The sequence below is a fragment of the Guyanagaster necrorhizus genome (genome assembly GCF_019112545.1).
Source record: "Guyanagaster necrorhizus MCA 3950 unplaced genomic scaffold BT62scaffold_8, whole genome shotgun sequence".
Classification (NCBI taxonomy): domain Eukaryota; kingdom Fungi; phylum Basidiomycota; class Agaricomycetes; order Agaricales; family Physalacriaceae; genus Guyanagaster; species Guyanagaster necrorhizus.
In genome coordinates this window covers 137,448-625,256 of record NW_025064887.1, presented here as the reverse complement: position 1 = coordinate 625,256, position 487,809 = coordinate 137,448, and the positions used below count along the sequence as shown (strand labels likewise).

Genomic DNA, 487,809 nt, shown 5'->3' with positions numbered 1-487,809 from the left:
CAACAGAACAGTATTTAAGTAGCCTAGTTCTCACTGTAACACCCCAGTCTCGAACTAAAGTTTTACTTCACCATCTTATCTCGAGCAAACTGCAATGCCTTGACAATACAACATTAGTCACACACAAGTGGACTCTGACAGTATAATCTGAAGTGCGAGGTTCTGTCAGTTTATCACATGTCTCTAGTCATGTGGAATTTGGGCTTAACAAATACATTGAAACACTCTCATAAAACTCTCTAAAAAGTCCTAAGCACAGCTCAGATCAACTCAAAACCCTTAACACACACAATATACAACTCAAAGCTTCATGCTCTAAGCAAAAACTAATCACAAACATGTCCACAAGTGCCAAAGAGCATAGACCTCTGTTCACAAGTTTCTAAACTGATTGTAGACCCACAGGATTCAAATCTATGCAATTCAGAGATGCAAAACACAATAAAACACTGTCTGACAGACCAAAGGGTTTGAATCTCTGCTAATCTGCAGAAATAACACAAAAGTGCACACTAATCAAGCTAAAGGATTTGAACCTCTGCTATCTGTAGTGCTGTGCATCACAAATACCTCAAAAACTCAAGATGGTGCTCTTCAGACACCACTCTCTTATTCTCAGATTAGAATATAATCCAAAACCTCCTATTGAACCAGGCTCAAGTCCTTTGTGAGCTTTGATGCCTTGCTTAGTTCTCACAGCTCTCTCTAAGATGTTCAATAATACATTTATTCTCTCATCTGAAGTTACAAACACAAACACAGAGCCAGAGTGCAAGGCTTTCTGTGCCCAATACACCACAACTGTGAGGGTTGGAAACTCTTTCTTCTACTTATACAATGCAGTATTTAAATACTCTACTATGGTACTTACTAATACAATCCTACTATGATATCTTCAAAGTGCAGGACTCTATGCCAGATCTCACAGGTATTATTCATGTGCATATCATAGTTGCTGTGCTTATTCTCTTCTGGGCCAGGACTGCACAATGTTTCCTCACTAGCTGACCTCAGCTAATTAGCCTAACCAGGTCTGCTCACTTTCTTCTTGCCTCAGTGACACATCTCTGACAGTGGTAAACTGTTCTGGACCCCTGGAGTTATCTCCCATGTCTGGAGTCAGCCACAATAGTTATGTTCTCTTTTTCCAGTGTCTCAACATTCTTTTCAGCTTATAAATTACACTGCTTCTGGTCTGACATGCATTAATTAACTTATCTAATATAGTATGTATCATACAGTGGTACAATGTGAAGTCTCTCACTGTGTTAAGCATGCTAAGACACTGTAAGTATGTGTGCAAGTCTCTGAGCAGTACATATGCTATTCATCTCTGAGGGTAGTATTCCTCTATCTATTCCTTTGTTGCTATCATATTATTTCTCTGTTCAGCATCCTGTTATTCAGATATCTTTCTTTGAGTCTCAGTTCTCTGTTCTAAAGCATGTTCTATCAGTGCATCATTGATCAATGTGATTAAGATTGCTGATCATATTTTGATCATATTCTTTTTATTTTTAGCATGCCTTCTTGTAATAGTATTGGTGCATTTAAGGCTAAGTGCTGGAACCTCACATGCAGTCTAACTCCTCTGATATTAGTCTGCTACTAGGCCATACACTCTACTTCTTATTACTTTAGTTTAGCCTTATGATGGCTAGGTTTCTGTATGCTCTTATTTTATTCTCAGTTATATGCTTACTAAACTGAAATGCAGTCCATGTATTCTTAATTTTTGCAATTTTACATGCCTGAACATGGAGAGGGCATGTCAGCAGACTGAAGCAAAGGTGCAATCAGAGCCATACTATCTTAAGAACAGAATAGAAAGTGGCAGCCCATAGTCTTTCTATTCAAGGCCTTGATGGTAATAGAACAGAACTATGAAATATATGACAAAGAGTTGCTTACTATAATGTTAGCTCTTGAGAAGTGGCAGCATTATCTCATTGAAGTAGTTCAGACATTTGAGATCTGAACTGACCACCAGAATCTCTGATACTTCTGACAGCCACAGAAACTCAATTGACGATAAGCCCAGTGGGTGACAGAGCTAAGCCAGTACTTATACATGCTATATGCTACATCACAAGACTAGAACCACAAATAAAAAGGCTGACCTCCTTAGCAGAAGAGCTGATCATGACCAAGAGAGACATGACAACAAGAGAGTAACCTTATTGTGGCCAAAACACTTCTGAGTCATAATAATGCCAACAGAGGAGGAGATTCATGAATGAATCAAGAGCATGACTAGAGACACCAGCAAATGGGATCAACAAGTGGCCCTGTCCCTGAATCATGAGTGAGAGATGATGAAGGAAGGAGAAATGATCTGCTACAATAGACAAATCTACATACTATAAGATCAAGTACTGCATAGTGAAATCATCACCATATGTTATGATCATGCAATATGGGAATACTCAGGGATTATAAAAACCAAAGAATTGATCTTATATGAATACTAGTGGCTAAAGATGAGATTGAATATTAAACAATATATCAAGGAGTGCAAAGCATATCAATGAGAAAAAGCTATGATATAAGCTAAGGTGGCACCTCTACATCCCAATGAAGTTCTGACCATGCCTTGGACTCACATCTCTGTTGACATGATCACAGGACTCTCTGATTGTAATGGCTATGATGCTATCATCATCATAGTCAATCAATTTTCTAAAGTGATCATTCCAATCATCTGCTCTACTGAACTAACCTCAGAAGGATGGACTAAGATTTTACAAGATAAAGTCTACATCAAATATAGAATACCACAAATGATTATTTCAGACTGGAGACCTCAATTTATCTCCAAATTTCTAGATGACCTATATAAACTTCTAAACATCTGATGAAACACTTCAATGGTGTACTATCCTTAGACTGATGGGCAAATAGAGAGAATTAATCAAGAGATGGAAAAATACCTCTGCCTCTTTATTAACTATTGACAGGATGATTGGATAGAATGGCTAGCACTTGCAGCCTTTCAATATAATAATCAAGTCCATTCAGCAATGGGCAAGACACCATTCTTTGTAAACTATGGTTGATATCCACACATGGCTGAGATAACACACACCCATGCCACCATGCCTGCCACCTCTGATTTTGCTAAAAATATGGCAAAAATTTATAATAAAACCTATACTGCACTACAGAAGACCACTGCCACAATGAAGAAATATTACAATACACATCAGTGCATGACCCATTTCTATACCATCAATGACAAAGTCTGGCTTAATATCAGCAATCTTTATCTTTCACACCTAAAATGGAAGCTGAATAACAAATGCATAGATCTCTTCCCCATCTTAGCAAAAGTTGGGGCCTCAGCATACTGTCTCTGTCTTTCCAATCACTGGTGGATCTATGATGTCTTCAATGAATTGCTATTAACACCCTACATTGCATCTGTATTTCTGAATCAAGAACACCCACTGCTATCATCATTTGATCTGATCAATGACAAAGAACATTATGAAATCAATCAAGTATTAAATCACAAACTATGAAAAGTCAAGGCACAAGGCAGCAGAACAATAACTATAGTCAACTATTTGGTCAGCTGGAAGGGCTACAGCCCTAAATCCAACCAGTGGGTCAATGAAAGATGAATGAATGCAGTAGAGACTATATGAGACTATGAATTATCCTTTAATTAAAGCTATCAAGATAATGGTCTTAAGAAGGGGATAATATTATAATTTTTTACCTTTTCACTCTTTTCTTCATGGATTGACTCCTATTTATGCTTAATCAGAGTGCTTAGCACAGGTGCTTAAGACTATGAGAAAGGCTTAGTCAGCACAACAAGCCTATTTGGTTATTGTCTTTTGATGTGATGATGTTGCCCAATAATGTACAATAAACCTTTTGTATACAGTAGCAATGCTCAAGGATAATGAGCACAAAGAACTTGACAACATACAATAAAAAGTAATATAATTAACCACCATCTGTATAGTATATAAGATGGCTTACTCTCACTGGAATATCCCAGCTTCAAGCTAAAGTTTATCTTCACACCATTTCACTCTCAAGCCAATCTTCAGGTCTTGAAGCATATTGATTAATATTTACAATAGTAAACTCTGATGTTCCACTTGAAGTGTGAAGTGATGTCAGTTTATCATGTGTTTATAGTCATATACAACTTGGGTCTAACATGCTGTAAACTCATCTGATAACTGAGTTTATACTGAACTCTATGACTTTAGCTGTACATGCTATATTTCCTCTTACTATAAAGATTTCAACTTAGTCCAGTCTGTCTCATCCAAGACATTCTATGCTGTAAACACTTAAAAATTTTCTGCAGCTGAAAAGAGCAAGATGAGTATTGATGTGCTAAATAGTGCAAATGCAAACAACCTGCAACTCATCAAAGTCATGTACTCTCCCAAAGTTGGTTATACACTCATCTCAGTTGGTCAACTTGATGATCTTGATTTCAAATTGACCTTTGGTGGTAGAAAATGCCTCATCCATGCATCAGATAAGAAGATAGTTGAAGTTGTCTCCAAAGATGATGATAGCCTATATCAGGTTCATCATAAGAGATTCTGCTAGAGCAGCTAAGAAGATGCTTATCTTAGACTAATTGCACTATTATATGAGTCACATTTCATCTGAAGTTGCTTATCATCTGGTCAAAAAAGGCTTTATGATAGGAGTAAAGCTTGATAAGTCATCTGGAGAACTACAGTTCTGCAAATCATGTGTCTATACTAAGACTATATACAAGCCAATATCTAAGGCTTGAGAGGGAGAATATGCAACCAATATCAGAGATGAAATTCACTGATTTATAGAGATCTGCATCTATGAAATCTCTATATAAACACTGTCAGTTTATCTCATTCATTGAAGACAGCACTTATTGGGCTTATCTTGAGTTCTTATACCAGAAGAGTGAAGCTTTTATGGTATATAAAGCCTATGAAGCTCATATCTGCATCCAGCATGAATGCTCTATAAAAATTCTTTATTTGGATCATAGAGGTGAATATATTAATAAGGCATTTGTCTTGCATCTGAAAAATGCTAGCACAGCAAAAAAGATGACTGTGCATAATACACTACAGCACAATAGGGTGGCTGAAAGGTACAATTGCATGGTTATTGAAAAGGTCAGAGCTATACTACATTTAAGCAGCTTACCTTGCTTTCTATAAGCTGAAGCTGTTCATCATGCTGTTTGGGTTTTTAACAGAATATCAACATAGACTCTGGATAATAAGACACTCTATAAAGTAGTCATAAGAAAGAAGCCCAATCTAAAAGAGTTATAGAGATAGAGAGAGAAGTGCTGGATACATCTTGAGATCAAAGTTATGAAGTTAGATGATCATGTACATAAGAGCCAGTGGATCAGATTTGATGAAACAAGTAATAGATCTCATATCTACTGGCCAGAGAGCAAGATAGTATCTATTGAGAAAAATATCTATTTTGACACAACTCACATCAATCTTGAGAGAGAGGAAGATATTAAGTTACATGAGATTATGTTGACATCAAATGCTCAGTCTGAACCATCTACTGTGATGCTATCATAGGTGACACCTATCCTCAAAGCTCAGCCTATAGTCCAACTCACAGTTGAAGAAATCCATTTCTGCCATGCTCAAAAGCCTAGCCAGTGGGTGTTGGACCTCATATCTAACAAAGGTAGCATATCAGCATGCCCAAATGACTCTGTTATATCTGTTAATGTTCAGTTACCAACCATCAGTAAAAATAATATACCTCAAGAGTTTGAGAAGAAGAAAGAAGCAGATTGGTTGATGCTGCTTGAAGATGAGAATTTTTTCAAGAAATATGCAATGATCATAGCAACAGCAGAGGATAAGGCCTTAAAGCTATATAGTTTTGTTGCAGACAGGTTATTTTCATACAGTGAATAATGATCAGACTGAGTACAATAGTCAATTGCTTAAAGGCAATTGACTATCAACTCAGGACAAAACTGTCTATATTTATATAAGATTGACATCAGATACTTGTGTCATCCCACAACACTTCCTCTTAACACAATACTTTTCAGAGTTCAAGACCCAACAGTCTGATCATGTGAGTCATCTTCTCCTTCTCTAAGGCTTTTGTAAAGATGTTAGCAGGTATGTCTTTTATATAAAGATATTCAATATATATGTATCCTTGCTTGTTAAGCTCAAATGACACATGACCTAAACATGTGATAAACTGACACTGTCTCACACTTCAGGCAATGATGTCAGAGTTTATGAAGAATAAAACTTTAGCTCAAAGCTGGGAATACTACAGTAAGAGCTATACTACTTATATACTAGTTGTTGTCTGTTCTATAGATATAACTATCTAATTGTGCATCCTGATATTATATAGTGTTTTATCCAGTATTGTTAAGCTATCTACAAAAGGATATTGTCTATCATCAAGCAGTTACCATCATGTCAAAGGACAATGACTAACTGGGCATTGTTGTGATGATTAAGTCTATTGCATCATCCTAAGTGCTGGTCTAAGCACTCTGACTAAGCAAAGATAGGGGTCAATCTGTCAAATAAGAGATAAAAATAAGAAAAAATCATAACATTACTCTCTTCTTAAGACCATCATCCCAATAGCTAATTTAAGGATAAGTCCTAGTGTCTTGAGAGCAGATAACCTGCTCTTCTTCTTGAAAGATTCATAAAGACATTGACTGTTGAGTTAGCCAATGCTTCATTTATGATCATGAATAGTTGTAAGATTTATAAAGATATTGACTGTCGAGTTGGTCAATGCTTCTGTTTATAGATGTGTTCATAGTCTCAGATTGCATTGGCAGCATTCATATGTCATTCATTGATCCATTGGTTTGATTTGGGTCTATAGCCTTTCTAGCTGACTAGTGTTACGATTTCTTACTATTTTCTTTCTTTTAGCCCCTATTTATGCTTAGTCACAGCACTAAGACAAGCGCTTAGGACCGTGGGGGTAAAGCTTGGTCAGCACAACTGGCCAAATCCTCCATTGTCCTTCGACGTGGAGACAGCGCTCGACAACGCACAACGAACCTTTTATGTACAATAGCGATGCCCTAGGACAATGGGCACAAAGGACACGGCAACACACAATAAGTAATCATATATATTTAGATACAACCCAGTAGTACTTAAGGAGAATGGCTCTCGCTGGTAACCCCCAGCTTCGAGCTAAAGTTTATATTCATACCATTCTACTCTCGAGCCACTTCATGGCCTTGTGACACATCGAGTCGATAACATCATAAAGTGGATTCAGGTGATCCCTCGAAGTGCGAAGGGACATCTGTCTATCACGTGTTGTCTTGTCACGTGTCGCTTGGGCTTAACAACTAGATAGTCAACTATAGTTTGGCTGCCACCACTACAAGCTTGTACTTTGTAGAGTCAGTGATTTAGGACTTGGTCAACTTTATAGTGTTCTTCATTATCAACTAGTTCAGGTGGTGGCAGAGGAGGCCATTCTTGATTTGAAAATGCTGAGGTAACAAATAGTATCAACAATGTCTTGTTGAAGACATTGTATTGTGTATCTTTCAGATACTTAAAAGGTGCAATTTGTAGACAAAGTTGCTGACTTTCACAAGGACTGGAAATAGTCCTGTGTATTTATCAGCAAGTTTTTGTTTCAGTCAGAGGAGATGGAGATTTGTCATATCCAGCCAAACTTTATTATTGACTAAATACTCATGTGCAGCATGGCAGTACTTATCATACTACTTCTTTATTGTTGTTGCAGTCTTTTTAAGGGCTATCTTGGTTTTAGCATGGATCTTTGCCATGGTAGTGGCAAAGTCAGTAGAGGTGGATGTTGAGATGTGTCTGCATTTGGTTTGAGTAACATGAGAATATCATTCATAATTGATGAAAAAGAGCATTTTACCCATGGTGAAGTGGATTCTGTTGTTGTGTTGGAAGATGGCAAGGGCCAGCCATTCTACCCAATCATCTTGTCTATAGTTGATAAAGAGATAGAGATACTTCTCCACCTCTTGGTTTGCTCATTTTATTTGTCTGTCTGTTTATGGGTGATAGGCAGTTGAGGTGTTTCATTTGATGTTGAGGAGTCAGTATAGATCATCCAGAAATTTGGAGACAAATTGTAGTCTCCTATCCAAGATGATGACCTGAGGCATACTGTATTTGGCATATACCTTGTTGCATAAGATCTTTGCCCATCCTTTTAATATTAATTCAGTAAAACATGTGACTGGGATAATTGCTTTTGAGAAGCAATCAACTATAATGAGGATTGCATCATAGCTATTACAGCCCAGTAATCTGATGATCATATCCACCAAAATGTGAGTTCATAATGAAGATAGGACCTCATTCAGGTAGAGTGGTGTGGCCCATGGTTGTGTGGAGGACTTATCTCATTGGCAAGTTTCATATGCTTTGACATATCATTCTATGTCTTAGCCTATTTTAGGCCACCAATATTTCCATAAGATCAGTTTCTTTGTCTTAGTGATCTCTGGATGTTCAGTGGTCATGTGATCATGACAGGTGGCAATGATCTCACCACAAAGTGCTTAGTCTCTCAGAATGTAGATCTGTCTATTATAATAGATTATTCCTTCTTCCTTCTTCATGCTCTGCTCATGATTGAGTGATGGAGCCACTCATTGGTCTCACTTGTGAGTGTCTTGCATGATGCTCTTGATATGCTTATGAATCTCCTCCTCTATTGGCATAATCATTGTATGGAAATGTTCTGACTTTAAGATCATGACTTCCTTATTATCATCTTCTTCTTGGTCATGGTCTACTCTCCTGCTTAGCAGATCTGCCTTCTTGTTGGCTGCACCAGCTTTGTGGTGCAGTGTATAGTTGTACTCTGATAGTTTCATAACCCACTGAGCTTGTTGGCAGTTTAGCTTCTGTGGTACTTAGAAGTACCAGAGATTCTGGTGATTAGTCTAGATCTCAAAGGTCTAGACTAATCTGATTAGATAATACTGTCATTTGGCCAGGGTGAACATTATAGCGAGTAGTTTCTTGTTGTAAATCTTATAATTGCACTCTATGATAGTCAGTGCCTTGGACAGGAACACAACTGGATGCCATTTGCCTTTTTGTTCTTGAGAGAGTATGGCTCCAATAGTACTTTTATTGGAATTGGCTTTGACACAGAATTTCCCATCTTGTGTCAGGATAGCAAAGACTATGTCCTTTACTAGTTGGCATTTAAAGTTATTGAATGCTGATTGTTAGGCTAAGCCTCAGGCCTATGAGATATTGCCAGTCAGCTAGGTCATAAGTCAGACCACCTTGCTGTAGTCCTAAATGAATTGTCAATAGAAGTTTGTGAAGCTGAGAAAAGATTGTAACTCCTTCTTCTTGGTCAGCTCTAGCCACTTGGTTACTTCTGCTACTTTGACAGAGTCCATCTTAATGCTGCCTTTACTGATAATGACTCTGAGGTACTCAGTTTTGAGTATCTCAAATTCACATTTCTTCATCTTAAGGAAGAGTCAGTGCTTTTTCATTAGGGTTAATACTTGTCAGACTAGCCTCTGATGTTTCTCTTGAGTCTTGGATATGATAAGAATATCATCCAAATAGATTGTCACCTTGCCAGTGGTGATGAGGTCCTTGAAAATATCATTCATCATCTACTGAAAAGTAGCTGGCAAGTTGGTGAGGTCAAAGAACATAACTATGGACTTAAACAGCCTTCAGTTAGTGTGGAAGGTAGCCTTCCACTTGTCACCTTCTTTGATGCACATATTGTTATAACTCTAGCAGATGCCCAGTTTAGTGTAGTACCAAGTGCCATGGAGTTTGTCCATTAATTTAGAGATTAAGAGAAGTGGATAATGATTCTTGATCATCATCTTATTAAGCTTCCAATAATCCTGTACCAGCCAAAGTTTACTATCTTTCTTTTTGATGAAGAAAAAAGGTGAGGCCATCAGAGACTTTGATAGTCTGATTTGTCCACTAGAGAGGTTCTCTTCTAGGAACTGATTGAGCTCTTGTTGCTTATTGTTGCTAAGCAGATAGACCTTGCAATCCAAATTAGCATTGGCATTCAGGATTAATTCAATTGCATAGTCTCAGAGTTTTAGATCCAGTAGCTCATTGAAGCTGTCCTTGTTGAACAGGTCCCAATAGTTCTATGCCCACTCTGGCACCATCTTCTCAAACATCTTGCTCTCCTTTCCTGCATTGGCCTTTGCTGCCAGGTCATTAGCATGATGCACAGCTTGAATGTATATGGCCTTCTGTAGGTCAATAGTGAAAATAGTTTCACCATCCTCCATTTTCTCATCTCATCAATCTTCTGGATCTTTATTGAGAAGTTCAAACAGAACTTTCTGATATCAACATTGAGCAAATGTGATCTAACTGGTCTTTCAATTGATCAATGAGTTATAATATATCAGCCAGTCATGACTAAAGAAGATTTTATTGGTCTCTAGATCAGTGATGGCTAAGTTGATCCTTTCAGAATGATCACTAATCATAAGTCTGAGCTTGACAAACTCAGTGATTGAACCAGCTTAGTTTTTAGTGCCATCTGCATTATAGACTGATATTGAGGCTGCAGTAGTCCAGGTGGGAAGGTTGTGCTTGATGATAAAAGCACAATTGATTGAGCTGCCTGTGCAGCTACTGTTGATCAGAGTGGTTACTGCATGGATGCTTTGAGACATGAGCATCTTGATTTGGACTTTGGCTAAAAGGTCTCAGCCTAGGGTTTTGGATTATCAGATAAACTTTCATGGTCCCTGAAGTTCATTGAGCCACTTTAAGACTCAACATTATTCAGCCTTCTTTATCTCTTCTATCATCTTATCAATCACTTCTTTGGCTCAGATCTTATGGATCCAATTCTCGAGTACAGCTTTTGCTACTGTCTCATCCTTCATATCCTTGATGGCTTACCAAGTCCATTCAGTATTGAATGGCTTGAGCCAATTAGTGGGGCTCACTATCTCTGTTCAGCCTGTAGGCAGTTGAGTTCATTCTTTTGGTGATCCTTATGTTAGAGTAGTGAAGTCAGATATATTTAAATACATGTATAATTTAGACATAGATGGTATTACAGAGGTAGAATCAGTCCATTCAGCATCTGCTTATGATACACCACTCTTTATTCTGGCTGAGTCAGCAGAATTGCTCACTGCTTGGCCTGGCCTTTTATCTCCTTGACCTTTGTCTCTAGTTCAAGGTCTTCTTCTTTCTGTAACTTGGTGATCAGTGCCTATAAGTCCTCTTAGGTGCATTTGTTCTTCTTCTGCAGACAGTCTTATGTCATATGACACTTCTGATCACAATTGAAGCACTTACCCTTCTTCTTGAGCTGGTCCATATCTATTGGCTTATCTGTTCTAGTAAATGTCATACCTATACTGGTTTTCTTCTCACCATAGGAGAAAGTTGGAGTTGAGCTGCCAGACTTAGCAGATGTGATCATGCTGAAAGTGGACTTTGTGCTCTGTCCTTGTTGCTTCTACCTTTTGTTACTGTCTCTCTCTGTATATTGTGATGATACAGATCTTCCACTTATTATATCCCTTAGAGATACTATGTCTGATATCTGAGATTATCTTGAGTATCTTCAGATAGGAGGGTAGCACTCTCATCTTCATATACTTGACTATGCATCCTATGTCAGTGATGTCATCCTAGACTCTGGCAAGCTTGCTGAGTCATTTCAACTCATTGAAGTATTCAGTGACTGGCTTGTTGGCCATTTTATACTCCTTCATCTTCTGCTTGTGAACTTCTTAGACTGTGGGATCAGTGAACTTGTTAATCACCATCTGTTTGAATACTGGCTACAAGGGGTATCAGTGGTGTTGCCTCATGGTTGACCAGAATGTGGAAGCCAGAAGTATCTACCATGTTTTTGCCTTGTCTTTCAGATACATTGTGGCAAATCTGACCTTGTACATGTCATGTATGAAAAAGGGTGCATATACTTGAAAGTATTGATCACAGTTGATGAAAAAGCAATTGATATCATCAAAGGCCCCCTTGAATGAATGAGGCTTTCATAGAAGGTCTGGTCTGCAGTTAATAACTGCCATGTTCACCACCAAGATGGTCATAGAGTTCAGAATCCTGCCAAAGAGTGGAATGTTCCAGATTGTTAGAGGTCCTGAGAATGAATGAAGAGAGCCATCATCAGCAACAGAACTTCCCAGTGGCTGTGCCTTCTTATATATAATGCACCTGTTCTCAATGGTGAATTCAAGTTCTACTGTCTTAGAGTCATCCTCTCTCACACCTTCAAGAGCCTTTCTGCTTCTTTTAGCTTTATCAGATAGAGGCTGTCTAGCAAAGAGTCAGTGCATCAGCTGCACCCATAGATTCTGGTATGGGTTCCTTAGCCTAGATCAGCTTTGGGTGAGCTGAGATGTCATACTGCAGACAGCCAAAGTGGTGAATGTGTATCATGAGGAGGCACTTTGGATTGAAGGTGCTGTATAAACAGCATGACTGGATGTGACACTCAGTGTCCACAGCATTGGTCCAATGTCATAGCTGGACTTGTATGCTGGCAACAGCACTAGCTGGTGTCCTAAATATTTTTTATTATAAATAAAAATAGCCTGTTTGGTAGCCATATATTGAAGAATTTCCACATGCTTGACTCTGTCAGTGGTGGAGTATCTTTGTCTCATAGATGACACCAACCAAATGTTGTCTGTCTATAATATAGCTGTACCATCCTGATACAGCCATAAGAAATCCTCCTGGCACTTCTTGCTAATTCTTCCTCTGTTGGGTGTTATAAAAACATACTCTCCCACTCAACAAGGGAATCCTCTTCTCTCAGCTCACCATCCTCTTCCTTGTCATTCATCTTGCCCTCATCCCCCTCAAAGAGAAAACTGTCATATGGATCATAGATGTCTGAGTCAGCTTGACTGCTACTGCTGCTGAGTGCTGGGTCCAGCATTGCTAGATCTAGGGTGAGAAGGAGACTGTCCTTCTTGCTGCTGCTCCTTGACACTGTTTCTTGCTGCTTTCACTGCCACTGCTCTGCAATATTAGTGGAAGTTTTGATAGAAGCAGGGTTAGAGAAAGAGGGATGCAATGTATCCATCCAAGACCCACTTGAGGTCTCTAGTGGAGTCAATGTGCTCTATTCTGACTTCATAGGTCTCTGTCTCAGCTCAGAATATCATCAGTATCAGCAATTGAGTCAGTCCCATAGGATAATAGGCAGTTATCATCAAGATAGAGCAACACTCATTGATGGACATCATCCATGTGAATAATGCCTTCAGGGGGTACTGTCTATAGGTCATACTTGGAATCAGCAGAAGTGCTAGGTTCTCAGAACAGAGTGTCAGAAATGCTGTTAGTAGTAGTGGCAATAAGAGTGTTGGTTCCAGGACTTCCAAAGCCTCTTCTCTAATCTGCTGTATCTCATGCTCAGAGGTAGCACTCAAAGAGGATGTTCTCTTAAGCAGCCTTATACTCATTATGTGTCTGCTCTTGAAGATGCTCAGTAAGAGAGTTGGTGTGTCCAATTTTATCCTCTGCAAGGAGGACTGGATCAATGGGGTCAGCTAGTTGTGGTATATCTGATGGCATTTGTATGCAGCCAGCTCTGCAAGCTGCACAGCACTCTAGTCAGTCTGCTTCTCTAGCAGCTTCTTGCCAGTATTGCTCTTCTGCTTTGTTATCATAGGCAAAGTAGAGATCATCAGTCCTGATAACCCTTGTCCTGTTCCTCTTGCTATCTGTGCTCTGGTTTCTGATATAAAGCTCTGCAGGGAAACTCTTCCTGCTTCCTGTTAGTGTTGCATATAGAGATCTGTAGCCATTATTGGGAGAGATGCTTCTGCCTCTTGGAGCCATCTGAATGGCATTAAGAGAGTCTCTAGCATGGCATCCAATGCTGGGCTCAGAGATGGTGGTCATGGTTGTCCTTGGCATAGAGAGGTGGCTGGAGATGGTTGTGTGCTTGATGCATGGAATTGGCATATCAGACTTTGATCTTTGAAACCCTGTTGCCCAAGAGTTGCTATCATCTCTGATAATTGCTATCAAAGATCAGAGTGGATATTGATGCTCTTCTTCTTCCTGAGAACACTGCAGAGGTGCATCTCCAGAGTCAGTTTCAGGTATGGTTTCTTCTGTGGGCTGGAAGGACTGTTAGACAGAGAGAGGAATGTTAGGGGTGACATTTCATAGAATATGTTGAATGTGCTGAAATTCTTGATAATGATGGATAGCTCAGGTGATGATTGATTGGCATTCACAGCATAGCTATATGATCACCAATAATTCTAACAAAGTTTTAATAATAGAAGCAAAAAGTTCAAAGAACTCATAAGTGAAGTTCAGATCAGCAGAGTTGATGGCAGGGGGCATTTGGTTTCTCAATACAATTGAGCTTGAGAAAGGGAAGCTAGAAGCTTCAAGCCAATTGTTAAGCCCAAATGACATATGATCTAAACACATAATAAACTGACACTGCCTCACACTTTGAGCAATGATGTCAGAGTTTACTGATTGTATTATATGGCTCTATATTGCAAGGCCTTTAGATTGGCTTGAGATAAGATGGTGAAGAATAAAACTTTAGCTCAAAGCTGAGAATACTACACTAATTGTGCATTCTGGTATTATAAAGCATTTTGTCCAATATTGTTAAGCTATCTACAAAAGGATATTGTCTGTCATTAAGCAGTTACCATCACATCAAAGGACAATGACCAACTGGGCATTGTTGTGATGGCTAAGCCCATCCCACAGTCCTAAGCACTGGTCTAAGCACTCTGACTAAGCAAAGATAGAGGTTAATCTCTTGAATAAGAGATAAAAATAAGGAGAAATCATAATACTGCTCAACCTCATCTCATAACTAGTAGAAGCAGAGGTCAAGGTGTTTGATATAATTGTGATAATCAGGATTGCAAGCAACAGAGAGAGCAGACTGGTTGTCAATCAGCAGTGAAGATGGTGACAGATGATGAAAACCAAATTCTGTGAACAGATTTCACAACCATAGAATTTCATGTCTGGCAGAGACAGCAGCCACATATTCAGCCTCTGTGGTTGATAAGATTACTATAGATTATAGCCAGCTTATCCAGCTGACTGTATCTGTGTCCATCTTGACAACATATTCTGAGGTCAATATGATCTGCATCTATGTATGTTTTGAACAGCTCTGAGTTTGTAGCATCAGGTGAATATATCAATTTTAAATCAATTGTACCCCTTATGTATCTGAGGAAGCATTTCAAGGCCTCTCAATACCTCAATCTAGAGTTTTTGCTGAACTATAATAGAATGCTGACTGCAAAAGCTATATTAGGATAAGTAGCAATGGCCAAGTATGCTACAGAGCCAAGAATCTAAAGATATGAGATGTGTTGCATAGTTTCTCATTTCTCTGAAGTAGCAGAGGATATCAAGCTGAATAGCTTAGTGTGTGAATCAAAAGGAGTACTGATACTGTTACAGTCAGATATTTTAGTATGTTCTAAGATTTTCTGGATGTACTGTGATTGAGAGAGTGTGAGTGTTCAGTTTAGACAGTCTCTGTGTATTTTGACATCAAAAAAGAATGAAGTTGGACCTAGATCATAACGTTTGAAGTGCTTCTTGAGATTATCAACAACACATTATATAGACTCTATGGACTTTGCAGCAATTGTTATATTATTAACAAATACAGGAATGATAATCTAAGCATCATCTCTCTTGTACACTTATATGCTGTATTTATAGCACACTCTATTAAAGCTCATCTTGGTCATAGCATTATAGAGCTTTTTGTGCCACTTATATCCAGTCTGCTTCAGTTCATAGATGGACTTAAAGAGACAAAGCATTCAGCTCTTATTCTTTGTCTTGAATCCCTCTGGTTATTGAAGATATATCTTCTCTTTCAGATCACCATTCAGAGATGCTGATGAGATGTCCACACTCTAGAGCTTCAGATCCTCAAGTGCAGTAAGAGTGAGGACTGTTTGGATGACTGCTCATTTTAAAGTAGGAAAGAAGGTTTTAATGTAGTCAAAACCTGGCTGCTGTGAGTATTCTTTTACAACATAGCATATCTTATAGTGCTCAATAGATCCATCAGGGTTATGCTTCACTTTAAAGACCTATTTTCTATCTATAGCCTTTTCTCTTGGAGAAAGCTTCACATGCTCAAAGGTGCCACTTTCTTGCAGTACATTTAATTCCTGCTGAGCTGTCTCATACCATCTTTCATTTTCCTCCTCTAGCCAAGTTGTCATCTCTACATGTGTCTTTGGTTCATCATTAGATGCAGATACTTGGTTTGCTGTCTCTACTACTGTCTGAAATGCAAGTTCAAGAGCTTCTGTATATGTGATATAATCACTATTATGCAATACAAAAGTCATTCCTGTGACAACATCTGTCTCAGTAAGCTCTGGCTTAACAGTGGTTTTATCAATGAGATTAGAAATGGGTTCATCTGAGTCTAATGAGTTCATCATATTGGTGCCAGAATGTTCACAGCAAAAATCATATTCAGTGTTTGAAGATGGAATTATAAGACTTTTAGAGTTATATTGTGGCTTGAAGCATATCTGAGAATATGAGAGTGGTAAAGAGAGTGTAGGAGATGTCAGAAGGCTTGATAGTAGAGTAAAAAGTGATCCTAGAGGTGTTTGCATATCTGATAGAGTGGATAGAGCTAGTCTAGATGGTAAGGACGGTGATGATGAGAGTTGCACAGATAGCAGAGATAGCTTATCAGTAAGTATATTCTCTCTCCCTTGATGAGACATCATTGCATCAGGTATAGCAGTGTCTGTGCTGTTATATCTGTTTTGTTAGGCTTCCACTAATACTCACAAATCTCTAGCACCACTTTTGTCAGAGTCCAATTCTAGATGCTGAGTCTGAGTCTAGTTTCAATATAAAAGTATGATGAGAATAATGAGATAAGCTATAAGGATTTCATAGAGAGAGATGAAGAGCTGTGGCTGATAGATATAGTCTGCTGTTGTGACAAAAGTATTCATATCAAATAGTCAGAGAATGTAATAAGTGTATTAAATCTTAGCTCAAGACTGAGATACATCAGTATGTACTACTACTTTATATACTGTCTAAAGAACCCTATGCTTTACAGATGACTATTGTCTGCTTTTCATGCTCTCTGCTTATTATCTGAGATAACAATGACTATGCCCTTGCTTTTGTTCATTATTGTCACTCTACTATATTATCACTATAGTGAATTTCTCATATGCCACAGTTCCTATTATATTCAAGATATGGGATAGCAATGGTTATCATATTGTTCTTTGTCATCTTATTATGCATTGATGAATAAGATATAGCTATAGTGTCATCATGTTAAGCATTGGCAGATCATGATTTAGGAGCAAAAATTGTGACATGTTTGTGGAAGGTGTATCATCACTGAGGGGGATTTATTGTTGAAGTAGCACACCCTCCATGTCACTCTTATCTTATATAATCATAGCTACTAATACTGGAGATCGAAAGTCAATGCTTACCAGCTTTTGATCTTTGACTTCAGACTGGGCTTTTTCCACTGCACTACACAATCTGCTCTCAACAGGTTATAGGCCTCACACCTTACTAAGTCAAGCAAAATTTTCATTCTCTCTTGCAAACCATTCACTAGACATCAAAGTCTTCCTCATTTTTCTAAGAGATATCACTATCTATTTGGAAGTTGCATCTACTCATCACAGGCTTTCACATACTCTTTAATCTCAATGGTCTCTTTTTTTCTCACACTATGATGAATGACTCAGACATTATCAACACCATCAAACATGGCTTTTTCAACCTCCATACTGGCAACTAGAACCACTTTACACCTTTATTCAAAGCCTACATGTGTATCAAGGGGCTATTTGGCCACTTTGATGGCACTGAGGAGCCACCAGAGCAAGTTGATCCTAGTGAACTCACAAAGCTCAAAAAGAAGAAGATAAAAGCTTATCTTCAAGCTCATTCATCTGCAGCAGGATACCTCTGACTTTGTATTGATAAATCACAGTGCACTCACATCAGTCTTCTCATAGGTAAGCCCACAGCTATATGGTCAAAACTGAAAAATATTCACTAACAGCAAAAACTGAGCATCCATTTCAATACCTATGATATCTTATTTAGCATTTAGAAGGATGACAAAGAGTCTCTCTCTGCTCTTGTTGGATGTGTCTCACAAGCTATACAATATATTAAAGCACTTTGCTCTGAAAAGTTCACCACCAATCAACTTAATAAAAAGCTTCAATCTGTGACTCTCATTCATGCTCTCCCATCTGATTATGATAATTTTGTGTCATCAGTCCTTCTCCTCTATTCTCTCAGTTTTGACAAACTTATTGCTGTCTTCCACACTAAAGAGATGCAGCACCACTCTTGTGACACCACTTCAGCAACATTATTCAAAATGAGCACTGTCAGAGTTTAAGTCACTTATATGACATCATTTGATACTATCTGCAGCTGGTGCACCAACTCTGAACATACCAAGGAGGAGTGTTTCAGCAAAAAGAAAGCCAAAGAGCAAGCTATACAGTGTGTTCAGGAATGTTAGAATATAAAATTGGGTAAGAAGATAAAAGAGACAAAGACAGAGAAGTCAAATATTATAGAAGAGACTGCCAGCCAAGCAAGTATTGATCTCTTGTCTCCAGCATCATCTAACTGGAATATGGGTATAGGTACTTTATCTCACATGAGCCATCATCGAGACTGGTTTCATGTCTGGACATCATATGTGGTTCTAATTCAGTTAGTGAACAATTCAATCATCTATTCAGTGAGCATGGAGACAATTGTGTTTGAGCCTAAAGAGAAGAATAGAGAGGTCTGTGAGGCTGTCAAGTTCTAGAATGTACTGCATATATCTGATCTTTGCAATAACTTGCTTTTACCCTTCTATCTTACATATTATAAAGGATATGAGATCAACATAGCTGAGTCATCTGTCCAGTTCTTTCAAGACAAAGCACTTTGTTTCTCAGCCACTGTCAATAATAACAACATTGGATATCTTAATGGCACCACTCACACTACAAGACTGGTAACCTCAAATACTGTAAGCACCTGTCCACTCAACCTGACTCTATGGCATTGATGAATCTGTTACAGAAGTATAAACATTATCTTGAATATGTATAAAAATCAGCTTATTTTAAATATGAAGATAAATAATATGCAATGCAATTCCAATCCAATTTGTGAACTCTGTCTTATAGGCAAGCACAGGCAGTATAATATTCCTTGAGACCTCTCACTCCTTTCAACATACCCTCTCACAATTGTATTCTCTGATCTTAAGAGACTTATGCCAGTTGCTATATTAGAAGATTATCACTACTGGATCACTTTTATATATAGTGCTCTGCATTTTTAGGCTGTTGCCTTGCTAAAGCACAAGAGTGATGCTCTGGCTGAATTTAAATGCTACAAAGTCTATGCTGAAAATTTTTATAGTCTAAAAATCTTAGAGGAGCAAGATGATAGTGGAGGAGAGTATATGGATCATGAATTCAATCAGTTATGTATAGAAAAAGAGATATCAAGACACCATACTGAGCCTGATGAGTCTCATCAAAATAGAATTGCAGAATATGCAAATTGTGATATTGCTAAAGAGGCTATTACTATATTCTATGAAGCTCATCTTTCTCTCTCCTTCTAGAGACTAGCAGTGCTTCTATTTATATATATGTGCAACCATTATCCTACAGCACCACTTTCTAAAATAACATCATATACTGGCTAGCACAAGAAGAAACCTGACATCTCTAACTTGCATGTCTTTGGCTGTATGGCTTATATCCATATCAAAAAGAATAAGTGATAAGACCTTCAGCCATACACCACCAAATGCATATTTGTTAGATATCCATCAGATACAAAGGCATGGAAGTGCTGGAACTCTGTAACTAAGAAGTTTATTATATCAAGCCATGTTATTTTTGATGAGCAGATGTTTCCAGAAAATACAAAAACTCTTATCAACCTCTTTAGTGACCTATTTTCTTCACTCTCAAATCTGTCAGATTCTCCTATGCTGCCTGATCAAGGGGGAGACCTTAACAATAATGATCTTCCACCTCCAGAAAATTCTCCAGCACCAAATCCCTTACCTTCTCCAAGCCCATCACCTCCAGTATCACCTCTTCCTCATGATGTTATGACTCCTCCTGGCTCACCATTTGATAGATCTCTCTCAGACCTAACTCCATCACTATCACTACCACCTCCACTAGACTTAGACAAACATGAATACAGAATATGTGACAATAGCTTATATAATCCTGACTCTGGTTATGATCATGGAATGCACTGAAATGTCAACAATGATAATCATGCAAGAGATGCAGAGGATTAAGCACACACAGCCTTTATAGAAGATAAAACTATTCTTGAAGGCATAGCTTTCTCCAGCCAGACAATAGAGCATTTGACAATGGAGAAAGGACTGGAAGTTGCATTTGAGAGCATGACAGAAGCAGCTTATAAGGCATCCACATATGATGGTGAATCTAGATCCTTCCATGAAGCTATGAAATGTCCTCCAGAGGAAGCTGCAAGTTGATATGAAACCACTATGCAAGAGATACAGACACTCATTGAAAATAGTGTCTTTGAATTGGTGAAATGCTCTCCAAATTGAAAGACAGTTAGGAGTTGCTAGGTATTCAAAGTGAAACACAATGCTGATAGATCAATTGAGTGCTATAAAGTAAGACTTGTTGCAAAGAAATATTTGCAATAATCTGGCTTTGATTATACTGAAACCTTCTCTCTAACACCAAAATGGGCTGCTCTACAAGCTGTCCTAGCACTTGGTGCCCTTGAAGATTTAGAGCTATAGAGTGTTGATATCTCATCAGCATTTCTCAATAGTGAGCTGACAAAAGAGATGTATATAGAGCAGCCAGAAGGTTTTGAGGAGAAAGAAAAGGAATGGGTCTGGCACCTCTTCAAGTCTCTATATGGACTAAAGCAAGCTGGAAGAGAATAGCACAAAAAGTTACATGCAACATTGACCAATGCTATGGGTTTTGAACAGGTAAAATATGAGCATAGTGTCTGGATTTATAAGAGAGACAGTGAACATATCATCATTTCAGTCTTTATTGATGACATGACCATTGCCACAAAGATACCAGATGGTGTTGCAAAGATCATCAATGATCTCAAGAAGCACTTCAAGCTTTGAGACTTGAGTCTAATACTTATCTCTTTGGTGTTGAGATCAAGCATGACTAAGCCAACTGAACATACACACTCTCCCAGTGCCAATATATCTTAGATATTCTGCAATGTGCAGGAATGGCTGACTGCAATCCTGTTCTGACACCTTTGGATCCAAACATAAAACTTACAGCAGATCAGTCTCCCAAAACACTAGAGAAATACAAGACAATGTGGACAATCTCATATCTGAATGTGCTCAGCTCTATGGCCTATCTCACTATTGCTACCAGGCCTGATGTTGCCTATCCTATGAGTGTACTCTCATGATTCAGCAAAAACCCTGGCACAGCCCACTGGGAAGCTCTCAAATAGCTTTTATCCTAACTCTGAGTCAGATTCACCAGTCTTTGACTTCAAGACTTATTGCAATGCAGATCATAGAGGTGACAAAGATAGTGGATGTTCTACAAATGGCTTTATTGTCAAAATAGGTACTGGAGCTATTAGCTGGATGAGTTGTCTTCAGACATTTGTAACACTCTCAACAACAGAGACAGAATACATTTCAGCTGTATCTGCTGGTCAGAAAATCCTTTGGCTTCACAACTTGTTCACAGAGTTTAGCTATTCATTCACTAATGCCTCAGTTTTCTATATCGACAATGAGTCTGCTCTGTTGGTTGCTCAAAGCCCTGAATATTATAGCTGGGTTAAACACCTTGACCTTCAATTCTATTGACTGCATGATAAAGTTGAGAAGGGATGCATCTATATGGTCCACTTATGAATTGACAATATGCCAGCCAATGCCTTGACAAGGAGATTGGAAAGAGAGAAGCTCAGACACATGATTATCTTACTCAGACTTGTCTCAATACCTCTGTAGACATATTTGGTCAAGAGAGAGCATTGAAGTAGCACACTCTCCATGTCACTCTTATCTTATATAATTGTAGCTACTAATACTGAAGATCAAAAGTTAATGCTTACCAGCTTTTTGTTACGATTTATTCCCTTTTCTTTTCCTTTTTACCCCTATTCATGCTGAGTCAGAAGGCACAAGACCGTGGAAGACTTAGTCAGCACAACTAAAGCCTTCCATCAAGACATCGTAACGGTTGCGCTCGCGACACACAATCGACCTTTTATGTATGATAATGACGCTCCAGGACAATGAGCACAATGGACACAGACACACATAATAAGCAGTAGTATAATTAGCAGACAACTGTACAGTATTTAAGGACAGCAGCTCTCACTGGTATACCCCAGCTTCGAGCTAAAGTTTATACATGCCATTCTACCTCGAGTCTATATCTGACCTTGTGTCACACCAAACGGATATATACTAAGTGAACTCAGGTGATTCCTCGAAGTGCGAAGGAACACCTGTTTATCACGTGTATCTGTTCACGTGACGCTTGAGCCTAACAATTAGCTCGAAGCTTTCACCTTCCCTTTCTCAAGCCCAATTGTGCTGAGAAACCGAATGCCGCCAGTAACAACCGCAGACTTAAATCACGACTTCTTCGAGTTAATAGCTTCCATCATCAGAACATTACTCAGTCTCTTAGCCATCATCACCCTTTGCCACGGACGACAATCAGTAGCAGCTTGGATAGTCAGGCACTACCAAGCATTCCAGCATATTCAGCAAATCCTACGCAACGTAACCCCCGATCTCCCTTTCCATGACATCCCCTCCTCCGCCAGAACGTCCTTCTTCCCGCAAGGGGGACCCGTACCAGAAACCGGGAATAGCGACCCGGATCAGAGGAGCCTTCACAAGGAGGAAGGACCCGAACGCCCCCGACGACACAGCAGAGACCGCAACCCTGCTCTCACAGGGTTCCGGAACCCGTGGATGATGAACGTCGCTCAGGAGCCTGCCGAGGTCTCCAACTACGTCACTCCGGCCAACTCCCCCGAGCATTCCGCCTCCCCAATTCCCTCAGGGATTGGAAACCGTGCTCAGGACTCCCTTGATGCCGCTCGGATGGCTGCGGGACCCCGCGAAGGTCCCTACACCCCCCAGAACCCCCCCGAGACCCCCACCGAGCCCAACTCCGACCTCAGCCCATCCATCAGCAGGTTGGGGGTCGACGACCCGCAAGGAAGGACAATCCACCCCGACTACGACAATGCGGACATTGCCATCTCGGCAGCAGGGGACCCCTACCGGCACCTCCACGTGGGAAGCGAGCCCGAGGTCGGGACCGCTAGCGAAAGGGGAAGAGCCGCAACGAGAAGAATTATACACAGAATATTCCCAGAGTGGGATCTTGCCATTCCCTTCGATTATGACGAAGCAGTATGACAGCAGCAGCAGAATCAGAACCGAGAAGCAGAGATCAGGCGAACCCAGGAGGAGCTCGCCGACTACGTCCGAGAAGAGGCCCGAGAGCAGTACGAGGCCGCAGAGTATGACAGGCAGGGGAGGGAACGAAGAAGGAGGGAGGAGGTCGAGAGGATGGGGTCAGCCTCCCCTAGGGAGTATGAGCTCCATACCGATACCGGATCTCCCTTCAGAGAGCCCGACACCGACGATGACCCATGGACGGGACCCGCCAGCATCGTCAGCTGGGATGAGGCAATCAGGCAAGGAAATGCCGACAGGCCCCGACCCGTCACCCTCGAATATCCCACCCGCACCGACACCATCTCTTCAGACGCCGATTCCATCCTCGGAGCCTACGGGCTCCGAGTACCCGACAATGCCCACGTCTCTGACAGGGCTCTCCAGCGATTCCTGGGCAGCAGGGTCGCTCGACAGTTCCTTAATCCCGAGTTCCAGCGACTCTTCGGCGTCTATAGCCGAGAACTGGAGGAGACAAGAGCGTGTGGCAGAACGTGCTATAGCCGACTCAGGAGTCCTCCCATCGCCCGAACAAGTAGCCGAGGGGATGACGGACCAAGCACCCAAGTCAACGGGAGGGTCCCCGACGACCCTTCGACCAGCTGTGCCGTCCATCTACGACCAGCCCATCCGTTCCCTCCTCGAGGAAGGGGACAGCAGGGACGAGGGCAACGAGGAGGGCAGCGAGGACAGTGATGATCCATACCGACAATGACTGGAACGAGCAGGGGAGGACACAGATGAAGAAGCACTGTGAGAAGAGATCGAAAGAGCCAGAAGCAGAGAATACCAGGAGTTATACGAGCAGGGGAGGAATTACTTATGGCAGGACGCGCGCTGGCAAGCAACGTCCCTAGGACTTGAGTATAGGTACGCAGAAGGAACTGAAAAAGAAAAGGTTTTACAGTATGCCGCAACAGAATACGCATGGAAAGAATACGGGCGGCGGCATCCAGAAGATCCGCTTGTGCTGATACCCCCATATCGGCCCGTCAACAAACCAAAAGCACCAGCACCAATGCCACGTACTCCCCCCATTCAACCGAAACGAGCAATCTACATCGCCCCCTCTATTCGGAGTCAGGCTGAAGATAGCCCGTCAATCTGAAGCACGGCATCATGGCTTATCCGAACCAGAAACCGACCGGCATGGCAGGCCATCCAAACCCAGAATCCCTGGACCGGCAGGGGAAGCCGGCTCCTCGGCGGACAGCCTCCCCCGGATCAAGCAGAATCAAGTGGGAAGGATCCCATTCGGGATGACCCTGAAGCGGTCCGCCTCGGATTTACGGTACGAGACGGAGTAATCGTCCGAATCGTCGATCCAAAGGGGAGTCCGGTCGCTGACGACAACTCATTACACTCCTTCCCCGGACCACCAGCGGAGTGGAGGCAGCCACCGTTTGATGGATGGCCTAACCCAATGGGCCCACTCCCGGCCAACGCCAACGTCCTACAATGCCACCCTGATCTCCTTCGAAAGCCCCGCCCCTTTAAGAGGGCCTCGGATGACATCGACCGATTCCTAGTGGACTGCGAGCAATACTTCGAAGTTTATATCGGATACATCGGCACCGATATGAACAAGGTTGCATTTGCTACCTCGTACCTAGAAGACAAGGCCAAAACGTGGTGGATCTTGATCTCCCCGAATTTCCACTCCGCCACTAGGGAGCATTATCGATATCCCTCATGGCCGGTATTCAAACGAATGCTGAATGACAAATTCATTGATCCCGCAGTACAAGAAGTACACAAGCAGAAGATCAAGGAGTACAAGATGGGAGATAAGGCGGCCACAGACTACTTCGATGAGCTAGAATGACTTGCAAAGCTCGCCGGAATTAGGAAAGACACTGCAAACGATGGACGGATGGTGGAGGCGCTCAAGTGAGGGGTCCCCTCCTCATACCTCACAATGATCTCGGCCATGGGCGTCAAAATGTTGATGCCTGTGGGATACAACGAATGGAAGGAACGGATCGTCGAGATGTATAAGGAGCGACAAAGGCAGAAAGCGGAGGCAACAACGCTGCAGGAATATTCCAAAAAGCCGGCCCCGCCAACCCCGAACAAGTCTGGGCAAACTGCCGGGAAATCATCAGAATCCTCTCAAATGCCTAGTTACGGCACGCAGAAGACCGGGACCGGCACGACTTATACCGGAACCGGAAAGCCGATGGACATTGACCGCATGAAGAAAGAAGGAAAGTGCTTTAACTGTGGACAGAAGGGGCACATGGCGAAGGACTGCCCAAAGAAGAAACGAACCCGCGAGGACATACGAGCACAGATTGCCGAGTTACAGAAGGAAGACGAAGAACTGGGCAAGAAAACGAAGATTGAGGAAGTAAAAGACAAGGCCGATCAGTGAGCAACTCCGCTGAATCGGCCAAAGGACTTCATGGTGTGCGAGCGTCTACCATTACACAAGCTTATGATACCTCTGTAGTTACATTGCATTTGAATATACCCCGTGTTACTATCGCACACCCTAGAGAGTCGCAAAACAAAACTCAAGTGCCTGTGGGCCGAACAAGGGCAGAGAGCCCGAAACAATGGCTCAAACCATTTGAAACAGAATGGACGTGGAGAGCCATCAAAGAAGCAGTCGACGAAAGCACAGCAACTGCCGCCTTGCGTGGGTGAATACACCAGACAAGGACAGGAGAGGTTACCACCGAAACTGTCAAAGGATTGCAAGCCGCAGAACGGAGCCAAGCATTAGAATGGCTGGACAAGTTGAAGGGTCCATGAAAGTTCATCCGAAGGACCAAAACCCCAGGAAGAGACCTGACCACCAAGGCCCAGGTCGAAACCCTAACCAGCCGAACAAAACACTCAGTAACCACTCTCATTGATAGCGGATGCACTGGCAGCTCAATTAATCGAGCTTTCGTCCTCGAACACAACCTTCCCACCCGATCTACTGCCACCCCTATACCAGTATACAATGCTGACAGAACAAAAAATCAGGCCGGATCGATCACGGAATTCGTGGAACTCCGATTAACTATTGGAGATCATTCAGAACGGATCGATCTAGCCGTAACCGACCTCGGGTCTAAAGAATTGTTCCTGGGACATGACTGGCTCATTCAGCACAACCCGCTCATTAATTGGAAAACCGGGCGGATTACATTCGCGTGATGCCGATGCCGGAAGATCCCATTTGAACTACCTGACGAGGACCCGGAAGACAGGTGGGACGAAGAAATGGAGGATGGGGAAACCATTCTAGCAATCGACATGCAGAAGGAGCTTCATATCCGGGCGGTACATCACGCCAACAACTTAGCCGCCAAAGCAAACGAGGGGAAGGTGGAAAGGACGTTCGAAGAGATGGTGCCTGAATGGGCACGCGACTACCAAGACCTCTTTGAGAAAGAGAGTTTTGATGAGCTCTCACACTCAAAGCCTTGGGATCACGCGATCGAACTGACTCCCAATGCCAACGCCAACCTGGACTGTAAAACCTATCCTCTCGGTTACCAGGAGCAACAAGAACTCGACAAGTTCCTAGAGGAGAACCTATCCTCCGGACGGATTCGACTGTCAAAATCCCCCATGGCCTCCCCTTTTTTCTTTGTAAAGAAAAAAGACGGGAAACTTCGACCAGTACAGGACTATCGGAAGTTGAACGAAATGACCATTAAAAATCGGTACCCTCTACCCCTGATATCAGAACTAATGGACAAACTCCGAGGGGCCAAGTACTATACCAAGCTTGACGTTCGATGGGGGTATAATAACGTCCGAATCAGGGAAGGAGACGAGTGGAAGGCGGCATTCAGAACCAACAGGGGGCTATTTGAACCAACGGTCATGTTCTTCGGTTTGACGAATTCCCCTGCCACCTTCCAGTGGATGATGAACGACATTTTCAAAGATCTCATCGCCACGGGGAAAGTCACGATATACCTGGATGACATCCTTATCATGTCGAAAACCAAGGAGGAACATCGTAACCTGGTACGACGAGTGCTTGCTCTCATGAGGAAGCACAAACTGTTCCTAAAAGCGGAGAAATGTGAATTCGAGGTGTTGGAGACCGAATACCTTGGGGTGATTATCAGGGAAGGAAGTATTTGAATGGACCCAGTCAAAGTCGCGGGAGTAACGGAATGGCCGACGCCAACCAAGAAGAAGGAGTTACAATCTTTCCTTGGATTCACCAACTTCTACAGGAGGTTCATACAGGACTACAGCAAGGTCGTTCGTCCCATGATGCAGTTAACCGGGAACGCCACGTGGAAGTGGAGAGAACCCCAACAACTCGCCTTCGAAGACTTAAAACAACGACTGGCAGAGGACATAGTCCTCGCCATACCATCCCAAGAAGGGAAATTCCGTGTAGAAGCCGACTCAAGCGAAGGAGCCATAGGTGCAGTGCTATCACAAGAGCAGGATGGAAGGTGGCGACCGGTCGCATTCCTCTCCAAAGCCCTGACCGTTACGGAACGAAATTATGAGATCTATGACAAGGAGTTACTCGCGATAATGCTCTCCTTAGAAGAATGGCGGCATTACCTAATCGGGGCCATCACTACCTTCGAGATTTGGACGGACCACCAAAATCTCCGATACTTCCGTCAACCACAAAAGCTGAACCGTCGGCAAGCTCGGTGGGTAACCGAACTTGCTCAATATCAGTACACACTCCATCACAAAGCCAGGGTCGCCAACAAAAAGGCAGACCTCCTTTCTCGACGGGCCGATCACGATCAAGGGGCAAATGATAACATGGGAGTCGTACTTCTGCAACCGGAACATTTCCACGCCTTGGTAATGCCGATGGAAGAGGACATCCATGAGCGCATCAGAAGTGCGACCCGGGACGCGTGGCATTGGGATCAGAAAATCACGCCTTCACTTAATCATGAGAGGGGATTAACAAAGGAAGGGGGAATGATTCGGTACGATGGACGAATTTACGTCCCACGAGTCCAAACTTTACGTGGGGAAATCATTGTGACATGTCATGACCATGCAACGGCAGGACACCCGGGCATTGCCAAAACCAAAGAGCTCGTCCTACGAAACTACTGGTGGCCCAAACTCGGCAACGATATCACTGCCTACGTTAAGGCCTGCAAAACGTGCCAGAGGGGGAAGGCATCTACGCAATCGAAAGCAGCCCCCCTACACCCGAACGAAGTCCCCTCTCAACCATGGACTCACATTTCCGTGGACATGATTACCAGACTACCAGATTGCAACGGGTATGATGCAATCCTCGTCATAATAGATCGGTTCTCCAAGGCCATCATCCCTGTCGCCTGTTCCACCGAGTTAACATCGGAAGGATGGGCAAAAATCTTATGAGATGAGGTTTATGCTAAGTATGGGATGCCACAAAAAATTATCTCAGACCGCAGACTGCAATTCGTCTCCAAATTCCTCGACGACCTATACAAACTCCTGCATATCACACGCAATGCATCCACGGCATACCATCTGCAGACGGATGGCCAGGCAGAACGAGCAAACCAGGAAGTTGAAAAATACCTATGCCTATTTATCAACTACCGACAGGATGATTGGACTGAATGGCTGGCACTCGCGGCCTTCCAACACAATAACAGGATACACTCTGCAACGGGCAAGACCCCCTTTTTTGTCAATTATGGTAGACATCCTCTCATCGCACAGACAACACATTACAAAACATCGACACCCGCATCGACAAACTTCACCGCTACCATGGATAAAATCCATACAGAGACGAAATGAGCGCTTGAAAAAACGGCGCTTACTATGAAGAAACAATACGACAAACACCGCCGCCCAGCACACAATTATGCCGTTCACGACAAGGTATGGCTTGACACATCAAACCTACACCTTCCACGTCCAAAACGCAAACTCGCGGACAAACGCACCGGACCTTTCCCTATTCTTGCAAAGATCGGAGAAGCCGCCTACAAGCTCCGATTACCCATCGCCTGGAAAATTCATGACATCTTTAACGAGTCGCTATTAAGCCCATATATCGCCCCCGCCTTTCCAAACCAGGAACGGCCACCACCGCCTCCCCCTGAACTGATCGATGACGAGGAACACTATGAAATCGATCAAATATTAAATCATAAACTATGAAAAGTGAAAGCACGGGGGGGTGGCCTAACAACGACCGTAGACTATCTCGTCAGTTGGAAGGGCTACGGACCGGAATCCAACCAATGGATCAACGAAAAATATATGAATGCCGACACTGCGATTCATGATTACGAACTATCCCTTAACTAAGCCATCGGGACAATGGTCTTAAGCGGGAGGTAATGTTACGATTTATTCCCTTTTCTTTTCCTTTTTACCCCTATTCACACTGAGTCAGAAGGCACAAGACCATGGAAGACTTAGTCAGCACAACTAAAGCCTTCCATCAAGACATCGTAACGGTCGCACTCGCGACACACAATCGACCTTTTATGTACGATAACGACGCTCCAGGACAATGAGCACAATGGACACAGACACACATAATAAGCAGTAGTATAATTAGCAGACAACTGTACAGTATTTAAGGACAGCAGCTCTCACTGGTATACCCCAGCTTCGAGCTAAAGTTTATACATGCCATTCTACCTCGAGTCTATATCTGACCTTGTGTCACACCAAACGGATATATACTAAGTGAACTCAGGTGATTCCTCGAAGTGCGAAGGAACACCTGTTTATCACGTGTATCTGTTCACGTGATGCTTGAGCCTAACACTTTTGATCTTTGACTTCAGACCTGGCTTTTCCTGCTGCACTATGCAATCTGCTCTCAACATTTATAATATTTCTGTGGTTTCCAGAAAATACATGCTCATTGAATACAGCATGGCCAAAGGTAATAAACTGCTGTGTAGAAGGTTTTCAGAATAGTCAGCCTTTTATTCCCTCTAGATACTCAACAAAGATATATTTTTGGATGTGTGACTCTAATGCTTGATGTCTTTTTCTTTATACTAGCACATATGCAAGGCATCCAAATACACAAAAGTGAGATAGATCTAATTTTTGATAATTTGGATCTCATTCTGTGAAGAGTGTTGTGTTTGGAAGAAAATCTGTAGAAATGTGATTTCAGACATGAATGAATACTTGGAGAGTGAGGTTCCAAAATAATAGTGGGAGATGTGACTCATTTAGCATGGCAACAATGGCCTCTGCAATTATGCAGTTGGCTTATTCTGCTATGCCATTCTAGTATGATTTATCAGATTCTGTTAAGCCCAAATTCCATATGACCAATAACACATGATAAACTGACACAACATCACACTTCAGGTTAGAATGTCAGAGTCCACTTGATGTGTTGATGGTGCTGTGTTGTCAAGACATTGCAAGTCACTCAAGATAAGATAGTGAAAGAATAAACTTTAGCTTAAAGCTGGAGTTACTATAGCAAGAGCTATGCTACTTATATACTAATCATTGTCCATTCTAAAGATATAACTACCTAATTGTTCATCCTGGTGCTGTATAGCACTTTGTCCAGTGTTGCCAAGCTATCTACAAAAGAGTATTGTCTGCTGTTGAGCTGTTACTGCTGTTACTGCTGCACAAAGACAAAAGGAGGGTTCTGCCATTGTAACAGCTTCACAGCAGCACAGTAGAACCTGAATTGGGATGCTGATTAAGCTCTCTCATAGTCTTAAGCACTGACTAGATGCTCTGACTAAGCAAAAATAGAGATCAATCTTGAATAAGTCAAGTAAAAAGAAAAGAAAATAGGAAAAATCATAACAGATTCAGTGTATTGTCTTTTGATCTCATGCTAAGCACAGAAGTCAGTAAAATCCTTTCTCATATATTTATCACCTTTGTCTTTCTGAAACTCAATGACTTTGAGTCCTGGATGGGTATTCTCTGCATATGCTTTGAACTGCTTAAAGGCATTAAAATTATCACTTTTATACTTTAGAGGTGCAACAGCCTAAGTGTCAGATACACTGCAGATGAATGTTATCCAGTAGCAGTAGCCCTCTGAAGTTGTGACAGATATTAGACCTTTGATATCACTGCATACTCACTCAAGAAGGTGTTTCTTCTGCTCTAAGAAGCCATAAGAAACATTGTGATGATGCTGTTTGCCAGTGAGGCATAGTGTGTAGATAAGATCAGTTGAGAGATCTGACTCTTGCTTTATTCCAGTTACCAGCTGCTTTATGTGCATATGCTATATAGTGTCTATATTTCAATAATAGCAATATCTATGCAAAAGTGTATTGTCTATCTGGCAGATACTTATGGAGTCTGAGTTTGCAATGATAGTGGCTGATTTTGAGAATAAATGTATAGTAGCATTGATATAGCCAATATTTCTCTTGTTTATAGTTGCAGTAAATCAAACCTTTTCACTCTGGCTGAAAGTGACATCTGATTTAGCAATTGAAATCTTAAATCTCTTTTCCCATATGAGATAATTGGATGATAAGAGATTACTTTTCAAAGCTAGTATATGCAGTGTGTTAAGAAGTTCCACCACTGAGCCTTTCTCTCTCTGAATCTCTGGCTCCAGTACTACTGACCCAATCTCTGCTGAATAGATGACTGAATTGTCTACAAGATGAATGAGAATAACATATGGAGCATAGAGTTAAAACTATTATCAGTGAGAGATCATATGATGAGAAGCACCTATATTGATATTCCAATAAGATATAGCAGGCAATGATAAACCAGTACTTGCTTAGCTAGCAGTTTTCTCCTTTATCTTGACAGAGTTAGCTGCTTTCAAATTCTTCTTTCCAGCCCCTTTGCATTAGACTCAAGCCACATGTGATTATAGGCACATGATAAACTAGTGTGACTTTATGTTCAAGCCTTCCACTAGAGTTCATTTGTTGTGCTTTTATTGATCAGATGCTTCAAGGCTTTAATAGAGTAGCTCAAGAGTAGAATAAGAATGAATAAACTTTAGCTCAAAGCTGAGGTATACTAGTAAAAGCTATTCTACTTATATACTACAGAGCATTCTGCTATAATTACAACTACTTATTATGTCTGTGCTCATTGCTGTGCCTATTGTTCTTGGATATCATTACTATCTACAAAAGATTCTTTATGTATTGTCAAGCATTGGCATTATGTCAAAAGACAATGATCAACTAGGCTTGTTGTGATGACTAAGCCTATCTCATAGTCCTAAGCACTGGACTAGCCACTCTGACTAAGCATAAATAGAGGTTAAAGTCAAAAGAAACCAGAAAAATCATAACATTACCTTCTTCTTAAGACTATTATTTTAATAGCTTAATTTAAGGATAATTCATATTCATATATCATTTTGTCAGTGTCCATACATTTTTCATTGACCCACTGATTGGATTCAGGGCTATAACCCTTCTAACTAACTAAGTAGTCCACTATTATTGTTATCCCACCATCTTTTATCTTAACCTTTTATAATTTATAATTTAATATTTGATTGATCTTGTAGTGTTCTTTATCATTGATCAGATCAGATAGTGGAGGTGGTGGTCACTCTTGATTTAGAAATGTCAGCATAATAAAAGAGGTAAGAAGTGTCTTGTTAAAGATGTTGTAAACCTTTCAATTGATTAAAAGTCAGAGTTTGTAGACTGATGCATCTACTTTAGCAAGTATCAGAAAGGGTTCAGTTTATTAATCAGTGAATTTCTATTTTGGGCAGAGCAGATGAAGATTTGTAATATCTAGCCAAATCTTGTCATTAACATTATAGTGACATGGTGGTCTGCAGTGTTTATCATATTGTTTTTTCATGGAAGATGCTACTTTTTTAAGAGTGATGCACATTTCTTCATGTATTTTGGATATAGTGGAGGCAAAATCTGAAGAGGCCAGTGTTGATGTATGAGTGTGAGTGGTGGAGGAGATGTTGGAGTGTCAGCTGTGATTGACAAAGAATGGTGTTTTGCCTATAGTGGAATAGATTCTGTTATTATATTAGAAGGCAACTAGTGCCAACTATTTGACTCAGTCATCTTATCAATAGTTAATGAATAGCTGAAGATATTTTTTGATTTCTTGATTAATGCACTCAGTTTGTCCATTGGTTTGTGGATAATAAGCCATTGAAGCATTTCATTGGATATTGAGGAGCTTATATAGATTATTTAAAAATTTAGAGATGAACTGTAAGCCCCTGTCTGAGATGACAACTTGTGGCATTTCATATTTAGCATATACCTCATCATAGAAGATCTTGGCCCATTCTTCAGATGTTAGTTCTGTTGAGCATGCAACTAAGATGATCAGTTTAGAGAAGTGATCAATGATCATTATAATCATGTTATAACCATTGCTCTCTGATAGTCCAGTCATCATATCTATGGAGATATAAGTCTATGGCACTTGTGAGACTTTGTTTGGATGGAGAGGTGCTGGTCATGGTCAGATGGAAGATTTTCCTCTCTGACATACTGTTTGGCTCAAGCATCATGTGAACTTATACACATGATAAACAGATGTCCCTTCACACTTCAAGGAATCAGCTGAGTCCACTGAATGTGTACTGGGTTCAGTGTGTCATAAGGTCAAGAACTGACTTGAGATAGAGTGGTGGTTATAAACTTTAGCTCAAAGCTGGGGTTTCCAGCAAGAGCGAGCCTCCTTAAATACAGTATATGGTCTGCTAATAATATTGAGTACTAATTGTGTGTTTCTCTGTCTTAGATGCTTATTGTCCTTGAGGGTCACTACTATATATAAAAGGTCAATTGTGCATTTGTTGTTGAGCATTGGTTGTATCAAAGAACCATGATGAAGTCTGTTGTTGTGATGACTTAAGCCTTCTCATGGTCCTGGGCACTTGTCTTTTGATGCTTTGACTAAGTATAAATAGGGGTTTATAATAAAAGAAAAAGGAAAAATCGTAATATTACTCCCTTCTTAAGACCATTGTCCTGATAGCTTAATTTAAGGATAATTCATAGTCATGGATTGTATCAGAAGCATTCATTAGCTTCTCATTGATCTATTGATTGGATTCTGAGCCATATCCTTTCCAACTGACAAGATAGTCCACCATTGTTGTCATTCTCCCACCCTTTGCTTTGATTTTTTGTAGTTTATGATTCAGAACCTGGTCAATTTCATAGTGTTCTTCATCGTCAATCAGGTCTGGTAGTGGCAGTAGAGGCTTTTGTTGATTTGGGAAGGCCAGTGTGATATAAGATGTTAGGAGGGTTTTATTGAAGATGTCATAGATCTTCCAGGATGATAGTAAGCATAGTTTATATGTGCTTGCTCTAACCTGTGCGATGATTTGGAAGGGACCAGTGCATTTGTCAGCAAGTTTTTGCTTAGGTCAGGGTAAATGAAGATTCATCATATCTAGCCATACTTTATCATTGACTAGATAGGTGTGTGTAGGGTGACAGTGTTTATCATACTGTGTTTTCATGGAGATTGCTATTTTTTCCAATGCTGCTTTGGTGTTCTTGTGAATTTTTTTCATTATTGTGGCAAAGTCCATAGAGGCAGAGGTAGTTGTTCGATGTCATTCTGTCTGGGCAATATTTGGATGTTATCCATGATTAATGAAAAAGGGCATTTTTCCTGTTGATGAGTAGATTCAGTTGTTATGTTAGAAGGCCACTAGGGTCAGCCATTCAACCCAATCATCTTGTCAATAATTGATGAAAAGTCGCAAATATTTTTCGACTTTCTGATTGGCATGCTCTATTTGTCTATCAGTTTGCAGATGATATGCAGTCAAAGCATTTTATTTGATATATAGGAGGTGATATAAGTCATCTAGGAATTTAGAGACTTATTATGGCCTTTAATCTGAAATGACAACTTGTAGCATGCCATACTTTGCATAGACTTCATCACACAAGATTTTTGCTCATCCTTCTGAAGTTAGTTTGGTCGAACATATGATAGAGATGATTGCCTTTGAGAACTGATTAATGATCATGATGATAGTGTCATATCCATTGCAGTCTGATAATCCCATGATCATGTCTACTGTTATATGGGTCCATGGTGAGGATGGGACTTTGTTCAGATGTAGAGAAGTGGCCTGAGGCTGCATCGACGACTTCCCTCACTGGCAGACTTTATATGCTTTGACATATTTAGTAATGTCATTATCCATCTTGGGCCATTAGTATTCCTGTAGCACTAGCTCTTTGGTTTTAGCAATGCTGGGGTGGCCAGCGGTGGCATGGTCATGATAGATTGCAATGATCTCACCTCAGAGTTTCTGATCTCGTGAAATATAAATTCACCTATCATAGTGGATCATCTCTCCCTCCTTTGTTATTCCTCTTTTGTGGTTAAGAGATAGAGCGATTTGCTGATCTCATTTATGGCTATCACGAGTGGTGCTTTTTATGTGTTTGTAAATCTCTTCCTCTATTGGCATTATCATGGCTCTGAAATGTTTAGAGCACAGCAGTGTTACTCCTTTATTGTTGGTGCCTCCCTGGTCATAGTCAGCTCTCCAACTGAGCAGATCAGCCTTTTTGTTAGTGGCCCCTACCTTGTGATGGAGCATGTATTAGTACTGGCTCAACTCAGTAACCCATCTTGCTTGCTGGCAGTTGAGTTTCTGTGATTGTTAAAAATAGCAGAGATTTTGGTGGTTGGTCCAGATTTCAAAGACTTTGATCACCTCAATCAAATAGTGTCACCACTCTTCAAGGGTGAGCATAATAGCAAGGAGTTTCTTATCATATATCTCATAGTTCTGCTCTGTGATGGTGAGCACTTTCAAAAGGAATACAACCAGTTGCCATTTATTATCTTGTTTCTGAGAGAGAACCGCCCCAATAGCTTCCTCACTTGAGTCAGCTTCGATATAGAATTTTCCCTTCTGGATTGGGATTGCAAGTACAACATCTTCAGCTAGCTGCCTTTTGAGGTCATCGAAGGTGGTCTGTTGGGAAAGGCTCTAGGTCCAAGGGGCATTGCCAGTTAATTGTGTCATTAGATGGACTACCTTACTGTAGTCTCAAATGAAACACTGGTAAAAATTTGTGAACTCAAGGAATGATTGCAATTCCTTTTTCTTGGTTGGGGTTGGCCACTCTATTACTCTAGCGACCTTAACTGGATCCATCCAGATGTTTCCTTCTGCAATGATGACTCTCAGGTATTCTGTTTCTGATACTTCAAACTTGCATTTCTTGGCCTTGAGGAATAGTTTGTGTTTCCTCATGAGAGCTAGTACTTGTCATACCAATCTTCTATGTTTCTCTTTTGTTCTAGACATAATTAAAATATTGTTGAGATAGATAGTGACCTTTTCCATGGTGATGAGATCCTTGAATATGTCATTCATCATCCATTGGAACATAGCAGGAGAATTGGTGAGTCTGAAGAACATGACTGTTGGTTTGAATAACCCTTGGTTTGTTCAGAATGCAGTCTTCCACTCATCCCCCTCTTTGATGTGGACATTGTTATATCCCTATCGGACATCAAGCTTCATATAGTATTTCGCTCCTTGAAGTTTATCCATCAATTCCAAGATAAATAATAGAGGATATCAGTTTTTAATCATCATCTTATTTAATTTCCGATAGTCTTAGACTGATCGGAGTTTGCTGTCCTTCTTTTTGACAAAAAAGAATGGTGATGCTATGGGGGATTTGGAGGGTCAGATCCTCCCACTGGATAAGTTTTTATTGAGAAACTTGTCAAGTTCCTGTTGTTTGTTGATTTCTAGTGGGTAGATTTTGCAGTCAAGGTTTGCATTGGCATTTGGGATAAGCTCAATAGCATGGTCTAAGAGCTTAGATGCTGGGAGTTCATCAAAGCTCTCTTTCTTGGATAGGTCCTGATAATCTTGGGCCTACTTGAGTACCATCTCCTTGAATATCCTTGCTTCCTTCTGTTTATTAGTCTTGGCAGCTAGGTCATTTGCATGATGAACTGCCCAGATACACATTTTCTGTTGGAGATCGACTGTCAAGATGGTCTCCCCATCCTCCATTCCCTCATCTCACTGATTATCAGGATCTTGGTCTGGCAGCTTAAAGGGGATTTTTCAGCACTGGCACTGAGCAAATGTGATCCATCTGGTTTTTCAATTAATTAATGGGTTATGACATATGAGCCAGTCATGGCCAAGGAAGATCTCCTTAGTTCTGAGGTCAGTGACTGCAAGATCGATCTGCTCCGAATGATCTCTAATGGTGAGCCTGAGCTCTACAAATTCAGTTATTGAGCCAGCCTGATTCTTAGTTCTATCAGCATTGTAGACTGGAATTGGAGTGGCTATGGCTCAAGTTGGAAGGTAGTGCTTGTCGACAAAAGTGCAGTTGATAGAACTCCCAGTACATCTGCTGTCAATGAGAGCAGTCATGGCATACATTGCTTGGTTCATGAGTGTCTTGATTTGGGCTTTGGTGATCAAATCTCATCTGAGCATCTTAGACCACCAGATGAACTTTCATGCTCCTCTAAGCTTGTTTAGCCATTCCAAGGCCCAACACCATTCTGCCCCTTTTATTTCTTTGATTGTTTGTTCATCAACTTCTTCAATTCTAGTTCGATGAACCCAATTCCTGAGTATGGCTTTTACTGTTGCTTCATTCACAGCATTTTTGATGGCCCTCCATGTCCATTTGGTTTTGAACAGTTTGAGCCATGTTTTAAGGCTCTCTGCTCTTGTTTGGCCTAGAGGCACTTGAGTTTCCTTATGCAATTCTCTGATGTGCATAGTAGAGCTGGATATATTTGAATGCATGATAGGGACAGTCATAGAAGTTTCTACAGAAGTACTATCAGTCTGATTAGTGGCTGCAGTTTGCACATCATGAGTCCTTTTAGCCAGCCCAGTGGAATTGCTCACTGGCTGGCCTCACCTTTTACTTCCTCAACCTTTGTTTCTGCACCAAGTTCCTCTTCCTCCTTCTGTAAGTCAGCAATTTGCACATGGATGTCTTCTCAGGTTTGTTTTTTCTTTGGACAGTCTTTCACCATGTGCTCCTTCTGTCCACAATTGAAGCACTTCTCTTTCTTTTTCATGTGATCAATGTCCATTGGTTTTCCTGCTCTGGTATATGTTATACCTGTCCTGGTTTTTTAGGAGCCATAAGCAGAGGCTGTAGAGGGTTCCGATGATTTCCTGACAGTTGTCCCTAATGCTTTGTTTGGGGTTGGCAGAGTTGACTTCTTGGTATAGTCTTGCAATGTCGTTGATTCCGCTTTCTGTCTTTGTTGTTCCTTGTACATTTCGATGATTCGCTCTTTCTACTCATCATATCTGTTGGGCATCAATATTTTGATGCCAATAGTGGAAATCATTATTATATACAAAGGAGAGACTCCTCACTTGAGGGCCTCGATCATGTGTCTATTGTTGGTGGTGTCCTCTCAGATTCCAGTGAGCTTGGTGAGGCATTCTAGCTTGTCAAAATAGTCTGTTGCCACTTTATCTCCCATCTTATACTCTTTGATCTTTTGCTTGTGAATTTCCTGAACTGCCAGATCAATCAATTTGTCATTTAACATTTATTTGAACACCAGCCATGAGGGGTATCAGTAATGTCCCCTGATTGTTGATCGGAAGTTAGAGGAGATAAGGATCCACTATGTTTTGGCCTTTTCCTCAGGATAGGAGGCAGTAAAGATGACTTTGTTCATGTCTGTACCAAGGTATCTGATGTAGATCTTGAAGTACTATTCACAGTTAATAAAAAAGCAATCAATGTTATCAGAGGCCCTTTTGAAGGGGTGGGGCTTTCATAAAAGGTCAGATCAGCATTGGAGAATAGCTGTATCATGAGGTAATGCACTTATGAGATTGGGCCATTCAGAGAATGGAGGTCAGTTCCACTCATTTGGTGGTTGTAGGAATGAATGGAGGGAATTGTCATCGGTGACAGGGCTTCTGCAGAGTAGCTCATCTTTTCAGACAATTACTCTGTCCTGAATCATGAATCCTAATTGTACTGCTTTTGGGTCATTCCAGATCAGTTCCTTTCCAGTATTGCTTCCCATGGCTTTGTCAGATAGGGGTTGAATCCTAAAAAGTCTACTCTCCTTGTCAGTCCAGGGATTTCGATAGCTGGTAAGCCTTTCTTTTGGCAATGGCTGAGTTCAGGATTGCTGGATTGCTGTTGATTGGGACAAGGGGGCTGTGTATGAAAAGATACTTCAGACTGACAGGGCTGTGTATACAGTCTGTTTCAGAGTTATGGCTGAGGATCATGGCATGGGTTATATCAGCATTTGGTATGCCAGTGGCTTCTGGACCTGATCTTTGAAGTGTTGGAGATTATACTGAGTTGCAGCATAGTCAGTTGCCACATACCTTAGGATTTCCATCTTTTCGTCAGTTGCAGATTTCAAATATAACTGTTCTAATCATGATGCTACCCAAGTAGCATCATGCTATAAAAAGTTTACCCTGTGCAGGTAATACTCCTGGTATTTCTGCATCCTCATCTTCTTTATTTCCAGCTCTAGTTCTTTTTCGTCTGTCGACTTGAGTAGTCTGTAGCTGAAGACTCCTCCTGGTTGCAGTTGTTCACTGCTTTTAGTTTCCTCTTCCTCTGTTGCCTTGTCATCCTCTTCCTCCTCAAGGAGGGAATCAGTGGGTGAGTCATAAAGACTCTCTCCTGGCTGTATTGTCATTGTGCTGTCTTGACTCAGTGCTTGGCTCAGCAGTTGCAGAACCTGATGTATTGTCATAGGCAGCAGAGGGTTGACTGCTGATCTTGGGATCGTACCGGTTGCCACCAGTTGCTCATGCTGCCTCCACTCGCTCATGATAGAGGCAGATGTTTTGTCAATAGTCATTATTGATAAGTTGTCCAATGACCTGACTTCCAAGAAATCCTCAGAGTGTGCAGGCAGAGATATGGGCATTTCCAGGGGTTTAAAGTCTGTAATGGCTGAGAATGGACTCATCACTTCCAAAAGCAGAGTCTGCACTAGGGGTTCATCAGGAAGGAGGATACTGAAGGGTCAGAGAATAGTGAGTTCCTCTAGTTCAGATGCCATCAGTCCAATACTCAGAGGTTCCACTTCATAATATACTGGGTTCTTTGAAGATGGGAGATAAGTGGGAGGGGTTTGCTTGTATAGGTGCAAGTACACTGGTGACCTCTGGGCAGAGTCTGTACCAGTTGGAGACATTAGCTCTGGCCAGTTGGTCTCTCTCCACTCCTCGCTGGCAGTCTCAGTTCTGCTCATCATATTCAGCAGCTGCTCTCCTCTGTGACTCCTCTTCTGCATGTTAGCTCTCAGATTTGCCACATGTTGGCTGCAGCTCATCACACTGTCTATGCTCTTTCTGTCTGACAGCTTCGTCATAGTTAAAGGGGATGGTAAAGTCCCAGATGAAGAAGTAATAGTAGATGGTTTCTTTCCATACCTGTCATTGTCATTCTTTGTCATTCTGAGGGATCCCCCCCATCCTTAAGCTGGTTCTGATTGAGGGCTGAATGCTGTGAGGCTGGCTGTGAGGAGTTAGAGAGCGAGATCTTCAAGCTATCTGAGGAGCAGTGAGAGAGTCCCTGGCATAGTCAGCAATCCCATGGGTATAGGAGATGGAAGAGAAGAAGGAGGACTGGTGGAAGAAATCCTCCAAGAGGTCCTCATCTTTGTGGTTAGAGATGGCATTGGGTACAAAGATTCCATGTCTTCTTGAGATGCTAGGGTCTTGGTTTCCAGGTTGAGAGATATGCTGTCCTCTCTCTTCTTCTTGACCATCTCTCTGATGCATGCTGCTAGGCCCTGCTTCTGGAGGCTGGTAGGTTATTCTTCAGGATTCGGGAATATCATGAAGGGGAAGATCAGGGGTTACATTTCATAGTATATGCTGAATGTTCTGAAATTCTTGATAATGTCTGAGAACCCAGGCAGTGATGGAATAGCATTCCCAGCACAGCTGAATGATCACCAATAAGCCAATCAATGTTTCAATGATGAAAGCGAGAAGTTTGAAGAACTCATAGTTGAAGTTGGGGTTGTTGTTGCTAGAGGGGGGCATTCGGTTTCTCAGCACAATTGGGCTTGAAAAAGAGAAGAAGGAAGCTTTGAGCTAATTGTTTGGCCTAAGCATCATGTGAACTTATACATGTGATAAACAGATGTCCCTTCACACTTTGAGAGATCAGCTGAGTCCACTGAATGTGTACTGGGTTTAGTGTGTCACAAAGTCAAGAACTAACTTGAGATAGAGTGGTGGTTATAAACTTTAGCTCAAAGCTGGGGTTTCCAGCAAGAGTGAGCCTCCTTAAATACAGTATATGGTCTGCTAATAATATCAAGTATTAATTGTGTGTTTCTCTGTCTTGGGTGCTCATTGTCCTTGAGCATCACTACCATATATAAAAGATTGATTGTGCATTTGTTATTGAGTGTCAGTTGTATCAAAGAACCATGATGAAGTCTGTTGTTGTGATGACTTAAGCTTTCCCACAGTTCTGGATGCTTGTCTTTTGATGCTTTGACTAAGCATAAATAGGGGTTTATAATGAAAGAAAAAGAAAAAATTATAACACATACCTTATATCTCTTGATGTATTGTTTAATGTCATGATCTATTTTTGGTCACTAGTATTCTCTCAGGACCAATTTTTTGGTCTTGGCAATGCCTGAGTGGCCTGCAGTTGCATGGTCATGACAGGTGGTAGTGATTTCATCATGAAGTCCCTCATCTTGAGGAATGTAGATCTAGCTATTATATCAGATTAGTCTACCCTTCTTCATTATCCCTTACTCATGATTAAGAGATGGAGTCACTCATTAGTCTCACTTCTTGTTGTCTCTAGTGGTGCTCTTGATTCACTTGTGAATCTCTTCTTCTGTTGGCATAATCATAGTGCAAAAGTGTTCAGATTTTAATAATATTACTCCCTCATTGTCACTTCCTCTCTGGTCATGATCTGCTTATTGGCTGAGGAGATCAGCTTTTTTTGTTTGCTGTCCTGGCCTTATGGTGTAGAGTGTATAAATGTTGACTGAGTTCTGTTACCCAGCAGGCTTGTCATTGATTGAGTTTTTAAGGCTGTCAGAAATATCAGAGACTCTGGTAGTTCATTCAGATCTCAAAGGTTTGGGTTGCACTGATCAGACAGTGCCACCACTCCTCTAGTGTGAGTATTATCACCAACAACTTCTTGTTGTGTATTTTATAATTCCTTTTTATAACTGTTAATGCTTTTGAGAGGAATGCCACTGATCTTCACTTCCTGTTTTATTTCTGAGAAAGAACAGCTCTGATGGCACTCTTGCTGGAGTCAGCTTCAACTCAGAACCTTTTATTTTGAGTCAGTATTGCAAGGATGACATTCTCAGCCAACCTGTGTTTTAGGTCATTGAATGCTGTCTGTTAGGATAATCCTCAGGTCCAGAGGGGCATTTCCCATTAACTGTATTATAGACCACACTATTTTACTATAGTTATAGATAAATCTTTGATAGAAGTTTGTGAATCCCAAGAAGGATTGTAATTTCTTTTTCTTGGTTGGTTCTGGCTATTCCACCACCCCAGCAACCTTGATGAGATCTATTTTGATACTCCCTTCACTAATGATGACCCCTAGGTATTCTGTTTTCAGCATCTTGAATTTACACTTTTCTGCTTTCAGAAAGAGTTTGTGCTTTTGCATGAGCTCCAGAATCTGGCAGACCAGTCATCAATGTTCTCCTTTAGTTTTGGACATAATTAAGATGTCATCCAGATAAATTATGACTTTTTCTATAGCAATAAGGTTCTTAAAGATGTTAGTCATCATTCATTGAAAGATGGTGGGAGAGTTAGTAAGTCCAAAGAACATAATTGTGAGCTCAAAAAGTCTATGGTTAGTTCAGAATGCTGCCTTCTACTCATTACTCTCTTTGATCTGTATATTATTATATCCTCACTGAACATCCAGTTTGGTATAATATCAGGCACTTCAGAGTTTGTCCATGAGTTCTAAAATTAAAGGAAGTGGATAATGGTTCTTGATTATCATCTTGTTTAATTTTTGATAGTCTTAAACTGGTTAGAATTTGCTGTCTTTCTTCTTGACAAAGAAGAATGGTAAGGCCATTGAGGATTTTGATGGTCAGATGCATCTGCTGGAGATTCTTATCCAGGAATTTATTGAGCTCTTGCTGCTTATGATTGCCAAGTGAGTAAATTTTGCAGTCCAAATTAGCATTAGTGTTTAGGATCAGTTCAGTGGCATGATTCTATAGTTTTAATTGTGGTAATTTGTCAAAACTTTTCTTCTCAAATAAGTTCTGATAATCTCAGGCCCATTCAGGAATCATTTCCTCAAATGACTTTTTCTTCTTCTCAGCATAAGCCTTGGCTGCCAAATCATTGATGTGATGTACAGCTCTGATGTGGAGGGCCTGTTGGATGTCTACAGTGAGGATAGTGTCTCTGTCTTTTATTTCCTTATCTCAGCAATCTTCTGGATTCTTGTCTGGTAACTCAACAGGAATCTTTTAACACTTGCAGCATACAAAGATAATCTGACCAGTCTTCCAATTAATAAGTGGATTGTGTCAGATCAGCCAGTTATGACCTAGAAAGACTTTTTTGGTTTCTAGATCAGTGATGATTAGATCAATCTGTTCCAAATAATCTCCAATTGTTAGTCATAATTCAATAAATTCTGTAATTGAGCTGGCTTGGTTCTTTATTTCATCTGCATTATATACTGAAATAGGCACTGCTATGACTCAAGTTGGAAGATTGTACTTGCTGATGAAAGCATAATTGATTGAGCTGCTAGTATAGCTGCTATTGATTAATATGGTGATAGCATGAATGGATCAGTTGGTCAGAATCTTGATTTATGCTTTGATAGTCAGGTTCTATCCTGGGGTCTTTGCTTATTGAATAAATCTCCTTGGCCCCTGAAGCTCATTGAGCCATTCTAGGGCTTGGCATCTCTCTGCTTTTTTCATCCCTTCAATCATTTCATCTATGACTTCCTCAGCCCTAATTTTGTGTACCTAATTTTTGAGTACTGTCTTTGCTGCTTCTTCAGTCATTGCATCTCTGATAGCTCTCTACATTCATTTGGTGTTGAATAGCTTAAGCTATTTAGTGGGAGTCTCTCTCTCTGTTCAGCCTATAGGCATTTGAGTTTTTTCTGGTGATCCCTCTAGATCACAAGTAGTAGATGAGTCAGGTATATTCAAATGCACTGATAATTTAGACATATTAGCATCTACAAGGATACTATTAGTCCAACCTGTGACTGCTGCTTGTATACTGTTCTGTTCTTTAGCTGACCTAGTAGAACCTTTTACTGGTCAGCCCTCTCTTTTACTTCTTCGATCTTTGTCTTTATGTTGAGTTTCTCAGCCTCTTTCTGCAACTCTGCTATTTGTGCATAAATGTTCTCACAGATATGCTTTCTTTTTAGACAATCCTTTGCCATGTGTCCTTTCTGTCTATAGTTGAAACATTTGCCTTTCTTCTTCATTCAATCAATATCCATAGGCTTTCCTGTCTCTGTCTTCTGCATGCTATATATTGTCATACTAGTAGTTGATGATCCTCTTGTTTTAGAGCTTCCAGATTGAGTCTCTCCTTTCAAAGTAGAGGGCTGATTCTTCTGATAGTCCTGGAGGTTAGACTGCTCCACCTTCTGCCATTGCTATTCTTTATACATCTCAATGATCTGTTCCTTCCATTCATCATACCTCTTTGGTATGAATTTTCCAATAGCTGAGATCATTGTGATGTAAGATACTAGTGCCCTTCATTTGAGAGCCTTGACTATACATCTATCATCAGCTGTATTTTCCTGAATTCTGGCAAGCTTAGCAAGCTGCTCCAGCTCATTGAAATAGTCCATAGCCATCTTATCACCTATCTTGAATTCCTTGATCTTTGATTTGTGGACTTCTTGGATGACTAAATCAATAAACTTGTCATTAAACATCTGCTTAAAGATAGGCCAAAAGGGGAAACAATGATGCTGTCAGATGGTAGAATAGAAGTTTGAGAAGATTAGAATTCACCATGTTTTTGCTTTTTCTTTGAGATAGAAAGTTGCAAAGGTGACTTTATTTATATCATTTTCCAAGTAGGCAATATAGACTTTAAAGTATTGCTTGCAGTCTATAAGAAACTGGTCAATATTATCTGAGGTATCTTTAAAGAGTTGGGGCATTCAGAGAAGAGCAGATTTGTACTGCAATATAGCAGCATTCTTGAGGAGTGTGTCTATTGGGTTGGGCCACTCATTAAAGAGTGAATGCTGCCAGTCAGTTAGTGGACTGAGGAATGAATGTAAGAAATTGTCATCTGCCATGGAGCTCTCTTGTAGGAGAGCTTCTTTGTAAATAATAACCCCATTTCAGATAGTGAATTTGAGTTTACTGCTTCTAGGTTATCTCATATGGGTTCTTTGCTGCCACTGCTTCCTTTGGCTTCTTCTGATGGCAGTTGTCTGCCAAAAAGGCAACTCCCTTTACTAGTCCAGAGATTGCAGAGTCTATCAGGCTGAGTCATTGGCTGGGGTTGGGAGTGAGAGAGCTAGATTGCTGAGGACTGAATGGACAGTGTGGTATATGAGTATTGGCTTCAGTAGATTCAGGTGGATGGAGCTGTGTAAATAGCTCACTTTAGTGTTATAGATGACATCCATGACATTAATTAAATGTTGAATTTTGACCTATAAGCCAGTAGATCAGCTAGTTGGTCCTCAAGGTGTCTCTGGTTATAGATGTCAGCTGTAGAGTTTATGGCTGCATACTGTAAAATTTTTCACCATTTCAGTAGTTCTGCATTAATATATAATTGTCTCAAAGATGATGCAAGCTATTTAGCATTGCACTACAAAAAGATTATCCCCTCCTCATAGAGGTCCTGATACTCTCTTTCTCTATTCTTTTGTATCTCCTCTCTCAGTGCCTCTTCATTGACATCTTTCTTTATATACTTCATAAAATCTTTGAGGCAGTAGAGGCCTTCACTGCTACTCTTATTCTTATCATTCTCAAGCATGCTGCTCTTCTCATTATCCTTAAGGAGAAAATCAATAGGTCAGTTGAAGATGCTCTCCTCTAGCAGTCTGACTATGGCTGGAGAGCTGGACTGAGTGCTGGATCCAGCTTCAGCACTTCTGTCAGTTGGAATTGTGCATACTCAGAGACAGATTTCAATCTCAATATCATACTAAGTGCCACCATGTGCTTGCACTGCCATCAGCTCCTCACAATAGATTCTAAAGTTTCTATAGAACTTCAGATTGAGGAACTGTCCAGCAATTTGGTTTCTAAGGAATTGCCTGAGGGCATAGTTGGAGACATGGGCATTGAAAGATACTCATAACCCATAGAGGTTGAGAATAGACTCTGCATCCAAGTGGGTGGTGTTAGAGCTAGGAGTTTGAGCAGAGGAGACATTGTCCCTTCAGAGAGAAGGAGTATAGTCCCTCCTTATAGCTTTGCTGAGAGTGATAGGGCTGTATGGCTCTGCCCATAGATCAGTGGAAGTACTGGGCTCTTAGAAGGGAGAGCAGGTGGACTCTGTTTGGAGTCCATATCTACTGGGAGAGGCAGATCTGAGACAGGTGGCTTCCTGCTTATGCTCCTGTTGTCACTGGATCTGATTTTCTCATTCTTCTTCAAATGTGTGCTGGGCTTCTGCTCTGGTATACTCTATGAGCTCCTCTTGAGCCTGCTCAGGGTCAGCCTGAGCTCATTCTTCTTGTTGCTGCTGCTGCTGTCAAACTGCTGCATCATAATTAAATGAGACCCAGAGATCTCAGTCTAAGAATATCCTCTGGATGATTCAATTCTGGGCTGCATTCTTATTGTTAGACAGCCTCTCTGTCTGACAGAGTGCCAATCATCTTATGGCTTCTGCTACTAAACAGGATTCAGGATGGTGGACTTCCTATCAGTATTGCATAGAGAGAGACTTCTGGGTGCAGTGAAACACTTCAGGATCTTAGAGCCACTTAAAGAGCATCAATAGAGTCCCTAGTATGGTCTCTAATACTGGGTGCTCTTGTGATAGTGGAATGGTCAGGGAATGGTGAGTCATTAAAGAAGTTCTGCGAGAGATTCTTGTTCTCATGGTTAGAGACAGAAGACAGGACCCATAGGTTCCAGAAACCCATGAGGTCATAGTTGCTATTTCTGCTGTCTGGTCATCAGAGTCAAGAGAGGTATCAATGCTCCTCTTCTTCTTTAATATTCTCTGAATGTAAGCTGCTAGGCCCAGCTTTGGGTATGGTTCCTGCCTTAGACTGAAAGGAGGGTCAGAGAGTATGAGGGATGTCATAGAGTGGTAAGTCAGAGGTTACATTTCATAATATACATCTAATGTTCTGAAATTTCTAGTAGTGTCTAACCACTTAGACAGTGATTAATTAGTATTCTCAGCATAGCTGAATAATCACCAATAATCCTAACAGCATTCCAATGATAGAAGCTAAGAGATCAAAGAATTCATGATCAAAGTTAGAGGAGTTTGAGTTGATAGATGGCATTTGATTTCCTTTGCACTTATTGTGTATAAAAAAAGGGAAGTGTAAGCTTTGAGCTAATTGTTAGGCTTAAGCCACATGTGATTATAGACACATGATAAACTAATGTGACTTCATGTTCAAGCTTTTCACTAGAGTTCACTTATTGTGCTTTTGTTGATTGAATGCTTCAAGGCTTTGATAGAATAGCTTGAGAGTAGAATGAGAATAAATAAACTTTAGCTTGAAGCTGAGGTATACCAGTGAGAGCTGTCCTACTTATATACTATAGAGCATCCTGCTATAATTACAACTACTTATTATGTCTGTGCTTATTGCTGCATCTATTGTCCTTAGATGTCATTACTATCTACAAAAGATTCTTTGTGCATTGTCAAGTATTAGTGTTGCATTGAAAGACAATGACTGACTAAGCTTGTTGTAATGACTAAGTCTGTCTCACAGTCCTAAGTGCTAGACTAGCTGCTCTGACTAAGTATAAATAAGAGTTAAAGTCAAAAGAAACCAGGAAAATCATAATATCTTGTAACAATGCTTCTCAGCAGTATGGTCAGCAGCACATTCATAGTCTTGTTTTAGTGAAAACTTATTGGTTATACACTCTTTCTCTGCATGATTCTCATAAAGGCACCATCTACATTTTACAGTGGCATTAGTAGCTGAATTCATAGCTGAACAGAAAGGTGTGGCTTTAAGAGCAACAGAGACTGCTGGATCATTAGCATGCAGCTTCTGATTGTTTTTTTCATTGTGAAATGTAGTGCAGAGTCCTTTGAGAGTGAGCTTACCAAAGAGAAGGAATAGTGATGTAACAAAGTTTTCAAATTCAGGCTGAGAGAGTGCATGAATCAGAGCCATAATGAGAAGCTCTTCTTCTAACTGCTGGAGGCTAAAATGAGCAGGACACAGAGCACAGATATGACTTATGATTTGAGTGTTCTGACTGGCAAAGCCTGAAAGTGACTCATCTGTCTCCTTCTTAAGATTGAAGAAGCTGGTGTAAGCTACAAATTGAGTTACCAGTTTTCTTTGCTGATGATGTGCCTTTAATGTGTCTTACATCCTCTCTGGATCATTAAGACAGCTCTTGACATGAGCCTTCTGAGATTCATCAAAATAGAGGTAGATTGTGCTAGCAGCTGATATCTGAATCTCCTTCCAGTTCTTTCAGTCTTTCTTCTCCTGGTATATTGGCTTCTCAAGGTCTGCAAACTCTGGTTCAAGATTATGGCTGATGGTGATAAGGTACTCACAGTGAGTTTTGAGTAGGGCTGACATATTTTCTTCCCATTCACTATAATTAAAGGCATTTAGATTGTTGAAGCCTTTTTTGATTATGTCAAAGGATGGCATGATATATGTGGTGATATTGTTGCAGTAGTGAAATGACTGATGGAGAGATAGCAGAGCATAAGCAAGACATGAAGATGAAAAAACTCAAAATAGGCCTTAAAATGCAGAATCTATAACCTGTTGCAGGCAGATTATTTTTGTGCAGTGAATAATGGCCAGGCTGAGTATGACAGTCAATTGCTTAAATGCTGAGGTATGTATGACTACTACTCACCTGAGTATGATGGTCAATTGCTTAAAGGCAATTAACCATCAACTCAGGACAAAACTGTCTATGCTTATATAAGGTTGATATCAGAGACTTGTATTGTTCTGCAACAAGTCTAGCTGAAGCAAAGCATCAACCTAACTGGTCTTTGTGGGAAGATGCAATCTGAAAAGAGATCATAACATTGAAGGCTGCAGAAACTTGGGAAATTGTGGACAAACCAGTTGAAGCAAATATTGTGAGCTCAAAGTGGATCTTTTGAATTAAGAAGGATGCTAAAGGAGAAACAGTCAAGTTCAAGGCTCATCTGATAGTACAAAGGTTCTCACAAGTTCTCAGTGTCAACTACTTTAACTCTTATGCTTCTGTCACAAGACTTGCATCCATTCATTCTATACTTATCATAGCCACTGCACTTAATTTAGAGCTCCATCAGATCAATATCAAAGGCACATACTTAAACAAAAAGGCTCATTGATGAAGAAATCATCTATATGCACTAACTTTTTGGCTATCCTAAGTCTGGCTCTCATCCTGAGCAAGTCTGCTGCCTCATAAAGACTCTGTATAGTTTGAAGCAGAGTGGCCATCACTGGTATCAATGTCTCATTGAGATTTTAGTTGAGAAGTTGAAACTCAAGCAGTGTAATATTGATCAGGCTGTATTTTACAAGTAGAAAAATCAAAATTTGACTGTTATTGCAGTGCATGCTGATGACTGCACAATTGCTGCATCATTGCTGCAGCTGGTATAAGATGTAAAGAAATGAATGGCAAAATACATGAAGGTCACAGACTTGGGTGAGTTACACTGGATCCTTGGCATCAAGATCACACATGACTATGAGTTATGCTCCATTTCTCTCTCACAATGCTCATATATCAATGCCATCATTTATTTCCATAGCTTCAAGAATCTCAAGCCAGTATTCATGCTAATGGGCACTAATCTCCACTTGTCTTCTTTTTCTGCATCAGCCTCTATCCAGGAGATTGCAGATATGAGAGACATCTCTTACAGAGAGTCTGTGGGTTTCTTGATCTGGATTATGCTTGGGACTCACTCTGATATCATATCTGCAATAGTAACCATCTTAAAATTTTCATTAGTGCCTGTAGAAGCTCATTGGAGAGCTGTAAAGCTCATCTTCAAGTATCTGAAGAGCATGAGGGACTACTGGTTGACATTTGAAGGAAATGAGATAGTTTTGCAAGAATATATGGATGCAGATGGAAGGATGGCTGAGAATAGACATGCTATTACTGGATATTCTTTCATGTTAAATGATGAAGCTGTCTCATGGTCATCTAAGAAGCAGGCAATTGTCTTGCTCTCAACCACAGAATCAGAGTATGTGGCTGCTATGCATACTTTAAAGGAAGGACTCTAGCTTCACAGCCTGCTTGTTATGATTTTTCCTTATTTCTTTTCCTTTTCTTTAGATAACCCCTATTTCTGCTTAGTCAGAGCACTTAGGCCAGTGCTTAGGACCATGGGAGGGTTTAGTCAGCAACCCAGTTGGTCATTGTCTTATTGCACTGCTGTGTGCTGTGAAGAGAGAGACAATACTCCTTTTGTCATTTAATTGCAGTGCAGCAGTAACAGCACAACAGCAAGACAACAGCTTTTGTGGAGAGCCTGGCAACAGCAGGAGTAACAGCTCTATGACAGACAATATCTTTTGTGAACTTCTATTAATAGCCTAATAACAGAACAGTATTTAAGTAGCATAGTTTTTGCTGTAGTAACTCCAGCATTAAGCTAAAGTTTATTCTTCACCATCTACTCTCAAGTGACTTGCAACATCTTGACTATACAACTCTATTGACACATCAGTGAACTCTGTCAGTCTAACCTGAAGTGTGAGATTCTGAACAGTTTATCACATATTGATAGTCATATGGAATTTGGGCTTAACAATTAGCTTAATGCTTATCATTCCCTTCCTCAGGCCCAATTGTGCTGAGGAACTGAATGCCTCCTGCACTTAACCCTTCTGATCCAAACTTCACCTATGAGTTCTTCAAACTCCTTGCTTCCTTGATTGGAACATTGATAGGCTTATTGGTGATCATACAGCTGTGCTGTGGATGCCAATCAATTATTATCTGGGCAATTCATCACTATCAAGAGTTTCAATGCATTTGCACAGTCCTATGTAATGTCATGCCAGATCTCTCCCTTCATGACATCTCTGCCTCTGTTCAACAATCCTTCCACCCTACAGAAGAAAACAGCCCCAAAATTGTCCCTAGAAGCCTGACTGAAGGGCATATTTGTTAAGCCCAAACTTCACATGACTGATAACATATGATAAACTAACAAAACCTCACACTTCAGATTATACTGTTAGAGTTCACTGATGTGCTATTAGCAGTGTGTGATCAAGGTATTTGCAAGTGGCTTGAGATAGAATGGTAGAGAATAAACTTTAGCTCAAAGCTGAAGCTACTACAGCAAAAACTGCACTACTTAAATACTGTTCTGTTATCTGGCTATAAATAAGTGTTTCACAAAAGATATTGTCTCTCATAGAGCTGTTACCCCTGCTGTTGCTAGGCTCTCCACAAAAGCTGTTGTCTTGCTGTTGTGCTGTTGTCTGCTGTGCTATAGTCTGTGACAAAAGGAGTATTGTCTTTCCTTTCACAGTGCACAGCAGTGTGATTAGACCATGATCAATTGGGCTGCTGACTAAGCCTTCCCATGATCCTAAGCACTGGCCTAAGTGCCCTGACTAAGCAAAGATAGAGGTCATTTCTAAGGAAAAAAAAAAAGAAAATAAGAAAAATCATAATATTACCCCCTCTTTAAGACTATCATCCTGATGGTTAATTTAGAGATAAGTCTCCTGGTCCATTTGTGATGTAGGACTGTCACCCCGCAGATGGCAGATGCTCTAGTCCTGTCTGCTGCACTATTTCTGGCTTGTCTATCACAGCATCAGCATCTTCACTCTCCCTGTCATGGACCTTGCCCTTCGCTACATGTCTTCTGCTGGTGACAGATCGATATATTTCTTCAGAGATAATGTTGAACATGACCCTCTCTGCATCCACTCTGTTGATTCATTGTTCATAGTCATGTATTATCTTCTCCATATTCATGTATTTTTCATTGACCCATTGGTTTGATTCTAGCCCATAGCCTTTCCAGCTGACCAAGTAGTCAATGGTTGTTTTTATGCCTCCACCTCATGCTTTAACCTTTTGTGTTTTGTGGTTTAGCATCTTGTTGATTTCATAGTGTTCTTCATTGTCGATTAATTCTAGTAGTGGTGGGTGTGGTCATTCCTGGTTTGGAAAGATGGGCATGATGTATAGTGTTAATAGTGTCTTGTTGAAAACATTATGAATTTTCCATATCACTAGTAATTTCAATTTGTATGCAGAGCTGCCAATCTTGGTGATGACTTTGAATGGTCCTGTTCACTTGTCTGCCAGTTTTTGTTTGAGGCACAGAAGATATAGGTTTATTGTATCAAGCCAAACCTTGTCATTGATTGTATATTTATGGGCATCCCTTCAGTGTTTATCATACTGTTTTTTCATAGCTGTTGCTGCCTTTTCAAGTGCTACCTTTGTTTCTTCATGGATTTTTGCCATTGTGCTTGCAAAATCTGATGATGCTGGGGTCATTGTGTGTATCCATTCATTTTGTGCAACTGATGGGTTTTGTCCATAGTTGACAAAGAAAGGTGTTTTGCCAGTTGCTGAGTGAATCCTGTTGTTATGTTGGAAAGCAGCTAGTGCAAGCTATTCCATCCAATCATCTTGCTGGTAGTTAATGAAAAGTCAAAGATACTTTTCAATTTTCTGGTTGGCCCATTCTGTCTGACCATCCATCTGTGAGTGATATGCTGTTGATGCATTTTGTTTAATATTGAGAAGTTGGTATAGGTCATCCAAGAATTTGGATATGAATTGTGGGCCTCTGTCTGAAATCACTACTTGAGGCATGCCATATTTTGCATATACCTCATCTTGTAGGACTTTAGCTCATCCCTCCAATGTTAATTCTGTTGAACAGGTGATCAGGATGATCACTTTTGAGAAGTGATCAACTATAACAATGATTGTATCATAGCTATCACTCTTGGAAAGTCTGGTTATCATATCTACCAAGATGTGAGTCCATGGCAATGAAGAGATCTCATTCAGGTGGAGTGGAGCTGCTCTGGGCTATGTTGAAGTTTTGCCTCATTGGCAAACCTCACATGCTTTGACATATTGGATGATATCATAGTCTATCTTAGGCCACTAATACTCTCTCAAGACTAATTCTTTTGTCTTGGTGATTCCAGAATGTCCTGCCAGTGCATGATCATGATAGGTGGCAATGATATCACCACAGAGACTCAGGTCCCTTAGGATATAGATTCACTTGTCATATCTGATCAATCCTCCTTCTTTCTTTAGCCTCTATTTATGATTGAATGATGGAGCAATTCATTGATCCCACTTGTGGGGGTCCCTAGTGGCACTTTTGATATGTTTATGCATCTCCTCTTCCATTGGCATGATCATTGCATGAAAGTGTTCTGGCTGTAGGAGTACAACTTCTTTATTGTCGTCCCCTCCCTAGTCATGGTCAGCTCTTTGGCTAAGGAAATTGGCCTTCTTATTAGTTGCACCCAGCTTGTGGTGTAATGTATATTCATACTGTGACAGTTCCATGACCCATCAGGCTTGTCAGTGATTAAGTTTTTGGGGGTGTCAGAAATATCACAGGTTCTGATGATCTGTCTAAATTTCAAAAGTCTGAACTGCTCTAATAAGATAATGCTGCCATTCAGTAAGTGCCAACATTATGGCAAGAAGTTCCTTGTCATAGATTTCATAGTTGTGCTCAGTCATGGTGAGTGCCTTTGACATAAAGGTGACTGGTTGCCATTTGCCATCCTGTTCTTATGAGAGCACTGCTCCAATTGTATCTTCACTGGAGTCAGCTTTCACTTTAAATTTCTCATCCTGACTCAGTATGGCTAGGATGACATCTTTGGCTAGGCAGTGTTTGAGGTTGTTAAACACTGCTTGTTGTGAAATTTCCCAAGTTCATGGGGAGTTTCTGGTTAATTGTGTCATAGGTTGAACTATTTTGCTGTAGTCTCGAATGAACCATTAGTAGAAGTTGATGAACCCTAAAAATGATTGTAGTTCCTTCTTCTTGGTTGGTTCTGGCCACTCAGTTACTTCAGTAATCTTGATGGGATCTATTCTGATGCTTTCTTTGCTAATAATGACTCTGAGGTATTCAGTTTCTAATACCTCAAATTCGCATTTCTCGGTTTTGAGGAAAAGTTGATGTTTTCTTATTAAAGCTAGTATTTATCATACTAGCCTTCAGTGCTCCTTCTTGGTCTTAGACATAATCAGAATATTGTCCAAGTAAATTGTGACCTTCCCAGTGGCAATGAGATCTTTAAAGATATCATTCATCATCCACTGGAATGTGGTGGGCAAGTTTGTAAGTCCAAAGAACATAACTGTCAGTTTAAACAAACCTCAGTTTGTTCAAAAGGCAGTCTTCCACTCATCATCTTCTTTGATGCATACATTATTATATCTCCACTGAACATCTAGTTTGGTGTAATATCTGGTGCTCCAGAGTTTGTCCATTAACTCTGAAATTAAAGGGAGTAGGTAATGATTTTTGATTGTCATCTCATTGAGCTTCCAATAATCCTGCACTGGTCAGAGCTTTCCATCCTTCTTTTTGACAAAGAAGAAGGGCAATGCTATTGGTGATTTTGATAATCAAATCCTTCCACTGGATAAGCTTTCCTTAAGAAACTTATCTAACTCCTGTTGTTCATTGTTGCTAAGTGAATAACACTTGCAATCTAGGTTGGCATTTGCATTGAGGATCAGTTCAATGGTGTGGTCCCAAGATTTTAGTTTGGGTAATTCATCAAAACTTTTCTTTCTGAATAAGTCTCGATAGTCCCATGCCCACTCAGATATCAGTTCTTTAAACATCTTCTTCTCCTTCTCAGCATTGGCCTTTGCTGCTAGGTCATTAGCATGGTGTATTGTCTGAATGTTAATGGCCTTTTGGAAATTGATAGCAAGAATTGTTTTACTGTCTTTCATTTCTTTATCCCACTAGTCTTCAGAGTCTTCATCTGGTAGTTCAAATGGAACCTTCTGACAATGGCATCAAGCAAAAATGATGCACCCAGTTTTCCAATTAATTAGCAGATTGTGTCGAATCAGCCAATCAAAGCCAAAGAATATTTCTTTGGTCTCTAAGTCAGTTACTGCCAAGTCGATTTGTTCTGAATGATTGCCAATAGTGAGCCTAAGCTCAACATATTCGGTGATTGATCCAGCTTGGTTCTTTGTCCCATCTGCATTATAGACTGGAATCAGTACTGCCATAGCTTGAGTGGGAAGTTCATACTTCTCGATGAAAGCTTGATTAATTGAACTCTCCATGCAGCCACTGTCAATCAGGGCCATGACTGCATAGATAGATCAAGATGTTAATGTTTCAATCTGGGCTTTGGCTAGTAAGTCTTGTCCTGGAGATTTGGATCATCAGATAAATTTTTGTGATCCATGTAGCTCATTGAGCCATTCTAAGGCTCAACATCTTTTGGCAGCTTATATTCCAGTGATCATATTGTTGATCACTTCCTCAGCTTGGATCTTGTGTACTCAATTCTTAAGTACAGCCTTCATTGCTTCTTTGTTCCTGGCATCTTTGATAGCCCACCAAGTCCATTTGGTATCAAATAGTTTTAGCCAACCAATAGGATCCTCTACTCCTGTTCAGCCCATTAGTGATTGAGTATCTTTTAAAGTATTAGTTTAGTGAACTTTTAGTAAGGACTTACCAGTTTTAGGACTCTCTATCCTTGTTCAGCCATACATCAGCAGTTGAATATCCTGTTTCGATTCTTTAGATGATTCTGTTGCAGAAGTGGTATTGTTGGATATATTTGAATGCATGCATAATTTAGACATAGGTGATATAGCTACAGAAGTAATGTCAGTCTGGTCTACAGCTGTAGATGACAGTTCACTTGTTAATAATTTAGCTGAGTCAGTAGAATTGCTTACTGCTCGGTCTCATCTTTTACCTCCTTGGGCTTGGCTTCAGACCCAAGATCTTGGTCCTCCTTCATTAACTCTGCGATTTGCATCTTAATTTCTTCCCACATGTGTTTATTCTTCTTCTGGAGACAGTTTCATGCTATGTAGCCTTTCTGGCCACAATTGAAACATTTTCCCTCTTTCTTGAGACAATCCACATCTATTGGCTGATCTGTTCCAGTAAATGTCATGCTCATACTGGTTTGCTTCTCACTGAAAGAAGTTGGGGTTGAGCCCCCAGGCTTGGTGGATGAGGTCATAGTAGAAACAGAAGGCTTCAGGCCTTGTTCCTGGTTTCTATATGCCCTCCATGATAGGGTTGCTGATTTCATCTTCTGTCATTGTCATTCTTTGTACATAGTGATAATTCGGACCTTTCATTCATCATATTTGATGGGAATTCCTTGTCCGATGTCAGAAATGATGATAAGATAGGAGGCTGGGACTCTCATCTTCATGTACTCAACTATTCATCCAGAATCAGCAACATCGTCCCAGACTCCAGTGAGTTTGCTGAGTTGCTCCAATTCATCAAAGTAATTAGTAGCGAGTTTGCTGACTATTTAGAAGTCCTTCATCTTTTGTTTGTGGACTTCTTGGATGGCAGAGTCTGTAAATTTGTCAACAATCATTTGCTTGAACACTGATCATGAGGGATATCAGTGATGGGTCCTTGTGGTAGACCAAAACATTGAAGAAATCAGGATCCACCAGGTCTTTGCTTTATCAGCCATGTGGGTTGCCACAAACATCATCTTGTACATGTCAGCAAGAAAGTATGATGTGAATACTTGAAAGTATTGGTCACAATTGACTAAGAATTGATTGATATATCAGAGGCCCTCCAAAAGAGTCAGGGCTCAGATATGAGGATGGGTTTGATGTTAAGGATTTGAGCTTCCATGTCAAGGGCAGGCATCAGGTTTGGCCACCTGCCAGCAGGTGGTCCTGACCATCTGCTTAGAGGCCCTGGAAAGGAATGGAGAGAATCATCATCAGCAATGGGACTTTCCAGTGGGAGAACTGTCTTCTGTACAATCTGACCATTCTTGATGGTCCAGCCTTGGGTGAGTGTGACAGGGTTGTCTTCTGTTGGCATGGGCTCCTTGGGTCTATTACTGCCTTCAGCTTTATCTGGTGGTGGTTGTCCAGCAAATGGTTGCTAGATCAGCAATCTCCATAGGTTTGAATAATGAGGGCTCAGTGGAGGGTGGCTCTGAGTGAGCTGAGATGCCATGCTGCAGATAGCAGAGGTGACAAATGAATATCTTGATGACATAGTTTGGATTGTCAGTGCCATGTTAGCTGGCTTGGATGGCATGACATTCAGCATCCAAGGCCTTGGGGTAGTGTTGTATTTTGGCCTGTATGACAGTAATGCCTGCATTTGATGTCCTAGATATCTTTTATTATAAATAAAAATGGCCTGCTTAGTGGCTGCATATTGTAAAATTTCCTCCTGCTTGATATAATCAGCAGCAGTATATCTTTGTCCTATAGGTGATACCAACCAGATATTGTCTATCCATAAGGTAGTTGCACTATTCTGATACAATTTCATGAAATCCTTCTGGTGCACCTCCCATGCCAATTCTTTCTGCTTCTCTTCATGCATGTGTATGTTCTAAGAGCTGATCCAGTTAGGTGGAGGACCCTTGACTACCTCGTCATGATCCTCTTCTTCCTCTTTGTCCATGTTCCTGCTGGTGGTCTTGCTGCTTATGTCCCCCTCGAGGAGAGAACTGTCATGCAGGTTGTAGACCTCCGAGATGGCCATACTGGGGCTGCATGCTGGGTCTAGCATCATCAGGTTCAGGTCAAGGAGTAGGCTGCTGCTTGGGCTGTTCTGGTGGCTCTTCAACACTTGTTGCTGCTCCTAGTGCCATTGCTCTGTGATATCAGCAGAAGTTCCTATAAAATCTTAGGTTGAGGAAAAAGGTCATGAAGTTCCTGTTGAGAAACTTCTTGAGGTCTCTGGTGGGGTTGATACTTTCATTGTCTCCCCTGATTGTTCCTCTGCTGTCTGATATCTCATTTCCTCTGACCAGGATGTTATCTGTCTCTGTAATAGTATTGGTCCCATAAGATAATAGGCAGTTGTTGTTGAGATCAGGCTGCATCTGATCCTTGTCAGAGTCTGCTCAGAGATTGGGCTCAGTGGTGGGAATGGCAGGTTCTCAGAAGGGTGAGTTGGGGGTGGTGGTTTCAATGAGAGTGTTGATGTGACTACTCCCCTCATTTCTCCTTCTCTCTTCTGCTGCTCATGCTTGGAGATAGCATTCAAAGAGGGCATTCTCCCTTGTGATCTCATTGTCAATGTTTGTCTGCTCCTCTCTGTGCTCAGAAATATTATAGGTACATCAAATTTGGTCCTCTCTGGGGAGGACTATAGTAGTGGGGTCAGTTGGCTGTGTTCCTGCTGATACTGTTTATACACTCTCTGCTCAGCTAGAATTACTGCTAACTGTGTGATGCTCCAATCGGTCAGCCTTGTTGGCAGTGGCTTGCCACCAGTGGTGCTCATTACTGTCATCATTCCAGTATGGGTTATTATCGACCCCTGCTCTGTGGTCAGTACTTCTGCTTCATGCTGACATGGTTTGTCAGGATCTATGGCCCCTGGAATTTCCAGTCCCTCAAGCCATCCATGGGGCATCCAAGGAGTCTCTAGCATGGTGTCCAATGCCAGTGCTAGGGATAGGGGTTGTTGTCCTTATTGCTGGGATACTGTGCTGAGAGAACAGAATGGGGGTGTCAGGTCTAAGTCATTGAAACCCTGTAGCCTAAGGGTTTTCAGCATCTCAGACGACTGCTGTCAGAGGTCATGAGGAGTATGTGTGCTGCTCCTCTTTTTTTTTAGGATGTTTCTCAGTCGAGCTCTCAGGGATATTTTCAGAGCTGGGTCCTTCTGCAGGTTGGAAGGACTGTTGGACAGAGGCAGAAATGTCATGGAGGGGGAGATCTGATGTGACATTTTAGAGGATAGTTCGAATGCATTAGAATTCATGATAGTGTCTGATTGTCCAAGCTATGATTGATTAGCATCTATAGCACAGCTGTATAATCACCAATAGACCGATCAAGATTCCAATGATAGAAGCTAAGAGTTTGAAGAACTCATGAGTAAAGTTTGAATTGGAAGGGTTAAGGACAGAGGGCATTTGGTTTCTCAGCACAATTGGGCTTGAGAAAGAGAAGCTAGAAGCTTCGAGCTAATTGTTAAGCTCAAACTCCATATGACTAATAACACATGATAAACTAACAGAATCTTGCACTTCAGGTTATACTGTTAGAGTTCACTGATGCACTATCAGCAGTGTGTGATCAAGGCATTTGCAAGTGGCTCGAGATAGAATGATAGAAAATAAACTTTAGCTTGAAGCTAGAGCTATTACAGCAAAAACTGCACTACTTAAATACTGTTCTGTTATCTGGCTATAAATAAGTGTTTCACAAAGATATTGTCTCTTGTAGAGCTGTTACCCCTGCTGTTGTTAGGCTCTCCACAAAAGCTGTTGTCTTGCTGTTGTGCTGTTATCTACTGTACTGTAGTCTGTGATAAAAGGAGCATTGTCTTTCCCTTCACAGCACACAGCAGTGCGATTAGACCATGACCAATTGGGCTGCTGACTAAGCTTTTCTGTGATCCTAAGTGCTAGCCTAAGCACCCTGATTAAGCAAAGATAGGGGTTATTTCTGAGAAAAAAAGAAAAGAAAATAGGAAAAATCACAACAATATTAGAGAAGAGGAGCAGCAGCAGCAACATACCTATCCTCCACAACCTCTATCAGCAGTTGTCTGAGACACTGCAAACCCTTGGGCTACAGGGTTTCGATGACCTTGACTCAACACTCTCATCCCATCCTCTGAGCATGACATCTTTGCAACAAGGACAGTGACTACTATCTCTGAGCCTGACATTGGATGCTATGCTAGAGACTCTCTTGATGCCATTCAGATGGCTTCAAGCACCAGAAATACTGCAGGCCCAGAATCCCAATGTGCTATATTGGCATGAAGCAGAAGTTTGGGCCGAGAAGGAACTAGAGTCAGTAGTCCTAACCCATTCTTTGATGACAACAACAGAAATGAGCTCTAGTACTGGCAAGCCACAGCCAGAGAAGCTAGCTGACTAGAACAGAGTGAAGGAGGCTGAATGGCAAGCCCACCAGAATGCTATCCAGAGATATCACAACCAGTACAACTAATCCCAGATATCACCTCAGTCATTTCAGAGGATGATATTTAATCTCTCCAATCTCTTGCTGAGTATGTCGAGGAGCAGGCACATATCAGGCACCAGGCCACTCAGAAGAATGCCCTCTTCAGATGGTACCTCCAAGCATGAGACAGGAGGAGGAGCTCTAGAAGTTTCCAACTTGCTGATATGCTTGTTGGTATAACCACTAACAGCATTCCTAACTCTCCATTCTGGGAACCTGCCACTCCCACCACTGAGCCCAACTCCTGGACAAGACCAGTCACAGAAGTCATCTATACAAATGACTTCCACTCTAAGGAGACAACAGATCTCAATGATAACTGCCTGTTATCATACAGGACTGACATTATTGCAGAGACTGATGATATCCTCATCTGGAGAGATGGAATATCATCAGACTGAGAGACAGTCAGAGGGGATGAAGAGCACATCGACTCCATGGGTGACATATAGCAGTTCCTCAATGAAAACTTTGCTGCTCTCTTTCTTCAGCCAAGATTCTATCAAAACTTCCACCAGTATTGCAGAGCAATGGTGGCAGTAACAGCAGGAGAAGGAGTCAAGGAGGAGCAGCCCAAGTGAGAGCCTACTCCTCAACCCAGACCCAATGATGCTGGAACCAGTATGCAGCCCCAGCATAGCTGCTCTGGAGGTCTTCAACCTGCACAACAATTTCCTTCCTTGAGGAAGAGAAAGTGACCAATATGAATGATGAGGCCGAGAAGGAGGTCTCTGACAGGGAGGTCAGGAGCACCCTTCTTAAATGTAGGAAGATGTTTGAACATTCAACAGAGGAGGAACTATGACAGAAGGTGTGTAAGGCATATGAAGAAGATTTCATTTAGCTGTATCAGAAGCAGATAGCCAAATTATGGAAGGATGATCTCTGGTTAAGATCATCCTTAGGACAAAGATATATCTCTGCTGATTCACTTGAGCAGGAGGAGATTTTGCAATATGCAGCCATTGAGCAGGCTATTTTTAACTTTAATCAAAGATATTTATATTATCAGATGGGACTGCTACCACCATACAAGTCAAAGTATGACAGAAGAATGGCACCCAAGCCATGGATGCCAAGTGTGATGCCATTCAAATCAGCATACATAATGCTGTCAATCTGAACAGCATTATCAAGATACTCATTTGCCATGTTAGCTGTCTGCAGTATGGCATCTCAGCTGAGCTATTATCGACCACAGCTGAATAGCCACTATCTGAACCCATAGAGGATGCCAATGCCACAACCATTTGCCAGACAACCACCATTTGACAAAGCCAAAGACAGTGGAGCAATCTCTGTGGCACCAGAGGCTCCTGAAGAGAATGATCTTATAGCTATAGTCTAAGGTTGGATCATTCAGAACAGATGTATTGTGCAAAAGGAATCTTCCTCATCAGGAAGTCCTATTGCTGATGATAGATCTCTTCATTCATTTTTCAGCCTGCCATCAGGGTGGTCAGACTCATCAGAGGGCAGACTCCTAAATCTGACACCCTCTCTCAATCCCAAAGTACAAATTTTGAACATCAAACTGATTCTTGTATATGACCCTCTCCCCTTCAAGAGGGTATCTGACAATATTGATCAATTCTTTATAGACTGTGATCAATACTTCTAGGTATTTATCTCATACTTTTTACTCAACATATACAAGGTGACATATGCCTCAACCTACTTGGAAGACAAGGCAAAAACATGGTGAATCCTTCTGGCCTCCATGTTCTGGTCAACCACATGGCAATACCATCAATACCCCTCATAGCCAGTATTCAAACAAATGATCTATGATAAATTCACAGATCCAGCCATCCAGGAAGTCTATAAACAGAAGATGAAGGACTATAAGATAGGTGACAAAGTGGCCTCCAACTACTTCGACAAGCTGGAATGACTCAGTAAACTTATCAGAGTACAAGAAGACATGACCAACATGGAATGAATAGTCAAATATATAAAGAGGAGATTACCGCCCTCTTATCTCAGGACCATCTCGGACCTCAGACATAGCATTCTGGTCAGCTATGATGAGTGGAAGACTAGAATCATTATTATGTGGTGAGAACAATAGCAGCAGAAGGCAGAGTCATCTATCCTGTTATAGGATAGACACAGGAACCAGGGACAGGGCTCAAAGTCCTCCACCTCCTATCTGACCATATTCTCTAGGTCTAGTGGCTCAACCCCAACTTCTCAATATGGCAAAAAGCAAACTAATACAGGCATAATATGTACTGGAATGGATAAGCCAATGAATGTGGATCACCTCAAGAAGGAGAGGAAATGCTTCAATTGTAGCCAAAAGAGCCATATAGCATGAAACTGTCTACAGAAGAGGAACAAGTGCACCCAGAAAGACATCTGGGCACAAATTGCTGAATTAATAAAGGAGAAGCAAGATCTTGGCCAGAATGATAAGGCTGAGGAGGTAAAAGATAAGGCCAAGCAGTGAGCGATTCTACTAACTCAGCCAAGAACACAAGTAATAGATTACAGACTGCTAGACTGTTACAATTTTTCTATTTTCTTTCCTGATTAACTCCTATTTATGCTTAATCAGAGTGCTAAACACAGGTGCTTAAGACTGTGAGATAAGACTTGGTCATCACAATGGCCAAGTCAGTCATTATCTTTTGACACAGCAGCATTGCCTGATGATGCACAATCATTCTTTTATGTATGGTAACAATGCTCAAGGACAATGAGCACAAAGGACTCGACAACATACAATTAGTAACAATATATTTAGCACAGAACTTGTATAGTATTTAAGAGGCTCACTCTTGCTGGAAAACTCCAGCTTTGAGCTAAAGTTTATTCTATCTCATTCTACTCTCAAGCTAGTCACACAAAGCCTTGAAGCATAGGGAATCAACACTGGTACACACAAGTGAACTCTAATGAAAGGCTTAAACACAAAGCCATGCTAGTTTATCATATGCTAGTTAATCACATATGGCTTGAGCCTAACAATTAGCTCAAAGCTTCACCTTTCCTTTCTCAAGCCTAATTGTGCTGAGAAACTGAATGCCACCAACCACTACTGCCAACCTTAATCACAACTTCTTTGAACTGATAGCTTCTATCATTGAAACACTACTAGGGCTTTTAGCCATCATCACCCTTTGCTGTGGATGACAATCAGTAACCACTTGGATAATCAGACACTATCAGGCATTCCAACAGATCTGCACCATCCTTCAAAATGTAACCTCAGACCTACCATTCCATAACATCTCTGCCTCTGTCAGAACATCCTTCCAGCTGCAAGGGCAATCTATATCAGAAACTAGATATAGCAACCCATATTCAAGGAGCCTTCAGGAAGAGAAAGGACCTCAACACTCCCCTCAATGACCCAGCAGAGATTGCAATCCTGTCCTCACAGGATTCTAGAATCCTTGGACAATAAACATCATCCAGGAGTCTGAAGAGGTCACCAGTGACATCCCCTCAGATGTCTCTGCCCCCAGCTATTCCATCTCTCCTAATATTCTGGTGATTGGAAACCATGCTTGAGACTCTTTTGATGCCACTTGGGTGGCTTCAAGATCTCAGACAACCCCCAACTCCCTCTACCATTCCCTCCCTGTTATCTCTGAGTCAAGCCCATCCATCAGTAGGCTGAGGCTCAACAACTCCTACAGAAGGAGCATCCACCAGGATTTCATAAATGTGGGACTTGCTATCACTGCAGCAGAGGACTCCCATAACCATCTTAATATCAGAAGTCAGCCAGAGGCAGGAACAGCCAGTGCAACAGAAAGGATTTCCTAGGATAGAATTATATAATAAGTCTTTCTGGACTGAGATCTCCAGGTCCCCTTTAATTACAACAAAGCAGTACAGCAGTAGCAGCAGAACCAGAACTGACAAATGGAGGTCTAGCGAGCTCAGAAAGAGCTCACCAAGTATGTCCAAGCAGAAGCCCAGTGAGAGTTTGAAGAAGCAGAATACAACAGATAAGAATGACAATGATGATGATAGGAGGAGGCCACCAGACTGGGATCAGTCTCTTCTGGCTGGTATGGTCTTCATACCAACTTCTCAGGATCTCTCTTCAGGGAGTTCAACTCAGAAACTGACCTATGGGCAGGATCGGCCAGCATCATTGATTGAGATGAAACAATCCAAAGAGACTGGGCTACTAGGATGGATAATCATCCTCCTTCCCCTCAGTATCCCACCAGAACTGATACCATTTCCTCCAATGCCAACTCTGTCCTTAGAGCCTATAGGCTCTGGGTACCTAACAATGCCCATGTCTCTGACTGAGCCCTCCACTGATTTCTGGGAAGTAGAGTCATCTATCAGTTCCTTGATTCTGGGTTCCAATGAAACTTCAGTCTCTATAGCTGAGAACTGGAGGAGGAAAGAGTGCACAGTGGTACATGATACAGCTGGCTCCAGAATCCCCCCATCCAGCATACAGCCTCTGGGTCTGACCCAAATACTGCCAGGCTCAGCACCAGGATCAATGATGAGCTCTCCAGCAACCCTCAGACTAACCATGCCATCTATCTATGACCCACCTGTTGGTTTCCTCCTCAAGAAAGAGGACAGTAGAGATGAGGGTGATGAGGAGGATAGTGAGGGCCCTTTCAGACTCAAACAATTCATGGAATATGCTGCCAAGAAAACTGATGAAAAAGCATTGAGAGAAGAGATAGAACAGGCAAGAGGAGAGGAATACCAAGGACTATATGAGCAAGGAATACTCTTTTTATAGAGAGATGCTTGCTGGTGGGCCACACCCTTAGGACTAAAGTATAAATATGCAAACAGTACTGAAAAATGAGATATTTTACAGTATACTGCAACAAAGTATGCTTGAGAAGAGTATGGCTGATAGCATTTAAAGGATCCCTTCAAGCCAATACCTTCTTATCAACTGAAAGACCAGCCACAACTAATGCTAAACTCTCTATCTATCCCACCAAAATAAGCTATCTACATGGCATCATCTATTCACAGCAAGGCTGAGACATCAAATTCATCAATATGAAGTACAGCAACTTGGCTCATCAGGACCTGATATCAGCTGAATCCTTTAGCACCATGGTGCAAAAAATTCCAAAACTCTTGGACTGGAAGTGAAAGTTGACTCCTCAGTGGGCAATGAAGTGGAGGCAAATGGAATGAGAAAGAAACTAATATGAGATAACTCCAAGACCATCTGTCTTGAATTTACCATATGAGATGGGGTAATTGTTTGAAGAGATACTGCCTCAAAAGGGAGCCCAGTTGCTAATGACCATTCTCTTTACTCCTTCTCAGGGCCACCCACCATATGGAATTGGCCATCATTTGATGAATAGCCCAACCCAATGGGGCTATTACCAAAAAATGCTGCTATAATGAACTGTCAATCTGATCTATTGTGGAAACCCTACCTCTTTAAGAGCATCTCTGATGATATTGACTGGTTTCTTATCAACTGTGAACAGTATTTCAAGGTTTACATTGTATACCTTGGAACCAATATGAATAAAGTAGTCTTTGCCTTCTCTTATCTAGAGGACAAGGCTAAAACATAATGGACACTCATTTTTCCAATCTTCTTTTCCACCTTGTGACAACACTATTGATATCCTTCCTGACCAGTGTTCAAACAGATATTGAACAACAAATTCATTGATCCAGCTGTACAGGAGATACATAAACAGAGGATTAAAGAGTATAAGATGAGAGACAAGGCCATAACTGACTACTTCAACAAGCTGAAACAACTTGCTAAGCTCGCCAGGATTCAGGATGATATAGCAAACGATGGATGAATAGTCGAAGCCCTTAAAAGAGGTGTTCCCTCCTCATACATCACCATGATCTCTATGATCGGTATCAGAGCATTGATGCTGGTAGGATATGACAAATGGAAGGAGAGGATCATTGAGATGTACAAGAAGCAATAAAGGCAGAAAGCAGAGTCATCAACACTTCAAGAATATATGAAGAAGCCAACCTCACCAACCTCAAACAAGATAGGGCCAACTGCCAGAAAATCATTGGGACTCTCAACAGCCTCTGCCTATGAGAGTCAGAAGACTAGAACAGGAACAACATACACTAGATTAAAAAAGCCGATAGACATAGACCATATGAAAAAAGAAGAAAAGTGTTTCAACTGCAGGCAGAAAGGCCATATAGCAAAAGACTGTCCAAAAAAGAAAAGAACCTGAGAAGATATCAGGGTGCAGATTGCTGACTTACAGAAGGAAGAAGAAAAACTCAGCACAGAAACTAAAGTGAAGGAGGTAAAAGACACAGCTAGTTAATGAGCAATTCCACTGAACCGGCCAAAGGACTTTATAGTGTGCAAACTCCAGCCATTGAACAGACTAAAAGTATTTCTGTAGCTACACCTATGCCTACCATACCCACACATTCAAATATACTCAGACCTTCTATACACACCAAGGAATTGCATAAGGAAAGAACTCAAGCACCTACAGGCCAAACAGGAGCAGAGAGCCTCACTTTCTGGCTCAGACCATTTGATACTGAGTGGACCTGAAGGGCCATCAGGGAAGCCAAGGATGAAAACACAGTGAAGGTGGTACTTAACAATTGAGTACATAAAACTCAGGCCAAAGAAGTTATAAGTGAAGTGATTAAAGAAATAAAAGAAGCCATGTGATGCTGAGCCCTGGAGTGGCTCAATGAACTCTATGGACCATGCAAATTCATCTGGTGGTTCAAGACACCTAGGTGAGACCTACTCATCAAAGCCCAGATTGAAACTCTTACATCCCGAACAACTTACACTATGATGGCTCTGATTGACAGTGGCTGCATAGGAAGTTCAATCAATCATGTCTTTGTTGACAAGCACAAACTCTCAATCCAAGCCACAGCAGCACCGATTCTGGTCTATAATGCAGATAGGACAAAAAATCAGGCCAGTTCAATTACTGACTTTGTTAAGCTTAGGCTCACAATCAGAGATCATTCTGAATGGATTGACTTAGCTGTAACAGACCTCAGGACCAAGGAAGTTTTTCTTGGTCATGACTGGCTAATACATCATAATCTGCTGATCAACTAGAAGACTGAAAGAATCACATTTGCAAGGTGCTGTTGCTGAAAGATTCCATTTGAGTTACTGGATGAAGACTCAGAAGACCAGTGGGATGAGAAAATAGAGGATAGAGAAACCATACTCGCCATTGACCTATAATGAGAAGCACACATCCAAGCTGTTCATCATGCCAACAACCTAGCAGCTAAAGTGAACGAAGGAAAGGGGGAAAGAACCATTGAGGAAATGGTATCTGAATGGGTCTGAGACTTTAGAGATCTATTCAAGAAGGAAAGTTTCAATGAATTACCAGAGCTGAAACTATAGGATCATGAGATCAAACTGATCCTAAATGCAAATGCCAACTTGGATTGCAAAACCTACCCTCTTGACAATAATGAGCAACAGGAACTTAACAAGTTTCTGAAAGAAAACTTGTCCAGCAAGCAAATTCAGCCATCAAAATCTCTGATGGCCTCTCCATTCTTCTTCATCAAAAAAAAGAATGGTAAGCTTTGACCAGTCTAAGACTATTGAAAGCTTAACAAAATGATGATCAAAAATCATTATCCTCTCCCTTTCATCTCAGAGCTCATGGACAAGCTCTGAGGGGCCAAGTATTACACCAAGCTTGATGTCCGATAGAGATACAACAACATCTGAATCAAAGAAGAGGATGAATGGAAGGCTGCATTCAGGATGAATCAGAGGTTATTCAAGCTGATGGTTATGTTCTTTGGCTTAACTAATTCCCCAACAACTTTCTAATAGATGATGAATGATATTTTTAAGGACCTCATCACCACTGGAAAAGTTACTTTCTACCTCAATGATATCCTAATCATGTCCAAAACCAAGAAGGAGCACAGGAGGCTAATACAACAGGTTCTAGCTCTTATGAGGAAACACAAATTATTCCTCAAGGCAGAAAAGTGTGAGTTCGAGGTACTTGAGATCAAATACCTCAGAGTTATTATCAGTGAAGGAAGTATCTGGATGGACCCCATCAAGGTAGTAGGGGTGACAGAGTGGCCAGAATCAGCTAAGAAGAAGGAATCACAGTTGTTCCTCAGATTCACAAACTTCTACTGATGCTTCATCCGAGACTACAGCAAGATAGTTCAACCAATGATACAGCAGACTAGCAATGCTCCCTGGACCTGGAGACCCTGCCAACAAGACATCTTCAATGACTTAAAGTGACAGCTAGCTGAGGACATCATTCTTGCCATCTTGATTCAAGAAGGGAGATTCCAAGTCAAAGCTGACTCTAGTGAAGATGCAATCAGGGCCATACTTTCTCAAGAACAGGACAGAAAGTGGCACTCAGTTGCATTCCTATCTAAAGCACTTACTGTCATAGAGCAGAACTACAAAATCTACAACAAGAAATTACTTACCATCATGCTCACCCTGGAAGAGTGGCAGCACTATCTGATCAGGGCCACAGAAGTTTTTGAGATCTGAACAGATCATCAGAACCTTTGCTATTTTCAACAGCCTCAGAAGCTTAACTGTCACTAAGCCAGATGGGTCACCAAACTCGGTCAATACCAATACACTCTCTATCACAAAGCAGAAACTGCAAACAAAAAGGCAGACCTACTTAGTTAGAGGACAGATCATGATCAAGGAGGAACTGACAATGATGGCATCATATTATTGTGATCTGAACATTTCTGGGCCATGATAATGCTGACAGAGGAAGAAATCCATGAGTGCATCAAGAGTATAACCCAAGACAGTCACAAATGGGACTAATAGATAGCTCTATCTCTCAACCATGAATGAGGAATAACAAAGGAAGAGAGACTCATCCATTATGATGGGTGGATCTATATTCCCTGAGATCAGAGATTACATGGCAAAATCATCATCACCTGCCATGACCATGTGACTGCTGGTCACCCCAGCATTGCCAAAACCAAAGAACTAGTACTGCAGGAATACTGGTGGCCAAGAATGAACAATGACATCACTGCATATGTCAAAGCATGTGAAGTCTGTCAAAGAGGCAAATCCTCAACTCAGGCCCAAGCCATGCTGCTCCATCCAAATGAAGTCCTATCATCTCCATGGACCCATATCTCCATCAACATGATCACTGGTTTATCAGACTGTAATAGCTATGATGCAATCATTGTCATAGTTGACCGATTTTTGAAGGTGATCATCCTTATTGCCTGCTCAACAGAATTGACCTCTGAAGGGTGGGCAAAGATCTTATGCAATGAGGTATATGCCAAATACAGTATGCTACAAGTGGTCATCTCTGACAGAGGACTGCAATTTGTCTCCAAGTTCCTGAATGATCTATATTGTCTCTTAAACATCAAAAGGAATGCATCAACTGCATACCACCCACAAACCGATGGCCAAACAGAACGAGCAAACCAAGAAGTGGAAAAATACCTCAGACTCTTTATAAACTACTGACAAGACAATTGGGTCAAATGGCTAGCTCTTGCCACATTCCAACACAACAACTGAGTACACTCCACAATAGGGAAGACCCCATTCTTTGTAAACTATGGCCAACACCCAAATATCACCCAAACCAAATGACATCACACTATGACTCTCTCATCAACTGATTTTGCTACTACTATGACAAAAATTCATGCAGAAACCAAAATGGCACTTGAACAGGCTGCAGCTATAATGACATAGCAATATGACAAGCATTGCTATGCTGCATACACATACTCTGTCAATGACAAGATCTGGTTGAATACCACCAATTTGCACCTTCTATGTTCCAAATGTAAGCTCAGTGACAAGCACACTGGTCTATTCCCCATTCTGAAAAAGATTGGGGACTCTGCATACAGACTCAAACTATCTGCCACATGGAAAATCCATGATATATTCAACGAAGCACTCTTCACCCTATACATCACACCAGCATTCCCAAACCAAAAACACCAGCCATCTCCACCTCCAGATCTCATTGACAATAACAAACACTATAAAGTCAACCAGATATTGCACTATAGACTGCATAAAGTCCATACAAAAGGGAGAGGGCTCAATGACAATGATTGACTATCTTGTCAGCTGGAAAGGGTATAGACCAGAGTCCAATCAATAGGTCAATAAAAAACAGATGAATGCCAATAATATCATATACAAGTATGAACTATTCTTAAATTAAGCCATTGGGATGATGGTCTTAAGGAGGGGGTAATGTTATGATTTTTCCATTTTCTTTCCTGATTAACCTCTATTTATGCTTAGTCAGAATGCTAAACACAGGCACTTAAGACCATAAGATAAAGCTTGGTCATCACAATAGCTAAATCAGTCATTGTCTTTTAATATAGCAGCATTGTCCAATGATGCACAATTGTTCTTTTATGTATAGTAATGATGCTCAAAGACAATGAGCACAAAGGACTCAACAATATACAATTAGTAACAATATATTTAGCACAGAACTTGTATAGTATTTAAGAGGCTCACTCTTGCTGGAAAACTCCAGCTTCAAGCTAAAGTTTATTCTATCTCATTTTACTCTTGAGCTAGTCACACAAAGCCTTGAAGCACAGAGAATCAACACTAGTATATACAAGTAAACTCTAATGGAAGGCTCAAACATGAAGCCACACTAGTTGATCATGTGCTAGTTGATCATGTGCAGCTTGAGCCTAATATAGACAGACTGACAATTCTTTCTCTGTAGTACCTTCTATGCTTAAATTATGCATGCATTCAAATATACTCAACCTTATCACTTATGAATATGAATTGCCTAAGGAACCAACCTCAACAACTCAAATGCTGATAAAGGGCTGAAGAGGGGCAGAGAGCCTCAAGGTGTGTCATCATCAACAGTTTGCCAAGCTAAACATCCAAAACAGACTCAATCATCTATGAGCCGAACAGGAGTAGAGAACCCCATTAGCTGACTAAAGTCATTTGAGACCAAATAGACTTGGTGAGCCATCAAGAATGTGAAGGATGAAGAAGTGACAAAGGTCATACTCAAGAATTGGATACACAAGACTTGAGCTGAGGAAGTGATCGATGATATGATCACTAGAATATGAGAAGCTGAACAGTGTCAAGCTTTAGAATGGCTTGATGAACTGCATAGACCATGGAAGTTCATCTGACAGGCCAAGACTTTGGGCCAAGACCTGATAACCAAGGTCTGAATTGAGATGCTTATGTCTTAAAGCACTCACACTGTTATGGCACTAATTAACAGTGGATGCATGGGGAGTTCTATTAATCACACTTTTGTCACCAAGCATGGTCTTCCTATCTGAGCAACCATGGCTCCAATCTCTGTCTATAATGCAGATAGGATAAAGAACCAAGCTGGTTCGATCACTAAATATGTCAAGCTTAGACTTACTATCAAAGATCATTCTGAACAAATTGATTTGACAGTAACTGACCTAGAAACCAAGGAAATTTTTCTTGACCATGATTGGCTAATTTGACATAACCTGCTAATCAATTGAAAGATCAGATGCATCATGTTTGCATAATGCTGATGCCAGAAGATTCCATTTGAACTGCCAGATAGGGATCTCAAAGATCAGTGGGACAAAGAAATAGAAGATAGCAAGACAATTCTTGTCATTGACCTACAAAAGGCCATTCGCATCCAAGCTGTTTACTATGCCAATAACCTAACAGCAAAAGCTAATGCTGACAAGGGGGAAAAAACATTCAAAGAGATGGTATCTGAATAGACATGAGACTATTGAGACTTATTTAAAAAAGAAAGTTTCAATGAATTACCCAATCTGAAACTCTGAGACTATGCTATAGAATTGATTTCTAATGTGAACACTAACTTAGATTGCAAGTGCTATCCACTTAGCAATAATAAACAACAAGAACTAGACAAGTTCTTCGATGAGAACTTGTCCAATAGACAAATCTGGCCATCAAAGTTATTAATGGCTTTTCCCTTTTTCTTTGTCAAGAAGAAGGATGGAAAACTCCAACCAGTACAGAATTATCAGAAGCTCAATAAAATGACAATCAAAAACCATTATCTGCTTCTTTTAATTTTGAAGCTAATAAACAAACTCTGAGATGCTAAATACTACACCAAACTAGACATTTAGTAGGGGTATAATAATGTGTGCATTAAAGAAGGCAACAAATGGAAGACTGCTTTTTGAACAAACCACAGTTTGTTTGCACTGATGGTAATGTTCTTTAGACTCATAAATTCACCTGCTATATTCCAGTAGATGATGAATGACATCTTTAGGGATCTCATTGCCACTGGAAAAGTCACAATCTACTTGGATGACATCCTAATCATGTCTAAGACCAAAGAAGAACATTGATGCTTAGTATGATAGGTACTAGTATTGATGAGGAAGCATCAGCTTTTTCTCAAAGCCAAGAAGTGTGAATTCAAGGTACTCAAGACTGAGTACCTTAGAGTCATTATCAGTGAAGAAAGCATCAGGATGGATCCTATCAAAGTGGCAGGAGTAACTGAGTGGCTGGAGCTGACAAAGAAGAAGGAACTGCAATCATTTCTTGGATTCACCAACTTCTACTGATGGTTCATCTAGGACTACAGCAAAATAGTCTGATCTATGACACAATTGACCAGAAATTCTCCATGGACTTGGGGAATTTCCTAACAGACAGCATTTGATGATCTTAAACACCAATTGGCTGAAGACATCATCCTGGCTATACCAAATTAAGATGGAAAATTCAGGGTAAAAGCTGACTCCAGTGAGGGTGCTATCAGAGCAGTTCTTTCATAAGAACAGGATGGCAAATGGCAACCAGTCACCTTTATATCAAAAGCACTCACTATTATGGAGCACAACTATGAGATTTATGACAAGAAACTCCTCACCATAATGCTCACTCTTGCTGAATGGCAGCATTATCTCATTGGAGCAGTCCAAACCTTTGAGATCTGGACAGATCATCAGAATCTCCAATACTTCCATCTCTCACAAAAACTTAATTGCTGATAAGCTCAGTGGGTCACAGAATTATCACAATATGAATACACACTACACTATAAGGCTGGTGCAGCAAACAAGAAGACCGACTTCCTCAGCCAGAGAGCTGACCATGACTAGAGAGGAGATGACAATAAAGAAGTCATGCTTCTACAACCAGAACACTTCCATGCTATGATTATGCTTATGGAAGAAGAGATGCATAAACACATCAAGAGTGCTACCAGAGATCCTCATAAGTGGGATCAAAGAATTGCCCCATCACTCAACCATGAGTGAGGATTAAAGAAAGAAGAGAGAATGATCCACTATTATGAGCAAATCTACATCCTAAGAGATCAGAGGCTTCATCATGATATCATCTCTACATGTCATGATCATGAGACTGCTGGACACTCTGAGATCACCAAAACAAAAGAATTAGTCTTGAGGAAATACTGGTGGCCCAAAATAGACTATAATATCACCTGATATATTAAGACTTGCAAGGTTTGTCAATATGGCAAATCCTACAAGATGAGGTCTATGCAAAGTATGGCATGCCTCAGATAGTAATCTCAGACAGAGAACCACAATTTGTCTCTAAATTCTTAGATGATTTGTATCGACTCCTCAACATCAAGTGAAATGCCTCAATGGCATATCACCCTCAGACAGACAGCCAAACAGAACAGATCAACTAAGAAATTGAAAAGTACCTCTGACTTTTCATCAACTACCGACAAGACAATTGGACTGAATGGTTAGCACTAGCTGCCTTCCAACATAACAACAGGGTCCACTTAGCAACTGGCAAGACACCTTTCTTTGTCAACTATGGATGAAACCCACTAGTTGTGCAAAGTGAATGAGTACACACAATGATATCAGCATCAATGGATTTTGCCACTACAATGGTAAAAATCCATGAAGAAATAAAGACAGCCCTCAAAAAGACTGCCTCGACAATAAAAAAATAGTATGACAAGCACTAACGATCTACTCATAATTATTCAATCAATGACAAGATTTGGCTGGACACAACCAACCTGCATCTCCCTCATTCAAAACAGAAGTTGGCAGGCAAACAAATAGGACTATTCAAAGTTGTTGTCAAGATTGGCAACTCTGCTTACAAGTTGCAATTACCAACAACTTAAAAAGTCCATAATGTTTTCAATGAAACATTATTGACACCATACATCACACTGGCCTTCCCAAATCAAGAATGACCACCACCTCCACCACCAGAATTCATCAATGATAAAGAACACTATAAAATCAACAAAGTGCTAAACCACAAATTATGTAAGGTTAGAGCACACAGTGGTGGAATGACAACAACCATTGACTATCTAGTCAGCTGGAAAGACTATAGACCAGAATCAAACCAATGGGTCAATGAAAAATACATGAATGCAGAGGAGATGATCTACAACTATAAATAATGAATCAACAAATTGGATACAAAGGGGTTCATGTCCAATATTATGGGTCCAGCAGATAGGCCATCTGTGAGTGGCCAGGATGACTTACCCCTAAATTAGCTATCAGAACAATGATCTTAAAGAGAAGATAATGTTATGATTTTTCTTTATTTCTTTTTCTTTTCTTTGGATAACCTCTATTTCTGCTTAGTCAGAGCACTTAGGCCAGTGCTTAGGACCATGGGAGGGTTTAGTCAGCAACCCAGTTGGTCATTGTCTTATTGCACTGCTGTGTGCTGTGAAGAGAGAGACAATACTCCTTTTGTCATTTAACTGCAGTGCAGCAGTAACAGCACAACAGCAAGACAACAGCTTTTGTGGAGAGCCTGGCAACAGCAGGAGTAACAGCTCTATGACAGACAATATCTTTTGTGAACTTCTATTAATAGCCTAATAACAGAACAGTATTTAAGTAGCATAGTTTTTGCTGTAGTAACTCCAGCATTAAGCTAAAGTTTATTCTTCACCATCTACTCTCAAGTGACTTGCAATGCCTTGACTACACAACCCTATTGACACATCAGTGAACTCTGTCAGTCTAACCTAAAGTGCAAGGTTCTGAACAGTTTATCACATGTTGATAGTCACATGGAATTTAGGCTTAACACTGCTATCCCAAGTTTTCTCCCTGATTACTGAGGCTATGACATTGTTCTCAGACAACCAGTCAGCCATTGCACTCTCAAAGGACCACCAGTATTATGCTCAAACAAAACATATCAACATTCATTTTCATTTTATTCACTGGGTCAATGTTAGTGAAGAATCTCTTCATCTTGTTTATTATCCCACTGAGAATATGGTTGTCAACACTCTCACTAAGTCTTTGTCTTCAGCCAAGATGAAACACTTTGTTGCTGAACTTGGACTTCATTCCACTTAAGGAGGAGTATTGGATTAACAAGCAGGAGCTCCATCATATCCCACTGACCAAGCTCAATATCCTTTTATGTTGGGATGGACATTATATACTGAATACAGACTGTCAAGCATCCTCACTGCATTTTCACTTATTGACATGCTGTGTGAGAGTGAGTATTTACCTATGCTACTATGTTTACATTACTGATTAATACCTATAGTCTACAAGACAGCTAACATTGTATACTATTAGATACTGTGATTTATACACTGTATTTCCACTTATTGCTATGCTGTGTGAGGTCTACAAGATAATCTAACAGTGTATACTATTAGGTCCTACAAATGCATATCACTCTTAGACAAATGGTTCCAGCAGTGCTATTTCAGTGAGAGGTGACATTGTATTTGATAAACTTGTCATATCATCACTAAAAAGAACTTGAGCACCATAGCAGTAAATAAGACTGAAAATACCTTACAGATGTATTATTACGATAGTTCATCACCCTGAAAGATGGCTGAGAAGGTAGATATCAAGTATTATTTGTGGAAAAGACTGATTGCTGGGAGAACAAGTCAGAGATCATTTGGGTTGGATTGGAAAAGGAATTCGTGTTCTGAGTGACATTTTCTAGTCTAAATACATTTTGGTACCCTTTATGAGGTTCCATGGTGAGATACGGAACACTCGACAGATGGACAAGAGATATAGATGCGATGCGACGTGAAAGAAATGTAAGTGATCGTAGCTACACCAGAACCCAAATCCGGAAACGCCTCCCCAATTCGGACACCGGCAACGCCCGTAAATGTTTCTGCCAAGATCGGGGCGAGTTTTACAGGTCCCTCTAGCAAGGCTTGGGACCGGTTCAGATCTAACACGCACTGGACACACTGCTGAAACCTGAGTCAAACCACCTGATAGAAGAGTCAGGGAAGGAAACTTTTCGATCCAACGGTGCTCTTGTAGCAAGCCCGGTGTCGGATTCAGTCGTAGACATGTCGTAGACCAATCGCAGACCGCTCTAAATCTGAGAATAGAAATTGCCGACGCCCGATTGTCACGTGGATGTTTGGACAACTCTGTTTGTGCTTATTATTCGTTGCCACCGACTCGTTGTTGCGGACGACATTCACCACACTTTTTCGCCCCTTACTCCTCTGTTCTAGTCACTGGAGCGCCGACCAGTTCAAGTCGTCGGTTCTTGCTATGGCCCAACGCCGCCCTTCGCCTCAGACAGTGAACTCGTCGTCGGTCAGTTCACCCCCTCTGGCGCGCAGAAAATACCCTCTGCGACCTTCTCCCAGTTCTCGGAGGCGGAACAATAATTTGCTTTTGGAACCATCCATCGGTCATAAACCGTTGCGCGGCTCGACATCATCCACAGAGTCACGTCCTGTTTTGGTTCCTTTGCAGTCCAATCTTCGGCGCCTCCCTTCTCGTGTATTCACGAACCAGAATGGCGCTCCAGAAATGCATATCGGCAGTCAAACGGACCCTTGCGTTGGTTCGAAACGGAAACGCGTCGCGAGCAGTAATGAAAATGCGCAAAACAACGGTCGTCGGACGCGTGGCTCGGGGGTGCTGAAGAGACTCAGGAGCAGCTCCGGATGTCGAAGGGAGTTCACCAGCGATGAAAGTGACGCTAGCTCTATGGACATTGACAGCGCCGTTCCATGGTACTTATCACGTAATTCAGATTCCGAAAGCGGCGAAGAAGAGCAGAGTGTTGAAGACGACGAGAACGAGGAGTCCAGTATGTGTCTCGTATGTTTGTCAAGAAGACTCTGGACTCATTGAATTATTTAGCTGATGGTCACCTTATTAATTCTGCACAACCTAACCAATTACTTCGCCTTCGCAAAGACGAACTCGTACGGCTATATTCTCTCGCTGGCCTATCTGAAGATGCAGAACAACTTACCAAATCGGATATTGTTGACGCCATCATTGCGGCTCGAGATGACATTGCATCCTTACCTCCATCATCTCCTCCTGGGCATGGCAATTCGAGCGACTATTCGTCTGACGACGGCAACGTCGCTGAGCATGAAAGGGACGATGCTCGGAGTCTACCTTATCTCCCCAGTCTTCGTCGTCGCGCTACGACAAATGACTTAGGAAAGAGTCGAGGCAGACCCGTCAAAGGCAGAAGTTTGTCCATGGGCACTTTTCATGGGGACGTTGCAGTTAACACTACGGCATCGCATACGTGCAGAGGAAACTCTAGAAAACGTAGCGGTGGATCTTCCGGAAGTAATCTGACTCGGTGAGGAGGCCATAACTCGTTTTAACGTTTCTCTGACCGTCTATTAGTAGGCGTACCACCTCTAACCGTTCATCGCCGCTTGCGTCTACGTCCTCGTCTGTACAGACACCTCCCGTGACTCGTCTCCGCTCACGCAAGGTTTCTACTGAAGCTGCCGCACAAGCTTCAGCTCCAATGCCACCGGCCGTCCGGAGTCAAAGATCAAGCAAAGAGAAGAGCAAGCAGGTCGAATTTGATGCCCATCCAGTACAACCGCCACCCCAGCCCCATATGTCATTGGAGGAAGAGAGCGATCTGACCGAGCTAGAGGACCTAGAAACCCGTTTAGGCCCGCGCCCCGAACCTAGTCCACGTCGGTTGAGGAGCAAAGACAAGGAGAGGGAACATGAGAAAGATACAGGGACCGTGGATGCACGGAGAGTGACTCCTATGCGCAAGGCGAAGGGACGAATCACGAGTCTAAGAGAATTGGAAGATGAGGCGGAGGACAAGGAAGATGAAGATGAAGAGGAGAAAGCAGTCCTAGATATTAGTGTGAGCGATGATGACGTAGAGATCGAGGAAGTGGATGAACTTAGTTCCACCGGCTCTCCTTCACCTGAACCACCTCGCGGACGAAGTACGCCTCTCCGGCGCCGACTTCGCTCTAGACACACGCGAGAGGACACCGCTAGTGATGGGGACGATGAGGGTGATGCTGATGAAGAAGAGGATATCGATGAGGCGGAAGAATCGAGTGCTGAGGAGGAAGAGGAGGATGCCAGAGATGAAGATGACGAAGTCACCATCGCCGTTGAGCCCCGAAGATTACGCAATGGGAAGATTGTAGGCGAGGAAGAAGAGGATATGGATGTCGATTCTTTGGTAGAAGGTAATGAGGATCAGGACGATATAGATGCTGAAGGCGACACCGAAGAAGAGGGGGAGGAGGACGACGGTAATCTTCCTGTTATCATGCTGTCAACGACAAGTTCTAACCCACTTCTTAGTTGACCTTACCGTTGCTACAACAAAAACCCTTATTCGTCTGCGGCGAAACGACCTCGTTCGCCTATGCGAAGTCCGAGACTTAGAGCCTGTAGGCACTAAACCTCAGCTTGCAGAAGCACTCCTGCAATGGCGAGATAGGCAAGCTATCTCATCGAGGTCTTCTTCGGGTACTATACGTCCGCCGTCAACCATCAAACGACGGCGACGTAGGCTCAACAGTTCTGACACCGTCTCTTCGCCTATTCTCCTTCGCTCTGAGCGTATCCATGCGGACGAGCCGCGTACTCCACAGATATCCCAAGAGCCCGAGCTGGAGTTGGACCTTGGCACACTTGGCTTGGAGGACCGGGAGATACCTCCCGACAAGCTTCAGAAATTGGAGAAGATAGGCAGCGGTGGATTCAAGGATGTTTTTATAGGCAAATTTAAGGGTAGGAGAATCGCCATTTCAGAATTTCGAGGACAGCTCACTGCCAGTGAGTCATTAGCACTCTTTTCTACAGCATACTGACATTGTGGTAGTGGATATCAAAGAATTGAAATTACTTGGAGGCTTTGACCATCCGAACATCGTTCGTTTCGTAGGTTATCTATTACACCGCCATGTGTCATGCTGATAAGGATCAACAGCTAGGTGTCAGCGTTCCCGAGAATACCAAGGACGTTCCGGTCATGATGATCAGCGAGCTTTGTTCGAACGGTGATCTGTTTGATTACATTCGTAACGTCCAACCCCCCTCTTTGCATAAAGTTGTAAGTGTTGTGTTTTGCTCATATTAGCAAAGGCGTTGAATGTCTCCGTTAGTTGGTTATGATGTTAGATATCGCTCGCGGTCTAGAATATCTCCATCTTCGAAAGCCTTCTGTCATTCATCGGGATTGCAAATCCTCGAACATCCTCATTACATCGAAGGGAACTGCTAAAATTGCCGACTTTGGTCTAGCCAAGGTCAAGCAATCTACGCGATCCATGGTTCGGAGCCTAGTAGGTACAGTCAATTGGCAAGCTCCTGAACTGTGGCATGCCCATCCCAAGTACAATCATAAAGTCGACGTCTTTTCTTGTGCTATGGTGTACTGGGAGATGCTCCAATGGCGTCAGCCGGCCAAGAGGTTCCCTTGGGAGGTACTCATCGCCGTCATCAACACATTGTCCACATGTACTGAATGTATCACTTAGGGTATGAACGAGCATGCAATCTACGAGATTGTAGGAACAAAACGACAACGGTATGTTTCACGATGTTGCCTTATCAGGTTTTTACCTAACGACGCACACAACGTAGTCCTTCGATATCTGGCCTTCGAAAACTGTGGTGCCCTGATATCGTCGGTCTCATCGAACGTATGTGGGCCCACGAACACGAGAAACGCCCGACCATGTCTGAAGTGGTTTCGGAACTTGAAGATATGATTAAGCAATGGTAGCATGTAGACATTTGACATCTTTTCACGTTTCAGTAATTCGTTATTCCCCTAAGCCATGGACAACAGTTCGAGTTTCTCGTTGTGCCTGGTTTCTCTTTATGATTCACTATACAATTCTCACATCTATTGCTCCAATGTTCAATATCACCACACTTGCATCTGTATCTTACTCTACAACAGAATGTCGAATCCCCAGGTCATATACCTTCCTGTTCTGATGGCGGTGGTGGTGGTGGTGGTACCGGCACAAGGTCCTAATAAGGAACGGCCGGGTCCACAGCCTGACATGTGCTGTCAGACCCTGTGCTATGGTTGTTTCCTTTTGTTACCAATGTAAAGTCTGAAGCACCAAGCGTGCACTTAAGTACTCATAAGCCGGGATGGTCAAACTCAAGGTTGTTTAGTTGTTGTGTAAATTGCGACGAATGATACAGACAGTGATTAAATAAATGTTAAAAGAACAGCTACGATCTCTCTGTCAGAAATCTCGATACTTTCTTGGGTGGTTTGCGTTCTCCAACCGATTGACCGCCCGATGGATTAGTTTCTTTCACCATAGAAGACACAGATTTTACGGTAGGTGGCCTTTGAGGACGAGCCGGTTCTCGCCTTTGAGGCTGAGATGACTCCCTTACTGCAGACGACATCACTATTGGACGAGACGGCAGCGCAGCTTGAGGCTTCGGGAAAGAAGGTGACTCGACGATCATGGACACCATGTCTCCTGTAGCAAGAGACGAAGAGCCCGTAGGTGGGAGCTTGGGCGAAGACCTAGGTACTATGGATATAGGTGTAGATGAGTCGCTCTGAGACGAAGGCGTAGCCGGTCTCCCAGCTTGTGATCGCGCAGCCTTGAACCTTGACGGTTTCGCTCTTGGTAAAAGTGGGGGAAGGTTTTCGGGGAGAATGGAGTCCTTCGCACTGTTAGCCTTGGTCTTGCTCGGTCCGGCGTTGTACGCTTCGCCCTTCTTGAGGTGCTGGAGGATTTCTTGGACTGCCTCGTTGTCTCCTTCACTATCGCTCTCCGCTCCCCCCATGAGCCGGTCGTCTGAGTCGAGTCTGCCCATACGGACGGCATTGCGTAGGGTCTCTGAGTCTAACGCAGGGAGTACTGAAGCGTCAAGACACTGAGATGTAGGAGGTAAGGACGATGGAAGGTTTGAAGCTCCGTACGAGGACGCTAGTCGTTCAGATTTGAAATGGGATAATGACGTTTTCTTCTTGAATGCAGAAGTACTTAGCTGTTCCTGACAATGTTATGACTTTAATGAGCATAGGTAACAGGACAAGCTCAGCCTAACCTCCTCGGATTCTTCATGTGTGTGTGACTGCATGGCAAGAGAGACGTCGCGGCTAATGGTCTCTCGTTTCTTGTGGTACTCCAGGGCAATCTCGCGCTGGTGCTGGGCATAGTCCATGTCAAAACCTTCTTCAACTTCCTCATCTGCTTCAGACGGAGAATCCGTTGACGACCCAAATTCAGATAGTGGAGGGTCGGATTCGTCATCAGAGTCAGCCATAATTTGTGGCGGCTCTGGAGGCGAATTTGACTGACCAGGCGATCGCTCGACAACGGACATCCTCATAGGAAGGGTGTTATCATTCAATCTTGAAAGCAGTGTGGGTCGTTTTGTCGAAGTCAATCTTCCTTGTGCCACGTCGCCCCATTCATGCATCGCTCCCTCTTTCTCTTTCTCCTCATCTTCCTTCTCGGGTTCAGCGAACGTAACCGTCTTTTGAGGTCCTTTCTTCCGTCTTGCCTTTTCCTTTTCCAGATCTTCTGCCTCTTTTTCAGCCTTCTCTTTCTCATCCTTCTTCCTGGCAGCAGCCATATTACGCAACAGCGCTTTCCCCATCTTCTTCTGCATTTCTCGCGTTTGCGCAAAATTCTTGACTCCTTCACGGCTGGCTTCCTTCATGTTCTTAAGAGCCTCGCGTCTCCGTTCTGTTTCAGCCTCGTTTACCTTTCGTTCCAACGTCTCCTCCTCCATCTCGAGCATGTCCAATATTCGATTCTGTTCGCGTTTGCGGACTTCGAGTTCTGCCGGAGACATCGAGGATAGTGGGATAATATCTGACTCGACTAATGGTAAGTTCGAAGACGATCCGGTCGATCCAGTCTCGAGGTCAGGTTCGCTGATGTCGATAATGGGGAGGCCCTCTTCATTTACCTGCTGCACGACTGTGATTAGCAGCTGTATCCCTCCGTCCGCCATGAACATACCTCACCCCCACGGTTCCCATTTATCATGCCCTTTGCAGCATCTTCCCCTCCTGTGAACTCCGTCAATTTCTCAGAGAGCCGCTGAAGCGCCTCCGGGGAAATGCTTTTGTCCGCGCCCGGTTCGATTGCATTGAAGAGGGCACGAAGAGCTAGATACTAGTCAGCAGATTATAAAGTGCAGACTGAAAAGGTTGTTGAACCTTCAGGACCACCCTCAGCTAGCTGTTTGGCAGATGTCATGACAATAGGGTAGTAGGCGCGAATTGTCCCAAACGTCGGAGTCCGGCCCGAATATCCCGCAATCCAAGCACGTCCAAATACTTGGTTCCCACTCTACTCAAAAAATCTCGCCGTCGTCGTCGACATCAAGACCCAAAACTATCTATCCGTCATGTCGGTGAGTGAGACATTCTTTCATGCTCACAGGCCGGAATATGTCACCTTGAGTGCAAAAGCGAAGTAAAATGGGATGGATTGGAGAATTCAAACATGGATGACGTTTGGCAGGAGAATGCTGCAAGGACATTTGCTGATATTCTATATGCAGGAATCCAACTTCAAGCGCTTTGTCGAGGTGGGCCGTGGTGCGTCTACTAGCTTTGTTTTATTATTGTCTATTAAATAATCCGCTAGTGGTCCTACTGAAATCTGGCCCCAGCGCCGGCCAGATTGCTGTCATTGCTGAAATAATCGACCACAACCGGGTGCGTCGACCTCCCTCTTCGAACAGTCATAATGCTCATCTGACATGCACATAGGCAATAATCGATGGCCCTACCACCTCCGTTCCTCGCCAGGCCTTCCCCTACAAGCACCTCACCCTAACTCCCCACAAACTCACCAAACTTCCCCGGGGTGCAGGATCAGGTGTTATCAAAAAACAACTTGAGAAGGAAGCCACTGTAGCCAAGTGGGAGGGTAGCAAATGGGCGATGAAGCGGGCGGCGCTCGAGCAGAGGCGGAAGCTCAATGACTTCGGACGGTTTGAGGTGCAGCTGTTGAAGAAACAGAGACGGGATCTCGTCAGGAAGGCTTTGGCGAAGAAGGTATAGACGTTGGATTGTATGACTTATCCATGCATGCTTTATCCATGCTCATGCTCAGTCCAATGATATTTCTGAATTGGGCATGATTTCGGCTGCTCTAAGAGAGGATTTGATTGAAATCACACCACAGGTTCTGCGACAGCGAGTACTCAGTCCATGCAAGTTATCTCAGCGATTCCCGATGTTGTATCCAACGTGCACATGCAGGTGAGCATGAGATCTCCAAGTGGCTTGGACTTGAGGTGAGTTCTAGTACCGATGTCAACACGCTACAGTGAGCTATAGTCATCTTAGTCCATGCAATCTACATCGGCATAATCATCATGCGACAGTTTGTAAGTGAGATGCGAATCGTATCAAGCTGCTTTCTAATATCCTATATTACATTAAGACGAAGATGGGTGGCCATACAGCCCTAGGCGGATAAAATCATAGTGCTCGCTGCCGCATGCGACTACTAACCGTCCTCAAGCCAGCATACACCTTTCCGGGTGGTGATCCCAGAATAAGCGAAACGATAGCGTCTCGGGCAACTTTGATATTTTGAAAGGACCCCATGATGTGGATTTTTCTACCGTATACGAATGATAAGCTTGACCAAAAGTATGCAGAGACATACATACGTATCCGCTAGAACTATGCGTGTTCTACTAGCATTTTCGATTGTGAATTTTGTTTTGCCATCTTGACCCGCGATTCGGCCTGGGAGGTGGAAATATGAGGGAGGCAGACTAGTAATTGAGCAAAATTCCCACCAATGGCTCGTGACAGATGGTCTCCATGCAGGGTTTTCACGTCTTTAATCTCAAACGAGTCAAGGTAGAGGTCATCCAGGCGAAGAAGAGCGATGGCATCCTAAAATATGTTTCAGCGTGACGAACGCTGAGGAGTAGCAGGCACCCGTACATTAACATCAAATCCTAGGGCGTAGGCTTTGATGAAGTCAGCACCCTTCTGTATCGCGCCGATATCCTTGGTATGTTTTGACGTCTACAGTCGAGGTGAAGGAGTGTTAGATAGAATACTGGACCCGACTTACCCGTGCCTCGACACATCTACGTTGGACGTTCATCCGTACTTGCAGTCCCAGTATCTCTGTAAGAGGCCCGAATATTAATACCCAGTCCCTTTTTAGAGGCGTCATCCGGTGCGGTGGTATAGGTATCCGCCGCGTTTCTGACTTGAGTATCGTTCTACCTGCATTAGCAGGTAATGGCTCAAACGTTGGTGCTGCTGTGGGTTGGGCCATGGTGGTAGGGTCAACGTCAAGCATCAGCTCGTCGTCATCCGCCGCGCCTGCCAGTGGGACAGGCTGAGCATCGGGCATATCTTGGTCGGCATCCGCAGTCTTGCGCTTTTTCCTGCCTGTTTTTCGTCGGTTCTTTTTAGGTGTGGCAGAGGTAGATGGAGAGGGTTGTTGAGCGTGAGTTGCGACCATTTCAACTGAGCTGTCCGGTTAAATGTGCTCTGTCCTTTCGAGATGGAAAAAAATGGGACGGCTTGGCTTCGGCATTAGATTCAAACAAGTGACGCATTCCGTTGTTGAGGATCACAAGGCTTCTGCCGCGGACTTTGGCGACTCCAATGGTTCTCGATGGTACAATTACTCCTATTCGTATTTTACTTTTCCACTCACAGGAACTATCAAGGTGCGTGCGTTCAATCCTTGCGCCTATATATTTTTTGACGCCTAGAATGCAGTCGCACTAATGGATCTTGGATATGTGCCACATTCGGTCCACTCAAATTCTCGGCTAGTACATCTGCCGTTATGGAGGGCGTAGAGCTTTGTGTAACCGGTCCTGGATGGATTTACGTGCTTGTCGATGATGTTCCAGGTAAGGGTCTAAAGACCATGGTGGGCGATGACAAAGGTCCGGACATCGACAAAGAAGCGCTGGAACAGTGAGTTGCTTTATTCCTTATTCCCAGCAATTTTCTTACGGTGTATTTACAGTGTCCTAAAACACACGGAGACCGTTTAAGCACAATGGAGTGTCCTTCCTTTCCCCTTGTTTTCATTCGCATTCTAGTCTTCGTTACAGTTGGGCCTTTTACGATACTATTTCGCATTGCTATACCCTAACGTTACCTTTTACCAGTACAGTATACCCTCCAATCTAACTACTCATGTGTACTTAGTTTTCTAGTCGACTGAGAACCAATCAAAAATGGTGTATTCCCAAATCGGTAGAGAAGCCGGCAAATTCGGCAAGGATATGCAAAAAAATCGTACTCCTAGTTTTTGTCTCCGTCCTTCGCGTTCTCGTCGTGCCTTGCGTTTTGCATGTTTTGTCGCCGGCAGGGCCTCTCTCTATTCCGGTACTACACTGCCAGCATACGGGTGAAAGTACAAACTGAGCCTTCAACTTTCAAGCCAACATTTGGCAGAGCACCTACGGAAGCGGGGAAATTGGGGTCTATAGCTCATCACAAATTCGAAACCCTGCGAGGGATGGCATCTAATGTTATTGAACAGACCGTAGTGGTGAAGGAGCTAGAGACATTCGAGATTCAGGCCGATTCCTCGAAGGAGATGGAGATTCAGACTGAACCTTTGCACGATATTCCGATGGATCTAGGAAAGACTCCGGTGGCATCAACGGATATCGAGAGTCCTGTAGGGCATATTAGGACTGTCGAGGAGCTGGGAGATGAGCCGGCTGTTGGCCCTCCTCCAACCAAAAAAGCACGGGTCGACAAGAAGAGCAGCAAGAAGGTTGACAAGAAGATGCGAAGGTTACGCAAAACCATGCCCGACCATTGCTCGCCTGAAGATGTCCAGTGGCAAGACATTGTGGCGCTTTTGGGAAGGGACGTTGTGGATCATGCTATAGAGTCGGAGACGGAGTTCTCATCGCCATTCGAGAAATTTGAGGAGGTCGAGGTGAAGGTTGTTCATATGTGCTCCAATGGTACGTGGTTCGCGCTACGTTCAGATTATTGATACTGAGCTTTCGGATGGTAGCAACTTCATTGGCGCTTGCACCCGAATCAAAGGGCCGGCCGTGGGTTTTGGTTATACCTTTTTGTTTCCCTGGTGAAACAGTTCGTGTCAAGGTGCATCGTCATGAGAGAATGCACTCACTTTGCGACCTCTTGGAAGTTGTGGAACCCAATTTGGAGGTCAGAGATGAGAACTTGGTGAAATGTAAATACTTCAGGACATGCGGAGGGTGTCAAAGTCAGGTGAGAATGATGATTGCGCATTCAATATTGCTTCTGAGCCGTGGTCTAGATGGTTCCTTATACGACACAACTAAAATTCAAAAGAGACGTTGTGATTAACGCATACAAAAAATACTCAAGTAAGTTCTCGTGGTCTTGCGATACAGCAGCTTACCCTGCTATAGAACTCCCTGATTCTGAGGTTCCCGAAATTTTATCAACGATTGGCTCGCCGTTACAGTACGGATACCGGACGAAAATTACGCCGCATTTCCAGTTGAAGTCGGACGGCACCCCCGGTGATCCGTTTTGCATTGGTTTCAACGATGTATCTAGGCCGCGTGTGGTTGACATTGAGGCAAGTAGATATTGAAAATATCGACCCCTGACTGACTTTCTCGTTAGGAATGTCCAATAGCTACTCCTGTTTTGAACGAGACACTACCTATCTCTCGAAAGAAAATTCATGAGTATGTTTTCTGCTCTCCGGTTTGGAGTATTCAAACTAACCATTTTGTCAGTACTCTTTCAACGTTCAAGAAAGGCTCAACCCTACTCTTGCGGGAGTCTCTAAACACCGATGTGCCTCTCCCTTTATCTTTATCTCTGACACCTGACGAGCTCGCCGATGCGATGAACACCAAGATCTGCATAACAAACAATAATTCTTCGGTGCGGGAACGTGTAGATAACACATTTTTCGAATTTAACGGTGGATCGTTCTTCCAAAACAACAACTCCATCCTTCCCACTTTTACACAATATATCCGCGAAGCCATATTCCCCCCCGGGATCGTCTCGAAACCGACTCACCTTATCGATACTTACTGCGGAGCGGGTCTGTTCGCCATCACTCTGGCGCCCTACTTCGACGTTGTCTCAGGTATAGAACTCTCTGCAGACTCGATCATGTACGCCAAGCGTAATGCGCGACTCAATAACATTCCCTCGACGAAATGTTCATTCAGAAAAGGTGACGCCGCGAATATATTTGACGTTGTCAAAGAATTTCCTCCGGAACATACAGCGGTGGTTATCGACCCACCTCGAAAGGGTACAGATATGAATTTCATCAATCAACTGGTCGGCTTTCTTCCGCAGACGGTGGTGTATGTGAGCTGTAATGTCCATACGCAGGCGAGAGATATAGGACTGCTCTTGAGGGCGGTGGAGTTTGATTCGAGAGGGAAAAAGTATGTGTTGGAGAGCCTCCGAGGATTCGATCTGTTTCCTCAGACTTCGCATGTGGAGTCTGTAGCAGTACTCAGGCTTTACAATAAAGAAGGTTAAGGCAGGTGCTCTTGTCTTATTTCGCCCGACGAAAGTCCGATAAGTCCGATGGCTGATGTGATCAAAATAAGCCTGATAAGATAAAAAAAAATTGCAGAAAGTTTTCCCTGGAGAACGAATCAAACTCATTCTGTCGCCAACCACGATCTCCCACTGCCATCCGACTCGATTTGAGCTGGAAGCGAAATGTCTCTCTGGAAATCTGTCGGTAATTGCATCCTAGAGGGTGTTTCGAACGTTCCGGATCTTGATGTGCGCATTCCACCGAACGCTTTGTGTGCGGATTGAAATTCTGACTCGATTTCTAGGCATCAAAGCTCACCGTTAAACTTTCTGACTTCCTGAAACCTGTACCAGACAATGAGTCGTTGGTTTTTGGTGCTGTAAACCTCTCTTCAACTTCAGCATGAATGTTATACTCATTTATCCTTAGGTCACCACTGACCATATGCTGGTCGTCAGTTTCGAGCCTTCAACCGGATGGTCCGCACCCGAAATAAAACCCTATGGCCCTCTCAGTCTGGATCCGATGAGCTCTTGCTTCCAGTACTGTACAAATCTCTTTGAGGGAATGAAGGTGTGATAAAGCAGTGCATTTTACAAATGGACTTGTTTGCTGAGCCCATCAACTGCAGGCTTACATGGGCCCAGATGGGAAACCTCGTTTGTTCAGACCAGACAAGAACATGGCACGTCTCGCAAGGTCCGCTGAGCGTGTTGCCTTGCCCGTACGTCTCATCCTGTCCATGTAGGAAGCGAAATGCAACTAACTCGGGCCTATGGGTCAGCCATTCAACACAGAAGCTCTCCTGACACTGATAAAGCGCCTCGTTATGATTGAAAAGCGTTGGATACCCACTGCCGAAGGACACAGCTTGTATATCCGTCCGACTATTATTGGAACGCGCGCCGCTTTGGGTGTTGCTGCTTCCGATCAAGCGCTTCTCTACGTGATCCTGTCTCCAACAGGTCCCTACTTCCGTACAGGCCCCAAACCACTTTCTCTTCTTGCCGTGAACGAGAACGTGCGCGCTTGGCCTGGGGGAACAGGTGGCCACAAGCTTGGATTAAACTATGCGCCTGGGTTCCTTCCCCAGCGCCTTGCGGCGAAGAAAGGCTACGATCAAATTCTGTGGCTCCTTGGAGACGCCGTCACTGAAGCTGGCGCCATGAACTTCTTTGTTGTCATCAAGCGGGACGACGAGGATGGCATGGACGTCGTCACTCCAGAGCTAGACGGTACAATTCTTCCTGGAGTAACCCGCATGTCTGTTTTGGACCTCATGCAGGCACATAATGAAGGCCGGACGAGTCTGAACGGATTGCCCAAGCTTCATACGCAGGAGAGAAAGGTGACCATGTCTGAATTGCAGAAGCTGAGCGAGGAAGGCAAGTTACTGGAAGCGTATGGAGTGGGGACGGCGGTTATTGTGGCGCCTGTTGGGAAGGTTGGTTTTGAAAGTGGTGATTTGACGTTGCCAGCCCATGAGAAAGGGTTAGGTCCAGTGGGGAATGCACTCTGGCGTAGACTGGTAGACATTCAGGAAGGTCGAGTGCAGTGGGAGAACTGGGGAGTTCTTTGCGAAGGCGCTTAAAGCTCACGTATCTAGACAGTTATAGATCTGAAAGCATCTTGTTTACTTACCTGCGATATTCAGCGCCCACGGACCTGTGTGTAGTAGTATACGATGGATTCTAATTCCTTCGGTGACTTGAAACGAGATCTGCATGTAAGAAAAGCTTTCGTGATATGAATTTGAATTGAGAACGGGTTTTCATCATCTCCGCGACTTATTTTGGCATCTACTACAGATCACTCATGAATCTAGCCGTCCCTCGCTCGACGTGTAGGCCCATCTCGGCGAGCAAAATGTAAAGTTCTTTTCGAAATGGTATGCAGACGATGTTCTCTGATTTCCGTGTCCTTGCACCTTCCCCGATGTCACGGATTGATTTGTGCCTCAGCAGTCCTTACGGATTCTCGTGACGATTGCCATCCAAGGTTTCCTTACTTGACCTGATTCCGCTGCCCCGGTCGCTCGAGGTATATCTCTTTTCACGCGTCCATCATCATCATCATATTTATTTAGACACGAAAATATTTTGGGGAAACGGCGTCCAAGCTTTCACTACGATCAGAAGATTTGGCTTGCTCTTTTTGCCCCTACTCCTGCTGTGATAATACTTATTATCTTTGCGACATGGCGGTAGCTGATTCAATACTCACTTACCATGAGCGACAATCTGGGATTGTCGATTGATAGCGACGTTCGAAAACTTTCAACGATGTCCAATAGTGTTGTACATTCTGGTGCTTGGTGATGAGCTACTCCAGCAAATTTACCCAAAATGGTACAAGGAACTTCTCATTTCAAAACGGAACCTGGCGTTCAGAAAGCCTTTTTTTGGATTCTGCATTTAATGATTAACCTATCCTAAGGTGCCGTGTTGGGTTCTGTCCTCAGGCCTGTCCTGTTCTCTTGATCCCAGTCCCTTCTCTCTGTCATAATTTTCTCGGGTGTGTCAGTGTGTAACGTCGACGCGTAACCTTTCATTGCCGTCTTTAACCATCATCATTAAAGGACACTTTTATTTCAAGAATTGGATATCATGATACTGTATAGATCATTGATGTGCAACTGCAGGTAGCGATTTTTCTCGCCATTTAATTAAGAACCTCCAATCACACTGCCACTTCTTCTATGTTGTTCGATATCAAAGAGACAAGAGCTGGGAATGTGTGCCCGATTTTGTAGGAACATTCAGGGAAACTGAAGGCAATATTCAACAGCTCGAGAAGCCAGCGAAAAGGCCGTTTCATCTGATGATATTATGAACTGGTATGTCCAATTTTGGTACACTCTATTATTGGCTTTCGCCTCCTTGGGTTCCACGACTTTTTCGTTTTTGCAGCGGAATTTCACTTCCTCGTGGGCTCGTTAACTTTATCCCCTGCTCCCTTGTACCGCAATACACCTTCTCCGTTGATTACTCTCACATATACATATGGTATACTCCTGCCAGACACCAACATTAAACGCTGTGCGTTCTTTGGTAATAGATTATGCGTCTTCTTCGGGTTCAGTGTCCTTTTCTGACGAACGATAAACCTCCTCTCTTAGTCTACGAAACCTTTACTCTTTCCTCCGCAACGACCAAGGCGTCGAGTACACTCCATGGTATTGACTACCAGGACTAGAATACCAGAGGGCCAGCTCTCACTATTTACTTAGCCAGCACAACGGCCCAGTCTACACAGCACTCCCGCTAATAAATTTCCTCCATGGTTGGACGACCTCGACTTCGCCACAGCGAAATCCAGGGTACTAATCCTGTACATGGTAATTCCAAAAATCATTCTTCAGTGGCTCATCTCAATCTTTTCTAACAGAGGGTTATTTTTATGACGGACTATCATGGACAATGGGTTGAATACGCTCTATCCGATTCCAATTGACTTAAAAGACACCCCTGGGACCAGATCTTACAAATTTCATCTGACAAGCGTCGCCATAAGCCTGGTATAGGCTACATCGCTGGGGCTTATCGACACACGATCACAATCTGCCCGACCCATTCATTTGCAAAATCCCATTCTCATCGGTCTAGAAAAAGCCCAACAAAACTTGAACAATTCCCTAATTGCTTTGTGAATTATCCCATCCATTTCCATACACAAACCCCGCCTTTCCGTTCATCACTATCGCCTTCCCAAAACCGGCCTCGATGCCATACCTCCGTATAGCCCTTTCCAATCAATAGGTCTTTCACGCTTTGTTCTCTCAGCAAAGCGCCAAAAAAGATCAGGTGACGGGGCCACTCGTGAACCCAGGGGTATGCGTCAAGGGTCGGAACACCTGGAAGCGACGCGGGGAATGGGGAGACAGGAAATGCTGGATCAACCGCAGGCGGAAAGCGTTCCATCAGATATTGGTATGGCGAAGAAAAAAACACGTCTGTCTGATCACGATATGTAGATAAATTTTGCTTTCTGTTTTCCCGCTTTAGTTACAGTCTATACGCTATCGAATTGCTTACCCGAGCGGAGGCTCACAACCCAAGGCCCACATCCCTCCATTCTCAAGCTCTTTGCGATGGATATACGCTTGGCCAGGCAAAGAATGGCAAGGCATCAAAATTCCGACGCTCCCCCCTTGGAGTTCGTGGGTAGGTATGCTCCTGATGTAGGATGTGACACTAATTGGACCGCTGCAGTATAATAATACGACGTAGCCCGTAATCGGTATAGGCATCAGGAGAATTGCAAGGAATTCCTTGCGAACTGGTGGGAAATGCGTAGTTATTGATGCACGAGGTTTGGCAACGTGAGTTTTCGTCGTTACAGTTATCGCAGATAAATCGACCAAAGACTGAGAAGCCAGTACGTGAAGGATAGGAAGCAGCGAATGGATGAAACGCCACTCTTTGTGCCCTGTGAAAGAATAGACGCCTATCGTCCACGCCACTGTTTTCCGCATGGTCTTCGTGGCCGTGTTGCTTCCACTCCCCTGTGTCCATAAGCTGTGGACAGTGAACGGTAATGAAGTGATACAAAGCATCGGTAAGGCTTGAGAGAGGTAGTAGTGCCACGGATTTCCGCCGTAGAATAAGGCAATACCGGACAGATTTGTGACGAGAAAATTGGCTGGAGCGAAAGTAAAATTGGCGTAATAGACGTAGTCCAGCCCGACGACAGATGTCAGAACAAGCGTTCTACGGTTCTTTGCGTTAAGAAAAGGCTTCAGAGTCAGTGCACGAAGCTTACCCTATAACAATGGTGTCACACAGAAGGAAGAGTAAAGTCCGCCGATAGCCCCGAAGAGCCCAAACCAAGTTGGAAAATAGATAGATCCAAATGACTGCGTTCGTCGGCCGGATGGCACAAGCAAGAGCTGCAAATGCGAGACTTTTCCGTATCTTTGATCTGGACCATATGAATGTAGCAACCATTTTCAATCGTCTTGCAAGTACCTGTTGTATATCAGCTGGGGACTTAATCTTGCGCTAGCATCCCAAGGATAGTATGAGAAGGCGATGGTCGTCAAGGAAGTCTCCAGAGAGTTCGAAAACGACCGTGAAAGTGAAAGGGCGTGAAAGAACGAGGTGAGCGACAAAAACAACTAGTACGTGCCTTAGTATGGAGGCAGAAAGAAGAAAAGAAAAGCTTACGGAAGTAGACACGTACCGTTCCCCAATTGTTCGTCGAGTCAGGGAACAGATCCAGATGTCAGTGCCGGCCGCTAGTGTTCCGTGTAAGATGCGCGGTCCAATGATCTATGTCAATTCTATGAAATAGAGGCATAAAGCCGTCATGAGCATCATACCAGAAGAAAGTCACCCCAGGGTCTAATTTCATGCATCCCAGTGACCTTTAACGCCCAATAAATGGGTACGTTCAAAGCCGGATACAGGATGCTTCGGATGGGAAGTGGGCTCAGCCATTCCCATGTAAGATTCCCGTACCCAAATACAATATTATGCGCCGGTTCAAGGGCTTGAAAGTATTCGTCTGGCTGAAAGAAAGTTCGGGTACACAGTGCGATTACCAGTCGAACAGTCAAAGCATAAAGAATTACGGACATGCGCGGAAGAAGTTCAAAGCAAACTTCGAAGTCCGAAGCAGGCGCTAAATCATCGGTGACTCGGACCGGACCTTGTTTGTCTGCAGCCACAGCGGCAGCACCATACGAATTGACGCAGCAATCGCCACTCGTCTTCTGCCCACGACACTGAGCGCTTTGCATGGACTCGATACGTGTTTCCAAGGTATTACTTGCGTGGATGTGCTCATTTCTCTCTCACGAATTCATTTAGGTAGAACATGTCTCTTGCACCAAGTCCGGATCCACCGTAACCGGCACGATTCATCTTACGGCCCACCACCTCATCTTTCAGTATGACGAAGGCAAAGAGAAGGAACTTTGGGTGAGATATTATTCTGCTGTTACTGACTGCGTACTTACTATACCTCAGGTTCCATATCCCCTGATATCACTTGTTACGCGCCTCCCTCAGACAATCCAGGGCCAGAGCCCTTTGACATTCAATTCACGAACTTTCGAGACTTTTACAGTGTCCTTTCCAAGGGACTCTGATTCTACAGATGTTTTTGAAAGCGTGAAAGAGCTCACAGTAACAAGTGCGTCCGACCTGCTTCTTTCCACATGGCTTGCTCCCTTACTGATTACAATCAGCATCTGTCCAGCAACTATACGCATTTTTCTATACCCCAAAACCTCCGTTCACACTAACGGATGGGTGGAATTTGTATTCTTCGCGAGAAGAGTTTGGTCGCATGGGGGTCGGGACGCGATCCAAGGCTTGGAGATTCACGGACGTCAACAAGGACTACTCTGTGGGTACTGTGAATGTTTCTTCAGATATCACATATAGATGACCCTCAGTAACCCTAGTTTTGCCCTACATATCCTGCAAGACTAGTCGTCCCAACAAGAATCAGCGACACTACTCTCCAATATGCGTCAAAGTATAGGAGCAAATGTCGAATACCAGTCCTCAGTTATCTTCACTGGTCGAATTACGTGAGGCAACTGGCTTCTTTCGATGTATCGTGTCTCATAATTCTTGGTATGGGTGCAGGGAAGCATAACTCGGTCGAGTCAGCCCATGGTTGGAATCACACAGAATAGATCCGTCCAAGACGAGAAGCTAATCGAAGCAATTTTCCAATCACATCATTCGCCTGAATCTCGAACATCAAAGGTCCCAGTTTATGGTGCAATGGCAACCAATCTTATCATTGATGCTCGTCCAACGACTAACGCTATGGCGAATACTGCCAAAGGCGCCGGTACAGAGAATATGGATCATTACAAAGAAGGAAAGAAGGTCTACCTTGGAATTGATCATATTCACACAATGCGAGAATCTCTGGCGAAGGTCGTAGAGGCATTGCGGGAAGCGGAAGCTACTTTAGCGAGTATCAGCACCGATCTCTCAAGCCAGGTTTCGGGTATATCCGTTTTGGACAGACAAGCTCTTCGTCGCTCTGGTTGGCTCCGTCATATATCGGCCATACTGGAGGGCACAACTCTGATCGCTCGAAACGTCCACGTTAACTCCTCTCACGTTTTGATTCATTGCTCCGATGGATGGGATCGTACTTCACAGCTCTCCTCGCTTGCTCAGCTCTGTCTGGATCCTTTCTACCGCACCATGCGTGGATTTGAAATCCTCGTGGAAAAGGACTGGTTGTCATACGGACATAAATTTTTGGATCGCTGCGGGCACCTCTCCTCTGACAAATTCTTCATCTCAGCACTTGAAAACGTAAATACTGGTAGTGGCGCAGATGCAGCGCAGGCGTTCTTGGCGTCCATGCAAAACCGATTTACGTCGCAGAATCACATCAAAGAGACCAGCCCGGTCTTCCATCAGTTCTTGGAGTCAGTCAGACAAATCCAGCGCCAATTCCCGGAACGTTTTGAATTCAACGAACGATTCCTCCATCAGCTCTACTACCATCTTTATTCATGCCAATTCGGCACTTTCCTTTTCAATTGCGAGAGGGAGCGTAGCGTGGGAGACGGTGATGGGCCACCTCCTTGCGAACGTACAGTCAGTGTTTGGGATTTCTTCAATTCGCCCAGCCAGACAGAGCAAAACCGGAACACTCTATACGATCCTTCCTTCGATGACCCTATGAATCGAGACCCGAATGCAGACATGGGCGTTCTCTTTCCCAACCCTAAGGATGTCAGATTTTGGCATGAGCTTTATGGGCGTACAGACGAAGAAATGAATGGCAGGTTGATTTTGGCACAAGCGCTGGAGGTAGACGCAGCTGTTGGAAGCATCCAGGACAATCCGATCCAAAGCTCTAATACCCCTTCTTCCATTCCACTGCCGCCCTCTCCATCCAAATCACCTGCGCGCTCTTTAGTACCGTCTCGCTCGACGAGCATATCTGTCGCGCCAGGAAGTGCATCATCGATTCCGCCGTCTTCTGCTGTTCCGATAACAGACTCATTTCCACTTCCTGGACCTCCATCTCCGGTAGACAGCTTCAAGCCCTTCGGTGCGTCCACATCTGCCATCTCCATGAAACCCGCCAGCGTCTCTACAACTCCCTCATCTTTTTCAAATCGCGTAGCATCGAAGTCGCAAGATTTCTTTGGGAGTAGCGGGGTGAAATCCGTATGGGGAAAACTCTCGTCTAACGCTTCCGCGGCATTCTCAGCGGTACAGGAGGCTTATGTGGGCTTATCCCAAGATCCCCGAGGAGACGATACGAAGACGGAGGAGTTACGTGGGAGGGATAATCTTGACAATTGGGGAGAAACGAAACCGACTCAGTCAGTGGTTACCCATACAATCAATCCTTGGTCGACGGTGCCTTCAAGCACGTCTTGGCCTGCCCTTCCCTCACCATTCGACAACCCTTGGGGTTCCACTCGTGGGTCCTCACTGAAAGAATCAGAATCGTTGAACCCTTCAAGTTCTCTTCCCTTAGACCCTACTATATCCCCTGCTTTGCGCTCCCCACTCCCCCGCGGTGTCGTCGAAGAGAACCTTGGTAATCCGACCTTGGCTGGGTCCTCACCAAAAGCCCGAGAGAGCACGCCACCCCTGCAAGCGTCAAACAATGGTAATACAGATCCCCTTGGCGTTGGTATATTTTAGTTTTTGAGTCGATAATTATGGCATAGCAATAAGTTTCCATTCGCATTCAGCTCTGGGCTGTTAGACACTCGTTGTGATATGAGTATTCAGATTATATTCAATTCTATGTTTTTATCTATTTTTCGTCATTGAGTTGGCAGTCTTCAGAACGTCTGTCCGTCATGTTATCCCGCACGACTTCGATATTGATTGACCACCACGGTCGTCAACCTTCACAAGGCGGCTCGGATATCCGGTCCGGAACATTACCCAGGTCCCCAATCAATCTTTTTCTCGACTTCGACTTGCACTTTTCCTTTGCTTGGAAGAAATGAACTCTTTCCCTTAATGTCAATAAATTTGGCATACGTGTGGCGCTCCGCCTGTCTGCGGGTCGTTTCACCCTGCAACCATCGCGTTTTCAGCACCCGTGCTCCTTGGAACGCAACCAAAAGCCCCGAGGTGCATATTCGCATGGAGGATTTTGCTTGTGACGCCATACGGTAAGCTTTATATTACAAGAACAAGAATTGTAACAAGAAAAGCTATATGTGTAGCAATTTCTCCATAATAGCGCACATCGGTGAGTTAGTGTCATCTTACGATCTTAACGAGCGACACCCCGACACTCACGCTCAGATCATGGAAAGTCAACGCTTGCCGATAGGTCAGTTCTCGTTTGATTCTAATGTTTCCTTTACCTAACATGAATTACTAGGCTTTTAGAGGTTTCCCTTTCTCTATTGTATGCAGGGCTTCTGCTTATGTGATCTCCCCAGCTTACCGGAACGATTCAGAAGAAGCGGACAGGGAAGAATGAGCAGGTTTTGGATAAGCTTAAGGTGGAGAGAGAGCGAGGAATCACTGGTGCGGTCGCTTTTTCTTCTAGCGTCCAATAGGCTTACTATTTGTGCATATAGTGAAGGCCCAAACGGCCAGCATGTTTCATAAACACGAAGGAAAGATGCATCTGTTAAACCTTATCGACACTCCAGTGAGGTACCCCGACTGCCCTGTTCTTCACTTAGCTAAAAGTCTCTAAGGGACACGTAGATTTCGCGTGGGAAGTCTCTCGGTCGTTAGCTGCGTGCCAGGGAGCTTTGTTGTTGGTACGGACATCATCCAACTTCCAATTTCCCTGTCTTACAACTTCTCAGGTTGATGCCAGTCAAGGGGTCCAAGCACAGTCTATATCAGTTTTTCATATAGCAAAAGAACGAGGGCTCAAGATTATCCCTGTTCTGAACAAGGTGAGAGCTTTGCCTGGGATTATGAATTTATACCGACAATAAAACTCATAGATCGACCTGCCTGCTGCACAACCAGAGCTCATGGCTGCACAGATAGAAACCGCCTTTGGCATTGATCCCACAGATATTCTTCACATATCGGCCAAGACGGGGCAAGGTGTAGAAGAGGTCTTGAGGGCTGTTATTGAACGAGTACCACCACCAACGGGAGACCAAAATACGCCGCTGAAAGCCTTTCTTTTTGATTCTCTGTGCGTGCTCCTTTGCCGTTACGTGCGCGCAACGTGTTGAATACTATCAGGTACGATCGTTACAGAGGTGTAATTTCTTTAATCAGCGTACAAGGAGGAGTTATACGGAAAGGTAACTGATTGCCTTAGAGTGCGCGTGTTTTCGCTGGACTAAGGCTGTTTAGGCGACAAAATATCTTCATGTCACACACGGAAAAGATACGACGTCACGGAAGTAGGGATAATGCACCCGGAAGAAATCCCCACAAACAGTCTATACCCCGGACAGGTGGGCTATATTGCTTGCAACATGAAGGAATCATCGGAAGGTCAGTGATGATAACCTAATGCCTATCTTTGATAGCATCTTATTCAAGATTAGCTCATATCGGTGATACATTACATCGCCTCGGCGCACCCGTTGAGCCTATGCCTGGTTTCAAGCCATCGAAAGCCATGGTTTATGCTGGGGTTTTCCCAGTAGATAGCAGCGACTTCCCGAAGCTCGAAGAATCCATCAAGCGGGTATTTATACCTCCCTCATATAAATCTTTCATTATTCCACTGACGCTCTGAATTTCCTAGCTTACTCTTACCGACAGAAGCATAACTATACAACGTGAATCTTCCTCCGCACTGGGACAAGGCTGCCGTCTGGGCTTTTTGGGGACCCTGCACATGGACGTATTCCGGCAACGTCTGGAGGACGAATACGACGCGAACATCATCATCACGGCTCCCACAGTACCATTCAAGATAATCCCGACGAAGGGCAGTGACTACTTTATTAGTAACCCGACGGAGTTCCCAGATATTGCTGAAAGCATGGGCAAGGTCAAGGAGGTTCAGGAGCCTATTGTCAGTGCGAGTATAATCGCTCCGGAAGGTACAAACGCCTCATTTAAAATCGACGAACTCCACTTCGAGCTTACAATCCATTCTAGAATACTTCGGAGAGATCACGGACTTGTGCTTCTCTCATCGGGCTGATAAAATAGATCATCGGTATCTAGATGCTGGTTCGGGTATTGCGTCGTCAAGGGTTATCATTACATGCGTTATGCCTCTAAGCGAGATCGTAACGGACTTTTTCGATCAGCTGAAAAGCCGGACCTCCGGGTTCGCCAGTTTTGAGTGCGTGCATCTTCATCTGTTTCATATTCAGTTCAATTTTGACCGTAATATTTGCCAGTTATGAAGATGCTGGGTATCAGAAAAGTGATTTGGCTAAGGTAAGAAGAGTGCATCTTCGCAAATGGTATGCAGATGGGCGCTTACATCAATCATGCAGATGGTTTTCTTACTAAACGGCAAGCCTGTTGACGCCCTTGCACTTGTTGTGCATAAATCTGCACAGGACAAAATCGGTCGCGCCTGGGTAAAGAAACTTCGTGAGTCCTCATTTTGCTACTGATGTTGAATCTGGCTGAAGGCGGAACAGATAAAGTTATTCCTCGGCAACTCTTCGAAGTCCCCATTCAAGCAGCGATCGGTAAAAAAGTCGTCGCCCGGGAGACGCTCTCTGCTATGAGAGCTGATGTCACCGCAGGACTATACGGAGGTGAGTTGTAGAGAATGTCAGTAAGAAGACCTCCGAAGAGCTGACGTTGGATAGGTCATTATGAGCGGAAACTAAAACATCTAGAGAATCAAAAGGAAGGGAAGCGAAGGATGAAGAGAGTCGGAACGGTAGAGCTTCCACAGGAGGCCTTCTTTGATATTCTCAAGAAATAGTTGGATCGTGTACAACACTAGCACTACTCTAATTATACTGATATAGGATGACTGGCTGCTGTAATGTATCGTCAGATCTATAGCACTGTATCTTCGTCGTCGTAGGTTTCTTTCAGAAGCCTAAGAGAGCGATAAATAAATCGCAGATGACAATAAAAATGCGATGACAGACCGATATATTGACGAAGGGGGATGATCACCGCTGAATAGAAGAGGCATCAGAATGCGTTGTACTGAAGATTTATGACATACTGACTCGTTCGTGATGTACGCATCTACCAATTCCGGACAAACGTAGTCATAAAAAGGGTTGACAACGTCCACCTTATCAACCAAATCACCTTCCTCAAACCCGAGAACCTTGCTGGGATCACAGAAATCCAGAGCTCCGTATTCATGGTAGAGATTCCAAAGTGGGGTGACTTTGAATTGCCCTGCGCAGACGACAACGGGGGTGCTATGAGCTCGGGCAGCGGTGGCAGCTATTTGTGCACCAGATGTAGCAAACATACCACCGTTTGCGAGAATTGCGTGAGCACCGAGAATGACTTTGTTTACTCGAGACATTAGGGCAAAGATTGACGAATCGGGAACTAGAAAGGTTGAGATGCCCGCAGATGAAAGGGACGCAGCTAAATCGCGGCCGCCGTAGCTAGAAAACGAAGGTTAGCGTAGTCGGAGTTTTGTAGAAGACCTGATACGGACGTAGGTGCGGTCTCGGCAACAATGACCGTGTATTTTCGATAGTGTGCAGCAGTCTTGAGGAAGGTCTCTACAGTTCTCGACGCGCCGAGAGTAAGAATGATTTCACTGGAAGCAGGTTTAGCGCTGTGGCGTGGATGGAACGATTATCCTACTCTGAATGTACATGGTCTTTGGCATTTTTTGACACGTTATCGTATACAGTTTCCAGCTCGTCGAATATATCTTGGATGGCTTCCATGAGGACAGGCTTTAGTCCCCGCGCAAACGAATCAGGATCGTTTGGGTCATCTTCCTTGAGCGTGCCTTTCTTTTCTGCTTTTGTGACGATGATATGCTTCCGCGGCTGCCCTTGCAGAACGAATTTCGCTATTGAAAATGATTCTGGCCTGGACCTTGTCGTCCCTTTGGTAGCGGTCTGATATTCCTCTCGAATATGATGCAAAACCTTTCGTACAGTGTTACCAACAGAGTGTTCTACGGTCATGAATTTGATGAAACTCAGTGTAATGATACAACAACGCACGAACCTTTAGGCTGCGCTTCCACGAGTCTTCGGCCCACAGAACGAATTATATCCACGAGTTGTTCAAAATTAGAGAATCGTGCTTTGGCGACAACTTGGCGTATTACAAGCAGAGTTTCGAGAGCGGCTGCACGTGAGCCAACGACTTGTCTATAGAATCATGAGAGAGAAACAAGGCCGTTTCTTATGAACACTGACCGTCGTCGCAGTCGCAGTGCAAGACTTTCGACGATGCGTTGGTCAGCAACATCGGAAGTCATCGTAGAGGACGTGCAGAACGTTGAGGACAAGTCAGTTTTCGGCTATCCCCGTTTGGTACGGCTCAATTGAGGCACCGACGACATCATCGCTAGACACGCGTCAGGGAGCTCAACCTCCTTAGACCGAAACATCATCGTCCTTGCAAATGCCGCCGCAAGTGGACCTCGTCATCACATTCAGGGCGTCGCAGAAAATCGTCCTGTCGAAGCAGCAAATTCGCGACGATGCCCAGAAAGCAGAGCAGCAGTATGCTTGTCTTCTTCAGACATTGAAGTATGGTGGCCTTCGAGCAGTGGCAAGGAGGGGAGAGACCCTTGGACATCTGCTTATCTTTGTATATTGCCCTGAAGGCTTGGTCAAGAATCTAGTTAAAAGGGAGCGGTATGTCTACTTCGCCGTGGCTCAGGGCGTGGGGCTCATCGACTGCCAGGCATTCGGATTTTCTTTCCGGCCTTCTGACGACACCCATCAAATCTGGCACTCTGTTACCACCACTCAGTATTTCAGATCGCCTTCGTCTAGTGCATTCATACATAACGTCGACGCCTACTGACGGTGGGTTGGGAATCACACCAGAAACCTCCCAATGGGATCTCGTAGAGTCTGTTATGTGTTTGCATGACCGAGATTGGAACGAGCAATGGAAGCATACGTGGAAGAGCCGAAAAATTGCTTCAGTCTCAGAGGATAGGATACGGGACCAAGTACGTCTTCATTACTAGCAAGTCAAACCAACTGACCTATTTTAGTTTGGCGATACTGTGGCTCTCTACTTCTCTTTCCTCCACTCGTACACTCGCGCCCTCATAATTCCCGCTATCCTTGGAGCTGCCTTTTATTTCTTTTGTTCGCCTTATTCGCCTGTGTACTCCTCCTTGCTTCTGCTCTGGTCAGTCACGTTCGTCGAATGGTGGCGTGTCCAGGAACGCATTGTCTCCCTCCGTTTCGGAACGCGAGGTTCATTCCGCGTAGAAAAACGACGCGCCCAGTACAACTCCAATTTCTCATGGTGGAAGCGAGAGCTTCGGATCCTTGCAAGCCTTCCGGTAGTCCTACTATTCGCTGGCGTTCTTGTTGCCCTTTTGACTGCAATATTCGTGTTTGAAGCCTTTGTCACGCAATTGTATACAGGTCCAGGGCACAAGTATATTGTGAGTCGAATGTATATGTTGGTGACATCTATAACGAACTTCCTTCAGAGTCTCAGCCCTACCATTTTATTTGCGATTCTCGTCCCACGTCTACTGGATGTCTACCAAGTGATAGCTTCAAAACTCACAGCGTGGGAAAACCATGCACATTATTCTTCCTATACCACCTCACTTAGTCTGAAAACCTTCGTCCTGACCGCCCTTGTAGCATACCTTGGTCTCGCCTTGAGTGCATTCGTCTACGTACCGTTTGGTGAAGGTGTCATGCGCGTTGTACAGTCGTCAATCTTCTACACCAATAGCACCTCCAAGGATTCATCGGACAAACCAACCGATAGCGTTTGGGAAAGCGATGTTACGACAGCTGGACGCAAACTTAATCCTGAACGACTACGCGATCAGATGTTCGCATATACGGTGACCAACCAGGTTGTGGATACGCTCATGGAAATCGGGTTGCCATTCGTTCTGCGTGCAGTTGAAAAATACAGAAACAAGAAAAAAACGAATTTGGGGACGTCATCTCCAAAGGGCAAAAAGAAGGTAGTGTTCGAAGACGAAAAGGAAAAGGGGGGCGCGGAAGAGCGAGAATTTCTGGAAAGGGTTCGCAGTGAAGTCGCTCTACCCGAATACGACATCTTCGGGGATTACAACGAGATGGTGATTCAGTTTGGCTACGTCGCATTGTGGTCGACGATATGGCCATTGGCACCTTGTAAGCTGTATTGCTCTGACAGAGGATCTGATGCTAACTCACCATTCCAGTGATGGCGCTAGTCAACAACTTTTTCGAGCTTCGATCGGATGCCTTCAAAATCATCACTCACGTCCGCCGGCCCATTCCCATGAGAGTTGACACGATCGGACCCTGGCTAGACGCGCTCACATTCCTTTCCTGGCTGTCTTCACTGACCAATGCATCGCTTGTATATCTGTTCTGTCCCAGGTCACAGACCTATTGTAATACCACGCCGTCGTCAATCGAAAAGGTCAGCCAAGAGCTCTTCTCTTCCGCTGTTGTTGCAGGGATCGAGGCACCGGACGCGACGATGGATCTACTGAAAACTGCACTGTTGATTGCATTTGCTGCCTCCCATGGATATATGCTCCTGCGTGTCGTCGTTCGACATGTTGTTGAGAGAATAGTGTGGAAGGGCAGTGAAGAAGTGAAGGAGAGGGAGAAATTTGAAAGAGAAATGAAAGAATCATTTTTGAAGAGTACAGCGGAAAAGGAGGAGGAAGATGTGGTAGAGGAGAGGAATGAGGATGCTGATGCTGATGAGGTGTTTTGGAATCATGATGAAGGGCTGCAGGAGATTCAGAGAATATCGAAAGAGGCATGAACAAGAATGTACACTAGGTTCTTTATCTTGGTACATGTATATAATGAGGTCTGATGCTTATCGCTTCTGTGGACTGCTTTAAGTGGGTTTTTAAATCATCAAGGCCCAAAGCCTGTGGTGAGGTGGTGGTGTAAGATAGACAGAGACCCACACCTCTCATAAGACCACACTGATCCGGACCGGATGTCCCGTTCTTGCCTTCAACCCATCATCTGAATCATGGCTCCCTTCCGAGCTGCACCGTCGACCACCCATAAAACGCAGCGCAGGCTGTATTCACGTGCATTTCTTGCCATATTATTCTACTCTACCTCATCATCGTTTCTCTTCCAGCTGTTAAACCCTACAGACGATCTCCAATACAGTACAGCCGCAGGCAGCGTGACGCTCGACGAAGTACCCCTCCAGAATCCCACTCTCATCGAGTCTCGAATAACTGGCACGAACGACCACCTCATCTTGATCCTATCTATGAGAGCTTTCCGAACGGGCGGAGACAAGAGGTATCGTTCGACTTTGAAGACTCCTTTCGCGCGTCTGGAGAAAAGGAGGAAGACGACGACAACGACGACGAGGGCGGCGTGTTGTTTCCCTGGGAGGATGAGCAGACGCTCATAGCGGATCTCTCGTATGATGGGTGAGCAGGGATACGCATACACCCAGTTTTCCCCGTTCTCAATGCCTCCAAGCCGTGTCGAACCAGATGACGAGGACATTGTTAAGCTCATCGACTCGCTCCAAAACTCTTTTACGCGCTACTCCAAGACGCTTGTTGACGACATCGCCCAGACGCTTGTTCCTGCTGTCAGACGCGTCAAGGAAGCTCACCACCTTCTCAACACCCGCGTGGACGAGGATTTTGGCAAGGGGCTCTGGGAGTTCCATGACACGTGCAAGAAGATGGAAGTGATGACGTTGAGGAATGAGGAGGAGATACGAGAAGAGTATACGGCTGCGCAGGTGTGTGTATCTTCGATGTTTCGATCGTTCTGTCTTGAACGTTTATCTTTCTAGACGCGCATCGCGGATATCATGGCCCAGCTTGAGGATGCGTATGCTCAGAGGGACCAGCTCTGGGTCGACTTTGAAGTCAAGTTCAGTAGCATTGGTGCGCTCTATTCCATCTCTTCACACATAGCCCTTGACCAAGTCGTTAAAGTGGACCCGACGATTGACATGCTCAAGGATCTTCCTGTCAGAATGGAACGTGCGATTTCAGAGGTCGAGAAACAGAGCAAGAAACTGAACAAGGACGACGTCGGACCAGAGCAGACGCTCAAGGACCTCTTGGCCAAACTGAATTAAGTTGTGCTTACTTGGACGTGCTTCTTGCTGGCGTTGGCGTTGCCCTACTCCTTTGCCTCTAGGGATTTTCTGGGGGTCCGATATGCTTTTGAACTCTGCTTGTAAACTGTAATCGAATCGTGCTTGGATTCTTGTACCTTGTCATACGGTCTTCATGCCTCACCCTCTCGTTATGCTGTCAGTGATAGAGGCGACCTACTTCTCCCGGGTTTCGGAACTTTTTTTCTCGTCAGATTCTACTTTACGCATAATGTGAATGAATAGCTGTAAACGTCATGCTCGTAAACGGTGACAGCCTCACGAGGTGTGCATGTGCACCTAGAACATTAGGAGATTATAAGATACAAGCTGCCGTGAGAATGCTGTGCCGTTACTCGATGGTCAGGTCGATACTCGGTGTCTCATCGATGGAAGAGAATGATTGATATCGGAGTAAAGCATGGTAGCAAGCCATCACCTGTTTCAACCGGTGACTGGCTCCGTCCGTTGATTGATATCGTTGACGTTTAAACGTTTGCGTTTAGCGTCGAGCATTGGGGCGAATGCTGAAGTTTTCTGGATGCTTTGGTCAGCAGTAGACGCAAATGAATGACTCTGAAACGCTTTGGTTGCAGAGATAGAACTGCGACGGCTCGGAGCGTAGACAGGTGTCCGACCTGCGCTTTTCCACATACTTGGATGATTGGCAAGGTACAGTGCTACACGACTTCGATCAGAATCTGTGGTGCTGTTCCTAGCAGGGGCAAGGCGCATGAATCAAGCAAGTCGCCTCCAGATCAAGGTACACTCGGGATTAATAATAATAAAGTGGCGGGGGCCTGAATGCGATGATAGAGGACGAGAAGGAAAGGATGATACATACAATGCAATACATAGATAGTCGGTGTACATACAACAACAGAATCCATAGATAGAACATGTTTAAAGAAGAACGCTACTGCAAAGAACAGCACTGGCAATCCGTTCTTTGTTGTCCATAAGGATCCTCCGCCCGTCCAACGGGACCCCACACCGACGGGACCTGTGTTCGGGGTGTGAGCAGGAGGCAAAAGATAAATCGACAGGAAACGCACGAGATGATCTTTTGTTGTTTTGCAGTACCGTATGAGACTGGGCGCTGGTAAGACACAGACAGATATCAGATACGGAGAGAGGAAGGAACGTACCTCGCACTGGCCTCACTGACCCTTACCCTCGGCCGGGCCAGGTCCTCCCTCAGCCGCTGATTATGCTCTAGCAGGCGACGGAGCTTGAGCTCGGACATGGCCTGGCGGCCTCCTGTGCGAGTGCTCATAGGAGGTGATCGGGGCGGGCGGTATCCGTATTCGCGATCTTGGCTGAACCGTGAGCAAGTGCCAACAATATCACGACAGAAGGAACAGCTCACTCAGCGTGGGCAATTAAAGATGCAAAGGACAACCGTGAGCGACGGTATCCTTTGGCTACAAGGTGGATGGGTTGACCGTCACAGGCAAAGATACATATATACCCGGCATCAAATGTGGGACCCGGTATTTATCAGCACTGCATATCACATCCCTTTTTTTTTTCTTTTTCTTTTTTCAAAGTTTAGCTTGTCCGCCCGTATTTAGGATTTGCGTTCCACGCTATAGACACACTACTTATTTCTAACATAGGATTCGGGCAGCACTGCACGGGACAAGCGAATCGAGCCGATGACCAATAAATTTATAGTAAAGCAACGACCTGATGATATACCAAATGATGATGATGATAAGAAAGCAGCAGCAAAGAAAAATAATGTAGAGGTGAGAACTGGATGAAAACTGGATATTGGTGATGGTTGGGTGCCAACCGAACAGGATCGGGTGGCGGGTATCCTGTTGGCGAGGGACAGGGGAGGGGGTAAACGAATGTGAGGGTTGGCTTGTTGAAGAGCAATCCGAATATCGTGTCTGCCTTGGCACACATTCCAAAGTAACGGATGACTCCTCCATGAGTGATGAAAAATCCGAGTAGAAAAGAAACAGGAACGACAGAGAGCAATCACATAACGACGCAACTGCAGCCCTGTGCTGGCGGTGCGTACGGATCTTCTCCCTTTCCGACTGGTCCCCATACTGAAGGCACCTACAACAGCCGTGAGAAGGTTGGCAAGCGACAAGGTAATAGGCATACGAGGTGATCTTTCGTCGTCTTGCAGTAACGTATCAAACTAAATACAATCGGGCAAAGTTGTCACCGCTGCACAGAAAGGAGATATCTGAACCCGTACCTCGCACTTGCCTCACTCACTCGAACCCTAGGCCTCGCAAGGTCCTCCCTCAGCCGCTGGTTATGCTCGGTTAACCGTCGAAGCTTCAGCTCAGACATAGATTGCTAAGAATGTCCGTAAGCCAAGGTTCCTCCAAAAACCAAGACAACGAAGGCGCACTTTGTGAGGCCGGGCATTCATGCTGATAACGGGGATTTTGAAGTGGATTACAAGGAAAGAAAGCTGGAAACGAGAATGAGGTGAAACCTAGAGAAAGGGACTCGCGCAGCTGACCTTTTGAAGAAAAGGAGAGGAGGTCAAGGGTCGACAGGTTGGCTGGAAAGCTGGATCAGCGGACTTTGAATTTCCGGCACTGATGTTGAATCAACAGCCATCAACAGTCTGCCTTTCATCAAAGTACGTCCTCCAGTCATTTTACATGCATTTTTGTTAAATTTCATAGATATAAAGCTGATGCCACCGGTTAATTATCAGTATATTTGTACAACGCCCCGGCCATCCGCTGCCGAGCCTCGCTTATTTTTGCTAAGCACCTCATATTTACGAAAGTTTCCGGCTATCGCAAAAGATTACTCTATGAGGCGGATGTACTGCTCAACTCACAGATTAGAGCCTTCAATTCCACTTTGCTCCAAGGACGAAAAGCCGTTTTCTTCACACCGAGTTCAACCCCGTTATTCAGCACGCGATTTGAGAGGGGGGAGGGGGGACGAAATTGGGTGTCCCGGCCACGGGCGACGTGTGCTTATTCTGATTCTGATGATGCGACGGCGACACAGCGCTTCCAGAAAAGACTGCACTGTTCGACCTTTTTTCTGTGGAATGATATGTATGGCGCAACTTGCGTGCGCGAATTTCCCATAAGCACCGGGGCTCACGACCGTAAAGGCGTCTTGGCACTAGGGCTTCACGACGCCGTGTCAGATAGTACCACAAGGAACACTTGGCCATCGAAAAAGAGCTACTTTCTTTATCCACAACTTCTTTCCCCGTAGCTCAAGCTTCTGCGGACACAGGCGAGCTATTATTCGTTCCTGCATCATTCATTCCCTCTTGGCATGCGTGTACATAGGCCAGTTCTGCGAATAGTGCGCGTGTGATTTTGATGCTATACGGAGACACGGCGCTTGAACCATGCCATCGTTCGATTTCTACTCCACATGTGGGGTGCTCACACATCGCTGCCCCGATCACTTTTCTCAACAAGGTGCCTTCAAATCGGGCCCAGTCAAAGCTACTTTGATACACCGGAGCCGCGGCAGAAGGGATACGCCTCCAATGGATCGATTTAATTCCCTCAAGTTCCATTTAGCAGTTAGAACCCAGCCCGGGCAAGGGTCCACCATGAGCTCGTGCACTTTGGCCATGACAGTTGGAAGTGATTTTGATGAGACCGCGGCGAAGACACGGCGCCTCTAACGAGGTATTGATCTATTCTGAAGAGCGCGTTGTTATAGGTGGAAGGCGCGTGAGCGTCAGCTCTTGACCTTTTACTTCAAATTTTCAACCCTGAATTTACATCAAAAGATGCGATTTCGGTTTGGCATGGAATGAATAGGTTATGGATCCGAGTATTCGTGTTCGCGTAGTGATATCCGTCGACGTTTGTGATGATTACCGGGGAGTAGAAGTGAATTTCGTGTTGTGATCGATCACGTTCCTCAGTCCTGATATTTTTTTATTCAACAGGTCTCACTGGAATCATGCACCGGCGGCATAGCAAGTTCGAGCACCCAGGAAGAATTGGCCCTAATTTGTGCGCGCCTACAATAGATGTATCGGTGAAGTCCTTCCATCCTATGAGATATCCTGAAGTGCGGTGTTAGAAACGGGGGCGACAGTGGGTTGTGTAGTCATTCGCGCCGACTACCGGAGGAGAACAAACAAAGTCATCCTCTTTACCACCACGAAAACGAGCTAGTCTGTTGTACAGGACGGGACGTGCATAGTTTCTCGCAAGAGAACCAGCTGTGCTATTCAAAGATAGAATGTCTTGAGTTTGGGCGCTGATCATTTGCAAGATATGGATCTCACTTTTTTAGATGGTCTTTTACTTTGGTCCTTCTTATAGTCGGCTAATGATCGAGCACTGCGTTGTGAAATTCAGTCATCGAACTACCACCAACTATGAACTGAGTCCTGTTCCTCTACCTCGACATGTCCCTGCCCCGACCCTTCGAGCATGACCCCTACATCACGGTCTTTGCATGCAGCAGAAATTCGAAGAGTATCTTTTCTTGTTCGGTCTCGGGACTGTGAAGGTACCACGAGAAGAGTGGCAGGAAATGCAGAGTCGTCTCAAGTCTCAGGGGGGGATGTTGATGATTTGTCTGCTCGGCCTGATGCTTTGGCGATCCTTGTCTTGTCTTTCGTGATCGACAGAACCCGCACGCAAATCGGCGAGTGAGCCTTCCTCCCGACTCTCTTCAAATTGTTGCCCTAGGATCGCAAATTTCGAGTAGTATACTCTGATTCGAAGGAGATACGAGCGCCAGGCTTCAGAAATTAACCCAAAGGCCGCCCAGCGGGCTAGGAATGCCCTGAGAGTACAATTTTGGGTTAGAATTACAATGGGAAACCATCGACATTCGCGTGCACGCGTTTTCTACCACTTTGAAAATCTTGGGACTGCGTACATTGTGTTTTTTGTGTGGCTGTAATTGGACGGCGCCGACACTTGGTTTTACCTCTTCTGACACGCGTTTTTCTTGATCACTCCGAGGTCACTGGACGATACGGACAAGTCCTTACTGATTCGGTCCCAGTTCGATGCCATATCCCTGGAAGAAGAAGAAGAAGACGCGTCAAAGTGAGTCGAATTATATTCCTGTACAATTCTCTAGATTAGAATACCAAAAATCAGAGCTACTACTGTGAATGCGACGCGATGTATGCGCAGACTGGGGGCGGCGCGGTTGCTAGCTGCAGTAGTGTTGAGGGTGGTACTGGAAGCAGAAGCCGAGGCAGTCGTGCTAATGCTGGACACCATCCTGGACGTGCTCATGGTGGAGGACGCGCTCACGGTGGAGGACGCAGTAGTACCATTGCCTTGTGCATTATCCAAAAACGCCTGAAAACTCTTCTCCTGGGTGGGATTAACGGCAAAGACCATGCCTGCCTCACAATGGCCTGTCTGTGCGCAGAAGAACCAGAGCGGGGCAGAGCCGTTGTCGACGGTAAACGACCACTGGCCAAAGAGGGTGCTGTTGGCCGGGATGGGGACAAAGCCCGAGTCGATGCCGGATTTTGTGCAGGGCGAGGCGAACGTGGACTGGGTTGCGGACTGGGAGGCGTGTTAGATGCTAACAACGCAGGTAATGATGATCTGACGTTGACGTACATGGTTGTTGGCGCGGCTGGGGAGGGTATCAGCAAGGGTGGTTGTGTGGGAGGATGGCTCACAATGAAAAGGTGACAGTGTCTCCCTGGACAGCAGTCACACTGCACACACACCATGTCAGTTGCTGCGTGTAGACCTGTAGGCGGACGTGTTCACCTTGTTGGGTTGAACGCCAGCGCCTAGCCAGACTCGTGAGTGATACAATGTCGCAAAGGCAGACAACTCACTCCTCCGTCCCCGACGGTCACCAAATGGTCTGCTGCAGAAACAAAAACAGCTGACACCAGGACAGCAAACAGAAGGAAATGCATGACGAACGAAAGAGGGACGAAGAACAGGCGTTTATACGTTCCCAGGGATTACCATCGTTATAGTAATATCAGAGTCCGAGTCGGCCAACCCGGCCAACTTTGATGACATCACATCTCTAATTTTTCACCGCCATGTCCTCGCTCACCCTCAGATCCCTCGCGTCCCGTCTCTCCCGCCGCAACTTCTCCTCCACCCCTCGCAGCTTTGACCACTACCTCGATGCCGACTTTCACGTCCGTCCGTTCCCTCTACACTCCCTACCCTCCTAACCCACTATAGACCTTTAAAAAAGTGACCACAGCAGAAGGACGCATCATCCTCGTCGATTTCTATGCAGAGTAAGCTAACCTGCTTACCCATGATTTTCTAGGCTCATGCTCTGCAGCTGGTGTCAGCCTTGCAAGGTCCTCTCTCCCATCCTCGAACACCTCACCCAAGATCCTGCTACCGAGACTGCCTCTCGCCAGCCGTTGGATCTAGTGACCATAAACACTGATACCGAAGAGGGAAGGGAGCTTTCTCAACGCTTCAAAGTGCGTTTACTACTTGTGTTGTATTCTCACGGCTTACCCCGTACAGGTACGCGCACTTCCAACCGTCGTGGCATTCCAGGGAGGCAAGGCCATCAAGACCTTTACTGGCGCGCTGAGGGAACATCAAGTTCGCCAATTTTTGAGGGAGATATGATCACCTTGTTCATTACTCCCTTAATGATTCGGTGTTGTGAAAGCAAATGAAACCCTGACACCCAGGATTGAACTGCACTCGCGGTGAACGTCATCCTACAAAAGTACCAAAGTGACGACGGACGATATGTATACTGCGGCTACCCAGGATTGAACTGAGTAAGATCCCTACATTCTCCATTCATCCTCCCTTCCCTTAGCCAACTCCCCCAACGTTTACCTTGCCGTGCCCATCGACATCTTCGATGAGAGTAGTCCTCGCGACGTGGTCCTACCCCAAGTACTGAAAACACTAGTAGTACATGCCTCAACGATTTCGTATTGCAGGAACCAAGCATCGCTCTCCCAACTGAACCACATTCTCTACATCAGGTTAGGTCCTTCCCTGATCCGTACATACTTCAGATTGTCCAGTGGTTGCATACACCGCCGCGAATCTGGAGGCCCCAGTTAAATCCTGCGAGCCTCCAATGTCCGGATTGCCAAACAAAGTCTTTTCATCAACTCGTATGTAGACTTCTGCCGCCGCAGTGCGACGTATAAGTAACAGGGACGTTTCTTGCTTTCAATTGTGTATCAAAGCCCAAACTGCTTCTTAAAGTTCCGTGTCCTAATACATCTCGAAACAAAGTATGAACACTCAAGGGAACAAAAGGCCAACAGTTACCGGGTTTTGCCCAACACCGATGTTCCTGCAACCCGTTGAGGCCGAGAAGAAGCGACTGAACTATTATTTGGGGAGTGTTGCCGACGTGTTCTCCTAGCTTTGAACTATCCCGTGTGGGAAATACACTTCTTCTCTCGTCGAGTGGGGTCTAGCAAAGTTGGACTTTCATAGCAACGTTATCCTTTGTTGCAAACGCTAATTTAGGTAAAAGACTGCGCCGTCTTGCCAGGTATTATTGCGACCGGTCAGCGCCATAACGCAGTACGTACCTCACAAACGTGATTCTCTTACCAACAACTACGGGGAAATAAATATCTTTATTGCATAGTAGTGTGTGCTGAGTATCCTCAAACGTCCGTTCTACTTTGGCGAAGTCCCATTACTAATATTCTTGACTGCGTCGTCAGAGAATCGCTTCCGAACAGCCGCAATCATCTTCCCGAACCTATCCAAGCTTCAGTTTGGCGACTAGGCAGAATCTGAAAAAAAAACTGAAACGCACCACAGCCAGTTGAGACTCTGTAACACGACATTTCCTCCTCCATAGATGAAGATATAGGCGAGCGGCACTTGATGCCGGACTTGGTATAGTGTATGCGCGAATTGGTATGACTGGTGGTAACCGAGGTTTAGGTTGAGCGCCAAGAAACGCGCGTAAAAACACGTACGACAGACATCCCTCCATACACGAGCCTCACGGCGAAAAAGGTCACGAGGAGGAACATGCCATTGATGAGCTGAAAGTTGCTCCCGGTACGTTTCGTCTTGTCGAGGAACCAGTGGATGTTGAGGAAGAAGGTGCTCCTGGCGTAGATGTCAAAGGCGAGGTCGGATATCAGTCCTTGATTAGATGAACATACGCTTCCCAGAGAAGACACCGCGCGGCGTAGTACGCCAAGAACGGTTTCTAAACACACGAATGAACAAAAGAAAAGAAAAAGAAAAACCACAAACAGACAGACGTACGAAGGACCCAAGATAGATGGCCAAACACGCCAGGCCGTGTACGACAAAACCGATATCGACAAAGTTGACGATGGCATCGACGGTGTCCCAAATGAAATACCTGCTCGCCCAACTCACTCAGAACCCCTCCGTTCCTTCAGAGGCACAGCAGGAACCGGACTCACCCACTAGAAATAGCAATCAGCCTCCCCACCCTGTCGTCCCACCCAAACGCCCGATCCCGGTCCAGCGCCTCGAAATTGAGACATCCCAGAGCGAGCGGGATGACCATCGTGACGTGCACTTGGGACACGATGTGTATGCACCTGCGCCTTTGAGCTTGAGACGCGAAAAAAAAGAGCGACTCGGCGACTGACCAGTTGTTCCTCGCCCTTTGTCCCATCTTGCCGTAGGTGTCGGGGAAGAAGGCATGGCTGGCGAGAGGCGCGACGAGGAGGTGGATGAAGGTGAAGAAGGCGAGGGCGGCGAGGAGGGTGGGGAGGTGGGGCGGGAGGGCGGTGAGGCCTGCTTGGAGGGCGTAGGTGGTGAGGGTGTCCATGGGGTAGTAAGACACAGGCGTTGGGGAAGGTCAAGGTCATGGTCATTACATACGAGTCCCGGGTCAGTGCCGATCGGCTTATGCCAATCGTAAGCTAGGCGAGGTAACACGAGTGCTGAATCTAGCAAAGTCATGAATGGAGGTCGACAAGAAACCTGGGCACCAGTTAGGGGTAAACCTCCTGATCCAAGGACGATTTGCTCTCTTGTTTTTTTCGATTTACTATCAGGCCTCTCAACTTGAATATTTACCCAAGAAAATGTACAGAGCTATTGATAAGAAGCAGATCCTTTCAGTCCGAATCTCTTGCTTGATCATTTGGCAGGATAAGCGTATTCATACAATGCGTAGTGTCATTTTCTACTCTGTCATCAGTGCCAACCGAGATTTCAAGCATGAGCTCTTGACATCACCAACGAGGGCCTCAGAATGTGTGGACATTGTGGTGGGAAGTCAACGACGATCGCACAGAGGGACAGAAATGTCGTGAGTGATTCCAAACTCTGCCCTGTCGACCTCACTGGAAATGACGGAAGAACAGCCAGAACCTTGTGGACCTTGCACTGTAGGGACCAATATCATTGCGCAATGACCTCGCTGAGCCAAAGAAAGTGATAAGCTATAGGAACATCATTAGATACTGGGGACGGACATCACCGCCTCGGTATAAACGCTGCCCTAACCAGTCCTCTCACCCTCCACTCCCATGCAACCAGATTCACCCTGCGCGTCACCTCAATGCGCATCGAGTCTTTCGAATGCAGTATACAGTGCAAATATGCAAAGACGAGCGCGTCGAGTGGTGTTGGGGCCCTACCACGCGTGAGCGCTACGAAGGAAAGAAACAGTGAGAACGCACTCGGACGACAAGAACCACTTGTCAGTGCCCAGCCTCTCGGAGAGCGCCCCAATAGCCTCGCGGTAACGCGACTGGATGGCTTCTCGGGGGATACGTGTACCAAATGGCGGGAAAAGGGATGTGAGGCCTGATAGTGGGGGCGGGGGTGGTGTGAGGATGGACTCGATTGGGCGGGATTTGATTTCCGCCAGGGAGAACGGCGTCGGCGTCGGTTGAACGACGATCAGCGCAGCGTGCACGCATCCCTCCAACAACGCGACCCATGCCCGACTCTCATCCCGTGACGCCTCGTCTTTGTAGTCTTCCAGCCCGTCATCGCTGTCAATGTTCGCCTTGATGTCCACCCAGGCAGGCAACTCCCTCGCCGCCAACAACTTCTCACCATCCCACAAATTTGGAAGCTGCCCGTCAATAGCACCTTGTGGGTCAACGTCGGTACGCACGCCAATGCGATCAAGGCCTCGCAGAGCAAGGTAGGCTTGCCATTTGAGGCACTCGACGTCGGAGCTGAGGACGCCGTCGGGCGAGTGTGGGGGATGAATCCATAGACAGGGTGTCGGGTGTGTGTTGGATTGGCACGGAGGGAGTATTGGAGGGTAGGTGTGAAGGGGGAAGGGGGAGAGCAGTTTTTGGATGATGGGTGGGACTTGCATTGTCACGCTTAGCCTAATTATTCGTTGTATATTTGGAGGTTGGTGCTGCGGTTGGACTATATTATTATAATATTAAAAATTGAGATGTGGAGGTATAGCTCAGTTGGGAGAGCAACAGACTGCATCGTTAAATAGTCTCTTCTGGAGGTCCCCAGTTCAATCTTGGGTAGCTCCATAGCTTTTTCGGCTTTCTGCTAAGCCGCAACTCGCAAGGCTCTGGGGCCTGCGGCTTGCACCCCTGGCAGGCCGCTTTAAAATTTAACACACAAGCAGTAGGCCCAATCGTTAGGTTCTACACCGGAAAGCTTACATTTTCTAGTAGTAAATGCTTGAATTAAAAACTGCATTCTGCAGCTGGATCTTAGAAATTTTGAAAGCCGGTTGAAATTTGGACCAATTTTTCGCCTCTCATCGATCCAAATCAACGTCGCTCACATTGCGGCGGCTTCCTTTACACCTGAAGTGGAGTATTTTTGGTCTTCTACAAGTAGAACAAGGGGAGCGGACATTGAGGATAACACTCTACGCGTCAATCCATACTCTGTAAATTTTGCATTTCGGCCTCCAGTAGCACATACGCAAACAGAATTATCCGACTTGGGACCGAAATTGAAACCATCCTGACCCGAATGCTGTTCACATCAGTGTCGAGCTTTACAAGGCTTCAAGTTGGTTAATTGCAATTTATTGACTAGTGACAGTCAGTGGGGAAACATTATCGACGTGATCACTTCACAGCGCAGACCCCATTAAACGCATTACGTCGTAAGAGGATCCATCTGCCGACTTAATCAAGAATGTCAACGTCATTGGTAGACTATGAAGTTGCCCCGTCACCGTAGTTGATTGGCACCAGCGCACGGTCTCAAGTGAACTAGGCGTCATCAAAATCCTCAGGAAGGAGCTGGATCCAATAAACAAATTGTGTATCCCTGACAATAATAAGTGTTCATGTCGTTCAGATTCATTGAAACTCACGATCCGACCGTAGAAGTCCATCCTCGTGAAAGGGGTGGCGGTTTTGATTGCGGCTCGTGTGACATATACTGAGGCTGATGAGACCAATAGGGCTCGTAGTTATCATCAAAAGAAGTGTGCAAGTACATGGGCGTTGCCATGGCTGGCGGTTGATGCGGGAAGAAAGGCCGGGGGAGTTGTCGTACGCCGAGAGGCTGAGGACGCCAATGCGAGGGTCCAAGCTTGACAGAGGTTGCAAAGTCGTTGACGTAGGCGTGTCTAGATAGTCCGGTCTGGGTGACTAGACAGGTCACTGTCAGAATAATACGAAACGGACGTGATAGATGGACTGACTGAGAATCAGGTCATGGGGTCGTATGCCCAGCTCCTCAGCAAGGGAGCGAGACTCTTGTATGAGAAAGCGCCAAGCGTCCGCAGTATTGACTATAGACTGCTCATGGGTTATGTCACAGTCTATCTGCGCTCCTGGAGGTACTACTATAGGCCAGCTGGAAGATTTCAACCGCGATTGCATTTAGTTAGTGAGAAAAAGAAGCCTCACCATTGAATATCACCTGTCAAACTGAACGCGCTGACCGGTTGACGGGTCATAGGAAAGTCCTTCCAGCAGAATTGAGTACCATGGCATGTTCTCTCAACAACGAACTTGGCAAAGTCGCCACGGAGTGTGTTTCCTAAAAGCACAAAGTCCTTGAACGATTTACCCGACTTCGTGAGCCCTGTTTGTTGAGGAATATATCCAAAGTCTCCCACTGAAAACCGACATGGAAGAACTCCCAGGTTTGTGCACCAGGCATGGTCGTGAGTCCCTGCCTCTAAGCTTGACAATCTCAGCTGGTGAAGTGAAGGCGTTTTGCCCTTCATTAGACCGTTCAAAGGTTCGCCAACGTCAGTCAGCAATGCCCTTGTCCTTTCAGGAAGGCCATGAGGCTCTCGTGCTTTGGGCATAAACCCCGCGACCAATGCCGCAACATGATGGAGTCGCATAATCTCGTCATTATCTAAGGATCAACATCCATAAACGACTGGCAGTCACACTATGAATAAATAACTACTCACCAATCACCCCGTTTCTGTTCAGTATCACCGAACCTCGGGGTGGCAAAAACTATACGAGGTCATAAGAACCGGTTCGACTTTCATAGACCTTTTATAGTTCCAAGTGAAACGCACCTTCATAGCAGCAGACCCTATAGTATCGGCCAAGCTGTAATTTCTGGCGGTCACCCACGTGCCTTCCTTGGGCAGCGGGAGGCCCATGATCAAATTTTTACCCCCGTCTGCTACAAAGGCTACACTCTGCACGTTTATGGTGAGTCTCAACTGTTCGCATAATGAGTGAGAACGACCCGACCTCAATGACGTCTTGTACTTGCGAGTCGGTCAGCTCAAGCTGTCGTTGAAGATATGCGGCGGCGTTCTATAAGGCGCACGAGAAAAAAATCAATAAGATCAGAATTAATCAAAAGCGGTAGAGCGAACATGACCGGAGATGTGACTTACGGAAATGTCGGCGTACTATGTATACAGGCATAAATTCAATTCGAAGGTCTTCCATCGGAGTAAAGTGCTCACAAAATGCAGAACGGTGTTTATGCATCCAGCTAAGCCGAATTTGTTCAGGGAATCGATCAAGAGATTCTCTGGAGATCTCCATTGGACTGAAGACGGTGAATTACCACCACCTATTTTCGCCACTGAAAATTATTTCGTACCATGGGATAAGACTATGAACGGCGTCCCAGCCTCATTTGAGGACACCCCGATCATTTGGGGTAGGTTTGGATGGCTATATGTATCCCAGCTTGATGTCAGCATACTAAGTTTGCATATGCATGAGGAAACCCGGGACTTGCTATAAATTTTGAAGGATCCTCACGTCATGGATCCATGCCTAGGGAAGAATAACGTTAACCAGCAGCCAAATATGAAGTGAGAAACGGTATACTCGCCTTAACAGCACCGGTCTTGGTACCTTGATCGTACCTTCGGACGAGCGAAGGTTCTCCGTACACAAGTGCATCGTTCACATCTGACCACCAGCCGTTGGAAGTGGAAGCTCCGAGTGAACCCTTCAAACGAACTTCTGACTTGTGATATCTTTGGAACTAGAGACAGGTGTTGTGAGATGCGGGGAAAGATGTGGCTTGTTTGTTCACTTACACCATGGTTGTCAATGTCATCGAAGGCGTATTGGAAGTCGTCTTGTACACTTTCTTCGGTTACGGCTCTGTTGGTGTTGTGATATGGTGGAGGTGTCGACGAGCGAGGTTGCGGCATATGAAGGACGGTTTCAAGGGCGCGACTGCCCTGTGCTTCTATAGCGAGCTTAGAATTCTGTTTCTGGGCGGCGGACACTTCGACTGTATGCTGAATGTTGATGAGTGCTGCAATCTACGCCATGGGGTCATTGACATAACAAATCATAGGTGGGAAACATGCCTGAAATGCCTGTGACGCCTCGTCCAGTAGTTCGGAGTAATCGTTTAATGCGCCTTCAATCGAATTCTTGCGTAACAAGCGGCTGCTCCATTTAGCCTGCGTTTCTTTTACCATGAAAGCATGTATCATGGTCAGTGTCCTGCATACAAGTGAGTCAGGCAAATTCTCCTGAGCAATGAGTACCAGGACGCACTCCTGAAAACGACTGATATTCTTGAGTAGCAACGGAGACGCAGATTCCCATCTCCCTTCCATCTGTTCGTTAATGTTGAACAAAATCCGAGCGCATTTGTGGACAAGGCGATGACAAGCTTCTTTGTTAGACTGGAAAACTGATTTAGACGCGTTACTCGGTAGATGCTGACGATTCGACGAACTTGAACGTCCTGAAAGTCCCTGAGATTCGCCAAAAACAAGTGTTTGATAGAACATTTACCTTGACTATCTGCAGTATTTGCTCCAAGATAGCGAAAGCAGCACACGCCGGAGGAAAGATGGCCATCGTCGACATATCCTTGGTCAATGATGATGATAAGATCGCAAGATTAAGCGCCGTGCTTGTACGTGCTATTACGCGAATCCTTCTCAAAGCCATTGCAACGTCAATGATTGAGCTGTAGCGCGTCTGAGCGCCGAAGTTACGATGTGTAGGGAAGAGTGCTGTCGGAAATTCAGGAATGGTAACCCCTGTCAATGTCCTTTGTACCGCTGACCCTGGAACACTTCGGTTTTCCCTGATGAGATGCTTAACAGTGCTGTGGATGGAACAGTGATAGCTGCAAATTCATCGTTACTATGCGGGCCGACGTTTGTCTCCCACGATAATTATCATACGTGTCATTCGAGGCCAGAATATTTCCTGCTGTGTCCACAATTCGAATCTTTGAATTTTGTGCTAGGTCTGACAGCGATAACGACGACGACCGAGAGAAACTTTGGTTGCGATGGTGTTCTGAATTATGATTAGAGGCCGGCGATCGCGCCGAAGTCCGATCTATCTGAAAAGCGAAATGTAGGTGGCTGTGAATTCAGCTACGGTGGCATCAGTCGCGACTGGACAGTTACATTCGCAAACTAAAAGAAAGAGCGTTCTCAATCCTGTCTCTCTTGGCCTTATGGACTTATCTTTGTGACAACACTCTTACAAGCGATCGTCGGATGCGGCCTAGATCTGTGTTTACGACGGACGATCTGGGGGATCAGAATTTACTACTCAAGAGATGTCGATGGACAGTAGGGGCGTATAATCTTCGCCTTCCCAAGGGCATGAGCATTCCCGCACGGTAACGGGGTTGATCTCAACAGGGATACGACGAAATCCTGTCGAGCACCATGCGGAGTCTATTCACGTTTTAGGCTCTGGTAATCAATAACCCTATAGAAACTCGCTTTGCGGCGCGAGATATGGTTGCTATGATCGGTCTGTGCCTCTGTACGTGAAAGGCTTGAAGCTACGGTCGCTACTGCACATTCAGGGTTTTGCTGAACCACAGAAGCCTACCGAATCTGAGTTGTCTCCAACTTAGTCTCCATTCTTGAGTGGTGTCCAGCCTTGTACTACGAACTGCGGATGGGCCATGATTGACTCCGACAATTTGGGGGAGCTTAGTCGGCTTGTGAAGGAGAGTTCCTTGACACTTGCAAGCACTTACTGATTTTGTTTTAGCTCGAGAATTTATGGTTTCTAGCCCAGCCTTTTTATCACAGGATCTACGGCGGGGCAAAAGAAGCTGGATCTCCTAAACTCGGCTTGGATTGTTTCTGCTGTTAAGGTGGGACCCAAACCGACTCTGGGCAGTTCACGGACCACCATGATCGGAGAAAGTAAAAGTGAGGCGCAGTAAATGGATGTCAATACCGCCGGTACCGGTCTGGTGGTCTACCCTCCTCAGGTCACTAGCAGTCAGGGGCATCATCCCCGTTGTCCTTTGCGGTTCTGTTCTTTGTTACTTGCTCGTCTTGGACGACGTAACTCGCCCTCTCATATTGAAGTTCTCCGCGCTTTCAAGAGGCGACACTATTGCTTGCGGCATGTTGGTCCGCATCTGTAATGCAGTTATTTTTGTTGCCCATGACCCAAGGAGATGTTCGCTCGCAGATGAAAAGCACCTGGACAACGGTCATTATTAGTTACCCGTTACGAGGACGGAGCCGAAGCAACGGGCCGAAATGTCATACATCGCTAGTTCATATGCCAATGGGGACATATTGTATATACCGCAGTCTAAGCTTGGTACGGATATCGTAGCTGGGTTTGCGAGGCGAAACCAACGGATATCCTATAATTATGAGGGACTCCACCGTGAGCATATATGACGGACGAACAGTTTGTGTATACGCCTGGGATTCCAGTGGCCCCGATACAGTATTTCGAACTAGGTCGATTTCCAAAGAGTTCCGCCAAGCCTGTAGTGCCAAAGGTTGAACTGGGGTACAATCCTAGGCGTCCATTATTCAATAACTACTTCCGTAATAATGGAAGGCGACAAGCAAAGATTTACTCTGTGTCCTTGAACAAAGAATCAGATTCCTCGGACTCATTTGGTATTTTCACTGGTCCGCTACAATGAAGTGTCACACATACACGGCAAATTTGGGGGAAGAGGCGTACACGCATGACATACCGTATTACTCCATCTTTTATGTGATTTACTTGCCATACTACACGCTTGTTGTCCCATTATGTTCACTAGTAACGTAGAGGAGGCAGACGAGATGCCCATTTTCTGGATGGAATCCGTATTTGTCTTTCAATAAAGGCCCGTCAATTGTCCTTAAACCATAGGCATGGCTCCCGGAACCGAAGGATTCAAAGGGCCCAGAGTTTGGACAGGGTGCCTTCTGAAAGGGTTAAAAGTATAGCTGGCTCAAAGGCAATCCCCCAAAGGATAGGTTCAATCAGAATGAATACAGTTACGGTTGAGATACACGTACGGAGGTTATACTGCTTCCTATTGTCTTCCCAGAACTCTTTAAAACGGGAGAACAGAACTTGAACCTAGTCTTCGCGTAGTGCCGACGCAGTATATGGACCGTAGACCGGGAGGCTAGTGCAACTATAGGCCTAACGGATGATAACCGAGTACTGCTGCGCTGAATGCCAAAAGCCCGTCGAGTGGGACACACATTTCTGGAGGAGACAACGTGTAATAGGAAGCATATGCGAGACCAGAGAGCGCCATGCGAATGATCTAATATACACTCTGTGATGTGAACAGAAAATTATACATAGAGTGTGAAGCAGCTAGAGAGCCAAGCCGCATAGATGGCCATGGTACAGGAGGAAGCCGTTGTGCGTGGTGGCGGCCGTGGTAAATGTAACCTGAGTATTTGCTTCCATGTCGGACTCGAACACCAGCAGCGTTTCACGCCCAACATCGCCAAGAACTGCCCTTCCAGATACCGTACGGCAGTATCGATTCAACTGGGATCCTGCATCACGACAACCTGGCCCAGAAAGTGTCTCGGGAACGACGACGGACGGCAGAGGCCCAGATTACTTTAATACCATCCCACGCCTTGGTCACCTCAACCTCAACTCTTCGACAGCGACCTTGTCGTTCGGGGCGTTACCCGCTGAGTGGAGTAGCTCAAAACATGGATTTCACGGTACTTGGTGCATAGAATAGTGTCCTATTGGTCGTGCTAACCCAGACACGTACTAGCAATCTCTACTGTTCTCAACAATCCTCACAAACAACAAGCTCCGCCTAAGGCACATTCAGCATTACCTGCAGTTCCTCCAGCAGAGCTACCTCGAGTTCGCAGGAAGGATTTCGACCCTTACCTTTGTGCGATAAGTTCAGAATGGGAGCGTTTCGAGAATGCCCACCAGCCAGAAGCCGGTCCTTCGACACCTCGCCCTCCATTTTCCCGTGCATCATCATACCCCACAAATGCCAAATCATTCCCTTCCTTAGATTCTGTTCCTGCGGTTTTCTTCGAATCTAATTTTAACTTGGCGGACCCGGGGACCTTTGCTACTGTCACAGAACAGGATGGTCAAGACCCAGATGTGGATCCAACAGCACTCGCACATTCTCTCCCCCTTCTCGACAAGTTCTCTCACTACGCGGACACCATCGAACTTCATCTCACCCACGAAATATCTCTTCGTTCGTCGTCTTTTTTTGCTGCGTTGTCCAACCTTCATCATCTCCAGTCCGAGTCTTCCTCCTGTTTGTCTCAAATTTCGCGCCTACGAGAACTTCTGCAGGATGTTGACAATGACATGGCAAAGAAGGGTCTGGAAGTCGTCGAGATGGAAAAGGAGAAGAGTAACCTAAAGAAGATCAACGATGGAATAGAGGGTATCAAGGGAATTGTGGAGGTTTCTGCGATGGCCCGCCAGCTCATTAGCGAAGGTCAGTGGGGTGACGCCTTGGACATCGTGGATGATCTGGAGCGCACATGGGCAGCAGAGGAGACACACCTGGAAAAAAATGACGTCTCGAAATCTGTACCATTGACACCAGTAAACGGACGATTATCTCCTTTACCTGCAACGCCTGAAGAGACATTAGAAGCGCCAGAGACGCCAGAAATGCTTCCCGGGAAACCGCTATCAAATCGACAGTCACTCGCCATCCCCCTCGCCTCTCTGCAAGCCTTCTCAGCACTCCCTGGCCATCTTCGAAGCCTCACCATGGAAATAGTGTCTTCACTTTCCAACGACTTTTCCTCAACGCTTCGCGAAGATCTACTTGGTAGAATTGATGTGAACGAGGGCGGTTCCCCTCGCCAGATGAATGAGGCACTGAAAGATAGGCTAAGTCTTCTGTTAGAGGGTCTTGTCAGAACCAAAGGTCTTCGGCAAGCAACATCGTCTTGGAGGAACGGTGCTTTGAGCGAGGTGGGAATGATCTTAGAAAAGGCGCGCTTGTATTCTTCGTGATTGGTGCTACGTTTGGGTACTTACAATTCGTTCCAGGATTTTTCTGCTATTGGTGGGGAAAGTGACACTGCTCTGACGTCGGACAGACGTCCTCGGAATGGATCTGAACCTCGGTGAGCGGAGACGCCTCTGTTCCGAACCTGATCTGAGGATATCATTTCAGTGCTGGTCTAGGCAATCATCTTCGAGAAATGACACACCTAGATTTCATGAAGATTCTGCATGCTACATTCAAAAGCCTCCTTAGAGCTATCGAAGGTCTCCAGACCCAAGGAACAGTAATAGGCGAGGTACTCGAGGCTATTTACAAGTTGAAGTGCGCATTTTCCCAACCTGTCTGATCCTTCCTTCAACGCGCGATGTTTTCTTGTAGATATCAGTCTAGTCCGGATCCCAGCGTCCAGAGCGATTTGATAGACATCCTTGGTTCCGTAACAGAGCTCGCTCACGTCATGGTCGCCAAAGTCATTTCTATTCGATCAGAGCCACATACTTCGTTGCCGCTCCACGAGTTTTGGGAGTTTTTCAACGAGACATGGTCGTTCGTAATTGGATGTGAGGTAATTTGCCGCCGAATGGTGGTTGGGCTAAGAGGTGTCGTGGTTGGACAAGTGAGTGTAATTAGCCACGTTCGTTTGGTGCAGGTAAACTCATTGCCACATTCTAGGGGAAGGCATTCCTTCAAGCGTTTCACCAGACTCGGCTGACACAGTCCGCAAAACTCGTGGAAGATGAACAATGGAATCCTTGCGATGTTCCTCTGCCTCTGCAGCATCTTGCCGACCTTTTGGTTGATTCGGCAGTGAAGGATTCTCCTGAATTGGTTATACAGCCTCCGCAACCCGAAAGCACTCCCGCTTCTCCGTCTAAATCAGCTGCCAACGGTATCAAATCATTCTTTTCTTCCTCTCCTATGAAGACGCTAGTAGCATCGTCATCAAGCTCGTCATTCTTGGCTGGTGGATCCCACAAGCATCTCCATATTGAGGATCGAGCTTACTTTACGGTATATGCTACCTCCGAGGTGCTATATTTACTCTTGGACTACGTCAAGGTGATAGTAAATTTTGGCATGCTCGTCACGGACACTATGAGCCGAGTGATTGAATTCCTCAAGGCGTTCAATTCGCGAACATGCCAGGTTGTACTAGGGGCCGGTGCAATGAGATCGGCCGGGCTAAAGAACATCACGGCCAAACATCTAGGTGAGTAAATTATCTTCTATTCTGCTGCTTACCGACAGAAAGTTATTTCATCTATTCTTAGCCTTAGCCTCACAGTCACTGTCGATCATGATAGCTCTCATTCCATATGTTCGTGAAACATTTAGACGTCATTTGAGCTCTAAGCAAGCTGTTATGTTGGTGGTGTTTGACAAGTTGAAGAGAGTGAGTCTGGCCACTTCTGGCTCACGATAGCTTCATCATTAATTACCTGTCTGCAGGATTATCAAGAGCATCAGAATGAGATTCATGCCAAGCTCATCGCGATTATGGGTGAGCGACTATCTGCTCACATCAAGTCTCTTCGGGTATGCTTGCTGCCTTTTCATCAATTAATTGCCTAAATGACTGTGTTACAAGGCTCTGGATTGGAGCACTCTGAAAGAAGGGGGGGGCGCCAACGAATATATAGTAGTCTTGACTAAGGAAACGGTCACATTGCACAAAGTGCTGTCTCGCTATTTGTCGACAAATGTCGTTCAAGTGAGTTTTGACCAGGGCTCGCGCCAACTAACAGCCTCTTATATATACAAACATTAGGATGTCATGACGCAAGTCTTCGCAGCAGTCAATCATCGATTATCGGAAGAGTACACTAAACTCGAGCTGCCACACGCCGCGGCCAAAACGAGGTATGTTGACCTATAATGTCGACTTCTCCGGCTTTGCAAGGTTTTACATTTCGTGTCTATTTTAGGCTCCTCGCAGATGCCAGGCATTTTTACCAGAAGATCGCTGAGCTTAAGAATGTCGGAGTCCCGAGTAATATGCTGGAGGTAGTCATTTCGGAGAAGAGTCTGCCTCGGCCGACTGTCCCTTCAACACCTGCAAGAAGCGATTCTTTGGCAGTGAATTCTGCGGCATGGGGGTCAAGCACGAATCTTCGGCTGAAGGGTCTGCTTTCTGGGAGAGGAAGCTCGTTCGATAAAGTACCGCCTATACCGACATCAGCATCCACACCTCCGCCATCGAACGAAATCAACGGAACTAATAAATCAGGGATAAACGGTCGGGAATTGCCCTTACCCCCACCTCCAATTCAAGAAGAAGGGGCAGGTGGTGATCCCCCTTCTTCTGGCTTCAAACAAATAGAAGTATGTGAACCTGGAGCTTCAGAGTCCGCCGGACCACAGTCTGGACCGCAACAGGAGGATGAGGGCGGTCAGGTATCTACTCCACCAACTCAATCACCCCCTTCCGAAGCCCCTTCCGAAGCGACAACATCTTCCGAGGAAATTCGGACAATGGCGACTTCAGTGCCATCAGAAGGGCAGGGGCCCTCCCCTCCAACTTTAGATGGGCCATCTGATTCGTCCCTCTCCAAGGATGATGTTCCTGCAGAGATAATTCAGAATCCTCGGGTAGACGGCAGTATACCACCTGCATCCGCTTCTGAAGCTGTACATTCTGCATCATGACCGCCTGCCAAATGTCTGGTAGGAAGCCTGGAGAAGCAGGCGTCAGGCGTCCGGTTCCCATGTGCAGGTGTAATAGGCTTCCACGAGCCATAACATGAACGTGATGAACCTAAAACGCAACTCCCGGACACGCACGGATGTCTATGAGATTTCTATACATTTACGACTCGAACACAAGTCGTCATTTGCGATCATAATTATATGGATTCCTTGCTTCGTCGCCATCAATTTAGGCTTGACGGTGACGAGGTATGGCGAATTTAAGCACTCTCGACACTTTCTGTATATGGGGCATAGAGTGTAGATTGATTCTGGAAGACGTCACTTAAAAATCCATGGATGACCTCCGTGGTCGCGGCTGGCACAGGAGTGGTACTCAGTGCTCCTCACTGGGCAGGTCGTGTGCTGTTAATCGTATCATTGAAAGGTCTTCTATTAGTTGAGAAGTGGTTTTAGTGCTGCGGTCCTACTATTAGACGATAGGGTGCGTGGTCATCTCGGGGCTCATTGAGGCATTCGAGTAGGTGGATCTTGTTGAGAGGGCAGCTCGACGTAATTGATCCCAGCAGTGCTAGAGCATGCCGCGTGATACGGATGTAGGCTTTTGTTGGTCCAAACGAAGAAGAGATGACGCGTGAAGGATTGTTAATATCGCGACTAACGATGGCTTGTTCGGCATCTAGCTGGAATTTGACTGGAATGAGGGGGGGGCCATGGGCGAATTAGAATAGATCGTTGATCAGATAAAGTCACATCGCGACATGTTGGGCACTTCAAGGGAGCGCAGTCCTTGTTCTCAGCTCACCTGACACAGTTTGGCTCGGTTGAGGAGGCGTTGATGGCGCTTTGGTTCAAATGATTTCAGACCTGTGAACGGATGGAATCAAAAAAACATATGAAAGTTGAGTGAGCGGCGGGAAAGGTGACTACTGCCACTGCCAACAGGAAGACTTTTATGCTTACTTTATTTTGCAGTTAAGAGGTGGTCCGCTTGCCGGAAGCCTAGACAGTTGAAAATCGCAAGTCTCCGGGACTGGCATGGATATGGCCGGTAAGGAGATGAGATATTATAGACTGCTAGGTGGGGGGGGGGGGGAGCATCGGGTGGGAATTGAAATGATTTGGGGTGATGACAACATGATGCGCAGTGCCGCTGCTGTCCAGAGTCAGTACATTGATGTCTGGTCCGGAGCAGACGGCGCCAGGTGAACTGGGGCGGTCGTTGATGATCTACAGCAGCAGTCTCGACATTATGCCGTTTCCGGGGGACCTTCAAGGTTACTCAAAGTCGGCATAGTCGCACCATTGACATTTATTGGTGGCGCCGTGTCTTCGGGTGGCCCATCTCCGAAGGTCCCACCCGTCCGAAGATTGGCGATATCAATATCAATAGTGATTTATTTCGTAGACGTTGCAATAAAGTTTTCTTATTCCCTTTAACGATGCATGTACGCGGGTAAATCGCCATCGGTACTATGGCAACATCGCGGCAAAGTGATGCTATTTCAGAATCGAGGCGCCATTTCCGTATGCGGTGACGTTTTTCTTTGAAATGGAGGATAGCCGAGAAAGGCAAGTCATTGCGGGAGCGGGGGGGAGGGGGGGGGAAAGGAAAGGAGAGTCCTTCAGGGTTTGCACAGGGTGTGATAAGATTCAAAGAATACAAACGCGATAAATGGTGGGAATGCGGCACAAATACGCGGATATAATGGACAAAGGCATCAAGAGATCATGGAAGAAGGGTTTGAAATTCAGATTTACGGGTGACACACGCTGGCCAGTGAAGATAAACGTGGTACGCAGGGACCACGTTCGAGGAGGCGAGACACAAACGTGAATAGCGGTTAGTGAAATTTGAGTGGAATAGGCATGCAGAGGGGACGTGCATTTCTTGCGTAACTGGTGCAATTGATGCTTCCAAATGTTGGCATGCCCGGTTCGCGTGGCTCGCTTGCAAGCACAATGACCGATCTGCTCACCAGATCTCGAAGGGTCTCGCCGGCGATTCGCTTCTTTGGGATCCGTGACAGCTGTGACGCGACCAGAATTAATTCCCAAAAAGGAAGTCACATCGCGCTGCTTGACTCGAATTTTTGTCTTTTCTTCGGTATATAACCGTCGCCTCTTCTCTGGGTTTCCCACCCTGTCGCCTTTCCCCTCGTCGCCGTTCGCAATTGCGACCATCTCATTCTCTTTATTATGTTTGAAGAACGCTGTCTAACATGCGGAAGCCATCTCCAGGATGATGGGTATGCTTGTCGCCGCTCTTCCTCGTCGAGTCGTTCATATTTCTTTCAGGCGAGCCTACTGCAGTGATGAATGCCAAACACTGGACTCGGCATCACCGTCCATCTCGTCGACCAGCAGCGCCTACTCGTCGCCTTCATTGGGATATGCCGTTGGAGGCGACGTTCCGGCCCTCATTCCGTCCATGCTAGGCACTGCGCTCAGAAACTTCCAGCAGGATCGCCATTCGGTATCGTCATCTTCTGCCTCGTCGACTGCATGGTCAGTGGTCACTGATGATGACGATGACGACCCTATACTTGGAACCGGTAGTGATCCCGACAGCGCCGGAGAGTCTATCTATGAAACGACATCCAAATGCTCTACATCACATAGTCTCTTTCCGAAACCGCTCGCATATGCGCGCCGTCCTTCTGGTACCAACACCCGCTCTACTGTACCACATCTTCACAGCCGCACTGGTTCACTCTCTGCCCACGTGCGAGGTCTTCCAAGCGCCACTTCGCATCCCCACACAGCGCAGGACGAAGATACCCTGGGCGACTCCGGCTTCCCGTCCCGAGAACTTGAGGATTATATAGAGCAGATGATTCCCCAGTCGGCGCCAGAACGGCAACATAACCAGTTCGCTCATGAGCAGGACCACTCTACTACCATCACAAAGACCAAACGGTCTCGCAATCGCACCAGTCTTCCGGCGTACTTCTCATTACTCCAGATGAACGGTGCACAAAACCCTTTTCCGATCTCCCAAACATCAAAACGGGCCTCGCCCTCTATCTCAAATTCTTCAGGCCAGACCGTGGTCAAGCCTTCACCTCCTACACCAAAAGTGTCCTTAGGACTTCCCCCATTCGTCCCTCCTCGCGGCCGTCGTCGGGATGTGGGTGCATCCCAGAGAAAGTCCCGGTCTGACGATTCCTTTAGTTGCAGCTCTCGCTCAACCAGTGATTCACGACATGACCCCTCCCTTGCACTTTCGCCGCCACGGGAGACGCGTTTTGTTCCTCGACCACGCCTGGATAGCCGAGGTAACACGGATTCCGTTTTCGACTGCTCTTCGGTGCCAGACCCTCGGCGAGGACGGACTGCTGTAAGGAGGAACAGCTCTCCACCGCCGAAAATGACGGCACCGATGTTTGTGTTCGAAGGCCGTGAACGTTACAGGGACAACACCGCCAGGCCCCATACACGGGGACGGGCCAGGGTTGAAGAGCTGGATGGTGTCGGCGGGTCCGAAGACGCACCGGGACTTGGTTACGGGCGTAGTGGACTGGTTGATCGGGAGCGAGGACACAGGGCAGGAAGGTTCCGGTCATAATGAAACCCGACTTTTCCAACATGCTCTCTCGCTCATACCTTGCTTCCCGTCACTGTATTATCGTCCATACTCTTTCTAGCTCAAACTCCATCTCAAAAAAGCACCGCATTAAAGACAAGACGCCACACGATTTGTATCAGCGACTACCGAACATATTATCAACGCATCATCACGAAAAGACCACCGGGACGTGGTTTCATCTGCGCTTTGCCTGTATAGAATGAAGATTTTCGCATCATCCTCATCAGCACTCAACCATCATTGGTCATCACCCTCTCATCATATTATTTTTGCTGGCATACTCTCTCCAAGTCTTCATTTTCGGGTTATTTGAGGGCGTCCCGGTTTCGCCATTATTCAGCAATTTTGTCGCCACCATTACCCATCTCAGCACATATACCTTGTCGTTTGCGGTCCAATGCTATTATTAGTACATCTTTTTCAGTCCTTTGCACGTTCTCATACACACCACTCTTTACAATCTAACGCACGCATCATCCATCACTTGTTTTATTCTCATGCAAATTGAACGGAAATACAATCACACAGAATTCTGCTGTTGTCATCTTAAAGTACTGCTGCTATATATCTACATGCTGCAATATAAATTGAAAACATGGATGATTGTCATCCATCCGCATTCACCTTTTGTGACGGAACTGAGCCTGAACTTCGGTTCGCAACTAGACGCTAGACCACGGAAATATTACGATGAGCTCGGCGTCTGAGTATTTTGCAATAGTCCGCGCCGAGCGATCGCCCCTGAGAAATTGTTGTCAGCAGTGTGATTCATGGCGCAAGTATGGCGGAGGGCGACGAGATATTCAGGAGATTCAGAGGCGTTAGTGTTGGAAGATAAGAGCGAATCTTCTCCATGGATTACCAAAGTGGCTTGACGTTCAGGGGGTACCCCGACCGACGCCCTCTCTGTGGGGGTGGCACGTGACTTGAGCACGTGCATCCGTGCGTAATGATGCTATCATCGGTCGATCGGCCCGGAGCGAACGTCGTCGTCGGCAAATATACACGTTTGATGAGAGCATTTCGTGTGTAGGTCTGCTTAGATGGTATTCTACGGGTAATTTCATCGAGGAACTCATGGTTCCTGGAACTGGGCCGGGCTGGATACATCCGTGTCGCGGGAGGGATGTGGATCAGGCCCATATTTATATACTTATTTGAATCATTTTTTTCCCGGTGTTCCTGTGATGTCTGTCGCAGAAAAGGTGTTTCTGTGCATCAACTCAACGGTGAAGACACAGCTCGCCGGTGACGCGCTTAAAGGGATATTTCCGGCGCAGCCGCGGTGAATGCGAATTCAGTAGTGCGGATAATTCCTATTAACGAGTATTTTATTTCCGGATGGTACTTTCCGTACAGTACGGCTCGGTAGACGAGTAGGGCCGTGGATAGCCGTCGAGTATGGGTGGTTGGAATGCACGGAGACAGATATACAGGCTGCGACTAGAATAAAAAATTTCTGTCACATAGTCTCGACCTACTTACTACAAGAACGAGACTGAACGAGACGATATTTATCTCAGACATACGAATCTGATAGTCAGTCGTCGCGGCAAAAATATATCGACAGTGGCATGGCACGCTAACTTTGAACGTAAAGTTTTCACAGAATGTTTCCGCAGCAAGAAGGTATGCAAATACAATACAAGCAACAATCCGCCGTACGGGGGGGGGGAACCCAGCCTTGGCCTTTGAAGGCATGCCTGTTGGGCGCAGGACAAACATCCACTTTTTGCCGATTTCATCCGAGCAAAGTTGATGGCTTCCTGATTGGGCCGTTTACCGCTTTCTTCTTGGACCAGCATTGTCGCGACCGAACCTCTGGGGCAAGTTTCTTGTCTTGGAAACTGTCCATATCTATCTGGGCTGGTCTCATTGTATTTAGCCAACGTTTAGCTGAGAGAGCTCACCCCCCCTTTGTCTGTCATACACAACCTCGACACTCTCTGGTGCCACTCTTCGTCCAAATCCTACCTAGAAAAATAATCAAGCACAGGTTGCTGGTCTGGCTCAGCGACCCCAAGTGCCTGATAAGGAGCAACGGTGTATTATTGTGTTATCTATTGGCGCTATCGCTGGTCCTCGTAGAGTGTAGATACAATGTTAGAGAACACTGTCAATATATCAGAACGATTCGTAGTCGTTAATGTAGACAAAAAACGAGAATACCTCGTGTGAAGATCCACGCGCGAGTCGAAACGCGGCAATGAAATATCGGACAGGATTGGCTTAGAACCACACTACAAGGTCAGTGAACACAAGTATATATCCACCGACACCATCGTCCACGGCGCAGCCAGCGCTGCAGAAACAGAGAACCGCCCGTAGTCATCGTCGGCCACCATTGATTCAATTACCAACAGACTCCCTCCGCGGGACTCGCTTCCCCATTCCTCGTCATCCTCTCTATCACTGGCATCCCTTCCTGCCACTGTTGCTGCGTCGGATTCCTCATTTTCCTTCTCTTCCCCCCCCCTCAACTCTTCCGTTGTCGCTGCTGTCTCACCCAGTCTAATTCCAGCGACTCGTTCCAGATCTGAACGAGAGCAGGGCAGCACCAGCTCTCATTTACCTCAACTCTCCACAACAACCGGTACTTTCTTTTTCATAAAATCTTAGCCCTAATTCCTCAATATCTGACATGCACTTCTTCCTTTCAGACGACGATAATCACAGAGCTCGCAAGAGACAAAGAACAGGCGACATCTCTTCTACTACCCCAGCCAACATGAGGCAGCCGGATTCTGATATCGATTCTCAACTCTCCGTTTCTCCTGATTTCGCTATCTCCACCATGCACGCTGGTCCTTCTTCATTAGGCCTTGATGGACCGACCCAGTCAGCGACCAATGGCCATACCATCACCGCTATCAATGTCACCACCAAGGGCAGTACTAGTCATAACGGTCAGGTGCAGTCGAACGGCACTAGCAATGGCTTAACAAGTGCACTATCGAACGCGCTTGCCCAAAAGCACGGAAAGGCGGTCGCCAGGGTGAATTTACCGGGTACCATGTTGTATAATGATATGACTCTCGATCGGGAGGAGTATGTCAGGCTCGTTATACAGAGTCTGCGGGATGTGGGATACACGTACGTCCGTTCTTTCTCTTTCTTTTTGTTCTGTAACGCTCACATGCCTTGTCTGCACGCAGTCAGTCAGCGGACACGCTCGAAGCAGAGTCAGGGTTCTCAATGGAAATATCAGATGTAACGCATTTCAGGCAGTGTATCTTGGATGGTGTGTGGGACAAGGCAGAGGCGGCTTTGACACGCTTAGGCGTTACATACGCAGACGGGCTGATGGTGCGTAATTATCCGTCCTCTCGACCTCTTGTGTCTTCATATCGTTCTAGGACGCAAAGTTTCTGATCATTCAACAAAAGTACCTGGAACTCCTCGAGGCAGAGAAGACAACAGATGCTTTACATGTCCTACGCAATGAACTCGCACCTTTGAACGTTGAACCGGATCAGCTTCATACATTATCAAGGTAATTTGATTCCTTTACAACTTCAACGTGCGCCACATTTGACTATTTTCTATAGTCTGATAATGTGCTCGGAACCTGATGATCTTCGGCAACGAGCAGGTTGGGATGGTGCTTCAGGCGCCTCCCGTATGCATTTATTAGACAACCTGCAACGTAAGCGTTTCTCAACAACGCGTCCGGCCGCCAAAATCTGACTTTTAACAGGGTATATCCCCTCTTCCGTCATGATTCCCCAACGTCGGCTTGCCACTCTTCTTCAGCAATCGCGATTATACCAACGCCAGCGATGCGTGTACCATAATCTCCCCACAAATGCCGCAGACTTTTCATTGTACAGTGATCACCAGTGCGATAAGTCGGGCTTTCCAAGGGTCACTACGACTATTCTCGACGTGCACAGTGACGAAGTATGGCATATTGAATGGAGTCACGATGGTGCGTATCTTGCGAGCGCTAGCAAAGACAAATCGGCCATCATTTGGAAGATCGGTGTAAGCAAAGTTCTCTGTGTCATTTAATAATGTCCTGGTGCCTAAAGACTTCTTTGTAGCCTGAAACAGAGCCTTCAATACGACAATGGGCTACGCACCAGATCTTGCGGGAGCACCCGTACCCTGTGGGGTGTCTGGCATGGTCAATAGACGATACTATCCTTCTGACCAGTGCTGAGAACATCATAAAGTTGTGGAACGCCAAGGTGGGCTCTTCTTACTTCTAGGCTCGCGGACTAGACACTGACTTATAAGTCAGACTGGCGTGTGCTTGAGAGTGCTCGACAAGCATTCAGAAACAGTGACATCCCTAGCGTGGCTGCCGGATGGCTCGGGATTCCTTTCCGCTGCTCTGGATCGAAGGATCATACATTGGGTAGGTCGAATTCATTTCATGTGTTAGATTAGCGGCTCGCTCGAGAGAATTCGAGTCTCATTTTCATCCTTCATTTCTTGGCCACATTCTCCACGTCGGACTAACTCTTCAATGTACAGGACGCGGATGGTAAAGAGCGGGATTCTTGGGGCACAACTGCCATCCGGATAACAAGTCTGGCTATCACGCCTGACTTTACGCGAATGGTGATAGTCGGAATGGATTATATTTCCAATACGCCTTCCGGAGGCTCTAGGGGAAGTAGTCGTCGTTCCGGGGAGTTCGCGACGATAAACCCGACCGGCAATGGTGGGAATCCTGCCCATGGGCCGGGGCAATATTCGGATAACTGGCTTATAACATACGACTATGCAACGAAGCAGGTAGAATCGTAAGTCGGCTCTCCTTCCTCTCCTGTTGTTCCCACGCATTTTGCGAAACGCGTTGTGGCGTTTACCTCAAATTTCGCCCTCGCCCTTCTTGTGAGAAGAAATTTTAAACTCGATCCATTCCTTTTTAGATCCGTGCGACTTGAAGGCGAAGTCACAAGTGTAAAGGTATCCCAAAATTCGCAGTATGCATTGATCAATCATGCGCCAGATGTGAGTTTTTTATCATAACATATGCCAATGACCCGGGTTCTGACCAGATCATCCATTGTAGGAAATCCGTCTCTGGGATCTAAATCTTGGGCGTGTGGCACGCAAATTTACTGGTCAAAGACAAGGCAGACATGTTATCCGAAGCTGTTTCGGGGGGATGGATGGAAACTTTGTTGTCAGTGGGAGTGAAGGTCCGCGGTGCTTTTCACCCCTCTTTTGGTGTCTAACTCTCACCTAACCTATTTAGACGGCAATGTATACGTGTGGCATCGTGATACGGGGGCATTACTCGAGGTCCTTCCTGGGCATGGCGAAGGGAGTGTGAACTCCGTGGCATGGAACCCTCGGAACGAGCGTATGTTTGCCTCTTGTTCGGATGATCATACGATTCGGATATGGGAGGCGTTGGGTGATGACTCCCCGCCAATGAGTCCGGTTCTGGGCACATATGCTGGGAAGGAGAAGGGGAAGACCAGACAGCACTGGGATGAAGACGGCGTGGAATCCGGCTCGAGTGTGACGCGGCTGTGATTCATTGACCAAGTTCGTGCATCTGAGGACTCTCTCTCTAGACTCCAACCATACATTCATTCCTCCTTTTTGATGGCCATCCCACCTCAAGTTTTCTGTCCTACATACCTATCACTAATACCAACGCTCTTTTATTGTTCTTTGTATTGGCTCCTACTTGGTTTTTTTTTCATCCCCACATCGCATCTGAACCATATCCGTTTCCCTGCACACATTTGTTTTATAACGGTCTGTCTCAATACTTCTATAAGCAAAGGTTTTCATTTCCTCTTGTCATATCACCATTGTCACAGTAAGTATTACTTCCTCTTGCATACACATTCATACATAGCTACACTGCTTCTCCGATGTGGAAGTCCAATGCAATAGAATTTTATATGTCGTTGACATGTACATAGACACCGACCAATAGGTACCAACTATCGGTCAAGTACCTCGTCGCAGAGACCATTGAGAATTTGAAACGTACCAAGGTGAGAAGCAGGGGAACGTCGGTAATATTGGGCCAGTTGACTTGGGCAATATACTTTTGGGGCAACATTCATTTTTCCTGAGGCCAGGGGCAGCCATGCATATAAACCACCCAACCCGTTAACACCAGATGACCACTATCACTTCATTAACCGGGACTGGTATATTTGATAAGGATCGAAGACAGACGTAGACATATGACAGGTACGCAGTGGGACGCTGGGAGAAATTAGTGGGTTTTGATATCGGGAGCGGATGTCGATGCGGAATCAGATTGGAAAAATGAAATGCGTAGTAGTACACGTATGTTCCGGTGGGATATACCTACCGCTACGACCTGAGCGTAGTCGGGAAATTTCTATGCGTATAGTGTACACGTTGTAAGATAGGAGTATACTGGTCAAACAATAAGGAGGAGCCATTATGCTGAAAGACGATGCCGATGCAAAATTTTTTTAAAAAAACTATCTTGAAACCGTTGGACGTTGCGAGTAAGCACGATCCTTGGGCATGAACATGGAGGTCATGGGGTTCTTCTTTGGCCGTGGCGGCGATGTCTGATTGAGCAGTGCAGATTTTTGAATAACCTTAGGTTTCTTTCCTGCAGATAACGGAGATGGCCCACAGTCGTCTGGTGGAAGCGTACAATCGGAAAGAAGATGTGGCGGATATGTCGTAGTTTCTCTGAAAGACGTTGATGATAATGCGGTGGTGGACGACGGATGGTTCAAATTTGTATTGCTTGGCAGTGAAGAGGAGGTAGGTTGTCGGTGCTTCACAGTGGTGACCGTCACTCGACTTGCATAGTTAGGAGAAGGCGTCGGTAGCAGAGGCACGCTAGGAGGTTTCGAAAGAGGTTTGCCCTTGGCGGTGAACCTAGCATTGTACACGGTCTTGTGTAGTTTAGAAGCTTCAGAGTAGGTCCTCTGCATCAAGGTCTTGGGTTGACCAGGCCCCGACCCTAAGAACAACGTGGCATGAGAGCAGGTGCGTGGTATAAACGTCACGATCAGCTTACATGGTCGAAGACGCTTCTGCGGAGGAACTTGGTCCGTGATCTTGACCTCACGCTCCTTCTTTTGCTGTTCGTGCTCGAGTCGCTGGGAGCGCAGACGTGATCCCACTTCTTCTAGATGTTTCGCTTCGGCTTTTTGGAGAACCTTAATCAAAGAATCAGAAAACACGGAGAGCATATGGATACCATTAGAGAACGTACGAAGTAATGATCTCTCCAGGACTCTGGTTCTGGGGCATCCCCTGAGAGATATCCCTGGAGCTGAATACTGTACTTTTTGATAGAGAGGATCTTCCATAATTCTGGACCACAGACCAGGTTAGTCGGCAGGCAAAGAAGTGATGAGATAAATTACTTGCCTTGGGTATTGTGCTGGAGTCTCTGGAGAGAAATGAAGAAAGGTACGTAAGGGCGAGACATGCGGCTCACCGTTGAGCCACGTTCGAGCCGCAGGAGGTCGTGTGGCTCACACTGCTGGAGGATAGGTTTGACAAGATCATAGCGAAGGCTAAGTTCTTGGCCGAGTGTGGGGATGACTGATAGGAAATGAATGTCAAGAAGCAATCGGGAATAGCTATGGACGCTGGCTGACACTCAGCATGTTTCCCGGCAACTGATAGAATGGAACAAAAGTCACAACGAGTCCAGCTAGAATTATAGGAATAATCGTACCTCGTTGGCAGTACACAACCAAAGCTGGAACCTTGGTCGAAGAAATGAAGTCGGCAGCCATTCGAGAAGTACTAGTATATATATCGCAGCACCCCAGGGATCGTTCCGAGGAGCTGTTCAAGGACAAGAGGGGCACTGATGATGGTCGGTGGCAGACAGTGGCTGAGCCACGTTACGCGAATGCCGCCGTATGCCGGTCCTAAATTTGGCAGTTCTCAAGGTTTGCCGTGCACCTTTTGCTTCCCACCAAGACAAGACATTGTATCTCCCCGTGCTTCACTGACTATTCCCCCCGAATTTGTCAGTTTCTTGTCAGAGAATCCTTATTCTCTTGTTCTGCACATATATATCTCCTTATCTTCAGCTAGGCTCCTACTGGCCGGACTCTCAGGAATAACCTCACCCATGTCTATAAGGCTACATGATGTTCTTTCTAGACGACTTTGGTCCTGAATTTAGCAGTCAGGAGCATCCCAGTCCAGTTCCAGATCAATGGTAGACTTTATTTTTACCCATCTCGTCTTTTCAAGCGTTACAAAGATGACTAACTTCTCTCACACTCTCGTCGTCGGCTTTACCCACACTCTCGCGCGTCAATGTCATTTGTGAACCCGGTAGTTGGCCCTTCAAATGTGCCATTCTCCAACTCATTTATTTATTACCCACAATGGGGATATCACGTATATATATGACACGCGCGCTATGCTTTCCCCTATCCTCGCTGCTCTGGTTGCGTCTTGATCGCCTGCCTGTCTCCTCATCGCGATTTAAAAGGGCTATTGTCGTGCATTTGTCCATTCCCGACTTGCCTTCCATGCAGCAGGCTACTCATCCCCGTCTTCATCTTCGCGACACGCGCGACGCCCATATTATCTTTGAGGCCGTCAGGCAAGGCTTTCTTCGGCCAGTTACCAGACGTCTTAACGAGGCTGAGAGAGCTACATCAGTACGTTCTGGCGCTGTGTTCGTTTGGGAAGAGCGCGACGACGAGTCAGGTCTCAAACGTTGGACTGGTAAGCCCACATTAATATCCCCCCCGGAAGTCCTTTTGACCTTCCCTCCCATAGATGGACGCCTTTGGGGACAGTCCCGTATGCGTGAAGTATGTTGGACCTCGCAGATTCTCTGACAACCATGTTGCTGATCGATAACCATTGCAGCCATACTTATTCTATGATGAGAAACTTCCTTCAGCGCCAGGCGGTGAGACATCCACCTCCGCACGGTACTGACAGTTCTGGGGCGAGGTCACATACGCTAATGTTTCGGAATAGGTCACCACCCACCTTCAGATTTGTCGATGGTGTGTCCCGCACGATCCCCTCATCGTCAGCTCTTCTCCATCAAGATCGCAGTGGCGGAAATCACCCCGGTTTAATTAAGCAGGCATATTCTGCTTGGGTGCAACTTTCACCAACAGGTACACCGCGTAAATGGCACCTTACTGCCTATTTCACGTATGCCGATCTTCCGACAATACCAACTGTTGATGCGGACGCGATCTTGCGAAACATTATCGTTCCGCCGGGGATTTACCAGAGTGGGAAAGCCAGGAAAGGGGACGATGGTGTCGTGGAGACCTTTGGGCACTCGGCGCTGCCACCACTTCATTCCGCTGTAGGGGGATATAACATGGGAGTCATATCTGGTAGCTCTTCCCAGCGGGGTCATCATCGCATGTCAGAAGACCAAAGAGTCATACAAATACTGAATTCTAGACATATATCATAGCATGCGTCAAAATGTCCTTTTTCCTTTCTAAATCCCTTGTATTTGAAAATTATCGGAGGCATCGGGAAAAGACGGACCGGGAGGGATTAAACTTCGATGACATAAGCATTCCACTTTACGTTTCGAGAAGTACCCCTAAAAAAAATGGACTTTGCAAAGCACTTCCATCATCGATCCATCCAATTCGCCCCTAAGTTTGTCCGTCCCCTTTTTAGTTTCTTGGTAGCACTCATCTTCGATTTCTAGTGTGTGGAATTCTTGGTCTTCTCCTTCATGATCCTACTACCGACGTTGCGCTGGGAATCTGCGACGGCCTCTCGCTTCTGCAGCATCGAGGACAAGATGCATGTGGCATAGTTACGTGTGGACCGAGAGGTCGCTTTTATCAGTGCAAGGCGAATGGTATGGTCAAGGACGTTTTCGATGAGAAGTCTATACGGCGTTTAGTTGGAGGCATGGGTGTCGGACATGGTGCATAGTCTCCTTTTTCCTGAACCGGCGGATCTGATTTATTCGATAGTACGGTATCCGACTGCGGGCAGCTTCAATAATGCTGAAGCTCAACCATTCTATGTAAATTCGCCATATGGGATCGTCCTTGCACATGTATGAATTCTTCGCACATCTTCTGTTACTTTTCACTGACCGTATTGTAGAACGGAAATCTTATCAACACTACGTCTCTGTTACAATTCCTAGACGCCACTGCCCATCGCCATATCAACACCGACTCGGACTCGGAACTCCTTCTCAACATCTTCGCTAATAACTTGCAACAAACGGGCAAGTTCCGCATCAATGAAGAAGATATATTCACCGCAATTGGCGGGTTGATGAGACAGTGCAAGGGGGCATACGCATGCGTCGCTATGCTTGCTGGTTTTGGAATAATAGCCTTCCGAGACCCGAACGGAATCAGGCCCGTGGGCATGGGCGTCAGAAAATCGTTCACCACACAAGGAAAGGACTACCTCTTTTCCAGTGAGAGTGTTGTTGCCGATGCCTTTGGTTTTAGTGAGTGGAAAGATGTAAAGCCTGGTATGTATCTTTCTCTCTCCTCTTTAGTCTTTTCTCATTTTTGGCTCAAGGTGAGGCCATAATTATCACGCGCGGGAATGTATCTCGGCGCCAGGTAGCTGCACGCGCGGTTTTCGCACCGGATATATTCGAATATGTCTACTTTGCGCGTCCCGATTCCGTATTGGATGGAATTAACGTTTACCGAAGTCGCATGGCTATGGGTGATGCTCTCGCTGATGAAGTCAGGCGCATATTAACCGAGAAAAACATCTCCGTTGATGTTGTTATTCCGGTAAGATTTGTTTCCATGCAGGCACAAATCCTATATAATGCGTTCTGCTCAGGTACCAGATACATCCCGGGTCGCAGCTTTGAACCTTGCACAAAAACTGCAACTCCCTTATCGCGAGGGCTTTATTAAAAACCGTTATGTCGGCCGAACTTTCATTATGCCTGAACAGGAGATGCGTAAGAAGAGCGTTCGTAAGAAACTTAACGCCATAGCGATTGAGTTTTGTAAAAAAAATGTCCTCTTGGTCGATGGTAAGTCTCGTGATCCATCCTCGTGTCTTTTCTCAGTTCAATGCCTAGACTCCATTGTTCGTGGGACTACATCAAAAGAAATCATTCAAATGGCCAGAGATGTCGGTGCAAAGAAGATTGTAATGGCGAGTTGTGCTCCTCCCATCAGGTATGTCCATCTTCTGGCATTCGTCGCGGTAAGCTCAAGGTTTTGACGCATCATAGATATCCCAATGTCTATGGCATTGATATGCCATCCCGAACTGAACTCGTCGCATACGGACGTGACACCAGGTCAATAGCCGAAGCTATTGGTGCTGATCTTGTAATCTTCCAAACCTTACCCGACTTGATATCATCCGTGCGGCAGTTCAATCCCAACATCTCAACATTTGATTGTTCTGTTTTTACGGGTGAATATGTTACGGGGGGTGTTGATGAGCCATATCTTGCAGCTTTGGAAAGCCGGCGTGCGGATAACATGCGAGAACTCAATGGGATCAATGACTTGGGAGAAGAGGATGTCAACATGACATCCAATGGACCAATGAATGGGGTAGATGATACTGTGGGATTGCACAATACATGGCAAAGTAACTGATGGGTGGCAGATTCATGGTGCATTTTTTAGAAATATTCTTATCAATGTATATGTAGTCTTAGAGAGCCAAACTGTCATTGACAAGCAAATAACATGGCATCTATTTTCTATTTTCTGACATGCCAGTCAAGGATGTCTGCCCACTTAGGAAGAAGCTCAGAGATCTCCTCTACATCTTTGTCACCTCTACCGGAAAGACACTGCGAATGTGTGAAATTAGCAAAAAGTCATTTACCATAGATAATCCTTACAATGACAATATCAGAATCCTTAGACATCTTTTTTGCAATACGAACACCTTCCCAGATAGCATGCGACGACTCGAGGGCTAAATAATAAACTTCAGTCTCGAATTTTCCCCATGACTGAAAGAATATTCACCCGGAATTATGCCCTCCATTTGTGTGAGCATCCTGAACCCTCTCAACGCTTCTTCATCTGTAGCGACAACATATTCTGCTCTACCAGAATCTTTTAGCCAGGCATGTTCCGGTCCTACCCCAGGATAATCGAGCCCTGCACTGATAGAATGCGTCTCGATGATCTGGCCGTCCGGGGACTGCAGAATATACGTCCGCACGCCATGAAGGACACCAGGCTGACCCTTGGAAAGCGTAGCACTGTGTTTGTCGCCATCGACGCCTTAAAAAGTGTTCATATATGATATACGAAGCAATGAAAGCAACCTACCCTCACCACCAGCCTCCACACCAACCATTCTAACACTTTTGTCACCGATGAAATCGTAGAAAGTTCCGATGGCATTACTTCCACCGCCTACACAGGCCATGACAACATCAGGGAGTTTACCTCGCTTCTCCTTCAGCTGGACTTTGATTTCCTCTCCGATGATCTTTTGGAAATCACGAACGATCGTGGGGAAGGGGTGTGGACCAATAGCAGATCCTACGAGATAATGTGTCGTAGATAGATTAGACACCCAGTCCCGCATGGCCTCGTTTACGGCATCTTTGAGGGTACATGACCCAGAGTGGACAGGAATGACCTTTGAATTGAGAGATTTAATTGCAATAAATGCCTGTAGGAACGGCGCACCTTTCCTCCGAGCATCTCAATACGGAAAACATTGAGCGCTTGGCGCCGGACATCCTCAGCTCCCATGTAGATGATACATTCCAGACCGAATTTGGCGCAGACCGTTGCTGTTGCGACACCATGCTGACCTGCACCCGTTTCGGCGATAATTCGTGTCTTGCCAATGCGGCGAGCTAGGAGAATCTGTTTTTCCGAGATCAGTAAATTAGCCCAGGGATGTAGATGAAATGACATGCTTGACCAATCGCATTGTTGATTTTGTGGGATCCAGTGTGGTTTCTGCATTGAAAACGTCAGCCGGGAATGTTGAGGGGAAGGTAATTCGCATACAAATCTTCGCGCTTTAGCCAAATGTTAGCGCCACCAGCGTGTTTGGTCAAATTTTCTGCTAGATAGAGCCCTGAGGGTCTGTTGATATATTCATAGTAACTTTGGAATTCCTTCAAGAACTCAGGGTCGTTCATAGCAGATTTGTGTGCCTCCTCGAGTTCGGCCAAACAATCAACCAAAGACTCTGGGACATACTGACCGCCGAATTGGCCAAATCGCGCGGGTAAGTCGGGCTTCGAAGAGACCTTGGAAACATCGTTCTTGCTGTTTGTCACAGGTGCAAGCGACTGAGCTTGAGAAGATCTTGTTCTAGGAGGCTGACCCTTCTGAGTAATTTCACTACAGAAGGCCTCAACACTGTGGGAAACTTTATCTGCAGGGGCGTTTTTAATAACGTTGACAATCCGGCTGCCAACGACAACTCCGTCTGCACCGGCATCGGCGACATAATCAAAGTGACTACGATTGGATACACCGAAGCCGACAGCGATAGCAACGGTCGCATGTTCTCGGACGCGGGCAATGATATCTGGGAGCTCAGTGTTTATCGCCACCTTGTCGGACGATCCGGTTGTACCCATCTAAAGAATCATGGGCGCGATATCGGAATGAAAAATTAAATGAACTGACTTTGGACACGACATAAATAAAACTGTCAGCAATTGACGCGAGGAATTTTATTCGAGATAGTGTGGTCGACGGAGCAATGAGAGGAACATATGACAAGCTATGTCTGGCGTCATAAAGATGTACCCTAGGTATGACTCGTGTACGCACTCTGCTTTTGTGCACTTTTCTCTGAAAGTGATAGCTTCTTCGGGAGGAAGGTCGACCATGATAAAACCATTAGCTCCAGCTTCGCTTGCATCTTGTATGGCTTTGTCCTCGCCGTATGCCAGCAACGGGTTATAGTAACCTAGACCATTTCAGTTCCTATGCTGATATTTGATTGCATGTTTCGCACCCATAAGAATGACGGGAGCGGTGAGTCCCTTGCTTCTTGCCTCGCGAAGCTGTCCCAAGACTGTCGCGTAGTCCATGTTATTCTTCAGTGCAACCTACGGGAAATGAGTATCGAAGACTCGTACAAGTCAACCAGGTCGTACTGTATTGCTCTCTTGGATCACAGGGCCATCAGCAATGGGATCCGAGAAGGGCATTCCCAGTTCAATGATATCAGCGCCTCCGTTCTGCATGGCGAACATAATGGGAACCGTCGCATCTTTCGTAGGGTATCCTGCGGTGACAAAAGTAACCAATGCAGGCGATCCCTACCAGGAAAATGAATGGACGAGCAAAAGGTGCGACGAATAAGGCTAACCTGAGACTTCTTGGCCTCGAAAACATTCTTGAGAGCGTCCATGATGATGGCAGCAAGTCGAGTCAGATTTGGAAGGACCAATAAAACTTATTATCTAGTGATCGATCGCTTTTATCTTATCGGCGCATTTCTTGACCATCACCATCTTTTTTCTCCCTGATGGACACGGCCACTCCAATTCTGTCCGATGAGTCCAGAGTCCTTGTTATATATACCGGTGGCACCATTGGGATGCTTATTGGATCCAGAGGATACGTCCCGGAGCCGTACTTTTTGACCGAAACGCTTCGCAGCCAGACACGGTTCCATGATCCGCTGCAAAATTCTCTGTTCTCGAATTCTGGTTCCGTGCAAGGCTTTCGAGAATGGAGCACTGGCAGCGGAAGATCTAGTCCTCTTGGAGGCAATGCAACACCTAGCGCATCAGTTATTTCGACGCCTCAACAGCCCACCCTACTTGTTCGATCATCTCGTCCCATCGGAACGTCATATGGGCTGACCCCAAATCAATCATCGGCGGTAGCACACAGCATCCAGGTCGCTGAGAACGTATACGAAGCACACCTACCCAGCCTTGTCACACCTCGAAGCGCAGTTCCCGGGGGTAGTGGCAGCAAGTCCATCAGATATGCTATTCTAGAGGTTCGTCCAATGTTCGCGGACCACGGGCAAATTTAGGATTGATTATCTTTTGTTCAGTGGAACCCTTTGCTGGATAGCAGTAATATCGAGATTGACGGTAACGAGTATTCATGTCTTTAATGGGCCATTCTTATCCATATTTTGCGCAATTTAGACTGGATACGTATAGCATCTGAAATAGAACTCAACTACTCCTTTGACGCTTTCGTTGTACTCCATGGTACCGACACCATGTCATACACCTCAAGTGCATTGAGTTTCCTTCTGGAAGATTTAGGAAAAACAGTCGTATGTAAAGCTTGACTACCTCAATGTAAAAACCCTGACACGATATGTCAGATCGTCACAGGCGCGCAAATACCATTGTCGCAACTTCGAAATGATGCTACAGACAATTTAATGGGTGCGCTAACCATCGCGGGACATTATATTATCCCAGGTACCTGCTCTCAATCTCCTCATGTGAATATCCTGTTAACTCTTCAGGGTAGAATGTTCTCTGTACTTCAATCATACCCTGTTCCGGGGAAACAGGGTCTCAAAAATATCTTCATATGATCTTAGCGCCTTCGATAGCCCCAACTTTGCTCCGCTTGTGAATGGTATGACTTATACATAACGTTGGAAGCGGTACTGATTACGGCTAAGTTGGCATCGACATCGTAGTGAACTGGAACGATGTGATCAGGCAAACCAGTCTACGGCGTTTCCGAGCTCATAAGCGTGAGCTTCTCTTTCACAATAAAGTGATGATATTCTGATCGTTTCGATTGCAGAGATGAGCCCTCACGTCGGTAGGTTCCCAAATTCTTCCGAATCACATTATACACGCGTTCACACGCCTCCACAGCCACGCTTCGTCTGTTCCCAGGAATTACAGCTGCAACTGTTAGCGCCTTTTTCATGCCGCCTATCAGAGGAGTTATTCTGGAGACGTTCGGAGCTGGGAACGCTCCACAACGAAAAGACTTGATGCTGGCCCTGAAGGAAGCCTGTGAAAGGGGGGTCATCGTTGTTGCAATCTCGCAGTGTGCCAAGGGTACAGTTTCAGACGCATATGAGACTGGAAGAACGCTTCTTCAAGCCGGTGTTGTTCCCGGGCATGATATGACGCCTGAAGTAAGATTGATCCAGTCGAATCTGAGATCTACAATTCTAACCACGCATTCTACAGTGTGCTTTGGCCAAACTAAGCTATCTGTTGTCAAAGCCCGAGCTGAGTACTGACGACATCAGAAAGCTCATGGGTACGCCACTTCGTGGTGAGCTCACCCGACCAATGTCTGGTGCTGTTCCAAGTCAACCCACCATTGACCAGAACCTTGAGAAAATCCAAGGAGTTCTGTCTCAGTTCGTTCGGCTATTAGAACAGTCTGCTTCACCCGTACCAAAGATAACCTTATCTGCACCTGTAGATGAAGCGTCTCAGGATGCAGCTGCGTCTTGGTCCTGGACTGCAGCGGAGGCTGCTTCAACAGAAGCAGTACTTTTTCCATTCCTTATCCATCTTGCCTCCGCGAGGAACGATACTTCAAGTATCCGATTTTGTCTGGATTCATCATCTACTCCATCAAGATATTCAGACCCAGATTCTGTGTTGAGTCCGTCGGTAGATGCTCCCCAGTACGGTAACATAGCAAACGGGCTAGTGAATTCGCTAGAACCAGGATCTGGTCGATCTCCATTGCATGTAGCAGCTTTGAATGGCCACACTGAGTCTGTCAATGTCTTATTGCAGTCGGGTGCTCTAGTTCATCTGCGGGATACTCTAGGACATACACCGCTATATTACGTACGTGATGTGATATTCAACAGCAGTTTCATCGGTGTGTTTATGGTTCAATATTTACAGGCTGCCAGACAAGGCCACCGAGATGTCGTTGAAGTCCTGGCTCAGGCTGGGGCCAGCTTAGGTGGCATGGATGAAGGCTTTGCAAGTACGGCAGCAAAGAACGCCGTCCGAGCCAACGACCGAAAATGCCAAGAGACATGGGACACCATCGGAGTAAACATATCTATATGAATAGATAGAGCGCAAACTCAAAAGTTCAACGTTTACAAGATCTGCGTATCGAAGCACTTGTACGCAGCCTGTCAACCTTTTAAACCCCGGTCTTCCTTAAAATCCCTGACCTAGATACCCGACTTCTCCTTGGACCTACCGGAGCCGTATAGGATAGGAAAAACTAGATGGCGCTCTCTAGCCATACTTCGTATAGCGTAAAGCCATGGAGATGCAAGAAATGTTGATGATGAAGAGATAGATAGCGTGGTATCGGACATTCAAAGCCCTCTGCTGACGGGCGTTGCAAGTGGATTTGAAGCCTTGAACTCAAGTCAGCTGAGAAGTAACCAGACCAGACGGTTTAGTTTATAAGAGTAGCAACACCAGAACGAGCTTAGCAAACCTTTAGGCTTTCAGAGAGCCGGTTTTGCGGACAACAATTTGAAGTTACATGAACGTCAGCTTCCGAATCACTAGGCGAATTTGGCCTAAGCAACATAAACGGGATCCAGTCAAATAACACTAATAGACGCACCAAGATGCCCATAATCTTAGAAAATACTTACAGTAAATAATGGGAAAAACATCACGAACCAAATCTGCTACTCAACCATTTGAACGTCATCGTCTTCCGCTGCCTCACCCTCGCCTTCTTCCTCTCCTTCCTCTTGCATCGTCTTCCCTATGGTATTATTGATTGTGCGTATAAAGACTGGCAACTGTCGCCGCGGGAAAGTGAACGGACCCGACAAGAAGTCTAGTTGCTGGACGAAATCTTCGGGTTCCTTGTCCAACTCGAGCGGGGAATACAGTACAGCATCTGCGTATTCATTGCCTTCGGCGAGTTCATGACATAAGCGAAGATTGAAATTGAGGCCTGTAAATAACGATATTCATACAAGTGAGTTCGACTAAGGAGGATTGGAAACATACTTTTGCCGTTGGAGTCCGGATCTCCAGGCGAATCTTCGTCAACGTAGGTATATATGCACGTCAAGATCCAATCCTCTTCTTTGTCACGCTTGCTACACTTCTCATTTCTGACATTGGTGATGAGAAGGTTGGTTACATCCTCGTAGAACTGTATGGTTGCCCCGTGCTTTGGTTCTTGCGCGCCCAGGATAGTCTGGCCTCTGCTTCGTTGAGCTGATCCAGGCGGACGACGTGGATCTTTCGCGAGGGCGTTCGCTCGGTCAATTTCTGCCTGGAGTTCTATCCGGAGGTCCTTGACTAGACAAAGGTAAGATATCGTGTTCAAGAGAAATATATGTAATAGACGGACTGGTCTGGTCTTGTTCAAGGATTCTCTTATCCTTCTCCTTCAAATCCCTGTCGCACACCTCTACCCTCCCTTTGTATCTCTGAACATCACGTTCCAATGTTTCCTTCTCTTCGTCCACAGCTTCACGTGTCATAAGGTGTAGCATAGACGTCTTGCCTTCCCTCATTAATGGTTCTTTCTTCGCCAGGTTAGATGTCAGCTCCCTGATTATCGCGTCCTGGGCTGGAGGGATTTTATGAGAATTCATAGTCATTTTAGCTTGAGAACAACCAACCTTCCATCTTGGAGTCAGATTGTTTCCGATACTCAACTAGTAAACGCTCTGGTTCCGTATGTCTGATCGCGAAGAGCTCTTCCAATTGTTTAGAATACTTGTTGGCGCTGTCTCTGGTCTGTGGAAGAACTGGTGGTTTGAATGGGGAACACACGATCTGGAGCATACCTCAACTAGTTCACGACGAAGACGTTTCATTTCGCTGCCCGAATTGCCATCGATCGCGCTATTTGTCACGGCAGCCACCTGCACCGCGCGGTCGTCCTCCGAATCGTCAAGTACTTCAGGAAATAACGGTTGCGTCATTTTGGGCGATGCGGCCTTGGCTTTTCCTTTTCTCTTCACACGAGGCATACCGTTTATGCCAGGTTTTCTACCCCTTCGCGCTGTCTGGGGTTTGCGGGCAACCACCTCTGTCACCGACTCTTCTCCGTCATTGTCGTCGGTGTCATCGTCATCAGGAACCACGACGGGATGGCCCTCATCACCGGACGAGCTTGGTGTCGCATCCTTCTTCTGTCTACCTGCCTTGGATATTGGTCTTGACGGGCCTGCTACCGCACTCCGACCCTGCGCCGCACGAGCCATCCTTGAGTTTGCTGCTGGAGTCGTCGGACCCAGGCCTCCCAAGTCTAAATATTAGTAAAATTTCTGATTAGTAAAGGGCAGAAAAGTAGGCCATCGATGGTCATCGTACCTAGTGAATCGTCGGACATGCCCTTGTCGGACGACGCGTGAGCGGTTGTGTCACGTTTGTGATGTTTGTCACTAACGCGTAATGACGTGACACAATGTGACATCCTCATCTTGGCCGACGACGTGTCGCTTCGTCACGAACGCCCTCCCCTCTCCCTTATCATGCATAGCATAATATCTCGCGTCAACAATGTATCTGCCTTCTTGTCTACATGCATGATGTGTCTCCTCGGTGCTATCGCGCTTTCATCATTTCTTTTCACTGCCGATCCAAAGGGCAAGCTAACGGTCGCCGCTGTCAAAGTGTGAGTCCCTCTGGACACCTTTGCAACGGTGGAAAGTCCAATATCTCTATAGATATAATGCAAAAGTCCCTCGATACCCTCGTAGGAAGCAAGAGATGGCGTTTGTAAACTTCGACCTCAAAGCTGGTATGCGCCGCAGTATGTCAGGTCGCCAATGATTACATGTGTTACAGACTTGACCCCACTTTTCAACTGGAATACGAAACAGCTTTTTCTTTACCTAGAAGCAGAGTATGTCAATACCGAAGGGGTCGGTGAAGGTGTTGCTATGTTGCTTGCATTGCTCTGATCAACCCTCCCAACAAGGTGCATAACGAAGTCGTGATATGGGACCGTATTGTGCGGAGAAAGGCAGATGCCATCATCAATGTATCGGGCAAGAACAAATATGCGTTCCGGGATGTCTCGCGAAAGTTCAAGTAAGTCCGTACTTTGCGTTTTGTAAGTGAAAATTTGACCTGTTGTTTCAGGGACATTCCGACATCAAACTATACCCTCAAATACAACGTGATGCCTTACGTCGGTCTCTTAATTTACGGCGAAGCCGCTACTACTCTGGAACCGGTCGAGTTTCATGTCGAAGATCACATATCATAAGTGATGTATAAGCTGCTGACTGTGTTCCATGGCTACAAAAAATATATACGATGGTACTCATGGATATGCTGCCTTGCTTGATGTAGTTTATGACGAAATAAAGACTTTGCCGATGTAACAGCGAGTAGCCCATATTCACCGTTTTACTCTTGAAGCTTGAAGCTTGAAGGTTTGTGTAGTTGTGTAGACACGGCAAAGAATATCTGCGTTGTATAGACGTGCGCTGAGGTTCTCCTACTTGGCCCTGTGCAAAGTTTAAATGGAGCATACAACTTGCATTGGTGAGCGGGATGTCCGTATTTTCGGTCCGACATCCCGGCCGCTTTGTGAACCCGCACCACGTTGCTGGTAAGCGGCAAGAAAAGTACGACCATGTCTTCTGCATCTGCACGAGCACAGGCTCGTCGACAAGCCATCCTCAGTCGTGGCAGTGACCGGCTCGCGAAACTCACCACGTCTGGTCGAGGCGAAGATGCGCCTGCGTACGTACATGACGACCCCCCTGTTCCAAAACTTTCTAGTCTTCCAAACTTTGTAGGAGAAGAGACGTCCATGCCGACGCCTCCTTCTCTGGCAGAACCAGTTCCCAATTCTACGCCGGATCCATCAGTATGGTCCGAACAACAGCAGCAGCAGCTCATGCAGGCGCTCATGGGGCGGATGCCTGCAGGAGCGGAGCCTCCCATACCTAATCTCGCAGACAATCCTCTTTTCTCACATCTTCTTGCGGCATCTGGAGGGGGAAATGGAAAAGGTGGTTTACCAGGTGGTATGCCAGCCATAGGCAAGGTTCCAGAGCCAGTCGTACAGCCGAAGTCCCTTTTGCAGAAATTGCTGCCACTGCTCCATCTCATAGTCATGTGGAGTTTCCTCGCATTCTTTGTGTTATACAAAGAGCCCAAAGCTCAAGAGTCGTTAGGAGGATTGATGAACGAGCGAAAGAATGTGCTGTGGCAGAGGTGGGCTGAACTGGGGAAGGAGATGGGTCGTATTCAGCTAGTGGTCAGTTTTCTGACTTCCTCCCTTCTTGAGTTTCCTCAGACGCTCTCTACAGCCATTTTTCTGGGCGTTGATGACAATACAAATTGTTCTGCACTCCACCCGCATATTCGTTGGCACAGTAGGTCATTTTAGTGCCGAACGAAATATCTTATATTGACTCTTCTCACAGGATGCGGCACCTCTGCCTTTCTTGCTGAATATGGCTGTTCCTTTTTTACCACCACAACTTTCATCTACCATTGTCTACGGGTGGAAATACATTTCGCTGTTCTCAATGCTGCTTGATGACCTTGCAGGACTGATCGTCGGATTGGGGTTCATAGTATGGTTGGCACCATGGTTCGCTGTATAGTTGTTTAATCGCAGATATTTGCTGCATTATGTTCATACCGTAAGATATCATGGGTCCGGTGGCGCCTCAGTCGCTGGTGAAGGCTTCGGTGTCATCCGTGGTGGGTTAGCCTTGGGATTAGCTGCCTCTACCCTCTGTTTCGCTGCTCGGAATTCCTTCAAAGAGGGCAGTCGCCTGACATCCGTTGATACTCTTGCCCTTGATTCGTTCTCCTCCCCAGGAATGACTGGCAACCCATTGGCCAATGCATTCGTTTTCCATCTGGCCCATCCTTCGGTACCCGCTGTATCCATGAGTTCTTTCAATATCGTAGTGGACCATTTCTCATGCAGGTCGAGTGTCTTCTGTTTGCTATCCTCTGTGCCAAAATTCAATGCTTAAATACAAGAAAACAAGGAATTCACCCACCAAATACAAGCTCGATCTCTGGCCTCCATCCTTCCGACTTTGTTTTTAAAGCCTTTTCCACCTGGATATCGAGATTCGGATTGGCGAAACGGATACGAGGGAGTTGTTCTTTCACGAAATGCCTAACAGACGTGAAGATATCCTTAAAATACAGGAAAATGCAAACGAACCTCGCGCCAAAGTGGTCGTTGCGGTATGCTAGGGATATCTTCAGCTTCTGCACGCCACGTAGTTGGAGCCTTGGCGGCGCTCTCAACCAATCCAGCACCAAATCTATTTTCTGCGGAATTTTAGGCGGCACCACCTTCGCGACTGCTTTTATAGCCATTGCAGTGAAAGGAGGACGAGTTTATGTTTGTTGATCTCGGAAGCCGCCGAGCCGTTTCTTCTTCCACCTATCGTCACCGTTTGGTCACCATTTGCGACATGTCGACGGCAGATACGACAATGGTGGAAACACCAGTCGAAGCACCAGTCGAAGTAGAGCTTCTTGTAGCTCGACGTTCAAAACGGAGCACAGCGGGAAACAGGTATTTCGTTGTAGTCCTTCAGTTATTCTATGCCCTGATAAAAATCTGGACAGGATGGAGGCTGCACTGGCTGAAATGTTAATAGATGACTCGATAACAGACCTTGATGATGACGTCGATTTTTCTGTCGACAGATGTACGTTCTTGTTTGACACTTAGAAGTTCTCGCCAACTCATTTTGTTTCACAGATGAAGAAGATGTCTTCGAGTCCGACTTTGAGAGCACAGACGAAGAGCCTCAAGGGGAAGGTGACGCAGGGGAACAGGAAGCACTAGACGAAGAAAAGCGAGCACGTAAGGTTTGTTTAACCTGTCACGGTGTTCGTCCTATTAATCGTCATTCCCAGGCTGCTCGGATTCGTATAGAAAAGGCGACTGCTGCCGCTCATGTCCGCCAGAAAGTCACATTTAATCCTGAAGCCTCGGCATCTAGTGCCCCAGCGACCAAATTGAGACCAAACCGTCGCGTCTCGTTGGGAACCGCCGTCGATGCAGAGACAGGAGAAGTCATTAAACGTGACGCCAAGGGGCAGCGACATAGTAAAAGAACACACACAATAAAGAACACATCAGCGACAGCCAAGCGATTCAAAAAGGGTGAAGAGAAGCGCGTAAGTGTCATATCCTTATGCTGTATCTCCTTCCCTTCTCATTTCCATATATACAGGCTGCTCAGACACCGAAGAAGGTCAAGGCTCTCACCCGCGAAATAACACAAGACGAACTCATTGCCCGAGCACTCGATAATGAGGAGGGCAACATTGTCGAACATCGTGACTATCTCAAACTCGAGGAGGAGAAACGGAAGCGCGCCCGAGTGGTGAGAGCTGCTGCCGAGGGCCCTCTACTGCGGTGGGTAAGCCGGAGCGAGGAAGTGAAAGTCCAAGTGGAAGTCACCCCGCCTCCGCCACCTGCAACCACGCCAGCATATAGCTACGGACACGGTTATGGAGCTTACAACGCACCCAGTACATCTACACCACTGACCTACCCCTACTACCCTTCAGCTATGACAACGCATTACCAAAATCCGTACATGCACTATCTTCCCCCTCCTGCACCTCCTCCTGCACCTGTCTTCGAAGAACGAACAGAAAAGGTTAGCAAAAACTATCTCGTCTATGAACTTGCGCAATACGAAAAAGCGCCCAAGCCATCGTGGACCGAGTCGATGGAGGTTATTTTCGGTGATCATGTTAGATGGGATCAGGTCAAGGTGTATAGTGGAAAGGGAAGACCTATTTGTGAGATTCCCGTGTCTCTTATTTTTTTGTATCTGAAGGGTTTCTGTCACAGCGCGACCCAAGCAGATCTGCCCATTGACTGGTCAACCCGCGCCGTATCTTGATCCAAGGACGGGGGTACCGTTTGCTAACATTTGCGCTTATGAGACGCTCACGAAGCTGTTGAACCATCAATTTGTGTGGAGTACAGCGCTAGGGTGTTATGTGAGGGAGGAAGAACCCACAGCAGAGGATAATATGGATACTTCGTAAAGTGTCTAATTATGTCGTTTACTCTTCGTCCCTATAGCTAGCTATCGTGGTCCCGAACGGTGATGCAAGGCGTCATCTTCTGAGATGTGCCGTCGAATGAACAGTTGCAAATCAGCTGTAGCTACGTGTATGCTAGGATTGATGGGCCATCGATATTAAGTACTTGTGCTTCCCAGAAATGAAGCCACGCCAGTCTCAGCCAAGCCTTAAGCGGCCCGATTACCGGCTGACTAATCCATCACCGAAATTTTGACCTACCACCGTCAGTAACACGCTTGACCTCTGACCAGTTCCTTCTGCATGGCCTCGATCCTGAAAGCTCAGAAAGTGAATGCTTCAAAACGGGATGCTAAAGTAAAGGGTAAGAGGAAAGCTGACGAGATGGATGTCGACCAGGACATCGAATCTTCAGCGCCCAAACCCAAGAAGAATAAGCAACGAGTTCTTCTTTTATCGTCTCGGGGTGTTACTCATCGAATGAGGCACCTGATGACTGATATTGAGGCCCTCCTTCCTCATGTCAAGAAAGGTACGTCACTTCCTTCCCATTGTTAGCTGTTTTTGAGCCTCCCGTTTCTGATAGATTCGAAATTGGACTCCAAGTCGCAGCTTCATCTCCTCCCTGAACTTGCGGATCTCAATAATTGCAACAATACCCTTTATTTTGAGGCCCGCAGGCACGAAGACCTCTATCTTTGGGCTACAAAGACACCGAACGGGCCTTCAATAAAAATGCACGTGCAAAACATCCATACGATGGATGAACTCAAGATGACCGGCAATTGTTTGAAAGGAAGCCGAGGGCTGCTTAGCTTTGATAAAGCATTTGACGAAACTGAGTGGGGAAAGTTGACAAAGGAGCTTTTTACGCATGTGGGTGTGGTGGCTCAATTGCTACTTCCTCTCTAATTCAGGACATTGGAACTTAGATATTCGGCGTTCCCCCGACAGCCCGGAGAGCCAAGCCATTCATTGATCACATTCTTACGTTCTCCATACTTGATTCAAAGATATGGTTCCGGAATTTCCAGGTACGCGTTTGCGTTCTTGTTGTCCAATTTGTGCCAACAATGGAATATTTATCGACTAGATAATGGAGAAGGATCCCTTACAACCAAATGGGCCTCCCCAGACGACCCTCGTGGAGATCGGCCCCCGATTTGTTCTGACTCCCATCCGAATATTCGAAGGTGCTTTTGGCGGGGCAACAGTATACTCGAATCCCGGTTCGTCAATGACGCACTGATCCTGGGCTCATTATCTGACACGATCTGCTAGAATTTATCTCGCCTGCTGCTATCAGATCAAGCATCAGACAAGAACAGAGCAAGAAATACAATATCCGGAAGGACGCCGAGCAAGAAACGTCACGTCGCAAGGAACACCGGAAGAGAGAAGAGGATGAACTCGCTGTGTCGAAAGTTTTTGCTTGATAGACCCATCTAGTGCACTGGCTAGATCTGTCTTAATCATGACGGCAAATATAAATGGAGCCAGGATCGTGTACGATAATTGAAACTGCCGGGTCGTTGGCACGACGAGACTGCGCTGTCATGTCAATAAATTCTACACGAATTATTACGCTCTAGTTACATCCCGATCGAAGGCGGATGTTAAGAAAGTAGACTGAAGCGCTGGTTGTTATCTACCGACCCGGGCAAAGGAACAGGAACGCGCAAGAAACGGCCATTGTCCGCGAAGAGCTGATCATTTGTGGTTACATAAGATATCAACCAGAAACGGATGTGAAACAAAACAAGAATGACGGAAACAAGGATCATTGACGTTTCTTCCCCGGAACCGACGGCTGTCCTCGGCTGTCCAATAAAAAGGCATAGCATCTATTCAGGTTCGCTTAATTGTCCCCTCCTTTGTTCTCTTTTCGCCACTCCCTCGACGGTACTATAATTCACGAACTAACGACTTTACACCACTCTTATTGGCCCTACCATTATGCCTGTCTCTATCGATATCGTCACTCTCGCGCCTTCCCTTGACATGTACGGAGATCCGGATTCTTCGTCAGTTTCTTTTGCTACTATTTGTTCAATATCTCCGTCGCTCATAACGCGTCTAGCTCTGCATACTCATTGTCAGGCCATGTCACCGTTTCATTACATTCGCCTAATTCTATATTCGAACGTCGTCGAACGACATCATTTCTCCTCCAGTCTCTCGAATTGACCTTTGAAGGCCAGTCCGAAATAGTGGCGCCACAGATTGGCTACTCTGGCATTCGCTTATGCAGTATAACACGTCAACTCGTGTCCACTGAACCTTTGGAACTCTCAAATGAGGGCCAGGAAGAGTCCAATGCGCCTTGTACGTTTCACAAACATCGTCACCACCCGCTTCTATTGACACAATTATGAATACTTAGGTCGTTGGAACTTGGTTTTTAATATTCCGATTCCAGGATGGCTACCTGCTTCGTCAAAGTATGGTGTTGACGACATGGGAACGTCGTATACCCTTTATGCAACAGCCAAATTCCTAGATCTAGATAACACCTCGCCGTGGTCATTGAGCGCGTTATGCGCACCGTTTCGCTCCCGAGAGAGGGAGGTCCACGCCGAGAAGACGATTCCTATACGCCGTTTTGTGGATTCACAGTTCTTGGACCCCGCAGAAGTCCCTCTGACGACATTCCTTGTCAACTCAAAGACAAACCCACCTAAAAGAGACGACGACCGACCCCGTATACCGCAAGAAATCATCTCAAAACTCCAAATTCTTGCATCTATTCCGGAATACGTGGATGTTCTCGAAGACTCTATAGATCTGACACTCCGTATGAGGGTCCACGACCTGGAAGAAGAGCAGTGCAGGAGGCTTCAACTTTCTGCCTTTGCTGTTAACGTCCTGCAAAGAGAAAAGTGCCGGTAAGTGCTCCCGATGCAGACGGAGAAGCATTCTTGACGCTTCTCCTGTAGGCATCGACCTTCAGCGGAGTACCGGCGAAGATTTCCCCTTCCATCGGAGTCCCAACAGCCTCCTAACATTCCACTTCGCAGCTGTCACCGACTGGGATACCTGTATGACGGTTTCTACTCCCCTCCGATCAACAACGATGCAGCGCATATCCGCACGTTCTCTCTTCTTCCATCCGAAGAAAATGGAGAATACATACTCGGCGATCATAACTACGTTTTCGCACACAATGTTCCTGGGGAAACGCCAATTTGGTACACTTTGCAGACTAGCATCCCCTTCATCCCGGATCCGGACGTTATCAAGCGGGATGAATCCTCTGACTGGATTGGCCTGCCATCTCTTCGGCCAACGGGCTCCTCGCCATTGTTGACTTTCCGTCACGAAGTTTGCATATCTTTGATGATAGGATACGATCTTCCTGATCAGAATCAGCAAGCAACTGAGACGCTTACCTTTGGTACGATCAGTTCAATTCATTGTTGTCGTCCGTCACTGACGTTCATCTTGTACAGCCATCCCTCTCCGCTTCGCTCATGTTCCTCCACCTCCGCCTCCATCGGCGCGCACTTGTCCACTCCCCGCTCTATCACAATCTATGATTATTCCTTCCGCAGAGTCATTGCCGGCCATCTCTTCCGAATATTCCGAAACGGCACTGCCTGCCTACTCACAACTTTTCCACTCTAACGGTGACCGCAAACTCGATTCCACCCCTCTGCCGCTATATACTGCACATGAACAACCATGTCCTTCTGAGTCGACCTCGGCCAATCCTGATGAACCATGTGAGCCATCTGACCGAGGTCACAAAGTTGAACACGCCGATGACGACGATAACTCAAGTGAAACGACACCGCTATTATGATTTTAATACCCTTGCTTTGCGTCTATCGTACTCTTTTGGCCTTCTGTCTAATCTTGTTTTCGTATTTCGCATTGACAGTTCGTTTCGTACTCGTTTTGACATCTCTGTATCCAAGATATATTTTTTATTTTCCTTCCCTACCCACTTATTATTATACAAAAAGGGATTTGGACATAGCACTCATCCGAGTTCTTAGTTTCTTGTAGTTGCACCTCAAACGATGATTGTAGCATTTATGGCTTGTATCGTATTCCCTGATATCAAGATCAGTTGAGTGCTTTGTATACAGTTACGGGTTCTGCCTCTGTAAATCCGGCTACAAATTCGTGCTATGGTTGCTCGTGACATTGATTAAATGATATGAATTCATACTGTTTCTCAGGCCTAGGGGCGCTGACCGTGGATAGCGTACTCGCAAGAGTATAATGTGCGAGCAAGCTAGTGCTCGGGAGTAGCACGGAAAGTAGGCTAGGACTGAAGGTACACATTCAATACTATAGACTTCGTTATAACTTTTAGCGTAGGAACGGTGTCTACTCCAGTTGAGCAACTCCGGTGAACCTTGACCATAGCTGAATCGGAGATACCACAAGGGTCGACGACTTGACCTCATACTCAACGACAGCTGTTCCGTATACCATAGTTATGCACGAAATGATGCACCTGAATACCATTGCAACGTAATTATCCTTCGGACCAGAAGAGAAGTCGTTCATGGACAATCAATGGATGTAGCAGATTGGATAAAGCACAAAGGCTGTGCAGGATAATTGACACATGTTTACTGTGGCTAGATCAAATGGCCTGCGCCCCTACGATGGACGTTGATCTTGACCATTTACCATCACCTTGTCGTTGAAGGACAGACCGACAGAGACAAAGCTAGCACTAGATATCCCGGGAACCTGCAAGGTATGTAGCATTTCTGTGCCGCAACCCTTCCTCCAACTCCGCCCCCCCTCACACCGTCCCCCATGCCTATCCATTAGACTCCTTCCCGAATCCCCATCCCAAGTCCCTGCATTCAACGGAGAGAACACTGACAATACCTTGAATTATTGCTGTCATTGACCTTTGTCGTGCATCATTTTCGCCATGCCAGACGTTGACTCGACTCGCAAGCGGTCTCGCTCGCCCTCCGACTCTGAACAACAGAAGCACAACAAACGGGCAAATACCGGCGCAGCTGTTTCCTCGGATGACTTTAATCCTTCAGGTTCAGTTGCTCGCCTCACACAGACTGACGTAACCATGACTGACGCCTCTGCCGCCTCGCCTTCGTCTACTCCAGGTTCTACCAAATCCAAGTCCAATGATGATGCCGACGCCGCCCCAAACAGTGCCGACTCATCGTCGACTAGTAGTGCTCCCTCAGCCAACATACACATGCGATGCCTCATCGTCACCCAGGACGCCTCGATCATCATCGGTAAGGGCGGGTCTCATGTAAATGAGATCAGAGAGAAAAGCGGCGCTCGTGTCGTCGTTTCCGAAAGCATACCCGGGAACCCCGAGCGTATCCTTAATGTCAGCGGGCCTCTTGATGCTGTCTCAAAGGTGTGGGCATTCGTTTCATATAATTGGTTGGTTTCATGAACGTGTATAGGCCTTTGGACTCATCGTGCGGAGGATTAACGACGAACCATTTGATACGCCGTCGGTCCCTGGTAGCCGAGCTGTGACTATCAAGTTTATGATTCCCAACTCCAGAATGGGGTCAGTGATAGGCAAGCAGGGATCCAAAATTAAGGAAATACAGGATGCCAGCGGGGCACGCCTTAACGCGAGTGAAGGGATGCTCCCTGGATCCACTGAGGTTCGTCCACAAAGTGATTTAAACTTTGGGTATTAACTTTTATCAAAGCGAGTCCTCAGTGTTGCCGGGGTCGCTGACGCCATCCACATAGCAACCTACTACATCGGCACTATATTGATCGAAGCCCAAGAACGCATGCCGTCTGCCTCCAATTCTTCCTACCGACCTACCAGTCATTCTCGTCGGCCATACAGTGGGTCGTCATACGTGCCAGGGTACTCGAACCCATACTCCCCGCCGTCCCATCACAACCCTCCACAGCAGATGCAGACACAGCAGATATACATCCCCAATGATTTCGTCGGCTGTATCATTGGCAAAGGTGGCAGCAAGATCAACGAGATCAGGCATATGAGCGCCAGCCAGATCAAGATCATGGAACCTGGAGCTGTTGGGGTTGGTCCGGGAATACCAGCTGCGTCGCCAGGCGCGGAGGGAGAGCGCTTGGTTGTCATCACTGGCCAGCCATCCAATATACAGATGGCTGTACAACTGCTTTATCATGTGAGTGCCTCTTGTGGCATTGCTGTATACAGCTGCCGATGGTCATTACAGCGCTTGGAGCAAGAGAAGCAAAAGCAACTTCGTGCTCAGTCATCTTCATGAAAGAACTAAACTGATTTTTTTTTTCGAATTCTGTTTGCACTCGATATCTGTTTTGTTGGAAGGCATCGAAGTCTCGTTGTACTCGTATATCTCGGTTTTATTTTCTGACCTTTTCTTGTACGTTTGGTATGGGTAGCAAGTATTCATGTTATTGTCCTTTGCAACGTAATCATGTGACGAAAGGGAAATCGGCACATTCCCGACGTAGAAATTATGTCGTTCCTAACGACGATCCTGGGAGACAGGAAGTTGTAATCGTACTCACGGCACACACGGTATGCACATCGCCGTCCTTATTTCTGTCGTAGCGAAAGGAGTCGGGAAGCTGCTTACTGTTCTTCACTAGTAAGGAGATCTAAAGTCACTTACTTTACATTCATGCAATTTCTTTATTAATCTACTATTCTATAAACCTCAAAACAGCACCAATTATCCAATGTATGCAGGTATATAGTAACACTACAGTTCGTGTCGAGGCAAGACGATCATCCTGCGTGTAAGCTCGGAACTCCTCAGCTTGGAGGAGTTGCGACAGATATTGTCGACATTCACAAGACGGCAATCCGGGTAGGCGGGAATAGATATTTGTTTGAAGTCGTTGGAGGGGTCAGACGACGAGGCAAGGGTATACACAGTGCAAGCAAGAATTTTTTAGACACAAAACCCGTTTCAACCGTGTCTTATGCCTGCGTCGATATCCCGAAGCTGATGAGTTCCTTCTGTACGCTCATCAAACGTTTCTCCCGACTAGTCAGTTCCTCCCGTCGAGCAACCAGCGCCGGATCCTCCGCCAGATACCTGCCGCATCTCTCATTCGCGGCAGCGGTTCCCAAGCCGAATTTGGAGATTAAGAAGGGCTGCAACTCCTTCGCCAATTTTCTGACAAACAATAGGTCTATGAAGGACGGTATGTTGTCGATGACACGCTTGCACACGCCTATCAGATCCTAAGACTCGTTAATAAAGTGGTGAAACATACCTTGTATGCCACCTGGAAGTACCCTCGCACCTCTGCCATTACTTTGAGCTCCGTCTCGAATATGTCCGTAGGATTCAATTTCCCCAAATCTTCTGGCTTCAAGCCTTTATAGCCAAGAGCGATCAACGCAGCCAAAGCCTCCTGAACTTTGTCGGCTTTTGCAGCAATGTCAGCTTCGGAGATCAACGGAGCTTGTGCAGGTTGAGTAGCCGCTACGGATGCTCTAGACGCCTCTTGGGGCTGAGCAGGAGAAGCGAATGGCGAATTAAATACAAATGGCGAATTGGGGGTACCGGCACCGCCGAATCGGACTAGAGAGACGTTGCATCAGTCATTTACAAAGAAAGACATAGGACTAACAAGCTTCAGGCTGATGCTGCTGATTATGAACCGCTTTTTCGGCACCCTTGATTCGCGGCGATGTAGTGTCATTAACCTGCTGTGATGAATTAGTTATCTCAGCTGGTCCTGGCATGGCACTAATGCCCCCGGGTGGCGACGGGCTTGCAGACTCTTCAGTCTTCTGTCTCTTCGCTGGATGATCCACTGAGCCATGGGCATGGGTCTTCCCCGCTCGAATGTTTTTGTATTTCGCCAGCCATTTATCGGTTGTATCTTCTAGATAGTGCGTGTTTTGCGTGAATGGGCTCTTCTCAACCTCTAGCGTGGCATCCAAGACAGCTGAACAAGTTGCGCGGCAGTCATTTATCAATTCCACGATGAACGTCCTGGAAACAGAGATAAGCAGTCATGTTGGGCAGAGAGATGTTAGCATACTTCAGGTGTCCTTGTAGGATTACATATCGAGAAAAGTCCTTTTCGATACATTTTATCAAGACTTCGTATGTGCACCCTTGCACGCGATTGAAGCAGTTCATGACAGAGACGTGCCACGTAGCTTGGAAAGCATTAATTAGCTCGACCTTGGCCTCGAAAGGGACATTATTAGGAAGCTCGCGCGTCAGGGACCTAAAACCACTCAGAACCATCTTATCACGACGCAAAGTGAAACTCACGATTGAATATGACGCTTCATGTCAGTCAGGGTAAAGGGCTCGTCCGTGCTAAGTTCCGGGGCCAGAACTTCTTCTTCCCCATCTTCTAGTGAGTTAACCATGGCTGGCTGAGGTTGCCCATCCTCCATAGGGACAAAGTTCGGCGCAGTACGCCGGATTGCAATTTTCAGATCTTTGAATGCCTGCCGGTTCTCATGGATCAGATGAGTTGCATTTGATCGACCACGAACAAGGCTTTGCACCTCAGTGGAGAACGAGGTGACAAGTTTTAGCATGTATGTCGCGGGTTCTTCATTAATTGCTGTAGGGATTGTGGTGAGCTCCGTACGGCATGTCTCTAACGCTTCCATTGTCTCTGATCGGATAAGAGGGAGGCTGCATACATCATAATCAACCAAATTCCGAGCAAAGAGAAGAAGACAAACGTTTCGTTAATGACTTGGATGAGGAGACGACTGAGAATATCAATCAAGTTGTTAGTACCAAATCGTTTTGTTTGAGTACTTTTTGACCAGGGAAGAGAAGTTTCGAAAAATAGCTTTTCTTTGGCTCGAGCCTGCTCAGGCGTGATAGACTCTTGTCTGTCCCTGTCGTCAGGTTGTCTTGTGCAATAGTAGCCATGTGTGAGAGGATGACGACGGCCTTCGATCACATCTAGCCACAAGTCCAAGGCTTTGGTAGAACCAGCAGTAAGCATGTCGGGTTTTGTCAAGACACCTGTGCTTTATTAACAGGAGATATTAGAGTTCTCCACTGTATTGCATACCAATGGTACGTCGACCTCTGGGGTCTTCTCTTCGCGCCAATTGCACGGCTTTCTGGTTCTCAATGTCATCTGGGAGGAGGATTAACTACTTGATCACATTGGCAGCTTAAGTGGGTGCATACCTGTCATTGGAAGAGCAACCAATATCAGACAATTCCCCTTGATGTGCGACACTACAAGGTCTTCTACAAGGCTTACAACGTTGCTTTCAGCATTCTGGATTAAGCCTATTCGTCCACTATGAGCGTGCATATGAAAGCAGAACCAAGAAACTTACCAGGGAGATCAATGAAAGAAAGATCTGTTAGGTCCGGTCCGCTCAAATCCACACACACGACATTGCGCGAAAAGGGTTGCATGCTCTGAGATTCCTTAGACCACTTGGTAAGCTCGTCCAACGTCGAAACTAGGATTTTCTCGATGGGGATTGCAGGGTTCAGAACTGATAGTTGCGCCCGTCTGAGAATAGATTCAACAGCGGACTTGTCTGTTATAACTCCACCAAAAGGCGTCTCTGAAATATCATCCATACGTTCCCCGTTCTTGTCAAATTCCCGTCTAATGGAAATCTTGCATTGCCACAGCTTGGAAGAAGATGATAGACGACATTCCATGGGGCAGCGTGTACACGTTCCAACGTCTCTTGGAACATTGATCTGAAATGATTGATTATAATTGAGGCGGGAAAGACCTGAGGCATACGGAGCGCTTACACCTGATATAGCTTCTACGACACTCGATTTTCCTGACCGCCTATAAGTACAGAAATGCAAATGGAGAGAGAAGTATAAACCTGCACTTTGATTTCCTATTACCGCGATACGTGGAAGATCAAGATCTCGCTGAGCACTGGTAATTGCCAGTAGTCAATTCTGGTAAGGCACTGTTGTCGATTTATCAAGCAGAACGCACCCTAAACTGTGCAACTGGTTGACCAGGCCCAAGAGATCCTTTGTCTTTGCGGCGTAATGAGTATCAGATATCATCGCAGGACTGGACGCGGATAGAGATAAATTTTATTGCAGAATCGCGCCCACGTGCAAAAGGCAACTAAGGGCCAATCCTTGACACCGTGTGAACTCCGAGAGATGGCACAGCCACTAATATCACGTGGTTGTATTATTTGCCATTGTCCTCTGAAGGGAAGACCTGGTTTCCAAACTTCCCCTTTTTGTTCTTGGGCGATATCGTAGTGCTGCTAGGCAGACGTATGTCTTCACTAGCTCGCTTTCTCCAGCCTCTACCGGCTGCGAGGCGAGCCTACTCCTCATTCTTCTCATCCAAGCCGGGCGGTGGGCGATATTTCAACTCTGCGAGGCCGACAAAAACTGTCGTAGCAGGTGGCGTTGCAAAGAAGAGCAACAGAGGGACTCGAGGTATTGTCGAATCCGGATCGTCAGCTGGTGAGGCGGCCAGTGAAGCAGTTCAGGCTGCACAGGGAGAAGATGCATCAGGTAGAAGTGCTCAGATTGTGAAGGCAGCGGATACGGAAGATCCTTCCACCAACCGGACCGCGTCGTCGTCCTCTGGTGACGGAAGCTCACCAACATCTCCCACAGGGCCGTGCGATGAACCGACTCGACCATTTTCTCTTTACGAATCCAGTCATCCGCATCCGGTGATAGAGACGCGAGACTTCAAGCTCCATCAGTTTTTCTCTCTTCATCGACCTCTTCTTTTGCTCTCGGACCCTGCTTCGATTTTGCAGACTGCCCCTATGATGGGGCCGCTTTACCCAACAGAAGGAGCGGCTGCTGTGAATGGGTCTGAAGCACGATCACCAGGGGCCGAGTTCATGGAAACCGTGGCTGATGCGGACGCTGATGCTGCACGTCAACTGACTCGTGCATTGACGTTGTCCCTGGCAGGCAGTGCAGTTGCATGGGAGAACACGCTTAGGCGTCTGGGCTTGGATGTAAATGCACAACCGGATCGAATCGGTTCGCAACGGGAGATAAGGAAAGTCTGGAGAGACATTGTTATGGACAGCGTGAAGAGGAAGAGGCGAAAGAAGATGAAGAAACACAAGTGAGGTTTTATCATCTGATTGTGTTATCTTTATTCTGATATATTTTGTCTAGGCGGAAGAAACGAAGAAGAGTGGGTTCAACGTTTCTTTGAACTTTGGTTATATCTCACCGTATCACACAGTTGACCCGTGCTTCAAGGCAAAGATCGTCATAATTCAAGTCGTAGTCTAATGTATCGACGGTCAGTGGATGCAAGGTCCTTAGTCGCTTGCTATCCGTAGTTGTAGACCCAATATCACATCTCATGAATTCCGCTACAATTCAACATTGATTTATATTTCATCTGCATGCTTGGATATTCAAGGGTGCCTACTGGGTAGTTGTTCTGCTGTTACTGTACCAGCAGTCTTTCGAATACTCGGTATACAGTCATAATAAGTAAATAGTCAGAAATATTCGTGGTCGCCGCAATGGATGAATGACCGATCGAGACAAGTTCTACTCGGACCACCATCTGGCTGCGGTATGGCGATGCCACCATCTATCATCAACGTTCATACTCCTTCAGAATCCTTTGCCATCGTTCACTCCAGCAAGTAAAAGCGGTCATTTTCTTCAACATGCTCTAACATAATCTCGCAGTAACCCAGGAATCACTGGAAGCTTTGTATGACAAGCTCAGCCGAAAGGCTCATACTGCCTATCATGGCAGCCGTGTCGGACCTGGCTGGCTCAAATACGAGTTCAATGATTCCGTCTGGAACCTCGACGATGGTTAGTACGACAACGTCGAGGACCTACGGCGCATGCTCATTCTGGACGGCGTAGATTCAGATTATACCATTTTCGTCTGGCGCCAGCAACAGAGCTCTGACGATCAAGAAGCTTCGACGTCGACGGCAGTGCCATCAATAAGTATCAACAATAAAACGACACCAACGCCGACACTTTACCTCCACAATCCCTCACAATCCATTCCTGCTCCGCCGGAGTACCGGAATGCAGCATATTACCTTTTCCACCCTTCTCATATTTCTTCTCGAAAGAGCCCATCGCCACGTCCACACAGCACAAAGTCTCGCAAGACCAAGGGCAGCAGGCGCACGAACAACTCTACGCTGAGCGATGAAGACAGCGGTGTGCCCAAATTTAAACGGGAATTCGAGAAGTTCCACAGTGCCAATGGAGTTCGAACCGTCATGGGAAGCATCGGTCCTGTGCAAAATGGTACATCCAGTGATTGGGATTTTGGATGTCATTTGTACTAATAACCACGTTCAGTGCGCATGCTACTCAAGTCTGGATACCGACATGTGTACATTTCTCGGGATTTTGCCAAAGCACATGGTTTTATACCCGACGATGCGGCACCTGGGCATTATGGTTACGGCGGGCTAGTGAATATTGGCACTTGGCCTATAACACTTACGCCATCTTCCACAGCGTCTAGTCACCCGAACGCTCCACCCCCTCCACCCGTGCCTACTTCGTCTAAATTGAATGGTGTCAAGAAGAAAAGCTCTTCTGATGGCAACCAACCCACGAAAACCGTGACCCTCATAACTGTGTACCTCTCAGAAGAACCACACTTCGACGTTGTACTTGGGAGGTCGTTTTTTGAACGCCGGCAGATACAAACAAATCCCATTGACCCGACAGATATCGTGTGTCTTGATACTGGGGAGAAGATTGAGTGCGAGTTGATCATTCTAAAGGATGGGAAAGGTGAGATTGTCACTGTGACGTAGGTCGTATTCATGTTTGCCGATGAGGCATATCTTGTTCATTCTTCATATAGCACTCAGTTGTAGTTCAGCGTTGCGAATAAAGAAACAGGGGGTCGCCGCAAATTGACTATCTCGAGAGAGATCATCAGGTAACTGAGATTAGGACTCGATGCTCTAGAGGAACGTCAGAAAATCTGGCCAGAGAAGAAAAAGTCGATTAAAATCCTCCGTTGTGGGCGACTCTAGCATTGAACATGAAAAACAAGTATACTGGGAAAGTCGCATAGGCAAATGCCCAACAAAGCAAGCACTTCGGACGCACCTCAATGGAGCGTGTGATTTTCGACGCAAACTTCTCATGGAAGAGATTATGTCGTTCTACTTGTAAGTTCACTGACATAGTCTTCTGTGAAGTGATGAATGATTGCGGGATTGCAGACATATCACCATTTTCTGTTATCCTGGCGATTTTCTTGTTGCGATAATCCCTTGCATGGGTTGCTGGAATCATCACTATTATTGCGTACCTAAACTACTTCGTGGTGCATTTCCCTGCTCTCATCTTACCTTAATGCAACTCGTGGATGCTGCTGTGTGTTTTTTTTTAGCAGGCATATGCTATAGGTTCCGTCAATTCGCAGTATAAAAGCTTCGAGTTTCACCTAATCTGCAGTCGACACTGTTGCGTGGAAGAACTTGACGTAGGCAAGCAATCCAGTCGGATTCGGCAGACGTATCTATTCAAGTACTTATTTCACCCAGTCATCCAGACCCACCGTACAAAATATTGTGGACCAAGCTATATACTGTCGATAGTTCTTTCAAGTGCGGTTTGTTACTCCTGCTTCCAGTTAATTCTGATTGGGTCTTGGTTTGGATAGGAATTTTTCATAGTGCTATGTTGTTTGAAGGATACTCATTTTAGAGGGGGAAAAATCGAATCTCAGAGAAGCGTATCCGTGTTACTTGAATGTGTTCTTCCTTGGCGAACTGACAAGTGTTCTGGCATGTCTCATACCGGGAGGCCAACCACGAACGTGCAGCCTACCGTACCCAATTGCCCTCTTCTTGAATGCATTAGTCCAGTAATATGCATCGACCATTACCTCAACATAGAAGTGAAAAGGCGAGCGACAACTGAGGCACAGGAAACGGTTCGTCGAACATCGAAAAGCCAATTCATAAAAATACAGTTTCATACACTTCACGTATCCACTGGATTGGAGGAAGAGTAGGCATCTCGTCGTCCTTGGACGTTGGCGATGATAGGATTCCTCTTCACCCTGGAGAGCCCAATCTCTTTTCTGCTGCTCCAGAATATGCGCCACCCCAATGCGGCTTGTGTGATCACCACATACAGCACTACCCATGTCCGGGACCTCGATGAAAGGCGTGGTAGTGAGTAACTGAGCATCAATACGATGAGGATGAGTGAGATAATATATGCACAAGGGGCGACTCGGACTCTACGGGACATTGAGACGTGACCGGGACGGTGCAACGAAGGGTTCATGTGTTCTGTCGTCTATCGAGGTTTCAATACTGTCAATGCCTCGGATTGATTCGTGAGGCGAGTAAAAATTCGTGAGGTCGACTTGAGTGATGGAAGGTGGTGCTGATTACGATTCCGGTTCCGACGCTCCTATTCACTTCCTTGTGTGGCGTCTCCCACCAACCGATCGCACGCAATATTAGATATATTTGAATCAGTTACAAAGTCGTATTCGTAGCAAGGACGAGAACATCACTACATCACCGTAGCCTCCGATTTACATCCTACACAAGAAAGCTGAACTCCCCTTTACATCACCACGCACCACGATCCTTGGTCTTGGCGTATTGGCTGAGGAGGCTGCTGCTGCCAATGGGTTTGTCGCCCTGGTGTACCTTGTCGAGACCTGTCGTTCTCATCTGTGCGCCATCGATTGACCTGCTCTCGATACAAGCGATCAGCCTCTTCCTGTTCTCTTCTTTGTTGTTCAGCTTGTTGCCTCCTCCACCGTGCCTCTCGCTCCAACCTCAGCTCTCGTTCCCGGTCAGCCTGTTCCCGCCTCCACCGTTCCATAGCTTCTGCGTGATGAGCGGCATTTCTATCCTGCTCCCTTCGTTCATGATCATATTGCTCTTGCGCAACCCAGCGAGCTTCTACCTCGTTAAGAAGCCGAACCTGTTCAAGGTAATCGATTCCTCGAAAAGCGTCTGGGTTTTGGTGTAGTAAAGCGGTCTGAGGTCGAGCAGGGGCCGGAGCAGGCTCATCACCAAATATACCTCCATGCGCGGTACTCATGTGGTCATAGATTTTGTCGGCATCGAAAACTCCCATGCAACGCCAGCAAATATGAGCTCCGCATCTAGAGAAGCCAGTCAGTTCCAGCAAGCAAAAGGAAGGATTAAACACGAACGGGCACGACATATGATTACACCCTTCCGTCTTCTCCAGTAGGCGTGAGCATGTCGGGCATTTCTTGATGCCACGTTGTTGCAAAAGCCATGCCTCGCTCATTCGTTCCTGCTCCGCTGGATTATTATGAATGCGAGCATCTTCACAGCTCAATCTTTCATGCGAATCCTCGCCACACGAAGAACACGTCTCGGAGAAACAAGATGGGCATCGTAAAATGGACACCGCTTCCGACCTGCGGTATATCTGCGTGCAATCTGGTGTCTTGCAGTACCTGAATTCCTGCGGACGTTTGTCAACATGCGTCGTGAAAACAGCTTCTAGGAGATGGTCGAAAGCAGTTGGTGGAAGGAACTTTTGAATGACGGGGATGGAGATGGGTGTCCCGCACGTCGATTCGTTCCCCATGCATACGAGTGGGAAAGTCCCGGCTTCGGAGGCAGAAGTGAGGAAGTGGCGGATACAGCCTGTGCAATACACATGTTCGCATACCAATTGAAACGGCGTCAAGACGTCATCGTAACATATAGGACAGGTATGGGATCCGGCCGCGACATTCACATTGACGGACTTGAGGGATTCGGTGATGTGATTGTTAAGATGAAGTCGAACCTCCTCACCTCCTCTAACCATGATGACGGCAGAACGAATATCCAGCGCTACGTTGTCCTCACCGAAAATTTCTTTCATCGCTGCAAGACCAGTGCGTACAAAATATCCAACCGAGGAACGTCGCAACGTTACAGTAAATTCCAGAGACGCAAGACGCTCCAACTCTTCCATCACAACGGCCTTGGCTTTTTCTACCGCCTCCGGCAGTCCGTACAGCTTGAGCGTCCGCTTCTGAGAATCTGAGCGTAAGAAAGCGCCCACCTCAGTGATTTTCTGCATCAGCTCGGCCTGAGGGTAAGCTAAATGGTCGTGCCAACGGTCGATCTTTTCCCCGGCAGCTAGGCTTTCAACACGGACTTTAAGTGCACCAACGGCAGCCTTGATCATCCCTGATACTTGGATGCGATAATTCCCGCCGTTGAGCTCGCGTATAATGATGTTACAGGCTTTACAATCTTTGGTGTTCCCCTGGAGCTCGCTCCAAAGGGTTTCTTGGGCACGATATTGTCCGGATGGTATAGTAATGATGTAAAGTGCTTGAGGGGGGATTCGGAGCCAAAATATGGAGTTGCAGATAAAACTGAAACGACGGTTGAGGAGAGTATCGTGAACCTTCTTAGCATCATCCCATGAGTTGAAGCGAACGCGAATTGAAAGTACCCCAATTTCATTCTCACCGCGGGAGGTAACATCGAAAGATTGTGCTTCAATGCCCTCTAGCTGATTGATGTGCAGCTGTAAAGAACGAATCGCTGAATCGACGTCGAAGCTATGAGGTTTAAGAGCGCGAATTGAGTGAGACTGGGCAAAGTCAGCCACAACAGAGGGAGGAACAACATCAGGCAGGTTGTTTATCTTGATACTGTTTGGTCGGAAGCTGGGTAAAACACGCCCTGGGGGGGCTTGGTTCATTTCCACCTTCACCCGCCGCCCGGCACATATACGACCGTCGAGCTCCCTCACTTTGGTGTGACAGAAAGCAATGTCAGGATATTCGACGACATATCGAACAGAAGGTGCGCGGCACGAGATCGTCAATGTGTTTTCATCCCTTGAGGTCAGAGCACCCATGGCACCGGGTGCATTGAACATCCCGACTTCGAACTCCAACCTCTCATCTCTGAATTCGAGACCTTCGAGACCAACAGCTAATGATTGTGCAACATCAGCGTTCGTGATGATATCTGCTTCCTTCTTCCCATGCTTCCCGGGGGTGTCTTTGACAGATATGACATGAAACTCGGACATATCAAGACCCTGTTGGGTAAACAAGGCTATAATTTCTTGCCGGCAGGCGTCGGGAGGGATATTTTTGACGCGGACTCTGCAGGATTCAAAGCCGGTAATGGTGTTCTCGATTGCGAGTCCCGAGCTGAACGTGACGATGGAACCGGCGAGGACGACGCGCTGCATAGTGACCTGAGCATCAGTAACACGACGCTGCTGGTCGACACGCCGCTGTTCCTCCTCTTGACAACGTCGTTGTTCTTCACATCGACGTCGTTCTTCTTCTCTCCTTTGCCGGGCCTCTTCCTGCCGTTGTTTTGCTTCCTCCTCTCTTCTGCGATGCTCTTCCTCCATTTTGCGCTGTTCTTCTTTCAGTTTACGTTGCTCTGCCTCTCGCCTTCTCCACACCTCCTCTCTGCGTCGTCTTGCTTCCTCCTCCCGCTGACGTTTCTGCTCTTCTTTGCGTCGTCTTTGTTCTATCTTTCGCTGACGCTCCTCGTCTACCTTGCACCTGGCATCCTCATGGCGCTGTCGCTCCTCTTCCTTCCTTCGTTCTTCAGCTTCGAGAGCCAAACTTGCCTGTTCTATTTCAAGCTCATTCTGATGCGTCCTTTCAGTCTCAAGCAATCGAAGTCTTTCAATCTCAACACGTCTTTGAAGTTCGATAACTTTCTGGACCTATCCCAATAAATGAGCAATTGCGTGATCGAAACAACTATGGAGCATACCCCAGGAGTATGGACCTCCCGTTGGTGGACGAGGTCAACTGAAGTGTTGGGGGCCTGATAGGGTTTTAAGATCAATATCGAAACTCGCGCTTGAAGCAGGAAGACCACCTCGAGATCATGGGTAAATCTGCATCGTATTCCTTGTACACAGTCCGGGTCTCCGCGCTGCCACAGAGGATAGGGTGTCCTGCCATTCACGTCGCGATATTGTGACAATTTCGTTGAGCTGGGACTTGGTTGCGCATCGACAATGGGAAGAATGCGCTGATTAGAGCCAGTAGCACTCGAAAGAACAGGTTTCTTGGACGCACGACCTCGTCGTTTCGCCCTTTTGTTTTCAGTATTATTATAGGCACTATTCTGTAGTTCCTGCTACCTACGTAAGTGAAAGTTGAAGTGAAATTATCATGCTGAGGCTTACAGAAGTTCCACCTGAATGTTGTTTCCTACAGCGGTCTCCGAGCTTGCAATTTCCTTGGAGAAAAAAACTGCATACTGCAGAGTTTGTGGTAGACATGGGAAAGCTGTCAGCGTCAATTTTGAGGTGTTTATACGGATGGCACGCGTCAAAGAAGCTCAAACCTCTCCCGGCTACAGCGGAGTCGACGCATTGGAACGAGCAGCAGGACCTAGATCCAGAACGAACAACTCTACTTTTCGTAAATGCCAGTCAGTATTGCGCTTTGGGGTCATCATGGTTGCAGGGTAGGAAGGAATTCTGTCTTCAAATGTCGAAAAAGTGGTTTGATGTGTCGGACCGGACACCGGGCCGAGCGTCAATCATCCGTGTCATTTGCTTGTCTTCGAGTCATCGTAACGTGTAGTTACGTTTGTATGATGCTCAGACTGTTCTCTATCCACAGGTCGACTGGCCGGCCTTGAAGCTTGAGTTCCGAACAGTTTATCAAATCGTCCCCGACAGACAATTAAGTATTCTCATTTATTTCCCCAGTTTATTTTGGAAAATAACAAATAAATGAGTTAATATGCCCTTGCAAAAGGATTGTGAAGCCTCAGGCTGTATACAGAAGGTTTTGTTGTTTTATGTTGGAATATTGAGGATACTATCTAGTAGATAACATAGATTTCCTTGCAGTGACATCCCACGACTGATATGCGCAAAACCTCGTGTCATTGAGCTAAGCATATTCAACGAAGGTATGTTCGATGATACGTAAAGTATTCCCCAGTAACATTAACCAATCAAGGCTTCCAAGCTTCAATTTAAGCCCCAAGAGGGTTTTCGAGGAAGTCAAGACAGATAATTTCATGTGTTACAGTAGACACAATTGCAGATGTCTTGATCCTTAAACACTGCATAGCAACATCTATATACTCAGCATCTATTCTAGCCAAATGACTATCGATGTCCTCACTTGCTGGTACAAGACAAGAGCGAGGAAGTATTGTAGCCCGGATTCTAACAAGTCCTGGATGAGGCCGGGGACGACGGGCGCCGTCAGATAATCATGGTGCTGAACAGTGAATTACAAACAAAAAAGTGGAATTACTTGAAGCGTAGATAATAATGTCAATGTGGGAGATGTAGCGCTCAGCGTAGAGAGCAAGACAATATTTCACTTCATATAAGCATGCGCAGCGCTCTTTAGCTTTAAGACTTTAATTCAAATTTACTGGTATTAGAAGGCTCGTTAGATATCTGAATGGACATGGGTGTCAGCGGTGTCAAGAAGTGGACATGATAGTGCCAGTGGCTGAGACTTGATCCGCTTTACATATGGTCACTTTGAATAAGTCTGATATGTTTTTAAATGTTCGGCAGAGAAAAGTACATTGAATAAGTACTCGGTCCGATTCTTACGACGCCACAATGTACACTATTGCGAATTAGACGGCTTCCGAAAGATGCCCCAATAAACATCCGTAGTTTTTGCGTTGTTTCCACTTGAAGAACGCGTGAGACAAGCCTGAAAAGAAAGTTTCATTCCGACTAGTAAATTAATATTTATAGAAACATTTAAGACTGCGAAGGGTTGTTCTCTGCAAAGTATTCGTGGTTGTCAGCGTTCTCGATAGCTTCACTGGGGTTGCTCGACGCGAGGGACTTGGCTGCAGTCTGACCATACACGTAGTCTTCAGTACTACCGATGATCGTGAAGTGGGAGGACTCATGAATCAAAGTTCCACCCTGGAAGGGCGTTAGCTTAGCTGTCGCAGGACAGAAAACAAGGTAAAAGAACATTACCCTGGAGTCGGTGCCAGTAGTGGTGGTCTCCCAAAAGACTGGGCAGAGATAGATAGTCCCGAACCTGAAGATTATCAGTACAATTCACCCGGCTTTTAGATGAACATACTCAGAGGGGTAAACGTAGGCGTAGACATCAGACTCTGTACAAGTACAGTCGTATTCATAGTCAGCGTAAGGGTGAGCGAGCATGTTGGAGTAGTGCGAAAGGACGGTGGCGTGGCGAGCGCTGGTATAAGTCCCGAACCAGGTGACATAACGTGTGGTACTGGCCGTGTTCGAAGACAGGTAGCTATCGACATGGCATTGGTGCAAAAAAAGATTGAAAACTGTGAAGCTTACGTGTAGGATCCTTGGGCGTAGGTCTGGGCAGCAGCAGCAGCCGAAATGAGGGTGGTCTGCCTGGAGGAAGAGCAGCCATTGTAGCTGATTCTCTTGCTGAGGTTGGAGCGGCGAGGAACCGCAAGCGTGCCGCTGATCTTAGCAGTGTGCTGTTGCGTGTCAGCGTTGATGCTGGCAAGCACATTGTTATCGGGGTCAACATAATAGAAGAGACTGGAAGGCTCGATGCTGTATGAAGCTTCGCCAGAGGCGGTGAAGTTGTAAGCAGAACCCACTAAGGTGATATCAGTACAGATTATCCTTGGGATCGCAAAAACACACAAGCATGATTCACGGTGACAGATTCACCAGGTGCAAGGACCGTGAAGGATGAGGACACGTTCTTCTTCACGACGTAGTCGGGGTCATATTTGACCTTGACACCAGTGAAAGTGGGGGATCCATTATCGCTGCTGATGGCGAAGGTATGGGTCGCGAACGTCGACAAGATGCTGGAAGGGTCGTTTAGGACCTTTATTGTCGTGTCACCAGTGTTAGTTAGCGTTGCGGCTACATTAAGGTTCTGGACATCAACCACCGAGTCGGCACCTACGATGACCGTCACAATAATCTGTCGCGGAAAAGGCTAATAGAAACTGATACCAGAAAGTGAAAGAGAAAGTCCCGGAGCGGCAGATACAGCAACCACGGAGAGACAGAAGGAGCACAAGAAGGAACGAACAGAGGGGGGGAACATAGCTACAGGTGACTGCTTAGTAGACCGGCGATGAACCTTTTCCTCTTTTTTTCCGACCTTTATACACGCAGGTCGACGAGGATGCCAAGATAAGACCGAAAGCAGTTTTACACGCGACGCGAGCACCATGTTGTTCGAGGCTTCTTTTGAACATCCAAAGGGTCCTGCACATGTGTATGTACTACACCGAGAGCAGACACCATGCAGGCGGAAGCGCAGGAAACCAAGGTCGCAGCAAGACGATTACACATAAGTGATACAGCGCTTTACGAGGTCGTTAAGCAGGCGATATGTCGTCTAGAGTCCTAGAAAGCCGGCCACAAGGCTGTAAAGGCCAGAAGGAGCGAATTCCAGAAATGGTGCCGAAAAAAAAAACAGCCTGACGGCGCAAAATCTCCGAAATATACGTTCGAAGAACAATCGCATGCAAGTAGACTCGGATTACCCGTTGACAATGTCCCTGTGATATGCATGCAGTACACTGATAAAGCTCTTGAGGCAAGTGGTAAGGCCCGACAGCCACATACGCACATGATAGAAAAATATTCGCCCCCCATGTCGGACAGATGGTGATGGACTTTTGTGCGTCTTTGTGACGGTTACAATCATGCCAAGGAGGTGCCAAGTATTGGCAATCAGTTCCAAATTACAACTTCAACCGGCAGTCTCCGGTAGTGTGTTGCGCCTAAGACCCGACTATATTCCTTAAAATGTGTACCAGGTAGCCTCCATCAAAGCACACGGCCTCCCCTCTTTCATTTCAAGTTCTGTTGTACATCTGACCAGCCTTGCCAGGAGTAGAAGCTGCACTGGCGAATATAGTCTCTTTATAGCTCTCTGTTGATACGATACGAGGTGGGTCTGCCAAACTCCTTAAATCGAATGTAGCTCCGAAGAGGCAGAGACCCCATTGATATCGCAGAACCACCAAAAACTTGTCGTTACTGTCCGAGCGCTTCCCAACTGAATGCTTATCTTCCCAGCGTAAATCCGGGGGAAAATGAGTCAATACCATCAAGATGGAGGCATAACTTATTCTATCATGCAGCTGACAACAACGCCGAGGTCATATCGTCGTTTTGTTCATACAGATCTTCTAACCACGGCTTTGACCACCAAATTTTGCGAATGCGACATTCGAGAAATCAAAGTTCGAAATGTAGCTTGTACTAGACTATGACTGCTTATTTCAAAGTCGTAATCTTCATACAGTTACCAAAATTTTCAACCAGTCGTGGAAAATAGTATTTATAGTTTAGTTTCGTTTGTATCCTTCTTTTTGATTTAAGAGCTTAAGCTCATCGAAATTTTTCAGGTTGACATCGTCTCCTCTTTGCGGCACAGTCCGAAGCATTATCTTCCTCCCGAACGTTCCTGATGTAAGACGGACCCGAGGGCCTCGGTTCAGGACTGACTCAAGTCAGTGTATATATCAGATGGTTACGATCCGCTAATATTCATTGATCACAGTAGTAACCCAAGTGTCGCCATCGCCAGCAACACCGTACTTATGGACGTTTTATACTATTCTGCCAGCCGGGAGTTCCCTTGCGGTGTTTCGGGCGGAGAACGCACGGTTGCTCTGTCCATCATCGATTCGACAGTAGGCAATTTCAGTCCCTGCGGAGCCGTATGGTTCTACGATGCCTCCCCTTCACTCCCCAACCCTGAAGGCCTTAGATCCGCACTCAGGAAAACCCTCGACTTTTATCCGCAGTGGTGCGGCCGTCTTTACCATCTCCCACCCTCCCACACTACGATTGACCGACTGGCTCTAACTTTTGGTTGCGCCACGGATCCGGGAGTTCTTTTCGTTGACGTGCAAACCAATGTACGACTCGCAGACCTTATCCCTTTGCCACGACCCAAAGAATGGGATGCCTCTGATTTACCTGCAGCTCACTTCCTCCCATCTACGCCGTTAGCCCCCGTTGATCCCGAGGGACCAGTCATGTCGGTACAAGTAACAACGTTCGCATGCGGAGGAATTGCCATCGGCATTCGTCTAGCGCATCCTCTCTCCGATGCACAGACATTAGCCTATTTCGCGAGAGACTGGGCGTGCATTGAACGTGTTGTTCCCAATCCAGTTTTTGACCCCCAGCTCCTTGATGATCATGCCCCAGGATCAGAGGTTGATGACGCTCTGGTCGCGGAGGCGCGCAAGCTACCTTGCAGCCGTTATGACTGGTGGATCTCTGGGTCTGATTGTCCATTTGCATCCCAAGCAGCTGTCATACCGCCTGAATTTTCCCCCCCTCCTGATGTTGGAGGAACTCGAATGCCCTGGGACCAATGGAACGTCTCAGCACCCGTCTCCCACTATGTCATTCATTTCACCCAAGATGAAGTGAAACAAATGGAAGGTGGAACGCGGATGGAGGCCATCTTGGCACATGTGTGGGGGTGTATCAATCGTGCTCGTGGCCTTGTGGAGGGAGATGAAGTCCACATGGAACTCACATTTGGTTTACGGCCACGGTTAAAACTACCGGACAGGTTTATCGGGTCGCCTATCATGCTTGCGGATGTGCGTACGCCTACATCGCAAGGCATTCACGACACGTTGTCGCAGTTTACTATCAATGCGTTGAAGGCTCATTTGCATGAAAAGAAGTTTGAAGTGGCGCCAAAGAGGTTGTGGCAGGCATTCCTGGGGCACCGGCATGTTTTAGTCACGTCGTGGGTGCATACTGGAGTCTACGAGGCCGATTTTGGGGGCGGAAGTCCACGATATGTCGAGGCGGTGATGCCTAAATTGGATGGATTACTGCAGGTCATGGAAGTACAGAATAGACATGGGGAACACTGTCGCTGGTACGATGCGGGAGTTGATTTGCAGCTACATTTAGAGGAGGAAGTTATGGTAAGATTGCTGGAAGATCCCTTGTTGAGAAAATATTATGCTGCATAATTTAAAAGACCTTAGAAATATTGGCAAAGTGCACGCTAGTAGTCTCGCATTCTACAAGGGCAATTTGACTATATATTAGCCCGATAGTACATTGAAAAAAAAGGTGAATACATGCAACGATCAGTACTGAAAAAGGGTACACAATGGTGACTAGCGACACCGGCATTCTACATTTATAGCCCACCACCACCAAGAATATATTCAATTGCTGAGTGCACGTTACCGCCTGTCGCCAACAAGGCTCGAACATTCTGTGATGCATTTGTAAAACCCATATCTTGCAGTTGCTGTTGTATGCATTAGAAGCGAACAAAGGCGAGTGAGTAAAGGAGCACAAACCTGCAGTTGAAGCTGGAACCGTTCTTCGGGCGACCTCGTGTCTGTCGGTGCTGTGGGTGCAGCACCAAATGCACCTAGTCCACCACCAAGTCCAGCAGGTAGTCCGCCTCCCAACAAAAGCTGCCGTGCCAACGCAGGATCAAGCGCAAACGGAGGACGTGCATTCTGAGCCGGTGCGGGGGGTACGCCGTAAGGATTGAACAAATTTGTCGGTAGCGGCGTCGCTCCTGTTCCGGCTGCTGCAGCACCTGTCCCAGCCCCTGCCGTCGCCGCCCCAGCAGCTGGTGTGCCACCACCTGGTACACCAGGAGCAGGGAAACTACTTCCACCCATTCCAAATCCGCCCAGTCCGCCAGATCCACCGCCCTGAAGCATTGACGCCATCTGCATCATTTGTTGAAGCCGTTGTGGGTCAGAACTAGACATGAATATTCACCATCAGGACAATGGAAAGAGAAGGATCACTGAACACTCACATCATCTGCCGGAATCCTTCGCTCTGAAACATCTCTCTGGCCTGGGGAGCCATAGCTTGCAACTGTGGATTAGAGGCAATGATTTGATCAAGAACGGCGGGATTTGCCATCATCCCGGCCATCTGTTGCAGGAATTCGGGTGAGTTCATCATCGTTTGGAGCTGTGTAGCTGTTACTGCCAGCGAAACAAATGCAATAGCGGGCGCTACACACCATATTGGGATCGTTCTGGTTTAGTCCCATATCAGCGAAGGGGTTGATGCCTGCCATAGCACCATATCCAAGGTGACTGTTGAGCAGCGTAAGCGGGTCGTGAGGGTTTTGTCCCGTTTGCATGGTGGGAAGGGGCTGCGGTGCCGCCGCTGACGAAGACGTATTCCCCCGCGCCGCTCCTTTCACCATGTGAATCGTATGCCCTGAGCTGATTTTGTATGTCGAAAGAACATCTTCGTCCTGAAGACAGTCAGCATGGGTATACTGTGAGAAAAGCCTGATGCCACCTTCAAGACACGTCCTAATCATTCTGTCAGCAATCTGTTCCACGAAAATGAGAGAAAAATCAAGGAACACACCAGAATAAATGAGTCTCTGCCGCTCCGCCTCTACATCCGATTTCTCAGCGACTGCCTGCTTCAGCTCGAGGACCGTTTTATCTGTCGCGATCGTTATCTGAAGCTTGATTTCGCCCGGTCCTAACACACGGCGCGAATCAGGATGATGCACGCAAAGGGAAAGAAGTAGATGGGAGACCTTTGACGTTTATTTCAATCTCTTCCGCCATCGTTAAAGAGTAGAAAATGGGAGAAGAGGAAGGAAGAAGGTACAGTGGCTGTTGTAAAGAATGACGTATAGCGACGGATGCCGGCCAGCGGCATCATTAGGTAATAGATTAAAGATCGGGATTTACTAGTGACCTACTGGGTGCCATGTTTGTTAGATACACGAGGCTAACAACTTAAGTATTTCAATGCCGCCTTCTTCCCTAACTTTGGCCCACTTGTGAACTGGACCTGCGTTGAAAAGTGTCAAGAGTCGTGTCGGTCCAAGTATACTTAAAGTATTTACAGAACAGATGCTAAGTTACATGGAAGCATAATAAATCAAACACAAAAAATATGGATAAAGTCCCAAAACGGTGAAAACGAACGAATGTAGAATTAAGGTGAACTACAATTAGATACAGCAAAATGATGGTATGCGAAATTGTGAAGAGATAAATGGTCCGTTGCAGCCGCAGAGTGTGAGAGGAAAAAGTGAGAAATAAATTAAGATGCAATGTAGAATGTTCATCTCAGTCCAAGTTCAGACGCACCAGCTACGTCGATAAATCTTGTCACTCGCCTCGTAGATTTTATCGCCGCATAATCATCCACGTCGTTCGCGTGCCTCGCATGTAGCTCACACAGCATTCGCCCATCTACTTCCCAGTATTCCTCCAGCTTCTCGTGACATCCGGAATGTTCGCATAAAAGATGTTCAGGATGGTACCGATCTCCCGCATGCGAGACGGCACACGGTCCTTCGATGGGCTGGCCACAAGGAGCAGCAGCACATAAGGAGTCATTGGCTTCGTGATAGTGATAAGCACATAACGGTCGGCCGTCAAATACGTAGAACGTCTTGTCGGGAAATGATTTCTGAAAACAAGAATTATTAGGTCAAAGCTGAGATATGGGCGCGAAAGAAACGTACGTGGCATATATGACAATTAAAACAGTCTTTATGATACTTTCCTTTAAGTTGACCGTCGGACGACGATATTGCTTGTTTCTCTATAGGTAAATTACAACGACGACACTGAAAAAAAAATGAACAATAAGCTAGTCATCCTCATAAAGAGAAAAACACTTACTTTGGGCAAATACATATTCTTCCAACACTGCTCGCAAAGTACACCTCCAGTGTCAACCTGTATCCACCTCCCATCCTCGATTCTCTTATCACAGCGCACACAAATCCGAACCTTCTTGGCCGGTCGCTCTATACCACGCAGCCCTTCCTTTCCCTTCCGCACTCTCTCCAAATCTGAGGACCGCTCCTTCTCCGTCCTCGCGCGCGCCGGCAGCTTCACAGCTTTACTCTCTGGACTGCTCGTCATCTGCATCGTATTACTCCGATACGGTATTGGCACAGTTGAGGTCCTCGTATCATTACCATCCTCTTTGTTGAAATATCCTTGTTTCCCGGTGGACTTGCTTGTGGACAAGGACTTTCGCAAATCATCCGATGTAACGTCCTCCAATAGTGTCTCCATCGCCCTTTCCAGTTTACCGGTGGTCAGACTAGAAGAGGATTGCGAAATCATACCCAGTCCGGCCCCAGAGGACACCGAAGTACTACGGGAGTAAGCGCTACGGCTACCACTGCTACTTCCACTGGCACTACGTGAAGGCGGTCCACCAAGCCGTCCATAATTACTCGGCGGTGTTTGAGAAAGCCCAAGTGCCTGAGCGATAAGAGAAGAATTGCTCCTATCCCTCCCTATTCCAGCAGCAGCATCGGCACCAGAGACAGACGACACAGAACCAGAGTTCTTCTGATGTGGTGATGGCTGTTTAGTCGAACGATCATGATCCGAGGCTGACGGAAAACGAATGTGACTTTGCTGGCTGGTCTGAGAGGTGGATCGGAGGATGGAAGTGGTTAGGGGAAGTGGAGGAGGGGGGTTGGCTTTCGTTTTAGTGTTGAAATCGACGTCTCGATCATCTTCGTAATCTGTGGAATCAGCGTAAGCTAAGCCATATTCTGATCCGGAACTGGGGGATGTGGGGACATGATCATCACGCCGTGAAGCGGTTGTGCTTCGACTGACAGAACGCGCGGGGGCATGATTCCGGGAAGTAGAGGAAGAGGTTCTAGAGCGAGTACGAGATGTCGCTGTCGACGGAGTATTAGGTATAGGTATCGAGCTGGTATCAATAGGCGTAACAGATTTGCGAAATTTATCGGGGAAGGGGAGGCGTATGGCAAGCGGCGATATTGGACTGGCATCGTTATTGACATTAAGAGCGGTGGGTGAAGGCGGCTTGGAAGAAAGGATAGGGGAATGGAATTGGGATAGTGGTGAAACAGGACCTGGAGATGTCGAGGAATATCCGGATCCCGGAGATAAAGGAGGAGTGGCGTTCGCTATAGGGTACGATGAGGAAAGAACGAAATGCAGTGGAGAGGATGGAACATACAACTCAAAGCAGCAGCAATATCCAGAAATTGAGGAGCATTATCACGACTCCTCTCGCGTGGAGGTTGCGGCGCGAGAAATACTGTTGCCCGAGCTGCAGCAGCAAAACCACGACGGCCAACACCAGCCATGCCCGCTTCTCCGCCGATTTTGGTATCAATTTGAGGCCCGACATACGGAACGACAGGCTGTGGTGTTAGAGATTTAGGCGGTGACTGCGGCTGGGGTGAAGGGGAATCCCTAGTAGAGATGAACGAAGGACGAGCAGTGCTCGGTGATGAGCTGCTAGAGCTGGTGGAGACGGTGCGCGTACGAAAATCAGATGAAGGCGTCCTGGAACGGAATGAGGAATTAGTAGACAGCGCGGAGAGGTCTTGTCGACTGGCTGAAGACGACGTGTCGCGTCTGTCTGGGTCAGGGCGAGCCAAAGGACTGGATCTGTTTGGAGTAGATGATGGCCCAGAGGTGGTGCGCGCTCGTAGGTGTTCACTGGCGGTTGATGGGGTAGAGCGATGTTGGGGTGTAGGTGTAGGACGTTGTGATGGGGCTGAGCGACTGGTAGGACGCGGCTGAGCTGGAGGAGAAGGGCGGGAAGGGGGACTAGCGGGTAAAGATATACTGTTAGGTTTTGGTGACGATATTAAGCTCTGTAGTCGCTGGGACAAGCCTGACGGAGCTGAAGGTGCAGGGGACGCCGGCTTTGGGATAGGCGGTAGTGGTGGCGGCTTGACGCATATATGCTCGCCCAGGTCTGCTAATGGGACAGGCTGATGGCAGTTTGAGCATTTCACGGTGGGCAGCAGCTGGGATATGCGACCTGGTGGGTTTGCCGGCGTCGAGCTGAGGAGCGAGGCCATCATGGCGGGATGGTCCACGTCCACAGGGCAGGGAGGGCAATGTGAGAAGGTACGGCCAGCGCTGATGGTGGTAGTGAAAAGGAATGGTTGGAATCACAGAATAGCAGAGAGATAGGATAAGGTCAGCCTTCGGGGAAAGGGAGGGAGACAGGACTTTGGCAACGGGAAACCAAGGCGGCGAACAACCAAGGTCTGAACCGTTAACCCAAGGTCGTGGTAAGAAGCCAGTCCGCCAATCCGGCAACTCACCGGCCTCCGTCATATTATTCCCATAATAATTATCTCCTGACCTGGAATTATATATTCTTCGCAAGTGTAACATGTATCTATCAAAGCCAACTATCATCGCCCCATCATCCATCATTCTCTAACCACCAGTAGTTTCAGGCGTACTGATCCATTTCTCTCTTCTTATATTGACATCTTGCTTGGCTTCTTCACCTGTTTTTATCTTCCAAAATTAAACTTTCAGGCTTAATGCTCCCGCGAATATGAACCGCCTTCTCACATGTGTCCAACTAATTTTCGTTGATGGAAGGTGATGCACAAGGGAACATACCTTACTTAGTGCCTGTAACCCCGTTAGTTTTCCATCACACCTGCGTTGCCAGCCTTCATTCCAGCATCAATGATTCCCGGTTATTGGCGACCTGCTGCTTTATACTCGGCCTCAAAGCTACATCATCTCAAGCCAATTACCTGTCCGAACCTCGCCAGGTGAACGGAATACGCAGCGCATTCTTTTTTTCCAAATCAAATGTGGCCGAGTTCCAGGTATAGAATTGGACAAGATGTAGTACCGTGCTGCGTGCACGCAGTTATCGTGCATAACGCGAACCTTACTGTAGCCCTCGTCCGAAGTCCTCCGATTGGCCTCGTAGGAGATACAAACGAGCTCAGCGCCTGGATTCCGAATGAGATTAACGCGATGGAACACGGGCGTCAGCGAACGTTCTGCACTAACCTGTCCAGTGCTCCAATCATTCGTTATAGCCTACGCTAGACGAGACAAAGATGAAGTAGCTTGCTAGTAACTACCCTCCCTTTTGAATTTCATGTCTAGCGTCGGTCCCGCTTGTCAAATGCAAATGCTAATGCTTGTGCAGGCCCGGCATCAGTGTCACCCTTGCCAGTGGTGTCCCCCTCTCCTGATGTACCGATCTGCGTCATCAGCTTGATTCGAAATCCTCACCAATCTGGACCTCAGACCCGTTTCAGGTGACGGACATGCTCGGTCCAGCTGCAGGCAGTACAAGGACAGTAGTAAACATCCTCAAACTTGGATAGCGAATAGAAAACATGACTTAGTTTAGGAAATGTGTATTTCTTTTTTTGATGCATCCCAGATGAGTCCTCAGGTATCGGTACCGACGGTGCGCAGCATCCTAGATATGGCCATTTCCTGAGGGAACCGAAGACGAGAGAAATAACATCAGCAAGTCTAAGGGTGAGCAGCACCAGATCGAGGACCAAAAGACATCCAGTATCCGAGTGGGCAGATACCATACTATCGTGAGCTTGAGAATGAACTGGCAAAAAAGCAAAACAGCACAGCCACCAATTCGTCTGTTGACCATTTTCTGTGGCACGTCGTTGAACGAGTCTTGCTGGTTACATCCGGTATTACTTATTTTCTTCGATGCCGCAACAGACCACTGACTGTTGATATCAGTTCGTGTTATTTAAATCATCATACTGCACATTCAATTTCGCGTCAATTGCTGCTCGACTGTACTTTACCCGAGCAGAGGCATTATAGACGTCAACCATCCTGCTGGGTCGTGCAACAACAGAAATAAGATAAGTTATATATACGATAAGCTATCTCCCATCAACACGCCTTCCAGATCGCACACCATCTGTCCATATACTGGCTCCTTTGTCTTCCCTCTAACACCTTCCAGTGCATTGGTACCCTGACAATTAGCCAGAGCCAAGCCCTACAACCCAAGCCGGGCTAGGGCCAGCCGCCCTTTTCGTCGACTCCACAAGTACTTTATCGATTATCCATCAAAAGGATCACATGCAATTCCTCTTCAGTTCCTCTCGGGCATCAGTTGAGGCCCGTATTCTATATAATGACGTGCTTCCCGGACTCGGAACTGTATTAATTTGTAGGTACTATCGCGAAAGGACGTTGGATTCGTACCGCCATGAGCTTCAAAGACCGCCCGGTAGACGACAAAGAAATTGTCGAAGAGACTTTGACCTATCACGGGTCAGAGAGCCTCTATTCCAATGATCAGACCCATCGGAAACTCAAGGTGTGTTCGTTCCGTTCCTTTTCGTCCTTGTAATGGAACACTGACTCCTTCCACAGAGTAGACACATTCAACTCATTGGCATCGGGGGTGAGTTGTCATACCCTACATGCGAGGCTGTCATCTCTAACGCATCTTTCCAAAGGAACAATCGGAACAGCACTTTTTGTCCAGATTGGCGAGTCACTGACCAAAGGAGGACCTGGTATGGCTCTTTTTAATCCGTGGTCGCATATAAAACTCCAAATTCCCACCTAGCTAGCTTGTTCCTTGCCTTTACGATATGGTCCACCTTTATTCTTGCGGTCAGCAACTGTCTCTGTGAGAACCCAGGTGCTTCCCAGACCAAAGCCCCAACTCACCCCACCTCCTTCCCCAGCTGAGATGGTCACCTGGATCCCCATCTCTTCCCCATTTGTATGTAACCATGCTCCATCTCAAATTTAATTTCAATACTGTTGCCACAGGTGCGGTTCGCCGACCGCTTCGTAGACCCAGCCCTTGGATTCACTGCCGCCTTCAACTTTTTCGTCTTCGAAGCAGCACTAGTCCCCTTCGAGATCGTGGCCTTCAACGTCGTATTGCAATTTTGGACAGACAAAATCCCTGTTGCTGTTGTTATCGCCTTTGTGATTGTGTGCTATGCGTACGTTACAATATGTTCCCCATTTAGTGATGATGATTGACGGGAGTGCGATAATAGTTTTTTGAATGTTTTCGCCGTAAAATGGTATGGAGGTCAGAAATTTCCCTCTATTCTCTATTTCGCGTATCTGATTTCCTACTCAAGAGTCCGAGTTTTGGTTAGCATTTGGCAAGGTTCTTCTTGCCCTTGGCTTGATAGCGTTCACGTTCATTACCATGGTGGGTGGTAATCCATTACACGACGCGTACGGATTCCGCTACTGGAACCGTTCGTCTTCCTATTTCGCATACCTTCCGCTCGTCACTCACCAGATAGTCTCCAGCGTCCAAAGTATCAGGCGCACCATTCGCAGAGTTCATCCAAAAAGGCGACCTGGGCCGCTTTATGGGCTTCCTCGCCTGCCTTATCCAAGCATCTTTCACTATCGCAGGTATGTATGCTTGGTTACTTCCTCTATTTTCTCCGCCTCCTTATCTCCCTATCTCAGGACCGGATTATGTTTCAATGACCGCGGGCGAGGCAGAACTCCCGCGCAAAACCCTTCCTCGAGCATACAAGAGCGTGTTCTACCGGCTGACCACCTTTTTTGTCCTTGGTTCCCTGTGCATAGGAATCGTGGTACCTTACAATGACACGAACCTCTTGAAAGCGCTCTCTGATGCCCGGCCGGGGGCTGGGTCTTCTCCCTATGTCATTGCGATGCAGCGCATGGGGATCCCAATCCTGCCCCACTTCGTCAACGCTTTAGTAATGACGTCCATCTTCTCAGCGGGGAACAGTTATGTGTATTGCGCTAGTAGGACGTTGTTTGGCTTGGCGCTCGACGGCAAGGCTTTGAGGATCTTTGCTAGGTGCACAAAGTCTGGTGTGCCTATCTATTCCGTCACTTTGACGCTGGCGATAGCTCTCTTGGGTAAGCTACGCTCGTTCGGAGGATCTGCACTAGGTTTTGACGAGTTCCGGTAGCTTTTTTACAGGTCTCGACTAACTCGGCTGTGGTCCTTAACTGGTAGGTTATGTGATCAATTCACTGTCCATCGTCTTCAATGTTTCGTCAAGGTTCGTAAGCCTTGTGACAGCCTCGCAGTTGTTGAACTTTTCTTTCATCTCGTTCACATATATACGGTTTTACAACGTGGGTGAAAGCGTTCGTTTCGCGTTTTTAGTTTGGTTAATACGATGCTTTGTAGGCGCTTAAGGCCCAAGGCATTGATCGCTCGACATTGCCTCATAAAAGTTTCTGGCAGCCTTTCTGCGCGTACGTGATCCTCTCGCTTGTTCCAACAAGTCTCTCAGTAGTCTTACAGATACTACGCACTCTTTGGTAACGTGGTCATGGCTTTCGTTGGTGGCTATACCGTATTTCTCAAAGGCAGATGGGATGTACCTACTTTTCTCTTCTCCTATGCAATGATTGGAATCTGCCCCGTCCTGTTTGTGGCATGGAAGGTGTATCACCGAACACCAGTCTGTATATTTTCTTTATGGTCACGTTTGAAAACTAATGCTCTTCTTTCAGTGGCGGAAACCTACCGAAGTCACCTTCTTCGAGCTAGAGCGATCCCAGATAGACCAGTATGAGGAGAACTTCGTAGATGAGGCTTCCTCAAATCGTTTCCTTCGATTCTGGAACTGGATCTTTTCATGACCGATGCATAGCACTAGCACTACTCCCATCAAGCGTAGAAGATTGGCATATAATTTGGTTTTCATAATATATGATACATATCCAATAACTACGCCTGGGCTGCCACAGGAGGATTTGCCGAGCTAAGCCCTTCAACCCGCAACTCGTATCCGTATCCGCCACCAGTAGCCCCGAGTACATTGCCCGGGCCATCGTAGTGCATCTTGGATATATCATAGTTACCTATAGGATTCAATTTTCTCAAGTCAGTAAATGTATCTTGACCTAATGAGGTAGGTACGAACCAATGAATTTCCATCCGTCTTCTTTGACGTGGTAGAGATTACATGTGTTTCCAGAGAAAGCGTCTCTGTGACCAGCAGCATAGATGCTACGCCTGCCGAGTTCTTGGGCCTCCTCATCCGTCAAGTCCCAGCGGTAACCTTGATCCAGCACACCATACGCGAATGTACTGCCGGAGCCTACAGAGAACAGGTCGCCCTTCAGGCGCGTGCCATCAGAGTCAACATAGAACACGGCTGGACCCTAGATGCTGTCATGAATTTGCGAAGAGCTGAAGCCGTATTCAACAAACGTACAGTCTTATCCCAACCACAGATCATCGTTCCCTGGGTGCGATGATACGTTAAGAACCGATAGAAGGGAGGATATCACAGTGCATACCATACTTAATCCCATACCCTTGTAACTGTACACGAGGTTGCTTAGATATTTGCTTGCTGCAGACACGGATATGCGCTCCCGGTTTCGAAGCTCGTGAAGTCGACAGTGCATTCCAAGGTATGTTTCCCAGTATTGACAATCGGCTGTAAATAGCTGTAAGCCAAATGCACTCCAGATACACTGAGAACATACCTGCACCACCAGCCATGGTTCCAAGAAGGTAGGGATTGATTTCAATGACCTTTTTTACAGTTCCCGAGGCTTTGAAACTTCATTAGACCGAGCCAAAGAATTAGGAAGTTTACACTTACCGACGTAGCTGCCTGCAGTAGCACGAGAATCGACTGCAACAATAACACCTCCTTGGAATCTGAAAGCAAGCGTTGTTGTTCCATGAGAGATCTTGATCTTGCAAGTGGGGTCGGCATGGTCATCGGTGTGTAGCCTTAGAAAGGCTGTTGGCTGGTAACCGAATTGTCAGTCCTCTGGTCCACATATACCAAACATCCTGCTCACATCCGGAATATTCGGGACACTGAAAGTTGGTACACCTTTTGCCAGACTGCCAAAGCCAGCCTCAGAACCCCACATAGCATCAGAAAACTCTTCCTCATCAGCAGCCTTCTGCGCCTTTCGCAACTCTGCCAGAGCGCCTGTTGTCGAAAAACGGTCGGCGAATGTGTTCATGATAGTAAAATGAGAAGACGTAGGCTAAATCCAATGGTGACGCGGCCGTGTTGTTTGGATAGTTGCTTGGACTGAGGGTCGGAGGCAAATACAGCTAGATTAACGGTCCGAATATCCGGACCAATTATATTCTTGCCCCTCCGCGCGGAACTGTAAATGATGGTTGGCACATCCAGATATTCGTTTATATTCTCCGTGATAGTAACTGAGACAAGAAACCTCGTGAGGGGGCAAGTTGTCACCTATTTTGATAGATACCGCATATATTCCTCATCTCTTTCTTTCCGTTACCACCTCCTAAGCCCTTCTTCCTCTCCGGTTTCGTCAATTCTTTTCGTCGCTCCTAGTCGAGCGACGTGCAGCCTGGAGCTGGTTTGAAAGATGACTTTCATTCGGTGTCGCACTTTTCTGGGGTGTCTACCACTTGCGTCGGGGGTCTGGCTACTCTCCCTGGTGGGGCTGATGCTGGGGGCGTCTGCGGCCGTAGGTAGTTGGATGGAAATCAATCTCATGGGTATAACGTTGCTTTATCTCTCGTTGCGAAATTGCGAGTACTAACACCCCTGTGCAGCATCCCATCCATTGCCACTTCAAGACGAGATTGCCCAGTTCGTTCAAGCCATCATCTTCTCCTTGTTAGGACTCTTCTCTATTCTTGGGTATGCTGAATTCTTTAAAGAAGTCTTTTAGAACAGAAATCTCATTGTGACATCAGTTTCGCCGAAGGCATCTGCAAGAACCGCAGCCTCGCCTTCGTCTATTGCAAGCTTATTGCAATTCATTACGCTGCGACAATCGTGGCTTTTGCATTCACATTGTACTCAACGTTCAGACACGTTGATTCGTTGACCGTCGCGTCCTGTATACAGGGAGACCTCGATGAATTTGCTGTTCAGTTCTGCAACAAGGGTTGGTCTTTCGTGAAAGGGCTTCCGATTATTTGGTACATCGTCGTTTTGTTGGTTCAAGCTTGTATGTATGACCTAAAAATGTGCGCCCCGACTAATCCGCAATCTCAGATGCCTATATCCTTGCAATAAATTTTGCGGAGCAGTTGGACATCGATGACATATCTCGTATATCAAGGCATTTTACGGTCCTATCCTCCGATGGAATCCCTTTCCATTCCAAGAACATGGAGTATGGTATGTCCGATCTGCCCAATGCAACTTTCGTGGCAAAATTTGCTGATCGCCTCTACGTGTCAGTATAGCCTAGGAACTGTTTGTTTCGTACTAAGCTATCAGATACAGTACTATCCCTATGCTAGTGCTCGTCTGGAATATATCGACGCAGGTACTTGTCCGTATAATCCTTGGGAATTCCTTCATCTACTGCATCTCTGATAACTTTGTTCATTCGTTCGATATATTTCACCTTTGGTTACTATCCAACACCCTCTCCGTATTCGCATATGAGGCAATTTATGATGGTATCTGCCTTGCTACTTGTCCTAACATCACAGGAAGCATTCTCTTCTGATAACTGGTGGGAACGCTCTCATATTGGTCCAGAACTTTCTCCTTTGCATTGATCTTTGCACGGGACAATGTTGGCATAACCACTGCGTTTGTTGATGATCCATCGCCTGTGAGCGGCGATCACTGATCAGGACAGTGCTATGCAGATTATACATACTACTCTTTAAGCAACCCAAGGCCGAAGAAGTTATTCGTGAGAAGGGGGGAGGAGCGGGAGGCGCGAAGGTCCATTCGCTCTCTCCAGAGATTGCTACCATATCCAGGATAGACTGTTACAGCTTCAGTTATCGTGCTGCTCAAGTTTGAAATTTGGAAGTCGTTGGGTGCTAACGTGTGTCCGCGTGCACCCACCTTGACGCTTCTATCAAATTTCCGATTGGCAATCACATAATATTCCAGTCCGAAGTACAATATTCACAAGTACAATAAGAGGACCTATGTATTACGAGAAATGTATCGAAACTGCATACGGAAACTGGAGTTTTGACCTCTGCTCATCGAGAGAATGAATGATAAATCTCTAATAAAATACACGACGCGAGGAGAGGAAGTAATTTATGTCATTATAAGAACAAAACAAACGTGCCGACCAAGAGTACAAGAGAGAAAGAGATATATTAGCTGTACATGAGAACCCGAGAAAACGCAGAAGAAAACATCAATAACTGCCTTGTGTTGCCCCCACAGGCTGTGCCGTTGCCATCGTTGGCGTCGAGGGTAGGCGAGGCGGAGATTGTGATTGTGAAATCGAGGGTATGGGTGAGGGGCTGCTATGCTGAACATGGGGTGACAACATGTTTCGCGACAAGGCCATCCTCGTTCCATTCGCCGACGCTGGTGTAACATGTGCCAGATTCGGCGAGAGGGACCCACTGATCATTGTGACGTCCAATCCATTAGCCACAGCCGTTGGCCTTAGCATCGGAGAGCCATTGACTCCGTGCGACCACTGTATCTGTTGGCGCACCGCCGGAAGCTTCATGTTACTGATGTTAGCTGGATTGTAGTTCACGTTCTGTGGTACAACGTGCATATATGGACTAGGAATAGGACGCACGCCATTGATCTGAATAGCCGTCATATCCTGGTTACCAGGGGCTGCGAACACCGATTTCAGATTTTGCATTTGTTGGGCACTCAGTCCACTCTGGACGTTCATGTACTGCGCATGATTCGAAAGGGGGGATCCTTGGAAGCCATTAATATGGTATCCAGGATGTAGGATATGAAGCGGCTCCTGTAACTTAGCCAAGTTACCTTGACCATTGATATTGACCTCTTGCACATGAGGAACAGCTTCCTGCAAATGTGGAGACGGAGATGATTGCGGAATAGCCACTGCACCGTTCGGTATAGAATATCCAGATTCGATCTTGACAGCATCAAGGTGTGGCATATTTATAGCGGCGCGGGCGACACCATTTATACCACTGAGGGGAGGAGAAAGTTGTAGGGCGGAAGAGGGCGAGGATAATGGAGGCGAGGCACTGTGCATCCCATTAGGAATCACCGGCCCTACGCGCATGCCACTAGAAGATATGCGCATGTGGCTTAGACCAGCGCTCGACATCTTAACCTGTTGCTGGGAGGATATGGGGGAACCGTTTGGCATGGGCATTATCGTACCCTGCTGTGCGGCTACTTGCGCTTGCTGGGCAGCGTGGGAAATCATTGGCTGTGGTCCAGGTCTGGGGCCCATGTCGCGTCTAACGATGGCATTGGCAAGACCCAGCTTGAAAGGAATGACGACCTCTTTACGACCATCAGAGTTGTATTTAGTTATGGAAGGGTCCGTCAAAAGACTCTGGTCTACGTCAGCCAGAAGGTGAACAGAATGCCGGATATATCTAAGATAAAAGTAAGCCGGAGTATAGAACACATGTAAGCATTGGACTCACTTGAGACCGTAGTCGTCGACGAGTTGTCGATCCTGCTCTTCAGAATTTGAAATGCCAATCGATGGTGCGTCATCGGAGTCGAAGCGCCAACGTTCTTGCAATCGCTTCGTCTGCTCGGTGTCTACGTCGACATCCATACCATCCGGGTCGGTAGGACTTTCCCGCCGAGTTACCAACCCAGAAAGTGTACCTCGTCGATCTAGATGCATACGACCGCCTCGCCCGATACGTAGACGAACTGGTCTTGGTTGTCGTAGTCGCGTTGAAGCAGGGCTTGAATCCAGAGTTGATGATAATGACACTGCTGGCCACTTAGGGGCATCGGAAGGTCCCACATGCTTGAAGACTCGAGAAGGAAAAGACACAAATGATGGAACATAGGAGTTCTATGTATATGGATGGGCAATGACCGAAGGAAAAGAGAAGTAAACACTTACATCGATAGTGTCCTCCCATTGATGATCTTTTTCCTTTCGTTTCTGCAAGGCGTTCTCGACTTTCGCGTGTATTGCAGCACATCTCTCTTTTGGACGAATGGACGGTTCCGTGCGAATAGCAGGTGAGGGTATAATAACCTCTGGCTTGACTGGTATACGTGCGCGGCTAGAAAAAAAAAAAGATGAGTTTATTATAGTCAACAAAAGGGAATGCAATCTAAACACTAACAGGTCTGGTTTCTTCGCAGGAGGTTCTTTGTCGACTAGGAGCTCCTCATTCGAAGTATCACCAGCAAGAGAAGGATTTCTACGTTTGAGATCAACAATTGCAATACGGCGTTGCCAAACGTTCAACCCAAGCCGCCCCAATTCGCATTTGGTACACTCTCGTCTGATGATATCCTTCGAAATTTCCAAGGGTTCAGAAAGTTGTTTGTTCAGAGCATTCAGCCTGTCAGAGGAATTTACTTGCGAAGCGCGAGTTTTGCGGATGGCCTTCGCTTCTCGCCGACGGAAGCAAATGTAGGATTCATTCAAAATATCCGACTCATCACCCTAAAATGATTGTGAGAAAAGAAGAGCTGATAGGTTGCACAGAATTTACATTAAGCTGAGGTATAATCCGTTGACCACCTCGTTCAATTCTGCGCTCCTTCCAATACGGATATATCAAACGAGCCATGCGTAGCAATTGCAGAGGAGGGGGGATTCCCCGAGGGACAAAATATCGGGCGAACAGGGAATCCGGAAGGGTGTTCGCGAAGGTATCGTGATAGTTCGAAAACTCCGGAAAAGTCATGCCCTCTTTCAGACTCTGCGTATGACTTATCAGTGAGCTGACAATGCAGTATAAGCATCTCCTGCGTACATGATGCAAATACTCTGTTTCCTCATGCGTAATCAGCTCGAACAATCCCATCACCAACTCGAAGTGTTCCTCTCCAACCTGAACCGGAGTTGCAGTATCAGGTTCCTTACCCTTGCTCTTGGCACTTCGCGCCGACGTCCTCGTACTGGCTGAAAGTGATGCTTGGGTACTAGTTCCTTCACCTCTGGCTTCCTCATTGTTCTTGTCCAGCCACTCTTTGTCCCGTTCATCCATGTAGTAGGTGCATCCATGGGCAAGTCCGATCTGACACTTCTCCTCAACAGTTTCCGAGGAGAACACATACGAGGCTGGATCCCTCCATTTATTAGCAGGATAAAGAGTCTCGTAATTATCGACGACTCCAGTGGAGTCGGGGGTCGGAATATATGCGACGGAGCTCGCGGTCTTATCAGATGCGCCCCGAGCGGGCCGCACAGAGTGCTGGTTGCGCAATGCTGCCTCACTGAGGACTTGTTGCAAGTGGTGTTCCTGAAGAAGTCGATTAGTCAGCAAATCCACGGATCGCACTGCCACCCAGTGATGGCGGAATGAATGACTCTGATTGGCTCACAGCGAGCACTTACATTCGCATCCTCCTGGTCGACACCTGCAACGCTCTGGAGCATACGGTGCTTCTCGTCGTCCTCATCAGGGATAATCGGATCGGCCTCGACATTTCCAATGTGAATTCTGAGACGGCTCTTGTTCGTAATCCGGTTGCGATTCCTGAGAGTGGATGGCACCGGTGGTTGAGAACGGGGCATGTCATGGAGAGTGTTGCGTTGGAATCAGAGGGTAGTATGGGAAAAGTCCACACAATAATGCTTGAGGTCGTTGACGATGTCAATGCCCACGCCCTCGTCGTCGTGAGGCGTTGTCGGATTTCCGAACTGGGTGGGTTCGGCTCGGCGAATTCGGCACAGAAAATTCTTATCTTAAACAAACAATGACGTCACATGAGATGCTGCGCCTTTCCAATGTATAATTGTATTCAGAGCTAAGGGAGTTTTGAGAACTATGGTAGGAAGGTAGGAATGAAGATAAACATACCTAAGGTTTTCGACAAAAAATGCTTTACGACTCTACATACAAATTAGGAGTTAGCTTTGTTTATCTCCGATACTTGTCATTGGAAGCGTACATTTGTTTCTCAAGTCAGAAAGATGGGCAGTGGGATGATATGGTGAAAGACAACATACAAGATGTATACTGAAACTGCGATATGTGCGTCAAGGCATGAGTTGCGGTCCCAAGACGTCTCCCATCGACGAAAAATGATAACGAGAAGCATCGACACCCAGAAACATTCCGGAAGCCCTGGCATATTTTAAGCCATGGTGGCATCGCGGAGGGCTGGGTGGGCTGTTGGACGAAAGTGGTGGGCGCACATCAAGGATCGAGTACTCGCATCCGTGCCGAGCCTGCGAAAAAGTTCGCGCTGCACAAAACGGCGAGCAAAAGATGAAAAACGTCAAAACGTCTCACATAACCACCCAGCAGAAGGACAGCCACGTCTGTGTCCAGGCAATTGTGTGCATTGGACGAGGTCGCGCTAATCAGTAACCATGGTCAGAACGTCTTTTAAGCGAGTGATCCTGGTGTAACTGGCAAAGAGAAGAGACAAAAGAAAGCATGAGAGAGAAGTCCACGAAGTAGATAGAGCCTGAGAACCCTGAGTCATCGCGATGGCTATCTGCGGCGTTCAGTCGGAGCAATCGTCCAGCAGAAGACAGGAAAACAAGGAACCAAGGGACTATTCGCACGAAAAAAGAGATCATGGAGCGACGCAGCCCACCATGGCATGGTATCGTCGAAGGGATGCCGCGCGTTCTAAACCGGTGTGAGAGAAGGACGCCCATGAGCCACTGCAAAGATGCATCAGTCTGGGAACGTGTATGTAAGAAACGGGTAGAAGAGATGAGGAACATAAGAAAGACACTTGTAGAATTTTGCCGCTTTTCTAGATTAACAAACACCCAACGTCGCCGCAAACGAAAAACTCGGTGCCCTAGGAGCAATGCCCAGGAAAAAGGCCAGAAAATGATATAGTTCGCAAATATGCAAAGAGAAAGAGGTAAGGAAAGTACACGCCAGAGCAGGATAACAAGTATGGACAGGCCACCTCGCTAATGGTGCATGATGCACCCGGAAGTAACATGGGTAAGAGAGAGAAACCTGGAACAGGATTTTGCCCATACGCCACTGACCACGTGGGGGATTCGGCTGTCGCCGGACGCCTTCGACATTTCGTTCCTTCCCCCTTTCCACTCCCTGTCTTCCAAATTTTATGGTGACAACTAGTTTGGTCTCGTGTTGTTTCATGACACATCTCTACTGCAATACTCGATGCAGATAAACAGTAGTTTGTTGATTGGGGTAACGACGTATGACTTGGACGGGCAATTTCCGCAGCGCGGTAACATTTCCGATCTCTCGAATTTATCCTAGTCAAGGGCAGCTGCTAGCAACGGTAGCTACACCGTGATGGCACTACATGTAAGGATTGTAGAGTCACCAAATCACTACGCCAACTAGGATCTATTTGGGCTTTCGTCTCTACTTTCGTAACTGAACACGAATCAGTGGCATTAAAGCCTTCTCTTGCGCTCAGCTCGGCCTCCATGCTCAAAAGATATCCCAATTCCATGGTAATATGTAGCAACGCGTATCGCCGCTGTAATTGCCCTGCATTGCTTGTTGTTGCCCGTCGGCGCCTCTGCGGCCAATGTAGTGAACTACTAGAGCTGTGTTGTCGTCCGGTTGGCGCACCACAGTTCTAGATGCCGGCGGCCTGAGACATCGTCCACGCGGTTACTCCTGGTCCGGACATGTCTTCGCTGTCGTACGTAACCGCTTCGTACAAGCTTGACTCCAATTTGTGAATCACCTCAACCACGCTCTCTACGCACGTCGAGGAATAGTCGGCATCGTGGAGTGTGAGAGCATCAACACGGATCACGTCCATATTACACGATGTATTCACAAGGTTAAGCTTCTATATTTCGATATTCTCACCTTGTTAATCCATCGCTACGGCGGGAAACCAGTTCAAATCAGCATAGCAGGCTTTTTCCGAACGCGACGCAGGAGGAACAAAGGAGGGAATTGAAGCTCGTAGTAAGTTCATAGAAAGCTTGAGGGCATTCACAAGAATGGGCAAACCCAGATTGCCAAACTACGCTCCAGAATATGCAGAAGCTGACTTGGCTGTGGGACCGAAACGCAGATGCGACAAGACAAGCCCGCCCTTGGGTACCAAGGGCGGGAAATTAGTCTATATGTTCGCTGTTATACATGTACCTGTATCATAGTAATGCGCCACGCCAATATACCTGAGGAAACTGGTTTCAGAAGACGGAGAGTCAACAAGTCAAGAGTCATGCTAAAAAAGGCGATCGATCGGTGATTTGGCAGCAAAGACCCTTTATGGACATTTCGAATCGGCCTGAGAATTTTTTCAAACGTCATCGACGCTCACGCCCAGCGACGACCAAGGATCAATCGTGAGGTCAACTCCAATCTTTTCATACTCAAAAGACATCCAACTGCAATGGCTGACGATGCGGGAGGAAAAGGAAAAGCATGGCCCCTTGCTGATCCCGAATTGACGAACTCTGTGCGTATTCTTATGCAATTGGTGGTTCGCGGCCTAACCGATACCATATAGATTCTTGACCTGGTTCAGCAGGCCACCGACTACAAGCAGCTTAAGAAAGGTGCCAATGAAGGTATAATTCTAGCGCTCTTGGTGAATGTTTTTGTTTCTGATCATCAGTTTCTCACAGCGACGAAAACTCTGAATCGGGGAATTTCTGAGTTCATTGTGTTGACGGCTGACACAGAGCCCTTGGAGATTTTGCTCCATCTTCCACTCTTGTGTGAAGAAAAGGTGAGTTTGTAAGGCTTTTATCTCGCCATGTATCTAAGGGTTCCCTTAGAATGTCCCGTATGTGTTTGTCCCGTCAAAGGCAGCCCTAGGACGTGCTTGCGGGGTCACTAGGCCGGTCATTGCTGTTAGCGTCCTCAGAAATGAGCAGAGGGAACTGGTCAGCCAGATAGAGACCATTAAATTTGATATCGAAAAGCTTTTGGTGTAGATCCATTGTGTTTTTGTACGACAATAAGAGTTTTGAACCAGTCTTTTTCTTTGTTCTTCCCCCCCCCCCACCTAAGCATTATAAAAGGCTCCTTGCAATTGTAGTAGAAGCCGCAATCCCAATACCCCAGCAGGGAAAACTTTAATTCAATATAACTTTTAGCATTAGAGTCAGTCTCACCAAGCTCTAGGCTGACTAAGCATATTCACTCTCTTCCTTCGCCAAGTTTCCAACGGCTCAGCATGTCGGGTATCTGCAGGCCGCGATTGGCGGAAGAGCGCAAGCAGTGGCGGAAAGACCATCCCTTCGTGTGTATCTCGCTGTGAACTGTTTTTCGCAGTGGTGACTGATATTGATCCAGGGATTTTTTGCCAAACCTTCGAAGGCGTCCGATGGATCCATGAATCTCATGGAATGGGAAGTCGGAATCCCAGGGAAATCTGGTGTACGTAGATATATGGGCTGTGCTCTTCGGCACGCCTCTTGTTAACTCGAATAACCTCAGACTGCATGGGACGGCGGGTTATTCAAACTAACTATGATTTTTCCTGAAGGTGTGTTCGTCTTTTGGCGTTTTCTGTCGCTCCCCCTCATCCTCGTTGCCCTGTCCAGATTATCCCTCAAAGCCACCCAAATGTCCGTGGCATATCTTTCCTTTATGTCATCCTCTTACCTGTCATACAGGCAAATTTACACCGCCTCTGTTCCACCCGAATGTTTATCCCTCTGGCACGGTTTGCTTATCGATCCTAGATGAGGAAAAGTCGTGGAAGCCAGCTATCACGATTAAACAGGTGCGGTCAATCGCTGGGGCGTCTAGATTTATCTCATGCCTCTGTCTAGATTTTGCTAGGTATACAGGATCTTCTTGATGATCCCAATGTGAATGACCCTGCCCAGAGCGAGGCATACACGATGTTCAAGTGCGTACTTGCCGTAATCCCACGTTTGGGTTGTTGGTTAAATCAATCTCCATCTCCAGGAATGACAAGGTAGCATACGAGTACGTTTAAAGTTTGTTTCGACTGCCACCTTGCTAATATCTTGCAGGAAGAAGATTCGTCAACAAGCTCGGGAGAATATACCCAAGTAGTTGTCAGCTTTTTTCAGCCGCCACCTCGGTCCTGTGCGCTGTCCTTTTTTTTGTTTCTAGTTTAATTGGTATAACAGTCTACTGTATTCTGTGCAAGAGTTGTGTGTACAGTACTGCCAAGCTGGCGACGAGGGTTACACCCAGTGTCCGCATCAATGTCATCCATCAACAACGCGTACTGATGGCTTCGCTTCAAGTTGCTCCTTCGTTGTTTGGAATGTAGAGAAAACATGTGTGAAGAGTTGCATGTGTGCCCTTGAAAAAATAAAAGAAAATATGACTGGCATCTCGTCGACATCTAACTTAGGCGGGCCGGCGTGCTAATACGTCACTCGTGTGACGAACGTTCCTTGGCTTAAGCTGTCATCGTCGTCCCCAACGTCGCTCTCCCTCCTTCCGCGACAATGTACGCCTCCCTCAGGGACCACGACTCGCCACCGCCGACGTCTCAATTTCGGAGGCCGTGGTCTCCTGAACCTTTCGACCCAAATCCACGGACTGAATTCTATGATTCCAAATTGAACTATCCTTGGTTCCCGACATACAACCCGCCGGCACGGAGGAGGGAGCCCAGTGTAGAGGCACTGGACTTGGCGGACTATGCTGCGATGCTGCGTAGGCAGCCACCTGCGCAGCCAAATTACGACTATAATGAAGATCCGAATGATTTCGACCATGATTCTGTGCATCGGGGAGTACCCAGCTTTGTGTCTAGAGGGGAAACACGCTCGTCAAACTCTCGCAATAATGCATCTAGGTTTCGTCCCTTTCCTTTGCCGTCACCACCACCACCAGCGACAGCGGCGCAGGCCCATATCGCAGACTCCGATCATGACATTGACGCCTCCCGCTTTCCTGCCTTTACTCGATATTGGTATACCTCACCGCCTCAGAATTCCCTACCATTCGACGAAGACCCATACATTCTACCGCCCAAGCGAATATCTCATAACGGGACACCATTCGATCCGGGCCATACCTACAACTCATTTCCGACACATTCCACTCAGTATACTGACTCAAATGCTCTTCCTTGGTCATCCGATCCAGACCCCCCTTCGTACCTTGATCCATCTCTCAAAGAGGAGCGCATTCGAATGCTTGAAAGGGAGTTTGCGAACACTCCCAATACTGCGCAGCAAGGAGAGGAGAGACCGCAGATTGGTATGGCAGATGGAAGAGGAAATCTGATTACACAAGGGCCGAGGAAACGTACTACAACGAGAGTTCTTCAGGTGCTGCTGTCCCTGGCTGCTGGTATCCCCGGGATATATGCTGCTGTGGTAGGGCAATTGACTTTGTCTTAGGTTTCCTCTCCAATAATGAATGCTTGATTAGGCCATCAAAACGAAGGGGACACCTCCGCCAGCGGGTACACCAGCTGCGTACGTTCTTTACATTGTCGCCATCATGACATTTCTTCTTCTCTTCGGGATGTTCGTCGTGCGTCCGTGTATCAAGCGACCAAAGAAGGAGCGAAGCGCTCCTGGACTTAACGGGATGATGGTGCTACCTGTATGTGGAAACGACAAGAAGAAAAAGAAAGGGAAGAAGGAAGGTCCACCGTCGCAAGATGTTCAGGTCAACCTCATCGTCGACCCGACAATGTTTCAACCACCACAAGAGGAAATCTCTGATTCAGAAGACGATGCTACACGGTGGGAAGGATCTACTGCCTCTTCGCGCCGCAAAAAGAATGCAAAACCTGCTAGGAGGAGCGTGTTTACTGGGCTTCATATGGAGGCGGAACGGCGGCGGGCGCGGTCCCGGGCTAAGAAAGTTGCCGTGGTCGACGTCTTTGGGCTTATCATATGGGGTGCCGTGTTCGTGGTTGTGCTGCTGGGCAAGAGGTGTCCCAGTGGTGACTACGAAGGGTGGTGCAACGCGTATAATGTATCCAGTGCTGCCGCCTGTCTTTTATGTGTGGCGTTTGGCATCAGTGTCTTTTTCGACATCAAGGATTTACATGCGAGTAAGATTTCCCCAAGGACGAGATGACCTTTCATTTCCGTTATGTTAACGATTTTTGACTTACCTTATTGGTGGATTCATCACATTTGTCAGGCTCTTGGTTGTTTATTTTATTACAGGCACATTTACGGACTTTTAACGACTACTGACGCACGCACATATCCATCTTATTCTTAATGTTATCACCCTGTATTCCTACATCCGCTACAGAGAACTTGAAGGAAAACGAGAAGTGTTGTATTGATGCGTCACCTCAATTGATGATTGTCAGTATTGACCATGGAATAAGTATAAACCCTAGAACCCGAATACAAGAGGGGTTAACAGTATAATCAAGGAGCGAGCTAGACGACATCCACCCCGATATGCATTCCAGGATTAACCTCTCTCCTGTCCTCCATTACTACTCCCGTGGGATCAAGCCAGGAATATCCTCTGGGTCTACATAACACAGCAACAATATTTCTCCTCCACGAGCCATGTGAGAACGGATTGGGTGGTGCAGGTCCAGCGACGAGCGTCTTGTGGGCCTGGTTTCGTATCTGTTCTATCGTCGTAATATTGAGCAGGAGTAGGCGCATATGATACGTCAGGAGCGCGCCAATAGGCCAAATGACCGCGATGCTCAGACAAAAGGCCACCGCGCTTCCTGTACCTTGACCGTGGCTCAAGGCCTTCCGGAAAGCGATGTCATTACGCCGGGTGAGGAAGTAAAGATGCAGAGCAGAAGATATTATGACAACGACGAGGGTCATGGCGGCGGCAAGAAGAAGAGTGAAGAAAGATGTATAATTGCGGCGACCGACACAGTTATTCACCCACTGACAGTGATGATCGCAGCCGTCGATACAATTGTCGCAGAGTTTGCAATGAGTAGATCGTGGTGGACGGTATGTTCGGCACGTAGGGCAATATTTGACGCGTACGCTGAGGAAGAACGTGAGACGCGCTAAGGAACAGTTTTAGAGTACATACACATCAGCTCGGACCTTTAGGATTCTCGGCATGGGTGCACTCGATCCATCTCCACTCTCCACTTCATGATACGGTGGATCTTCATCCAGACCTCTAGGCAAGATGCCCGGGTCAGTAAATGCTGTTACGAGCATACTGACGATCGTCACAAGGGAGAGGTAGGCAGTTATCACCACTAACACAATACCTCCCGGACCTTCATTATGCCACCACCAGACAGCGGTTGAGCTAAAGAAGGCTCCAGATATGCCAAACACTATGCACAAGGCGGCGGCGAATGCCCAGGGCGTATCTCCGCTGGTCAGAAGCCGTCCATGAAAGAAAAACCGATTGCGAGAAGGGTGTTGCGCATAGCGTCGAATTGTTCGATGAGATATGGGGTCTGTAGCGATAATTGAGTTGAGAGGGAGCGGGGGGGGCGTCGGATTGAAAGAAGAAGGAATTGGGCTCGGCGAAGAGACGGAAGAGGACTTAGACGTCAGGCGGAATGGCCGGTGGTCGTCCTCGTCAAGTGGGTGGAGCCGCTTAAGTGGGAAAGCGTCTGAGTCGTACTGCTGCTCATCGGGCTGCGACGACGACGACGACGGTCGCGAAAAGGATGGACGTGATGGACGGAAGAAGGATGTGGAAGGGTTGATGCCTGGTAGATGAGTGCGTCGAGACCCGGGCGTTGCGGTCATTGTGGACGGCAATGGAAGCTGGCTGAGCGACGTACGCTTCGTCGTCGACGGCGTTCCAGGCGGCGAGAACGATAACGAGTGTGGGGACGCCGGCATCACAATGGATGAGATGGTAAAAGCACAAGTGACGTTACCTCTGTGACACCTTGACTCGGGCCGCGACCTGTTCAATATCTACTGTCAAAAATATTACTTAGGCTGTTTTCAAGCTTCACTGATCATTCTGTGTCTGGCCGCCCGTTTACCGCAATTTTAGTTGCCAGGATCAGTTTCTAAAGAAGAGGACTCAATGTCGACCTTTGAATCTGCTGGTAACAGGATAGCATCTCGATGAAAACAGTTTATGGCTCTACTGAGCGTGAAGTTGAGGATGTTTAGTAGGTTACAAAGACATCCCACTCAGACAAACAAAGGCAATTTGCATGTCTTCGATTTGATGCTTAGTCGTTGAAGTTCTTCAGCCGTATATCACACACCCCTCAAATGAAGAAGTTTCGTTAGATATCGACGCGTCTCATTGTAAGGGACTAGTCACAGGTCTACTATTTCATGTTATCACACTGATCTTCGCACCTCCTACCCCGGACACTACTCTCTTTATATACGCTTCGCTGTTTCTGTTCTCTGTCTCCTGTCTTCGACGTCGAGGAGATCTGATCTTTGTGTTCAATTACCCTACATTTGTAGCTTAGATCAATGGCAAATGTAATCTTTGTCTTGGCTTTCATCATGGCTTGTACGCCTCCCACCCTATGTTTTCTAATCGCTCGACTTTTCCAAGGACCTCCTTCTCCAATCCGTTAAGGTACGCGTCCATCTCGTGAATAAGACGAGGCTGGCCGGCCGAGAGAATCCTCACAGCGAGTAAACCAGCATTCATGCCGTTGTTGATGGCTACAGTCGCTACCGGGATACCTCGCTGAATGTGCATGAGGGAGATGGCAATCGATATGTGGTAGGATGAAACTTACAGGCATTTGAACGATACTATGGAGTGAGTCAACACCATCAAGTGAACTGCCCTTGACGGGCACGCCTATGACAGGTAGAGCAGTTATAGCAGCGACCATCCCGGGGAGATGGGCGGCACCCCCTGCTCCAGCTATTACGGTGCGGAGACCGCGTGACGAGGCCGAGCGGGCATACTCTACAAGTCTGTCTGGAGTGCGATGCGCAGAGACTATGGTGAGTTCGTAAGGGATGTTGAACTTGTCCAGGATACGCGCGGCAGGAAGCATTACTGGTAGATCTGAGTCAGAGCCCATGATAACTCCAACGAGGGGGGTTTTGTTGGAGTGGCCAGACCCGGGACTTGGGGGGACGGGGGCGTATTTGTCGAGTTCCTCGGGGGTGCTTCCTGGGGTGGCTTCAAGTAAGGGCCGGAGTTTGGTACGGAGGTGCGCATCTGACTCCGCCACGATGGTTATGTGACCCATTTTGCGGCCTTTCCGGCATTCTGCCTTACCGTAGAGATGAGTAGAAGCACCGGGGATTGTTAGAGCAACGTCTGTGACGCAGGTGATACCGGTCATGGAAGAGGAAGAACCGATCAGATTTAACATGGCGGCGGAGGGGACTTTTAGGTCTGTCGATCCCAGCGGCAATGATAGAATACTTCGTAGATGGTTCTCGTATTGAGACGTTTCGCAGGCTTCTATGGTATAATGGCCGGAATTGTGTGGCCGCGGAGCGATCTCGTTAACATATATATTATCTGCGAAATGAGATTAGGAGAGCTCTGAAAAATTAAAACGAGTACTTACTATCTTCCATAAGGAACATTTCGACGCCAAAAACACCAGCGCCCTCAAACGTCGCCACTGCAGCTTCAGCAATATTTCGAGCTCTCGAAGAGAGATCAGGATGCCGACTGCGAAGAGGTGCGAATACCAGGTGACATACGTTCTCCTTGTGAACGGTCTCTACGGCAGGATACGACCGAACCATCCCATCCGCCGACCGTACCACCATAACGGCGATCTCCTCAATGAACGGAACCCACTTTTCTGCGTACAGTGGTCGGCCACCAAGGACGGCGAGAGCATCGTCTGCGTCGGCCAAGTTGCGCAGAACATAGTTTCCCCGACCATCATAGGCTAGCGTTCGACTTTTTAGCATGAGAGGGAGGCCGAGCTCCATCGAAGCTGCAACAATAGCTTCAACAGATGACTGAACTTCTCTGAATGCAGATACCGGTGATCCACAGTCTCGGAGATGCTCTTTTTGACGGAACTTGTCTTGTACTATTCTAATCGTTCGTGGGCTAGGTTGGATAGTTAAACGACCATTGGTCGCAGCAACAAGACCCTCCAAGGCACCGACATCAACATGCTCGATTTCTACCGTCAGGACATCAACTTTCGCTGCCAATTCTCGTATCTTTTTCGGATCCGTGAATGAACCGTCGATATGGGAAAGATCACCGCTGGGCGCGATAACTTGCTTGGCAGGTGCAGATTCTCCAACGTCGAGGATTACCACCGGTATATTTAGAAGAGACGCCGACGCGGCTAGCATGCGACCTAGCTGGCCTCCACCTGAGCGAAATAGATATTCAGGGTACTATTCTAGAGATTGCAGAGAAATCTGTTGAATCATAAGTAATGTGTCGTCAAATTGATACTACGACTTACTCCCACCAAGGATCCCAACAACTTTCTTTGACATGGTTGCAGAAATGAAGATGAATCAAAGATGGCCAAAAATAGCACTTCCGAGAAATTTTGTATTTGGCATCGAAGATAATACCCATCTATTATTTCTCCGTCTCTCCCCTCCACTGCCTCTCTTCTGCACTGCGTCTTTTGACGACGGTGGCCATGATTGTGATAGAACGGGTATGTAAATAATGAAGCTGAAGTTCAACGCCTTCGCCAACTGTTTCAGACGTGCCAAGTTTCAGTGATGTTGGTTTTTATTTGAGAAGAGATATTCATCGGTATTCGCAGGAATATTTCGACATCAAATTCTAAGGTTGAAGATACCGAGTAGAACTTGAGCTTGAGTCTTGACCGTCATGACAACATTTCATTATACAAGCGTTTGGCTTCCTCGGTGTCAACGTTGGACCTATGATTGTCAGTTTTGTGAACAATTTCAAGACACCGAAGAAGGGATTATTTTCTTCTATAGAATTTGGTTTTCTGGAGCTCATACAACTAACTGGACAAATAAGTAAATAGAGTGGTGGGAAGAAGACGAGCATGGGTAACCGCCGCACACCCACCACACCATGGAACATGTCCAATACAGCCAGCACCCAAGACACGCTCGCAAAACACCTCAGGCTTTAGCCAACCGCAGAATCAAACTAACCAATTAGCCCACCACGGGGGCGCAAAATACCCTTCATGTCCGTTACTCTACTCCACATTACACGCCAAAACATCCGGGGAACTCAGAAGGAAGAGCGGAGGGACCGGAACAAGAGGGAAAGAGGATCCTGAGATCCTGTACCTCCACCACGTCTTAGTGGTTAGCTTACTTGTTGCGGTTAATCAAATGCTGAAAACCAAAAAAAAACATAAGTAATTTTTGTCAAAATAATTATTAATATTTATTGCTCAAATTGGTGAGGCGACGTTCAGGGGGGATTATCTTTCTCGTCGTCGTCGCCACCACGACGACGAGGCGAGATGAAACGTTTCTTCAGCAAGTCACCAAAGCCCTCAGATACCAGTTCTGTACCATTTCCAGCAGCAGTCCCTACCTCCTTGCCTCATCCTCACTTGCAGCCAAAATATGTCATTCCACCAGTTCCTCATCCAGCCCCATATGACCATGTAGCGCTTCTGGTGACAAAGGAAGGTCTGTTGATGAGACCATATGAATCCGGTGCAGAGATGTCCTCTGTCCATGGCGCCAAAATTGCCTGGGGTCTTGGCGGAAAAGTTGAGGAGATGTCTGTCGTTGGAGAGTGGGAAGGCTACATCATCGTCTACGGTATTGTCGGTATTCTTGAACTTTTTTCATGTGCGTGTCATTTTCTACATCTCTAATACTCCACTTACGATTGATCAGCATCGTATCTACTGGTTATTACCGCCAGGACAGACGTTGGAAATCGTAAGCCACGTTCATTCTTCGCTTATGGCTGCATAATATGCTTCACAGTTTTTGAGGAAAGCCATTCAATATATGGTGTCAAGGACGTCATGGCGATACCTCTTCATGAAGAGGGAGCTCGTGAAAGGATTAGAATGCTTGCATCAAGTGTAAATCTGGGCCATCTTCCGACCAGCCGTACTCTGGATACCATTTCCTCTTCGTGCACCACCAATTCGACAGGCGATTTGTTACCCTCATCCGCAGATCCTACCATTCCTAAATCAAGCCCACGTATTCAATTTGCACCGACACCTGTTTCTGATTCGAACGCCGACAAATATACATCAGCCTCTCGTCCGCGCTCTCCATCTGACGCGTCGTCAATATCGTCGGAGTCATCTACGGTGTCTCCTGTAATCAAGGTGCTGGCTTCGCGACTATCGTTTTGGAATAGATTATCTTCTGGTGCAAATGACTTGAAGCAGACCAGCGACAATGTTTTACCCCCAAATTCTGAGCGAGGCAAGGCCGAGAAAGATATTCTGGAAGGGAAGGATCCAGAAGAACTGCTAACTAGTATCGTGGCTCCTGAACCCATCTCACCGGAAGAAAGACATTCGGAGCTGGAGGGAAAGATTATTAAAGAGTGCGTCAAGGAGTTCACGAAAGGTGGGATGTTCTTTGCATACAATTTTGACATAACACGATCTATGCAACATAAACGCGATCTGATGGCCAAGACCCAGAGACAAACATTCTTACTCGCGGATCTCAACGTTTTCTCCTCTCATAAATTAGACAATACCGGTAATTTGTCTGAGCCAAATCCAACGCTGCCGCTTTGGCGAAGAGTGGATAGGAAGTATTGGTGGAACGAGTGGTTGGCAAAGCCGCTTATCGATGCTGGGGTTCGTCGTCTTTCTCTCTGCCTTGATTTACTATGCAAAGTAGAATTTATTTTAATTCTAGTTGCACGCATATGTCTTGCCTATCATGCAAGGTTACTGCCAAATATCCACATTTGATATACCAGAAGATGGTGCTGAGAATTCGGTCCCTGTTGAATATGTCCTCCTATCCCGGCGGTCAAGAGACAGGGCGGGGTTGAGATACCAACGGCGCGGAATAGACGATGAAGCTCATGTGGCTAACTTCGTGGAGACCGAGACGATAATGCGAGTTGCGGTAGGTGTGCCTCCCGTTCGTTGGTCACGCTCAAACTTAACTACTGTGTAGAGAGAAGGGCATACGAATACGTTTAGCTACGTGCAAATTCGAGGCTCAAGTCCGTCTACTCACCCATCTGTTTGTTCCCACGTTAACTATCTTACAGTACCTCTTTACTGGACACAAACCGGGTATGGTTTGAAGCCTCCACCTGTACTTGCTACGGACCGGACGCATGAGCAGAACCTCGATACCATGAAGAGACATTTTGGGAGAACGGTACCTCTTTATGGGCCTCACGTAGGGATATCAATGTCTTCACTGATGAGAGTTTTGTTCTGACAGGTTTGCAAATAGACAGCAGTGAACCTCGCGGAACAGCATGGTAAAGAAGCAGCCGTTACGCAGGGGTACAGAGACTTTATGGCGGAGTTGGCGTTACCTGATGTACAGTGCGTACCACTTTACCTTGTGAGATCTTTCGGCTTATGGTGGGGCAGGTATCATGAGTATGATTTTCATATCGAAACTAAAGGAATGAAGTAAGCACACGGCCTCCGCAGTATATGAATCTTGGTCATCTGGCCTATAGGTACGAGAATATATCGAAGCTCATCGACAAGATGGACAGAATATTCGAGCACCAGGGGTGAGAATTCAGTTTCAATTCTCCTCCTATCTTTCTGACATCAAATCTGGCAGATTCCTGTGGATTTCGGACGCGAATGTACTCTCCTCGCAAAGAGGCGTCTTCAGAGTGAATTGTGTTGATTGCCTTGATCGTACGAATGTAGTCCAAAGTGCCTTTGCTCGTCATGTGCTGCAGACACAGCTCAGGGCGGTGGCGTTGGTGGGCGGTACGAGGGATAATGATGCAGTGTTTAATGACGTCTGGGCCAACAACGGAGATGCTATCAGTCGCGCTTAGTGAGTCCGATCTTACGGTTCGGTGCGATCTTGTGCTAACAGGTGCCTCATGAATAGTGCGGGTACGTCGGCGTTGAAGGTAAATGTTCTATTCTTTGTCATGTCAACTGTTAAAGCTTTTCGGGGATGGTAGGGTGACTTCACAAGGTATATCTTTCTTTGGTGCCCTGCCGTCTCCGGTGGTTGATTGCTATTGAATAGAACTGGCAAACGTGATCTGAGTGGGCTGCTCAACGACGGTGTGAATTCTTTGGCTCGGTAATCCTTTTAGATTCCTGTCTCCGTTATTCTAATTCTCACGTTTGGTTCTTGTAGCATGTACACCTCTATATTCAGCGACTGGTTCTGCCAGGCTGTGATCGATTTCATGCTTGGCCATCGAACACTTAGCGTGTTCAGCGAATTTTTATTGAAATTACAATCAACAGATCCCAGAGACTTGATACGGCTGTCGAAGATCAGAGCAGAAGCCATAGCTACCAGTGTAGCAAGGGTTTTAGAAGAAGGCGAGAGGTTCTTGGTTGGATGGACCATGTTTGCTCCGGAGGGAATGGCCGTAAAAGTTGGAGATAAGTGGGAAGAGAAGGTGTTACTTTTAGTGAGTTAATCTTCAAACTTCTCTTTTTCGGAGGCTTGTGGAGCTTTCGCTAGTCTCTTCCTTCAAACTGTTTTATTTCTCGTACTGATAGGGTCTGTGTAGACTGCGAGAGCTATTTATATTATTGTAAGTGTTGAGCTGTTACATTTGGCGACCTGCATTTGTTGACTTGGCCGAGCAGAGCTACGATTATACCTTACAGAAGGTGAAGAGGTATACGCGTGTACCATTGGGCGATATTATTGGTATTACAAAAGGCGAGTGCGATTCCACGGTGATCGTGCGGTGTACTGATTACATGGACACCTTTCTTAGGTGCCTACATACTGTCTCCATTAGAAGAAGCGAGTAGGGATCCAGAGCAGAACGCAGGGTTTGTGATCGAATGGCTGAGTAGTCGAGAGATCACACGTGTGACGAGCTACTCGATGAGGAACTCGTTGGAATTGTTAACCAATTCCTCGCCTCTCAAACCGCCAGGGAGCAGGTATAAGTCCATGACCGTTGGAGCGACCAGAGCAGACCGGGTCACGCTAAACTCAATTTTAAGGAATGGGCATGCTAATGCCGCAGAGAAAACATTCGCGGCGTTCAAGATGCTACCTATCGATCCTACCCGGTCCCGGTCACAGAGCGCAGGCAGTGAAGAGGTCGAGAGAGCGGGGAACTGTCGCGAAGCTGTCGATATGATGGTTGAACGGATTAAGCGGGCGTGTGAAGATGTTAGTGGAGTGGATGATGGATTCCTGAGGGAAAGGGATGTGGTAAGTCTCGCCGAGGCTCAGAGAATGACGAGTATGTATACCAAGATGGAATATGGGGTAAAGAGGCTACTCTGGCTGGGAGGTTAGTTAGTATCCCCTCAATACCCAAGGTATTTGCCGTATATTCTTAGGTCATGCCATCATTGCTTACATCCGTTGAAGCATTTCGCCGCGCTTCTTACAGTTTACGATGTCACGACATGTTTACGAGAAAATGAATGATGGTGCCGCAAACATGAGGTCGTTTTATAGTCTCAAGCCCAACCTGTCATCGCCTGGGAGCATGTACAAGCCCATGACTGTAGAATCGGCCAAAGTAGATCCGGAAGCGTGGCGTCAATTACGCCAGTCAAATTCATTTTGCAACTAATGGAGCGTCCAAAAATCATCAGATGCAGCGCACGTGCCGTAAAGGGACTAGGATGAAGTGGGCCTTCACGGTGTCACCTAAAGAGTTTCGCCTTCGCGATGCTTATTTTGAACTGATGTTTTGCTTCTGTGTGTTGTCCGCGTTGCTGACTGAGATTTCTGTCAGTATCGTGGACAACAACTACATCGACGCAAACATATCCTGAACGAACAATGAGGGGCGGGAAAATCCTTAACGTTGTGAGCCCTTCAGTACTGGCAGGGGCTGACACCGAGAAAAGCAGTGGGTCGGCTCCTGCAGTGGGCCCGTGTTTAAGCTTTAGGGGGCAGGAATACTGGGGATGTATATAAGAAACTTGCAGGAAGGCTGCATAACGAATGAATACTGTAAGCAATAGGCAGTATTTATCTTGGCCGCATATGCTTTTCCTGCGCACTACTAGAATACCTATATTAAGGCTAGCGTCACACGTGTGGCGGGGATCAAGTCTGATTAAGCACATTAGGTAGAACAGGTTGGCAGCATTATAGCGAGCCGCGATTGTAGAGCGCAGGCAAGGAAGGGGACCCGGAGCTGTGGGTATGATGGTGGACGGATTAAGCAGTCGTGTGAAGATAATGTCGTAAACCTGACTTCATAGTCCGTCTGAAGATAAGTCAAGTCGTTCAATGGATGTAGATGTGAAGTATTCGAGGAGTAGATAGTGACTCCTGAGGGAAGAGGCAGAGGCTCAGTGAATGATGAATAATGTATGCCAAGATGGAGTATGCAGTTCGCAGGTTACCCTCTCGAAACCCAAGGTAATGCCCTAGCTTATTCTTAGCTTTTTAGCGTCATTATTTCTTGCTTACATCCGTTCAGGCGCATGGCCGCGCTTCTTACAATTTACGATGACATGATATATTGTTTACGGAAATATTGAATGATGATACTCCACAAGCATGAGGTCGCACTGCTTCTAAGGAACGCAGCGTAAATTCGGGTCAACAGTTGCAAGGAGAGGTATACAGCGTATGTGGGAAAGGCCGTCGGCACGAAAGGACGAGGTTTGAAAGATTGAAGCAGCGTTGCCGGACAACGCCAAGGCAGGGATGGGCCGAAATGGAAATAGGCGGATTAGTCATGGGGTGGACCAAGGCGGCTGTCGGAGTTTTTCGGAGTTTGAAAACTACCCGGCAGAGGTTCGTGCTGCCCATTGTTGACAACAGCGCGATACAGCGACAGTAGGACGACCAGCACGAGCGAGAGAACTGGTAAGCCCGCTATTTCTCGTGTACACGCATAAGGATGACCGGGGCCAGCTAGGCCGAAAGGAGAGACACGGAGGCAAAGTCAAAAAGAGTCTGAATAAGCGGGATTGGGTATATAAGGCATGAGTAGGATGCCATCCCCTCCTGCAGAGCCGCCGACACCACAGCCGACCAAGGAGGCCCCGAAAAAAGGTCGGCAGAAACGCTCGACCCAGCCGACGCCGGCACCTCCCCCGCCGCAACAACCTCATTATCCGACACCCTTCATCATGAACCCGGCGTCCTATCCTTCTTCCTATCCTCAATATCACACCTCCCCGCCCCCCAATGCCTATCCTTACCATATGCCCCCATATCCTTACCAATATGGCCAATATCCACAGCCAGTCGTCGGCCAGCATCCCGTTCAGCCAGTCGTGATGTACCAACAGCCGCCGCCGCCGCCCCAGTCGGCAGATCAGCCGTCTGCCTCCTCGTCTGGCAAGCGCAAGCGCAAACCGGAGCGTGGCGGAAAGGATGATGACACCGACGATGACGCTGCACGCCCCACCTCGACTGTAGATATGAAAAAACGCACCAAAACTGCCCGTGCTTGCGATTCTTGCAGGAGTCGCAAAATTCGTTGCGATGTCCTCGCCGATAGCGAGCCCGTCATCTGTCAGCACTGCAAACAGTACGGGTTCGAGTGCACCTTCTTTTTACCTATCACCGAGACGCGTTTCAAGAAGAAAAAACTCGCCGATGACGAGCATCAGGACAAGGACAAGGCCGGCGCGTCTGCGGGCAAAGACCTTGCTGTCTTCGGTGTGTATAGTTTTGTCCTGTTCTGGTGAATGCTAATTGAACAAGGTCCTACCTCTGTCAACCATCTTCTTCATTCCACAGCTACCGTGCCTCCAAGATCATACGAATCATACGATCTTCGTTACCAGCACACCTTCGAAATCAGTGAATCAGGCGACAGGATTATCGTTCAGCATAAGCCCCCCGCCCTCGACCCTCGGGGCGGGTCCCTCCCGGGCAAAGACACTCATATTGAGCCAGACCTTATCCAGCAACTTGTCAACGCGTATTTCGAATATGTGGCACCGCTACTGCCCGTAGTGACAAAGAAAGAGTTCCTTGCTTCTTCACCGCCACCGCCGATCCTCCTCTATTCCATGTGCCTCGTCGCTGCTGCGAGGAGAGAGGTTCCCCAAGGTGTTTTCGATTCGATTCGATACACCGTCAATGCTCTAATTAGAGCCGATGATGTTCTCTCCACCGCTTCAATCATCAACGTCCAGAGTCTGCTCATTTTGTGCATGACTGGTGACTGTCATTCACAGTTTGTACCTAATGCTCTCTCGGCATTGTGGGTTCGTCTGGGAAGCGCGATACGTATGGCCCAAGACCTCGGATTACATCGCGCGGAGACCGTTATGCAAGACATCGAACTGCGACGCAGACTCTGGGGTGCATGCGTGATCAGTGATAGTACGTAACTTTCGGCCTTATCACTCGACTTCGCCCTGATATTAAACAGGATGGCTGTCTCTAACCTATGGACACCCGCATATGATTGATGTCCAAGATTGCGACGCACGATTACCGAGCGGTGGTTCCGTGGGTGATATGTATATGGATGAACTCGTTCGACTCAGCGTTGTACTTGGACGAGTCCTCAAGACCATATACACCCCGAGTGGATTGACTTTCACAACTGATGAGATGCTCGAGAAACTCTTGGCTGATATCGAGGCGTGGAAAGCAAATCTTCCCGAAAGTTTGAGATTCAGGGGAGAATCAAGCTCGTTAACATCTGGTCAGTCAATGATAATCTGCCATATGCCTAGCATTGATTTCCTTTCTTCGTTCAGGTATCCTTCACCTTCTATACACATGTGTCTGCATGATTTTCTGGCGAGTCTTTATGCGGATCTCGTATTCTTGTCCGTCACATCTCAAGTTCGGGTTGACTGTCGAGCAATGGAGTGCCCTTGTTACACTCACCGGAGAGTCTATTGACTGGCTGGACGCGAATGAAGGCGTGTACGACGTTTGGCTACTAATAGCATATGGTGCTACTAGCTGTGCCCTTGTACAATATCACACATGGGCAAGGAGGCGAGACGGGGATGCAATGGGAAAACTGAGGAAGCTTAGGGACTGTGTGCGGAGGTGGGAGGCGAGCCTGAGTCCCGATCATATGAGTACCAGGAGAAAGGTAATTCAATCATTCTTTCTTCTCTTCTTCGACAGGTTCTGATTACAACACATATAGACCGCCGAAATTATCGGTCTCTTGTACGAAGCAACCCAAGGCGATGATCTTGCTGTCGGTGGTCCTCCAGTCCTCAATCCCACGGGAGGAGTCACGGGAAAGAAAGCGCCGGAAGGACTCGACTACAAACCTGATCCATCTCGTCCCGGCGGTGGCGTGTTTGTCGCTAGGGACGGATCGAACCCTATCGCTTCGCCGTCAGCGTCTTCGACCCAAAATGGGATGGAGATGAGCTCATTTGTGACCACGTCTGCGCCCAACGACTTTGGATCTCTAGGTATCAACGTGAATCCTGCCATGAATTATGTGTCCAAGGGAGGCTTAAGCCAAGTGATCAATTCCTTGGATATGAGCGGGACGGTTCAGGAAATGGCGTTGACTGATACTGGACTACTCGAAGGAATTCCAGGCGGGATGTTCGATTGGGGTAAAGTATTTAAAGGCGTCATCACTATCTGAGTGCTCATGGTACATTACAGGCCAGTGGGATACGTTCTTTGCCAGGCTTAATGGCTCTGGTGTGCCTGTGGATGCGCCAGTCGTTCCCGAACCGCCCAAGTAAGAGAAGGACATGGGGATGATGTTAAATATAATTGTGTATTGATTTCCTTGTTAGCGCTATCGTGTTTTCTCTGAGATGATAGACTATCTTTATTTGGTTGTAGCTATACATATGTTGCAACGAACGTTGGCTTCGTCAAGCTAATGTCACTTGGTTTGTCGAGTAAAGTACTATATTATTCCTTTTTAGATGACTCTTATTAGCCATCAGCCCTTTAGTTCTTAGCGGCCGGGGTCCAGAAGATCTTGTGAGGTGTCATCTTTCATTTGAAATTTGTTGCCATGTGAGATTTGGGTAAATTCTTATCGGTACTCATATTTACTGAGTTTTGAGCTCTCTTGAGACGACAAGAATTGGTACAGTCACCGTCGCGAGTTTCATGGATGGACCATCTGTTTTGATAGCACCAGGGATCACGAAAAATACAAGTTTTAACCCGTCGGATCCTCGGTCCGCACCACATTTGGAAAGTCACCTGCCAAAACAAGCCCTATCCTCGCCGTTGGCAACCTCCTAACGGTCACTCGTGTTTCGGATTGGCGTCTTACCAGCATCCCTTCTTTTCCCTTTTTCCCTCACATTTTTCCCTACCCGACCGGCAGCCTTTCTTTGGATTGACTTTTTACGCTCTTTACAAAAGAAAATAGAGGAGATTAGAAGATGGGAGGCTCGCTGCCTTACAGGGTTGGCCATGCTGGTGGAAAACATAAAAAAAGGGCCACCGATAGTGCGTTTTTTCATTTCCTCGTATTGTAATGTAATGCTAACAGATGCGCAGCCTGCTCTACCGGCGGTTTCTATATTTCCCCGGCCAAGGGCGCCGTTGTAGACTCACTTGAACCGACCACAATTTCTTGGGATTCCTCCTGTTTGGATGCAGACGACGTCGATATCCATCTTTACGCCCCTTCCCTGGCCAGTCCCAAGATATACGTCTGGGAAAGCGTCACCAACAGTCTCGGGACCTACAACGCCACCTTGAAGCCGAGGTGGTGGAACGACACGAGTCCCATCCAACTGCAACTTGCCATTCTTCCATCAGGAGATGCCCCTTTCCTTGCTACTCTCCCTGCCGGCCCCCTCTGGAATGCAACTTACACTGAGCCTTCGACGGGTGTCCCTGATTCTGCTGACACATCGCTAACTGACTCGGGCAGCGAAGTTGTCGGTTCCCTCTCTGGGGGCAACAAGTCTTCGTCCATGTCGGCTGGGAAAATCGCGGCAGCAGTTATCGTTCCCCTTCTTTTCGTTGGCCTTTGTGTTGCCGCGTGGATCAAATGGCAACGCATGAAGGGCCAGGAGAAGAGAAAGAGGTTCAGCGAGGCCGTCGACAAGCGCATGTCTACCATCAGCCAGGACTGGAAAAGTTTGTCTGCTGCTGGCGCATCCGCCGCCATTCGCAACAGTATTGCGGTCTCAGGAACGGGCTCCGGTGGTAACAGGGCGAGTTCGTTCAGCTTCGGCGGCATTCGCCCCAGCTCGACCTACACTACTGATGGCGGACAAGCTGGCGTCGGCACCAGTTTCTATAATCAAGAGAATACTTCCGTTGGTCCAGAGATGTCCCAGTTCCGCCGACCTAACTCCTCTTTCACCTCGGCTGATCGGGTTAGTCGTGTATCATTTGCTGAAGGCACCAGGCCATCGGGTGAAGTAAGGCGCTCAACTGTTGGACAAAGCCGCGCATTCCACCATTCCTTCGTTCCCCCCATACCCACTCAGAAGGATAGTGACGAAAGATTGTCGGATGGCTCAATGAGCCCGACTCAGACTGCAGGACCCGAGAGTCTGACCATTGAAGCTATCAGAGCTCGCGTTGCTAACGGAGATATCTCGGTAAGGGCTAGTATGGATGAAGAATTAAGCCCGGCTATTAGCAGTATGTGTCTAAATTTTCTTTTTCTTTCTTGGGACAGCATACAGACTTACTCCCCGCAGTGATACGATCTATTTCGCAGGCCGATTCCGCTACGTACGTCGCCTCTGATGCCGATCCCGGAGATATCGGTTCGCAATTCATTGTCCCTCCTCCTGCTGCCAAGGTACATGATGACCACTATGGCGAGCTGCACAACGAAACCCTCTTTGATGCCACTTCTGATACGCCCAACCCCTTTTCGGCTACGAATACGATATCCTTCCCTTCGTCTCATACGCCCAGTAATGGAATGTTTAGCGGCTTCAGCAGTTCGCCTTCGAACACCATGAGTCCGGATGACATGTTACGTGCTTACGCTGAGAGAAGGAAGACGAATGGAAGCCCTACCGTTATGATTCCCGGTGGCGTCCAATACCCAAGTGCGGCTGCAGCAAGAACTTTGGTTCCTGCAGGTCCTGGCGCTATGAGTCCTTCTCGAGGTGAGTATCATATATAAAAGATTGGACAGCTACTGATTGTCTTGTAGGTGCCTATGGGGCTACGTGGGAAGACGACAACAACAGTGGCAAGACCATGTGAACATGATCTGCACAGCGCACTCTCTTTTTATCTTATTCATTCTTTTTTGGCCTGTAACTATCGTGACGCGGGTTCTGTTTCGTTCGTTGTCGGAGCCTCAAACGCTAAGCTGCTGGACAAACGACATTTGATGGCTCCGGTGAAGATGCGAGAATGAGGTTAAGGTGTTGTATATACTATATACCCATTTGATTTGTGTCTATGAGATATATTTCTTGTCTCATAGCATTTTGTTCAAATCATTCTTTTGGCACTAGCAATGTCTTGCGTCCTTATCATTATCAAGCTTTGAACCGTGATTTATAGTGTTATCGACTGATTGAACTGAGTGCGAAGGAAATTTTTGTCCAGATGGCTGTGTAGCTGACACCTGGGACCCTAACCCCAGAATACACGTCTCACTCCTTTACCAAAAACTATCCACTGTGGAGCCAGCGGATACATTAAGTACTCATATTCTTTCTAGTGAAACCGACGGCTTCATTCCTTAACTATTATATGGATGGGAGGGTGATGAGGGCATGCGGATACTGACTTGGAATATTGTGAGCCCTCCGCGTCAACATGGTCGCAGCAGCTGAATATAGCACCGTCGGTCCAACAGAATGGGATCCGAACGATACCCCAATATCACCCGTAGGCAGTCATGCTCGTTAATAGCATTCAATGACCTGTCGCATGCAGATGGAATACGCTGAAGAAGCAGGAAGCAATCTTGGACCACCTGGATGCCGACATTATATGCTTTCAAGGTGTGTTTTCTTGAAAACGGCTCCTTCATGAGCCTTACTCGCCGTAGAGATGAAAACTTCGCGTCAAAATCTCAGCAAGGACATCGCGACGCCAGAGTCCTACACGGCCTTCTTCTCATTTCCTGCAAAGAAAACTGGCTACTCGGGAGTGGCAACTTACACACGTATCATACCTCAAAAAGCCGAGGAAGGACTGACTGGGCTATTGGATATCAAACCACCGCTCGCTCACGAAGAACGAATTTCCCCTATTGCGTCTTATCCATGTCATTCGCCTGTTGAGGCTGAAGGCGACGGAGATGGCGAACTAGACCTCAAGGATTTGGACAGCGAAGGCCGTGCTCTTGTGCTTGACTTTGGCATGTTCGTGCTGATCAATGTTTACTGCCCCAACGACGGTACAGATGCAGAAGACCGTATCAAGTACAAGATGGATTTTCATCGACTATTGTCGGAACGAGTGAAGAGGCTAGTCGAATTGGAAAAACGAGAGGTTATTGTCGTTGGTGATCTCAATGCGTGCGCGTCGTTGATTGATCACTGCGAGGGAGAGATCGTGCTGAAGAAGCTCAAACTTAAAGGTGCAGGAGACGCAGCTGTTGCAGAAGAAACATTTTGGGCAGAGAAAGAGGGTAGGCATTGGCTGAGGGAGTGGCTTATTGAAGGAGGGGGGTCGATGGTCGACGTAGTGAGGCGACAATGGCCTGATAGGAAGGGTATGTTTACTTGTAAGTGTCATCGCGTCGTGTCATCCGATTTTCTCGCAGCTAACGTTCATTAGGCTGGAATACCAAGATATCTGCCCGAGCATCAAATTATGGTACGCGCATAGACTACATCCTGATCACCCCCGGTCTACTTCCATGGGTGAAAGCGGCGGACATACAGCCTCATGTCAAGGGTAGTGATCACTGCCCAGTCATGCTCGACCTTTATGACCAACTACCGGGCACGGAGGAGCCATGTCAGTTTCAACGTATGCTGGGCACAAATGCCGTTGAAGTGCCTAGACTCTCCTCCAAGTATTGGGACGAGTTTTCGGGGAAACAGCGTTCCATTGATACGTTCTTCGGGCAAAACGCACCTACACGTAAATTCGCTAGTGACACCCAACCAGCATCGCCAATATCGCTTTCGCCTTCACCAACACCCTCGTCTCAATTGTCCTCGCAGGCCTCGTCATCAAAAAGCATAGGTAAATTACAGCTGTCGCAGCCTGTGCCTGTAAAGCGTAAGCAATCTCAGCTGCAAGTTTCATCCAGCTGCAAGAAGGCGAAACTCGACCCCGAAGGACAGACAAAGCTTTCGTCATTCTTCAGCAAACCAAAGGAGCCAGCTAAACCAATGACAGTGCAAGATGATGACGATGATATGGAAGATGAAGATTACCGATTAGCAGTGAAGCTCTCACTGTCAGTCGACGCAAAGACGACCTCCTCGTCTTCATCAAAGAGCCGCAGTGCATGGAAAGCACTTCTGGCCCCTATCCAGCCACCCCACTGTCTTGTTCACAACGAACCTGCGAAGGAGTTGACTGTTACAAAGCCTGGAACCAATAAAGGAAAGAATTTTTTCATCTGTTCGCGGTATGCGTTCATATTTGATCCCATTCAAGCGCTGATTAGGCTATGCAGACCTGTTGGCCCGGGTTATGATAAAGGAAGAGTTGAACGAGATAGAGAAGACGTGGATCCGAGATATAAATGCAACTTTTTCAAATGGTCAAGTGAAGTCAAGAGAGAGGCTTTGAGGAAGGAGACCTGAGGTATATGATTTTTGAATGTACACACTTTTTCTACTGTGCCTGCATACACACTGTTTCAACGGTGGTCATTGCTGGCTTTTCGTGCGGCTTTCAATGCTGGATAAGCTAAGTATGGCCTGAGAGGGAAGGTGAATATGATGTACACCGGATACTTGTGTATACGGTGGGTTGTCTGAGGCTTGGACTTTGCGAAGGGAGGAGTGAGGTGAGAATTGCCGACTTGTAGGTGTCCCAGAGTCGGGGTACCGTTGCGAAGTCACAAGTCTGGAGCGCTTGCGAGTGAACGAGAGGGCGGAAAGAAAGGCGTAGGTGGGTGAGTCAATAAAATTGAAGAGCCTGGAGACAGTGAACGAAGGAGACTTATGGCAAAGGTCTCTTATCAATGACATGCCTCTGTTCGTACCTTATAGGATCGGCCCGAGATTCCGAAAGTACAGGAGAACACTTAATCTTCGAAGCCCTTCGTTCCGTCTGTGACTGGCGTTCACCGCAAAACTGGTGTCTCTTTCTGAACTAAGAGGTAATATTATTCGTATTCATCAGCGTCTCACTGAACTTGAAGAATTTTCTAGATTTTTGTTATCTCTTAAGCAATGAGAGCTTCCTTCTTGTCAATTCTTCTGATCATAATCACTACTCCGACGCTTTCTGTACCCCTTCTACAGCTCGAAGGATCCCAACTTGTATTGGCCCTACCCAAATCGAACCCTCGTGCAAGTCTCCCCGCAGCCAACCCTACAAGATCTTTCTGGATCGATACCCCGGATGCTAATCCTTTAGGAGGCGAGGGCAGTACAGGCGTTCTAACTCAAGATGCGGATGTTTGTATCATTGGCTCAGGAATCACCGGTGTCTCTGCCGCTTATCATCTCTCCAATAACTCTGGCCTGAAAGTGATTGTACTAGAAGCGAGGGATTTCTGTTCGTTTATCATCTTTCCGTCTTTCGGTGCTTACTGTCATTGTTATAGGCTCAGGGGCTACGGGTGCGTTTGAGCCGAGAATCTTCAACTAAGTTTCTAATCCCTCATTATGCTAGGACGTAACGGTGGTCACCTTACCCCATCCACGTTCCTGGGGTTTAGTGCAAGCACTAGTCAGTACGGGATAGAGGAGGCAGTTAGGTCGCTCCAGCTGGAGAATTATACTGCAGAAGCTATCGTAAAGATTATACACCAAGAAGGTCTAGCGGACGCGGTAGACCTTGTGCGCGGGGGGCATACTACTCTTTTCCTAACGGAGAAGGAACGAGAAGAGGCGTGGAGGGACTATGTGGAGGCACGCGCAGCGGGCTTAGAACTCGATGTAAAGTGGGCAAGTACGGAAGACATGCAGACGGTAGGAATTTTGAATCATCAATAGTCTAGGCTTGATGTGACAAAATTGCAGAAATATGGAACATCGTACCCAGCCGCACAGTTCGATGGGCACAACCTATGGCCTCTCAAGTTTGTCACACACCTGTACCGGATTGCTAAGCTACGCCTCTCAGATGGTAATTTGACGCTACATACACGAACACCTGTCACCTCTGTTAGTTCATCTTCGAATTCTACTCGACGGTGGAAAGTCAATACGCCACGAGGATCAATATCTTGCTCATATGTTGTTCATGCAACGAACGGTTATGCTAGTTATCTCCTGCCACACCTCGCAGGACCGCAAGGTATCGTACCGACACGCGGTCAGATCGTTGCCATGCGCTCCTCAGCTAGGTTGGCGCCGGGAAGCTGGGACGGGAATGAGGGATTTGAATATTGGTTTCCGCGGCCTAGAGGGGAGGGTTTAGTCATATTAGGCGGTGGTAGAGAAGTGTCAGGTCCTGGGTTTGAATATTACGAAACCGATGACGGGAGCGTCAATACGGATGTAGGAAAGGCTCTGAGAGGGTTTCTGGGGGAAGTGTTTGAGGGAGATAACCAAGAGCCGGAAATGGAATGGACTGGGATCATGGGATATACGAAGATGGGAGATCCTTTTGTAAGTCCCTGGTACTTGTTTCACCCAAAAAGTGATATCTTATATTCTTGTCAGGTTGGGCCCGTTATAGATCCTTCTCATCCTGAAGGACATGAAGGGCAGTATATCTCTGCAGGCTATACGGGACATGGAATGCCGCGAGCATATGCATGGTGGGTTCAATTTCTATAAAACTTTTGTATGACCTTGTTGAAGAGCTACTACAGTGCGGAAGCTATCGCCACGATGATTTTGACCGACATGTCAAAGAAAGAATGGATAAGGCCTGAATGGTTGCCAGAGAGATATTTGACCTGGTCGCGGGTATAGTCAAGTACGATTTCAGGCAAATTTCAGGATAGCATAGAAGTCAGTCTAGCCAATGAAGGACAGTCGTCGCTAACTCTAACCCCTCCTATGCACGTGGGTTATTACGCGTTATGGGAGAATAAAGTAGATGAAGCAGTAAGCTGTAACCTATTTGCGGAATTTTCTGATGCTGGTCGGTGTTGTCAGATATTGCTTTGATGAAAGCGGCCTAGAAGTCCAGAGCCAGAAGAGCCTAGAGAAGGAACATAATTCACGAGGTACGCAATACGTAGGAGGCCGTTGCCACGAAATGGGAAGGGACGGCCGGGATTCGTTGACGAAATTCAGTGCGTGGCCTGAGACGGAGAGCACAGAGAAATAAAGTAAGGAATGCCTTGAACGTAGTACGCATCGTGACAATCTTCAACAGCCTTTACACATGGGCTCTGGATAGCAGAATATTACAGTACGGAGGTCCCCGTTGCATTAATTAAGTTAAAATTTCAGCTGACACGTCAAAGAAAATGGACAAGGGCCAGAGAATATTTAACCTGGGCGTAGCTTTGAGTATCTGAAAAAACTCCTACCACTCCGCTGCCTCTATCGCTCCGAAAAAAAGACTCGATAGGCCTGCCAAGTGTACATAAACTTCAAGGCTTGACCATTACGAATTCGAGAAACGTGAAAATTGAATTCGCCTCCAGTGTGCTGCGCTTCGCAATAACCCGAATGCTTGAATCTATGACGAACAAGAATACCTCATTTCGTAGGCGATGGCGCAATAAGGAGTGATTGCCACTGAACAGACGGTACATGAACTTGGAATAGATTGACCATCTACAGTTTTAGAGATGACAACGGACAAGCGACCAAACTTCTTACTCATCGTAGCAGATGGTAAGTACCACCACTACGAGGAAATTTGGCACTGAACGTACTCATCATCAATACAGATCTTGGTTTCAGCGATGTAGGTGCTTTCGGATCAGAGATCAGCACTCCAAATCTTGATAAGTTGGCGGAAACAGGTATCCGTATGACTGACTGTAAGTTGCGGGTCGTTTAACAAGACTGAGAACTAAGCAATAGAAATAGTTCATACTGCCGCGGCTTGCTCGCCGACGCGCTCGATGTTGTTGTCAGGAACTGACAACCATATCGCTGGCGTAGGAGTGATGGCAGAACAGAAAAGTATAGTCGAGTCGTAGTTCTATTTGAGAAAATGGCTTATAACTAAAGGGCAGGACACGACTTGGACCGATGGAACGCACCTGGACATGAAGTACACACGATTTCATCGTTAGAGGACGTGAATTAATGCGTGTTTAGGGATACTTGAACCTGCGGGTCGCGGCGCTGCCTGAGCTTCTGCAGGAGGCCGGATATCATACTCTGATGAGCGGAAAATGGCATCTTGGTTTGAAACCAGATTTCCTGCCCAGCAAGCGAGGTTTTGACCGTTCCTTCGCATTGCTTCCTGGCGCATCCAATCACTACGGATGGGAACCGCAATTTAATGATGACATGATCAGATTCTTGGAGCAATTCCCACCACTGTACGCACGCGATGGAGAAAAGGTTGACTTGTAAGTTTTGGCAAATTTGAATTGACTGGTGGTTGACGGGAATCCAGGAAACCCAATACAGATAACAATCCCGAAGGGTTCTTTTCATCCGATTTCTACACATCAAACTTGATTCAATACATCGCGGAGAGGCCGAAAGATAAACCCTTTTTCGCGTTCTTGCCCTTTTCTGCACCACATTGGCCACTGCAGGTGGACAAAAAATACCGAGACAAATACAGGGGGGTATATGACGAAGGTCCCGAAGTTCTACGACAGAATAGACTGTCGAAGTTGAAGGAAAAGGGTCTCGTACCTAAAGATGTTGTGGCTCACGATGTGATAGCACCAGAGGAGAGCGAGTGGTCGCGATTGACCGATGAAGAACGCGCCCTCTCAGCCCGAGCCATGGAGACTTACGCCGGGGTGGTAGAAAATATGGATTGGAATATCGGCCGCATTTTGGCATACTTGGATGAGATCGGAGAGACTGATAATACCTTCGTGTTATTTCAGTCTGATAACGGAAGTGAGGGCGCATCATACGAAGCCAGGCCTGTGATGGGCAGAGATCTCATGGCCGTCATAAACAAATATTATGACAATTCACTGGATAATATTGGCGAGCATAATTCGTTTGTATGGTACGGGCCGAGATGGGCTCAGGCATCGACAGGTGAGTGACCTATTCTTCATACAATGCCTACTGACATCGTGAAAGCTCCTAGCAGATTATACAAGATGTACAGCACAGAAGGCGGTATTAGGGTGCCACTAATACTTAGCTATCCGCCTTGGACCAAGTCCGAATCCGTTGGCGGGAAGATCGTGGATGCCTTTGCAACTGTTATGGATGTGACTCCCACAATCCTCGAGCTTGCCAACGTTCATCATCCAGGTACAGGGAAACTCTTTAGGGGAAGGAAAGTAGAAGAACTGCGGGGGAAGTCGTGGGTTGAATACTTCAGCCATATCAGAGATGACCCAAAAGCTATTCATGGCCCCAAAGCTATTCATGGCCCCGAAGATCCTGCGGTAGGCTGGGAATTGTTCGGGCGCGCAGCACTTCGACATGGTAAGTGGAAGATCCTTTTCATGCCGGACTGGTCACATGGGACCGGGAGATGGGAGCTGTACGACCTTAGCACGGATGGCGGAGAGACCAAAGACCTGTCGCGAGAGCAACCCGAAAAACTACAGGAGCTCCTGATTCTTTGGGACAACTATGTCAGGGAAACCGGAGTCGTGTGGGGAAGCGCATTAGGTCCGCTACCAGTCGAGACAGATACAGATCACAAAGACGTTATTGGAGGTGATCCTATAGAAGATACTCGAGCCTGGATGCCTGGACGTGGTCGAAGCACCCTTGGGCCGACCATCTAGCTGTCATTGTACCCAGACTGCTGGCAACAAAGATACATTTTCGTGACTGTACCCAAATTGCTGGCAATACAGATACATTTTCGTGCCTTCACAAGTTTTGAGTGGAGACGGCAATCTCCGAGCAACACCAAATTTGTGCGTTCTACCTTTTACTCTTGCCCTTGATGTCCTTACGATGCTGTCGACGTATTGCCGCCTGATAACGCTAGCTTTCCCTCTATTTTATGCTCAAGTGTCTGTTTCTCTAAGCGTAGCTGCCAGCACTTTAGAGTTCTCCCAGTATCATGACTTCCCCCTTCCATCACCCGAAGCACAGACTCTTACGGCTTCCCCTCTGCTTTTATCGAATATCGGTCCGACATTAAGCCTCAAAGCTCAGCCGACGGTTGTTTATCGACCGAATTCTGCGGAAGCGATCCACAGGGCACGGATGCGTTCCATGCGATACAGTGAAAGCGAGAGAGTAGAATGGATCCCCGTCGAGGTCCTTGGGCCTGACGTCCAAGACATTCACACCCTTGCCCAGCTAGCCCGCATGAGCGGTAATGCCTATGCTCTTCCTGGAAAGAAGAACTGGTACGATCTTGATGGCCCGTGGAATACTGTGAGCAGCCATACCCTTGTATTCGTCCATATTGTCATGCTGAAACTATGTTTAGAGTTTTCCTTTTGGATGGGAGGATCCTGCGGACGGGTTTCGGGGCCATGTTTTTATATCTTCCGATGACTCCACCATCATCTTGTCCATCAAGGGAACTACAGTACAAGGGCCCTCATCGAAGAAGGATAAATTCAATGACAACCTGTATGCTTTCACAGGTACATATCTGTGCAAGTCGCTGATAGTTGTCTTGTATCAGGCTGTTCTCGTGCTGTTGTGCTCGGGTAGATGTCTCATGGGTATTTCGTACAGTCTGCGACTGCTACGCGAACCACTGGCGATGTGATAATACATGCCTTTCAGAAGCACTAATCCAGGACAGCTTATTCTATTCCGTTGGCGTCGTAAGTGTCACTACTACATACGCTGTATGCTTCTGGCGTTAACAAGGGTTGCGCAGAATCTTGTAGAAGATCTACTGATCCTTTATCCCAAAGCCAACATATGGCTTGTAGGACATTCACTGGGGGGTGCTTTAGCCAGTCTTTTAGGCTCCACGTTTGGTCTACCGGCTGTTGCCTTTGAATCTCCCGGTGAACGACTAGCCGCTAAACGCTTACATCTACCTCTGCCACCACCTCTTAATGGGTCGGCTTCTCCGGTTCCGATAACACACGTATATCACACCGGTGATCCCATTCCTCAGGGAACATGCACCGGCTTTGGTTCCCCTTGTACTCAGGCTGGCTACGCCCTTGAAACTAGATGTCATCTTGGAAAGAGTATTGTATTCGATACTGTGAATGTACTAGGGTGGAAAGTAGACGTTAGGAAGCATGTCATTAAGGACGTCATCACCAAAGTCCTGGAAGCGGATGTTATTGACTGGGAAGACGGGCGGAATGTTCCTTTGCCTAGAGAGGAAGAAGACTGCGTGGTGAGTGATCACGATACTTACTTTGGCTCTTGCTTGACATGGTATCAGGACTGTTTCAAATGGGAGTTTGGCTACTATGAGAGTGATCGGTAACTATACGTGATTCTAAGCAACTAAGAATTCTATTTGTATTCTATGGTATGTTTTTGCCTGTACTTGTACTATACCCTTAGAAATATCTATAACACTGCATCCTGGAATGTAGACCGAAATTAGAATTCTGTTCCTCCAACAAGTTTGCCTTGAATGAACACCCTCGCAATGTTTCTGTCGTCTCCGCAGAAAAGCAATCTCTCCAACATGCCCTCAAGGGCCGCCTTCCCTTTCTCTTCCTCTCCTGTGCCCCAAATACAAGGGTTGCCACCCTTGTCAGAAACATTAACGATCAACGCGTCAAACGATTTTCCCGGAGCAAACGACCCAACACGTTCCTTTAGATCACAGACTTCAGCTCCACCGAGCGTCGCGAGATACAACAGTGTCGCGACGGAAAGCTGTCGATCACTGAAGTTCCCTGACGTCGGCTTCGATCCCTTTGCCTGCATGGCGACCACTTTAGCGGCGATACTGGCGGTTTGTACGCTGTTGAGGATGGATGGGGAGTATCCGCCTGAAACGTCGGTACCGAGGCCGACCTACAGAAGAAGAGATCGAGTAACCATTCACTCCCAAGAGGACAAGACACAGACCTTTATGCCTCTGTCCAAGAATTCTCCGACTGGCGCGACACCGCTACTCAAATTGAAATTGCTGGTTGGACAGTGACTGATCCCCGCTCCACGCTGTGCAATGAGGTCCATCTCATGGGGTTCAAGATGTACGGCGTGCGCCAAGATGGTGTTGGAGCGCAACAATCCGAAGGAGTCATAAACATGCGCATAAGAAGGACATTCAGGAAATAATTCTTTGGTTAATTCGATTTCAGATTCATTTTCTGATATATGTGTCTGTATTCTTAGGCTAGAATCTGACAACACGAGTTTGCCGAGAGATGCGAGCAGAGGAGGACTACACGATATTGCAAATCGCGGCGTCAGAATTGGTTGCACGAGAGGTTCCTCTGTGTGGTTAGAATCCAGGGACCGAATATGGGAAATAAGCGATTCCGTCGCGTCGATAGAGGCCTCGGCAGATGGTTCTACGTAGTAGTCGGGACAGTTTCTGTCCATGTTGCATTTCTGAAGATAAGAACATGGTCACCCACGTGGATATCTGCCGTAAACACTTGAACCTACCCCCACGAACGCACGCTGGCCTGTGAATGAAACCGCTTCATCACAATCACCGAAAGAAGTGGAAAAGAAAAGAGCGCACCATAAGATTTGATTATATCTGCCAGAAGCTTCGTAGCTTCAAGGTGCAATGTTCCGTAGTAACAACAAGTCGTAGTCTGACACCGAAATGAATGTTTCTCAATGATTACCAAGTGAAAGCGGAATAAAACATACTCCATTATTAATGATTCGACGCACAACCGAGGAGTAAGTACGTCGTGCGAAGTCAAGGTCCGCGAATTTCGTCTCCGTAGGAAAGGTGACGATGGAAAGCCAGTCTAGCAGTTCATATTGCTGTCCGCTAACAGATGTCAGTAAACGCAAACCAAGGCGACGCGCCCATGTTTACCTGCCAATGTTTCGAAACTGAGGTGCATGCTACAAACCGAATTGAGATGATAGATCGTCATGCAGACGAAATCACATACAGTATGTGTATCGATAAAGCCGGGCATGATAAATTCTGTTTCCTTCAAAGGAATGACAACGTTATCAAGGCAGCCCATACGACCCATCGTTTCGCGAACGAGGGCGTCTTCCACGTCTTCAACTAGCCATTCCACGCATCCGGTGGCTCCGACGGCAAGGAGACATCGTGGCAGCGCCTGGAACGACGTCAGATTGACAGGGTTAACAACAGAGCCGTAGTAGATGGTGGTAGACATTCAATCTAGAGCAGACACGGCAGCGGAGGGAACTTTCCTTTCTCGTCAAACTAACCCTTCTCTTTTTGACTTTCATCACCCATTCAACTTTTTTTCATCGCAATGGAATTAGGAACGAAATTTCCGGCAAGGCTAGAACCATTTCTGCTAATAGCAAAGTCGGTGAAAGGTGCAGCGGCGGCCAAACTCGTCCAAGACGCCACTTCTGCTCCGGGCGTCTTTGTGTTTGCTGAATTACTGGACCTGCCCAATATTCTAGAGGTAGCGTCTTTGCGATATAGTCTTCTGCACAAAAGACTGACTTCTAGTTCAGCTGGGGAAGAGCGAGCAGCATGCGAAGTTCCTGGGGCTATTGCAGTTATTCGCATACAAAACGTACCAAGATTATATTCGTGCGCAAACCAATAACTCAAGGAGCTCGGCTAACTGTTAATATCAGAACATACGGACGAGCTTCCACCTCTGAATCAAGCCCAGATCATCAAGCTGAAACACCTCTCAATCGTGTCAATGGCAACAGAAAAACGTGTATGTCATATATTTTGGCCTCGGACCGACATCCAACCGTCAAACTAGATTCTGCCCTACTCTGAACTTCTCAAAGCCCTCAGTATGCCAACCGTACGGGAACTCGAAGACCTGATCATCGACGCCATCTACCTTGATATTCTGCGAGGGAAGCTGGATCAGAAGGAAGGACAACTTGAAGTGGAATACACGATGGGCAGAGATCTCGAGCCAGGAAAGCTAGAATCTGTTTTGGCTGCTCTGCGTGATTGGTGAGCCAATACTTGTAAGCCATTCCACCTTTTAATATCAAAATAACAGGGCTTCTGCAACATCTTCCGTACTTTCCACTCTGGATAGCAAGATTGCGCAGATATCTTCGGAGACAACCGCAGCAAAGAAGCGTCAAGATGAGTATGATCTGGCCTTGCAGAGCAACGTCAAAGAAGTGTCAGAGAAGAATGCATCCACTAAAGGTACTGGCAGCAGCAGCAGGCGCACGCTAATGGAAAGTAATATGAGGATGGATGTAGATGCGCCACTTTATGAGCCAACAGAGAGCAAGGGCAAGAACCGCAAGTAAGTCCGACGAAGCTTCCTACCGGTCTGTGAAGCCCATCGACTGATCTTCACCGCAGAGCGCCACAGGAGATACCTAAGCCTCTAAGGAAACGCAATCGCTTTTGATTCAGTCCATTATTCACTTCATCATAATCCTCATTCAAACACACAGCCATTGTATCATGCATATCAATCAATCATCGTTCCCTTTGTCTCAACCCGCTTCTCGGGCATAAAACGACAAAGTCTCTCGCACGTACTCGTCCTCTGGCAACGGCTAACCATCAATCACATCCCAGTCATTTCTATTGCGCTTTTAGCATGTACTGTGTATCACCGATCCGAAACTTTCACGGCAGTTTATTCTAAGCCTACGACTAACTATGAAATCGCCATCTCATCCTTGCAATCGCGATCTATTCGTCTCCCTTCCAAGTCCGACGCAGCCGATTTGTATGAGGGCGGATTTGTCCTTGCTGCCCGCTGTTTCACTGAATTGGCTTCATTAGTGCCTGTCAATTTGTAATTTTTCTACTGTGGTGAATCTGATACAACCTGATAGAACTACACTAACTTACTGGTCTTCACAACGAGCTAATTATGTGCATTATAGACTGCGATTTAAACTGCACGATTCCGCGTAACTGAATGGCATGGGCCGGTCACTGTGTCCCCACAGGATGGCAAAGTAATCATTCCCAGATCCTATTCCAGGGATGATATACTGTTACGACCATCGCGGCTTCTCAAGGTGCCATTCTCACATGGAAGCCTTGAGAACAGACAGCTATTTCCAAGCTTCGCAGAGGACCAGCCCTTCAAAATTATCAAGCGACGACAGGCAAACTGCGGATACATATATTTTCCGATGAATGTCCTGTCCCCGCGGGTTGACGAATGAATGACGACCTCAATGTATGGTGATGCTTTGTACGTCAAGTTCACAGCAACGTATATCGTCATCAAATATTTCTGAACAGAAATGTTGTCATTGCTGTGCGCGGGCTCTCCATTCGAGCATTGATTTCATGTGGGAGAATGTCAGGGATGTCAGGGTTTTTTGTACTCTCCAGGGCTAATACCCGTTCATCAGCACCCTCCGCGTAGGATGCCCTAAGCCCGACCTATCATGACCACGTAGGCACGGACGCAGTAATTGACATGAGAAAGAAATGTTGTGAGCCTCGTGTGTTTCAGCGATGAGTATTAATTGACCATCATCATATGTCGTATTCTTAGGGATCTAGGTCTGTCCCTCCTTTCATAATGTGCTCATCTTTACTGACCGGTGCTATAAGATCAGTAGACCCAGGTGCTGAGCCAAGAGCTAGCTGTTCGCTGAGTGCCAAATACCGACAGATTTAATTGCTCAGGTTACATATTTCGTATGTAAAAATGAAAATTTTTGCCCGCTTCCGGGGATCGTTATAAGATTTGCAGTAGGATCTTCCTTCTTCGTACCGCGCATCCTGAAAGGACGTACAGCGATTGTCCTCGATTGTCAGACGCTGCGCTATGCTGGTGTCTGTCACAACTTATTACACGGAAACTTGTGATATCATGTGAGAACATATCACGCGTTGAACTCATAGGCTCCATTCTTCCTGTGAAATGATAGGGATCTCGCCGAAGCCTCCGATGCCTTTTTTTTCTCTTGTCTTTGAAAGGCTTGCAGCTGGGTGACTGGGTGAGCAGTCATTAATTAAGGCGGTGGCATTCTCCTTCGTCCACCCTCCGCCCGTGTTTACATACATGATGACCACTACTGTAGAGTAATTAAGACGCGCACTATCGCGCGACCAGGCAAACTGAAGGCTTCGCTTCGGTGGATGTTGACTAGCTGATTTTGATTATATGCGTCTCTGCTGGCATCCCCGGCAAGGTTGAGTAGCGCATGCAGAGAAGTGCATCGTGGTGATGTGTGTGATGGGGGCGATGCCGTGCTGATAGCCATTGTATTTGTTATGTCAAAAACGCGAGACGCGACGCGTCTTTACGCGTTTTTTTGGGTGTTAAGACGTTCTAATGGCTTTCTAGAGGGCATAAAGCAGAAAATGGTTAGTCAAGAGAATGGATGGAGGTGAGGGAAGGTACTGTTTCCCGGAGTGCCGGTGATCCGTGGATTGCGAATACCGCCACGAGTGACCCTTGCCCTGAAGTTTTTTTTTCCAGACGGGGAGCGATTCTTCAGTTTATCCCGTCTGCGCCGAAGAATGGATAGAGGAGGCAGGAATTTTATATCGCTGGATACTCTCCGGACATTTTGGCGTTTTGAGTGGACGAGGCGACCTAAATTGGAACAAGGCTGGACCTTGAAGAGGATAGGCTTGTAGCAGATATAATAACTGCGGGAATGGCAGACGGTCGTCAGGGTCTGGTAGATACTAGATAACTGGCGGGTAATAGACCGGGTGCCAAGTTGCCCAGTTGCCAACGGTGCGGCACAGCAGGATCAGTTTCCACTCGGTCTCTTTCACAGAGTCACATCGGATTGACTTTGGCATTTGAGGCGCTTACTTCATCCCACAATTCCCTGAATTATTATTTTTCTCTTTTATTTCGGTATATAAGCCGAAACCCGACTTTTCACCTGTCCTCGACTTTCCCCTTTTTCAGGACTGCACTGCGCTAGGCGCCTGCGACCTGGTCCACCAACGTCCCCCAATGCCTTCTCTTCGTCGTACCTTTTCCTCGCCGGCCGTTCGTTCTTCACCCTATCCCTCTCTCTCTGAGCATGCTGGTCCCAGCAGTCGCCTCCATGGTGGAAGTCACAGGCGCTCGTCTGGCTCAGAAACGATTGGCAGGAGAGTCTTGGCGGACATTGAGTGGTGGAGAGTCGTGGATGGCCAGTGCGACCTAGATGCTGACCAGGAGTCGGAGGACGTCAACCGTGACCAAGAGCCCGACCAGCTCCCGGGTTCCGTCCGAAATACTACTGGCAACCCTACGACGGGCGCTGAGCCTCCTCGATACACTGAGGTTGAGCGCTCATATGTCCCGTCGTCGTGGAGCCCGTTCCTAGGCTCGCCAGAGGTAAGATTATTTTTTTTTTTCTTCTTGTCATACGCGATCTTGATCGCATATATGTCAGGTGTCTTCTGTTTTCTCCGACCTGGCCCCCTTGTCTGTCGCGCCAGAAACTCCCCGTCGCCGCCGTCACGGGCAAGAGTCGTCGTCGTCGTCCTTGGAGTCTACGCCTGAGTTGCCTGAAACATCCGTGGAGGGTCTGCGTCTGGACCTTGAATATCTCGATCTTGGCGCCCATGATGCTGATCTGCCTCCGTACCCGATGACGAGACGGGCACGCAATGCCAACCTCCCCCCGTATCTTACCGTCCGTTCCCATTCATTCGCGGACTTCCTTTCCCTCCACAGCGACTCTGCAGCTCAATACGCCGACTTTGCAGTTTCCCCACTGTCTTCCCACTCGCCCAATTTCTTCAACTAGTCTTCCAAAGGGGGCAGGGCCGTGGTCTAGCATTCAAATCATTATCTATCTTTTCAAAAGTCTTCCATCTTTATTCACTCCAATCTCGCGAATCACCATCTTCACTGTTTTTCTTGCATCTCCCTCATGTCGTACATTTTCATCACCGCATTGCACTGCATTTTTTTCTCTTCACATTTCATTAGCATCGTTGCACGACACGACTTTTTACGATTTTGGAAGCTATCCATAACTAGGTCAATAGCCACCTCGCATTGTTCTGCTTGTCTTTATCGTTCTTATTCACGGACAGCCGTCTATCCAGGCCAATCTATTCACGTTTTCTCACCTTCGCCATATAAATTTGTTTTTGTTTTTGTTTTTTTCAAAATTCACGTAGCAGTGACTTTTTCTCCGTAATCATTGTAACGATTAGACTCCATGCATCTGTCTTCCTTTCACATTTCCATTTTTGTTGTGTTTGTGAATACCTCTCTTGATGACCCCCTCTCGATGATTATGACCCGTGACGATAGCTTGTGTTTCTCTTGTAATAAAAGAAACCTTGTGTGTAAAAATGGCTTCTTCCATTGAGATCAAAAATCTACAATCCAAACTCAAATCCAAATCCAAATCCAAATGACCATCCTATGGTCATCCCGGAGAAAACTCACGCAACCACCAATAAAATCGGAACCCTCCAAGTTTGATCAGCTGCGGCCTCTGAGTGACGCGCCAGTCGAAAAAGAACTCTTTCATCAAGCCCGATGATAGGAAAAGGGACGCCCAATGCCAGCAACCTGATGGTCTGATGCAAGGAACCATCCCAACGCAACAATCTGGACCAACAGTTATTCAACGACATCCAGATGACAAGCCCCACTAGCTAGAAATGAGAGGGGATTCCTTGCGGTGGCGGATCGCGATCCAAACGAGGGTTCGGAAAAACCCAAGGTAGCGCGGTTATCGTTTCATGCCGGCTATGGTCTCGGGACCTGAGACTTTGCTCCAAGGAGACGGCGCAATGGGTCCGTATCGTCGCTTGATATCCGACGGAGGGGGTCGCTGGACCTGTTTAGGCGGCTGAGCTACTGCTGGCCTAGCAGCTGGTTGGCCTTGCCGCGCCTTCCAGGCGTTCCGTATCGCATTGGAACGGGCTAAAAGCTTCGAAAAGGCTCAGTAAATGTATAGTAGGCCCATAATGACTGTCTTACAGCGTCTTTTTCCACCCCATCAGCTATACTCTGTATGATGTTCTCGACGACGCTCCGATGATTACCATTTGGCTTGTCATCTCTAAATCTCATCATGCGCCAATGTGATACTGCGGGATCCCAGTGAACTTCGATGATGCGATCGTCATATTGTTCGCCTGACGACTTCATCCTACACGACAGTGGTCATTAAAGCATAATGAAATAAAAATTAGATCACTTACTGCTCCCATTCTTCATCATCGACATACATATCATCGTACAGTTCATACTTTGCCACTCCGTGTTCATCGCCGCACCAGACTTGTAGTAAAAATACCGGTTTGGCATGAAAGTCCGGCACGGTAGGATTTGACGCCAGAGGTGGGAAGCGAAGAACTAACTTAAAGTCGATAGAGTTCTCCGAGGAGGGTTTCCATTTCATTCTGACGGAGAGGATTAAGTGACAGCTTGTATGTCGAAGGAAGATGGTCACTCACATGTTCGGGTCTGTCCCAGATGAATATGGACTGTTGACGCAGGTATAAATGAGGCCATCATTCCCATGTTGCAGGGCTGGGATGTCGACGTTGAAGACCTGCTCTACGTTGTAGGATGACTTTATCTGCTTGACCTTGATACTGGTTTTTGGCATCAGCACGCCATGGACAAGGATTGGAGTTCACCCAACATACTCGAAAGGCTGCGTATTCGCCATGTGTGGATGATCTCGCATCATCCTTGCGTACGGTTTTAGAAACCATTCGTTGAGCCTCTGCAGAGTCGATCAGTCTAGCGGTACTTTTGAAATGCGACAGACGCACCCCATAACGCTTGTCCAAAGGTCTTGACATAACATTTTGATCGTCAACAACGAGGCAGTCAAAGGCAAGGAATCGCAGTGTCTCCTACAATCAGAGGTCGGAAACGAAATTGGCGGGATCTACGAGGCTTACGTGTTTGGTCCTCGGGTCGACGTCAATGACAAGTTCGCCATCGATGATGGTACTTCGCAGTGGGAACATGGGATTCTCGTGGTGAGGGAAATATAGTCCTGTTAATGCGCGATAAGTGTTGTGGCGGTCAATCTGAGCTACACGTCAGTTGAAAACCGGGTACGCAAATACTCGACGACGCACGAGGTAGATCATCTGGTCCTTAGTGTTGTTGTTGGTGAAAACAAAGAGCAAAACGCGGATTCCATCCGACTTTTCGCAGACCCAGAAACTGTGCTGGGATGAGATAATGGAATGTCCTTGAGCAAAGGAAACGCACTCTTGTTGCTCCAACTTGTCGAGATCATTGGTGCCAAAACTTACTGGCTGGCCCCCTGGAAACCTGAAAGAAGGTGCGATGAGCGCTGCCGGATAGATGGACCCACTGGCACCCACCTGTGGTGGTCGATATTACAGAGCCGCGCAACGTTCGATTTGAGCCAGTTTTCTTGGTCAGGAGGCACAAGCGTGCCAGGGAGGTCGGGAACAGTAGGCATCCAATTGGCCCCCGACAATCGCTGGTTTGAACAGAGTTGCACTCACAGCACTTATGTAAGCACACATCACTGCCACTGATGAATTGAAGAAAAAAAAGAGACATATGTTTTTGAAAAGAAAATACAGTTCGACGACAACAACACAGTATGCAAATCTACTACAAGGATACAAGGTCAATCCATCATCGGTCCTCAGCCCATTCCTGCAAAAAAAAAATGGGGTCAGTTATCAGTACAGACGACACGAGAAAGGAACATACGTTCTCCTTCTTGATTTGAGCCTGGATAGGGGCGATGTCAGAGCAGCGGCCACGTGAAACATGACAACACTCACTTCCTCTTCCGGTGTAAAGTCGTTGACAATGTTGAACAATTTGCGGATTTCCTCCGGGGTCTTGCCCTTGATCATGTTGGCCACCGTCTTGCATCCGACATCACTGAGCGGTCTATGAGAAACGCACAGAAAAGGATGAAAAGGAGACTTACAGTAAAGATTTGATGTCGAGGTAATTTGCCGCAAGGATGATTTCGAACAACATTTCCTGGTCCACAGTGATGAATTTCTGATCCCATTCGCTGATGTCGGTCGTGCGCTTGCGTGTGTCGTCTTGACTTTGGTCGGCGTCGGCAGCAGGAAGGGGCTCGCCCCGATGATGTTCACAATATTCAAGTACCTAAAGCGTGGGCCACTCAGCAACGTCGATTGGACAAGCACGAGAAAAGGCGAGCGCACCTTCTTCAAAACGCTCGATGAAACATTGGGCAGTGGAATGGGCTGGTCTGATTCACCGACATCTACACGTGCAGATGAGCCACAGCAAAGCAGATGAAAAGCACAAAGCAGACCTTCAAGCATGTTCTTGATGAGCACGCTGCGCTCGACGATGTCCTTCTCTGTGGAGAAAGATTCGTTATCTGAGGTGACGAGGTGGACCATTTCAAAGTAGAGGAGGCGAGGAAGTATATGCTGCTGAGATGGTGGTAGAAGACCGGTTAAATAGTCGGTGACAACCCCGTGACAGTGTCTTGTGACATTCCATATCCGGACGTTGCCGACTCAAAAGTCTGAGGTAAGGTGTGAGGTGAGAGGTGCGTGCCACTCGATCCCGGGTAATGTCTATGTATTTTCTGGCGAGGTCGAGGTCCATTGACCTTGTAAATAGCCCCTTTGCTAATTTCGGTGCGCTTACCTTTCTTCTTCTTTTATCTTGCTTATCCGTACAATAGGCCTTGGGGCTGTCCGAACGGCAACTAAACGTGCTGGAGGAACAATATCCAACCATGGTGGCTCTCCAGGAAAGCGGCTAGGCGTTAAAAAGTTTTCAGGTTTGTCTTGCGTGGACCATTCAAGTCGCGTTGTCTTCATTTCTTTGCAGATCAGTATGTTATTCCGGGGAATATCATTGTTAGACAACGAGGAACGCTTTTCCATCCAGGGCCTAATGCAAGTCCCACTGCCCACTGCTATCTAAGTGTACTGACCCTGCCACAGGTCGGAATGGGCCGCGACCACACAATCTTCGCCTCAATACCAGGCTACGTACGCTTCTACAAGGAAAAACATATGCTTGGAGAACGCAGATACGTTGGAGTTGTTCAGACACGGGGCGAGAAGCTACCCCGTAACGAAGAGGAGTTTGGCCGGGATCGGTACTTTGGTCTGAAGAATCTTCGTGCACCAATACCACTGTGACACGTTTTTCCTGAGTGAATTCCAAGTTGTCTTTGTTTTGTTGGCTTTTCCCATCAGTTCTTCAAACTTCACGCCACCGTTCTATCTTTAGCGTCACTCCCACACTCAGACATGTCTTTCAAACTTACGATTGCCCCCGTTAAGCCTGCGGGTATGACTTTGTGATCCTTTTATCTTTATCGTGGCATTCACTTTTCCGTCTAGACATTCCTGCTCAACCAGTAATCCTCTCCGCAGGAGAATCCCTCCTCAAATCAACTTCGTCCTGGAAACCAGGCAAAACCTACCATAAAACGGTCAAAACCTACTCGCGGGGCAAGGAAACGGGCGACGGGGCTCCATGGCATTGCCGCGTCAGCGAACACCCCCCCGCCGAAGCTACGTTTGACCAGATGTGGAGCAAGCTAGGCACGGACAAGGCTGTGAACGAGAAAGAGTAAGCATACCGGCGATCAAGTTCGTGCTGTGTAATCGTCCCCCGCGCTGCAGATACGTCTCAGATATCAACAAGGTTGCCAAAGTCAAAGACATCTCCCCCACGCAATCGATCTGGACCTTGTATTACAAGTTTACGCCGCCCATCCAGCCACGCGTGTTTACTGTCCTTCAAGTCGTGCACTTGACTGAGACTTCGCCCCGTACTGGGTTCATCGTTTTGCTGACTATACTCATAATATTCCTGTTTTCTTACGTATCTTTAGGACGGTTGTTTCTATTCCGATTGATCTATCATCGCCGGAAGATGCTGACCTTGCGAAGCTGGAAGAAAAAGGTGTCAAGGGTCGGTATGTCAGCGTGGAACAGTTGATCGAGCTGGAAAATGGGAACACAGAGTGGCGCATGGCAACTTCGAGCACACCTGGAGGCCTCATACCCTCTTTCTTGGCAGAGGCTACGATGAATAGTACAATTGCTGAGGTTCCACCTTCCTTTTACTTTCGGAATGTGCACTAAAGGTAGTTTTCAGGATGTGCCTCATTTCATGAAATGGCTTCATAGTTTGCCCTCGGAATCCAAATGAACTCGATTAACATTCTGTCCCATTCGGTGATTTGCCTCGATCGTCATATTATCAGACCTAGCTAGCCCTTGACTTCAATATCTTTTATGCTCATCACTTTGTCTCGTTCCAAAGTATATTTACACACCCACTTTTTGGAACGAGTGAGAGTCATACCGCTGGCTGGGAAGTATGGATGGTTCGTCCCACCTTGTGCCTTCCTCACGGAGACTATACGTGTTTTCTTGATCAGAGGTCCTGGTTGTCATGTTACAGCCCTTCCTCTTACGACCAGCGCCTCCTCCGCCAGCATGGCCTCTCCGGCCCTATATAAACCTGTAAAAGGCGTTCCTCCGCTCCCCACCTTGCCGCCCACCTTCTACCGTCGGGCCGCATATCCTGAAGGGAATGCCACAAGTGTCGCCTCATGGTTGTCAATGAGACGTAAGTACCAGCAGTCTGTTGTTGATGTTAACTTCTATACCCAGATCAGTTCTGCTGCTACTAACGACTATAAATAACATGTCGACATAGCGGTACAAGAAATCCACATAACTTGGTTATTCCCCACGAGATTGTACGCGACACACCGCAACATGCATGACGTATACAATCATGACGCCGTCTTATTTCTCTGACAAGGTCACCCCTTCTTGTCTTCGTCGCCGCGCCTTGGACTCCTTCAAACGGAACCTCCCTGACGACGGAGAGAAAGCCTACCAGAGGATACTGGTCCGTGCCGACCTTGGAACTATTTTACACAAACGCGATCAAAACGCTCATATAATCAATGCCGTTGAACAGTCAACTTTCATGTCTTCAGGTCGAGATGTCAACGCACCTATTGATCTCTTCTTTGCCGGTACCCAAAAGCTATACTAGTTGCGGACAAGGAGGCCGAAGTATGCTCCTCTCCCACTTGTTGATGTTTTGCCAACCTAATTCCAGCTGAATAAATGACTGGGTCAAGAATATGAACGAATCATGAACGCTTCCGAAGAAGAAGCAGATACCATTCTCATCGACATCGATAAATGCAAGGAACTCTCAAGGACGTAAAGAAACAATACAAAAGTGCTTGGCAACGAGAATACCTCAGCGTAGTCAACAAGAGCGAGTCGAATTTTTTGATAACGCGTCAAAGCGCGAGCTTCTGGGAGAGGTCAGTGCCCTATGCTAGATCCCATTTTTTATTAACAATTCCTCAAGGCGCCTTGGAAAGCTGTACCAATGAAGCTAAGACAGGCAACTTCAACGATGGCAAATACCCTGCCCTTTGCCATTGACATGCCCATCAACGACCCTCTCAAGGCGGTTGTATCCGACTGCTCCGGTGATGTCTGACCTATCAGTCAACGAACACGTAATGACTGTCGATAAGCTATTGACCTTACCTGACCATTCCCCCTCTGCTATCTACAAGAGTCTCCTACAACAGACAACAAATTTCTTGTTTGTAAAACCGTGTTGACGTGGGCGCATCACAATTTTAAGAGTCCAGACTCAACTCGCCATTTTCTCCCTTAGCGCGGCGCGGCACACAGGCCATGGCCCCCGTGCCCATATTCACAAGTGCCTCATGAATCACTATCAGAATAATGCCAACGCTCTTGCCGACGAGCTGTACATTGAAAGTAAGTGTGCGTGGCAAGGCTGTCTTCACTCGTCGACAGTCTGGCGGCCATGTCGAGACTTTATTATCCACATCACCACCAAGCATCTATACTCGTGCAGCACAGATGGCAGGCAGCGACAGTGTCGGTGGCAACCTGACGATGTTCCTTGTGATCTTGGAAGCCAACGGGGACTGGATCTGTCATTTCGCACGAGATCACGACATCAACATCCAGATGGATATCAACGTTGACTATTGCGTCTTTCAGTCTAGCTGGTTTATGGATGAAGTCGGAGACCGCTCCGAATGGGAACACCATTGCATCACACATTATGATCAGCATTACGCTCCCTTTGAAACACTCGTCAGCACCGTACTGCCCCTCGAGCCTTCTGGCATTGTCTACATCGGCGAGACAGTCGTGTAAACACCGGGCAGTCGCGGTGACTTCGAGCAAGCGCAACCCGAATTTCATGGACATGTCGTCAAGGATGTCGCTCTGTCTCTGATGATATGCCCCTTCTGTGTCCTTGACTGCAGCTTGCCAGTTGGCGAGCGGATGGGACAGTTAGTTGCGCCTCTACTACTTTTATTTTTCTCTAGCTAATTTAAACACAGATGGATTTCACATGATCTCTTCGTTCCGCACCTTGTCCTTCACATTGACGACATTGACGATGGGAAGTTCTGTCCTGTCCCATCCTGTGGCTCGACCGTCTTTTCAAAGTACGGAATATAATGGCACTTGATCACATTTCACCGCGTCCCAACGGCCCGTGCCACCAACCACCAGAACGAACAGCAACTCTATCTCCCCATCAAGGACGGAGATAGATACAAAACTGAATCCAAGCGCAAGTGAAAAACCATTGCCAACGTCCCGCCAAAAAAGCAAAAGCCAACGATACACCAAAGAGGTGGTGGTGCTGCCGCGGATGCAAGAACAACGTTAGTAACCTTGAGACCCACTTTAATGGTGTCGGGCGCAAGTACAAGTGTCGGAAGGTGCATATCAAGAAGTATATGGTGCCCTCGTCGGAGACGTCCTTTGTTTCACGTTCTCACAGGTTAAGTTCTTCGGCTCCATTTGGACGTCATTTAAACACCTCGTTTTCCAGGGTTTCAACTTGGGCAAAGACAGACAAACTATTCTACTGCGTCAGCTGTAGGATCAAATTTACTGAAGAAGGTATCGTCGAGCACATGGATGGAAAATGTGAAAAGAAATCAAAGTCCATTCGGGTTTGGGTGGCAGGGAGCGTAGAATAGAAGAGTTCCAGTTTGAAAAGTGAGATGGGTGTTGTCGGCGCTATGGTGTAGAGGTAGCACATGGGATTTTGATGTTATGGATTCCCATAACCCAGGTTCGAACCCTGGTAGTGCCTTCTTTTTTGCCAAACACAATGCGGTATCATTAATATCATATTATTGATCAATGCCGGTTGTTCCTCGTAAATTTACAATAACATGCCGAGCAGGTGCAGGTGCAAGTTGGGCAGTTTCCCGGTAGTCGTCAGTTTACTAGAACAGGATTGGGGACAACTTTATCGTCGACACCGCTACTAGGTATGTCGCAGCAATAGAGTAGTATCTGTGAACGAATATCACAAGCTGCAATCCAAGCGTAGACCGCGGTCAAGACAGTCGAATCCTACAAATGTAGCATTCCCCATAGTGACGGCGCCGCGATAACCTCATGCAACGAAACTTGCCGTATCGCTAGTACGGTATCCCAGTATTTCATCAAGGGCCAGCGTCGAGGCCAAATCCTTCTAGTGCGTTATCGTGAATGAGCCTGGGTACGAAGTCACGCTTTGTCCAGCTCTCTTCCTTGGGAACGAAACCTTGAGGACAGATAGATATCGTCGGTGCAACGAATAAGCCTGGCCCTTGTTCGCCTCTGCAGCAGGCACCCGAGTGCAAGTGATATAGCTGGAAGCTTGGTCATCGTCGCCGCGGCGGAGTGCTCGCGCACATGGAAGTTCGTCAGAGAGGTTGATAAGAGACGATCATGTTTGCCCTAAGCGCAATTACTCTCTTTCACTCCCGGCCATCATGTCTGCAACTGCTTGTGCACCCAAGACTATGGAGGAACTCCAGCATATTTTGAAGGATGATATCAAAGTCAAGGTTGCTGGTGAGTACTGGATAAGATACGAGTTGGCATCGGGTTTAATGTTATCAAGGAATCGACGGTAGGAATTTGCTTGTTGCAACTTTAATGAACTTTGACGCGTCTAACAGTTGACGGCGTCCTTCGTGGCAAGTTCATGGTGCAATTTCTGTCCTACTTTGCCGAGGCGCGCGCTGAATGTCCCCTAGAGCAGAGATAAATTTATCAGTGCAGCATCGTCGGACGGATTTGGCTTTTGCAGCGTCATATTGTAAGTTGAACACGTCCTTCGGGTCTCGCAAACTCAACGGTGCCTGCAGTGGCTGGGACATGCACGACACTGTCTATTCACGAGAGCTACTAATATCGAACAAGGCCAATGGTTACCGGGACATCCTAGCACGTATCGATCTCTCCACGTACCGTCGCATCCCCTGGGAAGACAATGTGCCCTTCTTCTTGGTGTCTTTTTTGGATCCCGACACAAAAGAACCACTCGTAGTTGACCCAAGAGGTATTTTGAAGATCACGACTGAGCGGGCGGCATCACTAGGCTTCGAATGTTTTGCTGGCGTCGAGTACGAGGTTAGGCGTTCCCTCATTCGTGGATGTGAACTGACATATGTTTCTATTAGTTCTTCAACTTCAAAGGCTAGTTGTGCGACTAAGACCAACATTATTCTTATACACCGCCCATAGAAACACCAGGGTCATTAGCAGAGAAAAAATACCATGGCTTGAAACCGCTGACACCAGGAAGTAAGCTGTCTTGCCAAGACTTCGATTCTCTCCAGATTCATATACATTAAGTGCATGGGTACTCCCTTCTGCGTACCCAACTGAATAACGATTATTTTCACGATATTTTCAACTTGGGCACCCAATTTGGCGTTGATATTGAAGGGCACCGTAAGTTCTCCCACTGCATGTCATGTTTCCTGAAGTAAATATGTGATAGACACCGAAACCGGTCCTGGCGTCCTGGAGACCGCCTTGGCTTACACCACTGCTCTCCGAATGGCTGACAACGCAATATTATTCAAGTATCTAGCGAAAAGTATTGGTATGCAGCGAGGAGTCATTCCAAGCTTCATGGCCAAGCCTTGGAGTAACGTCAGTCATCTCGGTGTTTCAATGAAGTCCGTGGCTGACCTTACATGCAGCTTCCAGGCTGTAGCGGGTATGAATTCTCTGCATTTATCGCACTCCCGCCATTTAACGGCACTTATAGCCATATTCATATCTCTCTACGGAACAACCAGGGTCAGAATATATTCGCGCTTCCCAGATCTGACGTTGCTACAGGACGTGAGGGAGCTGCCTTCGAGGATACCAAGTACATAAGCGAAGCAGCTGAGCACTTCCTGGCCGGTATTCTTGACGGCGTTGCTGATAGTCAGTTTACTATCATTTATTTTCAATCGTTTCATGAGTACTGACAGGCACCGTGCTAGTCATGCCTTTGGCAAGTAACCGACCTCCAAATTACTATTGCTCTTCTCACTTCTTTTACAGTTGGTCCCCACTATCAACGGCTACAAGCGTCTAGTAGGCGGCGAAGCATTCTGGGCACCGAACGCCGTTACATACGGCTACGATTCCCGTGCAGCATCCATCCGTATCCTGTCACCACCTTCAGTTCCTCCCTCAGCAACGAGGTTTGAAGTCCGTATACCTGGGGCTGATATGAATCCATATTTTGCCTTGAGCGCAGTTTTCCTCCTCGGTCTGAGAGGCATCGAGAAGAACCTCAAGCTTACAACACCGCCCATCAGTCACTTTACGCCTGAGGATAAGAAGAACGGGAAGGTAAGCCGTACGGCGTCGGATTTGCTTCCTCCTAGGGTCTTGACTCCTTTATTAGGTGAAGATGCTTCCGATATCACTGGAGGCTGCGACGACACGGATGATGAAGCCAGAAAGCATCGCCAGGGAGTCAGGAATGCTAGGTGATGTTTTCGTTGAGCATTACGGAGGAACGCGAGAACACGAGGTCAAGTTGTGGAACGAAGCTGTTACTGATTGGGAGGGTGAGTTTATTGTCCTATACAGCTGACGTACAACATTCTAATTGATTTGACCATAGTGGAACGCTACATTGAGCTGGCATAAGTCTATAGAGTCATGACAAAGATCGTTGGACAGTTCAATATACACACATTTAACCATTTCGAGGTGGGCCCAGTCGTCATTGAACAGACGCAGTTGCTAGGACGTCGGCTAATTTCAGAATATCGTTACTTGGGCTCGAAGTTAGGCCACGATTGGGTACTTTTCATTCGCTTTGCCATAAAAGAAGTATGCAGGACTATATGTTCTCATAGGTGTACGGTATCTACACTCCCTTAAACACTATGATCGCTCCCTAATAAATCCCAAGGTTCCCAATGACGAAGCAATCAATTCCAGAACTCTCTCGCTTTCCTTCCGTTGTACTTCCAGAAGCTTCATCATATCTGATTGGAGCTCAGAATTTTCAATCAGCACATCCCCATGGATACGCAGGAAAACATTTTGGAGAGCTTGGATGGCTTCAAAGTCGTTATGCGAAAATAGTCGTTGCCTCAGGGAGTGAATGAAGAGCTGAAGACTATCAAGGGAGATGAGCGTGCGAATTTCCAAGTCCAAGGCAGCGGGCGATAAGGATTTTATCAAGTTGAAAAATGTCTCGTCTATTTTGAAAAGGTCAGATAGCGTTGCGAAACGGATGTAGTAACCTACAATCCCCTTCCCGAGATTCGGAAATCATTTGTCTATGGAACTGACTCTGTGAATGGCCTGCAGCGTTCTCCAATCTTCGCGTCGACTTTTTCGAAGTTTCTTTTTCGGCGGTCTTGACATCAAATCGCGTCTCCACACCTGGAAGGGTGGGCAAAAAGAAGGGCGCCTTTTCGGGGGGTTTAGGAGGCTCTATTGGTTTATTACGATGCTAGAGAGGGGTGTCAAAAAGAACGTTGTATCCAACCTAGAAAGGCGCACCTGTATCACTTCTAGGTTGAGTAGCGTTTGCCATCGAGAACGGGGAAGTAGTGTCAGCGTTATAAGCTCCCCATCCAGTTGAGGAGCAGTAATGAAAACATCGGTACTTTCTTTTTGTGCAGATAATGGTGATAGAGAGTCAAGCACTGAGAGTAAGGAACGTTAAAACGATCGGAGTGTTGATTATGTTGACCCACCTTCATCCTCCGAGGTTCCTTGCATTGAAGGAAGTGCCGTGTCGGCCAGATCGTCGTCATTGACGGTCTGGAAGGAGACATCGTCATACTGTGCACGGTTCGCCCTGTCAAAGGTCGATCAGATTGATGCAATTACTCAAGGATTTGAAGAGGTTCACCAGAGATAAATGCCAACACTATCAACATGTGACGTTGCGAGGAAGTCATTTGTAGGTGAGAACGAAACACTGGTGGCTACGCTGGGTGTCCTGAAGGCATCGATCAGCCTACCGGTCGGGACATCATATGTTCGGATGATGGAATCCAAGGAACTGGCAATTAACCATCTTGAATCGGGGGAAAACGCCTTGAAAGATTCATGAGCACTAATTCGAGAGAAGGATGAACCAGCTTCATACAATATCGAGTATTCGTCCTCTAAATCCTCCCAATTCTCGGACGACTTTCTTAGTTTCAATGTCGAGGATGCGGATTATCATATCGTCGCATATGACTGCCAGTAGCCCGTTGCCCCGATGCAACGTCATAGACACAATGGGTGAAGAAACAATCGCAGTGCGCTCCAACTGGGCAGTGTGGAAATCGAAGAACTAAATTACGACGATGTTAGTTCTACCATTGTAAAGACAGGAAATACGCACATTGATGGTTCCATCCAACGTGCTTACGATGACGGTTCTATTCAGAGCGTCCGTAGCAATCCCAGTAATGGTACGTTCGTTCCCTTTCTTGCCTGCGGTTCCTAATCTACTCGCGACGTCTGCAGGACACGGTCCAACGTCGAAGGTCTTGCGTCGTATACCCGATTGAAGGTTCCACAGATGAACATCACCTATCGATGAGCCTGCCAAACCGAAATTTCCGCATGCCGTGACACAAACAGCCTGTAAGGCAGGATGGCTAAGACAAATCTAAGTATGAGGTAAAGTATTGACAAACCTTGACCGAGCCAATAGCTTTTCCCTTGCCTTTACCCTTAACAGGCTCCGTGAAACCGAAAGTATACTTACCCACTTTTTTACTTTGCATTGTCCAAGACCGCGCAACAGACTCGTCAGTATGCGCGGTGAGAATATCATCCCAATCTTTCGCTCGAGCTGACGAATACGACAAAGAGGTGATAGCCGGAAACTTCAGAGAAGCTAACGGTATTGACAAAGTAGTAGCCTTCTTAGCAAGGGATCCTGATGAAGTTGACTAATTAATCCAATTATCTGAATGAAAGAAAAGTTGACAAACCCTGCGAAAGTTCAAATGACCGCGAATCGCGTACTACCGATGTACATCTTAGACTGCGATCCCTTGAAGTCGTCAGAAGCTGCTTTCCATCATCACCATAATATCGGATGAGATGAGGAGGGGCGTTGTGGCCGGAGCGGAACTTGAGTAAGCGGGGTGCTGCTGCGGGGGAATCGAATAGCCATTGCTAGATGGAATGATATCAGTGGTGATATCCTATACTAGAGGAGCAAATTACTTTGACACTGTTGTCTTCTCCAGAACTGACTAGGACTGGCTGTCCAGGAATCCATTCCAGAGCGCTTATAGCGCCATCATGTGCACCGCGCATCATATGCAACAACCGACCACCAGAATTAAGATCCCATAAAGCAATATGGCCTGCAGATGAAGCAGAGGCGAGAATAGGTTCCCCATCTATAATATCGAGGTTTAGACTTCGGCTTAGGGAGAGAATGAATGTCCTGCTCACCATTTCTAAAACCCAGAGCTCTTATGCTATCGCCATCCATGAACATCCGCATCAGACGTTCGTCCGTACGAACGTCATAGACAGAAATTTCTCCGGAAGTAAAACCGATTCCAACGACATCAATCGCTGGAGACTGTACCAATGCGGTTATGGATGTGCCGCGCAAGGTGGCCGGCGAAGGTGCCGAACCTATCGATAAAAGATTTTCCGGGGAAAATCTATGAACGCAGGTACTACAAAGACGGGATGAGCCCGGTTTGTAGAATATATTCCTTTAAACTCACTGCGAGCGAATATTCCATAGTTGTATACTTCCTTGACTGCTAGATACGAGCACTTTGTTGAGATATGTAGCGGGATGTAGGATGGATGTTGCGGTAAAATCTGCATCAAACTGGACTCTAGCTTGTAGATCTGATGAGGGTATTTAGCAAAGCATGTATATCAGTAGGCAGAATAATCACCTCCATCTGATGTATCCCACACAAACATTCGTTCTCCCCTCTCGTCCAATGCCAGAATGAGAGTTCCAAAAATCGTAATATATGACAGGGAGGAACCCAATGGACTTGATATTCGAAAGACCTGAGAAGTAATGAAATTGGGAGAATGCTTCCTTTTGCGCGACTTACCTCTTTGCCCCGGACATACTTGAAGATGTGGGGACCAGCAGCAGCCCAGACAGCGTCCCCATCCATCGTCAAGGAAGATATTGGATCAACCGTGTCCGGGCCTTTACATTGTCTGTAAGCAGCTTTCCATGGATATGCGTATTCCATTCGTACCAACGAAAAGTAAGGTCATCTTTCCACCTTCCCACAGAGCCCAAGATTTTCCAAGGCACGTCAGAATGTGCACTCGTGGCCCATCAGTAGCACCCTTATACGACCGAGTCTGTAGAACAAAAGGAATATGGTTGGTGACGAGACCGAGGGCCCGAAAGGGAACGAACAGACGAGGTTCGGCTCGTCGTTTTTGCACAGAGATTGAAGAGGCATTTCTGCGAATTTTCTTGCGAGGCGGCTGGGTATCGTAGGTGGCGGCCATCGCGACTTTCAGATGAGGGTAAGCGGGCAAGACGCGATCCTCCAAAATTTGCAGAATCGATCAAGAAGGCCTCTATTAGGCTACGCCACGGTAGCCAAATAATTCCCTTCTGTCCCTCCATCATGAATAGTCTGGCGGTTCTGGAAAAAATACTCATTGCGATCTTTGTATTTTTCGTCGTTGGTGCGTATAAACATTCCCCCAGACTTTTTTACTCAGACGTTTATCGTCTAGTCGTAATCGTTTCAATTGTAAAACGTCGCGGAAATGTAGTGCTCCTTGTTGGCCCCTCTGATGGTGGCAAAACAGCGATATTTTCAAAGGTCTGCCCTGCTTGTAAGTTTCATAAATATATTGACCTTTCTCCCTGCAGCTTGTATATGACCAATTGCTACCGTCGCATACATCTTTACAGGCCAACGCCTCATCCGTTAAATCGCCTTCGTTCAACTATCCTGTAGTCATTGTCGATATACCTGGTCATCCAAAGATGCGAGACCAGTTCAAAGAACATATGAAGGGGACAATTGTTATCGCTTTCGTCGTCGATGCAAGCACAGTGTCGCGTAATGCGGCCGCCGTTGCCGAGTGAGCACACTTGTCATCTTATTTCACTGTCGCAGATATTCAGCTTCCTTCTAGGCATCTTCACATCATAATGGACGCTATAAACAACTTACCATCTCATCAAAAGACACCCAGTCTGATCGTTGTCGCCCACAAGACCGACCTACTCAAGAACGTGGCCAGGTCAGCCAATTCCTCCTCTGATGCCCTCGCCATCAATCGAGTGAAGACTGTACTTGAAAGGGAGCTAGAGAAGCGCCGGGCTTCTCAGTCAGGTGGCTTGGAAGTTGAAGGCCTAGGCGAGGATGAGAAAACAGAGTTGGGTGGTCTTGAATGTGCGGGCACTGCTACAACATTCAGGTTCTCCGACTGGAAAGGTGCTGAGGTGCACTTTATTGCCACATCCGTGAAAGAGTCAACGAAAGGTGCAGACGATGAGAAGAGCGACCCACAAATTGGACTTAGTTCTCTACGAGAACTTTTGTTCACCATACAGCGATAGATCTATCTTACGGACAATATGTATTTTATTAGCGCAAAGGGTCTCGATGAAGGGTCAGTTGGAATTGGTTGCACATGGCAGTTGACGATGCATGAACATTGATGGAGAAAGCAATGGCTTAACACCTTATCGATGTGCAAAGAGAACTGGTTTTTCTCCGAGTCTTGTATCCGTTCATGATCTCAGCAAGAACCCAACAATTTCCCACAATATACACTAATCCTCGTAGCCATAGCCCCCAAAACACATTTTTTCCCAAGAACTCTAGCTTGTACGCTTCGCTGAGCCATAGGGCTTGAACACCAACCCAGATGGCAAGACAAGTGGAGGCCTTACGTATCGACATGTCGATCGAAGGAAGGAGGAGAGGAAGAAGGAGTAGGTACCAGAGGAAGTACTGAAACCGCACGGTCAGCCCATGAGGTTAAACGCGGAGGAAGATACATGCCTGTGATGTGCAGACCTTGTTGAAAATAACGAATACAGCTGTTTGAACAAACCACGCAAACGCCAGATCATCTTTTCTGCGGCCAAATGCTAGGCCAGACCCAATGACAAGCGTCATTTGAGGAAGGAAACTTGTCAAAGGGGAGCGAATAATTTGAGAGAACAATCCTCGGGAGTCCTCAGGATCCCCAACAGGATACGTCAAATACGTCAGGTAGAAATAAGGCGAGAAATTGTGTCGGTGATCGATACGGTGTAGGTGATACAGGTATGATTCATAGAGGAAAGGGTATCCCCAACTATGCAACGTTCAGCGTCTTTCCAAAAGCATACGCAGCCTACTCACACAAGATAACACCCTATACCCAAGATTCCGAATGTCGAGATGCTCAGGAGGCCAAAAGAGATCCCACGCCAATTGACAATTGAGTTTCCCTTCGCAAGGACGGCCAAACAAGGTACACCGTATATCCCTGGGTAGATCTTCCAGTGTGTGCTGACGCCGAGCATGACTGCAGCTGCATTCCAGCGATCCGTAATAGCAGCATACAGCGTGAGAAGCACTAGGAGGGATAGGACAGACTCGGAGGACCCTCTGGTCGATATTGAAAAGACCATTGGATTAAGCAAGTGAAGAGCACTATAGCGTGTCGCGGCGGTGAGCCGGTATATCAGAAACCCATTAACGATGTCGCACCCGGCGAAGAGATATTTCCCAAAGGAAGGATGGATCCATTCGTTAGGAGCCAGTAGAAGGGCGAGCAACGGGGTGTAGCGGTATGTCTCTCGGGAATACGGGCTACAGTGACACGTTTAGTATCGCCAGCGACATGACAGCGAAACAACATACTCTCCAAGCTGTATCCAGCTTTTCAAAGGACCTTGAGCGATATTTTTCTCTCCAGGATGTAAAAGAAACGACGCAGCGTCACTGAAAACGCGGTAATCGATGTCGGTGTATTTGACGAGGGAACGAACATCGTGCCACTCGCTGTAGACGATAAGAATGACGCGTATTACAATGGAGAGAATGAGGACATGGCGAAATGAAGAGAAACATGGAATTATATGGATAATAGCCATTACAGGAATGGCAACATGGGCAGAGCCAGTGTAGAGCTATCTCGGGTAATTTACGAAGGTTCCGGTAAACAAAGGTACAAAAAATCTAACCGAAGAGCAACATATTTTCCCGCCCTCAAATCTATACGGCAAGAAAAAAAAGTGAGACGAACGGAGCGCAGAAAACTGTACTCATAAAGACTCACATATTGCGAAATCCATCGGAAACCTAGAGTGTGTGATGATCAAATTACAGCAAGATAATAGAACGGCGCAGACCGACCTTCTCCGTAGCCCTGCCTCTGGACAACCGAACACATGAACAGTTCCACAGGCCTAATATCAGTAAGAGGAACCTTGCCCTGCATGAGATGTGAGAAGAGCACTGCCCAGCAGACCATGGTTAGATTACACACCTTGCCCGTTGTTTGATATAGTCCTAGGTGATGCCTCAACTCTTCTTCACTGACGGCGCCAGGGGCGTCAATCTTATTGCCGAGAACGAGGAAAGGAACCTTGGCGAGCTCTTCAATAGAAAGGAGGGCATCAAGTTCAGCCTTGGCCTCTGAGAAACGTTCGAAATCGGCACTGTCGACGAGGAAGATGATGCCGTCCACTTCTGGGAAGTAGTCGCGCCAGAGCCGACGAGCTAGGTTCTGGTGAGAATATTTTCCCCGTACAATAACGCTGGCGCCAACCTTGCATATGCCCACCTAGATCATGGGTGGTGAACTTGACGTTTCCAATGGCGAGCTCCTCAGATGCTGAAAAGAGCTTTCAGAATATGTCGACGCCAGACAAAAACAGTACCAACTCGGGTGCAACGTAGGTTGGAGGGTAGCAAGTCGGTCGTTTTTCAGCATGTGTAACAAAGTCTACCCGCCCAGAACGATCAAAGCATGTGAGAACTGGACAGCCAAAGCACATACCGTTTTTCCGGCGTTATCCAACCCAAGGAAAAGAATTTTGGCATTCTTGTGCATCAAACCTAGACGCAAGGCATAAACATGCCGTCACAGAGATAGTGGAACTAGCAATACCAAGTTGAGCAAGAATGTCGAAGAACCAGTTAACGATGAACATGGTTGGAAACTACAAAAATTCCCAGAAAAGAGAGTAGAAATACGGATCGTGGTCGAGTCGTGGAAGTCCGCTAGAGGTACGCAATCAATGCAATCCTGGTCACGTGACCATGGACGTCATCACTAAATCAACCGAACGTGTTCATAAATTGAAAGTCGTTAATGGTCGAAAAATGAAACTAATGCTTAGTATGACACGAAGCAATGGGCTGCTTGCAGGAAGCCTTCCAGCCCAACCATCCACATATAACAACTGTAATACATAAATATGATTACATGGATAAAAATATGCTTGATGCCTGGTACAGATACGCACGATAGATAGATGATCGTAAATACAGAGAAAGACAAGGAACAACGAGGATAACATGCCTCAACGCACCACCTTACATCCGTCTGCAGATTTCCAAGCCACAAACACACCAATTGACCGACTAATCCTTCCCACGGTCATCGTCGATGGACTACACGAGGATGCCGTCGATTCAGATCCTTGTGACACCGAACGCAGCATTGAACTAGGTCTGTTAGTATCTTCCTGTCCCCGAGACACAAATAGCTGCGACTCCTGCTCCGAATTCCTGGTTACTCGAACGTTTGAAAGCCTCTGCTCTTCCTCCCACTGGAGCCTTTTCTCCCACGCAGAGTCGAAATTCTTGCGTTCCGCGGTAACAGCCCCAGGGATACACATCCAATGGAACCGCCGTTCGATTTGGGTGCCAAGAGCCATGTGGTCCTGCATATCCCTAAAACAGCATGCAGTGAGAAACGGGCTTCAGTAATGGTAAATTAACGCACATATGAAAGCGAACCAATAGCGCTTCAAATTCCTCTCGTGTCATGTCTTCGATCATGGCTTTGGGATCATTCGGATCCTGTTCGACAGTCGCTTCTCTCAAATGCCGTATAGCATCGACAGACCTAGACCTTTTCTTTGAAGCAGCATCTGAATCTCGTCTTTTCCGACGTGCTTCGCGCTGAGACTCCAATACCCACTCCCACATCGCTTCGGAGCACCCCAGAATCTCGGCAGTTCGTAAAGCGACGTGAAGATTCAGCGTGCGCAAGTCAATGTGCAGCTTAGTGTTCGGCAGACGATTTGTCGGAATTTTTTTTGGAAGTACAGAGGGTGTATCTGATGATAGGGCTTTATTCATCGGTTTCGACTTTGCCGAACGGGGTGTAAGTCCAGCTGTTTTAGAGTTATCAAGAGAAACATATTTCGAGGTCTTATGGAGTAAGTTCTGAACAGAAATCCATCGGTCTTCACCGAGGACATTATTGGTGGCGCCGGATCGTCCCCGCCTTTGGTCACTTGGCGGGGGCGGCGGTCGCGCGGGGAAGGGGTTGATTGCATTACGGGCTTCTTCATCTGGGTCAGAGTCATGTTCATGTTCCGAACAGGAATCGTGGTCCTCATGTTGAGCCTGCTTCGCTGCCAATGGCGGAAAAGCAAACATGATTGGGGGGTGTGTGCGCACATCTATTTGACCATTAATGGATGCCAAAGTACCGATTGGAATGACAGGAACAATACATACCTCTGAAATAGATTCCTAGCAGGTTTGGCAATAACGAGAGTGGGGAAAGATTGATGAATCTCGATGCCTGCATTCCGTTGTATATGGTCTGTAGCAACAGGTGATCTCTGGGATTCGCGGGAGCTTTAAGCTCTGGCATCGTTAAGAATGATGAGACGTTGCTCTTCGACGCCATATTTCGGCTAGTCTGCTGAGTTGTTGAAAAGAAAGGTAGGTGCTGATAGAGGTGACCTACCGGTGATCGTAGTGCTCGAGTGCCAGACCTTGGACTATTAGTTTCTGTTGAACTTAGTGATACGGAAGACTCCGTTTGCATGCTCTGCGGAATATATTTGAAAGTACTCGAATCCAATAGGTTCTCCAGAGATCGATTCAGACGCTGCTTAAAGCGTATCGAAGAAGGTTTATTCGACATTGAGATGGACTTGGGGGTTCCATGGGAATCAGTGACTTGGATGATTGTACCGGAGAGTGTATCACGTTTCTCTCTGTCATCTTCGGCAATGGTTGTGCCGGGTACAGGGACAAGAGGAAGAGGTAAAGACGCGCTTGGAGGCGTCATAGGTGAGTTGGGACCTGTACCACCTGTACTGGCCGTTGCCAGTAGACTAGGGCAAGCCGTCGAAAGTGAGGATAGGTCTTCTGCCTTGGTACCACCTGACAACATTAGATCTGCAGCATTACTCATAAAACGGTCTGCGCTTGGACTTCGAGCAGGCAGTGAGCTTCTAGACAGCCTACGCGAATATGGTCGGTGGTGTCGGTCTTCAGATGTCTGCGGTTCTAAACCAGGGTCGCAATTATCGTCAGCCTCATCTGGGCTGTGACCGGGGAAGAACAGGTCTTCCTCTATCATCTAGTAGCGAAATGTCGGATGTCTGCGGTTGGATTGCATAAAATTTCCTACCTCAAAAGCACCGCCCGGCTTCATTACACGGACGATTTCTTCGAAAAGATTGTCCCACTGGGAGAAAGATAAGATGGGGGAGGGCTGGGAATACGATTAGGACTGACCTTGTCCTCTGGAACACCCAGGGCGATTCGCTTGATATGGCTACAAGTCTTAAGCATCAATACTACCCCGATAGAGCTAGAAAATGCAGACTAACACATAATCAAATTCATCATTAGGGAAGGGCAAAGATTCCAGACTAAACCATTTATCATATCAATAATGCATCGAGCAACTGACAGACAGCACGTACAAATTGGCCTGAGTCCATGTAATGCGCTGCGTAAGATCGCTGGAGCCAATCCTCTGAAGATCAGGATGAAGCGGGACGCAGTCCAGTCCTATGCGTTAAAGGTCAGTCTGTAACGAACCTTAATGGGTGAATCATGCGTACCAACAAAATGGCAATCTTTCCAAGATCGGGCGCAATTAAGTATCCACGCGCCAGTGCCTAACACCAGGCTCAGTTGACCATTCGGCAGTGAGGATTAAATACACGTACCGCACCCAATATCCAGGGCTTTGGATGGAGGTTTCTCGAAGACGTGCCAAGTATTGCTCTCGCATATCTGGTAGCATACCGAGGTTTCCCATATATCTCTGGAAGATACAATCAGCGTAGTGAAATAAAGGAGCAATGTCAACTCACAAATCCAATATGTCCTTTTCATAACACCGAGGATAGGGAACCTGATCTCTATTGAATGGATGATGTCTTCTCCCACCAATTGAACCGACACCATCCGCACCCCACGATTTTGTGATACCCCCTTTTACAACGAACTGCGCATCTCGTGTGCTGATGCTTCGCCTAAGCTCCTCAAGGACCGTCCGATCTGCTGTAGAGAATTTATTTTCCCTATCTGAAAGACGAGGTTTTCTGGGAGCGGCCTCGGAGGGAAGAATGTAAAAGGGAAAGTTTACATGATGGACAGAAGATGCAGGCTTGGTAGTGACTGAAGCAGAGAGCACATGAGGCAGGGTGGCTGAACGCGCCGCTGCATCTGATGAGAGTGAATAATGGGACTTGGATTCTGATGTAGCGTTCCCCATGTCGACCGGTGGCTTGACTGTCTTGCTCCCAATAGATCTATGCCTGTGAACAAATCCGCCTGCGAAGACGCGCCCGGACGAACTTGAAGGTCTTGACTGTAACGGCAAAAGAATTCAGTCAGAAAACTCATGCTAAGGACACTAAGTATAATGAAGAAAGATATGACGCTGTATATGCGGCGATTGTGGGGCAAAGAACTTGGACATTCTAGGAACGACTCACAGAGTTGCCACCCGTGCTCCTGGCAGCGCTGGGTGCTGCTGCTGGCGTCGTCAACGGTGCGCCTGTCCAAGACGAGGCATCATCGCCTGGGGCTGGATAGAGCTCCCACGGCGTCACATCCTCCGTCGTGCCAGTGATCGTTCGCGACATGCCTGCGCTCACTGTCCTGGACTGTGCAGTGACGAGGGGCGTGTCGGGGCGCGCAGCATGGCGAGGCGGCCGCGGGGACTGAAAAGGGAAAGCCGGCGACGGTGTGGAAGACAGATTTGCAGCGAGCTTGCACGGCAGAGAAATGACGGAGGAGAAGAAGGCAGGGACGGCGGTGGGACCCTGCTCGATCTTGGACCAAATGGGCCCACATACTACGCCCAGCCTCGTCTTTGCCCGTGTCCGTGTTTCACCGGCCTCTATCCTATGTTTTCTTCACATCCTATCTAAGGAAAACGGCAGTTGAGAAAAAACCAAGGCACATATCGGCCTTGCTCATCCAATGTGCCCTTCCTCGAATTTCTGTTCGTCAATGTCGTGGGGAGAGTGTAGCCACATGGAGGAGGAGGAACAGGGCTGACGGCATTGCTTCGGTACCGAATCGTTCGATGGAAGCACGTCGGCATTCAAGTAGTGGGTACACATTTTTATTCTATCATGATAATTTGCTGTCTATCACCTCCTTGGTAAGACCTTCAGGCCCGTCTCTGACTTCGACGACTTTGCTGACACTAGCCTACGATATTGATGAGCATCAGCACCACAGGCCGAAGGGAAAAGCGTACGGTGTTCTGAAAGTTGATCAACGCGCTGGCATGCAGCGTCAGCAATCCGATTTCACTCGATGTTGGCGCCCAGTTAACAAGGACAAGTGGGAACGATTTCCGTCCGTCGGAGTGATTCAGTTCGTAGCTGAGTACAACGTATCGAGGACTGTTCTCCGGAAGCTCTGCTGTCAATGAGCCAAAGCCTCAGTATTCGATCAAGCACTTACCTTCCGCCAGCTCCTCGACGCTGATATTATCAAATTGCTCTACTTCCTCCATCGCAAGTGTAGCCTTGTTGATCTTGATGATGAGCGCAGCATGGCCCTCATTGCGACGGGCAAATCTGAACTTTCGCAAGGTATCCTTGATGGATTGGGGTATGTCGACTGTTTGAGACTATATTCACCGTGGATAAACGTGAATATCAGTGGCGCAGAAGCACAAACCATTACTGCTTGTGGTGGTGGATGGAAGAGATAATTAATCACGAAGATGAGATACGCCTTATCTCGCTGACGATATATTTACTGATTGGTCATCTGTGCATCCGCGAGCTATTATGATACCGACACGACCTGTTCGCGTGGGTATTTCTGCGTATCCCACTTCCCTAGCTCGAACCTTGTGCCAATACACTCAGCAGCAAGATATCGCGCCTCTCTTTACTCCACCATCATGTCGCGTTCAACGGAACACTCGAGGCTGCGCACATCATCCCAGTCCAGGTCGCGTTCTAGGTCTTCGATGACCACCGTCGCCTCAATGCTGGCAGATCCGCAGGGTTTGGCATCCGAGGGGGCCGTCAGCGAGCGGGATGCTGAACTGCTGCACGAATTCGTTCATCCTCATCACCATGAGGTCGAGGAAACGGTTATCGGAGGACTATCCGACAACGCGGACCTCGATGAAGAGCTCAAGGCAAGGGCTCTCTTACCATGGTGGAAAAGACCCTCGCCCGTCTGGTGCGTGCTTCTCTTAGGCCTTTGTCAGTTCATCGGTCTTATTCTTATTTTTCCCAGGCTCTTGGCCTTGATGCCAATCTCCAGTATCGCTTGGTCTAGCACCGTTGCTCCTAGGGTTGAGATCTACACCAAGCTCGCATGCGCCGTACATGTCCCCGATGTATACGACGATCAGTTGGCGGGACTCATCATCACCAACGCCACTCCCTTGGAGGCGCATCTCCATGTCAGGCAACACCGCCCCCTTATTACTGTATTCTTCCGCGATATGCCAGAACTAGCGAAGAATGCTAACAGCGATAGGTGCGCTTCTGACCCCGTCGTCCAGGCGAATGTTGCAAAACTCGCAGCGGGTATGTACAGTCTATCAATGCGCCGACCGTTCCTCAATGCTTTATAGCCATGGCTGTCACTATGGGCGTGCTGGGATGCCTGACCACAGCGGTATGGGGTTCTGTGAGTATCCTCACGAGGTCCATCCGCCTATTCTAATATGTATACAGTACTCAGATCGTCACGGCCGTACAGCTGTCCTCGGAATCTCAGTCATCGGCCTTCTTAGCACAGACTTCAACTTTCTTGTCGTCAATACCTACTATGAAAGGCTTCCCGGAGGGTATTGGTTCCTCCTTCTTGGACCAATAGTCGAAGGGTGTTTAGGAGGTACCGTTGCTCTTATCTTTGTCAACCTTAGCACTGACTATGACCAGGAACATCCACGGCCATCGCGAGCATGCACGCTTATATGGCGGACACCTCCACCTCAGCCACGCGGCTCGTAGCTTTACCTTGATGACCCTTTTTGCCCACTCAACGTCCTATAGATCCCGCGTCTTCTCTTTAAGCCTTGGTCTCTTGTTCTTTGGATTCGGACTTGGTCCCACTCTTGGCAGCCTTTTGATCCGCGTTACGGGGGAGACCATCTCGGTCTTTTACGTTGCTACCTTTGTTCATCTTCTCTATGCCCTCTGGTTGTGGTTCATCGTCCCCGAATCTCTTACCCAGGCGCAGAAACGGACATCGACGATCAAACACCACGAGTCCGATCCGCAGGCGGGTGTACTTAAGCGTCTCTTTGGATTCTTGAGTCCCTTGAGCGTCTTCCTGCCGGAAATGAATGGACCAGAAAGACATCATCTGAAGCGTCGAAAACGCGACTGGAATCTAACAATCATTGCTGTCGCGTATGGACTCACGCTCTCGTTGATAGTAAGCCTTCTGGTTATCAATGATAATTGCTGGTGCTGATTCGCGTCAGGGATCCTACACGTATAAGTTCCAATACGCTGCTGCCGTATTTGGTTGGACATCAGAAAATGTGAGTAAATTCCTTGTAATTCGCTTTACGTCCTAACATGGCAATTAATCAGATCGGATATTGGCTCAGTTTAGTCGGTGCTGCGCGCGCTTTCTTCTTGACTTTGATACTTCCTTGTAAGCTGATTGGAGTTGTATGTTTTGTGCCGAAATGCCCAGCTCATTATAACAGTTGCGATCAAATTGTGCAAACCGAAACCTAAAGATATGTCTATGGGGGAGAGAGAGCCGTTCATACCCTCCGATAGCAATGATTCAGAGTCTTCTCACACTGATTCGGACCGTTCATCGAGCTTCCATCTTGAACGCCACTCATCTCGCTTTGACTTGGGACTTGCTCGCGTATCGTTGTTCATCGACATCCTATCTTACGCATTGCTTGGATTTACCACGAGTCCTTTCGTTTTCACACTCTCAAGCATACTCGGGTCAATGGCTACTGGATTTTCGCCCGCTGTCCAAAGTGTTGCATTGGAACTCTATACGCAACGAGGAGGCACTGAATCGGGGAGATTGTTCGGCGCTTTGAGTGTCATACAGGCCCTTAGGTTTCGTTGCTTCCCAATCATGAGATGGTAGTTCTGACTGGTTATGACAGTTCCCAGATATTAGGTCCTTCACTATATGCATTTGTGTACATCAAAACTGTCGCGACGTTTCCGAGGACAATGTTCTTTGTTGGTGTCGGGTCGGTGTGTATCTCCTTGGCCTGCTTGGCGCTCGTTCGTCTGCCTGATCCAGAAAAACATCCCCATATGTTGGATGCGGAAGAAGAAGTTGCCGTGGATGGGGGTGTCTGGCGGGACGACACTCTTGTTGACATCAATGAAGCGGTCGATGACCTGCATGGAAGGACAGGGTCCTCCTCATCTGGGCGGTGAGCGGGGGAGGGTATAATAATAAAGAAGCCCAGGCCGAGTGTATTCCTGATTACTCTAGTGTTACGCTTATGTTCATACCATACCATTCTCTCTTATTTTCTCTCACCAGGGTTCTTCTCGCTTATAGGAATTGTTTATGGTCTGTTGGGTGACACACAGTCCGCGTATGACCGGACGGAATATCTCGCGGCCAAACGCTATCCGTACCGGACTCGTGGCCAGGGCAGGACACGTTCATATGCCTCATGGATAGCCTGTGTGCCACCTGCAGTCGAGCACGTTATCGCGTGGTCCAAGGCCGTCTGCGCTTTGCACTGGCCTTAGCTCGAGCCTTGGCGCATATGGTATGTTGACGATATGTTGGTAACCGGAGTCATTGCTGCTATTTTTACCTAAGGGCCGTTATTCTTAGTACTTATTACTATTCAGCTTCGCTGCCGTCGCGCGGGTCAATATTGTGCACGACCCACAGGGAGATACGAGCGACCAAATGAAGGCAAATGGAACAGCGACTATCTCAGGGGAAAGAGCACGAGTTTCATCAATACAGGTCCGGAAGCGAATGAATAAAGGCAAACGAAGCTCCAGAACGAACGAGATTACGCAAGTTGCAAAATGAGGTTGGGGGGGTATCTCACGTGATTACATAACACCGGAGGATCGACCCCTTTTTGACAGTGACGTTCAACGCTGAAGCGCTGGACTTTTTTTTTTCTTCATTTCCTTGTCGGCGGTACCCTTCCCAGGCTTCCTATCCCTTCCCTTCCCTATCAGCGGACCTAACTGTACCCGGTCGGTCGTGCATTCTCCCTTTGTTGTCACCGTGATACCGTCACTGTGTTCTTCCATTCAATCGGAATACTCAATAGTCAGTTTGATACACATGTTTGCCTGTTCCTGAGCTCACCGATATAAAGACCGTTGCCGCAGCGTCTTTTTCACATCTCATTCTTCCCCACCATGTCTGAACATTCTATTATTGCAAGATTATTCGCTTCCAATGCTCAATGGGCTGCTGACGTCGACCAAGCTGAGCCAGAGTTCTTTACAGAGCTAGCTCAGGGCCAAAGCCCCCTAGTATGTTTCGACCGTCCGCCACAGGATATGTTGCTCACAGCTTTGTCTTTCTCGTAGGTTCTGTGGATAGGCTGCGCGGATTCCCGCGTTCCCGAGTCTGTGATCACTGGCTCACGTCCCGGCACGATTTTCGTCCTTAGAAACATTGCCAAGTGCGTGTCATCCGTCATAAACAATTTCCGTACTCATTTGTCGTTTAGCCAATTCCATCTCGACGATGACAGCGCTCTGTCGGCTTTGACCTATGCCGTTGATCATCTCGGCGTCGAACACGGTGCTTCTTCTCTTTCTCTGTCGTGATAGCATTATCCCAACCGATGCGTTTGCTCCTCCCACTCATCTGGGAACACAGTTGTCATTGTCGGCCATTCGGAATGTGGAGGAGCAACAGCCTGTTTCAATGCGGCGCCATCGTACACCCCAGGAGAACCATGTGCTACGGTCGCAGGGCTGTCGCCAGAGGAAGCCATCAACAAGTGGTTATGTCCGCTCACGGCCTTGGCTGAGTCGCTCCACCTGTCTTCTGCGCCAAAGGAAGAGGCGCTTCCGATACTCATCGAAGAAAACGTCAAGATGCAGGTAGACAACCTGTCGCGGGCGCCGACTATCGTAAATGCGTGGAAGAACAAGAGCGAGAAAGGCAAAGATGTGTACATTCATGGTTGGGTGTTTGATCTTGCCAGTGGACGGCTGAAGGATCTGAGGGTTACGCGGGGGCCGTCGTCCAAGTAGACCATAGAAAAGTGCTGACCGATTACATATTTGTTTCGTATACCAACGTACCTTCTTCATTCATACTGATTACGCTAAGAGAAGATAATTTGTAGTAGATACTCTTGGTGATCGAGTAGTCGATCCGATCATGATGTTCTCCGGAGTCGCTGTTCGGAAGCTTTGTCAGCCTTTGTCACTGTCATGCACCCAACTGGCCTGCCTCACGACGGCGTCCTGGTTCAAATCGCGACCTACAATACCAACCTCCAAGGAAGTCTAGGCCTTCCTCAGGACCTCGTCGACTGGCTCTCCCCTACCCTGCAAGTCTCTACTTTTCTCTCTCGCTCGCTCCGTGCACCGGACATCATCGCAGTTGGTTTCCAGGAACTTCTGCCGCTGCATCTTGGGCGTATGTTTGAACCCCAAGTTGCGACCGTGCGCAGCTGACCTCATTCAATAGTCTCCGGCTTCTCCAAGTCCGTTATCGACCACCGCAATGCCCACATTCTCGCCCAGCTCGAAGCACACGCACCCAATAAGGAACGATATGCGCTCATCGCAAAGGTCGTCAACGTCGGCGTAGCCTTGCTCGTCTACGGCAAGGACGAAGGTATCGCAAAGACGGTGTGCGACGTGCAGACCAGCTGGACGGGTTGCGGTCCACTGTACATGGGCAACAAGGGTGCAGTCGGCGTCCGTTTCCGCGCCCCAGGAGAAAATGGAAGCGTTGGCGAGGTGTACACGTGAGTTGCCTACATGTTGCGGCATTTATCCACTTCATGTTACTAGGTTCGTATGTGCCCATCTCACGGCACATACAGAAAGGCTGGCGCAGCGCGTCGACGACTACAACCATATCGTCAGCACCCTTCTCTTTCCCTCGCCGTCGTCGCCTTCAACGACCATCTACTCCACCTCTCACTTGTTCATTTTCGGGGACCTCAACTTTCGTCTTTCAATACCACCTTGTCATCCCCTGCACGCATTTCATACAGAACCAGATGTCGCAGCCGTCTTGGCCGCGCCGGAAACGCGAGAAACCCTGAAAGAATTCGACCAGCTTTTGACCGAGCGACGGAAAGGAACGACCCTTGTTGGTCTTCGAGAGGGGGAGTTTTGGAAGTTCAAGTGCAGCTACAAGTATGACCTCGGCGAGGTAGACAAGTACAGGTGGGTTCCGTCCATCCTTCGAAAGCAGCGCTGATTTCATCATTGCAGTGAGAAACGGGTACCTTCATGGACAGATAGAATTCTATATACCACGTATACGGATTCGCCAGAAACCCCCAATAATTCCTACATTACAAACTTACTGTACACTTCTGTCCCTGGATACACAACCTCTGATCATGTAGGTTTTATCTTGATTACTCTTTCTATCTCTGACTCTGCCCCAGAAACCCGTCGTATCGCTGCTGTTCATCCCTCCCCGTGCACCAGTGACGTCGCCTACGCCACCCACTCTTCGTCTCCGAAGCTACTACTCCCCGACCCCAGACCCTTTGGCGACATACAAACGCTATACAGGCCGTGTTTTCGACAGGGTTATCGGCATCATCTGGTGGATCTTCACTCTATTCGGTGCTGGCTCCGCGATTGTGGGCATTTTCAACTTTTTCTTTGGTATCGGGGCGTGGAGTTGGTGGCGGTCGACGCCTTCGAATTCTTCTGTGTGATCTTGGACTATATATGTATCGGTTAATTTATTTTGGGTCAACATGAGGTAATATTTGTTCCTTTCAGACCCTTTCGTCCAAAGTGACTATGTTGCGTGCCATAGCCATAGAATTTTGTTGGGCCACGCAGGATGAGTCACTGACATGCATAAGTATTTGTGACTTGAAGCGATACTTTGCTTGTCGATGAATGTCAGTTATGTTCAGCACGATACAAAACATGAAAGTAATGCACCGTCAACCTCTCTGTTCTTTGATGTCGACGCAAAGTGCCCGTACCTCCCGATGCCAGGTCTCGTAGAAGCAACGGAATATGGCCACCAACAAGGTATTGAGGCACGCCGTATTATGAATATACTGTGTATCCTGCCAAGTCGAAGAGGATTCGTATGACTTTGCTCATTAACGATCCCCCAATGTAATTGACATCTATGGACCGATGATATCCTTCTCATCTACCCATGCCAGACAACGATCCTTTCAACTACGACGAGCTGAGTCCCGACATTACTATTTTTCTGATCGTCTCTTGTATGTTGCGCATTTTGGACTCCTTCTATTCCTACGCCTTTGTCTTCAGATGTCAGAGTCTCCAGGCAGAAAATATCTGCTAACTTGCTCTTCGAAATGAATTTGCAAACACATCGCTTCAACCCTCAGCGTCTAGATTAACGGACCTTCTCTAAGTGTTTACCAGACTAGCGCTCGAAGTCCCTACAATGTGATCTCGTCTATATATTTTTCAGTTATGCAATGTCATATTTTGTTTGGAGCCGTTAACTTGGCATATGCTTCGCCAATTCGCAGAGAAGAAGCTTGGGCTTCGTTTCCCACTGAGTCAGTAAAGGATTTTTATAAATTTTTAACTGCACATAATCTGAGAACGCAAGGCTTTTCTTTGGGTCATCAATTCCACGGTCCAAAGTATCACAGGAGAAGCATGACCTGCGCTGATATTTTCTGTTCATTCAAAATTGCTCTAGTTCATGTAGATCAAATTATGGTGTTTTGAACAAGAGGGACAGTACAGCTGCCAGTTACGGCGTAATTATCAAGAAACGAGTAATGCAAGGTCTACGTTAACTTGAATGGTCACTATGCTCCGATTTTGTTGTTCCCGTAACTCGTTGCAAGCAACAGGCCTCGCGGAACTCTCCAGAATGATACAGAAAACTGTTCGATACCACCATTATCCGGCAGCTGTGCACAAGGATGCTGCAAATATTTGTGGAGATATTTTCAAACAAAGGAAGAATTTCTCTCGGGGGACCTGGATAGAGAGTCAGTGAGTATTTACTGCAATGCGTCTTTCCTGGAAGTGGGAGGCTGACCATGACAATCATCTGCTGCATCCTCACTTCTTGGGTTCCTCGGTCAAGCCGCCAGCATTGACTGTTAACCTGGAGTAGTTATTAGAAAAGAGAATGGCCACTCCGACGCAGAAATCGTTTGCTGAGAATCTTGGTAACACATTGTTACTTTCTGGATTCGCAAGCCTCCGTCAAGAACCTTTGGCCGATATGTCGCTCTGTCGATGAAGGAAGGCGGCACTCCAGGGTGACATACTGTTGAGGACGCAGCAGTATCCAACAGAGCGTAGGCTTCGTACCGTAGTAGACCATTCACCTCCGCATGTATCTAGAGCATAGATAATATACAAGCTTTCTTCTGTCTTACTGCCATCTATATGTTCCTGTTAAAGAGAAACTTGAAGATCGACCAATAAACCGCCTTCCTTCCTCAGAGGAAGTGATACATCCTAGACCATCTCGCGACGTTGACCGAGGAACTAAGACATAAAGAAACCGGCCGGGGAGATGACTGTATGCATTATGAAGTGAAGAACGGACCGTAGCCCGAAGCAACTCGCAGCCAAACCCAGGCAGCCGGTCTAGTATTCCCACAGTGACTTGGCGCATCATTTTGATCATTTGCCGCTGAGGAAGGGTTGGGTGCAACGCCGATTGTCTGATTTTCATTCGCTCAAGTATCAGTGGTCAGCTGTGGTCAAGCCTTGAGGTTCAGGAGTTTCCGCAAAATTGAGGGTTCGGTGTAACCCATGCTTGATGCTTCTAGCATCGACGGCAGCGTCATAGGTTTAAGAAGTTCAGAGTCGTTTCTGCGAGACTATAAGAGCTGCTTCATAGTGCGATTTGAAGGTATGGTATGTCCACATGATTACCAGAAGCAACTACAGTATTCGTAATCTTCAGGACGATTAGAGAATGGGAAAGCATACTACAAAGGCAGGCCATCATCATAATCGAAGAGGAATTAAGTAGTAGACTCAAACCATCCTCACCATCAGTTGCTGATGTCAATCAATCAGCCCGAGCAAGCAGATGCTCTTGGTTGATCGACTGTCATCAACCGAAGTGGGGACAGGCTCAAGTCTGAATTAATAGGGGGAAGGAGATTGAAAATGCGGCAAAAATTCTTTCCAAAAAGTGGGCTATTCAGGTAGCAAGTGGAGCGTTGGGGCAGTATCGATTATGCGACATAAACTCCTATAAATGACGAATATCGATAGAAGCTAGGAAGCTACCAAGGCAGAATCACCAGTTGGAGCTCTTTTGAAGGACTAGCACGCTTCCCCGGAAACTTCCTGTACTCATTGCTGAACGTTATGGGAGCCAGTTACAGAGGAAGAGTTTTCAATTGTGAACGTGTCGTTGAACTAGAGCAGTGCGGGGCCAAGAACAAGGAAAGGTAGCACACATTTTGCTTGAGTAGCACCAAGATTCAATTTTACACTTTCGTAGCGGCAGATGTGTGTTTGGAGATACCGAGGAAGACTTTTGAACCTTGTTCGAACCCCCGTTTCGTACCAGAAAGAATATTAAAGTCTTCGACTGAAAAATGGGGACTAAGATTCTGAAATGGAAGTAAAAGACAGAACGTACTGAATTTAAACATGGTAAAGGAAGGAACGATTCATAGTACGGTGGTAAACTGAAAACCAAGTCCTCGTGGAATACAGACCGGGTTTTACAAGAAATTTCTTGCTCCGCTCGGCAGAAAATTCGACGTCAGTACCGCAAGGACTCCGCTAGGCCTGCCATCGTCGGAAAAACAAGAAGGCAATCCGGGTGGCTCAGAAGAGCCGAAATTTCAAACCGCGACGAACCGAAAACAAGCATTTTGCACGGTGGCAGTTCAAAAATCGATATAGGTGATTTCTGCAAAATAAACTGCACTGGCGGACTGAACAATATGGCGGTTAGCAAGGTGATATTTATTAGAAAGAATAGACAAACGGTGAGGCATTGCGGCAATAAATTGCGATCGATAGTTCCGATAGTTTGATTTGTAAACCCTATTTCTCCAAACGCAACCAACACCAACACACACCATCCCTCCTACCACCATCGCCGACACTGTCTATACACCGCCAGCATCGTCGCTCACGGTGGAGGCATCTGGTTCTGTTTACAGCCACAGAGATGACATTTTCTCGCGTACATGGTTCACTTCGTCGATTTTGACCGTTGATTGGTCCTGCACATCGCGCCTTTTGAGGGTTCTTGATGCGATAGGTATATACAAGCCTTCGACGTTGCTCTTGAGTCATACTGGCGATGGACAAGACCTTGAGAGGCAGAAATGGCGGGGCCAATCGATGGCGAGAGCACTCAGACGCAACCTTACGGTTCAACAATCGAGATACTGGGACAGTAGATCCTTGGAACGAAGGGGGCACTCTTCTTGGTGTTTTTAGCGAGCAATGGAGATGGCCAGCAAGATAATCAATCCCAGGAGCACGTAGGTGACGTCGCGATGCCCTCAAAGCTGGTTTCTCAGAGAAAAATAGTACGGTCAGAGGGTGCGTTGCTGTATTCTTGTCTTGCTCCTTGGAGAGTAAACTTGTATCTTGCAGTCCAGGCGACTAACGCTGCGTCAAGCGGCTGATTTCCTTGAGGTCCGTGCGCATTGATGATGAGCCAAGAATGGTCTCACTGAATCTTGCAGAAGGCGAGTCTTGTCCTGAGAAATCACTCCAGTTGTGCGGCATCTGAACGACGCTGTTCATTTCAGAGGTGGTAGTACATCACTGATACAGGATAACACGACATACACACGGTTCCGAGCCTTTTATTGGTGTGACACGTAAATGACTCATTCCGTCACGTCACAATCGTGACACGCGCATTAATACCCCCCCCGACGGCAGACGCTGCAGGGTTCTGGATACAAAAGACGAGGGATTTCACAATATCAGAAGTTCGCGGAATTTTTGACAGGGTGTCTTACCTACCCGCATACCCTACCCGAAGATACCACTCTAGATTTAAAGCAAGAGCAAGGAGCATATCGGCGACAGCGTGCTTTGGATCATTGACAACGGTGTATGTTTCAAGATACGGCAGGATAAACCAAAAATCATCTGGGCATCGTATCCCCGACGTCTTCAACTGTGAGCCTGTCTTCACTGTTCGGCCTCGAGGCTGTCAGGGTGTTCTGCGACGCGCTCACTACAAATTGGATCCAATCTTCTGGACCCAATCGTATTCATCGGTGGGAACGTTCCGGACGGCATCTGCTGCTTTTATGGATACCTCCGCGTTGTGTCGATCAGTGTTCAAAAGAACATTCTTCAACGACGGCCCTCGCGACTGTGCACCGGTCTCACACATATTCAAAAGGGATAATTGAAGAATAATTTTCGGCTGTTTTACATTATCTTTTACGAAGCTAGAAAGCTAAAATTTTCCCCTATATAAACTCACTTTTCTGCAGCATTCTTTCATCTTCAAATGCCTTGCCACCGCTCCTGCAAGAAATTTGTCCCTCGTTATATGCCTGCTTACGATGGAAATGATCAAAATTCTTCGCCCTCTCTTCACTTACCGATCTGCGATTTTTCGTATGCTGCACGCTACCAGCCATACCTCCCTTCCCGTAGGTTCATGGTACAGTAGCCTTCCGCTTCTTCTAGCTTGCAGTATACTAATTCGTCTCAGTTTGAACCAGGGACTACAGACCTGCCAGTCCCGCAGACACCTGTGATTATCCCACAGGACACCCCAGTAAGTCGGTTTCAACCTCTGTTTGACGTTTACCCTCATCGTCTTAGACCACAACTTCTTTTCGTTATGATCTTGACGATGAATTTGGGCTCGATGATGGAGAAATAGAGGTCTTCGAGGGAGAGAACGACTCGGATGGCAGTGAGGACGGGGATGGGGATGAGGACGAGGAGAGGGACGAGGATGAAGAAGCGGTAGAAGCAAACCCTGCTGCTCCACCGGTGAGCATGGTAGCTTCTTCTTTGTCTCCAATCCTTACCACTATGTCCTAGGTATATGCCATTCCCATGTTCTTGGCTTTTCTTGTGTGTGTTTTCTATTTCGCTTGAATGACTTTCCTTCTGTCCTCTTCTTGCATGTACTCCCTAGTTCATTGATAATCTATTTTTTTTCTTGGGCAACAGAGCTTCGCCTAACCCAGTTACAAGTGGAGCAGATTCGGACAGACAACTACACGCAAGCTCTGCTACACAAAGACGCATCACCCGAATCACCTGGTGGAAGTAACGCGCATAGCTGGCACAGCTTTTGGAGGGGCATGATAGCAGTAGTTCTAAACTTCTAACAGCGCGAGAACACAACCTCAGCAGATTTATGGTACCAATAACGACTTAAGATCATCAGCCCTAAAAAAGGATCGACATCCTTTTGATTCCACACCGCTGTATGCATCTCACTTTCTGTCCTTTGCCATATGTTGCTTCAATGTCTTCGTCAACCAGGTTAGCGAGTTGCGTCCCCAATAATGCCACGTTGGCAACTCGACTTAGCAAATGCCCAGTGTGCCAGGCCCGTCTTCATCTTCCTCACACCTTGAAACTATGCAATGTACGCATGTACCAGGGATACCGACATCGCCAGGAAGGAGTTAATGCAGGCTACTAATACAGTGCCTATTGATAGAAATTGTCTTTTTTCGACTTGTCAATCTTTGACGTTCATGCACAATGTCCTCTTCGACTGACCGTGTGGTCAATACCGAGAATTCTCGAAGAGACACGAGTAATATGGCTATCGAAGAGAGGGACTCTAAATCAAACTTCCTGACCTAAGGAGCCACTGTCGAGGCAGAAGACGCATCGTCGCAACTGCTTTATAGATTCATACACCCTGCCAAACCGAAGAGGAGGATACATTCAGACCTGCCGCATGATCATTTTGTTCTTATTAATTATTACAGGAAACGATGCGTCCAACTATGCAGACAAGTATCACGAGGATGTGGCATACAAAGAAATGGGACCTAATGCTAGAGTGTTTCGTACTTATCTTGATGAGCGTGCATTTTCGACGCGAACGTGAAGAATAGAAGGATGTTCAATTTTCGTGCGCCGTTCGGCTTGTAGTTAGCTTATTGCATGCTGATGGCTCTTAATTATAGACGTTTTTCCTCAAACGTCGCAGTGTTCGCAGGCAGATTATGCAGAAATCTCTGCGAATCTGCTGTTCGAGAGCTCACGCTTGCAAGTAGTGCTTCTTTGAACATTAATCCTAACATTGTCTTTGAATTCCGACATGGTTGGAAGTAGAACGGCAAAAAATGCCGTTTGTTCGGATTTGGCTGTTCATCGCATGACCGTCCTTGCAGCCTTGAATGTATTGACGGAGGAAGGTGATTTTTCCCTCCACAAGCATGTGCTTCTAGAATGGACTAGGGACGCCTTTATCGACGGAAACATTGAATATCAGAAGCGATATATTCGCTTCGCAATTCAGACCTTGGATGTATTTCTCTCTGGTGATTGTGGCGGTAAGGTTTTTCTCATAATATCAGAAGGTGGGTCCCTTATTGCAATCGGCTTCCCTCCCGACTACAACATTCCGCTCTCCCGACTGCAACATCCCGCAGGCATGAACTAGTGAAATAGTTGCAGTTTCGCACGAACTTGAATGAAGCGACAACTGTACCATGTCGTCCCCTCGTTTGATATTTAACCAGGACTTGCCCTCTTCATCGTCGCATGCGTGGGAGGGATGACAAAGGGAGAGAAGGCGCTGTGAACAGCAAATGAACACACCCCAGTCACAGTTTGAGGAACGCTCCCGTGCAACAACACAACAAGAAAAAGCGTATGTACAGAATCTTGTAATTTAGCTAGTACTTGTAAATATACATTATATATAAAAGCCCATGTGCAGCATTTTACCGGCATACGGAATTGGCTACTTGCGCTCGGGTAGACTGACCGTAAAAATGTCCCGCAGACTAGAGCTTGACGCCGCCGATTCTACGATGAACAATTTTCCGCCTGCACTTCCAGCCTAGATTCAGATGAAAGCACAAGGTTTAGCCGAGAACGCTGCGATATCAACAGTCACTATAAAGAACAACTATCGTACGAAGCCATTTCAAGCCGCCTCGTCTCATGACGACAATGGTTCAAAAAGAACGAGGTAACAAAATTGGCCCTTGAGATGACTGTATGCATTGTTAACATGGCATGGGACATACAAGCATATAGTAAAAATACGACGCCGAACCGCACTCCATGAAGGACCCTTAGTTCATTTGCCGGATGAGGGAGTTGATGTTGCTCTCACGATCACCAAAGTCACCACCCTGGACGAAATGTTTGAACTTCCGTGTCCTCCAACCACCGTTGGGGTTGGAGAGCTTGAAAGGCCACAGGAAATTGGAGGCCTATATCAAGATGTCAGGCGATGAAAATGTCATTAAGGTAGTACAGACCTGCTTGAAGTTGGGGCCAGCAGTGAAGATTTCATGGACAAGGTCTTCGATGGAGAGGATGTTGTATTTGCCAAGAGCCTCCTCGATAACGGCATTGTTGGCAAGAGGGATACGTTGCTTGTCAACCTTGCCGTAGCCGCGCTTGTAGATCAGTTCACGCACGGACTTGAGGTTGGGCTCGCTGGATTGGTAGTTCAGAAACACTAACAACTTGTAGTGATATTCACACGTACCCATAGGTGATATAAGGCTCAACGAGACGGAGCATTTGCTGGGTAGCCTTCGTGACCTTGACAAAGATACCATTGTTAATCTGTAGGAGTCGGAGAAGCTGGAGAATTTTTCGGGGCTTGGGAGCAATTTCGTTGATACTGGAATAGCAATGTCAGTAGCAACCGTGTACGACCAAATTAGGGAGACGCACCCCCGAATCCTAACCACGAAGTATACTTTGGGCTGAGCAGGGACGTAAAAGTCGCCAGCCGTCCGTGCTGCCCTCTTCAGTCTGATCTCTTCCCTTTCCTTCGCTTGATACTCCTTCACATAGGTCTCAGCACGCTTGAAGATGACTGTTCGTTTGGCCTTCGATGCCTATTGACATAAGCAGTCAGCAAACCAAATCACAGCAACAGCTAGACGTTCAGTCCCGAAAGATGGTTAATTAAGGCAGCATCGCGCGATAACGCTAGCCTTATGTCGAATGGTATCGTATGCATCATAAAGCAAAGCGAAGCACAGGAGTGTCGAACCTACCTTGCGGGCAGCAACAGCGGCAGCTAGACGCTCTTCACGAGCCTTTTCATTTTGTTTCCTCTTCTTCAAGAGGGTTTCAGGTACTTCGATTGCCTAGGATAAGTTGAGTGAAAATTTTCATATATCGCGACAATGTCATACCGAAGCAGTGGGGACGCTACAATATACGGGGAAGGTCCGTAAGCAAGGCATACAGCAGCAGGGAGACAGGATACTCACGTCGTCGGGGCCATGGAAATCTTGAGGAATGTCGACGCTTTTGGACCTTGGTCGTGGTTGGGTGCAGTTCGGTGGCTACTGTACAGTCTGACCAATACTTTCCCACAGTCTGAGCCGACGGCACACCGCGTGATTTGCCCAAAAATACACTGAAATATGTAATTAAATATTTATTCAACATGGCTCTGAAATTCATTTCAACCGTACTACGAAGGTGCTGCTGCACCAATGGTCGTCTCTCACCATACATTGTTTATTGGCACACTGTATCCAGGGACAGCTGAAGATTGAATACAATTTCTTTGGGTGCTTATTCCTGGTTCGGAGCTTCTATCATCCCTTTAACATCTGGAATGGCGCGCCGAGGCTGTTTTGTGGCAATTCTAACCTTCTGGCCATCATTGGGTTCATTTCAAGCCAGGACATTTTACCGCTCGGAGCTTCCTGTATGATTAGAAATCCCGCGTTTCTCAGGCTTCTTATAAAAAGGCAGAATGGTTCTCCTTATACGGCTACCACCATGCTGTTCTTCCCATGGCATACCTGGGCTGTCTTATTTCCGCTTGTGCAATTCGTGTCGTTGGTCACTTCTCAAGTAGCGCAGGTAGCCTGCAATACATCCATTGACTCCGCTTGGGTGGGTCGCGTTGGATATTGTTTTTAACACTGCTGAGGCAACCGATATCAAGTCATTTAATTCCCTTAATCAAAGCCCATGTATGGTTGCAGCCTATCTCGGAGGCGTATGCAACTCTGGGAGTAAGTAATTCCGTATTTCATTTCTGTATCGATGTTCAGAGCATCTTGCAGACTTTACTGTTACTCCTTTGAGCGAGGGACAGCTCTACGCTGGTCCCACTCTTGAACAGGCGAATAGTTGTCGATGTAGCTCTGTGTTCTATTCGCTTATCAGCGCCTGTGCGCTTTGCCAGGGGCGTACTTATGAAAGGTGCTCATATTTGTACGTTCGGCCGGCCGCTCACATCATCTACGCGAATCCAGGTGGTCTCTTTTTGATCTCAACTGCACCGACAGTGTAAATGTCCCAGTTGGAGAGTGAGTTTGCGTGTGTTCGATCACAACGGCGGAGAGACCTTCATAGACTGATAGATTTAACAATGACATACCTGAACAAACGGCGGTCCCCCACTGGGCCTATCAAAATGTCTCGGTGTGCTACCTAATTCTCTAAAGCATGAAAGCCGGCGTTGAACTCCATATTAGCTGACTGATTCTTTTGACGAGCAAGAGGCAAAGTCGGATTTAGGCAAGTTAATTGATTTCTTGAACTCAGCAACCGACTCAAACGCTGCTAGGACAGATGCTCCTGAGTCTACCGCTCAACCTACCCCTACTCCGACAGCAGCATCCCCGTCTACATCCTCCAGTGTAGCATCCCAGAAACGTACAAACGTTGGTGCCATTGTTGGAGGTGTCATCGGAGGTGTCGCTTTTGTAGCCTTAATTGGGCTGAGTGTATGGCTCATACACCTGCAACGCTCCGAATCGAAACACGAATCGGAGCCCATTCTCGATATGGATGCTCGCCCCCGCAACTTCGTCGCTTTACCCGTAGACCAAGCCGCTCCGAAGTTATATGTAAGATTACACGATCTTTTTTTAAAAATTGCCGAGACTCATGGTATGCCCAAGGATCCTTCTGATCCGAGCACTTATCCCACATCCTCACCATCTCCCGTTCTTTTGGCCAACACGCATACACATGGAACACATCAATCCATGGGATCCGCTTCCTCCGGACCTACCTTACCCTCCAATCATACGTATTCTGGAGCTCCCGAGTTGTGATTCCATCGCGTAATCTTTTCAATTGTCTGTCATGTATGTAATAATACATCGCGCTGATTTTTCTCATGATCTACTGAGAGCTTCCACCTACTTCTATGATTCTGCTCCTTTCCCTTTTGTTCATCAAGCCTCTGAGGCTGTCCGAGACTAAGTCCTAATATATGTGACCAGTGATACCGGAATCATATACAACTATTTGGTCAGATCCACAAACGATGGCTTTGAATGTGTCCCTCTGGTCATTCCTTCTTTATGCTTTTAGCCTGCGTCTCGTGAGAGGCCAAACGACCAATGCCACCTGTGTTTCCTCATATGGTTGGGTGAGTGTAGGGTACCACAGACTCGCTCAATCTTCTCAGATTAAGGCATTCTTCTAGGCCAATAATACTCTTGGACAGTCTCCTTGCTTGGTCGCGGCATATCTGGTGACTGCATGCCTCAATACATGTAAGTGTTATTTAACCACTTTCAGGGTTAGTATACAGCTCTCATGTCCTTCGTCACGCAGCGTTTCTCGTTCCAGCACTTCCCGAAAGTAACCACTATGCAGGTCCCACTACCTCACAAGCCAATCTATGCGAATGCAACACCGTCACATACTCACTTATCAGTGCTTGTGCTGATTGTCAAAACCGCGAATACCTGAATTGGGGCAACTGGACGGCCAATTGTGCTGTAGTTGCCATAGGATTGTACGATTACTTTTCAATCGGACAGAAGCGAGGATCGATATCAGCTGTTATAGGTTCCCAAAACCGGTTCCCGCTGGAACTGTCGTTCCACAATGGGCGTATATCAATATTAATTCGGTACGGTTGCGCTTGACTTGTTGACTCGCCTCTGATAAAGGTCTCCAGACTACTGATCTTTACAACCCGGAGGAAGCTGAATCAGTTGCTGAAGAAAGCACGCCGACTGCTAGTTCAGCGACATTAACTTCGTTTTCAACAGCTTCTACCGCACCATTTATTGCTTCCTCGACATTATCTGGCGACGAAAGTGCCTCTGCAGCTGTTTCCTCAACAGCGAGATCTTCTCGCGGCTCCAATGCGGGTGCTATCGCAGGCGGTGTGGTCGGCGGAATTGTGTTTCTGATGGGGACAGCACTTGTGCTGTTCTGGTTCTTCCTGCGACGTTGCAGGCAGGCACGTCCAGCTTCAGGTCCCACGGACATGGTCGATTATATTGAAAGTAGCTGCGTTACGTCTCCTCCGATACAAGAGACCTTGACGGACCGACGAGGGCCATCTCCCTTGTCGAGCATCGTGTCGCCGTACACATATGTGCGTGGTTCCTTGAATGATTTGATCATTTGTTGTATTGATGATGCTAATTAAAAGGAACCCTCGCAAAGAAGTCTGTCTCCTCCGAGTCCGTCAATACACGCAACGTCTGCCGTACACACGACTTTTGGATCTATAATATCTCACGGATACACCGGTGCTCCCGAAATATAATGCATGTAGTCTTATCTATGCCGTGGACGCTGTATTGCAAGCATTGTCTCTACAGGGTCTGCATATCAGAACATCTTCTCTACCATGAGTTCGAGCGATTATCTAGAAAGAATTGATGAAGGGTTTTTGTCCGAGTCTTGAACGAATAGGAAACCTGATTCCACCGTCCGGTTTCATATAAGTTTATAGCCCATTTTTTTTTTACTCGGAGTTGATCAAATGACTGATTTATTTCTATATAGAATCTCTGTGCTTCAAGTGCGTCTAAAATAGCCCTTACCGAGGCAATTCCCATGATATGCTATTGACCTATCATATTATGGGCTGCACGTTCCGGTGGTTGTTTCACTCTCTCTATACGGCTTGGATCCTTAGAATCCTGATCAGAATGAGAAAGCCCTTGGAGAGCCCTCCTCATGTTCAGAATCTGTTCTTTTTGCATCTACGTGCTAAGGCTCGCCCTGGCCTTGCATTTTTTGGTCATGGGAACAAGCTCTAGCGCTGTGTCAAATGTAACTTGTTTATCTTCATATATATGGGTATGTACTACTACTATGTGATCGATTGGTTGTAAGCTGAGCTGTCACTAACTTATTGTTGCCACAGACAGAAAATGACTGTGAACAAACACCCTGCGAAGTCGCTGCTTATCTTATTTCCCAATGCACTGACGGACGTAAGTCATTGCCGTGCTAAAGCTCATCTGTTGACGGCACGTACGCCTTTCACAGCTTTTACACTCAACCCGCTACCGGCAAATACACACTACTCAGGGCCAACTTCCCCCCAAGAAGCCAACGAATGCGAATGCAGTTCTGTTGTTTATTCTCTCGTGTCAGCTTGCGCTGTATGCCAAGAGAGGAATTATCTAACGTACCTTTCATTTCCGCCTCGGAACAACTAGACTAAGATCATTGCAGATGGGACACATGGAAAGCAAACTGCTCTGCGGTATATTATTCTATGTATGTACTCTTAGCGGGGTCCGTTTCTAACTCAAAGCGTGGCTCTAGTTTTCCTAAGAATATACCGATCGAGACAACAGTTCCAGTTTGGGCGTATGCCAACTATGTAGTTGCGTAGCATCTTTTCGTGGTTTGGTCTTAACAGCCGATCTTATTGTTCAGGACCTCGACGCATTCGATGTTTCTGCCGCTCAAAGTCTAGCCAGTGAAAGTAACGTTATACACCACCCTCGAAAGCTACTTTTTACTGAGCTGTCCGCATAGAACTTCCTGACTCTTCATTTGTGCCAGAGTCCACTACATCAAATACTCTCAATGTGCCTCCCGTGACTACCACTACGAGTTCGATAATCGCAACGCCTACTCCCATGACGACGTCTGCAGATTCACCTCGCCCCACGAGTAATGCGAAGGATCTTGAGTCGACGGCACGAAGCCATACGATCGGTATCGTCATCTGGGTCATCGTAGGAATTGTAGCAACACTAGGATTAAGCATTGGGTCAGTCTTTCTCATGAAAAAGTGGCGAAGACATCGAGAAATGCGCCTCCTTACTCCGCGGTATCATGCTGTTCATTCGCGGGAGAATTCCCAACCTGAAGAGATGAAAGAAATTGTACACACCAATACAAGGTAGTTCAGCTCATTCACCGTTTGTTCAGGCGCTGATCACTACTCTTTAGCTCAAGAATATCCATTCCTAGCATAATTCCTTATGTATTTCTTTTACTGTGACTCCTTGTCTCCTTGTGCACTCACCTACTCTATTTATGTTTCTAGCCTGCGAGTGACGCTGGTTCTACATTGCAGATGTCACCTGCTGTGGAATCATCTGCCTTTTATGCTTCACTTGAAGATGGAGAGGTACTAGCCCGAGACTTTGGTCCACCCGCTCAATGGCATTACACGCCACAGCGGAAAATAGCATGAGGGAGCCGGTCTGCGCTGCACTCTGCTAACTTAAAAAGACTAAAATCTGGACTGTCAGTACTGCTATGTATGTGTGTGTAGTAATGTCCGACTTGTGATATAGACTTTGGTTGCGTATTTGCAGAGATGGACACCTTACTTGTACCTTGTATTTGACGTGTTTACTCGATCTGTGCGATGGGAAGCACTTTCCTACAAGGACGATGTCGATATCACGGTAAGCGCGTCGAGTGAAAAAAAAATTACATTGTACTGAGCTACAAACCTCAAATGCAGAGACTCTACTAGGGTATAAGGGACCACCCATTCTGACAATTAATACAAAAAATGCCGCCTATCTCAAAGCCCCGGCGGTGTTTTCTTCTAATGAAGACGAGATAAAAACATGATTTATCCACACCGCTCTCAGCTTACCCGGAGAGTAGGAAGCCCGGACACTTCCTCTACGTCATCCTTGTCCTTGGACTCGGATGCTGTTTCTTCGTCGCGACGGGCCTTGTGACGTTGACGTCTTCGGTACGTCCAGATACCGACCAAGCCAACAACCGCCATAAGACCGACGACACCGCCTGCGACACTTCCACCCACAACTTTGTCGCGGTTGGAATGACTTTCCTGAGTGGAAGTCGCCGCTGGAGACGAGGTCACCGGTGATGCGGTCGTCGAGGTAGGTTGTGGGACGAAAGTTGACTCTGTGGCATCTGTCCAAAGAGTAACTATATCAATATTTGAGATGACAGACGGGACAGCGAGCACTTACTAGCATTCTGCTTCGCTTGGTTGATGTCAAAGGTGTCCTGAGTCTATGCCGAAGACATATTAGTGATTAGTGTAAAAATGATTCAGGGATCTGAGCCGCCTTACCTTTGTGACATCGAGATATGCCCAGCCAGGAACGTGTGTGCCTTCTGGTATCGGGTCGGGAAAACTGACGTGCAAAAGTTAACATCGCGTCAAGCAACGCGTCAACGGATGCAAAATCCTACCCTCCAATATCGACCGAAGCACAGTTGACACGCCATAGGCTCCATCTATTGCGAGTGAGACTGTGTTCATGTAATAGACCGCAGCCTAACTTACTGCTCATACGTTCGATTCTGGCAAGCTGCACATGCACTGATGAGAGAATAGGACACGGTGTTACATTGGCAGGGATTAGCCCCGTCGATGCTTGGACCAAGATAGTGACTCTGATCCGGTAAAGATTGGATATCGTACGCTAGCACACAGATATTAGACGCTAGCACCATATAGAAAGCAAGGATAGACTTACTTCCACCGTCGCATACGCCTAGCAAAGAGGATGCCACAGTACATGGATCCTGGGAGACCGCGTTGAGAGTCTGAGAAAGAGAAATATCAGTTGACTTCGTGCACCTTAAAATTGCATCATTACCCAGTTAAATGAAGACAGTGTACAAGTGGCGGTCATATTTGTCTGGGCAACGACTACCAGTGGGATCAAGACGGTGAGGAACAGTACAGAGAACGACGACATCTTCACAGACAGAGACAGATCCACGTAAGTTGGAAGACGTCTGGCAATCCTTTTAAGAGACACGAAATTTAATTGTCCATTGCGAACAGGACCTGAGGAAGAGCAATAATGTCCGTCCTGGCACCGATTGAGCTGACAGTTCCCAGTACCTGCAGATGAACTTGAGAGTCCCATCCAGGTACTCGAATTTATATACTGATGAACCAATGACCGCATGTGTATATGCGTTCGCCAAGGCGAACTGACCGCTGACAAGTGATTGACCTGGCCGCATGTAAGGTCCCAACCGAAGGGGTTGGATTCGAATTATCCGACAACTCACATCATACTGTTACAAGTTTTCTGTATCGTTCCTTCTATCTAAGCTTCCCCAAATACATGGCGCATGAAAATCCGCTTGTGAAGCTTGGCTCCTGCGTCTTGGATCGCGGCGATGTCTTCCGACGTCAGATCCGCTACGTCAGGAGTCTTTAGGGTCTCTACGATTCGCGCTGGCTTCGAAGAGGTCCTGTATTTAGGTAAGTACAAACTTCCTCAAAGGGCGAAGTTCTGGCCGTACGTTACAACGAGGATGCCTTTCTGGATGAGCCACTTTGTGTAGACTTGGCCTGGAGAGATCTTCAGTCGCTCGGCGATGCGGCCAACGACGGGGTCGAGGGGACCACCGGGAGCCCGGACGATGGGAACGAGTCCACCATATGAAGCAATAAGAATCTTGTGCTCCAGGGCGTAGCTGTAGATAGGTTCGGCAGCTTTGAAGACATATGGGTGGAACTCAATCTTGCCAAATATAAGGACTGAATCTGATTGGCGAAGTGGATGCTTACCTGATTTACGGCAGGTATAACAGTCGCAACCTGGACGACCTCCTTCAAATCTTGGACTCTAAAGTTGGACACTCCAATGCTCTTTGTCAAACCTTCCTTCTTGACCTCTTCCATCTGCTTCCACCACCCCTTCAGATCGCCTTTTGCCGACGTGGGGTCGTGGATCAAGAATAGGTCAACGTATTCCAGTCCCAGCTTCTTCAGCGAGATCACCAATGTATCCTTGATAGTCTGGCCCTCCGCAAGACCCTTCAACTTGGTCGTCACATACAGCTCAGAGCGCGGCTTTCCGGATGCCTTGATCCCTGCGCCAAGTGTGTCTTCATTCTCGTACATTTGCGCACCGTCGAGATGGGTCACGCCGTTCTCGATGGCCACACGAACGGCTTCTGTAGCATCTTGCTTGTAAAGGGCAGTACCAGTGCCGAATGCGACCCAGGGAATGATGGTGCCGTCGTTGAGAGTGTAGGAGAACATATTGGTTCTAACCAAAGCGCGCATCAATGGCGACAGAAACCGTCAGCCATGGGTCATTATTTATACCACAAATAACACATCAGAATCCGCGATAAGTCGCAGACCTTAGTAATCCCATTACAACATCTACCCACCTTCGGAACGCCGCTTTCAGTTGTTTTGTCACCCCATTATCGCATCCAATGGCGAAGAACTCCTCTTTTCATCGCGATATCGAAGGGCAAAAGGTGGGGGGAGGGTTACCCACAAGCGGACCGATGGCCGCGTCATTCAACGGAACGTCTATCCGTCTCGGCCAAACGAAAGGACCGGCCCTAAAGGTTGAGCCCAAAAGCGCCACGACAACAAGTTTAACTCTCATCTTTTAACAACTACCAGGCGCTGTACATACCACATGTTAGGCTGTCTTCTTCTCGACAGCTTCTCATCGCGGCAGCCTCAGATAGACGGTGCGCTCTTTGGCTGGACATCCGTAGTTATTAGATGGATGAAATTCGGTCACCTAGCGTTCCGACACGTATAACTCAGCAGTACATCTTGTATGGTTCGGATCTTCGAGTGGATATTACGATGGATCATTTCAACTCCCAGTCCTTGTGGTGTGCGGACGTCCAAGTCCAAGTCGACGTCCCACTCGGTAACAGCGGTGAATTTCTGATGGATCTGCATGTTACCAAGGCACTGACGAACCTACTTCGCTCTTACTAAAGCTAGATTAAAGATCTGTTTTATACATACATTGATACACAAGTTCATGTCGAAAAACAATCTCTATGCCTTGTTTTCGCTAGTGCTAAAAATTCATATTCATCTTCATTCTACGGAATTCAATTGTCGCCTGAAACGCTGTATTCGGGATGTTGACAGATAAAAGACGCCTATATTAGAGAGTATACAATCTCTGACGGCCCTGGAGTGCCTCAAGTTCGCGCAGTCAACCTGTGGATGCTCGCACTGAGAAATAGGTTCGCATTGGCGCTCTGTAAAACTCACATCATGGCGCACCATACAGTTTTGCACAAGACTTACCTCACGAGTTCAAGTCATCATGCAACAATCGCCACTGGGATCTTCACGAAAGCGGCTGAATATATTCCCGTGCCAGCAGAAATGATCCCAGCGTATCATAAAATACACAGAACGTAATATCATAGTTCGGGCCGGCGTGTCACATTTCGAGCACGAGAGGATGATGCTTGGTTAGACGTTCCTCTGGAAGGCCTGGAAGACTCTTGACGCAAATCCTTGCGCCTTTGACTGCGTCGAATTTGACGAACGTGAGGCGTCGCGCGATCAGAAGAAGTCCGAGGTCTCTGAATCGGTGCCGGCATGCGCTTATGGCGTGTGTGCGGAGCCTTGTGGGTCGTCAGTCACGGACAAACAGGCGAAAAGAATAGTGTCTCACAGGCACTGTAACTAAAATCTGCGTAGTCTGAGGTATTGCTCGACGATCTACCAGGATACCACGGGTTCCTTGGCTTGGCTTTGGTTTGTGACGCCGTCTAGTTACCAACCATATAACCAATCCAACAATCGCCAGAAGGACCACGCATCCTACGACGGCTCCGATGATTATACCAGACTTTACTTTTTCAGATGCCGTGATGGTCGGAGAAGAAGTGCTCGTTGCGGTGGCACTTGGTACCGCCCCAGTAGATTCAGACGTGTCTAAGAACGAGAACTATGGTGAGTGAGTAATGCATAGAATAAAACATTATGGACCTGCCCGTGTCTGATGCAGCCAGTGTCTCGTTAAAATCATTATAGATCTAAGTATGAAGAGATTAGCAAAGTATGTCAAGGCACGTAGGATACCTACCGTAACATTCTGATAAGCCCAGTGTGGTACTGCGGTATCTTCTGGAATCTCGCCAGGATAGCTATCGGAGTGATAAGAAAACTTGCAATTCACAAGTTTAGATGATGGCTGACACGGTGACATAAACACTAGTGCAGTTTGTGCTCCAAGACGACCAGCTATGTGTGATATCAACAGAGGGTTCGAAAAGAAACGCGGCGAGCTTGCCTTGCATAACCGCGATCCTGACAGAAGGCGCATGCACTCAACAGCGAATAGTAAACAGAACTGCATAGACAAGGAGTGCTGGACCCCTTCCAAGGGCCATCATAGATTTGTCCTACTTCTAATGGTACAACAGTGTAGGCTATACAAGACAACATGAATTTGGATGACAAGACAATGAAGCGTTGTGCGCGCACTCACTTGAAGAAGTACAAGCACCCATAAGGGACGAGGCTATACTACAAGCACTCTGATTGAGAGAATTATACACCTGGGCCCCAATTACGCAACCTGGTCAGTGACTTTGAAGGAAATAGCCAATATACTGCCTACCCAGCTATCGGTGAACGACTGATTGCACGTTGCCTCTTGGGCCAGGGCCAGCTGCGTTTTGAAAAGTAAAAGCAGAATACCCCAGGCAAACACCGACCGTAACATATCTAAGAAGAAGAAAGTGGAGTCTCGCATATCTCGTTATCACCATATTTCAAAAGGGGTGAGCAAGGGGCCTGTCGACCGCCTTGTCTTTATATGCCATTGCTAGCGCCGTATGTAAGCCACCGGCCACCGAGAGTAACGTACGATCTGTGCGCAGTTCCCCCAAGGCACGATCCGATACACGGATACTTCAAATGCGTGAATAGAACAAGGTAGAGTAAGGCAATTAGTAGGCAGTTCTGGTGGACATTAGGACAAATAGGCGCCGATAGCTTGTTTGCTTCAAACAGAGCCGACTTGAAATGTCATGGGGAATATGTCATCCTCAGCCTATTAGAACGCGCTGGGCGAACAAAAGACGAAAGCGGGGGCCCAGGTGGCATGCTATACAGTATAGAAGGGTTTTCGCCAGGATTTTATTACTTGTATCGGCGAGACTGACATGAGTAAGGCGGACGCATAAGTTCTGATCAAATTCTTGGAAAGGGATAAGAATGTCAATATTACTGTTGATAAGCAGGTGAGCCATTACACCCTATCGCATCCTCATTTGACCGTCTTTTCCACAGGTAATTAAGTTCATTGACAAGGATCGAGGCGTACTACTAGAGCTTAAATCGGCCATCGACAAAGTCCATGATTAAATCGAAGGCCTTGAGAAGAAGATTGACCTGTGAGTCTGCTGCGAATGTTCTAGTACGCTTTTTCTCATGTATTATTGTAATCGAATCTGACAATATTATAGATACTTGAATCATATGCTAAATCCGCCGCTACCCTCCGCAATATCCTGTCTCTTCTATTACCACAACGCGACTCTATCGAACAGACGATGGAGGCAATCGCAGAAGCCAATGCCGAAGCTAAAGAGATAGACGATGCGGTTCACATCGGCGGAGAGATTGCGGTTGGGGCAAATGACGGGTTTGACGAAGACGAGTTGCAGGCAGAGCTCGACGGGATGATAAAGGAAAGCCAGGAAGATGAAGACATGAAGGCGCTGGCGGAGAAGCAGCGATCGAGGGAAGATGGATCGACCGGGCAAGACGTGGACAACATGATTACTGAAGAGACTATGATGGCGGTACTGCAGACATACCTTATTTCTTACACTTATGATATCAATTGCATCAACACATGTTCGCTACATATACAATGCATATTTCGGTCAAGGATATGAATTACTTCCGCTCGCTGCTGCCAGAAAGACCCATGGCATCTTTAGCCTCGCCCAACATTGATTGCTGAAGATAAGTTGGGAAATATTTACGATAAAGAACTTGGCTTGGTGACCCACATCATTCTCATTGGAGTTGCTGCCAAAAGTATCATCCATCTTCTGGGTGTTGCTCTTCTCGTCCTGTGTTGCAAATCAGCAAGAGTATGTGGAACATGAATCACGTTGACAAACCTGGGGTTGGAGCGTGGAGGCTGTAGAGTCGGCGTACCCTTTCACGGTATCGCCCATGTGCTCGGTGGCAGACTTCTGGCTATCAGGCTGCATGAAACACACCATTAAACTTTGGCCAAGAGCGAATATCAGTAGAACTGACCTTCAAAGCCGATCCAGCCTTGTCGGTGAAAGATTGACGGCCAGTGTCGGACATGATGTATTTGTTGTGGGTAAAAGGTAGTGATAAGAGTTGTTGTTGTGATTGAAGCTGAAGATTCGCTGAAGGTAATTGAACGAATCATCCCAGGCTTATATACCCTGACAGCCCCGAGGGTGGAGCGATCCAGTTAAAACAACTAACATACTTCGTGACGATGTGACTACTCGTACAGAGATTCATAAATATCCGGTCAGAGCTTAAGACCAACGTTGATGTGGACAGCCTTCACTTGTGTATACCTTGAGCCAACAGTTAGGGAAAAAGTCATGGCGGGGGGGAGAAAAGGCGCGTACATATCGATTGCGTACTCTCCCAACTCCCTTCCATTACCGGATTGTTTGTACCCACCAAACGGCATGTTTTTCTCCACAGAGTTGAAAGAGTTGACCTGGAACGCGAGTAAGCGAGTAAGGTAAGACATTTCGCCACGTCATATACGAATCATCCACTTACGAATGCCTGCCCAGCCTCGAGAGCATGGGCCACCCGAATCGCACGGCTTGAGTTCTCCGTAAAGACAGCGCTCGAGAGACCGTAGACGGTGTTATTCGCCATCTCGATGACCTCTGTTGACGTGTCAGGCTCGTCAACAGCCGACACTGGTCTCACTCACCCTCTTCGCTCTTGAATTTGATGACTGCGGCTACTGGGCCAAAGACCTCCTCCTTTACAATCTTCATGTCAGCTGTACATTCCGTTACGATCGTCGGTTGGATAAAGTAGCCCTCTGAACCATGCCTTAAACCGCCGACGTGAATATTAGCACCGTCCGTCTTTGCTGAGTCGATGTAGTCCATTACGCGCTATACTTCATCGATGAATATAATGACAGACAGCAGGGACTTCACGACTTACGTCGAATTGAGTTTGTGATACTTGGGGACCGTGTTTTGTAGATGGGTGGAAGGGATCTCCGGTGGCTGACTGAAGGGAACGAGCAGCATGGGTGAACATTGGAAGGAATTTATCATATATGCCCTCCTGTACGAATATTCGGGATCCCGCATTGCAGTTTTGACCTGAAGTTTTGTCAGAGGAGTGTCAAGAAATGCAGTCTCAACACGAACCCATATTGAAGCTAAAAGTAAATGAAAGTGAGTGTGTCGTACACCAAGAAAGTCTAAGGAAACATACAAGATGCCCCGAGTTGTCCATTTCACTGCCTGTTCGATGTCCGCGTCGTCAAAGATGATGTTTGGACTCTTTCCACCAAGCTCCAGGGTCACTGCTTTCAGATTTGAATTTGCCGACGCGATTTGAATTTTCCGTCCTGTAGCTGTACTTCCCGTAAAAGCAATTTTCTTAATAACTGGGTGTTCGCTGATAGCTTGTCCGACAGTATGGCCTAAAAAAAGAGTAAATTGGTTGTCGTAGTTCTGCGGATGGGGATGTTGATTACCGTATCCATTTACAATGTTAATGACGCCTGGCGGGAAACCGGCTTCGTTGCAGAGTCCAGCAAGTCTGAGAGCCGTCAGTGGGGTCAGTTCGGAGGGCTAATGGATCATTCAGATTCGTGGCCACAAGATCATTTAAATTTCGTCTCACCTTCAGAACGATTACGTTTCCAGTGGCTAGCGCAGGACTGACCTTCCAAGAAATCATGCTCTACGTGATGTTCAACATTTACCAAAATGATATGGTTAATAGCACGCGCACCAAGGGATAGTTCCAGGGAACAATTTGGCCCTACACTTCTCTCAGACAATAATAAGTAAAAAGGACCAAGATGCGTACGACGACACCATAAGGCTCATGTCTGGTGTACGAGAGCTTTTTTTCGTTCGTCTACCAAGGTATGAAGCAAATGAAAATCTCATGGAGATATTATGCACCTCGATAGTTTTTCCCTGAATTTTATCGGCCCATCCAGCGTAGTAGCGTATAGTATCGATGGTGGATGCGACATCAGCCATCCTTGCTGTTCCAAACGGTTTGCCTCACGCCGGGGTGAGTGTCCATATTCAATGCTATTTAGACCAATTAAATACACACCGACATTCAAAGCCTCCAAAGCCGCAAATTCATCAGCATTCTTCTCGATTAGATCGGCCAACTTGCTCAGCATTCGGCCCCGAACGCTTCCAGGTACCTTAAGACCCCAGGAGGTCTTGTACGCCTGGAAGACATCACTGAGATAGGATACGTGCCAATGATGATTGACAAACCTGCTTCGCTGCCTTGACCGCGATGTCTACATCCTTGTCTGACCCGGCGGAAACAGAGGTAATCACTTTCCCGGTCGCTGTTGTACATTCTCATGAGCTGGTAAGTCCCAGCAAAGACCTAGAAAATCGTACATGGATTTATCACCCTGAGGCAACGAGTCACGTTAGCGTTCAAGATCTGCAATAGTGATAAGGTTCGGTCGGACTGACTCAATTTTAGCATCAACGACAGGATCAACGAACTCTCCATTGATGAAGAGGCCAGTGTTGAAGGTTGATTTTCCCTTGTACAGTTGAGTGTCGAATGTGTAAGTAAAGGTAGAAGGCATCTGACTGAAAGATTTTCGTTGGAAAGGGCAGGGGGCGATATCTTGTATGCAGGGCTTGGCCTGTCTTAGTAAATGTCTTGTCAACGTAGCGCGATCTCTCGCTGTTAACGTTAAGGTCTAGATATTTTAGACTTGGGCTTCCGAGTTTGTTATTCACAACGAGAGAGCGACCGCACTGGCCGAAACTATAAGATACAGTTAAGAGACATCTGCTTTACGGTAAATTAAAATGCAACAGAAGGATAGCAATGGGCCAGAGATAGAGTAACACGAGATGATGATTGGATAAGATGAGAAGTGTAGATATGCGAATGTCAATGCTTTCAGCGAATGAAAAATCAAGGTGTCACCGAACAAGTTTATGTGAAGGTGGAGGAAAGTGCTCAAAGGAAAGAAAACTGATAAGAGAAAGAGATGAAGAATCTATGTTGGGACTTGGCCTCGTCCTCGTCCACGACCCCTCCCTCGTCCACGACCACGTCCCCGAGGCATCGCGCCTCCTCTATTCTCTGCAACGGGAACAATCTGTCCCCGGAGTTCGTTTGGACCTTCTGCCAGAGGCATCTGGGATTGTGTGTGCTTCTGCTTCTGCTTCTGCTTCTGCTGCTTGTTATGAAATGCACTTGGGGGGGTTTCTTGAGTAGGCCAGTTATCCCGCTCCTCCCGCTCACCCATGCTGGGAGTAGGAGGAGGGGTGAAGCCACCGAACCGCATGAGGAGTTTGATAATGTCGTTGAAGTGTTCCAAGCGTGCGTTACCACTAAGAGCTTTATTGACGTTATTCGGCTTCAACATCATGTTACGTCCCTCGGTGGAGGTTACCCATGACCACGCCCTGTTGATATCGTCAGAGCTGGCGAGGGATTTGTCGAGGATCATCCAAACGACTTCAGGGTCATGGGAATCAAGGGCAAGAGTGAGAAGATTGGTGGATTCGGGAGGTGTATAAATGGGTTCTGAGTCTTCGTCTTTGGGAGGGAAGGCGTCGAAGAAATACGTGACGATCTTTTGGTGACCATTTCGAAGGGCAATATGAAAGGCAGTAAGACCTTCTCCGTTGCGCTCCTCGGGGTCGGCATCTGCTTGCAAGTTTGATTAGGCGCAAAGGTAAATGGACGATGAGACTCACTATGCGCGTCAAGCCACGTAACGAGTTCATGGTCACCTTTTAAGGCGGCGATATGCAACAAGGTTTCCTGTGGATCCTTTGGTTTTTGCGAGACAAACTTCTCGCAATCACGTTTGATTTCCCCTCCCGCCGCGTCAACCTCATCCTCCCACACACCGGCCTTGACTTTGGTTGCATCGTCCGCACGAGCTGCGGCAAAGACGGCGGACCTCACCGCCTGAGCTATCTTCAGCCGGGTATGTATCGCCTGTTCAGCTTGTCTACGCTGAGCCACTGCTTCTGACTTTTTTGCTTCTACTTTTTCCTTTTGTCGCTGTTCCGCCTGACGCCGAGCTGTGCACAAGATATCCAACATGAGAATGTCCGCGAGAGTTACGGCAACAAACCTCGTTCCCTGTCTTGCTCTTGCCTTGCCTTGCGGGCGGCATCCTCTCTCTTGCGACGCTCCTGGGCTGCGACTTGCTCTTCACGAGACCTGCGCACACGCTCGGCGTATTCTTCGGGTGACTCACTCATCGGCATGAAGTGCTCACGACGATACTCTGAAAAGAAGATGAGTTCTTATCTTCTTGACAGCACAAGATATACAGACTGGTGTGCATGTAGCGATTAGTGTGTCCTCTCATAAATTGTTCGAATAAAAACCTATAAAGGTAAAGAAGTCAGCAGCCATTATGGGCAAAAACCGAGGCACCGTCGCACATGTAAAAGTCCATCTCATCATCGGAATAGTACTCATCGTCTGAGTAGTCATCATAATCATCATGACTATTGTCGAGGTACTTGATGAGTGTGTTGTAGGCGTCTCCTACTTGCTGGAACTCCCGGGTGGCATCTGGGTTGTTGGGGTTTTTGTCAGGGTGCGTGCGCAATGCAATCTAGGGTGATGAAACGACAATGAAAGTGTATACAAAGTGCAGAATACAGAAAAGCTACTCGTTTGTAAGTGTTTTTCACCACATCCAGTGATGCACCCTAGGAGAAAGTTAAATAATTAGTTATCGGTGCAAAGGACGCCAGACAAACCTCTTGCAAGCCCAGGACACCGTAGGCATCGAGTATTGAGGCATGATTCGGGGGCATCACCGCTTGGGTAGAGGCAGTGGATGTGGTCTGTGGTCAAACAACAAAATCAAAGAAAAAATGCCAATAAGACGCGACGCCCAAATAGGAAGTCATCACTTGGTCACCACCCACCACCGACAAATCGTGTCGCTCGTCGTTTTTCTATTTTTCACTCTAACGACGCGTTCTGTCCTGGTCCGCACGTTGTCATTCTCACTGAATGTCGTCAGACGGCGCGCTTGTCGGTTCTGTCACGCCTACGGTTGTCACTACTGATGTTACACCAACCTCACCGAATAACGATGGAGGAATACTTTCCCAGCTTTTCAAGGCGACAGGAATTGGTTCTGACAAGTGCGTTAAATATTTTGGAACTATGCCCGACACTGACCTATATGCCTCAAGTATAGTCCTTACTTCAACGCCGGTTTCGGTCTCATGGTAGTGCCATTCATCCCAAAAAATTTCGCCTTCCTTATACCTTGTCATTTTCAAAGGGAGTAGGTGTTGTTGTAGCTTATGCAAGTCAAGCATTGAAGCTCGGATCTATTGCTCTTCAACGGCGGTTGTTGGTCACTCTTGAAATCAGAAACAAAGATCCCTCCTATGATTGGTTCCTCACCTGGCTTGCTCTCCAAACAACCTCCTCACCAAGGCCTGATGGAAGAGTTCGCTGGGCACGAAGCAGCCAGCTCAGTGTCGAGACACGGATGAACCAGGAAGAAAACACCCGAAACGCCACCTTTGATCTTGTCGCAGGACCAGGAAACCACTATTTCAAGTATCGTGGAGCTTGGATCAAGGTCCCATCTATCGCTCCTCGAACTTCGGGCCGCTACTAACACGATTCGGCAGATGACACGACAACGTGAGACTCGCGCCGTCAATTTACGAAGTGGCGATCCATGGGAAACGGTTTCCCTCACCACACTTTCTCGTGATAGGAACATTTTCCCTGTTTTACTCTCAGAGGCCAGGGACATAGCTGCTCGGCAGCAAGAAGGAAAACTGGTAATATACACAGCTTGGGGGGTCGAGTGGAGACCTTTCGGGAAGGCACGCTCTCGAAGACCACTTCCGAGTGTGGTTTTGGCTCCTGGACAGTCCGAAAGAATCCAGCAAGATCTTAAATCTTTCATGGAACGACGTCAGTGGTACGCTGACCGTGGTATCCCTTATCGCCGAGGCTATCTTTTACATGGGCCTCCCGGCTCTGGAAAATCCTCCTTTATCCAAGCCCTCGCTGGCGCATTTTCTTACGATATATCTATCATCAGTTTGTCTGAGAGAGGCCTTGGCGATGACAAATTCAATTTCCTACTTTCAAATGCTCCAGCACGCACCTTTGTCTTAATTGAAGATATAGATGCCGCGTTTAATAGACGGGTTCAAACCTCTGAAGACGGGTAAGCATATTTTTTATTCGCTCGCATTTCAAGCACCGGATTATGACAAGTTACTCAGTTACCAGTCTTCCGTCACTTTTTCCGGATTCCTGAATGCTTTGGATGGTGTCGCCTCGGGCGAGGAACGAATAATATTCATGACGACAAACCATGTCGAACGACTCGATCCTGCACTCATACGGCCAGGGCGCGTGGACGTTTCAGAACTGCTTGACCATGCGGTGCCGGATCAAGCGTACAGCCTCTTCATAAGCTTCTATGGCGGCGACTCGTTAGTGAGTAAAGAGACGTTAGAAGCTATCGGTACAAACTTGAAGAACCTTGTTTCTGAGGAGATGGACGTGGGGCGGAGAATCAGTATGGCAGAGCTGCAAGGTCTCTTCATTCGTACAGATGTTCAGCAAGTAATGAAAGCTTGCGAAGACATCTTTACCCAAAAACACCGACAATAGGTCTGGAAATGGCAATACCCTACTCAAAAGTATATATCTTATAATTCACAACCATAATAAAGATGCAAGAAAGCTATCAGCCATGGCTAAGTACGTATACACCCAATGCAAAAGGATATGAATGTCAGAATACAGGCTTCCGTTTGCGGCCTGTAAACTTCGAGTCGCGAGGAACGCTTTCTTTGCCCCGTTTTCGATATAGCTAAAATGAAGGGCATTAGAAATTAAACACCTGAATGACACGCAAACCTACCTCCTTCTTTTTCAATATCCAATCCCTGCCCTTGATGGGTTTTCTCTTTCCACTGTTCGACCTCGTCCGTTCTCGCTCCCTTCGCCGTTCAAACCGTGCTTTGCCATCTTCCTCTACCTCACCATCGAGTCCTTGCGGTACCTGCTGCGCCCCACCTCCACCGACGAACAGACATAAAAAGACTTTTTTGGCTTTCTTTGAGTTTGGGTAGTCTACAACTATACCACCACCAAATCCAGCCTTTTGGGCTATTGACGAGATGAGTTGAATTTGGTCATCAGAGGAAGGGTAAAATTGAAACACCGCGCGTGAAGGATTCCGCAGAGCTGAATGGAGTGTGGTGAAGAACCTATTGAGACGATGGGGTGGGGAGGATGTCGGATGGGATGTTTCTGCGTTTAATAACCATTGCAAGACAGAGACACTGAAAAAGTATATCTAAGAATAAATTTGAATGATACTGCTGTTAGTAACCTGATAGCGCCGTCAAAGCTCCCTGGTCGGAATCCAAAGCCCTGACCAATGTCCTGCAAAAAGAGGTCACCTTCAACTTCCCGTTCAAGTGCGACCTCTTGACCATGCATTTAGTATAAATTGATGTATCATGCGCAAGCGACGTACCAAGCATACTGGGAGCGATATCGACACCTGTCCATATATATCCTTCTTCGTCAAGAATCTCACCAGACAGCCCGGATCCACATCCGATATCCAGCAACATGGCCGGCTCGTCGGGCAGTAGATTCAGTAGTTCCAGCGCTCGATATGTCATGTCAGCCTGGATCTGCTGATTCCGTGTACTGAGTGGTCGAGGTCATTGTCGTGACACGGTGAATGGCTCATATACGCACTTTTTTGTGTACTTTTTTGCTTCCACGTCGCCATAGTACTGCAAATTATCAAACTCGTTCCACGGAATAGAGAAAGCACCTTACAATTTCTGGCGGGGCTTGTAGTTCTGGCCGCGACATGACGATGGAAAAAACGAGGGCCAAACCGTGGGAGGTTTGGAAATTTCATGCGGGTCTACGGTCCGATGGTCCGCTTGCTACACCTGATTGAATACAGTCTGGAACTGTATGTCTTGCTTTACTTCCGAGGAATCTGGTGTAGAGGCGGCGAGCTTACCGATTTTGGTCAGGGGGGTTTGTTCTCTGTTGCTCCAGCTCTTCAACTTGCTATATTCAATAGCCCCTTGCGCGTTTTTAGCCTAGAATCTTGTGTCTTGACCTTGCCCTGTCATCTTTACAGTGAACCCGTAAATTCTCCACGAGGCTCGGCGTTTAAATTTTTTTTTTTCCGATTTTTAGCCACACAGGAATTCCTCATATCCTGTCTATAGCTTGCGTGTAACCTCTGTGATTCCTGCTTACTTCTTTGCTCGGACAATATTGCCCCATAAGCAGAGGCATTCTGGAACGGGGAAACTCTGCTTTGTCAAGGTTTCCTAGGGCTGCGGAAACGGTTGTGATCATATGGAGTCAAGCACAGCGCCTACTGTCAAACTTACGCTAGAACTCCCAGCTCCACCACGAGCTTGATTGACCCCAATGACAAGGTAAGCATACTTGCGGGAAATGCCGGTCAAGAAAGGTCCATGGATGTCTATCAAGGTCAAAATTCACCTTATTTTCCTGCCGACCATGATGTTATCGTCCCAACGGAGGGATTGAATTCCCTTCCGCTGTTTTTACTTAACGACGTATGTCAAATGGTCATTCTCAAAACCGGCCAGCTCATTGTTCTCCGAGGCACTAGTTTGGTGCTATCATGCGATGTTTCTCGTCTTCTGACTGTTATTTTGCGACCCACTATTGGCGATTTAATTATACGACATCCAAAGCGACATGAGGCCCCAGAGTGTCTCTTTTTATGCTTGATTCTGTCCGACCCACCGGGTGTGCAGAATATGCCAACTAAGGTTCAAGCAATATTCATATCGATAGCCAATCCCGAATATCCAAACACTCAATGCCTTCAAAGAAGATTATTTGCGCGTCTTCCGCTAAAGGTTTCTCTCTAGACCAATACGTCACACTGCCGGCTTTCAACCAGATGTTGGTCCTGTTTTCCGAACCGACGTTTGGGAAAAATCGCCTGATATACCTATTCCTCACGAGGTTTGACAAAAAAAATCGTTCACGGAAGGTAGTCTGTATGTTTTCCTGTGACCAATCTCGACATCTACAACAGCCGACTGCATAATAATCGCCTTCTGAACATCATACGTATGATAGGAATCTCCAGGAGTAATTACCATAATCGGTGATAGCCCTGGGCTATTTTCATGCGGAAGAAATGTTGTGTAGATGGAATAAGGCCGACTCGGAGTGCTTGCGCGGGTCCAATCCTTCTCATCAAACTCAGAAGTGGTGGATGACCTCACATACGCAGATAGTAGAGAGCTAGGAACCCGGGCCGATACTCTTCATGCCGTACTTACATTCTGAGTCCCATCCAGGATCCGGAATCGGATTGTCGAGCTTCCTGAAAAGCACCGTGTCATCTTGTCTTCAGTTGTTTTAATTGCTGCACAAATTTGTCCAAATGATTATTGTGAGGAGGCGTCAGAGTGTGCTCATCGTCCACCAGCAGGAAATCTTCGTCGCTAGTTTGATGCTGCGGGGTTCCCAGCGGCGTAAGCAACGTGGATATAATACAATTGTGCTAAAGGACATGCATATGAATAATCTGTGGCGGTATGACGAGATTGGTGAACTTTGCCTATGTCGAGTCCAACTCGGCAAATCGGTCACTGATGATTGTTTGGTGAAAGGGTGAAAAGACGATATTCTGGTTTTGTAACATTGCCTGAGAACAGAGCGATGAGGTTATTGGCCAATTATACAGCAATGATCACAGCTGGGACATTGGAAACGGATCCTAAAAATATTGAAAACAAACGGTCACAGAATCATGTGTGGAAATTTCCGCGGCTGAGTTGGCCGTTGGACGAATTGAACGTGGGACAAGTCAAGCGCTAGATTCATATGCAAAAAAGTGCTGTGAGTGGCCTTCCATCAAATTGAAGGGAATCCGGTTCTTGGTTGAAAGTTAAAGCGAGACATTCACCTATCGGAGAGCGTCGTGATCTCAAAGTGTTATTCATTAAGAGACCGGGCCAGGGAGGCACCGGGATTTTTACAGAGTACATTCTAACTGTCACCATGAAATGATTCGATCCTCACTGGTAGAGATGTCAAGAGTCCGAAACCTTCAAACAGGTAAGTTACCGAAGAAGCGTACCGCATGGTAAGGCTGTATAAAACAAACAGCCAAGTAGGGCGATAAGATGCACGGACGCGTAAACAAAGATCCCAAATGCTACCAAGGCTTGTCCGACGATGTTAATGGTTCAGGGCAGGTTCAACGTTTGGTTTTTTGGTTCACACAGTGCAACGTCGGTCCGGGTGTGCCGATATGCGACGCGATGTGACACACGTGACATATCCATCTATGGCCACAACGAGCAAACAGTATAAGGGGATCGGGGAGGATTTGTGGAAAGGCCGTTCAGAAAAAGTGGTAAATGAAGATTTATGTTCGTGATACTTCCATTATACTCATTACCTCAGAATGCAGAGCTTTTCGCGTTAACATACGGTGCACTGGTCGTGCAGCTGATACAAGACTATGAAGACTACGGCGAGGTGAACAAGCAGCTGGAGAAGATGGGGTACAACATTGGTACGCGGTTGATAGAAGATTTCCTGGCGAAGAGTAGTCTGGGCCGATGCTCAGACTTTCGAGAGGTCGGAGAGGTCGTTGCAAAGGTGTGTTGGCTGTGCGTTGTGATGGCCGTCGCTGATCCCTTCTCTTCTCCTGCTATTAGGTCGGCTTCAAGTCGTTCCTCAACATTTCACCATCCGTCACACATGGCACTGCTGCCCCTCCATTGTCGCCGGGGCGTCCGAATAGCGTGGGCTCAGTACCGGGATCGTATTTCACATTAGCTCTCGACGAGAACCCTCTGGCGGAGTTCGTTGAGCTCCCAGAACAAGTCCTCGAGGGAGGTCTCTGGTTCAGCAATGTGCTGTGTGGGGTTATTCGAGGAGCGTTAGAAATGGTGAGTGCCTGATATCCGTTCTGTGCTGTCTTTGCTGGACAATACACTTGTAGGTGCAGATGCAAGTACAGGCCGAATTTATATCTGACATACTACGGGGTGACGAGACAACAGAGATTCGGGTGAAGCTAATAAAATATTTAGAAGAAGAGGTTCCCGTTGGCGATGATTAGGTGATTTACCTTCCGTTGTACTATATAGTATTTTAAGCTTTGGGCACTAGTTATATAATGAATGCAAGAGAATATTTTTATGAATAACGGCCAATATGGTTAAGTTTCTTCGCGTTCTTCGCATTCGATTTGGTCCTCTGGCCTCTAACGGGCAGCCGCATTGCGTGTCTCTTTCCAACCCAGCTACCAATCATCCTGTGATGTTGGATGTTTTCTCTGATCTCCCTCCTCAGCTCTGACTCGATCTTCAAGCTGTTGAGCGGATCTCGGGGCTCCTCTCGCACTTTTCCATACCTCTCTGCCCAGTACCGTTGTTTAGCTGGCTGCTGCTCTCTCCTGGCCTTGAACTCGGCCTGCAGCGTTTGCAGAGGTGTCGAGGTGGATGGAGGGACAAAGCCAGGAGAGGCTAATGGGAAATGAGGCACTGGAGGGGCAGTATGTGGTGACGATAAGAACGATGCCAAAGAAGTGACTTGGAAGGGTGTAAGGTCGCCAATTTTCATTTGGTCATGGATTTGGAATCTCGCACAGAGGCGATGAGCGATGTCGTGGCCGACGCCATAGATTTTTGTTAGGGCAAACTGGAAAGAGACAGATCAAAAGGCAAATATATGTTAGTAAATGGACGTACCCTGGCGCGATGGGCGTCGTTGAGCTTGATACCCAAAATGTGCACCATCGCACGGGCTGACTGTAAGGAAAGACGTGAAAGGTCACGGGACACGGCGGCATTTTCACTCTCCGCCAATAGCCGCCAACTTCATCGTCAGCCACGACCACCGACACGAATCATGGCCTCAAGCAAGGCAGAGGGTCGTCGCGAGGATGCTCTCGTCAAGCAACGAGACCAAATGCGTGAGGATTTCGAACGACAGAAGAAAAACCTCATCAACGAAACCGAAAAGGCCCGCCCCTCTGCCAATCGTTTCGTTGGACAGCACGATTCCATGGAAGATACTCTCAAGCATAATACCGTTGGTCTTGTTCATTTGGAGGAGTTCCAGCAAAAAAGAAAAGAATTAGAAGAAGCGAAGGCTAGAGAGGCAGCGAAAACGAATGAACTAAAGTATGTCTTTCGTTCACTTTACCCTTCTTTCCCTTTGGAACGAGTCCAGATGGCTTATAGATTGTGGAGAATCTGTTTAGAGAGGAAACAAAGAAGGTGAAGAAAAGGAAGAAAGTCTCCAAAGCTACACTCTCTTTTGCTATGGACGACGAAAACGAGGACGGCGATTCAGTAGTGGATAGCTCTGGTGCCGCCAAGGACAAGGATAGCAACGGTGAAGATGTCCCACCTGCTAAACGCAGCAAGTTCCGCAAAAACCCCAACGTCGACACCTCATTCCTTCCTGATAGGGAACGAGAAGAGGCTGAGAGAAGAGAGCGAGAGCGCTTAAGGCAAGAGTGGCTTCGACGACAAGAAGAAATCAAGCACGAGGATATTGAAGTGACGTATTCTTACTGGGACGGTAGCGGACACAGAAAGAGCGTCATTGTGGGTTACCCTCTAACCCCTGTCTTCACCGTATTTGATTAAGGTTCTTTCAGTGTAAGAAAGGCGACGATATCGCTAGTTTCCTAGAGAAGTGTCGCTCTCAACATTCCGAGCTGCGTGGGGTTAGCGTTGATAACCTCATGTATGTCAAGGTATGTATCTCTTCAGCTTACCAAGGCGCCGCGCTTCCTCACCATTCCTCGCAGGAGGATCTTATAATACCCCAGGTTTGCGTTATCTCTGCCTTCTGCTCTTGTTCTCATGCATTAGGACCGCAGCATTATACCTTCTATGATTTCATCATTAACAAGGCGCGGGGCAAGTCAGGACCTCTGTTTAACTTCGACATTCATGATGATGTTCGCCTTCTGGCCGATGCCACCAAGGAGAAGGACGAATCTCATGCTGGGAAAGTTGTTGAGAGAAGTTATTATCAGCGGAACAAACACATCTTCCCTGCGTCGCGGTGGGAGGTGCATATCTTATTTCTCCTCCGTCATTCATCATACTGAATTCTCTCAGGTATTTGATCCGGAAAAGAACTACGGAAAATACACTATTGCCTGAGGCTTTACTCTGTGTATCGTCTTGAGAGCGGACATTACCATATGCGATGCTGTATTTGTTGAAATTGATTAGGCCGTTCAGAATCAGATCCATAGGCCTCTTCATAGCCGCAGATAACATGCATTACATCGCTTCGATCAGTTGGTTGAAAATCCAGCGTCCACGATGTGTATATTTCCATTCTATTCCCACAGAATATTGATTGGCAGCGTATCCTAGTCTTCATTCTCCACGGGGAACTTTCGTAGGCAATATTCGGTTCAAAGTGGCTGACGTTCTCCGGAGATCGTAAGTCAGGAATATCTTCGAATGACTGTTCCTCGTCAAGTGGCCTTCATACATGTTTCATGGCGACCCGTTCGTTGTGCCGAATATCTGGAAAAGATATTTACGCCGCCCCCGTTAAGTCATTGACAGATCTCCGGCTGTTGGATCTACGTCTCTGATACCTCCAGGCCAAGTGTAGGTCTTTATCAAGCGCTATACAATGACGTGTCGGATACACGCCTCGCGCAATATCTGGGCACTTCCGACCAGATTCGTAAAAAACGTCAATAGGGAATTGTAATTCGTGAGCCAGCACATTCGGATATGCACACGGAGTAAGTAAAAGGACGCCCATTCGATAAACAACACGATCATCGGGATAGAGAACCACCAATTGAGAAACAGAGTTTGGCCGCTACTCGAGAACTCCGTGTACCGTGGATTCGATGCAGAGTCTAGAGATAAGTTACTGTCGGACTCGCTTGAAAATGCCAAATTGTAGCACCTTCTTCTCCACCATGCGGGCCGCTCGCGCGAGTCGTATTCACGCAAGTACACATGGTGTCTTCGAGCCTCTTTGGTTCCGACAGTTGCAACGTTATTCATGAAATGTGTTCGCAACAAGCCGACAAGGCGGTCGGATCGGCTACTGCGCCTATAACGTATTAATATCTCTGGAGTAAGTATAGGCAACCGTGCCGTCCACGGTTGTTGTTCTCGGTAATTTGTATTCGAAGGATATCGTCGTCAGCGGAGTGGGTCCCGGTATAGCGCCATCTGGTGATGGTGATATCGCAGGTGATGTAATGGCTTTGTTTACTTCTGAGGGTAATGATCAATAAACTCTCTTGTTCTCGACGTTCATCTCGTTGGCTCAACTGTATTGCTTTTACCGTGAAGCAACATGGGCAGGTTAGCTGAAATGCAGCGCAAGCTCTTGGAGGTGCGTATTCTGCTTGAAAAAAGCTGAGCATATGCTTAGCACTGTTACAGCAAATGATGGGCCCAGAAGCCATGGGTGTCGCAAATGCCAATCTCGTCTGGTCGGATGATAAAGTTTGCAGAAATTTTCTCTGCGGGACATGTCCGCATGCACTCTTCACGAATACTGTGCGTCTGAAATCATGGGACCATCTGATTTCATTGTTTGTAACAGGGAAAACCAGAAAATGGACTTGGGAGCCTGCCCCAAGTCGCACACGGAGCGGCTCAAGACCGAGTACAATGCGGCCAAAGAAGCCAATCCAAATGACCCCATATTCAATAGGTTCCAGATGGAGTACGAGTCGAACATATTTGCGTTCGTTGATGAATGTGACCGAAGAATTCGAGCTGCACATCGTAGGTTGGAAAAGACGCCGGAAGAGAATGCAAAGACAACGAATTTGGTATGGTATCAAATTCCCTGTCCATTCGGCGTTTCTGAGTTGTAGTGTCTCGCAGATGAAGGAAATTGCTGAAATCGAACTGGCCATACAAGGAGGGACAGAGAAAATCGAGACGCTTGGTGAGACTTCCTTCTCTGTTACCTGCATTCCGCAGCCTAACATGATGCACTGGTAGGTGAACAAGGTCAAGTTGATGAATCCATGCGCGAAATGCAGGCCATAGAAGCGCTGAAAAGTGAAAAGGGCGAAAAAGAGGTATGCAGTCTGATGATCGTCCCAGAATGCAGATTGAATGAAAGATGTTTTAGAGGGAGTTACAACAACTAACAGACACCTCTGGTGCTTCTGGTCACCAAAAGCTGCGAGTTTGTGATGTCTGCGGCGCATACCTTTCAGTACTTGATTCCGATCGTCGACTTGCCGATCATTTTGGGGGTAAAGTAGGTGTTTCCCAGGATCTTGCAGAGTTTAATGTTTATGTGCCTTGTGTAGATGCATTTAGGTTACCATGAGTTGCGGAACATGTTGGCCAAGTTCCGTGAAGAACGAGAGAAACGCAAAGCTGCGCCACCATCGTTAGCTCCTGCATCGGGCGCCAACGGACCATCTGGTGCAGCGTCTGGACGCTCTGGTGGAGATTATCGTTCCTCTCGAGGTGGCGACGAGTATCGTGACCGGGATAGGGATCGTGGATACAGTGACCGACACTCATCGTCGCGCTACGAGTAAGTGATGGAATTGAATCTCGTAGCCTTCATTACTGATCGGTGCGTTACATTGCGCTGTAGTGACCGCAGACGCGATCGGGCAAGATCACGCAGCCCAAGGAGAAGTCGATATGATTGAAGTTGCGTATGTTCCCTTCAGGACGTACTGTGCCTCGTTGTGATACTCCGAAGTAAAGTATATATCTTTGTTATGTTGTGTTAAGAAGGATCAGATTGTTTTGCCGTCCCGATCTAACGTTTTGATTAGAGTCGCCTGTGGGTCAGCCACTTGTATGTACAAGAAGAGCAACCCGAAGGCACCGAGTTTGGCTACTGTCCCTGGCATCAAGCATTCTATTGGATGGGTGAAATTCACACCCGGTTCATTTCAAGCGTTCGTTTCTTCGCTGATCCCTGCGCACATGTAAAGCATTTTATCTCCGCGACTGTCTCCGGAAGAGTCATAGTACCGTGGCAAAAGAAATGCAATAACATCTGCCTGTTTTCGGATATCACATCGAGACGAAATGCTGTACATGCAGGCTCGGTTCGATCTATGATGTCCTGTCTTCTAAAGAGCGTGATTGAGATAGAATGCTATACAGGAAGAATGAATAACAATTGAGCGAGAAAGAGCCCGACGACTTACTCGGAATAGCGATCCACTCCCCGCCAGAACCACGTGACAATGGCCACTTTCCAATTGCGAAGGCAGCTTGCAACGGACCTTTTGGATTTTACCTTCATCTCTCTCCTTCCTTTACGCTTCCTTCACACTGTAACGCCGCTGTCGCCTCTCCTTGCCTACTTGCTTTCCTACCATCATCATCCTCTCTTCCTTTAAATCTGGGCTATCTCTGCCTGCAACCGCTGGCGCAGTCATTCCTCATTGTTCACCCCGTCTTCACGCACTGCTTACCACGTCGTTTCGCGCTGGACAATATTCTGACTATTGTATTTCTACAACGGGCTCGTTGCAGTTGCGACGGCAGGGAAACAACATCGATCCCTCTTTTTACGGCCTTGCAGCCACAAGAAATTTCATTGGACCAGTAGCCACATCCTGTCTGCAACACGTCTCCATTACACATTACACGTCCATTAACGACCAGTGTCGCCGGTTTCCTGCACTATACCCAGTCGGTGTTTCGGTCCGTACATCGCAGCTCCCAATTCTACAATGAGCCCAATGGACACGACAGTATCGCTGCCGCCTTCGTCCGATGGTTCGCCTGTGTTCGTGCCAGCCATATCCGGAACTATCTTGCCTGCTGCCGTGCACAGCTCTTCTTCTCACCTCATACCAGACTCTCCTGCAGTCTTTCCCAATAAAGCGGAGCTCAACGGCCCACTGCACGTGTCAACAAATCAACCCAATCTTCCTCCGCCTGCATATTTGGAACCGGATGCTATCGACCCTTCAGCTGTCACTCATTCCACTTCCAGTACCATTTCGGATTTTGCATCCGGATGTTCGCTCTATGTTCCTACTTCCAACTTTGAAAACGACATGCCTATAGCGGCCACCGCTACCGCTCATGCACCTTCCCTTTCCCCTCCTACTCTCACCCGGACACCTCCCCGCATTCATACCACTGCTCCTGCCTTCAGTGCCACCCCTACATCCTCTTTACAGTCTGCTCTTGAGCCAGTGACGCCGGCTCGAAGTCGTGCAAATACCATTGGCTCCTTTGCTCCCAGTGCCATGATGAACTTAGCCACTCACCAACCCCCCATCGATCTATTCCCTTCTGCGAACAAGAATGGCAATTCACTGCTTGCAGGAAGTATTATGTTACAAGAGTGCGTCTTTCTCCCCTTCTTTCGATTTGTCATCATGAGTTGATCCAAACGTTTGCAGAATCGCCCAGAACGCAGAAACGGCTGGTCAAGCTTGCCGGATGCTGCAGCCCCAGCGCGCTCATACACTTCTCGAAGGCCTTCGAAACAAGCTTTCGGTCGTGTCAGACTTGATCTCTAGCCTCACTGACGTTTCTTTGTCGGATTCGAAGGTCGGAACACCGTATGGCAACGAAACCAAGGTCGACTACTTTTCTCCGCCACCATCATTACCGTCTAGCGGCGATCCGGTCCTTTCATTCCCAATAATTTCTTCGCCATTATTGCCATCATTGGTTGGTGCAGAGGAGCGGCGCAAACGATGTGCCTCCACTCTGGAAGAGGAACGGCCTGTCAAGACTCTCAAGGCCGAGCCTCAAGACAACACTCCTTTGTTTACTACGCCGTCGGCTTCTCTTCCTTACCATGTCAACAGCCTTCCCCAGTCTCCCCCACCTTCTCGGCCGGCATCCCCACCCTTCACGTTCACTGCTGGAAAACCGCAGCCCTTACCGCCAAACTACAATGTGTATACCGGTTCTGGGGATCTGTTCTTGGGTAGCCCTACCCAACTGTCCCTGCCTCCCCATCGTACATCCTGGTCAGAAAGTATCGTGCCGACACGACACTCACATTCTTTATCTGCGAGTGCTATCGGCGGCCTTGGTACACCCGCGGGTGATGCCGGCATTCCGAGGGTACCTCCGTATCCCGGTGCCAGTGCTCCCGTCGGTCGGATGACCCGCTCAGGCTCAATTGGCGGCGCGTTCGGTACTCCCTTCCCTTCCTTTGATTATGCGAAGCACTTCGGTGGTGATACATGGCCTACTGCTCCGGTCCAGGATGCTTTTCCTGTTTTGCCCCCTTTGAAACGGTCGGGCAACAGCTATGACAGTTCTCTGCCGACGACTTCGCATTTCGCTAGACGTGGCTCTCACGGGTCCCATACTCGGGAATATGATGAAGCACCTGAAGACGAAGATGGTGATGACGATGACAGTGAAGAATTATCTCCCCCGAGTAATAATCATCATCTGGTTGGCACTTCTCTCCGGATTTCAAATTCTGACAACTAAACAGTTTTCCTTTGCAGACATCGCCAGATCACACAACTTCATCAGATGTCCCTCAGGAGTATCGTTCCGAGGTTGACCGCATTTTCTTCGAATACCTGAATAGGATATGCTCTAATCGTAAGTTTGTTTGAAATTTGTGTGGTTCGTTCACTATTGACTGCTATTTTCAGTCGACGCTACTGATTCGAAAGGTGAAGCAATCCATCAAACTCTCATGGCGAAGAAAATGCAGCGGTTAGATGAATCGCCTGATTTCCGACCATTTAAGTTCCGCATCCAGGCCTTCACTTCGGCGTTCTTGGATGAGGTGAGTCCGCTCATCTCCTTCTACTATCGTTATACTGAATCCGGTATAGCTGGCAAGGCAAGGATATCCCGAAGACAAAATACCGATGAAAAAAGTTTGTATCCATTGATCGCGCTGTTTTTCCATCGACTTATAATGCGTCCGCCAGGTACGAAATTACCTTTGGCGGCAACCCCATATCTTGCGGTTTAACGAAGATGGGAAAAAAGCAAAGTCTAAAGGGAACCACATTTGGAACGTTGAGGCGAAGAAGATCGGAGATGGGAGATGGGACTTCCGCCCATTCTACCGTAAGCTGGCGGGCACGCCTCCCAGTGTCGCATATTGTGGTCTCCGCTGGCAGTGGACGCCGAGAGTATGGGACCCCCAAGCATCTTGGCAGAATGTTCCGGTACATTATAGCTCCCCGTATCTTCCTTCTTGGTTATCGTGGAAGGACGATACACTAAGCGGAATTCCACCTCCTGACGCTCAGAGTTGTGAAGTCACTGTCAATGCAACGGTAAGCTCTCTCCTTGATTTGACGCTGTTATCTGGATGATTATACGGCGGATATAGTTCAATCTAGACGGTCAAGAGGGACATCTGTCTCATAGATTTACCTTGAATATTGCTCCCGTAGCCTCGATCGACTCATCATTTGGACGTTCATCGATCGTTCATGATCTGTCCGGCGTAAATGACCTATGCGTGGGCGGTCAACGGTATGTACTCTTCTTGTGCCATAGAGCTTCCATGTCATGACAACGATCCCTAGTGTTTCCGCACGTACAAACACAAGTGGATCAGACGATACTCCAGCTCGTGTTGTCACCGTGCTCCAAAATGTTGCGCAACGTGTGGCCGATGAAACAACGCATATACAACGTTCCAGCCCTCCTTCAAAACAACAGGACTTGGGGGACCTTATGAGGCAGCAGCGTGTTCTTGAGCACACGATGAATGCGTACGACAAAGCCATGGCAGGTCCTACTCATTCTGACACTAAACGCTTGGCTCGGGCTGCCGCGCAGATCGTGGCCGAAGCCGCACAAACAGCTGTCGCTCCTATGGCTGCAGCTGCTGGCATGATCCCCACTGATGCCATGGCCATCCAGTCCGCGTCTGTCAGTGATATGTCAGATGGAGTGCAAAGCGCTCTTGCTGCAGCAGTGAAAATGGCGGGGCACGGCTCTAACGAAGTTGATGTCGTGATGACAACACAGTCCCTTCTTGCTCATTCACGGCGAGGTGACAGGCTCGAACCGCGTCATAATATGGTTGTAAGTCATGGTGGCGTGTCTCTACCGACCCCTCAGACTGTGTCTGTGTATCCGTCGGCGCTTCCCATTTAAGATGATTATTTCTAGGGTATATATTGGAGAACAAGTTGTTTTCTCTTTTTGTCTTTTCCTAGGGTTTCACGCTTGTTTCTTGGTTTTCGGCGGGACTAAACATCGTACGTCCGTAACAAAAGGTTTTTTTAGATCACGACCCCCACGATACTGATTACGTCCAAAATAAAATGTTTGTAAAAGTATCAAATTCAATGAAAAGGTGTATCACACATGGTACAGGTTAGAGCACCAGAGTCATTTAACAATGTACACATTCCGCAAGATTTTTGTTCAACTCCACTGCTCTTTGGCGGAGTCTCGCTCCGCTCCCGAGAAGTCGACAGATTGTTTGATCCTCCTAGTAAAGTCCCTCCGAAGCCACTTCCTTCTTCTCTTCGTGGCCGCTTACTGGGAACCTCGTCACCGTCCGAAGAAAGCTCGTAAAGCTCGTTCTGTTCTCGAAGTTCCAGAATATCGTTTGCAAAAATGTTCAACGACGCTGCCGTCGCCGTGTTATCCTCTAGTTCTTGTCCGTGATAAAAGATGCGTTGACATATGGGCAAGATATTGAATATCTTTTGAAGCTATATTCCGTTCAAATAACAGCCGTAAGGTGCGCAAATCTCCGCACCATAACTTTGATATCTTTGACGGTCGTGGACTTGGATATCGTTACTTTTCGTCTTTCGCCGTGTTCCTTTACCTGCCGTAATCGCTTGGATTGTCGTGCACCCGACATCTTTGGCGCAGGGTCTTGGGAAATGGAGTCGCCACCCGCATCAGGCTTCGATCCCTTACCAAACCGAATAGTTATGTCGGTACTTTCCCAATCACGCTTTCTAGGAACAAAAACTCAGTGGCAATGCGCATCATCGCGGGGAGATTTGTGGTTACCGTTTCTGCCGACATGGATTACAAACAGGTATGTCGTGAACGAACCGCGCCGAACTTCCACTTTCTTTTACCAGCGTAATCAAAGGCCCAGCTGAGTAACTATAATTGTATGGTTGGTCCTCGGATCAGTGTAAACTCGTGCGAGTACTTACTAAGTTTCTAGAATATCCCAGTCGCTTCGTTTGACAACGGCCAAAGCGGAATCCATATCTGTGGCACAGTTGGGATCGAAGATGAGGAGACGGTGATGACAAAAGAAAGGCTCGTTGTCAATAATATCTGGCCTTGGGAAATCACCAGGTCGAGTCAACCAACGCCTCCAGGAGCGCAGAAATTGCGTTGGGAGAATCACGCATGGGATTTCCTCAAGCAGTACTACGCCCCTGACAAGTTCGTTATCATTCAGGTGCTTTAGTCTGGCCTGTAAGTATACCGTTAGGTACCCATGGTAACCTTGGTGAATCATACACGCACCTTCTCATCCTCTGCACGTTTTCGTAGCTCCAAGCGATCAGCCTTCGTCATATCTATGCTAGCTTCGCACACCGCACATGGTTCCATCTCGGTGGAGAAGGCCTCCCAGGTCGGAAACAATCTTGCCAATATTTCCAATCCCTATTCAGGGCGATGAGAATGGTCCGCAGCGTGTAAACTTTAACCCACCTTCACTGAAATTCGTGTCCGTGACGTCGTATTGAGCACCAATCCCCCATGCTCACAACGAACATGCTTGTCGTACTCCGGTGCGTCTGGAGAAGGATCGCCTTCAGAGGTTGTATGCATTTTCGGCTTCGCCAGTTTCCAATCTAGAGGTTGTCGGCAATCATAGATCATTATTGTCGGCTTGGGATTGGGCCGCTAGGATACAACGTACCTTTTAGCCAAGGTTTGGAAATCCAATAGCCGAAGGAATTAGTCCCAACTTCTGAAACCTGTTCAAAGTCTCGCACTACTCGTGGATGTTCAATCTGATATATTCGCTCTGGTTATTTAAACAGTAAGTATTCATACGTACAACTCTCACTTCGACGTACCTGTGAAAGATCTCTGCACGCATTCTCTGCAGACATCGCTAGGTACTAGTCTCGGTTTGAAAACACAATAAGTCTTAATATCTATCTGGTCATATGCACGCTTCAGATATTAGTGCACAGCGAAAGAGTGAACAAGCCGGATTCTTACTCTTGTTATCCGTTTCATATACTGGGATCTCTTGTAATCTAAGCGTCCATGAGGACAGACAATCTCATCGTTTGGAATTTCAGTTTGCCGCAGTTGGTCAGTATGTTCGGCCGTCTGTGATTTACTCGTGGTCTTAACGGCAGCCGCTATTGAATCCGTCAAGAGCCACTTCTTCAGAGCCTGTTGACTGACTATCACAGAATCCTGTTTCACGTCAAGCGATGAAAAAAAATGTGGACAGAAATAATCCAGACTTCACTGAGAGAGGCTCCACTCCAAGAACGATAGATGTCCACGACCCGATGCCTCGTTTCATCGAAATGAGCAACAGCGGCTTTTTGCCTACAGATCAGCAGTTAATACGCGAATAATGTGTTAGCAAGTTGAAGTAGGCGTATACTTAATGGAGAATGTCTCGCATTCTTCATCATGCGTTGCGTTCAGTGTGTTAACAACCTCCAATACATCAGAAGAAGGTAAAAGGTCCAATGGCGTATTATCAGAGGCGCCTTGTTCGGATTTTGAAGCCTCACGCTTAGCATATATCAACATATAAGCGTCTTTGGAAGAGATTTCGCTGCATTGACATATCATCAGTCAAGTACGCATGCGATGTAGAGCTATTTACCTGAGAGCCAGTGCATTCGAGCTATTGGTCTCATCGGGGGTCCTGAGAATGTCCGGTTTTCAATAACAACAAAACGGTGCAAAGGCGCAATTACCTGTCGATTTCTTCGTCACTGGCATCAACCACACGCTTTCGTCTAGCAGCCTTCGCACGCTTCTTCTTCCCTTGCGGCGAATCTTGTCTGTATTGCTTTAGTTAAAGGCATCTCTCACGGTTAGAAGAAGACTCACTTTACTTCAGAATCCGACTCCAGATCAACAGTTTGCTTGCCTGAAGCGGGGTTTCCTAACTTGTCAATCTTTGTAACCACGTCATCGTTAAACTGATACCAGGATCGAGTTCTATGACAAGGATTAGGATACCGCTCATGGAGTTGCAAGGCCAACAAACGTGATGTCGAAAACCTGCGCTTCATAGTGACCATGGTAGGCGCTAGCACCCTTGTGCAACAACACCCCGCGCAGCTCGTAAACGCCCTCATCGTTTTCATCGTGAACCGCACTTTTGCGCGATTCGGCATTTCCTAGGAATTTATTCATGTTGAGAACACCAGGAAATATAATTGCGTTTTTGGACTTCTTTCTCTCCATGGTGGATACGTCGTAAACAAAACGCAGCAGGGAAAAATGGAGAACAGGCGGCAATTCGCGCAATTCAACATAGCGTGTAGCGTCACGATGACTATCACATTGACAACAGAAGTATCTATGACTCTATGAGATCATCAGAATACGTCACAGTTGAAAGGGATTACTTGTTGTCTCCCGTTAATTTCTCTGGTTGCAGGGTTGCTGCAATGCAATCGCCAAGTTTTGCGTTGTTCTATTTGCCCTTGTTCCAATAAAGAATGGAAATATGACAGTAGACACACCTTGAAACTGAGCTCAATTTCCAAAAAGTCAGACGACCGTTCAGATTTGTAACCACAGGTATCACAGACAGTCCCATAGACCTGATTTCCTTGAAACTGCAGCAATCAACGAGGAGTTACATCATCCAGGCAGAGATTTTGCACACTTGATCGGTAAGAAGCGACCGTAGCGAGGGACTGATTTGTTTCTTGAATTCTGCATCAAGATGAGACATAAAGAGCTTAGAGAACTCTTGGGCATCTTGCTGTTCTGATGTTCGCAACTGCAGACTCTCTACAAGTTTGACGGGGTTAAAGACGGACTGGGTGCCCTCTTGTAGGGCGGCGAAAGTTACTTGTAGCTGAAATATGGGGGATTCCTATAGGCCTTGTTCAACTAAGTCGTGTAATAAGGAGCCATGGTTGTTACCTTGAACTTGTCCTTGGAGCCTTCCGCCGGTCGACACTCGTACACACCTTTTCGAAAAGCCAGATCACGAAACCATACTTGCAACGATGCATTTGCATAGCAGGTGGCTCCAAGGTTCTAAGGTACTATATAAGAAAGTCATTCAGCATGGATACTAGGCAATGAGTTCACTTTCAGCCCCACAGGGATGTCTGGATCCCGACTGCTCAGTAAAGGATCGTCGCCAATGCTGGCGGCCTTGAGAAATGCCTCTCTAGCGCGATCTATTACGATGTCATCTACCGTTCGCACCCACAGCAAGCGTACAAGACTCACCTTCATCCTCCCATAGTTCTTGACCAAGATAATTGAGGCAGTTGGGATTGTATTTGCAAGATTGTTTGCTGCACGTAAATTCCTCGTCGTCGGAAATGACGATAACGCCGTCCTCTGCATCGTCAGGTGCTGGCGGTGAAGGTCGACGGTAGCCTGGTGTGTATCTATTCCGACAGAACGCGCAATTGTTTCTTCGAGAGAGCCCACAGGTTGCGAGAAGATGTTCTTGGGTAATCTCTGAGGAAGTCGCCACCTCGGTGCCCACCCAAGCCCACGGCGTTGGCATATTGCCTGGAAGCGTGTTTCTCTTGAGCAACTGTCCTGGAGCAAGGCCATTGAGTGACGAGGCGCGTAGTTTTCGTTTCGGTGGCATGAGTGGACGTGAATGGAGGTAGTGATTAAGTAAAAGGGTCAGCAAGCGAGACCAAACTTTTCTTTACTACTTCCATGACATCACAATCTGGCGGCGACGAAGACTTTTGTTACGATATTCACGACTCTGTAGTTATCATGTTGCGCCATTAAATATCAGAAACCATCGTCAAAGACAGATGCTGGAAACGAGTCTAGGATACCAAGACGGTATATGGGGTATGGGTTGGGTGGATGAGCGCCCATACAAGACCATTGTTGCATATCCTAATAGCAAGACACCAATACATATCGATTTACTTGACAATCCAGCGCGATGAAGGCTGAGTACTGAACGTTTAACTGAACATTGAACATTGTCACAGCGGGCCGGCAAACATTCCTCTTTCCTGCTTCCATGTCGTCGGATTCACCATTCTGGCTGCGTAAACTGACTGCAATAAACTCGCGTCTGTTTCCTAGAGGTGATGCCAACTTGACTCGACTAAAGAGGAGACAAGCTCTTTTCGCTGCTATCGGTCGCAGGTTACCCCTTCTCCGGTGCGTCACCATGGATTGCAGGAAAAGAACCATTTTTGTGATGTCCGATATCAGGACTCTCCTCTTCGTCGCTGGATATCTTTGGATCCTTGCAATACCCACTCTTCCCGGTCAAGGAACATACATTGACGAGAATGCCTTGCTACCCGGCCAGGTACATACGTCGTTCTACAAAGGGTCCTCGTCGATTCATTATCATCATAATCCTAGGTCAACACAAATTGGAATTGGGCCGAAGTGCATGCTGCTGATCGTTACTTGGACCACATAGAAAAACTGCGAGACGACAATGCCACGAGTGAGCAGTGAGATAAAAACCTATCATCGCCTAGTGCTGCCTTTTCACTTTCACCCACCCAGACGCGCGAAATACTTTGCGGAGGAGTTCAAGAAGTTAGGGATACCTGCATCCACACAGAATTACACGTTTTCAACCGTGTTTGGCGTATGTCAGACGCTCATCATGCTTCATAAGAGTCTGACCATCTCACGTAGGACTCGAGTGGAACCAATGCCTACGCCACAATGTCTGCCCCACGTTCTCCAGGTGTTGAAGCCATGGTCATCAGTGCTTCTTGGCTGAGTCGTACTGGTGAGGGTGCTGGGTCTCTGAACTTGCGTGGTGTATCTACTGTTTTGGCACTTGCTGGGTTCTTACGCCGTGCGTCTCAAGTGCTTTGTGCCATTGTACTCGGCTTTGATTAGTTGATATCTACTTGCAGGATATTCGTTCTGGGCCAAAGACTTGGTCTTTGTAATAAGTGATGACTACCTCGAAGGAATGCAGGCTTGGCTAAGTGCTTACCATGGCATTTCCCAGTCAAGTGAGGTCCTGCTCCATACTATTATCTCATGATTTGATTCCATTCTTGCAGACCTGCATACCAATGATCTAGATCTCTCCTCTGGTGTAATATGGACAGCCCTCAGCATCGATTACCCAGGTCATTCGTTCTCTCATCTGGGCATGTTCCACGGTGTGTATGATGTCTTGGTTTATTTAACCATACAACACAGTAATACAGTTTGAATAGAGGGTCTCAACGGCCGACTCCCTAACCAAGATCTTCTCAATTCTTTCATACATATCTCAAAATATTCTGGTGGCGTTCCTGTCATTCTTTACGACTACGTGGATCATCAAGAATACCCCGATCAATACGACTTGTTGCCCTCATGGATTCCTGCTTCAGTACGGCAGCATCCGGACGTGAAGGGATATTTGTATCGTTTCAAAAATGTATTGCGCCATGGAAGATATCAAGCGCGCGGAATAGGTAGTGGCGTACATGCACTCTTTCATCAGTAAGAATTTTCTCCTCGCAGTCACACGGTCCACCAACCGACGCATCTCAGATTTCGCATTGATGCCTTCACCATATTCGCTCTGCCTGCGACTGGGCCTCATGGGTTCCATGCAATTGGACGGTACGTAGCTAGCGCCGGTTTCTGTTTCGTTACTAACTATATTTCTGTGAAGTATCATTGAATCCACGTTGAGAACTACGAATAATCTGCTGGAACGCTTACATGCGTCCTTTTTCTTTTATATTTTGACTGACCCGGATAATTTCCTCAAGATTGGACTCTATCTTCCTAGTGCAATTCTCATCAGTGTTGCCATGATGTTGACCGGCCTGAGTCTATGGGTTGAAGCTGGCTGGACGACATCAGGAGATAAGAAGTCAACTGACAAGAAATGGACGAGGAGGAAGCGACCTATTCTTCACGTACTTGCAATCATGATATCGACGCACCTCTTAGGCGTCACGATGTTTTATCTGGTGAATAACAAACTCTTTTTCAGGAGTCGGGTCAGTTTTTCTTATATTGGTTCAAAACCCGATGTGACTGATGTTCTTCGACAGATTTGCCCTGTAGCCGTCATGCTCATAACGGCAGTCCCACCAATATACGCTATCTTTATTCCTGCAGCCTCTCCGTCAGACGCACCTTTGTCTGTCGTGCTGAAGGCATTAAATCTCTGTTTCGCCTCCACTGTTATTTCCATTACGACAGTATTGAACTTCTCCTTGGCTGCCTCGATGGCAATTCTTTTAGGCATTCCGCTTTCTGTATCACCTACGTCGTCTCGGAGAGCTAGACCAAAAACTGTATATTACATCGCCTATGCTTTGTTCGGCTTGGGTTGGTTGGTTCTCTGTCCTGAAGGAGTTCGTAAGGCGGTCTTGGATTGGGAAACCCTAGGAGTGTGGTTCGGGCCTTTCCTCTGTATAGTAATCGCCCCTTTGGTTCTCCAAGCCGGCGTAGTATGCATATTAGTCTGATTTAATATACATGGCTCGTTGGCTAGCACACAAACTATAGGAAACTTTACGTCTCAGTATAAATCATACAAGAAAAGGCACTTTTGACATGTACAATGTGGCGCCACCGACAGCAAGACCAAACCACAACCAGGTGTAAGAATCGAAACTAGACTCTGCTCCAGCTTTCGATGATCGCCCGAGATTGAAACGCGGAACTAACGACATCAGGGAGTGCTTCCGTCGTGAAATGAGCACGACGGAATCAGGCGATGGAAACGCTAGCGAAATAATGCGGTCCGCGTGTGAAACTAATGAAGGATAAGTGTTTTTGAGAAGTTCCTTCAAAAGGGAATCAGGGAAGGGTGCTTGTGTCAGAATCCAAATATGTGCAGCAACCAGGATGTCCAAGCTTGTGGGACTGTCTTCCGAGTCAGTGGATCAAGTTACGACACAAAAATGATTATCCAGTACCTATCGCCGTAGAAATATACCTTCGTATCCAGCAACCGGGCATATATGTCAAATATGGCGCGCGCCTTCTCCGCAACCTTCGATGCGTCGCTCAGGTCGATGTCTGATGAAACGAATGGGGTGACATACCTTTTCGCGTTCGAAAACACGCAGGAAGCGATCCTTGTGTTTTTCCGGCTGTTCGGTCTCAGGCTTGGAACGATCTGCGAAGGATTTCTTTTCTGGTTCTTCGCCAGGCAATGTCCATAAATCTGACGCCTCCAGCCGCTTCCGATACACGTCACGGATTCTGAGCGGAACATAGTATCGCTGAGGTATGGGATACATTTGCGCCAGTGCTGGATACACCAGCTCGTTCCAGTTCGCGTGCTGAGCGTAAAAGACGTGCGACTAAGAAGTTCCTTGATTAGGTTCATGCCTCAAATGAGAGACACGCACCACCAAGTCTCCAATGCTAGACACACAGTGCTCATACCATGCAGTGCTCTGGGCTTTTTGGAATGCCGTCAACGATACAATGATGGGTGAGTTTTTCTCATGCAGTCCCATAACGTACTTCATTATAGCCGACAGAGTCGCCACGACGTGTTGTTGGTGGGAAATAAAGGGTAGAGTTCCTTAGAAACAAGTAATTATTGCTTTTGGATGATCTTTATCCTGGGCACTGACCTACCGGTCGGTGACAGCTCCGGGTTCGTGCATTCGACGACAGAGAATTTTCCAGGAATGGAGAGCTGCAAAAAGATAACCGCCGCAAGACATATGGGTTCGAACGAATGGAGACTCCATTGTCCAGGCCAGATGTAAAGGATGACTTCCGACTTGGTCATAGCCAGTGAGAGTACTGGAAAAACATGTACGCGATGACCATTGTTTGCACAGCACACCCGTCGACAAACTCGCGACCACATTTGGAAATCACCTCTTTGACGGCGGCCACCATCATTCTACATCCGGCAACGCGCATCGGATACAATGTCTGATTTCTGGAGACACCTTATCTTTTCTCGTAAAATTCCATGAAATTATGACATTAAAGTTCATGCTGTTGGCCTCCATGTGATCCTGTTCCGAGTCAACCAGCGGCCTGGCAGCTCTGGACACCAGAGCAAGTCCAAGTCTGTTATTTAGCCGACAAATACCTGGACAGTAGCTCTGGGGAAATTTCGGTTTCTCATAGCTTCCTTGTGTCTTCGTGGGCGGTATAATCAATGTGCATTGAGCCATCCGGTGACCATTTGAGCAGAAGTTGCAAGTCATCTGAAGCACGGTTTTACCTGGGACATAAATTGCCCCAAGTCTTCTATCTATCTGCTTCTCAGCAGCGATGAACCTCTCTGTGGTCTTAACCTTCTTGGCTCTAGTCGTAACCAGAGTATATTCCATTCTCGCATTTCCTGGTGCGGAAGGTACGCATGTTTTCTCCCTGCAACGTCCATATTCATCATGTTCCTACGCAGGTCTGGTGCGCAAGCGACCGGAGGCCGAGGGGGTAGCGTCTACGTCGTGATAAACTTAAACGACTTTGGCGAAGGCAGCCTCCGTGATGCCGTATCAGAGTCGAATCGAGTGTGTGTTCCTGAAAGCCCACTGGTTAATCTGATTTTTCCCACAGATTGTCGTGTTCGCAGTTGGCGGCTTCATTACAATTAGTGACCGTATCGTTGTTTCCAATCACGTTACCATTGCTGAGCAGACAAGTCTAATAAATTGCAAGTACATCTTGAATATTTTTCAATAAATAACGTACTTAACGAAGACTCTCGGTCCCGCAGGCGACTCCGGGAAAGACGCCATAACCATAGCCAACGGCGAAAACATGATTTTCGGTCACGTCAGTGTCTCCTGGGGCCGAGCTCCATCAACGGCAACGTAACCAATGTCACGATTTCCGACAGTATCATAGCACAAGGCCTGGAAACACATTCCTGCGGCGGTCTGATTCAAACAGACGGAGGTGTCAGTATTCTCCGTTCACTGTACATCGACAATCAGACGCGGAACCCAAAAGTGAAAGGCGTCAATGACTTCGTCAACAACGTCGTAAGTATCCCGAAGCCCGAGCCTGTTCATTTGGTCGCTTTGTGTTCTGATCGATAACGCGTTGCGCAGGTGTACAATTGGGGTGGCGGTGGCGGTACGGGTTGCCACCCGGTACCAAACTTTATTGACAGTCACTTATTCAAGGTTACATTGCTGGAGACTCGGCCGGACAATCATACACGAATATTATCGGAAATGTCTTCATCAGGTCCGGCGTGATTTTTCAGCTCCTCAACATTTCCGCTCATCATTCCTGTCGTGCAGTGGACCATCAACATCTATACATCCTTGTACGTCTACTTCATTTACCCTGCTGACGCCTGAAATATACCTTACCAGTCACTAGCGGTAACGAGAACTTCCACGCCTATATGTCCGACAACTATTACGATCCCGACCAGGGCAGTATACTGTCAACCTCTGACTGCAGCGCGCCTAGGCTCATTCTGATGTAAGACGGCACCTCGAACGGGTGGGTTCTGTCAGCGATCACTGACAACTATTCCGACATCGATTTCCAAACATCCCGGTACAACTATCCGACTGTCGTTACCCTGTTAAGTTCTTCTCAGGTTCTAGCTTCCGTCAGTGCATCCGCTGGCGCAAGCAAGGTTAGAGATCGCGTCGATACGTACCTGATTGGGACAGAACTTGGATTACTGGGCACCCAGGGTGCGCTAATATCAGACCCAACGACCTCACCGATCAATGGTCCGGGGCCTATTGACGGAGGAACAGTAAGTCCCTGGGAAAGTGTGTAGAACATGCCTAAAGTCGTTTGACCTCTCTATTCCAGGCGCTGACAGATTCAGATGGCGATGGTATTCCGGATGTCTATGAGTCTGCCCTTGGTACAAATCCCAATGTTGCCGACTCCGCGACCATCGCATCTAATGGTTATGCCAGTGAGTGCTGTGTTACTGCTCAAAAAATTTGAGAGAGCACATATCGATGTCGCAGATATCAAGAACTACTTTAACTCCTTGGCGTAATAATCAAAACATGCATATTGAAGTGACTAGTTAGATGACACTGTTAACAGATCGAAAACATCGGAAGCAGATAGCCAGTAGGTGTAAGAGGTGGCAACGATAACGGGATAAAGCAACGATAAGCAAGCAGTAAGGGGGAGAGCAGATATGACAGATAGCAAAAACAATGGCGAGGAAATACATAACAAAATCACTAACATCGGAAGTATGCTATCAAAGCAATTATAGCGGAAATTGAGATATGGTCTATTATCCTGGGGACACTCCCTGGTTTTGTTCGTTCTAGTCATCATTGGCGTCGGGTCGATTATTGTTGCCTTCTTGGTTTTGAGGCTGCAGCGGCGTCCTGCTGATTCCAATCGTTCCTGGACCCGGTAATCTAGTTGACGTGTATGGGATCGGCCTCATACTGACTGATCTACGAGTATCTGTACTCGGCATACGATTACCGCTCTGTCGAGGTCATCAGTACCAGCACAATGCAACAAATGTCAACTTACATTATACAACCTTGCCTTGGCTGAAGATGACCTCCTTGAGGATGGTTTCACTGTAGGCGACGAAGCTGAGCTAGTCGGTCCAGACGGTATTGCGGGTGAAGGTGCGGGAGTGATGAACGCAGGCGGAGAAGTGGCAGATCCTGGACTTGTGACCGGTGCACTCGCAATCCGACGGTTGGGGACACCGGCATGAGCGCTTGAGCTTGCTTGACTGCTTGAGCTAGCTTGGGGACTTGGAGTCGAAACGGGAGACGGCTCTTTCTCAGGCAGGATTCCTTGAGCGCGTAAGAACACTGTCGCAACAATTGAGTATCCATTAGCAAGATCCAGATAGTGGTAATATTTACCTCGCGACCGATAGCGGAATACAAAGGTTACATAGGTGCTAGGCGTTCTGCTAGTCGATTCTGGCTGGAACGGTCGGACTCCCCAAGTGAAACCATGCTGCTCGAAGGACGATACCTCGTCGCCGAACCTATGAAGCATGATTTCAGGAAAGAAGGAAACGGAAATGTCTAGCATGAACGCACCCGACACGGATGTCGCCAGGCTGTGATACACCCTGTCTTGAGGTTGGCAGCGTCAAGTGGGGATTCGGTGGTCGACTGGAAACGCGATTTACTCTCTTGATACGCAAAGTAATCATTCCAACGTCTCTCTGGGAGGTTCCGGAAGATGATCTGCCTACAGAGATGCTGAGTATCAATGAAGGTCCTAGATAGAAATTAGTACTCACCCGCTTCCGACTCGGTTATCTGCTGGAAGATAAAAGGCCTCTCGGTCCTCTTTGATGTCCTGACTCCAGATCTATAAGCAGTTCCACAGCCGTAGAGGAACCTTCCGGGGACAGTGAATCCGTCCAGAGTTATAAAAGAGCATGTATCAATCTTGCCGCCATGGTCCTGCCAGTGCACTGCAAAGGACTATAGCAGAAGGTAAGAAATATTAGCACAAAATATACACTCAACACTCTCCTGACCATCTTCACTTGGGATCCAACACGATACACGGTGATTAGTCGCGTCAACTGCCACCAGGTATTCTGGAAGCGGCTTCCCATTAGCCACAATCGATGCTGAGAAACCACGATGAGTGATCATAACAACGAGAAGTTCATTCAATATGAAGAGAAGGAGAGAAAACGTCCTCGAAGGGGGGGGGGGGGGAGAGTGAGAGTGGAAATCAAGTCGGAGTGGTCAACTTGGAACTTTTTTGTTCGATCGCGTTTACTGTCCACGTGATGCTGGATGTCACCTTTTGTAGTGTGCTGATTTTCAAATTAACATTGTCTTTCGTTTTCCTCTCGTTGTCTCTCATTCATTATGGCAGAGTTGTCAAAGCGTACCATTGACCTCTACAAGGATATTGCATCTTCCACCAAGGTGATCCAGACTTTTAGCTTTTAGAAGGACTTTGTACTCAGTTCTGGTTAGAACAACCGGCTCAAGCTTTCAAGCACATCGCCTTTCACGCCCAGGTTTATCACATCCAGTGTATCACAATCCTCAGATCCAGCCGAAATATATGCTACCAGAGTGCACGGACGGAAGATGGTGCTTGAAAATCCAGTCAAGGAAAGTAGGGAAAAAAAAGAACGTCTCGAGCGAAAGGCGAAGCACAAGGCTCACAAAGCTCGGAAACGCCTCGGCGTGGTAGGAAAGCGGGAAGCAAGGGAGAAAGCTGTGTGGAAGCTGGATGAGCATCAGGCCAGGTGAGTGTATTGTCAAATTATCTCTCACCTCTTATCTGTTCCACTAGGTTTAATATTTTCTTGCCTTTGCATCATCTCTGGATGGGATACATGTCTGAACTGCTTGGGCTCAACCAAAGATCTACATCTACAGGTATTCCGACAATCAAGGACATGCCATCCACTGGGTCCATGCATGCTAAGCTTCTGAAGGCCGATTTGCATGGATCTCTTATATCAGGTGCGTTCATTCGTCTCATCGTTACTTTATATAGGCTCACAGCTCTTTAAAGTGCGACGTTGCAAGAATCCGTGCTTGCTTACTCTATCGGGTATTGTAATCCACGAATCCGAAAATGCGTTCAAAATTATCACCAAAGAAGACCGAGTAAAACGTTCGTTGTCGGGGTCGTCTGATTCTGCCTTGTTCTAATTATTTTTTAGTTGTACCGAAAGCGAATGCAGTCTTTGCCTTTGCAGTTCCTCTGTTCTCTACACTTCCATCAAATTACGATTCCTCAACGTCCCTCCCTGTTCCATTGGCAGAGGAATCAAAAGACACGGTCTTGGATCGACCACACATCGAATTTGAGCTTTACGGGAACCAATTCAGATTCCGCTCTGCTGATCGTGCGGGTCGCAAATTCAAGCACAAGGAGACTATGGAGCTCTAACTTTGACGTTTGACGGTAGTGAATTATCACGACCAAGGACATTGCATTCATCGCAAGTTCAGGAGGGTCGATGATATCGAACCTTGCCAGTCATATGGAACGATCTACGTTGAAGCAAGGAGCCTCTGAAACGCCCTATGTAGGTGCATGCTTTTGCAGGGGGGAAGTACTCATGGGTTCTAGTGCAGATATGAACCCTCAGTGTAGTACAAGAAAATCCCTCATTTATAAGTATGGTAGACTGGTGGTGGAGTTGTTAATAGAAGTAGAGCGGTTAGTGAGCCACCATTTTGACTTTGAAGGTGGTGTTGCCAAGCAAACATAAATACTATTATAAAAGCCTCTTTTTCACTTTTTTCTTCATCCACCGCAACCTTTTAGACAGTGCCCGCCCTGCGACCTTTTTACACGCAGAGCGAGGCGATTAGGTATAGCGTAGACGAAAGCTGGTCGGGTATAAGAGCTTGCTAGCCTGTTCAGTGGTGCCGTGAGCGTCAGACCTTTCCTACATGTATCGTTTGCAATATACGCGTTTTTCCACAGTATACCTTCAGAATATCTTCATTCCGAGGAGGACACCATCTTTTTTCTCGTTCCTTCTTACACGATCTCTCTCATCAATGCCACCGAAACGCGCTGGCACGTCGAAACGCAAGCCCGTCGCGGACAGCGACGACGACGACGCGACAAGCATCAAAAAGGCCAGGGTTGAAACCCCTATCGAAGGGGCGCAACCGACCAACAAGGTCCTGCCTGTGAATATCTCATTTCCGCCACGAAAAGGGCTGAGGATTACAGCATGGAATGTATGTGGACTGGCAGCAAGTCAGAAGAAAGTGCGTCAGCCATTCGTCTGATTGGCCTGTTCTCATTCTTGAAGGGCTTTAAATTCTATGTCGAAGCTGAGGATCCTGATGTTCTTGTGTTGACTGAAACCAAAGTGCGCGACAGCGTCTGCTTCTCCTTGTCTTTCTGATCTCTGTTCAGGTCAACGACGAGTCGGCCGACCCCGCACTGAAAAGCCGGTTTCCTCATTCCTACTGGTCAATCTCTTCAAAAAAGACGTATTGTATGGATGCTGCTCAATCTTCTCATGCCAATTCTGAGATACATGTTACAGCTGGGACAGCCGTTCTCTCAAAGCAAAAGGCCCTGTCTGTTGATAAAAGCCTCCCAGGACATCCCGACCCGGAGGGCATCAAAGGACGCATCATCACCCTTGAGTTCGAGACCTGTTACCTCGTCGCGACTTATGTTCCCAATGCTGGCGCCGAACTCAAGGTATGTTCGCATTCACTCGTCAACCTGGGAAACAGGTAAACCCAATCCTCTCACAGACTCTTGGCGTTAAAAAGGAATGGAACGTCCACTTCACGCGATACATCCGGGACCTGGACAAGAAAAAGCCTGTTATCTGGACGGGAGACCTGAACGTCGCTCCGACGGAGATAGGCTCGTGGTCTACTCATCTTCCAAATCGCTCTCCTTAACCTCTAGCAGACCTTTGCAACGCGAAAAAGAATTGGAACAAAACTGCAGGGTACACTGAAACTGAAACAACAGCATACAAAGATATCCTTTCGCCTCCGGAAGATTCACCAGATGCAGAACATAAATTCGTTGATGTCTGGAGGAAACTACATCCAGAAGATAAGCATTATACCTATTTCTCCTATCGGTTCAACTGTAGAGCAAAAGGCATCGGCTGGCGGTTGGATATGTGTACGATTTCGCATGCCTTCTTTTGCGCATTTGCTCACGGAAATCTATCTAGTCGTCTTAAGCGAACGCATGGTCGATCGCGTCCAGATGGTAAAATATCTCACACCAGCAACCGTCGCTTACTAACTAATCGACTCAGTGTGAAATCCGAAGCGAGATATACGGCGCATCCGACCACTGTCCTCTGACTTTGGAAATAGACAGAGAACTTTGATTTTTCGCTCGCAACATGTCCAATTCATGCATCCATCCTTACATACCAGTATAAAGTTGTTTCTTTGGAAGAGACCACGAGAAATGCGTGTTCCCAAGCTTCCTTCCGAGCGACGGGCTTCTGACAACAGTAAAGGTGCCATAAATTTGTTTAATATTCTCCAAATCGTACATGTCCGGTCTCTTCTGCATGAGCCCGAGCGCCTTTCTCACCTTTTAAACCTTGGCCACATTGCTGTTGCGCTTTCAGCACACGGAGCTTTGAAGAAGATGATATCAACGTACTTCGCACTTCAGGTCAAAGGTAGACGTATTGGTAAAGGCCTTTTTTGCCCGCAAAGAATCTGTCAACTTTTTGGCAGCAACCAATATACTATCGGAGTCATCTGCACTTGACTTTATAGAACCCATATTTTAGCGATCTGTAAATAAAATTCACAGAAACAACTCACCACGGAAAACACGGTCTGATGCCATTCAGTCGGTGCCTCCAACATGGGTGCCAAAGTCACTGCGTCGTAGTGAATTCCTGAGTAAATGAGTATGCACCTCATTCCGCTACCATGCGGGCCTGGAGGAAAATGATCGACTCGGCCGGTCTCTACATCGATAGAGCATATCTCTGTTTTATAATGGGCTGCAAGGATGCCTAACTCAATGGCACCTCCCCACGTTGAGGGTTTGAGAATCTTGGATATATAATCGGCAGGAGGCTGTCTAGACTCGCGATGTAAGATAACAGAACGGAAGACAGTGAAAGCAATTGCGCACCCTAGAATGGCATCATTGTAGGTGTCCCCATCTGCTCGAATACCAGCGGCGACGACTGCGAGCCAATATCAGATACCATCTGAATGACGATTCAATCGCTGTACACACTTTGCCGCATTTGGGGAGCTTTGGCGATGTCTTGCTCAAAAATAAGAGCAACTGAAGAAAACAGACAGGAGTTATCATCGGGAACGACCTGAAATCGGGAGTCGTCAACTCGGTCGTTTTGTAATCCAGAAGGAAACTTACACGATGTATAAGAACGCCTCCCTCTGTCGGTACGTGTTCTGAAGTGTTTGCAGCAGCTAATGATGACGCAGGTATTGCAGGAATAGATGCAATTCTGGCAGACGTTGCTGGTCGAAACGCAAGATTCGCTGATGGGGATGGCCGCGGTGGATCGGGTGCATGTCCCGGTTCTTCACTGACAATAAGCTGATCGCCACGGGTGAGCCCCAGACTAGAAATCGGTAATTCTCCAATCAATGCTAGACTCTGGGGTGGATACCCGTGCTTCACTTGAACAGAGATCTAAACACCGTAGAATTTGAAGAGGGCCGACATACATATTTGACGGGACGGAAGGATGTCGGTAAGCTTTCGTATTTCTTGCTGGAGGTCCTGAACGGTGTAGGATTCGTCGTCGAAAGGGACGGATATGGTGGATGTGCCTTTAGGGTGACGGAGTCGAACGGGAGTCATGGTAGTGAGAGGAAGAGAAACGACATATCAAGGTAAAAAAATATACGTCATTTCAGGATCTAATTCACTAAAATGCCCTGAAATTGCAAAAATAATGAAAGACTACCTTTTTCAGTTTCGTCTCAATCTCTGCGTCATCACATCATGTCCGGCACAGGTGCTCGTGAAAATATCTTCGCAACGCGAATGGCCCTCACCAACACAAAGCTACGACTCAAGGGCGCACAGACAGGACACTCTCTTCTTGCCAAGAAACGAGACGCTCTCACCACGAGGTTCAGAGCTATCCTCAAAAAGGTCGACGAGGTCTGTTGTATCCGACTCTCTGCGTAGGATCGCTACTTAGTCCGACTTCAGGCAAAGAGAAAGATGGGCAGAGTCATGCAGTTGGCGTCGTTCTCAATGGCAGAGGTTACCTATGCGACAGGAGACATATCGTATCTCGTGCAGGAGCAAGCTAAGTCGGCTACGTTCAGGGTAAAAGCAAAGCAGGAGAACGTGTCTGGTGTCGTCCTTCCCACATTTGAGGTTGATCGTGTCGCTGGATCCGGTCTGTCTGCTCCGAGTCGATGTTATGTATGACTGGTGATGACAGGTGCTGTCTAGATTTCAACCTCACTGGACTGGGAAGGGGCGGTCAGCAAGTTTTGCGCGCAAAAGAGGTGTATGCTAAGGCAATTGAAACACTCGTTGAGCTGGCGTCTCTCCAGACAGCGTTCACTATCCTTGACGAAGTCATCCGAGCAACGAATCGACGAGTCAACGCCATCGAGCACGTTGTCATTCCCCGGCTGGAGAACACTATCAAGTACATTTTGAGTGAACTAGATGAGATGGATCGGGAGGAATTCTTTAGGCACGTAATTCTCTTCCCCCCGTCGCTACATCTTATACTCTATTACAGGCTGAAGAAAGTACAAGGGAAGAAAAAGCGGACCAATGCACCTCCGGAGCGGCCGTTTGAGTTCGATGAACCTCCAATAAACCCAGAGGAAGGCCAAGAATCTATTGACTTGCTGAGCAGCAAAGATAGTGATGTTATCTTTTGATTAATACGGTGACGGACGGACTGGTATACATATGTCTGGTTTTGTATCTGTTCCTCCATTGTTTAATTCCCCTACGTAGCAATGAATACCCTTCGTAATTTAACAAGTCCAGCAAGATAACAAAAACATCTCCTAGTCCCTTGGTTCAAGTTTCCTGAAAGCCAGCTTCAAAAGAAACTTGTGCAAAGGTGTTAACTTGACAGACTTGTCTTGCTCGACAATCGCCCCAACTTGGACATCGTCCATTTGGATCATTTTCAAAAAGTCCTCGTCGCTCCTGATACCAAGAAGAACGGCTGCTGGAATGAGTTCTTCAATGCCCAATGTCTTGAAATGTACACGGAGCATGATCGATATGGGATAGCTATCCAGTGCGGGTACCATGTGCAATGGGCAGTAAAAAACCTTGGCTATTTTGGTCTGGAATACTGATGGAGACCAGGAAGACCGTTTCTGTGCGTTGCTAGGTCAAAACGAGGGTAAATGCTGAAGGTAGGTGCTTACCTGTTGAGGTGTAGGAATCTGAGCGAGGTGCCGTCGAATGTAGACCTCGATGGGCCAGCGATCTTCATAATTTAACAACACGGGTCTTTCGTTACAGACCTACCAAGAGAATGACAATGTTGAAATTCAAATTGATGGACGGGACATACCACTCGTTGAAATTCATCCCACTTGTGAGTATGTTGGTTTTTGATCTCATCCAGGAACATGGTCTGGGGAAAGGGTTCAACGATGCTCTTGAATTCTGTCAGGAGCACATTCTTAGCATGAATAATCAGTATTGTCTTGTCAACTATCTTAGACAGTGGAGATGCCCACCGTTATATCCCAATATAAATCCATAGATATCTTCATCGACTCCCCTAATTTCTCGTGCTTTGTTGCAGGCTTAGAAAGCTCATCCAGGACCTCCTCGGTTGGCTGAGGGACGATCTGCCCAGGCAGTGGGAAAGGAACTTTATATTCCTTCCTCCTGAATCCCAGTCGTTCCCCATACTTCTCCATATCCTCCCTCAGACCCAGGGCTCGGAACGCACTGATCGACGTGCTATCGAAGAATCCGGTCCGCTGCTCAGGAGTCATTTGCATCACCAAGTGGAGATGATGGTTCGTAAAAATCCCGTTCGCGGCGAGAATATTGAGCAGGTCATCGTTTCGGTCCAAGTTGAGGAACACGGGGAGCTCAGAGGTGTCGGCTCTTTCGAGTTTGGGTAGGGCGCCGCATGAGAGACAAGCTTCGGGCCAGATCCGCTGGGTAGCAGTTATAGGTTCTGGAGTATTGGATCCGCACGCTGTGGCCATGTTGGAGAACGGAGGCATGCATGCTGGAGAGTTGGAAGGCCAAATGCTTACGCCTGATGGTGAAAGACTCGCAGTTGTATATTCATTACTCGGAGTCCCTGTGGCACTCACAAGCGATGCAGGCAAACTGTGGTAGAGACCGAAAGCGGGTGGGGTGGACAACAGCACAGATCTTTGAATGCGAGGACTTGGAGTACGGAGATCTATGGGACTAGAAGGTGATGCACTGCTGATGATAGGTTCAATGACTTGTACGGAAGGTGACTGAGCAGGAAGAATCTTGGAAGATAGATATATCAGAACCCCATGGAGATATGGAGATAAAGGCTTACATTGTGAATATCTTGGAATACTCTACGAGAAGAGGAGGGTTCTCTACCAATATTGCGGTATTCTGGGAGCGGTCGGCCGACATACTTGACCTTTCGCGCCGCGTCCAGAGAAACGCTCCTTACCGGTATCGTCTCGCGAGCCAATCTGGCACTTGTAGGACTGAAGGATGCATGTCTATTTTTGATGCATCTTGATGTGGTAGACCTATGATTGTGGTATGCGAGGGATTTGCAGGAGTAGGTGTCCCAGTACACCTGCACAGGCCAAAAGTCATGAAATTTATCTAGAACTTGATATTTATCATGAATCTGATGTATGTGTTAGAGAAAGACGCAGAGTATTCTATGCTAGCGTCATCGTACCTTGGCAATTAATAAATCCCACAGATGCTTTGGTTGGTCTTCCTGAAGTCTGTCAAGGGACAGACCCCAGTGCTGAGCATCCTGTATGCATTTCTGTAGACAATGAGACTAGTTAATATAAGTTGAACATCTGGCAAAGTACCTTAAATCCCTTGAACTGAGAGGAGGTCATGCCGACCGTGCTTTTAAGATATTCGGCGAGCTTCTTTACATTCGCCTTGTTCGGAGAGACACGAAACTCTTTGATTTTCTCCATGTCTATCTATAAATGCGAAGACGTTGAGAGATTTTGACGACGAATGAAAGTAACACTCACTTGGAATGCTTGTGAAAAGAAAAGGTAACAGAGAAAAGTTCAACATGATCACATGTTTTTAGAGATCTTCGCGCCTATGAAACGAATGTAGTCTTCGAATTACATACTTGGAAGCGTCGTTGCACTAAGCTCTGGTGGGAAACTTGGAACGAACGCCGATCCCACTGTACGTATAGTATATGTGTACTTTATGTTCCATGATACCCTTACCTTTAAGCTCTTTTGAGTGATGGACGACTACCGAGGCCTGAGGCCTGAGGATTCATCGAACCACTAGTAGGTTGAACGACTGGGATATTTTGGTCGGCATGTCGGCATGTTTTGGAACAAAAATGTAGCGACATGCAGTGACCTGCCGAATAATATGAACAATATGCAATAAATTAGGTCTCGTCAGACATTCGTGTGTTTTACTATCAGCTAGAAGGTAAAATAAGCTGGGTAATGCGCCAAAGGAAACACGGAGGTCGGCACCGGCAATCCGGCAACGGGGTGAACCGGAAGGTGTGATTTCCCCGGACCCCGCATCGTGATTATGGACAGCGACGACGAGTCGGAGGCCCGCGCGGAATCAAATATGATAGTCTATATACAGTCACATGCTGAGCCACTCGACCCGTACACCCCTGACTACCCGTCCTCTTCGTCCTTTCCTTTCTCTTCGCTGCCAGCCACGACGAGCTCGACCATCCCGCCTTTCCCAGTATCATGTCGCGAAACGGTAACAAGAAGCCCGTTGGCTTTGCAACCCATATCACTGCAGGCGGCATCGCAGGTGCTTGTGAAGCGGTACGAGCCTTCTCGCCATTGTGTCGCGCGATGTGCTCACTCTCTTCATAGCTAACATGTCAACCTTTGGACACCATAAAGGTCCGGATGCAGCTTTCCAAGTCTGGGCGTGCACCAGGGGTGAGTCTTGTCGTCGTGTGTCAGTCCTTCATTGTGTTCATAGACTAGCCAGACAAAACCAAGAGGTTTCTTCGCTACTGGCGCGTATATCGTACGCAGGGAGACCCCTTTGGCTCTGTACAAGGGTCTAGGTGCTGTTTTGTCTGGTATCGTCCCCAAAATGGCCATCCGGTTCGCTAGTTTTGAGGCCTACAAGGGCTGGCTGGCGGACAAGGAGACAGGGAAGACAAGCCTTGGCAACATATTCCTTGGTATGTGGTCCTCCCATTATGATTGGATGCCGTCTCTAACGAATTTCTTCCCACAGCGGGTCTTGGCGCTGGAACTACGGAGGCGGTCGCTGTCGTAACGCCCATGGAGGTTGTGAAAATACGGTTACAAGCTCAACAGCACTCCTTGGCCGATCCTCTCGAGACGCCGCGGTATCGAAATGCCGCTCATGCGGTATATACTATTGTGCGAGAAGAAGGCTTCTCTGCGTTGTATCGTGGTGTCTCTCTTACTGCACTTCGACAAGCGACCAACCAGGGAGCCAACTTTACCGTCTACCAGGAGCTGAAGAAGGCCGCGCAGCGGTGGCAGCCTGACCTCCCCGAGCTCCCTTCATACCAGCACATGATTATTGGTCTCATTTCTGGTGCGGCCGGTCCTATGTCGAATGCACCTATAGACACTATCAAGACTCGTAAGCACTGCATTTCGTTCTCCTATGAGGAGCTAAACCCATCCCGCAACAGGTCTACAGAAAAGTACCGCCGTTCCAGGTCAATCGGCGTTCCGTCGTATCTATGGTATCGCTGAGGACATGTGGAAGGCTGAGGGAGTAAGATCGTTCTACAAGGGTATAACTCCGCGTATTTTACGCGTGGCCCCTGGTCAGGCGATCGTGTTTGCGGTGTATGAGAGAGTCAGCACGGTGATTGAGCGGATTAATCCCACAGTGTATGAGGACGATACCTATGCGGAGTAGTCTGGCTTCTTTTCAGGTCTATTTCTATACCTATATACTAGGGAATTCATGTGCACATTCTACTGCAACGACGAAATGGCCAGCTAGTTGTTCCACCTTTTGGTTTCAGATAATGCCCACTGCGCGGGGTTGCATATCGCCCGTTGCCCCATGGTTTCATCATGATTACTTGGGAATCTTGGACTCATATGTACCTACAGTCTTCAATAATGATGTCATTAGACACGATTCTACGTCTAGAAATGATTGAATAGGCTCGTGTATTTCAAGAGATGTAGACGAAAAAAATCTAAAAGCTACGGTACCGGTTTCTTAAAAGCCATCTGCAACAAGTAGCGATAAAGTAAGGACAGCTTCACAGACTTTGTATTGACAAGGAGCATCTCAACGAACTCATTATCCATCTCAATCATCCTCACGAAGTCTTCGTTGCTTCATTCCTGCTGCATTGCTGATAGGAATACGAGCTCCTCGATTCAGCGCAAGCGGAAATGATGTTGGAGCATTGTAGAAATGGGATAACTGCTGAAGCCCGGAATCATGTGTTGACGACCAGGACATGCGAACATCTGTGCGACCTTGGCTTGAAAAGAGAACCATAAATCGGACTTTCCAATCTAAAAGCAAACAGTCAGAGGAGCGGAGTATGGCACAATAATGAGTACCGGGGATGTGCTAGTTGCCTTCATTTGACTCCTGATATAGATCTCGAGGGACCACAATTTGGCATATTGAGTTAAAAATGGACGCACTTGGGAAACCTAGGAAAGAAAGATAAGTGTCCTGATTTCCCGTATATCGGTACATGGAATACCTCCGAAGTGAAGGTATCCCACTGGCCTTCCGGGATGTCATGGAAGTATAGTTTTTCAGGGATTTCCGTGATAGTTCGTTTGAAGCAGACAGATTGTTTTCTAGTAGAGTAACATGTCTGTCCAAGATGCTCAGGTACTAAGAGTGATAAATACTCGCAGTAAGCTCATCATACTTATCCCTAGAGATCTGCATGACTTGAGCAAATCTATCAGGCAAACACGTCTGATCTACGAGTACATCCTTAACATCTTCAGACGGCTCGGGTATCGTGTCTTCCGTAGGCAAGCTCGACCTGTGTGATGCCGACTGCAGCACATATTCTCTCAGCCTTTTCTTCAGCTTCATCGTAGTAACCTCGTTAAGGTACTCGGGCGAAAGAAGATGAAGGAACCCATCCAGTTCGCTCTCACTTATGTGGATCAGTGAGCGGAGGTGCTGACTGGTAAAGATTCTCGCCATACTGAGAACGCATAGGAGGTGGATCTCTTTGTCAAAGTCCAGGAAAGCCAGGAACTTGGACTTGTAAACTTGATCTACGATCCACTTCTAGCTTAATTCTTTTGGTATCAGGTTCACTAATGCTTCGCGATGGCATTCCGTCGCCAGTTTTGGTTTTATTGGGAAAGGTCCCCTTGTATTTGTCGTTGCAAACCCACATAGTAGACCTCGACAGGCCAAGCATGCTCGAACTTGTCAAGACGGGGGTGTTTTTGAAGAACCTTGAAAAACCATGTTATTCAAGGCAAGTGCACCCTTGATCAGCATGACATACAGCTGCTTCAAACTTTCGCCAAGCATGCAGCGGCTGTCCATTTCGAAACTTGAAGGGAACAAGTCCCCAACGACACTACTGGAAAGACGAGATGTGAATGTATGCCTATAGCATATGAGTGAAGTCGATAATAAGACGATGTAATGGCTACCTTGATGGCTTCGAACTCCGACTTTCCGATACCTGCTGGTTTCATATGGTGAAACAGCTCATGTATCAGCATTTTGAGTGGAAACTTGGACGATTTTTGATCTTGATGCTACGAGACGGTGCTTCAGCAGAGTAAACAGAAACTCGAACACAAATCTCACGGTGAATCCATAGCGAGGAATCGAATGTGACAGCCTGAGAAAAAGGGAGCGAAGGCAAAAAATTAAACAAGCATCATATGCTCGCGATCTGCGCATAATCTTCTTTGGGGTAATGATGTGCAACAAGTCGGGTTCTCTCAGAATAGTACGGCATGTTTCCATTAGAGCATACTATATACATGTAGAACAGAGTCAACAAAACCTGTCACTAGAAGGACGTGAGAGACGGAGCAAAGGGACAAAGTCGAACGCACCTCTTCAGCTTAGCTCGACGATCTAACATAGCTTCTGCTAAACGTCCTTCCTTGCGAGCACGCTTCAGCTACAAAAAAAAAAGTCAACATGGCCATCGTTCATGACATAATCTTGAAAAGTACCTCTTTCCTGTCTTCCTTGGATACGACACTCCGTCCGGCACCCCAAGCCTGGAACATCCGACTACACGACAATCGTGAGTCCAAGAACCCACACACAGAAGTCCACACTCACTTGGAACCAGGCTCATCAATTGTTGGAGGGCCCGCGACACCCTCTGTCTTCTTTTTCTCTTCCTCGTTTGCTTCCTTCTTGTACTTGTTCTGAATTTTGAGCCAAAACCTTTCTTTGAATCCGACGTCTTCACTGTCTCCACGCAGCTGCAGTGCACCTCCAGCGACCTCGTCGATACCCAAGTACTTCTCATAGACATTCATGAATGCTACCATCCCGTCTGGCATGAGCACTGGCGTCCATTCCTCCTGCGGGCCCCGCGCATCTCGGTCCGAGGTGACGATACCGTGCATGTCGCAAGAAAGGAATTTGCCTTCGCCCGTACCTGTTCGCAGATTGATGGTCGGCGAGCCTGCAACGCGAGTGATGACCCATACCTGGGAAACATCCGTCGGCGTGCGCTCGAGAAGACTGGGGACCAGCTCATTATCATCTTCGGATTTCTCCTTGTCTAGGACGTGCAAGACGACGCGGTTGGAGGTAGAGTTGAAATTTATAGATATTGGAGAAGGGTCGGAGGGGTGAATCAGGAATGCAGGACCACGAATTTCGATGTCATTTTCAGGGAATACCCAAGTATCAGGATCGTCGTCGTCCTTGTGCCGACTGCTGCTGGCTCGACCTTCATCATCAACATCTCTTTTGCGTTTCTTCTTGGTTTTGTCGCCTTTGAACTTCAACTTTGTGGAGCGAATGGTATCTGTAGACATGACCGCGCTGGTATGTGGTCAAGTGGGTTTGCTTAGCAGTTATTTAATCTAATATTTTACATAAGATCAAACAATAATAATGCGATTTCCTATTTCGTTCAAAACCAGGGAAGCTCGTCGACGGATTTCTTGATTTCCTTCAGCGTCATCAATCGATCATAGTTTACCGCACCACAGCCTGCCTTTTCACATCTCGCCGCCCAGCACCTCTCCGCCACCGCCCACGACATGCAGCCAATACCAACTTGCTCTCCACTCCTTATTCCTCCCACTGCCAATCCGCTCACTCCGTCGCCCAGCGGCCTTTGGTCGATTTCCAACGTCAGCGCCTCTCTGAATGCCCTCCATGTCCGGTTATCCATCTTCGTCACCCCACACCGTCCGCAAACATACCCATCATCATTCCCTGCTGAGAACCGTCCCACGTCGTTAATGAGCGCTCTGAATGTCATTGTTCTTCTGCGACGAAGGTGCAGAAGCGGAAGGAAATCCTTCGATGATATCTTGGCGACCACTTCTTCCTGTTCGTCGGATAGATTGAACATGTCAATCCGCAGCGTAAATTTGGCCGCCAGTCTCATCTCCTCTTCCCAACCAAAGTGCGCTGCGATCGCATAGAATCTCAAAGGGTCTGTTTCCGTAAAGCGAGGGCACGAAACCGCCCCGCGGATGAAGGATATCGGGCCCTGCGCATCCCAGTTTTCTGCCAGGGTCAGGATTCGCTCCAAGTCGTCGTAGGACCAGCTGGATATTGACTTGGGGAGAGGTAGACCGAAGAGAAGGAGGAGTAAAGGTGTGAGTGTAGCCGCAGGTTCATATGTGGGAATAGGTTCACGCCCGGAACCGTCATCACCTCCCTTCGACTCCTCATCTTCGGCATGACTCCTCTGTGGTCGTGGAAGTGAGAACATCGTTCTGAAAAGTCCACAAGTGGTGCGCAAGGTATACGCATCTACCTGATACAGGGTGTCGTCCGAGGAGCTAAGCACGACGTCTGCATCTGGGGAAGAGAATAGTGGATGATATCTGGATTGCGATAAGCAAGATGATGTACTGGCGACAACAGCCATTGTCGGTGGGAACGATGGCGTAAATTCGTAGGAGGGAGCATATAATATGTCGCACACGTGCGGTACACAATGTAAAGGTGCGTTCGGTTGTTCATCCAAGAAATGCTGCTGAGGCATATCAGAAACGAGGGCGTTTCATTCACCTAGCAGGGTGGTAAGACTCGTTGTAAGGGCGTGCTGCAAGATCCAACGGTAAGTCTCCGCATCCTTGTCCCTGGTTGAATTCCGAATAGGCATTCATATGGTCCTTGGTGAACCTACTATCCTCATGCGTTCCCTTCCCTTATTTTCATCGTGACAGTTCCGACACCATTCTACGGGTCTTCCTAACCACCTGTCAAACACCCTTATCGTCGAGGTGCAAAGATCTCGTACAAGTCCTTCTGTCGGCTCGTCATGAACTTTGAGCCTCAAACCATCTGATTCGCAAGGAATTTTACTGGGCGAACATTCTTTGAGGCAGCGATGCCATTGGGCAAAAAGTGCAGTATCCTCTAGTCCAGCTCCGACACTCTGTCACAACATCACTGTTGATGATCATTTCTTTGAGTCCGACAGGATTCGCAGCATTTCCAGTTGACTTCACTCCGAATCGGTGTCATTCATATTTCGACGAATCGAGGAGCCATCAAAATAAGGCAACACCACTCATCTATTCAATGACCGCTGCACGCTGAAACCTTCTCTGCGGACGCCACTTGGCGCGTGATCATATCACCTCTTAAGAGTTACGACGACGTAACAAAGCCGAAGCCTCATTCATTCGTTGAGTTGTCATCGCACATAGCGTAATGACGACGGGTAATGCACTAGGAGAAGGCGTTCACGTTGAAGGCCTCCGCAAGTTCTGATGGCCACCTTTCCTTTTGCCGTTTAAACGCATCAGCTGCGTAGTTGCCTGATACCTAACACCCTATTCTTCACGGTTTAGGTGTGGCGGTGGAGGAAGGGATAAAGCGTTGGAACACAATGAAACGGAGTTGGCAGATTATGTCGTTAGGTTCCACGATACTATGGTGTTGGACTGTCGAATCTTATGTGTATGTGTGAATCTCTGATATGAATCAATCAAAGGAAATGACCATCGGAAAGCATGAAAGGGTACTATGGTGATGAATTATGACCGGTCTAGAACTACAACATATAGATACAGTACGAAATGGCAACATTCATGCGATTGTCCGGTTGGCGTTCACATACCCAGTCCCATAACACGAATATAACAGCTGTGAACAGTCAGGGTCTGTAGGATCTGTAGGGACGATTTTAAACGATGTGCCAAAGAAATCACGGATGTCTCGCAGAAATTGTATCCTAGACAAGGTCAGTCTTTCATCGACGTACAAGTGCGGGGGTCAACGTACGTCCGGGGTGTTGGTTCACTCATCCGGCAGCGCCCAACATCTTCACTACCGAGCACCATCATCATTAGGACGAACGTCTGGTGCTTTTGGTCGACACAACCTCCCCTTTCAATCTCTGCTAAGAGGGAACGAGAAGCTTCCAGTGCTATCTCCTCTGGTGTTACTCCTGGTCGAGAGATCGCCTCCGAACAATGGATTGCCGAAGTCGTCGACTCAGCCAAAAGCGTCAACGCATAACCTGGAGATCTAGAAGAGTCGCGTAAAGAATGAAAACGCCTATGGCGGCAACGACTTACTTTCCACTCTCGTCGCCTTTGTAGACGTCTGAATAGAGATATATATCAGGAATATATCGATTTATGACAGAGCGGCACGCCTCTATCATTCGATTGGAAAATTGTGGGCTCACGCGGACAGCGTGTCTATTCTAATCGGGTTAGAACTTTTGCTTCGATAATAGGCAGTACACTGACGCTATACCGCGTATTCGTTTTATTTTTCCCGGCTCCACGAAGTCAAGAGTCTTAACCTGCTTGACTATTGGGCACAGAAATTGAACCTCGCCGCCACCAGCGGGAGCCGCACCTCGCTTTTTAATCTGAAGAGCATGAATCCAATAACCCTGAATGCAAGCCAGTAAGCTTACCCGTAATTCCACGCCATCAGTGAGACCAAAGAGCTGCAAATGAGGCAGCGTCACCGTCCGTATCAGATCTGCCTAGTAAAATGAGCATCAATTTGCGTTTGGTATCTGCTGACGTACGGAAAGGTCGTGTTCGTCGGTCGTTATTCCTCTCAAAGTGAGCTGGAGAGGTTTTTTGGAAAAGGGCGCCAACATGATGATGGGCTCAAGGAAATAGCCAATGGATCGTGACAGAGGGCAATCATGAACCAATGGACCTCCAGATATAATACCGGGCTTCAGTAAGATAGCAGTACCTGTGATTTGTTCAGTCTCTGGCTGCTTTTAGCACTTTCATGCGTACCGGTTATTGATATTTCGATTATGGTCCCATTAGTGACCTTCTCCAGTAACCTGAGAAGACTTATTTCGAAATCTAAAAACAATAAGCGGAGAAAACAGGACGTAGGCAGTACATACCCCGAAGACCAGGATTTTTGTCGTCTGAGCGTATTTTGTCGATTCGCACTGGCTTCCCGCTCAATATCGACAGTACCAACCGATTTCTGAAGTGTTGGTGACTTCTATAATGCAGCAAAGAGCCTGTTTGTGCCATTTGACGACAAAGGAAAAAGGAAAGAACGCCGGACACGATGACGAAAAAGGAAACCGATCTCTGAACCTTGGATTATCAATATCCGTTCCCTTCTTACCTTTCCTTACACGCAACTGGTATCTTATGGCGACAATGGCAGGCTCTAATGGCATCGCAAGCCAGGACTGGGCAGGGCGTTACGACCATATTGACCAGATACTCAACACGCCGGGTCCCCGTACTAGTCCCGCATTCATGGCAGGGGACGGGGTGCGCGCGTTTTCTTTCTCGAACGGGCCGATACGACGCTGACTGACGCCTGGCGCAGGTCAAGGACTTCCTTCGCAATCAGGCCAAAATCCTCGTCATCGGTGCAGGCGGTCTGGGCTGCGAGATTCTTGCCAATCTTGCGCTCACAGGGTTCAAGGACATCCATGTCATTGACATGGATACAATTGATATTAGTAATCTCAATCGACAGTTTTTGTTTAGGTAGGCGCTGCTACGTCTCGTATGTCTCGCGTTTCTCACTTGTCCCAGACCGAAAGACGTTGGGCAACCCAAAGCCACGGTGGCGGCAGAATTCATCATGAAGAGGGTACCGGGAATCAAGGTCACGCCGTGAGTATATCTAGAACATTGCACATAACAAAATTAACTATTTTCCAGATACTTTGGCAAGATACAGGATAAAGATGACGAATATTACATGCAATTCAATCTCGTCATCTGTGGCCTTGATTCTGTCGAAGCACGGAGATGGATAAACGCGACACTAGTCAATCTCGTCGACCCAGAGAACCTAGAGAGTCTGAAGCCTCTCATTGATGGCGGCACAGAAGGTCTGTACGCAAATTATTGGTGCATATTCCCCGGCTGAGGCGTACCTAGGTTTCAAGGGTCAAGCCCGCGTCATCCTGCCAACGATTACATCGTGTTACGAATGCTCCCTAGATATGTTGAACAAACCTACTGCTTTCCCCATCTGTACCATCGCCAACACACCACGTCTCCCGGAACACTGCATAGAGTGGGCATCGGTGCTCGAATGGCCGCGTGTGCACAGAGGTGAGCCGTCCGCCCATGAGTACGATGGGATCCTTAACGGTTTCCGACAGACAAGAAGATGGATACTGACGATCCAGACCATATCAATTGGCTGTACACGGTCGCGTCTGCGCGCGCGAGAGAATTCAAAATAGAGGGTGTGACGTGGTCACTCACCCAAGGAGTGGTCAAAAACATCATCCCTGCTATTGCCTCTACCAATGCCATCATTGCAGGTTTGCTTTCATGTCCTTATCCCAAAGAGCCGAGCTTATCATGGTCGATAGCGGCTTGCTGTAATGAAGCCTTCAAGATTGCCACCAGTTCTGCTGCTTTCCTGAACAACTATTTCATGCTCATCGGTACCGAGGGTGTCTATTCGTATACGTTTGAACACGAAAAGCGAGACGACTGTCCCGTATGTGGTGGGGAGTCTTTAGAGATGTCCATCGGCCCGGAGATTACTGTTGAAGAGTTGATCGACATGCTGACAGAAAAGCAGGATATGTATGTTCTGCCTGGTGGATCGCATTTCGAAACGCTAACACCTTCTACAGCCAGATCAAGAAGCCTTCGTTGTCATCTGGATCAATACAAATTTATCTTCAGGCTCCTCCTCAACTGGAAGCTATTACCCGCCCCAATTTGCAGAAGAAGGTATCAGAGCTTCTCCCCACAGGAGGGGAAGTTACTGTTACTGCCAGCACATTACCTTTTAATCTGTCGTTAAACATCACTTACAAGTGATAATTGTATAACATCCTGTCCTGTCATATTGCTGTCGCATTGTTGTAACAAAGCAGAAATACAAACAAAATCTAACATCAAGTCTCCATTGGAAGATTTTCCTTCAATGCCCCTTCCATTATGATGTATGAATTGCTGGAAGGGCTGCAGCATCGCCCTCTTGGTGTTATTCAGAAATCGTCCGAATGCCGACTTGGAATATTCCTCCGGTGTAGCACCAAGGGAAACGCAGGTACGTCCGACATGGGAACGTGTCTATACAAGGCCCGTAAGGCCTTTGTTCGCCAAATCAGTGTTCTGTAGCGTTACGCATAAGTGAAGAGAGTGTTCCTACGAGTCGACAGCGTATAGGGACTGAGGATGTGATATGGGCAGACTTCATTATGAGCTAGAATGAGACTCAGATCTTCCTGCGCTGTAATATCACTCCAAACGTCGGAGAACGCGCAGAAGAATGCTCAGAGCCTTAATATATGATACCAACAAAGCATATCTCACGAGCACGGAGCGGTGGGTGATGTTACAGCCGTCGTAAGAGCCGGTGTAGGACCAACAGGCCAACAAGAGACGCTTCGATATAAAGAGCAAAATTCCCTCTAAACGCTGAATGATTCAAACTAGTTCTTCCCCGAGCAAAATACACTTGTTGGAAGACGAATATTTAAACTTCTGACAATCGTGTGGGTCTTCCACGATCCCATCACTTCAACGAGTCTTCTGGAGTCCCCACTAACAGAAAGTGGTTGTCATGTGGCATATCTTCGCAAGTGCATAGATACATGGATGATTTTTGTACGTCGATGTAAAGATATGAAAGAGACAACAGCTAAGGAATGAATTACTGGATGGGCGTAAATATGAGGTACAGATGAAAAGTAAAGGGCAACGCACATCGACCATCTCAATATCCGTTGATGTGTTCTTCTTCCTATCCTTGCGATCCAAGATTGCGCGCCTGACAAAATTATTAGTGCAGTCAAGGAGATTCTATGTCAGCACAACACACCTGTCCTTATCCATCTTGATGGTCGTGATGACCACATTGCTGGGGTGAATGCCGATGGGGGCAGAGGCGCCGTTGGACTTGTCCCGTTGCACACGGTCAACGTGGATAACCCACTTTTTGCGGTACACCTGCGTCACCTTTCCCTCCCGCCCCTTGTACTTGCCACGAACAATGCGAACTTCGTCATCCTTGCGAACGGGTAGGGAGCGAGCCTAAACACATTAAATGAGGAAATATTCCGGTCAATGAGATGGAAGTAGATGTACGTTGTGCTTGCCGCGGAGCTCCTTGGAGAGCGCAGAAGACATGATCTTTCGGCGGACAGATGAGGGAGCATCGAAGTGAGCCTTGCGGGCTTTGCGCCGCGAGGAAGAGACGTCTACCAAAATATAGTCTCAGCGTCATCCAGTTTCAAAGTCGCGAATCCAGCCATATTCCTGGCCAAAATCTCCCGGAAAAAGACAGAGAGGCAGCTGTTGAGCACAAAACCCACCTGCGGAGAATTTCATGGAGGGCGACGACGGCGTTCTTGAGGTCTTGAGGTCGAAGGCGGCGTTGAGTAGAGCTCTTTACCTTTCAAGACTTTGTTCCCACGCCAAATTCCCGCGCCACGTGATAGGATTTACCACGGTGAAAGAAAAACTTTGACAATGACTCTTTGCAGAAAGTGAACGCGTAACGTGCAATGTCGATTTTTTTTTGACATCTGTATACAAAGCAGACCGTGCTGCGACTATCTATATATGAACCCTTTCGCCTTGTCATGACCTTGAGACAGTATCATGGAGAACTTGAACTTGAGAAAAGGATACGAGAAAGTGTCTCCTCGCAAGGTCCAAGAAAGAGGAAGTCGGCTTGTTCGTCGCTCCTCGGAGCGATTCAAGTTGAATACTGCAACCTTTCCTCCGTGCTGGTTACAGAAGTCCCAATGACAAGGCACATATCAGCTTCGTCCACAGCATACCAAATTTCCCGCAAGTGTCGAGAATTCGCCAATCAGAGATGATAAAGCAGGACAAGATTTCAAGATTTCAGGCATGTTAGCCACTGCCAGGCTAAGTGGCAGTGGCGGTATGTTAAAATATTGTCAAACTCGTATACAATATTCCTGGCATTTCTTGATTTTATACCATGGCGCGGTGAGCTCGCTACAGACGTCTCTCCCTCCTTGGCCCGATTCGCGCAGTTTGTTCACCTCTTTGCCTTCTTCCCCACGTTCCTTGCCTACCATCACCATATCTCACGAATGGTCCCGTAGAGAACCGTTCCTGCCCGCCCGCGCGTCAATTTGCGAACGATATTTTGAGTGGGGTGGATGTTGCGGTTCGTGAAGCGTTTTAGGACGATATTCCCCGCGGTACGGTCCATTTGAAAAATCCGGTCTCGATGCTGAGCGTTTGCAAAACCGTGTTCCTCGTGTGAGTTGTGTTGTCAGTGTGGTGGGGATTGAAGCTGGCTAAATGTCACAAGGTCTTCGACATCTCTCTTAGTATCAGGTTGGTGTTGACCTGCACCGTTTTTATGGCCACACAACTCTGCGTATTCTTCCATATTTTCACAGAATCCATATTGACATATAAGCAACCTTTTTATAGCCAAGGGCCGTTCGTGTCAACGGCTAGCCGTAAAGGAGTCAGCCATTGACACGGACAAGATATTCCTGCTGGAGCGAGGACCTGGTTCTTCCACTTGGAGTCACAGGAGCAAGGCGTCGGGGTAGTCGCTCGTGCGAAGCTATGAGACCGCCGCAGTTAGCTTTCAAGTCTAGCTTCAGTTTCGGCCAATTACCCTGACGGTAGCTAACGAGCTATATGCGCCCCGACGGACTGGATGATTATCGACTAGGTACGGTGGTCTAACAATAGAGCCTCCTGTACCTTGTTCATGACAAGAAATTTACAAACTGATTTTTTTGGTGGAAGCGCGCATGACTACTGCGTTGAGTGACTCGCAGAACTGCAAGCGTTGTTTTTGCCTTGGGTAGACTGGGGTCCTGTATATGCTGACTAGCGCTGATTGATGGTGATGCTATCTACCTATATCAGTGCCTTTCACAAGCTTATCGGCGGGATATTTCTGGACCCCAAACAATGTGAGTTACCCGATGGTTCTATTCCTTTAAGGATTCCTTATCTTTATAGCCATGCATGACCTTTTTTCGACTGCCGCGGCGTTGCAGGTATATCATAGAGCCTGTCATTGAGCGCCTCTAACAGCTGTTAACCCACAACTTCCGCCATGGGTTCGAGGGAGGCTGTACAGCGAGCTGACGAAGAGCTTCTAGCGTCGCTGGGGTACAAGCAAGAATTTCGGCGCGCGTTTACACCCATTGAAGTACGTACTGCTGCCGGTGCTCTCAAGGTGGTTGGAGTTGGAGTTCAAACAACATTTTCTAGGTATTCGGCATTGCATTCTCTATTATCGGTCTCCTACCCTCAATATCGTCGGTTCTGTTCTACGCGATACCGAATGGTGGTGGACCTGCTATGACATGGGGGGTACGTTCTATTCTCGAAATCCTGTGGGCCGTGACTGAGTCGATGTTGCAGTGGGCCGTCGCTAGTGTTTTTATTCTCTTCGTGGGTATGTCAATGGCGGAACTTGCCAGTGCTGCACCTACATCGGGAGGGCTTTACTTCTGGACGCATTCCCTTTCGTCGCCCCGCTGGCGCAATTTACTGTCGTGGATAGTGGGATGTCAGTTTCCTAACCTAACGGCTTTTGTGTCCGCTAAATTCACACATCCTCATAACAGACATGAACACCATCGGATCGATTGCATCCGTGGCCTCCATCGACTGGGGTTGTGCTGTTCAAGTGATGGCCGCTGCAAAGATTGGTTCGACAGGCCAGAGCTTCGAGCCTACGAATGGTCAACTATAGTCCGTGATTTACCTTATCCTTCCGGCACCGTGTGTTGAATATGCTTTCATAACAGCGGTGTTTATGCGGCAGTTGTCCTCAGTCATGGGGTTGTTTGTTGTCTGGGCACAACGGTCCTAGCACGACTACAATCAGCATATGTGACACTCAATGTACTGTGCGTGCTGTATTTTCTCCGAGTTTTTTCTTGTCCTGAGACGCGACAGGTTATGCCTTGCTGTCATCATCGCCTTACCCATCGTGACTCCAGCGGAGTATAAGAATACCGCGCGCTTTGCTTTATGGGAATTCGTCAATCGTTAGTACTCCTGACTTTAAGTTTAGCACAGTTCTCATCGGCCCCGTGACAGTTGATGGCTGGCCTAAGGGCTACGCATTTATCATGAGCTTCTTGGCGCCTCTTTGGACCATCTGTACGCTCGCAGTTTTTTCACCTGTCCTATCCCGCAAATAACCGTGGTCCAGGCTCTTTCGATTCAAGCGTTCACATTAGTGAAGAGGCTGCAAATGCTGCGACTGCTGTTCCTTGGGCAATTGTCATGGCAATTGCGATAGCTGGAGTTCTTGGCTGGGGTGGGTTTGAAGATCCTTTCTCATGAACACGAAGAGCTGATACCAAAGTCCTATTACCAGCGATCAATGTGGCGCTGGCGTTCTGCATGGGCACTGATCTGCAGGCACTCTATGATAGCGACCAGCCCATGGCCCAAATTTTCCTCAACGGGTTCGGGCAAAAGGGGACCTTGGGAATCTGGGCCATCGTCGTTCTGGTGCAGTGGGTCGTTTGTATAGTCGAATAGTGCACGTTATTCATGAGTCTTCATTTTTGCTAGGTACATGATGGGTTCCAGTATGGTAAGTTCATTCCAGATATTGCGCGCTTTATTCTGAGATTATCTTCCAGTTACTGGCTGCAAGTAGACAGACATACGCCTTTAGCAGGGATAAGGGTATGTTTTTCATATTTTACTGTGAGCCTCTTAAATACTGATGCTGCATAACAGCGCTCCCCCTCTCAAACTGGCTTTACCAAATGAACACATTCACTGGAACTCCCGTGAATACGGTCTGGTTCGATGCTGGCTGGGCCTTGATACTCGGACTCTTAGCTTTCGCAGGAACTGAGGCCATCGATGCCGTATTCTCTATATCTGTCATCGCACTGTACGTCGCTTACAGTATCCCGATCGCCGCCCGTTTCCTAGGCGACAATGACTTTGCCCCGGGTCCGTTCACTTTGGGTGTTTTCGTTAGTAGTTTGTGTTCGCTTCGAACATGCACCATCTGACAACCTCTGTAGAGTTTACCGGTTGCCATCATAGCCGTCTCGTTCATGGTGTTCATGAGCATTGTCTTCATGTTCCCTTCGACACCGGTAACGAGTGTTCAAGATATGAACTATGCCGTTGTGGTTCTTGGCGGGATATTTATCCTTTCATTGGTGTGGTACTACTTCCCAAAGTACGGCGGAGTTCACTGGTTTACGGGCCCTGTTGCTACTGTCTCCGATATTTCGGGTATGGATTCACAAGAGTCGGATCCTGAAGACTTAAAAAAGGTGGCGTCTCAGGTGCATACAGAGCCAGTAGAGGATCCTTAAGTTGGAACGATTTGCTTATGAAAAAGTTCAAGGCGGTAAAGTTTGACCTCAGTAACTATAATAATGTACATGTAGATAGAATAGAAGTGTGGTTTTAACACAAATCCTTCTAATACAGAGATTACCTTCGATCCCACTTCCCTACAGTACGGAAGTTGATAGACTAATGATGGGGCTGTGACACTGATGAAGAAATAGACCGTGATAACCAACACAATAACAGCCCATAACTTTTACAGCGTTTAACTTGCTCTCTACTTGTTGCACCCTCTTCTCTCCAAACCTGCTTCAATATTGGTGGAACGCCGCCTTCACAAGCATACGTCACAGAAGAAGAACTTGAATATAATCAACCACGCCTCTTCAGTCAATATTAGATGAAACCGTAATTCCAACCTGTGAACATCTTCAAAGCGGCGACCATCCATAGGACGTCTGAGTCTACCCTCAAAGGCCCACAGGCTTACTGGTATTTTCGTCAAAGGGTCGTCCACGCTGAAGTAATTGGCGCCCCATCTTCCGAGCAGAGCACCTGGCGCAACCCTCCCGGAAGCAATAGAATCTTCGAAGCAAGAACAAGGGTCTACTAGCAGAATTGGGGATATGATGAACGATATTGACGGGCAATCTTGAGCTCACGAAGACGTTTTTTTTTTAGGTGGTAAAATATACAGTCTCGGACAAAGATCACTGTCGGCCCGTTCACCGCGTCTCATCGAGTGAATCCGATAATCATTACAAGTTACGTTTCCAACTCCGCGAATGTCACCAGTTCCCACTCTGTGCTACTCCTTGACACTGAAACTTTCTCGGGCGTCATGAGGCTGTTCTGAGTTTTCGCGCCCAGGATCGTCATCGCGCGCCCAGTTGCTTAGATTACTTTTTGATTCATCACTGTACCTAACCGCCGATTCCGAGGTGGGGCTTACTTTCAATTGGTCTTAATGGGAAGGCAATACATCAATGATACTCTTTTCGCGACGATTGTATTGAATTCAGCCTCACATCACCTTTCCTTATGGACATGGACTCCGCTCTGCTAAATATATAAACATGAGATTGGATCCTATGCTCATTTCTTCAATGATTGTACCTTGACGCACTAGAATATCAGGACACCGACACCAACGAAGCCATTCCAGGTCCTGTTTCAGCAGTCAGTACTCACCATATAAAGGCTCTAAAAACTTACAGCCTCGTTGAAAATCTCATTCTTTCTTATCTTTTCCGCGAAATGGCATCACAGCCCGCAATTCCGGACCTCACAGACACAGATCTTGCAATGATATTCCAAGTGCTCGATGCCTATCTGAATACGATGATACTTCAGGCTTTGTTACTCGGTACGTTCTCATTTCCACTTTCCTCCATCCTCGATCTAAAGCTCTACTAGGCGCGTATAGCTGTATACTAGGTGGTACATTGTGGTACATGTGTAAGCACGTCCCTCCCCTTCTCCTCTTCTGCATACAAGTCAAATACCTTCCGTTGCAGTCCACGGAAACGACCACAGATACAGGGGGTTCATGCTGTTCACAGTCCTATCACTCTACGTCCTCGCTGTGGTCGACTTTGCCTTTAATTGGTCCTTCACGCGTACCGCATTCATCACCGATGGGCAGAATTTCTGGAGCGTATTCATGGCGATGTTCGGATCTACTTCCTCCTTACGACCGCCTCATTATCTGGTTTCTGGTATTACCGGGCTGATCAGTACGGCTCTCGCTGACACTGCGCTGGTGTGTTGCTTGGCGTGCTCTTTTACTCGTCAATCTAATCTAGGGTCTCTCGTAGATATGGCGTTGCTGGGTAGTCTGGGGTCATCGCTGGTTAATTGTTTTGATCCCTATTTTGTGTACCATAACCAGTGCCAGTAAGTCGAGTTCTCGCTTCTCTACAGTAAGCGTATTGAATTCTTTTTTAGCGATCAAAAGCATACAAACTTATCGTGGTTTACGAGACATGGTAGACTCCGTAAGCCAAGAATCTGCTCAGGGAACGTCAATCGACTTGACAACCGTCTACATCGCAATGGCGCTTACTACAACGCTATTGTGTACTATTCTAATTGTGTATCGTATCGTCAGCATTGGGGGAGCACGTTATGCATCGGGGATTCGCACATATCGGGGTGCCATTGAGGTCGTTGTGGAGTCGGCAGCTCTCTTCTCCGCATCTTTAATCGTTTACGTGGCCTTGGTCGCCAGAAACAACGTCGCGGATGACTACTTGGATGTCATCGCCGCAGCGTTCAGGGTAAGCATAATATACTACTGAGCGTCAGACTGAATCCGGTTGATTATATTTTGTGCAGGGAATCGCGCCCACCCTCATGGTTGGCAGAGTAGCTTCTGGGCATGCCCGCCCAGACGATTCTTGGAAGGAAACGGCACTGACTGCCACGCCCTTTGGTTCTATTCGCTTTGCTCGTTCTCGTCACGAGAACATGGCGAGTACGCAGCTCACACTTGGTGCTCAAAGTGGTATTCTCGTGGATTCGCATTCCGTTGCAAGTGAGAATGGTCAAAAATCGAACGTCTGATGATGCCAGAGTCTTCAAGTCAGAACCGCTACTTTTGACATGTCACTTCCTCCTTACCTATATATATAAGATCGCACATTTCTTCGGTGTCATCCAGCTTGTGAATGGCATAGCGCGGTAGATTTTCCAGCTTCAGCTCTGAGTCCACCAGCCCAACTGCTATTTTCTCTAAGATTCTTACTTCTCGCAGACTATACTACTATCGGTGCACGAAGTTCAAGCTATCCTCTCCGTTCACATCTCTGTCACGTTTGACTTTGGTTCCTGTAGGACTTCCATAGGTAAACTTGTAGGCAGAATTCCCGGGTGTCGAATTTGTTAGTATCGTCAGGCTGGAAAGTGCAATACTGGCCAATGTCGCTATTAATATGTCTGAACTTGTTGGTTACTACAAGGTTACTATGGGGATTGCTGAGGTTAGCGGGACATCATCCTATTTCGCGGCGATGGCAGGCTGTAAGACAAAACAGAACCTTTAGCTTCTTGCACACATCAGCAGCTGTGTTACATGCCAATATTGAACGACTCGAGGTGGTAAATATACTGAACATATAAGCATATTTATTTACAAAATAAATAATTCCCCATCAAACCCAAATATAGTCTCCTTTTGTTATCACCACCGGACGATGAGCTCAGTGTTTTCATCACGATCGTCGCCCTTCCATGTCAGCAACCGTCGCGTCGCCCTCATCATGGACAGCATATTCGCCATAGGATTAGGTCTTTCCCTTCGTTTCGTTGTCGACACCGTCGGCCGCAACAACCTCAAGCTCACTGGTACTATCATTGGCCTCTGGGAGGGCATCATCCTTCTACATTTCCTCCAGAAAATGCCATACTCGTTTGATCCATATGTTGGATATGCAGTCCGTCTTTTTATCGATTTTTTGGTCACCGAGAGCATCACCCGCTTGCTTCTCGTCGTCGTCTGGACCGGCCTGGGGATAGTGCTGGCAGATATTGCACCAGGAATTTGGCAGGAGACGGGCATGCGCAAGGCATGGCACCGCCTCCGACGGGAGCTCTTTTTGCTGACGAGGTCGGTGCCCACTTTGACGCCATTCACGAAGCCTCGCATTGTCCGATTTTCGCCATCCCGGGCGGCCTCTGTCATTTCCTCAGCAGTTGGCTCACGAACGCCATCTGTGCTCACTGTTACTCCGACAATTTCTCAATCCTCTCTAGATGTCCCACCTGTACCCCGTCCACCTAAGAGACCTGTACCAGGTTTTTTCCCAGGTGAAGTGTCGGAGGCAGAGACCCAGAGTTCTTTATCAGCCAGCTCACCCGCATCCCCTCCCGTATCTCTTTCTGTTCCAATCCAGGGGGCGGATACAGAAAGTCTGCTATCAGGCCAGGGTACGTCGAGAGAATTCACATTCCCTTCTATGCCTCCTCGGGACAATGATGATCTATACGCCTCTTCCTCCTCCTCCTCCTCCTCCGACACGAAAGAGCATATGGACCCAACTACCGTGGATCTCCCAGAGATTGTTGTGGCGGAAGAGGAACCCAATACGCTGAAGCAAGATCCCACTGTCTTCCCCCCCACTCCTGAACACTCTCCCTATGAACATCCCCAGGAAGAACGTGTCGTTACTCCGCCTGCCTCGGAGGTTCCGATCATTCCTGATCTCCCAGAAACAGCTCTTGACACTGACTGGGAGAACGTAGAGATGGAGGACGGTGCGCCAACGCCTCCACCTAAGGATGACCCTATGCGTCCCCTGAAGATGTTCTCTTCTTCGTCTCGCGCTCCGTCACAGGTTCGCTCTGAAACAATAGCTCCGACTTCATCACAACCATTAGGTAAACACAAAGCTTGGTCCGAAGTCGATGCATCGTTTTCAACGTCTCCATTTGATTTCAAGACAGACAATGGATCTCCGCCAGCAATGCCCATTCCCGTCCATTATTCTCAAGCAGAGATTCCTACTCATGCCACTTCTGCTGCAGTAGAATCCCCAATAATCGTTTCTCCTGCAACAGATTCATCGGTAGACGATTCACCCGATAATCCTGAATCATCTACAGCCGCGGGTGCCCTCCAGCATTCACATTCAATGATAGCGTCAACATCAGAATTCACGGATATGACCAGTAGCCTTGCGCGCGCATCCTCTATCAACAAAGATATCCTAAATATCACGGCAGAGGACCAAACGAACCCTCCCCCTCCCTATCCGGACGTACTTTCTACCAATGATGAAGTCGACTCCCCCGAAGCTGAATCGGGCGCAAAATCACCCTCGCCCTCTAGCGACACGAGCGTCACTTCTACAACTTCTCTCCTTCAAGACGCTAGAGATTCCCAAGCCAAAATGGCTGGGTACAGCAGCCAGGAGAGGGAGTTGGAGCGGCAGATAGATGCGCTCGAAGCCGATGGCGCGGCTGGTGTAGGCCTGAAGTCCTTAAAGATCAAGGAGTTGGAAGCCCTGAGGCGAAAGATGGCAAAAACTAGAGAAAGAGCGGAGAAGAAATTCTATTACGGTGGGTGTTTGTGTTCTTCTGTCTTTCTTGTTGCTAATCATTTCGTACAAGACAACAATTTGGATGAGCAATCTAACGAGATCGATTTGAGCGGGCTGACAGCGCAGAAGGCGGTGGACTTTACAGAAAAGCGGCTGGCGTATCTTCTGAGTACAGGAAAAGTCGACAAGCCACTGGTTGTAACCGTGGCAAAGGCAACGAAGAGACGTGACGTCAAGGCGAAATTGAATACCGCAATGAAGTCGTGCGTCTCCAGCCCTTTTCTTTACGTGGGCACTGACTGACTTTGTCTCAGGCATGGCATGACTACTGTAGATGACACGACAAATTCACGCGTACTGAGGATAATGCTACCCCAAACAATCTGACTTACGACTCACGAACCGACATGTATAAGTCTCACACCTACGAAAGTCGTTGCTGTTGCCATATTCTTTTCTAAATTTGCCAGTGCTCTTACATACCACCTATTACCCAGGATGTATTCATTGTACAATCATTTTTTTGGACGGAAGGTTACGGCTTCTTAACTGGAGAGAAGGGGAGGTATGATAGTACGTCCTTTTAATGCATACTTTGTTTCTCGCTACCTCAGGCTTGGGCAATTGGGGGACCCGATGATATCCCTGAAGTAGGTCTAGTGGGAGAAGGTTTCTTGAAAATACTCATCGAAGGTTGTAAACCATATACAAGAGACGATCCGAATTTTTCTTGGATACGGAAATTCTCCAAGTCAATCAAATTATGAGAACCTACTCGATCCCTTACGCCTTCAAATCCACCATGTTTGGAGGCATGCAATGGAATTATTCACTTCCAAATCCTCGAAGCAAAGGTATCCCAAGATATTTCAATCCAGCTTCTCAAGAACCCGCCGACCCGCAATATTTTTTACGTCTGTAAATCCAAAACCTCCCCCGGCACCCAATGCCTAGTCGAACAATGTTTCCGTCATGTATCCTTGCTGATATACCTCGGGGAGCATAGCGAATCCCACGTCGGGCACGGAATGCAACTCTTCGAGTGAATTGCCTTTCATTAGGCTCGAAATCCCAACAGGCCTTGAGGTCTCTTTGGGTGAGGCTAAGTACTGGCCGCCCATGTTGGGCCTGAGGAGCTACGAAGCGTTTGCCGATGGTTGCTTTGGCATGTTCTGCGGTCATGATGCCGGTGTTAGTGCAGACAATAATAAGGAGGCAGAGTTGTAGAGTTCAACGAAGTGCAGACGTGGGAACTTGACGGCAGTGTGAGATGTAGAAGACGGCTAGTTTCGATGCGATAGTTGAGGTCAGTCACGATCATGGTGGATCGTTATCAGTGATTTGCAGGACCGTGTGCTCTTTGATTGATATTAGAACAGAAACGAAATAGATGGTGAAAAAGAGACAGAGATAAACTGACACTTTACAAGAAACTACCACCTTTCCCGGCGCCGAACCGGTCGCTGAGGCCCTTTGCGTCTCGTAGCATCTTCTGTCGTGTACTGTCGTCCAACAACCGGCCGCCAACGGACATATCTCGGGTGTGGTCCCAAATAGCCTTAGATGGATCCTCTTCGTCATCTTTCTTTCCCACTGACTTTGCGTGAGAGTCGACCAATGCCGAGCCTCGAACTTTGCGCTACAATACAAATCAGTCGAGGAAGAGTAAATGAAACCACGACACACAGTGTGCTCGTCCACACCCTTCCGGATGCTCTCATCCATTTTCTGCCTCTTCCTCGCTTCTAATGCCTCTTCAGCGCTCAAACTGTTATCAGTGTTCACAGCACGCCGTCGTTTTCCAGACACCTCATCGGCGAGTCGTTGCTGCCTCTCAGCAGGTGTCTCTGTCCATAGATTATTTTCCGTCTCCTTCGCTGGCGCGGCGGACCTAGCGAATTGTCGAGGTCTGTTGAGTTTTGTAGGGTCCAAAGCTATGATGGTGATGATCAACGATAACATTATTATAAAAGAGGAGAAGTAGGCTCACTCCCAAGTAAATCAGAGGACGAAGGGGGCACTAACATCCATTCGTCTCTTTTGGGTGCTTTAGGCCGAGATGCTTCCTGCGTCTACATTTAGGAGCTGAACTCAGCAGAGTAAAACATCAGCGTACCTCAATCTTCTTCCTTCGTTTTTCTTCTTGTTCCATGAATTGCTTGACACCGTCTGTGTCGTAAGTGCCGGTTCGCCCTGCAGATAGAGGTTTCGGACCTATATCATCATCCGACTCGTCATCGTAGGTCGGTAAAGCTGGGCCTTGGACTCGTTTTGGCGGACCTACTTGACGTGCAGCGAGGAGCTCTGGTGGCAAAGCAGGTACATAATCATCTTCATCGTCATCATCACCTTGTTGCTGTCGATTCACCAGTTCTGAAGGTAGTTGAGGACCCACGACCGAAGGGCCAGGACGTTCTTCATCATCTTCGTCGGCGCGCTCACTTTGGCCGAGAAGGTGCGGAGGGATTGCGGGGCCTATTGAGGACATCGTGGTCTAAGATCGAGAAAGTCACGGTCACGTGGAAAGGAACAAACAACAACAGTAGCTAGCCTGGCAAGCGGCTTTAAGGTTAGACAAAAACTGTTTTTCCATACATATATGCATAATAATATGTACGATTTCCTAACTAGAGACATTGACTTGAGCCACATGTTGACTAACCTGGGTCTATCAACCACAGGCTACCAACCATAAAAGTCAGTTTGCAGATACATTTCTTTACACGTCGTCCTTTGTTTGAGTATATCAATCTGTACTTGGGAAACGGTGTTGCTAACATCGGATATCATCGATTCGGAACCGCATGCTGAGTGAGTACATCAGAGAAACACAGTAAGAAGAGACGATATAAAAACTCACCAGTTACTGCGACACGTCCTTCCCATGTCTGTGATCTTTCTCGAATTATATCAAGAAAATTTGGGCGTCCAGCGTGCCAATACCCCTCGGAGTGAGATGTTTCTTTGATGTTGCTCACAAGGTCATCATCCGAACTGATCTTCGACTCCATGCCCGTCGCTCCAGCATCTTTTCCGGTGACGAAGAAACTGACAGAAATCCCAGCGTCGCTGATTCCATTAATGGTATCAGAGACGTATTGCTCCATCTCCTGATGTTGATCCGTAGGGCAGTTAGCAACCATGGGTGAGAAGGAGGACAACATAATATTTACCTCTAGAACGAACAACCCAAATCAACTCAATTTTGTTGCACCGTGTCTTCTCGCCCCCTTCGCCTTTATGGCATCGAACGAGATCCTGGAAGATAGAGAGAATATATGAAATACCACTGCCTCCGGCTATGAGCAAAGCATTGTCAAAAGCCCGGAGTTCTGGTGTTGAATGTCCGAAGGGCCCATCAAGGAGAACAAATAGGTCCCGGTGACCGCCAGCTCTGTTACAGTAGTCTTTGAGGGAGCTGGTGAAACCCTTCATCGGTACGATGGTGAAAGACATGCTATTTGGTTGGTCGTTGCTGTTCGGGATGCTCGCGATGGAGAAGGGGTGGGACTCTAGTGGGCGTACACTGAGGAAACGAAGGAATACATGCTGGCCGGGGGACCACCGGAGTTTTGTGGAAATGCTGAGGTTCAACATGCCAGATGGTGTTACACGAACACGCGCGACATGGATATGCAGGTTGACATAAACCATATAAGCAATACGGAGCACAATGCCCCAGCCAAAAACTGCAAATGTTGCATACATATAGTATCTGGTACCTTATCATAAGCGGACGATTCTCGCAATTTCATAAGTAAGACTGACGCTCCGTCCAGCTCTTGAAAGCAGTGGAGCCACAAGTATCCAAAGTAAACTAGATGAGACGTGAAAGATAGCTGGCACGTTCAAAGATACGGTACCCACTTGCAATAGCCAGGAGATGGAAAAGCCAGAAAAACTCGTACCCCGCCTTTCGGAAGATGGGAAGGCTAGCGCAGCAAAGCCAGATCAATGGTGCGAGGGCAATGAAACCGGTCCGATAGGAACTCTGAATCAAGATTTAGATCCAGGTCAACAAATCTGCTTGGACTCACATTGTTTCGGAAGTCATAGCGGATTCCTTGTTGTCTAAGAAGGTATTGGTCTATTGCCCTAACCCCAAAACCATGCAAGCTCACCGAATTGAGCGTATAGTCATGGAAATGGTGTGTACCAGAGACATGTACAAATGTAGGCCCGCCACTCCTTGATGGAAGACCTGCATCTTTTCGTGGGAGCTACCTGATTAGCCATAACGAACGTAAGAGTATGCTCAATAAGGGAAAAGTTAGACCCACCTATTAAAGTACCAATGAAGTTGATTTTGTGTCCGAATACTATGAGAAATGGAAGCATCGCCATCGCCAGCCATTCGCTTCGCAATCCCAGAGGGGAAGATCCATCTAGCAAAATAGGTCAAGGACTATCGAAACATAAAGGACCGACGTCATACAAAACGGAGGCCTGTAGTAATATGTGTCCGCGAAGCAGTAAAGAGTAGTAAAAAGGAAACCCGCGCCAAGAAGCAAAGTTTGGCCTTGATTTCCGGCGGTGTACCATGGAGAGATGAATCTATTGACTGAGGTAGGAACTCGTGGGTACGCAAGTAGTCGAAAGAGAGCATAGAATTTATCTTGCAAGGTCAGAGACTGCGACATCGGCGCAGCTGTGAGACTGTGGTACGATATATCAGTATATTATTTACAAAAGGAAAGGAATACTAGGGTACTCACCTGCGTCGCTGAAGAATCCTGAAGTGAACATTAAACAAGATCGCAATGAAGATAGTGACGGCGAAGAAATATAATCCGTAATAGCCGTATTTTACAGACTTAGCCCAAGGTTCGTGGGTAGATTGGTACTCTGTGACTTGCGCATCCGTTGGGACGTAATGGCCATGGTAATATGTCCCCGCCTCTGGATCTGAGGACATTCGAGTAAGTAGAAGTGAATCCATGGCAGCTGAAACCCAGGAAAAGACGGTGAGGCCGACAGTAAAGTAGGCCGCACGCGTCTGCAACTACATGGTCTGAATTTATACATCTAGATAAATTAGGCGAAGCCTCGGTCTCGGTACAACTTGTAAAGCTAGCCAGTTGGAGATCTGCGCCCCTGCCAGTGCCCAAATGCGGCCATCATCGGGACCCGAAGAGATTAGAAAATAATGGCGTGACTGTGACGCAGGTCGGCAGGACGAGGCCGAAGGGATTCCCCATAGACTTGCTAGTAGAAACGTTATGGGGAATCCCAAGAGTACGATATGATGAAGGCAGGTAGTAGGGAGGCTCTGCGATGTCTGTAGGAGGAGGAGGAGGAGGAGGAGGAGAAGTGTAGTGTAGTCCAGCACGTTGTGGCCGAAAATACTTTGCCGACGAAGATTTGTAGTGGAAGTGGAGCAGAATGAGGCAATTTATGGCTGAGTCAGCGACGCTAAGCCAATCGCAAAAAGGCGGAGGGCGAAAATTGCTCACGTCACGCAACCGTGTTCTTATATAAAGCTTGCGCATAATTACGATTCTTCTTCCGTTCCCCCAGTATCGCGTCTGTTGTCTTTCTTCCCTCATACCCTGTATGTCGTTAACGCTGCTTTCATCGTCTGGAGCATCATGATTGTTGAGTTACCTTCTCATACATGATTTCGTCGAGCACTCTTTCGTCTAGCGCTTTGATACAAAGGCAGCTGTTCTACTGTGCTTTCCCTGCTCTTACCGATTGCTAGCTGATCATCGCCGTCTTCAGGATGTATGAAAGGTCGCCCTCCATAACGCTGACTGTTCATTGCTCTTGCCGTCATCAGCTTATTACTGTACCCTACTGATATCCTTATGGACCTTCATGCGTACCTTGTGTGTCGTCGTTCCTGATGGCGTACTTGACCATGCTTTATCTGTTGAACCCGTTTCTCCACGTCAGGATTCCTCATGCTCCTGTCATGATAAACCGTGACGCCATAATTGATGGGCTTGATGGGCGATATCGGATGATAGTTATGGGAACGTGTCGCTGGTAGCGAGTTTCCGTTCCCATCGAGTTTCACCCTCATTGTGGGCACAGGGTTTTTCTCAATTTGGACCTACGCGTTCCTCCGGGCGGCACCCGCTGCCAAGGCTGTCGGATGGGCCCGGAATTTTAAGTTTGCCCGAGTGTAATTTCGACATCGGCAATCCGCAGTGCTCCACTTCGGAGCGTTTCTAACTGGTTTGGACCCTTTGGATCGAAGAATCTGGATTTACTGTTTACAAATTCATTCCCGTAATTTTTAGGAACTCGGAAACGTTGTTTAGCCTATAAAATGTCGAGCACATGTTTTTCTTGCCGTGATGGTTGGTGAAATCTGATAAGTTTGGGCCAGTTCTAAATCGCGAATCTGGGAGCGTCGAGGTATGATGCTAAAGATTAAAATTCCTCTATTTCCGAATTCCTTTGCTAGGGCATTTCAATGTCCGGGCCTATTTTATCGTAGATAAGGGATGGTACAAGAATATGAACATCCCTCTGTTCAGCGATAAACTGTGCTTAAAGAGTCAAGTGTACTGGCCTTTTCTGCGCAGTCATCGGGGGTAGAGCTTGTCTGGAAAGATTTCAACTCAGCTTGTGGTAAATGCCATCTACTTAATGTAAATCCGAATTGTTGGAACGAGATTTATTGTTCTAACATTATAGAAAATCTCCCGTTGTCATATTTTTCCACCTTTCAACTGTTACATCAAGTGATCGCTAAATGATATCAATGGAATGAATGAATGGACGGACACACCTCTCATTGTCGGTGATACATAAATAACATAGCGACGGACACGCCGCCCGCTAAGAACCCCAACGCAGCTGGCAGTACTGTAGAACCACCGTATGGGATTGCCTGAAAATCCTGAAAGGTCGACTGGAAAACATCCTTCGATAATCTCCCCCGCCTGAGTTTCGACTTTCCACCAACGTCATGCACAGAGGGTACACGGTTCTGCTCCCATCCTTCATCAAGCAGCTTTACAATCATTGAGTCATCCAGTTGAGTCAATTCTTCCATGTCCCACTCATTGCATAGCTGAGACATCCACTTCATCCTGCGTCGACTGACCGCTCCTCCAATGCCAGGTGCACGGTCCTTGAGGCGATCCCTCAACTCTCCAACTCGTCTGATAGACTCGCCTTCATACCCGCCTAACGCGCTACTGAGTTTCGCCTTGAGTAACGCTGCTATCCTGGGACTAGACCCGTTGGTCGATATCATGATTTGCAAGGGACCATCGCGTATCTGAGCACCAAAATAGAAGTCACATAGATCAGGTATGTCTGCAGCATTGACGGGAATTCTTTGCTCGCGGCACAGCTCGACGATTTGGCGGGAGCTGTTAGGATCATCGAGAGCAGTAAGGACCATGTCCATCTTGTGGAGTTCTGCGGGCCCAGAGAAATGACGATCATAATATGTGATATGATCCAGACAGAGTTCTATGAATCGCTTGGTTCGAGGGTGAAGACCCTTGGCGGGAGCAAGAACGACGACCTTTGCATCCGCGGAAAGAACGGCTTCAATACGTCCTGACGCGACTTCTCCTCCGCCGACAATGAGAACAGTCTTGCCCTTGAGCTGCCAGGCGACGAGCAGAGACGACCCATCAAGATTCGAAGAGATAGGTGGATTTGAGAGAGAGGTGGACATGTCTGCTAAAGGACAAAGCGTAACGATAGCAACGCTGATGTTATATATTTGTACGTACTTGGCATCATCTTCCCCTATTCTTGCTCATCCAGCACAGCTGTGTCCTTCAAGAGAGGGAATATAATATAACGACATGAAGGAAATACATTTATTCTACGTTTTCCTTGTCATTTCTTGGGCTGCGTCCTTTCTTTCGGGAGAAGATGCAGTGGAAACAAGGAAACAAGGATGCTCGCAGCTGCCGAGGCTGTGCATCGGCATTAGGTGAGTGCACCACAGCGCAGGCCCCAGTCTTTCTACCTTTTACTCCCACTTTCCCCCTTCTTCATATCTGTTTTATTCTTTTTCGTCGATTTTTTTCTGTATCAGCCATATAATTGTTCCTCATGGCCTATCGAGACCCGTATGCTGCGCAGTACGGCCGGTACGAGCACGACGCCCAGTACACACAGCCCGACTTCAATCCTTACAGTCACCAGCAGCCCCATGCCACCTACGATGAGGGCGCTTACGACAACTACGGCTCTGGCTATAGAGACGATCCCACAGACGCTCGCGGTCCGCAACGGCAGGCCACCACGAGAAGTCACATCAGCACGGGTTCCGTTGATGCACCCATGGGTGTCAGAACCCGAGACACTGACACTGTTAGTGGCTTTGACCATGGCGAATTTCCGCCCAAGGAAAAGTGTGTCTCCATGGTCCTTTTTCCCCTTGGTTACTCAATTCCAACCAGAGTTCCTCAAACCTTGAAGAGCTATCGACACGAAACGCAAGGAAATCTATGGACAAGAGTAACTAGGTTTATTTCTATATGACACTTTATTGATGTCAAATAGGGAGGACGTCCAAGGTGTATTGGAAGGTTCTGCTGCTGCACCCTTCTGATTGCCGTTTTTCTAATTCTCAGCATAATCTTGTCCCTTGCTCTGGTTAGTCTCTTATCGACATTTCACGCTGGTATTAACATGTATGTAGTGGATTCGGCCCCCGAACGTCACCATTGGTGATATTGAGTTAGTGTCTTCGGGTGGTAGCGAGTTCGAACTCACGAATGACGGTGTTAACATAAACCTTGGCGTAAATATAACGTACGTATTCTACCAGTGAATCATATGTCATTTATTAACCTTGTCATAGGGTGGACAATCCGAATTACTTTTCACTCGATCTGAAAAAAGTAACAGCCGAGGTAACTACGTCTCAATTTCTGTTTCCGATTCACTGCTCACCGCTATACGTCAGTTGTTCTACCCTCTTAATAGTACGAGCACTGGTACGGACATTGGAGGTGGTAATTCTAGCAACATCAATTTCGCCGCGCACTCGCAGACCAATTTTACCTTCCCGTTCGAGATCGAATACACCCAATCCAATGACCCCAGCAACGCCATCCTCATAAGTATTCTTGAAAAATGTGGAATTCTTGGTACATCGAGCAATCTAGATATTAATTACAAGATAACAGTGAGCCCGGCCTTTCTCTTGCATTGCGGCGCCTCATAATCGTTCATCAGCTCGGCATACGCATTCTTATGGTGACAGTTTCACCAGTCATTTCCAATTCGTTCAGCTTTGCATGTCCACTCAACTCAACATCGCTTTCGGTGCGCACGACGTATGAGTTCTCTGTATTTCAGGAGCTAACTGCTTTTTAGGATCTCATGAGCAGTTCCGGCCTGAATCTAACCAGTATAGCCGGTTTATTGGGAGAGTAGCTTTCCATTTTCTTTCTATTGTCAATGTATCATTTACATCAAAATTTGGACTATCTTCGCCTACTTATCTGTATGAATCTAGCGCTGTTCTAAGAAGCGCTCCTTTTAGTTGGGCGTACCAACGATTTTGAACATTCATCAAATCATGCAACAAATAAACATACCGGGATTATACCAATAAACAGCAGTCCACCGCCAATTAACCATCAAGCCTGCAGTAGCTTCAGATGGGCCATCCCACAAGCTCCCATATCCCAGTTTCTAACGAGCCTATACTTTCTATTGAGTTTGCAACCCTCCACATTGCATTTCGGTATTGGCCTTGGCGGTGCCGGAGGGCGAGGTGCGCCCTCCGGCAGTAAAGACGGCGGAACTGAGAACGTCAAGATCATCTTCCCTTCTTCATTACCATCATTTTTCTCCCTCCCTACCACACCATCAATATCCATCTTCTCCTCTGATACAGTGTCGTCGACGTCCACTTTATCTTCGGCTCCAGGACTAGAATCAACTTGGAGAGGCCAGGATGAGGATATCCATCGGTACATGACGGGTATTATAGGCGCAGGTGGAGGCTCCTCTGTACTTCCCTCCACCTCCATGGCCTCTTCATCACTGTCGTTCTGGGCCTTGACTCCGGAGGGAGTACCTGTGCCAGTAGTGGTTCCGTTGCGTTTACCCCCCCGTGGACGTGTTTGTTTTTTGAGCAGTCGGTTAATAGTTTCAACCTTTGTGAAGACATGAGACAACAAATTACAGCGTCGAACAGAACGCACCTTTTCATCCTCTAGCTTTTTCTCAGAAAGATTCTTCCTCTTCCTGGCTGTCTCTTCCCGACGCAAGGCTAACTCGGTCTCATTGAGTTGCTTTTTTCTACCCTTGCCTACGGATATTGCAGTGTCACCATCTGCAACTTGCAAGTGAATTTATGAGATAAGACGACAAAGAAAACATGCCGCGCACCCAAAGAAACATGCGAAGAGTCAACTACGTTGGCTAAAACGGCCTGCCTTGACGTGAGACGCTTCTTCGAAGGAATAACTTGAGGTGTCGACTCAGATTCAGGTGACATAGACCTCTCATCATCGTCATCGTTATTATCTTCATCTTCTGAGCTTTCAAGGTAGGAATCTGGGCAGACAAATAGGCATTGTGTTTGAGTGAGGGAGAGACAAGCAATATACCTGGTACTATCCTCCTTGTTCGTGCAGAGGATCGTTTGGGTGGATGATGATATTCTTCCGGTGCTGGTGTAGCTGTGTTGGACGTTGAGCTCGGCACAGTGGGAAGCTTCAACTTGATCTTGAGCCGCGATGATTGTGCCGGCTGCGACGAAGTATTGCTAAGCTGGTCATCCTCCTCTTCTTCTACAATGACGTCGTCATCGTTCTGGAAGACTGCTGAGATTTCAGCATGGCATGAAGGGACATGGCACGTACGGATTGAACGTCCTCATCTAGAACAGTAACACCGACTTGGTCGTCTTCATCTTCCTCCTCCGGCTCATCGCCATCCTCTTCCTCGGGAGAATCGGCTTCGTAGCGCTCAGCGTCGTAGTCAGCACCTTCCATGTCGACCTCATCCTCAACCTCATTGCGCCGCATGGTGGGAAATTTCAAGTCTTAGAATTCGGCAATGACATCATGAGATCAGGCTCGCTTCTTGACCGTCACGATGTCAGCCATTTCTCTCCAACACCACCATGTCTGGCAACCTCGCTCAGCTCACACCACCCAAACAACTGACCCAACAAGAGCGACAAACCGTTTTCCAGCATATATTTCGTCGCCTGGCAGCATATAGAAACACTGCTGAGCTCTACGCATTGACAGAGTACTCTTTGTCATCCTTGCCAGAAAGTACGAAATCCGATAGAAGAAATTCCTTCAATAAAGGGCTGAATGCGTGGGCGCAGCAGTTACTAGAACATGCGTGGGTTGTATGTGGAGAGCCTGAAGGAGGTACGGTTGTCAATGTCATCTGTATTTATGTTATCATCGCTGACGACAACTTCAGAAAGATGTCCTGAACTAGATCCCTATGCTGATACTTCCACCGGTCAGCTACCTAAACTACTGTCCGAGCAGGGTCTTAAACGAGTCCTTAACTCCATCCTTTTCCTCCATATCACAACGTCCAAGGAGTATTCTGCTAGGACACGGTCATTTCTGAACAAATTTGGCAGCCTGGACGAGGATATCATTGTTTCTACTCTTAGACATCCAGACCGTGCCGTCGAAGAAGCACAGCGACATACCATGACGACTACTCAAGATCACGCCCAGAAAAATAAAGTGTTGAGGATGGTCGGGATGGGCCTTGGCGCGGTTGTTGGTGGTGTGTTGGTCGGTGTCACCGGGGGATTAGCTGCGCCGCTTGTAGGTGCTGGCGTTACAACTGTTCTCGGATGGCTCGGCATCGGTGGGACAGTTGCGGGTTTGTTGGCTAGCGGACTAGCTGGATCATCTGTCGTCTGTGGGGCACTATTTGGCGTGTACGGTGCCAAGTCCACGGCAGATATGGTTCAGAGGCACACGAGGGAAATACGAGATTTAGCTGTTTTGCCGATTGGCGTTCAGTCCGAAGAAACCCTTGGGGTTCGGCTCTGTGTTAGTGGATGGATATCGTCGCCTATCGATTTCTCGGTTCCTTGGACTGTATTCGGAGGTGACAACACATTTGCTTTGCAATGGGTACCTTCTTCATCTCATGGTTGATTGGGTTTCTAATGCGTACTAGGAAGTCCAAGCATTGCAAGAACTTTCAGATGCGCTTCTCACTCTTGTTAAATCTCATACCATGAAATACATCAAAGTGGAAATCGTCAAGCGCACCGTCTTCGCGAGTTTGATGAGCTCTTTAGCGCCTATTGCGTGGCTGAAGATAGGACAGATAATAGGTGAGGTACAAGACATCAGGCCGTCAGACCGATGGGCTCACTTCGATACTTCTGTTTGCAGACAATCCTTGGATGAACTCCAAGGCACTAGCCATCAAAGCCGGAGCAGTCTTAGGAGACCTGCTAGCCAAACGCGCGTTCGGAAATCGACCTGCCACTCTGGTTGGTTATTCGTTAGGATCCTTGGTTATCTTCGAAGCGCTCAAGTTCCTCGCCGCTCTTCCGCCATTGGATACTGGACATCTAATCGAAGACGTCTTTCTTTATGGGACGCCTGTCTCAACAGACCAAGCAACGTGGGCCAGTGTAAGAAGATTAGTATCAGGCCGACTCGTCAACGGTTATTCCACGAACGATTATGTCCTTGCTGTGCTTTCACGCGTGTCGAGCGTAACCTGGAACGTAGCAGGTCTTCATTCAGTTGATGTCGTGGGCGTAGAGAATGTCCATTGCGATTTTGTTGATGGCCATACCATGTGGAGAGGAATGATAGGGAAATCGTTGCAGCTTGTCGATGCTCCAGGACTGGTTGATTCTGAAATCTATCTTCAAATGGAGAACATTGGCAGGCGGACAGAAGAGTTGGATCTGGGATCAAGTCAAGAAGACTGGCTTCAGAAGGATGCGAATTAAGGCTGCATGGGACATTATGGACTAGATTGCTGTTAGAGCTGTATGCTATCTCGTGAGTCTTGACACATATTACACGACCAGGAATCAGTAATAATCATGAAATTATCAAAGGGAGTACGGGGACGCAATGGAATTTTTTATACGAGAAATGATGGCATCAGTTAACCTTGTAAACCAGAGTCGACGATCCGTATGAAGTTAAGTCGTTCAATCGATGCGGATCTCAGTTGGACATCAGCTTAGAGCTAGGCAGATCCTTGGAAAAAGCTGGTCCAGCATTCGCTTTAATTCTTGTGTGTCCGCATCATCGCTACCATTCTAGAGATTTACTCCGAGCGGTTATGGATGCTAAGCTCCTGCTGCGCGGTTGGTGGTTGATACGGTGGAATTCCGACTAGCCAACCGTGCAAAGCCTTCAGCATCGAATTTACAAACTTATCCCAAGTGTATTAGCCCTTGCGAGAGTATATAATGCTCGATGAATATTGGTGCGTAAGATATATGTCAATGTCGTTTAGCAGGCTGGTTGAATATAACATTTCAAGGGACCATTAACTTGGACAATCCTGTAACCCCCAAAGCGCCAGAAAGGTGCTGCGGCAAAGACAAGGACGTGCCTTTGACAGTGGTCCCGACCACTTAGGCTTTGATTATTTTTGAACGGTTATAGGATTCGCTTCGCTTCCGGCAGCCCCTGAGGATTCGGAGGACGTCTTGCATTCTACTTACGACGAGGACAAACGTGCAGTCTAGTCAACTACCGCCATTCGTCCATGTCGTCTGTTTTGCTTAGACAGGTGTCGTCGGTACCAGTCTCAACGACCTGATTTTGCCTGCCAACGTCTACGTTGTGCAAAAAGTTGTTTTTTATATACCAAGGCTGAGGCTGCAAAGAGATGGGTAAGTGCTTATTACCAACATCTCTGTAATACTCTTACGGATCCTGCGTGACCTTGGAGTTGCATTCGGAATTCAGCTAAAACTTAGTAATTACTAAGCCTAGAACTGGTATTGTCTCTCGTTGCACGAGCTAAACGGTTCTGAATGAGCAATGTTCGATTATCTCAACAGATACAGATTATCGTGGAGAATTCATGCTGCGAACTTGGCGCGGCGTATCCCAGGACATATCCTGCCACCTCCATCCCGCTCTCGTTCTCGCTGTCAGACCTGCGGGTCGGAACTCGGCTGACTGTTCCAATCACGTGCAAGTTGATCGTCATATGTCATTATCTTAGAGAAGGTATATAACTAACGAGATGCGCCTCAAATTTCCCAAGGTCACAGCTTAAAATTTTCCCTCAGCCAGATGTTCTAGCAGCTAATATGTCAACGCCTACACCCTTCAGATCCTTCATTGGCGGTTTGGGTCTCTCTTTCCCAGTGCATGCTTTGCTGCTTTTGAACGGAAATGTCTTTGGAATTTCGGGTTTCTTTCATCGCGCAGTACAAGGGAATTTAGAGGCGCTGGCGGGTATTTCCGGGCTAATCGCTGGAGGCCTCGTCATTGGAACTCTCGAAGGCACAGACAGGACAGGACTCGGTCTCGAAATGCGACAAGTTCTGCTGTCTGGTTTCCTTGTGGGATTGGGAACCAAGGTATTTCACTTGGAAAGTGCTTGTATTTGACTATCTGAAAGCTTTCCTCGCAGCTGTCTAATGGATGCACATCCGGGTCAGTAACTCTGATTTTCGCTTATGCCTTCGATTTACCGATTAATTTAGACACATGATTTGCGGTATTTCCAGACTATCCAAGAGGTAAAAATTCGTTCGAATGCGAATATATGCATGTCAATCTGACATCTTTCAAGGTCAATCGCCGCCACCGTGACTTTTTTTTCCACGGTAGCGGTAACGGCGCGTTTGTTGCACGGTTCAATGTTAGGCGCCTCAAATGCATCTTGGGATTGGACTTTGGGGCCGACAGGACAAAATCTCATTGCCCTACAATCAATCCCCTCAATTATTTCAACGCTTCTTTATTTTTACAATGTTTGTTTCCTTGACTTCATGCCCCCTCAGTCATGACTGAATATAGGACGGGTAGAAATCAAAGTCAAACGATACTGCTCCGAAAGGGCCGCATATCTTAGCTCGACGCGCTACTTACTTTACCACCGGGTTCAGCTTCGCCCTTGCCCTTTCTCTATCTAATCTCACTGACCCGATCAAAGTATTGACGTTCTTACTCCTACCCATCCATTCAGCTTTTGATTCATCGCTCGCTTTTCTCGCTCTTGGAGCTTTACCCACTTCTATCATCTTATACACTTTCTTCCGCGGAACGCAAAGACCTATTCTCGGTGGCTCATGGGCGATTCCGACAGGAGGAGAGATTGATTTGAAGCTCTTGACAGGAGCTGGGCTGTTCGGGGCGGGCTGGGGAATATCGGGCATCTGTCGTACGTTAACCCTTTTCTGCCAGCCGTCTCATATCTGATAACGTTCTTATCTTTCAGCTGGACCAGGCCTGGTGAACTTTGGTCGCGATATTACGTCAGGTTCTGACTTTTGGCCTCTGGTTGGTTGGTTAAGCGCTGTCGCCGTGGGAGGCATACTTGGTTAGAGGTTGAAGTCAAGTCTAGCTTAGGATAATTGCTATAATACGATAACGTGGAACATGGATTAATACCTCCTTAGATAAGCAATGATAATGGATATTTAATCAGACAAGGTCATTTACTTCGAAGGAAAGCATACTGATGCTCGTGCAAATATTCGTCTAACAATACATGACAACGGAATGAAGTCTATGATATGGTAGACACCGCGGTCGAGGCAGGCGGCTTTGCTTTGCTCCGGCCCCATTTTATTGCTATTCGTTCTCCGTCAATTTCAAGGCCGTTGGCCCATGTCTCAGCAGCACGTTCAGCGGTACTTCGTTCCTTGAAGTTGACGAAAGCACATCTAAATTGTGAACAATAAGTTGTTATACTGCCAAGTTAGTGTAAGGAATGACTAACCGTGACTTAGCTACATGAACAACAGATCGTAGTTGCGTCGGCTCAACACTGGGTAGCGACTTGAGAACGGTTGTGCGTATACTCAGTTCCGTAGATTCGGGAGAAAGTAAGGATAAAAAAATTGAAGTCTGAAATTTGGTGTCAGCAACGCTGCAAGGAGATGGTGGCAAAGTATACAATAGTCTCATCATCAGGAGGCTTCAAGCCTTGATTTGCGGCGTGTGTGGCCATAATTTTACGAGCGACGGGGTCATTCTGCCCATGATATCGATCTTGCAAATTCTGGTGTGACAGCGCGCTTTCTACAGGATTCTCATGTCGATATGGGCATTCAGATCCGCGCTTGCACTCCCCCTTGACAAAAAATGAGCACACATGCGGACGATTGCGCTTATAATAAGGGTCTGTCCGCGCTAGTTGCTTCAACATATCCTTCCCCGCAGACTGGGTTCGCCCGCTCCCAAGGCCGGACTTGTCGCCTTCTAACTAACAATAAAATAATCTGAGGCGACAGACTCAATGCAAATGGTGGTAACGCACCTTGGCCTCCATGTTCTGTGCATAGTACTCCCGGTTAATATCACTTGTAGGTGCGTCCTTCTCCAAAGCCAAAGCGGTATCACGGACTTGTGTAGGTAGCCCATATTCAAGATCAAGAAGGCATGTTTGGCAGACATTCTTCACTTTGGCGCACGTTTGGCAAATGACGGTGGTTTTGAAGCGCATGCCAGAACCTGGATTCCAACGGAATACTGTGAACGGTCTTGCACAAGTGCCACAAGAGCGTCCATACTCTTGCTTGGACTTCGAGAAAATCAGTAAATGTAATTCAGATTGCCGCAGAAGCGCTGACCATACGAATAAACGGATTATCACCCAAACCTAGAAAGCTGTTGAATAAGCAAAGTACTGTTTCCGACCACCAGCACGCACATGTTTCGCAAAGAATAGGGAATTCACTCTGCTCCCATCCGGCTTTGTTGATATCGGCTTTGGGAGGCATTGTAAGTATAGTACTGAGTGATGGTTTGTCGTCAGTTTTTGAGTCCGATGGTAGTTGTCAGCAATCCGTAAAGTTTGGCAGATGCTCCCGACTCAAATACATACACATGATCATAATAGGGGCTAATTTATCATAGAGGTATCTGACGGAAAACACAACGAGAAACGCCATCCTCCTGCAGAACCCAAGTTCTTTCTAATCTATAACCTTTCTTTCGAGGTAGCGAAACACACCAGACATACCAGTATCCAACACCGATGAGAGATACAGCAAAAGCGACAACAGCATGAGACTGACGAAGATAATTCTTTCATAAAGCACTTGCATAGGTGTGGACGGACTCACCCAATAAGGCAAATGCTCATACGTTCTTGATCCAGGCGCGGGTGGTATTAGAGGAACGAGTATCAGGAATACATTAGATAAAAAGAACAAGACGATTGCAATCTTGGGAGCTCGGAATGGAGGGTCCCAACTCCATGCCCTGTACGCAGAAGTGTACAGCAGCAGAAGGCCCACGGAAACGAGAGCATTTATGATAGCAAGACAGTAGGATGACACTGATGGAAAGTTGAAAGATTTTGTAGGTTCTGAATCTGCTGAAAACTCACGACTAATCATGAACAAGTAGGCATCACCAGGTGGGGGAAGAACCATGAACATAGTAGAAAAGAACCAGTTCGTAGCAAGACCTGCCAAGGGCGCGTTGAATGGCATGTTGCTGGCAAAGAACCACGATAATGGTATCACCCCTTCTCGGCCCAATTCCTGTATGACTAGAAACGATGACTGAGAGAAGTTGTAAGTTTATTCTGGAAAATAGCCTACTGCGCCCTTGACTGAACTGGCCGGTAAGCAAATTTCCTAGCGTCGATAAGGCAATAAAAACGCTGAGAACCTATCAACTATTAGGAGGTCTGAGGTGATATGAGGAAATATCGGCTCACTCGTTCCAAGTTTGGTCCAAATAGGTTTCGGAAGAACAAAGCTCTACAAAGTAACTTTGTAAATGTGAAGGAGTTATGAGCAAATTCACCTACGCAACGATCCGCCGGCTTCCTATTATATCGCCTTTGGAAACCACAGCGAAGTAACCAACGTTGACTAGCAGGTAGACTGCGGTTACAGAAATAAGGGCCAGAGGTGCTGCCCTCTTTATCGTCCGAACAGGGTTTCTGACCTCGGACAATGCATAATTGGCAGTAGAATAGCCAACGAAAGACCTATAATCAAGAGAATTAGGTATTAAATGACGAATTGCAACAGTCTACCTCACCAAATAATGTTGTACAAACCAGATATCAAAGCATTTGCATCGGAGTTACTACCTTGCCACAGCTTATCCCACCGGAGATTATCGGGAGCCTCATATTCGCCTCTAATGCGAAATCCGGGGACACCAGCCAGACAAAACAAACCCGCGGTACCTATCGATGAAAGGAGGAAGAGCTTGAAAAGACCTAGCGTATTCTGAAGGCGGAGTCCCCACTTGAATGTGGTGCCATGGAGCAGACAGCAAAAGGATATACACAAGAATGCTACAAAACGAGTATTCCATCTAGCAGGTTCGATGCTCAGAGCATGAAGAACATCTGAGAAGGTCAGCTTAGATAACGATACGGAAAGAAAATACAAACATTCTCCAAAAACAAGACTGTTAGCAGCCGATGAGCCCTGAAACACCTGTAAGCGGGTCCTAGCAACATCTGCAGACGAGGACTCGCCGTGATAATCGCATAAACAGAAAATGCGCATGTTGCTAGGAACTTGGGACGTCTATATATGAATTCGAGGTAATTCTTCTCTCCACCACTTCGAGGCAGTCCCTACATGAATGCATCAGTATTTCATTTGGATAGATACGAAACATAGAACATACGGTGCCAAGTTCAATGTAAACAGCTGTTCCTACCGCTGCAATACTTGCTCCAACTAACCACATAACTAGTGCAAGGCCCGGACTTCCAGACGAGCGTAAGATGACGCTTGGCGTCGCATATATACTTCAATTTGAACATCAGATATCGCAGGTTGAAGACATAGCAAGGAAATTGTCTCACCCAGTTCCAATGATTCGATTGAATATTAAAAAGGTGGCGCTGAATAGACCTGGCAATGGACAGCTGAATAACTGATATATTTCGAGCGATAGGATGAACGTACCTAGCCGTCGCTTTGCCTGAGGTACATCGTCATAGGATTCCCCGTTGCGCGCTGGCAGTTATTGAGCAGTATTCTTCGAGCCAAGTCCTTATCGCTGCTCACAATCACTTTCATTCCTATGTATTGCAACGCCGTCGATACCACTAGCGACGACGACTGTCTTGGTCGAGTCATAATGGGATCCAGAATGGGTATTCAGAAGATATTGCTGCTCATCGTCGTTGCCGGTACTAGAAGTCATACGGGTACTCAGGTGGTCCAGAGATAGGCGTTGCACGTGGCCTGCTATAGAACGAAGTTTTCAAATTTTTTCACGGTTATCATCGACCATGATGTCCACGAAGGACGATCCTAGAGATGCTGCCCTCGCAACAAAATTCACTCTGCCTCCGACATGGTATAGAGAAAGTGGTCTGTCCTTGTGGTATTCATTCAGTTGTCTCTTTTTATTGTGATGTAGAGGGTCTTGGATCGTCTGGCATGTTCCTCTCCGGCTTAATCATGGTGACGCGGAATAGGTAAGCATCTCCTTTTTCGACCGAGAATTCACTATCTTATCCTTTGAGAGGTATCTTGCTTGGCCTTCGGTCCTGTTCGGCCTGAACCAGTACTTCAACCAGCATCCCATGCGTGCCAAGGAGGGAACTGGCGGCTTGTCGAATCTTCTGTGTGTAGTAGCAGTCTTGTCCACAAGATATGGAACTGACATGTCCTCAGTTTATGTATCAGCGCCTTGTTTGCCTCTTACATGCCTCTCTTCGTCATCAACACTCCCCCTAACGCCCCTGCATCATAATAATGTCTCGAACCTTTGTATTGCGGCTCCCTAATGCAGCGCTGTTGGATGGATACATCATTATATGACTTTCGAAGCAAAATTGTGTAAATATTTCTAGGCACAGGTAGTTCCGAGCTTAGCAACAACCGATATAAGGAAACGACAGCCACAGAGGAGCAAGTCTTCCTTCACCTGAATCCTTGTCCAGGTACAAAAGGCATCCTTTGGCTTCCACCTCCAACAGTATTTGGTACAGCCGTTCCAGCACGAGGCACTGCCCTAGTCGAAGGCCCCGCAAGAGAAGCATTACGAGCAGAGTCGAAGTGTTCAGGACCTGTCGTCGGATTTGGAGGTAGGAACCGTTTTCCACCAGTATCTGCTGATGACGGCGGAGCGAACCTTTCTCCTGGAGGAAGGAATCGATTTGAGGTGGGTGCTCCGGGGTTGGACGGACGAGAAGGAATGGCATTCGTTGGCGCATTGACAGATTGCCGTTGTTGCGTTCGTGCATGCGACGGCGTGGGCGGCGGACCCATATTCCGTGGTTTGTTGTTACCTTGCACTTGAGCGGGTTTGAACTTGGCGAGGGCAGGAACAACAGCTGGTGGCAGCCCAGTATGGTTCTGTGAAGTATCTTGATTCGCTCTCGCTCCTGGTACATTTCGAGGTGCCTGCATGTGCGGTAACTGAGGTGGAGGCATGTGCGGTGTCGAGGGCGGGACATAAGCGTATTGCCTAGCAGAATTAAGATTATAGCATCATGGATAATTGAAGGAACCGCACTGCGTAAGATTGCGAGATGCTGGCCTCTGTTGTCGCTGTCGAACATTGTTGACGGCTTGCGGTGCTATGCCGTTTGCACGGTTGTATGACAAACTGGGAGGCTGTTGGCCAGGTGGTAGGGTGAGCCTATCGGGACCTATCAAAGAGGAATGGGGACTAGAAGTAGTCATTGGTCTGTGATGCACTGGTATATTGGAAATTATAGAAAGAAGCTGAAGGTAGGGCATACCGCTGATCCATGGGGCGTTTCCCGTGGGCATTCATATTCTCCGACGGTTCTTGGTCATCTCTGCGATGGTAGATCTGCTGCTGTGAAGGATGGACACCTTGCTGGTATGATGATATTTCCTCCGTTAAATACTGATTCGCTCTGAAAACGGAAGATATCGAGCTTTGTATCTTGGCAAGCAGGCGGCCTTTCGCACCTTTTCAGTTCCACCATATCGCGCTTGAGTTTCTCTATATATGCCCGCTGTTGTTGATGTCTAGCCCTGTAGTACCGTATCTGAGTAGCCATGGAATCTTGCTGGAACTGGACAACAATCAAGAGACGCAGGGCAAAAAAGCGATCGAAAACACTTTGGCTGTATATGCAATGGAGTCCAGTGCATACGGTATCGAACGAAACCACTCAGACATTGGTGGTTCCATCTTTTGGTGATCCCTATTTAACAAACAGGAATGTGCTTGAAAACTGGTGACGCACCTCGCGTTGAAGGGGCACTAGCTGAATGCCGGGCGACCTGCATACAGCACAACTCTGGTCAGCGTCTGCCGTATAAGGTCATGAATATCCTTTTCAATGCCAAGATACAACCATCCGACTGACTGAGATGGTTGTTGCAGACTATATGCCCGCACTCCGTCAACCAGAATGGAATGGTCGCGCCAGCGTCGGAGGCGACAGGTAACTGACATCTTGCACAATTGACGAATTCCCAGAAGTCGAATTCTTGTTGGGATGCCGATACGGTCGACATTGCTAGTGACGATGGGAAGGGTGGTGGGGGACGCGAACGAAGAGACAATCGATAATGGACGCGACGCGCAATAATTCTCATCACGTGACTTTCACATGATGTGCTACAGGACGCGCTAAAAGTTCATTATTATAATTCCTTTCCTGTCTTTTAGGAAATTGCAGGTGTTACCCCGAAGTTTTACATGCCTTGACTGATAAGCGTCATCTGAACATAGCCGACTCTAACGCACTTTCTGATCTTCGACTGAGAACCTTCGGGCCACGTTTAAGTGCCTCCGAACTGTTGGGTGAAGCTGGCAGCGCAGTTGGGCCATGCAGAACCCATGTGCTGTGCTTCGTTGCAAGGAGAAGTTCGCTGAAACTGGACTACCTCTTCATGAAGAATGAGACTCTCTTGGGTATTGGATCCGGCACGCAGTCTTGGTTGCCGTCTCATGAAAAACCGTTCAGTCTACAGTGAATTTGAGAGATCTCATATGTTAGCCTGAGACCGATGGGGTTCTGCGTACTGTTCGCTCAGCTTTCAGCAGGTGAGGTAACAGAATGATCTGGTGGTGTCACAACACGTTGCAAGGCTTCTCCTGTGCTGTTTGTAATTCTGCCGCCTCCAGGCTGCTATCGTATGAATCAGATAAACTGTCAAGTTTAGTCACAATTGTATGAGTATTCTGCTTGAATGTAAGCATCGCAGCTGTAGTTCGGTTGCTGTACTGTACCTATTACGCATGAATCCAATGCTTTATGCAAAGGGCCCGGATGACATTGCAGAAGAAGAGTATTTTTGTTCTGAGTATGGGAACGTGGGATTCTGCTGATGTCCGAGGATAAGGAGTCTAAGCGCCCAGGGATGCTTTCTAACAACATCCCCCAGCATCTGTCATGGGCAATTTCGAAGAATTTCGTCGACGAGCGATGGCCAGTCAGCCTGAGTGGGGGGACGTTCCCTCTAAACGTTGCTGGGATGGATCGCCCAAATCGAGTATGCCACGTGCTCGCGCTTGCTCGGATTGCGACGCGTCTACCACCAGTATCAAAATGGGTACAATCACCAAGATACAGCCTGATTGTCAGAATACTTCTTTGACCAAAGAATGGTCACTGGAAGGTCTCTTACAAAAGGGAAAACGATTCTTTCCAGTGCCTCGAGTGTCTGCAGTCGCCGGTGGACAGTCTTTAGAGGGTACGTTAGAGCAATATGACAGAAATACGACACCCTTGGTCATTGAGGACTGGCATAAGCACGTTGGCTGGCTGGGGCAAAAATTCAACCTCGAATGGTTCAGAGAGCATGGCCAAAAAGGTGGGTAGTATATCTTTTCATCTCTGACGCGTCTAATGGCAACAGACATTGCGGTCCGTAACGTCCATGATTGGTCAGATCACACAGTCCCTCTAGAGGAATTCACGAAATACTGTCGCTCAGCACCGCATTTTGTTATACCAGGAGGTTCGCTCGCATCGTGCTTCACGTTATATTTCGTCTTATGACAAGCGTTATGCAGAAACAGTCCGGTGGTACGGAAAGGATGCGCAATGTCCAGCAGACTGGGACCAGTGGCTACACAAATCTGGAGTTATCCCATCTCGTCTCCTCCCAGATGATTCAAGAAACTGTTTAACGAATCTGCCAAAATCTGTCAGTAATTCTGCCTCTCGTGTCTATATATGCAGTTCTCAAGTCTAACAGGCCGCTGTGGAAACTCTAATGTGCTACCTTGGTATAGGTGATACGTTCACGCCGTGTCACAAGGATCTCTGTGCTTCCTCAGGTCACAATCTTATGTGCTACACCGAGAATGACGGTTCTTCTTTCTGGTTTATGACCAAGGGTTCTGATGCTCTGGAGGTGGCGAAATACTTCCGCACCCTTAAACAAGAGCTGGATCACGAGATGCATGTCGTTACTATTGAAGAGCTCGCCAGAGCGCCATTCGACGTTTACGTCACTCAACAAAAATTGGGTGATCTAGTCTTGGTGCCTCCGAGAAGCTGTCATCAGGTCGTCAACTATGGCGGGATAACCATCAAAACATCATGGTCCAGGATGACCCTCAATAGTTTGGCAGTCGCTCTTCATCATGAGCTGCCCATGTATCAGAGGTAGGACAATTTTGCCATTTCAGGCGTTCAGTAACTGCAGTTTCTGTAGGGTATGCCGCCGTGAGACATACCGCATCAAGTCGACAATATATCATACTCTGCATCGGTTCCGCGTCGAGCTTGAGGTCCTTATACTAGAGAAGAGATCTCGTCATACCAAGGACGTCGTAGACTGTCTCTTGAAACTAGTACCTCTTTTCGATTATATTTTGACGAGCGAATGTCCACCAGAAAATATCAACAATCGGATACCCACAATTTCGGAGACGTCTGGATGTGACGAAGAGGACGAGGATGTTCACATAGTGTGTGACTTCTGTGGCGCCGATGCGTTTCAAAGCTTCTTCGAATGTCGCACTTGCGTGCCTTCAGATCCTGAGCCTTCCGCCAGTGTGACTCCCGGCAATGGCTATGCCCTCTGTCCCGCCTGTTATTCCGAAGGACGAAGTTGTCGCTGCGAGACCATGGAGGCCGTGCAATGTCGGCCTTTCAGGACCCTGGTTGCTGAACGACGGAAGACGATCAAAGTGTTGAAGAAATGTGAGGCCTTACACTCCTCGCTGCGCTTTGAAGTCGAAGAAGAACAGTTAGCTTCTTCCCTTCTTGCACTGTACCGTTCTAATCGTAGTCGAAGGAACCTATTCTCAGATGACCGATCGGGGGTGTTTCGGGCTGCTTGCGTTTTGGCACATCAACGAGGAAAGGTATGTTCATGGCAGCTCTGAACCGTACTATGTTTTTTTTTTTTACCTCACTGTGTTAACAGAAAGCTCGTACATGCACGATCCCCGGCAATGGCTCTCACCTCGTACCTCTAACCTGGGCACTTTTTTGCAGAAAATGCCATTCATCGAAGTGCTATCTTCATCTTTCTACAAATTACCACATGCATTCAGTGGAGGCCCTGTTACTTCATGGCAAAGACAAGGAAAATTTATCTTATCACCAGAGGCACGTTGCCCTCAAGTTGGGTTACGAGAAGGAGTTCCCCACTTTCCTTCGAGCTATCGAAAATGGGACAGTCCCCGATGCGAGTATGAGATCGGTGTACAACGCGATTACTTTTGATAAGTGCAAACCTATAAATCCTACGTTCATGAAATTAGGATGGTATGACAGACATGCGGACATCATCAAGGTGAGCTCTTGTTTAGTTCGCAGAATCATAATGATCAGTGACACTTTGTCATTCAGACAAACGAAGGTCCCGTTGAAAAGGGAGCTGATGCACTAGAACGCATCGACGACTCCCCTTTATCACCGTTGTCTTCAGCTTCAAGTTCAACACCCAATGCACCTTCAATCTGTGGGACATCGCATCTGTCTTCAAGCAATGAACTCTCGCCATCGACCTGCAAAAATGATGAGACGATACAATCTAGGAAGCGGAAACGCGTCGTCAGTGTCATGATTCCGACGTTGTCTTCACTCCAGCTGCAGCCTCATATGTTTGTTACCATTTCGTCGTCATCAAAGTCGACGAGTACTAGTGGGCGAGAGGAAGATCATCAACCACTGAATGATGTGCGTACAAACATCCATTTCTCCCTTGTACACTCATCCTATTTTCGTATTAGCATCCAACCGATATACAAATTTCTCGGTCCGTATTGTCAAAGCCATCGACCAAACGTAATACCAACCCCGCCCAGACTGACCCAAGATCGTCATCTTCCGGTAATCAGTCGGCTAGTAGCACTCTTCCAGCACGGAAAGGAGATCAACAAAGGCATACCGATGTATGTAGGAGTTATTTTCACCTTATAGCAGACTTACGTTGTCTTAGGGTCGGCCGCCCAAGAAACCTTCCGCGACGTTAATATCTTCGCCGTCATCCAACCACCTCCGCAACATTGTACCTGCGAAGACCGGAGCTAAATCATCACCTTCTGTTGCTCGGTTATTGTCTCGTGGTAATGGTCCAAAGCCTTCAGGCTCCAAGCCACAGCGACTTGGGTTCCTGTCGAAAGAAACAGTTCCTAGAACGCCATCTTTTGAATCAGAGGACGAGGATAGGTCTCTGAAGAAGGCTCGTTCGGGCTTTTCAAGTCTTTCACGAACAACTGTCCTCAAATCCCTTTCGTTTAAGAAGAAATCCAATCCCATATCTGAAAACAAGGAAAAAACTCTTTACTCCAGTGGTATAGAGCAAAAACTTAGGCATGAATCATTGGTTGATGCCTATAATTCTTTAGGCACTTCGGAAAGGCCTGAAGCTCAAAGCTCGCTTTTGACTCGTAGGGATTCCATATCTCAGGCAAGCATCAATCCTCAACGGTCAGACGCTGAAGCCTCTTCGAACCCGGCTGACTCGGATAAGACACCCATGCAAACTAGCACTCAGCAAGCAAATGCGAATGCTAGTACTCTCACGCTCTCCTCTAACATACCGTCCTTTGACAATGATGTGCCAATGGCGGATGATGCGCGTTCTCAAATCGGTTTTCAACAGGATGGTGCAAGCGCTCCCAGGATCTCTTCTGATGCACCGGCCCCTTACAATGACATACAATCATCTAGCGCAATGAATACTCCCGAAGGAATAACGCAAATTGTCGTTGCGGTACTTCAGGTGAGTCAGATTCACTTATCTCAATCGTCGCCTAATGTACATTTTAGCAAGCGGGGGTTGTTCCAGCAAACGGACCTATTTCTCGATTCGAGCCTCCGTTAAACATCCAGGAAGGTTAGTTTGCTACACCATTCTCAGAACTATGTTCTGAATTATTGTGATACAGAAAGTTCCCATCCACACTTCAATCCCCACCACCAGTATCATCCTTCCGCCCGAGGCCGCGGAAGACCTTGGGCCGCCTATTCTCAAAATATCCACAGCCGTCCACAATATAATCCTCGGTTTGATCAGCATGACGTAAATCCAAATTTCTTTCCCCCTAGTCCTCGCTATCGACATCGCGGCGGTTTCCAAATGACCACACACAGTCAACACTACCATTGGTATCATCCGTACGATGAGTTTCCGCGGTACAATGTGGCGGACTATGATGAGACTAGGGAAGCCTACGTCGACAACACAGATCTTTTTGTTATCTCCAGCGAACCTTTCTTACCTGTATCAATATCATCTACCGCAAGTGGAACCCGTCCTCCTTCCAAAGTAACAGTGACATCTCCACCTGCAACGCAGAACGTTCTTCCTGCTCAACCACCACCTTCATCACTACCTCCACCAATCCAAGGTAAGTTCTTTATTCGTTCAGCTGTAAGAATCTTCCAAAGGTTCATCATCCATTAGTACGGCCCGCTTCTCCGACCCAAGACTGGGAAGACAACTATGCAAGCATCATGGGAGACCTGTAATGCCCATATCACTCTTCATAGACCATATCGGTCCTTTCTCATACCAGTTCATTGCCACGCATCCATATTTCTTCTAATCAAGCCAAATAACTCCACGTCGGGAACTGTCTCGAGCAAGGAATGTACAATGTTTGAGAAATCAACTGGGCGTTCCATATAACGGTAACAAGAATGTAGGGTGTTGTAATTGTTTAAAAAAGAAGTTGGGGAACACAGGTACAAAATGCGTCAGCGTACAAATTACAGGTCATCGTCTTCTTCGGGCAAGGGCACGGCTCCGGCCTAGACAGTGTGTGAGTCATTGCAAAGGGTTTGCAATGCATAGGCGTACCTGTTCCAATTCCTTGTTGTATTGCTCCATAAGAGCCGTGTCAATAGCCACCTCGGCAGGTGCAAGAGCAGGTGCAGCAACGAACTCTAGAGTTGGGTTACTGTGTGATTGATGGTACATCAGCAAACGATCTCATGCGGCAGAGACAACAACATACCCAACCAACTTCCTCGCAAGCCACAAGAAAGGCTTCTCAAAGTTGTAGTTGGATTTGGCGGAGATTTCAAAGTACTGGAGGTTCTTCTTGCGGTGAAAGGTGACAGCACCAGTTTTCACTTTTCGCTCCTGCGCGTTATCGATGAGATCAGAAAAGACCGATTGACAACGGACGAGACAAACCTTGACATCGACTTTGTTGCCACAAAGCACAATAGGGATATTTTCACAGACTCGCTCGAGATCGCGATGCCAGTTGGGAACGTTCTTGTATGTGATTCGCGAAGTGACGTCGAACATGATGATTCCACACTGCCCCTGGATGTAATATCCATCTCGGAGGCCACCGAACTTTTCCTGGCCGGCAGTATCCCAGACGTTAAAGCATATGGTGCCAAAGTTGGTGGAGAAAGACAAGGGGTGGACTTCGACACCGAGGGTGGCTGAAAAAACGGGTTGTTAGACCGAAAAGGCAGCAAGATATGGTAGGAAAGACGCAATAAAGGGGTAGAGACGCACCGATGTACTTCTTTTCGAATTCACCAGTTAAGTGGCGCTGTAGAATGGACATGATCAGGACGCAATCTAAAAAAACGATGGTGGGGCAACGAACCTTGACAAAGGTGGTCTTGCCAGTACCTCCATCACCAACTGAAGAGCAGGATGACCGTGAGTCGGAAGCGAGAGGGTGAAGACGTCGATATAGAGATAGGATTGGCGACAAATGAAAGGAAATCGGAACATCGATGAAGGAGAGACAGGCAAAGGCGCATCAGAAATGCAAAAAGGGCAGCTAAAAGAAAGCGAACGCACCGAGAACGAGTTTGAAGGTAGGGATAGTGCCTTCAGCAGACATGATAGAAAATGGAGAATTGAGGACGAGGAAGTGAAGAAAAGGTGAAAGAACTGGAAGAGGCAACAAGTCAAATGGGAGCCGCCTTTTCCAGATAGGGTTTCCGGCATACCGGCATCCACCCACTATGCCCAGCCACCGCCTGCTTCCGAATAGATTTCTTCGACAATGCGACCATGAGCTCCTTGCACCGTCTTTCAACTGCACAAAACTCCCTGAAAATCCTACGAATGGACCCCAGGTTTCTCGCTTCGACACCGATCCAAATTAATCAGGAATTCTGGTGTTTTTCGGCCGCAATTCCTGGCCCCTTTTTGCACTGGTAGCCCAACAGAAATCTTGCGTACCTTGGCCTCTGGTTTGGAGATGTTTCTATATTCTACCTGGATCAAAAAACCAAAATGAAGATCTTCATTTTTTTCCTTGCAATAGGGAGGACATTTTACCCCAGAAAACTGCCGGCGGCACATCGGATCTCGGCTAAAAAAAATTCACTTTGCAAAGTGACCAACCGGGGATTTATAAGTAAAATCGATGACTCCTGCACTTGGGACTTCTCTTCTCATACACTGATGACGACCACGATGCCGCCCAGTCCCACGCTCGACCCTGTTCCCAATGCAACTGCCCCTGCCCCACCTAAGAAAGGGAAACCTGGAGAGTCCTGGAAAGCTCAAGAAACCCAAGTTCTCCCAAGAAATCGTCTTCCTATTGTGCGCCCTACGTTATCGCTTCCTGTTCGTTTTCGAAATAGTAGTCCAGGTCTTTTTTGGATTCATGGCGTGTGTATTTCTGGCAGCCCTAGACCAGGTGTGTCTTCTATCCATGGCCGCATATTTTCAATATTGATGTTCTCGCGCTTTTTCAGACAATTGTCGCGACCGCTTTGCCAACTATTGTCGAGGAACTTGGTGACGGCAACAACTACAGTTGGGTTGGAAGGTCAGTCATTTCAAGTCCGCTTTCGATTCCCAATACCCAACAGCCATAATAGCGCGTATCTCCTTGCCGCAGCTACATTGTCACCGCTGTACGGGAAACTATCAGACATCATTGGTTAGGCTGCTCCCCCCAGGGTATGCTCATCACTCATGCTATCTGCAGGCCGTAAACCCATTTTATACTCTTCTATCCTAACCTTCCTGGCAAGTCATCTTATCAAATCTCCTTGCCCTTCGGTCTGAATGCTACGATAGATTGGGTCCGCACTGTGCGGTGCTGCTCAAAACCTCACCTGGCTCATCATATGTCGCGCCGTACAAGGTATAGGAGGAGGAGGCATCATGCAACTAGCGAGTTCCAGGCGTCTTTTCGTAATATGCACACCTGACCACACTACCAGGTGAATATCACGATCAGTGATATAGTTCCCCTGCAAGAGTAAGCAACAATTGTCATAATTTTTCCGGGATCCTGACTAGACGCGTATTCGTAGGCGAGGGAAATACGGGGGCCTCATTGGGTCTACCTGGGGTATTGCTAGGTATGTTTACGGCTATCTTCCTTGTAGGCCTTTCTAAATATCTTATAGTGTCGTCGGACCCCTCCTTGGTGGTGTAAGTCATCATATTTTTCATGTCCGGCTTCCTGACCATTTGGTTTAGGTATTCACTGACCATGTTTCATGGAGATGGTGAAACACAGACTTCTCTCACCTCTCGTAACAGAGTACTAATGACCGATTTTCAGGTGCTTCTGGATAAATCTGTACGTCTAGGATGCAGGAAAAACAGGCTCACCCAGGTTAATCAATTATCTTTTCTCTTGTAGGCCTACAGGCGGCATCGCTGCCCTTATATTGTTCTTCTTTCTCAACCTAAACGCTCACCCAGGACGAACTCTCCGCGAACACGCTCGAGACTTCGATTTTGTCGGCTTGGGCTTGATCGTGGCAGGAGTGGTTTGTCTCTTGATTGGTTTCAACTTCAGTGAAGCGAGCTGTGAGTGGATCTTTGTATGTGATAGCGATGATCTACAAGTTCGTTTCAGGGCAAGCTCCGAAAACGATCGTGTTGATTGTGCTTGGGGGTGTGCTTCTTGTATGTGCTGGAATCTTTGAGGGTTACACAAAGAGGTCGCCGATCATTCCGCCGCGTCTATTCAAAGCAAGTTCCAGGTCTTTGAGCTTCGGAAACAAAGATCTAATGAATGATTAGACTCGGACCACAGCGATCATCCTCGTATCGACGTTCCTTCATGCTCTATCCTTCTTCGTGGGTAAGTGCACAACTTGGCCAGCAACGATTAGCGCTGCAGCTGATTCTCATCGTTGCTAGGTGCATATTATGTACGCCGTCCATCTCAGTGGCGTTTTCTTCTCCTCTGACATCTTCCTAGTTGCCGGTATACTTCCAAATTTTAGGATCCTCAGCTACCGGTGCCGGAGTCAGGTTGGACAGACAACTGCCCTACTTTATAATGATCCGTTAACCGCGTTTTTGACAGGATGCTTCCCTTCTCCCTTGGCTCCTCCATCGCATCAGCCAGTATGGGGTACCTTGTCTCTCACACGGGGGAATACCGTCCAGTTCTATGGATATCTTGGACTCTGTTTACCCTTGGCTACGGGTTAATGATCATGTTGGACAGCTACTCTAATACGTGCGACAATCATTTTCGTGCTATTCTCACCATTCACATTTTTTTCCAGCGCCGAGAAAATCTTGTTCCCGCTTATCGCAGCTTTGGGTCTAGGAACGATGTTCCAGGTAAGAAGAATTCGGATGCTTCCGATTCGAGTTGATTGGCGCTCGGTATTTGTAGGTCCCGTTGATCGCTCTACAGGCAGCGATGCCTCTCAAGGATATGGCGACTAGTACGGCGGCATTTGGGTTCATCAGGTTAGTCTGCTCTCACGCATTTATGACATACTTTGACTGAAAATTTTCTCAATGTGATTAGGACGTTAGGCGGAACCGTTGGCATCTCCGTGGGAGAGGTTGTGTTTTCAAGTGTATGTTTCATCTCAGGTGCCTATCACGACCCTGTGTCGACGCCCATTTCACAGACACTTACGAAACGGCTGGCCAAGATACCCAACGCAGAGAGCGCCCTGCCTAGTGGGTCTTTAAGTGAAAGCGTACGGCAATTGAAGGACATAGCGGTATGTCCGTTGGGTTTTTTTTAATGCACATCGGGAACTACCCTATTCTTTTGACAGAATACTCAGCTGCGGGCGGAAATCATCCAAGCTTACTCACGTTCTATCAGCTCAATATGGTTAGTCCACACCCCGATCTGTGGTGTCGGCTTCCTGCTAGGTGTGTACATATGTTGTCTTTACACGAACTCACGCTGATGGGTTCTTGTACAGCATTTGGTATACGAAAGTACAGCTTGAAGCGAGCGACGGTAAAAGGCGCCCCGCAAGGTGAGAAGGAAACTAAGAAGAACGGGGACTCGGATACGGAAAAGGCAGAGAACGTTTCCACGGGTAACGATGATAATATTCTGAGCCACGGAGCGCATCATGACATGGACATAGACGGGGAGGAAGAAAGGACGGTGAGAGAGGAACCAAGCAGACGAAACAGTGAAGAAAACGTTTAAACTGCCTTTATCAAGTGCAATACCAGAATGCTATACCAGTGTGACACATATCAACTATTTGCCAGAATAACACATTACAAGAGACCCTGAGGTATCGAGAACGCAAAGGCCACTCCGAGGCTCACCAGCAACGAGACGAGTCCCATAATGGCACCCTGACCGTAGTGCCTATGAAGATCCTCCGTCTTAGCACCCACCACATTCCAATGATCCCATCGCGGCCTGCGTGTCATCCACCAAAAGAGCGACACAGGACCGGGGAACACAGCAGAGATCTTCGAGTGGTCGTCTCTGTTAACGTGGTAATACGAACGGCAGTCCGTCCAGACGGAGGAGGCAAGCCGAAGCTGGAGCCACGAGTTGTATGTGCTGCAGACGTCCTCTTTGATATCGAAGGACTTCACTCGACCGTCGATGATGGGTTTGATCATCTGTATAGCGTACTGCACCTGCGCCTCTTCGGAGAACACAACTGACGCGTGTCCGACAGCAGTGTTGGGACCCAGTAGGACGAAGACGTTGGGAAAGCCGGGGATAGACATGCCGTACACAGCTGTAGGACCGCCATGCGTCTTGAAGTACTGATGTATCGTCGTCGATCGACCTCTGACCCGTAGATCGGTCGGCTCCTGCGATATTTTAAGCACCAGTACAAAACCCAAGGGAGCCTCGGTAAGAACTGACCAGAGAGTACCCCGTCCCGAAAATCAGGACGTCCAATGGAATCACTTCTCCGTTCTTCAGCTTGACGCCTTCCTCGACAACGGATTCGATGGTGCCCCAGTTGAGTGACACATTGGGTTGCTTGAGACACGTAAGATAGTCGGAATCGACGATGACTCTCTTGCACCCGGGTAAGTATTTCGGTATGAGCTTCTCGAGCTCGTCCTTCGGGGCTTTGTGGGTTATGTATTTTTCCAGTCGCTTGTAGGGCATAAGCCATGGATGGAGGGGAAGGAAAAGACGAATTTACCTGTCGTGCAAAACTGACAATCCGGGTGTTCTGCTTGTTGAAAATGAGGAAGCTGGTATCTGCCTGTGATAGCGTCTCAAAGTCGGGTATCGCTCGAACGGCGATAGAGCTTACTCTAGCCATGATATAATTTCTGTACCATCTCATGACAAAAGGTATATTCGCGAATGTCCATTTCACCCACTCGGGATATTGCAGGTGTCTCTACGCAGGGATGTCAGCGAGGAAAAGAGAAGAAACAAGCACATACTCTAGGAACGAACCAATTCGGTGTCCTACAAAAGTTGACGACTTCCACAGATGGGTCCCTAGATATTTCAGGGATAAACTGAACGCTGCAGATAACAAGTCGAGTTGAGCACCGCAATTAGCAGGAAAAAGTACATACGCAGAAGCACCATTCCCGATAACGCCCACTCGTTTCCCTCGCAATTCGACGTCGTGCCTCCATTCTGCGGAATGCCACAGCTGGCCTTTGAAGGTGTCCCTGCCGGAGATATCCTTCGGATATAGAGGCGCGGAAAATCCGCCCATGGCGCAGAACAGGACGTCGGCGGTGGAATGGCTCTCTTCACCTGTATGCATGTCCTTGAGGATGATATTATACTGCTGTCGTTCCTCATTCCAGGTCGCAGAATGGAGTTTTGTGCGGAACTTGGTGTTGGCGCCGAGGTTGTGCTTAGAAAAGACCCGTTTCCAGTAAAGATGGATTTCGATCTGAGGGACGTAATATGTAGGCCAGTTGGGATTCAGTTCCGTCGACAGGCTGTACCAGTGCGCGGCTATATCGCATGAACAACCCTTTTTTTTGGAGGTTCGTTGCGTGTTATTCATGATTAAACAAAAATTACGCACAGGGTAAGTGTTGTCCTGCAACGAGTCTCAGTCAATGAATATTTGCTTCTTGAGAATACACCTACTCTCCAGGTGCCCCCTACATCCTCTCCCTGTTCATAAATCTACCTCTCCGCTCAGAAGCATCATAAAATGAAAGATCAGAACGGCACTAACAGTAAAATTGGTGAAGCCGAGCTGCTCCTTTAGCGCAACCGCGGCTGAAATTCCAGCGATACTGTGTTTGTGTTCAGTGAGTCATTTCTGAGGGGCAGCAGGTAAACTGGCCATACCCAGCACCAGCGATAACGACACGCACGGCGCCTTGAGCACGATTGTTCATCAGAGTTAAATGTTTTGGTTTGATCGGCTGTACAGGTGCCGAATCCGACATACGACTCGCAAAATGAATTATATCACATGGCTGAAGATCATTGTACAGAGAGCAATACACAAGAAACGAAGGAGGTGGGAGAAAAGAAAAAAAAGGTATAAGACACGTAAATCGGTAAGTACTGGCGGGGGATGTTTTTCCGCACTTGATTCAGCGAAATTCAAAGCTAGAGCTGGCCCGCTCGGGAACGTGAACCAACGTGAGCTGCTGGTACCTGCAACAGCAATAAGGACGAGGATAGGATAAGGAAAAATGGAGAGACCCACGGCTCGGAGTTTTGGTGATAGTAAAACCCACTCATCGTTGCTGCTGGTGGAGCGGTTAGACGCGGGCCGGCAGAAGGAGATCGACGGGCACTTGACTCGCGTCGCTCGCGGGACTCTGGTTTTGTCACGATCGATGTTGGCTCTTCATTTTGAGAGGACTGGGTGGGGTTGAAATCGACACAAACATAATAGAAACCTGGCGGTATCTATAAGAACAGGAGGCAGAGAACACAAGGCAGCTGCTTACCGGCAAAACTTGCGCCATTGATATCCTGTACGCGGTGATCCGGAACCAAGAAACGCTCCTTCCATCGCATGAACACAGCCCCTCGGTCGCGGTCAGGGATGGTGTAGTGGGGTCTTTTGAGATCATGCTTGACGTGACGGAAGGCGGGAAAGCGGGACCAGTGCACCATGTCGTCATTTTCATTGGCGCCCCAGTTTTGAGTGCGGAAGCCGTAGCGACTGCCAATGACTTCGGCGTCAAAGTAGGTGGTGAGCTCGGGATAATCTTCGGTAAGACCTCGGATGCAAAGATAACCGCATAGGAACGACGACGAAAAGTCGACGTCCTGCCATTGTCGGTGAGCAGACGCAGGAAAGGCGCAGGGACATACGCACGACGATGGTTACCGTGACATCATAGCTATTCCGGCCACTCTTCTGTGTTCCTTGGAAGGAGGCGCCCGGGTAGAGACAGTGGTGAGCTCGGGTGCGAACCCGCAGACGAGTGATATCGGTGAGAGGATTGGGAGAAAATGAAACGGCCGTATGCCTGCGGTTGTTGTTTGCGACCGAGAGAGTGGGAGCATGCGACTGTAGTGGCTGCGATGATGAGACGGTCGTCGCCGGGGCATGTACCGGTAGAGATAATAAGAGCTTGCTAGCGAAGGCCGGGGGCGGCGGCGGCGCTGGTCGCTGGGTATCTGATGGCTCTTGGTCGTGTGTAGGGCGTCCGATTCGCAGAAAGGCGTTATCGACGTCGATGCACGACGTCCGGGTGTCTATCTGTGAGGCATGAACGGGACCACATGCTGCACAGACGATGGCGTCGGCGGCGAGGAGAAAGAGGTGACTTGCGGGGTCGACTGGACGATGGCAGGACGAGCAGACCTTGGCCTGGACATGTTCGAGAGGGGGTTGGTCGTCGAGGGTGGTGTAGAACTCTGAGGGCATTGGTGGAAGAAAGGGAGTAAGGGAGGTCGCCGATAGTAGCGACGACGACTAGAAGACGCAGCCTAGCTAAGCCTGAGAACGAATCTGGGCGCACGTGGTCTGGCCTCGATCCCTTACTTTTAGTTAGTATTTTTCCAGAGTCGAAGATTGAAAGTTGAAGTATTACTACTTTACTACTCTCTATGTATTTACACTGTTTGTCTCCGAGTCTCGCGGTGACCACCTAACATCCATCTCCATCTATGTCTCCTTCTGCCTTGCTCGTGCGTCAGATGCTACTTCTTCTGGTGCTCACCTGCTGCCGTATCCCTTTCTGGCCTCGTATATGATGTCCTATCGTCAAGGTTACCTCTCTGTGCAGCCACCGTCATGCACTAAAAATGTATCACTGTCGCTCCTGCTGTAGCTCACACCGGGGGTGATCCAGATGATTCCATATCACCGCCAGGAACATACCCTCAACTTGGATCTCGTCCATTCACCATCGGCTCCTCACCGCTGTCGTATCCAAGCTTCAGAATGCAGTGCCGTGATATCAATGAACGCCACCACATACCTAGGCCACTTCCCGTGCATCTTGGCAAGAACCTGACAATCGGCCGCAGATAAAGCAAGCGCTACCAATGCACAGAGTATCACGTACACATCAGGCGCGGATATCAACCTTTGAGCCAATGGAGCTGGAGAGCTGTGTACATATCGTCATAGGCAGAAACAAACAATGCGAAACGTGTTGCCAAGTATCGCACAAGTAGTTCGATGCTGTTAAGAACTGAGGGAGCGACCCACAGATGCCTGCATGACTTCGGTACACCTGTATAAGCACATTGGTTACTGTGGATCTCTTACGGCTCTAACGGACATCAGGCTCGAAGAGTCACATTAACAAGTCCTGTGCACGTCAGAGCAAACCCAAAACACCAACGCAGAACCGTGTGCAGAATATCATTGCCAAAAAAGTAACGGTCTGTCCTGGATACTCGGAGTGCACCTACATGGATGGAGCGTTCAGCGGTACAGCAAAGACAAGAATATCTACATACCGTCCACTAACGGAATCGAAGACCAACGGCCCTGCAACCCTGAGTGCAAAACGAACAGACGTGCTTCTTGTGGAGGTGGTCCACATTTGCAATGTCCAATTTGCTATAATTTCAAGGGGATTTGAGTATGATTCTAGGGAGAAATGCCAGTAGGAAAAGTTGGGCTCTAGGCCAGGACAGAGCTGCATTATAAGAGGATCGTGGAGGTCGCTGAGGGATTCCATCTCACGGTCCGAAGCTGGATCAGAATGTCCCCCAATTCCTCAGGCAAAGGAAACGAACAGGAAGCCAGAGAGATCTCCCAAGGATCTTTTGAAAGCGAATTTCTGCGTGAGGTTACCGAAAGCAGGCAAATGGACCGCAGGAGGTACGATCAGGAGGGACCTGAAGGTAGCCGATAGCGTAGAATACGAACAGAACAAAAAAGTATTTATTTACGGGACGGGGAGAATCAGAAAAAGCAAAGATTCAGAACAGTGACGATATGTACCATCCGTGACACCGAGACCCTGAGCGACCTTGCTCCTTCCTTCCTTGTACTCCGCCACCTTAATAGGCCATCCGGCCCTATTTTCACTCCTTTTCCTTCCCCAAACGTCGACGATGTCCTCTCATACCCACTCGTCCTCCACCGCCAACGTCGTCGGCGTCCACTATCGCGTTGGCAAGAAAATCGGGGAAGGCTCCTTCGGTGTCATCTTCGAGGGTACGCTATGCTCTCTGTTCCTGCGCAGCATCCCGTACCGACGGATCCCTACCATCTTTCTCTGCAGGGACCAACTTGCTCAATTCTCAGACCGTCGCCATCAAATTCGTGCGTTCAGCTCCTCCGTCTTTGGCCCCTTGACCCGACTGTTTCTAGGAACCCCGGAAAGCTGAAGCGCCTCAGCTCCGTGATGAATGTCGGTCGTATCGTATACTGTCGGGCTGCAGTGAGTCGACTGTCATGCTCTGGTACTACCCCTGTCGTCACCGCCAACTCATTATTTTGCTCTAGCTGGAATCCCTCAAATATATCATTTCGGTCAGGAAGGTCTCCATAATATCTTGGTGATAGACCTTCTTGGTCCAAGTCTAGAGGATCTCTTTGACATGTGCGGTCGCAAATTCTCAATCAAGACCGTATGTATGGCTGCCCGGCAAATGGTGCGTCTGAATCAACAGTGGTCTCGGTAGCGCCGCAACTCATTCGCACGCCTCCACAGCTTACAAGAGTGCAGACGATCCATGAAAAGAATCTCATATATCGTGATATTAAACCAGATAATTTTTTGATTGGCCGACCTGGCACCAAAGGAGCAAACGGTACGTTTTCTGCCACACTATCACGAAAATTTCATTAATCTTAGGTACTCAAGTCATACATGTTGTCGACTTTGGCATGGCTAAACAATACCGCGATCCCAAGACGAAACAGCACATACCGTATCGGGAACGGAAGAGTTTGAGCGGAACTGCGCGATACATGAGCATCAACACCCATCTGGGCAGAGGTGCGTTCTCCAGAAATGTTCCCTGATTTCCTGTAGCCTCATCAGAAATAGAACAATCACGACGAGACGATCTAGAAGCCTTGGGCCATGTCTTCATGTACTTCCTAAGAGGAAGCTTACCATGGCAGGGGCTTAAGGCCGCGACGAATAAGCAAAAGTACGAGAAGATTGGAGAGAAGAAGCAGACGACACCCATCAAAGAGTTGTGCGAAGGCTTCCCCGGTGTGTAACACCTGTATTTGTTATCGCAGCAAACTTACGTTTCTTTAGAGGAGTTCGGAATATATCTGAACTATGTCCGCAAGCTGGGATTTGAGGAAGCGCCTGATTATGAATTCCTTCGCGAACTTTTTTCCAAAGTTATCAAGACCAATAACGACACTGATGATGGAGTCTTTGATTGGAACTTACTAAATGGTGTGTACATTACTCCCCTGTTAAAGCCTACCGATCGAACTTTACCTTCGTTCTCCAGCTGGAAAGGGCTGGGAAGCATCAGCGGCAAGTCTATTCTTTAATCTCGGATGGTTCAGCACTCATCTGCTGCATTTTCAGCAGGGCCAGCAAACCCAAATATTGACGCAAATGCAAAACGCCGGCCTTAGCCCGGACCGTCGACGCGAGCACCGCGACTCCGACCGACGGAGAGTTTCGCAGGGTGGAAACATCGCACCTCCCTCACCGGCCCTTGTCAGACACGGTTCGAAGCAGCGCAAAATACCCACCGCCCTTACACCTGGCGGAAATAACACGGGCCAGATCACACCCCACTCTGCTGCCGCCCAGGTTAACATACCTGTGGGCTCAGGCCGAGGCGCACAACATCCCTACGCCAATGTTTCGGGTGGTGGCTATGATTATGGGCGGGAAGCAGATGAGGGTTATATGGGGCAGTATGGACGAGCGTCGCCGATGCTGTCAAGCGTAGGTGCTGCTCCGCCGGTGGTGAGTAATGCACGAGCAAGGGGAGGCGACGTTGGTGTATCAGGGGAGTATGGCCAGGAAGTGGACGAACCACCGCACAAGATGACTTTACTTAGGATTCTAACGTGTCGGTGTGGTTAAGGACCTTCATAATGATTGTTGTTCTTTTTTTCCCTTTCTCCTTGCATTGCTCTCATACCTTTGGCATATCATCAGTCCATTCCTTTCTTTATACCCATTTTATCTGACTTGCCTAATTTCATGCTCTACGTAGGTTTTATGGTGCTGTTGCTGGCACGGTATCAGGGATTATTTTTTACGAGGCAGGATAATTGAATGACGCATCTAGCCATGATTCCGTAGAGCGAGATCTCAAACGCCACACTAACAATGAAGGAGGAACATACGACATAAGATAGGCGATTGAGATTCATAGGTCATTTAGGAGATGAATGAAAGCTTCGAAGTGATTTTTGTGCATCGGTGCCTTGTCGGTACCTATTCGAACTCGTACCCATAAACATTTTCAGCGTGTAACACCCGTGCAGTCAACTGACATGAGCAGTCAACGAAGTGACATCTGCATCATCTCGGACGAATCGAAACTTTCAATAACGCAGGCCCTAGTATATCGACTTGAAACGAAATACCCTTATTATGGATTCTCAACGTCCGCTCGTGCAGAACTAGGGTTGTGATTGTAACGGGTCCGGCGGGTCCGATGAGCGACAAAGCCAAAGAAGAAGAAAACAACCAGCATTCACCATTTGGAGATCACGCAGCTGACAGGAGAAGTAAGTCTCGACGTGCAGTTGTAAGTACGAGAACGAGCTCTTGAGAATTGAGCGAATCTCCATGGACATAGCAATGCCCATGAGAAGCCCGTGACGGATCATTGAAGGTGTTCACAAGGACTCCTACACAGTCTGAGGACCATGAGACTTACAGCGGCCTTAAGAGAAATGTCATGCCTTGCGGAGGGAGGATGAGAAGGCAGGCTGAGTCATCTGAAAGGCCCCATGGTAAGAAAGCGTCAACGAAGCAACACCTATAAGCTTCATTCAACTGACATGGACCAGATTTCATTATACGGATAGCTCACCTATCATATGACGTCATAGTCGGTCTTGCCGAAGAACTGATCACTTGTACAAGGAGGTCAAGAGGGAGAGGATACTGGTTATTCAGCATACGCGTCCTATCGCGACAGCCACAAAATCAGGTGCAACATCTGAGGTATTGTGAGGATGCCAGAACTTCATTCGTCATGCCAATCATTGTGACGATGTCGCCAAAAAAAATAGGAATTATTGGAAAGAAATGTCCAATTGTATTGAAGGCGAGCAGGACTCGAAAAAATGTAGACAATTGACTCCGCATACAGGAGGATGCATCAGAGCATTTGGGGCAAACCGCTTTCATTTGCGTCTCAGCCTCTTCATTCTGTCGGCCAAACCAGCTGATTTATCTGAAGACTCGGGTGGACTCGCGGAAGCCTTCCTCTTCAATGGAGAGGGCGACGGAGTCGTTGGGGGCGTTGGGAGTAATGATTCTAGATTCGATCGTTTGCTGCTTTTCACAGGTGCCGATGGGGTAGGATTTTGGACACTGTACGATGCAAATGATTTCAGATCCGAAGTGAATAAGACCTGTCATTTTGATATATATCGAGAAGTAGGATGATAAATTTGAGAATATTCATACCGAGTGGGCCCAGCCAGCATAATCACCCCAGATCCTTACCAATTTGCTGTTTACTTCTTCATAAAGCTTGGGAGTCATAGGAGATTTGCCCTTCAGTAAACCCTTGAAACCATAGTGTTTGATGGCAATTTGATGCACATGAGTGTCGACCGGGATGACTTCTTTCTAAAGTAACAAATCACGTTTAGGATATTAATGTAGGCCAGGAAAGCTCACAGACCTTGTCAAGGCTCATCAAAAGGACACAATCAGCAACTTTCCTGCCGACTCCTATGAATTTTAAAAGTTCTGTACGGGCCTCAGCAGTGGCTAAACCACGAAGACTCTCAAGCCAAAGTTCTGAAGGCTCGCGGCCTTCCTCAATGGTGCCATGAACATCCACGAGCATCTTCGCAGTTTTCTGGATGTATTCTGCGCGATATCCGAATCCCAGAGACCGTAAGGTCACGGTTACAGACGGCGCGGCAAGGGAGGAAGGCGGAGGAAACGGGTGATAAGAGTGAGTCTCGTGTCCTGATAGATCGGGAAGAGAGAGCAACGCGGGAGAGTATTGCGTGCAGAGCGACTGCACCATTTTGGTTATACGGGAAATGTTGTTATTGGATGAACATATGAATCTTGGACGCGTCAGTACAGTAAAAACACCTGTAAGCAAGTCACACACGAGATTAGATTCTCCCAAGGATCCTGTCTGAGCATTCGAATGCCACCAAAACGTTCTTTCACGCCAGAAAACACACTATCGCGAGCGGCCCATTCATCGTACAGTTTTGGCAAATCAATATTTAGCTGGAAATAGTCGTTGAGCCACAAAAGTGTTTCTGCTTCTCTAAGCTGCAGTTGAGTAGGCGATGGCTGAGGTTCTGGAAATGCTGAGCGGTAAAATAACGCAGTTTGTGATTGTTGTAAACAAACGACGCGGTCTCGAAGACAGAGCCGGTATTCTTGCGCAGGTATAGTAGGATCACTGGGTTTAGGAAGTGGAAGAATGGACCACCTAAATGACTGCCCGCATTTAAGCACGGCAGCGAGCGAGAGCTGGACGAGAGGGAGAGGAAGAGCCTGGAATCCTGCAGGAGTGGCCATGATGGGTGAAGACGAAAAAGCCGGCCCGGATCCGGTTGTACGAAGGGTTTGTGTGTTACACTTTGGCTCCAGTTCTCCCTCAAAGTTCGCATGGATTCATTTTTACCCCGAATCCAATCCGTATTCTATTCCATTTTTGATAACCAACACGGTCCAAAAATTGTTTACCAAGTACCAGAGGCCCTCATCGCGACTACACCATCGCCCTCGTCGATTTCGACACTACCCTCCCTGCCTCCCACACCAGCTACCGATGTCCCACCGTCGCCACGTCTGAGTTCGCGGAATTCGAGCTCATCCTTAATATCTCCAGTTGAAAACCGCGCTTCTCTATACCTGAATTCACCCAACAAACGTTCTACTTCATCCAACCGCGTCCTCTTCAATTTCGACGACATCTCCAAATACATTATCCCACCGAGCCCTCTCTGTGGAAGGCTAGTCATTTGCTCTACCAAACACCATCGCATAATAGGGTTTCCTGTCGAGCTTCGGGGTCCCTATGAGCGAAATTACTTTAGGTACAACCTCTGCTTTGTTTTTGACCGGGGCGCGGATTTGAGCTGCTACGAACCTATTGTTCGCAAAGTCAGTCGGGTTCTCACAGCCTGTGAGGTGTGTACTCTGTGTACATCTACTCCGACGGATATTGAATTTTCTGCACAGGAGGAATCTGCGTTTCTGTCTTCCTCGGAAACTTCCCATACCGTTCACGCGATTTTAGAACAACTATACGAGGATCTCAATTCTTATGCTGAAACGTCCATTCCGATTGACCAGTTCAACTCCATCGAGCTCAAAATCTTCCCCTTCTACCCCAATCCTCCTACTGTCACAGACTGGATGGTCCCAGTCGCTCTCATCAATCTCTCGAAGCAGATAGAGGAAAATTGGGATCTGACTATGGTCAGAGTCAGTTGTCCTTGGTAGCTTTCTATTAGGATTATTTTTCATGCCCTCCTTAGATTTGTCAGTTTATAGACGGCACGAACCATGTCGGTCGGATTGCTCGTCTAGCTGATTGTGACATTAGCTTTGCTCGGCAAGCTATCGCACATCTCCTGTGAGTACTCCTGCCTAGCTATACTCCAAACTTATGTTGAGAGCAGATATTATCAGGTCATCATGACTATTGACATATTCCAGTACTCAAATATGTACACCCTCCATAAGAGTATTCAATGGCTGGCCGATGAGCCCCATGTTAAAGAAGAGTGTGGTCCCTATGTCACTAAACCAGGTTAGTGAACCTTTACTGCTATTCAATCAGGTCCGTTCATAAGGCCCGCGAACCCAGGACGAATGATACTGGACTGGCCTCAACTTCTGCATTTGTATTCAAGAATGAAACCAGGCATAACTGTCTTTAACTGGATGGTCGCTCATGGTGTCGACAAATTGGGAATTGACGTTCGCCGCTTTACTAGTTTTGGTGTCATAAAGGTGAAACACCTGCTGAGTGAATTTACACGTACTTAATCTAGCTACAGGGATACCTTCGAAGAGTCCATCGGTGGCCCATACTCCTTCCCAGCACATCGGAGCTCCCTCGTACCCCAGCACGCCCAAAGATGAAGAGCTTCTCAGGGACCTCGCAACGGTTCCCACTGTCGCCTATCCCGTCTGAAACTTCTGCTTCAACGAATCTCCTCCGGGGGAGATTTCCGTACACTGCACCTATAAATGCTTCTGTCAGTCCTGATGTCGCTACAAGCGGACCGCCAACACCAAGGGGGGTCTCGTACCGCCCTCGCCGCCCCAGTGCGGCCGAGAAGGTACTCGAACAACTCAAGAGTCGCGACCAACAACAGCTTTCCAGTAGTCCTAGGACTTTGTGGATCCATCAGCCGTCCAGTTCGCCTTCCAATCTCCATCCAGGGATTACAGCGACATCCAGCACACCCCAGGATAGCAGTCCCTCGTCGAGTAAATTTGGAAGTATCGAATCGCGGCGGCAATCAGCGGTATTGGTGCCGCCTGCTGCACCTCCGAGCTCGCCTAATTTGCCCAAGGCTACACTTGCGATTCCTGGCCCGGTAAAACCTCGGTTATCACGATCTCCTTCTGAGGGTCAGATGCCTATTAATCATACCACTGAGCATCTGTCATTGATCTACCCGCCACAATTGTTGCCTCTCCTGAATGGAGGACATCATACGGATGAACTGGCGGTCCGGTTTGAGGCCGGCTGGGCGCGTTTGGAACAGTGGCTGATCGCTGCTGGAGGAGGACGGGGAGACGGGGATTATGGACGGATTCAGATGATCTTCCGATGAATAACACTGAGGTTCTATGAGATTAATATATTGGAATATAATCGACCAAATAACGAGAATCCCTCTCCGTGAATTGCTCGTCGTCACCCGTCCGCATATTATACTCTTGCCGAAAGCCTTCACCTGAGGAAGTGCGGACACGAGCCATTTTGATATTCCCCTCGATTAGATATTGAATCGGCCACGCGCTCTGAAGATCATAGCGCGAAGAATCTATCATTGAAGTCTTCGAGGCCCGTTGCCACTATGAAGATAGTATCACGGTGGTTGCCGTTAAACTTACCTTTTCACCACGATATTATACATTGCACTTAGGCCTCTCAATGCAACCACTGATTCAGCCTCTTGAATGTTAGAAACCTGCACACAACTTGTATACATTCGTGGCCTGTAATGCTGTGCTTAAAACAAAGGAGGGTTTGATTGTCGTGCGACACCAAATGTTAAACGGCTGTGATATTCTCTAAATTACATCTTTATATTAAGCTTCATGAGCTAATAAATGGACTGACGAATTTCAGCTTGAAAGATCCTCAGGATAAAGATGTGATATCGAAATGCGCGGAGCGCCTGAGAGGAAATACGTGCCTGGCGCGATGTGAACGGTAACATTTATAGAGTGTGTTTGACTACTTCTGAAGCTTGTATGACACACTCCTGGTAAGCAACTTTCGGGTCAGGCAAAGCCGGGGAACATGGGTGGATAACTGGTCGAATTCCGATCCATGCTTTTGACAACAGCAAAACGAGCTGGGATTCCTATTAATGGCAAAGCCGACGTGGTCAAAAGGCTGGGTCAAACTTTAATCTGCACTCCTATTATTTCCCTTGCATTTTGACGGCCGCGAGTTAGTTGCCTGCTAGAAAGTTTGATCAGACCTTCGAAGGACGTATGTTCGGATCGAATAGAAGCGATGACATGGGACACGGCCTTGTGCCATCGTTTGTGTAGCGAGACTAAGACGTCTGACAGGATACCAGTCATCAACTGCGAGCGATAACGCTAGCCTTTCCGATAGGCAGGGCACTGGTGCGGGCGGAGATGAACAGGATGGGAAATTACAGATAGTGTGAAACCTCATTGGACACGCGGTGCGCAGCATGGACAACGAAGTGGAAGCAATTCTTCTGGTCTGATTGCCTGGGAACGAAAAGTCGGACAAGGTGGTACTTTGAATCGGCGCTCATCTACGATGAAATGCAGGTCTTCGTCCCTATCCCCGGCCGGGTTTCTACCTGTGCCCCGAGGAGAGGATGCATCTGCTTTGCGAATACTCAAGTCTTGCTCACGGTCTCTTTGGTAATTGTTCGTCTTCCACTACCTTGAAACACACTGAGTGCGCACATTATCTGTGGTACCATGAAGAACTCGGCCACCCAAATAGAAATGCAGTCCATTAAGATGCAAAGTTGACCCAAAGAGTTCATATACGATATGGAGAAGATGAGCACAACTTCCACAGGGAGTGCATAAAAAAAAGAAACCAGAAGGCATGAAGACATTTTAATGGCCTGCCCTTATTGGATTTGACAAATGCTCAATAACCTGGCATTGCCAAGTGGCTGTACAGAACATGCTCATCATGTGCATTTGTTTTGAAAGCTTCATACCATCAGATGTACTTAGAACAGTTCACACTACAGCACTCAAGTCTTAGTTTTTAGGAGATGTCATGATTCTGTAATACCTATATTCACCATTGCCATCATATGGATCCATCTACAGTTGACTATCTCACAATGCATATGGTTGGGAGACACAAAACCATGTGCATTTATAGATTTATGCAGAACCAAAATAGCATGTGTTGTGACATGTGACATATGTGACAACATTGTTGCATAGCATTGGTCATGGTCTCAGCTTGGAGTTGCATGTTCTGATACCAGGATGCAACAGCATGCTCCACATCAGGTTGGGTGACAATGTGAGACTTTTTGGATGACAGTGCATTAGGGTTCTTGTTTGTATGCTGTTTGATTTTTGTATGAGATGCCAGTTTCTATGAAAGGATTGGTTGTGTAAAGAGCAGTGCACCTCTCTTTCAGTTTGTGAAATGTGCCACAATGTCAGCATGTCAATGGGAAGGATGGTCATCAACATGTTTGAATACTACAAGCCAGTCTCCTGTTGTGAGGTGTGGGTGGGAGATCTGCTTTGGAGGCTGAGCTGATGATGTGTACATTGGGACTTTCTCCTTTGGTTTTGTGTGCTTATATGGATTCTCAGGTTTAGCATGTGGTTTTTGTGTTAATTCAGGAGGCATGTTTATAGAGATATAGGCTTGCCACTTTACAATAATTTTTTTTGTGTTTGTCATAGTCCATACAAACAAATTATGTTCATTGTTCTAATACATGCACAATGTCATATTGGCTTACTACAATTTTGGATCTGACAATGCATATTCCTAACTAGAGCCATATGCATTTCTAGCCCATTTCCTGCTCCCTGACTGCATTCCAGCCCAATCTGTATGCAAAGTCAGATTTACACATTTCAATATCATGCATTGTGAGATAGCCAACTATACTTTAATACAGGCATTCCTTACTTTCCAACTGCCATCATGTTACCAGAAACTACCTCAGTTCTTATTATTGGCACAGGCCCTACCGGGCTTACTGCTGCCATTGCACTTGTCAAACAAGGTATTCAGGACATCATCATTGTTGATGCTCAACTACAGGGCCAGAACTCATCTCGCGCTGTTGTCGTTCACGCAGCAACCCTGGAGGTACGTCGTCCACAGAAATCCATCCCTACGATCCGCTAAGACTTTCATTATGTAGGCGCTGGAGAGTATAGGATGCGTAGAAGCCGTCATCGCCCAAGGCGTGAAGGGCAGGGGGATGATGTTCAACAGGAACTCCGCTACATTTATTTCTGCAGAGTTTCAGGGCTTGTTGACACCGTACACTCGCTATGACTTTGTGTTGCTCGTACCCCAGACGGTGGTTGAAGATGTCCTGCATGCTGAGCTCGTTCATCAGGGCGTGCAAGTCCTGCGTCCCCAGCGCGTTGTTGGTATGGCAGGCAGCAAGGACCACAAAGGTCTGAACGTGACTTTCGAGTCTGGAGAAGCTATCAGGGCTGACTACGTCATTGGTGCTGATGGGAAGAACTCCGTCGTAAGTCTCTTATTTTCCAATGGCATGTAAGATGAGGGCTTAGTACATTCCCCAGGTTCGAGAACTTGCCGGTATATCCTACATCGATCCCGACGACACTCCTATCGATGATTCCATTTCTCAATTGGTACTTGCAGACGTTGTATTCTCCCCTCGACATACTTCCCTCTCTGACGACTGCTTAATGGCCCATGTCTCACCCTCGGGCGTGTTCTTGACACTCCCACTGCCTTCATATCACCCTGATTTATTGTCAGACGACATGGTTCACAGAATTATGTTCAACATTCCAGCGTCGTTGGGCCCTCCACCCTCCAGCCCATCGACAGAGTACCTCCAGAACCTACTAAACACTCAGGGACCCGCCCATATGTCTTCGGATCCAGCCGTGAACCAGCAGCCTATTCACATCACAAAGACTGTTTGGTCGTCAAGGTACAGGACAAGTTCCGCCATTGCTGGTACGTTCTTCAAGCCTTTGTATAATGAGGAAGGGTTTTTGAGTGGCAGAGTTGCAATTATCGGTGATGCAGCACACACTCATTCACCCTTGGGAGGCCAGGGTATGAATCTTGGTATTCGAGACGCGGTCTTCTTGGCGCTGGCACTCAAAAACAGTCTTCTGGAGAACACGGATGACGAATTGGAAACCTGGGCTTTGACGAGACGCACACGTGCTTTGACGACCGTACAGATGACAAAACAAATCGCAGCTTCAGCGAGCCATATCCTTTCTCCGAACAGATTCGTAGCGTTTGTGTCGTTTTGGATATTTAGGTTTCTGACAAGATTTGCATTCTTGAGACGGTAAGTCATTCCATTATTCATCCGTTACCCAAAAATTCATCGATGACAACAGTATGGCCGCTTGGAGACTAAGTGGGCTAGGAAATCGCTGACATCACGAACTACTTTCTATAGCTGAAGAAATGAAACATGAAAAATCTAAAATTTTCTCCACCCTTCCTCTAAGTAATATTTCACTGATCAATAATGTAAGCCCACGCCAAATATTAATAGTGCAAGTTACCACGACGCTCAAGCCATGGAGTCGAAGAATGAAAATATCTTGTTTCCCCATCAATGATTTTCTCACTTTTCATCATCAATGCGGGATCAAGCTTGGTTCTGGTCCCTGAGCTCATAGCCTTAACAATGCTGTCCATTACCCGGACCTCCAGCCTGGAAGGGTGAGACGGGACTTCAACATGGAAATCCGCTGTGTGTCGTTACATTCCTGTTTGTGTCCAGAAAGATACAGAGACTGGTTTTAATAACCCCGAGATCCCCGTCGACTTGAAGGAGGCGGGAAACTGAAGATCGAAGGAAATTCGCCGGAGAAAGGCGAAGCCCGGAATCCAATAAAATTGGGCAAATCGGTGATCATAACAGACCTCCTTTGAAGTCTCTTTGTCCATCTGAGTCAAATCGACGTAACATGTCATTGTGCGAACAGGTCAAGGAAGGCGGTTGCCATAGATGGCTGACTGTTGTGACTGTATGGTGGCATAGAGATGAGATTGGATATACTTGACCCTCGGGATGTAGACGTGTCGAGAAGAGTGTGTAGGGTAGACGCCCTGCCAGACACCGTTTATTAGTGAACAAGTGATCACGAAGTGGACCCGATCTTTGGAGGGCAATATTGAGCCCCAGAATTCGGAGACTATGAGATCTACAATCTGGAGGAAACGTTAGCCTTTCAGATACATCAGACAAGTCGTCGCAAGACCTAAGAGGAGTAGAGATGTTCAAGTAGGGGCTGCGAAAGAAAGATTATTTAGGAGGCACTCCATTTCGGACTGGAGTCACCAGCCCCATTGATGGATTTTTCTGCTGGATTGTCATTTTTAGTATCTTCGCGCTATCTATAACATGACTACTCCAACACCTTTACCGGCACTGGTATCTTCGGTGGCTGTCATACCAGCCAAGGGCGTCGTCCGCCAATTGTACAGGTAGAAATTCAAAAATCCATCGCCTTTCCCAAACTGTTCAGATATCATCAAACAAGTGAGACGCAGCATGTAGTATTCAACACACCTTTAGATCCGTCAAAAAATTCATGTTATCCATCAACGTCAGAGCGTTGAAGACATCAAACTTTGCATTGTTTGCGATTACCAACGCATCGGTAATGAGTTGTTGGAGCCTCTTCTTGAACCTGCCATCTGATTCAGCACCTGGTTCGAAAGCTGTGGCACTGGCATAGTAGTATAGATAGGCTGCTTGCAGTACCCCAGGGCCAGGTGTATTAATCACGGTCGAAGGGAGACAGTAGAATGAAAAGAAGTCAGTGACTTGGTGAGTACGTGGATCCTGAGGCATGGGCTGTTAAATATATCACTGAATACTGACTTCTAGAGGAGCATTACCTCGACAACATAGCACCAAGTGACTTGCCTCTCCCGCCTTCCTGGTCCCCCATCTCCAGGTTTCCCCGTACCACTGCCACTCAAAAATTGATGACGGGCGTCATCAAAGTTCATAGCCGGGACCATGTCGTACCGTAGCATGAATCTTGCGAATAAGTCTGCCACTTGCTTCACATCTTTCTCCTCCATTTCTCTGACAGGAAGTGTGGTTTTGTCAGAGACTTTATTGTAGTTGATAAGTCGGGCAAGTGACATATGTCGAGGAACAGACGTGAAATGGATATCGACCAACTTTGTGGTATTCAAAGCGCGATGATGGTACTGGCAAGTTGACACGGGGGTGGGAATGACAACTCCAGCCGTGTATATCGCCTGGAAAATTCCTTCGAGGTGTACTCGACGTGTCACTTCCTTGATCAGGACTGGCGCTAATCGCTTGGAGCGCAGCTTCTTATGGACACAAAGGTAGTTGATTTCGCATGCCACGAAGACGCTGGTTCACGCGTTAATAAACGCCTTGATTACGCTAGTAAAACTCACTTCTTTCGCACGCGGAGGGTTAAAGGCACACCAGAGATGAAGGCCACTAATTTTTTGTTTGACGATACGCGGACACCGACGTGCCATTCTTTGAAATATCCGGGTGGTTGAAGAGCCCTACCATGAGATAAGACAGATGCGAAGATCAGCGACTGCACACGCACCATTGCAGGAACTCAGCACTGTACTGGAATCGGAACGAGGCCTCGTCGTCTTCGACATAGTTCAGTGACAAAAGGTCGTACACCTCTTTCGCCTGCAGACAGGTAAGCTGATACACCGATGAGGCCGCAACACGCACCTGATTAGGATCACTCATGTCAAGCGTCGACCACTCGAAGCTACTGGGCAGAGAGTAGGGCTCTTGACGGACTTGGTCTTGGGGGACGGAAGGTTCGATGTATCCGTCTTCAATGGGTGGCCCCTCGTCTGGTTGAGGCACTGGTTGTGTCGCCCAGAACTAAAGGCATAGTCGTGAGCCAGAAATGCAGGAAATCAGGGAACAGCACAGACCTTGTGCTCTCCCATATCCTTCCTGTTGATGCCCCCAATGCCGGCCTTGCCCTTCACCACGTCCATGATCTTCATCGCCTCCAGAGCCTCCCTCACATCGGCCGCCGTTGCTTCATCGCTGCCAGCTCCTCCATCTTCCCGAACTCTAACCAAGACGCGATCAACAAGTTCCTGGGGTATCTCAGACTTTCCGGTGAGCGCCCTGAGGGCTCTCGCCGCCTTGGACTTTTTCTTCTTTTTCTTCTTCGTGGAGGGCGCGGTCGATGTAGATTCTATTGGAGGTGCTTCATCTTCGCTACCGGAAGAGTTTTCCTCCTCTTCGTGATGGCTGTCGACGGCGTCGACTGCTTGACCAATCCCGGACGACGGAGATGAGGCCATAAACAAGGATGAACAGGGTACGGGCCGATGGCCGATGTTACTGGTCAATCACAAGGGCCATTTTACATAAATCTTGATCATTTTCTCTTCATTTCTTCTCTCTAGCATGGTCTAGACGCGACAAGAAATAGGCTCTTATACATACAAATTCAGTCTAGTCACTGTCAATCATGATAACATCGTCATCATCCACACCCCAATCAGGAGATGGACTCCTGGCTTTCTGCTGCTCCGGCGCCGCATTATTTCTCCGTGGTATACGAGATACTCTCACGCCTCCAGCACCGACAACACCCGGCTCCCTGGGGGCTTGATTGGCCAAAGTTTGACCAGATCCTAGGGCGCTCCAAGACGTCGACGAAGACTTTTCTTCCCTGGCCTTTTCTTTACCCTTGGACGTTGGAGCCGAAGACTGCCCAGCAGCTCTACCTGTTAGCGTCTGCCCAGAACCGCGGAAAGATGTATCCTGAAAGTAAATTGAATAACAGACGCATCTCGCATACAGTTTGACTTGCCTGGGACCTCGCTACAGAGGAATTCGAGGATGGCGGAACTGCTGGAGGAACATATGGTGTTACATTGAACCCGAAGAACAGCTTGCCGAAAGGCAGATTCAAAGCGGCCGGGACTTTAATATCAGAGTCCAGAGTGCTATTCGACACGATACGGTGTTTACTAGGGTGTCGTGTCAGGCAGATAGTATAAGGAAGCAAATGAACTTACTCTGATCTTATGATCTTGCTTCCTTCTGCTACTTCTTCAATTTTTCGGTGACTGATACCTCTTCCCTTCGTCTTCCGTCCACCCAGAGTTTCACCTTTACCCTTAAAACTCTCCCATTGGTCACCATCCTTGCTGACCGCAGTGGATCCAGCACCCGTACCAGCAAACCCACCACTCAATGACGATCCAGGTCGCGAAGAACCTGGGGAAGCGGAGTCGAGATCGATTTTGAGCTTCGACGCCATGGTGGAGGGAGGGGCTGCCTTTGGTCTCTCGGGCTCAACATATCCCACAGGTGCAGCAAAATCAACCTCAAGATCGGTATCTAGAACGCTGATTCCTTCGCCACCTGGGTTGGTTTCCATGACAAGAAGCCCAAATATTATAGAGTTATAGCATATTTCAATGATATCGCCTTGTGTCAATGCTGAGAAATTGCGTAGGGCTTGCTCAAGTCTGACCGCCGAGCAATGAGCTTGTCGTACGCGGAGGATTGAGAAACTTACACGGCTTTAGGGTCAGAAATCTCCAAAAAGTGGACGGTCTGTGCTTGCAGCTTCACAAACTTGCCCTTAGGTAGTTCTGCCCCAGTAATTCGAATAGGGTCACCTTCACTCAAATGCAAAGTCTTCATCATCCAATAAGGCAAATGAACGACGCCTTCTTGTGCTATGAATTCGAGCACACCTGCGTGGGTGGAGGCGGCGGGGTTAGTGGGATTACGCAGTTGGAACATCCAAGGCGATTCTAGATCCATATTTGTAAGGTTTGCAAGAGCCGACGGGGGCATTATGACTGTGTACTTTCGATTGGTGGTGATTTCGAAGAGGAGAACTAGACATGAAACGCACTCTTGCCACCGTAAGAGACATTCTCTCGTTCTCGTCCTGGCAGCATCGCCACGCTATATGCTCTAAGGTACTCATCGTAGGCGGATGGTGGATTATGACCGGGCTGGGCATAAGGAAGGCCTCTGCGATGGATCAATGTCGATTCAGTTGAATGGTAATGGGACATACCCGGCCAGCTGAGCAAATAATTGGGCAGGATTGTTCTGTGAGGAAGTCAGTGAAAAGGAGCATCTAACATCGAGGCAAACGTACAAAATTCATGATGAAGAATGAGAATGGTGGTGGAGGTGAGGAAAAGGATGAATCACTGAACCAGCGGCTGAATCGACGCGCGTCATTTCAAGGGCCCGTGTCACGTTACCCTCGATTCTTCCGACTCCTCTGACCACCATGGCCTCAAAATCTCCTTCTGCAGGGCAACAGGGAATAACAAAAAATCTTTCTGGTGCCAATGCTGCCTTCAATGACAAGGCATGCGTCTATCTGGCATATTTAACTGCACTACCTGACTCGCTGTCTAATAGGGAAAACCTATGGAACTTCGGCTATCGAACATGGTTGCCGCAAAAGGTTTTTTTATCACTGGAATTAAGGATTGTTTCCTTTTCCTAATACATATACAGCTATCAGTGATGCGGTGCGAACGTCTTTGGGGCCAAGAGGAATGGATAAAATGGTGCGTCGCAGTAATTTCTGCCGTGGCTAACCATAACGTGTTTTATCAGATCCAAACTGCAAAAGGCGAAGTCATCGTGACGAACGATGGGGCGACCATTTTGAAGAGCATTCAGGCTCTCCATCCTGCCGCGAAGATGGCAAGTCTTTGTTGGTGTTTAGCTTCGAGTCTGCTCTGATTTTGAGCACAGCTTGTCGATTTGTCTGCTGCTCAGGATGTTGAAGCCGGTGATGGTACGACAACCGTGGTCGTTCTTGCTGGAAGCCTGCTGGGTGCAGCAGAGAGGATGCTTCAAAAAGGCATCCACCCCACCATCATTGCCGAATCGTTCCTCAAGGCTTCGATAAAGGCCGTCGAATATCTGACGGAAATGTCAACGCCCGTTGATTTGAACGACAGGGCTAGCTTATTGCGTGCAGCAAGCACTTCGTTGAACTCAAAGGTTCGTCCGCTATCCTCTGTTTTCAATCAATCTTCATCGTCCCGGTTCTAAAGATCGTCTCGCAATACTCGTCGACCCTTGCCCCCATCGCCGTAGCAGCAGTAACGCGCCTTGTCACTCCTACATCCTCTAATGTCGATTTACGCGATATACGCGTTGTGAAAAAGGTCGGAGGCACGATAGAAGACACGGAACTGGTAGAGGGCGTTGTGCTGAACCAAAATGTCGTCGTCGCAGCAGGTGGCCCTACGCGGATAGAGAGAGCTAAAATTGCCATTATCCAATTCCAGCTCAGTGCGCCAAAACCTGACGTGTGTTTTCGTGTTTGCTTGTTCTAGGGTTTGATTACTCACCATGATATAGATGGATAACACAGTTGTGATCAACGATTACCGACAGATGGATAAGGTACTGAAAGAGGGGCGTCAATATCTCCTAAATATCTGCAAAAAGATCAAAAAAGCAGGATGCAATGTTCTCTTGATCCAAAAATCTATTCTACGGGACGCAGTCGATGACATTTCCCTCAACTTCCTCAAAAAACTTGGGATTCTCGCCGTCAAAGATGTGGAGCGAGACGAGATCGAATTCTTGTCGAAGAGCTTAGGTTGTAAACCGGTGGCGGACATTGAAGCTTTTGCCGAAGACAAACTAGGATATGCTGACCTTGTGGAGGAATCCTCGAATTCTGGTGCGAAAGTGGTCAAGATTACCGGAATCAAGAATCGGGGGCGGACCGTCAGTATCCTGGCCATGGGAGCAAATAATCTCGTCGTGGAGGAGTGCGAGCGCAGTTTGCACGATGCTTTGTGCGTTGTGAGGTGTCTGGTAAAGAAACGGTAAGTATTTCGATGACTACTTGTGTACTTTTTGTTCAGATGGTTGCTAGGGCCTTGATTGGTGGGGGCGGTGCGCCAGAAATACATGTCTCCCGACTTCTTTCTCAACACTCGCAATCACTGAAAGGCATGGAAGCCTTCTGCTTCCAGGCATATGCCGATGCCCTTGAAGTGATACCAACAACGCTAGCTGAGAATGCTGGCCTCAACCCCATTGCTATCGTCACTGAGCTGCGTAACCGACATGCACTAGGAGAACGGAACGCTGGAATTAACGTCCGAAAGGTATGTTTTGAAGGATTTACAACTAGCCAACAGTCCTTAATTTTGCGTTAGGGACTTATATCAAATATCCTTGAGGAGGATGTTGTCCAGCCCTTGCTGGTGTCAACGAGTGCTGTAGAGCTCTCAACGGAGACCGTTTGTTTGCTACTGAAGATCGACGATTATGTTCAAGCTCGATGATAAAGACACGTGGTAGAAACAAAGTAGTGCTATTGTTCTTAATGTCTGACAGTGCTGATCCGTTCATGTAATATGCTAAACTGCGCAGAAGGACGTTAAGCTTTTATACTAATGTGACAAGCCAAGCATATTGCTCTCAGGTTATTTGAACATTGCGAAATCGCGAAATTGCTTTGTACTGTGACTGCTAGCCGCAAGAAGTGATCGCAACTCATCAAACGGATGATTAATCCTACCATTTGACTTGACGAGGTGTCCATTGATTGCATGTTGTAGCATCAAAAGAGATGCTACGGAGCTGTGAAACAGAGTGAGGATATAGGAGTTATATTCGTTGGGTCGCTGCATCGATTCTGGCGGAGCACAAGAGCGCATCGGATATACATACACTATACTTGATACATGAAGCCGTAGTTTGCAACAATAGTTTATAGACGCCGAGAGAACCAGTCACGGTAGATGGTCAATGTAGTTCGAGACGAGGTCGAAGAAGGTCCAAAGCAGGCCGTGGGTAGTGATACTCCGCACTGCGCTGACACCGAGACCACGATAAATCCTGGTGATACCTGCCAATAACGGCTTGGGATTGTTCGGATCGGGACCTGGACACAGGTGTCAGTCAGATCTTCACGAATGAAGTCAAAACTGACCTCTGATAAGACGATATAACGTCTCCCAAGGTCCCCGGTATCTCTCACCAGCCAATGATCGCTGCTGGATTTTCGTCTTTACACTAAGAGAGACATGAATCATGCAACGAGAAACACTGATGAATTGACCTACACATCGAGAGGATAAATCAATGCCCACGAAGATACCTACAGACATCGTCATATCACGGCCTGATGTATTCAGAGCAAACTTACACCGGACAGTGAACCGCAGAAGAATGGAACAATAGAAGCAGGAATAGGCAGCCAGGTAGGAGTTGGTCCTTGATCTCCTGATCTGTCCCGTCCAAGCAGATGCCGCATTCCGTCATATTCGAGGAAGTACAGTGCAGTTCCCGTAGTATCTCGCACTGATGTTACCACCTTAAGCTGCAGCGAGGTTTTGTAAAGGATCGGACCCACCAAAATGCATACGGAAACCAGTGTACAGTCCAGTGATACCATTGCTCCGAAAAATTTCTTTTACTGCTTCCCATGTCTTTGGCGCCTTGGTAAGTTGTATACCTTTACTGGCGGCGATTGCAAACTCCAGTTGCCGTCGGACCTGCGAACAAATTTTATGATGATGAAGGCTGGGCGAAGGAGCTTTTTATGTACCTTGACGAGCTCAAACGCTATTATGTGGTGATGAGCTGCAGAGAGCAGCAACGGAACAGGTTACTCACGAGCACTTCCAAATGATATCAAAGCCCCAGACATCGCCCCACTGATACCACCAACAACTGAGGCATCGATTATGGAATTACGAGATAGATAATTATGATCCCGACAGAATTCCTTGGTACGAGTATAGATAGTGAAGCTTGCGGCGCCTGCAAACGTTAAAAAACAGGAAGCGGATGGTTAAAAGTGCACTCACGGACAAAGGAAATCGTTATGAGAGGTATCCAAAGGCCACGATAGAATCCGACGACTCCTTCATCCCGATACACGACGGCAGCAAGCCTCGAAACACTAATGGGCGTTTTTGTTGTCTGTAGCCTTGACTTGAGAGAGTCAAGCTATTAAAAAAAAAATTAACCGTGAATAAAAATTACAAGACCTGAGACACACTGGATAGCCCGCAAAGGTGGAAATGTAGCTCGCGGACAGCGCGCATACAACAGCTTTATTCCCTGCACCACAGACATAAGCGACCTCGCCATTCAATACGACGGCGACATACGGCGAAGGAAGTCGTTGTATGCGGCCGAGTCATACGGAAGATTCGATGTGCTGCAGGATCATGATGAGGTCGCAATGAGGCGAAAAAAACGAAGAAATACATGCCTTTTTCCATCCATAGGGCGGGCTGACTGGGCTGGCCGTCAGTCCAGTTTCACTTGCATGCCCTACGCGACAGCAAAAAAACTATGAGGTGGATCGATGTGATACCGTCGGGCGCAGGGATCAAGGAAGGAGCGAAGGATTAGATGTCGACACCGGCAAATTCAGAACACGGTCACCGCAACTCGATCACCAGATCACTTGACATTCCTTCTTGGTGCTTCCCCGGCCTCTTTCGTCGTTCCAGTGAATCGCTGTTTCTCGACTTGCGGAAAATTCATACAGGCAAAGAAGAAAGATATTCATGTACTACATGTGCTACACTGTATAATGAACGTAAATGAAACTCTAGGCTTGCCCATTGAATCTTGGCTCAAAAACCACCCAGCCTCTTCTTTGCAGGTTTTTTCTTTCCGGCGGGTGGCGGGCGACCTCCATGTGGCCCAGGAAGAATCTGTGTGCTGGTCATTAACTCTTGAGAACCTGCGGCTGGGAATGCAATAGATGCTTGAGACTCGGTGGCAGACCTGAGAACGGGAGCAACGGCTGGCTGCGACTGAGGGAAAAAGGACCCTCGGCTTGACGCCGGCTGCACGGGCGGAACCATGGCACTGGATGCTACGACGATTGGGGGTCGCTGGAGTGGTGTCGATTTCGGCAGGCTGGATTTAGGTTTTGGGAGCTGAATCCTGGTGGGTTGCTCCGTCGGACCGCCGTAAGGATCCACGTAAACGTAATTGTCTGGGTCTGTCCCAGCATCCCATTCCTTCAGCAACAATCGAACGCCAAGGGGATACGACATTTCTGGATCATCATCTCCTCCTTCTCTCATCGCTTCTGCTGTCCTTCGCAGCATGGGCTGCAAGTACCTGAAATCCACCGGAGGTGGTTTGTTGCCAATAGAAAGTGCTTCTGTCATGCTCTCGAGGTCATCAGGCACAGAGGCTGGTGGTTTCAGTGGCTGGACAGAAAAAACGTCCTGCGAAAGCAACAAATCAAGAGCCAGTTGCTCTCGAGCTTTGCCTTCTCTTCTTAAAGACTGGGCTGTGCCATCTGGGCAGTGGGCGACGTCATACTTCCGTAGGTCTTCAAGTATGTCCTCCACGTTGTGACGCACAGTCGAATCAAGAGCATGTAAGGTAGGACCGATATTATGATGCCATGCAGAACCTTTACTCAAGGTAGCCGGCGACAAGCGCCCCTCCTGTAGTGCACGATACCCTCTGGTCGAGTTAATAATGCTGCCCGTCAGAAAATCGGCTCGAGAAGCCCCATCTGGGTCGTCTCCTGCTCGAAAAATGATGTCGTAGCTGGTGGGAACACAAAGTCAGAGAGAGTCAGGTCTTGCTATTGATGAACCTCACGTAGTCAACATATGCTCTATGGGAGCATTCGTATATTGCCAAAAGAGGGGAAGACGATTCACAAGGCCGTACACGTCTTCCGCATGTTTCTCTTCGTGTTCTTCATCCAGTCTAGGCCTCTCCACGAAAACATCTTTATACACATCATTCATTAACTATCTGGCTTTCACGAATGATTACGACTCACGACGATACACCCCAGAAAAGTCCACTTCCATGTGTTCCCTGTTACCAAGGAGTCCTTCATCTGGTCGAAGTGTCGAGGCTTTGAGGTCCAGATCTTTGACATCATCCGACCACTCAAATTGAGGGGTCAGTGTTCCTATCTCATTCGAGCAGTGGAGTTCAATCATTTGAATGGCCCCGCGCCTAGACAGTCTTAATAGACTGAAGGATTGGTCCCCATTTAGGTATGGGTGATGAACAAATGACTGCCCGGTCAGAGAATCCTCAAAACCGGTAGCCGATGTCAAACAGTACGGGAGCGCGTTAGCATGAACGAGTCCGTTCTCACTTGAGCGAGAAACATTATACACATCAACCAACCCATTCTTTCGTGATGTCAAGAAAGTGAGAGGTGCTGGATTACCGTCAGATCAAGAAACATGCTAAATATCAACTTACCGCTTTGAAAAGAGACGGTCTCAGTTTTGAGTGTCCTATCGAACGATCGGTTATGGTGATATCCAAGGAGTGGTTTCCCCGGTTTTCTATCATCGATCCACAAGAGCTGAGAAGTGGTACATAGACGGATTAGATGACCATCCTGGTCTTCGACTGCTGTAATCACATCTTTCTCGCTTGTGACAGAAAAGATTGAACTGTAGACATGATTGTCCTGCAGAAATACATGAACATAATGAACAGTATGATTCACAATGTAATGGAGGGACCTACACGAGAGTCAAGCCGCCTTAAAACTTTGACCGAAGTTAAAAGACATGTGCCAACGTTCGCACCCAGCGCGAGTCTCCAAAAATCATCAGACATAATTTCAGACATGGATGACAGAGTAGAATAATCAAATATACTAAAAGAAGCTTGTGTATCCTGTTAATTTTGATAGACAAGAATAAAAACTCACGGGAAAGGTTTGCAACCGGTGAAGTTGTAGCTGAATACCATACCGTGATCACTGACAGCCAGCAGATCATGAACCGAAGGGAACTTGACATCAATCATTTGATGACCGCCCACATCAGACGAGGCAATGGTCGCGACATCGACCACTTTTACTTTCTTCGGTGTGTCCCCAGAACACATTTCCAGTACAGATGTGATACCATAAGTCCTCACAGCCAGCAATGCACCTAAAAGAATCAGTATAAGACCGGGTAGACCGCGGCAGATGCCTTGCCTTGTGTCAGGTTTGAGAGGTCATATCTAGGTGAAGCAATCTGAGATATGGGCGTATCGAACGACCTTACTGGAGTAGCCGTCGGGGTAAAAACACTCCCATTATCAGAAGGAAGAAATGGTGATATATCTATTGATGAGGAAGTTAAACAAGTGACTCTTGATGGAGAGCACAACAGCTTACTTAGGTCTCGACCTAATTCACCCATTGGAAACGCAAGATGCGACGACGTCGGCCTTAAAGAGTCATATGAGATGACAGTTTCAAGTAAATTCCCATCATAGGGATTGTATACGTCTTGATCACGCAAGACTTTCGCGTCTGTCTCTATTTCCTCCCTGATGAGTTCAGCAGCAATTTCGACCTCAGGAAAATGTGTCCTCAGAAAATTTGCCTAAAGCGGAGGTCAAATATAGTCCATTTTACTGAGATAAGACGTACTCCTCGCTCTGCCCTGCGCCTCAATGTCATATGCGGAAGCGTGATGGAAGGCGGACGTGTCGCTGGGAATACTTTGACAGGTTCCTTTGCATGAAGTTTGAATAGGTCGGGATCTATTGATGCTGCCTTGTAAGTAGCCCCATTACAGAAATCGAGTATAGCGTACCATAACTTTTCACCAAGGAAGACCATTCAAGACCATTCCCCTTCTCAACCAGGGTCAGAGCTTCGACTAATCCGTGATCTAGGTTGGGATATTGGAATATCTCTTTCTTTTTGCCTTTACCCTCCTTTCTTGGTATATCCTCGCTTTTTCGGTCATCTGTAGGCCACGATTCCATTCCATTAGAGTGTAAATTTGTCTGCCAGGAGGGTGGATGTAGTGGAGAAGGTAGAACTTTAGCAAGTTTATTTAAATAATAAAAGCAAATTTTAAAATAATTAATTCCAAAAAATTCCTTGCAGCATCTGTTCTCAACAAAGCATAACAACGCCTTCCTCACCCGACATGTTTAAAGTCGGTCGAAAGTTTCCTTCTTTCGCGTCTTTTCGGCGGATACACTCCAGTTCATCACTTTCAACGACTCAAGAAGCATCCACGTCGTCGGCACCACCAGCAAAATGGACGCCAATGTCAATACGGACCGGTCTCATAGCACGTAAACGAGGGATGTCTGCTCTATGGAATGACCAAGGGGTTCGTATTCCTGTAACAATTCTTCAGGTCCTGCCGTTCCAATTTAGGTGATACAATTTACTGATGTGTGCTTAGCTGGACCATTGCCAAGTCACCGCAAATATCCGCACAGTCCGAAGGGACAGCTCGGTCTACCATGCTGTTCAGGTCGCGGCTTCCGATAAACCTTACAAGACAGCTACCGCGCAGATGAAAGGTCATTTTAGAAAGGCTGGTGTTGTTCCCAAGTATATCGTGAAAGAGTTTCCTGTTTCTGAAGACGCGCATCTCCCTGTTGGTATGTTGTGGCTCAATTTCTTTCTCGTCAGTGTTTAATTATCTTTAGGGACGACATTGTCCGCAATACATTTTGTACCAGGCCAATACGTTGATGTAATAGCTACTTCGTGCGTCCTAAGAGAATCGCCATTGTTGTAAGGGGCTAACATACAACAGAATAGGAAAAGGCTTTCAAGGTGCAATGAAGCGATGGGGGTTTAAGGGTCTGAGGGCTAGTCACGGTGTTTCAAAAGCTCATCGGTCTGCGGGTTCTACTGGTCAGCATCAAGTGCGTACCATTCGTCTCAACGTCTCGAATAGAACCGTTTACGTTCGCCTTTAGGATCCCGGCCGTGTGTTTCCTGGAAAGAAAATGGCTGCTCGAATGGGTGGCCAGCGAATAACAACCCAGAACCTTCCCGTTATACGCGTCGACACGAATCTCAACCTCATCTTTGTGCAAGGGTCAGTCCCAGGCGTCGACAATGCCCACGTTATGGTTCGGGATGCAAAAAAGAAGATGTTGACTCTGAGTCAACATAACCAGCTTAAAGGTCTATATGAGAAGGTGTTACCTCGAGGCGTGGATGACCTCCCTTTTCCTGCCGGGACCGATGTGATGGCTAAGGAACTTCCAACAATCATAGAAGCTCCTGCCTATCGTAGAAGTCCGTTCATTCCTCAGGAATAAGTCTGTTATAGCATTACATTAAATATCCGGAGTCTTAGTATCATTTTCATTCAAAGAAACCCCACCCTACGCCAGTAGGTCAACCATCTTTCCGCATCTTCTCTACCAATCTGTGGAAACCCCATGTCCCGAACTGTGATTTTGGGCAAACCAAATGCCTCTCGGTTGTTGAAATTTACAACCCTTGCATTACGACGGTAGTACGGAAGTATGCGGATGGCAGGCAATGCTGCAGCATCTAGAGTTGATTTCTCCAGTTCATCCAACCACTGAATATATGGGACCAGCTTGACGTTCAACTCGGCTGAGATGACACTGGCTATGCCGGACCATAGAACAGGTTTGGGATGTACCAAATGGATGAAGTATTCAGGTCGATCAACATAGTCAACGATTGCCTGAGCTGCTACGTGAACAGGGACCCAAGAGATAGTCTGTACATCATCGTGTTGAACGATCATTATATCCCCTTCACCAAGGAACACTCACCCTATCACCACCAGGGAAACATCCAAGCTTGAGAGAGCTCTGGACCATCGCTGGAACCCATTCATTAACGTTCCAAGTCCCATTTGCAGCACCACACAATTGACCAGCGCGGATGATCAGATAGTGTAAGTCTTTCGCAGTGCGCAGAAGCTCCTCTGAGACCCATTTAGACTCTCCGTATCCAGTTCCCAGTGCCATTTCTGGGACGATTGGACATTCGGATAGTGAATCCTCTTCAGAAGCATCTGCCCAGAAACATAGTAAGCTGCCTGTTTTTAATGAAAGGCAATACATACTGAGAAAGATTCCAATAGAGCTCAAAAATATCAGTCGGGCCCGCGTTTTAATAGCAAGGGCAATCAAGTTACATAGTCCACGGATATTGAATTCGTAAGAGAACAAGCTCAGGTTGAAATCAACTCGCCAGGCTATTGAAAAAATGAGATAAGGATGGAAGTGACGAGTGTTATCATACCATTGTGAATAATGTGTGTTATCGGGCCCGACAACTGTTTTGCAACATGGAGTCAACAACGGTGGAGTGAGTATAAGAATTCGCCCAACCTCATCGAAAAAATCAATTCCCTCTGATATCTCCGCTTGCACTAGCACCACTTTATCTGAATCTAGCAGGCCAACATTGAGTCCCCGCGAAACAAATGCTCCCCGCTGCCTCTCTGATAGTGTGAGTTTTCCCGGCCGGTTCACAGCGTAGATGCGGTGTACACTCGTATCCAAAATCAGGCTTGCCAGTATATGACTTCCTAATGAGCCCGTCGTGCCCGTTACCAGAACAATTTTGCCTGATGTTGCCGCTATAGGTGTGTCGCTAGTCCTAGTAGGTAAGCCCTTTGAGTACTTCTTCACCATAGCATGCATGGCCTTGACTCGTGAGTCAGGTTCAGAATTAACGGAATCAAGCATTCCATGAGCTAATGAATAGAAGAATACAGCAAGTTGCGAGATCGTCGGGTGCGTATAAACGAAATTATCGGTTGCCTGACGAGTGTCGAATTGGACCGTATCTCGAAGGGCGCGAAGCAACGAATTTCGAATCCACGTAGATTGCAAGCTAGTGGAGTCAATACCAATCCTGAGAAATGAACTCAATGGGTTTTACTCACCTGTCGCAACCATGTTGAAACAGGTCATCGTCATCAAGAATGGAATGGGAAAGAACTTGTAGAACTACAGTCCGTATAAAAGACTTCGTGGACTTGGCGTTCCATTCGAAAGGCAACGAAATGTTGGCTTGTGTACTGTCCTCAACGGATTGATAGAGGTCTGAGATCTCCTCGATGTAATCATTAAGTATCGCTTGACGCCTACCAATGATCATGAGAGGTTGATATTATCGTAACCAGCGTTGAATTGCGCACCGTGCCGTATGTTTCGCAGTGTATGTGAAAGGCTTGACTGGTTTAGCAACAAGAATCATCTGGACTCGATGAGCGACACGTAAGAATGCCCGAGAATAAGCTAAGAACCTCTTTGAATAGACGCGAATGCTGAGGGGCGAATGTATTCATTCTTTCAACAGTAGGCCTGCAGCGAGAGTGAAAAAAAAGACATATACACTTAGGAACACAAATACCATATCTTGTTGCGATATTGGCCTAGCAGGACTGTGTCAACAGGATCGAAGCTGAATTCACGCTTTGGTTCAACGAGTACACCAGCCTGAAACTTTCCGCGACCAAACATGACTGAGGCAAGAACATGAGGGTCTTGATTAAGCATATTCTCTGCAAAGAGTCGGTAAGTAGTCGGGACTATATATGAATATCCTGCGACATACCCAGAGGTCCCGGATTGGTCTGTTTTGAGGAAGCAGACGAAATCAGGCTGCAGGTAACAGGGGGATAGCTAATGATGTACCTTCTCTCCTGTGTTGTGTATGATCTGATCATCAGTTCGTCCGAAAACCTTCCAAAATCCTGGTTTCGTTGCGTGTGGAACGAAGAGATCCGATGTTGCATAGGCATCAACGCCATTGACCTTGGTATTAAGGACACTCGGCTGGCAAAAAGAATTCGACTAAGAGGGTGTCGTAAGATGAAAACGGAGGCCTATCAGTGAAGAAAACGCATACCATCATTACAAGCTCATACGAATTATTTCCATTGGGAACCATTTCTGGTTTGACAAGCCCAGGAAATTGGAAGTAGTCCCAGTCGTAATCTACCTGGGCTACGTAGATAAGTACCGTCAATGCCAAAATGTGTAGTCAAGGACTCACCAGGTAAGACAAGGCTCATGATCCCACCTTCGGTTCTTTGAATCAGTTAGGTCTCTATTCAATTATATATGATGGACCCGATGAGGCTTACGACCCGTAACTAATGAAAACAGAGACGCCTTTGGACGTCATATAGTCTCCGGCTTCCTTGTTCAAAGGCCCACCACCGTAAAGCTAACGTTGGAATGTCTTGACTAAGTTCAAGGATAAGTTTCTGGACATACCACACCTGACCGAGTAGAGAGCCATTCAACATATTCTGGCCGTCGCGACCACGCCTGTCGAACCGTGTAAACCGGGGGATAACTGACAAATCGCGCATGTCGTACCTCAATGAAGGATGGAACGCAGAAGATAACGTCACTCTGGACTGTCCTCGCAGAGTCAAACAGGTTTTCCGGCGTTGGGAGAATGGCAGGTGATTTGGGTTCGAAAGCACCGACGACCAAGCCGGATGATGCCTAATAAAATCTCAGAAGAATTTAGGTAGTTTGGAACAAGGATGCATACCGTCCACAAGAGCTGTAAGACGCCCATACCGTGGTACATGGGCATAACATGCAAAGAGAAAAGAACGTCACACAAATCTCTTTCTCCGAACCATGGTACTAAGCTCAATTGAACGAGTCGATGATGTGTCCAAGCGATTGGCTTTGGGTATGCCGTTGAGCCTAGAATATAAAGCACATGTGTTATGACGCACGGAGGTAAATAACTCAGAATTACCAGAGGAATGCAAATAGAAAGCAAGCGAATCTGGATCTATAGGCGGCAAAGGAAGATTCTCCTCATGAGTGTTTTGTTCCCATTGAGATTGAAAGTAGTCCTCGAAGATCGGGATCGGAATGGAGGATAGTTCTGGGAACGTATCTGACGAATATTGCGATTTCAAGATTTCAAGAGCTTGGTTAGCGAGGTCCTGCATTGATGCATCTCGGCCAATAAGAACATGCTGTACGCCGACCTTGTGAAGAAGATGTGCAACTGCAACTGCCGAATTTCGGGGCGAGATAGGGAAGAAGACGTAGTTTGCACGCAAAAGACTCATCATCGTGACGAAATATGTTATGGTGTCTGCAAAAATCCATGATCATGAGGGCGCCGCACTGGATGGAAGAGAAGACGGACCGGATAAAGAGAGGATGGCCACCACTGGTGATTCTGTCGCAGATTGAATCCGCCTTCTGAGAAGTCGTGCGCCAGTGTATATCGCTGCTACGGCTTCTGCCCAGCTTATTGTCCGGATGCTACCGTCTTCGCGGGCATACACGAACATCCGGTGACTAGGGGAATGCTGAAGATGCCACGCGTAGATTTCCTGGATAGTAAGCGACCCATCAAGTGGAGGAGCTCGGAAAGTAGCACTTGAAAGTCCTTGAGGTCGGGGCAGCGGAGGAATCGCTCGTCGTGTGGAGAAAGACATGGACCCAATAATAATTTCTGTTATGGATTGAATGCAACTTCTTGTAGGGCCTTTCGGAAGTTCTATCAACAGTTTTTGGGACATGTGACCAAAAGCATGTGCAGATTGTTCGCTAATGAATTTGTTCGTGCTCTTTCGTGCTCCATATGGAATTCATATCCCAGCAACAGCATCCTGGGTAATGAGAAAGGTCTGTGATCCACTTATCTGTTACTCTAAGCTGCGGTGGCGTCAACTCCCTTGGGCACCAACACACGAGAATACGAGAAAATTATACTCCTTGGGGGTTAGCGTCAGTATCTCTTTACGTAGATTACCGGTCGCGGTTAGATTCAACAAGAAAACTATAGACTCAAAAGTCAGTGACTGTTTATCAGAAGGGCCAAGCACGTGCCCGTGTCGACCACCCACGACGACGACCACACCGCATATCAAGACCACGCCATGAACCTTCTTGTACTGCGTGTGCCACTGGTATGTACAATTACCTTCAAGGAGGCTCGCAATGACAAAATAAAGGGAGACATCAGCAAATATGAATCCGAGTGACTCTGGAAAAGTCAACACGATCCTACATAATCTGAGGTACAACACCCATTCATCCCGTATGAAATGAAATAAATTTTGGCTAGGGGCGAACAGTTCAGACACTCTCAGAATATCCAAGGATCACGCATCCAGGTGCATCTTCGAGCAGGGTTGATTCACAACTCTCCAACGCTGCCTTTCAAGCTGCACGACCATGGCATTGCTGCTACAGAAGCCGAGAGCACTGCAGAGATGCCTCAGACGTGGTCGGGTCCGAAACCGCCAAAGAGCTGGCGCATGGAAATCACCAGTGCCATGCGAGCAAACATGCTTTCGCTTCTGCTCTCGGTATCATCGCAGGCCTCGGTGCCTTCGCTCACCCTCTTATGTCTGAGGCGAATTTCTTCTATGCCCACAAACGAGTTCATACACGACATCATACCCTTTGTTCCTCCCCATTTGCGTTGCCAGCTTCTTCGCGATACCGCGCTGCACTTCCCTCTGCCCAATCCCAAGCTTTATGCTCTGTGCGAACCTGAAGGAACCGCAGACGGAGAGCTGATAATCGTTGGTCCTACCCAGTCGCTGCACAATGGCTTCTTTCTACACTCAGCCAGGGAAGGAGCTTATCAGACGGCTTGGGATGAAGAGGAATGGAGTCCCAGTCCTTTGCACACATTCATTCTTCTCTCTACCCCTTTATCAACCTCCACTTTACTCACCCTCTCGCCAACCATAACACATATGGCACTGATAAACCTGCCCAACGCCTTGCCTCTGCACCGTCTGCCTGGTATCTGCCCCTTGCTTGTTGTGTTGGACCTATCATACAATGTCTGGCTGCACCTTGCATCCAAGGAGGCTACCAAAATATTAGATCGCGTGCAGTGGAATCGCTGGACACACTTACGGAAACTCGGGTTCAGGGACTGCTACGTTTATGACGGTCTGCTAGCGAAACTGAACCAAGGTAAGTGGGATGATGTACAAGTCGTATTAACCTAGTATAGCTCCATTTCAACCATGCTCCGTTATCAGGATGAGAGTATTCATGAATATATATGATGCGTGATACAATGCAGAATGAAGAATGTGATGGGAAAATGCAACGTCGTAAAAGGTCATGCTCTCGAATCTAAGAATTGCGAAAGATCAAACACTGGCACGGGCTGTAACGCGATCATGAGCATATCAGCTTGAGAAGCACAGACAAAGCATCCTACCTCCTGGCCCTTGTCGGAGTTATTCGACACCAAGGACGCCTTGGCGCCTGGCGGCAGGATTGTACTCGAATGCGACGGAATATGCAGGTCACGAGCAAGGGACCAAACAGTAGAGGTCTGCCGTACTATCAGTTCCACTCGTGATATAGCGTTGAGACCCGTCCTATCTGGAAGTTTGTGAGGGAATCAATAACCCGTTTTGCTGACATACTACGCGACTTACAGAGTACTGCGCTGTTAATCTGCTCGGCGACTGCGTCTCGCCTCTCCTGACTGAGATATTTGGCCACCGAGCTTTCTTCTGGGACAATGTATGCAAGAATGCTAAGTACATTCTGCAGCTCCTTGACGTACTTTTCCCGATCTTCGATGCATGGAAGATGGTTCGCCAGGGCATACAGCTTTTGAGCACTCTTCAGCAGTGCCGTTTGCTGGTCGCGGGATTCGGGATCGTCTTCCTGAAGAGCTTGAGAACTTCGTTTTTGCGATTTAGGAGGCGGGGATTCGGTTTGGGCGGGAGGATGCTCCAAAGGTACTGTTCTACATGATTCAATGAAAGCTTGTATGCGCAAATTCAAAAGAAGATGGGCGGGATCGACAGAGGTAGGAGCCACGTATGTCAGGCTATTCGACATTGGCGGTTCGACATTAGTAGACTCTGCTAGTATGTTAAGAACGGCGGGAAAACGGGTGTTGAGTAGATCCGTAGCCTCATCCACCTTTCCTGAAAGCAGCAGTCGTCGTATATCTGTCGACTTGTCAGAAATGTGGGGGTTCCGATATGTACAGGGTCGTACCTGCTCGTTGGTCCGCCTGCTTCCATGCCTCCCCCGACAGCTCAGGTAGACTGGAACTCCCGTCAGCCGGTTGCATCACTTCGTCGCCGTCTGCGTCAAGGTGCCGGACGGAACTGTCCTCCGCGAAGGCAAGCGCGGTACGGGTATAGCATTGATGAGATAGATAATCGAGTACGAGCGAGCGCTGAGAATGAAGAGTTGATGAACATGGACGACGCCACGGCAAAGAGAAAAGATACCAGCTGGAATGGGGTCGGTTCAGATATCGCTGGAGTTGGATGAGGCTTTCGAGAGGATGATGGCTGCGACATACTCGATGCAAACTCGATGACGGTCAATTACAATAACGGCTCCTTCCAAAGTGGGTTCAAGGCCCAAGTACCTCAACGTCCACGTGGTGAAATCTTTCCAACTTTAACCATTATAATTATAATTCGTACAACTAGGTAAATGATCTCCTAACCATGGGTAGCTGATATACTTCTTCTCAACGTCCGTTCTGGTGGCGTTCCCAGCTCATTACTATTATATCGCACATGTGTTAGTGCATCTCCATCCAGCAACCTTCTGTCCTCTTCAATGCTAACCGAAGAGCTCCTACGACGTGACTTTGGTGCGTAGACGAAGGATTGCATCACGATGGTGATATCGAAAAGGAGTGTACCGCCGCTGCCCAAAAGATATCTATCCATTATATTCACTTGGACCATATCTCTCGCACAAAAGGACAAATGAGGCTTACGGTATACTCTCTTTGATAAAGTCTGTTGAGGCAGGCGGCGGGAGCCTGGCATTAGGGGAGGTGGCGATAGATGCAACATAAAAACAATTCCCGAGGAAAGCGAAAACAAAAAGATACATCGATAAACCCTGGAAGCAAAGTTAACCTCGCGAACATGATAGCGAGTACGGATATCGAAATACCTGAACAGATTTCCTGACATACTGAATAGAGTAGAATCAGCCTATAAATCCTCAAAACAGAGCATAGAACGCACGTTCTTCCAGATCTGCGGCAACCGGGAAGTCAGATACAAAGTGGTGCATAACCACGCAAAGATGCGACCCAGAACACGTTCGTTAGACGGCTGAAAGAGGATCTGATGATATGGCGGCTCAGAGGTTGAGACGTATACGTCAGTATCAATGTGCACGGGGTCGAACGTTGTGGGAACATCAGAAGCCATTAAAGGTGTGTAGGTTTGAGGATCACGAATACGGAACCCCCGTGCAGCGACCACGTTTCCTATATGACTCGTAGTGGTACTGGTAAGTGGCAAATGCCGTTCACTTCCAGCAAGTGCACCCACACTGAACAAAGCCCAGACACCGAAGAACACCATGCTGGTGCCTCGTCGGGAGCTTCTGCGTCGAGGTTCAGGATCTTGTGAGAGGTCTAGATCCACCTCTGCCTCTCGCTGTAGACTTCGGCCCCGGATGAGAGACTCAGCGACTTCGGAAGGGACAGACATATGCAATGTTGCAGGGAGAGCACCCCGCGAGGGTATTCGGCCAATGCTACCACCTCGAGTTCTGTGTCGTTCGGAGCTCCAGGAAATACGTGTACGACGGCCACCTTCGGAGTGAAAACTATCTGCTAAAGCTGCCAAGGTGGAGTCATCTATTTCATCGTCTGATTCTCTCGACACTCGACTGTGTGAAGTATCGGGGTATCCGTCCTGGCTGGTGTGTAGGCGCGCCACCGATCGACTTCGTGGAAGGCCAGTGTGGTCGTCGCGTTGCGCAGCTAGTGCAGCTGCTTTGGCTACACTGGTGGCTACGACAGACAAGGTGCGGTAGCGAGAGGCTGGTCTGTCGACGGACATCCGACGGCTTAAACTGCGTGCCCGGACGTGTGAAGGTGGGTTCCGGATAGTGTAGTAAATGTATTGGCCAACAAGGGTGCAGTCCACGAAGACAAAATAAGTGGCCAGATAAGTCTAGGTGAGGATTGTTTAAAACAGGATACCAGGATTGCCGCGGTGATTAATTACCCACCTGGAATGGAAGCTGATGGGTGAGGATGCAGCCAACCAAGTTGGAGATGTCACCTGTCGCACGAGCATTGTAAGTTGGCAGAATTCAAAATCTGCGCCTACATACCCATGAGCCAATTCGCAAGAAAGGGGAGAGCTAGCCCTTCGCACGAATTGCTTCTGATATTCTCAAGAACCTGGCTTTAATTGCAAGAGTCATGTCACATGTCGCCATCGTGGTCAGATATGAGACTTACGGAAACTGTGCCCCTAGCCAGCAGGCAATCGATGAATATCCGAGAAATTCACTCAACACTGCCTGCGACGGCGACAGCATCGTGATAAGAGCCTCAAGGCTTTGGAAAGTGAGATAGCTCTCGTGCACCTGATAAGATAGAGGACGAAGACAAATATGCACAAATCATTCTCATCACATCATGCCTCCACAAGTAGGCCAAAAGCGCGCTGCCGGTGAATCGTCTGGCTCCCAAGGCGGGCGAACGAAAAAGACCCGCTTCGTTGAGCCCTCGGAGGACCCTGTCAATTTTGCGGAAGAAGTCGACTCGGCTCTTGAGACGAAGAATAGAAAAGGTCGCGTCAAAAATGAGGGCTACGAGTCAGACTCGAGTGACGATGGTGAGGGTGTCGTTCTGAGCCGTAAGAACAAGGCGGATGATGACGAAGACGACGATATGTTCACTATGGGAGACAAGGATGAGAAGAAGGATGAGACGCCAGCGAAGAAGAAAAAGGCAAACTACCTGCGTCTCGGAGATATCGAAGGACAGGAGTTTGGGGGGTCTGGTTCGGACGCTGAGTCATCGGGCGACGATGAGCCAGAAGACGAAGATGAAGTGGAACGGAGAAAGAAGGCTGGAATGGGGTACGAACTGTCGTCCTTCAACATGCGAGAAGAGATGGAAGAGGGCAAGTTCACCGAGGACGGTAGCTACGTACGTTCATTCGATCCGCATGGCGTACACGACCGCTGGATGGAAGGGGTTGATGAGAAGGAAATAAAAAGGGCGAGACGTCGGAAACGGCACATGGAGAAGATACAGAAGGAGAGGATGAAGGCAGAGGAGCAAGAGCTAGAGCATTCAGGTGGCGTCCCCGCTATGGAAATGGATCTTTTGTCTTATCTCAAAAGAGGTGAGACTGTACTCGAAGCTTTACAGCGGTTGGGCGTACAAGCAAAGAAGTCAAAGCAAAGGTGTGACTTCTTCCAAATCCTAGGTATCCTTATGCTCAACTTACAATAGCACTAAATCTAAGGCAACTGTGAATGATGCTATGCATATTGACAAGAAGCCTTCAGCACGTTCTGATATTGAACTTATCACCCATCTTGCGTCGAACATCATGACGCTTGGCGATGTAGACATTTACTCCAAATCGTACGAAGAGCTCGTTCGCACAGTTCGGTCTTCAGGCTCTGTCGACGCCTCTTGGGAGCCCCCGTCGGCAGATAAGAAGTTCGAGTACAAATGGAACATGCCAGCTTCGGGTCAGACAGTCCAGACGTTTGGTCCTTTTGGTGAGGAAGAGATGCGGTCATGGTACAAGGCATCATACTTTGGGGCCGCAGGGGAGAAGGTGAAGGTACGGGAGGTCGGCAGCGAGTGGAAAGATTGGGACGACGCTCTTTCTTGAACAGGTTCTGGTTGTGCTACCAATGTAAGTTATGTACCCATGTATATCTAGCCTTTGGCAGACACAGCATTCTACTGCTCATAATTGTACGATTTTTCAATGAACAGGTATACATCAACTGGAAATACTCATGGATGAAGGAACCGGAATTTAATCGATTCAGTTATAGGTGCGTTCTTTTGCGACTAAGAATATTCCTCTGACGCAAGGTTGACTTTAGATACTGCACTCGTATCCTTGAGCGCCGAAACACCGCCGGACAGGAATACAAATCGGAAAAAGGCCATCACAGAGTGCGTCGCCTTGTGCGGTAAAACTTGATAACTCGCTATATTCCAACGAGTCCCGGTTCCTTAGGTGACTTGGCCTGTGGAGTTGGTTGCAATGATATGCTATTAATAAGGCAGATACGGGTCTATCATGAAGTCACAACTTCACGAGAATCTCCCGGCTGTAAAGTAGTGTCCGTTTCCTAAAGATGAATAGCAAGTATTCAGTTTTTTTTCAATCTCCCATGTACACATGAAAGATTGATCCCTCCAAAGCTTTGTAGAGCAGCAGGATTGTTAGCGTTCCAATGTTCACATATACTCGCGATAAATTGACGACGTACCAGTAAGATTGTGGTCGCTATGATGCTCAGAACATGGAGGCCGGAAAAAATGCGCGGTTTCTTTCCCCGCAGCCCAGGGTTGGAAGCGGATCCGTAATAGTGCCCACTAAGCTGAGGATATCTCCAGCTGTAGGTGTCTTTCATTCGCAATTGAAGATGGTACAATTTTCTGATAAGTATCCCAGCGTCGCACTTATAAAATTTGAAGGTACTTATGGGCCTCGGGATTAGATGGTTCCTTTATAAAGATACCGGTCTCTGCTCTTTCTCGTTACACGTTACGATTTCCACGCGTCTGAGCCCATGGCAACCGATGAATCGTCCCGCCCTGACCCGGCCTCGTCGTGCTTTCTGGAATATTTTCTTTGGTGATCGCGGTTCATCCTAGAGTATAAAACAGGTCTTTCCAAACCCTACATGAGTATCAGATTCCCTTCCTCTCTTTGATTCTTCGTTCTTTTTACGTTCTGTGGAAATGTTCAAGTACGCTCTCTTTCAAGCCCTGGTGTCGGCCGCCGTGCTTGTATCGGCTGTGCCGATTGCCAAGCCCGGCGCAAAGAGGGCGCCTCGCCCTGCAAAGCGCGCCAGTTGCACTGTTGACTCTGTCGACGCTGCTTCGTCAATTTCGGATTGTTCTTCGGTCACTATCTCTGCTTTCACCGTCGCAAGCGGAGGTGAGAACTAATTGATCTTCTACATGATCCCTACTTACGTTTATCCTATTAGATACTTTGGTGCTTTCGGTGAGATCTTTACCAAGATCAGAGATGACTTTGTATCGCTCATGGGAACCTGGAAAGCCAGCTGATGGAGCTACTGTCACGATGGCCGGAGACATTACTTTTGCACAGACCTCTAGTAAGTGTCAGCCCTAGTTTTCTCAGCCATGATTGACTTGGATCGGTCGCATTGTCTAGCCGATGGCCCTCTGTTCACTATTGACGGTTCTGACATTACTTTCAATGGCGCCGGATACAAATTTGACGTACCTGAGATGCCTTTTTTCTATTTCGTCATTTTGATATGCTACCTCCAGGGAAACGGTGCTGACTACTGGGATGGCGAAGGCACTAACGGGGGTGTTGACAAACCCCATCCTCTTCTGAAGTAGGTTTCATTCTGTTTACGCAGCTACTCGTTCGTCTGATGGGTCGTTAGGTTTAAGGGCTCCGGCACGTACTCTGACTTCACAGTGAGCGAGGTTCTGTTCATCGCGACGAGGTCAAAGAGTGATCCGACTCCATAGGTCCTGAACACTCCCGCGCAAGCTATCTCAATCGGTAACAGCGATGGTCTAACTTTTGACAGCATTACCGTACGTCTCTGCAGTTTTACTCACTTCATAAATCTATTCCTGACAACAATCCAGGTTGACAACAGTGCTGGAGATACGGATGACTTGGGACACAATACTGATGTGTGTTCAACATGATTACCCTGAACTTCAAACTAGCTAACAGACGTTATGCAGGGTTTCGACGTCTCTGCTGATGACGTGACTATCCAAAATTCGGTCGTCAAAAACCAGGACGACTGCATCGCTATCAACGATGGCAGCAATATCCAGCACGTTATTGAAAACTCTTCACCTTGAGGAAGGTATTCATCTTTGGAAACAGATTCTTGAACAACCAGTGTTCTGGCGGTCACGGCATTTCTATCGGTTCCATCGCAAGCGACGACTCTGTGTCCGGCATAACAATCTCTGGAAACACTGTCACTGACTCTATGTATGGATTCCGGTAGGTCTTACTCGACTTACTCTGCCAGAATGAATCTCTGAAACATTAGTAGTATTAAAGTCCAAGCTTCAGCAACAAGCGCCTCTGTCTCTAATATTACTTACTCTGGGTGGGTGTACTCTTCCATTCGAAGGTCAAATATACTAACAAGATATGGTATGTAGTAACACAGTCAGTGGAATTGACGAGTACGGCGTCTTGATTACCCAATCTTACCCTGACGATGATGGTACACCGGGAACTGGAGGTCCTATCTCGTGAGTCTCGTTGATGGCACAGGAACATACACGTCTGAAAATTCGAATACTAGGGATGTGAGCTTTACAGGGGATGCCACTACCATAACGTGAGCTGTGTTCCTCACTGTGATGTTGTTGGACTGGTACTTAAGGGGCTCGTAGCGTTGGCGACGATGCAGAACGACTCACTGTCGACTGTGGTGCCTGCTCAGGGTACGAGGTCTTCTTCTTTATTCTGCATTGGAGGGTCCCATACTTTTTCTTATCAGTACATGGGACTTCTCTGCACTAACCATCACCGGCGGCTCAGAGGGTACAGTCGATAGCGATAGTGCCACCGTAAGTATTGCCTTTGTCGTTCACATCGCTATTTTTTTTATGTGTGTAGATTTCAGGTGGCTCGTACTGATTTGAAATGCTGGGAGACAAAAGCAATCATCTACCCCAATGATTGTAAAACTCTACTATCAAATTATCCAGTTTATGATGCAGTGCGTCTTGTGAGCTTCTATTTCTGGCCCCTTGAGTCTTCAATTATTTTGTTTATCTCGGTGAAGCCAAAGTTAACGGCGTTCTTGAGTAGATAGAGGTGTAGCAAACAAGGTATATCTCTCTTGACTAGAGATACTACTGGGTTATCTTCTAAGCTGGGTTACAAGCAACGTTTCAATGATGTCACTTTCCATAGTACAATAATTTACCGTCCATGAAGCTAGAATGATAGACTAATGGCTGATGTATTGAAATACAAATGAGATCTCGGGTAGTCCAACTTCAGCTCGTAAAAGATCATCATGGTTGTTCTTGAGCTCTTCATTAGTGAAATGATTCCATCTGTAACGACGACAATCAGGCATTATTAGACGTATGGGATAAGAGACGTACGTGCTGGCATCGCCATACAGTAAAGCCGGAGCCTTGATCATTTGCTTGCCATTTTTGCAACGTTTGCACTTGAAAGTTTCATGCGTCTCACAGATTGTATTCTCATTGAACAAAAACAGTTGCCGCAGTGCGTCAATTGAGAAATGGCGTTCGGTATTTTCGTTTTCGTCCACAACCGCAGACGAAAGGGCCTGTTTGTTGGCTTGTCGTTGAAAGATTTTTTCTTCGATCGTTCCCGTTGAGATAAATCGGTACACAAAGCCTTCGATTCCATTATTAATACAAGAATTACGAAAGGAGTTGAAACTCACATTCTTTCTTCTGACCATCTCGCCATACTCGGGCAAGAGCTTGTTGATCAGCGGCGGGATTCCAATCTAAAGCAGTGTTAGTGAGAGACAGGTCAAGGGTACGGGTACGAAGTTTTTTTTTTGCTTACCGGGGTCGAAGAGAATGAGACGGTTAGCTCCAATAAGATTTATGCCGCATCCACCAGCTTTGCTGCTGAGTAAAAAGATGAATTCCTTCCCTTCAGGGTTGTTGAATTGATCAACCAGCTTCTGGCGTTTAGTTATGGTCATGGTTCCGTCTAAACGGAAAAATCCATATCTACAAGGAATGAAGATAGATTAACGACCTTGAAGGTATATAACGTACTTCTTGCTTCGGCAGAGTTTCTCAAACAGGTCGAGCGTCTGTGTGTAATTGCTGATGAGAACAATCTTGTCATTCGTCGTTGCTCGTAATTGATGCAAAAACCTATTTTCGGATGTTTAGTAGGAAAGCTTCATAATTTAACGGTACTCCCCTTTCTAGAACGAGGAACTTGCCACCCCAATCGCAGCGAACAGTTTGGTTTCTTCCGCCGCCGACTCTGCTGCTGCCACCTGCCGCCCCGGCACCGACGAAACCTTCCGGTATCAGATGCTCGGATCCCTGAAGATCTTCGGGGAGGTTCAGGAGTTCTGGGTGATTACATAGTTTCTTCAGAATATTAATAGCTTTGAGTGGCTGAGAATCAGCGCCTCGCAGTAATGCCTTGATCTCTGGCGAAGAGATGAACAATCGATATAGTGACAGCTGGAAATCCGAAAGACCACAGAACACGACATGTTCATATTTGACCGGCACTGTAACAGAAATGGTGAGTCCCAACACCTTGGAGGTAAAGAGAAGATACGAACGGTATTTCGAAAGGAGATCATTAGTCCTTCGAATGATAAACTTAGTAACAAGACCACCAAGCTCCTTTAGTTTCTTTTCACTTTCAGCCTTCACCGCGTCGCTTGCCATGGCATCCCGGCCGCGAATGATAAAGTTCTCGAAATTCTTTCGGAAATCATTCTTAGATCCCAGGAAGTTGGGATTCGCAAAGTTGAGCAGAGAGAAATATTCAGACAAGTCGTTCTTCAAGGTGAATTTGTAAGTTGAATTCTCCGGGAAGGCGATGAGGTTACCTGGATAGGCGTTCCTGTAAGTATAACGCGACGTTTGACATCGAGGGCATTAAGCGCAGTGAAGGTCAGGGATTCTGTACGGCTTAGGTCAGAATAACTTTTCCGAAAAGAATCAAAAAGTAGCACCTGAATTCTTCAGTCTATGCCCCTCGTCACAGAGCAGGAGACCAATAGCGCAATTCGCCAGGTACACGGATAATGTTCGTAACGTTTCGTATGAGACGATCATAACTAACAAAAAAAATTAATGGTATAGTTCACGTGTGAAACGATGCATACCTGGCTGCGTCACATTGCGGCCGCACGCTGCCACCCACTGAGCAACCTTCTCAAGAAGGACGGTTTTGCCACCTTTGCCATCGACCGCCAAAACGTTAATGGCGTCCTTGCCGAGCCATTTTACTGTCGGAAGTGTCATTGAAGAGCCAGAGAGTACATGGAAAGCATACTTACCTAGCTCATTAGCCCAGTTTTTGACAAGACTAGAAGGGCAGGCGATAATGCACTTTTCGATGGATGGTTTACCAGCATGAGGCGATTGTTTAATCAAGGTCCATAGTAGAGCGATGCATTGTAGCGTTTTCCCGAGTCCCATCTCGTCAGCCATAATGCAGCCGTACTGGTTCTCGACGACCTTGCCCGTTGTACATTTGTATAGAAACTTCCTATCATTAAATATTACTCCTGCTCCCATGAAAGATGCGCTCACCTTCACGCCTTCAACTTGATGTGGTCGAAGAATCTTGCTAAGCCGTGGGTCAATGACCACTGGAACCTTTGCTATAGCCTCCTTGTTCTTGTCTTCACCTAACATGACTTTCAGGCTCTTGTGAGGGTTGAACATTCCTGCGGTCTTCTCTTGCCCCTCTAACAAAGCTTTCACCTTCTCTTCCTCTTTCCTCCTCTCTCTCCGCTCCTCGTCGGTCTCCTGATCATCTATGGTAGGATCGTACAGGACAATGGCGTGGTCTTCCATAGGATCGTGTAACGGTCGCGGAATAAATCTCGCCTGCGGTCGGGTGCCAAGAGAGACATTTGAGGGAACAAGAAGGATATTTTCTCCATCTTTGTCCGTCATCGAAGGCATGGAGAACCTGCGGCATTGATTGAACGGTTTTGGCTTGAAGACCGGATATTTCTTCACGGTAGCCAAGAGCTCCGCTTTATTGTGGTATGCGTCCTTATCGTCCTTCTTTCTTTTCTTTTTGTGGCCATCCCCATCAGAGTCCAAATCATCTTCCTGCTGCTCCTTGTAGGATACTCGTTTTCGTTTACGGATTGCTTGGGCGCGGTCAGCGACAGCTGTGAAACTCGGAGGCTTGAATGGGCTATTGATTCTGACGCTCCCTTGGAGTCGATCAAGTACTTTTCCGTCCTTGAGAGTGGGCGCGCGCCGTAGCATAAGAAAAAATGGTTACGACGTCAAGGACGGTGCGGCAGTGAATAGTCAGCAATATAGCCAAACAGACGCGACACGGTCATTAATATATCACGTGCTCGAGCCGTAAAAGACACCTGGCAACCAATTCAATGTACACGACATAGAAATCCTAGCCTTCCGACAGCGACTCATATTTATCTATATCAGCCAAGTACCTTGCGATTTTTGCCCCAGCCCTAACATAAGCATCCTTTGCTAGCGAAAGCCACAGTGGAGGATCTTCCATATTTACTACTTTCTTATCAGGGTCACGTCTGATAAAAAGGGTGTTCTCCGGGTCGAAGTTGACAAACGCTTGACGAATAGCCACTCTTTCGACAGCCGGATTAGATGTGCGTGAACCTTGAAAATTGTCAGCTTCATAGCATCAGTCTGGTAATAACCTGCTTCTATCAAGGTAGGCTGGAAGAAATAAATTATTGACATTCGTCCTAGCAATGTAGCTTTTTGCACCCACTTTGATATTCCATGTCGGATCAAGTTCTTTCATGAATGCTTCTGTTGGTGCATTCATGCATCATGGCTAATGAAGGGGTAAGCAACACGGAGAATGTCATATAAATTGGGTTGACCATATTTGCCAAGATTGCAGTCTGAGAACGATTCACAAAAAATCGAATTGAAGCGAACTTACGTGCCAGAATAGTATCCTACGCAACCATCGGTTTACAATCTGCATGAGGGTTATTCGGGCATCAAAGAGTGTCGCTGGTCTCACGGATTCAGCATACATGGAAGAAACTTGCAGGAGTCGTCCTCCTTAAGGCTGATTGACCTCGTGAAAACTTGAAAATGCAAGTGCTGCACGTGTAACATATACCGAACCTCAGAAATTGTTAGTCTAACGGCACCCCTTCCACTTCTCCTACGATTGCGTACCCGGTATTATTATACACTGCATCGATTCGTCTAAATGATTTCTTGACCAAACGCAGCATTGACTTCATCCGGTTTGGATACATTGACTTTGACCACGAGCAGTCTATCTTCAGTGTACTCTGCTTGAAGCTTCGTCATGGTTTCGGGCGTCGGACGGCAGCGACGACTGTCCCCTTGCTGATGGCACACAGTATTGGCCCCAGTGTCTGGATTAGATTCGTCAGCACTACATAAAGTCCCATGACTGTGCGTACGCACTAAGCCACACTTTGTGAGCAGACATGATCCCGGAACTTGTGATATATACTTATGCTGGAAAGTTATGGCCCCGAATCATTAATCGTGTTCCTGAAAGTCTTCCAAGGGCTACAGACTGAACATGCAAGTGTTGAAAACGCCAAGATTTTTCTTACACAGTTCGGCGGCCTTGATTCATTCGAGGTATGAAAAAGACTGATTGCTTCTCAGACAAGAAAAGTCCTCAATACTTTTCATCGGGAAATGTAATCCGGATGGCTCATTCAAGATGATTCGCTATCAGCTCTGATAATGCAACTAGACTTTAAGGCCTTCACAGTCTTTGGAACGATATACTCGAACCTATTGATCATAACGGTGACAGAAACTCGGGTACATGGCCAGTCGGAGTTTGAGGCATTTGAGGCGGATGTGTTGTGACGCGAACACGAGGGCAGGACTGGGCAGAGTTACTGAAGTAGCGAATGGGACTTGTGCTTGATAGTTGCAGTCTGTTGAGAAGAGGCTTCCGGAATATTACCATGCGCACTTTCCTGCTTTGGCACGCCCCAGATTTCCCAGGCACGGGCGTGATTTGATGAACGAACGACCCCAGTGAATCACTGAAATCTGAGCTATGTTAAGCGGATAACGAAGAGCAAACCGTGCAGAAAACAAAAGAGAAGATCACACTCTCCATTGAAAGGCATCAACAGGAACAGCCACATCCGCATAGGCCGAAATATTCTCCACCGTAACTCGAGTCAGTAAGACACTTCTTTTCAAACACGAAAGTGCAGGAGGGATATTCAGACGCTGACAGAATAGTGCATTTTCCGAGGAGCAGAGTGCCAACACTTCTTTGCCAACAGGCAGGATGAACTGGGAACAGTGGAAATTGAATGACGCAACCTATGGATTTGATTAATTGACACCTACCAGAGCGCCATCATCCAATCGGGTGTGAAACCGCTCAAATTGAGATTTCTGCTCCTCCGTAATGCTCGATGCTGGGACAACTTTTGCCGCGGAGCTGCCTGTGCGCAATGTATTGAAGATCTGGAGCGCTGTTTTATTATCATAAAATTTTCCTGGAAGACCTTTGTTCTCAGCGATGAACACCCAGCTTGACGATGATGCCGACGTGGACATGATGTCCATGAGCACCACGGGAATCTTCACTGAAATATCCAGGTCGAGGGGGAAAGTTGGATATTGTGACCTAGTTCTGTCAGTTGACGGTGTAGACCGAGGACGATATACGCACAGATCAGAAGCGATTGGTGTTGGTGGCACATCGGAGGCTAAGCCACTACAATTGAAGATATGAGAAAACTGCCTACGACAGAATAGGAAAAAACGGGAGGCGAACAGGGGTCCAAATATTGTGTTTGATATCGTAGATTTCCATGGCGCGCTTGCATTATTAGAAGCGATGGATCCTGTGGGTAAAAGCTTTTCTTTGGCAAGAGCGAAGCTGGGAATTGCGGAGGATTAACATTCAGGAGCATCAATAAAGACTACACACACCTGGACTGGGCGATAGTGGGTTCGTTTCTCTCTGATTTATCCTCATAGTCGTCCAGGTTTTTTGCAGCCTCAGCATTAAGACCAGCCAGGTTCAGCAGCTCTTCCCCAGTTGGTGGAGGTAGAGGAGGATTGGTTTCACCCGTTTCAGTCGCCGCCATCTCGATGTCGGCATGGGCGTGGTCATCCCTCCTCTCAGACACGTATTTCCCCTTCACCGACTGTAACCCACCCTTGGTGAAGGTCAATAGCGAGCTCTTCGATTTGGTGAGGATCCCAGCCGAAGATCGTCCTGGCCCGGGCTTGGCCTTCTTGGGGGATGAACGGCCTCCTGAGCGAGCTTTGGTAGAGATTCCGCCATCCATGCCATCGTGATTATCTATCATTTTTACGAGGGGATTGGTAGCGCGAGCCCGATGCGAAAGAATAGAAGCGGAAGATGAAGCCACTGGAGGATCTTCGGCTAACTTGGACGACAAGGGAAGGGAAAGGGCAGGGGAAGAAGCGGAGATACTCTCTGGAGGATCTTGCACAGAAAGCACTCTTGTGCCCTTGACTGGAGCTGAATTGAACGCATAGTCGCTATACTCCTCCTCTTCTGAGGGAGGTACAATCTCTGGTGAATCTCGACGAACACGGTCGCGCTTTAGCGTCGACGACAGAGTTGATGCATCCAAACTGTGTTTGCCGGTAGACTTGTCTTTGGAGTGGCGTGACAAAGGCGCTGAATTTTTCCCTGGCTTTGAAGGGGCAGGTGATGAATGACCCCCTCTGGCGCGTTTTAGTTGAGGTCCTGTTTCCATAATTTCGACAGAAGGGCTATGTTTCCGTTTGGTTGATCTTGACTGTGCGCGTGTCGATTTAGGTTTGGGCTCGGCTTGTTGCTTAGCTTTGGTTCGTATCTCTGGAGACGGTCGGTGGGCAACCGCGCCTGTAGGTTTTGGCTTGCCTGCACGTCCTGTGTAAAAGATTTCAGTGATCTCAGCGATGCGACGGGGGGCAAACATACGCGGTGGCCCGGTCGGATAAAAACTCTCATCAACATGAAACAGACTGAGATCTTCGATATCACGCCCATTGGTACTCGATCGTGCCCAGAATTGGTCAAGGATGTCTTCGGATCCCTCGAAGGATTCTTTTGGCTCCCATCTTGAATGCGAGTAAGAATATGAATGCACGGAAAGGGAACGGGACGCATACGTGCTCTCCTCGCTGCTATACCCTTTCCACTGAACAGTACCTTAAACATCCATTGAAACAGATGAAGGCGATACACGAACCTTGACGCGATATTGCTATGGCGAAAGTCCTGTTAGCCAACGGGAGCTCAATCAACGGCGTATCTGCGCACCCATATCAATTGCTTGCTGCGGACAGATTTTTTCGCGACTCGCGCCAGCAAAACTGACTCTAAAAATACTATGAGAGCGACGCCGCGCCTCGGAGATGCATGGGGACTCACCAACTTCATACTCCTGCTCGTCGGCAGTCATGGCAATGAAGAGAGAGTGGCGGTGCAGTAACCATCGGAAGCTAATAGGCACAAATAGAATGTGTATTGATTAGGGGCTCTAGATGGGACCAAGATCACCGGCATCATCGTAGTTGGAGCTATATAAAACTTGAATGGGCATTAACAGTGTGTCTTAACTACCATGAGTGAGACAAATCCGCCCCTTCAGCCTGAGCCCCAGCATCAGTCGAGTCCTCCACAGCCGCCGCCCGTGTATTCGGGGCAGCAGCCACCCCCACCACAACAACCACTTCCACCACCACAACAAGCGGCCTTCAACCTGCAACCTCCGCCGCAACCTCCTTCAAAAACACCGGCACAGATTGGTGACGAGTATCGCTCAGCACGTTCGTTTTCATTTCGGTGGATCTCCCGTTGTCTCATGCTTCTATTATTGTCAGTGTATGCCCAGTGTGCCGCTGGTGTGCACGACCCAACAACGAAGTTTGGGATCTGTGGTATCATAACAGCTGTAGTCTGTTTTCCCATTGGCCTAATATGTTTATTGTACGTACGCTTGGATTCTGCACGTCCGTACCACCGCTCACTTCCTGAATTAACAGCGTTGATACTGAGCAGAAATGCAGCAGATGCGGCATTAAACTACGCTAGATCAGTGTACATCACGACGTACCAGTGTAACTGAAGGGACAAACATATTTATACGATTTGTAGTATTACGAAGGTACCGTCGTTGACCAGTAGGTGTCGGGTTGTAGACACAAAGGACTCCATCAAAGAAATTGCAAGATATGTGCGATATGTACTGCAAGATCAACAAAAATGCACCGTAAAAACTCCGTTAAACCATCCTCTCCAAGATTTTGCCCGCAATCAAACACTGCTTCATCCACTGCCAGTCTACTACATTCGTCGAACCCTTCAAGTTCGGATCGTTCGGCTTTTGATCCTTGTAAACCACGTAATCCGCCAGTCGCAACGCGTCATTGCTAATCTGGCAACGAGGATTCTTCCTGTACGCTTCCACACGTTGGGCACCCATGGCCAGCATGATCAATGGACAAAAAGTTAGCGCTTTACGATCCTTCTCCCGATCACTCTGAGTAAACGTCAGCAAGCACGAACTGCATTAAGAATGAAAAGACCACCTTACCCGCGTTTGCTTTGGGGGGAAAAAATCCTCGCTGTAGCAGATGACTCTCTTTCTTTCCAGCAACTTCATAGCGACAGGGTTCGCCATAATGTTCTCCATTTTAACACTGTGATCTGTTCCCCATTCCAGATTGATCATCTGGGATACAAGTGGTCCGTCAAAACGATATCTTCCTGCCTCAAGCAAATGAGAACTCCAATCCAGCACTTCGTTGGCCTCGAGCGATTCCTCAATCCATCGGAATCTGACACAGGGGACACCGAGAGCTAAAGCAAACAGATACTTGGGCTTCTCGCTGTGCTGATCCGCAAGAAGGAATACCCGTTCGACAGACGACAGTCTCCACTTCGCATCGCTATCCTTGATGACCCATTTGTTCGTCGTGATATGCGTTCCATCAAGTTCTATAGCGTTAGTCCAGTCAGGGATAACCTTCCCGCCTGCGTTCTTGATGCGGCTGGAGAAAGAATCCCTTTTCGATTGATCCTCGGAGCAACTCAGGACGAAGCCGTAACCGGAAAAGATCCCGACTGTACGCTCATTCCATGAATTCTTGAGGACTGTCGGGCTGATTCGAAGCGCAGTCATAGCTACCTCCCTCACTTCCCCTTCTTTATCATCAACAAACTCGATGCACTCCCGTTCCTCGAATATCGTACGAACATTTCCTCCAATAAGAACATCTGGAATGGTATCATGGACGATAGAAACACAGTCGCCAGCACGAAGCTCGGCAAATGACCGTACGAGCTTGGATCGAATGCTTTTATTTTCGCCATCAAACCGAACCCATAGATCCTCACCAACCTCCTCCTCGAAGGTCGCGGGATAACAAAGGTTGTCGTGAACAGCGAAGACGCGATCCCCAAGATTAAATCCTGAATGGGTCACAGTTGATATAACTGAACGACTGCGCTTGGACTTTGATAAATCTCCGCATCTCGATGACAGAGAGACGGCTCTCGATAAATCAGTGTCTCCCCGCTTACGCTTGCGGTTCAAAGTACCTGACAATGCGCTGTCATCAGGTTCGACTTCGGGTTTGGTTTCATCGACATCCATTTCATCACCGCTCAACTCCGAATAATCGCGCTTCCGAAGGCCCCGAAGATTGCGTATTCGAGATGTTGATTGAAGCTCTACAGATTTACCTTTGCCTTTATTACGCATAGCATGTGGCTCCATAGAAGCAGTCATCTCTTCAGGGATGGAAGATGGAACTTCCCCCTCTTTATATGATAAGTGCGGTCCGGCCTTGGCTTTACCTCGAGCCCGTGCAGCGGGAGTGGCAGTGGCCGGAGGAGTCAGTGTACCATGTGTGTTGTTACGCAAAGGTCTCTGGCAAAATAATCAGTATTTTGTAAAACGAAGGAAGTAACACAAACCTTGGATGCCGGAGTGACGTCGGCCCGTCCTTTCCCTTTGTCCTTGATGTCAGATTTCAGTGCGAGGGGAACATCATCCGATGAGTCCTCTTCTTCCTCTTCTTCACGCCTCAAATCAATCCGAGTTTGCGCCAACGGCACTTGGGCCAAGTCTACAGCTAACGAATCGGGCACTACCTCGCCAAAATCGTCCTTCGCAATGGCCTTCGTTCGCAGAATATGTGTTGGAACCTTCAGAAAGGGGCGACACTCGCCTTGAAGCTCTGAGTCGGGGACTACATCCATAGAGTCATCCACGATGTCAGTTTGAAATGCTTTTCTACGAGTATTGGCTAGCATAGCAGCTCGACGGCGTATTTCTTCTTCGTCCTTGTTGGACGGTTGGGTCTCCACGATATCATCCATAGTGCCTACAGCTGAAGACATTGTCGGATTGAGGGTAGAAGGGGGTAGGCTGGATTTGTAATCGTCAGGATCAAAGTTGTTCAGATCAAGTCCTGGAATATCCATGTGTACCAAATAACGACGACATTTTTCTGGACCTGCAGATTGGATGATGAGGTGAATTTTACCGTAGAGGTGTGGATCTGTCACAACGGATGAGTAACCGGTAGCGACAGTGCCCAGTGCCAAGCTGTCGTCAACCTGGGTAGAAGGTTGGGTAGCAACCTGAGTCGCGGGTTGGGTTTGCTCCTCCAACTGGGTGGTCCAATCTGCCGAGGTGCCATACGGACTAGGCGAAGAATGAAGAGCATCTGAAACAGGTGGAAGATCGATGTCCATATCAACGTTATGGCGATTCCGGGTCCTGAGTGGCTCCTCATTGACATCCTCATCTATATTTTCATACTCATCTTCTGGACGAGGCTGAGCTCCTACTATGAACGCGTCACTGCTATCCTCGGATCGTTGACTTGAATCCAGTGAGTGCTGAGGCTGCTGAGAAGGCGACCGTGAACCGCCCGAGAGTGAGGGGGTAGCTTCTACCAAGACTTTAGCGACGCGCTCCGGATTGTACGACACGTAGGCTGAAGGATGCGCTGCGAACATCTTAGATGATTCTCCTGGTGCTGAAGTTGCAGGTGGCTGAGGAACCTTGGATTCCGTTGGTTTGTGCCAAGCCCCGGTATCAGGTAGAAAAGTCAAGAAAGAGTCTTCCTGGACGACTTTGCTACGTGATTTACGAGGAGAAGTGGCTGGAACAGAGTGCGACGCTCTAGGTGGAGTGAGTCCAAGTGAACGTCGATTGGGAGTGGCATGGCCTGAGATAGTGGCAGCGTGAGGGGATCTGAAGGTAATGCCCCTTGTCTACATACAAAGGCGTCGTTAAAAAGAGATGATTCATCGCTTTATTCGTACCTTCGTCATATCTGGAGAGGTGCCTACGTAGGATGCCTTTGTTCCCCTTGCTTCTACGCTATTCATAGACGTCGGTGAGGGGCTCAATGCCTGTACGAGGACTGTTTTAGGCTCCATGATGGCTTCGGGTACACTTAGGTTCTCTTTCTGTGACCCATCGTTGAAATCGTAGAAGTCATTGTTTACTTGACTTTCTGATTGCGTCTGCGTGTTTCCCAGGCCATGTAAATGATAGGTTGGGGTGGGGTAGGGTGAAGTTCGAGAACAGTCGGAGGACATTTCCTTGCCGGAGGCATGAGTGTCATCATGGTTGGAGGATGTGTTGATGTCTTGGCAGCCATCGAGGACGTTAAAGGCCAAGTTGGCCTCAACATTGTCGCTGCTTGAAGACCGGTCCGAAATTAGACCTGGTGAGCCAGTTATACCAGAGTGAACGCACCTGTTACCGCCCATGCTGCACGTGAGGTTGAGTTACGCGTCGAATCACACAGGAACAGCGGTGAAAACGAATACAAAGGCCGGTCTAGATGAAAAAGAACTGGTCAGTCTTGGGTGCCGTAACTTGGTGAGTTGCGGTCCGTACTGAAAGCAACGGAATGACGGCACCTAGTTCCAGACCAAATCGATGATACAGCAAGACGGTAGCGTTGAATGGTTAGAGTAATATGAAGTATGAGTAAATGGTGCAAGAACAAGATGTCTGAACAGTTTTAGGAGGAGCGAATATTGACTTTGCACCTGTTTGCTCACATGATAGACGCGTCGGGAACACAGCCACAGCGCCATCACTTGTTGGGTCAGTTTAATATCTTTCCTTCCTTAGAGTCGCTCTTTTTGCCGCGCTGGTCGTTATGCTCGTCATTATCAATACTTCAATGACACCTTTTGGAAATTCGCCCAAGCAGCGACTTCGTTCTTCTCGCAGGTCTCGCACGCAGGTCTCTACTCCTCTTCCGTCCTTCTCCAATGTCAATCGCAGAAGCCGCCTACTCAAGGTACGCGAAAGAAACGAACCAGACGATCCTACTCCTACAAAGAAGAACCATGACAATGATGAGAAGGATAAAGACGAGAAGAAGCCGTCTGAGAAACCAACAAAAAGCACGGATAAGGCTGCGCACGAGTCTGCCGAAGTTCTTGCAGAAGAGGCTACCACTGTACCCATTCCTATCCCTGTCACAGGAACTCATGCTTCCGTTTACTCCATTGGATATAACCCTGACTATACGTTCTCTTCTACCCCCCAGCCTCGTCCTAGTTAACCGACTGCCAGTCCCAAAATAACTCTTCCTGCCTTTGTTCCCCTACTGCCGCTTCCAATTGCCCTGCTGGAAAAGACTTCTTCTGTGTCTTGCACCACTTTTCCGGTGTCGAGACTGTGGGGACGTCTCCTCAATCACAACCTGCAGCGCAGTTGCACAAAGGTCTTCTTATTGCCATCATTGCTACTCTTGCCGTTGGTTCTGCATTCGTACTTGTTGGTATCTTCATCATCGTCAGGGCTTGTTTACGCCCTAGGCGACGAACAAGACCGAAACCTTCCCTTCCTATCTTGGCTGACCCCTACGCAGACGATCAATCTTTTGATATCAAGGAGAAGGATTCTCCTGTCTTTGGTGGAAAAGAGAGATTCTCATCGCAGAACGGTATCTGGACGCTAGCAATCTATCCTCTGACTGATACGTTACCTACACCGGCTCAAGCAGCAGGGATGACGAGAAAACTAGACGACGACAATCCTCTATATGATCACAATGCACTCTCATCTCATTCACAATGGCCACAACTTTCTAATGCCATTCACCGGTCCCAGCTTCCTTCTTCTCATCCTATGCATTCTCAGACTGTGCCTATGCTAGTCCTTCCCAAAGCAGCACCGCCTTATCAGGCAGTTCGCAGATTCTTCACAGCTCGTTATCACTGTACTCTCAGTCGCCTATCAATGCCCAAGATATCGGCATAGCATCGGCAGCAGCAAAGCGTTTACTGCGGATGGCTACGCCGTTATGAAACGCACCCCAAAAGCTGCGCTACGATGAAGTAAAAGTGATGTACTAGTCAAGATGGAGCTATGATGATGCTGATGTGACCTCTCCCAAGTTCACCCCGCATTTCTTAGAGGCGCCATCGGCGCCGGTCGCTGTAGGTCGCAGTCGAATCCTATTACACGCCAGGCTCTTATCCTCGCATCTCTACTATTCCCTCCACCTCTTCAAAGATTCGCGCAGAGGACGTGGACTCTTTTGCATCCCAGAAGCTGCCACCTCTTTGTAGGTCTGATTCTTGTTGGAACCGTGATACGAAAGCATTAGCATCTGCTGCCGGGCTGACGTCACCATTTCTGGACCGCATGCCTCGATCTCCACAGCCAACGATATACCCAGATGATTCGCTCAGTGTGGTTGACGCAAAAGCAAACGAGCCTCCAAAAAGTCCAAGCATTCGTTGGGAGGCGATGAGTTCCAACTTCAACCTGTAGGCGGGTTCCAGACGTCAAAGGAAGTGGATACAAGCGCACTGGGGACTATGATGCTCAATATGGACTTTGGAGCCACGAGAAAGTCTTTGGCGACGCTTGCGGGATGAGTTGGGGAAATATGCTGATACTATGTCGGGTTCCAGCGGAACGCTCTTGGGAGCGCAGTCAAGAGGAGCACCAGACAAGCCGTCTCGGGTGCGGTCCCCGCCGCCACTACCTTCCCTGACACAACACGCAAATCCGGAGACTTATGCGAATTACCGGAGCCCGACTTACAGTATCTTTGGGCTGTACGAGGACGAGAAAAAAAGTATTATTACCAGTAAATACTATAGTTTTATAATCCCAATGAGGTTATAGTTTGATAATTTAATTTCCTGAATTCATTTCCATGGAGTAACCGTTGATACGAAGCTATGCATGTAGATAGGGGTCTCGTAAATTTGAGGCTGCAGCCAAATACGACAGAGGCTGTCCTGATTGCAACCCTCTTCTTCTCCTGCACAGTGGACTTGCTCTCCCTTCACCTTTTCTTCCTACTCTCTGGTGGGGTCGTCGTCATCATCATCATCATCATCATCGCTGGACGTGTTTCCTCCATTTCCAACTATCCGATAATGTCCCAGCACCCCAATGCCCTCAAAATCAACATTGACACCGATTCTAAGCACGACCACGACACCGAGAACCAAGTCGTCGCCAGTGATGCTGCGGCGCCGTCTGTGCCCTCTTTGTGGGGTGTCCCTCTAAAATATATCTCGTACGACTTCTCTCCTTTTAATGCCGCTGATGCTCACTGTCAGGCGTCGCGTGCAGCCTGGTGACGCTGGCCGTCCAGAATTCCGCGTTAACGATTATCATGCACTACTCGAGAGTGTCTACACCTCCATCCCAGGTCTATTCAGCTGCCACCGCCGTACTGATGAATGAAATCCTGAAGGGCGTGATCTCCCTCATCTTCGCGTTTTCGCGCATTGACGCCTCCTCACCTCTCTCAATCCCCGTACCCTTCAACCCAGAGCCCCCAAAGCCCCGTTTCTTACGTTCCTGTACACCTTCTTTGCTTCTCGTCCGTGTCAAGAAGCTTTGTGCAGAGTTGTTCAGTCCGGATTGCTGGAAGCTTTCCATTCCTGCTATCCTATATGGTTCGTTGCGTGCTTTTGTTACTGTGCCTTCCATTCTGAATGAGCCCCTAGTCATCCAAAATAATTTGCAATACGTAGCAGCCTCGAATTTGGAAGCAGCCACATTTCAAGTTAGCTACCAGATGAAAATCCTTACAACAGCCGCGTTTTCCGTTATGATGCTCCGGAAAAGGCTGCTATCCACTCAATGGATTGCCCTCCTTTTCTTGGCCATTGGCGTCGGCATCGTTCAAATTCAGACCGGTGCATGCAAAGATGACGCCTCCGCTGTTGACGCTCACTCCATGAATGCTACCAAGGGCTTCCTAGCGGTCGTAGCCGCCTGTTTCACTTCGGGGCTTGCTGGCGTATATTTTGAGATGGTTCTCAAAAACTCTCAGGGTGACCTTTGGGTCAGGAACGTCCAATTATCATTATTCTCCTTGCTTCCATGCATCGCGCCCATCATTGTTTCCAGCTCCGGCTCCGGCTCGAACTTCGGCTCTGTGTCTGCCCTTTTCCACAACTTTGGTCCGTGGGCGTGGGCGACTGTAGGCGTCCAGGTTCTTGGTGGCCTAGTCACCGCTATGGTCATCAAATACTCGGACAATATTCTAAAAGGATTTGCGACCAGCCTCAGCATTGTCCTCTCTTTCCTCGCGTCGGTGGCTTTATTCGATTTCCACATCACATTTACCTTCATGTTGGGTTCAGCTATTGTCCTGAATGCGACATGGCTGTACAACCAACAACCGCGGAGGGTCGGGTTGGGTGTGTCTAGAGATACTAAGACATGGTCAGCATTGGGCTGGAATGAAAAGCGGCTGATAGTTTATCGCTCGCCTTCCGTTCCGACCCTCGGGTCTGGGATGTTTTCTTCGACAACGTCTCGGTGTTCCTCCGTTGCCTCACTTTCGTCATTATCAGTCAATAATGTTCCGTTGGCGGAATCGGACCTCTAGGATGATGGCATCCCACAGTATATACTTCGCATTCACATACAATACATATACACATACACCTTGCATACACCCGGAAATTTCGACTTTCTTGCCAATTCTGGCGTGTTCATGATCTTATACCCGGAACTTTACCTTTATCTATGGCGACTAGTAACTTATACAGTACTTGGATTTGTAATAACGGACACTACTTATTCTTAAATCTTCATTTTTCGGACTCATTGGACTAGTCAAAAATAGTTGTGATTCAAAACATGGGACCCTTCCGACTGCTCCTACTGCTCCTACCTGTTGACGATGGTGGTCGGACTGGAGCACCACCATCTATATACGACGAGAAAGTAGAACTCAATTCACTTTTCGATTTGTATTTTTTCGGCCTCGGAGTGGTCAAGGTTTCTCCAGACATACTCGATGATGAATCGTCTTCTTCAGCTCTCCTCATCAATTCAGGGGAAGGAATCACTGGTCCAGAATTAGGCCTCGGAGTGTTACTTCGATCGCCATAGTCGCCTGGCATGTTGCGATATGTTTGCGTCGAACCAGAAGGCAAAGGCGCAAAGCTGGAGGGTAGGGGCGTGAAAGTCTGGGCAACGAAACCCGGTGGAAGATCTGACACAGGCTGCGGATTGTTAATAATGGGAGTCTTACTTTGAGGAATGAAACCCGGTGGAAGACCCGTGCCTGGTAAATCAATCACGGGGGTAGCGCTCCGAGAAACAGAATGAGGTGGCGACAGTGGTTGCGGTGTAGACGATCGCGAGGCCACGTTGGAGAGTGTGGTTCCATGAGAAACCAAGATGGGAGGGAAAACCTGTGCAGGCGGAGGAATAGGGCTAGACCTAAGTGCGTCGTCAGCACTGAGGAAGTTGCCCTCTGACTGGGCATCCGGGGGGCTCCCAGAAGGCGACCGGGACTTGTTTAGAGGTGAGAATTGCCAAAAAAAAAAGATACACATATATTTAAACGCACCGGGCTTCGGAAATCAAAAGTAAAAGTACCACCCTCACTCCCACTTTCACTCTGGTCCTCCTCGTCGTTATCGTCGTCATCTTCCAATGAGAGGGTTTTTCGTGTAGGCGAATCAGGGTCGAAACCCGCCGCCCATGAAGACACTGGTATGTTCAGAGGAGTATGTGAACTTTGCAGGTAGATATTCTGTGTCGGGTGAGGGGGTGGTACTTGATATATTGATCCCCCTGGACCGTGTCTCTTACTGCTTAGTATGTCCAATTCGGATATAGCAGTCGGCGTAGAGTCCTGAGACCGACGTCGGAGTATCATTGGTTCGGGTAATGGAGCAGGAGTGGGTCCAGCCACAAAGCCGGGCAGAGGAACGACAACAGGTTCTTCACTATCTTCTGGGATGACCGGAAGTGGCGGCACAAATGCAGTCCCTGGAGTAGGGGGTCGGGGTGCAAGCTCATGAGGAGAAGGGAGCCTAATGACAGAATCCCGACTTGTCTCTGGAATAAATCCTTCGGGTGGGACATCAACGTAGGGTTGAGGTGAGGGCATAGCAGGATGAACTTGCGTCGCGTCTACCAGTTCACTGGGTTGGGCTGGCTCGGGGAGAGGGAAAGGAATAGGCGGTGATGGTTGTTTCGTAGAAGGTCCTGGGAAATTTGAGCTGGACTGTTGTCTCGAAGAAGACTGATACCGGAGGTCGTCATAGATCGAAGTACTGCTTGAAGAAGACTCTGATCTGTCAGAATCATCTTCACTGGAGCGAGTAGCATCTTGAGCAAACAGACGGGCCCTCTGTATTCCTTCGACGAAACCTCTTTGACGGCCCTCTTCAGTAGCCTTCAATATTTCTTTCTCCAAATGCAGCTTATGGGCGATTGCTCTGATTTCTTGAGCATCCTCTTCGGCCTGGTTACGCTGTCTTTCAACGGCCTTCAGGAGTTCTTGAGCATTTGCTATCTCCACTTGAGCCATTTCTAGTGCATTCTTATGTAGTCTAGACTCTGATCAGTGGATGTGTGTTGATAATTAGAAAAAGACACACTGTAATTCCTGCTTAGCCTTGGCAGCCTCTTGAACTGCAGCCACCTTTTCCTGGTACAAAGCCTTGAAACGGACAACAACCTCTTTCAAATCTCGGTCGGCATCATCTGCGCGCGTGCGCTCTGCGTGCAATTCATTCCGCAATGCTTCAATCTCGAGTTTTTGACTGTTGTAAAGCTCCAAGACGTCGCAAGACACACGAGCTGCACGCTCCGCACGTTCCCGTCGACTATCCGTAGATCGTCTGGAATTCCGACGCGTATAATTTACAGAGAAGTCTTCTGGAACTGGCAGCGACTGGAGCTTCGGCTGTGGTAGAGGAATCAGAGATGCTGTAACGCTGCTGTTTTCCCCGGCCTGAGAGAAGGGCATAATCTTAAAGGAATGTTAGAAGAAATGCATGTATTAACAGATAATAAAGGAGAAAAACATACCAGCTCGTTACAGGTTCATGAAGGAACGTGGATAACATGAGTTTGGTTGAAGTTGGGATCCCGGCTCACATAGCAGCCGATACGCGTCGTTTACATAACTCGGAAAATCGGTCCGGACACCGAAGTGGTCAATAATTTCAGCGAAATCCAAATAATTATCAGTACAAATTGTAGGTGTCAAATCAATGTACCGAGTGGCACATCCTATTCGTTGTCATAGCCTAGGTTCTACTGGCCAATTCTGTTTGTCACATCACTACCCCCTTGCTTCGAGACCCCGTTTTATAGCTGGAATTCAATCGTTGATATCAAATCACCTACCGTTCAAATCAGGAAGATCTCTCACCTTCACATGTATCCTTGGCGTCGCCGAAAAGCATCTTCGTTCCAGGCATGAAGAACATTGGGTTTGGAACGTCAGCTAAAAGTAGTTAATACAAGTATATAACACAGACACAGTATCGGCTCACCGTAACCACTGGACATTCCCCTCTTCATGACGATGACCTGCTTGCTCTTCCAAGCATGCAAGACGGGCATACCCTATCAAGTGTCATTTTATCGGTCTATTGCAACATTTCGGCTACTTCGCTTACCGCAATAGCTGAACCGGGCTCAAGTGCGATCGGATTTACAGTGTCATTGGCGCCTATCACCAAAGTAACATCGGTATCCTTGAAGTCGTCGTTGATCTCGTCCATTTCCAAGACAACTAACCTGTAGATCAGAGACTGGCTTCGGGTCAAAAGGTTGCATTAGCTTACTATCGTAGGGAACAGCTGCCTCTGCAAGGAGGACGTTACACTGCCCCGGCATTCTTCCTGAGGACAGTAAGCAATAGTCAAGATTTTCGATTTCAATGGATTACACTCACCGGCCACGGGATGGATCGCAAACTCAAAAAAGTATCAGATATCAACTCGGCCATACCACAAGAGCACTCTCACCCGAACATTAACTCCTTTCGCCCGAAGCAATGAACAAATCTCGGAGATGGCATATTGTGCTTTGGCTACAGCCATTCCATAACCAACCACCTACAACTATAAGCTTTGGAATCAACCAATTTATGGATGAGTTACCAATATCACGTTGTCGGCATTATTCAATGCCTCCACCGTATCATCGACGTTAGTTTTGGTTATCACGCCTTCGATCTTTTGAGCTTCGAACGATGGCGCAGTAGAGCCAATACCGCCAAACAGAACATTCGTTAACGAACGATTCATCGCAACGCACTGCCAGAAGTTTAACACTTTGACAACAGAGATAAACGCTATCCGTACCATGATGTATGAAAGAATAGAACCGCTGACGCCAATAAGCGATCCTACCGTCGTCAGGAGTGAATTATCCAACATAAAGCCTACCCTGGTGTTCAGAAAAGGAAGTGCGGACAGGTATCAACGAAACTAACCCTCTGCAACTAGCGCGAATCCAGAATATGAATTGAGTACGCAAATGACGACGGCTACAATGCCTGATGTCAGTCTTTGATTCATCCATGAACGAAGACGTACGTACGCATATCGGCACCACCGATGGCGGCAGTGGTTGTAAACCCTTGAACAAAACTAAGTAGCGTACTTAATCCGAGATATGAGGCGGCTACGACGGGTGCAGCAGGAGCCATGGTAACAAAACCTGCCTAGGAACATCGTTAGTTTCATTGGATCATATTGGACCAGCGAAGCCCCACCATAGTCAGCGCATTGGCACCAAGAATGCCACTGTTAATCAGGTGCTTTTTAGGCAGAGCCAGCGGTTTCGAACCCATCCGTCCTGCCAGCTTCATGAAGGCGACAATAGATCCAGTGAACGTAATTCCACCTAATGAAATAGTCAGCGTAGACACGTCTAACATGAAACAACTACCATACCAATGACGACACCCAAGTAAGCAGTCACAAGATGAAGGGTTGATACATCAGTGAGGTCGGCCATTACACTGGCAATACTCGTCATGACTGCGGCGAGACCAACTACACTATGGAGCATAGCGACCTGTGCCGATCTATAGTAAGCACAAGATATTGGTAAAGAAGAGATAATTACCATCTGCGGCAGCTCAGTAGCAGTTATTCTCTTGCCAATGAGCGTACCGATAGTTCCACCGATCGCAGCCACGGTGGTAAATTGCGCCAACACCTCAAGAGGAAAGCCGACTGCAGCCAACGACGCGAGAATTCCGGAACCAACACCTAACATTCCAAGAGCATTGCCTTGACGAGCTGTGGCTTGGGAGCCGAGACCAGAAAGAGATCCTAAAATATTTGTCAGTAAATGCATTCTATATATAAGGAGGGAAATACCTATGCACAGAACGCTGCTAGCCAGATACCCAGCTTGAACAAGACCGCCCATTCCGGTGCTTGCAGCAGTCAAAAATCCTCCTGTAAACACGACAGCAGGGATGCCATAGAGCCAAGAGTATTCCGGTGGGTCGGTCGGCCCTAAAGAGACGTGAAATATTTGCATCACGCTACAAGTACCACTTCTGACTTACGTTTAAACATATCCAGCATGCGCTTTGTTATGATAAAACCACCTGCGACATTGACACTAGCCAAAAGCACAGACAAGGCACCAAGTGCTTGAGGAATAGTGCCAGGGAAATATCCTCCACCCATCACAAAAAGTCCACCGATACCGACCATTCCGGATATAGCGTTCGTCACGGACATCAATGGAGAGTGCAGTGCGGGGGCAACGTTCCAAACGGTTCTGAGATATTCACTCAGTTTGTGCGACAGAACATCAGGGAAGTCACCAAACCTGTATCCAACCAATCCAGCCAGTCCGAATGTGAAGAAATTGTCCATAAAGGAAACACCTGTGGCCTTGCCGAGCGCGACAACACCTCCCATTCCAGCAGTTACTGTTGCAACCTCACGAGCTGCTTTCTGGAACGGGGTGATAGCCTTTGTAGCGGCAATTTCTTCAGCTTTTTCATTTGTAGGTGGGGCCACAGGAGGAGGCAGTGTTCGAGGAACGGGAGGCAAGATTTTTCCACCGTGCACTATAATAGACCCACGTACGACTTCGTCTTCAAGGTCAATCGCAAATTTCCCATCACCAGGACCAAGAGAGAGCAGGAACTTAGTGATGTTATTAGAGTAAAGAGTTGAAGACTGTGTCGGTAACCTGGAGGGTAAATCCGTGTAGCCTAACGGAAAGCTAAGGATGAAGAAATGGCAATTCGAGATGCTAGACTCACCGATGATTTTGACGCCGTTTTGAACCATCAATTCACCAGGTTTCGTCGCCTCGCAGTTACCTCCAGCTTCGGCTGCAAGGTCAACAATCACCGACCCTTGCTTCATGGCAGCAATCATTTCGTGGGTTATCAGTTTGGGTGCAGGCTTCCCAGGAATTAAGGCCTAGGCAGAATAATAACATCTCAGCATTTAAAATGGATGGGTTTGAGGATATCGTCCTACCGTCGTGATTACGATGTCGACATCTTTACATTGCTCCATGAAGAGAGCCATTTCCGCTTCGATGAATTCCTTCGACATGACTTTTGCGTAGCCGCCACCGCCACCGCCCTCCTCATTCACTGGCACTTCGATGAACTCCGCGCCAAGTGACTGAACTTGTTCTCTTGCTGCAGAACGCGTGTCGAAGCCTCTAACAATAGCACCCAGACGTCTAGCCTTTCATCATCGGCAAAGAACAGGTCAGACTATCTGTGTACTATATCAATGAACTCACAACGTACAGTTGCGATCGCACTTAATCCTGCAACTCCGGCGCCGATTACAAGAACCTTTCCTGGGGGTATCTATGGCTCTATGAATTATGTCAATGCGTAATTGAATCCAGGGTCGATTTACCTTCCTGTTGACGCATAAGCGAAAGGTGACAAATGGAGTAAAATGACTCCTACCCAGCCGCAGTGACTTGCCCAGTCAAAAATCTACCAAAGTGATTGGAAGCCTCTAAAACAGCCTTATAACCAGCGATGTTTGCCATAGAACTAAGTCACGTCCGTCGAGTACGAGGGGACGCAGTCTTGACGATAACATACCTCAAAGCATCGAAAACCTGAGCGCGAGAAATACGAGGTACCATATCCATCTACGCCACGTATGAATAATAAGACGGCTCTGAAATGTGGTGACTCACAGCGAAAGCATTTACTTTCCGAGAAGCAAGCAAATCCACAATGTCTTTATTTTGTGTCGGATATAAGAAAGAAATGACCGAGCTTCCTTCTTTGAGAAGATTTGCCTCTTGATCTAGCAAGGGTGGCCTCACTTTGAGCATTATGTCCGAAGCTTTAAACACTTCCTCCCGTGAAACCAGCGTAGCTCCAGCAGAAGAGTATTGTTCATCGAGGAACTGGGCTTCTGCTCCTGCATTTCGCTCCACAAGCACATTTGAAAATCCTTTCTTCTTGAGCAAAGCAGCATTTTGTGGCGTAAGAGCGACCCGTCGTTCACCAGGATAAATCTCACGTGGGACGCCGACGAAGAGTGATCCATATGGTGTCAATGACGATGAGCGGGTGAGGGATGAGTGAAAATAGCGGTAATCTGACCAGGACCGTGATTATCAAGAGCATCAGAGCGAGCAACAACCTGCACCGTGGCACGCACCATTAACCTGCTTGAGCTGTCTGGAGAGACAACAGCGCACAAGGTGCCAATTAGCCGTCGAGGGCGTCGAGTAGAGCATCGTTCGCGCGCCCTTCGTCGTTAAGGGCGTCGAGTGTCAAGGAGCAATCAGACGACGTGGATGGTAACTGGAATGCTCGAGAACTCGAATCGTGACTCTGCTTCGACGCGACTCGGCCTTTGAAGCCGAACGGATACTCGGCCCGAAAATCAGAGCTATTTCCCCGCGTTCGCTTGTATATATATACCATCATGGTACCTACGGCTGGCGGTAATTTAAAAGAATTTAAAAGGAAAATGCCAACGGCCTGCTACATTGACGGTCCATGTGTGTAACATTGATTCAACATACATACCGTGTGATATTGGGACTTTAAATTTCGGAACAGAACAACGCAGGAATCTCGACTTGTAACTGTCACATGGTGCCTCCCCGATGAACTCTACTGCCTATCGACGATTTGTTCCTTGAAGGTAAGTAATAAGTAATGAATGCTCTGCTCTCGTTCAAGATCCCGGACCTTGAAGAATGGAAGTGCATGTAGTCACACGACGCTTATCCGTTGAACTGCTGATCACTAGTCATGCTAACGCAAATCCAAAAATACGCAAGTGCACTCTTCAAGATATAACGATAACAGCAATAGTACCGTCGACGTCTCTACGTAGATAGATGGTGCCACGTAATAGTCGTCAAATCCGTCAGCTCACTGTTCCCGTAAAATGTAAGGGATGCAGAAAATCAGCCTCATAACTACGCCTTGGCTTTACCACTAATCTCGCGTTCCAGCCTCACGATGTCTTGGGTATGAGGGTGGTCCCACAATGCTTGTGCAGCGCCGGCTTCCATGGGAGGAAGAGGCTTGCGAGGCACTCCACCATATCCATAAAGTTTCTCAATCAAGAACTTTGTACCAGCGATTGAAGCCTTCGCGATGGTGAAGTCAGCCCGAGCAATGATTCCTTGCAATCGCAGCGCTTCAGGAAGTAGCGACGAATCCTGCTTAGACGCTACTGTTACCGACCAGAGCTTCGCTATGGCGTGCTAAATCTGCGTTGAGTATATGTCCCGTGATGGGAGGGTGAACGGATCTACCGGAGCAACGTTTGCTAGGCCAGTAATGGCGCCGTGTCCGTCGGCGTAAAAGGAAGGGACAAGGAAGTCGGTAAATCCTCCCAACACAAGGAAAGGTGCCGCAGCATTCTTGCGAGGATGGTTCAATGAGAACTCTGGCCCTGACACAGATGCAGCAATTCTAGTCAGTTTGCCAACGTTTCCGCAGCTAGAATTTATCAATGATCAGTTGACGAATGCTGCTGACAAGGTAGAAAACCTACGTCAATTTGACTCCACAGAGGTTGGGAGACTCTTCTGCGAGTTCTGTTATCAAGTCTGAATCGACATCAATTCCGCCACTAGCACCAGGATCTAGGTAAAAACCCGTTGGACAGGTGGACGATACCAAACATCGATGACTTACAATTGTATATCATCACCGGAATAGGACTCTTTGCAGCGACTTCCGTCCAGAAAGCCTTCAAAGCCTTCTTGTTATTTCCATAAGCTCCAGCAAAGTAACCGCTTGCGATAACGATTGAGTAATCCGCGCCGGCAGCAGCAGCTTCGTTCGTGAGTTCAACAGTCTCCCTCGTGCTTCCAGCGCCTGCTCCAACGATTATCGGGACCTGAGTGAAGCCTGCAGCATCCAAAGCACTACGAGCGGCCTTAACGATTCTGACGCGCTCAGCATGGGATAGATGAATGGCTTCACCCATGGAACCAGCAATGAGAGGGCCAACTCCGGCAGTAGCGACCCGAACGACATGTGCCTCAAGGGAGGGTATATCTAGGAGAATAGATGACGAAGATAATCGCTGCTGTAAAACAACGCTGCCCACCAAGATCCTCGGAATCAGGAAGAAAAAAGGTAGGAACGGGAGCGTAAATCCCCGGGGTCAGAGGTCGAGTAGCACTGATGTAGATGCCATTGGAACCGTTTGCAGCCATTGAAGCGGGAACCAGTAGGGAGGTGTAATCGCATCCTGGAAAGACGTACTATATAAACCACAGCCGGCAAATAAGGGGAGCGCCCCACTTCAAATCGGACCGGAATTACCGGCCCGGTTTTTCGCCGGCCCGCTCTCGGGGAGACTTGCCGCTTCCAGCGGGACGGCCTGCAACAGTTCGAACAAGAAACTTTGTTCCAGTTCAGTCCATATCTAAGTGGGCATTATCAGGACGTCATCAGGGTGCGTCTTCTCGACGTTCCGGTCCTTCTTACTACCCTTTCAGACTCGTGAAATTCCAACCTGTCATGACCCATCAAACACGGGGACACCCCAATTCACATTACATGTCGCTCAAACCGAGATATTCCCCGGATTGTATATAGGGGGGACTTTAAAAGATACGCTATACAGTCTCCATGGAATGACTGTGTCGCCGAGTCAGGGAGTTCCTGGTACCTCCAATCGTATCGCTGGCATCTCGAGCCTGTTCAAATGAAAGTTCTAAAACGTGCAGGGACGAGGGAGTAATACTCGCTTACCTACGGGTACGACAACACCCTGACGGCGGGGCATGTGACGATCCGAGCAAGGGTTCAAGTTGAAACGATCTGTAAGTGGTTGATTACTTCTTTCTCCCATCGCGTCCAGCCATCTTCATCTACGTCCTTGCTATTTTCTGCTGCAAACACCTCGAACGGCATACAGACGTGGTCTTCTTCTTCTTCCTGATCCAGAACAAAATTCCCTTGCCGACTCCGTGTCAATGTAACTACATGTCCCGCTGAACCCACAGCGTGTGCCAAATCATGAACAATTGATCGAACGTATGTGCCACCCGAGACCTTCATTTTCAGAACGAAAGCAGAGGGCCTCTCCAAGTCTGAAGGCGTCGATTCCGGTGCATCCTTCAGATCCACATTCTCGTCAATGCCCTGAACGGCCTTCTCAAGGGAGAGCTTTTCTTCATCAGACATTTTCTTTGCGGGCCAAGAGAAGGGATGATCACTTCCAAGCCATTCGACTAGCTCAAGACTGTGTATGGTCACGGCTCGGGATTCGATGGACCTGGGAAGAGGTATGCCCTTACGGGCGTATTCGTATAATGGCTTTCCGTCCATCTTCAGGGCAGAAAATCTGATAGGTTGTGTTCGAACTGCGTGTCATCATGGTGGAGAGAACTCTTACATGGGAGGTACTTGCTCGATCTGGCCTGTGAACTGACCAAGCTTTCTTTCAACCGCTTCTCGTGTTATATGTTTCCACGATGCTGTCCGAACTATAGCACCTTCGCCATCGTAGCTATCAGTTTCACATCCCAATAAACACGTCGTGATGTACTCCTGGAGTAGCAGCCAGCCATGTAAGTAACGGATAAACTAGAAACAAATGAACATTATACCTTTGTACAATCAAGAAAAGACGACAGTTGTTTTGTACCCTTTCCGACACCAATCACTGTCACGATATATGAGGAAAGCAAAGAAGACAGCTTGGGTATTCACCAAGGACGCCATCTGCTAATGGATCAAGTGTACCGCCTTGTCCTATCTTGACATTTCCCTTGAATCGGTTGCGACCTCTGGCCTTTTTACCAGCAGCCTGTTCTAGCTTCGATGCTTCTACAAAAAGTCTTGATTTTTGGACGAGAACTTGTATATCATTTACGACAGACATTGACGTCGGTCCAGAAGGCTTCCTGACTCCAAAGAGACAAGAAACGGGCAAAGGCGGCAGGTTGATTTTGGGCATCGTTGAAGTGCACGAATCGATTGCCAAACGTGTGTCAAGAAATAAGTGGGTGTCCGTGACGTTACGATCGTGACACGGAAATCGGAAACATCGGGCCGTGGCTTCCCCCCGGCACTTGCCTTGTGGCCTCGTCAATGTTCTCCCATTCAGAGTTAGGATACGGGCGCTACATATTGAAAATGGATATTCATACTCTCCCATGCGCGCCCCGTGGAAGTTGCGTTTGTCTTCTCCATATCCAGTATATGAGCGCTCTCTGGGTCTTAACGAACTGCATTTTTACTTGCGCGGTCGAGTTCTTCACGGGGCCACAGATAATGCACACTCAGTATGTTTTGAGGTACTAGACGACGGAACACCCTTAATTACCGAAGAAACCGTGTGCAAGGCTTGGGTGTTTGCAAAGCAGATGCACCCTCTCCTGGGGGCACAAGTAGAAACTGTCGGGGATAGGGACGAAGACGTGCATTTCATCGTGGATGAGCATCGACTCAAAGCACACATTCCTGGCGAGGTGATCTTCATGAAGATCTTATCCTTCAGCGACGCAGATGCCACCGTAGAAAACATTCTCAATCAAGAACGAATCCTTGACGATAATCACCTCGTCCGACTTTTCGTTCTTAGGCAATCGGATCAGAAGAATTGGTTTCACTTCGTTGTCCATGCCGCCCACTGCGTAATCGACGGGGTTTCGCACTACACTGTTGTACGGACATTGCTTGCTTTTCTGTCATCCCCACCCGTAGCAGCGCCACGCCTATCGGAGAGGCTAGCGTTATCGCTCGCAGTTAATGACTTGTATCCTGTTAGACGTCTCAGTCCCGCTACACAACGATGGCACAAGGCCATGGCCCATGTCATCGCTTCTATTCGATCCGGAAAGATCATCGTGCGTCCTTCGACTTACCCCAGGGTCTAATCAAACTTTCTGATATATAAGGTTTCAGAGCGGTGGTCACACATTGCCTGGAAATGTCACCGTTCACATGAACGAGAACCCTGCTGACTCTCGCAGGACGACGCTTTCTTTCACTGTCGAAGAGACTCTTAGAATTATGAAAATATGCCGGGACCACGGATTGACGTTTGGGAACGTTTATGTTGTGCTTGGTCAGATTGCCATGGGCCGTCTGCTTTGTAGGAGGTACGCTCAGGGTTTGATAACAGAGGAGGAATGGGAGTTCAGGAAAAGAGAACCTACGTACACGGCAGGCCCAGTTAACGTCAGGCCATACTTGGATCGCGAGTGGTATACCCACGGAGGAGCCGAGAATCCGATGCTTTCAATAGGATTCTATCTCTACCCACTGTCCTTCGTTCCACTATACCCAGAGGGAGGTCATTCGACATTTGGCGCCCTCTTGTCATGTCGACGCTTTTGGTATAGGTGTAGGAATATGAAGAAACGCGCCGATGACTTTCTGAAGCACCCTTTGTTTCTCGACATCGGGTCAGTTCGCTATCCCCCAATGATCAACACGTTGAAAGAGTTAGAGTTCAAAGCGCACTCATCACATACAGAGAAAGATCTCTCTATCCCCGCTATTGAGCAGGCAAAGCTTGGCGTGGTGCCTTCGTTCGGTGGCTCTAGCTTCGGAAGTGTGCGTGTCTTTCGGTGATTATCATCGCTCTTTTCCTAACCAAGCAGTAGGTTGACAAGCTTCTCCCGCGCGAGTTTCCAGTAGGCGGGAAAACCCCAAAAATCTACCTACATTGGTCCGGTACACGTCTTCGATGTCGTCCCGGGGAAATTTACCTCGGAGCTTCGACGTTTCGAGATGAGCTCGAACTGGTTGTCCTGTGGGATAACAACGTCACTGAGGAAGCCATTATCGAAGAGTGGTTACAAGAAGTGAAAAGGGCCACATCATATTATCTCTTAGAGAACGACCGTGAGGAGGCGAAGCTGTAAAAGAAACTGTAGGTTATATTGTATAAATATGCATCTAACATGAGAATGACAGCAATTCCATTCATGTTTTTGCTGTTACCCATAAACCGCCGCAAACACAGCCAGGTACCCATTTCCTTTCCCAGGCTCTCCAACGAAGAGACAACGAACCTGCTCCAGACCTCGGCCCATCCTTAGCAGCTTCTGAACGGCCATCGCATCGAAGGCATCGCACACAAAGTTGCTTCTTCATAAGCACACCTTTTGAGACCACATCTTTATCCTGCTCTTTCCGCGGACCTTCAAGGCTGAGGTTCTCAAAACCGTCTATTAACTCATGAGGCTTGATGTATAGACGCGATTTTGAGATAACCCCTGATTCGCACAACCGTCTGATATTTTCTTGCAATTGAAGCTCCATAGAAGTCGTGGGCTCGCATGAAGCTAAACTCCGCCGTGCTTCTTCAACTGTGAGTGCACGGTCACCTTTCTGTAGACTATGACTGCTCCGGAATCCTCACCTTCAATATCTTTTGACTTCAATATGAACTCATCCAATAAAGGATCCAAAGCATTGAGATCAACGCCAGAACAATCGACCAGATCAACCAAGACATCTTTGGCGATCTGGGAGTTCTCTCCCCGTGTCGTTAATGAACCAAGGCTGCTCCGGAAATTACGGACATTGATTAACGCCTTTTTCAAATTGACAAGAGCACGAGGGTGTACGATATGAAGCAGGCAGGGAACCTCATAATGGTCGGTTGAAGCAGCTGTAGGCAGAAAAACATGAATAGTTTTCATGAACTTGGGTCAAAAGCTTACTGGATTCGGCGCCGAAGAGATCATCGGTTTCGCTTGCTGACGGAGGTTTGTTTGTGGCATTGATCAACATGGCTTCTTTCATGACTTTTTCAATGAAATTCACCAGCCATCCACAGATCCCGATGAATTGCCAGACAGCGTCTGCCAATAGGTATCATGATGAGGTCACTAGAACATAATGACTACGCACGAAAATCAGCCCCTTCGCTGTCCTTGCAGTCTTCAAATGCGATATTACAGGCTGCCAGTGAACATAAGTCGTGCGCAGTTTGCCACCGCGCGGTCAAGTTATCCTTGTAGTTTTCGTCCTTCACCCGCAAACTTCGGAGTCTGCAAAGTATTGAGCAGAGGCTACATAGCATGACCTGCTTCACAGACCTATAAACCTCCAAAGCAACACCCAAAGTCTGCCAAGTCAGCGTGCCCAGCTTTCCACGCGATTGCGTTTCTACAATGGTCAACACTTGAAATAAGATGTGACCAACCTCTTCCATCGACATCGTCGAAAGAGAGAGTAAGTGTGTGAAATCGGCCGTGCTTTTTCCCGATAGAATCGCCGAAGCAAGGCCGGAAGACAGAGGAAGAATGGATGGAAGTCCAGCTTTGAATGCTCTGGATGCGCGACGCATCGGGACCGTATGTACAGACGTTTGTGTTGCCCTTACCGTCGATGAAACGGTACAGAGCAGCATCTCGTTTGGCGAGAAGACGGCATGGATTGGGACTAAACAGCAATCAATGAGTGAAAAGAACAGCTCAATACGAACGGACCTTCTTTTCCAACCCTGGTAGCTGATGTATAAATGGGAGAAGGTTCCCATTCTTTGTCATATTCAAACAACGTCGGTCTATTGACGTTCATGGCTCAGGAATGGATAAACCCAGAAAGATAAATGACGTACACCTCCAGAATTGTGGTCAGACCGACTCGCACCTCTTTGTCCTTAGTCTTCCCAGCCTGGAACGATCCTGACGAATCTAGTATGCCAACGAGCAGACTAGCATCGACACCTTGTAATGGCTTGGTAGGAACGAGAAATCCCAGAACGCCGTCCGTATACGTCCTTGTACCGGCCTGGTGATATGACTTGCCAAAACGTCAGTACCAACACCCATGATCAAAGCATAGACCATTACCCATGCAGATTGGTTGGTATCGGAAGCAGCATGCCGCAACATGGAGTAACACACTATTTTAGACTGAGGCAAATTTGAGTCTGGCAAGAAAACGTCAATGAAAGACGCACTCGAACTAAAACGACGCTTACAGTCACCAAAATCCAAAAAAGTAGCCACCAAGTACATAGAAGCCTTAGTTTCTTCATTTTGGACAACTCCGAGCTCAGGAACAGACGAGGTTTTGCACACGAAGACAAGATTGGTGAGCTGTGCTTCCCAGTTCCGTACAGGAGGCAGTGGCTGACTCGAGAGGCCTAAAGACAATTTAAGCCATGGTGGTGAAAAAAAATAACGGCAGTCAACTTACACATCGTGATACCGTCAAACTGGAGACGGACTTCAGAAACTTCAATGATGGACTCTTCGCCATATATCTCTTCAGAACGCGTAGTGGATTCAGAATTTGACTGGCCAAAATCAAGGGACATATTCATATCAAAATGATCGGTATCCGGGTTTCCAGGAGGTAAGGGTATAATGTGTGAACGAGTCGCGACGAGAATTGAGGATTCTGAAGATATCTACACTTTAAAACAATGAAAGGTAGAAAACTTAAGAACGTACCATCATATCCGAGGCCAATAGCCGCTGTGACGCACAGTCGCAGAAGGCTGCCGTTGTCAGTAGCTTCAGGCGTTGGCACGGAAGAATTCTCATGGACCACGGTATACTGATTCAGAGGAGCGGAAAACATCCTGAGAGATGGAATATAATTCCGTACATAACATAGAGTCAACCGATGGTTCTGCGTGACGAGGGCCAAAGTGGGATAGGATACTGGAGTTCGTGGCCCACGGGTAGGAAGACGAATAAAAGATCCTTTTTCGTCAGCCGTCCACTAAATACCATCGTTTATCAGCGTTGGTCCGCTAGCGCAGTACATGCATCACATACTTGACGTGGTGCGGCCAGCCAACTTGCTGTAACAACCCCAGCACCCAGTGGCAGCGTCCAATAGTCCTTGAGTGTCCAATTGTCGATCTCAGCACCACGATACCAGAGGCATCCAGCGCCAGGGACGCTTCGTCCTGGAAAATACGCAAACAGCCAGTCGTCGTTGGGAGATACCGAGATGATGGTTGGGGGGTCGAAGTCAGTCAGGGATGAGAGTATCGGTGCCGGCGAGGGAATGCTGAACTGCTTGGACGACGAGAAATGACGCGCGAGGATGGTTGGTTGAGTTGGGTGCGGGGTGAAAATGACAGAGGAATTCGACCATTCCGCGCGTCTATCGACTAGTTCAAGTATGCAAATTGATGCTTATGCAGGATATACTAACCTGGGCTTAAGCTGCTCAACGAGCGGCTGAAAATCCCACCAGCCCATGTGCCATTCTTCCTTGTTTTTCCCTTTGGGCGGCGATTTTGCAGCGAACATGGGGGTCGGGAGTAAGGCACGAAAGGCCACGCGGCAACAATTGTCATGGAGCGATCTTCCTCCGGTCCGACCTCCATGACTGATCCTGACTGATCCTGACTTAGTCTCGTGAAGTACATACTTACTGGATCAGCACCCGCATGAGACCACCGGAAGAATGATAAAGATCTTCCTTTCGAACATAAATACTGGAGCAGCACATTCCATCTTTCGCAGGACTCATTCTTCCCCATGGTTGACAGTACTATTATCGGTGTCGTGCTTTTGGCTCGACACGGCGATCGACAGGGTTCGTTGAATCCTGATTCATGTCATAAATATCTCTGATATCGTATCTTAAGGGTTCTATCAGGATCCTTCTTCGTACACCGCATCGTCGACTACAATAACGCCCCTGGGAAATGTAAGTCCACCGTTAAGAAACAATTTCAGTGCCCGATTCTATTTCTTTGCAGCAACAAGAGTACCAGCTTGGGCAGTTGTTGCGCTCTCTGTATCTAAACTCGTCGTCAGAATCGTATATTCCAGGAATTAACAGTACTATCGTTGACTTGGACCAGGTCAAAGGCAGGTCTTTATCTTTGCAATTGGATCCGTACTATCTGAACTCACTCGCCGTCTGTTAGTCCGTGCAGATGGCGGTGATGAGGGAGGTGTCATCTTCAATTCAGCAACAAGTTTGCTACAAGGCCTTTTCCCGGCCAACTCCAGCTATACCGTGACTCTGGCCAATGGAACTACTGTCGAGGGCCCTCTTGGCGGCTATCAGGTGGGCTGGTATCACATCATCACTGTCAAGAGAATAAATGTTCATCATTCCTCATTTAGTACATACCAAGTCAGTCATGGGATTTCACAGGATTTGTGCTCTCATCTGACAATCTGTCTAGTCGAATCTGTGGACCCAGACAATGATGTTTCTCTCGAAGGATGGGCTTCTTGTGGTGTAAGCTACAGTCTTACTGTACCGCCGTTTATCCTTCACACCAACTCAGGCCTTTGAAACGTCCAATAGCGCGTTCTACAACTCGACAGCATTTCAGGCAAAGGCAAACGAGAGTGCCTCATTTCTGAGTCTTCTCTCGCCATATCTTGACGGCAGACCAGTTACTTTGGAGAACATGGTAACATATGTATTATTTCACGTCATTTGCGTGGCTAATTGCCTGCCTTAGTGGAACGTAAGCTGCCTCTCGGCATTGGTCCCAGCATTGTCTAATTCCAGTAGATTTATGATTACATGAACGTCGAAAACATTCACGACGCATCCTTTGCCGCTAGCATCCCGGATACATTCATGGAACAAGCTCGTGATCTAGCGAACTGGCATGAATATGGCGTCTTCTCATCCCCCGAACTTGCGGGGATAGGAAATAGTATGTTCTCCTTTAGTATCCATGGGAGCGATTCAACTCATGTGGTTATGTTAGTTGCTGCCCGTACCATGCTACCCTCCATCTTCGAAAGCTTCACCAGTATCACGGACTCTGATGACCCCCTCAAGTTTTCCTATTTGGCTCTCGCTTACAAACCGTTCCTGTCCCTGTTCAACATGACCGGTGTAGCCCAGATGAATCCGCAACTCCAAGGAATCGGTAAGAAGACCACGATGTAGGTTTACCTGGGAAATCAGCTGACTTTCCGACGTGCAGTAAATTATGCCGCGGCCCTTGCCTTCGAGATCAGGAATTCCTCTTCCAGTGACGAACCCGTTTTACGTTTTAATTTTAAGAACGGGACGGACGACAATGGTTTCACGATGTACAATATTCTCAACAGCACCGGGGACGTTCCATTGTCGACATTTGTAAATTATCTATCGGTGAGTTGACCTTTTCGTTATTTAGAGACAAGACGATCAATTCTTTCAGCCTGCTGCTATCAACGCCACAGCTGATTGGTGTACAGCATGCGGGAATACGGAGGACAGGGGGTGCGGTGCATTGGCACTAGCGGCTTCGGAAGCAAGCGCCGCCGCGCAAGTGCACCAGCGAATTGGTCCTGTTGGCGCGGGATTCCTCGGCGCAGGTCTGACCTTGGCCGTGTGTCTAGCGATGTTAGGTGTTCTTGTCTTCCTAGGTTTCCTCACTGTCGGTAAGGGCAGGTCGCGGAAGAAGATCAACAAAGTAAGGCCTTCTCCTGTCTTCCCGGCCATATATATACTCACATAACGCAGTCCACAGAGAAGGCATGAGAACACATAGTTGCTAAATTGTGGGAAATGTACAGTTTATGGCTACATGAAATGCTGTGAGGTATACATGAAAAGTATGCCAAGATGCACATGGAAAGTTGTCTATACATGAGCTGATAGTAAAGTTTCTTGGGTCTGAAGCCTTAGTCTGAATCATACTGATAAAGTTGGTCATTATCCGAGTGTTCATGGAAGTCGTCTGCCAGGATAAAATGCTAGTATCAAGCAAACGAAGTGTTACTAAACATACCGCTACTGCCGCTCCAGTCTGATAATTCTTCTTCGTCAGGATAATCGTTTTTGTAATATTCCTCCGCTACAGATGGATCAGGCCGTAATCGTCAATACGACAAGAAATTACGCAAACCATTTGAATCCTCGTCCGCTTCATCCTCTTCTTCAGAGTCGGAGTCAAGGTCATAACGATCCATGAGAGAGTGTGGAAGACCCGTTCTACGTATGAAAATGAGAAAACATAGTGGACAGATGCGTTGAATAAACATACAGTGTCCCAATGGTGGCAGCCTCGTTCCATTCACTCAGAGTCGAGGGTCTATGATAGAAGACGTCCCAAACATAGTCCTCCGACTCGGGAGCTGGTTCTGAGGCTACAACATCGTCAACTGAGCTAGAAGTTAGTCGCAGAAAAGTAAGAGATAGTATCCAAGGTCGCACTGTTGAGATATGCTTTAAGCATAGGCATGATCTTTTCCATCTCTAGATCCATCACATGAGAACTCTGACCGTCTTCCGGTATAGCATCGAACACGCGTAAATTCGGATTTGTGGCCTTAGGAGGCAGGTCTTTGGTAGAGATGACCTTGGGTCTATACGAATACACGGGAAGAGTGGGTTGTTTGAAGCACGTCAGGCTGAAGAAGCTTACGGGCTAGTTGGAGGCATACTTTCGCATTCTTGGTCTATAATCGTATACCTCCGATTGAAGTCGGTCGACAGACGCCGGCTACTGGTAGGCGACGACGCAGGCTGGGGAACAGACGGCTGGTTCGTTTCTGGCGTCAGAACCGGTGCCTCTCGAGACAACCGAGAAACTTTGTCCTGCAAAAAAATAAGCGATAAAACGAGAGAGAAAAAGGATCCATACTTGTATTTGTTGGTGCAACTTCTGATCACTCCAAGCCCTATCTTCTACAGTCTGCGCGAACTTGAACACCCCCATGCCACCGCGAGATTTCTTGCGACGAATGCCCGACTCGACGACAAGGGCATCAAGAGGTTCTTCATGTCGTTTACGCTTGATGCGCAGAATCGTGTACGGCTGGGTAGGGTTTTGAGCATCGGTGTCCATCGTGGAAGTCATAAGTCAAGAGAGGCAAGCGTCCAAGAGGCTTACGTCATCCCATGTGCCTGGCCTTGGTAGAAATTTACTTATTTATACATTTCGACTTCAACTTTCTTCGACTTTACGCCATGGGTTCTCGCCAGACAGCGAAAGAATTGGCTGGGAATTTGACAGAAGTCGTTATTCAGACGTTCTCTGATCGCATTCTTGTTCTTGTAACTCAGCTCGGGAAAATAGGAAATCTGGTGAATTCAGTTTTCTTATTGCGTCAACCGACGAAGTGTTGAAGTAAATTCTAAGATTCAAGCGACGCTGCCACCGACTACGTCCTTAGTAGCAGCACCAGCCATTGATCCTGCAGATCCTATTGCAATATCTCTTCCTCCGCCACCTCCCGCCATCCAGTTAACGCCGTTACTGGGTAATGCCCCGTCCGAACATCTACAAACCCTTCATAACCTCTTCGCATCACAAATCGCAACCTTGGTGTGGGCGGCCGAAGAAGAGTCGATAATACGGCCATCCCGTCAAAGCGTCATCGTCGGGATCGCCCTGCAGAAATCCGATGTAAATGAAGGGGTGGGACTGAGTGACACGGAACGAGCTACCTTTTTAGGCGTTATGGATATGGTCCAACGATTGCTGGTACAAAAACTATGATGACTAACTTATACAATATCAAGGCTCGCGCCACTCTCATTGTGCAGAATCTTGACTGCCTCAGAGAGCCCTGAACAGTGTAATTGTCCCATAAATGTAACACTTGGATGATATCATTACTATCTAAGATACATGTATTGAATGGAACAAGGGTGCGAGCAAAAGAACATACTAAGTTAAGGAGGACAATTAAGTACACCCTTTATTGTATGTAGTGATGATGTTTCAAAGTGGTCTTCAGTACTAGTGGGACCTTGACCAAAATACTAGTTGCACAGTGGAGACCTCTAGTAGCAAAATAGTCATTTAGATCAGGTTGTCTAGGGAATGATAGTCACCTAGATTGGGACATGTAGCTAAATAGTCATTACTGAAATAGTATTACACTCTGGAGTGAAATATTACCACATAGAGGAACATTGAAGGATTGAAATATGTTCTAGAGAATATGGAAAGTTACCATTATAGTTCTATTGTTGCAGGAAGCATAAAATTTCTGAGCTTCTTGCCTCTTGGTGGATCATACCATCAGTCTTGAGGTACTTAATGCTAGGTAGAGCTGAGGTTGGCATATTGCAAGACATACTGTTACTTTGATTCTAGTGTGCACATTTTGATGACCTGCTTAATTTTCAGCCTTCAATAGTAGCTATGCTCTCTCAGGCATATTTAACTATTCTATGAGCCATTGTAATGGAATATTATAGTGACAAAAAATGATATGTTTATATCTGCCTAATTATTCTGGGTATGGCTTAAGTGATATTAAGGATGTAGACATAATAGGCTTATCAGTGCTATTTCAGTCTCAGAAAAATGTTACAATTTTTCCTTTTTCTTTTGTTATTAACTGCTATTTATGCTTAGTCAGGGCACCTATACCAGTACTTGAGATTGTGAGATCAGCTTAGTCATCACAACAAGCTGAGTCTGTCATTGTCTTTTGACATGACAACAACACTTGACAATGCACAACAGCCCTTTTGTAGATAGTAACAATGCTCAAGGACAACAAGCATAATGACTGGGACAGACACAATAAGTAGTAGTATATTTATCTTGATGGACAAGCAGTATATAAGTAGAATAGCTCTCACTGTATAACCTCAGCTTTGAGCTAAAGTTTATTCATATCACTTCACTCTTGAGCTTTCTTGTAAAGGTCTTGAAGCACATTGGTCAATAGAACACAACAAGTGGATTCTAGCATGACTGTATGAATATAATACAGTGCTAGTTTATCATGTGTTCTGATCATATGTGATTTGAGTCTAATGATTAGCTTGAAGCTTCCTGCTTCTCTTTTCTTATGCACAATAAGTGTAAAGAAAACCAAATGCCACCATCATCAGCTACAACCCCTGATCTTACAGACAACTTTTTTAGGCTTTTAGCCTTCATCATCAGAACATTACTTGAGCTTCTTGCTATTATCCAACTTTGTCAAGAACATCAATCAGTCACTGCTTGGATAGTCAGACACTACCAAGTATTCCAACAAGTACAGCAGATTTTACAAAATGTCACCCCAGACCTCTCCTTCTACAATATCCCTCTCTCTGCCAAATCTCCTTCTAGCCCCAGGTCAAAGCTGTACTAGAAGCCCAGCCTAGCAGCTTGAGTACATGAGATGATTAGCAGGAAATGAGATACACCTACCCACCTGGAAGAACTAACATCAGAAACAGCAACAATCACCTCACAGGCTTCAGAACCTATGAGTCTTGCTGAGCTTCTCTCTAGTTCTGAACTATAAGAGTCAGGATCTCTCCAATGACTTCTTTGATGATAAACCATCTCTCAATGCTTCCATCACTCTAAGAGAGCCAGGCATTGGAGACTATGCTAAGGACTCTCTTGATACCTCTAGGGTGGCTTCAAGATTCCAAAGCATTTTATTAAACTCAGGATATGACTTGCTCTATGCTATATTAGATAGAAGCTCTATCTCATCAGTCCACACTGACTACAGTAGTCATAGAGCCACCAACCTCTGATTTAATAATGAGAAGTCACATGAGCCATGGAGAAAAAAGATTACAGTTAAAATTGACAAGAGTAACAGACTTTATGCCTAGCTTGCTCTGAGAGGAAGCCTCTAAAATCACACAGTCAGTACACCAGGAAGCTATATATCTCCTGCCACCCAAACAGAGTGAGCTAGAGTGAAAGAAAAAGAATGACAACAAGCCTGAAAGGCTATTCAGAAAGTGGCCAATTGAGCTTTTACTCAGTATGAAAAAAACATCTACAATGAGCAGTGTCAATATGAGCAGTGCCACCAGAAAGCAGTCATCTGGAAATCTAATTCCTCAGTCCAGTATGGCCAAGAAACCCCAAGCTCCCTCTTTAGAGAGTCCAGTACTCTGACAAGAAGTGAAACTGATCTTTGGATAGGGTCAGCAGAGGCAGTCTCTCTCAGTGAGGCTGTCAGATGCACTGCATATCCCTCTCATTCTGGAACTTCCAGCATCACCAACACTGATACTATCTCCTTCCATGCTGACTCTATATTAAATGCCTATAGACTCTGAGTCCCCAGCAATGCTCATGTCTCTGACTACAGTCTCTAACAGTTTTTGGGAGAAAGAGTTGCAGCACTCTTTTTTAACCCCTGATATTACTGAAACTTCTGCATCTATCACTAAGAACTGGAGGAACATCAAGCATGTGGCAGCCATTGAGAAAACATCAAGATCAGCACTGATAGATCTGTTAACTAGTCTCCTCTTTGAACTATTTTTCTCAAAGCTAGACCTAGTATATAGATCAATGACCAGTTTGCTGGTGTTACGATTTTTCCTATTTTCTTTTCTTTTTCCTCGGAAGTGACCCCTACCTTTGCTTAGTCAGAGCGCTTAGGCCAGCACTTATGACCATGGAAAAGCTTGGTCAGCAACCCAATTGGGACCGTGGGAAGGATTGGGTCAGCAACCCAGTCGGTCCGACTCATATCACATAGCTGTGCGCTGTGAAGAGAGAGACAATACTCGTTTTGTCCTCCAACTGCGGCGCAGCAGTAACGAAACACAGCGGCACAGTAATCTCTCGTGAAGAGACTGACAAAGGAGGGGTAACAGCACACAGCACGACCACAGCTTTCTGTAAGCACTTACTTATAGCACGATAACAGAACAGTATTTAAGTAGCTTAGTCCTCGCTGTAATACCCCAGTCTTGAACTAAAGTTTATCTTCACCAAACTACTCTCGAGCTCTAACTACTTGTGAAAGCCTTGTCCCACACTGACAAACATTGACATTTGGTGAACTCTGATTGTTTAACCCGAAGGCGAGGTTCAATCGGTTTATCATCACGTGTTGATAGTCACATGGGGTTTGAGTCTAACAATTAGTTCGAGACTCACATTCCCTTTCTCAAGCCCAATTGTGCTGAGAAACTGAATGCCCCCTGCGCTTAATCCTTCAAACCCAAACTTCACTCAAGAGTTCTTTATACTCTTTGTGTCAATTATCAGAATTCTGGTCATTCTTTTGGTGCTCGTACAGCTGTGCCGTAGACACCAATCAATTATCGCCTGGTCTATCCGTCATTACCATGAATTTCAGCGCATTCATACCATTCTATGCAATGTTACACCAGATCTACCTCTTCATGACATCCCTGTTTCAGCTCGACCTTCGACATCCCGACAGCCCCACCAGCCAGAAGGAGTTGACTCCGAAGACGTCTCTGGGAGAACGTCTTCGGAACAGCATATGGAAGAAGAGCAACAACCTCAGCAGCATGCATACCCCCCACGTCCCCTGCCGGCGGTTATCAGGGATCCTGGAAACCCATGGGCAACAGGATTCCGACGACCCAGGCCAGATACCCCCATCCGATCCCCCCAGCACAGTACCCGAGCAACAAGGATACCGACTCCCGCCTCTGACATCGGCATTGGGCGCCATACCAGAGGCTCCTTGGACAGCTCACAGGTGGCTCACAGGACTAGTACTAGGACACGGGGATCCCATCATACAACGTCAGTACAAGGTAACAGTATTGACGACAGCACACAGGTCAGAAACGATGCCAACCGGAACCACGACGATGGCGAACGACAACCCACTGCCGTCGAGGTCAACCGGTTGGAACAACGACCTATCAGGAACTTCGCCGGACTCTTCGCCAATCAAACCAGGAGCGATAATGAGATCTACCGAGAGAATGCCCTCTTCGGTAGATATCTCTGGGTGCGAGAGGCGGAACAGCGGCGAAGAGAAAACGGAAGTGTCAGCAGCGACACTTTATTCAACACCAGCATCCTCGACTCCCCCTTTCAGCAGCCCACCCCTTCCCCCACCGAATCAGACCCATGGGCAGCACCTGTCGACAGAATCATCCATGGCGACAATATCCCAAGACCAGAGGAGCTCGACACTGGCACTGACGAGCTCAATGACAGCCGCCCCCTATCATACGGAACGGATACCATCGCAGACACCGACAGTATCTCGTCGCATGGCAACCCAATATCGGCAGACCAGGGATCGATCGGAGGGGACAGCCAGCACATCGACCCCACAGGAGACCTTAAACGGTTTCTTGATGGGCCAGTCGCTGCCCTCTTCCTTCAACCCTGATTTTACAGGAATTTCCGTCGATATAGCCGAGTAGTGGCGGTGAACACAGCAGAGGGAGAGGCCGAGCAGGAGCAACAGCAGCCTGGGTGGGAGCCTTCTCCTCGCCCCGGACCAGAGGATGCTGGACCAAGTACCCAACCCCAGATCTGCCAAACCGACAATATACGACCTGGCCGACATTTCTCTCCTCGGGGGGGAAATATGGGACGAGGACAGCAAAGTGGGCGACGGGGAGGAGGGTTCAATCGGGGAGGTCGGAGACCTTCCCATTGAATCCGGAGAAAGTATCGAAGGACAGGGAGCAGGAGAGGTTTTACAGCATGCAGCCCCAGGAGGGGCCATTTTTAAATATAGCGAACACTTTTTGCAGTATGACATGGGGCTGACACAGCCGAATAATGGCAAACAGACGACAATCAAGCCGTGGAAGCCGAATGCACAATCCTCAGGATCGGCATCCACGACAACAACGGCACCATCTCGGCACTCACATAACACCCACCCCACCCCTGGCACGGCATCTCGGCCTGACAGGAGCCGATCCCAGGCAACCCAGCAACACACAGGACAAAGGAAGCTGCCAACGGTGCCACAACTACCTGCCGAACCGCCGCCACCATACAGCGCCATCCAGGGGTGGGAACAACCACCCGATGGCAGGATCCCGACCCCAATCACACAGCCACCCCGCTCACAACTCGCCATCTATAGACAACAGATGATGGAACACAAGCTGGCCAGAAAAACAGCCATAGAGTACTTCGACAGACTGGAACAACTCAGTACACTCGCCGGAGTACAGGATGACACCACCGATACTGGATACATGGTTGAATGTATCAAAATGGGACTACCACCGATCTATCACACGACGATGCTAAACCAAGAATGGTATGTGCCAAAAGGTTACAATGAATGGAAGGGCCGAACCATCGACATATACAAAGAACGACAATGACAAAGGGCTGAGGCAATTGCCTTAGCATATGGTCACACGATTCAGGAACCAACGAATCACCGACCAGGGAAGGGCATCTGAATACAGATTGCCAAGCAGAATTGACCGGACCCAGGAACTCGGCCACAGACTAAATCAAACTGACTCTTTCTCTTCTATAGTAACTCTTACATTATGCATACTTTAATCGACAAAATTGATGACTGCCTAATACTGAATGTCCAGTAACGACATAACGCAACAACCCGCTCTTCAAACAAAACGAACCTTGTTTGAACTGACGGGACATAGCACACCGCACCAATGAACGATTACCAACTACGAATCACGAATTGGCAAAAGGAACCACACACAAAGAAGGCACTACAATCACTCCCCAGATTGATCAACTTTTAACAGCGGATCATGCAACAACACGATTTGTCGGGTAACACAGCCACATCAAGAAATTCTCCAAGGGAATGGGGAATTTCTGAACGAGAACAACATTCCTGCTACACCAAGCCGGGAAGGGAAACAGCGCTTCAAATAACAAAGTGCAAGAACGAGATCGCTAAAAAAAAAACTCCTCACCATACTACTCACACTCTTTTAGGGATGGGATTATCTCATTGGAGTAACAGCGATCTCAGATCAGAAGCATTGCCAAAACATCACGGTTTGGCAATAACAGGATATTGATGGCCCAAGAAGGACCATAATATCACCAAATAAGGAACCTCCCAAAGTAATTCATCCGGGATGAATTGCAAACAGCTTCTCTTCATCACCAGAGAACCACGCCGGAACCATCCTGAAAGCAATGGCTATGACAGATGCACATGTCATCAGTTGATCACTTCTTGACGGCCATCAAAGATACGACACAAACTTCCCAGAAATCACATCCATGACTCAACGCTCTCGCAGTTTGAGATCCTGTGAGATACAGAACAGGATCTATCAGTCAATGAATCTGCAACCCGACGGACAGGTCCAGCAGATCAGCCATCTCCTAATGGTCATGTTCACTCGTTCCGACTTAAACATCGAAAGATGACTGATAAAACTCCTGGCTTCTTGGAAGATCCAAACAGATCAGGGATCTACCGGATCAACCAGGAAAACCATTCCCTACCAGGATATTCGTGACCCATGAGGAACTATAACGTCATGATTTGCAGGGGGAAAGCCGGAACGGCAGCACCCCACCAAGACACAGACCCTTCATCAACAGGGCCCCTTATTTCAACCGACTGGCCGACGACGAGAGAATGTTACAGGGGACCAATACCAACAACACCTGTAACGAAGCAAACTATGGCTATGACAGACATACATATCATTAGTCGATCACCTCTCGACGGCCATCAACGGAGGCAGGACACAAACTTCCCAGAAATCACACCATCATCATCACCATTCATCGCTTCGTAAAGACGATCAGTGTGATCAAGGGCCCCAAATGATTAACTACAGGGCGAGATTTATGCTACGGATGGCATATCTCAAGTAGTAAGGGAGGGGCAGATCCAGGATAATCAACAACAGGGGATTGATGAAGATGATACGATGGGACATACAATGAGAAGCAATGTGGCTCACGTATGCGATGGATCTACAGGCAGCCTGCAACGGATCGAAAGTCACAACATAACAGAACTCAAGAAGGATGGAACACCCTCGCAGTTCGAGATCCTGCAAGGCACAGGAAAAACAACTACCGGTCAATGTCTTTATGAATCTGCAGACCAACGAACGGGTCCAGCAGACCGACCACCTCCTAATGGTCGTGGCCACTCATTCCGACTTAACCATCGAAAGAAGACTTACGAAACTCTTCATAACAAGATCCGAACAGATCAGGGATCTGCTGGATCAACCAGAAGAACCATTCGTGACGGAATATTCGTGACACATGACGAACTATGACATCACGACATTTGCAGGGGAACGCCGGAATGGCACTACCCCACCAAGATACAGACCCTTGGTCAAGGAGTCCAGCAGATCTACCACCTCCTGCCGAGGGAGGGGGTGTACCCTAAATTAACCATCGGGACGATGGTCTTAACGAGGGGGTAATGTTACAATTTTTCCTATTTTCTTTTCTTTTTCCTCAGAAGTGACCCCTATCCTTGCTTAGTCAGGGCGCTTAGGCCAGTGCTTATGACCATGGGAAAGCTTGGTCAGCAACCCAATTGGGACCATAGAAAGGATTGGGTCAGCAACCCAGTCGGTCCAACTCATATCGCATAGCTGTGCGCTGTGAAGGGAGAGACAATACTCGTTTTGTCCTCTAACTGCGGCGCAGCAGTAACGAAACACAGCGGCACAGTAATCTCTCGTGAAGAGACTGACAAAGGAGGGGTAACAGCACACAGCACGACCACAGCTTTCTGTAAGCACTTACTTATAGCACGATAACAGAACAGTATTTAAGTAGCTTAGTCCTCGCTGTAATACCCCAGTCTCGAACTAAAGTTTATCTTCACTAAACTACTCTCGAGCTCTAACTACTTGTGAAAGCCTTGTCCCACACTGACAAACATTGACATTTGGTGAACTCTGATTGTTTAACCTGAAGGCGAGGTTTAATCGGTTTATCATCATGTGTTGATAGTCATGTGGGGTTTGAGTCTAACAGCTGGCAACTGTCAAAGCTCTTGCTCCATCCATCTATGACCAGCCTGAGAGCTTCCATAAAGAGGACAGCAAGGGTGAGAAGAGTGAGAAGAGTGACAAAAAAGGCCTTTATAGGCTGAAAAACTTTATGATATATGCAAAGGACAAAAAAGATAAAGAAGCACTAGAGAAAGAGATACAGCCAAGCAGAGAGAAAGAGTATCAGAACTTATATGAGGAGAAGGTAATGTTTCTATAGTGAGATGTTAAGTGGTTAGCCTTAGATATAGGATAACAGTATATTTATGCAGATTCATTGAAACAGCAGGATATTTTATAATATTCTACTATTAAACATATGTTAGGCCCAGGTGACATGTGACCACTAGCACATAATAAACAACTGCTGTATTGAGTTTGTACAGTTATAGTTGAGTCCACTAAGTGTAGCAGCATTATATCTCAAGGTCAATATAAGTCAACTCAAGAATAAGTGGTAAGGATAAAGAATAGATTGAGATTAGAGATACATGATATTGATTATGCTACTTATATACTATTCATTAACTAGATAAATATAGTACTTTTAATTATGAGTGTCTGTGCTATGCTGCCTATTGTCCTAGGGCATTGTGGTTACCTACAAAAGAAGAATTGTCTTGTTGTTAGAGCATCACTATATGTCACAAAACAATAGTTGTGTGCTAACCAAGATTATTTCATGGTCCTAAGTGCTGGTCTAGACACTCTGACTAAGTATGAATAAAGGTAAAAGTAAGAAAAAGTAGTAGAAATCATAACATTATCTCCTCCTTAAGACCACCATCCTAATGATTTAATTTAGGGATAATTCATACTTATGAATTATAGTGTTTGCATTTATTCACTTCTCATTGACCCATTGATTTGATTCCAGTCCATAACTCTTCCAACTAATGAGATAGTTGATTGTCATTATCATACTCTCTCATCATGCTTTGACTCAATGTATTTTGTGATTGAGTATTTGGTCAATCTTATAGTGTTCTTCATCATCAATGAGTTTGAGTGGTGGTGGTGGAGGTCATTCTTGGTTTGGAAAGATGGAGGCAATGTATGGTGTCAGTAGGAATTTATTAAACATGTTGTGGATGTGCCAAGATGCTGGTAATTGTAATTTATATGCTGATATACTGACTTTTGCTAGGATTGAGAAGAGGCCTGTTCATTTATCAGCAAGTTTATATTTTAGGTGTGAGAGATACAGGTTGGTCATGTTGAGCCATACCTTATCATTTATCTCATAGATATATGGATTGCAACAGTGTTTATCATATTGGGACTTTATAGTAGTGGTTGCTTTTTCAAAGGCTATTTGTGTTTTGAGATGGATTTTCATCATCTCTATGGTGAAGTCAAGTGAAGTGAGGGTAGTTGTATGTGATTTTGTTGTGACTGCAACCTTGGAGTGTCATTCATAGTTTATGAAGAATAGAGTCTTTTTAGTGGCTAAATAGGTATGGTTATTATGTTGAAAAGCAGCAAGGGCTAATCATTCTGTCCAGTTGTCCTGCCAGTGATTGATGAACATGCATAAGTATTTTTTCAGTTCTTGATTGACCTGTTCCATCTGCCCATCAGTCTGAGGATGATAAGCAGTGGATACATTGCTCTGAATCTCAAGAAGTTGATATAGGTTATCAAGGAATTTAGAGATGAACTGTGGGCTCTGATCAGATATTACTATCTATGGTATGCCATACTTGGAATAGACTTCATCTCTGAGAATTTTAGCCCATCCTTCTGATGATAATTCCATAGTACAGGTGATTGGAATGATGACTTTTGAGAAGCAATTGACTATCATGATGATTGCATTATAACTGTTGCAATCCAATAGTCCAATGATTATGTTGACTGAAATATACATCTAAGGGGTTGTCAGGACTTTATTTGGGTGAAGTGATGCTAGTCACATGCATATTGATGATTTAGTTCTTTGACAGGTTTCACACTCCTTTATGTATTTGTCAATGTTCTGTCTCAGCTTTGGCCATCAATACTCCCTTAATACTAGCTTCTTCATCTTCACAATATCTGGATGATTAGTGGTTGCATAGTCATATGATATAGCAATAATCTCTCCTTGTAAGGCTGCTTATTGGAGAATGTAGATTTGTCTATTGTAGTAAAGTAGGTCATCACATTTCATGATGCCTCTTTCATGGTTTAACAACATTGCAATTCCTTGATCTCATAGACTTGGCTGTCAGATCATGCTACAGATCTTTGTGTGGATCTCCTCCTCTAATAGTATAATTATTGCATGGAAGTGTTCTGGTCATAGTATCACAACTCTCTTATTGCTTTCTTCTCTCTGGTTATAGTCCACTTGTCAGCTTAAAAGATCAGCCTTCTTATTAGCTATGTCAGATTTGTGATGGAGTATGTAGCTATACTCTATGAGCTTCATGATCCATCAGGCCTGTTATCAGTTCAGCTTCTGAGAGAGACAGAAATAGCAGAGATTTTGATGATCCATCTATACTTTGAAGGTCTGTGCCATCCTGATCAGATAGTAATGCCACTCTATCAATATCAGTATGATGGCTAGCAGTTTCTTGTCATAAATCTCATAATTCCTTTCTATGACTGATAAAGCCTTAAAAAGGAATGCCACTGGTCACCATCTTCTCTTCTGCTTCTCAGAGAAGATAGTGCCAATAGCTCCTTCACTCACATCTGCTTCCACTCAAAACTTTTCTTCTTGCATGGGAATTGCCAAAATAACATCCTTAGTGAGCCTTCTCTTGAGGTCATTGAATGCTGCAGCTTGAGCTATCCTCTATGTCCATGAGATATTACCAGTGAGTTGTGTCATTGGTTGGATGATCTTGCTGTAGTCACAGATGAATCTCTGGTAGAAATTAGTGAATCTCAGGAATGATTGGAGTTCTTTTTTCTTCATCAGTTCTGGCCATTCCATCACTCCAGCCACCTTGACTGGATCTATCCAGATACTTTCTTCATTGATGATTACCCTTAGATACTCTGTTTCCAGCACCTTGAACTCACACTTCTCAGTCTTGAGGAATAGCTTATGCTTCCTCATCAGCTCAAGTACTTGTTGCATCAATCATTGGTGTTCTTCTCTATTCCTGGATATGATAAGTATGTCATCCAAGTAAATGGTTATCTTTCTGGTGGTGATTAGATCTTTGAAAATATTATTTATCATCCACTGAAAAGTTGCAGGAGAGTTCATTAATCCAAAGAACATGACAGTTGGTTCAAACAATCTTTGGTTGATCCAGAAGATAGCCTTCCACTCATCTCTCTCTTTGATCCTTATGTTGTTATATCCTCATCAGATGTCAAGTTTGGTGTAGTATCAGACTCCACATAGTTTGTCCATGAGCTCTGATATCAATGGTAGTGGATATCAATTCTTGATGGTCATTTTGTTCAGCTTTCTGTAGTCCTGCACAGATTGGAGTTTGCTGTCCTTCTTCTTGATAAAGAAGAAGGGAGAGGCCATCAGTGACTTGGATGGTCAAATCCATCTGCTAGTTAAGTTCTCATCAAGAAACTTGTTGAGTTCTTATTGCTTCTGATATCTCAGAGAATACATCTTGCAATTGAGATTTGCACTTGCATTAGAGACTAGTTTGATTGCATGGTTCTATGGCTTGGAATTCAGTAGTTCATTGAAGCTCTCCTTGATAAATAGATCATGATAGTCACATGCTCATTCAGAGACTATTTCTTTGAATGTCTTCTTCTCCTTTTCTTGGTTAGCCTTGGCAGTTAGATTGTTGGTATGATAAGTGGCATGCAGATGCAACACATCATTCATGTCAACAGTGAGGATTGTTTCTTCATCCTCTATCTCCTCATCCTACTTATCCTCAGGATCACTATCTGGAAGTATAAATAGCATTTTTCAGCAATAACATCAGGCAAATATGAGGCATTCAGTTTTCCGGTTGATAAGAGAGTTATGCTGTATCAGCCAGTCATACCCAAGAAATAGTTTTTTTGTTCCTAACTCTGTGATGGCAAGATTGATCCTCTCTGAATGATCTCTGATAGTGAGTCAAAGTTCTATAAACTCCATGATTGAACTAGCTTGGTTCTTGATCCTGTTAGCATTATAAACTGAGATTGGAGCCACTATAGTTTTGGTGGAAAGGCAGTGCCTGTTAATGAAGGCCCAATTGATAGAGCTTCCAGTACAGCCACTGTTGATCAGTGCTATAACTGAGAAGATGCTCTAGTTTATGAGTAAGAAATGATGAAGAAGGGCAGAATGATCTGCTATGACAGGCAGATCTACATTCTAAGGGATCAACAACTTCATGGTGAAATCATTGCCACCTGTCATGATCATGCAATGATAGGCTATCCAGGAATTGCTAAGACCAAGGAATTGGTATTACAAGAGTACTGGTGGCTGAAGATAAGCCAAGACATTGAGCATTACATCAAGGAATGTGAGACATGCTAATAAGAGAAGTCATCAATCCAACTATAGGCTGCACCACTTCATCCAAATAAGGTCTCAGCATTACTATAGACCCATATCTTAGTAAATATGATTACTGGACTGCCAGATTATAATGGCTATGATACTATTATAGTCATTGTTAACTGCTTCCCAAAGGTGATCATTCCAATCACATACTCGATGGAGTTGATGTTAGAAGGATGAGTGAAGATCTTGCATGACAAAGTCTATGCTAAATGTGGGATACCACAAGTTGTCATCTCAGACTGAAGCTCACAATTTGTCTCTAAATTCCTTGATGATCTATATAAGCTTCTAAACATCTAACAAAATGCCTTTATGGCTTACCATTTCCAAACCAATGATTAGACTGAACATGCCAACTAGAAGATTGAGAAATACCTCTATCTTTTTATTAATTACTGGCAAGATGACTGAGTAGAATAGCTTGCACTTGCTGCATTTTAATATAACAATTGCATTCACTCAGCTATCAGCAAAACTCTATTTTTTGTCAACCATGACCAGCATCTAAATATATCCTAAACTGCATGTGCTCATACTACAACTCCTGCATCCTCTGACTTTGCCTACACTATGTCCACAATTCATGATAAAACCCATATTGCTCTTAAAAAGATGGCTAGCACTATGAAAAAATAGTACAACAAATATTATCATCCCAAACATTTCTACAACATCAATGATAAAGTATAGTTGGATACTACTAACCTTTATCTTCCATGCCCAAAACAAAAACTGGCAGACAAATGAATGAGACTCTTTCCTGTTCTAGCAAAAGTTAGCATGTCTGCCTATAAACTCTGACTTCTATTTATCTGGAAGATCCACAATATCTTTAACAAATCTCTCCTTACACCTTTTATTACTCTGACATTCCCAAATCAAGAACATTCACCACCACCACCGCCACCAGACCTCATTGACAACAAGAAACACTACAAAATAGACTAAGTTTTAAACTATCAATTATGTAAAGTCAAAGCCAGAGGTGAAGAAACAACAACAACAGTGGATTATTTGGTTATTTGGAAGGGCTACAGCTCTGAGTCTAACCAATGGGTAAATAAAAAATAGATGAACACTGACAATGCTATACACAACCATAAATTATCCTTAAATTAAGCTATCAGGATGATAGTCTTAAAGAGGAGGTAATATTACAATTTTTTCTTTTTCTTTCATTATTAACCTCTATTTATGCTTAGTCAGAGCATCTATACCAGTACTTGAGATCATGAGACTGGCTTAGTCATTACAACAAGCTGAGTCTGTCATTGTCTTTTGATATAATAATAACACTTGACAATATACAACAGCCTTTTTGTAGATAGTAATGACACTCAAGGATAACAAGCACAATGACTTGAACAGACATAATAAGTAGTAGTATATTTATCTCAATAGACAAGCAGTATATAAGTAGAATAGTTCTCACTGTATAACTCCAGCTTTGAGCTAAAGTTTATTTATATCACTTCACTCTTGAGCTTTCTTGCAAAGGCCTTGAAGCACATTGGTCAACAGAACACAACAAGTGGACTCTAGCATGGCTGTACAAATATGATACAGTGCTAGTTTATCACATGTTCTGATTATGTGCAACTTGAGTCTAACAAAAAAGTTGATTTTACTCCAATTATTGCAAGTAATGAGAGTAGATTGAGCACTTGAGAGGAGACCTTGTTTTTCCAATAGTTTATGAGACTGTGTGAACCTCTCTCAGCAATCATTATCATTTCTCAGGCAGCCCAGTTCTTACTATTGAACTTCTCATCAGCTTCAAGTTTGAAGAGTAAGATTTGAGATATCATTGTCATTGATATTTCTTGGTGAAAAAAATTTTATAAAGGTCTTAGGTTTTTGAGTAACATGATACAAGAGCTAAAATCCATGATTCCAATCTTTGCTTTCTAGTTTAGAGTTCTGTAATATTCTTAAGTCTTTAGTAAATTTCAAGTGCTGTTGTTTAGATCAAGATAAATGAGATTAAGTATAGTAAAGCCATATAACCTATCAAAGAACAATAATCTATGCAGTTGTAAATACTATAGTAATATGTAAAGTAATAAAAATATATCTCAGTCTTCACTCAACATGAGTGTAAAAGACTGAGGTACATCAGAAAAAGAAAAAGTCTAAAATAAGACAATGATCATGTTATTGAATACTGATCATGCAGCTATAAATAAAGGTCACCCAAATATGCTGATAATAGGCATAGACTGAGTCTCTTGACATAAATAGCAGTTGATTGCTCTTCTCATCTGTTAACTGTGACAGCTGAGCTTACTTTGACTATATCTAGTTATCCTCATACTAAAATTCTTTTAGATTATGGGCTCCATCATTAACTGAACTTGAAGTGATCAATACCATTCCATATCTTATTGCTCTCTACACAAATGTCTATTGTTACAAGTGTATCAACTGATTCTACCAATCTTTCTGTCTCCATGCTGTGGCTTAAGATAAACAGAGTAAATTGGTCTATTTTTGCTACTCACTTTGAAATAGCTGTGGCAGCCAAAGATAAGTGGGATCATTTTACTGATACTACTCTTCATCTAAGCTATAATATATATCCTATTACCAAGGACCAAGCTGTCAAGATTCATCAATGAGATAAGGACAAAGCTATCTCTCAATTCTTATTGTCTCAGTGAGTTCATGATAGTATTTTATATTTGGTTCATCATATAACTATCATCAATGAACAGTCAGCTGAAATAGTGAAGTATTACACAGAAAAAGGAGTATATGCTCAAATCAGCCTTTGACAATCTTTCTTTGTCTCAAAATATCCTGATGAAGCTAATATACATCAGTTTCTGAAAGAGCTACAAGTACAAAGAGAGAAAGTAGCTTCATATAGAGTTGAGATTGACAATGATGATTATCATTCAATAATACTCTCATCTATTCCATTCTTGATGGCTGAGTTTGCAGCAAACATGATAGAATCAGCAAAGGCTAATGAGAGAGTTATATCATCAATGGTCACTTCAATAATGACAATGACATTACTGTTCACTCTCATTCTCTGCTGCAAGCAAGATATCAATCTCAACCTTCTGATAAATATAATTTTAGAAGAGTATGATCATTACCAATGTTTTAAGACCAATCAATATCTGCAGAGTGGTGGAAAATAGAAGAAAGTATGAGAGAAAGATGAAGCATTAGTAGCTGTATCTGACAAAGCTAAAGGCAAGTCCAAGAGGCATTATCCAAATTGTGGTTGCTTCAATTGTGGAAGTTACAATCATTAGAAAAAAGACTGTCTTAAGTCTGCAAAACAAGACTTGATTGATGGCAAGAAAAGCAGTGGCAAGACACTGAGTGCTGCAAATATTGCTATAAGTCTTAATAGTGATTCAGAAGTAGAGTGTGTATTCATTGCTTGAAGTGACAAAGATGATAAAGAATCCATTTGGAATTTGAATGTCAATGCTAATTCTATATCAGCTGATGATGTTTCAAATCTATCACTCTACTCATCAACTGGTTCATCAAATACAAGTGATAATTCAAGAACTCATTTTTCTATACCTGCACTGAAGACTGTATTCTCTTCAAATATTGATGAGGATGAGAAAGATTTCAATGGTGAAGATGATAAGGATTAGTTTTTTGACTTGAGAGAAGACCAAGACAATCTATGAGGTTACAGTTAAGACTCTGATCAGTCAGTTAGCAGTGATATGGATCTTAATATTGATCAAGCAGATGATATTGAGATGTGGAATGCCATATCTATCACATCTGAATCAGCTGCAGCAGCACACCAACCCATGATAAACTTACCTTGTAGTGAGTTATATGACTCTGGTATCACCAAACATCTTTCACTATATTATAAAGGATTTGAAAACTTTATTGAAACTCCTTCTAGAAAGTTCACAGCAGTGAACATGCAGCATTTTACTGTGTAGAGTATTGAAGATGTTATAGTTGAAGTCTCAAATGGGAAAGCCATGTCAAAGCTTCAGCTTACTGAGGTTTTATATTCTCTAGAAGCTGGCTATACTTTGATTTCAATAAACCAACTTAATGATTTGAACTACATTTTTATCTTCAAAGATGGCACATATATGCTTAATGAGCCAAGTGAAAACTGAATTGAAACTATTTCAAAGATTAAAGGTGATTTGTATTGAGTTGTCCATTCACAAAATCATGATGTGACAGCTAATACCATTGAAGAAATGATTTCTTTAATGGATTTTCATCACTGCATAGGTTATATTTCTCCAAAGATAGTCTGCCATCTAGTTGAGAAGAGATTCATCACTGGAGTAAAGCTGAACATGAATAAAAAAGAATCTACCTTTTGCAAGTCATGTATTTATGACAAAGCTATCTGTAAACCTCATGGAAAGATATGAGAGGGACAGAGAGCTGCAGAAGTAGATAGTGAGATTTATTCAGATGTATAAGGACCAGCACCAGTTACCATACTTTGAGGTCATCAGTATTATATCACTTTTATCAATGACAAGATGAGATACACTAATATTTGCTTCTTACACTGCAAATCCAAGGTTTTCAAAGCTTATACAAATTTTAAAGCCTGGCTTTACATTCAACACAATAAATCTGTAAAAATTTTACATTCAAATTGTGAAAATGAATATCAAAGCAATGAATTTATACTGTATCTCAAAAAAGCTGATATAGACTAAAAGTTGATGGTACATGGTTCTCCTTGGCAGAATAGTGTGGCTAAACATTATAACAGAACACTGGTAGAGTGAATTCAAGCACTTTTATATACTAGCGAACTACTTCAGGCTTTATGGATAGAGGCTGTTCACTATATTATTTGGCTGATGAATAGGACAACAATAAAAGCTTTGAATGATAGTATACTACATAAAGCTTTAATAAGCAAGAAACCAAATATTTATGATATATATGAGTGGAGCTCTGATGTATGGATTCAAACTAAAGAAAAAGTGAAGCTAAGAGGAAATTGAATTTGTAAGGCAAAATACATTGATGTAAATGACTATAGTCAAAGTATCCATGTCTATTGGCTGAATTCTCATATGATTATCATTGAATAAAACATATACTATAATCAAAATAAACTATCAGCATAAGATCTTGAAGGAGAGGACTTAGACATTCAAATTAAGACTTCTGCAAAAAGTACACACTTTAACACTATCTCAGTAGTTCCACTTATATCTATAATAATCTTACAACAACCTTCAGTTATCTCTTCACCTTTCTCACTTTCATCTGAACCTATATCTCATGAAAAACAAGCCAGATAGCCTTCTCAATACATTCATGATATCATTTAGAATATAGTATTATGTCTAGTTGTCCATCAGATTCACATTTTGCAAAAGGAATACAACTGCCATCAGAAAATATTGCCAAATTTACATCCAGTATTATATCCAAAGAATCTAAGGAAGCAGAGAGTTTTGAAGGAGAAGATCAGACACACTGGATGATGGAAATTAATGATAAAGAAGAGTATGCACTGACAGCTATAGTAAGCAAAATAGAGAGATTAGACTCATGTAATTTAGCTGAAGCATGAAGTTATTCTAATTGGCCACAATAGAAAGCCAGAATAGCTGAGGAACTCACAAGTCTCAATAATGCCAGTATCTGAAAACTTATTGAATTACCTTTTAGATCAAATGTTAGAGATTCAAAATAGGTTTTTCATAGCAAAAAGGATCAATCTGATCATATTATTCATATTAGACCCAAGTTGCATGTGACTATAAACATGTGATAAACTGATGTCACTTCACACTTCGAGTGGAATATCAGAGTTCACTTATTATGAATATTAGTCATTGTGTATTAAGATCTTAAGACTAGCTTGAGGATAAAATAATATGAAGATAAACTTTAGCTTGAAGCTGAGTTTACCAGCAAGAGTGAGCTATCTTATATACTGTATATGTGGAGGCTAAATATACTCCTACTTATTGTGTCTCATCGAGTCCTTTATGCCTATTGTCCTTGAGCATTACTATCATATATAAAAAGTTCATTGTGCATCATCAGACAATACTGTTGCATCAAAAGACGATGACTGACTGAGCTTGTTGTAATGACTAAGCCCCATCTCACAGTTCTAAGCACTGGTCTAGATGCTCTGACTAAGTATAAATAGGGGTTAACCTGTCAAAAGAAAGAAATAAAGTGAGATAATCATAATATTATCCTCTCCTTAAGACCATCATTCTGATGGCTTAATTTAGAGATAGTTCATAGTCCTGTATGATATCTGTAGCATTTATCTATTTTTCATTGACCCACTGGTTTGATTCTGAACCATAGCCTTTTTAGCTGATTAAATAGTCAACAGTTGTAGTCATCCCACTGCCCTTTGCTCTGACTTTTTGTAACTTGTGGTTTAAGACTTGATCAACCTTGTAGTGTTCCTCATTATCAATCAGGTCTGGTGGTGGAGGTGGAGGCTGTTCCTGGTTGGAGAACACCAGAGCAATATAGAGAAAAAGTAATGCCTCATTAAAGACATTGTGAATCTTCCAATGCACTGGTAGGAGCAATCAGTAGGCTGCAGCCCCAACCTTTACTTGGATAGGGAATGGGCCTGTCTATTTGTCTGATAGTTTCTGTTTAGGGTGAGGGAGATGGAGATTTGTGGTGTCCAGCCAGACTTTGTTGCTGACATCATAGACATAGGCTGGCCACTGATGTTTGTTATAGTGTTTTTTCATAGTCATAGCTGCTTTTTTGAGAGCCATATAGGTTTCATTATAGATGTTTATCATTGTAGTAGTGAAATCAGTGGATGCAGAGGTAGTAGTATGAAGTTGGATTACTTGTGTGATATTAGGATGTCACCTATAGTTGATGAAGAATGGGGTTTTTCCTATAGCAGAATGAATGCAATTTTTATATTAGAATGCAGTGAGCATGAGCCATTCAACTCAATCATCTTGTCAGTAGTTGATAAAGAGTCATAGATATTTCTTGACTTCCTAGTTTGCTCATTCCATTTGCCCATCAGTTTGAGGATGATAGGCTGTGAAAGTATTATGCTTGATATTGAGGAGTCTGTAGAGATCATCCAGAAACTTTGAGATGAATTGTGATCCTTGGTCTGAGATGACCATCTGAGGCATGCCATACTTGGCATAGACTTCATCATGCAGGATCTTTGCTCACTCTTCCAACATTAATTTTATAGAGCAGGTGATTAGAATGATTGCTTTTGAGAAGTGATCTACTATGATGATTATAGTGTCATAGCTGTTACAATCAGGAAGTCCAGTAATCATGTTGACTGAGATATATGTTCAGGGCATCTGAGGGATTTCATTGGGATAGAGTGGTGCAGCCTTAGCCTGTGTGGTGGCCTTTCTCTGTTGACAGGTTTTGCATCCTTTGATGTAGTGCTCAATGTCTTGTTCTATCTTTGGCCATCAGTATTCACATAATATCAGTTTTTTGGTTTTAGTGATTCTCAGATATCCCTGAGTTGCATGATCATAACACATAGTGATGACCTCACCATACAGCATCTGATCTCTGAGGATATAAATCTGTCTGTCATAATGGATCATCCTGTCTTTCTTCATCATCCCCTGTTTGTGATTCAAAGATGAGGCTATCTGTTGGTTCCATTTACTGGTGTCTCATGTCACACTTTTGATCTGCTCATGGATCTCCTCTTCTGTTAGCATTATCATTGTGTAGAAGTGTTCTGGTTATAGCAATGTCACTTCTTCATTATTATGTCCTCTCTAATCATGATCTGACCTCCTGCTAAGGAGATCCACCTTCTTGTTTGCTGTCTCTGCCTTGTGGTGTAGTGTATATGAGTATTGGCTTAATTCAGTGACTCAGCAAGCTTGCTGATAGTTAAGCTTTTGGGGTTGTCAGAAATATTAGAGGTTCTAGTGATCAGTCCAGATTTTAAACATTTATGCTGCTCTGATGAGGTAATATCACCATTCTTTGAGAGTGAGCATGATCACCAGTAGCTCCTTATCATATATTTTATAATTGCACTCAGTAACTGTGAGGGCTTTAAAGAAGAAAGCCATCAGTTGCTATTTCCCATTCTGTTCCTGTGACAGTACAGCCCCAATAGCTCTCTCACTAGAATCTGCCTCTATGTGGAATTTACCATCCTGATCTGGAATGGCTAATACAACATCCTTGGCCAGTCATCATTTTAGGTCATCAAAGACTGTTTATTGTGATAATCTCTATATTCATAGAGAGTTGCTAGTTAATTACATCATTGGCTAAATGATTTTGCTATAGTCTTTGATGAATTGATGATAGAAGTTAGTGAAGCCAAGGAATGATTGTAGCTCCTTTTTCTTAGTCAGTTCTGGCCACTCTGTTACCTCTGCTACTTTAACTGGATCCATCCAGATGCTTCCTTTGCTGATTATAACTCTGAGGTATTTGGTCTCAAGCACCTCAAATTTGCACTTTTCAGCTTTGAGAAATAATTTGTGCTTTCTCATCAGTGCAAGCATCTAGCTAACTAGTTTTCAATATTTCCCCTTCATCTTGAATATGATTAGGATATCATCCAAGTAAATGATGACTTTTCTGATAGTGATGAGATCCTTAAATATATCATTCATCATCTACTGGAAAGTCATGAGAGAGTTGATTAACTCAAAAAACATGACTGTGGGCTCAAATAGCCTTCAGTTAGTCTGAAAAGCAGCCTTCCATTTATCCCCCTCCTTGATTCAGACATTGTTATATCTCTATTGAACATCAAGTTTAATATAGTATTTGACCTCTCACAGCTTGTCCATCAATTCCAAAATTAGAGGAAGCAGATAGTGATTTTTGATAGTCATTTCATTGAGCTTCCAATAATCTTGTACTGGTCAGAGCTTCTCATCTTTCTTTTTGACAAAGAAGAAGGGTGAGGCTATTGGTGACTTTGATGGTCAAATACATCCACTGGACAAATTCTCATCAAGGAACTTGTCTAGTTCCTGCTGCTCATTATTGCCTAGAGAGTAAGTCTTGCAGTCTAGGTTGGTATTGGTATTTGGAATTAGTTTGATAGTATGGTCTCAGAGTTTCAGCTCTGAAAGTTTATCAAAACTTTTCTTTTTGATGAGGTTCTTATAATCTCAAGCCCACTTGGGTACTATCTCCTCAAATGTTTTTTCTTCCCTATCTGCTACTGCCTTTGCTGCCAAGTCATTAGTATGATATATAGCCTGCACATGTAGGGTCTGCTGCATATTAACAGCAAGGATAGTATTGTTATTCTCTATCTCTTCATCACATTTATCATCAGGATCTTTATCAGGTAATTTAAAGGGGATCTTACAGCACTTGCATCAGGCAAACATCACTTTTCTGGTTCTCTAATTGACTAGCAGATTGTGCCTGATCAACCAATTGTAACCTAGAAACATTTCTTTGATTTCCAGATCAGTTACCATAAGGTCAATGCATTTGAAATGATCTCTGATAGTGAGTCAGAGTTTGACAAATTCTATGATCAAACCAGCCTGGTTCTTAATCTCATCCATATTGTAAATAGAGATAGGAGCAGCAGTGGCTCATGTAGAAAGTTAGTGCTTGTTGACAAAAGCTTAGTTTATCAAACTGGTGGTGCAGCTGCTGTTGATTAATATTATTACCAAGTGGATGGCTCAGTTGGTGAGTGTCTCTATTTGGGCCTTGATCATAAGATTCTGTCCTATAGTCTTAGATCAGCAGACATATTATCAAGGCCCATGAAGTTCATTGAGCCATTCTAGAGCTTGGCACCTTTCTGCTTTTTTTATTCCTTTGATCATTTTATCAATGACTTCCTTAGCCCATATCTTGTGTACTCAGTTTTTGAGCACAGCCTTCACCACTTTCTCTGTTGGTGCCTCTCATATGGCCCTCCATGTTGATTTGGAATTGAAGAATTTGAGCTATACCTTAGGAGTCTCTCTCTCTGTTTGGCCTATAGGTGCTTGAGTTTTCTTTGTTTGCAATTTGTGGGTGTGTGAAGTAATAGGTTTGGGTATATTTGAATGCATGCATAATTTAGGCATGTGAGTAACTACAGAAGTACTATTAGTCTGCTCAGCAGCTACAGATTGCACACCATGAAGTCCTTTGGCTGATCTAGTGGAATTGCTCACTGGTTGGCCTCATTTTTTATCTTCTTCTTCTTTGTATTGGGGTCCAGGCCTTCTTCTTCCTTCTGGAGTTCAACAATTTGAGCCCAAATGTCTTCTTGGGTTTGCTTCTTCCTGAGACAGTCCTTTGACATGTGGCTCTTTTGACTGCAGTTGAAGCACTTCTCTTTCTTCTTGAGCCAGTCAATATCTATTGGCTTCCCTGTTCCTGTATATGTAGTTCCAGTGCCTATCTTCTGGGCTGAGTAGAATAGGCTGGCCATCAAGGACTCTGACCTGGCAGCATTGGTTGTGTTGGCATTTTTACTGGGGGATGATTGATTTGGTTTTTGGTAATCCTGTAGAGTGTTTTGTTTCATCTTCTGTCACTGTCATTCCTTATATATCTTGATGATTTGTTCCTTCCATTCATTATACTCTTTTAGGATCAGTTGTTTGATCTCAATAGCTGCAATCATCATGATGTAGGAGGATGGGGTTCCTTTCTTGAGAGCCTCAACCATTCTTCTATTGTCTGCCACATCATCTTGTATTCCTGCTAACTTGGCAAGCCACTTCAACTTATCAAAATAATCAGTGGCCACCTTATCTCCTATCTTCCAGTTCTTGATCTTTTGTTTGTGCATCTTCTGTATGGCCAGATCAATGAGCTTGTCATTGAGCATTTGTTTGAATACTGGCCAAGAGGAGTATTGATAATGTCCTCTTGTGATTGATCAGAAATTGGGTGAAATCAAGATCTACTATGTTTTTGCTTTATCCTGAAGATATGAGGCTGTGAATAATACCCAGTTCATGTCAGTTCTGAGATAACTGGTATATATCTCAAAATACTGCTTGCAGTTGATCAGAAATTGATTGATATTGTTCGAAGCCCCTTTGAACAGCTGGAGCTTCCAGAGCAAGTTGTTAAGCTCAAATGACATGTGACCTAAACATATGATAAACTGACACTGTCTTCCACTTCAGACAATAATGTCAGAGTTCACTTGATATGCTATTTCACTCTGTATCTCAAGGCCTTTAGATTAGCTCAAAGATAGTGAAGAAATAAACTTTAGCTCAAAGCTGGGGATACTATAGCAAGAGCTATGCTACTTATATACTAGTCATCATTCATCTAGAGATATAACTACCTAATTATGCATTCTGGCATTATAGAGCATTTTGTCCAGTGTTGTTAAGCTATTTATAAAAGGGTATTATCTGCTGTTGAGCAGTTACTATCATATCAAAGGACAATGACTGACTGGGTGTTGTTGTGATAACTAAGTCCATCCTATGGTCCTAAGCACTGGCTAAGCACTCTGACTAAGCAAAGATAGAGGTTAATTTCTTGAATAAAAGATAGAAAATGTAGAAAAATCACAACATTACCCTCTCCTTAAGACCATCATTTCAATAGCTAAATTAGAGATAAGTATAGGAGTCCTGGTAACAGATAACCTGCCCTTCTTCTCATAAGATTCATAAAGATATTGACTGATATTTTAGTCACTCCAGCAATTATTTGTAGTTATAGATAGCATCATCAGCATTTATATGCCATTCATTTACCTATTGGTTAGATTCAAGACTGTAGCCCTTCTAACTAACCAAATGGTCAACTGTAGTTCACATGCTCCTACCACAAGCCTTTACTTTTTGTAATCTGTGATTTAAAACTTGGTTGACTTCATAATGTTCTTTGTCATTGATTAGCTCTAGTAGAGGAGGTGGTGGATGTTTTTAGTTTGAAAATGCTGGCACAATGTATAATATTAATAGTGTTTCATTGAAGACATCATGTATCTTCCAGATGATAGAGAGTCACAATTTATAAGTAGAGTCACCAATCTTTGTGAGGATAGAGAAAGATCCTGTTCATTTATCTGTGAGTTTTTACTTTAGATGGGGGAGGTGAAGGTTTGTAGTATCCAGCTAAACTTTATCATTGACTGAATAATCATGTGCTAGCTGTCAATATTTGTTGTATTGCTTTTTTATTGTGGTTGCAGTCTTTTCAAGAGCTGTTTTGGTCTCAGCATGAATTTTTGCCATAGTTGTGATGAAGTCAGTGGAAGTGGGTGTGGTAGTGTGATGATGTTCAGCCTGAGCAATGTGGGGATGTCATCTGTAGTTGACAAAAAATAAGGTTTTTCTGGTGGCTGAGTGGATTCTGTTGTTGTATTAGAAGGTGGCAAGTGCCAGCCATTCTATCCAGTCATCTTGTTAATAATTAATGAAGAGATGGAGATATTTCTCCACCTTTTAGTTTGCCTGTTCTGTTTGTCTATCCATTTGAGGATGATACACAGTCAATACATTTTATTTAATGTTGAGAAGATAATACAAATCATTCAAGAACTTAGATATGAATTGTGATCCTCTGTCTGAAATAATAACTTGAGGCATACTATACTTAGCATATACCTCATCACATAAGATCTTTGTCCATTCTTCTGATGTTAATTCTGTCAAACAAGTAATCAGTATGATTGCTTTTGAAAATTGATCGACTATAATGAGAATAGTATCATAGCCATTGCAGTCCAGTAATCTAGTGATTATATCTACTAAAATGTGGGTCTATGGTGATGATGGGACTTTATTCAGATGGAATGGTGCTACTTGAGGCTATGTCAATATCTTGCTCCTGTTAAGCCCAAATTCCACATGACCAATAACACATGATAAACTGACACAATCTTGCACTTCAGGTTAAATGTCAGAGTTCACTTGATGTGTTTGATGGCACTATGTTGTCAAGGTATTGCAAGTCACTTGAGATAAGATAGTGAAAGAATAAACTTTAGCTCAAAGCTGAGGTTACTACAGCAAGAGCTACACTACTTATATACTAATTGTCATCTATTCTAAAGATATAACTACCTAATTGTTCTTTCTGGTGCTGTAGAGCATTTTGTCCAGTGTTGCCAAGCTACCTATAAAAGAGTATTGTCTGCTGTTGAGCTGTTACTGCTGTTACTGCTGCACAATGACAAAAGAGGTATTCTGTCATTGCACTGCTGTGAGGCTTATAGCAGCACAGTAGAACCTGGGCTGTGCTGCTGACTAAGCCTTTCCATGGTCCTAAGCACCAGCTAGATGCTCTGACTAAGCAGAAATAGAGATCAATTCCCAAATAAACCAAGTAAAAAGAAAAGAAAATAGGAAAAATCATAACATTACCTTCTCTTTAAGATCATTGTCTCAATGACTTTGTTAGAGATAAGTGTGTTGGTCTATAAGCAGTCACAATATCTCATTCCAGTCATAATAACCCACCTGTCTTCTTGTAAGACTCATGAAAACATTGACTGCTTGTAGTCAACATGTCCTCTGCTGTCATTCAGTCATGATCATGACCTGCCCTTCTTCTCTGTGGGCTTACTTGTCAATTTAGTCACTGTTTATAATCATGTATTATATCATCTGTATTCATTTGTTTTTTGTTGATCCACTGGTTTGATTCTGGTCTATAATCTTTTCAGCTGACTAGATAGTCCATCATTGTTGTTGTTTCACCACTGCATACTCTGACTTTTTGTAATTTGTGGCTTAGTATTTGATCAATTTCATAATGTTCTTCATTGTCAATCAAGTCTGGCAGTAGTGGTGGTGGATGTTTCTGGTTTGGAAAGACTGGTTGGACATAAGGAGTCAAGAGTGTTTCATTGAATACATCATGGACTTTCCATGTTATTGATAATCATAATTTGTATGCAGAGTTGCCAATTTTGCCAAGAACACTGAATAGGCCTGTATGTTTATCTGCCAGCTTTTGTTTTGGACAAGGGAGGTGAAGATTGATGGTATCCAACTAAACTTTATTATTGATTGAATATTCATGAGCTGGCCTTTGATGTTTGTTGTACTATTTCTTCATTGTCAAGGCAGCTTTTTCAAGGGCTGTCTTTGTTTCATCATGAATTTTTACCATTGTTGTGGCAAAATCCATTGATGCTAGTGTCATTGTGTTTACTTGTTCACTTTGGGCAATATGAGGATGTTGCCCATAGTTAATGAAAGACAGAGTTTTACCAGTTGCTGAGTGAATTCTGTTATTGTGTTGAAAAGTGGCTAATGCTAGCCATTCTGTCTAATCATCTTAACAATAATTGATGAAAAGTCAGAGATACTTTTCAATTTTTTGATTCACTTATTCCATCTGGCTGTCTGTTTGAGGATGGTATGCCATCAATGCATTTCGCTTGATATTGAAGAGTCAGTATAAGTCATCTAGAAATTTGGAGATAAATTGTGGTCTCTTGTCTGAGATTATGACTTAAAGCATGCCATATTTAGCATAGACTTCATCACATAGGATTTTTGCCCATCTTTCTGATGTCAGTTCTGTTGAATAAGCAATCAGAATAATCACTTTAGAGAAGCAATCAACTATGATAATGATGGCATCATAACCATCACTTTCTAGAAGTTCTGTTATTATATCCACTGAAATGTGGATCTATGGTGACAAAGAGACCTCATTTGAGTGAAGTGGTGCAGCCTGGAGTCATGTCAAAGATTTGCCTTATTGATAAACTTCACAAGCTTTGACATATAGAGTGATATTATAGTCTATTTTTGGCCACTAATATTTTTATAGTATAAGCTCCTTGGTTTTGGTGATACCTGAATGGCTGGCCATTGCATGGTCATGACATGTGGTGATGATTTCACTATGAAGTCCTTGATTCCTAGAGATATAGATCTGTCTATCATAATGAATCAGTCCTCCTTTTTTCAGTCCTCATTCATGGTTAAGAGACAGAGCGATTTGCTAATCCCATTTGTGGGGATCTTGAGTTGTGCTTTTGATGTGCTCATGTATTTCCTTCTCCATAGGCATGACCATTGCCCAAAAATGTTTGAGTCATAGTAATATGACTCCTTTGTTATCATCTCCTCCTTGATTATAGTCAACTCTATGGCTAAGAAAATCTGTCTTTTTGTTTGCTACACCAGCCTTATAGTGCAGTGTATACTTGTACTTGGATAATTCTATAACCCATTAGGCTTGCTGGCGATTAAGCTTCTGTGAGAGATGAAAATATCGCAGATTTTGGTGATCAGTCCAGATTTTGAAGGTCTGGACTGCTCCAATGAGATAATGCTGCCATTTGGCCAAGGTGAGCATTATGGCAAGGAGTTCCTTATTATAAATCTTGTAGTTGTATTTTGTGATAGTAAGCACCTTTGATAAGAATGCAACTGATCACCATTTGCTATCTTGTTCTTGAGAAAGAATGATTCTGATGGCACCCTTGCTTGAGTCAGCTTTTACTCAGAACTTCTCATCTTGAGTCAGTATTGTAAGAATGACATCCTCAGCTAATCAACATTTGAGATCATTAAATGCTGATTGCTGTGATGGTCTTCAAGTCCATGGTGCATTTCCAGTTAATTGCATTATAGGTTGGACTATCTTGCTGTAGTCCCAAATGAATCACCAGTAGAAGTTGGTGAAATCAAGAAAGGATTGTAGCTCCTTCTTTTTTGCCAGCTCTGGCCACTTGGTTACTCCCACTACTTTGATAGGATCCATCCTGATGCTTCCTTCACTGATAATGACTCTGAGATATTCAGTCTCCAATACCTTGAATTCACATTTCTTGGCTTTGAGGAAGAGTTGATGCTTCCTCATTAAGGCTAGCACTTGTCATACCAACTATCAGTGTTCTTTCTTAGTTTTGGATATGATTAGAATGTCATCCAAATAGATTATGACCTTTTCTGTGGCAATGAGGTCTTTGAAGATGTCATTCATCATCCACTGGAAGGTAGCAGGTGAGTTGGTGAGCCCAAAGAACATAACTGTCAGTTTGAATAGTCTGTGGTTAGTCTGAAATGTGGCTTTCCACTCATCACCTTCTTTGATGCATATATTGTTGTACCCTTATCGGACATCCAATTTGGTGTAGTATTTGGCATCATGGAGTTTGTTCATCAGTTCTGAGATTAATAGAAGCAGATAATAATTTTTAATTGTCATCTCATTAAGCTTTCAATAATCCTGTACTGGTCAGAGTTTTCTATCCTTTTTCTTGATGAAGAAGAAAAGAGAGGCCATTGGAGATTTTGATAGCCAAATTCTCCCACTGGATAAGTTTTTGCTGAGAAACTTGTTTAATTCTTGTTGTTTGTTGTTGCCAAGTGAATAAGTTTTGCAGTCCAGATTGGCATTTGCATTGGAAATCAGTTCTATGGTATAGTCTCAAGGCTTTGAGTCAGGTAATTTGTCAAAACTTTCTTTCTCAAATAAGTCTTGATAGTCCCATGCTCACTCAGATACCATCTCTTTGAATATTTTCTCTTTCTTTTTGGCATTGGCTTTTGCTGCCAGATTATTTGCATGATGAATAGCATGGATGTGAATGGCTTTTTGTAAGTTCATAGTGAGGATCATTTCACCATCCTCTATTTCTTCATCCTATCAGTCTTTGAGATCTTCATCAAGTAATTTGAATGAAATCTTTTAGCATTGACATCTGGCAAAGATGATGCATCTGGTCTTTCAATTGATGAGCAGATTGTGATGTATGAGCCAGTCATGACCTAAGAAGATCTCTTTTGTTCCTAGGTCAGTGACTGCTTGTTATGATTTTTCCTACTTTTCCTCTATTTTCTTTTCTTTTTTCTCAGAAATGACCCCTATCTTTGCTTAGTCAGGGCGCTTAGGCCAGCGCTTATGACCATGGGAACACTTAGCTCAGCAGCCCAAGTTGGTCATTCTCCTGTCACACTGCTATGTGCTGTGAAGGGAGAGACAATGCTCTTTTTGTCCTCAAATTACAGTGCACAACCACAGCTCTGCAGCAAGACAACAGCTTTTGTGGAGAGCCTGGCAATGATAGAGGGAACAGCTCTACAGCAGACAATATCTTTTGTGAACAGTTATTTATAACACGATAGCAAAACAGTATTTAAGTAGCTTAATTCTTGCTGTAACACCCCAGTCTCAAACTAAAGTTTTACTTCACTATCTTATCTCAAGCTCCTACTACTTGCAATGCCTTGACCTCACAACACTCTCATCACATTAGTGAACTCAGTCGGACATACCCAAAGTGTGAGGTACCAAACTGTTTATCACATGTTGATTGTCATGTGGAATTTGGGCTTAACAATTAGTTCGAGACTTCTCACTTCCTTTTCTCAAGCCTATTTATGCTGAGAAACCGAATGCCCCCTGCTCTAAATCTGTCTGATCCAAACTTTACACATGAGTTCTTTGAACTCTTGGCTTCTATCATTGGAACCCTGATCGGTTTGTTGGTGATCATACAGCTGTGCTATGGATGCTAATCCATTACCGCCTGGGCTATTTGACACTATCAAGAATTTCAGCGCATCTGTATAATCCTCTGAAATGTCACACCAGACCTTCCCTTCCATAACATCTCTGTCTCTGTCTGAAACTCTGTCCGACACCCTGAAGAAACAGAAGACGAGCCTGAGAGCTTGACTCAAAAGCATTCTAGAGAAGAAAAGGAGCAGCACTGGCGATATGAGTATCCCCCAAGACCCCCATCGGCAGTCGTCCGAGACCCTGGAAACCCTTGGGCTACAGGGTTTCGACAATTCCAACCCAACACCTCCGTCCCCTCCTCCGAGCGCAGTGTCACAGTGTCAAGGACAACTGTTGCCCAGTCTGGAATTAGGCATCAGGCTAGAGACTCTCTGGATGCCATTCAGGTGGCTCCAGCAGCCAGAAGTACCACAAGGAGCAGTGGAAGGAGAACAAGGGTCAATAGTCCTGACCCCTTCTTTGATGACACCAACAGAAATGAGGTCTGATACTGGCAAGCAGCATCAAGAGCTGCCAGTAGACTGGAACAAGGAGAGGCAACCTGCCTACCAAGGGGTGGTCCAGTGGTATCAAACCCAATATGGCCAACCCCCCACTCCCTTGCCAACTACCTCGATACCACAGTCAGCACTTCCAACTCTCTGTTCCAGGAACTGGCCACTCCCATCAGTGAGCTCGACCCCTGGAATGGACTAGCCAGAACCATCCATGCCGACAACTACTACCACAGGGAGCTGACACTCCTCGACGATGACCACCCATTATCATACAGGATAGACACCATCGCTGAAACTGATGATATCCCCATCTGGGGAGATAGGATACTGTCAGACCTCAGATCCATCAGGGGCGACGATGAACATATTGACCCCACCAGGGACTTCAAAAGGGTCCTTGATGGGCCAATCGCCGCCCTCTTCCTTTGCCCCCACTTCTACAGAAACTTCCACCGATATCGCTGAGCAGTGGCACTGACAGCAAAAGGAGAAAAGGAGCAGCCCGACTGGGAGCCTACTCCTCGACCCGGACCTGATGACGCCAAGTCGAGTACTCAGCCTGGACCAACTTGCCCTGGAAACCTTCAGCCAGCAAGGTAGTTCCCTCCTCGAGAGGACCACCGACAAGGGGGCCGAAGGGAACGATAAGGCCGAGGAGGAGGACCAAGGGGGCCGAGCAGTGGACTCCATCCTTAAGTGGGGAAGTATTATCAGCATCACTACATGCCAAGAACAGGAGAAGAAGCGACAAGAGTGAGAGGCACGAGAGGAGGAGTTCATCCGGTTGTACCAGGAGCAGGTAGCTGAATTATGGAAGGACGATCTTTGGCTAAGATCATCCCTAGGACAAAGATACACCACTGCTGATCCTGTAGAACGGGAGGAGATTTTACAGTATGCCGTGACTGAGCATGCCATTTTTAATTTCAATCAGCGCTTCTTACACTATCAGATGATGGCAATGCCACTATATCGACCAAAATTCAGCAAACGAGAAGCACTAATGCTGTAGACACCGAGTGTGATGCCATTCAAGATGGCAAACACAGTATCCTCAATTCGAACAGCGACATCAAGATACTCACTCACCACATCAGCCGTCTGCAGCATGGCATCTCGGCTGACCTGATCCTACGTGCAGCCGAGAATTTATCACCCAAATCCCTGGACCAGCACAGGGAGCCGACTATTGGGAGGACAGCCACCTGCCGATGAAGCAAGCAGATCAAGACTGACCGACGAAAAGAAGGATGACCCTGAGGCCACAGCACAGGGGTGGACCATTAAGGATGGCCGGATCGTCAAGAAGGAAGGACCACCGATGATATGCAGGCTACATGTCCAGCCCTATAATTTGCAAATTCTGCATAA

General features: G+C 46.6%; 182 protein-coding genes and 2 non-coding genes across 184 annotated transcripts; 97 read left to right on the top strand and 87 right to left on the bottom strand.

Moving 5' to 3' along the window:
- Positions 1-58,195: 58,195 nt before the first annotated feature.
- Positions 58,196-66,886, bottom strand: BT62DRAFT_1003846 (uncharacterized protein; the record flags this gene model as incomplete). The annotated part of the gene is made up of 2 exons (XM_043176981.1): positions 58,196-58,355; positions 66,861-66,886. 2 exons carry the CDS (start codon positions 66,884-66,886, stop codon positions 58,196-58,198), a joined length of 186 nt encoding a protein of 61 aa, XP_043041571.1.
- A 10,172-nt stretch (positions 66,887-77,058) lies between these two features.
- BT62DRAFT_751852 (uncharacterized protein) lies at positions 77,059-78,456 on the top strand. Its single transcript, XM_043182148.1, has 2 exons — positions 77,059-77,854; positions 77,908-78,456. The coding sequence occupies exons 1-2, from the start codon at positions 77,167-77,169 to the stop codon at positions 78,369-78,371; spliced, it is 1,152 nt and encodes a 383-aa protein (XP_043041570.1). The 5' UTR covers positions 77,059-77,166; the 3' UTR covers positions 78,372-78,456.
- An 806-nt stretch (positions 78,457-79,262) lies between these two features.
- On the top strand, positions 79,263-80,785 carry BT62DRAFT_890778 (kinase-like protein; the record flags this gene model as incomplete). Its single annotated transcript, XM_043183037.1, has 6 exons — positions 79,263-79,833; positions 79,880-79,938; positions 79,988-80,110; positions 80,163-80,483; positions 80,538-80,587; positions 80,644-80,785. The coding sequence occupies 6 exons, from the start codon at positions 79,263-79,265 to the stop codon at positions 80,783-80,785; spliced, it is 1,266 nt and encodes a 421-aa protein (XP_043041569.1).
- A 383-nt stretch (positions 80,786-81,168) lies between these two features.
- On the bottom strand, positions 81,169-83,124 carry BT62DRAFT_930149 (uncharacterized protein). The gene is made up of 3 exons (XM_043185868.1): positions 83,010-83,124; positions 82,087-82,959; positions 81,169-82,029 (listed from the first exon to the last, which is right to left on the bottom strand). The coding sequence occupies exons 2-3, from the start codon at positions 82,837-82,839 to the stop codon at positions 81,250-81,252; spliced, it is 1,533 nt and encodes a 510-aa protein (XP_043041568.1). The 5' UTR covers positions 82,840-82,959; positions 83,010-83,124; the 3' UTR covers positions 81,169-81,249.
- Positions 83,125-83,550: 426 nt separating this feature from the next.
- Positions 83,551-84,061, top strand: BT62DRAFT_979853 (uncharacterized protein; the record flags this gene model as incomplete). The annotated part of the gene is made up of 3 exons (XM_043189473.1): positions 83,551-83,593; positions 83,643-83,713; positions 83,768-84,061. 3 exons carry the CDS (start codon positions 83,551-83,553, stop codon positions 84,059-84,061), a joined length of 408 nt encoding a protein of 135 aa, XP_043041567.1.
- Positions 84,062-84,484: 423 nt separating this feature from the next.
- Positions 84,485-85,328, bottom strand: BT62DRAFT_889953 (eukaryotic type KH-domain (KH-domain type I); the record flags this gene model as incomplete). The annotated part of the gene is made up of 5 exons (XM_043183009.1): positions 84,485-84,626; positions 84,679-84,757; positions 84,811-84,910; positions 84,962-85,045; positions 85,095-85,328. 5 exons carry the CDS (start codon positions 85,326-85,328, stop codon positions 84,485-84,487), a joined length of 639 nt encoding a protein of 212 aa, XP_043041566.1.
- A 297-nt stretch (positions 85,329-85,625) lies between these two features.
- Positions 85,626-86,232, top strand: BT62DRAFT_930147 (uncharacterized protein). Its single transcript, XM_043185867.1, has 3 exons — positions 85,626-85,704; positions 85,757-85,960; positions 86,013-86,232. Exons 1-3 carry the CDS (start codon positions 85,640-85,642, stop codon positions 86,038-86,040), a joined length of 297 nt encoding a protein of 98 aa, XP_043041565.1. The 5' UTR covers positions 85,626-85,639; the 3' UTR covers positions 86,041-86,232.
- Positions 86,233-87,016: 784 nt separating this feature from the next.
- BT62DRAFT_890056 (S-adenosyl-L-methionine-dependent methyltransferase) lies at positions 87,017-88,513 on the top strand (the record flags this gene model as incomplete). The annotated part of the gene is made up of 5 exons (XM_043183011.1): positions 87,017-87,244; positions 87,294-87,363; positions 87,409-87,566; positions 87,629-87,693; positions 87,745-88,513. 5 exons carry the CDS (start codon positions 87,017-87,019, stop codon positions 88,511-88,513), a joined length of 1,290 nt encoding a protein of 429 aa, XP_043041564.1.
- A 43-nt stretch (positions 88,514-88,556) lies between these two features.
- On the top strand, positions 88,557-90,158 carry BT62DRAFT_751468 (branched-chain amino acid aminotransferase II). The gene is made up of 5 exons (XM_043182147.1): positions 88,557-88,765; positions 88,822-88,891; positions 88,947-89,090; positions 89,149-89,241; positions 89,302-90,158. Exons 2-5 carry the CDS (start codon positions 88,874-88,876, stop codon positions 90,106-90,108), a joined length of 1,062 nt encoding a protein of 353 aa, XP_043041563.1. The 5' UTR covers positions 88,557-88,765; positions 88,822-88,873; the 3' UTR covers positions 90,109-90,158.
- Positions 90,159-91,933: 1,775 nt separating this feature from the next.
- BT62DRAFT_986139 (glycosyltransferase family 22 protein) lies at positions 91,934-94,107 on the bottom strand. The gene is made up of 6 exons (XM_043189988.1): positions 93,838-94,107; positions 93,683-93,787; positions 93,485-93,633; positions 93,279-93,437; positions 92,552-93,226; positions 91,934-92,504 (listed from the first exon to the last, which is right to left on the bottom strand). The coding sequence occupies exons 1-6, from the start codon at positions 94,093-94,095 to the stop codon at positions 92,168-92,170; spliced, it is 1,683 nt and encodes a 560-aa protein (XP_043041562.1). The 5' UTR covers positions 94,096-94,107; the 3' UTR covers positions 91,934-92,167.
- Positions 94,108-94,255: 148 nt separating this feature from the next.
- Positions 94,256-97,156, top strand: BT62DRAFT_890608 (phosphatases II; the record flags this gene model as incomplete). The annotated part of the gene is made up of 6 exons (XM_043183030.1): positions 94,256-94,279; positions 94,328-94,438; positions 94,529-94,652; positions 94,708-94,868; positions 94,927-95,055; positions 95,114-97,156. 6 exons carry the CDS (start codon positions 94,256-94,258, stop codon positions 97,154-97,156), a joined length of 2,592 nt encoding a protein of 863 aa, XP_043041561.1.
- Positions 97,157-97,422: 266 nt separating this feature from the next.
- BT62DRAFT_965872 (translation factor GUF1, mitochondrial) lies at positions 97,423-100,463 on the top strand. Its single transcript, XM_043188793.1, has 18 exons — positions 97,423-97,638; positions 97,693-97,718; positions 97,775-97,802; positions 97,854-97,863; positions 97,915-98,002; positions 98,056-98,129; positions 98,179-98,244; positions 98,293-98,385; positions 98,437-98,636; positions 98,687-98,748; positions 98,801-98,944; positions 98,998-99,140; positions 99,201-99,501; positions 99,560-99,749; positions 99,808-99,847; positions 99,907-100,006; positions 100,057-100,176; positions 100,231-100,463. The coding sequence occupies exons 1-18, from the start codon at positions 97,484-97,486 to the stop codon at positions 100,347-100,349; spliced, it is 1,959 nt and encodes a 652-aa protein (XP_043041560.1). The 5' UTR covers positions 97,423-97,483; the 3' UTR covers positions 100,350-100,463.
- Positions 100,275-101,879, bottom strand: BT62DRAFT_946952 (nagb/rpia/CoA transferase-like protein). The gene is made up of 7 exons (XM_043188004.1): positions 101,776-101,879; positions 101,582-101,727; positions 101,207-101,528; positions 101,055-101,159; positions 100,606-101,001; positions 100,522-100,551; positions 100,275-100,469 (listed from the first exon to the last, which is right to left on the bottom strand). Exons 1-7 carry the CDS (start codon positions 101,835-101,837, stop codon positions 100,427-100,429), a joined length of 1,104 nt encoding a protein of 367 aa, XP_043041559.1. The 5' UTR covers positions 101,838-101,879; the 3' UTR covers positions 100,275-100,426.
- Positions 101,880-101,902: 23 nt separating this feature from the next.
- Positions 101,903-104,404, top strand: BT62DRAFT_965865 (DUF590-domain-containing protein). The gene is made up of 5 exons (XM_043188792.1): positions 101,903-102,219; positions 102,269-102,542; positions 102,588-102,989; positions 103,038-103,704; positions 103,755-104,404. Exons 1-5 carry the CDS (start codon positions 101,984-101,986, stop codon positions 104,330-104,332), a joined length of 2,157 nt encoding a protein of 718 aa, XP_043041558.1. The 5' UTR covers positions 101,903-101,983; the 3' UTR covers positions 104,333-104,404.
- Positions 104,405-104,544: 140 nt separating this feature from the next.
- BT62DRAFT_930142 (uncharacterized protein) lies at positions 104,545-105,068 on the top strand. Its single transcript, XM_043185866.1, has 2 exons — positions 104,545-104,969; positions 105,022-105,068. Exon 1 carries the CDS (start codon positions 104,552-104,554, stop codon positions 104,948-104,950), a length of 399 nt encoding a protein of 132 aa, XP_043041557.1. The 5' UTR covers positions 104,545-104,551; the 3' UTR covers positions 104,951-104,969; positions 105,022-105,068.
- On the top strand, positions 104,818-105,868 carry BT62DRAFT_751110 (uncharacterized protein). The gene is made up of 3 exons (XM_043182146.1): positions 104,818-105,292; positions 105,347-105,440; positions 105,492-105,868. The coding sequence occupies exons 1-3, from the start codon at positions 104,963-104,965 to the stop codon at positions 105,635-105,637; spliced, it is 570 nt and encodes a 189-aa protein (XP_043041556.1). The 5' UTR covers positions 104,818-104,962; the 3' UTR covers positions 105,638-105,868.
- A 1,309-nt stretch (positions 105,869-107,177) lies between these two features.
- On the bottom strand, positions 107,178-108,097 carry BT62DRAFT_930139 (G-protein gamma subunit). The gene is made up of 4 exons (XM_043185865.1): positions 108,033-108,097; positions 107,874-107,977; positions 107,777-107,813; positions 107,178-107,728 (listed from the first exon to the last, which is right to left on the bottom strand). The coding sequence occupies exons 1-4, from the start codon at positions 108,051-108,053 to the stop codon at positions 107,645-107,647; spliced, it is 246 nt and encodes an 81-aa protein (XP_043041555.1). The 5' UTR covers positions 108,054-108,097; the 3' UTR covers positions 107,178-107,644.
- A 2,457-nt stretch (positions 108,098-110,554) lies between these two features.
- BT62DRAFT_930136 (uncharacterized protein) lies at positions 110,555-111,538 on the bottom strand. The gene is made up of 5 exons (XM_043185864.1): positions 111,441-111,538; positions 111,370-111,392; positions 111,276-111,314; positions 111,214-111,229; positions 110,555-111,156 (listed from the first exon to the last, which is right to left on the bottom strand). The coding sequence occupies exons 1-5, from the start codon at positions 111,522-111,524 to the stop codon at positions 110,713-110,715; spliced, it is 606 nt and encodes a 201-aa protein (XP_043041554.1). The 5' UTR covers positions 111,525-111,538; the 3' UTR covers positions 110,555-110,712.
- A 118-nt stretch (positions 111,539-111,656) lies between these two features.
- On the top strand, positions 111,657-112,212 carry BT62DRAFT_918522 (thioredoxin-like protein; the record flags this gene model as incomplete). The annotated part of the gene is made up of 4 exons (XM_043184089.1): positions 111,657-111,758; positions 111,805-111,863; positions 111,896-112,058; positions 112,105-112,212. 4 exons carry the CDS (start codon positions 111,657-111,659, stop codon positions 112,210-112,212), a joined length of 432 nt encoding a protein of 143 aa, XP_043041553.1.
- Positions 112,213-113,178: 966 nt separating this feature from the next.
- On the bottom strand, positions 113,179-114,517 carry BT62DRAFT_992946 (DUF887-domain-containing protein). The gene is made up of 7 exons (XM_043190371.1): positions 114,201-114,517; positions 114,009-114,149; positions 113,845-113,944; positions 113,739-113,785; positions 113,547-113,682; positions 113,381-113,490; positions 113,179-113,323 (listed from the first exon to the last, which is right to left on the bottom strand). The coding sequence occupies exons 1-7, from the start codon at positions 114,380-114,382 to the stop codon at positions 113,239-113,241; spliced, it is 801 nt and encodes a 266-aa protein (XP_043041552.1). The 5' UTR covers positions 114,383-114,517; the 3' UTR covers positions 113,179-113,238.
- Positions 114,518-114,653: 136 nt separating this feature from the next.
- On the bottom strand, positions 114,654-115,894 carry BT62DRAFT_986133 (uncharacterized protein; the record flags this gene model as incomplete). Its single annotated transcript, XM_043189987.1, has 3 exons — positions 114,654-114,979; positions 115,035-115,195; positions 115,242-115,894. 2 exons carry the CDS (start codon positions 115,892-115,894, stop codon positions 115,036-115,038), a joined length of 813 nt encoding a protein of 270 aa, XP_043041551.1. The 3' UTR covers positions 114,654-114,979; position 115,035.
- Positions 115,895-115,982: 88 nt separating this feature from the next.
- On the top strand, positions 115,983-116,069 carry BT62DRAFT_t57. Its single transcript has one exon. It is a non-coding gene; the product is annotated as a tRNA-Cys (tRNA).
- Positions 116,070-116,370: 301 nt separating this feature from the next.
- Positions 116,371-120,272, bottom strand: BT62DRAFT_1074567 (uncharacterized protein). The gene is made up of 18 exons (XM_043179030.1): positions 120,149-120,272; positions 119,751-120,090; positions 119,692-119,700; positions 119,508-119,638; positions 119,315-119,453; positions 119,036-119,266; positions 118,825-118,980; positions 118,729-118,766; positions 118,588-118,661; positions 118,448-118,533; positions 118,376-118,390; positions 118,227-118,292; positions 118,046-118,171; positions 117,932-117,980; positions 117,414-117,873; positions 117,206-117,360; positions 116,873-117,152; positions 116,371-116,826 (listed from the first exon to the last, which is right to left on the bottom strand). The coding sequence occupies exons 2-18, from the start codon at positions 119,907-119,909 to the stop codon at positions 116,769-116,771; spliced, it is 2,232 nt and encodes a 743-aa protein (XP_043041550.1). The 5' UTR covers positions 119,910-120,090; positions 120,149-120,272; the 3' UTR covers positions 116,371-116,768.
- A 2,380-nt stretch (positions 120,273-122,652) lies between these two features.
- BT62DRAFT_1003824 (Vps54-domain-containing protein) lies at positions 122,653-126,849 on the top strand (the record flags this gene model as incomplete). The annotated part of the gene is made up of 11 exons (XM_043176980.1): positions 122,653-122,923; positions 122,980-124,166; positions 124,245-124,321; positions 124,372-124,524; positions 124,582-124,819; positions 124,876-125,413; positions 125,475-125,596; positions 125,653-125,739; positions 125,792-125,914; positions 125,972-126,063; positions 126,129-126,849. The coding sequence occupies 11 exons, from the start codon at positions 122,653-122,655 to the stop codon at positions 126,847-126,849; spliced, it is 3,609 nt and encodes a 1,202-aa protein (XP_043041549.1).
- A 1,653-nt stretch (positions 126,850-128,502) lies between these two features.
- On the bottom strand, positions 128,503-129,033 carry BT62DRAFT_1003823 (uncharacterized protein; the record flags this gene model as incomplete). Its single annotated transcript, XM_043176979.1, has 1 exon — positions 128,503-129,033. One exon carries the CDS (start codon positions 129,031-129,033, stop codon positions 128,503-128,505), a length of 531 nt encoding a protein of 176 aa, XP_043041548.1.
- On the top strand, positions 128,927-130,770 carry BT62DRAFT_750349 (uncharacterized protein). Its single transcript, XM_043182145.1, has 2 exons — positions 128,927-129,098; positions 129,148-130,770. The coding sequence occupies exons 1-2, from the start codon at positions 129,049-129,051 to the stop codon at positions 130,415-130,417; spliced, it is 1,320 nt and encodes a 439-aa protein (XP_043041547.1). The 5' UTR covers positions 128,927-129,048; the 3' UTR covers positions 130,418-130,770.
- An 895-nt stretch (positions 130,771-131,665) lies between these two features.
- BT62DRAFT_1074563 (uncharacterized protein) lies at positions 131,666-132,140 on the bottom strand (the record flags this gene model as incomplete). Its single annotated transcript, XM_043179029.1, has 3 exons — positions 131,666-131,875; positions 131,924-131,971; positions 132,026-132,140. Coding segments are annotated over 3 exons (343 nt in total), but the record flags the coding sequence as incomplete, so codon positions are not given.
- A 526-nt stretch (positions 132,141-132,666) lies between these two features.
- Positions 132,667-136,143, top strand: BT62DRAFT_930126 (WD40 repeat-like protein). Its single transcript, XM_043185863.1, has 12 exons — positions 132,667-133,031; positions 133,099-133,531; positions 133,594-133,744; positions 133,795-133,931; positions 133,987-134,084; positions 134,136-134,422; positions 134,482-134,628; positions 134,682-134,798; positions 134,918-135,189; positions 135,319-135,400; positions 135,462-135,591; positions 135,648-136,143. Exons 2-12 carry the CDS (start codon positions 133,167-133,169, stop codon positions 135,929-135,931), a joined length of 2,070 nt encoding a protein of 689 aa, XP_043041545.1. The 5' UTR covers positions 132,667-133,031; positions 133,099-133,166; the 3' UTR covers positions 135,932-136,143.
- Positions 136,144-136,669: 526 nt separating this feature from the next.
- BT62DRAFT_750221 (uncharacterized protein) lies at positions 136,670-138,254 on the bottom strand. Its single transcript, XM_043182144.1, has 6 exons — positions 138,090-138,254; positions 138,010-138,030; positions 137,847-137,953; positions 137,777-137,798; positions 137,619-137,719; positions 136,670-137,562 (listed from the first exon to the last, which is right to left on the bottom strand). Exons 1-6 carry the CDS (start codon positions 138,148-138,150, stop codon positions 136,867-136,869), a joined length of 1,008 nt encoding a protein of 335 aa, XP_043041544.1. The 5' UTR covers positions 138,151-138,254; the 3' UTR covers positions 136,670-136,866.
- A 210-nt stretch (positions 138,255-138,464) lies between these two features.
- Positions 138,465-139,836, top strand: BT62DRAFT_930123 (uncharacterized protein). Its single transcript, XM_043185862.1, has 4 exons — positions 138,465-139,102; positions 139,157-139,191; positions 139,250-139,314; positions 139,364-139,836. The coding sequence occupies exons 1-4, from the start codon at positions 138,778-138,780 to the stop codon at positions 139,818-139,820; spliced, it is 882 nt and encodes a 293-aa protein (XP_043041543.1). The 5' UTR covers positions 138,465-138,777; the 3' UTR covers positions 139,821-139,836.
- A 135-nt stretch (positions 139,837-139,971) lies between these two features.
- Positions 139,972-142,078, top strand: BT62DRAFT_946927 (amidophosphoribosyltransferase). Its single transcript, XM_043188003.1, has 8 exons — positions 139,972-140,014; positions 140,067-140,291; positions 140,341-140,426; positions 140,477-140,858; positions 140,909-141,132; positions 141,185-141,383; positions 141,432-141,531; positions 141,588-142,078. Coding segments are annotated over exons 1-8 (1,593 nt in total). The 5' UTR covers positions 139,972-140,013; the 3' UTR covers positions 141,964-142,078.
- Positions 142,017-144,761, bottom strand: BT62DRAFT_749658 (bifunctional tryptophan synthase TRP1). Its single transcript, XM_043182143.1, has 12 exons — positions 144,671-144,761; positions 144,456-144,620; positions 144,314-144,407; positions 144,127-144,265; positions 143,980-144,076; positions 143,350-143,930; positions 143,256-143,298; positions 143,020-143,202; positions 142,654-142,969; positions 142,345-142,605; positions 142,215-142,291; positions 142,017-142,163 (listed from the first exon to the last, which is right to left on the bottom strand). Exons 1-12 carry the CDS (start codon positions 144,710-144,712, stop codon positions 142,071-142,073), a joined length of 2,091 nt encoding a protein of 696 aa, XP_043041541.1. The 5' UTR covers positions 144,713-144,761; the 3' UTR covers positions 142,017-142,070.
- Positions 144,762-144,799: 38 nt separating this feature from the next.
- Positions 144,800-147,733, top strand: BT62DRAFT_930118 (L-asparaginase). Its single transcript, XM_043185861.1, has 10 exons — positions 144,800-145,312; positions 145,370-145,409; positions 145,467-145,600; positions 145,652-145,751; positions 145,804-145,914; positions 145,961-146,035; positions 146,089-146,106; positions 146,163-146,431; positions 146,487-147,104; positions 147,165-147,733. The coding sequence occupies exons 1-10, from the start codon at positions 144,830-144,832 to the stop codon at positions 147,333-147,335; spliced, it is 2,019 nt and encodes a 672-aa protein (XP_043041540.1). The 5' UTR covers positions 144,800-144,829; the 3' UTR covers positions 147,336-147,733.
- A 186-nt stretch (positions 147,734-147,919) lies between these two features.
- On the bottom strand, positions 147,920-149,673 carry BT62DRAFT_1003814 (uncharacterized protein; the record flags this gene model as incomplete). Its single annotated transcript, XM_043176978.1, has 6 exons — positions 147,920-148,194; positions 148,251-148,547; positions 148,600-148,821; positions 148,874-148,991; positions 149,042-149,505; positions 149,571-149,673. The coding sequence occupies 6 exons, from the start codon at positions 149,671-149,673 to the stop codon at positions 147,920-147,922; spliced, it is 1,479 nt and encodes a 492-aa protein (XP_043041539.1).
- A 58-nt stretch (positions 149,674-149,731) lies between these two features.
- BT62DRAFT_860612 (signal peptidase 22 kDa subunit) lies at positions 149,732-150,447 on the top strand (the record flags this gene model as incomplete). The annotated part of the gene is made up of 5 exons (XM_043182498.1): positions 149,732-149,874; positions 149,927-150,000; positions 150,048-150,124; positions 150,181-150,293; positions 150,345-150,447. Coding segments are annotated over 5 exons (510 nt in total), but the record flags the coding sequence as incomplete, so codon positions are not given.
- Positions 150,448-150,812: 365 nt separating this feature from the next.
- On the top strand, positions 150,813-151,807 carry BT62DRAFT_930116 (uncharacterized protein; the record flags this gene model as incomplete). Its single annotated transcript, XM_043185860.1, has 3 exons — positions 150,813-151,473; positions 151,526-151,591; positions 151,643-151,807. Coding segments are annotated over exons 1-3 (812 nt in total), but the record flags the coding sequence as incomplete, so codon positions are not given.
- Positions 151,808-151,863: 56 nt separating this feature from the next.
- On the bottom strand, positions 151,864-152,587 carry BT62DRAFT_930115 (uncharacterized protein). Its single transcript, XM_043185859.1, has 3 exons — positions 152,404-152,587; positions 152,234-152,355; positions 151,864-152,183 (listed from the first exon to the last, which is right to left on the bottom strand). The coding sequence occupies exons 1-3, from the start codon at positions 152,559-152,561 to the stop codon at positions 151,873-151,875; spliced, it is 591 nt and encodes a 196-aa protein (XP_043041536.1). The 5' UTR covers positions 152,562-152,587; the 3' UTR covers positions 151,864-151,872.
- Positions 152,588-152,592: 5 nt separating this feature from the next.
- On the top strand, positions 152,593-154,435 carry BT62DRAFT_946914 (uncharacterized protein). The gene is made up of 6 exons (XM_043188002.1): positions 152,593-152,763; positions 152,817-152,899; positions 152,953-153,062; positions 153,111-153,374; positions 153,431-154,007; positions 154,060-154,435. The coding sequence occupies exons 1-6, from the start codon at positions 152,660-152,662 to the stop codon at positions 154,257-154,259; spliced, it is 1,338 nt and encodes a 445-aa protein (XP_043041535.1). The 5' UTR covers positions 152,593-152,659; the 3' UTR covers positions 154,260-154,435.
- A 119-nt stretch (positions 154,436-154,554) lies between these two features.
- On the top strand, positions 154,555-155,858 carry BT62DRAFT_946910 (Brix-domain-containing protein). The gene is made up of 5 exons (XM_043188001.1): positions 154,555-154,788; positions 154,843-155,132; positions 155,189-155,290; positions 155,350-155,485; positions 155,538-155,858. The coding sequence occupies exons 1-5, from the start codon at positions 154,560-154,562 to the stop codon at positions 155,690-155,692; spliced, it is 912 nt and encodes a 303-aa protein (XP_043041534.1). The 5' UTR covers positions 154,555-154,559; the 3' UTR covers positions 155,693-155,858.
- A 146-nt stretch (positions 155,859-156,004) lies between these two features.
- Positions 156,005-158,375, top strand: BT62DRAFT_946908 (uncharacterized protein). Its single transcript, XM_043188000.1, has 5 exons — positions 156,005-156,280; positions 156,337-156,581; positions 156,640-157,141; positions 157,193-157,650; positions 157,706-158,375. Exons 1-5 carry the CDS (start codon positions 156,213-156,215, stop codon positions 158,056-158,058), a joined length of 1,626 nt encoding a protein of 541 aa, XP_043041533.1. The 5' UTR covers positions 156,005-156,212; the 3' UTR covers positions 158,059-158,375.
- On the bottom strand, positions 158,325-158,798 carry BT62DRAFT_1074550 (uncharacterized protein; the record flags this gene model as incomplete). Its single annotated transcript, XM_043179028.1, has 3 exons — positions 158,596-158,798; positions 158,457-158,532; positions 158,325-158,387 (listed from the first exon to the last, which is right to left on the bottom strand). The coding sequence occupies exons 1-3, from the start codon at positions 158,772-158,774 to the stop codon at positions 158,325-158,327; spliced, it is 318 nt and encodes a 105-aa protein (XP_043041532.1). The 5' UTR covers positions 158,775-158,798.
- Positions 158,799-159,309: 511 nt separating this feature from the next.
- BT62DRAFT_890213 (eukaryotic type KH-domain (KH-domain type I)) lies at positions 159,310-160,480 on the top strand (the record flags this gene model as incomplete). The annotated part of the gene is made up of 4 exons (XM_043183018.1): positions 159,310-159,615; positions 159,665-159,874; positions 159,923-160,378; positions 160,430-160,480. 4 exons carry the CDS (start codon positions 159,310-159,312, stop codon positions 160,478-160,480), a joined length of 1,023 nt encoding a protein of 340 aa, XP_043041531.1.
- A 680-nt stretch (positions 160,481-161,160) lies between these two features.
- On the bottom strand, positions 161,161-164,227 carry BT62DRAFT_979831 (P-loop containing nucleoside triphosphate hydrolase protein; the record flags this gene model as incomplete). Its single annotated transcript, XM_043189472.1, has 13 exons — positions 161,161-161,406; positions 161,460-161,699; positions 161,753-161,770; positions 161,851-162,187; positions 162,237-162,428; positions 162,476-162,850; positions 162,901-163,192; positions 163,242-163,310; positions 163,364-163,468; positions 163,519-163,897; positions 163,955-163,986; positions 164,035-164,090; positions 164,154-164,227. The coding sequence occupies 13 exons, from the start codon at positions 164,225-164,227 to the stop codon at positions 161,161-161,163; spliced, it is 2,415 nt and encodes an 804-aa protein (XP_043041530.1).
- A 224-nt stretch (positions 164,228-164,451) lies between these two features.
- BT62DRAFT_986120 (uncharacterized protein) lies at positions 164,452-165,680 on the top strand (the record flags this gene model as incomplete). Its single annotated transcript, XM_043189986.1, has 3 exons — positions 164,452-165,269; positions 165,323-165,341; positions 165,393-165,680. 3 exons carry the CDS (start codon positions 164,452-164,454, stop codon positions 165,423-165,425), a joined length of 870 nt encoding a protein of 289 aa, XP_043041529.1. The 3' UTR covers positions 165,426-165,680.
- Positions 165,681-165,736: 56 nt separating this feature from the next.
- On the top strand, positions 165,737-166,959 carry BT62DRAFT_979829 (uncharacterized protein; the record flags this gene model as incomplete). Its single annotated transcript, XM_043189471.1, has 4 exons — positions 165,737-165,803; positions 165,854-165,985; positions 166,040-166,438; positions 166,493-166,959. 4 exons carry the CDS (start codon positions 165,737-165,739, stop codon positions 166,957-166,959), a joined length of 1,065 nt encoding a protein of 354 aa, XP_043041528.1.
- Positions 166,960-167,341: 382 nt separating this feature from the next.
- On the top strand, positions 167,342-167,703 carry BT62DRAFT_749481 (uncharacterized protein). Its single transcript, XM_043182142.1, has 2 exons — positions 167,342-167,643; positions 167,701-167,703. The coding sequence occupies exon 1, from the start codon at positions 167,432-167,434 to the stop codon at positions 167,582-167,584; it is 153 nt and encodes a 50-aa protein (XP_043041527.1). The 5' UTR covers positions 167,342-167,431; the 3' UTR covers positions 167,585-167,643; positions 167,701-167,703.
- Positions 167,704-168,111: 408 nt separating this feature from the next.
- Positions 168,112-168,591, bottom strand: BT62DRAFT_749351 (uncharacterized protein). Its single transcript, XM_043182141.1, has one exon. The coding sequence runs from the start codon at positions 168,449-168,451 to the stop codon at positions 168,143-168,145; it is 309 nt and encodes a 102-aa protein (XP_043041526.1). The 5' UTR covers positions 168,452-168,591; the 3' UTR covers positions 168,112-168,142.
- Positions 168,592-168,618: 27 nt separating this feature from the next.
- BT62DRAFT_965815 (uncharacterized protein) lies at positions 168,619-172,604 on the bottom strand. The gene is made up of 5 exons (XM_043188791.1): positions 172,328-172,604; positions 172,015-172,275; positions 171,907-171,960; positions 169,341-171,856; positions 168,619-169,289 (listed from the first exon to the last, which is right to left on the bottom strand). Exons 1-5 carry the CDS (start codon positions 172,421-172,423, stop codon positions 168,740-168,742), a joined length of 3,477 nt encoding a protein of 1,158 aa, XP_043041525.1. The 5' UTR covers positions 172,424-172,604; the 3' UTR covers positions 168,619-168,739.
- A 1,280-nt stretch (positions 172,605-173,884) lies between these two features.
- On the bottom strand, positions 173,885-175,190 carry BT62DRAFT_891184 (peptidyl-Lys metalloendopeptidase; the record flags this gene model as incomplete). Its single annotated transcript, XM_043183058.1, has 6 exons — positions 173,885-174,055; positions 174,113-174,176; positions 174,222-174,404; positions 174,455-174,728; positions 174,776-175,042; positions 175,097-175,190. The coding sequence occupies 6 exons, from the start codon at positions 175,188-175,190 to the stop codon at positions 173,885-173,887; spliced, it is 1,053 nt and encodes a 350-aa protein (XP_043041524.1).
- Positions 175,191-175,407: 217 nt separating this feature from the next.
- Positions 175,408-175,800, bottom strand: BT62DRAFT_749331 (uncharacterized protein). Its single transcript, XM_043182140.1, has one exon. The coding sequence runs from the start codon at positions 175,745-175,747 to the stop codon at positions 175,496-175,498; it is 252 nt and encodes an 83-aa protein (XP_043041523.1). The 5' UTR covers positions 175,748-175,800; the 3' UTR covers positions 175,408-175,495.
- Positions 175,801-176,476: 676 nt separating this feature from the next.
- BT62DRAFT_946892 (uncharacterized protein) lies at positions 176,477-178,114 on the top strand. Its single transcript, XM_043187999.1, has 2 exons — positions 176,477-176,609; positions 176,661-178,114. The coding sequence occupies exon 2, from the start codon at positions 176,701-176,703 to the stop codon at positions 178,102-178,104; it is 1,404 nt and encodes a 467-aa protein (XP_043041522.1). The 5' UTR covers positions 176,477-176,609; positions 176,661-176,700; the 3' UTR covers positions 178,105-178,114.
- Positions 178,115-178,277: 163 nt separating this feature from the next.
- BT62DRAFT_979825 (uncharacterized protein) lies at positions 178,278-179,700 on the bottom strand (the record flags this gene model as incomplete). The annotated part of the gene is made up of 6 exons (XM_043189470.1): positions 178,278-178,391; positions 178,444-178,861; positions 178,920-179,080; positions 179,133-179,372; positions 179,490-179,611; positions 179,670-179,700. The coding sequence occupies 6 exons, from the start codon at positions 179,698-179,700 to the stop codon at positions 178,278-178,280; spliced, it is 1,086 nt and encodes a 361-aa protein (XP_043041521.1).
- A 236-nt stretch (positions 179,701-179,936) lies between these two features.
- Positions 179,937-183,199, bottom strand: BT62DRAFT_946886 (uncharacterized protein). The gene is made up of 4 exons (XM_043187998.1): positions 182,102-183,199; positions 180,772-182,048; positions 180,612-180,716; positions 179,937-180,556 (listed from the first exon to the last, which is right to left on the bottom strand). The coding sequence occupies exons 1-4, from the start codon at positions 182,958-182,960 to the stop codon at positions 180,206-180,208; spliced, it is 2,592 nt and encodes an 863-aa protein (XP_043041520.1). The 5' UTR covers positions 182,961-183,199; the 3' UTR covers positions 179,937-180,205.
- A 1,911-nt stretch (positions 183,200-185,110) lies between these two features.
- BT62DRAFT_1003797 (general amino acid permease AGP2) lies at positions 185,111-187,512 on the top strand (the record flags this gene model as incomplete). Its single annotated transcript, XM_043176977.1, has 15 exons — positions 185,111-185,221; positions 185,278-185,308; positions 185,364-185,423; positions 185,477-185,539; positions 185,598-185,635; positions 185,686-185,864; positions 185,922-185,956; positions 186,009-186,131; positions 186,187-186,294; positions 186,352-186,777; positions 186,831-186,873; positions 186,924-186,999; positions 187,055-187,122; positions 187,172-187,331; positions 187,384-187,512. The coding sequence occupies 15 exons, from the start codon at positions 185,111-185,113 to the stop codon at positions 187,510-187,512; spliced, it is 1,650 nt and encodes a 549-aa protein (XP_043041519.1).
- A 30-nt stretch (positions 187,513-187,542) lies between these two features.
- Positions 187,543-188,945, bottom strand: BT62DRAFT_946882 (proteasome-domain-containing protein). Its single transcript, XM_043187997.1, has 7 exons — positions 188,692-188,945; positions 188,487-188,637; positions 188,368-188,436; positions 188,176-188,318; positions 188,091-188,120; positions 187,797-188,037; positions 187,543-187,734 (listed from the first exon to the last, which is right to left on the bottom strand). The coding sequence occupies exons 1-7, from the start codon at positions 188,860-188,862 to the stop codon at positions 187,601-187,603; spliced, it is 939 nt and encodes a 312-aa protein (XP_043041518.1). The 5' UTR covers positions 188,863-188,945; the 3' UTR covers positions 187,543-187,600.
- A 212-nt stretch (positions 188,946-189,157) lies between these two features.
- On the top strand, positions 189,158-190,168 carry BT62DRAFT_748773 (uncharacterized protein). The gene is made up of 5 exons (XM_043182138.1): positions 189,158-189,376; positions 189,434-189,521; positions 189,578-189,830; positions 189,882-190,002; positions 190,116-190,168. The coding sequence occupies exons 1-4, from the start codon at positions 189,244-189,246 to the stop codon at positions 189,900-189,902; spliced, it is 495 nt and encodes a 164-aa protein (XP_043041517.1). The 5' UTR covers positions 189,158-189,243; the 3' UTR covers positions 189,903-190,002; positions 190,116-190,168.
- A 632-nt stretch (positions 190,169-190,800) lies between these two features.
- BT62DRAFT_748748 (uncharacterized protein) lies at positions 190,801-194,546 on the bottom strand. Its single transcript, XM_043182137.1, has 7 exons — positions 194,131-194,546; positions 193,547-194,035; positions 193,283-193,492; positions 192,908-193,233; positions 192,679-192,844; positions 192,242-192,627; positions 190,801-192,190 (listed from the first exon to the last, which is right to left on the bottom strand). The coding sequence occupies exons 1-7, from the start codon at positions 194,308-194,310 to the stop codon at positions 191,002-191,004; spliced, it is 2,946 nt and encodes a 981-aa protein (XP_043041516.1). The 5' UTR covers positions 194,311-194,546; the 3' UTR covers positions 190,801-191,001.
- Positions 194,547-194,996: 450 nt separating this feature from the next.
- BT62DRAFT_748784 (uncharacterized protein) lies at positions 194,997-195,704 on the bottom strand. The gene has a single exon (XM_043182139.1). The coding sequence runs from the start codon at positions 195,472-195,474 to the stop codon at positions 195,103-195,105; it is 372 nt and encodes a 123-aa protein (XP_043041515.1). The 5' UTR covers positions 195,475-195,704; the 3' UTR covers positions 194,997-195,102.
- A 1,309-nt stretch (positions 195,705-197,013) lies between these two features.
- On the top strand, positions 197,014-197,643 carry BT62DRAFT_965796 (NHP2/L7aE family protein; the record flags this gene model as incomplete). Its single annotated transcript, XM_043188790.1, has 4 exons — positions 197,014-197,162; positions 197,214-197,274; positions 197,332-197,435; positions 197,485-197,643. Exons 1-4 carry the CDS (start codon positions 197,097-197,099, stop codon positions 197,641-197,643), a joined length of 390 nt encoding a protein of 129 aa, XP_043041514.1. The 5' UTR covers positions 197,014-197,096.
- Positions 197,644-197,885: 242 nt separating this feature from the next.
- On the top strand, positions 197,886-198,736 carry BT62DRAFT_890832 (ubiquitin-conjugating enzyme; the record flags this gene model as incomplete). Its single annotated transcript, XM_043183040.1, has 8 exons — positions 197,886-197,951; positions 198,005-198,088; positions 198,149-198,197; positions 198,256-198,279; positions 198,328-198,437; positions 198,487-198,566; positions 198,626-198,646; positions 198,694-198,736. 8 exons carry the CDS (start codon positions 197,886-197,888, stop codon positions 198,734-198,736), a joined length of 477 nt encoding a protein of 158 aa, XP_043041513.1.
- Positions 198,737-199,077: 341 nt separating this feature from the next.
- BT62DRAFT_930099 (uncharacterized protein) lies at positions 199,078-200,962 on the top strand. The gene is made up of 2 exons (XM_043185858.1): positions 199,078-200,019; positions 200,075-200,962. Exons 1-2 carry the CDS (start codon positions 199,141-199,143, stop codon positions 200,732-200,734), a joined length of 1,539 nt encoding a protein of 512 aa, XP_043041512.1. The 5' UTR covers positions 199,078-199,140; the 3' UTR covers positions 200,735-200,962.
- On the bottom strand, positions 200,815-202,370 carry BT62DRAFT_946872 (zf-DHHC-domain-containing protein). Its single transcript, XM_043187996.1, has 2 exons — positions 201,683-202,370; positions 200,815-201,634 (listed from the first exon to the last, which is right to left on the bottom strand). The coding sequence occupies exons 1-2, from the start codon at positions 202,360-202,362 to the stop codon at positions 201,052-201,054; spliced, it is 1,263 nt and encodes a 420-aa protein (XP_043041511.1). The 5' UTR covers positions 202,363-202,370; the 3' UTR covers positions 200,815-201,051.
- Positions 202,371-202,875: 505 nt separating this feature from the next.
- On the bottom strand, positions 202,876-205,052 carry BT62DRAFT_946870 (phosphoribosylaminoimidazole carboxylase). Its single transcript, XM_043187995.1, has 4 exons — positions 205,002-205,052; positions 204,126-204,899; positions 203,334-204,076; positions 202,876-203,281 (listed from the first exon to the last, which is right to left on the bottom strand). The coding sequence occupies exons 1-4, from the start codon at positions 205,027-205,029 to the stop codon at positions 203,090-203,092; spliced, it is 1,737 nt and encodes a 578-aa protein (XP_043041510.1). The 5' UTR covers positions 205,030-205,052; the 3' UTR covers positions 202,876-203,089.
- Positions 205,053-205,997: 945 nt separating this feature from the next.
- On the top strand, positions 205,998-209,952 carry BT62DRAFT_890388 (uncharacterized protein; the record flags this gene model as incomplete). The annotated part of the gene is made up of 17 exons (XM_043183022.1): positions 205,998-206,334; positions 206,383-206,427; positions 206,476-207,317; positions 207,379-207,594; positions 207,646-207,694; positions 207,743-207,876; positions 207,934-208,028; positions 208,077-208,118; positions 208,169-208,225; positions 208,279-208,503; positions 208,561-208,582; positions 208,637-208,650; positions 208,705-208,761; positions 208,819-209,101; positions 209,204-209,227; positions 209,283-209,388; positions 209,417-209,952. The coding sequence occupies 17 exons, from the start codon at positions 205,998-206,000 to the stop codon at positions 209,950-209,952; spliced, it is 3,084 nt and encodes a 1,027-aa protein (XP_043041509.1).
- Positions 209,953-211,305: 1,353 nt separating this feature from the next.
- BT62DRAFT_930095 (uncharacterized protein) lies at positions 211,306-214,587 on the top strand. Its single transcript, XM_043185857.1, has 7 exons — positions 211,306-211,488; positions 211,537-212,289; positions 212,371-212,961; positions 213,011-213,289; positions 213,345-213,691; positions 213,749-214,175; positions 214,228-214,587. Exons 2-7 carry the CDS (start codon positions 211,617-211,619, stop codon positions 214,308-214,310), a joined length of 2,400 nt encoding a protein of 799 aa, XP_043041508.1. The 5' UTR covers positions 211,306-211,488; positions 211,537-211,616; the 3' UTR covers positions 214,311-214,587.
- A 61-nt stretch (positions 214,588-214,648) lies between these two features.
- Positions 214,649-217,018, top strand: BT62DRAFT_986106 (uncharacterized protein). Its single transcript, XM_043189985.1, has 4 exons — positions 214,649-215,037; positions 215,089-216,189; positions 216,249-216,668; positions 216,716-217,018. Exons 1-4 carry the CDS (start codon positions 214,971-214,973, stop codon positions 216,766-216,768), a joined length of 1,641 nt encoding a protein of 546 aa, XP_043041507.1. The 5' UTR covers positions 214,649-214,970; the 3' UTR covers positions 216,769-217,018.
- A 271-nt stretch (positions 217,019-217,289) lies between these two features.
- BT62DRAFT_890065 (DNase I-like protein) lies at positions 217,290-219,284 on the top strand (the record flags this gene model as incomplete). Its single annotated transcript, XM_043183012.1, has 6 exons — positions 217,290-217,313; positions 217,373-217,404; positions 217,453-217,520; positions 217,553-218,248; positions 218,302-219,106; positions 219,155-219,284. The coding sequence occupies 6 exons, from the start codon at positions 217,290-217,292 to the stop codon at positions 219,282-219,284; spliced, it is 1,755 nt and encodes a 584-aa protein (XP_043041506.1).
- Positions 219,285-219,722: 438 nt separating this feature from the next.
- Positions 219,723-221,859, top strand: BT62DRAFT_930092 (FAD dependent oxidoreductase). The gene is made up of 7 exons (XM_043185856.1): positions 219,723-219,805; positions 219,858-220,206; positions 220,256-220,270; positions 220,324-220,622; positions 220,674-221,264; positions 221,319-221,416; positions 221,471-221,859. The coding sequence occupies exons 2-7, from the start codon at positions 219,879-219,881 to the stop codon at positions 221,571-221,573; spliced, it is 1,434 nt and encodes a 477-aa protein (XP_043041505.1). The 5' UTR covers positions 219,723-219,805; positions 219,858-219,878; the 3' UTR covers positions 221,574-221,859.
- A 536-nt stretch (positions 221,860-222,395) lies between these two features.
- On the top strand, positions 222,396-224,592 carry BT62DRAFT_1074530 (arylsulfatase). Its single transcript, XM_043179027.1, has 7 exons — positions 222,396-222,449; positions 222,506-222,598; positions 222,648-222,743; positions 222,797-222,834; positions 222,882-223,138; positions 223,186-223,793; positions 223,839-224,592. The coding sequence occupies exons 1-7, from the start codon at positions 222,404-222,406 to the stop codon at positions 224,498-224,500; spliced, it is 1,800 nt and encodes a 599-aa protein (XP_043041504.1). The 5' UTR covers positions 222,396-222,403; the 3' UTR covers positions 224,501-224,592.
- Positions 224,593-224,930: 338 nt separating this feature from the next.
- BT62DRAFT_979812 (alpha/beta-hydrolase) lies at positions 224,931-226,131 on the top strand (the record flags this gene model as incomplete). Its single annotated transcript, XM_043189469.1, has 5 exons — positions 224,931-225,104; positions 225,160-225,305; positions 225,361-225,505; positions 225,562-226,038; positions 226,087-226,131. 5 exons carry the CDS (start codon positions 224,931-224,933, stop codon positions 226,129-226,131), a joined length of 987 nt encoding a protein of 328 aa, XP_043041503.1.
- BT62DRAFT_1074528 (guanine deaminase) lies at positions 226,087-227,994 on the bottom strand. Its single transcript, XM_043179026.1, has 7 exons — positions 227,741-227,994; positions 227,662-227,690; positions 227,487-227,613; positions 227,353-227,428; positions 227,274-227,293; positions 226,728-227,216; positions 226,087-226,673 (listed from the first exon to the last, which is right to left on the bottom strand). Exons 1-7 carry the CDS (start codon positions 227,975-227,977, stop codon positions 226,251-226,253), a joined length of 1,401 nt encoding a protein of 466 aa, XP_043041502.1. The 5' UTR covers positions 227,978-227,994; the 3' UTR covers positions 226,087-226,250.
- An 85-nt stretch (positions 227,995-228,079) lies between these two features.
- On the top strand, positions 228,080-229,171 carry BT62DRAFT_890931 (uncharacterized protein; the record flags this gene model as incomplete). Its single annotated transcript, XM_043183045.1, has 6 exons — positions 228,080-228,238; positions 228,291-228,369; positions 228,417-228,505; positions 228,554-228,756; positions 228,806-229,063; positions 229,123-229,171. The coding sequence occupies 6 exons, from the start codon at positions 228,080-228,082 to the stop codon at positions 229,169-229,171; spliced, it is 837 nt and encodes a 278-aa protein (XP_043041501.1).
- Positions 229,172-231,709: 2,538 nt separating this feature from the next.
- Positions 231,710-232,493, top strand: BT62DRAFT_1003782 (uncharacterized protein; the record flags this gene model as incomplete). The annotated part of the gene is made up of 2 exons (XM_043176976.1): positions 231,710-232,078; positions 232,137-232,493. 2 exons carry the CDS (start codon positions 231,710-231,712, stop codon positions 232,491-232,493), a joined length of 726 nt encoding a protein of 241 aa, XP_043041500.1.
- Positions 232,494-233,435: 942 nt separating this feature from the next.
- Positions 233,436-235,157, bottom strand: BT62DRAFT_965761 (mRNA capping enzyme, alpha subunit; the record flags this gene model as incomplete). The annotated part of the gene is made up of 10 exons (XM_043188789.1): positions 233,436-233,636; positions 233,687-233,858; positions 233,911-234,111; positions 234,166-234,306; positions 234,361-234,440; positions 234,490-234,573; positions 234,622-234,753; positions 234,805-234,892; positions 234,941-235,003; positions 235,057-235,157. 10 exons carry the CDS (start codon positions 235,155-235,157, stop codon positions 233,436-233,438), a joined length of 1,263 nt encoding a protein of 420 aa, XP_043041499.1.
- An 85-nt stretch (positions 235,158-235,242) lies between these two features.
- On the bottom strand, positions 235,243-236,138 carry BT62DRAFT_965760 (E3 ubiquitin ligase SCF complex, Skp subunit). Its single transcript, XM_043188788.1, has 6 exons — positions 236,004-236,138; positions 235,891-235,952; positions 235,644-235,831; positions 235,492-235,594; positions 235,418-235,438; positions 235,243-235,360 (listed from the first exon to the last, which is right to left on the bottom strand). Exons 1-6 carry the CDS (start codon positions 236,092-236,094, stop codon positions 235,340-235,342), a joined length of 486 nt encoding a protein of 161 aa, XP_043041498.1. The 5' UTR covers positions 236,095-236,138; the 3' UTR covers positions 235,243-235,339.
- Positions 236,139-236,276: 138 nt separating this feature from the next.
- BT62DRAFT_1003780 (uncharacterized protein) lies at positions 236,277-236,850 on the top strand (the record flags this gene model as incomplete). The annotated part of the gene is made up of 3 exons (XM_043176975.1): positions 236,277-236,337; positions 236,385-236,483; positions 236,534-236,850. 3 exons carry the CDS (start codon positions 236,277-236,279, stop codon positions 236,848-236,850), a joined length of 477 nt encoding a protein of 158 aa, XP_043041497.1.
- A 111-nt stretch (positions 236,851-236,961) lies between these two features.
- BT62DRAFT_891131 (uncharacterized protein) lies at positions 236,962-237,871 on the top strand (the record flags this gene model as incomplete). Its single annotated transcript, XM_043183053.1, has 5 exons — positions 236,962-237,001; positions 237,055-237,286; positions 237,340-237,495; positions 237,552-237,768; positions 237,818-237,871. The coding sequence occupies 5 exons, from the start codon at positions 236,962-236,964 to the stop codon at positions 237,869-237,871; spliced, it is 699 nt and encodes a 232-aa protein (XP_043041496.1).
- A 579-nt stretch (positions 237,872-238,450) lies between these two features.
- BT62DRAFT_1003777 (uncharacterized protein) lies at positions 238,451-239,194 on the top strand (the record flags this gene model as incomplete). Its single annotated transcript, XM_043176974.1, has 4 exons — positions 238,451-238,712; positions 238,821-238,905; positions 238,955-239,012; positions 239,060-239,194. 4 exons carry the CDS (start codon positions 238,451-238,453, stop codon positions 239,192-239,194), a joined length of 540 nt encoding a protein of 179 aa, XP_043041495.1.
- A 145-nt stretch (positions 239,195-239,339) lies between these two features.
- On the bottom strand, positions 239,340-239,946 carry BT62DRAFT_918482 (uncharacterized protein; the record flags this gene model as incomplete). Its single annotated transcript, XM_043184088.1, has 2 exons — positions 239,340-239,570; positions 239,620-239,946. 2 exons carry the CDS (start codon positions 239,944-239,946, stop codon positions 239,340-239,342), a joined length of 558 nt encoding a protein of 185 aa, XP_043041494.1.
- Positions 239,922-240,327, top strand: BT62DRAFT_748049 (uncharacterized protein). The gene is made up of 2 exons (XM_043182136.1): positions 239,922-240,032; positions 240,084-240,327. Exons 1-2 carry the CDS (start codon positions 239,974-239,976, stop codon positions 240,202-240,204), a joined length of 180 nt encoding a protein of 59 aa, XP_043041493.1. The 5' UTR covers positions 239,922-239,973; the 3' UTR covers positions 240,205-240,327.
- A 443-nt stretch (positions 240,328-240,770) lies between these two features.
- BT62DRAFT_t58 lies at positions 240,771-240,850 on the top strand. The gene has a single exon. It is a non-coding gene; the product is annotated as a tRNA-Gln (tRNA).
- Positions 240,851-241,520: 670 nt separating this feature from the next.
- On the top strand, positions 241,521-243,690 carry BT62DRAFT_891222 (glutamine synthetase/guanido kinase; the record flags this gene model as incomplete). Its single annotated transcript, XM_043183061.1, has 13 exons — positions 241,521-241,602; positions 241,710-241,738; positions 241,788-241,849; positions 241,899-242,170; positions 242,278-242,337; positions 242,389-242,487; positions 242,537-242,691; positions 242,742-242,758; positions 242,810-242,973; positions 243,021-243,031; positions 243,094-243,387; positions 243,443-243,608; positions 243,665-243,690. The coding sequence occupies 13 exons, from the start codon at positions 241,521-241,523 to the stop codon at positions 243,688-243,690; spliced, it is 1,437 nt and encodes a 478-aa protein (XP_043041492.1).
- A 127-nt stretch (positions 243,691-243,817) lies between these two features.
- BT62DRAFT_965746 (Utp21-domain-containing protein) lies at positions 243,818-247,578 on the bottom strand. The gene is made up of 15 exons (XM_043188786.1): positions 247,251-247,578; positions 247,098-247,198; positions 246,930-247,050; positions 246,750-246,879; positions 246,466-246,698; positions 246,232-246,410; positions 245,994-246,180; positions 245,694-245,938; positions 245,396-245,638; positions 245,153-245,344; positions 244,913-245,100; positions 244,755-244,858; positions 244,558-244,703; positions 244,300-244,507; positions 243,818-244,250 (listed from the first exon to the last, which is right to left on the bottom strand). Exons 1-15 carry the CDS (start codon positions 247,510-247,512, stop codon positions 243,931-243,933), a joined length of 2,859 nt encoding a protein of 952 aa, XP_043041491.1. The 5' UTR covers positions 247,513-247,578; the 3' UTR covers positions 243,818-243,930.
- BT62DRAFT_747336 (uncharacterized protein) lies at positions 247,426-248,640 on the top strand. Its single transcript, XM_043182135.1, has 5 exons — positions 247,426-247,695; positions 247,747-247,835; positions 247,886-248,100; positions 248,155-248,262; positions 248,323-248,640. Exons 1-5 carry the CDS (start codon positions 247,635-247,637, stop codon positions 248,579-248,581), a joined length of 732 nt encoding a protein of 243 aa, XP_043041490.1. The 5' UTR covers positions 247,426-247,634; the 3' UTR covers positions 248,582-248,640.
- Positions 248,641-250,191, bottom strand: BT62DRAFT_747251 (glycosyltransferase family 50 protein). The gene is made up of 4 exons (XM_043182134.1): positions 249,879-250,191; positions 249,375-249,827; positions 249,030-249,327; positions 248,641-248,978 (listed from the first exon to the last, which is right to left on the bottom strand). Exons 1-4 carry the CDS (start codon positions 250,109-250,111, stop codon positions 248,700-248,702), a joined length of 1,263 nt encoding a protein of 420 aa, XP_043041489.1. The 5' UTR covers positions 250,112-250,191; the 3' UTR covers positions 248,641-248,699.
- BT62DRAFT_890086 (Arf-domain-containing protein) lies at positions 250,162-251,173 on the bottom strand (the record flags this gene model as incomplete). Its single annotated transcript, XM_043183013.1, has 7 exons — positions 250,162-250,319; positions 250,374-250,452; positions 250,507-250,739; positions 250,789-250,854; positions 250,905-250,965; positions 251,020-251,078; positions 251,131-251,173. The coding sequence occupies 7 exons, from the start codon at positions 251,171-251,173 to the stop codon at positions 250,162-250,164; spliced, it is 699 nt and encodes a 232-aa protein (XP_043041488.1).
- A 279-nt stretch (positions 251,174-251,452) lies between these two features.
- BT62DRAFT_747189 (uncharacterized protein) lies at positions 251,453-255,393 on the bottom strand. Its single transcript, XM_043182133.1, has 12 exons — positions 254,942-255,393; positions 254,315-254,814; positions 254,168-254,265; positions 254,060-254,116; positions 253,919-254,006; positions 253,823-253,864; positions 253,728-253,767; positions 253,621-253,677; positions 252,949-253,569; positions 252,714-252,900; positions 251,555-252,655; positions 251,453-251,471 (listed from the first exon to the last, which is right to left on the bottom strand). The coding sequence occupies exons 1-11, from the start codon at positions 255,089-255,091 to the stop codon at positions 251,919-251,921; spliced, it is 2,577 nt and encodes an 858-aa protein (XP_043041487.1). The 5' UTR covers positions 255,092-255,393; the 3' UTR covers positions 251,453-251,471; positions 251,555-251,918.
- Positions 255,394-255,533: 140 nt separating this feature from the next.
- BT62DRAFT_930077 (uncharacterized protein) lies at positions 255,534-256,209 on the bottom strand. Its single transcript, XM_043185855.1, has 3 exons — positions 255,924-256,209; positions 255,715-255,878; positions 255,534-255,665 (listed from the first exon to the last, which is right to left on the bottom strand). The coding sequence occupies exons 1-3, from the start codon at positions 255,973-255,975 to the stop codon at positions 255,585-255,587; spliced, it is 297 nt and encodes a 98-aa protein (XP_043041486.1). The 5' UTR covers positions 255,976-256,209; the 3' UTR covers positions 255,534-255,584.
- A 249-nt stretch (positions 256,210-256,458) lies between these two features.
- On the top strand, positions 256,459-259,180 carry BT62DRAFT_979792 (MFS general substrate transporter; the record flags this gene model as incomplete). The annotated part of the gene is made up of 11 exons (XM_043189468.1): positions 256,459-256,658; positions 256,716-257,011; positions 257,059-257,114; positions 257,162-257,321; positions 257,369-257,432; positions 257,483-257,867; positions 257,917-257,976; positions 258,029-258,092; positions 258,148-258,523; positions 258,574-258,767; positions 258,966-259,180. The coding sequence occupies 11 exons, from the start codon at positions 256,459-256,461 to the stop codon at positions 259,178-259,180; spliced, it is 2,070 nt and encodes a 689-aa protein (XP_043041485.1).
- Positions 259,181-259,571: 391 nt separating this feature from the next.
- Positions 259,572-260,836, top strand: BT62DRAFT_946813 (carbonic anhydrase). The gene is made up of 5 exons (XM_043187994.1): positions 259,572-259,724; positions 259,774-259,933; positions 259,991-260,085; positions 260,134-260,207; positions 260,286-260,836. The coding sequence occupies exons 2-5, from the start codon at positions 259,817-259,819 to the stop codon at positions 260,663-260,665; spliced, it is 666 nt and encodes a 221-aa protein (XP_043041484.1). The 5' UTR covers positions 259,572-259,724; positions 259,774-259,816; the 3' UTR covers positions 260,666-260,836.
- Positions 260,837-260,848: 12 nt separating this feature from the next.
- BT62DRAFT_1003768 (inositol polyphosphate phosphatase) lies at positions 260,849-262,323 on the top strand (the record flags this gene model as incomplete). Its single annotated transcript, XM_043176973.1, has 5 exons — positions 260,849-261,056; positions 261,108-261,390; positions 261,437-261,817; positions 261,866-261,998; positions 262,045-262,323. 5 exons carry the CDS (start codon positions 260,849-260,851, stop codon positions 262,321-262,323), a joined length of 1,284 nt encoding a protein of 427 aa, XP_043041483.1.
- A 4,852-nt stretch (positions 262,324-267,175) lies between these two features.
- On the bottom strand, positions 267,176-267,943 carry BT62DRAFT_930072 (uncharacterized protein). The gene has a single exon (XM_043185854.1). The coding sequence runs from the start codon at positions 267,577-267,579 to the stop codon at positions 267,415-267,417; it is 165 nt and encodes a 54-aa protein (XP_043041482.1). The 5' UTR covers positions 267,580-267,943; the 3' UTR covers positions 267,176-267,414.
- A 1,733-nt stretch (positions 267,944-269,676) lies between these two features.
- Positions 269,677-271,103, bottom strand: BT62DRAFT_746773 (60S ribosomal protein L7). The gene is made up of 7 exons (XM_043182132.1): positions 271,012-271,103; positions 270,934-270,949; positions 270,793-270,885; positions 270,464-270,630; positions 270,273-270,410; positions 270,040-270,220; positions 269,677-269,991 (listed from the first exon to the last, which is right to left on the bottom strand). The coding sequence occupies exons 1-7, from the start codon at positions 271,023-271,025 to the stop codon at positions 269,851-269,853; spliced, it is 750 nt and encodes a 249-aa protein (XP_043041481.1). The 5' UTR covers positions 271,026-271,103; the 3' UTR covers positions 269,677-269,850.
- Positions 271,104-271,377: 274 nt separating this feature from the next.
- On the top strand, positions 271,378-272,334 carry BT62DRAFT_746093 (uncharacterized protein). The gene is made up of 5 exons (XM_043182129.1): positions 271,378-271,648; positions 271,701-271,770; positions 271,822-271,960; positions 272,014-272,278; positions 272,328-272,334. Exons 1-4 carry the CDS (start codon positions 271,460-271,462, stop codon positions 272,069-272,071), a joined length of 456 nt encoding a protein of 151 aa, XP_043041480.1. The 5' UTR covers positions 271,378-271,459; the 3' UTR covers positions 272,072-272,278; positions 272,328-272,334.
- A 594-nt stretch (positions 272,335-272,928) lies between these two features.
- BT62DRAFT_746535 (uncharacterized protein) lies at positions 272,929-273,746 on the top strand. The gene is made up of 4 exons (XM_043182130.1): positions 272,929-273,140; positions 273,198-273,267; positions 273,329-273,512; positions 273,566-273,746. Exons 1-4 carry the CDS (start codon positions 273,036-273,038, stop codon positions 273,651-273,653), a joined length of 447 nt encoding a protein of 148 aa, XP_043041479.1. The 5' UTR covers positions 272,929-273,035; the 3' UTR covers positions 273,654-273,746.
- A 952-nt stretch (positions 273,747-274,698) lies between these two features.
- Positions 274,699-275,390, top strand: BT62DRAFT_745982 (uncharacterized protein). Its single transcript, XM_043182127.1, has 3 exons — positions 274,699-274,816; positions 274,884-275,242; positions 275,291-275,390. The coding sequence occupies exon 2, from the start codon at positions 274,891-274,893 to the stop codon at positions 275,179-275,181; it is 291 nt and encodes a 96-aa protein (XP_043041478.1). The 5' UTR covers positions 274,699-274,816; positions 274,884-274,890; the 3' UTR covers positions 275,182-275,242; positions 275,291-275,390.
- BT62DRAFT_746594 (uncharacterized protein) lies at positions 275,288-275,876 on the bottom strand. Its single transcript, XM_043182131.1, has 2 exons — positions 275,505-275,876; positions 275,288-275,447 (listed from the first exon to the last, which is right to left on the bottom strand). The coding sequence occupies exons 1-2, from the start codon at positions 275,757-275,759 to the stop codon at positions 275,394-275,396; spliced, it is 309 nt and encodes a 102-aa protein (XP_043041477.1). The 5' UTR covers positions 275,760-275,876; the 3' UTR covers positions 275,288-275,393.
- Positions 275,877-276,369: 493 nt separating this feature from the next.
- BT62DRAFT_745857 (uncharacterized protein) lies at positions 276,370-277,926 on the bottom strand. Its single transcript, XM_043182126.1, has 8 exons — positions 277,682-277,926; positions 277,570-277,622; positions 277,447-277,516; positions 277,254-277,392; positions 277,160-277,204; positions 277,038-277,101; positions 276,934-276,976; positions 276,370-276,874 (listed from the first exon to the last, which is right to left on the bottom strand). The coding sequence occupies exons 2-8, from the start codon at positions 277,603-277,605 to the stop codon at positions 276,579-276,581; spliced, it is 693 nt and encodes a 230-aa protein (XP_043041476.1). The 5' UTR covers positions 277,606-277,622; positions 277,682-277,926; the 3' UTR covers positions 276,370-276,578.
- A 105-nt stretch (positions 277,927-278,031) lies between these two features.
- Positions 278,032-278,975, bottom strand: BT62DRAFT_890776 (Aldo/keto reductase; the record flags this gene model as incomplete). The annotated part of the gene is made up of 3 exons (XM_043183036.1): positions 278,032-278,179; positions 278,231-278,445; positions 278,499-278,975. 3 exons carry the CDS (start codon positions 278,973-278,975, stop codon positions 278,032-278,034), a joined length of 840 nt encoding a protein of 279 aa, XP_043041475.1.
- Positions 278,976-280,402: 1,427 nt separating this feature from the next.
- BT62DRAFT_745997 (uncharacterized protein) lies at positions 280,403-281,613 on the bottom strand. Its single transcript, XM_043182128.1, has 6 exons — positions 281,332-281,613; positions 281,200-281,269; positions 281,002-281,140; positions 280,908-280,952; positions 280,795-280,855; positions 280,403-280,744 (listed from the first exon to the last, which is right to left on the bottom strand). The coding sequence occupies exons 1-6, from the start codon at positions 281,464-281,466 to the stop codon at positions 280,634-280,636; spliced, it is 561 nt and encodes a 186-aa protein (XP_043041474.1). The 5' UTR covers positions 281,467-281,613; the 3' UTR covers positions 280,403-280,633.
- Positions 281,614-282,072: 459 nt separating this feature from the next.
- BT62DRAFT_1003757 (uncharacterized protein) lies at positions 282,073-282,616 on the top strand (the record flags this gene model as incomplete). Its single annotated transcript, XM_043176972.1, has 2 exons — positions 282,073-282,132; positions 282,182-282,616. 2 exons carry the CDS (start codon positions 282,073-282,075, stop codon positions 282,614-282,616), a joined length of 495 nt encoding a protein of 164 aa, XP_043041473.1.
- Positions 282,617-282,657: 41 nt separating this feature from the next.
- BT62DRAFT_1003756 (uncharacterized protein) lies at positions 282,658-283,043 on the bottom strand (the record flags this gene model as incomplete). Its single annotated transcript, XM_043176971.1, has 4 exons — positions 282,658-282,680; positions 282,730-282,796; positions 282,848-282,934; positions 282,990-283,043. 4 exons carry the CDS (start codon positions 283,041-283,043, stop codon positions 282,658-282,660), a joined length of 231 nt encoding a protein of 76 aa, XP_043041472.1.
- Positions 283,008-285,546, bottom strand: BT62DRAFT_1058504 (aldehyde dehydrogenase; the record flags this gene model as incomplete). The annotated part of the gene is made up of 16 exons (XM_043178593.1): positions 283,008-283,288; positions 283,343-283,437; positions 283,503-283,615; positions 283,663-283,852; positions 283,905-284,068; positions 284,117-284,127; positions 284,184-284,394; positions 284,449-284,545; positions 284,598-284,657; positions 284,709-284,738; positions 284,787-284,837; positions 284,885-284,988; positions 285,045-285,168; positions 285,218-285,294; positions 285,350-285,363; positions 285,428-285,546. The coding sequence occupies 16 exons, from the start codon at positions 285,544-285,546 to the stop codon at positions 283,240-283,242; spliced, it is 1,509 nt and encodes a 502-aa protein (XP_043041471.1). The 3' UTR covers positions 283,008-283,239.
- A 423-nt stretch (positions 285,547-285,969) lies between these two features.
- On the bottom strand, positions 285,970-287,985 carry BT62DRAFT_1074502 (DnaJ-domain-containing protein; the record flags this gene model as incomplete). The annotated part of the gene is made up of 7 exons (XM_043179025.1): positions 287,702-287,985; positions 287,612-287,650; positions 287,378-287,553; positions 287,268-287,320; positions 287,062-287,217; positions 286,676-287,008; positions 285,970-286,628 (listed from the first exon to the last, which is right to left on the bottom strand). Exons 1-7 carry the CDS (start codon positions 287,756-287,758, stop codon positions 285,970-285,972), a joined length of 1,473 nt encoding a protein of 490 aa, XP_043041470.1. The 5' UTR covers positions 287,759-287,985.
- BT62DRAFT_930065 (mitochondrial chaperone BCS1) lies at positions 287,846-289,667 on the top strand. The gene is made up of 5 exons (XM_043185853.1): positions 287,846-288,094; positions 288,151-288,181; positions 288,238-288,543; positions 288,596-289,146; positions 289,205-289,667. Exons 1-5 carry the CDS (start codon positions 287,961-287,963, stop codon positions 289,596-289,598), a joined length of 1,416 nt encoding a protein of 471 aa, XP_043041469.1. The 5' UTR covers positions 287,846-287,960; the 3' UTR covers positions 289,599-289,667.
- BT62DRAFT_992892 (S-adenosyl-L-methionine-dependent methyltransferase) lies at positions 289,508-290,822 on the bottom strand (the record flags this gene model as incomplete). Its single annotated transcript, XM_043190370.1, has 6 exons — positions 289,508-289,800; positions 289,852-290,275; positions 290,326-290,422; positions 290,473-290,651; positions 290,703-290,740; positions 290,787-290,822. 6 exons carry the CDS (start codon positions 290,820-290,822, stop codon positions 289,723-289,725), a joined length of 852 nt encoding a protein of 283 aa, XP_043041468.1. The 3' UTR covers positions 289,508-289,722.
- Positions 290,823-293,307: 2,485 nt separating this feature from the next.
- BT62DRAFT_890830 (TRAPP I complex) lies at positions 293,308-294,090 on the top strand (the record flags this gene model as incomplete). Its single annotated transcript, XM_043183039.1, has 4 exons — positions 293,308-293,376; positions 293,427-293,624; positions 293,684-293,917; positions 293,971-294,090. The coding sequence occupies 4 exons, from the start codon at positions 293,308-293,310 to the stop codon at positions 294,088-294,090; spliced, it is 621 nt and encodes a 206-aa protein (XP_043041467.1).
- A 77-nt stretch (positions 294,091-294,167) lies between these two features.
- On the bottom strand, positions 294,168-294,769 carry BT62DRAFT_979781 (S13-like H2TH domain-containing protein; the record flags this gene model as incomplete). Its single annotated transcript, XM_043189467.1, has 2 exons — positions 294,168-294,671; positions 294,722-294,769. 2 exons carry the CDS (start codon positions 294,767-294,769, stop codon positions 294,168-294,170), a joined length of 552 nt encoding a protein of 183 aa, XP_043041466.1.
- A 112-nt stretch (positions 294,770-294,881) lies between these two features.
- Positions 294,882-296,152, top strand: BT62DRAFT_979780 (XAP5-domain-containing protein; the record flags this gene model as incomplete). The annotated part of the gene is made up of 6 exons (XM_043189466.1): positions 294,882-295,156; positions 295,237-295,585; positions 295,639-295,737; positions 295,792-295,812; positions 295,864-296,058; positions 296,108-296,152. 6 exons carry the CDS (start codon positions 294,882-294,884, stop codon positions 296,150-296,152), a joined length of 984 nt encoding a protein of 327 aa, XP_043041465.1.
- A 480-nt stretch (positions 296,153-296,632) lies between these two features.
- BT62DRAFT_1003747 (uncharacterized protein) lies at positions 296,633-297,025 on the bottom strand (the record flags this gene model as incomplete). The annotated part of the gene is made up of 1 exon (XM_043176970.1): positions 296,633-297,025. One exon carries the CDS (start codon positions 297,023-297,025, stop codon positions 296,633-296,635), a length of 393 nt encoding a protein of 130 aa, XP_043041464.1.
- A 298-nt stretch (positions 297,026-297,323) lies between these two features.
- On the top strand, positions 297,324-298,536 carry BT62DRAFT_889942 (small nuclear ribonucleoprotein; the record flags this gene model as incomplete). The annotated part of the gene is made up of 7 exons (XM_043183008.1): positions 297,324-297,362; positions 297,413-297,529; positions 297,586-297,807; positions 297,863-297,926; positions 297,983-298,080; positions 298,116-298,247; positions 298,300-298,536. The coding sequence occupies 7 exons, from the start codon at positions 297,324-297,326 to the stop codon at positions 298,534-298,536; spliced, it is 909 nt and encodes a 302-aa protein (XP_043041463.1).
- A 990-nt stretch (positions 298,537-299,526) lies between these two features.
- Positions 299,527-300,570, top strand: BT62DRAFT_744724 (uncharacterized protein). Its single transcript, XM_043182125.1, has one exon. It carries the CDS (start codon positions 299,695-299,697, stop codon positions 300,358-300,360), a length of 666 nt encoding a protein of 221 aa, XP_043041462.1. The 5' UTR covers positions 299,527-299,694; the 3' UTR covers positions 300,361-300,570.
- Positions 300,226-303,194, top strand: BT62DRAFT_744702 (uncharacterized protein). The gene is made up of 7 exons (XM_043182124.1): positions 300,226-301,390; positions 301,447-301,546; positions 301,600-301,736; positions 301,786-301,830; positions 301,885-302,238; positions 302,295-302,440; positions 302,494-303,194. The coding sequence occupies exons 1-7, from the start codon at positions 300,416-300,418 to the stop codon at positions 303,068-303,070; spliced, it is 2,334 nt and encodes a 777-aa protein (XP_043041461.1). The 5' UTR covers positions 300,226-300,415; the 3' UTR covers positions 303,071-303,194.
- An 18-nt stretch (positions 303,195-303,212) lies between these two features.
- On the bottom strand, positions 303,213-307,755 carry BT62DRAFT_930057 (cysteine proteinase). Its single transcript, XM_043185852.1, has 21 exons — positions 307,352-307,755; positions 307,208-307,299; positions 307,037-307,153; positions 306,774-306,986; positions 306,628-306,723; positions 306,511-306,578; positions 306,147-306,461; positions 305,987-306,097; positions 305,851-305,937; positions 305,757-305,798; positions 305,529-305,705; positions 305,383-305,470; positions 305,129-305,332; positions 304,981-305,080; positions 304,821-304,928; positions 304,610-304,752; positions 304,421-304,561; positions 304,099-304,367; positions 303,947-304,045; positions 303,684-303,891; positions 303,213-303,636 (listed from the first exon to the last, which is right to left on the bottom strand). Exons 1-21 carry the CDS (start codon positions 307,635-307,637, stop codon positions 303,262-303,264), a joined length of 3,339 nt encoding a protein of 1,112 aa, XP_043041460.1. The 5' UTR covers positions 307,638-307,755; the 3' UTR covers positions 303,213-303,261.
- Positions 307,756-308,096: 341 nt separating this feature from the next.
- Positions 308,097-310,586, top strand: BT62DRAFT_946781 (Gaa1-domain-containing protein). Its single transcript, XM_043187993.1, has 11 exons — positions 308,097-308,263; positions 308,318-308,417; positions 308,474-308,568; positions 308,624-308,708; positions 308,759-308,924; positions 308,986-309,087; positions 309,139-309,240; positions 309,298-309,568; positions 309,620-309,691; positions 309,744-310,077; positions 310,132-310,586. The coding sequence occupies exons 1-11, from the start codon at positions 308,121-308,123 to the stop codon at positions 310,549-310,551; spliced, it is 1,890 nt and encodes a 629-aa protein (XP_043041459.1). The 5' UTR covers positions 308,097-308,120; the 3' UTR covers positions 310,552-310,586.
- On the bottom strand, positions 310,500-311,859 carry BT62DRAFT_946778 (uncharacterized protein). The gene is made up of 5 exons (XM_043187992.1): positions 311,678-311,859; positions 311,443-311,621; positions 311,134-311,394; positions 311,005-311,081; positions 310,500-310,951 (listed from the first exon to the last, which is right to left on the bottom strand). The coding sequence occupies exons 1-5, from the start codon at positions 311,832-311,834 to the stop codon at positions 310,615-310,617; spliced, it is 1,011 nt and encodes a 336-aa protein (XP_043041458.1). The 5' UTR covers positions 311,835-311,859; the 3' UTR covers positions 310,500-310,614.
- A 591-nt stretch (positions 311,860-312,450) lies between these two features.
- BT62DRAFT_992884 (uncharacterized protein) lies at positions 312,451-314,191 on the top strand (the record flags this gene model as incomplete). The annotated part of the gene is made up of 12 exons (XM_043190369.1): positions 312,451-312,573; positions 312,620-312,716; positions 312,780-312,876; positions 312,903-313,047; positions 313,117-313,141; positions 313,192-313,255; positions 313,312-313,337; positions 313,387-313,449; positions 313,504-313,784; positions 313,844-313,952; positions 314,008-314,035; positions 314,090-314,191. The coding sequence occupies 12 exons, from the start codon at positions 312,451-312,453 to the stop codon at positions 314,118-314,120; spliced, it is 1,089 nt and encodes a 362-aa protein (XP_043041457.1). The 3' UTR covers positions 314,121-314,191.
- Positions 314,192-314,321: 130 nt separating this feature from the next.
- On the bottom strand, positions 314,322-315,639 carry BT62DRAFT_918456 (uncharacterized protein; the record flags this gene model as incomplete). The annotated part of the gene is made up of 6 exons (XM_043184087.1): positions 314,322-314,492; positions 314,540-314,832; positions 314,887-315,014; positions 315,070-315,223; positions 315,276-315,452; positions 315,501-315,639. 6 exons carry the CDS (start codon positions 315,637-315,639, stop codon positions 314,322-314,324), a joined length of 1,062 nt encoding a protein of 353 aa, XP_043041456.1.
- A 177-nt stretch (positions 315,640-315,816) lies between these two features.
- On the top strand, positions 315,817-317,150 carry BT62DRAFT_930054 (RNase P/MRP, p29 subunit). Its single transcript, XM_043185851.1, has 5 exons — positions 315,817-315,921; positions 315,973-316,250; positions 316,298-316,470; positions 316,523-316,624; positions 316,674-317,150. The coding sequence occupies exons 1-5, from the start codon at positions 315,862-315,864 to the stop codon at positions 316,901-316,903; spliced, it is 843 nt and encodes a 280-aa protein (XP_043041455.1). The 5' UTR covers positions 315,817-315,861; the 3' UTR covers positions 316,904-317,150.
- An 81-nt stretch (positions 317,151-317,231) lies between these two features.
- BT62DRAFT_744369 (uncharacterized protein) lies at positions 317,232-319,038 on the top strand. The gene is made up of 9 exons (XM_043182123.1): positions 317,232-317,390; positions 317,447-317,739; positions 317,784-317,843; positions 317,891-317,972; positions 318,024-318,184; positions 318,241-318,355; positions 318,404-318,625; positions 318,678-318,715; positions 318,765-319,038. The coding sequence occupies exons 2-9, from the start codon at positions 317,524-317,526 to the stop codon at positions 318,837-318,839; spliced, it is 969 nt and encodes a 322-aa protein (XP_043041454.1). The 5' UTR covers positions 317,232-317,390; positions 317,447-317,523; the 3' UTR covers positions 318,840-319,038.
- BT62DRAFT_986066 (OTU-domain-containing protein) lies at positions 318,857-320,338 on the bottom strand. The gene is made up of 7 exons (XM_043189984.1): positions 320,176-320,338; positions 319,859-320,127; positions 319,718-319,805; positions 319,610-319,664; positions 319,291-319,555; positions 319,124-319,234; positions 318,857-319,073 (listed from the first exon to the last, which is right to left on the bottom strand). The coding sequence occupies exons 1-7, from the start codon at positions 320,309-320,311 to the stop codon at positions 318,990-318,992; spliced, it is 1,008 nt and encodes a 335-aa protein (XP_043041453.1). The 5' UTR covers positions 320,312-320,338; the 3' UTR covers positions 318,857-318,989.
- Positions 320,063-321,426, top strand: BT62DRAFT_744273 (uncharacterized protein). Its single transcript, XM_043182121.1, has 6 exons — positions 320,063-320,201; positions 320,260-320,343; positions 320,413-320,617; positions 320,669-320,861; positions 320,918-321,167; positions 321,216-321,426. The coding sequence occupies exons 3-6, from the start codon at positions 320,456-320,458 to the stop codon at positions 321,358-321,360; spliced, it is 750 nt and encodes a 249-aa protein (XP_043041452.1). The 5' UTR covers positions 320,063-320,201; positions 320,260-320,343; positions 320,413-320,455; the 3' UTR covers positions 321,361-321,426.
- BT62DRAFT_744353 (uncharacterized protein) lies at positions 321,427-323,966 on the bottom strand. Its single transcript, XM_043182122.1, has 8 exons — positions 323,677-323,966; positions 323,503-323,622; positions 323,361-323,453; positions 322,998-323,306; positions 322,183-322,944; positions 322,014-322,124; positions 321,865-321,963; positions 321,427-321,813 (listed from the first exon to the last, which is right to left on the bottom strand). The coding sequence occupies exons 2-8, from the start codon at positions 323,614-323,616 to the stop codon at positions 321,493-321,495; spliced, it is 1,809 nt and encodes a 602-aa protein (XP_043041451.1). The 5' UTR covers positions 323,617-323,622; positions 323,677-323,966; the 3' UTR covers positions 321,427-321,492.
- A 182-nt stretch (positions 323,967-324,148) lies between these two features.
- On the top strand, positions 324,149-325,656 carry BT62DRAFT_946765 (mitochondrial carrier). The gene is made up of 5 exons (XM_043187991.1): positions 324,149-324,465; positions 324,517-324,585; positions 324,638-324,836; positions 324,893-325,270; positions 325,323-325,656. Exons 1-5 carry the CDS (start codon positions 324,385-324,387, stop codon positions 325,553-325,555), a joined length of 960 nt encoding a protein of 319 aa, XP_043041450.1. The 5' UTR covers positions 324,149-324,384; the 3' UTR covers positions 325,556-325,656.
- A 1,990-nt stretch (positions 325,657-327,646) lies between these two features.
- Positions 327,647-328,653, bottom strand: BT62DRAFT_979770 (uncharacterized protein; the record flags this gene model as incomplete). The annotated part of the gene is made up of 4 exons (XM_043189465.1): positions 327,647-327,662; positions 327,709-327,776; positions 327,832-327,892; positions 327,944-328,653. 4 exons carry the CDS (start codon positions 328,651-328,653, stop codon positions 327,647-327,649), a joined length of 855 nt encoding a protein of 284 aa, XP_043041449.1.
- Positions 328,654-328,751: 98 nt separating this feature from the next.
- On the bottom strand, positions 328,752-329,965 carry BT62DRAFT_1074481 (uncharacterized protein; the record flags this gene model as incomplete). The annotated part of the gene is made up of 1 exon (XM_043179024.1): positions 328,752-329,965. Exon 1 carries the CDS (start codon positions 329,838-329,840, stop codon positions 328,752-328,754), a length of 1,089 nt encoding a protein of 362 aa, XP_043041448.1. The 5' UTR covers positions 329,841-329,965.
- An 848-nt stretch (positions 329,966-330,813) lies between these two features.
- Positions 330,814-332,369, bottom strand: BT62DRAFT_744020 (18S rRNA biogenesis protein). The gene is made up of 8 exons (XM_043182120.1): positions 332,190-332,369; positions 332,074-332,145; positions 331,851-332,026; positions 331,734-331,805; positions 331,561-331,685; positions 331,384-331,509; positions 331,088-331,333; positions 330,814-331,037 (listed from the first exon to the last, which is right to left on the bottom strand). The coding sequence occupies exons 1-8, from the start codon at positions 332,323-332,325 to the stop codon at positions 330,893-330,895; spliced, it is 1,098 nt and encodes a 365-aa protein (XP_043041447.1). The 5' UTR covers positions 332,326-332,369; the 3' UTR covers positions 330,814-330,892.
- Positions 332,277-334,186, top strand: BT62DRAFT_930046 (uncharacterized protein). Its single transcript, XM_043185850.1, has 8 exons — positions 332,277-332,574; positions 332,633-332,796; positions 332,845-332,925; positions 332,974-333,146; positions 333,196-333,372; positions 333,423-333,587; positions 333,639-333,858; positions 333,909-334,186. The coding sequence occupies exons 1-8, from the start codon at positions 332,458-332,460 to the stop codon at positions 334,096-334,098; spliced, it is 1,287 nt and encodes a 428-aa protein (XP_043041446.1). The 5' UTR covers positions 332,277-332,457; the 3' UTR covers positions 334,099-334,186.
- Positions 334,187-334,690: 504 nt separating this feature from the next.
- BT62DRAFT_965671 (ribosomal protein L24) lies at positions 334,691-335,628 on the bottom strand. The gene is made up of 5 exons (XM_043188785.1): positions 335,598-335,628; positions 335,371-335,483; positions 335,105-335,316; positions 334,990-335,053; positions 334,691-334,939 (listed from the first exon to the last, which is right to left on the bottom strand). The coding sequence occupies exons 1-5, from the start codon at positions 335,611-335,613 to the stop codon at positions 334,937-334,939; spliced, it is 408 nt and encodes a 135-aa protein (XP_043041445.1). The 5' UTR covers positions 335,614-335,628; the 3' UTR covers positions 334,691-334,936.
- A 576-nt stretch (positions 335,629-336,204) lies between these two features.
- On the top strand, positions 336,205-336,538 carry BT62DRAFT_965666 (uncharacterized protein; the record flags this gene model as incomplete). The annotated part of the gene is made up of 1 exon (XM_043188784.1): positions 336,205-336,538. A coding segment is annotated over one exon (231 nt), but the record flags the coding sequence as incomplete, so codon positions are not given.
- An 804-nt stretch (positions 336,539-337,342) lies between these two features.
- On the top strand, positions 337,343-339,587 carry BT62DRAFT_890270 (amino acid transporter; the record flags this gene model as incomplete). The annotated part of the gene is made up of 13 exons (XM_043183021.1): positions 337,343-337,438; positions 337,501-337,602; positions 337,654-337,801; positions 337,860-337,986; positions 338,043-338,144; positions 338,194-338,285; positions 338,338-338,400; positions 338,453-338,560; positions 338,621-338,762; positions 338,821-338,842; positions 338,892-338,937; positions 338,992-339,236; positions 339,288-339,587. 13 exons carry the CDS (start codon positions 337,343-337,345, stop codon positions 339,585-339,587), a joined length of 1,593 nt encoding a protein of 530 aa, XP_043041443.1.
- Positions 339,588-339,898: 311 nt separating this feature from the next.
- On the bottom strand, positions 339,899-340,614 carry BT62DRAFT_1074476 (uncharacterized protein; the record flags this gene model as incomplete). The annotated part of the gene is made up of 3 exons (XM_043179023.1): positions 340,334-340,614; positions 340,270-340,277; positions 339,899-340,215 (listed from the first exon to the last, which is right to left on the bottom strand). Exons 1-3 carry the CDS (start codon positions 340,441-340,443, stop codon positions 339,899-339,901), a joined length of 435 nt encoding a protein of 144 aa, XP_043041442.1. The 5' UTR covers positions 340,444-340,614.
- Positions 340,615-340,641: 27 nt separating this feature from the next.
- BT62DRAFT_1074475 (uncharacterized protein) lies at positions 340,642-342,436 on the top strand. Its single transcript, XM_043179022.1, has 6 exons — positions 340,642-340,930; positions 340,981-341,022; positions 341,082-341,326; positions 341,382-341,460; positions 341,512-341,843; positions 341,902-342,436. Exons 1-6 carry the CDS (start codon positions 340,822-340,824, stop codon positions 342,127-342,129), a joined length of 1,035 nt encoding a protein of 344 aa, XP_043041441.1. The 5' UTR covers positions 340,642-340,821; the 3' UTR covers positions 342,130-342,436.
- Positions 342,437-342,736: 300 nt separating this feature from the next.
- On the top strand, positions 342,737-345,166 carry BT62DRAFT_930041 (uncharacterized protein). The gene is made up of 3 exons (XM_043185849.1): positions 342,737-344,622; positions 344,674-344,866; positions 344,918-345,166. Exons 1-3 carry the CDS (start codon positions 342,825-342,827, stop codon positions 344,988-344,990), a joined length of 2,064 nt encoding a protein of 687 aa, XP_043041440.1. The 5' UTR covers positions 342,737-342,824; the 3' UTR covers positions 344,991-345,166.
- Positions 345,167-346,026: 860 nt separating this feature from the next.
- On the bottom strand, positions 346,027-347,091 carry BT62DRAFT_890719 (uncharacterized protein; the record flags this gene model as incomplete). Its single annotated transcript, XM_043183032.1, has 4 exons — positions 346,027-346,242; positions 346,290-346,537; positions 346,594-346,669; positions 346,720-347,091. The coding sequence occupies 4 exons, from the start codon at positions 347,089-347,091 to the stop codon at positions 346,027-346,029; spliced, it is 912 nt and encodes a 303-aa protein (XP_043041439.1).
- A 125-nt stretch (positions 347,092-347,216) lies between these two features.
- Positions 347,217-349,914, bottom strand: BT62DRAFT_965662 (uncharacterized protein). Its single transcript, XM_043188783.1, has 10 exons — positions 349,319-349,914; positions 349,039-349,259; positions 348,884-348,988; positions 348,725-348,827; positions 348,641-348,674; positions 348,471-348,594; positions 348,372-348,420; positions 347,777-348,318; positions 347,464-347,724; positions 347,217-347,410 (listed from the first exon to the last, which is right to left on the bottom strand). Exons 1-10 carry the CDS (start codon positions 349,540-349,542, stop codon positions 347,286-347,288), a joined length of 1,788 nt encoding a protein of 595 aa, XP_043041438.1. The 5' UTR covers positions 349,543-349,914; the 3' UTR covers positions 347,217-347,285.
- A 1,293-nt stretch (positions 349,915-351,207) lies between these two features.
- Positions 351,208-352,252, bottom strand: BT62DRAFT_930040 (siroheme synthase). Its single transcript, XM_043185848.1, has 2 exons — positions 351,343-352,252; positions 351,208-351,283 (listed from the first exon to the last, which is right to left on the bottom strand). The coding sequence occupies exon 1, from the start codon at positions 352,243-352,245 to the stop codon at positions 351,346-351,348; it is 900 nt and encodes a 299-aa protein (XP_043041437.1). The 5' UTR covers positions 352,246-352,252; the 3' UTR covers positions 351,208-351,283; positions 351,343-351,345.
- A 210-nt stretch (positions 352,253-352,462) lies between these two features.
- Positions 352,463-354,066, top strand: BT62DRAFT_743406 (uncharacterized protein). Its single transcript, XM_043182119.1, has 9 exons — positions 352,463-352,669; positions 352,718-352,933; positions 352,982-353,039; positions 353,085-353,177; positions 353,224-353,336; positions 353,386-353,437; positions 353,491-353,712; positions 353,763-353,852; positions 353,904-354,066. Exons 1-9 carry the CDS (start codon positions 352,632-352,634, stop codon positions 353,961-353,963), a joined length of 942 nt encoding a protein of 313 aa, XP_043041436.1. The 5' UTR covers positions 352,463-352,631; the 3' UTR covers positions 353,964-354,066.
- Positions 353,954-355,590, bottom strand: BT62DRAFT_1074469 (uncharacterized protein). The gene is made up of 5 exons (XM_043179021.1): positions 355,403-355,590; positions 355,148-355,352; positions 354,927-355,094; positions 354,740-354,870; positions 353,954-354,691 (listed from the first exon to the last, which is right to left on the bottom strand). Exons 1-5 carry the CDS (start codon positions 355,565-355,567, stop codon positions 354,170-354,172), a joined length of 1,191 nt encoding a protein of 396 aa, XP_043041435.1. The 5' UTR covers positions 355,568-355,590; the 3' UTR covers positions 353,954-354,169.
- A 75-nt stretch (positions 355,591-355,665) lies between these two features.
- On the top strand, positions 355,666-357,495 carry BT62DRAFT_979762 (DUF726-domain-containing protein; the record flags this gene model as incomplete). Its single annotated transcript, XM_043189464.1, has 4 exons — positions 355,666-355,924; positions 355,980-356,656; positions 356,703-356,862; positions 356,924-357,495. The coding sequence occupies 4 exons, from the start codon at positions 355,666-355,668 to the stop codon at positions 357,493-357,495; spliced, it is 1,668 nt and encodes a 555-aa protein (XP_043041434.1).
- Positions 357,496-358,821: 1,326 nt separating this feature from the next.
- BT62DRAFT_891089 (uncharacterized protein) lies at positions 358,822-360,064 on the top strand (the record flags this gene model as incomplete). Its single annotated transcript, XM_043183052.1, has 6 exons — positions 358,822-359,094; positions 359,148-359,170; positions 359,221-359,256; positions 359,310-359,490; positions 359,555-359,900; positions 359,958-360,064. The coding sequence occupies 6 exons, from the start codon at positions 358,822-358,824 to the stop codon at positions 360,062-360,064; spliced, it is 966 nt and encodes a 321-aa protein (XP_043041433.1).
- A 184-nt stretch (positions 360,065-360,248) lies between these two features.
- BT62DRAFT_965648 (uncharacterized protein) lies at positions 360,249-361,527 on the bottom strand (the record flags this gene model as incomplete). Its single annotated transcript, XM_043188782.1, has 6 exons — positions 361,395-361,527; positions 361,315-361,343; positions 361,002-361,265; positions 360,639-360,947; positions 360,462-360,589; positions 360,249-360,405 (listed from the first exon to the last, which is right to left on the bottom strand). The coding sequence occupies exons 1-6, from the start codon at positions 361,462-361,464 to the stop codon at positions 360,249-360,251; spliced, it is 957 nt and encodes a 318-aa protein (XP_043041432.1). The 5' UTR covers positions 361,465-361,527.
- On the bottom strand, positions 361,521-363,902 carry BT62DRAFT_930036 (APC amino acid permease). Its single transcript, XM_043185847.1, has 13 exons — positions 363,730-363,902; positions 363,628-363,678; positions 363,525-363,573; positions 363,344-363,467; positions 363,189-363,290; positions 363,102-363,138; positions 362,741-363,056; positions 362,505-362,687; positions 362,412-362,454; positions 362,293-362,362; positions 362,076-362,240; positions 361,810-362,024; positions 361,521-361,756 (listed from the first exon to the last, which is right to left on the bottom strand). Exons 1-13 carry the CDS (start codon positions 363,866-363,868, stop codon positions 361,595-361,597), a joined length of 1,656 nt encoding a protein of 551 aa, XP_043041431.1. The 5' UTR covers positions 363,869-363,902; the 3' UTR covers positions 361,521-361,594.
- Positions 363,903-363,959: 57 nt separating this feature from the next.
- Positions 363,960-364,423, top strand: BT62DRAFT_1003716 (uncharacterized protein; the record flags this gene model as incomplete). The annotated part of the gene is made up of 4 exons (XM_043176969.1): positions 363,960-364,038; positions 364,088-364,145; positions 364,196-364,294; positions 364,345-364,423. The coding sequence occupies 4 exons, from the start codon at positions 363,960-363,962 to the stop codon at positions 364,421-364,423; spliced, it is 315 nt and encodes a 104-aa protein (XP_043041430.1).
- A 58-nt stretch (positions 364,424-364,481) lies between these two features.
- On the bottom strand, positions 364,482-366,259 carry BT62DRAFT_992865 (uncharacterized protein). Its single transcript, XM_043190368.1, has 7 exons — positions 366,018-366,259; positions 365,895-365,959; positions 365,768-365,839; positions 365,614-365,720; positions 365,418-365,558; positions 365,189-365,362; positions 364,482-365,140 (listed from the first exon to the last, which is right to left on the bottom strand). The coding sequence occupies exons 1-7, from the start codon at positions 366,247-366,249 to the stop codon at positions 364,594-364,596; spliced, it is 1,338 nt and encodes a 445-aa protein (XP_043041429.1). The 5' UTR covers positions 366,250-366,259; the 3' UTR covers positions 364,482-364,593.
- Positions 366,260-367,205: 946 nt separating this feature from the next.
- Positions 367,206-368,576, top strand: BT62DRAFT_979758 (uncharacterized protein; the record flags this gene model as incomplete). Its single annotated transcript, XM_043189463.1, has 6 exons — positions 367,206-367,470; positions 367,516-367,617; positions 367,673-367,806; positions 367,858-368,270; positions 368,320-368,395; positions 368,502-368,576. 6 exons carry the CDS (start codon positions 367,206-367,208, stop codon positions 368,574-368,576), a joined length of 1,065 nt encoding a protein of 354 aa, XP_043041428.1.
- Positions 368,577-369,005: 429 nt separating this feature from the next.
- BT62DRAFT_743226 (uncharacterized protein) lies at positions 369,006-370,316 on the top strand. Its single transcript, XM_043182118.1, has 6 exons — positions 369,006-369,165; positions 369,220-369,408; positions 369,465-369,794; positions 369,848-369,873; positions 369,923-370,009; positions 370,057-370,316. The coding sequence occupies exons 1-6, from the start codon at positions 369,157-369,159 to the stop codon at positions 370,088-370,090; spliced, it is 675 nt and encodes a 224-aa protein (XP_043041427.1). The 5' UTR covers positions 369,006-369,156; the 3' UTR covers positions 370,091-370,316.
- Positions 370,317-371,366: 1,050 nt separating this feature from the next.
- On the bottom strand, positions 371,367-372,943 carry BT62DRAFT_986049 (GTP-binding nuclear protein RAN). The gene is made up of 7 exons (XM_043189983.1): positions 372,892-372,943; positions 372,692-372,729; positions 372,598-372,634; positions 372,262-372,521; positions 372,080-372,207; positions 371,923-372,022; positions 371,367-371,873 (listed from the first exon to the last, which is right to left on the bottom strand). The coding sequence occupies exons 1-7, from the start codon at positions 372,932-372,934 to the stop codon at positions 371,832-371,834; spliced, it is 648 nt and encodes a 215-aa protein (XP_043041426.1). The 5' UTR covers positions 372,935-372,943; the 3' UTR covers positions 371,367-371,831.
- A 151-nt stretch (positions 372,944-373,094) lies between these two features.
- BT62DRAFT_992862 (MFS general substrate transporter) lies at positions 373,095-376,439 on the top strand (the record flags this gene model as incomplete). The annotated part of the gene is made up of 24 exons (XM_043190367.1): positions 373,095-373,644; positions 373,694-373,741; positions 373,800-373,873; positions 373,926-373,987; positions 374,036-374,076; positions 374,128-374,223; positions 374,274-374,311; positions 374,367-374,414; positions 374,463-374,487; positions 374,536-374,564; positions 374,621-374,638; positions 374,702-374,871; positions 374,921-375,036; positions 375,088-375,148; positions 375,208-375,218; positions 375,269-375,321; positions 375,377-375,532; positions 375,582-375,639; positions 375,695-375,771; positions 375,833-375,884; positions 375,939-376,034; positions 376,092-376,191; positions 376,245-376,354; positions 376,416-376,439. The coding sequence occupies exons 1-24, from the start codon at positions 373,333-373,335 to the stop codon at positions 376,437-376,439; spliced, it is 1,875 nt and encodes a 624-aa protein (XP_043041425.1). The 5' UTR covers positions 373,095-373,332.
- On the bottom strand, positions 376,244-378,658 carry BT62DRAFT_965634 (FAD/NAD(P)-binding domain-containing protein). Its single transcript, XM_043188781.1, has 10 exons — positions 378,581-378,658; positions 378,465-378,525; positions 378,374-378,412; positions 378,309-378,323; positions 377,842-378,254; positions 377,704-377,788; positions 377,568-377,657; positions 377,454-377,516; positions 377,165-377,404; positions 376,244-377,109 (listed from the first exon to the last, which is right to left on the bottom strand). Exons 1-10 carry the CDS (start codon positions 378,628-378,630, stop codon positions 376,555-376,557), a joined length of 1,611 nt encoding a protein of 536 aa, XP_043041424.1. The 5' UTR covers positions 378,631-378,658; the 3' UTR covers positions 376,244-376,554.
- Positions 378,659-378,760: 102 nt separating this feature from the next.
- BT62DRAFT_930023 (uncharacterized protein) lies at positions 378,761-380,269 on the bottom strand. Its single transcript, XM_043185846.1, has 4 exons — positions 379,569-380,269; positions 379,195-379,519; positions 378,948-379,143; positions 378,761-378,895 (listed from the first exon to the last, which is right to left on the bottom strand). The coding sequence occupies exons 1-4, from the start codon at positions 380,121-380,123 to the stop codon at positions 378,832-378,834; spliced, it is 1,140 nt and encodes a 379-aa protein (XP_043041423.1). The 5' UTR covers positions 380,124-380,269; the 3' UTR covers positions 378,761-378,831.
- Positions 380,270-381,643: 1,374 nt separating this feature from the next.
- On the top strand, positions 381,644-383,997 carry BT62DRAFT_742633 (CK1/CK1/CK1-G protein kinase). The gene is made up of 10 exons (XM_043182116.1): positions 381,644-381,872; positions 381,940-381,980; positions 382,029-382,098; positions 382,164-382,312; positions 382,372-382,471; positions 382,525-382,659; positions 382,711-382,881; positions 382,930-383,076; positions 383,135-383,160; positions 383,218-383,997. Exons 1-10 carry the CDS (start codon positions 381,770-381,772, stop codon positions 383,722-383,724), a joined length of 1,449 nt encoding a protein of 482 aa, XP_043041422.1. The 5' UTR covers positions 381,644-381,769; the 3' UTR covers positions 383,725-383,997.
- Positions 383,998-384,767: 770 nt separating this feature from the next.
- On the bottom strand, positions 384,768-386,394 carry BT62DRAFT_742676 (DNA glycosylase). The gene is made up of 4 exons (XM_043182117.1): positions 385,952-386,394; positions 385,508-385,904; positions 385,288-385,452; positions 384,768-385,232 (listed from the first exon to the last, which is right to left on the bottom strand). The coding sequence occupies exons 1-4, from the start codon at positions 386,371-386,373 to the stop codon at positions 385,002-385,004; spliced, it is 1,215 nt and encodes a 404-aa protein (XP_043041421.1). The 5' UTR covers positions 386,374-386,394; the 3' UTR covers positions 384,768-385,001.
- A 56-nt stretch (positions 386,395-386,450) lies between these two features.
- BT62DRAFT_946705 (NPR2-domain-containing protein) lies at positions 386,451-388,871 on the top strand. Its single transcript, XM_043187990.1, has 6 exons — positions 386,451-386,988; positions 387,040-387,285; positions 387,339-387,436; positions 387,483-387,613; positions 387,671-387,816; positions 387,864-388,871. Exons 1-6 carry the CDS (start codon positions 386,464-386,466, stop codon positions 388,647-388,649), a joined length of 1,932 nt encoding a protein of 643 aa, XP_043041420.1. The 5' UTR covers positions 386,451-386,463; the 3' UTR covers positions 388,650-388,871.
- A 2,322-nt stretch (positions 388,872-391,193) lies between these two features.
- BT62DRAFT_965618 (FAD/NAD(P)-binding domain-containing protein) lies at positions 391,194-392,720 on the top strand. The gene is made up of 4 exons (XM_043188780.1): positions 391,194-391,387; positions 391,443-391,781; positions 391,837-392,588; positions 392,641-392,720. The coding sequence occupies exons 1-4, from the start codon at positions 391,220-391,222 to the stop codon at positions 392,678-392,680; spliced, it is 1,299 nt and encodes a 432-aa protein (XP_043041419.1). The 5' UTR covers positions 391,194-391,219; the 3' UTR covers positions 392,681-392,720.
- A 929-nt stretch (positions 392,721-393,649) lies between these two features.
- On the bottom strand, positions 393,650-395,590 carry BT62DRAFT_979750 (N-myristoyl transferase; the record flags this gene model as incomplete). Its single annotated transcript, XM_043189462.1, has 8 exons — positions 393,650-393,772; positions 393,825-394,100; positions 394,157-394,649; positions 394,697-394,813; positions 394,861-394,952; positions 394,998-395,156; positions 395,210-395,481; positions 395,509-395,590. The coding sequence occupies 8 exons, from the start codon at positions 395,588-395,590 to the stop codon at positions 393,650-393,652; spliced, it is 1,614 nt and encodes a 537-aa protein (XP_043041418.1).
- A 72-nt stretch (positions 395,591-395,662) lies between these two features.
- Positions 395,663-397,489, bottom strand: BT62DRAFT_1074452 (UFD1-domain-containing protein). Its single transcript, XM_043179020.1, has 7 exons — positions 397,417-397,489; positions 397,333-397,367; positions 397,165-397,286; positions 396,820-397,108; positions 396,314-396,769; positions 396,094-396,265; positions 395,663-396,056 (listed from the first exon to the last, which is right to left on the bottom strand). Exons 1-7 carry the CDS (start codon positions 397,423-397,425, stop codon positions 395,745-395,747), a joined length of 1,395 nt encoding a protein of 464 aa, XP_043041417.1. The 5' UTR covers positions 397,426-397,489; the 3' UTR covers positions 395,663-395,744.
- Positions 397,490-397,529: 40 nt separating this feature from the next.
- Positions 397,530-399,751, top strand: BT62DRAFT_946692 (T-complex protein 1). The gene is made up of 9 exons (XM_043187989.1): positions 397,530-397,635; positions 397,689-397,734; positions 397,788-397,840; positions 397,890-397,979; positions 398,031-398,282; positions 398,336-398,593; positions 398,646-399,121; positions 399,172-399,406; positions 399,458-399,751. Exons 1-9 carry the CDS (start codon positions 397,555-397,557, stop codon positions 399,584-399,586), a joined length of 1,620 nt encoding a protein of 539 aa, XP_043041416.1. The 5' UTR covers positions 397,530-397,554; the 3' UTR covers positions 399,587-399,751.
- BT62DRAFT_986039 (uncharacterized protein) lies at positions 399,643-405,026 on the bottom strand (the record flags this gene model as incomplete). The annotated part of the gene is made up of 23 exons (XM_043189982.1): positions 399,643-399,770; positions 399,823-400,188; positions 400,237-400,319; positions 400,370-400,404; positions 400,453-400,607; positions 400,660-400,801; positions 400,855-400,871; positions 400,923-401,069; positions 401,117-401,258; positions 401,311-401,372; positions 401,423-401,472; positions 401,513-401,588; positions 401,908-402,006; positions 402,235-402,833; positions 402,888-403,020; positions 403,075-403,467; positions 403,512-403,725; positions 403,785-403,917; positions 403,972-404,197; positions 404,245-404,373; positions 404,428-404,638; positions 404,686-404,769; positions 404,832-405,026. The coding sequence occupies 22 exons, from the start codon at positions 405,024-405,026 to the stop codon at positions 400,037-400,039; spliced, it is 3,477 nt and encodes a 1,158-aa protein (XP_043041415.1). The 3' UTR covers positions 399,643-399,770; positions 399,823-400,036.
- A 224-nt stretch (positions 405,027-405,250) lies between these two features.
- On the top strand, positions 405,251-406,331 carry BT62DRAFT_871846 (translation protein; the record flags this gene model as incomplete). Its single annotated transcript, XM_043182522.1, has 5 exons — positions 405,251-405,409; positions 405,458-405,659; positions 405,708-405,768; positions 405,818-405,929; positions 405,984-406,331. Coding segments are annotated over 5 exons (882 nt in total), but the record flags the coding sequence as incomplete, so codon positions are not given.
- Positions 406,296-410,560, bottom strand: BT62DRAFT_986037 (acetyl-CoA synthetase-like protein). The gene is made up of 19 exons (XM_043189981.1): positions 410,188-410,560; positions 409,786-410,133; positions 409,570-409,730; positions 409,389-409,520; positions 409,284-409,337; positions 409,151-409,233; positions 409,060-409,094; positions 408,913-409,010; positions 408,699-408,857; positions 408,619-408,637; positions 408,415-408,565; positions 408,308-408,365; positions 408,200-408,258; positions 407,945-408,145; positions 407,385-407,892; positions 407,296-407,329; positions 407,117-407,248; positions 406,821-407,065; positions 406,296-406,765 (listed from the first exon to the last, which is right to left on the bottom strand). Exons 1-19 carry the CDS (start codon positions 410,480-410,482, stop codon positions 406,382-406,384), a joined length of 3,156 nt encoding a protein of 1,051 aa, XP_043041413.1. The 5' UTR covers positions 410,483-410,560; the 3' UTR covers positions 406,296-406,381.
- A 98-nt stretch (positions 410,561-410,658) lies between these two features.
- BT62DRAFT_1074446 (uncharacterized protein) lies at positions 410,659-412,125 on the top strand. Its single transcript, XM_043179019.1, has 4 exons — positions 410,659-410,774; positions 410,833-410,956; positions 411,002-411,067; positions 411,115-412,125. Exons 3-4 carry the CDS (start codon positions 411,018-411,020, stop codon positions 412,013-412,015), a joined length of 951 nt encoding a protein of 316 aa, XP_043041412.1. The 5' UTR covers positions 410,659-410,774; positions 410,833-410,956; positions 411,002-411,017; the 3' UTR covers positions 412,016-412,125.
- A 6-nt stretch (positions 412,126-412,131) lies between these two features.
- On the bottom strand, positions 412,132-415,343 carry BT62DRAFT_890148 (uncharacterized protein; the record flags this gene model as incomplete). Its single annotated transcript, XM_043183016.1, has 11 exons — positions 412,132-412,400; positions 412,457-412,981; positions 413,031-413,214; positions 413,270-413,342; positions 413,523-413,714; positions 413,773-413,900; positions 413,955-413,975; positions 414,029-414,970; positions 415,029-415,081; positions 415,134-415,207; positions 415,264-415,343. The coding sequence occupies 11 exons, from the start codon at positions 415,341-415,343 to the stop codon at positions 412,132-412,134; spliced, it is 2,541 nt and encodes an 846-aa protein (XP_043041411.1).
- Positions 415,344-415,443: 100 nt separating this feature from the next.
- BT62DRAFT_890498 (uncharacterized protein) lies at positions 415,444-416,659 on the top strand (the record flags this gene model as incomplete). Its single annotated transcript, XM_043183028.1, has 2 exons — positions 415,444-416,219; positions 416,269-416,659. 2 exons carry the CDS (start codon positions 415,444-415,446, stop codon positions 416,657-416,659), a joined length of 1,167 nt encoding a protein of 388 aa, XP_043041410.1.
- A 705-nt stretch (positions 416,660-417,364) lies between these two features.
- Positions 417,365-419,965, top strand: BT62DRAFT_930007 (glycoside hydrolase family 28 protein). Its single transcript, XM_043185845.1, has 17 exons — positions 417,365-417,401; positions 417,458-417,946; positions 417,999-418,015; positions 418,073-418,130; positions 418,190-418,257; positions 418,309-418,379; positions 418,431-418,464; positions 418,519-418,587; positions 418,642-418,689; positions 418,744-418,838; positions 418,892-419,014; positions 419,067-419,123; positions 419,179-419,271; positions 419,325-419,360; positions 419,416-419,466; positions 419,523-419,592; positions 419,642-419,965. Exons 2-17 carry the CDS (start codon positions 417,748-417,750, stop codon positions 419,660-419,662), a joined length of 1,110 nt encoding a protein of 369 aa, XP_043041409.1. The 5' UTR covers positions 417,365-417,401; positions 417,458-417,747; the 3' UTR covers positions 419,663-419,965.
- On the bottom strand, positions 419,856-423,027 carry BT62DRAFT_930006 (uncharacterized protein). Its single transcript, XM_043185844.1, has 12 exons — positions 422,305-423,027; positions 422,049-422,256; positions 421,875-421,997; positions 421,722-421,826; positions 421,596-421,669; positions 421,323-421,545; positions 420,947-421,268; positions 420,796-420,897; positions 420,578-420,747; positions 420,450-420,515; positions 420,139-420,400; positions 419,856-420,087 (listed from the first exon to the last, which is right to left on the bottom strand). The coding sequence occupies exons 1-12, from the start codon at positions 422,995-422,997 to the stop codon at positions 419,979-419,981; spliced, it is 2,457 nt and encodes an 818-aa protein (XP_043041408.1). The 5' UTR covers positions 422,998-423,027; the 3' UTR covers positions 419,856-419,978.
- Positions 423,028-423,154: 127 nt separating this feature from the next.
- BT62DRAFT_930005 (uncharacterized protein) lies at positions 423,155-423,817 on the bottom strand. The gene is made up of 4 exons (XM_043185843.1): positions 423,755-423,817; positions 423,671-423,709; positions 423,494-423,559; positions 423,155-423,438 (listed from the first exon to the last, which is right to left on the bottom strand). Exons 3-4 carry the CDS (start codon positions 423,548-423,550, stop codon positions 423,268-423,270), a joined length of 228 nt encoding a protein of 75 aa, XP_043041407.1. The 5' UTR covers positions 423,551-423,559; positions 423,671-423,709; positions 423,755-423,817; the 3' UTR covers positions 423,155-423,267.
- BT62DRAFT_741643 (uncharacterized protein) lies at positions 423,804-424,331 on the bottom strand. The gene is made up of 2 exons (XM_043182115.1): positions 424,174-424,331; positions 423,804-424,121 (listed from the first exon to the last, which is right to left on the bottom strand). Exons 1-2 carry the CDS (start codon positions 424,196-424,198, stop codon positions 423,946-423,948), a joined length of 201 nt encoding a protein of 66 aa, XP_043041406.1. The 5' UTR covers positions 424,199-424,331; the 3' UTR covers positions 423,804-423,945.
- A 508-nt stretch (positions 424,332-424,839) lies between these two features.
- Positions 424,840-427,172, bottom strand: BT62DRAFT_1003689 (uncharacterized protein; the record flags this gene model as incomplete). Its single annotated transcript, XM_043176968.1, has 9 exons — positions 424,840-425,034; positions 425,092-425,374; positions 425,420-425,464; positions 425,525-425,629; positions 425,683-426,637; positions 426,689-426,908; positions 426,960-426,974; positions 427,031-427,089; positions 427,142-427,172. 9 exons carry the CDS (start codon positions 427,170-427,172, stop codon positions 424,840-424,842), a joined length of 1,908 nt encoding a protein of 635 aa, XP_043041405.1.
- Positions 427,173-427,574: 402 nt separating this feature from the next.
- On the top strand, positions 427,575-427,804 carry BT62DRAFT_891203 (uncharacterized protein; the record flags this gene model as incomplete). The annotated part of the gene is made up of 2 exons (XM_043183059.1): positions 427,575-427,699; positions 427,756-427,804. 2 exons carry the CDS (start codon positions 427,575-427,577, stop codon positions 427,802-427,804), a joined length of 174 nt encoding a protein of 57 aa, XP_043041404.1.
- A 410-nt stretch (positions 427,805-428,214) lies between these two features.
- BT62DRAFT_741516 (uncharacterized protein) lies at positions 428,215-429,644 on the bottom strand. Its single transcript, XM_043182114.1, has one exon. It carries the CDS (start codon positions 429,501-429,503, stop codon positions 428,283-428,285), a length of 1,221 nt encoding a protein of 406 aa, XP_043041403.1. The 5' UTR covers positions 429,504-429,644; the 3' UTR covers positions 428,215-428,282.
- A 2,206-nt stretch (positions 429,645-431,850) lies between these two features.
- Positions 431,851-433,826, top strand: BT62DRAFT_1074438 (uncharacterized protein). The gene is made up of 5 exons (XM_043179018.1): positions 431,851-432,246; positions 432,309-432,941; positions 433,014-433,090; positions 433,170-433,192; positions 433,225-433,826. Exons 1-5 carry the CDS (start codon positions 431,902-431,904, stop codon positions 433,527-433,529), a joined length of 1,383 nt encoding a protein of 460 aa, XP_043041402.1. The 5' UTR covers positions 431,851-431,901; the 3' UTR covers positions 433,530-433,826.
- Positions 433,827-433,987: 161 nt separating this feature from the next.
- BT62DRAFT_965582 (nucleotide-sugar transporter) lies at positions 433,988-435,903 on the top strand. The gene is made up of 3 exons (XM_043188779.1): positions 433,988-434,289; positions 434,346-434,674; positions 434,726-435,903. The coding sequence occupies exons 1-3, from the start codon at positions 434,147-434,149 to the stop codon at positions 435,613-435,615; spliced, it is 1,362 nt and encodes a 453-aa protein (XP_043041401.1). The 5' UTR covers positions 433,988-434,146; the 3' UTR covers positions 435,616-435,903.
- BT62DRAFT_741482 (uncharacterized protein) lies at positions 435,649-438,140 on the bottom strand. The gene is made up of 4 exons (XM_043182113.1): positions 438,060-438,140; positions 437,627-438,000; positions 436,588-437,578; positions 435,649-436,531 (listed from the first exon to the last, which is right to left on the bottom strand). The coding sequence occupies exons 2-4, from the start codon at positions 437,995-437,997 to the stop codon at positions 435,863-435,865; spliced, it is 2,031 nt and encodes a 676-aa protein (XP_043041400.1). The 5' UTR covers positions 437,998-438,000; positions 438,060-438,140; the 3' UTR covers positions 435,649-435,862.
- A 19-nt stretch (positions 438,141-438,159) lies between these two features.
- On the bottom strand, positions 438,160-442,822 carry BT62DRAFT_946662 (PNTB-domain-containing protein). Its single transcript, XM_043187988.1, has 25 exons — positions 442,661-442,822; positions 442,188-442,597; positions 442,090-442,139; positions 441,949-442,038; positions 441,896-441,899; positions 441,781-441,843; positions 441,500-441,715; positions 441,277-441,439; positions 440,835-441,225; positions 440,566-440,783; positions 440,372-440,512; positions 440,115-440,323; positions 439,940-440,063; positions 439,759-439,889; positions 439,584-439,707; positions 439,477-439,530; positions 439,346-439,425; positions 439,142-439,297; positions 439,007-439,096; positions 438,934-438,955; positions 438,824-438,880; positions 438,656-438,771; positions 438,530-438,602; positions 438,406-438,480; positions 438,160-438,347 (listed from the first exon to the last, which is right to left on the bottom strand). The coding sequence occupies exons 1-25, from the start codon at positions 442,737-442,739 to the stop codon at positions 438,316-438,318; spliced, it is 3,168 nt and encodes a 1,055-aa protein (XP_043041399.1). The 5' UTR covers positions 442,740-442,822; the 3' UTR covers positions 438,160-438,315.
- A 503-nt stretch (positions 442,823-443,325) lies between these two features.
- On the bottom strand, positions 443,326-444,956 carry BT62DRAFT_741258 (dihydrodipicolinate synthetase). The gene is made up of 5 exons (XM_043182112.1): positions 444,578-444,956; positions 444,160-444,525; positions 444,017-444,107; positions 443,775-443,961; positions 443,326-443,723 (listed from the first exon to the last, which is right to left on the bottom strand). The coding sequence occupies exons 1-5, from the start codon at positions 444,684-444,686 to the stop codon at positions 443,433-443,435; spliced, it is 1,044 nt and encodes a 347-aa protein (XP_043041398.1). The 5' UTR covers positions 444,687-444,956; the 3' UTR covers positions 443,326-443,432.
- A 325-nt stretch (positions 444,957-445,281) lies between these two features.
- BT62DRAFT_979737 (pseudouridylate synthase 4) lies at positions 445,282-446,437 on the bottom strand (the record flags this gene model as incomplete). The annotated part of the gene is made up of 4 exons (XM_043189461.1): positions 445,282-445,822; positions 445,874-446,028; positions 446,088-446,143; positions 446,191-446,437. The coding sequence occupies 4 exons, from the start codon at positions 446,435-446,437 to the stop codon at positions 445,282-445,284; spliced, it is 999 nt and encodes a 332-aa protein (XP_043041397.1).
- A 126-nt stretch (positions 446,438-446,563) lies between these two features.
- On the top strand, positions 446,564-448,421 carry BT62DRAFT_946652 (uncharacterized protein). Its single transcript, XM_043187987.1, has 3 exons — positions 446,564-447,329; positions 447,388-448,041; positions 448,092-448,421. Exons 1-3 carry the CDS (start codon positions 446,637-446,639, stop codon positions 448,350-448,352), a joined length of 1,608 nt encoding a protein of 535 aa, XP_043041396.1. The 5' UTR covers positions 446,564-446,636; the 3' UTR covers positions 448,353-448,421.
- Positions 448,312-451,728, bottom strand: BT62DRAFT_929996 (uncharacterized protein). The gene is made up of 13 exons (XM_043185842.1): positions 451,615-451,728; positions 451,230-451,563; positions 450,900-451,173; positions 450,643-450,846; positions 450,425-450,589; positions 450,294-450,373; positions 450,059-450,243; positions 449,928-450,004; positions 449,535-449,880; positions 449,347-449,486; positions 449,157-449,297; positions 448,853-449,104; positions 448,312-448,799 (listed from the first exon to the last, which is right to left on the bottom strand). The coding sequence occupies exons 1-13, from the start codon at positions 451,710-451,712 to the stop codon at positions 448,414-448,416; spliced, it is 2,682 nt and encodes an 893-aa protein (XP_043041395.1). The 5' UTR covers positions 451,713-451,728; the 3' UTR covers positions 448,312-448,413.
- A 215-nt stretch (positions 451,729-451,943) lies between these two features.
- BT62DRAFT_1074431 (phosphoglycerate mutase-like protein) lies at positions 451,944-454,103 on the top strand (the record flags this gene model as incomplete). The annotated part of the gene is made up of 13 exons (XM_043179017.1): positions 451,944-452,001; positions 452,054-452,115; positions 452,168-452,279; positions 452,339-452,481; positions 452,541-452,550; positions 452,603-452,658; positions 452,708-452,836; positions 452,888-452,893; positions 452,941-453,088; positions 453,143-453,307; positions 453,365-453,534; positions 453,584-453,838; positions 453,889-454,103. The coding sequence occupies 13 exons, from the start codon at positions 451,944-451,946 to the stop codon at positions 453,904-453,906; spliced, it is 1,332 nt and encodes a 443-aa protein (XP_043041394.1). The 3' UTR covers positions 453,907-454,103.
- Positions 453,904-455,261, bottom strand: BT62DRAFT_929994 (uncharacterized protein). Its single transcript, XM_043185841.1, has 6 exons — positions 455,012-455,261; positions 454,793-454,965; positions 454,582-454,733; positions 454,412-454,529; positions 454,274-454,359; positions 453,904-454,222 (listed from the first exon to the last, which is right to left on the bottom strand). The coding sequence occupies exons 1-6, from the start codon at positions 455,213-455,215 to the stop codon at positions 454,128-454,130; spliced, it is 828 nt and encodes a 275-aa protein (XP_043041393.1). The 5' UTR covers positions 455,216-455,261; the 3' UTR covers positions 453,904-454,127.
- Positions 455,262-455,290: 29 nt separating this feature from the next.
- On the top strand, positions 455,291-456,012 carry BT62DRAFT_946645 (uncharacterized protein). Its single transcript, XM_043187986.1, has 2 exons — positions 455,291-455,454; positions 455,510-456,012. The coding sequence occupies exons 1-2, from the start codon at positions 455,338-455,340 to the stop codon at positions 455,867-455,869; spliced, it is 477 nt and encodes a 158-aa protein (XP_043041392.1). The 5' UTR covers positions 455,291-455,337; the 3' UTR covers positions 455,870-456,012.
- Positions 456,013-462,567: 6,555 nt separating this feature from the next.
- Positions 462,568-463,326, top strand: BT62DRAFT_1003675 (uncharacterized protein; the record flags this gene model as incomplete). The annotated part of the gene is made up of 3 exons (XM_043176967.1): positions 462,568-462,699; positions 462,744-462,827; positions 462,874-463,326. 3 exons carry the CDS (start codon positions 462,568-462,570, stop codon positions 463,324-463,326), a joined length of 669 nt encoding a protein of 222 aa, XP_043041391.1.
- A 7,605-nt stretch (positions 463,327-470,931) lies between these two features.
- Positions 470,932-471,150, top strand: BT62DRAFT_890875 (uncharacterized protein; the record flags this gene model as incomplete). Its single annotated transcript, XM_043183043.1, has 1 exon — positions 470,932-471,150. The coding sequence occupies one exon, from the start codon at positions 470,932-470,934 to the stop codon at positions 471,148-471,150; it is 219 nt and encodes a 72-aa protein (XP_043041390.1).
- Positions 471,151-487,809: the final 16,659 nt, after the last annotated feature.

Bases quoted from the DNA above. Each gene is read 5' to 3' on its own strand.
- BT62DRAFT_930054 (XM_043185851.1), top strand. From the start codon at position 315,862: ATGGCAGAGTTGTCAAAGCGTACCATTGACCTCTACAAGGATATTGCA. The intron at 316,471-316,522 runs GTGCGTTCATTC...AGCTCTTTAAAG, and splicing joins GCATGGATCTCTTATATCAG to TGCGACGTTGCAAGAATCCG. The intron at 316,625-316,673 runs GTTCGTTGTCGG...ATTATTTTTTAG, and splicing joins CAAAGAAGACCGAGTAAAAC to TTGTACCGAAAGCGAATGCA.
- BT62DRAFT_750349 (XM_043182145.1), top strand. From the start codon at position 129,049: ATGTTTGAAGAACGCTGTCTAACATGCGGAAGCCATCTCCAGGATGAT. The intron at 129,099-129,147 runs GTATGCTTGTCG...TATTTCTTTCAG, and splicing joins AGCCATCTCCAGGATGATGG to GCGAGCCTACTGCAGTGATG.
- BT62DRAFT_946705 (XM_043187990.1), top strand. From the start codon at position 386,464: ATGGATTCATTTTTACCCCGAATCCAATCCGTATTCTATTCCATTTTT. The intron at 386,989-387,039 runs GTGTGTACTCTG...TTTTCTGCACAG, and splicing joins GGGTTCTCACAGCCTGTGAG to GAGGAATCTGCGTTTCTGTC. The intron at 387,817-387,863 runs GTGAAACACCTG...ATCTAGCTACAG, and splicing joins CTAGTTTTGGTGTCATAAAG to GGATACCTTCGAAGAGTCCA.
- BT62DRAFT_946662 (XM_043187988.1), bottom strand. From the start codon at position 442,739: ATGCTCTACTCGACGCCCTCGACGGCTAATTGGCACCTTGTGCGCTGT. The intron at 441,226-441,276 runs GTGAGTCTAGCA...GCTTTCCGTTAG, and splicing joins AAACGGCGTCAAAATCATCG to GCTACACGGATTTACCCTCC. The intron at 439,531-439,583 runs GTACGTACGTCT...CAGGCATTGTAG, and splicing joins CATCGGTGGTGCCGATATGC to CCGTCGTCATTTGCGTACTC.
- BT62DRAFT_741516 (XM_043182114.1), bottom strand. From the start codon at position 429,503: ATGACTGCTTCTATGGAGCCACATGCTATGCGTAATAAAGGCAAAGGT.
- BT62DRAFT_744724 (XM_043182125.1), top strand. From the start codon at position 299,695: ATGAGCCCAATGGACACGACAGTATCGCTGCCGCCTTCGTCCGATGGT.
- BT62DRAFT_986066 (XM_043189984.1), bottom strand. From the start codon at position 320,311: ATGACTCCCGTTCGACTCCGTCACCCTAAAGGCACATCCACCATATCC. The intron at 319,806-319,858 runs GTAAGTTTCCTT...TCCCGATTTCAG, and splicing joins GAGGCGTTCTTATACATCGT to GTCGTTCCCGATGATAACTC. The intron at 319,235-319,290 runs GTGAGTTGTTTC...GGTTCTATAAAG, and splicing joins ATCAGACCGTGTTTTCCGTG to TCAAGTGCAGATGACTCCGA.
- BT62DRAFT_930149 (XM_043185868.1), bottom strand. From the start codon at position 82,839: ATGTCTCCGGCAGAACTCGAAGTCCGCAAACGCGAACAGAATCGAATA. The intron at 82,030-82,086 runs GTTAGGCTGAGC...CATTGTCAGGAA, and splicing joins CACATGAAGAATCCGAGGAG to CAGCTAAGTACTTCTGCATT.
- BT62DRAFT_992946 (XM_043190371.1), bottom strand. From the start codon at position 114,382: ATGGACACCCTCACCACCTACGCCCTCCAAGCAGGCCTCACCGCCCTC. The intron at 113,786-113,844 runs GTACGTCTGTCT...TCGTGTGTTTAG, and splicing joins CCATCTATCTTGGGTCCTTC to AAACCGTTCTTGGCGTACTA. The intron at 113,683-113,738 runs GTATGTTCATCT...CATCTACGCCAG, and splicing joins CGGTGTCTTCTCTGGGAAGC to GAGCACCTTCTTCCTCAACA.
- BT62DRAFT_744020 (XM_043182120.1), bottom strand. From the start codon at position 332,325: ATGGCACAAACAGGCTCTTTGCTGCATTATAGAAGTCACCAACACTTC. The intron at 332,146-332,189 runs GTATGTACTGCC...TATTGTTTTTAG, and splicing joins CAAAAATCCTGGTCTTCGGG to ATTTCGAAATAAGTCTTCTC. The intron at 331,686-331,733 runs GTAAGCTTACTG...CATGCTCTTCAG, and splicing joins CTGATGGCGTGGAATTACGG to ATTAAAAAGCGAGGTGCGGC.
- BT62DRAFT_749351 (XM_043182141.1), bottom strand. From the start codon at position 168,451: ATGAACCCTTCGTTGCACCGTCCCGGTCACGTCTCAATGTCCCGTAGA.
- BT62DRAFT_930092 (XM_043185856.1), top strand. From the start codon at position 219,879: ATGAGAGCTTCCTTCTTGTCAATTCTTCTGATCATAATCACTACTCCG. The intron at 221,265-221,318 runs GTAAGTCCCTGG...TATTCTTGTCAG, and splicing joins CGAAGATGGGAGATCCTTTT to GTTGGGCCCGTTATAGATCC. The intron at 221,417-221,470 runs GTGGGTTCAATT...GAGCTACTACAG, and splicing joins ATGCCGCGAGCATATGCATG to TGCGGAAGCTATCGCCACGA.
- BT62DRAFT_746535 (XM_043182130.1), top strand. From the start codon at position 273,036: ATGGCTTTGAATGTGTCCCTCTGGTCATTCCTTCTTTATGCTTTTAGC. The intron at 273,141-273,197 runs GTGAGTGTAGGG...GCATTCTTCTAG, and splicing joins GTGTTTCCTCATATGGTTGG to GCCAATAATACTCTTGGACA. The intron at 273,268-273,328 runs GTAAGTGTTATT...TTCGTCACGCAG, and splicing joins GACTGCATGCCTCAATACAT to CGTTTCTCGTTCCAGCACTT.
- BT62DRAFT_946908 (XM_043188000.1), top strand. From the start codon at position 156,213: ATGCCTGTCTCTATCGATATCGTCACTCTCGCGCCTTCCCTTGACATG. The intron at 156,281-156,336 runs GTCAGTTTCTTT...TAACGCGTCTAG, and splicing joins TACGGAGATCCGGATTCTTC to CTCTGCATACTCATTGTCAG. The intron at 157,142-157,192 runs GTAAGTGCTCCC...CTTCTCCTGTAG, and splicing joins CTGCAAAGAGAAAAGTGCCG to GCATCGACCTTCAGCGGAGT.
- BT62DRAFT_1074469 (XM_043179021.1), bottom strand. From the start codon at position 355,567: ATGCGGCGCAATGAGGTTGAGGATGAGGTCGACATGGAAGGTGCTGAC. The intron at 354,871-354,926 runs GTGCGCGGCATG...TGCAAGTTGCAG, and splicing joins CTCTTCGCATGTTTCTTTGG to ATGGTGACACTGCAATATCC. The intron at 354,692-354,739 runs GTGCGTTCTGTT...GTCTTCACAAAG, and splicing joins AAAAGCTAGAGGATGAAAAG to GTTGAAACTATTAACCGACT.
- BT62DRAFT_946910 (XM_043188001.1), top strand. From the start codon at position 154,560: ATGGCCTCGATCCTGAAAGCTCAGAAAGTGAATGCTTCAAAACGGGAT. The intron at 154,789-154,842 runs GTACGTCACTTC...CGTTTCTGATAG, and splicing joins CCTTCCTCATGTCAAGAAAG to ATTCGAAATTGGACTCCAAG. The intron at 155,133-155,188 runs GTGGGTGTGGTG...ATTGGAACTTAG, and splicing joins CAAAGGAGCTTTTTACGCAT to ATATTCGGCGTTCCCCCGAC.
- BT62DRAFT_946765 (XM_043187991.1), top strand. From the start codon at position 324,385: ATGTCGCGAAACGGTAACAAGAAGCCCGTTGGCTTTGCAACCCATATC. The intron at 324,466-324,516 runs GTACGAGCCTTC...CTCTCTTCATAG, and splicing joins TCGCAGGTGCTTGTGAAGCG to CTAACATGTCAACCTTTGGA. The intron at 325,271-325,322 runs GTAAGCACTGCA...ATCCCGCAACAG, and splicing joins TATAGACACTATCAAGACTC to GTCTACAGAAAAGTACCGCC.
- BT62DRAFT_1074452 (XM_043179020.1), bottom strand. The intron at 396,770-396,819 runs GTAAGTTTCTCA...CTCGGCGGTCAG, and splicing joins ATTTCTGACCCTAAAGCCGT to ACTTGAGCAAGCCCTACGCA. The intron at 396,266-396,313 runs GTAAGTTCATTT...ACGACACCCTAG, and splicing joins AGCAAGATCATAAGATCAGA to TAAACACCGTATCGTGTCGA.
- BT62DRAFT_965746 (XM_043188786.1), bottom strand. From the start codon at position 247,512: ATGGCCGCCACCTACGATACCCAGCCGCCTCGCAAGAAAATTCGCAGA. The intron at 245,939-245,993 runs GTTTGTCAACTT...CAACTTCATCAG, and splicing joins GTCATTTGAACTTTCGCAGG to GATCCCTTGCTAAGAAGGCT. The intron at 245,101-245,152 runs GTATGAAGCTGG...GAATCTTTCAAG, and splicing joins GAGGACGAATACTCGATATT to GCGTTTTCCCCCGATTCAAG.
- BT62DRAFT_965865 (XM_043188792.1), top strand. From the start codon at position 101,984: ATGCCGCCGCAAGTGGACCTCGTCATCACATTCAGGGCGTCGCAGAAA. The intron at 102,220-102,268 runs GTATGTCTACTT...ATCGACTGCCAG, and splicing joins AATCTAGTTAAAAGGGAGCG to GCATTCGGATTTTCTTTCCG. The intron at 103,705-103,754 runs GTAAGCTGTATT...TCACCATTCCAG, and splicing joins GATATGGCCATTGGCACCTT to TGATGGCGCTAGTCAACAAC.
- BT62DRAFT_930099 (XM_043185858.1), top strand. From the start codon at position 199,141: ATGTACGCCTCCCTCAGGGACCACGACTCGCCACCGCCGACGTCTCAA. The intron at 200,020-200,074 runs GTAGGGCAATTG...ATGCTTGATTAG, and splicing joins CCGGGATATATGCTGCTGTG to GCCATCAAAACGAAGGGGAC.
- BT62DRAFT_930072 (XM_043185854.1), bottom strand. From the start codon at position 267,579: ATGCTCACCGGTGGAGCAGCAGGGTTTGCTTCTACCGCTTCTTCATCC.
- BT62DRAFT_929996 (XM_043185842.1), bottom strand. From the start codon at position 451,712: ATGTTCGCTGCAAAATCGCCGCCCAAAGGGAAAAACAAGGAAGAATGG. The intron at 451,174-451,229 runs GTATGTGATGCA...GATGGTATTTAG, and splicing joins GGCTGGCCGCACCACGTCAA to TGGACGGCTGACGAAAAAGG. The intron at 450,847-450,899 runs GTACGTTCTTAA...AGATATCTTCAG, and splicing joins TATTGGCCTCGGATATGATG to AATCCTCAATTCTCGTCGCG.
- BT62DRAFT_747251 (XM_043182134.1), bottom strand. From the start codon at position 250,111: ATGGCTATTATCCATATAATTCCATGTTTCTCTTCATTTCGCCATGTC. The intron at 249,328-249,374 runs GTGAGTAGGCTG...AACGTTGCATAG, and splicing joins GGTATAGGGTGTTATCTTGT to TTGGGGATACCCTTTCCTCT. The intron at 248,979-249,029 runs GCATGTATCTTC...GTGCGGTTTCAG, and splicing joins ACAAGGTCTGCACATCACAG to TACTTCCTCTGGTACCTACT.
- BT62DRAFT_965815 (XM_043188791.1), bottom strand. From the start codon at position 172,423: ATGTCTACCACAAACTCTGCAGTATGCAGTTTTTTTCTCCAAGGAAAT. The intron at 172,276-172,327 runs GTAAGCCTCAGC...CGTAGGTAGCAG, and splicing joins AACATTCAGGTGGAACTTCT to GAACTACAGAATAGTGCCTA. The intron at 169,290-169,340 runs GTTCGTGTTTAA...TGGCTTCTCTAG, and splicing joins TGTAATCATATGTCGTGCCC to ATGCGGAGCTCATATTTGCT.
- BT62DRAFT_965634 (XM_043188781.1), bottom strand. From the start codon at position 378,630: ATGAACAATCGTGCTCAAGGCGCCGTGCGTGTCGTTATCGCTGGTGCT. The intron at 378,526-378,580 runs GTATGGCCAGTT...ACACAAACACAG, and splicing joins GTCGTTATCGCTGGTGCTGG to TATCGCTGGAATTTCAGCCG. The intron at 377,658-377,703 runs GTATGTGCTTGT...ATCCCTGCGTAG, and splicing joins CGAATTGGTTCGTTCCTAGA to AGACACCTGCAATATCCCGA.
- BT62DRAFT_1074567 (XM_043179030.1), bottom strand. From the start codon at position 119,909: ATGGCTTTGAGAAGGATTCGCGTAATAGCACGTACAAGCACGGCGCTT. The intron at 119,267-119,314 runs GCATGTTTCCCA...CCCATGGCGTAG, and splicing joins AGGCGTCACAGGCATTTCAG to ATTGCAGCACTCATCAACAT. The intron at 118,767-118,824 runs GCGAGTATACCG...ATTCTTCCCTAG, and splicing joins CCAAGACCGGTGCTGTTAAG to GCATGGATCCATGACGTGAG.
- BT62DRAFT_1074530 (XM_043179027.1), top strand. From the start codon at position 222,404: ATGACAACGGACAAGCGACCAAACTTCTTACTCATCGTAGCAGATG. The intron at 222,450-222,505 runs GTAAGTACCACC...TCATCAATACAG, and splicing joins CTTACTCATCGTAGCAGATG to ATCTTGGTTTCAGCGATGTA. The intron at 223,139-223,185 runs GTAAGTTTTGGC...ACGGGAATCCAG, and splicing joins GATGGAGAAAAGGTTGACTT to GAAACCCAATACAGATAACA.
- BT62DRAFT_751110 (XM_043182146.1), top strand. From the start codon at position 104,963: ATGATGGGTGAGCAGGGATACGCATACACCCAGTTTTCCCCGTTCTCA. The intron at 105,293-105,346 runs GTGTGTGTATCT...TTATCTTTCTAG, and splicing joins AAGAGTATACGGCTGCGCAG to ACGCGCATCGCGGATATCAT. The intron at 105,441-105,491 runs GTGCGCTCTATT...AAGTCGTTAAAG, and splicing joins AGTCAAGTTCAGTAGCATTG to TGGACCCGACGATTGACATG.
- BT62DRAFT_946778 (XM_043187992.1), bottom strand. From the start codon at position 311,834: ATGACCAAGTCGGAAGTCATCCTTTACATCTGGCCTGGACAATGGAGT. The intron at 311,622-311,677 runs GTAGGTCAGTGC...CTTGTTTCTAAG, and splicing joins CCCGGAGCTGTCACCGACCG to GAACTCTACCCTTTATTTCC. The intron at 310,952-311,004 runs GTACTGGATAAT...CTCGGAAGACAG, and splicing joins GTATATTTCTACGGCGATAG to TCCCACAAGCTTGGACATCC.
- BT62DRAFT_946781 (XM_043187993.1), top strand. From the start codon at position 308,121: ATGTCGTCGGATTCACCATTCTGGCTGCGTAAACTGACTGCAATAAAC. The intron at 308,264-308,317 runs GTGCGTCACCAT...GTCCGATATCAG, and splicing joins CGCAGGTTACCCCTTCTCCG to GACTCTCCTCTTCGTCGCTG. The intron at 308,709-308,758 runs GTATGTCAGACG...CATCTCACGTAG, and splicing joins CGTTTTCAACCGTGTTTGGC to GACTCGAGTGGAACCAATGC.
- BT62DRAFT_749658 (XM_043182143.1), bottom strand. From the start codon at position 144,712: ATGGACGCTCTCAAGAATGTTTTCGAGGCCAAGAAGTCTCAG. The intron at 144,408-144,455 runs GTACGACCTGGT...CATTTCCCGTAG, and splicing joins TGATCCAAGAGAGCAATACA to GTTGCACTGAAGAATAACAT. The intron at 143,931-143,979 runs GTCAGTTCATTT...ATGATTCTTTAG, and splicing joins TTATTTATGTCGTGTCCAAA to ATGGGTACAACCGGATCGTC.
- BT62DRAFT_1074475 (XM_043179022.1), top strand. From the start codon at position 340,822: ATGGCATCACAGCCCGCAATTCCGGACCTCACAGACACAGATCTTGCA. The intron at 341,327-341,381 runs GTGTGTTGCTTG...GGTCTCTCGTAG, and splicing joins CTCTCGCTGACACTGCGCTG to ATATGGCGTTGCTGGGTAGT. The intron at 341,461-341,511 runs GTAAGTCGAGTT...ATTCTTTTTTAG, and splicing joins GTGTACCATAACCAGTGCCA to CGATCAAAAGCATACAAACT.
- BT62DRAFT_751468 (XM_043182147.1), top strand. The intron at 89,091-89,148 runs GTGTGATAAAGC...CATCAACTGCAG, and splicing joins ATCTCTTTGAGGGAATGAAG to GCTTACATGGGCCCAGATGG. The intron at 89,242-89,301 runs GTACGTCTCATC...CCTATGGGTCAG, and splicing joins CTGAGCGTGTTGCCTTGCCC to CCATTCAACACAGAAGCTCT.
- BT62DRAFT_748748 (XM_043182137.1), bottom strand. From the start codon at position 194,310: ATGCCCCGTTCTCAACCACCGGTGCCATCCACTCTCAGGAATCGCAAC. The intron at 193,493-193,546 runs GTACGCAGGAGA...AGTCATACGCAG, and splicing joins AAACAGAGTATTTGCATCAT to AGTCTGAAAGAGGGCATGAC. The intron at 192,628-192,678 runs GTAAGTGTTTAC...CCATATACATAG, and splicing joins AATGGGAGGACACTATCGAT to AACTCCTATGTTCCATCATT.
- BT62DRAFT_930007 (XM_043185845.1), top strand. From the start codon at position 417,748: ATGTTCAAGTACGCTCTCTTTCAAGCCCTGGTGTCGGCCGCCGTGCTT. The intron at 418,131-418,189 runs GTAAGTGTCAGC...CGCATTGTCTAG, and splicing joins TACTTTTGCACAGACCTCTA to CCGATGGCCCTCTGTTCACT. The intron at 418,380-418,430 runs GTAGGTTTCATT...ATGGGTCGTTAG, and splicing joins AAACCCCATCCTCTTCTGAA to GTTTAAGGGCTCCGGCACGT.
- BT62DRAFT_965760 (XM_043188788.1), bottom strand. From the start codon at position 236,094: ATGGTCCACCTCGTCACCTCAGATAACGAATCTTTCTCCACAGAGAAG. The intron at 235,953-236,003 runs GTCTGCTTTGTG...CTGCACGTGTAG, and splicing joins CATCAAGAACATGCTTGAAG to ATGTCGGTGAATCAGACCAG. The intron at 235,361-235,417 runs GTATGTTCCTTT...TTTTTTTTGCAG, and splicing joins CTCAAATCAAGAAGGAGAAC to GAATGGGCTGAGGACCGATG.
- BT62DRAFT_946692 (XM_043187989.1), top strand. From the start codon at position 397,555: ATGGCCTCAAAATCTCCTTCTGCAGGGCAACAGGGAATAACAAAAAAT. The intron at 398,283-398,335 runs GTTCGTCCGCTA...CCGGTTCTAAAG, and splicing joins GCACTTCGTTGAACTCAAAG to ATCGTCTCGCAATACTCGTC. The intron at 398,594-398,645 runs GTGTGTTTTCGT...ACCATGATATAG, and splicing joins TCAGTGCGCCAAAACCTGAC to ATGGATAACACAGTTGTGAT.
- BT62DRAFT_930006 (XM_043185844.1), bottom strand. From the start codon at position 422,997: ATGCTACGGCGCGCGCCCACTCTCAAGGACGGAAAAGTACTTGATCGA. The intron at 421,998-422,048 runs GTAAGTATGCTT...CACTTCCGACAG, and splicing joins AAACTGGGCTAATGAGCTAG to TAAAATGGCTCGGCAAGGAC. The intron at 421,269-421,322 runs GTTCGTATCTTC...TTTCTGTTACAG, and splicing joins TGATCTCCTTTCGAAATACC to TGCCGGTCAAATATGAACAT.
- BT62DRAFT_930023 (XM_043185846.1), bottom strand. From the start codon at position 380,123: ATGCCCTCAGAGTTCTACACCACCCTCGACGACCAACCCCCTCTCGAA. The intron at 379,520-379,568 runs GTGCGTATGTCC...CGACAATGGCAG, and splicing joins ATGTCACGGTAACCATCGTC to GACGTCGACTTTTCGTCGTC. The intron at 379,144-379,194 runs GTAAGCAGCTGC...AGATACCGCCAG, and splicing joins CAATGGCGCAAGTTTTGCCG to GTTTCTATTATGTTTGTGTC.
- BT62DRAFT_946645 (XM_043187986.1), top strand. From the start codon at position 455,338: ATGGGTTCTCGCCAGACAGCGAAAGAATTGGCTGGGAATTTGACAGAA. The intron at 455,455-455,509 runs GTGAATTCAGTT...GTAAATTCTAAG, and splicing joins TCGGGAAAATAGGAAATCTG to ATTCAAGCGACGCTGCCACC.
- BT62DRAFT_744702 (XM_043182124.1), top strand. From the start codon at position 300,416: ATGCTGCAGCCCCAGCGCGCTCATACACTTCTCGAAGGCCTTCGAAAC. The intron at 301,737-301,785 runs GTGAGTCCGCTC...AATCCGGTATAG, and splicing joins CTTCGGCGTTCTTGGATGAG to CTGGCAAGGCAAGGATATCC. The intron at 302,441-302,493 runs GTATGTACTCTT...AACGATCCCTAG, and splicing joins CTATGCGTGGGCGGTCAACG to TGTTTCCGCACGTACAAACA.
- BT62DRAFT_930142 (XM_043185866.1), top strand. From the start codon at position 104,552: ATGGCTCCCTTCCGAGCTGCACCGTCGACCACCCATAAAACGCAGCGC.
- BT62DRAFT_929994 (XM_043185841.1), bottom strand. From the start codon at position 455,215: ATGGACACCGATGCTCAAAACCCTACCCAGCCGTACACGATTCTGCGC. The intron at 454,966-455,011 runs GTATGGATCCTT...ATTTTTTTGCAG, and splicing joins AGTTGCACCAACAAATACAA to GACAAAGTTTCTCGGTTGTC. The intron at 454,223-454,273 runs GTTTGCGTAATT...ATCCATCTGTAG, and splicing joins AGCGGACGAGGATTCAAATG to CGGAGGAATATTACAAAAAC.
- BT62DRAFT_751852 (XM_043182148.1), top strand. From the start codon at position 77,167: ATGTTTGGACAACTCTGTTTGTGCTTATTATTCGTTGCCACCGACTCG. The intron at 77,855-77,907 runs GTATGTGTCTCG...TGAATTATTTAG, and splicing joins CGACGAGAACGAGGAGTCCA to CTGATGGTCACCTTATTAAT.
- BT62DRAFT_965582 (XM_043188779.1), top strand. From the start codon at position 434,147: ATGTCCCAGCACCCCAATGCCCTCAAAATCAACATTGACACCGATTCT. The intron at 434,290-434,345 runs GTACGACTTCTC...CGTCGCGTGCAG, and splicing joins GTCCCTCTAAAATATATCTC to CCTGGTGACGCTGGCCGTCC. The intron at 434,675-434,725 runs GTTCGTTGCGTG...ATGAGCCCCTAG, and splicing joins CATTCCTGCTATCCTATATG to TCATCCAAAATAATTTGCAA.
- BT62DRAFT_930139 (XM_043185865.1), bottom strand. From the start codon at position 108,053: ATGAATGCCCGGCCTCACAAA. The intron at 107,978-108,032 runs GTGCGCCTTCGT...GGACATTCTTAG, and splicing joins TGAATGCCCGGCCTCACAAA to CAATCTATGTCTGAGCTGAA. The intron at 107,729-107,776 runs GTATGCCTATTA...CGGCTGTTGTAG, and splicing joins AGACGACGAAAGATCACCTC to GTGCCTTCAGTATGGGGACC.
- BT62DRAFT_946813 (XM_043187994.1), top strand. From the start codon at position 259,817: ATGTCTGAACATTCTATTATTGCAAGATTATTCGCTTCCAATGCTCAA. The intron at 259,934-259,990 runs GTATGTTTCGAC...TCTTTCTCGTAG, and splicing joins CTCAGGGCCAAAGCCCCCTA to GTTCTGTGGATAGGCTGCGC. The intron at 260,086-260,133 runs GTGCGTGTCATC...TTTGTCGTTTAG, and splicing joins GTCCTTAGAAACATTGCCAA to CCAATTCCATCTCGACGATG.
- BT62DRAFT_1074438 (XM_043179018.1), top strand. From the start codon at position 431,902: ATGCTCGTCATTATCAATACTTCAATGACACCTTTTGGAAATTCGCCC. The intron at 432,247-432,308 runs GTTTACTCCATT...GCCTCGTCCTAG, and splicing joins TCACAGGAACTCATGCTTCC to TTAACCGACTGCCAGTCCCA. The intron at 433,193-433,224 runs GTAGGTCGCAGT...ATTACACGCCAG, and splicing joins CGCCATCGGCGCCGGTCGCT to GCTCTTATCCTCGCATCTCT.
- BT62DRAFT_745997 (XM_043182128.1), bottom strand. From the start codon at position 281,466: ATGCGAGACTCCACTTTCTTCTTCTTAGATATGTTACGGTCGGTGTTT. The intron at 281,270-281,331 runs GTAGGCAGTATA...ATTGGGGCCCAG, and splicing joins AGTCGTTCACCGATAGCTGG to GTGTATAATTCTCTCAATCA. The intron at 280,745-280,794 runs GTAGGTATCCTA...CTTCATACTTAG, and splicing joins GGGCTTATCAGAATGTTACG to ATCTATAATGATTTTAACGA.
- BT62DRAFT_746594 (XM_043182131.1), bottom strand. From the start codon at position 275,759: ATGAGAAAGACTGACCCAATGCTTAATCCTAGTGTTGCTACAATTCCT. The intron at 275,448-275,504 runs ATGCGGACAGCT...CGTTACTTTCAC, and splicing joins ATGAAGAGTCAGGAAGTTCT to TGGCTAGACTTTGAGCGGCA.
- BT62DRAFT_946914 (XM_043188002.1), top strand. From the start codon at position 152,660: ATGTCGACGGCAGATACGACAATGGTGGAAACACCAGTCGAAGCACCA. The intron at 152,900-152,952 runs GTACGTTCTTGT...TTTGTTTCACAG, and splicing joins CGATTTTTCTGTCGACAGAT to ATGAAGAAGATGTCTTCGAG. The intron at 153,375-153,430 runs GTAAGTGTCATA...CCATATATACAG, and splicing joins AAAAGGGTGAAGAGAAGCGC to GCTGCTCAGACACCGAAGAA.
- BT62DRAFT_747336 (XM_043182135.1), top strand. From the start codon at position 247,635: ATGAATAGTCTGGCGGTTCTGGAAAAAATACTCATTGCGATCTTTGTA. The intron at 247,696-247,746 runs GTGCGTATAAAC...TTTATCGTCTAG, and splicing joins CTTTGTATTTTTCGTCGTTG to TCGTAATCGTTTCAATTGTA. The intron at 248,263-248,322 runs GTCAGCCAATTC...TGTACTTGAAAG, and splicing joins CTACTCAAGAACGTGGCCAG to GGAGCTAGAGAAGCGCCGGG.
- BT62DRAFT_742633 (XM_043182116.1), top strand. From the start codon at position 381,770: ATGTCCTCTCATACCCACTCGTCCTCCACCGCCAACGTCGTCGGCGTC. The intron at 382,099-382,163 runs GTGAGTCGACTG...ATTTTGCTCTAG, and splicing joins TCGTATACTGTCGGGCTGCA to CTGGAATCCCTCAAATATAT. The intron at 382,472-382,524 runs GTACGTTTTCTG...TAGGTACTCAAG, and splicing joins TGGCACCAAAGGAGCAAACG to TCATACATGTTGTCGACTTT.
- BT62DRAFT_747189 (XM_043182133.1), bottom strand. From the start codon at position 255,091: ATGTCGCGAACGATCACTGGCACGACGGAGGATGTGACGCCGTGGGAG. The intron at 254,815-254,941 runs GTGAGTCGTTCC...TTGCCGTTACAG, and splicing joins GGAGCACGGGTGGCAACTCT to TCAAGACCTTCAAGTTCGTC. The intron at 253,570-253,620 runs GTAGGAAATTTT...TTTCGCTACTAG, and splicing joins AGCCGGGCGGTGCTTTTGAG to ATGATAGAGGAAGACCTGTT.
- BT62DRAFT_746093 (XM_043182129.1), top strand. From the start codon at position 271,460: ATGATTAGAAATCCCGCGTTTCTCAGGCTTCTTATAAAAAGGCAGAAT. The intron at 271,649-271,700 runs GTGGGTCGCGTT...ACCGATATCAAG, and splicing joins CATCCATTGACTCCGCTTGG to TCATTTAATTCCCTTAATCA. The intron at 271,961-272,013 runs GTGCTCATATTT...ACGCGAATCCAG, and splicing joins CAGGGGCGTACTTATGAAAG to GTGGTCTCTTTTTGATCTCA.
- BT62DRAFT_744369 (XM_043182123.1), top strand. From the start codon at position 317,524: ATGCCACCGAAACGCGCTGGCACGTCGAAACGCAAGCCCGTCGCGGAC. The intron at 317,973-318,023 runs GTATGGATGCTG...TACATGTTACAG, and splicing joins CTCTTCAAAAAAGACGTATT to CTGGGACAGCCGTTCTCTCA. The intron at 318,356-318,403 runs GCTCGTGGTCTA...AACCTCTAGCAG, and splicing joins CGTCGCTCCGACGGAGATAG to ACCTTTGCAACGCGAAAAAG.
- BT62DRAFT_930036 (XM_043185847.1), bottom strand. From the start codon at position 363,868: ATGACTTCTAGTACCGGCAACGACGATGAGCAGCAATATCTTCTGAAT. The intron at 363,679-363,729 runs GTGAGCAGCGAT...AATAACTGCCAG, and splicing joins ACATAGGAATGAAAGTGATT to CGCGCAACGGGGAATCCTAT. The intron at 362,688-362,740 runs GTGAGGTAGACT...TCTTGATTATAG, and splicing joins GGTTTGTACAACATTATTTG to GTCTTTCGTTGGCTATTCTA.
- BT62DRAFT_965671 (XM_043188785.1), bottom strand. The intron at 335,317-335,370 runs GTACATCTACTT...TAATGTGTTTAG, and splicing joins AGCTCCGCGGCAAGCACAAC to GCTCGCTCCCTACCCGTTCG. The intron at 335,054-335,104 runs GTGTGTTGTGCT...TAATTTTGTCAG, and splicing joins ATCAAGATGGATAAGGACAG to GCGCGCAATCTTGGATCGCA.
- BT62DRAFT_742676 (XM_043182117.1), bottom strand. From the start codon at position 386,373: ATGGCCACTCCTGCAGGATTCCAGGCTCTTCCTCTCCCTCTCGTCCAG. The intron at 385,905-385,951 runs GTGTGTGACTTG...GACGCGTCCAAG, and splicing joins CCTTGGGAGAATCTAATCTC to ATTCATATGTTCATCCAATA. The intron at 385,233-385,287 runs GTATGAATATTC...TCAAAATGACAG, and splicing joins ATGCTGGCTGGGCCCACTCG to GTCTTATTCACTTCGGATCT.
- BT62DRAFT_986139 (XM_043189988.1), bottom strand. From the start codon at position 94,095: ATGTCCGTAATTCTTTATGCTTTGACTGTTCGACTGGTAATCGCACTG. The intron at 93,438-93,484 runs GTACTTGCAAGA...CATATGGTCCAG, and splicing joins CCCCAGCTGATATACAACAG to ATCAAAGATACGGAAAAGTC. The intron at 93,227-93,278 runs GTAAGCTTCGTG...AAAGAACCGTAG, and splicing joins TGTGACACCATTGTTATAGG to AACGCTTGTTCTGACATCTG.
- BT62DRAFT_946882 (XM_043187997.1), bottom strand. From the start codon at position 188,862: ATGAACACATTCGCCGACCGTTTTTCGACAACAGGCGCTCTGGCAGAG. The intron at 188,437-188,486 runs GTAAGTGTAAAC...GAAGTTTCAAAG, and splicing joins TACTGCAGGCAGCTACGTCG to CCTCGGGAACTGTAAAAAAG. The intron at 187,735-187,796 runs GTTCGTACCTAC...TGAATCCTATAG, and splicing joins AGACGGATGGAAATTCATTG to GTAACTATGATATATCCAAG.
- BT62DRAFT_748049 (XM_043182136.1), top strand. From the start codon at position 239,974: ATGATATGCCCCTTCTGTGTCCTTGACTGCAGCTTGCCAGTTGGCGAG. The intron at 240,033-240,083 runs GTTAGTTGCGCC...ATTTAAACACAG, and splicing joins GTTGGCGAGCGGATGGGACA to ATGGATTTCACATGATCTCT.
- BT62DRAFT_930077 (XM_043185855.1), bottom strand. From the start codon at position 255,975: ATGGAGGAAGTAGAGCAATTTGATAATATCAGCGTCGAGGAGCTGGCG. The intron at 255,879-255,923 runs GTAAGTGCTTGA...CATTGACAGCAG, and splicing joins CGTCGAGGAGCTGGCGGAAG to AGCTTCCGGAGAACAGTCCT. The intron at 255,666-255,714 runs GTACGCTTTTCC...TCAATATCGTAG, and splicing joins TGATCAACTTTCAGAACACC to GCTAGTGTCAGCAAAGTCGT.
- BT62DRAFT_992865 (XM_043190368.1), bottom strand. From the start codon at position 366,249: ATGAGAATTATTGCGCGTCGCGTCCATTATCGATTGTCTCTTCGTTCG. The intron at 365,840-365,894 runs GTGCGTCACCAG...GATCACCAAAAG, and splicing joins TAGTGCCCCTTCAACGCGAG to ATGGAACCACCAATGTCTGA. The intron at 365,363-365,417 runs GTATGCCCTACC...AGTGCATCACAG, and splicing joins AAACGCCCCATGGATCAGCG to ACCAATGACTACTTCTAGTC.
- BT62DRAFT_930136 (XM_043185864.1), bottom strand. From the start codon at position 111,524: ATGCATTTCCTTCTGTTTGCTGTCCTGGTGTCAGCTGTTTTTGTTTCT. The intron at 111,393-111,440 runs GTGAGTTGTCTG...GAGTCTGGCTAG, and splicing joins TGACCGTCGGGGACGGAGGA to GCGCTGGCGTTCAACCCAAC. The intron at 111,315-111,369 runs GTGAACACGTCC...GTGTGTGTGCAG, and splicing joins CTGGCGTTCAACCCAACAAG to TGTGACTGCTGTCCAGGGAG.
- BT62DRAFT_986106 (XM_043189985.1), top strand. From the start codon at position 214,971: ATGGGAGGCTCGCTGCCTTACAGGGTTGGCCATGCTGGTGGAAAACAT. The intron at 215,038-215,088 runs GTGCGTTTTTTC...ACAGATGCGCAG, and splicing joins TAAAAAAAGGGCCACCGATA to CCTGCTCTACCGGCGGTTTC. The intron at 216,669-216,715 runs GTGAGTATCATA...ATTGTCTTGTAG, and splicing joins CGCTATGAGTCCTTCTCGAG to GTGCCTATGGGGCTACGTGG.
- BT62DRAFT_930118 (XM_043185861.1), top strand. From the start codon at position 144,830: ATGGACACGGCCACTCCAATTCTGTCCGATGAGTCCAGAGTCCTTGTT. The intron at 145,915-145,960 runs GTATGACTTATA...ATTACGGCTAAG, and splicing joins CTTTGCTCCGCTTGTGAATG to TTGGCATCGACATCGTAGTG. The intron at 146,432-146,486 runs GTAAGATTGATC...CGCATTCTACAG, and splicing joins GGCATGATATGACGCCTGAA to TGTGCTTTGGCCAAACTAAG.
- BT62DRAFT_750221 (XM_043182144.1), bottom strand. From the start codon at position 138,150: ATGGCTGCCGACTTCATTTCTTCGACCAAGGTTCCAGCTTTGGTTGTG. The intron at 138,031-138,089 runs GTACGATTATTC...CCATTCTATCAG, and splicing joins GGTTGTGTACTGCCAACGAG to TTGCCGGGAAACATGCTGAG. The intron at 137,799-137,846 runs GTGAGCCGCATG...ATTTCTCTCCAG, and splicing joins GGCTCGAACGTGGCTCAACG to AGACTCCAGCACAATACCCA.
- BT62DRAFT_745857 (XM_043182126.1), bottom strand. From the start codon at position 277,605: ATGACCGCCACTTGTACACTGTCTTCATTTAACTGG. The intron at 277,517-277,569 runs GTAATGATGCAA...TCTCTTTCTCAG, and splicing joins CACTGTCTTCATTTAACTGG to ACTCTCAACGCGGTCTCCCA. The intron at 277,102-277,159 runs GTAGGATTTTGC...TTTGCACGTCAG, and splicing joins GCTTCGGTCGATATTGGAGG to TTTTCCCGACCCGATACCAG.
- BT62DRAFT_930046 (XM_043185850.1), top strand. From the start codon at position 332,458: ATGGCAGGCTCTAATGGCATCGCAAGCCAGGACTGGGCAGGGCGTTAC. The intron at 332,575-332,632 runs GTGCGCGCGTTT...CGCCTGGCGCAG, and splicing joins CATTCATGGCAGGGGACGGG to GTCAAGGACTTCCTTCGCAA. The intron at 333,373-333,422 runs GTGAGCCGTCCG...GGTTTCCGACAG, and splicing joins ATGGCCGCGTGTGCACAGAG to ACAAGAAGATGGATACTGAC.
- BT62DRAFT_930041 (XM_043185849.1), top strand. From the start codon at position 342,825: ATGGACAGCATATTCGCCATAGGATTAGGTCTTTCCCTTCGTTTCGTT. The intron at 344,623-344,673 runs GTGGGTGTTTGT...ATTTCGTACAAG, and splicing joins GGAGAAGAAATTCTATTACG to ACAACAATTTGGATGAGCAA. The intron at 344,867-344,917 runs GTGCGTCTCCAG...ACTTTGTCTCAG, and splicing joins TTGAATACCGCAATGAAGTC to GCATGGCATGACTACTGTAG.
- BT62DRAFT_749481 (XM_043182142.1), top strand. From the start codon at position 167,432: ATGGGTTGCTGGAATCATCACTATTATTGCGTACCTAAACTACTTCGT.
- BT62DRAFT_946886 (XM_043187998.1), bottom strand. From the start codon at position 182,960: ATGATGGCCTCGCTCCTCAGCTCGACGCCGGCAAACCCACCAGGTCGC. The intron at 180,717-180,771 runs GTAAGTGTTTTT...TTTTTTTTTCAG, and splicing joins AGAATATGTATTTGCCCAAA to TGTCGTCGTTGTAATTTACC. The intron at 180,557-180,611 runs GTACGTTTCTTT...TCTTGTTTTCAG, and splicing joins TTAATTGTCATATATGCCAC to AAATCATTTCCCGACAAGAC.
- BT62DRAFT_744353 (XM_043182122.1), bottom strand. From the start codon at position 323,616: ATGGAGAAAATCAAAGAGTTTCGTGTCTCTCCGAACAAGGCGAATGTA. The intron at 323,307-323,360 runs GTACGATGACGC...CACATACATCAG, and splicing joins GGGATTTATTAATTGCCAAG to ATTCATGATAAATATCAAGT. The intron at 321,964-322,013 runs GTATGTCCCGTC...TTCTCTTGGTAG, and splicing joins GGGATGAATTTCAACGAGTG to GTCTGTAACGAAAGACCCGT.
- BT62DRAFT_744273 (XM_043182121.1), top strand. From the start codon at position 320,456: ATGTCCGGCACAGGTGCTCGTGAAAATATCTTCGCAACGCGAATGGCC. The intron at 320,618-320,668 runs GTCTGTTGTATC...GTCCGACTTCAG, and splicing joins TCCTCAAAAAGGTCGACGAG to GCAAAGAGAAAGATGGGCAG. The intron at 321,168-321,215 runs GCACGTAATTCT...ACTCTATTACAG, and splicing joins GATCGGGAGGAATTCTTTAG to GCTGAAGAAAGTACAAGGGA.
- BT62DRAFT_930065 (XM_043185853.1), top strand. From the start codon at position 287,961: ATGTCGTCAGACGGCGCGCTTGTCGGTTCTGTCACGCCTACGGTTGTC. The intron at 288,544-288,595 runs GTCCCATCTATC...ACGATTCGGCAG, and splicing joins ATCGTGGAGCTTGGATCAAG to ATGACACGACAACGTGAGAC. The intron at 289,147-289,204 runs GTAAGCATATTT...CAAGTTACTCAG, and splicing joins GTTCAAACCTCTGAAGACGG to TTACCAGTCTTCCGTCACTT.
- BT62DRAFT_930095 (XM_043185857.1), top strand. From the start codon at position 211,617: ATGCCATCCCCTCCTGCAGAGCCGCCGACACCACAGCCGACCAAGGAG. The intron at 212,290-212,370 runs GTGTGTATAGTT...TTCATTCCACAG, and splicing joins CAAAGACCTTGCTGTCTTCG to CTACCGTGCCTCCAAGATCA. The intron at 214,176-214,227 runs GTAAAGTATTTA...GGTACATTACAG, and splicing joins AGGCGGGATGTTCGATTGGG to GCCAGTGGGATACGTTCTTT.
- BT62DRAFT_930126 (XM_043185863.1), top strand. From the start codon at position 133,167: ATGAGGCAGCCGGATTCTGATATCGATTCTCAACTCTCCGTTTCTCCT. The intron at 134,085-134,135 runs GTAAGCGTTTCT...GACTTTTAACAG, and splicing joins TTTATTAGACAACCTGCAAC to GGTATATCCCCTCTTCCGTC. The intron at 135,592-135,647 runs GTCCGCGGTGCT...TAACCTATTTAG, and splicing joins TGTTGTCAGTGGGAGTGAAG to ACGGCAATGTATACGTGTGG.
- BT62DRAFT_986049 (XM_043189983.1), bottom strand. From the start codon at position 372,934: ATGTCTGCTGAAGGCACTATCCCTACCTTCAAACTCGTTCTCG. The intron at 372,522-372,597 runs GTGCGTCTCTAC...CCGTTTTTTCAG, and splicing joins ATTCGAAAAGAAGTACATCG to CCACCCTCGGTGTCGAAGTC. The intron at 372,208-372,261 runs GTTTGTCTCGTC...GATAACGCGCAG, and splicing joins GCAACAAAGTCGATGTCAAG to GAGCGAAAAGTGAAAACTGG.
- BT62DRAFT_946870 (XM_043187995.1), bottom strand. From the start codon at position 205,029: ATGTCAAAGAAAGTTGTTGGGATCCTTG. The intron at 204,900-205,001 runs GTGGGAGTAAGT...TATTTCGCTCAG, and splicing joins GAAAGTTGTTGGGATCCTTG to GTGGAGGCCAGCTAGGTCGC. The intron at 204,077-204,125 runs GTAAGTACTCGT...CTCATTTCGCAG, and splicing joins AATGTTCCTTATGGAAGATA to ATAATATATATGTTAACGAG.
- BT62DRAFT_741643 (XM_043182115.1), bottom strand. From the start codon at position 424,198: ATGTCTGCTCACAAAGTGTGGCTTA. The intron at 424,122-424,173 runs GTGCGTACGCAC...AATCTAATCCAG, and splicing joins TGCTCACAAAGTGTGGCTTA to ACACTGGGGCCAATACTGTG.
- BT62DRAFT_965662 (XM_043188783.1), bottom strand. From the start codon at position 349,542: ATGGATTCACTTCTACTTACTCGAATGTCCTCAGATCCAGAGGCGGGG. The intron at 348,319-348,371 runs GTCAGTCTTACT...ATAAGGTACCAG, and splicing joins TTTCAAGAGCTGGACGGAGC to ATACTATATGTATGCAACAT. The intron at 347,725-347,776 runs GTAAATATTATG...ACTGCCCTACGG, and splicing joins TTGGGTTGTTCGTTCTAGAG to ATCAACATCAGGAGATGGAG.
- BT62DRAFT_965618 (XM_043188780.1), top strand. From the start codon at position 391,220: ATGTTACCAGAAACTACCTCAGTTCTTATTATTGGCACAGGCCCTACC. The intron at 391,388-391,442 runs GTACGTCGTCCA...TTCATTATGTAG, and splicing joins TTCACGCAGCAACCCTGGAG to GCGCTGGAGAGTATAGGATG. The intron at 391,782-391,836 runs GTAAGTCTCTTA...TACATTCCCCAG, and splicing joins CTGATGGGAAGAACTCCGTC to GTTCGAGAACTTGCCGGTAT.
- BT62DRAFT_741482 (XM_043182113.1), bottom strand. From the start codon at position 437,997: ATGCCCTTCTCTCAGGCCGGGGAAAACAGCAGCGTTACAGCATCTCTG. The intron at 437,579-437,626 runs GTGTGTCTTTTT...ATCAGAGTCTAG, and splicing joins AAGGCTAAGCAGGAATTACA to ACTACATAAGAATGCACTAG. The intron at 436,532-436,587 runs GTGCGTTTAAAT...CCTCTAAACAAG, and splicing joins CTTTTGATTTCCGAAGCCCG to TCCCGGTCGCCTTCTGGGAG.
- BT62DRAFT_930123 (XM_043185862.1), top strand. From the start codon at position 138,778: ATGACACGCGCGCTATGCTTTCCCCTATCCTCGCTGCTCTGGTTGCGT. The intron at 139,103-139,156 runs GTAAGCCCACAT...TCCCTCCCATAG, and splicing joins AGGTCTCAAACGTTGGACTG to ATGGACGCCTTTGGGGACAG. The intron at 139,192-139,249 runs GTATGTTGGACC...TAACCATTGCAG, and splicing joins GACAGTCCCGTATGCGTGAA to CCATACTTATTCTATGATGA.
- BT62DRAFT_946872 (XM_043187996.1), bottom strand. From the start codon at position 202,362: ATGACCGCAACGCCCGGGTCTCGACGCACTCATCTACCAGGCATCAAC. The intron at 201,635-201,682 runs GTATGTACTCTA...GTTCTTCCTCAG, and splicing joins CTAAAGGTCCGAGCTGATGT to CGTACGCGTCAAATATTGCC.
- BT62DRAFT_745982 (XM_043182127.1), top strand. From the start codon at position 274,891: ATGACTGTGAACAAACACCCTGCGAAGTCGCTGCTTATCTTATTTCCC.
- BT62DRAFT_930005 (XM_043185843.1), bottom strand. From the start codon at position 423,550: ATGAATGCACCAACAGAAGCATTCATGAAAGAACTTGATCCGACATGG. The intron at 423,439-423,493 runs GTGGGTGCAAAA...TATTTCTTCCAG, and splicing joins ATCCGACATGGAATATCAAA to CCTACCTTGATAGAAGCAGG.
- BT62DRAFT_1074528 (XM_043179026.1), bottom strand. From the start codon at position 227,977: ATGTCTACCACCATCTACTACGGCTCTGTTGTTAACCCTGTCAATCTG. The intron at 227,614-227,661 runs GTAAACATGGGC...GACATCTGTTAG, and splicing joins CAGTTTCGAAACATTGGCAG to CGGACAGCAATATGAACTGC. The intron at 227,294-227,352 runs GTGCGCTCTTTT...TTTCATTCACAG, and splicing joins AGATATAATCAAATCTTATG to GCCAGCGTGCGTTCGTGGGG.
- BT62DRAFT_1074446 (XM_043179019.1), top strand. From the start codon at position 411,018: ATGAATCCGAGTGACTCTGGAAAAGTCAACACGATCCTACATAATCTG. The intron at 411,068-411,114 runs GTACAACACCCA...AATTTTGGCTAG, and splicing joins ACGATCCTACATAATCTGAG to GGGCGAACAGTTCAGACACT.
- BT62DRAFT_930147 (XM_043185867.1), top strand. From the start codon at position 85,640: ATGGTTCTCGATGGTACAATTACTCCTATTCGTATTTTACTTTTCCAC. The intron at 85,705-85,756 runs GTGCGTGCGTTC...CCTAGAATGCAG, and splicing joins CACTCACAGGAACTATCAAG to TCGCACTAATGGATCTTGGA. The intron at 85,961-86,012 runs GTGAGTTGCTTT...GTGTATTTACAG, and splicing joins GACAAAGAAGCGCTGGAACA to TGTCCTAAAACACACGGAGA.
- BT62DRAFT_965872 (XM_043188793.1), top strand. From the start codon at position 97,484: ATGTCAATAAATTTGGCATACGTGTGGCGCTCCGCCTGTCTGCGGGTC. The intron at 98,749-98,800 runs GTAACTGATTGC...AAGGCTGTTTAG, and splicing joins AGGAGGAGTTATACGGAAAG to GCGACAAAATATCTTCATGT. The intron at 98,945-98,997 runs GTCAGTGATGAT...ATTCAAGATTAG, and splicing joins CATGAAGGAATCATCGGAAG to CTCATATCGGTGATACATTA.
- BT62DRAFT_741258 (XM_043182112.1), bottom strand. From the start codon at position 444,686: ATGGCTGCAAACGGTTCCAATGGCATCTACATCAGTGCTACTCGACCT. The intron at 443,962-444,016 runs GTAGGTTTTCTA...GATAAATTCTAG, and splicing joins CTCTGTGGAGTCAAATTGAC to CTGCGGAAACGTTGGCAAAC. The intron at 443,724-443,774 runs GTAGATCCGTTC...ACGCAGATTTAG, and splicing joins GCCTAGCAAACGTTGCTCCG to CACGCCATAGCGAAGCTCTG.
- BT62DRAFT_748784 (XM_043182139.1), bottom strand. From the start codon at position 195,474: ATGTTCCTCATCTCTTCTACCCGTTTCTTACATACACGTTCCCAGACT.
- BT62DRAFT_930040 (XM_043185848.1), bottom strand. From the start codon at position 352,245: ATGTCCACCTCTCTCTCAAATCCACCTATCTCTTCGAATCTTGATGGG.
- BT62DRAFT_946892 (XM_043187999.1), top strand. From the start codon at position 176,701: ATGGACGTTTTATACTATTCTGCCAGCCGGGAGTTCCCTTGCGGTGTT.
- BT62DRAFT_946927 (XM_043188003.1), top strand. The intron at 140,292-140,340 runs GTGCATAGTCTC...TTTATTCGATAG, and splicing joins AGGCATGGGTGTCGGACATG to TACGGTATCCGACTGCGGGC. The intron at 140,859-140,908 runs GTATGTATCTTT...TTTTGGCTCAAG, and splicing joins GTGGAAAGATGTAAAGCCTG to GTGAGGCCATAATTATCACG.
- BT62DRAFT_743406 (XM_043182119.1), top strand. From the start codon at position 352,632: ATGGCCTATCGAGACCCGTATGCTGCGCAGTACGGCCG. The intron at 353,337-353,385 runs GTACGTATTCTA...ACCTTGTCATAG, and splicing joins AACCTTGGCGTAAATATAAC to GGTGGACAATCCGAATTACT. The intron at 353,713-353,762 runs GTGAGCCCGGCC...ATCGTTCATCAG, and splicing joins ATATTAATTACAAGATAACA to CTCGGCATACGCATTCTTAT.
- BT62DRAFT_930115 (XM_043185859.1), bottom strand. From the start codon at position 152,561: ATGGCTATAAAAGCAGTCGCGAAGGTGGTGCCGCCTAAAATTCCGCAG. The intron at 152,356-152,403 runs GTTCGTTTGCAT...CACGTCTGTTAG, and splicing joins AACGACCACTTTGGCGCGAG to GCATTTCGTGAAAGAACAAC. The intron at 152,184-152,233 runs GTGGGTGAATTC...ATTTTGGCACAG, and splicing joins AGAGATCGAGCTTGTATTTG to AGGATAGCAAACAGAAGACA.
- BT62DRAFT_749331 (XM_043182140.1), bottom strand. From the start codon at position 175,747: ATGGGGGGCGAATATTTTTCTATCATGTGCGTATGTGGCTGTCGGGCC.
- BT62DRAFT_946652 (XM_043187987.1), top strand. From the start codon at position 446,637: ATGCGCGCCCCGTGGAAGTTGCGTTTGTCTTCTCCATATCCAGTATAT. The intron at 447,330-447,387 runs GTGCGTCCTTCG...ATAAGGTTTCAG, and splicing joins TTCGATCCGGAAAGATCATC to AGCGGTGGTCACACATTGCC. The intron at 448,042-448,091 runs GTGCGTGTCTTT...ACCAAGCAGTAG, and splicing joins GTGGCTCTAGCTTCGGAAGT to GTTGACAAGCTTCTCCCGCG.
- BT62DRAFT_946952 (XM_043188004.1), bottom strand. From the start codon at position 101,837: ATGACTTCCGATGTTGCTGACCAACGCATCGTCGAAAGTCTTGCACTG. The intron at 100,552-100,605 runs GTCAGTATGTCA...TCTTCTATTCAG, and splicing joins GATGCGTACATCACGAACGA to CGGTGATCATCCCCCTTCGT. The intron at 100,470-100,521 runs GTCTGTCATCGC...TCGCTCTCTTAG, and splicing joins CCCCCTTCGTCAATATATCG to GCTTCTGAAAGAAACCTACG.
- BT62DRAFT_748773 (XM_043182138.1), top strand. From the start codon at position 189,244: ATGACTTTCATTCGGTGTCGCACTTTTCTGGGGTGTCTACCACTTGCG. The intron at 189,522-189,577 runs GTATGCTGAATT...TTGTGACATCAG, and splicing joins GGACTCTTCTCTATTCTTGG to TTTCGCCGAAGGCATCTGCA. The intron at 189,831-189,881 runs GCTTGTATGTAT...CCGCAATCTCAG, and splicing joins TCGTCGTTTTGTTGGTTCAA to ATGCCTATATCCTTGCAATA.
- BT62DRAFT_743226 (XM_043182118.1), top strand. The intron at 369,795-369,847 runs GTGCGTACAAAC...TTTTCGTATTAG, and splicing joins ATCATCAACCACTGAATGAT to CATCCAACCGATATACAAAT. The intron at 370,010-370,056 runs GTATGTAGGAGT...ACGTTGTCTTAG, and splicing joins ATCAACAAAGGCATACCGAT to GGTCGGCCGCCCAAGAAACC.
- BT62DRAFT_986037 (XM_043189981.1), bottom strand. From the start codon at position 410,482: ATGTCTTTCTCCACACGACGAGCGATTCCTCCGCTGCCCCGACCTCAA. The intron at 409,731-409,785 runs GTAATTCTGAGT...TTTATATTCTAG, and splicing joins TTTCTATTTGCATTCCTCTG to GCTCAACGGCATACCCAAAG. The intron at 408,366-408,414 runs GTATTTGTGTTC...CTCTCGCTGCAG, and splicing joins CAATATCGCAACAAGATATG to GCCTACTGTTGAAAGAATGA.
- BT62DRAFT_930057 (XM_043185852.1), bottom strand. From the start codon at position 307,637: ATGCCAACGCCGTGGGCTTGGGTGGGCACCGAGGTGGCGACTTCCTCA. The intron at 306,462-306,510 runs GTAATCCCTTTC...ATAGAGTCATAG, and splicing joins AAATTAACGGGAGACAACAA to ATACTTCTGTTGTCAATGTG. The intron at 304,562-304,609 runs GTGGGTTAAAGT...CGCCCTGAATAG, and splicing joins GGACACGAATTTCAGTGAAG to GGATTGGAAATATTGGCAAG.
- BT62DRAFT_746773 (XM_043182132.1), bottom strand. The intron at 270,631-270,792 runs GTAGGTTCGACA...TTATGTCAATAG, and splicing joins CCGCTGTTGCTGCCCGCAAG to GCATCGAAGGCCAAACGAAC. The intron at 270,411-270,463 runs GTGCGTCTCCCT...TTGCTATTCCAG, and splicing joins TTCGTGGTTAGGATTCGGGG to TATCAACGAAATTGCTCCCA.